We start from the raw sequence: 576,716 nt of genomic DNA on the forward strand, positions 1-576,716 counted from the left end.
GTGGAAACTCGGGAGATGACCTCATGTCAGCGACCCCGAGCATCTGATGGGAATGACACACATTGCAGATTATCTGTGGTTGTATTTTAGGTCCAGCAAGTTCCGAATATCCCAGGCTACTTTTCCACAAAATCTAGCCGGCCTGTGGTCAGGGAAGTCCGAATGATTTTACTGTTAGCACCGGCAAGACTGAATCAAAAAGGTAAATCTGCTAAAAACAAAAACAGACCAATAAAATCCAAGAACATTGTGCAGCCCACGTGAAATATAACTGAAATTTTTTCACAGTGACATCCTTTTCTATCATTGCAGCATTTTAAATAGATTCTGCATTCTTTCTGCGATCTTGCTTCACTCGCGTGGTAGCAACCCCCTGGCCTCCTGAGCCCCTCTGATTGTCCGCTGATCTTAGCTGGGTTCTTTTCTTCCTTCTGACCAGTGCTCTTTCTACCAATTGCTACTGTGATATTGTGATTGATAAGAAATATATATTTGAGCCCTACCCGGCTTGGCTCAGTGGGTAGAGCGTTGGGCTGCGGACTGAAGGGTTGCAGGTTTGATTCTGGTCAAGGGCATATACATGCCTGGGTTGCAGGCTCAACCCCAGTAGGGGGCGTGCAGGAGGCAGTTGATCAATGATTCTCTCTCATCATTGATGTTTCTATCTCTTTCTCCCTCTCCCTTCTTCTCTGAAATCAATAAAAATATATTTCAAATATATATATATATATATATATATATATATATATATATATATATATATTTGATAATTTAAATGATCAAATATATATTTCTCATACACACTTGGTCTTGGTCCATAGTTCCTGACTCATAACCCCCTAAACCCTTGGAATTTCCTAAGTGATGAGAGCATAAGGTGTCTTTTGTTATATTAATGAGGTGACTTTTGGACCCCACCTGAGGATGGGGGCTGGTTGCCATGGCAGCCAACCAGATGATTAGAGAGTTGGACAGTTCAGTGCCCCCCACCCCACCACCTCCAAGGAGCAGAGAAGACCTGGAGGTTGAATCAACTGCCAATGGCCAATGTTTAATCAACCACAACCAGGCAATGAAGCCTCTATAAAAACCCAACAGGATATGGTTCAGAGAGCTGGTGGGCACGTGAGATGTGGGGACAGTGACGCACCTGGAGAGGGCACAAAAGCCTGCACCCCCACCCCACAGCTTGCCCAGTGCCTCTCTTCCATCTGCTCTTCCTGCGTCATAGCTTCTGACAATAAATCGGTAATGTAGTCAATAAAATGTCTCCCTGCCTTGTGAGCTGCTCTAGCTAATTAAACCCTGAGGAGGGGGTCCAATCTGCAGCTGGTCTGGCAGAAGGGCAGGTGAGAGCCTGGCCTGGGCCTGGCATCTGAAGTGGGGGGTGTCTTGTAGGACTGAATCCTTAACCCTCGGAGTCTGATGCTGTCTCTGGGGAGACAGTGTCAGAATTGAGCTGAATTCTTAGGCACCCCTGCTGATGTCTTGCTGAGAGTTGTTTGCTGGTGTGGGGAACTCCTCCCCCAACATTGGAAATTGGGTCTCAGCATATCCAAAAGACCTACCTTCCCGCAATCGACACAGCTGCTTGGGGAGCCCGTGTGTGGTAGCCGGCCTCCATGATGGCCTCCAAGATCCTGCTTCCTGGCGTTCAGCTACATTTCAAGTTCAAATGCACTTTGCCTTTTAGGTAATATTTGTTTCCCACCATGCACTGAGTGTCTTCTGTGTTCCAGACATTGGGTTGTGTCCTCAACATGCATCATCTGTCTTAGTGTCACTGCAGTCCTGCGAGGCAGATGATTTTATCCCCAACTTACTTGGTGGGGAAACTGAGGCTCAGAGACTTGCCGAAGGTCACGCACCTAGAAAGTCGTGGAGCCAGGATTTGGGTAAATGACTCTCTGGCTCTTAACCTCACGCGCTGCTGCTGTGCCTGGTGCTTGCCCTGCCCTGGTACTTGACCCTGAGCTGTGGTCTGTTGCTTTTTATAAGATGGAAAAACTGACTGTGTTTATATGCTAACGGGGAAGAGCCAACAGGCGGAAGAAGTGTCCGTCTTCATGATAACAACAGCTGGCATTTATTAAGGATAGCCATGTGCCAGCAGCTGTGCTGAGCTTGGTACCAGGATGACATCCTGAGACTTTCATAACACACTTATAAAGTAGGTGCTAATCACTCACACACGAGGAAGGTGGCGTTTTGTCCGAGATCACCCAGAGAGGGTGATTTAGATACAGCGGGGCTGAGCTGCTGTGCTCGGAAATGCAGAGATCGCTGTCTTTCCAGGCACAAAAGCCCAGCTTCTCTTTAGCGAGCACCTGGTCAATGCCAAGTGCTTGGTTTACATTACTTATGATGCTGTGGTCTCCCTCAGGCCGGCCATTTGTCTGTCTCCATTTTAAAAGTCAGAAAAGCGTGTCTGTGTGGCTGGTGACTTGCTCCAAGACTTCGTCTGTTCTCCTAAATGCTCTGCCATGAATTAGGACGGATGTGAGGGTCTGCATCCTCAGGCTATTCCTGGCGTGTTTCCAACGTGTCCTAGGTAGTAAACTGGAGTGGGAATTCCTAGCTCAGGAAAGTGATGCTCTTGAGAGCAGGAAGGTAGGATTGGGTGGCTGTACCACCCTCCTAATGAGCCTGAACTCCACTGTTGTGATGGAGACAAGACTGGCAATTATACCTCCGTTTATTTTTTTAATGTTTTTATTGATGATTTATTTTATTTTTTAAAAATATATTTCTTTATTGGTTTCAGAGAGGAAGGGAGATGGAGAGAGAGATAGAAACATCTATGATGAGAGAGAATCATTGACCGGCTGCCTCCTGCATGTCCCCTACTGGGGATTGAGCCCGCAACCCAGGCATGTGCCCCTGACTGGAATTGAACCTGGGACCCTTCAGTCTGCAGGCTGACGCTTTATCCACTGAGCCAAGCTGGCTAGGACTTTATTGATGATTTAGAGAAGGAGAGAGAGAGGATCATTGATTGGCTGCCTCCTGAATGCCCTCTATGGGGGATCAAGCCCAGAACCCAGGCATGTACCCTGACTGGAATTGAACCAGAGACTTTTTGGTGCACAGAGCAATGCTCAACCGAAGGAGCCACATCGGCCAGGGCCCTTGCCTTTTTTTGGTATCTTTGTAAATACTTTATTCTGTTTCCAGATAGAATATTGAAATTTCCATGTTATTTTAAACACAACTAAGACAGGGCTAACTAAAGTAAAATATATAAGAAGTTTATGAGATAGAAGATATACATGAGAACACCTGAAGGATTAGCTGAATTTGCCTGCCAAGGAACATCAGGACTTGTAGAATTCCTACTGGCCCTGTATATCAATTACTTGTGTTTCCTATAAGTACGTGCTGACCCTCCCAGAGAGCATATTATTCTATAGCATCTAAGAAACTGGTGAATTACTAGGTTTTCCATCTTATCAAAGTACAAAGCATTATTTTAATCCTAGGCCTCGTGCCGGAATCCAGTATCTGTTTTCGTAAAAGAATACTTTTGTTAAGTGTGCAGTGAGGCTGGGAATGTGAGAAAAAAGAACGCACTGAAAGGAGTAAAATAAGCCTGGAAACCAGCTGGAAAAGGCCCTTTTTTGGTAAGAGATTATATAGGAATTTTATTGCCCCAAATGACAGAATCTGGGATTTTTAGAAAGTACCAGATGTTTATCTTCTGAAGTCTTCATTGATTTCCTCTGCGATATAGAGATGCCCTGTATTTGCTTTCTGATTCAATAATTGAATAAGATTTCATTAACCAACTTAGTGAAAAGAAAAAGTATTCTTTTTTACCGTTGCTTTTGACCAGGGAAAACTCTTAGTCCTCCTTTTTTTTTAAAAAAAAAAAATATATTTTATTGATTTTTTACAGAGAGGAAGGGAGAGAGATAGAGAGTTAGAAACATCGATGGGAGAGAAACATTGATCAGCTGCCTCCTGCACATCTCCCACTGGGGATGTGCCCACAACCCAGGTACATGCCCTTGACCGGAATCGAACCTGGGACCCCTCAGTCCGCAGGCCGACGCTCTATCCACTGAGCCAAACTGGTTTTGGCTAGTCCTCCTTTTGATCCTGTATACAGGCATGGCACTGTTTACAACACCCATTTTACTAAAACAGGCATTTCTTAAAAAAAAAAAAAAAAAAAGAGTGATGCACAGTATATTTTGGTCTAAGCATAAAAATTTCCTGAAAACAATCAGGAGTAAATCATTGAAAAAAATGTTGAGCCCTAGCTGGTTTGGCTCAGTGGATGGAACGTCAGCCTTCAGACTGAAGGGTCCCGGGTTTGATCCCAGTCAAGAGCATATACCCGGGTTGTGGGCTCGATCTCCGGGGGGGGCGGGGGGAGGGTGGTGGTGGTGGGGGGCGGCGGCGGCGTGCAGAAGGTGGCTGGTCAATGATTCCCTCTCATCATTGATGCTTTCTTTTTCATCATTGATGTTTCTATCTCTCTCTCCCTCTCCCTTCCTCTCTGAAATCAATAAAAATATATTTTTTAAAATGTTGAAAAGAGGATAAGAAATGTAATATAAACTCATGATGTATAAGAAGCTTGGAGAAGGAAAAAAGGGTCACCAGGGGAAAGACCGTGAGCATGTTATGACTCTTATATTTAGTGACTGGCAAAAAGCATCCGAAATGTGTACGTTGGTTTCCCATTTTCCAAAGTTCCATCCCTTACACCTCATTTGCTCTTCACAACAACTGGTATATCAGTCAGGGATGCTTTCATCTGCAAGCAGCAGGAAGTCTGGCTTAAATAGGTGGAGGTTGTTTTTCTCATTTAACAGGAGTCTGGGAATAGGCGTGGTGGCCCAACAGTGTCCCTCCACCTTCCACGCCAGTATTTGGATAAGAATGCTGGCTTCTCACCTCCCTCAAAGCCACCAAAGACAGCTGCACCCAGCATCGCATCTGTGTGGAAGGTGGGAAGGAGGAGGAAGGAAAGGAGCACCAGGGACATCTTTGCTCTTATTAGAAAAGCAAGAACTTTCCTAACAGACCTCTCATTGGCCAGGGAGAGTGGGAATGTAGTTATGTTGCTTTCTCAGGCTGTGCGTGGTGGAGGTCAGAAAGAGGGGAGAGTTGGGGCACGGAAATCCGGTGCACCAACCAGTTGTACGGACCGCGTCGTATGAGTTTCATCTTCAGCTTACGGAGGAGAAAGCGGGGGTGTATTGTGATCATCAGGTGCGGAGAGACAGGGCTGGGCCCAAACTTCGGTCCCCTGACATGAGCACCCATGTTATTTCCACTGTAGTTCTCAGCCTATCTAAACGCTGCTACAGAGAAGGGTGACAGCTCTCAAAGTGCTTGCAATGGGGGTATATTCTGATCCATCAGTTTTTAAACTGGTAGTTTTATATCAACATATTACATGGTATTTTTATCATCGTTGTGTAGTAAACACCATTATTCTTCTACTTTTAGGAGTGTGTTTACAACCACTACGCTTTAAAAACATGGATGTGAGCATTGTTTATAATGGCAGAACACTGCAGGGAACCCGTAATTTTCCACAATAGGGGATTGGTTGAAAAAGGCTTATATCACAAAACGTTTCAGAAATCGTTTCAGAAGAATATTGATATTTACAATATTTTATTAAATTAAATATGTAAATTATAAAACTGTATGTACATTGTGGCCCATAAGTTTGTAAAGATACATTCTGTATATAAAAGCTAAATATAAATGTAGCAAAGTATTCATGGTGATTATATTTAGGGGATGAGAATACACGAGGTTTTGCTTTTCATCTTTGTATGTTTTGCAATCTGATTTTTTTAAAAAGTCAGGTTTATTTAATGTTTTTATTGGTAATGTTAAAATACATGTATATTTTATTGTTGATAGCATTACAGGTGTCTCCCATTTCCACTCCCCCTTGCCCCCCTCCTAAAAGTCAGGTTTATTGAAGTATAATTTTCATACAGTAAAATTCACCCTTTTTATGTGTGTGAGTTTTGCCAAAAATATACAGTTATGTGACCACCATTACAATCAAAATACAGAATATTTCTCTTGTCCCCAAAACATTCCTCCTTCTCACTGGCCCTGGGTAAGCACTGATCCGATTTCTGTCTGTAGTCTTACCTTTTCAAGCATGTCCTCTAAGTGAAGTTATGTACTATGCAGGCTTCTGTCAATTAGCACTCATGCTTTTGAGATCGTCCGTGTTGGAGCTTGGATCCGTAGTTCATCCCTTCTCACTGCTGAGCAGCCCTCCACAGCTGGATGCACCCTCACACGTTCAACCTTCTAGCAGCTGGTAGAGACCGGTGGCTTTTAATTTTGGGCGGATATTGATGCATTACTTGCTGGGGCTGCCATAACAAAGTACCACAAACTGGGTGGCTGAAACAACAGAAATGCATTGTCGAACAGCGAAAAAGTGAGGAGAGGAAAAAAAAAAAATCACCAACTAGAGGCAATAAAGGGGAAGCTTGAAGTTGTCTCCTGAGAAACTGAAACTTTTTTGCCCTTGGCACCGATGTGCAGGTTGAATGGATACTCAGTGGCCCAGAAACCCCCGAGGTGAGAAATGATTTAAAAATGGATCCCTGATAATGCGCTTGCAATGCTTGGCAGGAATGACGTCAAACTGGGAAGCAACTTCTGTGGGGTTCCCACCGGAAGGAAGACCCCGTCCTCACCCGAGGAGCCATCTGCCATCGGCCACGGCCAGCGGGCACGGCACCCGGGAACCTCGGATTATTTTCACGATGATATGAAAGAGAACATAAAACAGTCATTGTAGAAATCACTGGAGACTTGGAATCCTAAAAAAATAACGTGGTGCTCGAAAAAAAACAGAACAGGCAGGTTGAAAAGTAAATATAGCTTTCGAACAATGACGAATCTAGTCAAATATTTGAAGGTCATTGTCTGAGGACTTCCAAAAGCAGCCCTGCCCCGGGTAACAAACACAGAGGTGGAAGAGCAAATCTATAGGCTCATCAGACACGGGTGGAAATGAAACCGCTGCGCTGCAGGAGAAATGGAAAGATAGTCCCAGATCACACCCAAGAGAAATGAAAAGATAGAAAATATGACTGAAATTAAAGAGCCTGGGAGGTTTCCCATGTTTTTTAAAGATGTGGCTCCTTAGCAAGTTTTTTTCTTGATAGAAAAGAGACTATTCCAAGGCAGTACGTTTAGTTTTTTTCCATTTTAGGAACTAAAAAAAAAAAAAAATGACAGAAAGTTTCAAGAAAGAATCTGGTCTTTAGGAATATCAAGATGCCACCCCATGAAAGGGTCTCTTATTAGGGAAGTAGAATTAATTGCCAAGTGATTCAAAAAGGGTATAGTTTCTGTGAAGGTAGAGGTGTTTGGGACAGACAGTAACTCTGTTCACACACTTGATATCCAAACTCTACATGCAAGAAGTTTTTTAAAAAAAAAATCTTTATGGGCAAATGGGAGAAATAACAGTTCAATGTTGATACTTAATGCTTGAGTTCGGTGTGAGAAGACAGCCAGACTTTGACCTTGGTGAATATGTTTCTTTAAGCCATGGAGTTGCCGGCGAAGTGGGAAAGTTATGTTCCATAGTTAAAAGTGCTTCTTGGTAAATCATCCTTATTTTCTCAGTCACATCTGGATCAAGTTTGTAACTGGGGGCGGGGGGGCAGCGGGGATTTGGGGGGTCATGGCCAAATCCAGGGCTCCAATATTTACTTGGAAATAGCAACTCCGGTCACGAGCAGAATGCCAAGGAGGAAATGACCCGTCTCTTTAGAGCTGACTTGTCTTTTCAGTTAATACAGTACAACAGGCATCTGACTACAATCGCCTTTCAGAAAAAACACACATACTAGCAAAGGGACAGAGGGCAAGCCGCAGGCTCGGGCAGCCTGTGTACAAACACTGGGCGGGGCTGCCGGTGGAAGTCCTCAGACAACAACGACCTTCAGCCAGTCTTTCTTGTAATAAAATAAGGGAGAGATCATTCCACATTTTAAAAGTAGATTGGTAAGGAATTTCAGCGGCATGCTTCCGGGAAGGCTATTTTTTTCCTCTTCCCCTAACCCCTTCTCCTGCCCCACTTATGTAGGGCGTGCTGTTCAGGCTTTGAAACTGCCGGCCACGTTTCTAAGATAAACATCACTTTGTGGCTCTAGAGCGGGCCTTGTCTTGAAAGCGGATTTCATTTGGAAATAGGGGTGAAGGGAGAGGAAGAGGAGTTCTTCACTAAAAGGAATAGGGACTTCAAAAATAGCTAAGGAGTTTGAGATGCTTGGCTTTTGTTCCTGGCGCCGTGTTTCTCCTGGCAATTCTAGGCACAGAGAACAAAGGCAAAGCCAACTTGGCCAAGCCCAGAGCTGGCTGTCGACCTAGAGGAAACTCAAGGGTGAGAGCCATCAGGAAGCTGGAATTGGGCTATGTGTCTAGAGACCCGTTTTAAAAGACAATAAACTTTTTGGGAAAGCAGGGTTATATATGAATGTTTGGGGGAAACATAAGCTTTATAGAAAAGCCAGGAAAAAATTGCCACGGCTTAAGATGCAGATTAGGAAAAATGTTCCATAGGATAAAATTTGGACGATATGAGGGTAAGTCCCAGAAATGAAAGAAAAGGTTTGGCTTTGTTGTTGGTTGATATTTGTTTGAAATAGAGGGTGTCGAGACGTTGCTTTTAAATCTGCCTCCACAATGCCGAAGAAGCCCCTTGATTCAAGAAAAGTACGATGAGAAATAAGTCTCCCCTTAACGGGTGGTAAATAGGTTCAGTTCCGTGCTTGCCAGCAACATGGAAGGGGAGAGGAAAAAGTTGCAAAACAATGGTATTTTTCCAGTTTTCTTATAAAAGAAGCCATTGTTCACTGACCTGGTAACGCTTTTTTTTTTCCACCAAGAAAATTCTATTTTTTTAGAATGCTAAAAAAAATCTACTTATTCACTCTTCATTTTATGATGATATAGAGTACTCAAGACTTGTTTTATTTATTTATTTATTTATTTATTTATTTTTAAAAAATATTGATTTTTTTACAGAGAGGAAGGGAGAGGGATAGAGAGTTAGAAACACCGATGAGCCCTAACTGGTTTGGCTCAATGGATAGAGCGTCAGCCTGCGGACTGAAAGGTCTCAGGTTCGATTCTGGTCAAGGGCATGTACCTTGGTTGCCGGCGCATCCCCAGTAGGAGGTGTGCAGGAGGCAGCTGATCGATGTTTGTCTCTCATCGATGTTTCTAACTCTCTATCCCTCTCCCTTCCTTTCTATAAAAAATCAATAAAATATATTTAAAAAAAAAAAAAGAAAGAAACACCGATGAGAGAGGAACATTGATCAGCTGCCTCCTGCACACTCCCCACTGGGGATGTGCCCGCAACCAAGGTACATGCCCTTGACCGGAATCGAACCCGGGACCCCTGAGTCCACAGGCCGACGCTCTATTCAGTGAGCCAAACTGGTCAGGGCTCAAGACTTGTTTTAAATGCTTTCAAGCATAGTTCTGATGATGGCAGCAAGGTGCAAAAATTAAAGTTTTAAAAATTGTATAATATGATGCAAAAGAGTCAAAGAGTTCTGAATGGTGCATCATTTCCAAACCCTATAAAAGATGAACTTATCAACCTCAGCTCTCGACATTTTGAGCCCTGAGGTGTGTGTGTGGGGGGGGGGGGGCTGTTTTGTGTTTTCTAGCACATGTAGCAACACGCCTGACCTCCCCCAATTAGATACCAATAGCACCCCCACCTCCTCAAGCTACGCAACCCAAAATGTCTCCACATATTGACAGATGACCTGGGGGGATGCAAAATCACTCCCATTTGTGAACCACTGTTTTCTTTTCATAGTGTTAAGCTTAACCACTTAAGATTCATCTTCTAATTACAGTAGAAATAGATACACTTACTCGTCTAATTGATATCCTCGAAGGTAGAGTGTTTGTGACCAAGAGACTGGTGTCAAGGGGATGCGTATAGAACATCCAGACTGTGCCTGACTTTAAGAGCTTAAAAATATTAGTGATGATGATGATGATGGCTCTGAAGATGATAGAAGGGAAGGGAAGGGATGAAGGTAAGAGAGAGTGAGGAGAGGATGAAGACGGAGCCTGTGCTCCTCTCTCCACGCAGGAGCAAGTGGACCATGGACTAGTCAGGTGGGGGTAAGAGAACTTGATGAGTTTTTCGTCAAGAGATTGGTTTTCCTTGTTGTGATGACCTGTACAGCTCAATTTACTCCCAGGGCATTTCCTGGGACAGAGTTAGAGAAAGTAGATGTTCTGTGAGTCTCTGAGTAAAGCTCTAACCTTCCTCAGATTACACTTAGATTTCTTGACATTCCATGCCCATTTTGATACAGATTCAAAAAACACGTGTTGGATGTAAGGCACTCAATGCATGCTAATTGCATGCATTTTGATGAACTTAACTCCAGGATTTTCTGAGGCAAATGTCCCCTGCATTTCAAGAGAGGATACGGGACCCAGAACACGTCAGCAGGTTCAGTGAGTTAAGCTGTTAGGTGAGCACAGATCTTCCTGCTGAGAGCTGTGGGCTCCTCCAGCCATCTCACAGCAGCTCTCCATGAACTTGAGAGCTTACACCTCCACGCAGGCGCAGGCGAGCACGCCAGTCCCGAGAGATGGCAGGGTCTCGAGCCTGTCCTTCCTCTTCAGTGCCTTCTACCTGCCAGTGACCTCCTCCTGCTCACCTGTCCTGACAAAGGGAGTCAGAGTTCAAGGGTGTGGTGTGGACTCCACCTGGGATCAAGCCTCTTTGCTGAGGTATAACCGTCCACAAAGCCATGATGGAGGTAATTTATCTTCGGTTTTGCACTAGTCACAGAGAGCAAGAGGGACCCTCAGAAGTGGCACCAGGGCCTGGGGTATTAGCGGGTAAACGTGAGGACAACTGTACTGCGTTGAAATGATTGCCATACTCTCCCTTCTCTTTGGAGAACTGCTGTGGCCTTCAGCCTGAGGGTCCCTGCCCCCATCCTCCTAAATATTTAAAAATATTTCAGCTGTAACAGGTTTGGCTCAGTGGATAGAGCGTCGGCCTGCGGACTAAAAGGTCCCAGGTTTAATTCCGGTCAAGGGCATGTACCTTGGTTGCGGGCACATCCCCAGTATGAGGTGTGCAGGAGGCAGCTGATCAATGTTTCTCTCTCATCGATGTTTTTAACTCTCTATCTCTCTCCCTTCCTCTCTGTAAAAAATCAATAAAATATATTAAAAAAATAAATAAAAATATTTCAAATATTACTTTGCTCAGGCTAGTGTTTTGAATGTTTAGCTAATGACTGGGTTCTAGAGAAAAATAATTGCATTGAATTTGCAGATCACACCTGCAAGGAATATTAAGAGGACAAATTTGCCACTTGTTTGGGGCAGGAGGCCAGTAAGAAATGGGGAGAGATTTTAAAGGAGTGGGGTAGAAATATTTTAGTGATTTCTTGCACCTTGACATTTATGATAATCGTGACCACTCCTCATTCTTGGTCCAAAGAGAAAGCTGAGTGGAGAAGTGAGAGGGAGGAGAGGACAGTGCCGGGCCTAGGGCAGGAGGTGCTCGGTAAATATTTGTGTTGCACATAATTGAATGCATGACTGAATGACAAGTAGAAGTACCACCTTGGGACATTTTATTTTTTATGATGGGGAATAAGATAATTGATTAATCAGTGCAAAAAATACGAGCACTTGTTTGATGTCAGGTTTGGTTCTAAAAATACAAAGTTGAATCCAGCCACAGACTATTCAGCAATTTAGAAGGAAACATAAGGTTGAGAAATGAAACTATGCAGCCAGGGATTGCTGGGCCCGAGGTTGGGTATTTGAAAAAGGATATGAACTCTAATAAGCAGAGAGTAAAATCAGCACCAGGGCACTGGCATTAAAAACAGTTAACATGACACTGGTGTTAGCAGAACAACGTGCCCTATCAGATAATGCTCCCACTATACTCGACCTTTCTAAACCTGAGCTACTGAGCTCAGCATGGGCCCCACCTTGGAAGAGGGGTGCCGAGGACGTGTGAGTTCTCTCCAAGAGAGAGTAGCCAATGGACATCTGACAAGCACAGTCACATGGGTGCTCTCAGGACACTGCACTTGGTTACCAGCTCTGTTGCTGTCTGGGAATTCTTAATAATTTTACCTCTGAACTGGTGTTTTGTAAGGTAAATGGGACAGTGGGCATGCATGGGAGCAGAGAAGATGTATGCATGCTAATTTTAAAACAAGATGAACATTCCTTTCTTTCATAGGGCTTGAACTGAACTTACTCATGTATTTAATTGTCTATGTAAAGGGAAAATCATGCATAATTCTATCAACTATACTTAATACTCTTCACCATTTACATGGATTTTGAGGTTACGTTCCTGTTTTTTGTTCTTTTTTTCTTCTTCTGAGGCAAGATGTCTATTCAGGTCCTCTGCTCATTTTATAAATGGATTGTTTGTATTTTAATATTGATTGTATACATTCTTTTAAAAAATTTCAATTACAGTTGACATACAATGTTATATTGCTTTCAGGTATTTAACATAATGATTAGACATTTATAGAATTTATGAGGTGATCACCCCAATAGGTCTAGTACCCACTGATACCATACATAGGTACTGCAATGGCACTGACTATATTCCCTGTGCTGTACTTTGCATCCCCATGACTGTTTTTGTAACTGGAAATGTGTACTTCTTAATCCCTTCACTGTTTTCACCCATCTCCCAATCCCCTCCCATCTGGTGACCACCAATTTGTTCTCTGATGAGTGTTTTTCTGTTTGCGATTGCACATATAAGCAAAATCACATGGTACTGCCTTTCTCTGTCTGAATTATTTTACTTAGCATGATACCCTGTAAGTCCATCCATGTTGTTGCAAATGGCAAGATTTCATTCCTTTTAATGACTGAGTAAAATTCCATAACATATGTACCACCTCTTCTTTATCCATTCACCTATCAGTGGACACTTGGGTTGTTTCTATATCTTGGCTATTGTAAATAATGCTGCATTGAACATAGAGGTGTATATATCTTTTTGAATTAGTGTTTTAGATTTCTTTGGATAAATACTAAGAAGTGGACTTTCTGGGTCGTACATTCTAGTTCTAATTTTATGAGCCTTCAGACTGTTTTCCATTGTGGCTGCACTAATTTACAATCCTACCGACAGTGCACCAGGGTTCCCTTTCTCCACATCTTCACCAACACTGTTTGCTGATTTATTGATAGGCATTTGATGGGTATGGCATGGTGGTTTTAATTTGCATTTCTCTGATTAGTGACACTGTCACTGGCCATCTCACATGTCTCACATGTCTACTGGCCATCTGTATGTCTTTTTTGGAGAAATGTCTGTTCAAGTCCTCTGACCATTTTTTAATTGGATTACTTTTTTTGGTGTTAAGTTGTATGACTGTCTTATATATTTTGGGTATTAACCCCTTATCAGGTGAAATCATTGGCAAATATCTTCTCCCATTCAGTAGGCTTTTTTGGTTGGTGGTTTCTTTCACTGTGCAAAATTTATTTAGTGTAGTCCCATTGATTTATTTTTTTTTCTTTTGTTCCCCTTGCCGGGAGAGACATATATAAAAAATATTGCTAACAGCAATGTCAGAGAGTTTACTGGCTGTGTTTTCTTTGAGGAGTTTTATAATTTCAGGCCTTACATTTAAGTCTTTAATCCATTTTATTCTTATATGTGGTGTAAGAAAGCAATCCAGTTTTACTATTTGGCATGTATCTAATCTAATTGTCTTTATAGCTCCTTTCATTGTATTTTTTTAAAAAAATATATTTTATTGATTTTTTACAGAGAGGAAGAGAGAGAGATAGTTAGAAACATCGATGAGAGAGAAACATCGATCAGCTGCCTCCTGCACATCTCCTACTGGGGATATGCCCGCAATCCAGGTACATGCCCTTGACCGGAATCGAACCTGGGACCTTTCAGTCCGCAGGCCGACGCTCTATCCACTGAGCCAAACCGGTTTCGGCTCATTGTATTTTTTATGTCATCTTTCTTTTTATGATTTTCTGAATTATATATATTTTATTGATTTTTTTACAGAGAGAAAGGGAGAGAGATAGAGAGTCAGAAACATCGATGAGAGAGAAACATCGATCAGCTGCCTCCTGCACATCTCTTACTGGGGATGTGCCCGCAACCCAGGTACATGCCCCTGACCGGAATCGAACCCGGGACCCTTCAGTCCGCGGGCCGACGCTCTATCCACTGAGCCAAACCGGTTTCGGCAAATTTTCTGAATTATAAAGACCATGTCTTGCATCTTATTTGGGATGCTGAAGTACTCTAAAAATTTACTGAATTCTTATAGTACGTTTTCAAAATATGGTCTTTCTTTGCATCTGCAGGATAATTGATTAATCTATTCAACAATTACTTGAGCACTCAACATAACACTCACAGTTGTGGTGATTGGTTTGGGATGTATCAGAACAAAAGAGACAAAAATCTCATTAAATTTACATTTGGATGAGAGAAAGACAATAAGCTAGGTACTGTGGACTGTTAGGAGTGTTAAATGTTCTGGAAAAACAGAGTAGTAAGGTAACTGGATGGTGTACTTGGGGGAGACTTCATTAAGAAGGTGAAATTTGATCAGACTGGAAGAATGCATGGGAATTGTACAGCTACCCTGAGAAAGAGCTTAGCAGATGGGGACCCAGCAGGTGCAAGGCCCTTAAGGCAGGAGCATGCCCGGTGTGCTTGCTGAACTGTGAGGAGCCTGGTGAGGCGGTAGCACAGTAAGGAACAGAACACAGGCAAAGCAGTCACAAGCGTCACTTGGGGTTACATCATGAGAGAACTTGCAGGCCAACAGAAGGGTTTTGCCTTTTACTCTGAAGATGGAAAGTCACTGGAGAGTTTTGAGCAAAAGCATGATCTGATTACTATGAAAAGAATCATTTCCTCAATTCTGCCGTGGAGGCTATGGGGAGAGAGAGGGATGAAGGTAGATGCACTGAGACCAGTTAGAAACTATTCCAGGTGAGAGATGATGGAAGCTAAGGACCAGGTAGTCCCAGACCAGGAGGTAGAGAACTGGTAGATTTTTGAAGGTAGAACCAGAAGGATTTCCTGATGAACTAGATACAGATTGTAAGAGAAGTTAAGGAGTCAGTTCCTGGCCTGAGCAATTGGAAGGATTCAGTTTCCAGCAACCGAGATGGCACAGGATGCTTGTGGACTAGGTCTGGGGAAGCAGACTAGAATTTTGTTTTGGACGTGCTAGATTTTTTAAAATATATATTTTATTGATTTTTTACAGAGAGGAAGGAAGAGGGATAGAGAGTTAGAAACATCAATAGAGAGAAATATCGATCAGCTGCCTCTGGCACACCCCGCACCGGGGATGTGCCCGAAACCAAGGTACATGCCCTTGACTGGAATCGAACCTGGGACCCTTCAGTCTGCAGGCTGGCGTCCTATCCACGGAGCCAAACTGATCAGGGCTGGACGTGCTAGATTTGAAACGAATCATGTCAAAGAGCATATTGGATGTAAGTCCAAGGTCACAAGTCAAGTGAGCGTCAAACCTGGGATTTGTCAGCACCTAAATGCCATTTCAAATGGGAAGAGGAGGTCAGATTACCAAGAGAGAAGTGTGTGGAGAGTGGACAGAGAGCTCATAAGAACATTCTTTCTCTTGTGAGTGTGCTACTGGGCCCCATATGCATCTTTTTAGACATCCTTGGATGAGACCAAGTGGTAAGGTAACTGGATGATGTATTCAGGGGAGACTTCATTGAGAAAGTGTGGCTCAATGGTTGAGCTCTGCCCAAGGAACCAGGAAGTCACAGTTCGATTCTTGGTCAGGGCACATACCCCAATTGTGGGCTTGACCCCCCGTAGGTGGTGTGCAGGAGGCAGCCAATCAAAGATGTATCCATCTCTCTTTCCCTCTCCCTTCCTCTCTGAAATCAGTAACACACATATTTAAGGAGGTTCATGTCTCCAAGGCTGCCACAATCAAGTCTTAAAATGCCAGCCATTTTAAGGGCCCGAGGATTAATCAAGACCCAGAAAGATGAAATGATAAACTAAGTCAGGCCAGCACTAGTGCAAACTCCCACAGGGACACGTCTGCCAACAGGGTTCCTGGCAGGAAAATATTTAAATACAAAGAGAACTACATATATTAACAGTACAATATCGTCATATAAACAGTTCCTTTATTTTTTTTTATGGTTAAAATAAAAAAATAATTTTATTTTTTATATTTCTTTAAAAGTAGCATACTTTATGAAAAGAAACACCGGAAATATGGATTCTTTTTGAGAAATAACCTTCATCTTCACTAATAGGTATGGAGGAACCAGAGTTCTACACCAAGTAATGGAAAATTAACCACTGGTAAGTCTAGTTCCAACCCCCAAAAAGGACATACACATATGCTAGAACTGATTCAGTCAAAACATTTCCACTGCTGAACTATATCTGCTACTGAAACTGTAAGAATGTTCATTTTCCTGGGTGTCCTATTTTGTCAAAAGATTTCGTATTTATTATATTAACTGACATTTACAAAGAGTGGAGAGACCAACAACAACACTCCATAGTATGTATGACCTTTCTTTATTTTTAAATGTTCTCAGTAAACTGTAAAATTTAGCAATTACATTTAGGTTTTCATAACTTGCAGGTGTCTGAGTATTTCTTAATCTGCTTCGTCCCTTCAAAATTCTTTCAATTTTAAACAGAACATTTTTGCTTCTTAGTGCTAATCCTGTAGAATTTTTTTTTTATGAACAAATTTTTTAAAATATATTTTTTATTGATTTCAGAGAGGAAGCGAGAGGGAGAGATAGAAACATCAGTGATGAGAGAGAATCATTGATCGGCTGCATCCTGCATGCCCCCTACTGGGGATCGTGTCCACAACTCCTGGCATGTGCTCTTGACTGAAATCGAACCCGGGACCCTTCAGTTGGCAGGCAGACGCTCTATTCACTGAGCAAAACCACCTAGGGCTGTAGAATTTTTTAAAGGGTTGTATGTTTCATACATTTTGAATTAAAATGCCCACCCCCCCCCGCCCGCCCCAAAATAAAACCTCTACAGGATCACTCTCCCCTATAAATACTGGCCTTTCCTATGAACCCTATTTCAAATTGAGAGTGGCATTTACATGTCAAGATGTGCAGGCACAAGTTTGTGTAGAACCTGCAACTTCATTATGAAGCTTCCTCAACACAATAGAGGATTTAGTATTTTTACTCTGACCAGTTTAAACAACACAAGGAGGTTGGCACGTTTTAATAAACTTAACGTGTTTTGTTGTTCTGAAAACAGACTGAGAGTGATGGCGACCTAGCATTTGATCACCCAGGCTCCTGACTTTATGCTCATTACTGTTGGCTAATCTGATAGTTGCTTGTTCAATATGCACCTCCCAGGGGATGATCAGGTGCTGCAAAAATAGAAGATTCTAGGGAGAAGACTTTGCTTCCATTAGCACTTCTGGTACAAGGGTTAGAGGGGCTTAAAGAGGAGAGTTAGTAGCAATAATTAAATGAGGGAGTGCGTTCCCTGTGGATTTCACCTACTTTGTTAGGACTGGTCCCTCCTTACTGGAGGCTAACGAGGGAGACTAGACCATGACCTGTTGTGGTAGCTGGTGGACACTTTCAAAAACTACAGTGATGTTCTCCAATACTTTTATTATCTCCAGTTTTATGGCACCATATTACTATTATTTTCACACCGGTTAAAATTCCCATTTCCATAATTCAAATACCAAGAAATTACTACACATTCCCGTATACAGTCAAAAATAGATTTACTGGAATGTTTTTAGTTACAGCTGAAGGCAGCAGCATTTACAACACTTAGCTTTTGTTACACCCATAAACATGGAAATTGCTTGCAAAGCAACTGTAATGTGAGAAGAACCTTTCAAATATTGATGGTACAGCTACATAGGCTTCCTGACCCCACATCTTAATGCAAGAGTCCAAGTCCTTAAGCCACTGAAGAAGCAGTTGGAAGTCTCGTATCAGTGTTGAACTACAGATACACATAGTGAATGAGCAAATATCTAGTTTCAAATCAGTTCTTGGAATGTGGCAAAACAGGCTGGCTGTCTTGGCCTTGAACATAATTACTAAAAGCACATTTTCATTTTGCTAGAAGGGGAAAAAGATAATGGACATTCTCAATGCTCCAGTTTGAAGTGATACTTGCCTCTCAGTTTCTTGGAAAAGAAGTTTTGAAAGTTATATACATGGGTTTCATTTAAATTATGCAGCAATATTTTATTATTATTATTGTCCCAGATTTTGTTTAATGAAGATCTCTCTCATCAAATCAAGTGTGGTATTTCACAACTGTAAGTACTGCAAGAGAAAAACACGAAAAAGGAACACGTCAAAATCATATCCACTTGCCATGTTAGACATAATACTCTTAAATGCAGCTGTGTCCACTTGGGAAGCAAGTAATGAGGACTGAATTTTGGGCTGAAAGGACAGATAACAAATGAGAACGGAGAAGCTAAAATAATCACAAAATCACCTGAATCTAACATTGGCATTTTGACTAAACAGATTATGGCTGAACCTTAGCATACAGCTGCTAAAATATTTTAAAAATAAATAACATAAGAAAATATAACATATTAATAAGAAAGTCTGTATGTAATCTTAGTTTTTTAAAAACATGTTTATATGTTAGTATGAAAAGGCTTGACATATATATGATAGTTATGTTAGCAGTAGCTATCACTATGTGGAAAATCACAGTTGAATTGTATCTTTTTCATGCTATTCCACATTTTCTAGTTTTCCAAGGATAAGCAGGAAGTTCCGAGATGCCCTAAATTATGTCCCAGCAGGACAGCAGGGACAGAGGAGATGGTTAGTCAGTGGGTAGCTGCGGGTGGTTCAGACTTCATACCCAGGACCTGGTCTTTTCCTGGTAGCACTTGCTTTAACAAACCCTTTCAGCCATGGAAGTTTTTTTTAACATATCTTGTCAAGAGTGGAATTCGATCTTCCCAAGGAGCAGAAAAGGATGTGACTCCCCCGAGATGAGTGTGGTGCTCACACCTTGAGGCTGATGTACATAGCTTTACTGGGCCTCAACAAAAATCCGTAAGAGGCCGTCTTAGAGATGTACCTTGTGGAGGGGGTTCCCTCATCTGACTGGTGAGTTATAAGGGACACCCTCAAGTCAGTTTTTTAATTATGATGTTATTCACCAATATGTCTTTGTTTTTTACTTTCATTTGGGGGTGGGGGGGAACTGAGCTTATAGTGACATCTTGTGGCTATTTGATGCAATTACAGCTTGGGTTCTCATGGTGGACCAACGCCATTAGATTATTTCTCTGAAATTATAAAATGGTGATTTTCACTCCAAAGAAGAGAGACCATCGCTACTTCTGGCCCCTCAGGGGTGTTTCCAGGTGACGAGAAACCTTTGCAGAAATGTCTACTTATTGTCTGAGATATGTAGCTGCCTCACAGGGTCCCCAACAGAAAAACATACTCCCTCTTTTGGGGTTAGAAGGAACATTTCTGACTTATCAGGTACACACAAGGGCTCGGTCACCCAAGTACTCCAGCCCCCTGAATACTGCGTAGTTCCCAGGCTCCTCTGAGTCATATAAGACAGGAGCCACCAACCTAGGAGCGGCACTCACATTTCAGACCCAAAACAATTCCTTGGCCTTGGTTGATCAAGAACAAAATTTTTAAATTATGGGAAGTCAAAACCCCCAAACCTCCCCCAAACCCTCTGTCGGAACCTGGACCAGTGCTATGAGTATAACAAATATGGGGCTGAATCGTGCACGTGTTTTATCTAAAAGGGACTCTGAAACATTTCAAAGAAAATTTCTCTTTACAAAAGGGGAAATTAAACTAATCAGGCCTATTTGCTTTATTAAAATTACATGGGAAGCAGCACTGTCAAAAAAATACCTGTGGTATTTGTATGCATATATTATTAAAATGAATGTTTTTTGAAATTATATATAAAATTTCCAAGAATCTACAATGTCCTGTTATTATCATGTGCAATTCTAGTTATCTTACATGTGAGTTGCAGAGAAAAGCACATTTCTTTGTCAGCTGTGCTGTGATCGGATCTCTGACCATGTCAGTTCAGTTTCTGTTATTAACACTGGTAACACTGCTAGTGATGCTGCTGCCTCTGTGCAGCACAACAAGGAGCCTGTCCCTCCAGGACAGGGGACCTGACCTCTGCTCCAGCCCTGCTGCCGGTTCAGACTTCATGCCCAGGGCCGTCCTTTCCTGGCTAGCACGTGGCTCAACAAACCCTTTCTTTGTTTGGCCGTGGCAGTTTCCTGTTTATCACCACCATAGAGTATGGTTGCATCTTGGTATCTGCAGTAGCTACGTTCTATCAAGTCTCCACCAACACTGAATTAGTGAACACTGACCCATCGCTCCTACAGGAAATACAGGGTTAAATTCCTGCAAGCCCCTGGGCACAACATTTTGTCAACTGATCAATACATAGACACCCTATGTAACATATGCTATTGAATTCATGGCTGATAGCATGGTAACCGAGACCTAAGTGAAGCCTATCAAACGGTCCATTTTCTCCTGACAGCACCTCCCAGCCTGCCTGCACTCAGCAATACGGACACTGCACTTGGGGCCATGCTAAACAGTGAGACCACCAACGAAGTGCACACCTGCGAGAAACATGGCGCTCACCAGAGGACCTTGTTTACACTGCGAGAGCAACACTAGAAGACACACGCATGTCAGACACCAGCTGGGAATGTGCACCTCAGGGACTCAAAGTTTTCACTGCTCTGAATACAATGACTGTAAACACCGCTCAAGTACTAAGGTGGGTAACAAATCACTGTTCGCTAGCAGGTGAAATCACAAACCCAGAATCCACCCATATAGGTGAGGATCGACTCAATTTCTTTGCAACAAAACTCTTTTCTCTTTAAAAAGAGAATATTACCATGGAATTTTTCAAATGATTATTTTGAGATACTTTCCAAATCTTCATAAAGTCCCTGCAAACACAGGGAAAGAGGCCTTGGAGAAAATGAGATATCAAAAATGATCTTACTTTGAAAGAATATTAAGGATATTAATGACTGAAATCAAGCTCAAATCCAAAACAGAAACAAAAACCATTCATCTGAAGAGCTTATCTAGATTTGTCCTTCAAACAATGCTAAGAAATGCAAGCTGCCATTCCTTCTGGTTGATAATAAGCAGAAGATGAGTGCTGTGGCCCTGGTGTAACAGTAGCCATATTTGGCCTCAAACAAAGCACTTAGCCCTGTGTTTGCATACCATGTAGGAGCATTTTCAGAGATCACAGGCTAAGAGCTCTTGACTGGGGTCAGAAATTATTACTCAATCCTGACAGTCAGACCACATCAACTGAAGACAAATTAAAAAGGGAATTAAAATGAACGCCAGAACAAATGATACTCCCCAAAATTAACAATCCAGGAAATACTTACTGATGATCACCAACAAAAGGATGACAACAACCAACGCCATGATGGCTTTTATCTACAACACACAAAAAACATAAGAAAGATATTAATATTAATCCTGACTTTTTTCGACTATCTGTTGTTATTTACCATATTATACTAACTCATCAGTGAACAGGCTAATCCCTTAAAAGGCTTTCAAAATAGAATATTTCATATGAACTTGCTATTTGCATCTTTTCATGAATAATCAGGGTTCCCCCAATTTAAGGGTTTTGCTTGCCCAGAATTTTCCGTTCAAGAATCACTGCCCAGTGGACAGTAATCAAAGTCTCCATGGACCTGGACTTCTTGTCTATGATTTCTTGCTCTCACTTCTAATATGAGACCAGGAAAAGTACGGCATTTTACCAACTCTGTTAAAAAGCTGAATCAGGATAGGATAGACAGCGCCGGCATCCAACACAATGATTTCATACACAGTACAAGGCAGCATGTCTGTAGCCTTGCTCAAAGGATATGAGAATTCTGTTTTGGCTCCCCTTACTTTCCTCTTGGCACTTTTACCTCTGTTTGAGGAAGGGAATTTAGATTCTCCATGAATAACCTTATGTGATAAATAGTGTGGCTGAGAGCATTCTCTGTGTCAGTTTGACAGTTGTGGAGAAATCTTAAGGTTAGTCCTTAGTGAACTGACTCCAATTTTAAGCTCACATCATTTCTCTCACAAAATACCACGCGTGGGCGCGCATGTACAGTGCGATTGAAACTCCTTGAAACTTCGTGGCCCATGTGCAGAAGTCGGTATTTTGTGGAAGAGCCACACTCAAGGGGCCAAAGAGCCGCATGTTGCTCGTGAGCCGCAGTTTGCCGACCACTGCTATAGGCTGCTCCAAAGCATGCTAGTAATAAATTCTAAGAGAAACCAGTATTTCTTATAAGTTGAGGTAGCACATTATTAATAAAATGTAACGATGAAGAATTCCATGGAAACAACTTTTTAAGCACTGATTCCTTTAGTTATTTCTGTTCCCAAACTATTCATCACTCAGCAAGTATTAACGGAGTTTGGCCCAGGCTCAGGAGACATAATGGAAAGTGAGGCAGCCATAGTCTCTGTCCTCACTGAGCTTATGATCCGGGGCCTTTCCTTCTGGACTCTGAACAGCACGCAGGTGCTGACCAATCTTTCCATGAGCTTCTGATATACTCACTTTGCATCCGCGCCACCACATCTGCCGTCGGAGTTGTTTGGATCTGTTGCTAAAAGCAGTTGCGTTATCCGATAAGCTTTCTATATCACATAGAGGATGGAGAGAAGGATTAAACGACATAACAGGATTCTTTTATCTAGTCACACAAAGACAAGAAAATATTAATTTCTACTTCTGCAAATTTATTCCCTTTTAAGCATGAAAACAACACCCTCCCTTTCCTCCAGCCAAAAACGTTGACATTCTGTATTGTAAAAAAAAAAAAATCAAAAAGCAAAAAACTGCTGCAGGTCAGTTTGTTCAATCCATATTTATAACATTAAGAAAAGTCTTTCCAGGGCCTTAAGCCTTTCAAACAAACATGAATTCTGGTAAGAAAATACTCTTTAGGTACTTGGGGGGCGGGGGTAGGCTAGAAAGGGTCAATGGAGGGAAAAGGGTACATCTGTATTACATTCAACAATAAAGATAAATTTTAAAAAGTAAATTTAAAAAATTCAAGTACTTGGCACATCTACAGAAAAAATTGACATGTGAAAGTTACATTCTTAGAAGACCAAAAAGTGACTGATTTAGAAGCAAAAAAATATGAATTTTAAAAGTGATTAAATAAGTTTTTTCTTTAAACAACTCTATGAAGGATTAGTCATATATTCAGCCACTCATTAGTTAAACAATATCTGAGTACCTATTATAGGCACAGAGACTAACATGTTACCAGAGGAAGAAAAGATAAAACTATCAGATACATCTGAAATAAGTGTTGACATTAGACCTCTCCTGGAGATGGGAAATACAAAGCACATCAATGTAACAGGAAAAAAGAAAAACACGCCACTCTAACTCTTCAACAATGAATTTTTAAATTCATTTTCCATTCTCAACTGATCACTTGAAGAAATAATACAAGATGATTTAAAGCAAAGGAAGCTAAAGTGAAAACGTTACAGTCACCAGTTAAGAACCAAATACTATTTTACTAAGTCACATGTTCCTAAACTTCAGCTAGAAAAATGGGAGAAGTACACTATTAAAACACAGGTTAATAATTTCAAGAAATATATAAAATATCTGTACCTGATTTGTCCTGTAGTTCATCTAGTCTCTCCCCTCTTTCAATTACCTTTGTAATATTTTCTTGCATGACATCAATAACTTCATCCACCTGATTCTGAACACTAGTTTAAAAAAAAGATTAACAATATTTATTTTTCTCTTGAGGATTTTATAATTTTTGAAACTTTCATTAGACATGAAAGAAAATAGCAAATTTTCAGAATTATTCAACTATGAAATGTTAAAGTACTGCAGAATTTAGTCAAATAGCTTGACTCTGACCTATCAGCTTCATCTTCTTTTCAGGAGGGAGCTGAGGCATCCCACGGACACAGCTGTAACCTAAGTCTGCTGTACAGTTCCCACACTAGGACTAACGAAGGAGTCTGCCCAGGTATGTTAGGAGCTCATGAAAACACCATTCCCCAAACGGAAATGTAAGGTCTGCTCTTGGACACTGGCACTCAATGGGCAGAACTCTTTCCTTCACTGCTCCTCGGCTTTCACTTAAACAGTGTGTAAGACACTGGCAATACCTGGCAGGGTCTGAAGCACCACAATGGAGCAACTCGGAACACCTTCATGTTTGTCGACCTTCAGAATAGAAACATGATTTCCTCCTTTATATCAGGTGATGAGGGCCTGTTCTATCCAAAGTTTAGGCTGTTCAATGAAGGTTTAATATATATTCAAAAATTTAATGACTGGTTTTCAGCTGCCTACTCTCACTCTGGAGTACATCAACACAGACGTGTTCACTATTTTAAGTGTCTACTTTTCCTCTGTTGCTCCAATCATTAGGCAAAAATGACCTTATATTAATTTATGAAATACGTCATGGTGACACCTCGATTTCAGGCCTTTCAGACCCTGTGCAGAAGGTCAGCTATGCAGTGACTGAGCTCCTGACCCATGGGAAACCTGAGATGACAGCTGTGTCCTGTTTTAGGCTGCTAATTGCAGGCCAATTTGTTACACAGCAACAGAAAATAAAAACATCCTGTCTAGTACTTGAATCAATTTCTTGGGACCTTGGTTCTGTATTTCAGAATCCATGAGCTAGGATTAGGATAAGTGTGGACATATTTTTTCACACCAGCAGCTACCTAAGTAAAGTCCAAGTATCTCATAAAAAATGTGATACGCGGGAGGAACCAAGATGGCGGCATAGGTAAACACCCGAACTTGCTGTCTCGTACAACCACATCAAAACTACAACTAAAAGAAAAAATGGATATCATCCAGAACCGCGGGAAGGCTGGCTGAGTGGAAGTTCTACAACAAGAAGGAAAGAGAAAAGCGCATCTAGACTGGGAGGAGGTGCAGAGGTGCGGAAGAGCGAAGGTACGGAGGGTGGCAGCTGGGTACACTGTGGTCTTTTTCAATCAGGAGAGAGATATAAACTCCCGACTGCTCCAGTACCAGGTGAGACTCTGGGGACCCAAACTCATACGGGGAGAAACTGGACTATCTGGCATTGGGCCGGAAGACAAGGGCGGCTTTCTCTCAGAGGTGGTCGCAGCGTTCATTGTTCCTGCACGGGGCTGCGGGACACAGAGACCCAGATACCTATACGGGGCAGGGCCAATGGGCAACCATTGCTATTTGTACTGCCCTGTGATTTCCTGAGACCACACCCCACCCAATTTACAACTCTACCCAAGCTGTGTGCAGAAGCGTTTGCATATGAATGGCCTGGCCTTCTGCAACCTAACAAACTACAGCTGGGTCAAAGAACCCCAGAACATCCAAAAGAAAGCCTAAGGCTCATCAGCAGCCTGCATTGCTTCACAGCTGCGCCTCATCTGGGCACCTCCAAACCCCAAACAAAGAGAAGGAATCTGCAGATCTCTCTATAGCTCCTGCTGGGTGGCCTCAGGCAGTGGCTGACTTTGCACCTCCTTGGAGATCCAAGAGCCAGTGTACCCAGTGGTCAAAGTGAGACCACACCAGATTACAACTCTTCAGATCCATAAGAGACACACTCAGGGGGCAGACTCAGTGAGCACCAAAGCCCCACTGAAGCAAGTCCTGCCCCATAAGGGTGTTTCCAGCACAGAAATTCTCCCATTGTAGATACAACTGGTCCTCCCAGCCAACTGACCTGGAGGTCAATTCCTCCCAATGATACCAACAGCAATCAAGGCTTAACTACAACAAGACTGTGCACACAGCCCACAAAGGGGGTGCACCAAGAGCATCCACCTCTGGTGACTGGGAAGGCTGAGCCACTGGACCCTATAGGACACCTAGCACACAAAGCCACTCTATCAACACAGGGAAGCAGCCAAAATGCGGAGACAAAGAAACATGTCACAAATGAAAGAAATGGAGGAAAGCAACAACTGGATATAGAGTTCAAAACCACGGTTATAAGGTTACTCAAGAATCTTCTAGAAACCTCCGAGAAATTTAGTGAGACCCTCAAGGATATGAAAAGGGACTAATTAGAACTTAAACATATACTGACTGAAATAAAGAATATTATACAGACACCCAACAGCAAACTAGAGAATCCCAAGAATCAAGTCAAAGATTTGAAATACGAAGAAGCAAAAAACACCCAACCGTAAGAGCAAAAAGAAAAAAGAATCCAAAAATATGAAGATAGTGTAAGGAGCCTCTGGGACAACTTCAAGCGTACCAACATCCGAATTATGGGGATGCCAGAAGAAGAGAAAGAGCAAGATATTGCAAACCTATTTGAAGAAATAATGACAGAAAACTTCCCCTACCTGGTGAAAGAAATAGACTTACAAGTCCAGGAAGCGCAGAGAACCCCAAACAAAAGGAATCCAAAGAGGACCACACCAAGACACATCATCATTAAAATGCCAAGGGCAAAAAACAGAGAGAGAATATTAAAAGAGAAAAACAGTTAGTTATCTACAAGGGCGTACCCATAGGATTGTCAGCTGATTTCTCAACAGAAACTATGCAGGCCAGAAGGGAGTGGCAAGAAATATTCAAAGTGATGAATACCAAGAACCTACAACCAAGATTACTCTACCCAGCAAAGCTATCATTTAGAATTGAAGGTCAGATAAAGAGCTTTACAGATAAGAACAAGCTAAAGTAGTTCATCACTGCCAAACCAGTATTATATGAAATGCTGAAGGGTATTCTTTAAGAAGAGGAGGAAGAAGAAAAAGGTAAAGATAAAAATTATGAACAATAAAGTGACGACACCTATCTATCAACAAGTAAATCTAAAAATTGAGTGAATAAAAGAATCAGATGAACAGAGTAAAGTGGTGAATATAATAGAATCAGGGGCATAGAAAGGGAGTGGACTGACAATTCTCAGGGAGAAGTGGGTGTGGGGGGATTGGGAAGAGATTGGACAAAAATCAAACACCTATGGATGAGGACAATGGGGGGGAGGTAAGGGCATGGAGTGGGGTGGGAACCGGGTGGAGGGGAGCTATGGGGAGGAAAAAGAGGAACAACTGTAATAATCTGAACAATAAAGACTTATTTTAAAAAAAATGTGATACCCCATCACAATATCTTATTCCCACGATGTGCTATCAATACTCAAAATCAGGGCAGTCTGCCCTAACCAGTTTGGCTCAGTGGACAGAGCGTTGGCCTGCGGACTGAAGGGTCCCAGGTTCGATTCCGGTCAAGGGCATGTACCTTGGTTGTGGGCTCATCCCCAGTGGGGAGTGTGCAGGAGGCAGCTGAATCGATGTTTCTCTTTCATCAATGTTTCTAACTATCCCTCTCCCTTCCTCTCTGTAAAAAATCAATAAAATATATTTAAAAAAAAATCAGGGCAGCCAGTCCCTCCTTAGTACTGGAGCCCGAGCCACTCAGTGTTTCTTCTGCAGTTAGTCTGTGCGGCTTGGTCAGTTTCTAGGGCGATTTCACTGCTCCATCCATTCCTTCTCCTTTCTTGTTGGGACTCATACCCTTCTAACATTAGATACATTCACTACAGCATGACCCATCGTATGCCACCAACAATATATAGAGCAAAAGCTTCAATATGAAAATTAGCCATAAATCTTAGATCAAAATATGGATTAGGATAAGTGATATGAGAAAAATTCTGGAAGTATACAAAAAGACAACTGCACTTCAAATGACAAAATCTATTATATTGCTTTTATTATCATTCTGAAAATGGGGCTCAAATTATAGACTTAAAACCAAAATAGAGCCCTAGCCGGTTTGGCTCAGTGGATAGAGCATCGGCTTGTGGACTGAAGGGTCCCGGGTTCGATTCTGGTCAAGGGTACATGCCAAGGTTGTGCGCTCGATCCCTAGTGTGGGACGTGCAGGAGGCAGCCGATCCATGATTCTCGCTCATCATGGATGTTTCTATCTCTCTCTCCCTCTTCCTTCCTCTCTCTGCATTCAATAAAACATATTTTAAAAAAGCAACAAAATAGACCTTGAGAATGTGCTAAATAGATTTGACATAAGGTAATCAAGTCAAGAAAAACCAAGAACCAGGAACTGCATTTTCTTAGCTATAAGTCAGAGATAGCTTTGTGAAAATAAAAATTACTGCGTTTTTAAAACCCAGCAGTTATATTTTGTCTATATCAGGGCTCAGCAAATTTTCTCTATAAAGGGCTGGGTAGATAATAGATTTTGTGTGCCATAAGGTCTCTGTCACAACTACTCAAATCTGCCCTTGTAGTTTGAAAGCAGCCATAGATAATAAGAAAGCAAATAGGCATGGCTGTGTTCCAATAAAACTTTATTTACAAATGTAGGTGGCAGCCAGACATGGCTCACAGGTTGTATAGTTTGCCCCCCGTCTGGTCCACACAGAAAAATGATAATCACTTACACAAATGAGTATCTTATAAACTTACTGCTTAATTTTATCATTTCTAGGTCCAAATCTTGGTCCAGATGGTCCCCTTCTGAAAACAAAATACCGAGTGCATATAAATAATGAGAGCATTAAAAACCAAGGACAAAACAGAAAACACACAAAATCAAACTAAATCCTAAACATGGTCATTCACCATAAGGAATCACAGTTTACTGGTACTGTTGGAACTGAATATGTAATCATGTCTGTCCTTCAATGGTACTTAATGCTGGCCACAATTAACCTAATTCTTCTGAATATTATAACTTTCAGGGAAATTTGGGTTTATATAACCCTTACACACAGGATGCTCTATGATTAAACTTTGAAATACCATAACAACTACAATGCCAGTGAGTCTGAATAGCTTTATGATCAATTATAGAAAACTAAAAGTACAATCACCTTGAATTTCAGCCATAATGAAATGCTGATTATCAGGGATGGATACAGAGAACAATCCATTCAAAACGATAAAAATTTTTAAGTATGTTTTTTGATTCCTCATCTTAACAACATGGCTAAAGGGAAATTTTGCAGAACTCTATGAAAATATCAACATTTCTCAAATCATTCTCTATTATAGTAAAATGCTGTATCATTTTAATTAACCCCTTTTAAAATTCCGGAAATAAATAAACCTTTTAGATATTTTAAGTAATGATTATTCTTCTGATGATTGAGAATAAGATGTAAACTACAAAACTAAAAAGAAAATAGATTCTGTGCTAATTAAACACTAATTCCCAAGTCCCCACTCCTCCCAGCCCCTGGTAGCCTCTGTTCTACTTTGTTCTCTATAAATTTGACCTCTCTAGGCACATAATATAAGTGGAATCATGTAAAATTTATCCTTTCATGACCAGCTTCTTTCCTTTAGTGTAATATCTTCAAGGTTCATCCATGTTGTAGCGTGTGCCAAAATGTCCTTCCTTCTTAAGACTAAAAGTCCACTACATGTGTATCACATTTTGTTTATCTCTCCATCCACTGATGGACACTTTGGTTGCTTCCAACTTTTGGCTTTTGTGAATATTGCTGCTATAAACATGGGTGTTGATTAATTCTTAAAAATTATTTCAAGAACTTTATTTGGTGTGTCTCCCTTCCAACGCACAGACAAAACCACAGGGTACGGAGTTGAATTGTGGACAAGTGTGCTAGTTTTGCTGTCCAGCCCTTTGGAAGACACACAGCATGACCTGGGAGTGGACCTTCAGTAGTAAATCGCTGCCTGAAGAGTTTGTGTTTCCCACAAGGGTGTCTAAACTTCATTCAGGTAATCAATCACTTATTTAACCAAAGCATCTGGCCTTCTTTCCAATACTGAGTTCTTTTTTGACAGGTAGCTATTGCTGTAGACTAAGGCTCCTTAACATAGTCAGCACGACCAGCAGTTAGCTTTGTGACTCTATGGAGATCTTGTCTCCTGTAGGAAATTATCTTCCCACTTCATCTGCCCTTCATGCAACAAATGATACTATTTCCTGTAACTGGATTTGTTTTATATCCTGTAGACTCTTTCTGTTCAATGCTTGATGGTTGTCAATTACTTTTTATAAAATGTTTTTATTTTGGGGGCGGGAAAAACCTCTACAAAAAACTTCACATTATAACAAAGAGGGAGACCGATGGTTCCTCTCAAGATTATCTCTGCATTAATCTCCAGAGGAAACTATAACAGTATGTCCTCCTTCCCGACGCTGCACATATAAACACAGGCCCATATGAGAGCCCTTTCTAAACATAACTCCAAAGGATCGGTCAGGTCAATTAGTTCTGACAAATTATTAAGGTAATTCCATGGGGAAAGAATAACCTTTTCATCAAATGGTGGTGGCACAATTAGACAGACATATGCCAAAAGAATAAAAAAATTATCCTTTACTTAATTAACTCAACCATATGTAACAATTAACTTAAAGTATATTATAGACCTGAATGTAAAAGCCAAAACTATAAAACTCCTAAGGAAAAAAATAGAAGAAAATCTTAGTGAGATTGGCAAAGATTTCTTAAATAAGCAAAAGTAATTTTTAAAAAATTAATAAACTTATTTCATCAGAATCAAAACTTTGATCTTCAAAAGATACTGTTGTAAAAATGAAAAGATTTCATTGCAAATTGGGAGAAAATATTTGTACAACATATCTGATAAGGAACTTTTTTTCTTGAAAAAAGCTCTTGTATAAAAAGCTCTTACTAGGAAGACAAATTTAAAATTGAGCAAAAGATTTTAACATGTGCTTTTTATAAAAAAGATATGAGGATGCCCAGCCGGTATGGCTCAACTGATTGTCATCCTGTGCACTAAGTGGTCACCGGTTCGATTCCCAGTCTGGACACATGCCCTGGTTTGGGCTGGATCCCCAGTAGGGGACATGCAGGAGGCAGTCAATCAATGTTTCTCTCTCTCTCTCTAAAAAATCAATAAAAACACATTTAAAAAATAAAGGTATGAGGGTGAAAAATATGCACATAAAAGATGTTCAACCTAATTTTTTATTAGGGAAATGCAAATTAAAATGTAATGAGATACCACTACACACCCACAAGAACGGCTAAAATGAAAGACTGACCATATGGAGTGCTGATGAGAATTTGGAGCAGTTAGAACTCTCACGCAATGCTGATGGGAATATACAATGGGACACCACTTTGGAAAACAGCTGTACATATACAACAGCCACTCTATTCCTAAGTATTTACCCAAGAGAATGAAAGCAGATGTTCACACAAAACAATCTGTATGAAAATGTTTATAGTCGCCTTATTTATAATAGCTGAAAAGTACAACTATTCCAAATAGCCATCTTAAGTGAATGAACTGCAGAATATTCATATAATGGAATACTACTCAGAAATAAAAAGAAACAAACCCGATATATGTGACAGTATGGATGTATCTCAAAATAATTATACAGAGTGAATGAAGTCAGTAAAAAAAGAGGAATAAGGTATGGATCCACTTATAATAAATATAATTCTAGAAAATACAAACTATAGAAATAGAAAGCAATCGGTGATTGCCTAGAGATTGGGAGAATGAGAGATTACTACCAAGAGGTCCAAGGAAACTTTGAACATAATGGCGCTGTTTCTTATTTGATTTTGGTCATGATTTCACATGTGTACAGTACATATGTCAAAACTCATAGTGTATACATTATATGTCAATTACATCCCAATAAAGCTGTTAAAAAACTTACAGAAAAAAGTCCTCTTCTTCATCTGAATCATCTTCCAAAAGATTTCTCTGTAAAAAAAGAGAGAGAGAGAGAGAGAGAGAGAGAGAGAGAGAGAGAGAGAGAGAGAATGACTTGAGTTTTCAGATTTCAGGGCTTACACAGTCAGGAGTAATAAAACGAGTTCTGTCCTGGTGGAGTTTCTGAACTCCAAGCTTCCAGGGGGAGAAGTAATTGCATGGGCTTCAATGGAAGCTAAAAGATACAGACCACACTGGCAGACTTTTGAAAGAAAGTGCCTCTAATGGCGGAATCCTATGATTGACCACGAGGCAGAAAGGGCACTGAGCCCGTGTGGAGTAAGGAACGGAGGGCAGTTGGGAAGAGCTAGTCCCTTCTCCTCCTCCTGCCTTCCTCTAGTCAGCTGTCATTCAACAGAGATGTTTGAGCATCTATGTGCTGGGCACTGTTCTAAGGACCAAGCACCAGCTTTGAGTAACACAGACAAGGTTTGAGCTCTCATAGAAAAATATCTGATGGTGATAAATGCTATGCAGAGAATTAAAACAGTGATGGGACAGACAGAGACAGGGGGATTAAATGAGATTAGGCTGTCCAGGAAAATCACTCTCCAGGGGTGAAATTTAAGCTGAGATCCAAACGGTAACAAAGAGCCAACCAAAGATTAGGGTGAAGAGCATTCATGGCCAGCAGAGGGACCGGCTAGTGCAGAAAATGCCCCAATGGATTAACGTGAATGGTTTGACTTCTTAAAAAAAAAAAATTATACATGATTAGAGTTCAACATTTTTCCAGCCAACATCTGTTGACAAGATCAGTAATGGAAGGAGAATTCAATTAAGTCACCAATTTAAGTAACGTATACTGCTTTTTAATGTTTACTATGACGAACAAAGGGATTAGAATATAGCCATAAACTTTAGTTTTCTAAAACAAAGTACTTAGAAAAGGAATGAAGACATTTTTAGTCTTTCTTTTTTAAAAGCTTAAGATTCTGAACTTACCCTTTCACTTTTCACAGAACCAGTGACATCATCATCGTTTAGGTGGCGCTTGAACTTGGGAGGCATATTTTTTTTTTACGCTAGAGGTACTCTTCTACTTCCCAGCAGAGTTAAGTACTCACCACCTTAAAGAAAAAATAGGTTTCACTGGATGTGAGACTTCTGGGTGTCAGGTAAAGAAAGTACTTACAGCAGAGGCCAAGGCCTTATTGTGAAGGGGCCTCCTTCACTTCTCTGACTTCAACTACTCCCCTCTCACTTGCTCCTTTCCAGGGACCCCCCTGCTGAGCCTCAACACATAAGAAATAGTAAAAATCATGAAAAAATGGATGTAATTTTCTTAGGAGAACATGTGGAGGAAATGAGTGACAAAATGTTTATAAAATGAAAAAGCAGACCGTACATGAAGGAAATGAATATAGGAGGTGCTTCCCTGGAAGTGAGACATCGAATGCTTTAGGATTTTTACCTGGAGTGAGCAGTCAGCAGAACACTTCCAGTGCTCACTTGAGGTTAGTTGTTTGAACAATGATTCAGCTCCCTCATGTGTGAAACAGTACTTTCTAGGCTTCTGCATGGAATTGGAAGGCGTCTGCTCAGATACTACATGCAAAAGCATTCTGTAAACTCTAACATCCTGTCCTGAAGCATAGCACTGGGTGTTCCAAGAAAAGGGATGTTTCGTGCCGAAACCGGTTTGGCTCAGTGGATAGAGCGTCGGCTTGCGGACTGAAAGGTCCCAGGTTCGATTCCGGTCAAGGGCATGTACCTGGGTTGCGGGCACATCCCCAGTAGGAGATGTGTAGGAGGCAACTGATCGATGTTTCTCTCTCATCGATGTTTCTGACTCTCTGTCTTTCTCCCTTCCTCTCTGTAAAAAATCAATAAAATATATTAAAAAAAAAAAAAAAGAAAAGGGATGTTTCGTAAGAAATTCTTCTTTCCCCACAGAAAGTCTCACTTCCTTTTATATGCTAATATGCATTGTGATTTTTCCAGACACGTGCTTGAGTCAGCAACATACTCAAAATTTTCTCCAGAAAAAGCTGACATATGCAGGTATGAGTTTTCAGATTCTTGGACTAGAAGATGGATGAAAGATGAGACTAGCTAAGGAGTGCCCAAAGTTTTACTGTGAGCTGGGCACTCTGCTCAGGGATTTATGTGCATTTCCTGTTACTCTTAGGCACTAGAAAACTACAGGAAAGCTAAGGCTTAGTAAAGATAAGTAATGAATAGTGTTAGCCACTCTGCTCATTGAAGTAGCAGAAGCAAAGGCCTCAATTAATCTGTGGCTGCGCATGATCAGTTGTGATATTTATTCAGTTAGTGGCCCAGCAGGTTACACAGTTGTGTCCTAGAAAGACCACTTCTTCCCTATAACCATCCAGCAGCCCTCTTTCCCCTTCCACAAGAAGAATCTGAAGATCTTCAAATTAACTATAGCTAGACATCAGTTTGTTGGTTAATGTTATAATGGAAAAAAATAAACAAGCCCACAGTCCAGTTTCATAAATGAAATAGAAGAAAGATCTGAAGCTGGCTTCCTGTCAAAACAAATTGGTAAGAAAGTTTTCTTTAATAAGAAATGCTCCAGAACATGAAACTTATCCACGTGTTAAGAAAAACACACACAAATTCTTGCCACCTGAGTAAACAACTCTAGAGTTCATTCAACAATATTTCTGTCCCTTACATCTGGCCTTGGTTTCAGAGTAATCCATTCATGCAGAAATGTTACAGAACGCGTGAAAAAAAAACAAACAAAACGCCCACAAATGACAAAGGAAGCAATTGAAGGACCGAGTTTCTCATTACACCTGTATTTTGTTTGCATGGTAAACCCCACAAAGAGGCTACCTCAACCTCTCACAGGACCTAACAGTCAGATTTACATAACATCTTTATGAAACATACGGTGAAGCTACAAGCTTAATGGTGAACAAGACCCATCTTCAGGTCCCATAACCCAAGGATCAGCCTCAGGAAGGCCAGAAACCAGCGTCTGACCAACAAAAAAAGCCACCAGCAAAGCAGCAGGCAGATGAACTAACTACGCATCATGAACCACTGGGCAACGGATGATACCTGTACCAAACAACTCACAGAAAAAAAAACCATGCTTAGAAATTAGACTTATACTCTACTAAGAAGATTTCTGAAAAACCAAACAAAAACTCACGTATGCATTCAGGTGCTTGTGATATATATGTAAACAAGAGTCTTCGTCATGTAATTCAGCATGGAGGGCAGAACAGTCACGCACAATTCACCTAAAAAATGCCATCACCGTCTGCTTCCTCTGCCATCCTCCCACGTTTACAATGTCACGTGTGTATTTTTGGAAGAGGCAGTGCGTTCTCTTTTCGGGGGCTTTACACATAACACGCTTCTAGCCTGTTGTTTGATAAACGTTGGCAGAAACCAACAGGCAACCTTGTGTGTTTCCTTTCGCACCAGGCTCGCTGGCGGGCCGCGGGCGCCCCCGTCCCCGCCTCCATTCCGGGTCTGACTCCCCTTCCCCGTCTCTCGCCCGCAGGCGAGGTCGCGGCTGCAGTTTCCGGGAAACCGGCGACGGGAACTGCACGCAGCCCGGAGACCGAGACGCCGCTATTCACGGAAGCTGTCAGCGCCGCGACCGCCCGCCCGCACCGGCCAGGCTCACTCCCCGAGCCCTTTAAATCCCCACCGAGCCCGGCCCTCCGGCCACAGGCTCCTCCCCCGCCCCATCTGTCGCACCAGGTCTGCTCCAAACTCCGGTCCCTCCTCCCCGCGGGGGCACACCGCCCCATCGCCCTTCCTCACCGCATCCCGGCCCACCCCCCGCCTGCTCCCGCTCGGGGCACCCTCCCAGGCCCCCAGGCCCGACGCGGACGTTGCGGGACTGGGGCGTCGTCTCGGTTTCCTTCCGCCTCCCTCCACCCACCTCGCCCCCCGCCCCCCCACCTCTCCCCGACCAGGCAGGCGCCCGTACCTGAGTCTCCCCGGGAGGTCTCGGGCGGCTGCGGGAAGGAGCGGGGAGCCGAGGAAGAAGGCGGGGAGCGGAGGCAGTGGACGCCCAGTCGGCGTCCGCCGCTCCGCCGCAGCTGCGCCCCCGCTTATCGAGCTCATCGGCGCTCCGCGGCCTGAAGCCGGGCGGGGGGCGGGGGGCGGGGGCGGGGGCGGGGCCAGGCCGCGGCGATCGCCGAAGAAGTCGATTCCGCCCTGCCTCTCTCTACCCGGAGAGGGAGGATCCGGCAGGTGCTGCGTCCGATCCGGATCTCTAGGGTTACGAGGCGCTTTAAGGGAGGAATAACTGGTTCCCGAGGTTCCATTCCGACCCGGCGTGGTGTTGGGGGGAGGCGGAGGCAGTCGGGGTGAGGCTGATGAGACCTTTGGAAGGAAGCCGAGGAGAAAAGGAGGGTGGACCTTCACCTGCATCCTTTAGAGTTCTGACCTGAAATAACCAGGTTCAGGCATACTAGGTAGACACAGGAGCCCTTGGGCTGCAGGAGGGAAATCACCCTTGCAAAGCCATTCCACTTATTCCCTCCTCCCAGACCTCCACCCTCCAAGTTAGTAGCATCTTAAACCTTCAGTAGCTGGGCATAGGAATCCAAAATTTGTTTCGTTTATTCATTCCTCCCACACACCCCAGCTGGGTTGTTTACACCTCTTCCCCCACCCCATCATTTGTTTGCTACACGTCTTTTTTACTTAGTACCTATGGGTCCTCTATTTGTTGATAAGTGTTTTAACTTGGTGCATATTTAAATCAAACACACTGTAACTAATTGAACGATAGCTTGGCGAGGGCACTCTCGAGTTAATTTTGTAGAGTTGAATCACCTGAGAAGCTTTAAAAATGACTGATACCCAAACACAATTCTGAAATTCTGATTTAACTGGCTTGGGATATGAATTGAAGCTTCTGAAAGCCTGGGTGTAGATTCACAATCGACTACTACTCAGGCTCAGACCGACTTGGATTGAAAGGGTCCACCTGGAAGGGAAACTTCGTATAGTTTTTCTGCCTGGGCTTGATGGTGAGACTACCCCAGACATCAGAAGTGTTTGCTTTTTCATCTACAGTTGATTTTATATCTGTATATCTGCTTGTTATGGGGTGCTTTCCTGTTCTGGTAGCCAATTAGAGTTTCGCCAATTATGGCCTCCATCCTTCTTACACGACAACTGAAGGCAATATGATTATTGAGCTGTATTGGCATGCCATTGAGGAGCTTCTATGAATAAACTTTTTTTTTTAAACACCGTAATTCTTTAGTTTTGCCAACCATTTTGGTGTAATTAGTTAGAGGAAGGGTAATGTAAGCCTCACCCTTTTAACAAAGCCCCTTTGACTATGCCCAACATTTCTGAAAGCTTAGAAAATGTCATTCTACAGTTAATTTAAATCAGATACAGAAGTAAGCCTGGAAGAAGATAAACAACACTGGACTTACAAGTCAGAATGGGCCGGCTGGTGTGGCTCAGTGGTTGTGCGCCAACCTATGAACTAGGAGGTCATGGTTCCATTCCTGGTCAGGGCACATTCCTGGGTCCTGGGCTGGATCCCCAGTAGGGAGCGGGCAGGAGGCAGCTGATCAATGATTCTCTCTCATCATTGATGTTTCTACCTCTCCCTCTTCTATCTTCTCTGAAAAACACACACACGTCAGAACGAGGTTCCGGTCTCACTGACTTGAATTATTTGTTCTTGGAGGACAGCAAGCACTATTTACCATATTTATATCCCCAGAGTCTAACAGAATACCTGTCACATATCTGACGGATCAATTTATTCACTTTGATATATTACCATTTTCAGCAAGAAATTGAAGTTGTACTGAGGGTAGAGCACCTACATAATTTTTGTTTATTAAATGCTGTTTTAAACGTTTTTGGTGGCAGAAAATATTGTATTATGGACTGAGTGTAGAGAACATCCCATCAAATGGGATGCTTAAGATGTTTGTGGTAGATGTGCCAAGTGCTAGAGTTTAGGAGGAAAACAACTTGTTTTCCAGGCTTTTCCCCCTTTTCCTACAATGGAATTGAAGTTTATCATGAAATGATGGCGAAAACACTGTAATCTCTCCCAGTATCCAGTCGGGATCCAAAAGGAGGCTTTGTGACGGGCCTCACGTATAGGGCCCATGCACTAGGCACAGGCCATGGCCGTTGGCAACATTCCCTCATCTTTCCTGGCTTTTTAATTTCAGTTATTGCCCAGTGGTCCGAAAGGCAAACAACTGCTATGCCCTTAGTTTTCCCTATAAAAGTGAACTAACTGCCTACTAGTCTATGTGTTGTCAGGAAACTGGTGCGCCTGCAGATGTCCACGTGACAGAGAAGGAACCTACTGAACGCAGAGACTCCTGGGAATCAAATCTCATACTTAGAGGAGGTCTGGCTGGATTTACTGTCACAGAACTTTTTATTTCTTTTTTTATGAATTGGAGCTTTACCTCAATTATGAGTGCTCAGTTCCTATGTGGCTCATGGTAAGAACTGGTGACGCAGCGAACACAGGGCCCCAGGAACCTGCCCTCTCTCGGGGTTCGGACCCCAGCCTGGGTTCCAGGGAACTGGCCACTTCCGCCCCCATCCCCGGGCCCGCCTACTTCCGCCTCACATAAACAAACGCTCGGCGCCTGCGTGAGGCGAGCCCATCGCAGCCAGTGAGGTGCCAGGAACAAAAATCAGTGACCAATGAGATCCTGGGAGGTCTGGGCGGTCGACCAATTGCGAGGCCTCGCACCCGGATATGATTGCCGGTTCTGAAATCAAGCTCTGAGAAGGAGCGGTGCTCCGCATGTGGCAGGGGCTGTGGGCGCGGAGTCCAGGGCGAGCGCGTTACGTTCAGCGTCTCGCGCGTGCGGTTCACATGTAAGGGTCCTTCCTTTGGGTTTTGAATGGGGAAGAGATCAACGTGGCTGCTTGTCTGTGGAAAGGAAGCCCATTGAAGTGTCCCGGAGCGGAGCCAGCGTGAGGGAAAGCCCCTCCGTTGGTACCTCCCTTACACCGGGTGGGACAGTCTGGAAGACGCAGCTGCGGAGTGGAAGTATGAATCTCTTACCTAAGAGCTCCAAGGAGTTTGGCTCCGTTGACTATTGGGAGAAGTTCTTCCAGCAGCGCGGAAAGAAAGCTTTCGAGTGGTATGGAACTTACCTGGAACTGTGCGGGGTGCTGCACAAATACATGAAGCCCCGGGAAAAGGTAAGCGCGGCCTGGCCGCTGAGAGAGAGAGCGAGCGGGGGGGTGGGGGTGGGGGGGGGCGGGAGAGGGAGAGGGACAGAGGATGAATGAGAATGAATGTGTATGTGTGTGTGTGTTCGTTCGGGAAGGTGGGAACTGCCTTCCAGGTTATCCTGCACACGGTAAACAGGGACAGGCGTGGGAGCCCTAATTGGGCCCATAATTTCAGGATTTCATGCATCATTCTGGCTGAAAGGCAGTTAAAAATATTCTTTTAAAGGTTTGAGATAAAAGACTTCCCGCCCCAGCTCATTCTTCGATGAATAACCCCACTGGAAGAGTCACTTTTTTTAGTAACTCCACCTAGATGTGGCCTCCTAGAGAATAAAGTGTGCGTTTCTCTCACAGCATCTTTGTGGAGAAGGCACTAGCCCTGTTTCACTGATACACAAGTCTGTTATCCAGTAATTGTAGCGGGGCCCACTGAATTTCAGGCAGCGTGCTCAGCCCTTCAGCTACCAGAGCACTAAGATAGAATGCCCTGGGCACAATCCCGAAGAGAAAAGTGGTAAGTACGGTAAGAGGAGTTTTGACAGAGGCGGGCTTGTACTGACTGGAGGTAGGGAAGGGAGGAGGGTAGAGAGCTTTAAGGAAGTTTTAAGCACCAAGCCTTGTGCTGTGTGTGTGTGCGTGTGTGTTTGGTAGTTGAATTCTCATAATAAACTCTGTGAGGTGCGTGGTGTACACACATTATACAGATGGGTAAATAAGGCTCTGAGGTCCTAAGATCTTACATGTAGTAAGTGGCCACATGGAGGTTTAAACTCTGGCCCATCAAGCTCCAAAGTTCAGGCACTTCTCATTGTGTATTCCATGCTTTCCCAGTGATGGTGACATCCGGGCAGTATTTTGAAGGATTGATGGGAGGTTGCTGCACAGAGCAGGAGGCAACAACTTGTGTATTTAAGTTCAGCTTCAGAAAATACCAGGATATCATGAGGAGGAGCCAAAGGCATGAGTGGAATAGGATGATGCCAGAACTGGGTTTTCAACAGTGAAACAGATAGGAGATTTCAACTGTAACTACTTACTGCATTTGGATTCTGTGACTTCCTACCAGTTCTTGAGTAAAAAATGCCTGATTCAGAGAAAAGCACAACCATGATTAGTTTGTTTCTGTAATACGGAAAGCCCATTGTCACATAACCTGCATGGCTGTCGCTGAATGTGATTTTCACTAGTGAGTCCTCTAATCAGAGGTGTTTTAAGATGGAGCCTAGAACCAGCTCTGTAACGGTGCTCTCTTCTGTGACAACAGCGTCTTCCCCTTCTGAAAACATGCAGCGGCCAAGGTGAGACTTGATTCCTCAACACATGCGAAGCTCATTCCTTTGCCTTAGTCACCTCCATCCTCTCGGTTCCCCCCCCAGGTGCTGGTGATTGGGTGTGGTAACTCAGAGCTCAGCGAGCAGCTGTACGATGTGGGCTATCAGGATATTGTGAACATTGACATCAGTGAGGTTGTCATCAAGCAAATGAAGGAACGCAATGCCAACCGACGGCCCCAGATGAGCTTCTTGAAGATGGACATGACACAGATGGAGTTTCCTGATGCCTCTTTCCAGGTGGTGCTGGACAAGGGCACCCTGGATGCTGTCCTGACAGATGAGGAGGAGAAGACCCTGCAACAGGTGGACAGGATGCTGGCTGAGGTTGGCCGTGTCCTGCAGGTGGGCGGTCGCTACCTCTGCATCTCCCTGGCTCAGGCTCACGTCCTGAAGAAAGCAGTGGGTCACTTCTCCAGGGAGGGGTGGATGGTCAGGGTGCATCAGGTGGCCAGCAGCCAGGACCAGGTGTTGGAAGCAGAGCCTCGGTTTCCCCTGCCTGTCTTTGCCTTCATCATGACCAAGTTCAGGCCAATCCCTGGCTCTGCCCTTCAGATCCTCGAGCTGTGTGCTCAGGAGCAGGGCAAGCCTGTGCGGCTGGAGAGTGCTGAGCGGCTGGCCGAGGCGGTGCGGGAGCGTCAGCAGTATGCCTGGCTGTGTAGCCAGCTGTACCGCAAGGCCGGGCTGGGGAATGTGTCCCTGGACTTGTGCAATGGGGACACGGGGGAGCCACGCTACACCCTCCACGTGGTGGACAGCCCCACCGTGAAACCATCGCGGGACAATCATTTTGCCATTTTCATCAGTGAGTTGGGATTGGTCCCTCTCTTCCCTGGAAGGGCTGGGCTGGGGCTTTGGTGGATGGGTATGCCTTGGCTGGTTTCATCTTGCAGGGATGGTACTTTCAGAGGTTAGACTAGCCAAGGCATGAGGGAAAAACAATAGCAGCTCTCCAGCTACCTTAGATTTGAAGCTTATTTCTTCTCATCTTCCATCGCAAAGCCTTGGTGAAGTGGGAGAATGGGGTTGATAAGAAGGAGAGAAGTAATACAGATGCATTTAGGCACGTCACACACTGTAGAGATGGTAGTTACTTTGTAACGTCCAGTGGTGGGAGCTGTCCAGTCTCAGGTCTGTAGCCTTTAAGCTGTGGGACCTGGGGAAATTGCTGTGTTTCTCTGCTGAATTAGAGAGACAGTACAGAGCAGTGGCTAAAAAAGGTCAGCTCTGGAACCAGATGATTTGGGTTCCAGTTCTGTCCCAGTCACATCTTGGTGATGTGACATTGGACATGTTATTTGTTTTCTGAGACTCAGTTTCCTCATTCATAAGTGACATCATAACTACCTTGTTTAGTTGTGAGAAGTGTCAAAGCTCTTAGGAAGGTGCCTGGCACATGATAGCTGCTCTATGGACACTAGTGTTATTATTGAAAGGGGTAAACGATACCAGATTTACTAGTGCATTAATAATGATAAAAAAAAGAGAATATGAGAGAATGCTTTCAAAAATAGAATATTTTAGATAAATGCAAGGTGTCGATATGGTCATGCTGGCCACTTGTTTCCAGATGACTGCACCATTTTTCCAAGTATTCCATCATCCTACCTGCACCTGTGGGAGCAAACATGTGCCCTGGACGTGAGCATGGAGTCTGGGGCTGGACTGCCTGGGTTTGAGTTCCACCTTTGCCATTTATTAGCTCTGTGACCTTGGGCAAATAATGTAACTTCGGTCTCAGTTTCCTCATTTATACAATGGGACTAATAATACTACCTGCATCCCGGGCTATTGTGAAGATTCTATGTGTTTCTATTTGTTAACTGCTTGGAATAATGCCTGGTATGTAGTAAGTGTTGGTAGTATTGCTATTTTTTCCCTTGCACGCGTGCTCACACTTCTTATTCACCCTTGGTCCTGCCTCATGTCTGATGGCAGCTTTTCTCTGGGCCTTGTGCTCCAGGGACTCGTAGCCCCCCAGTGGGTCACAGTTGGAAGGGATTCTGGGCCTGGGCAGGGCCTGGCTCTCTGCCATGTGGTCATATCGGTAGTGGGCTTGAACACTCTTCCCGGGACTCCCTGTCACCAGGCGCCTGTTTCCAGTCCCCCAGGGTCGGGAGACCGAGTGGCTCTTTGGCATGGAGGAGGGCCGGAAGCAGCTGGCGGCCAGTGCTGGCTTCAGGAGGCTGATCACAGTGGCCCTGCACCGAGGTCAGCAGTACGAAGGCATGGACAGCATCCAGGCCGAGCTATCGGCCAGAGTTATGGAGTTGGCCCCGGCCGGGATGCCCGCCCAGCAGCAGGTAAGGAAGCTCGGGCAGCAGCTTTCACAGGTCTCTGGAGAAGTCACACTAGCAGCCGGGAAGGCAGAGGGTGTCCTGAAAGAAGCTAGGGCAGGGTCTGTGACCGTAGTCGGCTCCTGGAGGACATGTCAGCAGCTAAGAGCTGAGTGGGCATCAGTCACATTCCTTTGCCCAGGCAGTGTGAGGAAGGCCAGCGGTTGCCGATATTGAGACCCACAGGCACATCTGGGTCTGGGGTTGGGGGGTCCTCTCGGACCCACAGAGATGGCACGAAGGAGATGCTCCAGCTCTTGCAGGCTCCAGCTCTTCATTCTGTGAATGACTTGGACTGTGTGTCTATTTCCTCACTTGTGCACAAGACTCTCTTGACCCTTTTGCTGCTTTTTTTTTTTAATCTTTATTGTTGAAAGTATTAAAAATGTTCCTTTTATTCCCCCAATGACTCCTTCTAGCCCACCCTGCCCCTTTTGCTTCTTAGAGCCATCATTATCTGAGGGTAAGTGGGTACTTTCAGGATATGAGCATTGCCGGCCTGGTGTTTTACTGGGAAGGAAACTGGAGGTTTTTTGCCAAAGTGGTGATATGGACTTAACAGTTGACATGGTCTGTCTGATGCCATCCTGGTCCCAAGGCAGGGTAATGGGCAGGTGACTTTATCCTTCTTGACAGAGGGAAAAGCCAAGGTACCTGGAGGCTGGGTGCTGTAGTAACAGACCTGAAAAAAGGAATAGGCTCCCGATTCCCAGCCTGGATTCTGCCCACGGGAGAATGTATTGAGTCTGCCTGGTAGACTTGGTCAGTGCCCATCAGAGAGACCCAGCTCCTGTGGGAGGTTCTTTGTGACCTTCTCTCATCAGTGCCTACGTCTCTGCCAAGTCAGGAATCCCTGGTGATTAGTAAATATTCATGTAGGTCTTTGAAAAACAACAGATGTAAAGACTGGAAGAGGAAAGAGAAAGGTTTAGGGGAGAAATGTATTTTTCTTTTAATTTTTTTCTCCTGTTTAGAATAATGGGAGAAAAGGATGAGAATGCCTAAGGGAAGGGAGATATCTCTTCATGTTTGGAGTGGGTGCTTTCCCCTGGATTTCGTTATCTCATCCCCTTCTTTTATAATTATGGTCTCTTCTCAAGGGTTCTCTCTGGCTTTGATTGTCCTGGATTGTTGAAAGTGCTTTTGAGGATTAATCTTGAGAAACTCCTATTTTTCTTTGGGGAGAACCAAATGCATTTTATAATGGTTTTGGGGGGATCGGTTAGTTTTCAGAAAGGTAAATTAAGCCTTAATGAAATCAAGTCAAAGGCCCCAGAGAGGAACTGGAACAGAAGGGCACACCTGTGGAGTTCTGCTGCCCAGAAGCAAGGCCTGGATTCCTCAGATATACACAGGGAAGGGGTTCTACTTTCTCACGTTTCTTAGCTGAGCTGGTGGTTTGACCACATCTTTGCTGTACCTTCAGGTGCCTTTCCTGTCCGTGGGTGGGGACATCGGGGTGCGGACCATTCAGCACCAAGACTGCAGCCCCTTGAGTGGCGACTACGTCATCGAGGACGTGCAGGGGGATGACAAGTGCTACTTCCGACGGCTCATCTTTCTCAGCAACAGGAACGTGGTGCAGTCAGAAGCCAGATTGCTGAAGGGTGTGTCTCACAAAGGTGAGGTGTCAGCGGCACATTAGTGGGACCCAAATGGACACAGCGTGGACTCTTGATTTCGGGTGGTCAGAAGGACCTGGGAGTGTGGCCGAGATGTAAGACCGACCTGGGTACCTGTGACCAGAGGCACATGGCCAAGTGGGTTGTCCTCTTAGACCACTTGGGGTCTTAGGGTGTGAGTGGCCATAAGCGGAATAGAGGTCTGTGTTCTGTTCTTGAGCCAAGCCTGGCTGTGAAATGATAAGGAGCAGGGCTAATGGATTACCAAGTAAACATGATCATCACTTTAATGCCTTTAGTTTAAAAGCCAATTGCTTTATAAGTTCCACATACGTCTGGGTACTAATTCAACAGGGCTCTGTGAGGTGAGCCATTTCTGCTGTCTGAATGGTACAGTAGAAAGATGATAGGCATTGGAGACAGTCCCGGGTTCAAATCCAGGTACAGTAGAAAGATGATAGGCATTGGAGATAAGCAGTCCCAAGTTCATATCCAGGCGGCACTACCTACTGTTGCTGGACCTAATTAACTCTTCAGATTCTCATGTGTTCTCTCTGCCAGTAATTGGAATTAAAGGGCTGTTATAGGAGCTCAAAGAGTAAAAACCCTAGGATAGCAATTGACATAGAGGAGGTAATTGTAAGTCCTTCCCTACAAGAATTTATGAAGATTCTGTTAGTGGCCTTATATTTCTCCTAGGAGAGGTACCAGGACTCCTAAGTTGAGTTTTCCCAGGCTTTGGGGTATATCTTTACCACTTTCCTTTTCAGACTCTGACATGTAACCAGTTCAAATTCCTGCACATTTAATGCTTGGGTTTGTGAGTGAGATCAAGTCAGCTGCAGCCCACTGCCCCTGGTGCTTTGCTCTCTGCGGACCAGTGGACTAAGCATAGGACTTCATTGTCTCTCTTCATTTAGCCCAGAAGAAGCGGAAAAAGGACAGGAAGAAGCAGTGGCCGGCTGGTACTCCAGAGGAGCCCCCTGCAGCTCCGGGGCAGTCCATCGATAAGAGCTACCTGTGCTGTGAACACCACAAAGCCATGATCGCCGGCCTGGCCTTGCTGAGAAACCCCGAGCTGCTCCTAGGTGAGGGTTGTCACTGCTTCCCACAGGGAGGAGCGTGGGAGATGACAGCTAATCAAAGGAGCTGCTTGTGAATAAGAGCAATGATCACAGACCGGCAAAAGCATAAACATTCATATCTTTCTCATTCCCAACCTGCTTCTAAGTTAACGAACATCCAGATAACTTTTTCCTCACATTGAAGTTGTCATGTTGAAATGGTCATACATGTCAAAGTCTGAAGTTTTTCCCCCACTCATTTATTTAAAAATTAAGGTGTGAAGTACATCCAGGGAGATAGGTAAAGTACACAGATCTTCAGCTGTTCAGTTTGATGAATTCTCACATATTTATATACCCACGTAACCAGATGGAGCCTTTAAAAACCATGTCTCTGGGCCCTGGCTGGTATGGCTCCGTTGGTTGAGCATTGTCCCGTGCACCGAAAGGGCACTGGTTCGATTCCTGGTTGGTCAGGGCACATACCTGGGTTGCAGGCCCAATCCCCAGTAGGAGGTGTGCAGGGGGGCAGCTGATCAATGTTTCTGTCTTACATTGATGTTTCTCTCTCCCCTCCCCCCCCCAATAAAAACACATTTAAAAAATAAAAATAAATAAAAACCATGTCTCCAGAGAAATGCCTTTGCACTTAAGGAGAATTTCTGGCTTTTCTGTAATGCATTATATGTTTCTAGCTTGAAGTCCTACTTAAAAACCCATACTACAGGCAGTGCAGTCAGCCTTCTCACTAATGACAGGTTCGGATCTGACCACAGTGGTGACCACCACATATTTCTGTCTGCGTTAGAGCCGTCCTCACTCACAGTCCCTGCGTGTGTCCGTTGGCCCATTGTGGCGTTGATCTATGTGGAATCCACTGCCTTTTGATCATGAACCAGGTGTTGGCCATTGTAGACCCCCATTTTGTAGAGGGATCCAATAAGGCTTATGGTGGGGACTCTTGGTGACGAGTGCTTTGGGATTTTTAAGGGGCTACAATAACACACTGGTCATCTTCTGGATTTGTAAAGAGAAGGATTGTGAGGCCAGGATTGAGTTTTCAGATGTCAAATTAACTCCTAAATTTTGGGATGAGACAGGGAGGCCAGACCCCTAAATCTGGTATCCCCTGGGCAGAGCCAACAATTTCACTCCCTCTTTTGCCCTCCTGAGGCTGGTACCAAACTTTCCAGTGAGCCGATAGTAAAATGATGCTTTCTTCCTATATTACAGAGACCCCGCTGGCTTTGTTGGTGGTAGGCCTGGGCGGGGGCAGCCTCCCCCTCTTTGTCCACGACCATTTCCCAAAGTCCCATATCGAGGCTGTGGAGATCGACCCGTCCATGTTGGAAGTGGCCACCCAGTGGTTTGGCTTCTCCCAGAGCGACCGGATGAAGGTCCACATTGCAGATGGCCTGGACTATATTACCAGCCTAGCGGGAAGAGAAGGTACTGCTACTGGGGAACTTGGGGGATGTCAAGGGAAGATTGATCCAAGGTTGTCAGGCCTATGAGGGCCTCTAGACTCCATCTCTGAGAGGGTGGCATCAGCACCATCCTAGTCTTTTTCCTGTTGATTTGTTGACATTTTTTTCAGTAACTACAGAGTGCCAACCATATGCTTAGTTCTGTGCTAGGGGCTGGGGTCTAGCACAGTGATGGCGAACCTTTTGAGCTCGGCGTGTCAGCATTTTGAAAAACCCTAACTTAACTCTGGTGCCGTGTCATATATAGAAATTTTTTGATATTTGCAACCATAGTAAAACAAAGACGTACATTTTTGATATTTATTTTATATACTTAAATGCCATTTAACAAAGAAAAATCAACCAAAAAAATGAGTTCGCGTGTCACCTCTGACACGCGTGTCATAGGTTCGCCATCACTGGGTACTACGAACTGTTTCCTGACCTGATGGCGCTAACAGACAGTGGACTTTTCTTTTGACCCTGCAACATTAACACCTCCTCACCACCTTAAGAAACCTCCAGGATGTAGCTGGGTGAAGAAAGATGAAGAACAGTTGAGGGGTGTGTTGGGAGGTGTTATTCCTAAAATCAGCTGGAAGTGAAGCCAGAAATAGAGCAAAACAGCATTCATGCCAACCACTGGTTCCAAATCTCGGACGTTTGGCAGTGTCTGCACGTGTTGGTTGTCATAACCATTGGGTAGGGGTGCTTCTGGCATCTGGTGGGAGAGACCAAGGATGCTGCTGAACTTCCTATGATGCAAAGCACAGCCACCGACGACAGTGAATTGTCTGACCCCTAATGTCAGTAGTGCCGAGGCTGAAAAGCCCTGAGGCAGAAGCTGCTCAGTGGGGATCCCGACAGCCCTCCAGCTGCTGGGTTTAAGGTTCTGTTTGTTCTAATATTTCATATCCCAGACTTAGGACAAAAGTCCTATTCATGTTCTGCAGGAGGTCCCTTGATTCTTCTGCAAGTTCATAGATAGGCTCCTGGTGACATGCTTTCCAGAGCCTGAGTCCCTTGGGGAAAAGTCAGGTTGGTTCAGTCCTAAGTGAACCTGGGGGACTCAGGCCCATATTTCCTGGTCTGCTCGTTCTGTAACTGATGCCTGGTTCTCATTGGACCAGAATCTCTTCCAGTAAGGGTGTGGCAAACCAGAATGACATTTTGGTGCTGGGATGAGTGTATTTGGTGCTGAGATGGACAGATGCTGCCTTAGTTTAACTGCAAGCTGACCATATTAAGAGTTTCACAGGTTCCCTCTCTGAGGCTAGAGTCATTCTGGGGGCTCAGGCCCAAGACAGCTAATAACATTTGAAGCATTTAAAACAGTACCAGGCATATGGTAGGTCAGCCCTTAAAGGCTTAGATCCCTGCTTGTCCAGATCAGTGATTCTCAGCTCTGAGTGCACTGATAATTACTTGGGGAGCTGAAGAGAAATGCCAGGCCTCCCAGGAGGTTTTCAACTCAGCTGGCCAAGAAAGGAGCCCAGGTTCTGTAGGTATTCAGAAGCTTCCCATGGTGACTCGAATGTTCTGTCAGGATTGACAGCCACTGGGACAGAGAGACTCTTAACCAAGTAAGTGCCCTGCAGAATGGGCTCCAGAAGGTGAGACCAGGCCCCGTCCTTAAGGTGGGCTACTCACAGCAGAGCCTTGGTGACGATTCCTCTGGATGGTGATGTCAGTGCACATCCTCCCTGCTGTCCTTCTGGCTCAGCCACCTGCGCCCACTACAGGTCACAGGAGAGATGCAGCGTAGGAAGGTAAATAGCCTTATTTTATCCAACAAAGACAAAAAGTTTGCTTCTCTTTCCCAGCACGGCCTCAGTACGACGTGATAATGTTTGACGTGGACAGTAAGGATCCAACACTGGGAATGAGCTGTCCGCCCCCAGCATTTGTGGACCAGCCCTTCCTGCAGAAGGTCAAGAGCATCTTGACTCCTGAAGGTATGAGAACGAAAGGTCAGGAAGGGGGGAGGGATGGGTCCTTCAAAAATACATTTTTTATAATGAAAAATGCGCATATCATAAATGTGTAACTTGATCGATTTCCTTCCTTTGAACAACCACTTACCAGCACTGAACACACAGCATTTCCAGCGCCCCCGATGTCCACCTCTCACCTCCTCTTTGGGATCACCACTCTCCTAATTTCTACCAGCACGCCCTAGTCTTCCCCATTTTTGTTCTATATAAATGCAATAATCATACAGATGGTAGTCTTTACGTTTCTGTTTTCTTTCACTCAACGCGATGCTTGTGAGATTCATCCATAGTATTGCGTTTCCATTGTTCCTTTCGTTGCTGTGTAGTGTCATTGTGTGGCTGTAGCGCTCAGGCTCCCCCTCTGCTCTTGGTAGTTGGGCTGCTTTGCTGTTGGGTGCTTCTGTAAGTAGTGCTGCCATTAACATTCGAACGATGCCTTTTGGTGAAACGTGGGCGGATCTGTTGGGCATATACTAGTACGTAGGGCTGTAATAGCTGGATGGTAGGTGAAGCGTATGCTCAGCTTTCGCAGATGCTGCCGCCGGTTTTACAAAGTGGTTGTAGTCATTCCCACTCCCACCACCACGGCAACGCTAGCTCCCAGTCACATTCCTCCCACGTGCCCCAGACTAGGCAGTATCTTATCTCATTGTCATTGCAGCCCATTTCAGATGAGGAAACCGAGGTAAAGAGACCTGCCAAGGTGGCCAGGGTAACAGCTGGGACTCCAGCCCAGGTCCTGGCGAAAGCTGGGGCTCTGAGTCATGTGTCTGCGGCCCCCATGTTTTGATTTGGTGTATGGTGCTGTGGTGAACAGAGTTGACTTAGAACCTTAGCTGTTGTCAGGTGACCTTGGCCATCCCTGGCTAGTTAGTACTGCATGGTGTTTGTCAAGAACATAACATCCCTGCGGAGTTGGTACATTCTTTCTTGGGGGTGTTAGTTACTTCTTTCTCAAAGTGATTCTTTGGGAAACTGAGACATGGAGAATGGTGAAACCATTGGTTAGCAGCATAGGAGAGCAAGAAAGTGGGCTGACGTTTCCTCTGGTTTGCATATTTCCCATGCTTTCCTCATTCTGCCTTCTGTGTGCGTATGTTCTCTGCAAGCTGGCTGTCGCTGTTGGTGCTGTCTTAGTCCCCCCCAGCCTCCCTGGGGCAGAAATGGTATTTTCCTCAGAGCTGTACCTTGTCTCCACGTGTCACCAGATGTGTGGTCATTCTGACTCTTTCCTTCCCACCCTACAGGTGTCTTTATCCTCAACCTTGTGTGCCGAGACTTGGGGCTAAAGGACTCAGTGCTGGGTGGGCTCAAGGCGGTGTTCCCCCTCCTGTATGTCCGGCGCATCGAGGGGGAAGTGAACGAGATTCTGTTCTGTCAGCTGCACCCCGAGCGGAAACTTGCCACACCAGAGCTCTTGGACATGGCCCAGGCCTTGGAGCAGACCCTGCGGAAGCCAGGGAGGGGTTGGGATGGCACGTATGTCCTGTCCGATATGCTCAAGACTGTGAAGATTGTGTGATCGCTGGCCTCTCAGCCTCCTGCCTGCCTGACCTTGGGCTCCTGGCCTGCCAGAGATCGACGAAATAGAACCCACAATACTTTTTAAGCCTCGTATTTTTCTTGGTTTCATACTCAGCTACATGGGACCTTCGGCCTGGTGACGTTGTCTGGAGAGCTGAGGAAATAAAAACATTCTTCCTGTGCTGTCCTCTTCAGTAACACTGGTTGGTTGCCTTTGCTTCCAATACCGTGCCCTTGGGTAGAATTCAGTGTTGGAGACCCCACCAGTCGCTGATGCCTTAACGAGTGAGCAAGCTCCTTAGGGAAAGGGTCTTCTTTCAAGAAGCTGTTACACCTGAACTGTATTTCCTGCTTTTTTCTCTTTGCCTATTTTTTTTCTCTTCACCCAATACTCTATCCAGTCCTCTCATTCCCTACCATCCTTTTGTCCTTTTGGGTATGGAGAGAACGATTTTCTCTAGGGAAGGAGGTCCCCGATGATGGAGCACAGTATGGACAGTCTGCTGTGATTGCTGGTTTGCCTTTGCTCGATCCTTCTGTCGGTTTGGTAGGAATGATCTCAACTCTGTGCCAGCACACTGTGAACAGAGTGGGTTCCCATAAGCACCCTTCTCAGGTTTGATAATTTGCTAGAGCAGCTCACAGAACTCAGGGAAAAAAACAGTTTACCCAGATCACCAGTTTATTATAAAAGGACACAACTCAGGAACAGCCAGATGACAGAGATGCCCAGGGCTAGGTGTGCATAAGGGCTGGGAACTTCCTGCCCTCTGTGGGCACGCCACCCTCCCAGCACCTTCTGTTCACCCACCCGAAAGCTCTCAGAACTCTGTACTCCTGAAATTCTTATGGAGGCTGCACAGTGTAGGCATGATGGATTAATAACTCAATTTCCAGCCCTTCCCTTTCCCAGAGGGTGGGGCCTGGGACTGAAGGCTCCCAGCGTGTAACCATGGCTTGGCCTTTCTGGGTACTCGCTCCCATCCGGGACCCCACCAAGGACCTCATTAGAGCAAAGGATGCTCTTCTCACCCAAGAATCAGAGAAGTTTAGGAGCTCTGGGTCAGGAACTGGGGTCAGAGACGAATGTGCACGTTTTATTCATGTACCTATCTACCCACACGCACCCCAGCTCCTTGCCCTCTGGGTGGAGGACGGTAGGTGAGGGGTCAGCTAGCTGCACTGGTGACTTCCTCTATGGAGCATGCAGCCCTGCTCCCACTGTAACGGCCTCGGTATACCTCTGAGGACTGTAGCCCAGTAAACCCTAGGTCATCCAGTTTCCGTCCTGGGCCTTGTCTTGCCATTTGGTTTCTATAAATTTGCTAACAGCTAACTGCTGATAAGAAGTAGAATTCTCACATTGGGTTTTTCTTTTTTATATTCAATAGGATTTTTTTTTTTTTAAAGACTGCTCTGTGCCAGACTCCATGCTCCGTGCTGAGAATAGAAAGAGGAAAGGGCCAGGCCTCCTGATGTTACTGCCGAGCTTGGGAGGCGAATTGCAGCACATGGATGAGTTACGGAACCACATGTGCTGAGAGTGTGAGGAACGGGTGCGGGGTCAGGCGTTTGCTAAGTCACCTCAGCTCCTCCTTAGAACAGACAGGAAGTTGGCCAGTCTCAGTAAAACCTGCCCCCTTACAGTGATTGAAGGCCTGGACGCAGGTTGTTTTTCTAGCTCAGGTCTGAGCTGGTTCCCATGCTTCCCAGTAGAGGGCACTAGAAACCACGTTTAAGTTCTGGGGCATCTGGAAAATTCCTGATGGGAAAGGGTCTTCTTTCAAAAGGCTGTTTCACCTGAACTGTATTTCCTGCTTTTTTCTCTTTGCCTATTTTTCTCTTTCTTCACTCAATAATCTACCCAGTCCTCTCATTCCCTGCCACCCTTTTGTCCTTCCCATGGGTGTGGGAAGAACGATTTTCTCTAGGGAAGGACGTCCCCGATGGTGGAGGCACAGACCCTTTTGCCCCACGTCCCTCATTTTAGAAACAATGGCAGGAAATAAAGCAATGAGATAATGCTCATGGGATTTGAAGGAGCTTTAATCTAGGAAGCATATAAGAAATAAAAATATAACACATGTGCCTCTGGGCCTGGGGTGGCAGGTCAAGCTTTCTGTAAAGATCTAAGTCATTTCTAGCATCGTAAACAGTCGTCACAAGAAAGGTTGGCAAAAATGATTTTTGATCGAAATAATGGATACACACACACATACACATATTAGTAATGCAAGCCTGCCTGTAGTTGGGTTGAAAAGTAGCACCTCCACCCCAAAGAAATATCTATGTCTTAACCCCTGGAATCTGTAAATGTGACTTTACTTGGGGGGAAAAAAAGGATCTTTGCAGGTGTAATTAAGTTAAGGAGCCCAAGATAAAATCATCCTGGATTAAGGCAGCCCTAAATCCAAAGACAGGACCTTGACCGAGGATTCCTGGCCTTCATCATTGCGAGAGAAGCAATTTCTGTTGCTATCAGCCACCTTATTTACAGTAATATTTGTTTCAGTAGCTCCAGGAAATGCACACACAGCCTTAAAGGTGCTCAGTCCACAGAGCCAGAGATGGGATGGCCTCTGGGCCCCATGCCCCCTCCAGATACCTTTAGTTCAGCCAGAAACACGGGGCAGTGCTCAGTGGAAGGTTAATTTTGCCCCGCTACCTAGGAAGAATTCTGAGTGCTCCACCCAGTGCCCCAGGAACCATGTGGTTGTCCTCTCAGGATGAAAGAACTGTCCTGACTGTGGGAGGCCTTGGGATAACTTCCTCTAAAACTTACAGCCCCCCGCTGAGTACGGGAGGGGACCTCGGCCTGCAAACCCAGGTGACTTGATCTGTCTGGACTCCTACCTGCGTGTCTTCCGCTCATTGTTGACCAGGAAGCTCCCTTCGGGCAGCGAGCTGGTCAGTCACAGGCTCTCCCCATTGGCCTCCTCTCTCAGGGCTCTTTGTCCTTTATTGCCCCACGTCCAATGTCTTGAAAACCATAGTTTCGTCTGCTTTGTCTTGGATTTCAGTTGTTCCAAGTGAGAAAAGAAAATCTGGTCCCTGTTACTCCGTTTTGTTGAAAATGGAAACCAGGGCACATATTCTAATCTTAATAACCTCATTTTCCCATGAGTATTTTTTAGTCCTATTTTTATTCACATGAGAAAACCTGGTTTTAGTTCTAAGCTAATTAAAGGTAAACCCAGGGTTTAATTCCGGGTGTGTTTCCTTCCCAAGCTTGAGTTCTTGAGTTTGCTGTGCTAGGCTCAGGGTGCCGGAAGGTGCCCAGGGCTGGGTTACAGGCAGCTTCAGTGATGTGTGAGCTTAGTTAAGTCATGTGATTGTTCTCTGCCAGAGAACTCAAGGGAACCTTTCGTTGCTACTCTTTGTAAAGGCTGTGACTGACTTCTCTTCCTGTGGGCACATATCTTCAGCCTGGCTTCCTGTCTCCTTTAAAGTGATAACTCTATCCAATTAACTTTTTTTCCTTTAAAACTTCCTTCTTTTCCAAGTGCTTTGTATTGTACCTGGCACAGAAAAGGCCCTTTAAAAAATTTAATTTATTAAATTGATTGGGGCGACATTGGTCAACATGAACATACAGGTTTCACGTGTGGGTTTCTATGTTACAAGATCTGTATATTGCACCGTGTGCCCACCACCCAAAGTCAAATCTCCTGTCATCTTATATTAGGACCCTCGTCTTCCCCTACGCCCTCAAAAGGCCCCTAGTACATGATTATTGAATGAATGAATGCATGCATGCATGGTTGGCTGAAGAGAAGGGCGCAGTCTCCAACCCTCACAGCATGAGGCTCCCAGGACTCCTCAGTTCATGGACACCCATGAAATCACATGAACCTCAGCAACCAGTGACTGGCCCCACTGGCTCATAGAACCCTTAGATCTCTTGAAACTCCTTTCCCCTCCCTGTAACAGTATTTCTGAATTGTTAAGATTTCATGAAGCAGTAACTAACAAATACTTGGAACTACTGGAAAAAAGGCACTAACGGTTGCTACACAAATAGAAGGTGCTAATTTTTGTTCCCTCAAGTCAGAAACTGAAGTCTGAAGTTCTGATTGTACTGGTTTGGGGCTATAAATGTCACCTGTTAAGAAGAAAGCCATGACATTCACAAAAGGACACTTTTCCCAAGATACTCCCGGCTTCAATAGCTCCTGCTGATCCGACAATGTGATGACTCAAGGCCCCTTCCATTACCATGCTCAGCCATTACCAGAGACGGAACACTTTCCTCCTACGGTCCTCTTGCTGCCCAGTGAGCTGTGGAACAAGGAGGGGCCAGAATTCCACCCCACCACCATGTGTCTGTGTCCTTCAGGCATGGTGACACCCCATCCATTGCTGATTCCACAGGTTGGCTAATATTAGAGGATTTTCAGGGCCTTTGAGAATTCAGTTAAATTTAGCTGCTGTTTATGGAGCATATGCCAGGCCCAGTTCTCACAGGTGGTCTTTGGCTTTCTGTTTGGGGGCCCCAATATTTCCCTCTACATCCTGATTGTTAACTGAACATGACAGCATGGTTGAATAGTATGGACCTGGAAGAGACAATATATATATTTTTAGTGGCTATAAGGATCATTTCATCTCAATATGAAAAGGTAATTTCTCAACTTCTTTCTCACATTACTTCTTTATGACAATCAACTATACCAGGTACAGAAACTATCTGAAGAAACAGCCCCTAATCCTAAGAAGCTGATGTAAATATCTACATGTGATCCATTGTGATTATGACCGGAAGTTCCAACAATGAAAGCCTTCCTCAATTAGACTAGATTACAAATTAAAGTCTGGGCTTTCCTGTCCCTGGATGTTTCAGGCAGGTGCTGGATATAATGCAGCAAGGCCGACTCAGATTTCTAGCTAACGTAGTTAGGTGAACGACAGGGCATTTCTCCAAAACAGGATGCTGCAGGTGGAGGCAATGCCCTGGTTCTGCCACTCACTAGCCGCCCGGACTTGACAAGTGACTTGTCTTGTTACTTCTCTTCATCTATAAAATGAAATTGTGACCGCTAGATGGAATGGTATGTTGAAAACACTCCATGCTTGAAGGCTAACGATAATAACAATCCAAGGAAATCATTCTTTTGGGTGTTAAAATCTATGTTTTACTTCTCCCAAGAAACTACGTGCATCTTCAGAAGGTCTGGAATCCTGTGTGTGTGTAGTGGTGCTGGCTTGTGCTTGCATGAGGAAGCAGAGGAAGAATAGACAACAGCCTGTTAGAAGCAGTTACCTTGGGATGGAGATGTGGGTAGGGAGGATGGGGAAGGGCACATGATTTTTAAATGGGTACCCTTTTATTTTTTAATTTTGAACCATGGCTGTATTACCTATTTTAAATCATTAAATTAAAAACATATAAAGTCCTGTGGTGACTTTAATGGTATGAATTTCAGACACATGCCCAATAGGTTCCATCAAAAGTCTAGAGGTTTTTTTACCTTCTTGTCGTTGCATAAACCACCTCTTCTGGAATTTTCCTCTTAACCTGTTCCCTTCCAGATCCCCACTCCAGCTCCATTCCCCACCCCAAACCCCTGGTTCACTCTCCCTTTCTCCCTCCTTCCTTCCTTCTCTTCCACTTTCTTTCTCTCTCTTTCCTTCTCTCTTTCTTTCTCTCCCCCCTCTCCTCTCTCTCTTCCTCCCTCCCTCCATCTACCTTTTCACTCTCTCTTTTAAAAAAAAATCGATGGAAAAAATAACCCTTGGATGAGGATTAACAACAACAAAAAAAATAGAATATGGAATTGAAGGATGGGTAGATTGGTGCTCAGATTCCCTTTTTGCCACTAACTGTGGGACCTTGGCTAAATCACTTACCTGAGCCTGTCTTTATTTATAATACGTAAATAAAGATACAAGTATTAGGTCCCCCACCCTCACCCCCACAGTCTCAGATGGTTAGTAAGACAATTGAGCGGTTTAACCAAAGTAAAGACCTTAGCACAATGCCTGACACCAGTCATTACTCAGTGTCATCTATGGAACATGTTATAGCTCAGCATGCTATCTAGCTGTTAAATATCAGCATTTTTGCCAGACCCAGTCAATGGTGCAGGTCTTAAACTTAAACTTACCTGAAAGAGCCTCAGCCAAGACAGGAACTGGGAAGAGGGGGCTGGATTAGAAGCCAGTCAGCAGAGGGTACTTGCCTCTCAAATTGAGTTCCTTGCTGAAGCTGAAATTGGAAGCTGAGAAACGAGGTTTTGGAGTCGAGGACACCGTGCACCACAAAGTGATTAAAGCAAAGTGCAGTGTTGGCTGGTGGCCATCTGCTTGTTATCTCAGCGTAGCCCTGTGCGCCTCTCTCTATCTGATTCATTTTCAGCAAGAGACTTTTTTGGTGGGTGGGGTGGGGAGAGGAGGAATGACAGGGACATTAGAGGCTGACAGGAGAGATTATTTGAGGACAGGACCAAAGAGACACGTATTCCCCGTGCTTTTTAACTCACTGAGTGCCAGGAACCGGGGTGAGGCAGAGCACTGGTTTATTCAGCTTTTATTCAGCTCGGTGTCCTGTTGAAAGCAAAATGCTTGAGTCACAGGGGGTCAAACGACTGCAGTTCCTCTGATGAGTCACTGTCTTGCTTCCATGTAACATCCCAGCATCTGTTGCCCCATTTGTTTACTGAGAGCAAGCTACAGCCGTCGGCAGGTAGGGCTCCTGTGCTCAGACTAGGAAGGTCCTGATATACACCAGGCTGCAGGTAGAGGCTGCCTGTAGGGGCTGCCCAGGGTGACATGAAGGTGCTCTTTCCTCCGACTTAGTATCGCAGTGAGAAAAAGTTTAAGGTGGAGCCCAAAGGATGGAGCAAGAGTTAGAAGGTGTGAATGGGACTGATGTCACTAATATCACTTAGGGTCTCAGCAATGTACCATAGTACGTTCACACTGGGCTACTGAAGTGTGCTTAGTACAAAGACTGTTTACCGAGATGTGAGCGGGGTTCAGAGAAACAAGAAGGGATGGTTCAGGGCCCCTGGGAAAGCAAGAATGGGGAGCCATTAAGAGGTTGAAGAAACAAAGGGGCAACAGAGGGTGGAGAGGGTCACCAGAGAAGACCTGTGGCATCATTTAAGGGTGAGAGTCCACTCAGTCAACCAAGAAGAATGGAGCTCGAGGGGTAAATACTCAAACCTCACTCTCCTTCCGCCCTCCCTTCCTAGATGCTTCCATTGGCCAAATCTAACTGGAGGCCAGAGAGCAAGAGTGCTGTTGAAGCTGACCATAGAGTCACCTCCTGGGGAAGAAGGCAGGCTGGAGAAGGAGGCCCAGGGATCTGGGGATGAACAGAAAACATCTAGCACAACTGGCTAGACAAGTTAGTTTCCTCTCTGGTTGTCAGTTTCGTTCATCAGTAAAATGGGCACATCACTTTGCCTACCTTGTTGTGAGAATGGAATGAGATGATGTAGGTGAAAGGTTTTGAAAAGCTCTGGAGGGCTTTGTGAATGTTGAGTATGAAGTTGAACTTTCCAGGAATGAGGAAACAACAATGTCACAGTGACCAAGGTAAATTCCTCACTTCCCAGTTGGATCACCAGCCCTTCTGGAGACCCTACTATGTATGTAGTCCATATCTGATGCTGGGGGTGAGCATGGGATCAATGGGACCAATGGTGGCTGGGCTATGAAAAAGGTGGTGATAGACACAAGGCAGCCACTACTCCTTCAAAGGCTGGTAGTATAGTTAGAAGGATATGAAAGTGTGTGTGTGTTCCTATATTTATGTATAAAGTGTATAGAAAAATATGAGGATATCTGTGTGAACACACACACAGAATCATGCAGTTACATATGCAAAGTGAAGCAATACAGATGGGAATTATTAGAATTGGAATGAGAGACGATCAAATAGGTGTTCAGAAGAATAGCGTTTGAGTTGGAAACTGCGTCTAGAGATGCCAGTCTCCTGACATATTGAGATGGTTTTGCCATTCTTTCAAGTTTAGAAATACACCTTTTCAACAAGAGGTTGAAATATTTGAGTTCTTTCTGCTTGTATCTTTGTTTCTTCTTATCTCCAATGCCAGGCATGGTATTCTGAAGGTCCTCAAGAAGTGTTTGTTAAATGAATCAGTAAAAAAAAAAAAAAAAAAAAAGCAATGGCATCCATGCTACCTTATTAAATGAGAGAACACCCATGATAACAGTGCCTGCCTTCTGTTGGCACTCTATGTGGTCTCTATGAGAATTTTTCCAAGGGTGTTGGAGAAACTACTGCATGCAAAAGAGGGGCCATAGTGAGCGAGCTCAGCATATGCTTTTGATAAGTGATTTGCGTAAGATTAGGGTGTGCATAGACTACAGTTAGAGAAATTTCCAGACAGTAAATAACTGCTCTCTAGAAGATGTTTAGTTTAAGAGCTTATGACATGCCAGACACGCATCTTCTATCCTTCCCTTCAGGGGCTCAGTAGAAAGAGATGAATAAGGACGGTGATAGTCTTCCCCAAATAGTTGTCAGCTGATTGCAAAGCTTAAAAAGTGTGTTTTCACTTGAGTACTTGTTGCATACTAGTAAACGTGAATAGTCAAGGACTCAGGATGTGGCCATGGAAGGAAACATTAAAGTAACACCATCCAAACTTCTTTGGGCTTATATCAGTGGCAATGACACTGGTGTGGGATTGCTCAGGAACACTGCTATGAATGCAGAAGTCACTGGCTCTGAGCCCAGGGGGCACAGCCCAGGAGGGAGAGCCTGGAGCAATGCCAGGGCTTCTTAAGCTTTGAGATGAGTCTGTAGCTGGTAGGAGCTCTTGAAACAGACCGAGGGTTGTGGAAGAAAAGCACAGCCTAAACCTACATCAGCTCCCTCCAGAAGAGAGAAACTGCCCACTCAGAAGCATTAGGCCCACAGAGAACATGTCTTTCAACCCTGCTCTCCCACAGGCTCAGGGCTTCCAATGACCAAAGGACAACTATGCCAACCTCAACCTCAAACACGAGACTGCCAAGCCCTGGTCAAGAGCTGCAGGGGATCGAGTGTCTATGCCCAGATGTGCCCTTCCTGTCTAATTTTCTTTTCATATTTTTAATTGACATAAAATTCATATCACATAGAATTAAACATTTTAAAGTTCATAATTCATTTGGCATTTACTACATTCATTCACAGTGTGTGTAGCCATCACCGTCTAATTCCTAGATATTTCCATCATCTCAAAAGGAAACCCAGACCCATGAAGCAGTCACTCCCTTATACTTCTCTGCCCAGGCCCTGGTAAATGCCAAGCTGGGTTTTGTCTCTATGGATTTATCGATTCTGGATATTTCATATAAATGGAATCATACAATATGTGGTCTTTTATGTCTGGCTTTTTAACGGTAGTACACTGTTTTCAAGGGTCATCCATGTTGTGGCATATATCAGTACTTCATTCCTTTTTATGGCTGAGTCATATTCCATTGTGTGGATATACTGCCTTTTGTTTTTCCATTCATCAGTTGATGGAAATTTGGGTTGTTTCCACCTTTTTGGCTGTTGTGAATATGTTGTGATGAAATTCATGTACAAGATTTTATTTGAATGCCTGTTTTCAATTTGGGAGTTATACACATAGGTGTGCAAGTGCCTGCTGGTTCTATGTTTAACTTATTGAGGAACCACCAAACTGTCTTCCACAACAGCAGCAGCATCTTATATCTCCACCAACAAAGTGTAAGTGTTCCAATTTCTACACTTCTTCACCAACATTTATTTCCCATTTAAAAAATTTTAGCCAGCCTGGTATATCTGCTGTGGTACCTCATTGTGGTTTTGACTTGGATTTCCCTGGTGATACTGAGATCTTTCCAATTTTTTTTTTTGCATTTTAACTCAGCAGAAACAGTCTAAAGCTGCACCTTTTCACCCTTGAAGGGATCTATGGATGATTTAGATGGTAAATTCTCACATGTAGATCTGCTTAGCTCTCTTTGAATCACATAGAGTAGGCTACTCTTTGCAAATAGAGCCTAGTAAATAGCCCTGGGTGATGGTGGGGATATGGAAATAAATGAAGAATTTTTTCAGAAGCCATAATTAGTAAAACGATGCTACTATATTAATGGAACATTAATTTTTTTTTGCATTGAAGTTTTATTTTAAAGTCTTCCCTAGAAAAACAACTGAGACAAATAGCAAATCCCCCACTTCATAGGCTTGGGTGTCTCCTAGAGTGGTACACCCAAGAAAAGCTCATAGTTTCAATCCCACCTTTGTTGCTGAGTGAGCTTGGACCTTGGACAAGACTTCAGACTAGTATTCTGTGTGAAAACATCCCTCGGTGCTTCATTTCCCGTTGGCTCTGAGGGGAGGGAAGGAGGGAGGATGTGAATGTTGTCAGGTCCCTTTAGAAACTCTAGGAAGAGCCCTGACCAGTTTAGCTCAGTCGATAGAGCGTCGGCCTATGGACTGAAGGGTCCCAGGTTCGATTCCGGTCAAGGGCATGTACCTTAGTTGCGGGCACATCCCCAGTAGGAGGTGTGCAGGAGGTGGCTGATCGATGTTTCTCTCTCATCGATGTTTCTAACTCTCTATCCCTCTCCCTTCCTCTCTGTAAAAAATCAATAAAATATATTTAAAAAAAAAGAAACTCTAGGAAGAAACCCACAAGAAGACCTATGATGAGGTTCTAAGGGTCTCCGACGTAAGCCATCCATTTGATATGCATGGTGTGCCATTACCTCTTTTTATGCCAACTTCTTGAGGCCAATGGACAGGGTAATGTGTGATCAATTAGAGAAAGAGAAAATTGAGCATCCCCAGAATAGTTTCATATCACAGTTGGCTTTGTTAGCTACAGAAATAGATGTACATTAAAACAGAAATGTGGGAAATGGTATGAAAATAGAAACCATATTGTGAGTTACCATTTCTGATAAGTAGGTTAGCTCTCTAGAATTCTTAAGTTTAGAGAGATAATAAACTAAATAATGTAGCATCAGGGTCTTCAACTGACTTGATATTGGCCCAACAGTGGAAGGGACCATGTCTGTGATCAAATCCTGATTAGGTTTTTCTTGATAGTAATTTTGTTCGGATGGAGACATCTGGATAGGAGAGAAAAATCTTTGAAGAGCCTATGTCAATTTCATGCAAGACTTTGCACTGGGAACCTTTCCCATCCTGTGCTGTGCCTAGCCCCCTTTGGATTGTGAGAAAAATTTTGTCAGTGGATGAAGGGTCAATACCAACACTCCGGCCAGATCCTTCTCTAACCAGCCACTGCTGAAAATTGGCTTTAAAAAGAAAAAGGGAAAAAAGAAAAGAAAATGAATCTTATTATAATAGATGACAAATGACTCGTCCAAAACCATGTGTACACTCATTCACAGAAAACATAATTGTTTCCTTGCTGTTGTCATGGCCTCCTTGGTAGAGCTGTCATTTTGCAGATGTCAGTGGCCTGAGGGAACGCCCTCAGCTAGTGCGTGCGCGTGCGCGTGTGTGTGCGTGCGTGTGCGTGCGTGTGTGTGTGTGTGTGTGTGTGTGACAGATTCCTGTTCCACAGTGGGATGTAAGTAGAGCGTGCCCTCATGGAATCAAACACTGTACGCTGGAGTTGGAGCTCAGTCGTCTTCTCAGCTCAGTGTTTATTTTTCAGACCACACAAATGGCCTAACAGGGAGATGGGGTCAAACCTGCCCGTTACCTTTTAAGCCAACTTTATTTTTCCATTCTCTCAGCACTTACCTGCCAACATTTATATTCCCAAAATAATTTATGTGGGGTTGGAAGGAAATAACTCCTTCAAGTCACTCTAAAAGGAGCATATTTTGAAGGTCATGGAGGGAAGCCTGGGGAGCATTTTTCAGAGGTGATTGAAATACTGAGGTGCTGACACAAGCAAGGGGCTACAGTTTTTACCTTTTTCCAGGTTCAGCTAATGAGGCCTCAGCGTATTGACTGCCACAATGAGTTGCTCTTTGGTGGAAGTGTTAAAGGACTGATTTTTAGGTCTGTGAAATGTTTTTCCAAGGCAAATGTGGATGCTAGCCAGGAAGAGGGTCAGCAGGCTAGGGGGAACAGGCTGAGTGGGATTTCTACTTGGGCAGTCACCAAGGAAAGTCTACAGATGCCTCTGTTGGGAGTGGCCACTTTTGGAGAACTTCGGCTCTGTGGACACTGGGTTTCTTTGCACAGTTTTGCTTGAGAATCTGGACATTTTCTTGTGTCATTGGCTACCTTGAGACAATTTTAAGCCTTTTACAGCTGTACATGGAGAGCAACAAAAGTTACAAAGGAATTCAGTTTAACTGTAACTTCTCCATCACAGTTAGTATTAGGCCATTTCTGCTTCCTCTTAACGCTGCTTCCTGGACCTCCTTCCATGTTTGTGAAAACTCATCTTGCTTTTCATTACTCTGTCATGCTTGGTTCCCAGTATTGTTACTTTAAAAAAATGTTTTTATTGATTTTAGAGAGAGAGGAAGGGAGAGAAAGAGAGAGGGAGAGAAACATCAATGTGAGAGAGAAACATTAATTGGCTGCCTCCCGCACGCCCCCTCCTGGGGGTTGAGCCCGCAACCCAGGCGTGTGCCCTGACTGGGAATCTAACCTTTTGGTGATGGGATGCCAAACCAAGCCACACCAACCAGGGTGTGAATTGTTACTTTCAAGTATGCTTTCTGTATAGTTATTTCTGGGCTCTTCCTAAGAGTGCTCTTCCACAATTCTAACTTAGCAGATGAAGGAATCCTACATCTGATGAGGTACATGAATGGTAAGATACCTGAAGATATTTTTATCACATAGATTTCTATCACCTAAACCAGTTAAAAATTACAGTTAATCAAGAAAAGAACCTTTTGCTAATTAATAAAATATATTTACAATTCCTGAATAGGTTTGGATAATTATAAGTAAAACATCTAATAATTATTTGGTACTGTGCAGTTTATAGACTATTTCAGTGTTCATTATTTATTTGCTTTCACAGTAGTTCTATAAATTAAGAAGAACAGACATTAATATACTTATTATGCAGATGAAATTACGGGCAAGGAGGGTGAGTCATACAGGCAGTAGGAACCAATTCCAGTCTGCTAACTCTAGGTCGTGGCAATGGGAAGCATTGACGCAAAGATAAAACCTGCTCTTGTTCACAAGCAACAGCTAACCATGCATTTTTCAACCACAGTATTAGGTTGATCAATGTAGGGACTACTATAGTATTACTAGGTTCAAGGTTCTTACCTGAGGATGACCCAAGTATCTCCTGAAGCACGGCAGAGAGCATCTCCTGTGGTTCTTAGCTGTGTGGCATTGACCAAGTCGCCTTATCTTTGATTTCTCTCTGTTTTCTTAACGGTGAAACAGGATTGCTGTTGCTCTCTCACTGTTCGGTGTTGCTTCAAAGGCAGCTGTGTATAGCTAATGAAAGAACAGACAGAGAATGGTTTGTGGATATAGAGTGTTCAAAAGCAGTGTATTCCGTCACCGCCGTCCTTGGCAAAGGTCCAGGAGGGAGGCAGTAGGGCTTCAGTTGGGCCTCAGATGTCTACTCAGAGATGAGCTCTGCTGAGCTTGACATTTCTCCCTTTAAATGAAAGAGGAGACCATGTGAAATTGTCAGGTTGTCTGAGGACAGTCACTCTGGTGGGTTTATGAGGCCCTCTCCGCTCTTGTCCCCTTGCCCCACACCCAGACCACTTCCCCGAGCTGGCACCGTGAAATGTCATCTTTCCTAAGAGATAATTGATAATGGCTTAAGGTATTTCTTTCCCTTCTCCCAAGTGATATTTTTCCATCAATATAGTACTGAAAAGACTCCCATAAGAATGTCTCTATAGTAATAGAATTTTGGAGTCATTGCAAATTTCTTGGGGGTTAGGTGTATTTTTATTTTGAACTTTCAAAACACAGCATGATTATGGCTGCCTAGTACTAAGGTTGTTCCAAGGCTCAGACTATCACGTTATTATAATATTACCATTGTATTATGATAATACCTGTATTACCATTACACCATATAGAAGTATATCATAGTGCGGGTTCGATCCTGGGTCAGGGTACATACAAGAATCAACCAATGAGTGCATAAATAATGGAACAACAAATCTATCTCTCTCTCTCTCTCCCTCTCCCTCTCCCTCTCCTTCCCCCTCCCTCCCCTTCTCTTTCTCTCTCTCCCTTTCCTCTCTCTCTCTCAAAAATCAGTTAAAAAACAGAAATGTATCATAAATACCATAGGTTATTTTTATTACTGTATAATTTACATGAAACAAAATGCACCATTTTAAGTGTATAGTTCGATGAGTTTTGACACACATACAACCATGTAAACCACCACTACCGTTCAGTTATAGTTTCCACATGTCCCCTTGCAGTCAGTCCCCTGTCCCCTCCCTCTGCCCCAGACTGCTTTCTGTTGTCATAGACTAGCTCTGCTTTTTCTAGGATGTCATATAAATGTGCTCATGCAAGATGTAACCTTTTATGTCAGCTTATTGATCACATAGATTGTAGTGTATGCTTGAAGCAAACAAAGTTCAGCTCATTTAACTACTTTCCTGCAGTTGTGGCTACTCTACAGTTTGGTGTACTGAATGAACTCTTGGCTAATGATAGTTGGTGTCACCATCATGGCCGGGGCTTGTGACATTTCTGCTCTTTGAGTCAGAAAGAAATGTTTCTCATTTTAAAATCTTAGTTATATTTGGCCAGTTACCAGCTGCCAGTGAGTGGCAAAGGCTTGCAGATAGGGGAGATTGTGGACTCTCCTGTTTCTATTTACAAAGTTATTTTAGCCTTATATTATGCAACATCTTTGCTGTTGATAAGCTGGTGTGTATGTAAACTGACTGGAGGCCTGATGCACGAAATTTGTGCAAGAGTAGGCCTTCCTTCCCCCGGCTGCTGGCTTTCCTCTGGCACCTGGGACCCGGGCTTCCCTTGCAGAGGGAGGCCCCGCCCATCCTCTGCAGCCCCCTGGTTGGTGGCCTGGGCCTCCCTCTGCGGGGTGATCATGGGGCCATGGCTGGGCCCCCGACCAATCGCATTGCACCCGCCTTGGCTAGTCTGACACCAGTGGGCGTCATAGCATGGTCCCGGATGGTCGTCCAGATTGTCATCCGGATGGTTGTTCTGCTGTTTGGCTGATTTGCATGTTATGCTTTTATTATACAATATGATGGTTCAATCAGATGGCATTTATTCAACTGTCAAACTGTAAAAGTGAAGCATGCTCATCATAGAAAGTTTGAGAAACGAAAGGAAAAGGACAGTAATTTTTCCCCCATACTTTCTTGTAGGGAATAATATTAAATTTTGGGGCACATTTCTTTCCATTTTTTTTCCTAGACATGGTCTTTTATGTAGATATGGTAATACTTTATATAAAATTTTTTACCCTGCTTTTTAAATTTAATATTTTATTCATAGCATTTCTCTATGTAATTGAAAAATCTTCATGAACATAATTTTAAATGATAATTTATAGCTTACCTATAACATCATTATTAATTATAATTATATGTATATAGAGAGAGATTAATAATTCAATAAATGAGAATTAAAAAGCACTGGGGGACCTTCCTTTTAAAAGGAATCCCGCTCTATTTTAGTATATATAGTTTATACTTACAGCAGAGCCCAGCTATGCCTACTCCATAGGTGGAAACACAAGCTGGCTGCCACATCGGACTTGAGCGAGGTAGAGAGTTCTTCCTAACCCTTCTCTCTTCACAAGGTAAACTTGCCCATTGACGTTTCCTGCTCTGCCTGTGTGTCGATTTAGCTATGCTTCCATGAGACTACTGGTGAGTTTCCATCTGTCGGAGCTCAAATCGACAGAAGTGATAGAGGTAGGAGACTGGAGTGTTCTTCCTGAGTTATTTTGCTTCCTGATGACAGTTGATGAAAAACATGGGCACTAAAACTGGGAGTCTTTGCTTTCTCATCATCCCTTAGGCTAAAGGAGAGCGGACCCTGAGGGATGTGTCAACTACAATGGCTATAGGGCTGAGTGTCTGTGTGTCTGTATGATGCCAACTGGGTTTAATGGAACTCAACGGATGCCTGAGGACAAGCTGATTTGTAGTAACCCATCCATGAGATAAATGCCTGGAAAAAGAACTGAAGGACCCGAATAGGTCCTAACCTGTACACAAAGCAGTAAATATTTTTACCCAGTGATTCTGAGCCTGGAGGACATGACAAATGTTTAATGTTTCTGTTCAGTTCTGCCTCATAAATATTGATCAGCACTGATCTAGGCTCTGTGTGAAGGGTACGAAATGTGATTCCGCAGTAATGTGACTGATTTTTAAAAACATGAATTCTTGAGTTCATATTGTCAATCATGTGCTCTTCTTTGAAAGGTTAAATATTTTTCCAGGGATATCTTCACTTCTCCAAAACTTTCTGACTCCTCTCTTTAGAGTTTGCCTTCACCTGTAGCGTATTTTAAAAATATATGTATATAATATGAATATATGTGTGTATATATAATATATAGTATAGATTTACATTTTATTTATCTTATTTTATTTTTAATCCTCACCTGAGGATATTTTTCCATTGATTTTTAGAGAGAGTGGAAGAGAGAGGGAAAGACATAGAGAAATATCGATGTGAGAGAAACACATTGATTGGTTGCCTCCTGCACATGCCCCTGCATGTGCCCCAACCTGAGCTTGGGCCAGGGAGGAGGCTGCAACCCAGGTAGGAGCCCTTGAGTGGAATGGAACCTGGGACCCTTTAGTCTGAAGGCCAACATTCTATCCACTGAGCCAAACCAGCTAGGGCTAGGTTTACTTTTTATAATTAGCAAGAAGTTATTTGACTAAGTCCTATGAATGAGGTTCGACATGAATACTATTCTGTTAATATAAAACAGGGGTCCTCACACTTTTTAAACAGGGGGCCAGTTCACTGTCCCTCAGACCGTTGGAGGGCCAGACTATAGTTTAAAAAAAAACTATGAACAAATTCCTATGTACACTGCACATATCTTATTTTGAAGTAAAAAAACAAAACGGGAACAAATACATTATTTGTATTTGCATGTGGCCCACGGGCCATAGTTTGAGGACCCCTGATCTAAAATGATGTGTGACTGTGGAATACTGACTTTCCATTTCAGTGGAAGAGTTCCACTGACATTGTGTGAAATGCAGTATTATTGCAATAAATCAGTCACTTCTCAAAATGACCCTGAAGGAAAATACTCATTTAGATATACGAGCTTTGATATGTTTATAAAAAGTTCTAACTTCTTAGATAGAGAGCCATGCCTGAAAAAGGCTGTTAAACTTTAGGATATTTCTTCCTGGCTAGGAAGGTGATGTGAAAAAAACGTGATAGAGAGCAGGAGAAGAGATAGATAGGTAGGTAGGTAGATAGATAGATAGATAGATATAGTGCTCTGGTGTCTGCTCTCATAGGGACACTAATCCTATTGGCTTAGGGCTCCACCCTTATGACCCCATTTAACCTTAGTTATTTCTTTACTCCAGCTATAGCCACACTGAGGGTTAGGACTTCAACATATGAAGTTTGAGGAGACAGTTCAGTCCATAGCGTCCTTGGCACTACATTGTGTTGTAATAATTTGTTTTCATCTGCCTCCAGTGTTCTGTGGTCTTCTTAAGTGCTAATCACTGTGCTGGGCATTGAGAATCACACAGATTGATCTTGTCTCCAAGGAGCTTGTCATTAGTTCTATCCCTTTTGGAGACTTTAGGGGAGAATCTGTTGCTTTGCCTTTTCCAATTTCTAGAGGTGCCTGCATTCCTTGGCTTGTGACCTCCATTTCTCCATCTTCAAAGCCAGCACGTTGTACCATGTGACCACTCTTCTTTAGTCACATCTCCCTCTGGCATGACTGGGAAAGGCAGGAAGCATGAGATGTGGCAAGGCCCATGAATGAAATCCTGACAATTACGGATGTTTGAAAAGAGGAAAGAGGACTTTTCTAAGGAGACTAAGAAAAACATGTCCATTTATCTTTGTGTCTCCATCATCAGACACAGGACCCAAAGGCAAGTCTTCTCGATTTGCTTAATTTAACTCAATGGGTGCAGAGTACATGGTAATGGTTATTGACGGACCCTATAGAAGGGGATGGATTGGGAGAAGAAATGGTGTGAGGAGTAGCCAAGGACGGCATGAGCTTGGTAGATTGGAGAGGGAGAGAGGTGAGGGGTAAGCACTACAGACTCCAGTTCAGCTTGGGTGGGCGGGGCGGATGGAGTCAGGAAAGTTGAATAATTAGGTGGAGTCAGACAACGCAGGGCCTGAAATGGACGTCAGATAGGAGGATTTAGATTCCAACAGGCCACCTCCCCGGGAAGATTCGGGTTGTGGAGCAGAGCGTGAGGACATGAGACATCCTTTGGGGGACTGTCTTCTGGAGGTGGGGCACTGATGACTGCTGCTGGTGGTGGTGGTGACAGTACCGGGTTGTTAGTGGTGGTAGGTGCGGAGAGGGAGCAGTGTCGCCAGCTGCTGCTGATTGGGTGCTGACCCAGGGCTGTAACTCTGCTTCTGAGCCCGGGCAGCGGAAGGCGGAGGTGGAGGCGGAGGCATCTGGCCGCAGCTGGGAGGCAGTGGTGCTTGCGGTCTGGGAACCCTGGGGCGGGGCTGCCACCGGGCGGGGCGGTCTGGGAGCCAGGCCACGCCCCCGCCCGGCTGCGCAGGCGTGCTGCGGGCTGTTAGCTGTCAGGAGCCCAGCGGCGGGCCAGCGGGCAGGGCGGCGGGATCCGACGTGGGCGCTGGACCCGGCTCACTGAACCCGGTTGATTGAACCCCGCGCGGCCCAGCTCCCGGCCAGGAAGCCGAGACCAGCAGAGACCCACGGGCGGGTGGCGGCTGCGCAGGCAGGATGGGGAACCGGGAGATGGAGGAGCTGATCCCGCTGGTGAACCGTCTGCAGGACGCCTTCTCGGCGCTGGGGCAGAGCTGCCTGCTGGAGCTGCCGCAGATTGCCGTGGTGGGCGGCCAGAGCGCCGGCAAGAGCTCGGTGCTGGAGAACTTCGTGGGCAGGTGAGTGCAGGGTGCAGAAGTGGCTACCTGCTTTGGCCCTTGGAGCCTGAGGGGGTGCGGCTGCGGCGGAATGGAGGGGGACAGTGGTGCCGGGGCACGGGCGGGGTCGTCCGGCTGCGGTGGCCCCCCTCCCCCGCCCCCCACGCCTGGTGGCCCTCCTGTCTGCCTTTCATCCTGCGATACAAAGCCATTTCCTCCTCGTCCTCCGCCTGGGGCGGGGTGGGGGGTGGGGGCCCGCCCCAGGATGGACTTCCCCCGGCAGCGCACGCCAGCCCTGGGCAGCCAGTCCCCTGGCCCCCGGTTCCCGGCTCCACATCTCCTCCTTTCCCACCAGCCTCCTGGAGGGGCTCGCAGGGCTGTGGGGTTCATCCCCCCACTCCCCGCCTCCGCGTGGAGATGCCCCGCTACCCGCCCTGCTTCTCTGCTTCTCTGAGCTGTGTCTACTGTTCGAGACAGTCGTCGCCTGCCCCTGGCAGGGGAGGCGGGGTGCGAGGAGAAAGACCTCGTTTGTTGTGGTGCAGCTTCATCCAGCGACACTTCCCCACCATTCTCCTCCCAGGGAGTCAAGAATAAAAGGTGGTGTGTTCCCCTGAGCACCTAATTCACAGCTCCAGGCCTATGCCAGAGAAACCGAGGCGCAGACTCTGAACCTGGGTGGTGGTGGTGGGGGGACGGGGGACAGGGGGACGTGGACCTGGGTTGCCCAGGTGCCTTGTCATTCCTGCATCATCTCGGAACGGACCAGCATCTTTCTCGCCCTCTCTCTGCACCCCCTCCCCCAGCATCACTTCCCTTCCCTAAGCTGAGATTGGGCCTGCGAATCTTCAAGATAACAGGCTGCATCTCAATTATAGCGAGGAGGTTTTTTTCGTGACTCTTCATACAGAAAAAGCTAAGGGATTTATTTTGAATTGGGAATCAGCATTTCTTCCACCGAGCAATTCAGGCGGGATTAGGTTACTTTAAGGGGCCTTGCCTGAGGAGTGCAGACATTTGCTAAGAAAAGCCAATTTCAAAAGCATAATGAAAGCTGAAATCTGTTTCCAGGTGGAAACAGCGGAGAGAGTGGGCCGGAGGGGGCAATTTCCAGAAATTGTACTTTACTGTTTTGATTTGTCAGGTTAGTGATTTGGGATTCAGAACTGTCCTGTTCCTGTTCCTTTTTGTTGTTGTGAGTGTTTGGTGATGTGTAAGATTTAGATATTCCCACACCTCCTTTGGGAATATCAGTATCCATAACGTGCATTTTCTATTCTCTCAGATGAGGCTCTATCAAATGGTACTTTATTTTGCACCTTCCTCACCCAAACTAGAAAGCCAAGAAGCCTAATAAAAACTAAAATTGCCAACAATTGGCTGGTATTTTTTAATAAGTCACTTAATCACTTTGCCTTGGTTTTATCATTTATTTTGAATGATGGTAAAACATTTTGCCTACGTCATCATAGTCAGGACAAAGTGTTGGAGGAATATGTATTTCACACATACATGTAACAGTCACATACTTAAGGGTCTTTACTTTCTTTGATTTATTGCTAATGAAATTCACTAAATAGAAAGTGGTAGGTACCCTTAGGGAAAGTGAGGTTTGATGACAATGTATTTTGGGGTTTACATACTCCAGAGCATTTGACATGATGTCTTAATAGTAATTTAACTACTTTTGGTTTTTAGACAGGCACTTAAAGGTTAAAATTGTAAGTAATTCAAATGCAGTCACCATATTTTTATGCATCTTTCATACATTTACTTGGATGAGCCACAATTATAACTAAACAATACATTGTTTGTGGCAAGAGCTTTTAAATCTAATGTCCATTTTATGCACATATTCATTCTATTCTTTAGGTTTTCAAATTCTAACACACTTCTTAATGCTGTAATAAAATTGTACAGATTTCCCCTCACTAGCTATATTCTTTTGAAATGAGAATTTTTAAAAAGAGATATGGAAGAGTAAAATATTTTAGTTTGAACACTTTCATGATAGAATGAAAATAGGGACATTATAAATATTATACAAATCAGAGCATTTATTGGAATACATTAGTAATTTCTTATACTTTTAAAGTTTTACCAGTAATTAATTACTGTTAGAATGTCAAATAAAAGAAAAGGATGGACGGACATAGAGGGGAAAGCTCATTTAATACATATAAAAGGGTTTATTATCTGTAGAGATGATACCTGCCTAGCAGAGCCTATATAATAGAACATTTAATGAAAAAGGTCATTTGGTTTTAGTAAAGGTTTCAGTCATTGAATTATTGAGGAGTCTAATTTCTAATTATAAACCAACTTTAGGGGAAAAGGAGTTCTCTCTTTTAAGAAAGTCATCATAGGCAGAAAAAACTATTTGTATTCTACTATAACCTTTTATCTTTTTATTATCCAGAAATTATGCACTAAAGATAAGGTCCTTTCCTTTGAGGATGAAACTTTTTTCTCTCATGTGTTTTTTAAGACTGACCTCTGTGCAGTTTTCATTTTCAGACTGACTATGTGCAGTTATTGAATGTAGTCATAAAACAAGGGGCCATTGTTTGTGTAAATCAATAGTGTTTGTACATCATTTATGCTTTTCAAATAATGAAGCATTTTCTCCTCAGTATTTGACAATCCATGCTTAGTGGACTAATCCTATCTTCTCCTCTCAGATTGTTTGTTTATGTTGATCTTTTTTGACACCATTGAATGAATTTTGAATGTGTTTACTTCATTTAACTGTAGCTGTAAAATTTAATTTTTGGGTGACAAGTTTGAGATTGTCATGACTAAAATGAGGCATGAATGAACTACTTGTTTGTGGTTTTTCTTGCTGAAGTGATGCATTTACATATTAATGTGATATAGTATGAGTAACCAGATTGTTCTTTTGGTTGTTCAGATAAGATATATGCTGGCAGTGAGAGGCAGCTTATGAATAGGAGTTGAGACTCGATCTGAATATGGGGGTTCACTTACTGGCTTGGGCTCTGCCCATTGGTCTGGTTTGTGTACAGAAGAATTGAATTTATTCAACTATCTTTACATCCAGTTTTTTCTTTTTACAGCACAGTGAGATGATGATGATGATGGTTGACATTTATTGTTTGCTATGTACGCATCTTGTGCTAGTCTAGGTGTTTTTACAAGGATAATCTTATTAGTCCTCATAAAACCCCAAAGAGGATGGTACTCTTATGAGTCCCATTTAACAGAAGAGGAAATTGGGATTTGGAGAGTTTGAGTAACTTGGTAAAGGCTAATTTAACATAAAAACAGCGGTGCTAGGATTCAACCTGAGGTGTCTGGAATCTGTACATATTTTCTGAAATCTGGGTGCTACCTTGCCCCGCCACATTGAGACTCTCCCATGCTTCTGATAAATGCTTTTAACTTATTTTTGATCACACTTAAAAGCACCACCTAAATAAATAAGAAGCTGCTACATTAATACATTATATTTATTTATTTATGTATGTCTACCGTGACTCATTTCACAGAGGATTGGAAGCAACTCCTTAGGTGAAAGCAACGTTCGTTAAAACATATATTTCTTTACTATATTAGACATCTTTGAAGGGAGCTCTAGAATGTAATTGGGTTGTTTATTTAACTGTGTGTTTAGAGTACATATAACTTGTTTATAGAGATGTTAAGTGAAAACTGTACTAGGTGCTAATGTGCAAATGTTTTTTAATGATATACTTGTTAGAACATTATTTCTTCAATGCTAATTATCTAGACAGAGGCGTCTACATTATTTTACTTAAGCCTGACTGGTAAATAGACTTTCAATTTTGCACAAAAAGAATAGGTTTTGTGATTACTAGGGACCAAATAAAAGATTTTTTAAAATTACTAGTTGCGGGGAGTTCATATCAATGTGGAAATGTCAAATAATGTATATTTATTTAATTTTGAGGTTTCTAAAGATGGATTTGTTGATTATCAAATTAAGTTGTTTTGTGGGAGAACTTTAAAAGTGAGCCATTTGATGCTGTTGTTGACTGGACATGACCAGATAGTTTTTTAAAAATCCAAATGTCAGTTATATAACTTATATAGATACTAATCTATTCTTAAATCCTTTGATTTCAAGAGCGTATTTAAAAATTGAAGAGATGAGAGTTCTCTAATTGCAAACAAGATTAGGTATGCAGCATTGATATCAGTAAAACGTCTTAATTCAGAAATAGGTTTGTATTGAGGGAAAAGATTTTTTAAAATATCAAACCATTTGAGTCAGTGAATATTTCTCAACAAATGGCTTCTAAGTATTAAAGTTATTAGATAAATGGGTGCTATCAATTAAAATGTGATAATTGTTGAAAATCATACTTCATGGTTCCCAAGAGTCTATTTAAATAAAGTATCAGAAATATGAACTTTAAAATCCAACAATAAATTGCTAAAGCCTGAAATTACAAAGATATTTTTGTTGAATTAACATCACATAATGTACTTCTAGGCATCACAAATTTATAGTTGGATTTAATTACCACAATCAACTTAATTTTTAAAATTAATATCCAAGAAGCAATACAATTAGATGAACTGCCCTGGATAGGATATTTCTGTTTTAGAATTTACTTATGATAAACAGATATTTAAAAAAAACGGACTTGATTAACTTCTTTAAGAATGAAGTTGGGCAGGCAGTCATTCAGAACTCTGAAGGAATGGAAACCTAATAGTTAGCTATGCTGAAGGTAGGCTATTGGGTTCTCCACCAATGGAACACACATTTAATATATTAGGTTTTTTTTGTAGGTAGTACCTTTTGCTAGGGTGAACAAGTGGAGTTAAATTATGATGGTTTACTTGTTATTATGTTTTATTTAATTTTAAGAGAGGACTACAAACAACTAAAAGAAATAGATGGTTTTTTCCCTCTCTCACCAGAGCCAAGTCAAGAGAGCTCCAAGTTAGTGTACTGTATAGAATGCCTAGCTCTAAGTCTGCGTTGCAATTTCTCACACTCTCAGCATTAATTGGAACATAAATCGAATGCATTATGTTATATTAAACACATTTCTATTAAGTGGAAGGAAGAAGGGGGTCAGTATTTGGACACCATTGGATGAATTTAGACGTGAATGTGTTTACTTCACTTACTGGGTGGCAGGCATGGACACTGTTCCACACTTTCCATGCCTTCCTTACCTTACCTGTTTTCACATACCTGTCACTAGGGCAGGAAACTTCTGGTTGGAGAGACAAGTAATTTGGGAAGGATCATGGCTAGTAAATGGACAAGCTGGGGATTTAGCCTTGGACATGACTCCTGTTGATACTGTTGAGAAACAATGGAAGGAAAGTAAATGACCATACATTTATTGAGTTCTAAGTATACTGGATAAGAATATAGGCCCTGGCTGGGTAGCTCAGTTGGTTACAGTGTTGTCCTGATACACCAAGGTTGCGGGTTTGATCCCTAATCAGGGCACATACAAGAAGCAAACAACGGATGCATAAATAAGTGGAACAACAAATTAATGTTGTTCTTTCTCTCCCTCTCTCTCCCAATGTGAGAGTATTTAAAAATTCAAGAGATAAGAGTTCTCTAATTGCACATGAGATTACACACAGACAAATATACTCACACACACACAAGGAAGTAAACTAATAAACTGACAGCCTAAGGTATAAGACCGCAATTGTCAAATGAGTTCATAAAATGAAGGCAGTTGGGTATAATGCAAACTAGTTGGGACAAAATAATTTAAACTCTGTCATATTATTTTTACAGAAAAAGAAAACAAATCAGAAAAATTACAGTTCGGAAATGGAGTTGGGATATGAGTGGAAAGTAGACAATATACGAGTTTCCAATGTCGTTTGGCAGCCAGTATCATTCTAGCTCAAGGCTGCATGTACTGAAGTATCAATGTCAAAGCAGGGAGGTGGTGATCTGTGTCTCAGTGTCTGACTTGACAACAAGGCATTGAATTTAGACCGTCGCTTTATCACAAAGAGATACTGTGTGTTGGAGAGGACCCAGGAGAAGAGGAGCAGGAAAGAAAAGAGGTTGGAGAGATTAAAACTCTAACTAGATGTAGTAGAGGCTAATTGAGAGTGAGATGCATCGGACCAACTGCTCTGTAAGGACCTCAAGGCATTAATAAGTGAGAGTAATGAAATTCTACTTTCTTTTTAAAGCATAAGGCATTTAGCCCGAGCCAGTTTGGCTCAGTGGCTAGAGCGTAAGCTTTCAGACTGAATGGTTCCGGGTTCAATTCTGGTCAAGGGCACGTACCTCGGTTGCAGACTCCTCCGCCCTGGTCAGGTGCTTGCAGGAGGCAACCAATCAATGTGTTTCTCTCTGGCTTTCCTTCTCTCTTCCACTCTCTCTAAAAATCAATGGAAAAATATCCTTGGGAGAGGATAAAAAAAAAAAAAAAGAATAAAGCATTTATTTAAAGTAATGTAGTAACTGAAGACAAAATGCCAGGGAAAATGTTCAAAAGTCAAATCTGAGATGGAATGTGTTGTTTAGAAAGAGGGAAAGGTAAAGGCGGAGGATTGACCTTAAACGATTTGCATTTCTTGAGTTAATCATGATCCCAACAAATTAGAGGGTTTATTAATACCACGTTGGTGATTTTTTAAATTTTATTGTTGTTACAGGTAGCTTGGCTTTTCTTTTGTCAGTACTAAGGACTGGCATTTCACTAGGTTCTGTAAGACGCGTTCTTCTGGCATAGTTTTTGCTCCACTTCCTGGAGCTACATTAGGATACAGAGAACCAAGAGATTTGCCCAAGGTCAAGAACAGAATCAGGAGCTGAGTTTGGAACTTGGTGTTCAGAACTGGGAGCCCTGGGTCAGTTCATCTTCTCCTCTTCATCCTCTTATTGTTTTAAGGTGCCTCCCTCTCACCCTCAACTTGGCCTCCTCCTTTTCCCCGTTCACTTCCATGGGACCAACCTTTCCTCCCCTTGATAATCCCCCTCTATTACTTTTCTGGATAGCAGACCAGCAGTGACATTTTATTTTTCCCCATGAGCCACAGTGGAAGGAGACAGGGAGCAGGGTTTTTCTCAGGCTTAGACCAGTTCATTAGGATGAGATAATATACTCTAGAGTAAATTGTGACTTTCAGGGAACAGATGGCCCCAGGAAAAGATTAAATGAAAGAGTGGATGTTAATATCTTCCTACCACGTGGGCATCTCTAGAAAGATGTGCATGGGATGGTAACTGATAGGCCTTGCTTAAACCAAGGAAAGTTTCTAAAAAGTTGTATAGAAATAAATTATATAAATGGAAAGGTTACTATTTAAAGAAATGGGTGAACTTTTGGTAAAATATATATTTGGGTAGCAAATTTTTACCCTTCAGTTTGCCCGTTTCATATTTTTACTTTTCTGTGCTTGTATTCTTAGAGTAAGGCCCATTAATGTAAAAATTTTATTTTATTTAGTTATTTTAAAAATTTATTTTTATTTTTATTGATTTCAGAGAGGAAGGGAGAGGGAGAGAGAGAGATAGAAACATCAATGATTAGAGAGAATCATTGATTGGCTGCCTCCTGCACGGCCCCTACTGGGATTGAGCCTGCATTCCATGCATGTGCCCTTGACCAGAATCGAACCCGGGACCCTTCAGTCCACAGGCTGATGCTCTATCCACTGAGCAAAACCAGTTCGGGCTAGAAATTTTAACAATTAAGCCGTGGCTGGTATATCTCAGTGGTTAGCACACCAGCCTTCATACCACAAGGTCTCTTGTTCGATTTCTGATCAAGGGCACATACCTGGGTAACAAGTTCAATCCCCAAACCTGGTCAGGGCGTGTATGGGAGGCAGCCAACCTGTGAGTCTTAAATATTGATGTTTCTCTCTCTCTCCCTCTCTCTCCCTCTCTCCCTCCTTCCCTCCCTCCTCCCCTCCCTCCTTCCTTCCCTTTCTCTCTTCCATTTTCTCCAAAAATCAATGGGAGAAATCCTTGGGTGAGGGTTAACCAAAAATAATATTTTTAAATAATTAATTTCAACAAGCATTATATTGTGTTCAATCCTTAATGTAAAAAAATTGATAAAAAAGGCAAGCCTAGTTATTGAGGCAAAGGATGATATATTTAATTCATGAATTATATGGATGATATAGGATTGCTTTTGGTCTTGTTTTTCCCTAACATTTGCTGCTGAAAGTACTGTATTTTTAGTTTACAGTGGGTGCCTCAGTGCTCCCTGTGACAGTGTCTCATTTTCATTTCCCATTACTTCAAGGTCATGATATACCGTGAATAACACATACATACTTTTAGGAGTGGGTAGGGATTTTGAAGGGCCTCATTGTCTATCATTTAAGTAACTTGGAATTGAAAAGACTAATCCATTTATATAAGTAATTGATGGGTGAGTAATCTTACTGAAGATATTTGTTTTATTAGATTCTGAAAAGGCCAATATTTGAAAAGGAGTGATCATACCCTGGTGTTAGAATGCAGGCTTTGCTGACTAGCGTTTCAGGCCCACCTCGACTCTTGCTGGTAGCAAGGCTCCTCAGTGAGGCATTGAATCTCACTGGGACTTAATTTTCTCCTCTGCAGTATGGAGATAATAATAGAGACCCAGTTTTTTATGTGCCTGTGAGTTCTCAGTAAAATGATGGAAAGCATATGGCCCATAATATACATTCAATAATTGATGGCTGCAATATTGTGATTTATAAGAAACATATATTTGGTCTCCATCCCAGGTTCCTGTTCACAGCTCCTCAAACCCTTGGACTCTCCTTAGTGTTGATAGCATAAAGGTGTCTTTTGTTATATTAAGGAGGTGAGTTTTGGATGTCCCTGGGTCTACTAAGGATGGGGCTGGATCACCAGAGTAACTAACCATGTGATTAGAGGGATGGAGCTTTCAGGCCCCTCCCCTCACCCCCTCCATCTTGGGGGAGGGAAAAGGGGCTGAGATCGATCCCAATTATCAAAGGCCAGTGATTTCATCAATAATGCCTCACAAGGAAGCCTCCTTAAAAGCCCAAAAGTACAGAACTCCAAGAGCTGGTGAACTTGGAGATATGGGGACAGTGACGCACGTGAAGAGGGCATGGAAGCTCTGTGTCCCTTCCCCAACCTTGCCTTGCACATCTCTTCCATCTGGCTGTTTCTGAGTTATCTCCTTTAGGATAAACCTGAAACCTAGTAAGTCGAATATTTCTCTGAATTCTGTGAACCACAACAAATTAGTGGGACACAAGGAGGGGGTCATTGGAACCTTCAATTATAGCCTGTCATTCAGGCGCACTGGTAACAACCTGGGCTTGGGAATGGAATCTGAAATGTGTGTGTGTCTGGGGGGCAGTCTCGTGGGATTGAGCCCTTAACCTGTGGAATCTCATACGAACCCCAGGTAGCATCAGAACTGAGTTGAATTGTAGGACACCCAGTGGGTATCTGAGAATTGCTTGGATGTTTGAGGAACCCCTTCCAGCACACAAGTTGGAGATTGTGTCTCTAGAACCTTATAGGTGCCTTTAGGAGTACAGAGAGTTTTGGATAATCAGGAGTAAAGAGGGAAGAATTAGAGAGGGAAGAATTCCTGAAGGAGGTAGGATTTGAAATGTACTTTCAAGAATAAGAATTCGATACTTTGAGACAGGGCCAGAGGCACAGGGGTCACAGATGGCAGCCTTCTCTGACCCCTGATGACTTAGGGTTGGTTCCACACAGTTTGGCACTGCAGAATTTCTGACTGATTTAAATTTGTTTTGGGCCCTTGAGGCAGACTGCAAATTCTTTATTGGTGTTCCCCACAGTCTCTTGCACAATCCTGTTTTAGGTATTTAATTGTTATTGAGTTTTTACTAATTAAATTGTTGACTTGACTTAAGATGGGTTTGTACTGGAAGTGAAGATCCTCGCTTTTAGTAAGAGATTTATTTTTCAAACTTCTGAGATAAAATGTATCTGTGTTTGGTAAGCTAATGCTCCTAGCCCATGTGCCCTCATTTTTTTAAAACATATTTTATTGATTTTTTACAGAAAGGGAGAGGGATAGAGAGTTAGAAACATTGATGAGAGAGAAACATTGATCAGCTACCTCCTGCACACCTCCTACTGGGGGTGTGCCCACAACCAAGGTACATGCCCTTGACTGGAATCCAACCTGGGACCCTTCAGTCTGCAGGCCGATGCTCTATCCACCGAGCCAAACCGGTTAGGGCATGCCTTCATTTTTGAGCTCTTCCTCCAAAGCAAATATGTGGATATTTGTGTAAGATCTACCTAAGGAACTTGTCAAAATAAGGGTTCCTGGGCTCTGCTTTAAGGAGACCGACTCAGTGGCCCTGGAGTTTAGCCATAGTTTTTCAAAAGCTCCCCTGGTGCTTCTGATAAGTAGCCAGATTTGGGAACTGCCAATCACCACTTCCACAATTCCTGTTATTTCTGCAGCTGTGGAAATGTTTTCCTTCCCCACCAACACACTGAAGCCACCCTCGCCAAGGTCACTGATGATCTCCGAACAGCTTAGTTTACTTCCTAAGTATTTCTGAAATTGATCATTCGTGCTGAATTCCTGTAACCACCGAGTGAGTTCAAGATGTCATCATTCATCTTCTGGACTACAGCTATCGGCTTAATGTTTCCCCCATCTGTAACCCTCCAGGCTACCTTCCACACAGCCACAGTATGATTGATATGGAATTAAAATGATGTCACTCTCTCGGTGAAAACTTTTCCTGATGCCCACAGAATAGAATCTAACCTTCCTGGCGTGGCAGAAAGGTCCTGTGTGGCCTAGGCTTCTTAGCTTATCTGCGATTCTCTTATTCACCTGGGTTTTATACCTTGCACACATTCACCACACTCTTTTATGTCTCTTTGCCTTTTCACGTAGATCCCTTTATAGGAATAATATTATGATCCTTCACCAGGTTAACTCCTATCATCTTTAAGTCAGGTCTCTTCGCCTCCTGCAAGTCTCAGCTCCCTTCCACTCTCTCTCCTTTCCTAGGTTCCTGTTCCTCTTCTGGGCACTCATAACTCTGAGCGGTTCTTGAATAGTATACTTACTGCAGTGTATGAAATGATCAACTTCTACCATTAAATTGTGAGCTTCTTGAGGTCAGAGTTTGTTTGTTTATTTTCACTCATAGCCCCTGGGACCTCCTGAATAAATCTCGAATGAATGACTCAACAATTATAATGGCAAGGTTTCAGCGTTTGTCATACTTGGTTTATCCGCAGCATATGATGCTGTTTATTGGAGACTCAGTGTGCCAGACACTGTCTTGAGCAGCAAAAGGACATTAATAAGTGAGCAGGCACACTCCCTGTCAGCGTGGAGCTTGCAGTCCAGTGAAAAGACCAATAATAAATAATAAATGCACAAGTCAGTATGGATGCTGTTACAGAAATGGTCAGGACATGGTGATGGAAGCCCGTCTCCGATCAGCCAAAGGACAAGGGGTGAGCCACAGGAAGAGTAAGGTAAAGCATTTCAGGAACAGTAGACACTGAGGCTCTGGGGTGTCAAACAGCTGGGTATTGGAGGAACTTAAGGTATGTCTGTGTCCCTGGAGCCCATGGGGAGAAGGAAAAAGTATGACAAAGGAGGCTAGCCAAAGGGAGTTTAGGTAGGTTTTGTCAAAAACAGTTGAGCCCTGGCCCGTGGTTGGAGTGTCCTCCCGTATACCAAAAGATTGGGTGTGTATGAGAGGCAACCAATTGATGTTTCTCTCTCCTTCTCCTTTTCTCTCTCTAAACATATATTTGGGTGGCTATTAAAAAATAGTTTAAATTTTGTTCAGAGCACAACAGTAAGGAGCTGAGGGAAGGATTTTAATCAGGGGAGTGGCATAATGTGATTTACATATAAAAAATATCATGGTAAGTCAGTGCTGTTTAAGACACTAGTCACAACCCCATGTGGCTACTGTGGCTAATGATCCTGGAAATGGAATTTTCACCAATTTTATGGCATTTTAAGTATTTTATTTTATTTTATTTAAAACACAAAGTTTTAGTAATCCATTAATTGATTAAAATATTTTTATTTAATTTTAGAGAGAGGTCCGGAGAGAGAGAGAGAGAGAGAGAGAGAGAGAGAGAGAGAGAGAGAAACAACAATTGGTTGCTTCCTATAATGCCCCAACCAGGACCTGAACACATCACCCTTTGGCACACAGGATGACGCTCCAACCAACTGAGCCACACCGGCCAGGGCTTACTTACTTTAAACTTAAAAACATAATTGATTTAGTAATTTGAAGCTTTTAAGAGGCTGGTTAGAACTGAGAGAAAAGAGCAGGTTTATTGGAGGGCTAGGAGCTTCAACTAGAAGCCTACCTGGCGGGAGTCGAGAAGGAATGGGAAGTGGGGACAGTGTGCAGACAGCTCTTCTGAGAAGAAGTTGGAAGAGGGTCTAGGGCTGAGGGTGGGTACTTTTTTTCATGGGATATTAGAGCACTTTTGTTTGCTAGTGGGAATGATCTGGGAGATGATACAGGAGAGAGGCAGGATAGATGCAAAAACATGCAGTGGGATCAGATCCAGAGGTCAGTGGGTGGAGGACCTCTTACAGGAGGAGATGAACACCTCCTTCATTGTCACAGAAGGGCCAAGCAGCTGGTACAGACATGAGAGGCACAGAGAGTTGGGGGGAGGAGTTAATAGGGGAGTTCCAATCTGAATAGGTGATGGAGAGGGAGGAACAAAAAGAAAGAGGAAGAGGTGAGTGGAGAATATCTGAGGAAATGGGAGCGTGAGCTCAGTAGAGAAATATATTCCAAATGGATATGAAATTGCCCTTTTGGTGAGTCAAAAACAGTTATGTGCACTTTGTAAAATAAGTCACTCTGCTGCTGATGTCCCTGTAAGCCAGCTTCTTCGCATGACGTGCTGTTTTCTTCACCATCCACCACCTGCCTGCCTTCTCCCCCACCCTCACCGTGCACTGTGGCGTTTAGTCCTGCTGAACTACTCAGTTCAGCATGTATTAAGCCCTTTCATGTCCCCAGGACTTAACACGTGTTCTCCTCTACCTGGAAGGCTCTTCGGTTCTCCTTTGTCTGCCTAACTGTACTTACATTTCAAGACACAGCTATCATCTCTTCTTGGAAGCTGAGCCCACAGGTAGAAGCGATTCACTGATGTATGTTGAAAGACTGGAGATGCTCAGAGCTGTGTTGCACTCTTAGGTCTTTGAACACAGAATTACCCAGAGGTAGTGTGTGCACAAAAAGCCAAGAGCCTTTGAACGTATGTGGCTTTCTGAGTTTGTTTCCTCATTTAAAGAATGGAGATAATATACAATTCCTTTTACAAAGCCTAAAAAGGGACTTTTAAATGTCTAGTACATTGACTCCTCAATAAGTGATCGTTTGCTAAATAGTGCTTAAGCCAAGATTTATATGTAGCAAAACATGCCTAAGAGATCATCTCCGTTGCAAGGGTCACCAGGACACCTGCTTGATGTAAAAGACTGCATTTCCTTGGCATAATATTAAAGACAAATTATGAAGACCTGTAACTGGATACTGTTTTTCTAAAAGGTAATATTTCTTCAGAACAACATCTAGGTTTCCTGGTTGGGACCCGTGGGTGGGTGAATAGAAGAAAACATTAGATGTGGAAGGAAAGTATGTCTATTTGGATCTACCCTGCCTATTCTCCAGTAAGGTCTCCTCATGTCCCAGCATGAAGGGGCTGTGGCAGTGAGGACAAGACCTGGTCACTGGTTAAAGGGAGCAAACAGCTCATGAGAAGGCTTGCCAGGGTAGAAGACAGATTCCCAGTTGTCTATAGGACAGACGGGACTTGTGGAAGCATAGTGTTGAGTGGAGGCCCTGAGCTTGGAAAAGGGGCTTTCCTATTATGCTGGAACCAAGAAAAGCACAAAGAGATCATAGTTTGTATACAGAATATATATATATACAGTAAGCACCTCTCTTTGGAATGGGATATAACATTTATTGTTGAATTGTCATTGCGTGGCCTGTTTTATTCAGTAGCTTCTCTAAAAAATGGAATATAAATGGTATATTTATAAATCATGTTTTCTTAAGGCTTTGTATTATTATTATTATCTTAGAGTTGCTTTAATTTTCAGATTTTGCTTGCCAAAAGTTTATAATTCTTGCTTGAAAAATTTTTTTCTTATCATGTAGTTTAGGTTTTAATTTAGAGAGAATCTTTTTGTGAGGCTAAGTTGTTTTATAATTAAGTTAAAAATTAAGTTAAACATTCTTTAATTTGTCTTTTAATACACAGACATTTAAAATCTAGGAGGTTTTGTTAGTTGGAGAGAAACATTCCTGCAATTCATAAGAAGTTAGCTATCGTCCCTGCAAATGAAGCCATTTTTTAAAATTTAAATTTATTTACAACCTGCTTTCCCACAAAGGATTTGAGGTGATTTTCTACAAACCGTATTTATTTATTTATTCATTCATTTATTTATTTATTTATTTTATTTTTTTTTAATATATTTTATTGATTTTTTACAGAGAGGAAGGGAGAGAGATAGAGAGTTAGAAATATTGATGAGAGAGAAACATTGATCAGCCGCCTCCTGCACATCTCCTACTGGGTATGTGCCCGCAACCCAGGTACATGCCCTTGACCGGAATCGAACCTGGGACCTTTCAGTCCCAAGGACGACGCTCTATCCACTGAGCCAAACTGGTTTTGGCCATTTATTTACAAATGATTTTGGAGGTATCGGACATGTAACATCAAACAATGAAGTAAAAGAGAAGTGCAGAGGCAGGGCCAAGAAAAAGAAGTCACTAATGGAGAATAAAAAATTTCCACACATGAGGATTAGCATGTGTGAAGCTGAACACATGTGAGCTCCCTGGTGGTCAGGGGGGAAGTGAAATCTGATTTGTTATCGGAAAGAAGAAACACTCATACTTATACCATTTCCTCTAGAGCTGAGTCAAAAACAATCCCTCATATTTGATAGCAACCAGTAATCGCTTCCTTCTTCTGTGATCTCACCCAGCATCAGGGTTCAGCTAGGCAGGTGACTGGGATCTGGAGCCTGGATCCCATTCCCACATTTTCCGATGCATGCTGAGATTTCAGCTTAAGTGCTCAGACTTTTCCTAATAGATTCATCATTTCCTGTGTTCTCATAATCAACAAACCTGGAAACTTTTGTATTTTCCTCAAGTCTCCTCTCCCCACACCTGCCAAATTTTGGGGAGTTCCACGTCAGTGGTGCCTTTTCTCTCCGAGGTGCTTTTCCATGTCTGTAGCTGTTGCCCACTTCAGAACTTACTTCCCCCTTTTCTGCCCACAGAAATTGTGTGTCTAAGAGCCTCTCTTCTCCAGTGTCAACTGCTGTCTAAACCATCTTAAATACTTTTGCAAGAGTTCAATTAAGGCACAACGTCATCGTCACTCCCTTTTCTTACATGATATAATCCTGACTTCTTGGCATCACATTAAAGTTTTCCACCATCTGGCCACCAACTACTTTCTGCATGTCTTCCATTCCCCTCTCTCACCCACGAAAGGTACCATTTTCTGGAACATTCCTTATACTTAAAAAAGAAAGTTTTTATTTATTTTAGAGAGGGGAGGGGCGAGGAAGAGAGATATAGAAACATTGATGCATCAGCATTGATTGGCTGCTTCCTGCATGCCCCCTGCTAGGGATCAAGCCCACAACCTGGGCATGTGCCCTGACTGGGAATCGAACCGGGAACCTCTAGGTACATGGGCCCTGCTACTTTCTATCCCTTGTATCATTGCCCATACTGCTTCCTCCATCTCGTTATATTTCAATTTTTTTAAAACTTTGCAAGCTAGCTATTGTGGATTCAAAGTTTAGGACAGTTACCCTCTCTTTCAAAGATCTCACAGAGTAGTCAGAAGAACTGGTAAGTTGAGGTTCACATATTGCTTCTCCTACTAAGCCTTTCTTTTTCTTTTCAAAAATACATTTTATTGATTTCAGAGTGGAAGGGAGAGGGAGATAGAAACATCAATGATGAGAGATGTTTCTGGCATGTGGCTTGACCGGTAATCGAACTGTGATCCCATGGTTCATAGGTTGATGCTCAACCGGTGAGCCACAGCGGCTGGGCTCCTATGAAGCCTTTCTAATTGCTCAACTTAAATGGATTTTACTTTCCTTTATGTTTTTTTTTTTTAAAGCCTTCACTTGTATTTTTTAAATAGGTCTTATTGACATCCTAAATATGACTTATTTTATATGCTCCTTCTATCTATATATGGAAAAGGCTAATATGCAAAGTGTCCCCTCGGGAGTTCGACTAGGAGACCAGGAATTCGATCGCTTGCTATGACATGCATTGACCACCAGGGGGCGGCGTGGACCGAAGGAAGGCCCCAGCCAGCAGCCAGCAGCCAGGGAAGGAAGGCCCTGGCAGGCAGCCGGAAAGCCCCGATGGGCCCTGATTACCAGCCAGGCCTAGGGACCCTATCCGTACATGAATTTCGTGCACCGGACCTCTAGTTATTTTATAAGCTTCTATGCATCACATCACCTGCATCCCAAGGTCCCAATGCACAGCACATTGTAAGTGTCACATAGTAGATGTTTGGCAAATTTCTTCAGGGTTGCCTACAAGGTCATTTGGCTGAGATGACACGTAGATAATGAAGAAATAGATACCACCATCAAAACATTCACAGTCAGCCTTATTTTTAGGGTCTTATTTTAAAAGCTGCTTTTAGGTCTTATTTTAAGAGCTTAGGTGCATATAAGATTCTAATAAAGGCCAAGCATTTTAAAACTTTTTGAATGAGTGTAACTGCGCATGGAGTGCAGCCTTTGAAGTCAGCAGGAACTCCACACAGCATGTGGAGGAGCTGGGAGTGGTCTGAGCAGGGGTAGGAGTCAGACCTGCAGGGCTGGCTTCCCTAGAGGAGAAGCAAGCCAGAGGTCAGGCTTGGAACAGACTGGCAGCAAACATGTATGCCCTGATCCTGTGTATCCTGTGAGAGACGAGGGCCTTTGAAATTTGATACAATTCTGGCCTGTGGAAATGGTTACTGGTTAAGTACTTGAGCACTTCCTCCTCTCTTTGCCCCTACTTTATTTCACTAAAGACCCTGTATATTAATTTGGCTATTCATGCTTTCAGCCTCAAATATTTGCAATATAGAAGTCACATCTGGGGGTGGGTGAGTGGATGGGAAGAGATCAACCAAAGAATTTATATGCATGCTAGAGGCCCAGTGCACGAATTTATGTACCAGTGGGGTTCCTCTGCCTGGCCTGTGGAATCGGGCTGAAACCAGCTCTCCGACATACCCCAAGGGGTCCCAGATTGCGAGAGGGCACAGGCCAGGCCGAGGGACCCCACCGGTGCACAACTGGGGCCGGAGAGGAATGTGGGAGGTTGGCCAGCTGGGGAGGGACCGCGGAAGGGCTCCAGGGCATGTCCGGCCTGTCTAGCTCAGTTCCGATCAGTCGGACCCCAGCAGCAAGCTCACCTACTGGTCGGAGTGTCTTCCCCCTCATGGTCAGTGCATGCCATAGTGAGTGGTTGAGCAGCCTTAGCATAGCATTAGCATTATTACACTTTGATTGGTTGATTGGACGACCAGACAACCAGACACTTAGCATATTAAGCTTTTATTATATAGGATATGCATAACCCATGGACACAGACAATAGGGTGGTGAAGGCCTGGTCAGGGGTAGAGGCGGGCTAGAAGGGATCAATGGGGGGAAAAAGGGGACATACGTAATACTTGCAACAATAAAGATTAAAAAAAAAGTCACATCTCTACTAGGCTATAATAGCATCACATTTGTGGTTCATCCTGTCTGTAATTTTTCTGCTACTAGATACCGAAGTAATGTGTTATGCACATGTGATTCTTCTTTTAGTGGTTAGCCCTAAACTAAGGTTAGATGCATCGGAAGTATTTTTCATATATTTATGGTATTGTTACTCAAAAATTTATCTGCATTTCCTTTGAATCCCCTTTTATTTAGACATAATCTCTTCTTGGAATGATGCATATGTCATATTTATGATCCACTTTGGAAATTATTAACAGGCCCTGAGTTTATATGCTCGGGTGTGGAAGGGAATCCCTGTTACCTAGTGTTTGTGGGGTTTACTTTATTGTGGTAGCTTTGGTCATATATCACAAATATGTGTTTCTATTCCTGTATTTACCATAACCTACCATATTCTATCTATCAAAGATGCTAAAATTTTAAGATGCACCGTTATTGTATGTATAGTTAACAAAGAAGGAAGAAAACCGCTGTCAATTACACAGTCCTTTCCTATCCCTTAGAGTTTTTGTTTTATACTTATTGGAAAAGCTCTCAGACTTCAGGAATAGATTTTTCTCATCTATCACTGTTATGTATATGTTAGTTAGAGGATGTAAATGAAGTAAATTGGTTAATTATTCCCCAGACTTCTTCATATTGGGTCCAACTCATGAATTCCTGTCCCATGTGTGTTTTTCCACCCAGTATCATCCCTCGTGTTGTTCAGAGTGTTGGTGGTGAAGCATTTCTTTAAACGGGGCATCTTGCTTGAGTGAGAGTAGTGTTCTCTCCTTATAGACAAGATCTAGAGCCGACCAGGTTTGGAATTCTTTGGTTGCTGCCCTGAGACCCGCCCTCCCTGGAGAGGGTGCCAGGTGGGGTCCTGAGGACAGCTCGTGGCATGCCAGGCATCTGTCTTCTCCGTGGTCTGCCCAGGCCAAGGGGCAGAAACTGACACGCCCTGAAGCACTTGGTGCCAAGCCAAGTGATTTTTCCTGTTTTCAACCTCAGCACTGCAATTTGAGCATTGTGTGAATGAGCGGAAATTTTTGAGCAAGAAATAGCTTCGTGCCAGATCTATTTGAAATGTCAGATCCACCTATTTAATGGCATCTTCGCAGATGCATAATTGAGTTTGAGACGTCACAGCTTAGACAAGTCTTCAGACAGAAAGAAAGGAGAATCAGCTGCTCTCTACGGTGATGCTTCTTGGCAACCTGGCTTTATTGGGCAGGGAGCAGCCTTACCTGTTGAACAACCTACATTTTAATTTGCTCTCTTTCACTGATAGAGCATCACAGTATGAGAAGGAACAAAAGCAGCTTCTAGGTGTCCTTTATAGAGTTTCTTAAACTACAGTTGCATGGCCAGTTGCTCCTGCATGTGCTTGTTATAAGTCTATCTGATCATCAACTATGTGGACTTTTGGAGACAACCATTCTGTGACTGCTTTGGGGCATGAACTGTTGTTTTGCCCTCTGAATTAAGGTATGTGAAAACACCTGGCTTGTAGCCAGGTGCTATTCCTCTGCCCTCCCATCTGGTGCTGCCCTCCACGTGCCTGAAGAGCTGTCATCTGTCCCTCACAGCTTTGGCCACACAGGGTCTCAGCTGAGTTCCAGGTTCCCAAGGTCTCCAGTGTGTGATTCCCACTCTTGCTGAGTTTGTGTCTTCAGAGGCATTTCCTCACAAGGGAAGTGGGTAGTTATAGCTGTCATTTCTAGTTAACTGGTGAACTGCGCTGGGTTACTGTGGAATTGCTCTTCTCTAGTTTATAATCATGTTTTTCCTGCGCTCCTATCCACATAGAAACTGAAACTCTTGACCTCAAATTTTCTGGCTGTTTATTTTCTCTTTTTCCATTTACTTAATTACAAGTGGATTCATGCCATGACTGATAACCAGTTGTTGTCAGAGAGATGTGATGCTGGGTTATTATTACTAAAGTATTCTACTACTGTGTCTTACTTTTATTGTTTGAGAAATTAAAAACTAAAGCTTATAGGCAATAAATGTTTCATGATACCACCAGACAGAAATCAGCTTATTACCAATTACTTTAATTTAATTTAAGTTACAACTAGTTCAAGGTGGGGACTGATAACATAAATGGACTCAAGTTAATTTTTAAATATAAAGTTCTGACATTTCCTGTAATTTTAATTACAGTAGCTCATATCTGACATTCAACTTTTTTCACTAGTCATTAGGATTGCAGAGCCATTATTAGGCACCATTGGTGGGAGATGCAGGACATGCAGGTGTAGTGCCTACAAAGACAGAAATGTGCATGGAAGAGCTAACCTTGCAATCAGGGTTCTGATGACTCGCTTCAGGACCTGTTAAATATGAGTACATCTGCTATGACGTTTTCCGTTACTATGAAAATATTTGGTAATAATATCTCTGTGATATGAATTGGCTCTTACAGTCCTTACTGATTTAAAGTGGGTAAAATACATAATTTTTATAGACTCTCACACTATCCTCATTAGGAAGATATCACTGAAGATAAATTTTAGGTGGGATCAATTGAAAGCTAAAATGTTTATATTTTCATTGTGAGATGGCCTATTATCAAGGAGTCTTTGACTTATTTGGGACTTGTAAACCTTTGAAGTCTCTCATGCGTTGTTCAGTGTTCTGCAAATAAAAAGTGAAGTGTTGACTGTCAGTTAAATAGGTTTCTCTTGACACTTACTATATGCTGATCACTTTGCAACATAGATTATGGATCAAAAAGGACATATTCTGGCCCCTGCACTCAAAATGATATTCTCTTGGGGAGAGAGAAAACATGAAACAATAGAAGACAGCATAAGACTTTGAAATGCTAAACGGAACACAGTCTGGTACCAGAGCAGCCTGGTCTTGTAATGGGGCAGTCCGCAGGGAAATGGTCCTCATTGAAAGATAGTATCTAGGAAGAGTTTATGAAGAAGTACCACTTGGGTGGGCCCTGAAGGATGGTGGAGTTTGGGGAGACAGAGAAAGGTGGCAGGTGTATCTGGAAAAGGAATGGCATGGATGAACCTTGAAGGAATGGAGAAGTCTGGGGAATATAAGGGAACAGTGTGGTCTCAGGATTGAGTTTATGCAAAACGAGCTCAAATGCTGAAAGGCACGAGTTTGCAGTGGACATTGTCTGAAGCGATGGGGCAGGGAGGGCCACTTGGAGTGAAGGGAAGCCAGGGAGGGCTCCATGTACCTTGTTGAGAGTGACACACAGTCATAAATGTCCTCTCCACTCTATGCTCAATGCCTGGACCCATAAAAACAGGTGGACACATTTGCTGTCCGAGACATGATTTTCCCAAATGCTGAGCAACTCTTCCTAAACTTCCAAACTAAATAAAGTACCATCTCCTCTCAGTTTACATGGTAACTTCTTTCCCAGAAAATTCAATAGGCTGCCCAAATCCTTGCTTGTATGAATCAGAAATAGGCTCCCGCTCAGATAGTACCACCTACATGAGTGTGCAGTAAAAGATTAGAAAACCGCGCAGGATGCAGGAGAGTTGTTCAAAGTATAGGACTTGCCCATGAATTCAGGGTATTTAACATTCCTGGTCCTACAATCACTGTGAAACACCCCCACGAATTCCGAAATTGCACTCTCTTGAGCCCACTGCCCTATGGCTGTATTGGTGTATGTCACTTACATACACTAATTTCCTGTTTTTGTTTAAACGTTTGATTGTTATTGTTCTGCTGTTTTTATCTGTTAAAGAGAACATTTAAAATGTAATCCCTGCATAACTCAGAGGTCAGGTATTAAGCGTTTTCTCCAGGAAGATAGATTCTGTGGGTTTACAGGCAATGAATTCTTTATTCTAGTCAATTTAGACAGCAACTGCTAAGTCCCTACTGCTTGCCAGGTACCATGCACTTAGGAGCTATGGGCTCTGCTCTCATGTAGCTGGCTACTCGCCCGTCAGGAAAGCCAGGGACGTGATACGGGTATGCAGAGCATTTGAGATATGACAAGGCCTTGTAGAGGGTTGAGGAAAGGTCAGGGAAGATGACAGAGATGGTCCCATTTGAGTCAGGTCTTAAAGAAGGAGTATAATTGTAATAGGATTTGAAGAGTGCATTACTCTCAAATCGCGATTTGAAATCGCGATTCATGACATATGAATTACACACACTTTGCAATGGATTACCAAATGCCTAGTATTTCTTGAGATGATGAAGGTTCTTTGCTCTCCTCCCATTTCTAGTTTTTCTTTGTGCAATTAATTTTTCTTTTATTTGTCTTTACATCCTTGTATCTGGTCTTCTCAGTAGTCCATGAGGAAAGGACTGTGCCTTTGTATTTCACTGCAGTTCCCATAGTGCCTTGCCCAGAGTAGCCACACAGTGAATATTGAACCTTAGATATTGTCAAAATAGGTCATGCAGCAATGAAAGGGAATTGTTCCTATTTATTTTCCTGTTAGCATTTCCTAGGAAATGTGAAGTCCAGATATTAGTTACTGGGACACTAAAGGAGTTTCTTCCAGTCTCAGAGTGTTGGTCCAGTTATGCCCTAAGTTCATAGACCTGTGTCCCTTCTCTCCTAGTCCCTTTATTTAGATAAGAGAAAATCTGGGAAGCTAACATTTGCTCTGGGATTTACAGATATCACCACTCAGAAGGTCTTTTTCTGAATATTTGTTTCTCATCCATGTCCAATTTGGACAAGATGGTCTTTCTCCATTTGGAGTCAGTTTAAGAGCACAGTTATGGATGTATTATTTTAATGGCTTAGATAAAATTTGGTCATATTTGTAAAAGCAAGAATTGTAAAGTATTACAGAAGTTATCATTCTTTTAAGCTCGAGGGAGGAGTATAAACATAGCAAAGAGGAGCAAAGTTGTTCCGTAACTACTCCTAGGGCCTGAGTCTTGTGTTTGACGTAATTTGTGAAGACACTTGATCGGCTGCATTAACTCACAGAGCACAGCCAGTCATCATTGGGTGGGTTTGACTATTTGGAGATATAACATTGTTAGTTCTTTAAGTCAAGCTGAATCAAGATGAAGAGGTCTTGAATGCGCTACACATTTCTCTTCAGTAAAATAATGTTTATTTCACAGGCTGTTGTGAGTTTCTATGATGGGGTTGAAGGCACAGCAAAGTGCTCCATCTCCATCAGTGTTTGCTATAAAGTATTACTATTATTTAAAAGGTGATTAAAAACCCCAAATTCAGCAGATATTTATTGACACCTATTATGTGTCAAGAACTATTTTAAGAGCTAGAGAATAAAGCCCATATAGCAGTTAAAGATGGCTGTCCTCTGGGAACTCACATTCTAACTGGTAGATGGGCAAACAATGAGCATAGTAAGTCAGCACATTTTATGGTAAGTTACAGGATGGTTAGGACTGCGGACCAAGGCAAGGTAAAGCAGGGCTGGGGACAGTAGGACTTTCAGGGGGAGAGGCTAAGGCCTGGAGGTGACAGCATTGATTATGTCTCTCCTCCTTAGCTGGCATTTCAAGTGGCAAAATAAAGTAAGCTGGGAGAAATCGGTTTCAAACGAAGGACCGCTAGCTTTTGGAAGGTGAGAAGCAACATCTATAAAGAAGTATTCAGCTTGTAAGCTCCAGAAGCTGTGATGATGCCTGATGTTCTTAACTGTGAGACTTACAATGTGAAAATTTCTGTGCACCCTCACTTTCTCCAGTGTAGGAAAATAATGTTCTTCTATTTTCCTCTCCAATGGCAGTTCAAGAAGCATTCCTAATGGTACTGCATTGTCAAATCTATGTCAGGAGCCGTTTCCTTGACTTGCTAACGCCCTGAGCTCTAATCCAAATCAGAGACACACCTACGTGGAGTCTCTCATTATTTGACATTATTATTGTGAGTGTTTTCAAAAGAATGTTTTTATTTTCTTCTGAGTGTCACTCGACTGCAGGAAAGAAATGTGAGGAGGCCTCTTGCCAGAGCTCAAGTATTAAAGTACATTATTCAGTCAGTGGTAGACAGTTCTTTTTCTGGAACTCATTTGAAAACTTACTGTTTTGTTTTTTTTTCCATTTTCTAACCAGAAATGGTAGTTTTTCTATATTTTAAAATTGGATGTCATATCCATACCCCAATATAGAAACATACATGTATTTTTTCAGATATCTAGGTTTTCAGATATCAAACTTGGTTGATATTAATATATGTACACGTATTGTGTGTAGGTATGTGTATGCACATATAAGCATATGTTAGTGATTAAGTTAATTTGATTAAACTTTTTATTATTTGAAATGGTTGGGGAAACCAGCAGTTTTTCTAGGTAAAGAGTTCTTAAGATTAAATTAATTGTGGCATTTGTGTGAGTCAAAGTAATTCTGTGTTTTAGTGGTGTCTGTGCTAGCTCTCAGCTGAGATGTTGCCTAAAGGTACACAGTGTACAGTTGATAGAATTGGATTTTCAAAAGTAATTTGGAGACACAGTGCTTTTATTATCAAAATATGAGATTCGAATAGTTCATCACTTGTCAAACACACACATGTGATTAGCACGCCAGGATGACTTGCTATATTTGCCCTTACTCAGTTCCTGATTGCTGCCTGAATTTTGTGTACCAAAACATATAAAAAAGTAAAAAACAAAAGGACAGTTTGTTCCTTCTTTTAAAAAAATGTTTTTATTGATTTTTTTTAGAGAGAGGGCAAAGGAGAGGGATAGAGAAATAGAAACATCGCTGAGAGAGAAACATAATTGATCAGCTGCCTCTTGTGTGCTCCACCCCCCCCCCCCCCCCCCCATCCTCTGCACTGGGGATGGAGCCTGCAACCGGGCATGTGCCCTGACCGGGAATCCTGGGTCAACACTCAACCACTGAGCTACATCAGCTGGGCAGTTTGTCCCTTCTTATTTTCTTTTTCAGGCATATCATTTCTGTCTCTTTTGGTAGTTGGAATGCCACCTTGTGTGAAGGAAGCCTTTCATGATTACCCCAGCCACCTTCCATTTCCTGTCTTCTGATTTGTGTTAGCCTGTAGGCCATTCTGGGGTTTGGCTGTACCCTGTGTGGCATTGTCGTTATTCCCACAAATTTCTATGAGGATCTTTTTCTGCACATCAAACTTGTTGGCATTTGTTGACTGTAATCCATAAAGAACAAAAAAACTTTCGTTGTGTCACAGTGTTGCTAAAGTACCATGTTCTGCACTAAATATTATTTTAATGGTAGTCCCAAATAAGAACACGAGGGCTTTTTATTGGAGTATTTTTGCTGCTGGGGGTGTTATCTTTGATCTTTTCAAAAACTTTATTTAGAAGGTTAATGTTGTTCCAGGTTATTAGCTAAGTTATAGAAATATCCATCTAATTATGGTATATTGAAAATTGGAACATGTGTAATACTTGTTGTTTACTGTATGGTTAAGGAAAGTAAGATTGTTTTTTCATTTGTGAATGCACATCATTTTTCCCATTTAATGACTTTAATGATGCAAGAAAGAGTCTAGTATGAAATTGAAAAAGTTAATGTTAAAGCCCAAATCATAGAAATTTGCTTTGCTTCTGGATAGATCTTGAAGCCATAGGAATAAAGGGAAATAACTATAATTTAGCCACCTAACCCTCCTTATAACATAGGAAACAGCATATGGAAAACACACTTTGATAAGTTAAAGCACATTTTAAACCCAAGAATTTTATGTTTATTAAACATAGTTTGAAGCAGAATTTTTTTTATAAAGCAGAGATTATTTTAAAGCAAAAAATTACAATTAACCTTTCATTTAAGTGTTTTGTAAATCTGCTTGTTTATAAGTTGAGTTTACCAAAGGTGAATACTTCACTCGTCTAAGTCTCTTTTCTTCAATAAATCTTTTTTGCAGAACGTATTGCCACGTAGTGAAATTGGGCTGCCCTGAATTTCCCTTCAATTTGTAGGGGAATTCAGTTCCATCTTCTGTTGAGGTGCTGATCAACAGTGAAATAGTTAAAAGATGATGCCGAAAGCCCTAAAAAGGAAGCCCTAAAGGAAATAGATAATCTGTAAACTAAATAATCAAGTTCCTAAAAAAACACACATGAATGGGGCTATTTTGCCAAAAGACATTGTCGCCTTGGGTGGAGAGGAGTCTGCCTTTGATTGTCTCCATCCCTAGCCCAGGGGCAGGTTCTCATTAACCCAATTCCTTGACCTTTAGCTACTGCACTGAAGAATTCAAATTCACTGGAAGTGAATTGCCTCATTCATGTCTGCAAGGTTCGAACATGGTTCAGTTTTAGGCGGGGTGTCTGATGCTGAAAGGGCTGCAAGCGAGAATGGGCGTTGTAGTGCGGCCCTGCGCTTGCCAAGCTGTACTCTTTCACTCATTTGGCTTTTTCATCACACTTAGGACAGTGATTCTCCGTGTCGAATGAGGCTCAGAGAGAATTTTAAAATAGAAAATAAAATTTCCATTTAAAAATATGCCACATGGAATTATTAAGAAGAAAGAAGGAATAAGGAGGTACTAAGGTTCCTATGGTTCCTAAAACTCTACCAAATAAGGATTACTGACAGTTGGTGGAAACTCTAATGAATATTTGTGTGTGTGTGTGTGTGTGTGTGTGTGTGTGTGTTTTAACCCCAATTGAAAAAAAAAAAAAGGTGTGAGAACTTTTCTTTCTCTTACTTCCTTGGGGACAGGGACCTTGTTTCCGATTCCATTACAGCTTTCCTTGGCAATTAGGAAATCACTTTGCACAAAATGAATGATCGGGAAATTTAAAATTAAAAATTTTCCTTTACTGTTTTTTTTGGAGGTTGGAAAAAACTAGAATCTGCTGTCAAATTGATATGACTGTGGGAATTCATTCATGAAGGATGGTCTCACCTGGAGCTGTCTTCTCTCCTATCGAGCATGCTTCTGGTAGAAAGACTTCTTTCAACTCCATGAATTGGAGAACAGTCTTAAGTGACAGAGAAAAAAGCAAGCCCTAATTCATTCCACTGCTTCTCTGCATACATGTGAACCCAGACTATAACATTCTCTTCTGGAGGAGAGCCAGGTGGCCACGACTATATTGCTTTTATATCATATTTTTACATGATAACGTATGTCATTATTATCCCTAGGAAATGAGAGCATTGTAGTGAACCCTAGAGGCACTGAGATACTGTTGGGACCAGGCATCAAGCAGATTTTATCTATACCATTGAATATGTTGGAAGGTTTGTTTGTTTATGTAAAACAAACAAACAAACAAACAAACAAAAACCCCAAACATAAATGCATGAAAAAACCCCAGAAGTATGCTGAGGAAATTATCTATCTGATTAGATCCTTTGTCATCTTGAGAAATTATTATGCTATTCCAGCCTTTATAGAAATTTACTAAAATGTTAATGTGGAGCTTATATTTTATGCCAGAGTGTGTGTAGTTGTACAATAAAGTAAAATGTGCCTTATGTGGTTGCACTTAATTTTATCTGTAACATTCTCATAATTTAATCTGCTATCCCCAAATTAAAAACTGATATACTTTGGCTTACCTACTAGTTTGAATCACTTGCATCATTCTGCCTATACTCTGTTGCTAATAGGTCTGCCATATGAAAGGTGCTGCTTTAGTTGTTGAAAGAAGCAGGAATTGGAAGGAGTTAGAATGCCTGTTCTTTGCTACAGTTTTCAAACATCAAATAACTAGAGGCCTGGTGCACGAATTCGTGCACAGGTGGGGTCCGGCTGGCCCGCCCCGATCGGGGCCAATCGGACAGGCCAAGAGGAGGGGCCATGGGTGTTTGGTGGGCTGGCCCTGCCCCCTGGTCGAACTCCAGGTCGAACTCCTGGTCGAGGGGACAATTTGCATATTAGCCTTTTGTTATATTGGATGAGATTGAATGAAAAAATGACTTCACGTGTGAGGAGCTGTGTTTTTAAGATCTAGGGTTCTTTTTGTTACTTTTCCGAGAAAAGAATGAAGGATTAAACAATGTACTTCAATCAGTGCTGTTTTCTGAGAGTCTAGACCACGTTAGATTACTTTGAGTATTTGAAAGCGTGAGAGTATTCAGATAGTTGAATCTTTCCATGTAGTTGTCTTAATACTGTATCACTCAGGGGTCAGTTGCAGATAATAGAATTCACTGTAGCAGAAAGTAAAAATATAGGACTTACCATAAGGCACTAGATGCTTACCAATCATTGGAAGGGCTGAAGGATTAGCCTGTAGGCAGAACCTCAAACAATGGCTTCCGAAATGACACACAGGACTGGCTGCCAGGGGAACTCCGACCTCTGTTACATTTAGGAAGCTGGGGACTCAGGAAATACGTATGCCACCACTTCAGCCACTACCAGGAGTCAGGAAGCAATTGTCTTCTGGGACATTCTGCCTGAGCTGTGATTCATGTTCCGACTGCGCTAGCACTGGTAGCTTCAAAGCTATCTGCGGCCTGCTAGGTGGGGACCAGCAAAAGCAACATGTGTGCTTTGTCTCTGGATTCAACTATCTTGGAAACATAATGGTGAAAGCTAATTGCTCGTTACAAGAGTCTGGGAAACAAAATCCTTAGCATTCTAGCCTCAGCAGTATAGGGAGGCAACTAAGAGATTGGGACAGAAGTTAAGCCAGTATTTGCTATATCCACCACAAATACTCTTGTGTTATTATCCCCTGTGATTGCTAGAAATTAATTTTAAATTTAGAATTTGACTGATTAAATGAAGGAAACCATGTTCAGGTACAAACCTTGTATGTTGCACTTAGGTCTCCATGGAGATTTTTAAAGTAGACGTTTTGTTTTTATTATCTAAGTCTCAAGAAGAGCGTTTAATAATCAGTAACTGCACAGTCAGGTGTGCCAGATGGAATAGTTCAGATGTCGATGTGTATTTATGCATTGAATCCCATATGTCTTCTTTTTAGAACTTGGCTATCTATTGAAATTAACCTTTTCCACTGGTGATTAAGCTAGTGCATTTAATTGAGATTATTTTGGGGGCATAGAGAGCATTAAGTAGAGCAAATAGAGCATAAGCAGTTAGTTGAGTGAATATTGAATTGAGGAGCCTGTAAACGTTAAATAGCATACTTTGGAGTGTTCTATGTAGTGAACTTTCCTTTTCACGGTGCATGCTATTAGGACAACTGGCCTAACCCGAGGTCAAAAAGTCAGAGTAAACTAGGGTAAAATGAATCCTCTGGATTGCACGTGCTTTATATAATTTTAGTCTGGTTTTATTATGTAATAGTTTATTATGTAAAACTATTAGAGAAAGAGCACACAACTGTGTTTGGCCTAGACCCCATATCCTCTACAGTCAAGGCCTCTGAAGAAATCTTGCAGTTAAAATAACCAGGAGCAGTACCAGCCTTAGATGTGTGGACTGGGGACCTCTGTCCGAGGCCTCAAATTTTAGAGGGCCTTACTCTGTCTTTCCTATGGCTTCATGGGCCAAGTCATTGGAAGGGACAAGGATGTGCCAGGGGGGCCAGAGATGTGCCCATCTAGAGGTCACAACCTCTCTCCTTCTAAATCATGTGCCTAAATGGCCTTAAGTTGCTTTTAGGACCTGTGTGGGCCTCTTTGTTTTTTTCTCCTACAGGCAGGTAGCAGCGATGTATACCTCGAAGCCCAAGAGATGGACAAGTGGGGGTTAGGGAGTGGGTGGATCTTGGTTGGGTTGCCTATAACCTTGCTTTCGAGGCTCCTGAGAGGTCAGCAGGCCTTAGACTAGACTGCAGAGGTAGTGGGTGGCCCATTCAGGGGTCGTGAAAGGCTGTTGACAGTGTGGAGTCTCCCGGAGCAAGAGCTAGACTGGTCTCAACTTGAATTCTGGAAGTTTTGCTAAAATCAACTGACGTCTGGAACATAATGTGCTTAAAACTGTTAAAAAGTTATTTAACTTAACTACATTTTAGGGCAGCAAATGAATTTAGTTCTTCTTTTGTGAAAATCTGAACAGAAACATTGGTTCCTGTTAATACATGGTGAAATTGTGAGATTGTAATCTCTCTTCCAGGAAACCTGTCTAGTCATTAAGCTGGTTTTCTTCGATAAATGGTAAAATCTTTTATTTGTGGTCAAAGTGATTGGTCTGTAGAGCTACACAGATAGTAAATACATCAAGTGCCAATGGGACTTCAATGTTGGTATACAAATCAGATGGCAATTTAATGGGTATATAATAGAGAGGATGATAATAGAGGTTCATTTTATTAGGCATTTAAAATAGTTTTAAGAAATGGAAAGCTTGAGGGCAAAGCAGATGTAAGAAACAATTGGGGGGCCCTGCCGGGTAGCTCACTTGATTAGAGTGTTGTCCCAATACGCCAAGAGTGCAGGTTCGATTCTCAGTCAGGGCACATACAAGAAGCAACCAATGAATGCATAAATAAGTGGAGTAACAAACAACAGATTGATATTTGTCTTCCTCTTAAAAAAATCAATAAAAAAAGGATCAATTGGGGGGACTGGTGTTCTGAGCCTAAACAATTTGTAATGATGCCTTTTTTTCTCTACCCCTCTCCTTTGCATTTACTGACCCCCCCAACTTTTTTTTTTTTTTAAAAGAATCCCTATGGTCAGTCACTTTCTGCCTGTAAAATTACGTTTGTCTTTGTTATTTTTAGGAATTTGAATGATGTGGTACTCCTTACTAGAAGAGTTAGAATCAAAGCTTATTGTTTTCTGGCTGTGGCTTGACAATAGAATAAGAAAGAACAAACATAAAAATTTTTCCTATTTATAATCTGAGAATTAGGTTAAGAAGTCATTAGCAGGGAAGGTATGTCCAGTAATTTCATTTGCAAGGCACTTGGTTAATGACTACACTACAACCATTTCTTCAGATCCATCCATCTCACTTAAAGGCACATTGTTTTTGCAAGTCGACACACAGAGCTGTCATCGTCTTCTCCGGTGTAATGTTTAAAAGAGTCACTACACAGCTCTTACAAAAAGTTATTTCCCATTGCTTGTAGTAGAATTCTATTTTATTGTGATGTGATTGGATAGTAACATATTCTCATCGAATACAAGGGCAGGAGAAGGTAGGTTAACCAGGAAAGGAGTTACTGGAGATGTTATTGCTGTGAGGAAAAACCCAATTAACGGTGGGAGTTGTGGACAAGGAGCTTCCAGTTCCTGCTGGAGATCTACAATTGATTAGGCTCAGGCCAGTAGACTTCTGCTGTTATTCATAGAATCACAGGATTATAGACATGGAAGGATTTTAGAAATTGTCTAATCTAACACCCTCATTTAAAAAAGAAGAATATTAAGGTCCGAGGTCACTCTGTCATTAAAACCTAAGCATCATAGATAGCCCTGAACTTCTAAATCCAGATGGTGTCTGTTTTTTTTGTTAATAATTCGGTATATGTTCCGGAGGTAGTCTTTTTAAAAAGTTGTTTATCTGTAATATTTAAAGGGTTTTCCATAGTTTTCATGGACGTGCAAGCCTGTGTTTACACTCTTTGTTTTGTCTTTATTATTGTCAGGGTATCAGAGTGATATAATAGGTAGTTAAACAGGCATGAACAGAGTCGGAACAAGAGACCAGGTACTGAAGGTCACCAGGGAAGAAAGCCCTCACAATATGCAAAACTGGGGTGGGACCTGGTCCCAAGCTTACCTTTCCTCCCCTGGTGTGTTTCTAGTCATGTTGTAGGCTCCCACAGAGAAGGAACAAGGGGCTGGAGGAAAGCCTCTTAGGACTCCTATGGATGACCACTCCCTTAAGCATGAAGCCCTCAAGACAATGAGGTTCTGATCTGCATCAAATAATTTTAGAAACAAAGCCTCAGGTCTGTTGACCACAGAGACAGAGTTTTGGTCAAACCAGTGATAACATCTAGGCTTCAGTTGTGTTTCAGCTCCAGGCCCTGAAAACCAGCAAGGCCAGGCTGGGTGACGCCATGGCTGACATCAGGACCAGCTGCAGTGACTGATGATTCCCTGCCACAACCCTGAAAAGGATACAGCTAGAAAGCTGATGAATATTCTGTTGGGATCTTCCCCCGAGCGCTCCTTTAAAACCCCAATTTTTAGAGAACAGATAAAACCCCTTAAGATGAAGAGCCCAATGTGTTCTCTCTCTCTCTCTCTCTCTCTCTCTCTCTCTCTCTCTCTCTCTCTCTCTCTCTCTCTCTCTTCTCTCTCTCCTGCACTCTTCCCCTTCTCCTTTCTCCAGGTGCGTTTTCTTTGCCTTTCTTTCTCCTAAGTTCCAAGGAGTCCACACAGCCTACCTGGCTCCCTTCTTCTATGGCTCACCTCTACCTCTGCGACTTTCTAAATAAAATTTTGCTTGTATTTGAGTCCTGGCTGTGAATTCTTCTTAGCCAGAACTGAAGGACAAAGGTCTAATATAACATCTGGTGCCATTCACTGTTAACAAAAGTAGGAAAAATCATTAAATCATTCCCTTTTTAAAAAAATGGATCTTTTCTCAATGATTTGTGGGGCCCATAAAAAAATGGTAAATCCTGTAATTATTTTTGTTGTGTTTTATTTACTTTGTTAAGTAGGCATTTCTTTCACAAAAACCTCTGCTATGTTTTAACATTTATTTGATAATTTGTAAACACATTTATGCAATGTACATATGTGTCAATGTGTATGCCACCTGTCATTAATAGGAATGATTTGGGATTTTATTTCATTCACTGTTAATTTATTATAACCAAGTTGTTATTTTAAAGCATCACCTGATATGTAGTTTTTTCCGTTGTGTTGGGTGGAAATCTAATTCTGCTAAAAGAAGAGGGAAAACAGTATAATGGAAAGGACCCTGAAATAGGTTCCAATTTCCATTTGGTTGGCCACATGACCTTGAGTAAATCATTTAACTGTTTTCAACCTTGGGATTATAGCACCTGTCTTTCCAAACTTCTGAGGCTCTTGTGAGAATCCAGTGTAATAGTGCCCGTGGAAGTATTGTGAAACCAGTGCTGTACAGATGTAAGTTAGCATTCGGTCAGAGCATCTGATACATTCTTCTTTTATCTTGTCATCTCTTTGAAGGTGGAAGAAGCAGTGGAAAGAATTGCAAAACTGTTTTTTGTAATGACAAAGAATGTATTGATGATATGAACTTCAAAAGAATTCTGGGCAAAGGTGGTCTCATTAGAGTTATAATGTCAAGGCAAGGCAGTTTTTGGTATCATTTTTTTTTAAAGGATGTTTTAATAGTTTTAGAGAAAAAAGATATTTTAAAAAGAACTATGACTCATGAAGATGGTTGATAATAAACAAACAAGAAATGCTGATGATTTCCTTGTGAATGATCTAAACAGGAGTGAAAGTTTTATGGGCAAAGCGGTTTACCTAACAGACAGTGATAGAGACAATGCAGAACAGGAAGCATACAGACAATAGACAAAATATCAAGGGATGGGCATGCAACTAAGGAGAATACAAGAGTAGTATTTAGAATGGAGTTGGTGACTTTCGGGTAGTACAACTGACTTTAAAATACACATTGAAAAAAACATATTTCATAGTTAGAACAATGGCTCCCGGCTACCCCGACTCTCTGATTGGAAGGTTTAGGCAGGATAGTGTCAGGAAGGCTAAGCTGAGAATTAGCTGAAGTTTTTGAAAAGGTGAGGGCAAACAAACAAAAACAGGTTAAAGACTGGAGAAAGGGCTTTTTGTATGTTTTCATTAAAGCTTCTTCTAGAACAGCGGTTCTCAACCTGTGGGTCACGACCCCTTTGGGGGTTGAACGACCTTTTTTTTCACAGGGGTCGCCTAAGACCATCAGAAAACACATATATACTTACATATTGTTTTTGTGATTAATCACTATGTTTTAATTATGTCCAATTTGTAACAATGAAAATACATCCTGCATATCAGATATTTACATGACGATTCATAACAATAGCAAAATTACAGTTATGAAGTAGCAATGAAAATAATTTTATGGTTGGGGTTCACCACAACATGAGGAACTGTATTAAAGGGTCGCGGCATTAGGAAGGTTGAGAACCACTGCTCTAGAAGATAGATGGGGATAAGGCCACTGTTTAGGATGCTAGAGAGCCTCCTTAAGGCTATGCTTTACAGGAAATAGATTAACAGAGACCAACTGAATAGTCGCCAAGGATTGTGGTAAAAGATGATGTGGGTTTAGGTGTCTATTTCTAGCATTACTACTTAGTATACTCAATGTAGTACCCTCAGTGCCTGCATGCACGTCTAGCTGTGTGGTAGCCATCCCGATCCGAGTTTAAGCCTCATTTTGTATTCCTCTGAATTAGGACTTACCAGCCATAGTTTGCATATTTGTAAACGATACTGACTGCTAAAAAGTAGGGTAAGGGAAAAAAAAAATCAACGAATAAAAGTACGAGTACCAGTCTCTACTCTCCAAAGCATCCCTAGTTATTTGCAACAAGATCAATGAATCAAACGATGATCTTGGGTCCAATTCTTCAGATATCTATTCTCAAACAGTGTGGGGTCTACCAATAAGAGGGCTAGAGGAAGAGAGAGGTGGCTGAACATTAAGGCACCTTACAGTGTGCCTGGGAACCCCGTATCAATCCTCTCCTGCAAAGCTGTCACAGAGTGCCCTAAAATGAGCTGTTTATTGGGCCGCATTCTCATTTACATGCCATGTGCAAGCTCCTTAGAGCTCACATGAAAAGAGAAGAGTGGACCCTGGCAGCAACCCCTTGTGTGAGGACATATTTAAAGCTTAGTTGGATATTGTACTGTAAGAAGGACGCTAAAAATAATGTTCATAGTGGATCTGCGTTCCAGTTTCATTTTTAAGATTTTGCTTTTTAAAGCTAAGTTCAGCCTGGTATTGGAAGTACTCATTCAGTGAATTTATATAGAAGTTGCATTTCTGGCCAAGTAGGAAAAAAAAAATGTCTAGTTGCTTCATTTTCCTAGAAAACTAACAGATGCTTTCCTAGAGATAAAGCCTAATCCAGTTTATTTCAAATTGAGACGGTGACTTTCCTGAAGTAAAACTGGCTTTAAAATAGGCATTGAACAGAATATATTTGAGGGTTAGGCCTTGGCTCAGTTGGTTGGGCGTCATCCCATGCACCGAGAGGTCTCTGGTTCAATCCCAGTCAGGGCACATGCCTGGGTTGTGGACTTGATCCCCAGTGGGGGATGTGCAGGAGGCAGCCAATTGATGTTTCTTTCTCATAGATGTTTCTCTCTCTCCCTCTCCCTTCCTCTCTCTCTCTAAAATCCATAAAACCATATTTAACAAAATAAATAAATGTTAGAACAACGGTTTCCTGCTATTCCCTGGTTGCCTGGATTAAAAAGAATTCATATAAAAATTTAAATGTCGCCAAACCGGTTTGGCTCAGTGGATGGAGCGTAGGCCTGCAGACTGAAAGGTCCCAGGTTCGATTCCGGTCAAGGGCATGTACCTTGGTTGCGGGCACATCCCCGGTGGGGAGTGTGCAGGAGGCAGCTGGTCAATGTTTCTCTCTCATTGATGTTTCTAACTCTCTATCCCTCTCCCTTCCTCTCTGTAAAAATCAATAAAATATATTTAAAAAAAAATTTAAATGTCATTTGACTTAACTTATAAACAGCTTCCAATGGGGAAGAAAATCAGTTAAGTTGGTCTTTTAAAAATTTTGACACTTCTTCAAAATAAGTTTGATAATTACATAAGTGACTTAAACTGCGTGTGTGTGTGTGTGTGTATGTGGAGGGTCAAGGTGTGTATAAATCTATTTAGGACAATATTATTTTGGTCTTGATAATTAGACACTAATCACAGCAGCAAAAGTAGTCAAGCATTCTGAATTGAAGGCAAAATAACAATGGATGTGGTTACTGAAAAATCTGGTCTTATAAATACATTGGTTTCTGAAAACCTTCCCATATAAGTGGGTTTATATGGCTTTGTAACCAAATTGTTCTGGGATAACCAATAGCTCACCCAAGAGAGGAAGAGCATCAAAGTGGAAAGGACACAATGATCAAAACATCAGATCTAAGAATTTCTCATCCGGGTAATTGGAGGTGGTTGATGCCTATAATATAGATTTAGAGCTGGGGCTAGAGGTATAACTTTGGTAATCATCATATAGAGTACATATGTAAGCTCTTCCCAAATTATTTTAAAATAACATTTTATTTTAGAACTGTCTTAGATTTACAGAAAAATTGCAAAAACAAGTATAGAGAATTTCCATGTACCCTACACTTTATCAAACTTTCCTTGTCTTTGGTGATATTGACAATTTTGGGGAGTACTGGTCAGGTATTCGGTAGAAAGTCTCTTAATTGGATTGGTCTGGCGTCTCTTTCATGCGGTATTTGTATTTTGGAGAAAGACCACAGAGAAAAATTACCATTTCATCACATCGTAGCAACATCAATATGTTGATGTTGACCATGATCCCCTGATTGAGATCCTATTTGCTGGGTTCCTCCCTTTCCATTCTGTGCTCTTTAAAAGGAAATCACTGTGTACAACTTACACTTGAGTGGGAATTATGCTTCATCTTCAGAGGGTGGGTTATATACGTAACTTACTTGCAATTCTCGGCAGATTTGATTATTCTCCATTAATTAATTAATTAATCCAACCATTTAGTTATATCAGCATGGACTCATGGATATTTATTTTATACTCTGGGTTATAATCCAATACTACTTTATTTATTTTGTTTCTCAGACTGTTCCCCTTGGAGATCTTGCAGTGGTCTTCTGTGCTCAACTTTGACATATTCCCATCATTGTGTTGTGTGTGTGTGAGAGTATGTGTGTGCGCATGCACACATGCACATGGGCATGTGTGTTTTGAGCACTTTCTTACTTCCTATTACTGTAAGATGCTTCAGGATCACCTTTTATATTTCCTGGCCTTTTATATTTCCGGAATTGGCTGTTCCTGCTTTTACTGGAGAATGGTGTTGGAAACCAAGATCTGGATGCTAGGTGTGCTCATTACTGCTGGTATGTAGTTGCTTCTAGGCCCTCTCACCTGACAGAGCAAGGATATGTGTGTGTGTGTGTGTGTGTGTGTGTGTGTATACATATGTAAATATACATATGTATACACACACACACATGTATATATATGCCCATGTATAAACATATCAATAAATATTTCTGTGTGTGACATCAGTATCTATGTTTAACCAAACTTGAGTCCATCCATACTGATGTCTCCAACTCTAATTCATTACCATATGGCTAAATTTCATAGGACAGTTAAAAAAAAAAAAAGGCAATGACTATTTCCTCCTTTTTACTTTGTCAAATCTGGACAGTAAAAATGAGCAACCAAACAAACAAGACATCCATCAGGTAGGATTTGTTTTGCTCCTTTCAAATGTCAAATTTAAATTTCAAATGATGTTCCTCTAATTAATATAAGCTACTTCCCCCTAGTCCACTTTTATTTGAAGGCTTTTCCCCCCTTAAACGACATTAGCTGTTATCTTGTTCCACAGATGCCACCGCAGACCTTTCATGGAGGAGCAGGGATGTCAGAGACTTGACTGTAATGAGTAGTCATGCCTTTCTCTTGGACTGAAAACCTAGATTAGCACATGCTGTTCCATGATGAATACTTCAATACCTGCAGAATGAGCAAAAATATGCATCTTTCCAAGTCATCTCATTCATTCATGTGAAGATAGTGAGTCTACCATCTGACAAGTACTCCCTTTACTGTTAACAACCTGGCATTTTCTATATGAACATAACAAAATTTAATCTGTGCCCTAATTGACCAGTGGTAGTAGAATTTAACCTTGGTTTTATGTCTTTGTCCCAACCTTTTAAAAATAAAAACTTATTTTTAAATTAGTACATATCTCATTTTTTTTATTTTGGACCGAGCTTCATAAGTAAGCATTTTATCGAGCACACGAAGATGGCATTTTGTGACCCTACATATCTTGCCCCAACCCCTGTAACTCTGAATAAGACTGAGATGAAAAAGCAATTATTTTAAGTGTTTAAGATATAAATAAAAGATTGAATATATTTATGAAGATTTAGAGATTTATAGAATTTGATCAGAAGATGGCCATCTCATTTTCTGAAATTTGTTTCCCCCCTTATTAAAGAAATACATGTTCATTGAAGAATATTTAGAAAATACTGATAAAATGATAAGAAAATTAAATCACCTATAATCTAGACACTTAGAAGTTAAGTACTTTAAACAGTTTGGCATAGATTTATCTTATGTTCCATTGTGTTATTTATTTATTTTTAAAATCCTCACCCAAGGATATTTTTCCATTGATTTTTAGAGAGAGTGGAAGAGAGAGAGAAAGACAGAGAAATATTGATGTGAGAGACAGACATCAATTGGTTGCCTCCTGCACACGCCCCGACCAGGGTCCAGGCCAGGAAGAAGCCTGCAATCGAGGTATGTGCCCTTGACAAATTGAACCCAGGACCCTTCAGTCCATAGGCTGACACTTTATCCACTGAGCCAAACTGGCTAGGGCTTATGTTCCATTATGTTATACTGGTATGCTATATGACTTAAAAATGTAACTACACACACACACACACACACACACACACACACACAGATCATACTCAATAATTAGGTTTGTTAACTTACTTTTTCATTTAAATAGTAGAGAGTGAAAGTTTTTTCATGTTACTAACTCTTCTGTTCTTAATGATTACTAGTATTCCATTGTGTGATAGGTTGACCCCTCTTTTGGATGTTTATATTTTTTCTAATCACAATTTCATTTTAAGTCATGTTAATTCAACAGGGGGTTATGCTATTGACATTTTAGGAGACAGGGATGATGGGCTTTATTTGAGACTAATGTGATGCAGGAGGGCAGGTGGGACTTTGGGAGCCAGTATGCTGGGAGCCAGTGCCCTGGGCACCGTCGCTTACTTGCCTAGCTGGGCTGTGGGCTGCCCTGGGCCCTGTTTGCTCTGAGCCCAGCTGAGGGAGCAGTGGCCTCAGTGGTATCAGCAGAAACAGAGCAGGTTTCATCTCTGCTCTTTGTGTTGGATTTGGTGCTGGTGTGCTGTCCCCGTTGCTGCCATGTGATGGCTCCTAAGCAGCCTTGCACACAGCATCTGTAACTGCCTTTGAAAGCTCTATTGTGAGATGCTGCTGAGTTTTAGCATAGAGGAGGTTTTTTGCTAGTGTGTTGCTTTCAGTCCCTTTCAAATGTGAACGTGCCTTCCTCTAAAGAATCCTAAGTAAGGAGAGCACTAGCTCTGAGAGAACTAAAAGACAAATTGGATTGTCCTTCCTCTCAAGCCTCCTGCAAGAGAACAGCCGTCTAATAGAAAAGCTGTCTGCATTGCACTGCAGTTAGTCACCATGAGAGGTGAGAAATGAGTGGGAGTGGAGTCCGGGAAGGTTTCAGAAGTGAAATGATATTTGAATGGGTTGATAAAGAATGGATAGGATTTTGAGAGGAGTAACAGGCAGGATGCACAGAAATGTGGACATTGGAAGTTACTCAGGGTTTGTTTTTTTGTTTATTCATAAAGCATTAATTGAGGGCCTATGGTTTCCCAGGAATTATACTAAACTCTGGATATACAAAGATGCATTAGACATGGTTCCTGCTTTCTAGCAATTGACAGGCTGGTTGGGGAGATGGAAAATGGACAAATATGTGTACTTGGCTCTATAATATAGGTTTCTACAAAAAATGAGTTCAGCATAGAGATATCAGGGCCCAGCCTAGGCAGGTAACAAAATCTTGTTGGGGCTGTTAGCTGAGCTGAGTTTTGAAGCTCATGTGGGCAAGGGGGAGAGTACTCCAGATAGATGGAACTGCGTGTGCAGTCAAGGATGTAAGGAAGAAGATGGAATCTGCAGGGCACTACTCAGAGTTCAGGGTGCAGCAAAGGAAGAGACTGGGGCGTGGAGAAGGACTGGCAATAAATGATTTATGAGGGCTTGTGTTAGGACAATAAGGATGGGTAGAGAATCAGGATGCCTTTCAGATTTGTACTTGGCCGATTGGCTGGTGGTGCCATTCATGATGATAGGGGGTAAACGAAGAGGAGCAGATTGGGACATGAGTGTGTTCAGTTTGGGACATGATGAGTTTGGGTGCTTATGCTATGTTGATATAACATGTAGAAGCCTGGAGCTCAGATTCGTGAAGGGGAATCATTAGCAGGGAGTGGATGAAATCAATGTGGTAGAGCACGCAGAAGGAGTAAAAGCAGGAGGGAGTGCAGAGAGGGAGGTCAGCTGAGAGAGATCAGGAGAGAGCTTTGCCTAAATATCATGTGTTGCTGAGAGAAGTAAGACAAGTTCTGGGAGTCCCACTATTTTTAGAAATAAGACAGTCATTGGTGATCTTGATGAGGGCAGATTTAAGGGTAAGGTGGAAGATTGACCTGAATGTGAGTGGTCAAGATGTGTTAGAAGTCAAGGAGACATGATATTAGAATCCTCTTTTAAGAAACTTGGTGTGGAGGGAACTCTCATGGGACAGGTTACCTTATATCTATACCCGGTACCCAGTGGGCGCCGTAGACTGGACTGCAGGAGGAAAGCAGGAAAACTGTTTCACCCTGGAGAAGACACTAACTTTATCAGCTTTAGAGTAGCAAATATTAATGTTCAGATTAGCGAAAGTAATATAGATTTAGTTGCATAATATGTAATTAAAGAATTTAAAGTGCTTCTATTTTGTTAATATTTTCTGCTAATGTTAGAATTCTTGTGTTAGAAATGCTCCTTTTCATCTAGTGAACCAAGAAATTTCTTTCTATCTTTTCTTCTCTCACTTCCAAATCTCATATTTTCATATTCAACTGACTGGTGTTTGTTTATTTATTTTACCCATATTGATATTAACTACTAACAATGCAGAAAACTATTCAGTGATGAAAAATAATTTGTGTTCAGTTATTTTAAAGTATCACGACAATAATTAATACCTAATCCTGCATAGCCTATCAGATATTTACATTTTTTAGCACCTTAATTTCTGAGGCCAGAAGGCATCCAATAGATATTATCTCTGCAATATTCTCTAATATAGTATATTCTCTAAATTTGAAATTTCCTAATATGATCTTTCTTAACAGCAAGAAACCCATAGTTCAAGCTGTCATTCATCACTATTCTTTTATATGCAATGCTTTAGCCATATTAAATTATTCAGCCCTTTTCTCCCTCCTCCCATCCTCTCTTCAGTCCTTTCTCTCTCCTCCTCTCCCCTCTCTTCAATCCCGTCTCCCCTTCTCCTCTCCCCTTCGCTGACGTCCCCTCTCTTTATCTTCCCTCCCTTCCCTTCCACTTTTTCCGTCTCTCTAGTATTTTTGAGCACCTGCTATCTGCCATGTATGATAGTGGGGAGAAAATAAAAGACATAGGACTTAAGCTGGATACTAATATCCCCAATTATGGAAGTGAAAACAGGAAGCCTTAAGATTGCTTAGAATACCAGGGGGTGGGATTAGCTTCTGCACATCTTGCTTACCTTCCAACATCAGAGATTGATAGGATATTGGAAATGGCAGAGGCATTGGAAGACATTGGTTCAGTCCTCATATTTTAAAGACATAGAAACTGAGTCTCATAGATTAGATGATGTGTCGAGGTCGCCGCTGGAACCTAAGCTGGTTTGGTGACCAGCTCTCTAAACCTCCTTCTCTCTCTTCATTGTGATGTTGCCTGCCCAGATCCCATGTTGTCATATACTTTTTATATCTGGTTTGTGCTGTTAAATACCTCTTTTTGCCACCCATGCACTGAACTGTAGACTTTCACCATTATCGGTTTTGCTACTTGCAATTAGAATTGGAACAATTAGAGATGCGTCAGTGGAAAGGCAATGAAAGAGGGCCATTAAGTGCTGATAAATGCTTCTCCTCATGGGGAGGGAGAGCTTTTCTTTTCTGAATATTTGAGCTCTTTTCACTGGTGCTTTCAAGTGGATAGAAATAACACTTGCCACACGCTCGTGGAATACTCTAGATGCCAGGGGGTTCATTTCACTCCCTGTTTGAATTGAGCACACTGTGGCTGGAATGTGTGTTGACTCTTTTGTTGGCTGGAAGCTCTCATTCCATGGTTTTCATTAACCTTTTCCATGTGCTGCAGTAGAATAGTAGTGAGAGCTCTTAAAGAATGAAGCCTTTAGGTAGCTGATGACTTTTGAGGGAGAGATGAAAAGGTCAACGTTATAGGTGTGTATTTGGACATACTTTCTTTTGCAGACCACCCGAAACTCTAGATATACGGTGTGACAATAGAGCCACATGCCTCTGGCTAGCAAAAAGTAACCACTGCTTGTTGCTATGGGGATGTAGCAGCTTCTGAAACAAACGTGTAATAATTCCATATTTTAGGGTAACTTATTACTATTTCTTATAAAAATAATGATAATGATGATGGCAGTTAACACTTACTGCATGCTAGCTATTATTATAAGTACTAATCATCCCTTAAAATTTATTTTTCCAATAGATTTGGCTCTAATTCATAGAATGTTGGCTATATTTGTACATCAAGTCACCATTGAGCATCTTCTTCCTTGTGCCAGGCACTGTGCTGAACACTGGTCTTACAGAAATAGGTCCCTGTCCTAAGGGAACTTGTCTAGGGGAGGGGATAAGACGGGTTCATGGTACTTTGGAATAAAGAGGAGGAACACCTAACTATGCTGGCATATGAGGAAATGCTTCCCACAGGAGCTGCCAGCCTTCTGTGTATCAGGGCAAGGTGGGTAAAGAAAGGTGCATTGGGCCCTGACTGGTTTGGCTCAGTGGATGGAGCGTCGGCCTGCGGACTCAAGGGTCCCAGGTTCGATTCCGGTCAAGGGCATGTATGTTGGTTGCGGGCACATCCCCAGTGGGGAGTGTGCGGGAGGCAGCTGATCGATGTTTCTCTCTCATCGATGTTTCTGACTCTCTATCCCTCTCCCTTCCTCTCTGTAAAAAATCAATAAAATATATTAAAAAAAAAAAAAGAAAGGTGCATTGGGGAAGGGCTTCTGTGGTAGAGGGGTCAATATAGAGGTCTGAGATTAGTGTGAAGACACTTGGGAATAAAAGCCTTGTGTAGGGGGATAATGGATGAGGCTTCCAGAATGCTAAGAAGGAGTGGGATCCAAGGGTCCACTTAATTTCCTCCTCAATACTTAAAAAAAACAAACACATGTATTTTTGTTGATTTCAGAGAAGAAGGGAGACGGGGGAGAGAGAGAGAAACATCAATGATGAGAGAGAATCATTGATCGGCTGCCTCCTGCACGCCCCTTACTGGGGATCAAGCCCACAAGTAGGACTGGGAATTGAACCATGACCTCTTGGTTCATAGGTTGATTCTCAATCACTGAGCCACACCAGTCAGGCCCTCCTCAATACTTAATCAGACTCTTGTTCTATTAAATATATAGTGTGACTGTGGCTCTCTGTTCTGTTTTAGTGGGTAAACTAACCTATTCTTTTTTGGCTTTCAATTAAATACCCAATTTTTCTTCCAATCTCTTAGAAAAAGTGAAAACAGAAGAGCACCCACAGTATTGACTAGGGTAGCTTACTTCTACTTTTACATATGTTCTTCCCTTCCAGCCCCCTGCCAAGGAACAATAATAGACATTCAGGACCAAGGACAGTAATTGGGCCATTCTCCAAGTCAGGCCTTAGTAGGGAAGGGTTGGCCAGGCCCTTGTCATTGGATACATGTTCTCTTGCCCTTCTTCTCACTGGATGGTGCCAGAGAACATTCTGAGATTCATGTATGGGCTTCATGAAAAGGGGCAAGGGAGGCCTTTTGGCCTCTCTGGTACTAGCCTTAAGCCTGCCTCTTAACTAAGCCAGAGGGTTCCCTGTGGTCCAGCCCATGTTTCCAGGGCTGGGAAGGGGGTGTATTGGGGTTTGAGGCAAAAGCCATTTGGCTTTGTCCTTTCTACATACATCTCTTTTAGAAACCCTACAGGAAGAGATAACATATAGGTCCAAATATTTAGCATCCCGGGTTCTCTTATTCTTTGATCCATAGTATATCTTCTCAAGGGGGGAGGGGGGATGATATTGCCTCCAAGGGGGCAAAAACTTTATTATTTTTATGTAAAAAGTACAGATATACATACAGTACATATATACAGTATATCCGTGTATATATATTTAATAGGGAGAAATCAAATGGGGAAAATGTTTAATAAGGTTCCCTAGGGGGCCCTAATAAAAAGACGGCTGGGAAACACTTTTCTAAAGCACATGTGCCTCTCTCTCTCTCTCTCTCTCTCTCTCTCTCTCTCTCTCATTCTCTTCCTTAGGCAGTACGGGGCTGGTCCAGTGACTCCGTGCCACCACTGTCCCAGACACCTTGTTTTCCTTTGTTCTGCAGCCCTTAGCCCATCTTCCAGGTTGCCTGTGGTTTAAGGAGGTTGCTGCCACTCTGCTGTCATATATCAGTGATGGGGAGAAGAGGGAAAGGCAAAAGGTGCACATCAGCTAAATCAGACCTTTTGAAGGGAAATATCCTTGACATCACTCAACAAGCTCTAGTGACATCTTACTGACTAAAACTTAGGCATGTGGGCACCCGGTTTGCAAGGGTGGCCAGGATATGTAAATTTACTTGGTCCATTTGTTACTCAAAGTTGGGTACATTCTCATGCCCAACAAAATTGGGGTTCTGTTGCTAAGAAATAAGGGGGAAATGGATATTGGGCAGGCAACTAGCAGTCCCTTTAGTGGTCCCTTGCCGTTAATTTGCATGGCAGATACCCAGTGTAAAGCATAGTCTGTGATTTGGAATGGAGCAACAGCTAAGTGCTTCTGCTTTGTACTGTAACTCATTAATCTGGTGTTCTAATTCTTGACAAACTGACTCTGTGAACCAGCAAATAAAGTAGATTAAGGATGCAGGCGTTAGGTTCCTGAGGGAGTCTCCTGGAGGGTCGGACACATGGTTTTTAAACTTCTTCAGCTAGTTAATAGATCTCTGACTCTGAAACTTTTGCATTTTGAATGTTGCAGTGGGAACATGAATTATTGATTAATTAAATTCAATGAAACCATATTGGTAGAAGTGTTAAGTTTTGTGACTAAAAGTCAAACATTGAAATTTCTTAGGTATTAGTGAAAATAAATAAATAAATAAATAAATAAATCCACCGTATTTCCTGCAATCGGATTTGTAACTGTATGTTTTTCAAATGAAATTTTAGCAGTGTTCATTGAATATTTCAAATTATAGAGTAACTGATAGAATAAATGCATTCTTTTACAAACCTATACGAGCTAACATTTTTACACTGGGCCAAGAGTTTAGGGGAAAGAAGTAAATTGCAGTGGAAAATTTACAATGAAATCTGTGGATTTTTGCATAATTACTTCTTTCAGCAATTAAAGTGGCATGGCAGTGGTTGGCAAAGCTCTGGGATTGGGGCACGCAAGCACAAGGCCATTTAACAGTGCCATTGTGTTCTGTGTGTGGAATACGTGACCTCAGTGCTTCCTGGGGCAGGGCGTGGGCAGTAATTGGCAGTGATTGTCTCTGTTTCTCTCTCTCTCTCTCTCTCTCTCTCTCTCTCTCTCTCTCAAGTTGGGTTATCATTTTGAAGGTCTGGGAGATAGTAATTGTACAGTGATTACTTTGGAGCTCATCAAATTATATTTTGAAGATAATATTTTAGAAGAGACTTCTCTGTTTTTAAGGAATGATTTTTCAAGTATCTTGGCTCTAGGATTTTAAAAGAATCGTTCCTTTCAAATTTTATTCCACGTCTTTAGACACTCAGTAATATTGTCTCACCCAATGTCCTGTATTTTGTACTTTGATGGATACTGCTGGATCTTAATTCATAATAAACATATTGACTGAGATGATGTCAGCACATGATTGGTAAATTGAAAGTTATCTTGCCTGTTCTTTCGGGTGATATACAATGCCATTTAGCTGTCTGCCTGTTGGGGAATCAGACATGGGAATGATGTTCTCCCGTGCTATGAATATATGGGGCAGTGAGAAATCTTCCTTAAAGGGTAGGTAGGAAGTGTTAAAAATATTCAATACTTGGGCACTGAAGGCGGCACTAGGGGGAACACAGGGTGAGGGAGCTGACGGGGAAACAGACCAGTGTGACATTGTGTGTGGAGAGCTCAGATAGAGGCATGTATAGGGGGATTTCAAAGAGGGCTTCTCATGCGTGCTAGAGGGAGAAGTGGGGGAGGGCCTCCCAGGAGGAAAGCTTGGAGTGTGCCAAAGCACCGAATTCCAGAGTGTAGAGACTGCCACCAGAGGGCGGGGCTTCTTTTCTGCTTTGTTTTCAGTTTGAATTTCATGCTAAAGATAATGAGGAGTCATTTAGTGATTCAGAGTCTTGAAATGATGTGATGGGACTTTTGTTACTATTGCAGTTGGATTGGAGGCTGTTCAAATTGGATGCAGGGAAATGAATTGGGAGATTGTTATTAATCTAGATGAGAGTTGGTGGCGCCTGGAGTGGTGACTGAAGTAAAGAGAGGATGCATTTAAGGGATGTGAAGAAGGTAGAATCAACAGGACCAGGTGACTGATTTGGAGCCTGAAGACAGAGGAAGAGGGTGGATGAATGAGTCCCAAGCAGTTGGCCTGGATGACAAGTGTGGATGCTGATGATGTGGATTATGATTGAGAATGGAGAGAAGCATGTTGGATAGATGATGAGTTGAATGTAGAGACTGGATTGGGACATCTAAGTGGAGATATCTAAGAGACCAGTGTGGCTTTGGGAATACCTCTGATTTCTGGTATCCAGGAGTACCTTCTCCATCTCTCAATTAGTTTACTTATTACAGGTGCCCATTAAGTGGTATCTTTCAGAGTCATATCCATCACCCCTCTCCTCTCCACACCTACTCATCTATTCTCTTGGCCCCACCGCATAACAAAGAAACAGAATTTCCAGAGGATGAGGCCCAGAAATCAGGATTTTAAAAAGATTCCCAGGTGATTCTAATGTGCAGCCAAGGTTGAGAACCACTGCTTTAGTGGGTAGTTCCTTAACTTTCTGTGTTACCATGGCTTTCCATGTCTTTGCGTATCCTGATTCCCTGTAGAATGCCTCCAGCTGTGTCTCTGTGAAATAGTTCCTGGCTAATCTCCCAAGCAGAATAGATTATTGTCTGTTCTGTGTCAATACTTCAGGAACGTACCCCTTGTACCTGTCATGCTTATTATAATCATTTGCATGGCATTCTTTTAGACAAAGCTTATTTATCTTTGAATGAGTCAACTATACAAATTAACTTATTGGGGAGATTTATGCCTCCCATCTTTAGTCAAGGGCCGATGTTAAACATTTATTTATTGAACAGATCACCTGGTTAATGATCATTTATATCTATATTGAAGAGAAACATCTCTGTAGTTACTTTATTTGTACTCACGGGGGAAATTCCTCTCTAGTTATGTTGATAGAGTAAGTATACTTTCTTATTTTAGGCTTCCGAAGGTCAGTCATTTCCTGAGGGAGCAATAATAATACTTCCTGGTAACTTAAGTTTCTGGAAGAGCCAATAAGAAATGTCACCAAGATGGTTCTTAGACCAAAGCATCGGAATCATTCTCTACGTTTCCTGTAGGAGTCAAGAAACCATGAAGGAACATTGAAATTTTTGCCTGAAGACCAGCTGTTAAGACTGTGCTGAATAATGCTATTTTTGAGATAGACAGAAGAAAAGCATTTGCATTGTAGCTGCTCTGTGGTGAGAGAGAAAAGCACTTGTCCTGCCTTAAAAATCTGTGGTCTACGTGTAAATAAGGCATTCAGGCAATAGAATGGAGTCAGTTTAATCATAGTCAGTCTGCAGACTGCTGTCCTTGCTCTTTCCCTTAAGGTCCTTGTTGGAGGAAAATGGCATGCAAATGTTCTTTTTGTATATATGTATAAGACCATAAACAAACAAAAATATGTAGTTTAAAACCAAAGTAATCTAAAGACACAGTCATGATTTTTTTTTTGCAATAATTTAGCAAAGTAATTTTCCCATAAGATATGCATATGGGAGAAAACCAACCACCTTTGCACAGAACATAATAAAATTCAAGTGGATGATGGCATTCAATGGCGACTGAATGATTCATGGTTGTTTGTGTCAGTGCCTTGAGTCCCTGTCAATGGGACTAGGAATCAGGGCTGAGTTTTCCAAACCAGTGCAGCTGGCCAACGCCAAGGGAACAGTGCAGGTGGGGTTTGAGGCCTCTCACCTCCAAACGCCATTCATGAAATGTTAAAATATTGTATGTAGAGATTTAGTGTTTTTAGATAAGAGACTGCTACATTATCAGGGAAAAGGTACTATGGCTATATCGTAGCTATAACAATAGTAACAGTACTATTTTCTCCCATGGTACGTGTGTTTTTAAAAAGTTGTCATATGTTGTATTTATTTCCTTTGATCCACAGGATTATGTCAGTTTAGTTGCAAAAGAAACTGAGTTTAGAGGGAATTTTGCCCATTCAGTGCTAGGGCTGGACTCAAAGCCAGGTTCTCGGTGTGTCATTGGAGGGTCACCCCTTAGCTCTTTCTGCAGGAACTTGCTGGGCATGTGGTTTCCATGCTGCTGATCAGCATACCTAGCGTTTCCCAGATGCCAGCCTCGCCTCTCACTCTCCAGCAGAGAGAAATCCTCTCTAGGGTTTCATTGCACTTCCGATCATCCTGTGAAGTCAGGGGAGATCTCCAAACAGCAAGATTTGGTTACCAGATCTTTGGACTTTGGGAGGACTAATGGAGCCATGAAGGGGGCCAGGCAGTGTGAGTTAATAAGTAGGGACCTGGATACCTGAGACTATTTATTCCTCTTACTGCAAAATTCTGTTTGCTGAATAAAAAAGTAAGAGGTATTTGTGGGCTTTCTCTTCAGCCTAACAGATGGTAATTATTTGCTATTTAAAGTGCTTGGTACATTCTGTTTTGCTTTAATTATATTCAAAAGGATTATCAATATATGGCCATAAGCATGAGCTAAAACAGAACATAGCACAAAGGAATTAAGTAATGAGACCTCCTTTCCCCCCTCTTCCTTCTTCCCTCCTTTCTTCTTCTCTAGCTTTCCTGTGTTTTTTTTTTTTTAAAGAAAATATTTTGATTCATTAAATGGCATTAAGACCTGTATATTTCTCATTGGCATCTACGTATCCTGAACCCTCATCTGTGGCCCCATAGCTCAAACAGATGCCCCCAACTCTTTGTTCTGAAATTTTCTTTTCTTTCTTTCTTTTTAAAAAAATCTATTTGGTTATCAAATTAACTTCTTCCTTTTTTGGTTCTAGGCACAGAGTATATGCTCCGTACATTTTGATTGAATTTAAAATGGTTATTGCAACCATCCAAACTGGCAAATGTTCTATTGTAGTCCTTGGAGAACATTAAAAGAACATTAAATTGTATGTATTCAGACTTTTTCAAAAGGAAAGTCTTGGTCTCTCTTTCCTGAACTGCGGTATAGTGTATCCGTCCTCTTCTTTAACGCTTTTCTGCATGCAGGCCTGTACCTTCCCATTGGATTTCAGACTCGGTGCCCCCCTGGTGCAGGGCCCACACTCTCTCCCTAGCACTTCTTCCTCAGTGATTTATTTTTTTGATGGATAAATAATCTTTATTGCAGGTGGCATTTTTTAGAGCAAAGACAAGTCAGTAGCTTCACCATTCTTCTTTTTTTAAAAAAATATATTTTATTGATTTTTTACAGAGAGGAAGGGAGAGGGATAGAGAGTTAGAAACATCGATGAGAGAGAAACATCAATCAGCTGCCTCCTGCACCCCCCCACTGGGGATGTGCCTGCAACCAAGGTACATGCCCTTGACCAGAATCAAACCTGGGACTCTTCAGTCCACAGGCCAATGCTCTAACCACTGAGCAAAACCAGTTAGGGCACCATTCTTTATTTTAGTCGCATATAGTGACATTCTAAATGAACTTGGCCTTGGAGTTAAGGAGTAAAGTCACTAACTTAGTGAAAATGCTGTTCTGTGTTATTTCCCCTGTCAGCAAAATGAATGGTAGTAGGGGAAATTATGCTTAAATTTATGTCTGTGACCCTTCATTCTCAAGTACCAGGGCAGCTAGAGGGCTTTTGCAGCTTTCTTGCTGGCCTTTAACCTGTTTCACTGAAACTATCTATGTTGAAGTTCTGGTCTGCCAATTTCCTACACAACTCTCAGTACACCCCCTGCCATTTTCACCCACTAAGTGGAGGCCAGTGCTCAAACCAAGGTGAACATCTGCACACCCCCACCCCCGCCGTGCCCTCCCTCCCCCAAACCTGTTAAAGGGCACAGAGGCTACATACCCCTGAATATTCTTGAAGTTGTAGGGTCAGGACCGGTGGTGGGATCAGTGGTTATAACACTTTCTGGTGGTCCTGTAACCAGTTTTTGAGAAACATTGGCATTCAGAGACTTACTTTGAATAGAATAGAATAGAATAGAACTCAGTGATTTTTTAAATGATGGTTTTTTCTCAAAGTTGAGAGGCATTCTAAATGTGTTTAAAAATTGTGTTTTAGGCACGTGCATGAATTCTTCTTTGACACCACAGAATCTGCATGATTTATGTGGCACTGCAGATGTGATTATATAATGCTTTCTTTGCTGCAGTTTTATTGATCTAGTTATATTAAATGCCATTCAAATGCATCTTTATTAAAAACTTCCATTTATCAGGAGTGAAATAAATCAAACTCACATTGCAATATATATCGCTGTTAATTCTACATACACAATATTTATCTGCACTTGATCCCACGTTTTATATGGAGAAAAGTTTCAGGATATTTAGAAGATACAATCTAATGTACCTTTAATAATGGTCAGTATTTGATGGTACTAATATTGATCTTGAAGTCAGATGGAGTACTGAATTTTTTAATTCTAAAAAAGTTTAAGGATTAATTTCTGCATCAAATGTTTCTGTTAATGCAAGTTAATTGACAGTACACAGTAAATTAATGCAAACTTTCATTAATTCCAGCCATCAGGATAAAGCACATGGATCAGTATGCAATATAAGAGGCTCACCCTTCTATTTATTTTTACTTCGGGCAAATGCTTCTTTTATAAGATGAGTCTGGCCTTCTTTAGACATGTGGTACATTGAAAAGCTTGGAATTAGGAGAATTATTCTGGAACATGACATAAATTTACAAGTCATCAGAATTCCTTAATGCCTTCATCTATTATTTCTCCTTTTTTTTTTTAGAGACTTTCTCCCTCGAGGGTCAGGCATCGTGACGAGACGGCCTCTTGTACTACAGCTTGTTACTTCCAAAACAGGTAAGGAAAGAGGATGTTTGCCACACGGACATCTCGTATACCTGGTGCCTCCATTCCTGGGTGTTGGGTAATAGCCACAAAACCGTTTTTGTGTTCACCTTGCTGTGGCGAGCTGCCTGCACTTCTCTCCAAATGCTCCCTCCTTCATTGTTCTTTTAATTCTTTTGATTACATTAAGGGGAAAGCTTCATTTGATTGTAGATTTTTAAACACCCAGAAAATAATATTTTATCATGATAATTATGTCTAGAAAATAACATTTTATCTTCGTAATTAATTCATCTGTACTGTGCAGCATAACCACTTCCAGGAGAAATAAAGTCATCAAGTGAGGAATCCCTCCATTCCACCACTAAGTGCAGACTTACCTGCAGTTCCCCCCACATTTTGCTCTTTCCGTGTGGTTGTAGTACAGGAGGTGTCCTTTCATCCCCCTGAGGGGATTCCGAAGGTGTGGCTTGGGGGACGAGCTGGACAAGGCATTGCTGAGGTGATGGGTAAGGACTGCAGTATCAAGAGCAAGGGAATAGGCAGAGGGTCTTCGTAAGACAAGGGGACAGTTTCCAGTGCCCATTGGCTTCCCCTGGTGCCATGTTGAAACTGGCTTGGGCCAGCATCCGAGACCCGATGGTGTACCTCCTGTTCCATCTCCGTATTCAGGGACATCACGGAGGTAGCTTGAAGGTCATGGTGGGAGTATTTACAGGATGGAAATTGGCAAATGGTGTAGATCAGGCCTCTTTGCCCCTTTGGGTGCCAGCTGTTAAACATTTGCCAGCAACTCACTGGGCCTTCTGCTCAGCACCTGATCTTACTGTTTACGGGTTAAGTGACATATCAGACTGAGAAAGCTAATATGTCTTAGTGTTCTGTTTTTTAAAAATATGTTCTTATTTACTTCAGAGAGGAAGGGAGAGGGAGATAGAAACATCAATGATGAGAATCATTGATTGACTGCCTCCTGCATGCCCCTTATTGGGGATTGAGCCGATAACCTGGACATGTACTCTGACCGGGAATCGAACCGTGACCTTCTGGTTCATAGGTCAACATTCAACCACTGAGCCACGCTGGCCAGGCTGAGTGTTCTGTTTTTGATGAACTACTGAGTATGTTGAAAGTGTCATTGCTTTAAGAAGTGATCTATTGGGAATTTGATGTGCCCTTCCCCCTGAAGGAAAGGTGATTTTTTAAAACATCAGAATTCAAGTCTTTGGTTTAAAAGTTACTGACTGTTAAGGACTTACAAAAGTAAAACCTGTAGAGCATGGGTAAGGACAAGTGGTTTTGTCTCCCGGAGTACTTTGCTATGTTAAAATATTCCTCTAAATGCTATTGTATCACCTCCCTCTGCTTTATTTCAATGACATTAGTGTAAGAAATGAAGATGTTAAAAATCAGAAATTACAAAATGGGTAAATTGAAGATAATTGTTCAAATTACAGTAATGATCTTTTGTAAAAGATTTCCTTGCTGCTTCCTCCTTTCACGCACATCAAATATATTATTAATTCATCAACATTTGATTTCCCAAATTTGATTTGCATTGACTGCACCATGTAATGTGTCCATGTTTTAAAAATTACACAGGACTTGTAATTTATTAGAGAACTGTTACTATTCAGTATTTTGGGTCCTTGGTTGGAGTTGCTGTAAATGACCATTTTAACAAAGATGGAGACATAGAGTTCAGATCCGAGGAGCGAGGCTTGTGAAGCTGGTGAATCACCAGGCACCATCCTCAGGTTGGCATGAAGGGCCTTGTGAGTCCAGGTGCACCTGGGCAGAGGGTCTTTGAGGAGATTGCATCCTCCTGTAACAGGCGGTGTCCAGAGAAAAACGTCACCTTTTCACAGGTGAGATATTTTAAAGAAGTTTCTAGATATAGAGAGACTTCAAACTCTCATTTATGTACAATGGCCAGGACTTGTTTTCTACTGTCATAATGTAGACTGAGACATAAAAGTGAAAACACACAAGTCTTATTTTGAATAACAGTATTAGAAATATTTTAAAACTACAGACCTCATTTTGTTTTACATTGAAATATCTGAATTTGATTACAATGGATATTTCAGTATGGTAGTCTGTTTTTGCAGAGGAGTAAATGTTTATTTTCTTTTCACTGTTACAAGTTAACCTCCTGGTGAAAACATGTGATTCTGAAAACATTCTTTCTTAACTACAGCTTTGACCTTGTTCTGGTCCAGTGCTGGCTCCCGACTGACGGGAGGTTAGCATACCAAGCGCAGATTCCTGGTTTAATGTCCCTTGAGTAGAGGTGTTTTGACATTTCCATGTGCATAAGGTTCCTGGGGGTTGCTGGGCATCCCCCTCGGCAGTTGTGATTCGGCAGGTCTGGGCTAGGGCCCAGGTGCTGCATTGTGAAGAGCTACAGCCAAGGAAGAAGTTTTTGAGAGCTGTTGATCCCCGAGTCACACGGTGAGCAGCACTCATAACCGGTGCATCTAATTCTTCCCTGTTGTTTTCTTTTTCTCGATTCTTTTCCTTCTTCTTTTTAATAGGCTCCTTTTATTGAGAAATGACCCATCATTTAAAAAAACTGTCCATATGTTTGCTCACAAAGCCTCCATACGGGTCTGCACACTGTGCTTGGACCATCGCAGGCAGTTGTTCACGGCCGAAGTGTGTTGTCCTACTGCTGCCCAGGGCCCCCAGCTCCGCCACCAGCACATCTGGCCCTGGCATTTCAGAGCCTGAGGACCAATAGACTATCAGAGGCTGAGGTTCTAATAACACCTAGTTAGGTTGTTGTTACATAATCGACTTACTCCCTGGCAGAGTACAACCATCCAAGTGAAATCTTTGCAACAGTAACTACATATCCGCTCATCTCTCGGAGCTGGGGTCCTCCTCCTTCCTTCCTTTTCACAACATTCTGAACCTGTTATTTTTTACTGATTTTTTTTTGTTGCTAATTTTTTTTTTACCTTAAAGATTGAGTACACATTTATTAATAGACTTAGAATTTCCAGTTGCTCAGTTATATAACTTCCAATACAAAGTCCAGAGCAATTTTCACTCAACTCTCAAAATTTTGAGAAAAGTCACAGAGCTACTCTAAGCAAACCTGACCCAAATTTTATTTCTTTCCGGTTAAATGACTGCCCTTTAACACCATATACATTTCCATGTAGGAAGGAAATTACTAAATTAAAGATATATTTCTTCCTTAAAGAAAATGAAAAAATTACATTTTCAATAGAATTACCACTCCTGATTGTGAGGTTAAGATGACTTGAGTTGGCAATAATTTGTTTGTCTCTATTCCATTTTGGGGGATGGGGTGGGAGAAGGAATTGTAATTGCCTTGAGTTTTCAATCCAAAAATTACAGTTCTCTGACCTGAGACTCTTTTGGTCCATCTAATGTCTGCTCCAGAACTATGTCTGCTGAAAGAGGCTGGATGGAAGGGAGATGTCACTTTCCTTAATTTGGGGACTTCTTTCTTTCTGTCCCCCTCTGCACTCTCATTTTTTTAAAAAAATGTGTTGTCTTGAAATAATTGATGGTGAAGAGGATTAAAAGATAAGCTGTAGATTTGTTAATATCTATTTAGATCTGAGCGGAGAAGATGGGATTTTTATTGAAAGAAGATGAATAGACTTGTTTCACATCATGCCCATGGCTGAGGTCAACTAACAATCACTACTTACCTACTACTCCTTCCACTCTTCATCCTTTCCCCTCGGACTTCCAGATCACAGGTGTTGGATGAGTCGGAATACTCTGGAATGTATTTTCTCTGCCTTCCCCTCCTCTGTGGGACATGTGTTATCTTTCCCACAGCCACAGCCTGCATCTTCATTCTCCACAAAACATTGACGTCAGTATTTGCTTGACCATCAGGGCAGGATGGATTATCTCATCTGTTGACTGCTATTGCTTACACCTTTTAGAAACTGTTTTTTTCTGTTGTCCAAACAGCATACCAATAGACCCTAGTCTAGTTACTCTGCCGACTTACAAGATGGTTTTATATTAACCAGAGGTGTTTATTTTACAAAGGGAACTAAATTCTCATTAAGTACTTTTCAAGTGATTGTGTTAGTTTAATAATAAATCTCCTGCACGCCTGTTGGAATTTCTTCTCATTGTTTTCCCAAAGTGTATTTGTTGCGTACATTTTTATCCTCATATTTTTGCGTGCATTCATTTATTCAGCAGGTTTTGAATGCCCACTGTGTGCCACACAGCAGAGAAGTTGCCAGCTTGTGTCCTGCATAGGATATTTCTTCAGTTGTCTTCCTGTTACTCTCATTTTATCTAATATTTAAAGAGGCCTAATTTTTTAAACCTCTGCTTGAGTAGCAAGCCTGGATGGAATTACCTGGCTCACTTACCAGGTAATTTTATTGCTTAATTAGATAGGAATTTGGGGTCATGCAATACTTCACAAGTAATGTGACTTATAAACCATGTGTCAAAAGCACTGTGAGAGTCTCTGTCCTTGGGGGGGTCTCAAATCTAAGGCATGTCATCCATGTGCCCTTGTCCTGTCATTATTCATCAAAACCCTTCTTTTTCTTGACATGTACATGACATATCTAACGCTTCATCACTGTATTATTTTAATGTTTCATTTTGCTGTGTCCAGGCCTAATGTCCATGTTAGACTCTGTGTAGGCTCTTTGTTGACCAAGTATAGGTGCAGGATTCAGAATAAACATCAATATACTTAATTATAATGAAGGTCTATTTTGGTAGGTATAATTTGGGATGTTGTCCAAATTGTTTATTGTCTAAGTTGTTGCTAGCCTTTTAAATAAAATTTAAAATTATTTTGTATCTGTGCTATTGAGATCGTTAAATTGGGGTATTCATAAAAGTAAATGCATAATGAATACATATCCCATAGTTTACTGGGCACCTTCTCTCTTCTCATAGTAAAGCTATTTCTTCTGGTTAGTGAGGGGTGGTCTATGATCATGAATGGCAGCTATCAGAAGTGAGATAGGAGGTGCTGGGAGCAGATACCTGTCACTGTGATGGCAGCATGGTGGTCGACAGGTGGGGTTTGTGGTTCCTGTGGATCAAGGAGCTGCATTTGGAGTGCGGCTTCATTTCTTCTCTTCAGCTTCAAAAGAATTGCAATCTGTGGTACGTGTGTGTGTGTGTGTGTGTGTGTGTGTGTGTGTGCGCGCGCGCACACACACATACTAGACTGTTTTTTGATTAATTTATTAGAGCGGGTTTTGTGTGTATATATATTGGGGAAAGGGATATGCATTATCTATCCATCAAGACTTCTAATTGGGCCGGGCTTAGCTGTTTTAAAAAAAGTGTTACTTATAGTTTAAATGTTTTGAATTTCATCATTCCAGGCTGAGAAAAATCAGTATTTCACAACAGATACTGGAGCTCTTTCATTTGACATTACTTTCAAGAGGTGGCCAATAATGATTGTAGGTATACTAATAACAGTAGCTCCTTAGTGTTTGTGTAGAATCTCAAGATTTATCGAAGATAAAATGGTAAAGTAGTTAAGGGAAGTAAGTTGGTTTTTTGGTCTCAACATGCTATATCTCTTCATTTTTCCTCCTTATGTTATCGCATCTCTCCCATGTGCCTGAATTTTGCATCCTCTTATCATCTTGAAAGTCTTTCTAGGAGCATCTGATAAGTTCATTTACACTAAGATACAAGTAATTGATACATTTTAAAGTGTTAATATCCCGCCGTTGCTGGCGTATCTCAGTGCTTAGAACATTGGCTCACGCACCAAAGGGTTGAGGGTTTGATTCCCGGTCAAAGGCACATACCTGGGTTGCAGGTTTGATCCTCAGCCCCGGTCAAGGCAAGTTCAGGAGGCAACCAATCCATGTGTGTCTCTCTCTTCCCCTCACTCGCTGCCCCGCCTCCCTCCTTTCCACTCTCTAAAAATCAGTGGAAGGCCTGGGGTAGCGGCAGGGGTGGAGGCAGGCTAGAAGAGGTCAATAGGGGGAAAATGGGACATATGTAATACTTTCAGCAATAAAGATAAAAAAATCAGTGGAAAAAATATCATTGGGTGAGCATTAAAGTGTTAATATCCCAAAGGTCTGTGCATTTTAACAGCAAAAAATGAGAAGCCTTACCTTATAGAAGTTAGTCTGTACTAACGGAGTTTTCTTGTGGGAAGGGGAGGTTTTTGTTTATTTGTTCATTTGTTTTTAATCTGTAAAAGCTTTTTCAAGCTCTTAAAACCACATCACCTAAGTGGCAACAGCTACCAGCACTCTACCCAAGCTTAGCAACTTAAGGTAATTCCATCTTCAGTAAGTTCAGAGTGATTTATAAATTATTTCTAATCTTTAAAATACCCGACTTGTAGCAAACAGACAGCATTTCAATCTGTTTGACAGCTGATGAAACAAAGACAACATTTTAGAGAAATAAAATAACATATTTGAAAACACTTGGAACAGTGTTAATGTATTATACAAGCAACATTTTATTGATAAATTGCTGCAGACCTGACAATTTAAGCAGTGTCACTAAATTTTTAATCATGGTCCTAATTTATAATGGATAAGGAAAGTAGGAGATGTTAATACTGAGAGGTTTTCAGAATGAGCTGGGTTAAGAATTCTGATATTTCTTTATTTGAGTGCCCAAGGTAACTTGTGATTTTGACTTTTTAGAGTTTTGGGTGTTTTGGAATGGAAAGGTGATATGATAGACCAGTGATTTTCAACCGGTGTGCCGCAAGAATATTTAAAACATGCAGTGTCTGACTAGTTAGTCAGGGGCACTGACCTCTTTTCCCTTAGCTTGTCAAATTAAAAAAAATGATAACAGCCAGCACAGTAATAGCTGCCTGGTATGAATGAATCAAAATTATACCTTTTTTTTTGGTCAGATCAACAAAAAGTATAATATATTTTTTGGAGTGTGGCAGAATTTTAGTAATTGGTTTATGTGTGCCATGAGATGAAAAGGGTTGAAAATCTCTGTGATAGACTGTCAAGTGCCCAGTGCCAAGGTGAAAATGTCCATGTCATATATGTAAGCTCACATCTGAATGGGCTTCTCACAGATGTGATCACTTCTGGAGAGAAAAAGGAAGGCAGCTCTTCCCTGATAACACAGGCAATTGAAAGAAGTGGTGCCAAGGGAAACAGCCCTACATGTTCCTGGTTCTGCAGGGAGCCCTGTCCACAGACTTCCTCAAACTAACCAGCTTCCTGAGGGAGCTGGATTCCTAAATGGTAATCTGACCAAAGCACGAAGCGACTCTTCTGGTTAAAGCAGAATCCGGATAGAGGAAGTACTAAGGTCAAGATTTGTCGACTACTACTCAATTATGAAAACTGTTCTACTTCCTAGTATTCAAGCATTTAAGAGGTCTGGGAAAAAATGCAGTATTATGTGACTTCCTCAATTATGTAATTTGTTTAGGTATATTGGTTAGGAAGTAAAACTATAGTACCTCACTTAAATTTTATCTGATTTTTATATTAAAGAGAGTATTCCTATCCATCTATTATTTTTTTTTTAAAGAGGAAAGCATTAAAGTTACCAAAAAACCCCACAACAAACACAAAACAAAACCTTAACCAACCCAAATTATTATTATTATTATTAATTATAGGGAAACCTCAAGAATTTACTGATATCATGAAATAAACAGCAGGCCCATTTGTAAAATGTTCATATGGGAAATTGTGGACTATATTTTAGGTATGTAAGATATTGCTAATTGTACCAGTGATAGAAGCACATCGTTCTACCAACACTTAGTCCAGTTTTACCTGAATGTGGGAGTCGAAACGTTAGGCATGGGTTCTCCATCCAGGGACGAGGATCTGTAGTTTACCAAGGGCGGGGTGCAGAGTGGAGCTGTCAGTGTAGGCAGAAAGAGGGGTGGCGGATAAGCATTTGGAAACCAATACCAGAGGAAGATAGCGTCATGCAGCCCCGAGAGTGTCTGAAAGGAGAAAGACTGCCGCTGCAGAGCGCTGACGGGACGTGGAGGAACTGGGCTCTCACCCACCAGTGGTGTCTGGTATAAAATGGTACAACCACTGAGAACTGCTTGCAGACGGGACTTCTGAGCCTACATGACCCTGTGAGCTGATCCCTCCTAATAAATCTCTTTCTTTAAATCTATCTGTATGTGACTGGGCCACAACTGCAGAACCATTGGGTAGATGGTGTCTGGTGTAAAATGGTACAACCACTGAGAACTGCTTGCAGACGGGACTTCTGAGCCTACATGACCCTGTGAGCTGATCCCTCCTAATAAATCTCTTTCTTTAAATCTATCTGTATGTGACTGGGCCACAACTGCAGAGCCATTGGGTAGATGGACACATAATATGTCCATCTACCCAATGGCTCTGCAGTTGTGGCCCAGTCACATACAGAGACTGTTGCTTATTTGTGGGGTTGGGGACAGGAGGGTGTGCCTTTGCACCCTGCTCACACCTTGGTTTCCATGCCTTCTATTTCCCAAAGCTGTTCCATAATAAACACGATGTGACTAGTCACATACACACTGTCCCAAGGTTAAATCCTCTTTAAGATACTGTACTCTGGAGTAGACTCCTATTTGCTGAGTCTTTAGTTCAAATAAGAAGAAGACTTGGTGGTTCTTTATTGGTTGTGATGATCCTGGTGATTGCTGTTCTAGCCTGTTCTGTTACTTAAAACATGACGGCCACTCTGAAAAACCTCCCATTTGATCTCAAGGCAGTAAAGTATTGCAAGTCTCTTATCTCTGCTTCTTTTGATGAATGTAGGACATGGTGCCTACTTGATTATCAACTGGTCCAGTATAATAGCAACCAAACCTTGAACTATTTTATGTGCAGTGCTTTGCATTCTAAAAGCCTCCTTTGTCGTCTGCTTGCCTTTCTGTTCCTGCCGTGTGCTAATAATGTGTGCCTGAGTTTGAATTTGTTTTTGAATACTCAGATTTCTGAAGAGGCAGACTTTCTGCTTAGGTAGCAAAACTCGGTGTAACTGAATGGTAATGCTGATTTATCGTGTGACCTTGGCCAGTGCAGAGCATACTTGGCCTTGGGTTCTCTTCTGTGAAATATAATGTCCTTAAGCATAGTACTACAGGCTGGCACGGATTCCCTAGGCAGTGGCTTCCCAGAGCCTCTGCGTTTCACCGCCAGATTGTGTGTTCTTTCCTCAGAAAGAACTCTTCTTCCCCATATGTCACGCTCTATCGTACAGCGATGCCTAACTCGACAGGTAACATTCAAATAAGTAAAAACTGGACATCCTCTAAAGTTAGTATTCAAGAATCAAGGTGTTCATACTTTAAAAACTTTTTATTTTTAAAATACCCTTGACGTACAGTATTATATTAGCTTTAGGTGTATAACTCTGGGATTAGACATATATATAACTTACAAAGTGATCACCGTGATAAATCTAGTCCCCATCTGACATCATGTATTGTTATTAAAAAAAGATTTTCATATTTCAAAGAGATTGAAAATGTGTTCTCTGCTCCCAATGTCAACTGGAACCATTTTTTTATTTGATGCATCACTACTTATTTCTTGTATGTTGCGCCCAGTATTTGCAAGGCATAGAGGGCCTATGGTTGGATAAGACCCGTGGCTTCTGTACTGGGGAGACACAGCAGAACTGTGGACTCTGGAGAAGGCTTGCAGAAGGGGTGGCCTCTGAGCTGAAGCCCTTTTCACAAGAGAAATCAAGTGTGTCGGAAATTGCTTGTGTCTTCCGTCCCATGTCGCCTGGCACAGACTTCTCTAATAACCCCCATCATATTGTCCCATGACCTGGTGTTTAGCTGACTGTCTCATCTAGTCATCAGTGAGCTTCCTGAGGGCAGAGGCCGCTATGCTTTATGCCCAGCACCTGCATGTTGCTCCTGTAAAATGGTAACCCCTTGTTTAAATGAATGAGTGGGTCGCTGTCCATCCCCCACCATATGCTGACGTTGGGGCCTTGTGAGATCCTATCCTATCCAGTATAAACTTTCGTGGGTGAAAATACAGTGGCAGTTTGTATCCCATAAAAACTAATGATATGACATTCTGTGCATGAGCTTAAATGGATAGACCAGAAAATTCACTGGCTATTTTGAAGAGAGTTATTTTGTAATGTGAATCATGAAGTAACTTACTCAGTTGCTTCTTTGCTGCCTTAGAGCACAAAAGAGTTTCTACACCTAGAGGAGGGCTACATCTCTACATTTGCAAATTATGATGCTTTTCTTTTAAGGGGCCATAATTTCCATTTGTTCTCATTAACAGCACTGATTTTACTGCCAACACATGAATAAAGCACTTTCCTTTTTATTTTGTTTTATTCTCTGCCTCAGAGAGGTAGTTTTTATGGCTTTTGGTAAGAAATGGCTGATTACGGTAGACATTTATATAATAGTTCTTTTTTGGAGAGAAGGAATTCAGAGCTTTAAGACATCCAAATTCCCACCAAATAAAAATTGCCATTTAAGAGATGGCCTCAGTCTCTTCTTTAGTTTGTATTAGGTGCAGATATCCAAGATGATGGCTTCATAGTTCTGGAAGACATATTTCTTTCAAACATCATATGCTAGCTGCATGCGATATTTGCAATTATCTACGGATCACAAACTTGGCTGTTATTTTTTCCTCTTTGTAATCAAATGCCATATTTATACTTTTGATCATGATGATTATTTCTGGTTTAGAAAGTTTAGGCAAATGATCTTGCGCTTTCAACGATACCAGTTACCTGAGCTTTAAAAAGATATGAACTTAGGGAAGCACTCAGTATACCCAATTTTCAATTCTTTATTTTTATTCACAGTACCTTTCTGCTTCCTCCTTTTCCTTAAGTTTAACTAGAGGAATGCTAATAGCCAGAATGATGCTTTCTGGCTTTAAATTAAATCCCTCCAGAATAAAAAGCACCAAATCTCTGTTAAGCCTCTGTTTTAATTTTCTTTAGGAAAGTGGGGGTGTGGGTTGAGTTTCCTCACTGCTGTGGACGTTATCCTTTTCCATATGCTTCAGTTTGTCAGGAAAGCTGTTCGCAGAACCTGTGGGCTCTACCAGCAGTAGCTCAGAGGGCCGGCTGCCTCTCCTGTTTTAGACATGGGCTTGCAATGAATGCAGTCTTAGGTCACATAACTTTGGGGGCAGGGGTATTTTATGATTGGTTAATATTGACCTTGCAGTCCACTATAATTGCCAACTCTTTTTTCTTCTTTTTCTGTACTTCGCCTGGATCTTCTACTGATTGATGTAAGAGCAGGACTTTATATTTATTATGGTAGTAAATTTCTTTTGTGAAATTTCACTGATGATTCCAGCCTGTTGAGATAATTTGGGGCCCTGATTCTCTTTTCTGACTTGTTTACTGTTTCTCCTCTGTGGTTGCCATGAACTTACATCTTATGTCCCAGTGAGGGGGTGGGGACAGGGCCTGTCAGAACAGGGTCTGGGACCTTCTGAAGTAGCAAAAGGATCTCATTCTCCCTCACACATTTTTTAACCTTCTTTGATTTCTAGGTGCCTAGTGTTATTCCTTGGTGACGTGGAAAATGAAATTGTCTTAAGATAGCAAAGTGACTGTCAGCCCTGATGTTCTTAAATTATTTTGCTGCTTAGTATTCTTGCAGTTGAACTGCAATTCCTTTTGGCGGCAGTGGAATTTTATATGTGATCACCTTCCATTTCAGCTACCATGCTTATTCATTCCTACAAGGGGAAGTTTAGCTCTCAGGGACGAATCCAGAAAGTTCTAAATCACAGCAATTGAAAACATCACTGGAAAATGGATGATTTTTTAAATATATATTTTTATTGATTTCAGAGGGAAAGAAAGGGAGAGAGAGATAGATAGAAACATCAATGATGAAAGAGAATCATTGATTGGCTGCCTCCTGCACGCCCCCTATTGGGCATCGAGCCCATAACCTGGGCATGTGCTCTGACCAAGAATGTAACCATGACCTCCTGGTTCATAGGTCAATGCTCAACCACTGAACCACACCAGCCATTGAAAATGGATGATTTTTAATGAAAACATTTTCCTATTGTGGCATTTCAAGTAGGATAAGTAGAATTGAGGCAACTGGGGCAACACTTTGTTATGCAATTTTTCCTGAGATAGCTAAAAATATGTTCTCAGCAGAGAATTAGTGAATTATAGTGATCCGATGCTGAGCAGTTCTGTTTTAATTAGGGACATCTAGCTCACTAATACAATGTCGCCACAATTTGAAGGTAGAGAAGTTCTGTTAAAACAGCTTAAACTGATAATCTCTTTTTAAAACACCTGGCTCAGCATGTTAACAAATTTTTGAAGTTCTTATATGGGCAGCATTACCATGTAATGGCAACCTTCATCCTTTAGTTCCAGATGGGTGGGCTCTTAGCTCTTGCTCTCTTATGAATCAGGGAGTTGCTGGGTAAGTGTTATCTCTTCGCCAGGGGAGCAGTTACCATAAAAATGCTGTCTGCATGAATGCGTTGGTTAATGAACTACTTAATGGCATAGAAGCTATGCACAGCTGTACTTTAGAAAATTTGACAAATTTCCATTTATAAGACATAATAAGTCTGATCATTTCACAAATAATGTAATTTTCTAAAGTAAGATACTAGCCCGGCCAGTGTGGCTCAGTGGTTGAGCGTCAACCTATGAAACAGGAGGTTGCAGTTCGATTCCTGGTCAGGGCACATGCCCAGGTTGTGGGTTTGTTCCCTGATAGGGGGTGTGCAAGAGACAGCCAATCAGTGATTCTCTCTAATCATTGATATTTCTCTCTCTCTCTCCCCCTCTCCCTTCCTCTCTGAAATCAGTTAAAAAATGCACAAGTACCCACACACGTATGTAAAACAAATAAACAAATAAATAAAGATGCTAACTTTCCTAGTTACACAAAACAATTATAAAAGAACTCATTCCCTCTCTCCCAATATATGCTGAACGCATCGTATGTTTCAGGCTCTGGGGCAGATATAGAGGAATCAGAGGTGAATATGAGATAGTCTTAGACCTGTAGGAACCCACATACCTGAAGGGGAGTCAGATACTTAAAAAGCACAATGTGGCCAATGAAATGATAAAGCTGCGATCACAACCACAACAATAACCACAACCATATATACATGTTGAGTGGGTTGCTGTGAAGACAAGGAGAGGTTAGATCAAACAGGGAGAGGCCAGGGCATAAGGTGTCCAGGTGAGAGGTGACAAGAGCTTCCCTCACCTGGCATTGATGGGAAGGATTCAGAATGGAGTCAAGACATTTTCAGAAAGGAAGTATCAAAAATTACTAGCTATACAAGTCCATATGGCTTTAGGGCTTGCAACTGGGCATAGTCACAGATTTATGCTGAAACAGATAAAAATGAGTACTTTTTCTCATTTAGTTTATATAATTCTTTCATTTGCAGCCTACTTCTGTGTTCACAGTATAGATGGACTACTCTGAAATACAAAAAATCCACTATGTCTTGAAATATTTTTTAAAAGGGATCCAGTGACATACTTGGAATTACTAAAGAATAATAAAGATGAACTCATATACAGTAAAAATTTAAGGTTAACTTTTGGTAAATGTTGATTTTGTTTGCTCTATGGGATATTATTATTATTGTAATTTTATTTAGGAGGAAACTGAGGCACAGAGAAGTTACAGTTTAGCTGGGATAATAACACCCACTTTCCAGGATATTGTGGGTAGTAACAGGAGTTAATGTGTGTTAATTTATATCCTGATTTATACATGTTCTAAGAATATGTGTAGAAAATAAAATTTTGGATTCAAACTCTATTTTAAATGTGATAAATGAAAACATTTTGGGGAAGTTGTGTAATTACCTTCCAGTTTATTTTTGGGGTGACTATAACTCGGCATGTACCCTTGACCAGAATCGAACCAGGGACCCTTCAGTCCCCAGGCCGACACTCTATCCACTGAGCCAAACTGGCTAGGGCAAGCATACATTATTCTGAGTATGGAAGGACCAGTGCCAAATGCTGTATGTGCAACATCTTCGTTAGCTTTTACCCACAAAGAGGGCACATTTAATCTCTGACACTCTTCCGTAAATGCTTTATTCTTTCATTCAGTCACTCTACAAATATATTTTTTAATTGGATGTTTGCTTTTTGCCCAGCTGGTTTATCCCCAGTTCCCTTTTGCTTTTCCACTTGGGTGGTTTTGTTATCATTTGTTTGTAGTTTTAAATATTCTCTTTTCTCTTCTTGGCTTTTCCCCAATTCCACTTACCTTCCTATGTCTAGCTCAGATTCAACTCCTTCCATAAATCCATTATAGATTTTCCCAGCCTAAAAGATCCCTCTCTTCGCTAAATCCAAAAGGACCGAAGCACTCCTTTCATTGGCCAGTTGTTCATGATGCTGATTTCTATCACGGCATCTTATTTAAATCTTTTGCTTCATTTTCACAAGTTTGTCTTCTCTTTCCAACTTGGATAAGTTCTTCGAGATTGTGAATCACAGTTAACACTTTGTGCCCCCTAGAGTAAGCAGTTCCTTAATAAGTAGTAGATTTCTGTATTGCCAGAAAATTCAACTCCCAGTTGAAAGGATATATCATATTGCAGGATGGAAAACAGTCTCAGTTCTGTAACCTAAGAAGCACGATGTGTAATTGAAGGCTGGCTCACCAAGGAAATCGAAAACCTTAGCACAGAAGTCAGAACAGCTTTTGGGAGACTGAAAATGTAATTTTTGTGGTATTAAATATCTTACTAAAATGAAGCCCAGAGAGCAATAACACACTCTCGAGCATCTTATAGCTAGTATCTATAGCAGGTTAGACCGGGAGAGGAGAGGCTCATGGGAAGACCCTGATCTTCTGTCTGTGCAGAGAAAGATTTTTCTCTGTAGTGTTGATTCATACCGAATAAGGAAAAAAATACTGGATGTTCTAAAATACCGAAAGACACATTTAAAGCCTCATGAGTCCTTGAAAAATAGTGAATAATGGTTCAGCTTTCATTTGGAATTATCCATTCATTCACCCATTTATTCGTTTAATTATTCCTGAATCCCTATGGGATGTTAAAGCGAAGATGTAGAAGAGACAGTTCCTGCATCTAAGCATTGGAGACAAGATGTATAGAGTGTCCCAAAATTCACGCAAGATTTGAATTTTGTGTGAGCATTAACAACAACAACAACAAAAAATAAAAGCCTAATTTTACTTGGTTTATTGAATCAGATTCTAATATCTGCTGCTCTTTGATTTCAATCCCTTCAATTTGATAAGCATTACCAAGTACCAATGATGGCCCAGGAGCAGGGACAATGAAGACCAATGAAGACCACGGCTTTGCATATGTGCCAGCAAAACGGTGGAGGCCATTTACCCGATGTGCTATTCCATACATAACCCTATACTGTATACTTTATGACTCAATAAAAAATTTACAATTTTTAATTATAAACCTGTGTTTTCTATCAAAATTACTTCTTGCGTGAATTTTGGGACACCCTATATAAACAGTTACTATGCTGTGGAAGTGTAATACATGTTATATGAATAGTCTTAAACATGTCATTTTGGATAGAGAGTCTTTAAGGTTCTTTCTACCTGTAAAATCAAATGGATAGTATATTCACAGGACCCTAAGAAATCCAGAGGAAAAAAAAGCATTCCTTACAGTGGGGGTGAGCAAAGAAAGTATTTAGTGGAAATGATACTGGAGTAGGGCCTTGTTAGGTAATATTTTGATAGGCACTGATTATACTCATGATAATGATACAGACTATTTATTGAGTGTTTGCAGGAGGCAGTATGCACATATTCTAGTCAGGAGGAGGGTAGAGCAGAGTTATCTATGAATAGCCTGAAATTCTACTGAAAATTCTGTGTATACATAAATTTGTACATTTTTATGGGGAAAGGTTCCAGAGCCCCATAGACCACGGACCATGGCAGAGAGAGTAGCACATGTGGTTCCTGGACGTGGAGAGATGCCCACATAGAGGGGGTGGCAGGTGGAAAGAAGGACCTGTGGACAAAAAAGAAGTTGTGAAAAGCTGAGAGTTGGAATCTCCGAGGAGGGGAGAGATTGTGAGAAGCAGTCCGTGTGGGATGGTCCACAGATTATCCTCCAGAGCCAGACTGTCTGGATTTAATAAATCCTGGACTGCCACCTTCTAGCTGTGTGACCCCAGGCAGCTTAACTTCTCAGAAATGAAGACCTCTGCTATCTGAATCAGCTGTTCCATATTTAGTTAAATTTTCTTTGGACTATTTTTAAAATTAAGGGTTTACTATGTGTTAAATGCTTCCATTCATTTACTCTTTGACATAATACAAATTTGCTGAGCCTGTGTAACTAGTCACTGGGAGAACTTTGGTGAAAGAAGCGGACAGCCATGCTCACAGCAACCTATGGACGAGATACCGTTTACTTTTAGGGGTGATTATAGAGACTTCCTGGTTCGAAGAGGAAGGATGCAGTATTTCAGACGAGCTGTTCTAACGTTGTGATACCAAAAGGGGTTATCAAGCAATAGAGCATATTTTCAGATCATCTTTTAGTAAGATGACGTTGGGACGATCAAGTAGTTAATCCATTGTTATGGAGATTGCAGTTTTCATTGTGGTCCATGTTGTAGATTCATGTTCAAGGTCGCTCTAAAATGAGTATGCTTGTTTTTCATGCAAGGCAGTTTATTTATATCATGTGTATTTTTCACTGATTGCCCTTTTTCCAACTCCTGTAATTTTTTCTATTTTGCAAAAGTAATTGATTACCTCAATGTTTGAGCCCCTTTTAAAGGAAGTCTCCTTGAGAGAGAGTTTTCTATTAATTAGGTTCCTATTGAGATAATTGGTGACTATTGTAGCTAAGCATTACTTTACATACAAATTGAGTTGAAAAACCACAGTACTGAGTTTCAGATCAGAACTTTAGTATTATTTTTTTATAGGTATATATTTGTTAGTATCATTTAAACACACCACATAGTACAGTGGTTTTGCACAGTGTTGAATGTTCTTATAAGAATCCCTTAGGGTTAAACACAAAAATCACTTAAGGAGGACCTTAAAATATTGCAAATTTGTACTAATTGACCTGCTCTATTAATTGAGTTTCATTAGGAACAATTTTTTAGTTTTTCTTTCACTCCCCCTCCTTTTTTGAAAAGTTTTAAAGAATTGGTTGAATTGACTATTGTCTGAGACATAGGGTAATTTTTGTAATTTATGAAGCAAAGGCATCTTATCAGAGGTAGTTACTTTGCATTTTAATTTTATGCAACCAATTGTGAATATCATGCTCAAGAATTTTCACATAGTCAAGATAAAAATCTTTATTTTCACTTGTTCAGACTTCTGTTACAAACATTTGTGTCCTCATTACAAAGCTATCCCATACTGACTATACCAACTAGTAAGATGGTGCTTGGCCCATAAACATTTTTGTATGCTACCAACAACACTGATGTGATTGCTCTAATGAAACAGAGTTTAGAGGAGATGTACCTCTAGTTATAAAAATCTATATTTCGTTAACGTTTAATGCATTTATCAGAGTAGGCATTCATGGGAAAATGCCTATGCTTTTAGCGAAATGTGCTGTACACACATGCATATGTGTATATGTGCAAAGTTGGGCCAGGGGAGGACACCTTTTCCAAGTAACATTGCAAAGAGTGCTGTAGATAAAGATTCAAACATGGAATTATTTTGAAGAACTTGACAAGCTGATTCTAACATTCTCAGGAAGCACAAAGCACCCAGAATAGCCAAAACAACTTAAAAGAAATAACACCAAAGTTGGTGAATGAATACTACCTGATTTTAACCCTTATTATAAAGTTAAAATAATCAAGATAGTGGGGCATTGGCACAAAATTAGACCAATAGGACAATGGGATAACATAGAGTTAAAAAATGGACCACAGATATAGACAGCTGATTTTTAATAATGTAGAAAAAGCAGTTTAGTGGAGAAAGGGTAGTATTTTCAACAAATGTTATTGGAAAAATTTAGTATGTATATGAAAAAAATGAACTATTCATATTTTTTATCACTTACACATGTTATGACTGGCTCTGTTTCCATTTGATAGTGACCTTCAGCACGCTGTCATGAAGATATGTGAGTTTACCAAATACACTAAGTTCTTGTTAAAATGTTTTCCTCTGACAACTTGTACATAAAGTGCATACTGATAGAAAAATTCTCTTTGGTCAAGCAGGTAGGATATTATAATGTATCCAGCCATGCATATGGTAGCTCTGATGCTTTTTTTGAGACTGTTTTTGTTTACATATTTATATACTTGTAGTTCTGATATGATTACTACTTAAATCTCATTTATAAGCTTCATTCCTTATGTATAAGATTCTATTGGGACATAGTATTTTCATTTTGCAAATCTTAGATTTCATATTGTTTTGGATTGAAATCTGATTACTTGAATTCTCATGACAGTCTAGTCATTTCACTTTCATTGACTCGGGATTTTTACTTGGCAAATCATCTTATGTTTTGTCTTATTAAAACAAGATGTGATATTGAATTTTGGCTGTTTCTGAATTTGTACGTTTAGTTACTCTTAAATAATATTGCAATAACTCAGTTATTCAAAATCCTCCTTTTTACTTTCGGTTTCTAAGCTTAGCTGGTTATCAGGAGGAAGCACAAGGAGGCTTGGGCAGCCAACATTAATATTACCAAGTCTGTGATCTAAAGCTCATGCGTTGCAGGGTCGTGGCCTTTCCAGTTCTGTTTTAGACTCAGACACACACCCTGGGTGATTGGACTTTTCAGTCTAGAGTAAAATGTAAAAGTACAACTTAGAATGGGAATACGGCTTACAAACAAATGCACTGCCAACAGCAAGAAGTGACTATCACCCTGATAGCAAGGGAAGAGACAAGAAAAAAAAGCATAAAAAAGATAAAACAATTTTTAAGAGAACAAAGTAATCTATAGCAAAAGTCATTGCGACCACAAGAAATATTGAAATTATGTACAGAACATTAAGAATACAGGAAATGAATGCGTACTCAATTTCTATAAATTCCAACAGCTATTTGTCAGTACTTACCTCACCCTTTCTGTAGCTTTTTTTTTTTTAACACTATTGATTTCTGTCTCCCTCTATTCTTTTACTTCCATGATGCCAAACACACCTGGTTTTCCCTCTCTCTCCTTGGCCTCTCTGTCACTTTTGCTAGTGCATTATCCTTTACCTGGCCTTTAATATTTGCATCAACCCAAGGCTCTTTTCTGGACCATTTCATATTCCCCCTTAGATACTCCCTTCTGCACCGTGGCTTCGGTTACAACCTAGGCTCCCACGACTCTCGCAGTGATAGCTCCTGCACTAACCTCTAGACCAGCGTTTCTCAACCTGAGGGTCGCGACCATCAGAAAACACATATAGCATATCAGATATTTACATTACGATTCATAACAGTAGCAAAATTACAGTTATGAAGTAGCAACGAAAATAATTTTACGGTTGGGGGTCACCTCAACATGAGGAACTGTATTAAAGGGTCGTGGCATTAGGAAGGTTGAGAACCACTGCTCTACACTCATATTCTGTCAAATGCTGGCCTTGGGCTCAGGGGCCAGCACCACCCCAGTCACATGTGGGCACAGCCTCACCCAGCCTTTAGAACCAGCCCAGATCTTAAGCAAGAAAATGGTGAAGGCCATGGCTGAGCAGTGACCATCCGGGCAGAATTGATCTAATCTCTCTTCACCCCAAGGCCCCTCTGAGTGGCTTTGGCTTGGCATGCTATGAAAACGGCTCTGCCTTCCTTCCATTCCATGACTGAGTTCGCATCTTGGTTTTCTGCCTGGTACCAGATGGCTCACTTGGGTCTGGAGTTCTGTTTTGATCTCCTACTGTGCCTGGGAAGTCCCAGAGGCCTGATCCTGAACCCTGGTCTCCAGTGTCTTCCTGGCACCTGCCTTTTGTCTGCTATGAGATCTTGGCTCTCCTTCCGCCCACCCCACCCCACCCCATTGTTCTTCACCCTCCCACCAAGACCTCTCCCTTTCGCCCACGGCTGGACTTCCTCCCTCAGGTTAACTCAGTGCTTCTTTAGATGTCCTCGCTTTTTCTGTTTCCCTGAGTGGCACAGTTGAGTTCTGCTCCGTATCTGGGTCTATTCACCCTCAGTTCTAGGACCTTGCCTTCAGTTTGGAATGACTCGAAGGCTCCCTGGAAGTATTTTTTTTCTTCACACTGGCATTGCTCAATGATGTTAATGTGGACTGCTTTAAAGAACAGAGAAATCCATAGATGTTCTCTTTTTTTTTAAATATACATTTGTGTGTGTTTTTTTTAAAAGAATATATCTTTATTGATTTCAGAGAGGAAGGAAGAGAGAGAGAGAGAGTTAGAAACATCCATGATGAGAGAGAATCATGGTGGATCGGCTGCCTCCTGCAAGTCCCCCACTGGGGATCGAGCCCACAACCCGGGCATGTGCCCTGACCGGAATCGAACCTGGGACCTTTCAGTTCACAGGCCGACACTCTAGCTGCTGAGCCAAACCGGCTAGGGCCATAGATGTTCTTTACTCTCAATAGGATAGGCACCAGGGAAACCCAGTTGGGTCAAAGGTAGGCTCTGCCTGTGAGGAAGTCCATTTTCAGTATAGTCATATCTAGATGCTCTTTACAGCCAATGAGCTTGCTGCATGGAAACTGCTCCCTGTTCGTGTGGCTCTGTGCTCCATTTTCATTGGAACCCTGTGCTCACAGAATTCTGCTATTAAAACAATTCAGAAATAAGACTCCAGCAAATGTATCGGGGACCCCAGTTCTTAGAATAAAAATTGACAAGAGGTTTATGCATGTGCTCCATGTTAATTCCTTTCTGCTTAACCTTGATTAATTGAAACATATGCATGTTTTGTTTTGTTTTTTCCATGGAAGAGGCATATTGGAAATATTTAAATTCTTAAATATTTAAATGGTCATGCTGTGCTTTTCACAGATGATTGGAACGCTGCCCAGGCATAAACTAACTGTATCATCCTTCCCCCAAACAATTTGTCAGTTGTTTAACCCCGTATAATTTGTTTTTCCTGACCCATGGAAATGACAGTGTTTTACGGGGAAATAAAAATAAAGTAGAGTGATAGCTCTGAATTTCTAATACCCCCCCCCCCCAAAATCATTCTTTGATATAAAAATGTATTTCAAAGATAGGTTATTTTTAACAGGGGGGAACCAGGAAAGATTTTTAAAACCAGGAGTCTTATTTCATGAAACTGAATACATACATGAATTTCAGCAAGACAGGTTATGGTGACTCACAGTATAATTTCATGGATGCGGTATCAGGCTTTCAGTGCTTATGCGCACATAGCCTTCATCCTTTGCATCAGTGGTTCTTAACCTGTGGGTCGCGACCCCTTTGGCGGTCGAACGACCCTTTCACAGGGGTCCCCTTAGACCATCCTGCTTATCAGATATTTACATTACGATTCATAACAGTAGCAACATTACAGTTATGAAGTAGCAACGAAAATAATTTTATGGTTGGGTCACAACATGAGGAACTGTATTTAAAGGGCCAGAAAGTTGAGAACCACTGCTTTACAGGAACTTGTGCCTAAGAAATTTAATCACCATCAGATTGATCCTGGGCGGAAGCCTGGTGTTGTTTTAGAAAGATAATTTCATGTGCCCGGTAACTGAACATTCAGGATGAGGGGAACAAGGAGGACACACCAGGAGAGCTGTGCCACCAGAAACTGTGCCTTCCTCTGAGGAAGAGCGTATCTGAGAACCACAGGTGAGGTTTGTTAGGCCTGCAGACATACCACTTTACCATCGTGTAAATGTCTCAGGGGACACACAGTTATCATCTCTTGAAAAGTCTAGCTGTTGACCAGCTTGTTCAGCCTGTTCTGAAGGATAAATCATTTCCCAGGAGGCTCTTTGGGATCCATTGAAAAAGGATTTTGTGGCTCCAGCCTCTTTAGGTTCTGGGGCCCAATTTCACTGTGGTAGGGGCTGGGGTCCCCACAATAAGCCATTCACCACCAGCTGAGTGTCCTGCAATTCAGCTCAATTCTGAGCCCTCAACCCCTTTGAGGGCTCAGTCCTATAAGACTACCCTGTCCCCCGTCACTCTGATTTCAGTCACCAGTCCCAAGGCCAGGCTTCTGACAGACTGGCTACAAATTGGAGATTCCAGTTGACCCCTTTCCCACTCAGGGTGCCCAGTGCCAGCCCAGTTGGTCATCTGTACTTCTGACTCACTGGCTGTCAATCAGAGGTTCCCATGTCCTTCTTCTTGGGTTTAATTAATTTGCTGGAGTGTCTCATGGAACTCAGAGAAATGTTGCTTGCCAGCTTACTGGTTTACTTGGAAAGGATACAACTCGGGAACAGCCAGATGGAAGAGATGCCCATGACAAGGTCTCTGGGAAAAGGCACAGCTGCCCTCCCACTGCTGTCCTCTCCTTTACAACAAAACTCCTTGAAAGAGTTTCAAGAATTGTCTATAATCAGTCTCCACTCCCTCTCCTCCCATTCTCTCTTAACAGGCTGTCATCCATAACTCCACTGTCACAGCTCTTGCCAATCTCCTGAAGGACCCCCAAGTCTCCCAATTCCATGGTCCAGTCTTAGTTCTCTCTGACCTGACATGTTGGCTGCATTTGATGGAGTGGAAGGTCTTCCTTCATGAAACGCCCTCTTGGCTTTGGACCACCTCTCTCTCTTGGTTTCCTTCTGTCTGGTTGACTTCTGCTCACTCTTCAGTTCCTCACCTCTGAACATTGGAAAGCCCAGGGCCCAGAACTCTGACCTCTTCCCCATCTCACTCTCTCAGTGATCTCATCCTCTCGCTGGACTCTAATGAATTCCAAATATATGTCTCTAGCTTAGGCTTCTCTGAAAGACACTCACATATCCAGCTCTGAAGGCATGTTTTTGGTGCTCATTAGAAAAAGCTGCCCCTTTCCTCAAGCACTCGACTGCCATCTCCTGGGAAATTTTCAGAATAAACACACCTAGCAGATGGCTGTGAATGAGCATGGTGTCTCGCACAGCTGTGTAATCCTAGCCATTAGCAGCAGCCCTTTTCTCCACTGGGTGGGTGTATAAGGGCATCTCAGGCCCTCAACTGGACTCTTGATCCCCAGCCCCCATCCCTTCAACCTCTTCCTTTTAGTCATTTCTGTTTCAAAAGTTCTTCCCCTTGCTGAGGTCACACTTCTTGAAGTTATCCTCTTCTCTTTCTCCCACACTACACCTTTAATCCGTCAGTGACTCCTGTGGGTTTTTCCTTCCAAATACATTAGAATTTAACCATGACTCACCACTCTCACTGCTGCTACACTGGTCCGAGCCCCATCATCTCTCTCACCTCCATTATTCCAAAAGTCAGCTTCCTCTTTTGCTCCACATCGTCTGTTCTCAATGCATCAGCCACAGTTACTGATTTAAAACCTGGGCCACAACTTTTCTCTTTACCCCAAACCCTTCAATTTGTCTGCTTGGGTCTCATCTCACACCTCCTCCTCTGTGTGCTCTGTGCTTTGGGCAGGGCCTCCTTGCTGTTCCTGCAAGAAGCCAAGTGCAGGTCTGCTTCAGGCATTTCCGGGATGCTCTTCTATAAGGCATGGCTTACTCCCTCCTTTCATGAGTGTTGGCTTGAATGTCCTCATATCAGAGAAGCCTTCCTCAACCAAAGCATATAACAAAGTAACCCTTTTCCCCAGCATTTAGTACCCCCCTTACTTTCAGTCTTCTCCATTGCACTGATGGCCTGGCGTGCACACACATTGTTTCTCACCATTGGGATTTAAACTTCATGAGGCTACATCCCTGGTTTCTAAAGCAGTGCCTGCCTAGCAAGTAGGAACTCAATAAATATTAGTTGAAACATACAAGCATCCCTAAATCTAGCTGTGGGAACTTTTCCTTAAAAAGACCCAGAGGTTTGAGATAGTCCTGCACAATTGTAAATCTCTCAATCCCCAAATAAAAACATTTTTGGGAGTCCAGGAATGAATTTAAATACAACCTAGAAATTGCATTGATTTTACAACATTCTAGAAGGGCATGCGTTTCCTACAGAGAAAGCAAGTAGGCGCCATCTAGTGGCAACCAGAGAAGACCGCATTTGTGTCACAGAATGATTCAGAAGCTTATTAATCCTGTGAAAGTGGTACTTATGATCGTCCTAAATCCTCAAGTGTGCATTTCCCACAGAATATATTAACCTAGAAAGTACATTTCCATTTCTTCTAAATTATTTATGACTTATCTTTACTTATTAATTTTTGTTTTCAGGGATTTGGCATCTTTTGTTCCTCTTTTCCTATTATGTTATCTTCTGCTTATCTTAACCACTTGCGTTCACATGGTACTGGCCTAGTCATTGAGTGGGTAAATACAGGCTCTCTCTAAGAATTTATATTGTAATAAAAACAGCACCTATGAGGGTAGACGTGTGAGAGAGCTTGCCAAATAATGCAGTAACTTCTTAAGACCAGCCTTCCGAAGCCCATTGAAGGCTTTGGTGTTGAGTATGTTCTCACCATTGGGCAGTGAGCTTTCGGAGTCTCAGTGTGCCATTTTCCAGAAAATGCACATATAATGATATGGAGAAAAGGAAGGTAGACACATTCATGCCCATGCCCACTGACAGGAGAGACAGAAATTTATTACAGTCTCAGGCTGCCAGTCAAATTTTGGAACAGTTGGGTCATTACAATGCTTGGTAAGTTAAAGCAGAAATTCGTCAGTCCACTTCTGGAGCCTGTGATCTTTCCAGTCGGCCGCGAGCAGCTGGGTGGGGCTGGGCAATGCATGTTGCCACCAGGAGGCCAGAGCAGCACTGATCAGACCAGCAGGTGAAGGTCATGACAAGAGAGGTCGGGGAAGATGGGCCCTGTGTGCCCATGCTCAGGTTAGTCTGGAGGAAGACTTTGAGTAGATCCAGGGGGCAAAAGTTGGACCAATGGAGTATGATATGAAAGCAGATTTCATGCCAACGTTAAAAGCATTTTCCAATGAAGGTGTTTTCCAAATAGATCATAGTCTCAGGTCCTCATCAGTGTGGGTTTCAGCAGAGGCTGGATGATACCGACCAGGGATTTGCTGAGGTTATTAAGATTCTCTGATTCCTGGCTTTCTGTCTGCACACACGGAAACCCTCCCTACTCCTCAACACCCAGTTCATACCCCGCTTGTTTGTTTGTTTGTTGTTGTTGTTGTTGTTTTGAGCACTGCAATAACCTTTAGCTCCTAAGCTGATGCTCAGCTACTTGAAGACAGGGGACCACATCTCATAGTTGTTTGCCTATTGGCCTTGCCAGAGCAGCTGCAAGGTTACATAGTCATGGGGAAAAAGACTGCGAATGCTCCTCTCAGCTGGCCTCCGGGCCCGCAGCAGACTTAGTGGAGCAATTCTTTAGCTAAGTATTAGAGAAATTAATGTATTTGTTAAAACTTGTTCCCTTGTAAGAAATTATAATAATATTTTTAGGGGCGCTCACTAGTATCAGCTTCTTTTTTGAGTTGTGTTGTTTATCACGTACCTGTTATCTAGGAAAGCAGGTATAGAAATTGATGGTACAGCAGTTGGCAGAATGCTACTGAAATTTAAAAACAAATTCTCTGCTTATTGGATAGTTATTTTAGAGTTTTTCCTCCAGATAAGGTATTTCTTTTAGGTTGGAGGTAACTATTTTATTTAATGTAATACTCTTTTTTTTTCCCCTTGAGAAAATATCTTTTAAAAATACAGAAGTTGGGCCCTGGCTGATGTACTCAGTGGTTAGAGCATGAACCTGTACACTGAATGGTCATGGATTTGATTTCTGGTCAATGGCACGTACCTGGGTTGCAGATTCAATCTCTGGCCCCAGTTGGGGCACATGTGGAGGCAACCAATGGATGTGTCTCTCTCACATTGATGTTTCTCTCTCTCCTCTGTTTCTCTTCTCTCCCTTCCCTCCTTTCCACTCTCTCTGAAAAGCAGGGGAAGAAATATCCTTGGGTGAGGATTAAAAAAAAAAAAAGTACAGAAGTTGGTGTGGTATTTTGAATAGTATGTTGTAAAGCTAAATTATTCCACATATTTTTCTTTTTAAAGAATTAAGCACATTTTGTTTTTAAATCTTTTTGCCTTCTGAAGCTGCGTTTATATAACTTACCATCCCATCATAATGAAGTGGTGACATTGGAAAAGGATGTGCGAATAGGGTTAGAAGATGGGCTTTGTGCGCGCCCTCTATCGAATTTCTTTGACAATCAGATGCTGCTGTTCGTTTTGTCATTTCAGGGACCCAAATTCTCTTTAAATTATTTAACAAGCTAGAAGGTTTAAAGCCTGCTTATAATATTTAATTGCTTGTCTGAACATTAGCAAGTTTAGCATCCTTGGCATTTGTGCTGTGTTTAATATTCCTACAGTATTATCTGTGTTTGTTTGTAACCCCATGTTCTCTCGTTTTGATGGTTGAAGAGACAATATTGAGTACTGTGACTTGTAATTTAAAAACATCGTTTCCTTACAATTATTGCAAGAGTAGATGATTTTAGGTTTTGTTAATTTGTCTTTTTGTAGAATATGCTGAATTTCTACATTGCAAAGGAAAAAAGTTTACAGATTTTGATGAAGTTCGCCATGAGATTGAAGCAGAGACAGACCGAGTGACGGGAATGAATAAGGGCATTTCCTCCATACCCATTAACTTACGAGTGTATTCCCCACACGGTAAGTAAAGTAACACAATTCCAAATTCTTGTCCTCAAAAAAATTTATGGCATTAATTAACATGCATTAACTTGCAAATATCTTAGCGGTGCCTGGTACTATGGTTGAGTCTTCCCTGTTAGATTTTCTTGCAGCCCTGTGTCTTCTCTTTATTCTCTTCCTTAGCAATCAACTGCGATTTGCTTTCCAGACTATCAGCAGTAACTTACAACTTAGACAACCAGTTCATGGTGTGGGATGTGGAATAGCCTCTATTTAGACTAGATTTTTAGTGGGGTAGATTTTAATCTGTAATTTTCTATCCAGTTCTGTTGCTTTTCAAATGGAGCCTGAATTGAAGGACATTTCAATTGCAATGTCCCAAGAAGACTTGGTGTCAACACTCTTCTGTGCAGAGAACAAGAGCCAGGTTGGGCTGGAGTCACCGAGTCAGGGGTCGTTGCCCGCTCTCTGGAATGCTGCTCCATGAGACCAGCTGGGTAGCCCCCACAGTAATCTCATGGCACCATGAATGGCTAACAGCTTTCTCATAGGCTAAGTGGCTTACCCTCTGTAAATAACAACCTGACGCTTTTGAAGGGAAGGACAAATCTTACCCTGAGAACTTGACACCATTGGAGGCAGTGTACTGCATGAGACTGGCAGACAGTGTCTGGATGTATTGCCAGCTTTTACTTATAACCCCTTAGTTATGAATATGACAGCTCTCCACGAAAACAGACAAGCAAGTCAGGGCCGTTCAAATTATGTGAAAATGACCATTTGGAACAGCACAATCATATCATAAAAACAGTGAAAACTTGCAAAGCCATTTCCTATTATTTGCTTTTTATTCACACACCTGAGTTGGGGTTATTTGGATGCACCATCTACAAAGCTGAGCTTTTTTATTTCCACGAAAATGACAGGTAATTCTGCATAGTTGATGTCTTTTAGCACGGAGGGTACATGTAAGACTCTCTTTCCTATCTGCACAGTGTTAAATCTCACCTTGATCGACCTGCCTGGGATTACTAAGGTGCCCGTGGGAGACCAGCCAGTGGATATTGAGCATCAGATCAGGGAAATGATCATGCAGTTCATCACGCGGGAAAACTGTCTGATTCTGGCCGTCACCCCGGCCAACACCGACCTTGCAAACTCAGATGCATTGAAGCTGGCGAAAGATGTCGACCCTCAAGGTGAGTGTGTGGCCCTAAGAATGAAAGGGAATTCATTGAAAATATAAGGTAATACCAATTCTCAAAACTTGAATTCATTATTCACTAAATCTGCCATTATTAATATTGTTAGAGCTTTTGTATTTAGGATGTTGAAAGACAAATAACTGGGGAATAAAGTCTAAACCTATGCAAATAAATGTAATATTAACTGAGATCTAAGAAAATAGACATTTCTAATCTTCAAGCACTACTTATTTTAAAAGTCAATAAAATAAACTTCTGGGACAGAATTTAGACAGTCCCCTTGGTTATTGTAAGCATTACCTGAATAATTACTCCCAATAAAAAAAATCTGTTTTTTTTTATTTCTTTAAAACAGGAAGCTCTCTTAATGCATGGAAGATGTTTAACTTATAATTACTTGACATAAATATATATTATAAAGCAGGGGTTTATCTGTTATTGGCATTTCAGAATCCAGAAAAGTCCCTTATTTATGCTGATGATCTGATTCCTTTCCTCCTCTGAGCTGAGTAATAACAGTTTATCTGCAGAGACCCTAGTGATGGGCCTTACTGTGTGTCTGTTTAAAGTAACTATGAAAGTGCATCAGTGATGTGTCTGCTTAATATGGAGATGCATTGTCTGCGATTCTAGGATTTCTTCTCTGATCTTTAATCACCCCCATTTTCTCTCTTCTCCTTATCATTAGCATGTTAGAACTCCTGGATCAATCCCCATTTTTTTTTTTAAATCATCTGCTTCCTCATCCTTTTGTTCAGCATTCTGCAGGATTCAGACAACTTTATCTTCAGCTTTTCTAGTAAATTTTTCATTTCTGATTTCACTTAATAAGTTGCAACAGCATTTTCCTATTGTGTAAATGTTATTTTTATTGTTTTCTATTCATTCAGATCTTGGTTTCTCGTGCAGCATCCTCTCTAAAGGTTTTAATAAAAACATTTTGAGATTTCCTTTTATAATCTACAACGTTTCTGAGTCCATTTCCTCCTGTTGGTTGTTTTGGTCGTTGTCTTTGATCTCAGAGACCTTTCTCAAGTGATTGGCGATCTTTTGCTGCTCATTCAGATATAAGAGCAGAGCACTAAAAAGCTGAGGGAAGCTCTGTGTGGGCATGAATGGGAGTCATTGACTTTACAAGAGGGTGAGTGGCCAGCCACTAGATTTCACTATGATGGTGGGGTTTTCAAGGCTACTGCAGAGCTGAGGAGACAGGAATGGGAAAAGGGAAAATTCAAACACCACAAATCTCACTATTCTCACTGAGATTCAGTCATTTTTGTTGGATAAATACCTTTCAGTTTGTTGTAAGCCTTTGATTAATTTCCAGAGTTCTGAAAAAGTTAATTTTCACAATTTTTGCCAATGTTCTTATTGCTTTTATGGAGGAATGGCTTTCTTAGAGGTTCCGATTCCACCATTTATTATCCCATTGCATTATTCCCCATTCTGACCTTAAGTAACTTTAATAGTCAGGAAATTGTCATATAACAGACATTTGAATTTGGGATAATGAGGGAAATCTACTCATGACATCTGTGCCACTGTTGGTATTCATGATTAATTTGGTGGCTATGCAAGGGGCCTGTCCTCAGCACTTTATGTCCGTCTTTCCTGAATTTTTGAGGAGGATGAGCTATTTAGATAACAGAGAACCATTGTTTATTCCAGGTGCCTGACTTATAATCTGATTCACCAAAGTACATAATTACATAATTTTCTGAGAGGTGGTCTGTTTTGGGCAGTAGCTACTTTGTACTAAATTAAGACCATTTTTACCTAAGTAGGACTTGGATTTATTTAAATATGGGGGGCAGGGTGAGCAAATGTAGGTTACATGAGTACATGAAACAGTTTATTTTTGTGTTATTATTTATTAACTACTAGCCCTGCACCAGGAGCTCTCTTCAGGGCCTGGCCGCTCCGTGCCCGCTGCCCAGAGGCTCTCCGTGGCCTGGGTGGAACGCTTGCCTCGTTGCCACGGCAACAAAGCGAGCATTCCACCAGGCCACTCACGCTGTCCGCTCTCAGCAGCCACCTCCCCGGGACTGGGGGACTCCGGCAGGTCTGAGAGGGCTGGGCGCCACCATCTTGTGGCTATAGGCGCCACCATATTTGTGATGGAGTGATGGTTAATTTGCATATTGCCCTTTTATTAGATAGAATTATTGTGTTAACACATTGTATGCGGGAAACGTATTTATACGTTTTACGTATTTATACGTTCTACCAGTGTAGTAGAGCACGGGACACGTATTAATACGTTTTTTTATAGACTAGCGGTAGAATGTGGGTAACGTATAAATACGTAAACTAAAGTTATCGTAATTTTACTGAACGTTGCCATTTGCGCAAAAAATTAGCAAAAATGGCCCACGCCACCTGTTAGCGCGTGATAAAAACTACCCGCAAACAATGTGTTAATTTCCAGATGAACAACTGTAAACTTACTTTTGCCCCATTGTGTATACACTTTGGAAGGAAGTTTCTGTTGATAAATTAGTATTCAGTTATTTGCATAATGATATTCAAAATGAAAGCTTTTACAAAATAAATAGTACTGTCATTCTGGAAAACATTTATCTGTGCTATATATCAAAATAAGTTTCATGATGAATTACTCTCTCAGTTTATGTTGAATGTCACAGATTTGTAGGTAGACAAAGTTCAACCTTACCTGTTGCATCACTTGTGAAAAATGTTTTTATGGACTAAACGAGGATTTTTAGCACAACTTCCAGGGGAATGGCTATCCGGTTTAAAAGGTCAAGCTCCTAATCATCAGAATTATGTAAAGTTTTACGTGCATCTTTCCCTGTAGAGAGGTCTTGACTTTTCAAAGTGCTCTGACACACTTTGGTTTGAGTTTCGGGAGAATAATGTGAGTTTGGTTGGAGTGAGATCCTATTTTGGGGAGAGGGAATTGATTGGCGGGGGCAACACACTGTGTTGGATAACATGCTTTTGCTCCTCCCTCCTCACCTAGTGCTTTCCTCACTGCATCAGATCACTCCTCAATTAATTGCTGTATTAAATGGTGTAGATGGAAGACCACAGGGTTTGGAAGTAGATCTTTCACATCCTGAGAGCATATCCTTGGGCAAGTTATTTGGTAACTTCTTTGAACCTTATTACCTCATTTCTAAAATGAAATGAAATTGTAATAAACCTTATCTCAAAAGGTTCCTATGACAATTAAATAAGATAAATGTATCTATAAAGATAATTCTAACTCCAAATGCTAACCAAATGCTAGCAGTTATTTTCCTCTTGGAAAGGTTCAAAGGACACTACTTTGTTATTTTATTTGTTGTCCATAGTTTAGAGTGATAATAAACCTGTGAAAACAGTCAGTAGCTTTCTGTAATCCAAACTGCTGCTTACACTAGTATGAATTAATGAGGCTTGATAACACTTAGAATTATAATAGAATTATTTTGAATATTTTAATACTGTATCATAAAAATAGAAATGATTCCAGATTTACCTGAGAGTTGCTCGATCAACTGTGGGTGAAAGACGACCTTATCGGGGCCGGGGCCAGGGCTAGGGCTGAGGTTGGGGTTGGATGGAAGGAGGGTTGTCTTTAGCTTGGCTTGATGTGTTTAAGGCATTATGCCAGCTGCTGCTCATGGATTTAGGGTCAAAGGGCCAGACTAGGGTTCTTAGCACAGTCTCACCATGGAGACTGCATTGATTCCTCTCAGGAACACTTCCTTTGCTAGTTAGAATGTCTACTCAGATACATCAACAATTCAATCACTGCCTTTGTTAGCTAGTTCATTAATTTGCTGTTCAACAAATATTTAGGAGGCATCTCTTGAGCGAGGCAAAGTGCGGTCAGGAGTGTAAATTCTGTATGCGGACCACTCAGTGGGACACTAAACAAGGTAGATGCTCAGTACACATTTCTGATTATTTTTGTGGCTCCCCACCACTGTTACAGATAAGCTCTTTGTTTGTATCGCGCCTTCTCACATGCCTGTGAGGTCATGGAAGTCCCCAAAGAAATATGACAGAGGATCTGTTTGATGAAGATTTTAATATTCAGGGGGTATAATTTGGCTCACAGCATGTATTAATTCAAGTGAAATGAGTTGTGTAATAACACTCTGTGTCAGATGTTATAACCACAAGTATTCTGTTAGGTAGGTGGCATTGCCCAGTTTTATGTAAGAGGAACTGAGAGAAGTTCTGGAACTTGCTTTCAGTCTAAAGGATGGTAATTAGCGGAGCATGATAGGAGCCCACATGCCTCTGCTCCCAGTAGGTCTAGTTTGCTATTGTATCATTCAGCTTTCTCATCCCAATTGTTTTTTAAACACTTTATTCAGGAATAATCATGAACACATGTTAGAATTTTATAAAATTGGAATGAAAGCTGCTTGATGAAGTTTTATGACACGAAACATGGCAACACATTGTTAAAATTGCATTGAATTAGGTTTTGCCTTGTAATTTTTTTGTGAGGTAGAGATTTATTAGGATATCTCTGCATCTTTTCTCTGTATAAGAAACAGACTCCCTTGACAAATGTAAAGACTGAATTTCTAGAGCAAATATTATAAATGCTGGAAAAAGAATCGATTGGGAAGAGTTCATGGTTCTATTCTCATGTGAATACTTCCTCATTATTTCCTAAAAGCAAAGCACTCAGTGAAAATTATCATCAACTGTTTTAATGTGATTTCACTTGTATATGTCAGTTTTTAACATGGCTATATTGCTTTAACTAATTTTAGAAGATCATTTTAGCTGCTTGTGCATTTACCCAACAAATAGTTAATGAGCAAGGACTATATGGCAAGAGCCATTCTGAGCATCACGAATGCAGTGGTGAACAAAACAAAATGCTTGGCCTCAGGGAGCACATATTCTAACGAGGGAAACAGACAGATGACAGATAACTGATTATTGTAATGCCAGGTTTGCGTAATGTCAGGTAGTGACGGAAAATTAAAACAGGATGCAGGAAGAGAGAGTGCTTGGGAATGCTATTCTAGACAGAAGGGCTGTGGAAGCAGCATTTGAGCAGAAAACTGGGGGGACAGGCCCGGTCAATTTCTGGAGGTGGAGCCTTTCAGGCTGATGAGACAGCAAGCACAAAAGGACCGGCAGTGGAGCTGGCTTGACATGTTAAGGGACAGCAAGGTGGCCACAGAGGATGGAGCTTGGTGGGAGGGATGGAGGTGTACCAGTAGGTTCTGCCATCAGAGAGGTAGGCAGGCCAGAGCCTGTGGGGTCTTCTAGGCCATCATAACAGACACTGTACCTTATTCAAAGCGTGATGAGCAGCCACTTGGGGGTTTTGAGGGTAGAGAGAGACAATCCGATTTATGTTTTCATGGGAGCGGCTACCTGCTGTGAGAAGAAATGACTTGAAGAGGGGTCTGAATAGAATGGGGAGAGCAGTTAGATTCTTCCTTCAAAGAGGTCCCGCAGGGAGAGAGTTGATGTGGCTTGGAATCAGAGAGAAATGGACCAGAGGGAAGACGCCGTCAGATTCAAGGTCCACTTGGAAAGTAGAGCTGACAGTATCACCGGTTTGTTCAGCGTAAAAGCAAGCAGGCAAGGAGGACTCCGAGAGTTTTAATCGAAGAAATCGCTTAAGTGGTAATGTCGTTTACTGTGATTAGGAATACTAGGAGAGGAAAATGTTTGGAGAGGAAGAAGAGTTTTATTCTGGAAATGTAAATCTGAGATGTTTATTACTAGTGATATTAGAGACTGGAATGTGAGGGAGAGTTCAAATTGGAGTTGTGAGCCTGGGAGATATCAGCCTGGAGGCAGGGCAGTGAGTTGAATGGTATCCCCTAAAAAGATGTGTCTAAGGCAGGGGTGGGCAAACTTTTTGACTCGAGGGCCACAATGGGTTCTTAAACTGGACCGGAGGGCCGGAACAAAAGCATGGATGGAGTGTTTGTGTGAACTAATATAAATTCAAAGTAAACATCATTACATAAAAGGGTACGGTCTTTTTTTTTTTTTTTTTAGTTTTATTCATTTCAAACGGATCCGGCCCATGGGCTGTAGTTTGCCCACGGCTGGTCTAAGGCCTGATTCTCCCACCCCCGCCCCATGCCAGCAAATGTGTTCTTATTTGGAATGAGGTTATTTGCAGAATCTTTTTTTGGGGGTAGAGATACTTTTATAAAACCATAACAATCATAATTCAGATACAATTTTACTTTTACCTGAATTTCACAAAACAAAAAGAGAAGTTGATGGAATTGCTGAATTCATATAAATATTTCCTCTAGACAAGAGATACTTCCCCTAAAATATCCCTTCAAGATTAAAAAAAGAGAAACAGTGAGAACATTAAAGTTGACGTCATTATGATTTTTCCCAAGGACATATTTTAATTTTTGTTTGTGTAGATTGACTTCTTGCTGTGAAAGATGAGTTCGTTGGCCCAGCCACACTGGCATGAACACATAGTTCTGAAAATATTGAAGCCCTTCTGTACCAGTTAGTAAATGTCAGCCACTGGACTCAACCCAGGGCGCTCTCTCTCTCTCTCTCTCTCTCTCTCTCTCTCTCTCTCTCTCTCTCTCTCTCTCTCTCTCTCCCTCCTGGCTGCCCCATTCCACCGCCAGGACCAACCCCAACCCCCAGCTCCCCCGGACCCAGAGCTACAGGGGGAAAGGGGACTCTGGTCCTGTCTCCCAGGTGCCTTCGACAGACACCACTTCGCCCCAAGCAGCTTAGCTTTCATCTGTTTTACATAATGGCCACCAGGTAAGGCTTTGTCTGCAGAAAGTACTCAGTATAAAAAACATTTGAAAACCTCTGCTAAAGGTCAGCCCTCAGGCCCTTGCAAGTTTGCACAGTCCAGGGATTTCTGAGAATGAAGGCCTTTCTCCCCAAAACACCAGCTCCTTATGGAGTCAAGTGCACGCCTGCATCCTGGTGTGATTACCTTGCATCCAAATGGGCAACAGACACAGGCCTGTGGGTGTAGAGAGGACCCCTGAGCCGGCTCCAAATGGGGGTGAGGCAGAAGGTGTTGGAGCTCAGGCTCAAGTGGAGGTGGCAGGAAGGGGGTGGGCTTTGCTCTGTGCCCAGCCCTGTGCCCGGTGCTCACGGTCCAGATCCTCTCCTATCCTATGAGAGGTGCCTTTTTTCTCCCTTCCCTCCCTCCTTCCTTCTCACTTTACTGAGCACCTGTCTGTGCCAGGCGCTGGGCTACAAAGGCAAAGCTAGCATCCCCAAGACCTCACCGCCCCGTGACTGTGACCGCGGTGGGTGCAGGATGCAGGGGGGGCCCTGGGGACTCAGGGGAGGGTCTCCAGTGGAGTTAAAGCTGCTGGGACCTGAAGGCTGAGGAAGGGCATTCCAGGTGGAGGGAACTGCATGCGGGAAGGCAGGGAGGCAGGAAGGAGCTCGCCTGGTCTGGGAACTGTGGGAGGGCGATGGAGTCCAGGTCCAGGAAATCTGCTGGGTGAGGTTGGGGTCCCAGAACCCACTCCCTGGGCCCTCTGCCTTCTTGACCTCCTTTGCTCCCGGCTTGGAAGAGGACCAAGGAAATAACCCTGGTGAAGAGGAGGAGAAAAAGCAGAGGCGACTGAGACGTGGCTGAGAACCAAGTGGCATTCCAGAAGCCACAGGGAAGAGGGCTTCAGGAAGGACCTTGTGATTAGCTGTGTCCAGTGCTGCAGAGAGATCAAGGTCAAGGCTTAGTCTACCACCCAGCCTTGAGGAAGGTGGATGACACAGTAAGAACTGGAGCGCAGGAGTTGCTAACTATGAGATAGTGAGATTTCCCTTCCATTGTCACGAAGCAGTTACCACCAACCTAGTGGCTTAAAAGGCAGCGTAACCGTGTTTTTTCCTTTCTGGCTTGGCAATCTCCCCAGTCCTCATAGGCTGTATTCATCTTCAGGCTTAAAGTGCTCCTCTGCAAGGAGCCCGGGAGGTGCTGGGAAGCAGCCCCCATTGAGCCACTTGTATTCTTAGCCCACAAATCCTTTCCGCTGCTTGCTGAAATATTCAGTAGTAAACAGAAGCAAAGCAGCCTTGAACCTGGTTAAGTCCTGTCTCCAGTCTTTGTGTCTAAACCAGACAATTATGTGCTCATCCAATGGAGATGAGGGTAGAGAATTGACCCTTGGATTTGGCACATGAAATTTGTTGGTGACCTTAATAGGAAGGGGTTGGTAGGAAATCCTTTTTTAGAGGAGGTCCAAAAGAGACGTGCACGTGAGGAAGTGGAAACAGAAGATAGACCGAAACTCTTTCAAGTTTCACTGTTGAGATAAACAGAAAAATGGGACACAGTAGTGTAAGATCAAGAGAATGGTTTTGAAAGGTGGGGGACATTATAGCATGTTTGTATGTTGATAAGAATGACCCAGGAGAGAGAAAATTGGTGATGAAGGACAGAGATGGGGTAAGTGTAGGAGAAGCAAGATAAAGAATGGATAAATGTGAGAAAAATCCTTGATTAGGGGAAGGAGATATAATGTAGAGACCTGTGGGAATCTTTGCCATACACAGGAGAGGACTGGATATTGTGTCTCATTTTAACAGTAGGAAAAGCAGAGGATATGGGTACAGATGAGGTTAGATGGTTAGATTGATTGGTGGGGAGATAGTTTTTATCATACTGAGTTTATTTATGATGGTGTAATGCCCGCTTTTCCTGGTAGGTTGTAGTGGTCAGATAACGAAGACTCCACGTTTATGGAGAAGTGACACAAGCATCCATGTGCTTTATAGATACCGCTGCACCTTAGCTGAGCAGTTCATCATAATGTGACACTCGCATTATCTGTATAGAAGGCCAAGGAGTCCGTCCCAACAGTGGTGTTGATTTATTACCTGAGCACAAGTTCATTGCCCATGAAGACTCTGACTGTGCCTTTTATCTTCTGGGCGCAGCCATATGTCAGCGTTACCCATCAAGCTTGTCGTCTACAATGCAGGACTGTTCAAAGGCCTCACCAGGGAGGCAAATGTGTCTGGAAACTCCTTTCATGGTGATTTATTTCACAGAAAATGAATTTCATTTCTAAAGCCAGCATAACCAGAGTTCATCCTGGAGTAGATAAATATATATATTAACAAAAACCCTACTTCTCCAAGAGGAGTGATTCCTCTGGTTGGGAAGAGGGTACCATCCTCTCTTGAGATGAAATTTGTGAATTTATCAGAAGCTGGAGGCAGACTTCTTTATTTGTTTTGTGGAGGTGTGTCCAACCCACCTCCTCAAGCTTTTGGCTTTCAACAAGTCTCCCTCTTCAATCTGGAAAACGTTAAAGTCCACGGGTGTTGCAAACTGATAGTGACTGACCTTTGGCAACGTTTAGCAGACGTCTACTTTACCGTCTGGTCTTGGAGGTGCTGTTAAATTGAACAGAAGCTTCATGCATCAGGCATTAAGTCGCACTCAGAATCTGATGAGTGTATTTAGCAAATGCAAATACAAGAGCACTCCACGGAGAAAACCTGTTTCCAGGCAGCCTCTCTGCCGTGACTTTTCCTTTCAGTTGGATTCCCAGCTTACCTTGAAATTCTGAGCCTTAAATATTTGACCAAATTAAAGAAGTCAATAGATGTTAATTGCACATGAGCCCAAATCCTCCCTGCTATTAATTGTATCAATTAGTATGTGTAAATGTATCTTACACTTTAAGAAGAAATTACTTAATTGCTCATAGGTGCCATGTTTTGACTTCTTAAGGGATATATTTTTTATCTTAGTATTTCTAACATGAATGAGACTCATAGAATCAATTAGATTTTTCTTTAATGGAGAAAGTGATAAGAACAGAGGCTAAAACCAAAAAGGCTCCTGGTCTTTGAAAAAATCATTTTATATCTGCTCTGGTCAATCAATCATTCTTTTAAATGAGCATCTACTGTGTATTAGGCTTGACCAGGGAATAACTTAAACGTCTGCTCTGAAGAAAGCAGGTAGCACAGAAACACATGACCCTACACTCCTGTGTGATCAGAACTTTGATAGGAAATGTGTGCAATATATCATCATACCATAATACTCTGAAGTCTGGGAATTACAGATACACATTTCAAATCATGCAGCTATTTTGCATTGTATGTACTTGAATGTTAAGAGTTTCATGCATGTACAATTCAAGTAGGCTTGTTCAAGCTTTTGTTAGAAATTAGCCCATTTGCAAAAGAGAACAATTAGTTTATCCGTAGGTTGATGAATAGGCTGGCCCTAGTGTAGAAAGCTCCCATTCGAGCTTTTAAAATGTATGTTGAATCATAGAATTATGTCTAAAATTATATCAAGATTTACATATACCATAAAAAGTATGTTGAACCATAGACTTGGAAACATGACAACAAAAAATATTTATCTTATAGGTTTTTAAAAAAGCTTTTTTAGTTGCTAAGAGAGTAGATCTTAAAAGTATATGCTCTTTAGACATGCTATTTTTATTGGGAAAGATAAAATCAACTTGATTGTGAAATTTACTGTGAAAGAGAAGAAAGAGAATAGATTTAGATCATGAGTATGAATAGATATGTATTTGAATTCTTTTATAAAAATAGGAATGAAACAGAGAAGTCTGAAGGCACATTGCCAGAAGTGAATGTGCTATGAAAGTGGAATGTGTTATTGTCACCAAGATTTTATCAATGTGAAAGGAAATGTGAGATGTGGATTGCTAACACTGACATGTTCCTTCCTTCAGCCACTGGGCGTCACTGTAGAGACGTGGCATGAACATGTTCGGATTTTCCCTGAGTTGCTCTTTGTGGAGTTTGAATGTTGAAATTTGTATGTGAAAAAGGAATACAGTTTATGAGAAAGTCTAAAAAATATGTAAGAAAGCAATAAAACATAATCTCTCCCTTAATTGAAAATTAGAGATATGAATCTTTTCTCCGGAAATCTCATTATATTAATATATGAATGTGTTGCATTGCTATTCAAAGTGGAAGTGTTTAATTACTAGTAAAATGACTTTAGTATTAAAGAACAATTGTGTTCTCATGTCTTTTTGTTTCAAAATTCAAAGACATTTAGCTGTGTCGATGTGGTTCAGTTGTTTGGAGTGTAGTCTCATCTCATACACCAAATAGGTCACCATTTCTATCCACTGTCTGGGTGTGTGTAGGAGGCAACCAATTAATGTTTCTCATGTTGATGTTTCTCTTTCTCCTTCCCTGTCCCTTTCTTTGTCTAAATAAAGTCAATTAAAAAAAACTCACAACATATTCTCAGGTGAGGATTAAAAAAATTCAAAGACATTTAAACACAATTAATAATCACTTACACATTTAAATCTTACTCCTGAATTCTGATGCGACCACAAGCTTCTAACATTACCATTGGCATAGTAGTAGTTCTTTTAAAAGTTGCTATAAAAACATATTCTACAAGCCATCCCCAGAATATCTGCTCAAACCAGATCCATAGATTTATTGTGTGGCAGTTTATTTATATAAAATATGACCATTAAAAAAACCAAATCAAAACTTCTAAATTTCTGTAAGACTTTCATTTTCCCTAGCTGATTTCAGGGTCCCTCCCTCCAACTCCCTTCCTTTCTTCTTTCTTCCTCTCTTCCTTCCTCTTCTTCCCTCCTTTCTTCTTCCCTCCCTCCCTCCTTCTGTACTTCCTCCTTCTCTCTCTTTCCTCCTGTACATCCTCCGTCCTCCCTCCCCTTTCCTTTCTTTCCTTTTCCCTCCCTCTATTCTTTCTCTGCAATGTTTCTTGAATAGAAGGAGAACCATTTCTTCCACTGACACAAGAATGAAGAAAGTACATGCAGATAGTGGTTAATTTGGAGATATCTGGAGAGGCATTTGAAGAATTTATTGCCTGTTGACGTAGATTTTTCTCTCTAAGTTGGAAGCAAGGCTGTGGGCTGAGAGAAAACTGGGAGTGGAGGGTGGAAAGGAGGATGGGAGAGCAGGGGGTTGTGTAAGATGTTTGAGGAGCAAGGTATTTTGAACAGCCGCTGTGGGGAAAGGAAGAAGGAGCAAGTGGGCAACACAGAAGGACTCCATTGGGGCAGAGCGCATGTGCACCAAGCAGCCAGGGGGCTGGACAGGCAAATAGTTGGATTGCTTTTGAGTCAGAATTTTGCAGGATCTGTTGGATGGAAGACAAAGTGGGCAAAAGAGTTGAGGATATTGGAAAAATACTCATTGGAAAGGTGGACTGTGAAATCCTTGGAAGAAGGGAAGAAAGTGAAGCCAGACAGGACCTGTAAGTTCTGGGGGGGAAAGGGATGGTTCAGGGATGGGGTTCTGGATGAGGTAGGAGAGCAAAGGCATGGGAGGAACAGGAGTCTGTGGTTAGAGAGTAGACTGTAAGCATTTATGATGTACAGATGGAACAAGTCCACATTACAAATGTCCAGGATGTGGTCATGGGAGGAAACTACTAAAATGGCATGCAGGTAAAAATCACTGAGTAGGAGAGGTCAAGAAACTAAACACATAAGAGAACTGGATACATCATCTCCACAAACAACTAAGCTGTGCAGATAATGGGGGAACTAAGAATAGTAAGGAATAGCATGATACTAAAACCTTCAATTAAGTGTGTGTGTGTGTGTTGAATAAGGTGGTGTCTGGGCATTTCCTAGATGGCAGCAAGTGGGAGGAACAGAGGTTTGGAGCAGCTCCGAGGAGCGAGAAAACTTCGTTAATGTCTACTCTCTTTTCTTCCAACCCTGTGCTCCAGGGAGCTCAGGAAAACATGCAATCTCCACCCAAAAGGCATGGGGGAGAGAACTGGGTGTAAGTGACAGCAAGGAAGTGAGAAGCATTGTTTAGACCAGAGCAGGAGTGTGTTGGAGCAATTTGGTGACAACAGAGATGGTTCCAGATGGCACAGTAAGAGGACTGGCAGAATGGCCGCAAAGGGAGGAAGTGGGCAGTTTGCTGGAATGAAGGACAAGCTGTTCTGCTAAAATAACCAAGAAACATTTTCCAGAAACTTTGCCTTAATAAGAAATTACATAAATAAAAGCATACAATATAAAATTATATTGTAAAACAGGGCAGCCTAGCATTTAATAGCATAAACTAGAGCCAAAATGCCTGGGTTTGAATCCTGGCTCCACTCTTTACTAGTTTCTGATCTTGGGCAACTGACTTAACTTTTCTGTGCCTCAGTTTCCTCATCTGTAAAATGGGGGTAATTGTAATTCCTTCATTACAGGGTTGTTATGAAATGAGTTAATATCTACAAAGTACTTAGAGAGTGTCTGGCAGTTTAAAAGTATGACATAAAATTAATTTGTTTTCTTGCTTAAAAAGTGGGTTTGTGGCTGTCAAGTTTCAGATATGCAGTTATTTTTCCTGCAGATATTCCTGTTAAAGAAGACTTTTAAAAAACCAATACTTTTAGCAGTTTCAGGAAGCATAGAGCTATTAAACTTAAATACCTCCCTGTAGAGTTAACCCTTGCTTTCCACTTCCTGCCTGCCTGGCTTTGCTCAGGATTGCCAACATTATCATTTGCCCAAGGCTCCTTCCACATTTGTGTTGTCATCTTTATAAGCCAGGATGACGCACAGAGCTGGAGCCAACCCTTTCAGAAAGTAGTTTTAGTTCCGATGCGTGTGTGTGTGTGTGTGTGTGTGTGTGTGTGTGTGTGTGTGTAAACCATAGTTTCTTTGTAATGGTGTTCATAGTGGCCCATATAATGCAAATCAGGTTCCCTATATAGTAGGTGCCAGCAGAGCCGATAGATTGAATGAGAAATTCTCGCTGTAGGAGGAGCTTTTCAGTTTCTCCTGTTCAGAAGAGGAGAGATGACCAGTGGATCTTGGATGTGGCTTGGGAGTGAAGGGAGACTTTAAAAAAAGAGAGAGAAAGAGCTGGTGTTATCTAGTACCAAGGTCACCAACTGGAACTCCGGGCAGTTTCCTTGCTGTTGCCAGCAGAGACCTGGATGACGTTCTGGGCCAGAACATTTTGTGGTCAGCAGTCAGCTGTCTGAAGTATCTGTTCAGGATTCCAAATAATTGCTGAGGGCTGTGTGCACAGCATTCTTAGTTATTGTCTGCAGTAAAAACTCCTGCATGAGAAGGTAAGAGTGGGAAGGCCGCAATAGTCCCAGGCCCACAGCCAGGGACTCCTCCTTTCTCTCCTTTATCTTTCTTCTCCTCTCTTCTCTTCCTTCCACAAATATTAAATCATTTGCCTGGCCAGCGTGGCTCAGTGGTTGGGTGTTGATCTATGAACCAGGAGGTCACGATTTGATGCCCTTTCAGGGCACATGCCTGGGTTGCAGACTCCATCCCCAGTGTGGGCATGCAGGAGGCAGCCGATCAATGATTCTCTCTCATTATTTCTGTTTCTATCTCTCCCTCCACCTTCTTCTCTGAAATCAATAAAAATATGTTTTAAAAACATCTTTCAAGCATTTTGCTAGACTCTGGGTATATATTGGTGAGCAAGATAGAGTCTCTGTTACCATAGCAACTGTAATTTTTATGTTTTCTATTAGTTAATATTTTACCTAGGATCACATGGAACAATATTACCTGACTTTGAAAATGAAAACTGTGCTATTCAGAATTTCTGGAAATAACAAGGAAATAATGTTCATGGAAAACTTATGGGGAAAAAAAACGCCATGAAACTATTCCCATTCATCGCTGATTGCTTGCAGAAATAAAATATTCCATAATCTTTGCCAAGCAGAAAAAAGAACATTTACTTCACCCCCCCAAACCCAAAACAAAAAAAAATGCATTAACTGAAGGACATCTAATTCCCTAAGTCTGTTTTTAATTTTTCTATATATACATGTTTACACTAACTCTTCATTGATTTTTTTCTTTGCTGTTGTGTTAGAGTACAGTGTTCCAGATTACTTTTCTGGAAACTGCTAATGTGGTTCCTGGCTTGGCTTTGTCCCATTTCTTAATTAGGAGAAACAACACACTACTTGTAATTTAGTTGCATTCATCAATCGAAGAAATGGTAGTGTTCTTATAGGAAAACCACTGTGCTGACCACAAACACAGGTAACATGGTAGAATGGTCTCTTTCCTTTCTAAAATTTGTATTTCAATTCTTATCTGAACCTAAGAAAAATAAATAGGCTTGTTTTTTCGTTCATTTATTTACTTAACGATAAACATTTGTTGAGTTCCCACTCTGTTTGGCATCTATATGAATTGCTTAGAATATGCAGGTTCAATATTATTTTATTCTTGAAGAGATCCTGAGATGCTTATTGAGTGAGATAGACAAATAAGCAGAATCCTAGTGTCATGTGAGAACTCTGATGTTTGTGCACACAGAGAGCTCTGGGGGCACGGAGGAAGGACTCCACACGTACACTTGTGGGGGTCTGATTACGGACCTGCAGGACAGGCCTGAAAAGGATTTTGAAGATGGTAGGCGTTGACCAAGAAAAGAAGAGAAGGGAAGGCTATGTGGAGGTGAGGGGGATGGTGTTAGGAAGTGAGGAGGCAAAAATGCATGGTTACCTGGAGAACTGCATCTGGTTGTGTAACATTGAGAGCTCAGGATCGGAGCAGAGTGAGAGCAGTGATGGGAAACAAAGTTGGTGAGATCACAACTTTCCCGTACTGAGTGGTTTTTATGCACAAAGCACTTTACATGTGTTGGTATTTAATTGTCTTTAATGAATAGACTATTTTTTAGAGCCATTTTAGGTTCACAGAATAACCCAGTGGAAGGTACAGAGAGTACCTATGTACACCCTGTCCCCACACATGCACAGCCTCCGGAACTATTAACATCCCCCACTGGAGGGGTGCAAATGGACCTACACTGACACATCGTTATCACTCAGAGTCCATAGTTTCCATTAGGGGTCACTTTTGGTGTTGTACGTTCAGTGGGTTTGAACAGATGTAGAATGACATGTATCTATTGTAATCTCGTTCGGAATAGTTTCACTGCCCTAAAAACCCTCTGTGCCTGCTTTCCACTCCTGCCTCCCCTCCCCCTGGCAACCACAAATCTTTTTATTGCCTCCATAGTTTTGCCCTTCTCAGAATGTCATGTAGTCTTTTCAGATGGCTTCTTTCACTCAGTAATAACAGGCATTTAAGGTTCCTCTATGTCTTGTCATAGCCTGACAGCTCCTTTCTTTTTAGCATTGACTAATATTCCATTGTCTGGATGTGCCACAGTTAATTTATCCATTCACCCACTGGAGAACGTCTTGGTTGCTTCCACGTTTTGGAAATTATAAGTAAGCTGCTGTAAACATCTGCATACAAGTTTTTTATGGGCATGTTTTCAGGTCCTTCAGGTAAATACTAAAGTGCGATTACTGGGCCCCATGGTAAGACTACGTTTAGTTTTGTAAGAAACTGCCAAACTGTATTCAAAGTGGCTGCTCCATTTTGCGTTCCCATCAGCACGAACGAGAGTTCCTGTTGTCCCACTTCCTCACCAGCATTTGGTGTTGTCAGTGTTCTGGATTTTGGCCACTCTAGTCGGTGCGTAGTAATATTTCACTGTGGCTTTCATTTGCATTTCCCTGATGACATGTGGTCTAGAGCACCTTTTCAGATCCATACCTGCCATCTGTCTATCTTCTTTGGATAGGTGTCTTTCCAGTCTTTCACCCATTTTTAAAATCAGGTTGTCTCCTCCCAGTGCTGGAAGCATGAGGGGATTGTTCTCAGATAATCACTGTGAGGATTTGGTTGAGCTCCTGGAGGCAAAACTAACAAAAGTATTGGCACCTATTACGACTGGGTCCCCCTTCAGTTTTCTACTCTGAGATTCTCCACACTGAACATTCAGCAGTTCAGCAATCACAGGTGTTCCTACCTGGGCCCGGGTCCCCTCAGAGTTTTCTGCTTCTGGGTTGTGAAATGTCTGTATATTAGTACATCTGTCTGTCTCTCCAAATTTGGGGAGGGGGGGGCGGTGCTTTATAAATGACTCCATTTGTTTGATGAATCTAAGAAGGATTTGTTGATTTTTCAGTCTGTTCTGCTTTTGACTTATTGTGTGGACACATTGGCAACTTCCAAGTTCCTCACTTGCTGGTTTCTCATTTTATTGATGAGTCAGAGTGAACATATGACTTATTCTTTTTTTAAAAAAAAAATATTTTTTTTTATTTATTTCAGAGAGGAAGGGAGAGGGAGAGAGAGATAGAAACGTCAATGATGAGAGAGAATTATTGATTGGCTGCCTCCTGCATGACTCCTACTGGGGATCAAGCTTGACTGGAAATTGAACCATGACCTCTTGGTTCATAGGTTGATGCTCAATCACTGAGCCACACTGGCTGTGCTATAATTTATTCTTCAAACAGGAGGTCCTTTAAGAGTTAAAGGGGATGCTGTTAAAAATTATTCCAGCCCTGGCTATGTGGCTCAGTTAGTTGGGCATTGTCCAGTGCACTGAAAGGTTGCCCGTTCAATTCCAGGTTGTGGGCTCCATTACCAGTAGTGGGTGACTCTCACATCAGTTTATTTTTTTTTTCTCTCTCTCTCTCTCCCCCTTCCTTTCTCTCTAAAATTTAATGAAAAAAGAAAGAATAATTATTCCGGCATCAAATGTAAGCTGTGACGAATGGCTCTGCTATTGATGTGGTTGCACCTGATGAGGAAACTAATGTCTTGGAGCTAATAAGAGGCAGTGCTTGGGTCAGTGCTCTTGGCCTCTAGGCCATAGAAGAATCAGACCTTTGATGTGCATTGGGTCTTTTCAAGGTCTTCATTAGAACTCATCAGCGCTCATCATTGTGGCTATTATTTCCTGAAGAGAAACATAATTGAAACACTATCACCCATTCCTTATTAGCTCTTATTTATATTTTCCTTTTAGTTGGAGGGCAAGAATTTTATTAAATTACTCTTTAGTTTACTTATTACTTTATCGAATTTCTTCTAATTCTGGGAGTTGTTCTCCATCCCATAATTCTGGGCTCAAAGAGATATCTAATGAACTTGCCAAAGAACACAGATAATCACTTTTAGAATCTAGCGAAGAATTGGAAGGCAGAAAAATATAGTGATTAAAAATGGAAGTAGGCTGCCTGGGTTTCACGCCCGACAGGCTGTGAGCTTTTACACAGCGTAGAGTTCCTCTCCAGTTCTCCCTTTCCTCATCTGTGTAATTGAGGAAATAAGAGTACCAACTGCATAGAGTCATTCCAAGCCCTACATGAGGCGGGCTCATAATCAGGGCTCAATAATTGGTCTCTGTTATTATTTTTATCTAAGTCATCAGATTTCCAGTGAAGTGTTTGCAAAACATGCTGCCTTGGAAACTCTCTGGCCATGGCTTTGAGGTCTGTCTGCAGTCTGGTAGCAGGACTTCATTGGTGATTTTAAGCTGCCTATTTTTGTACATCCAAACATGAAAAAACCAGGGATCTCCTTGGGCAAACCACCAAGCATAGACTCCTCTGCCTTCTTATAAATAAGGGAACAGTAAAGAAAATGCTTTTAAAATTCAACTTTTATTTTTATTAATGTTTTAAATGTATGTAGCTTTAAAATATCAGTCCCTTCCCCATCCCTCCCAACTCTTGATTACTTATTTCCAGAGGCTTCCACTTTCAACCATTTTAGCTTTTTCTTTTTGCATTCACCTCCATACTTTTATGTGATCTTTTTATACTACTATTTCTTGATTTTTAAAACATTTTAGATATTCTTTTTTGACTTTCTGCTGCAGAGAAGATTCAGCTGTCCTATATCCCTCTCCCATACCCACATATACTTACACACACGCATACACTTAACCTTCACATTTCACTAATGAATATGTATGATTATGAAATGTTATTCACAGCTAACCCTAGTGGTAAATGATTACATTTCCATGATGCTGTCTTTGAGATTTCATAGTTGATTCTCTGTTTGCATAATCTTCTATATGTCTATCACTAATGCACCCTCAGCCTCACCTTCAGAAGTTGAAGGTATTAAGAGATTTCATACATAAAAAATATTTAAGCATGCATGTTATGTGCAGAACCTGGGAGGAAAATTTAAATGTATAATTGCCATGTATGCGAGATACAAAAATAAACTCATGAATTTAAAAGTATTTGGTGATACACTGTTTATTTTTTTTCTCTGTTGAACAGAAAGTTATCTCATGGATGGGTGGTTTCACAACTCTCCTCCTTATCTCACTGGAGTCCCCCAGACTGGCCTGGGGTAGCAGTAGATTAGAGAGAGGAGCAGGAAAAGGACCAGGCATATGAGTACTTTATGCTTAGCATGGGGAGAAATATGTCTCTACAATTTGTTCATTTCCTGCAGACTGTGCAATGGGTTTGTTTGGTACTGCAGGTCTGAGAACCATTGGAGTCATCACCAAACTGGACCTTATGGATGAGGGAACGGATGCCAGGGACATTCTAGAGAATAAGCTGCTGCCTCTTCGCAGGGGTAACGTACCGTGTGCCCCCCAGGGATTCCTTTGATGACGTGGCTGAGAAACAATGGGCAGGCCAGTGGGAGGCCTGGTTTTAATGCTGCCTCAGGTGTGAGGAATGGGCTTATGATTAGCTACACTTTTTATGGAATAGACACATGAAAAATGATCCATGGGGGAAAGTATTCCTTAACAGGAACAAGAAAATAGGAAAAGGGGCGGGGGGTTGGAAGGAAGGGTATAAGTATTCAAAGTCTGCATAAATATATACTGTCCTCTTCTAAGTCTGACTTACCTGCTATATGGCAAAACTGCTAAGAAATATACTCTATTTTTTAAAAAAAAGTTTTTTAAAAAATTGATTTTAGAGAGGAAGGAAGAGTGAGAGATAGAAACATTGATAAGAGAGAATCATTGATAGGCTGCCTCCTGCACACCCCCTAATGGGGATCGAGCCCACAACCCAGGCATGTGCCCTGACTGGAAATCGAACCCAGGACCTCTTGGTTCATGGAACGCTCAACCACTGAGACACACCGGCTGAGCAGAAACATACTTTATTAAAATGCACAGAGCTTTTAAGGGTAAAGGACATTATTACGTTAATGCTAAAATATTGCCATTAGCCAAATCAACCAGCCTTCGTTAAATACTGATGTCTCAAGTTGAGTTTTGAAAAGGGACCCCAAATAAACAACAAAGAGTGCCCCAAACACCATAGGTGTGTGTTCTGTTTCAGGTTACGTGGGGGTGGTGAACAGAAGCCAGAAGGACATCGATGGGAAGAAGGACATCAAGGCCGCCATGCTGGCGGAGAGGAAATTTTTTCTCTCACACCCGGCTTACAGACATATTGCTGATCGGATGGGGACCCCGCACCTACAGAAGGTCCTTAATCAGGTAAAAATTAATGTGCTTTTAAGCAACAAGAACAATTAAGGAAATATGTAAGTGACTTTTGGAATTCATATTTCTTATTTTTATATTCATTTTTTTTTAACGTAAGACATGCAGCTTAAATGACAGGAATTTTAAAAATGAATATAAATATTTAGAGCCACATTGTTACTATTCTCTTGAATAGAATCATCCATCTTAATATTATTGAAAGAACAGTGCTCAAAGCAGAAAGACATACTTATTGAGGAACAGTGAACCAGAGGTATACATTTTAGCGCACATTTTTATAGGTAACCTGTTGAAGGCAGAAGCCAGTGACCCAGCATGGTTAGGCTGGGGCCTAGAGGTAGAGGCAAGAGGAAGCGCCTGTTTGGGCTGCAGAATGGAGGGGAGGTTCACAGCTGACAGGTTCTTCCGAGCTCCACCAGGGTGGTGAGCCATGTCTCCTGAGAACGTCAGGCACCCCGCGTAGCTCTCCATTCCTTCGTTTCCACCACATTGTAACTTAAGGTTTCCTTGGACAAGGTCAGTGATCTGATCATCGATCCCTGCCGGGTGTTGCTAGGCATCCTCATTGGTAACATCAGCTGCATTGGAACAGGCTACACCAGATGGCCCCGGCGAGTGCCTCTGAGACATTTCGAGCATCGCCTCCAGCAGTGGAGGAGAGGGTCTGAGCTTCTTCTGACTACCTGTCTCTACATTCAGTCTCAACTGTGTGTATTATTCCTCCAGTGTTGAGCAATTAGAAAAACAGTGGAGCAAAGCATGGAGGCATGGAACAGACTGACATGCGTCAATGTGGGGTTGGGGGAACGAGAAGAGATAAACCAAAAAACTTACATACTTATATGCATAGCCCATAGACACAGGGAATAGGGTAGTAAAGACCTGGGGGAATAGGTAGGGGCTGGGAGAAGGGGGAGTCAAGGGGGAGGGGAATGAGAGATATCTGTAATACTATCAACAATTAAAAATATATTAAAAAAAAGAAAAACATTGAAGGCCAAGTTTTTGTCTCCCGAGCTAATCTTCAACCTGTCGTATGCGTGTGTGAGATTCTTATTTTGTTTTATTTAGCAACTCACCAACCACATTCGAGACACCCTGCCAAACTTCAGGAACAAACTGCAGGCCCAGATGCTGTCCATAGAACACGAAGTCGATGCCTACAAGAACTTCAAGCCTGAGGACCCCACCAGGAAGACCAAAGCCCTGCTGCAGTGAGCCCCTCTCCCTCCCTTGCCCCGCCCTACCGTCACCCCCCCCCCCCCCCCCCCCGTGGCTTTTGCCTCAGCCTATTATCCGTCGTGCTGTTTTCTCGGTGTAATAGAAGCAACAAGTCAAGTACATGAGGCTTTGTATAGATTATACAGTGAGCCTGGAATCTTTACATTTTCTTGAAGAATAATTGTTCTTACAAATTTAACCAGTTGCTCATCTGCATGCCCAATTTTATGGTGCTTTTATAATTGCATTCAGTAAATAGGTAGTACCAATATGATAACTCAGCAGGGGTGTTTTTGCCCTTAGAATTACAAGAGGGCAGAGCTTCTGTTGAAAGTGTCACCTGGATTGTCCACCTTCCCTCAGGGTCACTTGTACTTTTTTTCCCCAATCATTTCATGTGATCTGTGTATATGTTTTCCAGTGGAATGAGAACCAAGGATTCAATAGAAAAGTACATACACATTGAAATTTCTTTATCCTTGTCCTTAATGATTTTAATTAACCCTTTGAACATGTAAACATGAAAACTGCCAAGTATCTTTTTATTCCTTCACGATCTTCCCATCTTATCTTTGGTTACTAGATTTATCCCTGTGGGGCCTGGGATAGGATGGCGGCGTTGTTAGAGAATGACCAGCTCCTTGTGTCTATTACCCTGACTCCCTCTCCGGGTCCCTTCCAGCCTCATCTGTCCTTTTATCCCTGTTCTGTAACTTGCCTCAGGGCCCTCTCAACCAGAAGACACCTCCCCACCCCTGCCCCATCCACCTTGTATTCCAGGACATATGAAGTCCATTTCCAAAGATAATGCTTGCCATCTCTCTCTCTCTCTTTTTTCCTTTTAAAGATTTTTAGAGAGAAGAAGGAAGAGGGAAGGGAAAGGGAAAGAGAAACATTGATGTGAGAGTGAAACATTGATTGGCTGCCTCCTACTCGGGCATGTGCCATGACCAGGAATCAAACCAGCAACATTTTGGTGCATGAGACGATGCCCAACCAACTGAGCCATATCGGCCAGGGTGATGCTCGCCACCTCTTATTGGCCCCTTTCTCCCTCTGCAGTCTTGCAATCAAAATGTCCTCAATTTGGTTTAAAATGCATAATATAATTCCTTTCTTTGTGGGGGAATTTCTAAATGCTCAAATTATTTAGGTAGCATTTTATGTGCTCATCTTATCCACTTAAAAATTATGAGATCATACAGAGGAAATTTTTTCTTGGATTTGGCTCTTTCCTAGTTCATTTTTTCCTTTTTATTCTTGGCTTTGGTTAAGCACCTATAAAAACTCCTCAAGTTACAGAGAAATGAAAGCTATTTTTGTGTAGGTCCTAGGTCATCATCTTTTATTTAAAAACTAGAGGCCTGGTGCACAAATTCATGTACATTGAAAGGAAATTAATTATAAGAAATATTTTAGAGGCCGGGAAGGTTTACTGGCTTGGGAGGGCTCCAGGGTGTGTCCAGCCCATCTTGCCCAGTCTCCATTGGCCAGACCCCAGCAGCAAGCTAACCTTCCAGTTGGAGCATCTGCCCTCTGGTGGTCAGTGTGCGTCATAGCGACTGGTCTAGCAGTTAGAAACTTAGCATATTAGGCTTTTATATATATACATGTTTTTATTAATTTCAGAGAGGAAGGGAGAGGGAGAGAGAGAAACATCAATTATGAGAGAGAATCATTGATTCGCTGTCTTCCTATATGCCCCCTATTAGGGGTTGAGCCTGTAATCCAAGCATGTGCCCTTTCTGGGAATTGAACCATGACCTCCTGGTTCATAGGTTGAAGCTCAACCACTGAGCCACGCTGGCCAGGCTAGGTCATCATCTTAATATCCAACCAAAACTATTGTCCTTGTGAAGACTGGGTCTTGCCTCTGTGACTTCATTGGATTCAGATTACAGACTTTTCCACAGTTAGATTTTTCCTTGGTAGATGAGTGATTCAGTTTCTTCCCTTCTCTCCCTACCCTCTCTCCCTTTTTCCTTTCATTCCTCCCTTTCTGCCTGTCTGCCTTCCTCTCATCTCTGTATATTCTGCTTGGCATCTGGATCTGGGGATTTAACAGTGGATAAGATTTTTGGCCTCAAGAAGAGGCCACAGTAGAGCAGATGAAACAGACATATCGGAAACTAATCTGATAAATGTGATATCTCTTGTAAGTATAAAATATTAATGGAGCCTAGATGAGGAAGCAGAAGTAGTTACATGGAGCAAAGGTGTGAGTTCACAGAGAAAGGGAATGTGAATAAGACTCTGAAGTAAGGGAGGAGTCTGTCAGGTGAGGAGAGTGTGGACTTAGGTGTTTCGTATGCTGGCTGCAGTGGCAGGACAGGGAAAGAAGGGCAGGACATACATTTTCTAAAATGTCCCACTGTTTCAGCACGTATCATACATTTATACCCTTCTAGGTGTTTAAAGAATTAGATTAGCATTAGCATATGTGTGGATATAGCTATAGCTGTATCTAATTATATTCTAGATTTCCTGGCTTAAGAATTTGCAGTTACTTTTCATTTATCCATGATTTTGATAAAAGATACTGCAAGTATTAGATGGTTTGGATTTTTTTCCTATTAGATTTTGAATTTGAAAGTAGTTCCAGCATGATAAAATTAGAGTTTCTAAATCCAGTCATCACCAATGCACATGATCATTTTCTCTGATGCTGGGAGCGGGGAAGAGAGTTGCTTGGGAAGGGGACTCAGCTAGAGCCATTGGAACACCCACCCGGAGTGATGTTGTAGGAGCTGTGGTTTGTTTGTTCTCTGTAAAGATTTATTGCTTATCTTGAATTCAAGTATTTTGAATTCTATGACTGCAATGAAATGGACAGAATGCATTGAATGGCATAGATATTTAGAATACATTTTAATTAAATGTCTAAAATAAATTGAAAAAACGTGTATTTCAGATCATTACATTTTAAGTGCAAAGTGCAATGCTAATTCTGCCAGTAGGTGCCACTAAGAACACCAGGAAAAGGTTTCTAGGCGGTAACCACAGTAAATTGAAATGAGAAATGCAGAGCCTGGTTACTTCAACTGGAATTAACTTCTCTCTCACAATTGCAGGATGGTTCAGCAATTTGCCGTGGACTTTGAGAAGAGAATTGAAGGCTCAGGGGATCAAGTAGATACCCTGGAGCTCTCAGGAGGTGCAAAAATCAATCGCATTTTCCATGAACGCTTTCCTTTTGAGATAGTAAAGGTTTGTACCAAACGTTGCTTTCCCCCATTGGTTTCACTTCATTTCCATATTCTGTTCTGCATAACTTCATAAAATGTTACGGGGGTGGTATGGGACTAAGGTAGTTCTTGGAACGAAAGCCTTCATGATTAGGTAATGAAATTTAGGAGAGAAATAATTTCTTACTGATGGCCCCAATTTTATTCAATGAGATTTCAAATTATTTCAACAAATACTGATTGAGTCCCTATGACGTCGATTTATTGTCTAATTAATTTAAACATATTTCTTGAGCACCTATTCTAGGTGCCAGTGATTGGGACAGAGATACTGTCTGCTGAGGGAAATAGACAAAGTTAAAGAAATCTTAAGTATGATCATATAACAGAGAGAGAGAGAGAGAGAGAGAGAGAGAGAGAGAGAGAGAGAGAGAGAGAGGAAGAAAGAGGGTGGGGGAGCCACTTTTGATGGCACATTCAGGCAAGGTGTCTCTGAGTAGGGGACATTGAAAACATGAACACAATGGTGTGAAGAGGTCAGCTGTGAAGATGGGGAGGTGGGGAGAGGGTCGTTCAAGATAAGCAGCCCAGGACAAGGCCCTGAAGCAGGCATCTGTAGCAGGTAAAGAGCAGATGGGGCTGACCAAGAAAAGGGCGTATAAAATGAATTCAGAGGAAGAAAGTGCCCAGTTAGGATGGATTTGTGACTTGGGACATAAGGTCCACAGAGCTCGGACTAAATCTGGGGGATGCAAGAAAGAGAACATTCAAGGTGACTCCCGAGGTTTCGGCTTGCACAGCTGCGCACGTTAGTGCCCATGAGATGAGGAAAACAGGCAAAGTCGAGCTCGTGTGTAAGCATGAGTCCTGTTACAGGCAAGGCACTCGGGAGGCAGCGAAGTGCTTCAGGGACTAGGCTACTTGCCCCTCGTACAGAGGCGGGTGCTTATGTCTTGGTGTGGGAGGCAGATGGGTAAACAGAGCGTTTCATTAAAATGTGCTAAGGACAGTGGTAAACTTCAGCACAGGGTGCTATGGAAACACAGCCCACAGACAGGAATCCCTGCCCAGAGCCTCAGGAGCCTGGCCTTCAGCGGAGTTTGGAAGGATGAGCAGCTAGTTAAGCAGGAGGAGGTGAGGAGGGGAAGAGTTTTCCAGACAGAAAGGGAGGCCTGGTGAAGGCTGAGCTGTGCAGCCACAGGGTGTGGGGAGGGAACAAAGCAATTCATTGTTGTGTGGCACCAAGTGCAGGGGAAATGGACAGTGAGGCTGGAGAGGCCAGATCTCAGGAGTCAGGCCGAACCACATGCTCTCTGGATGCCCTTCCAGGTCTAAGCTCCATGCTGCTCTGATCGTACTTCCCCATCCATTCCAGGTTGAGTCCCTATACCTTCTGGGAAATTCTCATACAGCAATCTGTCTGTGTTGGATTGGCAAAATATTATGTATTTACAAAGAGGCCTTGAGCTCCGGTGGTTAAAATGGCCATCTCAGCACAGCTGGACTGCTATTACATGTCCGGTGACACCCTTATTCGTGTATCCGTCTGTGAGGACATTTCCTACATTTAGCAAGAGAATGAAAAATTATAGATTTCAAATGAGTGGCCAGATTTATGTCCAGAAGGCACTTTGATACACGGCACTCCTATCTGAAACGGAGTTAAAATCGGCTGCACTAGAAATAAAACTCCCAGAAACCCCTCATGTTCTCTGTTGCCTTGAACTTTATATAAACAGATGTTTTGACCATCTGGGTTTAAGTTAGGGAAGACATGAGCATCCACTTATTAACAGTGAAGTCAAGCTATTCTCATTCTTTAATATTCAATAGTATTATTAGTCAACGGAATTATGTGTCTTAACTGTGGCTCATCCTGCATCTGCAGATGGAGTTCAACGAGAAGGAATTGCGCAGAGAAATAAGCTACGCAATCAAAAACATACATGGTATCAGGCAAGTGATTCCCATTTTCTGTCCTCCGCTCCAGCTACTAGAAGAAGAAGAAGGTTTATACGGCTAGCCTTTTCACCATCTGAGCCGAGCAGAGCACGGAGGTGGGAGGAAGAAGTAGGAAATCCTGGTTTGGGTTCAATGGTTAATTCCCGGGATCGTCATTCTTGGTCTTTTTCAATTAGAAAAACAGAAACACGTCTGCACTCCCAGCCCTGTGAGCTTGAGCCGGGACCCTTGTTCTCCAGAGCCTTCCTTGCAGGGAGGGAGGCCTGACGTGCTCATAAGTCATCGTTACTTACCCGGAGACAGGGCAGATTGCTTTTGGCTGGAGTTGTGGAGCAAGATTGGGAAAGATTAATGAAGGTGGTAATTTTTGAGTCGAACCTTGTCTGTTTAGAGGACAGGAATGATTTCAGTTGGCAAAGGGGTGCTGTGTGTGTGTGTGTGTCTGTATCTGTGTGATGTCTCTCTCTCTCTCTCTCTCTCTCTCTCTCTCTCTCTCTCTCTCTCTCTGTATGTGTGTGTGGATGGGGTAGGGAGCAATGCAATGAGAATGAGAGGCTGGAGCGTGTTGGGGCTGGAGGATGAAAGGGCTTGAAGTGCCAGGATCAGTGCCAGGCAGAGGTGGTGCCGTGCAGTCCACGGAGCCGGGGGTCGAACACGTTGACTGCAGTTAGGAACATAGACCGGAGAGCAGAGGACGGGAGGCTGGGAGTGGCCCTGGTGCCCAAACTTACCCTTGTATAACGTGCATTTACTTTCTTTAAAGAACTAAAATAGAGGGGAAAAATACAATTTAAAACACATTGCTTGAGTTCATGTCCAGAAGGCTAAACAAAATGTAAGGGAGCATATGTTAAATTGAGATGTCCTGAAGTCAGGCTGATAAAACTTAGGTTGCCCACTTCGTGGATTATCCTATATGCGGGAAGCGCCCCCTGTCTATAGGCAGTGGTATCTCAGCTTTAACAGAACGTGCTGCGTGCATCCACGTGCCGTGTGTCCACATGCCGAGCATCCACGGCCTCTGCGCCCACATGCCCTACGTGCACGTGCCCTGCGCCCACGTGCCTACGTGCACGTGCCCTGCACCCACGTCCCCTGTGCCCACGTGCTCTGCATACACGTGCTCTGCGCCTACTGCCCTGCGTCCGTGTGCCCTGTGCCCACGTGCTCTGCATACACGTGCTCTGCACCTACTGCCCTGCGTCCGTGTGCCCTGTGCCCACGTGCTCTGCATTCACGTGCTCTGCACCTACTGCCCTGCATCGATGTGCCCTGCGCCCACGAGCCCTGCCCACACAGGGCCAAGTGGAGACTCCTTGGGGAACAGAACCTGAGTGGGCAAAGCCTGACCGTGAGTGTGAATGTGATGAGTGATTTCCCAAAGGAGTTGTGACATTTGAATGAGCTATTGTTTTAAAATGGAGACAGTCTCTGCACGTCTCAAATCGTGCGAGTACATAGCGTTGACCGAGTGAGAAAGGGGAACATCTATAACCAAACCCGGTCCCTCTCGCCTCCGCAGGCCCCCCCGCGCGGTCCCTGTCCGTGCTGGCCCTCTCCCGCCCTCCTGAGAGCATCTGCGGTGGAGCTGGGTCCTGCTCCTTAGCTGGCGCAGCTCGTGTTTCAGCATGTCTGTCAGGTCACAGATTTGGGGTCACAAAATATTTTTACTTAGCACTTCACTTGGCTTTTAAAACTCCTTATGAGTAACATTTTTGTGGACTGTAACTGCCAAAGCTCAGCACTCCGTGATGTAGATTTCTGATATCAGTGAGCAGCCACAGAAGAGACTGGTGGTTGCGATTATTCTGGAGTTAGTTTGCCCCTAGAACCATGGTCGGCAAACTGCGGCTCGCCAGCCACATGCAGCTCTTTGGCCCCTTGAGTGTGGCTCTTCCTAAGCCTTAGGAGTACCCTAATTAAGTTAATAACAATGTACCTACCTATATAGTTTAAGTATAAAAAATTTTGCTCTCAAAAGAAATTTCAACCGTCGTACTGTTGATATTTGGCTCTGTTGACTAATGAGTTTGCCGACCACTGGCCTAGAAGATGGCGCTGCCCTGTATCTGAGACATCCTAACGGCATGCCTACCTAGGCCCTAAAGTACACGTGTGGAAAGCGTTGTGCCCAGTGGATTCTGTTGGATATTCCAATAGCAGAAACCTCCCTTGCCCACTGAGGACCGGATGGCTCCTTCTCCGCCTGCACATGCTGAGAACCAGCGATGAGCAAGCGTGGGAGACAGTCCTTGTGGGATGAACACAGTCAGTGTGATCGTGACACTTCCTACCGGTGTAGCCAGGGGACAGCATGTGCCCCGATCCCTGCTGAGAGGTGTTGGGGTTCAGAGGGGGAAGGCCTGGCCGGCAGTAGGACCAGAGTAGGTGCTGTAGGACGCGGTCTCATGCAGGCAGGATGTGGACATGGCTCAAATTGCGGGGATTCCGAAGCGACCATCACAAGACGAAGGCAGAGACCTAAACTGAGCGTGTGAGTGTGTTTGTGCAAAGGCCGAGGGTGGTGGGAACCCGTGTGGTGGGAACATAGGGTGCACGGGAGGCTGGAGGAAAATAAAAGGAAGGGTAGGGTCAGATGGGGAAATTTTTATGTCAGACTGAGCAGTGTGGACTTTATCCCATATCCGAGGTGGAGAATTACAGTTCCAATCTGGTGTGATCGCTACAGTTAGAAATAGAGGTGAACAGAAAGTAAATGATTAGGAGGGATGGAGAGTAAAGCTGGTTAAGGGAGCGTTAAAAGCAATTTCCCAAAGGAGACATCATAGAGTTGAGTGTTGCAGGGAGAGACGTTAAGGCGGGAGAGGTGCGAAGAGGAAGGGAAGAGGGTTTAGGAACAGGGAGTCAAGAGCTGCCGGTCTTTGAGGATGGCTCAAGCTCAGGGTCCGGGTTCTCTCATGGACTCTTTGTTTAAATATGAATAAGCACTTTCTATGAAACACACACACGTCTGCTTTCCCGGACTCCTGCACAGCACAGGGAAAGCATTGTTCCGATACCAATTTGAATGGACTCTAGCCAAATGAAAAAGGCACTTGCTATTTCGTTGTTGTTGTTGTTTTTTATTGTTTGTAAACTCACCATTTCAACATGCTGGGTCCCAGGTTAGTTCTACTTAACTGCTTTCTTTTTCCTCCAGTTCCCCTCCCACCTCAGCCTGGGCCCCACTGCACTCACTATAGCGAAATTTCTCAGTAGCGTCAACTGTCTCAGGGCTCAAAAATGAGGACCGTTTCCTGCTTCATGGAGGGCAAGAGAGGATTGCCTTTGGAGTACTTTAGAAAGAGAAATGTCAATTTAGAACACTTCCATTGTAGCATTCCTTTAAAAAGCTGTGAGACTGTGAAATGAGACAAATTAATGAGAAGGCCAGATGATATGCCATATAAACACTTTGGGATCTATTTTTAGGTAATGTTAATCATCTTTAGAACAGAATGTATTATGAAATATTAGTATTAAAGTTATTACAAATGAAACTGTGGCTAGAATAAATCACTCTGTAACTTTTAAACTAGGTATTCACGCTTTCTTTAAGTGGCCTGTCAATCAAAACATTTTCAAATGAGTACTGGATATTATTACTCATTTTAAAAAATCTAACATGCGGCTCTCTTTCTCACACTCAGGACAGGGCTGTTTACTCCAGACATGGCGTTTGAAGCAATAGTCAAAAAACAAATTGTGAAGCTGAAAGGGCCTTCCTTGAAGAGTGTAGATCTGGTAATGCAAGAATTAATCAACACCGTCAAGAAGTGTACCAAAAAAGTAAGCTTGAATTACTGACCTTTCCAACAAGTTTCTGTTTGGTTTACCCCTCTTTCCCACCCTACAGCATGCCTCCCTTTGCCTGACTCCCTCCCCTCTTTTGTTAGAGAAGGTGATGTGTTTGCTGAGGGGAAGGTTGTGAAAAGTACTGAGTGGGACTTGATCTCCTGTAGACGGCATATTGTCTTCTGTCATCCATTCCACATAGGTTGCTTAAGCAGGTCAACCTCACTTTGGAAGAACAAGGTGTATGCCCTAAACTAATTTTCCTTTGGTGTATACCATAGATGAGGGTAATTGTTAGGGGAAGGGAATTAAGGGAAGTTTTCTAAATTTACATGAATTCCACTTGAACCTGGACATTCTGGGAAGGGGCAGAGTGGTCTAAGAGCTTAGCCTTGGGAACCTTGATTCAAATCTTGGCTTTGCTACTCACCTCTGTGTGACCTTGAATCCCTAGAGGTTTATAATTTCTCTGAAATGGGGATGATGAGAGTAAATACAATACTACCTTAGTGCAGATTAAACAAGATGATGCCTGAGAACCATGGGCCCTTAATGCATTAACTACAGTAACTGCTCAGTCAATGGTGGCTAATCTATTAATGGCCATTACTACCTGTAACACCTATTGAACTGGGGGACTCCTCACTGAAGAACTTGGCAGAAGTGTGCTGGATTCCACCCATTCCATGGGGACGGAAAAGGAGGGCCCTGTACTGGAAAATGCAGGAAGGGGGTGAGTGATGTTTGGGGTGCGTAGATCTAGCCCCATTGCCATTAACATTGTACTTTGATCATTTCTTAAAAGAGTAGATACTTCTAGTTTGTCAGTTTTGTTGCTTTCCCCTTTCTCTATGCTACTATGAGTAACCTCTCTGGAAACCAATGGGGAGCAGGAGAAAGAATGAGAGAGACAGATAATGTGACTGAAGATGAATTTTGGTCCCCAGTGACTGGCAGAACAACTCAGATGAAGAAGAGATGTAAGTGGTGAAAGAGGAAAGCAGGCTGAAGTCCTAGATATCAGTGCAAAAAAAAGCAAAGGCATTCCATGACCAGTGTGGGATCCAGAAGAGGCTTCGAAACTGCAGACCAGCTCCAGGCCTCTTCCAGTTCTTCCACCAGGTTCCTTCCAGCCTAGTCTCTGACCTCCAGAGTAAGCCATGGAAGCAAAGGGATTGAGGAAAGGGAAAGCATGCACCTGGGGGAGAAAAAACAGTCTATAACAGCTCTCCATTTGGGAACATGAAGCCAGTTAATAAATAATACTCCCCGTCCCCTGTCCTTGCCTACCCCTCAAAATGCATGTAGTCTTGTCTCCTGACGAGTTAAAGCTCTCTTCATTGGCCTCCTCTTCCCTGACTTAGGGAGTTAACCAATGCTTTTAACTCCATCAGACACCCAGCCTGTCTCCCTCAGCACAGAGGTCTTCAGCCAAAGGCTCCTCCGGGTGCCCAGGCAATGCTGCCCCACCAGCTAAGCTGGCGTCTTTCTGAGGGCCCCTTGTGTTGCGGCCGTCCTCAAACCTGTTTTAGCTAGTTGTAGTTCTTATATAAACTGTGTAGTTTAAATGAAGAGTAAGTAAAGTGATCAGGTGCAGAAAAAAACCGAGTTTTGTTCCTCTGAAAACTCAGCTTTGGAGAAACTTGAAAATCAAGATTAGCTACGTAAGCTTTGCCATTGCCCGGGTCTAGGTGGGACAAAGTTAAAAGACATGGGGGAGTCGTACAGACCTAGATGGGCTCTGCGTTCAGCTTCTCCCTCCACTTTGAAGAAAGCAAACTTGTAGATTACGGATGTGGTTTATGGGAGACAGAAGACGCATAGCTCCTCTCAGCAGATCCATATGCTGGGAGCGGGCCTTGGCCTTACATCAGAAGGTTGGCACATGTGTGCACATTTATGTTTTGAGTTATAGAAAGTGTTTACGGTATGTAGGAATCATTTTTTTTTTTTATCATTTCCAATTGCATCCAATTTGCTGGAAAAGCAGCAGTCGGTCCTGATGCCATGGGATGAGACAGCTTGTTCTGGACACTTGGTTTCTGTCCTTTGCTGTCCAGCCTTTGAACCGCCCTTTCCATTATGTTCTCTGGATCAGTGGTGATTGTGTATTTGTACTGTCTTCTCAAAATATTTTACAGTTTGTCTTAAATGAAACCTCACTTTTTCCCTGAGATTACTGTTTACCTTACAGCTCTCTTCACTGAAGAGCATTTATTGGCCCAGACCCAAAGGATCCAGGGCCCAGATCATTTGTCACTTGCCCGCTTCTCCTTGTGTGGCTTCCAGAGATTGTGCGTTCATTTTCCTGTAAAGTCTCCCATAAGGTCCTTTGGTCTCTGTGTTCTTCCAACCTACCCGTCTCCTCCTGGTTTTGTTTTCTTTCTTGTCCATTGTTACCAGTCTGTGTCCAATCAGAGCAGAATTGAAACCACAGCGTGACTGTTTAAAAAAAATACATATTTTTATTGGTTTCAGAGAGGAAGAAGGGAGAGAGAGAGAGATAGGAACATTAATGATGAGAGAGAATCGTTGATTGGCTGCCTCCTGCACGCCCCCTACTGGAGATAGAGCCCACAACCCGGGCTGGAATCGAACCCGGGACCCTTCAGTTGGCAGGCCGATGCTCTATCCACTGAGCGAAACCAGCTTGGGCGACCACACTGTGATTTGATAACAAAAACAAAAAGCTATCTACTGCCCTATTCCTCTCCTTTTCTTCATGACCAGCCTTCTTGGGGGAAAAGTAGTTTATGCTTACTCTCTTTACTCTCTCATCTCCAGTTAGTTCCTTAACCCTCTGAAATTTGACTTCTACCCTCCTACCACTCTGCTGAAATAATTATGGCACGGTCATCCAGAGACTGATTGCCAAATCTAATGATATCCTTATCCCTGATACTGTGGTCCACTCTCTTTTTGAAGCTGACCCCTCTCTCTTCCATTGGGTTTTCTTCCATCTCCTTTAAGAGCTCATCCACTGTTGCCGGCCTCTGCACATTGACGTCCTGTGGAACTGACTCCTGATTTCCTTCTGTCACTGTCCTTCCTCCTGACAGGGCACATCTCCCACAGTCCAGCTGCCACATAAAATACTCTTGATTTCCAAATCTGTACTTCAGCTTGAGCCTCTCTCTTGAGACTGTCTACTCTACAGTCTACTGCAACTATTCTCTTAAGACGCTGAGCAGTTTTTTTTTTTTTAAAAAAACTAAATTATTCCACTGGCCTCCTAACTGATCTTTCTACCAGTCTGGCCATCCTCAAACTCATCCTCCCATAGCTGTCAAAGTAGCCCTCTACGATATGGACATCTGTTCTCCCCATTGTCTCAGTATTTACTCATTGGCTCCTCATACCTTGAGAGAGTTCATTCATTCATGGTTGTGCGTAGTTTTGCCTTCTGGACTCCACATACTTCTCCAGCCACACTTGTCGTCACTGTCTGCTCGCTTCAGTCATTCTAAGTGGTTTGCAGGCCCCGGAAATGTTTTTATGCCCTTAGCATTTGCACACGTGGTTCTCTGTTTAGAATGTCTCTTTTTCTTTCTTTTTTTTAAAAAATATATTTTATTGATTTTTTACAGAGAGAAAGGGAGAGAGATAGAGAGCTAGAAACATCAATGAGAGAGAAACATCGATCAGCTGCCTCCTGCACATCTCTCACTGGGGATATGCCCGCAACCCAGGTACATGCCCTTGACCGGAATCGAACCTGGGACCCTTCAGTCCGCAGGCCGACGCTCTATCCACTGAGCCAAACCGGTTTCGGCTAGAATCTCTCTTTTTCTTTGCCTGTCTTCACCTGCCATCTCCTCTCATTTTTTAAGATCCAGTTCAATCATTGTCTTTCCCCCCCCACATCTTCCTGTGAGTCATCTGTGAACCCTTTCCTGGTCCCCATCCTTACGTGCATGTCAGGGCTTCCAATGGTGCCTGGTGTTCACTTCGTCATAGCAATAATGACACTGCGTTGTCACTTGTGTGTCATTTCTTTGCTTAGGTGAATGCCTTTTCTTGCAGATTATAAGTGCCTTCTGTTTATTTATTTTAATTTTTAAAATTTTCATTGAATTTTTTTGGGTGACGCTGGTTAATGGAATTACATGTTTTAGGTGTGTAATTCTATAAAACATCTGTATATTGTATTGTGTATTTACCACCCCAAGTCAAGTCTCCTTCTATCACCATTTTTCCCCCTTTACCCTCTCCCACCTCCCCCACCCCGCTTTCCCTCTGGTATAATCGCCATACTATTGTCTGTATATATGAATTTTTCTTTTATAAGTACCTTTTAAAAAAAGAGCTGTGTCTTTTATTTTCTTATCCCTGGCACCTATCCCAATGACTAATCGTACATAAGAGGCCTTCTACAAATACTTATTAACAATTTAGATGTTCAGAGGAGAACCTGCTGCTAAAGAAACCTCTGCTTCGTTTTTAAAGAATATTTTTATCATTATTTTTAAAATGAAAATTTGGACAGGTTTTCTTTCAAATACCTATTCTTTGCCTTGTTCCTCATTTTGATGTTCTTGTTGTTTGGCCTTATTATATCTATCTTCATGTTCTTTTACTTCAGAACTGGTCTTATTAAAATCTTTTGCAAAGCAAAATAATTCCAATTAAATTTGAGAATTCCACTTGACCCCTTTGCACATGAGCCACAGAAAGGTGACCATACAATTTATCATCTAACACAGTTCAGTTCTGAAATTGAAAGGTGGGCTATTAACACTTTCCCTGGCGTGAACTATAATGAGACTCCCCTGGTAAGTCTAACGGATAGTTGCTCTAGCTGTATTGTGACTTTATATGTAAAACAACAGTATTTTCATTTTCAGGTCCTCATGGTGCATGAGTTGTGTGTAAAATATTTAATTTCTCTTTCCGAAGCCACGTAAGCAAACATCAGTGGAAAACATGGGAATTATGTGTGCCCAAATAAAAAAGCACGGAGCTAGATTCTAACTTGCACTTCCTCTGGGCTGTTCCTCACTGTTGTCTTTGGGAGGAAAGGGCAGAAACATTCGAGCTTTATGAGCTGTCTGGCTTCCCTCCAGGAACATCCCCACTTCGGACTTTTCTGGGCATCTGCTTCCAGCTGCTCTTCTTACCTCCTCTCCTCTAGAGCATCATCCCAGGGTGCTAAGGTTCTTTTCAGGAAATACTGAGAGGAACATCTTGTTTTCTCAACCAGAGTTTAGCAACTGTGCCATTTATTGGCCTCTTGGGAAACCACATTCTTGGATCTCCATCAGACCAATTAATTGATTTTTTTTTTTTCACTGCTGAGAAAAAAGAAAAAAAGCTTTGCAAGGAAATAAGAAAGATACCTTAGTTGTTTGTTAGAAATACAGATAAAATTTTCATTAAAAAGGTCTGTGAGAAGAGATGCTGGGTTTTGTGGCATGTTAGGTGAGTAAATATCTGGTCTGAAAACCCACAACTAACTAAACGTTGACTCCCAAGTCCTGGCTGTGGCTTTCAAAGGCCTCCAATGACCTTGCCCCTTTCTATCTCTGAACTCCTCCCACTCTCCCCTTCCCTCCGTCCACTCCAGCTATGCTGGGTTCCTTGTTTCTTCACCAGGTCAAGGGGACATGATAGCAGGGTCTTTGCACTTCTCATTCCCAGGGTGGGAAATCCTCTATCTCAAGATATCTGCACAGCTCATACCCTTGCTTCCTTCCAGTTTCTGCTCAAATGACAACCAATCACAGTCTTTCTCTGACTCTTCTATTTACAGTAGTGTGCGTGCATGTGCGCACACACACACATCACTGCTCATCTACTTACCACACACATGACCACATGAGTTTTACAATATATGTCTGTTGTTGTTTTGGTGGTGGTGGTGGAGGACAATTCAGAGACTTGAGAGTGTAAGCTCCATAACTTAGCAGCTTGGTTTGCTAAGCTAACCGCTCTATGTCCAGCCCCTTAAACAGCCAGGTTTTCAACAATAACCATTGAATGAATAATCCAAAGAATAAACGAATCACATCTCATTGACTCAGCAGGTGATGATTGGCTGAAGCCGCCACTTGGTTAACTTTCCATGAAAGGTTGTAGGATGAAGGAGAAGAATGACACAGCACGCTGTTCAAATAGGGTTTTCTCTTAGGTCCGGATAGATCTACTATGGTTTTGACTCTGTGGAAAAAGACTGGCATTTCACCTCCTCTGACAGCTGCCCAGTCACACAGACAGGGTTGTGCTCTGTGTATACTAGATGCCTCAAGTAATAGGTCATGGTACTCAGGTTTCAAATCAGGCTGATTATTAAAGAACAAACCTTTTATTGGGTATTATAGGGAATTCAAGCCAGGGATTTGGCTTTTAAGGGGTAGGAACAGCACCTTTTTGATGTTGGTGTTGCCTGTTTTTTAAACCCTTTTTAAAAATTGAGATGTAATTGGAATGTAGTGCTGTATTAGTTTTAGATGTATAATAATAATGATTTGATATTTAAATACATCATGAAATGATCCTCACAATAGATCTAGTTAAGATTCATCACCACACATAGTTACAAAACTTCTTTCTTCTTGAGATGAGAAATTTTAGGTCCTTCTCTCTTAGCAACTTTTATATGTATTATACAGTATTATTAACTACTAGAGGCTTGGTGCATGAATTCATGCACATTGAAAGGAAATTAATTAGAAGAAATATGTTAATATCATTATTTGCCCTTTCTCTATAATAGAAGTGTCAACCAAATTCATGATTGACAATGATAGATCAAAACACACACATGCGATTGGTGCCAGCTAGAACTTTATATGTATTGTACATGCATGAGTCAACTTAGCCTTTTATATATAGAGAATAAACTTGCTTAATTAGACCTACTTTCTGATTTAGCTAAACTTTTTCCAGCTCAGTGAAACACCCCAACTTCTCTTTCAGGTAATTGCCAGCCACACAGCAGTAAATATCAATACAAAGCAGATTATTATTGTAGATCACACAGGGAGAACAAAGGGTAAAATATTTAACTGCAGCAGTGTTTGACTATATTCTGCGCGGTGAGAAAACCCGAAGTCATTTTCAAGGTCCACCATTTCTTACTTCTTTTCAGTTGGGTCAAGTTTCTAAGCTTTCTAAATCTCCATTTTCTGGCTAATGAAAAGAAAATAGGATTCCACCGAGTCTCCTATCTACCTACTACAGGACTTCTGTTAGGCTCAAATGAGATGAGGCACGGGAAAAGGCTTCACAGACATTTGGTTAAAGTGTAAAATGTTTCCACCTGGCCATAAAGCAAGTTGTGTTACTGGGCTGAAGAAACTCCAAGGAGGCTAGTTGTTAGGGACAGAAGCTGGGCGTTGCTATGTGACATCATTACCTGGCACCCACAGCCACTGTTTCTGGGCTGGGCTGAGCTGTAGGCTGCATTTTGCACCATGGGGTCTTGGCAGCATTGGCTGTGATTTGGTGGGGTGTCACTCTGGGGTGGTGGTGGGGCCTGTATCCCACTTGGGGGAAGCCAAGTGTTGCTTTGGTGCCAGGTCCGCGGTGCCGTTTCTCTGCAAATGGCCAGTGTGCATCACGGCAGCTCCTGTGTTGAGCGTCTGCCCCTGGTGGTCAGTGCACATCATAGCGACTGGTTGGATGGTCAGACACTTAGCATATTAGCCTTTTATATATATAGTCATCATAGTGTATATTACATCCCCAGGATTTATTTATTTTGTAACTGGAATCTTGTACCTTTGACTCCCTTTACCCATTTGCCCACCCCAACCCTTCCTGGACTCTGATAACCACCAATATGTTCTCTGTATCTATGAGTTTGGTCTTTCTGTCTGTTTCTGATTTACAAGTAAGATCATACAATATTTGTCTTTCTCTTGTCTGACTTATTTCACTTAACATAATGTCCTCAAGGCCCATTCATAATGTGGGAAATGGCAAGATTTCCTTCTTTTTTATGGCTGACTAATATTCCAGTAATCTCATTTTTTAATCCCACAAATCATTAAAGGATTTATGATCTTTGTAAATAATTCTTAATTTATAATTTACCTTTACTCCTGCTTTTCCTCTTACTTTCTGTTTTGATTTTTCTTTTAATATGTCTACCAGAGATAAACTTGGAAAGAGATGAAAACCTGTTTATTATCTTTGGGTATTATTTTGATATAGTGTCACCCCCACTCTGACCTCCTGTTTGGGTACTTTCTGAATTACTTAGCAAGGTTATGTCTTTTCTGAATACCTTTTAGTTTTACTTCGCCCCAGCTTGACCTGTTGGTTTTATTCCTTAGCATTTGCTAAATAACATGAGTTTTTGTGTCTCTGCTTAAAGAAATGGTATGTGAGGTATATGATGGATGCACATATCGACATACCACATGTGATCTTCCTGTATATACCTCATCATTTCTCCCACCAATTGGCGAAAATATTTGACCTTTAGAGATTTAGGATTTGTCTCCATGGAAAAGGAGGGCTAACAGTATTGTTTCCTCTTTGATTGCTTTCCCCAAGGCCACGGAATGGGACCTGGCTTCTCCATTCTATCAGCTTAGCTTAGGTCTTCTGAGACTTCCCATATGCCACTTCTGAAATATAGAACACTCAATAACATATTTTCCTATTTACCCCTGCATAATTTCTCAACCTCTTTATAATAGAATTGTTTCTCATCTTTGATCACCTTTGTAAATGCTTCTGTTTTTTCCTTTTTTAAAATAACAAATTTGTTGTGCCCAGGTAAGCACTTTTGTCATCTCCTGAATAAATACAACATTATGTTATATATAGCTAAAGGATTACTAGGGATTTGGGGGCAGGTTTTAATAGACAGAAATGGAATAAAATTATTGTGTACTTTTAGGAGCAGTAAAATCATTATTGCTGTTCTGTTTGTAGTGAGTGGCTAACACTGGAAAGTTTATAGCTTTTTGATCAAAACAGAGCTCATATCTGTAGTTTAGCCAAGCCAATCAACTCAAGTCATGTGCATAAAAAACGTTTTGTTCTGGTTTTAGTTTATTTTCTCAGTGATGTGTGCTATGGAACTATGAACAGATGGCTACCTAATGACCTGAGTCTTTGCTTAAGGCATCGAACTGGTTACTCTTGAAGGTATGGAAATTTTGCCTGGTCTCATGCCTGTTCCAAGGGAAATCTGATAGCATGGCTCTCATGATCTAATTAATCAATGGTTAATAAGTTTAATAAGTGTGTAATTTTTGTTTTATTGGATAGAAATTTCTTTCAAGTGATTTTTTTCCCCTCTAGGGTAAAAGTAGTTCATGCTCAAAATTAAAATTTTATATTTATTTCCCACCAAAATAAGTAAACATTACCCTAAATAACACTCAAAACACTGGATTTTATTAAAACATATTTTTATGTGTATTTTTAAAAATTATGGCACTGCTTTCTCTCAGAATATGTATAATTAAACTTTTTTCTTAGAAGTCTATATTTAAAGTTTTGATCCCTAAAGTCATATATATTGTATTGTTTTTTAATCTCTTTTTAAGAATATTCAATGTAATTTGAATGATAAACTATTTAGAAGTAATTTACCATTTGATAGATGGCCAGCTTTGTTTGGAAGCTTCACTGTCATAATTTAGGCATGAAATCCTCTAAGGCAGCGGTTCTCAACCTGTGGGTAGCGATCCCTTTGACGGTCGAATGACCCTTTCACAGGGGTCGCCTAAGACCATCCTGCATGTCAGATATTTACATTATGATTCATAACAGTAGCAACATTACAGTTATGAAGTAGCAACGAAAATGATTTTATGGTTGGGTCACAACATGAGGAACTGTATTTAAAGGGCCAAAAGGTTGAGAACCACTGTTCTAAGGTCTCTTCAGAGAAGGTTTGGCCATTTCTTTCTTTCTCTTTTTCTTGCTTTTTAGAAACTATTTATTTTTTTGCATTAGACTTGATCTGTACAGTCAACCTTCCACATGGGACTATAAGGTTTTTAAGACCAGGTGCTTTGACGTCAACTGAGCCTACAGTTGGCCTATAGCATGGGCCCAGTGAATGTTCAATGAAGGACTGATGTGAAATAAATTTAGAAATATAAAATGATGATAGCCAATAGTAATTCCTTGATCCTATATAAATCAATTTACCAGAATATTTAAACAATGAATTGGGAACTACAGGTCTGAAGATGGTGTCTTCTGGATCAATATTTTGGCCTGTGTGATTAGAATTTTGATGAATTTGTAAAGTTTTTCATACAACTATAGGCTTTTAATGCAGCATCCATAGTGAAAGAGATTAAAAATTTGAGTGATTTAAATTGAGAAAATGTATTGCACCTTAAGTAAGAGACATAGAAGAGATGAGGGAATAAATGAGCAGTCAGACTCTAGTATCTTTTATTTTATTTATTTTTTAATATATTTTTATTGATTTCAGAGAGGAAGGGAGGGGAAAGATAGAAACATCAATGATGAGAGACCATCATTGATCGGCTGCCCCTTGCACGCCCCCTACTGGGGATTGAGCTCGCAACCTGGTCATGTGCCCTTGACCAGAATCAAACCCAGAACCCTTCAGTTCACAGACTGACACTCTATCCACTGAGCCAAACCAGCTAGGGCATATTTATTTATTTATTTATTTACTTACTTATTTACTAGTAGCCCATTGGAGGGAATCGCAGTTCGATGCTGAGAGTCGCGCTGTTTCCATGGGAGCTGTGCTGTTTCCATGGGAGCCGTGTGTCTTCCGCAGGAGACAGAAGTAAGCTGCTGGCTCCCACAGGAGCCAGTAGGGAGCCACACTGCTTCCGTGGGAGGCGGGAGGGACCTGCGTTGCTTCCGCAGGAGGCGGGCCCATCGTCTCCTCTCCAGGCCTGCACTTGGCCGTGGAGGCTGCAGGCCAGCCCCACTGTCTGTGTCCGTACCAGCTCCGGGGGGCCTTCCCAAGCCAGGTGCGGCGATGAAGCAAGCATTCCACCAGGCTGCTCATGCTGCCTGCTTTCAGTGGCCACCACCTTGGGACTGGGGGGACTACAGCGGGGCTGAGAGGACCGGACGCTGCCATCTTGTGGCTATGGGCGCCGCCATATTTGTGATGGAGTGATGGTTAATTTACATATTGCCCATTTTATTATATAGGATTTTTACTTTTTATTTTGGAGAGAGGGAGAAACATGGATTTGAGAGCATAACATCAACTGAGAGCTCGAACCCACAACCTGATCAAGTGGCCTGACCAGGAATTGATCAGGCGACCTTTTGGTGCATAGGATGGCACCCAACCAAAGAAGCCACCTAGCCAGGCAAATGCTAGTATCTTTTAAGACTAAGTAAAAGGCTGTGCACCCTGAGCTAATGAAACAAGTGGCAGAAAGTCTCATCAGAAGTCATTTGAATATCAGTAGGATGTTCCATTGTGTATTATGAAGAATTAGGACAGAAGCATTGCATTCGAGAGCCAGCAAAAACATTTTGGTTTTACATTCTGCCTGATCTGCCCCTGCTTACCATTCTAGCTTTGCCTGAAACCATCCTCTTCCCTGTCTGTGATGACCTTTTAATTATTTTTTAAAAAATTAATCTTTATTGTTGAGATTATTACAGATGGCTATCTTTTTTCCCCCCATAGCTTCTCTCCACCCAGTTCCTACCCCACCCCAGGCCCTTGCCACCCTATTGTCTGTGTCCATAGGTAATGCATACGTGCATATAAGATCTTTGTCTAATCTCTTCCTGCACACCTCCACACGCCCTTCCCTCTGAGAATCATCAGTCTGTTCCAGTTCCATGCCCCTGATTCCATTCCATTCACCAGTTTATTCTGTTCATCAGATTTCTTATTCATTTGATTTTTAGATTTAATTGTTGATAGGTATGTATTTGTTGTCACTTTGTTCATATTTTTGATCTTTACCTTTTTCTTCTTCTTCCTCTTCTTAAAGAATACCCTTCAGCATTTCATATAATACTGGTTTGGTGGTGATGAACACGGTTAGCTTTTTCTTGTCTGTGAAGCTCTTTATCTGACCTTCAATTCTAAATGATAGTTTTGCTGGGTAGAGTAATCTTGTAGGTTCTTGCTATTCATCACTTTGAATATTTCTTGCTGAAGATAGTGTAAGGAGCATCTGGGAAAACTTCAAGTGTACCAACATTCGAATTATAGGGGTGCCAGAAGAAGAGAGAGAGCAAGATACTGAAAACCTATTTGAAGAAATAATGACAGAAAACTTCCCCTACCTGGTGAAAGAAATAGACTTACAAGTCCAGGAAGCGCAGAGAACCCCAAACAAGAGGAACCCAAAGAGGACCACACCAAGACACATCATAATTAAGAGCAAAAGACAGAGAATCTTAAAAGCAGCAAGAGAAAAACAGTTAGCTACAAGGGAGTACCCATATGATTGTCAGCTGATTTCTCAACAGAAACTATGCAGGCCAGAAGGGAGTGGCAAGAAATATTCAAAGTGATGGATAGGAAGAACCTGATCTTTCACTTCTTTCACTATTCATTGCCACTGTCCCCCACACATGTTCCTGTGCTGGCAAGCTCCATTGTCCCACAACTGTTCCCATATAGCTTTTCCTGACTAAGTCTTCTTCTAGATTAGGGTTCTTTAAACATCCTCGTTCATCCTATTCTTTTTCTTCCGCACGTTGAAAACAACTGTCATTCATTCATTCACTTTTGCAAACTATATTTTGGACAATTATCGGAATAATTTAGATGGGATAAGTGATTGAAATGCATTATTTCTACAGTTTTGCCAAAAACATGTATATGCAAATATATCTGTTGGGGAAGAATTAAAAATAAATGAAATGATCTTTGTGGTTTCTGGAATGGATCATCATCAAAAGGGTGACAGACGAGACCCTGCGCTCTGGAGTCTGAGACTTGGGTTGGAATCATGGACCCACCAATTTTAAGCTGTTTAATCTTGGGCAAGTTACTTAACCTCTCTGTGCTTTGCTTTCCTCCTCTACAAAATGGTCTTAGTAGGATCTATTGTTTTGATTATTGTGATTTTTTTAATGAGTTAGTTCATGAGGCGTTTAGCACACAGCCTAAGACATGGTGAGCACTGCCAGTCATTGTCATCTTTTCATGCTCATTCCAGTCCTCTCTCAGGTTCTAACTCTGTAGAGCATAGTGCTACATGGTATCTGGCCTTCTGTTTCTTTGTAGAGAAGTTTCCTCTGGGTACCATAGTTACCTCTGGTTATAGCTCGAGGAACCCCTTCTCTCACTCCACCATTCTCTAGAGAATTCCACTCCTGCTACCAGAATTGTGATGCCTATCTTTTATAAAATAAATCACTTATCTCGTCTTCTTTTTTTTGTGGTCTAACTTTTGGAATATTAACACTCAGATCTGTTTTTCCTGACAGCTGGCAAACTTCCCCAGGCTGTGCGAGGAAACAGAGCGGATTGTGGCTAACCACATTCGGGAGCGGGAAGGGAAGACCAAGGACCAGGTGAGAAGAAGCCTTCCCTGGTGGCCAGGGGCCTCGTGGGGAGTGTAAGGTCTCCCCAAGGAGGTCTGCTGGTCTCTACCAGTCGGAATTATAATGGGAAAAAGAATAGTTAGAACACAACCACATATGTTTATTTTTACTTATTAATAAATTTTATACATGTGTTGCTATACTAACATCTTGTGTATGTTAAGGATATAAACAAATATAAAGACTTTAGAAGCATGCAATTTAAAACATAGTAATAGGAGTTCCATTATTTTTTCTCAGCACCCCATAGATCATAATGTGTACCCCTAGCATGTACATAGCCCACCTTGAAAACCACTAACACTAATCCAGAAACAGAGCACTTTTTCTTATTTAAGACAGGATTTTTAAAATTTTAATGGGCCCAGAGATGGGAGCCAAGATTGTCCTAAATTCCTAAAATGCTATGCAAAATGTTCAGTGTTCTGGTTTTCTTTGTCTGAGAATAATGGACAAAGCTATTCATTGGCATACCCAGGGAAACTTTCATTGAAAAATAAAAACTTTTAAGAACAGCTCCTTTAAACATTTTTATTTTGTAGAATATGGTTTGTAAGGATTGACCTTGAAATTGTCTTCCAATTCCAGCTTGGCTCTGTGAATCCAAAAGATTCTTTTCAAGTGAAGATAACTCATTAAAAAAAGGGAAGGCCTCCAGGAAGATAAAAGCTTCTTAAACTTAGGTGGATTTTTTTCTGTTATTTATAATTCATTATAATGGGGAACACGATGGTTTCAGATGCTGGTAGAGGCCAGGACACAACTGCAGGTGTGACAGCAGGGCCAGTACCCTGTTCTCTCAAAGTCACAGCTTGTCCTTGTCAAATCACTCTTGGACCTGTTTTCTCATGTATGACATGGGATGTAGGCCTGTGTGCTCTCAGAAGTCCTCTAGAAGTTATAATTGCAAGATTTTGTGGTTTTCAGGTGAGTGGGATGAGGAGGAAGGCAGAATACAGGGAACATGTGCAGCGGAGGCTGAGGCGAGAGGGTGGGGTGGAGTGGAGGGACAAAGTAGAGGGAAGGGCTGAAGGACCAGCAGTACTGTTTTCTCGATGAGCTGCGGATTCACTGCCACTCCTTTTTATCTTTGTGCTTTGAAAGTCGATTAACCATTATTCATAGTTTTCACTTGTTTTTCAATGTTCACACCTGTGGAGAGCCAAAAGTGGAGCAAATAGGCTTTGTGACTTAGGGATAAATAAAATCAATATTAACTCAGGAGCCAGTGAAATCAAGCCCACATATGTCATGCTGAGGTCCGAAGTTTCCCCATCTAATGTCATGGCTGCTGCCTGACCAAGAACACTTAGGTTCTAGTGTCAACTGTGTTAGAAACTGACTTTGAGTAAATAGATAACCATTTTAATTCAGTGGCTTTATTCTAGAAAATTTGAATGATAATATATCCTATTTAGCTCTTCCCTGAGATGACAATATTGAGGGCATAGTATCATTATTATCTTTGTGTCCATAGCTAACTGAGTTGTTAATGCCTTCCTGTTTCTTAGCGTTGTTAGGACTGTGGGCCCTGGGTTCCCACAGCCTGAGTTTGAACCCAGATCTCTTATTTACTTTCTGTGTAAAAAAACACATTATGTGAGCATCTTCCCACTTCGGTTTCCTCACTTCAAGTGGGATCATGATGGCCGTTAACTCACAGGCATCTTGTGAGGATGAGATGCAATAACCCAAATATGGCTGCAGCTCATCAGTCATTTTAGTTGTTTTTGCCAAAGAGCCATGACACAGTAGGTATGAGGAAGAAATACCTTTTCTCCTTGCAAGGGACCTTGTCTTTCCTCTGCAGCTCTTATGTGCTGATTAATCAACTCTCCAAGGGGGAGACGAGATGGGTGGGTGTCTTCTCCCAAGTGACCACCTCGGCTGGCCCGAGGAAGCTAACACTTGCCACCTCTGGCAGGAACCTGTGTGGGAGCACGCCTGGTTCGGCCGGGTGAACATGTCCATTTACACAGCTCTCACATCTGCGTCCTGCACTCCATTCTGCCTTGGTGCCCCCTCCACCCTCACCCTCGTGGTGGTCGAGAGGCCAGTGTTCTCAGGCCTCTGCACTAGAACTGTTGAGAGGTGTTCTTATATATATATTTTGAAATGGAACTATTACAGACTTCTGCTCTGGCAGCTTTGTGGGAGGAAAAATTCTTCAAAATTAAAAATACGGAAACCCATAAATCAGTCGGTGAATTTTTTTCTAAAACAAAGGGCTTTTGAGTACCTATATGTGCCTGTAATTCTTCCAGGTGCTCCCAAACATGAGAGTGCATGTTGAAGTGGTCGGCTTTGTGGGCGATGACTGCCCCCAAGGATAGCTTTACTTTTCTTCAACTCCATATTCAATAACTGTGGGTGAGAAAGGCACTGAGAAAGTGAAAAAAGTGAGAAAAAAATGTACTCTTTTCATCCCCCATATGTGACCTGGCTCTTTTCCTGGGATGAACACAGACTCCTAGTTTCCAGGAATATGAATGAGAACAGCCGTAGTTTTTATTTTTTCCACTTTTTTTTTTTTTTCCTACACTGCAGTCCAAGTTAATGTGCGAGAACGTCCAAGACATTCATGACAACCCTTGGCAATGTTGAGAATTATGTAGATATTTTGCTCTTTATGTTGGTAACAATTGACTTGTGCTTCAATTCGATGGTTTTTTCATACAAACTCCTGACCAAGTGGATTTGAGAGTATAACAGAAGATGGCTTCAGTATGGGAAGAATTGAGGCACTACCACAGATAATCCAATAAAGATCACTCTTCCTAATTCTTTAGTTGTCTTCATTAACAGAAGAAACCAAACTATCTGATGGTAGGAAATTTCTCATACAAGTATTATGTATCTGGCCCAGTGGCCTTCACTTTATGTTTGGAAGTGAGGGTGGGTTTGGGGTGACCCATTTACTCATCTTGGAAGGTCCTCTTGGGACTCAAAGCAAGATTTGATGAGGGGACCAGTTGAGATTCCCCACAAAAGCAGAGCCTCAGAGCCCACAGCATTGGGCAGTGCATGAGAAACCATGGCCGCATACTAATTATATGGGAATAAATTGTGCACTTGAAAACAAACTGTTGTTCAGAGCTGGGAGATAGTTCTAAAATTTATAGCCACAGGGATTTATTGGACACTTGCTATGTGTATTGTGCTAGGTTCTGGGGATCAAGTGGTGAACAAGACAAATGTAATCCCTGTTCCTCTGAAGCTGACAAGGGATGCAAACAGACGAGTGATTAATTGGTGCTAAACACCACAAATACAAAGTGTAGGCTGCACTATATGTAAAATATGACACATAGGCGACATGAGAGTAACATCATCATTCATCCTGGTGTTGGGTGAGAGTGGGGTGAGGATCATGGAAGAAGTCTTCCCTAAGAAAGTTCCCACAAGGGAGCAATACGTAGACTATGTCAGTGAGCCTTACCAAGAGTGCTCTGCTGCGCTCCAGGGTCACCTTCAGTGTAGGCAGGCAGCGTGGGGTCATCGAGGTCATTAAAAGTTCATTCAGCAGTCTCAGTGCAGAGCTCTGGAGGTACATAGGCAAGAATTCTTAAGTGTTGTTAATTCTTAACCTATCAACAAAGCTCAGCATTCTAGGAAGACATGGGGACTGTTGGGAGAACAAAAAGGAAACGTAGAAAGGGGAGCCCCGTTTTGAATAACTCTGGAATAAAGCTTTCTTTCTTAAAGTGTCTGCTTGTCCCACTCTCTTCTTGTTCTCTAAGTCTCCTTGTCTCTCACTGAAGAATATTTTCTACAGAGGGGCCTTCCAGGTCTTGGGCTTAGAGTTTATATAAGTACCTTGAGATCAGTACATTTTCATGTTTACTGAAACATGTATCCAGTTCATTCCTTGACAAATCTTGGTTGGATTCACATGGTATTTTAGGCTCTGTTCTAGTCCCTGGGATACAGTAGTGGCTACAGCAGGTGGGGTCCATAAAGTCAATTTGTAAAAACTTCCTATGTCAGCTAGTGGTAGAGCTACAAAAGGAAAATGAGCTCGATTCATAGGACAGAGAGTAAGAAGAGTGCTAATTCAGACAGAACGGGCCGAGAGGATCCCTCGATGAGGTGATCTCTTAGGAGAGAACTGACTGAAGTTTTGCTGTGATGGTGAAGCTTATTGATCTCAAGAAGACTTTCTATTTATTTGTATATTGCATTTTTGAGTGGGTCAATGACATTCTTCTGCTTGCTTATAGGGAGCTTACCGAGATAGAAGAGGAGAGGATATTGCTATTTTGAGGCTAACATATGGTGTCTATGGGAGCAGGAAGCTCTGAACAGCTCCTCACTGGCCTTCTTGCCATGTGCCCTTTTATACATGTGTGTCCTGTTTAACATGTGTGCCCTTCTTTTGAACATCATGCCTACATTTTAGAGGAAGAGAATAATTCTAGGATCTGTGTTAAGTTGGCCAGGAGTGCATGCTTAGCAATTATAATGCTACTAGAGGCCCGGTGCACAAAAATTTGTGCACTCGGGGGGGTGGGGAGGGGTCCCTCAGCCCGGCCTGTGCCCTCTCGCAGTCTGGGACCCCTCGGGAGATAACGACCTGCTGGCTTAGGCCTGCTCCTGGGTGGCAGAGGGCAGGCTCAATCCCTAGGTGCAGCCCCTGGTCGGGCTCAGAGCAGGGCCGATTGGGGAGTTGGGGCGCCTTCCCCTATCATGCACAGAGCGGGGCAGATTGGGAGGTTGCGATGCCACCCTCAGTCATGCTCAGGGTAGGGCCGATTGGGGGGTTGGGGCACCACTCCGTCACACTCAAGGCAGGGTCGATGGGGAGGTTGCGGCACCACCCCCTGTCACGCACAGAGCAGGACCCATCAGGGGGGTTGGGGCTCCGTACCCTGTCATGCACGGAGCAGGGCCAATCAGGGGGTTGGGGCGCTGCCCCCTGTCATGCACAGAGCAGGGCCCATCAGGGGGGTTGGGGCTCCGTACCCTGTCATGCACAGAGCAGGGTCAATCAAGGGGTTAGGGAGCTCCCCCCTGTCATGCACAGAGCAGGGCCAATCAGGGGGTTGAGGAGCTCCCCCCTGTCACTCACAGAGTAGGGCCGATAGGGGAGTTGGGGCACCGCTCCCTATCACACTCAGGGCAGGGTGGATCAGGGGGTTGGGGCGCCGCCCTCTGTCACCCACAGAGCAGGGTCAATCGGGGGTTGGGGCGCTGCCACTGTCACACACAGAGCAGGGCTGATCAGGGGGTTGAGGCACCGCACCCTGTCACACACAGAGGCACAGGGCAATCAGGGGGTTGGGGAGCTCCCCCCTATCAGGCACAGAGCAGGGCTGATCAGGGGGTTGGGGCGCCTTCCCCTGTCAGGAACAGAGCAGGGCGGATAGGGAAGTTGTGGCCCTGCCCCCTGTCACACACAGAGCCGCAGGGCGATCAGGGGGTTTGGGTGCTGCCCCTGTCATGCTGATCCCAGTGCCGGGAGGCCTCTTGGCTCCGCTGATCCCGGTGCAGGGAGGCATATTACTCTTTTACTATATAGGATAGAGGCCTGGTGCATGGGTGGGGCTGGCTGGTTTGCCCTGGTGTCCTGGATCAGGGTGGGGGTCCCCACTGGGGTGCCTGGCCAGCCTGGGTGAGGGGATGATGGCTGTTTGCAGCTGGTCACACACCCTTCAGGGTGGGGGTCCCCACTGGGGTGCCTGGCCAGTCTGGGTGAGGGGCTGAGGGCTGTTTTCAGGCTGGGACTGAAGCTCCCAACTGCTCCTTTTTTTCTTTTTTATTCTGGCCCAGCTTTAGCTCTGAGGCTCCAGCTCTTAGGCCTCTGCTCCTGAAAGAAGGTATCTGATTTGTTTCGGTTCTGTAATTGAAACTCTGTATCAACTCCAGGTCTGAGATCCCGGCTAGCTGAAAGCATGTTTCTGGGGTTTTGTTTAGCTTTTATATTCGTTACAGTGTTTCTTAAACTGCAAGCTCAGAGGCCGGCAAGGCAGGCGGGGAACGTTGGAGTCCTCCGTCACTGAAGCAAGCAAGCCTCATGTTAGTTTCAAGCTGCCTAGCTGCCGGCTGCCATCTTGGCTGGCAGTTAATTTGCATATCTCGCTGATTAGCCAATGGGAAGGGTAGCGGTCGTACACCAATTACCATGTTTCTCTTTTATTAGATAGGATTGTCTTCTTGTGGGAATCAGACTTTTCATGGAGATTTTCAATTTCTAAATTTAGAGTAAATACGAATTTAATGAACCAAAAAATGAATGCACCTTTTCATTCTCACTGAAGCATCCTTTAAAAATTCAATGCAGATAATTTGCAGGCAATTGCTGACTTGAGTGTTTGAGCCTATGTAAGATGGATTTCACTGAAGTGTTTCTCTTCGACTTACAGGTACTACTGTTGATTGACATACAAGTCTCCTACATCAACACCAACCACGAGGATTTCATTGGCTTCGCAAAGTAGGTGGAAGACTCAATTGCTGCGTGTGTTCCTCCTGCTGGTCTGTCTAGAATACACACTAGGAATTTCTCCCACAACCCCACCACCTCTTGAGAGTGCATTCTGGGTCAAGGTTAAATCTGAGCCATCCTGTGAGGCCATGCTCTCTCCATAAAGTAGTTGGCTCCTTGGTTGCGCAGCATATGGGTCACATGTGTCTTAGATACTCATTGCTTTTGGATGACCATCCGCAGTTTGTACTTGAACTCCCATAGATAAGCAGCAACAGATGCACATTTAAAATATGTTTGGGAACAATTTCTCACATTAATTTGAAATAGCAAGTGCAGTTCACAAGATACAGCTATTTCAACATTCCTAAGTTAGAACATAGAGCCTATTTTTTAAAAAACGGTCTTTTGTGAACTTAGATGTAATTATAGGGGGTGAACATTCTCTTTTCTATAATATATATCTTATATAAGCTTGTTTCTATGTTGCTATTTTATCATACATGTATTTTATATTCTTAAAAAATTGTTTTCTTTATTGATTTTGAGAGAGAAAGAGAGAGGAAAAAACAACAACAACATTGATTCGTTGTTCCACTCATTTTTGAATTCATTGGTTTATTCTTGTATGTGTCCTGACCTGGAATTGAACCCACAACCTTGGCTTATTAGGACAATAACCAACTTAGCTCCCCGGCCAGGGCTTGTTATATTCTAATATTCTAGCTCTACATTCACAGATATCACTGTGTAGACATTATGCTTAGTTATTCAGGGCTGGTTATTAGTGTGGCATTCACCATTTTTTTCCTGCCCTAGAGTGGAACTAGTTTTTGTTTGATTCTAACTCTAAAATATAGTTGTAGCATGTAAATGGTTCGAACTTCAAATATATAAAATATAGTCTCTTTTATATAAAAAAAATGATGGGGGGAAATGTATTTGAACCATGTATTCAAGAACAGGATCAAATGAAAAATAAAACACAACAAAATGTAAAGCCAATTACAATCTGATTGAAAAGAATCAGAATGTAAATCATGTGATTTTGACTAAACCCTGACTGAGGAACTGACAGACATGTTTTAGGGAGGAAAGGCTCAATTATCCAACAGCAGATTGTCTCCTTGTAAAGTTGGCTGTGGTTGTAATGCTGAACCAATGGTATACATATATTTGGAATCCAGCAGCTACTACTGATGTGCAGTAGATGTTTTTCCTCCACTGTTTGTCTGTGACCTGTGTGTGGAGGTGTTAAAACACAGTATTGAATTTGTTCCTATGGTCAGTTGTCTTGGTAGCGACACTGTCCACACAGACCCATCCCTCCCTTTAGCCCTGATGGCTCCCCCATCTGCACTGCTCACTTCCTCCTGTAGGTCCCCTGTGAGGGAAAGCCTGGATGCTGAGATGCCTCCTTGCCTATCACCCTGGAAGAGGGGACCTGAGAATTATGCCTGGTTTGCAGCACAGTCTGTGACCACCATGTGGCCTGTGCCAAGCTCTACTCTTGGGGGAAAAATACAAGAAAAAGAAAGAAAAAATCATTTTTGTCTGTTGAGAGTTTGCCTAATAATTGAAAAATATAGAGAAACACATGTAACATTTTAAGTTGGCACATTCTCCATTCCCTTCTGTTGCTTCCTTGAGGAATTGAAAAGAAAAACAAATCCTTGAGTAATTTTAAAGAACAGGAATGCTGCCTTTAAAAGTGATTTTTATTGAAGACAAATGCTATTTAGATGTAAACTCGAGCCCATAACTTAACAGTGAAAGGGACATTGCCACACCACCTCGTTGTGATCTCCCGAGCCAAGGAGAAAATGTAGAAAAAGTCAAAATCTGTTTGGGAAAATTCAAATTTTGAACAAGTTTTGTAACCAGTGCTACAATTTAAATTCCAGCCTAGACTTTTCTTGAAACACTTTTTCTTGATTACTTTTTAAACTTCTTTTCAAAGATAAATGATCCGGAGTTTACTTCACCTCAGAAGCTGTTAGACTATAGCATTATATTGACTAGGTTTTCAAAAGCATATAATGTTGCAAATGTAAACACTTTCAAATGCAGTCTTTCCATGCAGCCTCTGTAATCCAGGCGACTGCCCCCATTTTTCCAGCCTAGAGATAGACTGTAAGCCGTTATGATGTTGGGGGAGAAAAAAGAAGCCTTGTTCAGACCACATTAGAAGTGGGGCAGCTTTGCACATTTTGCATCTAGTAGAAACTCGCACCTGAACTTCCTTTTGAAGGCCAGGTCTGGGAGTCAGCAGTCGGATCAGTTTTCCAGGATATGCCGCTGATGAGCTTTGGGCTTTGCCAAGTCGCTTAGCCTTTCTGTACTCAGTTTACTGCTCTATCAAGTGGAATAATAAATAATCCCCCATCGTATACCTTTTAGGATTGTCAGGAGATCAAATTAATGAGGTGTTGTAAAACTGCTTTTGAGAACTGGGGTATAGTCTGTAAAAGTAAGAAAGTGGTATAGGTATATATATTCACATATAAGCATATACACAGACACACACAGATACAGACACACACTCACAGACACATTCACACACACACACACACACACACACACATATTTCCCACCTATTTGTTAAACACAGAGGAATTTGTGTTTAACACAATTTTACTTTGTTGTGAAATTGATGTTTGGAGTATGATTGCCACTAGAATATTTTTAGACACCAATATTATCTCCAAATGTGATATTCTGCACTGAGACTCAGAGGTAGACGTTCTTTCCATTGTATGCTGAGTTGCAGTTGATTTCAGAGTGACATGGGATTAAGATGAAGAAATATTCATAATTACTTTGAAGGGTTGTGGGATCTTTTGTGTTTTTAAAAATTAAAAAAATACGGTTGTAGCTATAAATTTTAAAGTTGGCAGGATTGCTGTTTCCATCAAGGAAGAAAAGTCAAGCCATACTTGAAGGAAGACAATTATGTAAGTATTTTTAAGTTCCAGGGATAGAAAATTAAGGTCTCAAATTGAGGAGAAGAAGAATTTGTTTCATGAGATTTTTAAAGAATTGCCGAAAGAGGGGGAACCACCTCTCAAGTTTATAGAATGGTGATGCGCATAGTATTTTATACATGTTTTCTTTTCTAAAAATTTTAAAAACAAACCAAAGTGCTAAAGGTAGAGTAACGGAGTAGGAATTCTCAGAGTAGTGTTCAGACATCTTGAAATTCTTCTGCCTGCTACAGCATTTACTCTGCCATGTTGAATACGTGGAACATTTTTTTCCCCATTTCCTAGCTATTTGTTAAACACAGACCGTAAAATATGTACCATGTGTCATGGATCCAAGTTAGCACTGCTGTAGGCTTGCTTTGGAATTTCCTGGTTTCTGAAAGCTTGATCTTTAAACTATAATATAGTTTCTGAACCTAAACGTCCGGTCTTCCAGAAGAAAATGTCAACTTTGCTCATGATTTAAGGATTTTAATTTGTCATTGCCCCTTGTTAAAAAACAAACAAACAGCCCCACAGGTCTTTTTTATTTTTTACTCAATGTCACTAGTTTTTATTATTTAAGAAAACAAAGCTACTCCATTTGTTCCTTCATTCACTTCCCCTCTCTCAAGATTCCTGCTCTTTGAATAGGAAGGCCAATAAGCATTTGTTAGCTTGGATGCCTGGGGAGGTTAATTTTCAAATTCTCATGCTCTTCTGCATTTGTTCCCTGGGCAGGAGTTTTAACTTCTGACTTACTGAGATGTCAACAGTTCAGTAGCTTACAAGCATTAGGGCTCCAGATAGGAACCAGTAGACTAATGTTTTGATGACACCAGCGTCAGACTAAGGTCTGTTTTTCCATCTGCAGAGTAGGTCCCAGCACCTGTTTTCTCACAGTTGAAATGACGGAGTAGACAGATTTCAGTGCTGGTTATATGAGTACCATGAAAATCCTGCCGGTTGTGACATTCATGATATCTCTTTCCTCATCCTCTGGAATGCCCGTTGCCATTTGCCTAAAGGCAGTATATGTGAATCTTGGCCCCAAATTCCAGAGCAATACTTCACAGTCTTCGTATATTTTTCCATCATGTGTAATCACATTTTATTATAACAGTGTTTCTAGTTTATATTCTTACATGAGAACATTCTCTCTCTTGTGGAATCAAAGCCTAGGCCTTAGATTAGAACACGATCCTTCTTTTGACTCATATGCAAATTTAGGAATTAAATGCAGATGGAAATACAGACCTAAACAATTTGCCAAGGACAATCCGGAGTGTCACATCTTCTAGTAAATTTTATGTTCCAGTGTTCCAAGCAACGTTTTAAAAATCAGTAGACTTCTACTGTTCTCTTTCATTCTCAGAGCTGTTATTTTGAACTTTATCTTCATCCTTAAAATGGATCTTAGGAGATGAGTCATCCTTCTTTCATAGGGCCCCACGTCCTGGAGGGTTTTCTTACGTAATATTTAGCCTGGGACTTCACTGAGGATCCTGCAGGGGGAATGCAGCTTCCTTCTCCCTTTGGCTTCCATCTGATTGGAGGAGGCAGGCCTGCACATGATGCATCGTACTCTGAGGACTCTCAGCATGTGTTTATAATATCCTTGGGGTAATAAAAGAACATTTTAGAAGGACTTCTTTATTCCAGAGCAGTACTGTCCAATGAGCTTTCTGAGATAATGGAAATATTTTCTATTCTGGGCTGTTCAGTACAGTAGCCACTAGCTGCATGTGACTATTGAGTGGCCGAACTGGGACTAGTAAAACAGAGGAAATGAGTTGCAAGTGAAATAAAAATCAAATTAAATAGTAATTAAAGTTTTAATTTCAATAGCCATATATGGCTATCAGCTACTGCATTGGATGGCACACTTGCAGAGTATGGAGAATCCAGCCCATTGCTCAGGGTCCTTACATCTGTGGACCCTACTTAACTGATGGCTTGGTGGTGATCTACTGTGGTGGCTTCTAGAAGAGAAAAAGGGGGTAACTCTGTTCGCTGTTGCTAAGCAAACCCTTTGACTCAGGAAAAAACAGTCAACTCTTTAATCTTCTGTCTATAACGTATAAAGGATGGGCTTTCCCCTCCCACTGCCTTGGTTTGTCTGTTGCTACTTTGCTAGTATTTTCTCCATCATGGTTACTGCTGAAGTGTCTCTCTTATAAACTAAGCATGATGGTGGAGGGAGAGGCCCAACTGACACTTGATATGCAATCTGCGTTTCCGAGCGACTCCATTTCCTTGGTTCAGTTGAGCTCTATTTAGGTTCATGCTGAGTCCACATTCTTCCTCCTCCTTTGTCACTTCTATCTCATTTTTCAGCCCCTGAAATCTTGTTTTGACCACACCGCTCTGTTGAGACTGCTTTTGGATTAAATAGTTAATCCAATGGACAATTGTGAGTTCTTCATATGACACCATTAACCAGAGGTTTCAGTTACTAACTTTATCTGAAGACTATAAACCTAGATCTCCATTCCAGAACTTCTTCCTAGACTGGGTGCCATAGTCAGTACATACTGGGCATTTCTACTTATCCATCCTAGGGAAGTCTCAACTTGATTTTCCTTAAACTCATCATCTAATCTTAAATCTACACCTCCTCCATTGTTCCCATTCTCTGTGGGTGGTAACTTCCAGTTTCTCAAACCAGAAACCTGTCATTCATTATTCCTTGTTCCCATCTTTGTTTCCTTCCATCTTTACCAAGTTCACTTGATTCTACCTCTATTCTAGTTTCTGAATTTGTCTAATCCTATCATCATTTATATCTTTCACAGAGTGCCCTGCAGGTCGTTGGTGCCCTAAAATTCTTCTTCTCTTGCTTGGGTTACTACAGGTCCTCCTGCCTCTTGTCATGTCCTTTATCATTACTTCTGAGATCCCCTGTTACTTTCAGAATAAAGTTTAAACTCCTCAGTATGGTTTCCAAGGCTCTGTAGAAACTGTCTCTTACCTCTTCTTCCAACTCTGTACTAGGCAATGTCAATGGTGAGAGAGGTAGAGATACCAAGATTCATGCAACATACCATCAGTCATTGAGGAACAGACATTGTCAGAGAGGAATTAGAGACCTGCCTGACATAATCCTGTTTATATGGTACAGGTGCAGACCAAGATCTTTGGGAGTTCCTGGGAAGGAGAAATAACTGGAGGTTTCTAAGAAGGCATGTCCCAGAAATGGTACTTGATTGGACTTTGAAGGCTGGGCAGGAATCGCAGTCAGAAGGAAGGGGTGTAAGCTATCTGCTTCCTATCTTAAGGGGTGTAAGCTATCTGCTTCCTATCTTTTCTGCTTCAGACTCCAAGAATTTTTACAAAACACTGCTTTGATCATGCCATTTGCTGGCTCAGAAACTTTGAATACTTTTGTCTGCCTCTACTATAACAGCCAACTTCTCCCTAATTGGCTCTCACATTCAGTTACTGTACTAGGTGACTTTTAAGGTCATTTACAACCCTGAGTTTATGATTATATAATTTTGCTGTAATAGTTTTACCTCCCACGACTTTTCTATGTTCCTCATTTTTTGACCTCCTGACTTTGATGATACTACACCATTCTCCTGGAATGCACTTGGCTGTCTTCCTCTATTAAAATTGTACCTTTCTTCAAGTTTTCTGTGAAAGTCTCAGATCACATCAGACCAGAATAATCCCTTTTGTTTGTCTCTGATGCAGAGCAATTACTATACATAGGATTTGTTTGATAAGTGGTTATAAACCCCTTGGCATACTCTCCTGTGATTTGAATCTTTTATTGTGTATGCACATGGACAAGGACAGAAACTAGAAATGAACATGCAAAAAACATTGAGCTACATGGTAACATGGGTTTCTTTTTCTCTGAATGTCTTTCAATGTGTTCTTATTTTTACAAAAATTTAAATCTCTTGTTATATACTTTTAAAATCATTATGTCTCAGAGCATTAAACCTAGTTTGGCTTCATGTATTTTAGGGTTCTGGAAATCCTTCCACAGTGACTTGGTTGTAGTAGGAATTTATACGCTTAACAACAAACACAATGAGAAGCTATGGGGTAATTATAGCTCACATATGAAACAGAAGCACTTGCGGGGGTGGGGGGTGCTTTGTATTACATTCTCACATGTTTACTTCTGTAGAGCTTGTTCTTCCTTTGTTCTTTGTATTTTGTGTATGTATCTCACCACCCACACTAGATAAATTGTAGGCTTCTGATTATAGGGGCCATACCTTAATCATGTTCATATCTTCCACAATAGCACCTTGCAAATAGCTGGTGCTCTCAAAGTTTTGACTTATGTCAAATGAAAACATTATACCTAGGTCTGTTTTCCAATATTGCACAGATAACCAGTAAAGGATCTATGAACAAGATTATGTCCAAAGGCTCAAGTTCACTTGCAAGTCTTTACACGATTTCCCATAAACACATTTTTAAATACAATGGGGGCTTGACTTATGAGTGTCCCGACTAACGAGTTTTTCGAGATACGAGCCGTCTCTCGGCCGAGTTTTTGCTTTGAGTTGCGAGCTAAAATTCAGGTTAGGAGCCAGCTTCAGATACCCCACCGCTAGTTGGCGCAGCGAACGTCACAGTGTGGGTGCATCAGACCCCTGCTCACAGTCAGACACAAACTCAACCTCATTCACAGCCTCACCACAAAATTCAGAATAATGTAGATTTGGATTATGTAGAGAAATGGTTGGAGAAAGATGATGTTCATGGTGATTAAAGGACTTAAGCATTTAACAAAAACTAGAAAAAACAAAAAATGAGGAAAGAAGAAATAAGCTAAAAGTCTAATGTGAGGACATTGAAAAGCAAAAATATACACAAAGTATCTTTAGTAATCAAATACAGTATGGCCTTTTACCACCCACCCTTTCCCCAGCCTCACTTGAATGTAGAATATGGGTTTTCAGGAGTTTGAGTGAAAACTCGTGGGAGATTATGAAAGACTAGAGACCCAGTGCACAAATTCGTGCACTGGTGGGGTCTGGCTGGCCCACCCCAATAGGGCCAATGGGGCCGGGCCGGGGGAGGATATGTGGCTGGTTGACCGGCTGGCCCTGCCCCCTGGTCAAACTCCCGGTTGAATTCCCAGTCGAACTCCTGGTCAAGGGGGCAATTTGCATATTACACTTTTATTATATAGGATTACTGTTTTGAACAGTGGTTCAAACGTGTGATGTTGATTTCTGATGTGGCTCTGAGCCATAATATCCCATTACTTTAAACAGTTAATGACTTGAGCTTTTTCTCTGTTTTGGACTATTTCATCGATCTTCAAAACAACCTTTAAGAACTATGAAACTGCTAGTTAGAGGGTTCAGTATTATTAATCTTCTCAGAATAACCAAAATAAATTTAGTTTTCTTATATCAATAGATGTTTACTCATTGATTTACCAAAAGAAAGCCTTCATACCTTTTTTTTAATGTTTTTTAATTGATTTTAGAGAGAGAGGAAGGGAGAGGGAGATAGAAATATTAATGAGAGGGAAAGATCGATTGGCTGCCCTCTTGCACCCTGCTGGGGATAGAGCCCACAACCTGAGCATGTACCATAACTGGGAATTGAACGAGTGATCTCTTGGTTCACAGGTTGACGCTCAACCACTGAACTACATGGGCCAGGCAGAAAGCCTTCATTCTTTTGACTGATAGAGGAACACAGTGCCTGGACATGTGGGCTCTGGGGTTAAATTGTTGGGGTCATCTCTGGCTCTTAACCCCTGGCGTTGTGTTATAATGGTGTCGACCTCACTGGGCTTCTTATTCAACAGATATTTGTTAGAGCTAACTACAGTGTGCCAGGTAGTTTCTAGGCCTGTGATGGCGAACCTTTTGAGCTCGGCTTGTCAGCATTTTGAAAAACCCTAACTTTGGTGCCGTGTCACATAGAAATTTTTTGATATTTGCAACCATAGTAAAACAAAGACTTATATTTTTGATATTTATTTTATATATTTAAATGCCATTTAACAAAGAAAAATCAACCAAAAAAATGAGTTCGCGTGTCACCTCTGACATGCGTGTCATAGGTTCGCCATCACTGTTCTAGGCACTGGGGATATAGCAACGAATGAAATAGACAAAAACCGCTGCTCACAAGGAGCTCACATTCTAATGGAAGAAGACAGTCAATAAACACACAAAAATTTATTAAATTATATAGTACGCTTGAAGGCGAAAAATGCCATAGAGAAAAATAGAATAGTGTAAAGGGGATGAGAGTCCTAGAAGAAGGGAAGGATGCAGTTTTGAACAGAGTAGTCATGGTATGCCTCACTGAAAAGATAAACTTGAACAAAGACTTGAAGGAGGTGATGTCAGGAAATATGCTTATATCTGGTGGAAGCTTATCTAGGCAGAAGGAGCAACTAGCATAAAGGCTTTGAGATGGGAATATGCTGGGTGGGTTTAAAAAAATAGTGGTCAGTGTGGCTGAACTTCTCCAATGAGGGAGATGGAGAATAGGAGGAGATGACTCAAAGAGCGGAGGGTGGGGGTAGCTGAGTAGGGCCTTGTGGACATCCAAGTGGCGATGTTGAGTTATCATAAATGTATATGAGTCTAGATTTGGGGAGATGGGTCAAGCTGGCTTTGTTCTATGGGAGTTGTCAGAATATAGTGGAATTCAAAGCAATGAGATTGTAAAATGTCACAGAGTTTGGGATCTGGAGGCCAACTACTTATTAGCTGAGTAACTTTGGGAAATCCATTTAGCTACTCTGTGACTCAGTCTCCCCATCTGTAAAACGAAAATAATAATAGTAACTACTTCACAGGGTAAAATTAGTTAAAATCACTAATATCTGTAAAGCGCTTGGAACATGGCATATAGTTAATAACTACTAACTGTTCATTTTCAGTACATCTACTCTGCACACCTGCGGGACGTCCCGAATACTTGCCTTAACTCCTATTGTTATTGATGCAACAGTGCAGCGATGCTTCCTGTGGTGTTACTATGTTTTTGGTTTGTGACCGTTAATTGGGACTAAGAGTTCCACTGAGTTGGTTTTGCTTCAGAATAGTGTCCTGAATTTTTGGTATATTAGCTCTGCCTAAGTTGTTGATACATTTTTTTTAAAGCCTGTATATATTTTAGTATCTGTTACTTGTTCAGAAAAAAAAGTCTTACACGTTTCTTCAGTGCTGCTCTCCTTTGCTTTTCTCAGTGCTCAGCAGAGGAGCAGTCAGGTTCACAAGAAAAACACAATTGGAAATCAGGTAGGAATTGCTTAAAAGAATTAGTGCATGCATGCCCCAGTAAGTTTGAACTAAATTGCTTGATTGACTATTAAAAAATGCAAATTAATCCTGCGCAAATTTTGTTGGAAATGCAGCTTTCAGTTTTGTTTTGTTTTGGCTTTTAAAGTTTTTAGAGCGAATTGTTTGGGTTTTTTTTCTTCTCATTATTTTGCTACACTATGCAGTTAACCCTATTGATTTAATTTAAATAACTTCTCTGCTATTTGCTCTGTTTTTCAAATTTGACTCCTTATATCCTACTTTGCTTGCTTACATTACCAGTAAGTTTGATTTAACAACAAATCTGTGAGTCAGTTTAAGGTTAAAATATGGTGAATAGTTGCATGAGCTTTCTGATGCTGCTGACTAGTTCACACGTTTGCACAGCTTGATAACAGTGAAGGGACAGCTCATAGAGAAGGCAGTTGTTGCATTTCACTGCTGCCACACCCAATTCCTGTTGGTTAATAAAGATGTTAATTCCTCAGAAGATCTGATCTTTTGAGTTTTGCGTTTTGGGCTGACCCACTGTCTCTAATAGCGGTCTACAGAGATTGCATTAACTCCGATAGTTTGCTGCTGCTTTTATGTTTTATGTGATAATGAATATTTGCATTGTTATTTCTTTTCAAGTCAAAACAATGATGACTTTATAGTGCTGGTTTTTTTTTTTTTAATGCAGAGGTACAATTATTGAACAAATTGAAACCTCTGCTCTAGATTTTTTTCCATTGTTTTGAAAGGAGAAGAGGTAATAACAGACTTTATTTTAAAAACTTTTTTCCTGAACTAAAGCATATAATTCTTTGCTATTTCAGGGAACCAATCTTCCGCCTTCAAGGCAAATTGTACGAGCTAAGTTCTGTAAGCTTTACTGTTGCTTTTTCATTTAGCTTCCCATGGGCACAGTTTTGTCTTTAACTGATTAACTCAACTAGCGCTTGCTACTAATTTTTTTTTAAACTTAGGTTGTCTTGTCCATAACACCCTATCATTAAAACAAACATCCTCTTAAGAGGGTTCATCCCTTCACTGCTAATAACTTGCTGTGATTGAAAGGTATGAACTAGTAAACTCTAAAATGCTGTAATAATAAACCCTTAACATTGTGGATGCTTTGGTATTTCTCTAATTTTAATGGGCCTTAAAATAATTAAAATCATTAATGATCTCCATCTCTGTCCTTTTATGCCATGTTGTTATATGGTGTAAGCCTTTGTATAATACTATTTCCAATAAATGTCGATGACGCTCCTACAAGGTGGGTGAATATTGAACATCTGATTTGTTATATTTGCTGATAAACCTCCCCAAATTCCAATTATTTGTAGTTATTTTTTTTTAAATAATAAAACAAAACCAAATTTACATTGATTGCAATTTTATATTGCTTTACAGTTGAATCTTTTAAAACTAGATACTCTATCTTCATTTTATGAAAGTGTAAAGATTCTGTCAAATTCTAGCAATCATTTTTGGGGGAATGATTCTACTCTCATTTCTACCATGGACGAAGCAGCCCTAAAGTCTTCCTTCCTTCCATCTACGCACAGTGGAGGATGAGATGGGAGCATGGGCCAGTTATTTGCTCCATGTTGCTTTGGAAGAAACGGACTTTGGTGCTAGACATCCCTTGCTTCAAATTATGACCCGTCACTTAGTAGCCAGATGGCCTTGGACAAAGTGAGCCTGAGTTTGCTCAGTTACGTGATGGGAAGAATAGAAAAGATTTCTGCAGGGTGAATGGGAGGATCTGATGTAATATACACAATGAGGTTTGCAGCTGGGTCCTGGGTTTGTGACCTGTAAAGACCAGATACCTTGCTCCCAGCAGGTAGGTGCTACTTCTTCAAACTTTTGGGAGAAAACACATAAAGTATAAGAAAATAATAAAAGTTATAAGATGAGAACAATGAAACACTGGAAAATTAGAAGCCATGACACATTATTCCAAAGATTGCAATGCGCAGAAAAAGGATTTGCCTATAAAACTTTCCTCATGGAAATACATACTTATTGGAAAAGCAGTGATACAGTGGCATAAATGCATACTCTAAATCAGATCTGAAAGGAAAATCTGAACCAGTTACCAATTATATTACTTCCAAATGCTCAAATCATGCTAACGTGTTTTTATGACTTTACTTTTGCTGAATATTTCCAAGCCCATACATTTTGAAAGTTTTATAAATCCAAAGATAATAGAATTGGGGGGACTGTTATCATAGGATACAGGTACTTTATCCCAACCTCTTGGGTCCAGTTGTGCCTTGAAAGTCAGATTTTTTTATTTTATTTTAGAAAAGCAATACATATTTCTGTGGGTCAGAGATAGCACCCTGTAATTAAACACATTATTTTTCTGTAGTGAGACAAATGAATAGTCACACCAGGTAGATTAAATGAGACATAGAAATAATTTCATGTTGTCAGGTTTTGCTGCTAAATTTGTTTAAAAAAAACTTTTTTTTTTTTGCATGTAATGGATTATGAACCTGAATGTCTTATTTTTCAGAGTAAAATCCAGTAATTAAAAGCAATACAATATAGTTTAGGAATCCTTTATTTTTTTTCCTTCTTAGTAGAAATGAATCATAATGACTTGAAAACATTTTCCTTTTGAATTTGAATATCTGATGCTGATTTGGGTTTGTATTAATACAGTTTATCAGTCAAGAAGCTCAAAGCCAGGGAGCCAGGGAGCCATGGAGCCCAGCCTGCTGACTGACGCAGACTTTTGTGGTTGGTGGGCTGAAAATTCTGCAGGATCCTAGCAAGTGGTTCATCCATTCCAATATGCATTTAAGGCTCTGGGTTGGAAGAATTGCTATGCAGGATCTATACTGAAATATGTTAGAGGGGTTTAAGGAAAGCAAAACTCCTCTTTAAAGTCTAAATTCCAACTGCTTTTCTCTAGCTAGGAATTTGCTTACAACTTTTATAAGTTGATGTCTGCAAATGTACAGAAATTTATGAGTACACAATTAGCTTCAGGTTGGACCGATCAAAAATGTAAATTTAAACTTAATTTCATTCATCCCTTCATTCATCAAACATGTATTCGAAACACTCTGAGTGATAAAAACTGTGGTAGTTGTTTAAGCCAATGATGACTAAGTCACAGCCCTGTCCTCAGGGAGCTCACAGCCCAGTGAGGATGATGGTAAGTAAGAAAACTGAAGACTGCTTCCTTCTTCAAGGCTAGTTCTTTCTGATCCTCCAGGTCTCACTGAAACAACATTTCTGCGAGAGGTTGGCCCTGACCATTGGAACTAAAATCACACACCCCTCCCCAGTGTCTTACTATCATCTTATGCACAAAATTTGTGCACTCAGGTGGGGAGGGTCCCTCAGCCTGGCCTGTGCCCTCTCACAGTTTGGGAACCATCAGTTAGCGCTGCCTTGGAGGCGGGAGCGGCTCCTGCCACGGCCACTGCACTCGCCAGCCATGAGCCCAGCTTCTGGCTAAGCGGTGCTCCTCCTGTGGGAGCATACTGACCACCAGGGGGCAGCTCCTGCATTGAGCATCTGCCCCCTGGTGTTCAGTGCACGTCATAGCGCCTGGTCGTTCCACCGTTGGGCCGAAATCAGATCTCCGAAATCCCCCGAGGGGTCCCAGGTTGTGAGAGGGCACAGCTAGGCCGAGGGACCCCACTGGTGCACGATTGGGGCTGGGGAGGGAGGTTGGCCAGCTGTGGAGGGACCATGGGAGGGCTCCAGGGTATGTCTGGCCTGACTCGCTCAGTCCTGATCAGCTGGACCCCAGCAGCAAGCTAATCTACCGGTTGGAACATCTGCCTCCTGGTGATCAGTGCATGTCATAACGAGCGGTTGAGCAGCCTTAGCATATTATTAGCATATTATGCTTTGATTGGTTGAATGGATGACTGGACACTTAGCCTATTAGGCTTTTATTATATAGGATTTTTTTATCTTTCTTCACTAGGACCTAAGCTCCATTAATGATATTTTTTTTATGATGCTTAAAGCAGTTGAATATCATTGTAAGGTTTTAGGCATGATCATATTAACGTTTTAGAAAACTCCTGCTTATAGTGTGGAGAAAGTTCTGAAGGCAGAACAAGGTTAGAAAAAGAAGACTAATCAGGAGGCTGTTGCTGACAAGAGATTATGGTGATCTGGGCCAGGCTATCTATACTGGATTCAAGGACAAGCTCATGAGTTTGGGAGAATTAAATAGGAAAAATCCAAAGGAGGTGTGATGAGATGAGTGTTGGGGAGACATCTGGGGATCATTAGCAGTGCTGTTCAGGTATATGATTTAAGTACAGGTGAGATGGTGGTGCTCTTAATGGAGAAAGGAACATAGTGAAAAATCCAGTTTTGGAATCAGAAGGGTATTTGTTGAGTATGAATCACTGTGGGAGATTGGAATAAAAGTCCACTGGGAAGTTGTATAAAAATGTATAGAGTTTAGAAGACACAGAACCTATTCCAAAGGTAGTAGGAAGCCACTGAAGGATTTCCAATAAAGAAGGGTTACCATCTGATTTGTATGTTAGAAAGGTCTGTGTGTCAGCCATAAGGAATGGTTTGGAGAAATAAAACTAGAGAGATGGAAATTTTTGAAGAGGTTTTTGAGGTAATTTCGTTAAGAAAATACAAATGTTAATAGTGAGAGGTATGTAGGAGAAGGAACATTTAGGAACGGTTAGCAGGTAGAAAGAGTTAGAAATCGTTTTGGGGATATTAAATCATCCTCCCAGGCTATGGCTAAGAGATCCACTGTTGGGAGTGCAGAAGTAGGAGGAGCAGATTTCAGTGGCAAAGGGAGAAGAAGGTGGTGATTGCAGTCTGGGATATATTTTTTTGTGCCTGTTAGTGACATCAGTAGAGTTTGAGGTTCAAGACTTGTCTACACTGGAGATAGAAGTTTTACAGTTTTCAATGTATACTTGGTAGCTGAAGCCATGAAATTACCTACAGAGGATGAGCATATAGAAGGAATGATGTAGAAAGAAGAGTCCAGAAGAATGAGGAACTTAAAATTAGTCTAGGAACTGATGAGATAAGTAGGAAAACTTGGAGAGTAGTAGAATGAAAGCCAAGGGAAGAGAACATTTCAAGGTCTTGAAGGTTATTTCAAGGGAAAGGTACAATAGTATTAAATGTTTCCAAAGAGTCCAGAAACTTTGGGGAAGTTGTTTAATAGTTGGGCTGATAGAAGGTTCTGTGCAGTATTGGGGACTAAAGTAGTATCAGTCCTCTTGCTCTTATGAATTGCTCTTCTACTCTACAGCTAGAAGGTAGCAAGAAGCTGAGAAAGCAGACCAAGAAATTGATGTCCTGAGCTGGGGTCTTTTTAGGGAGGCAGCATGTACGGTCAGGAGAGCAGATGAGTTAAAGTTTTAAAGAGAGATAGGTTGAAATAAAAGATTATGTCATCTAATATGAATGGTTTTGATTGATGTATTCGTCAGGACAGGCCAAGCAAGTAACAAACAACCCAAGAATTTCAGTAGTTTACTATAACATCAGTTTAATTCAACCTGCAGTAACAATCCCATGAAGGTCATTGAAATGGGAACAGCCCTGCTTCACATGGTCAGTCATGCATGGTCTTTGGAATTCTCTTCATTTTTCTAGCAAATAAGAAAGAGAAAGAAGCATTAGTGAGGGAGATTTTCAAGAACAAGCCTAGCAATGACATTTTCATTTCCATTCCATTGATCTTCACTTAGTCATTTGTCCCCACCTACCTGAAGGGAAACAGGAATATAATCTGAGCTTGTGCCCAGGGACAAGGAAATACAAAAGATAATGTTGACTGAAAATGGGAAGGAAGTGGGCAAGTCAGGGCGCTGGGAGTTTTACTGAAATTAGAGAAATATGTACCAGGATTAAGGCAAAGAGGTGGTAGGGTTGGAGGTTGAAGTCAGTGAGTAAGATGTTGTATCCCAAGGTTTAAGAGGCCAGGGGATGACACCTAAGCATCAGAGATGTTACTGGAACAAGCAGAAACAGATGCTGGCGGAGGGCAAACAAGTGAGAGCTATAGACTTTCGTGGAACATTGTTAGTCTTTAGAAGGTGTGGGCGCTGAAAATGAGCGGGGATAAAATTTCCTTGTTGTGAATATGTTTAGGGCCAGGATATATTGACTGATAATTTACTTCTTTAGCTATAAGAATCAAGGGAGGGAGACACAGATGACTTATTCCTTGGCCCAGCCTTATTGTCTGTTTTGTTTCCTAACAATGTGTCTTCTATTGCGTTTACTGTAGATTGGAGTGTGAGATTTCTAAAACCTATAATCTCCAGACAACCTTCTTGAATTATAGTCTGCAAGCAGAAAAGATCTTTATTTAAAAAAAATTCAAAACAGGGTTTCTTTCCTCCCTACTTTCTGTAAACTAGTGTTAGTAGTCACTAGTCTCTTTTTCTTAGGACTACCTACAAGTTTCAGAAATCATCAACACAGCACAACATCCTAAAATTTTCCTACCAAATTCGACTCACCTCTATAGGTGTAACTGCTGTTATCATTTCAGAATATGTATACATGCACACCCAAACATAGGTACACATATGTACACACAGACACATGGTTTGAGATTTTTAAAAATACAAGTGGGCATATATTGTACACATTTTACACAATAGTTATAAGCTCTACAAAGGCAAAGAATTTTGTCTCTCTTATTCACTGATGCATCTGTAACATCTAGAACCTGGTGAATAGTAGATGCTCAGTAAATGTATTGAAAGTTGAACTTATTTAATCCGTTTAATGATGTATCTTGGAGATGGTTCCATGTAAGTACACAGACCAAAGATGACAAAAAACTTATTTGGTGGTGTATGGTATTGTACATTCCATAGTTATTTAATGATCTTCCTAAGGAATTTATACTCTAGTTTTTCCAAAACAGCTGAACCAGTTATAGACCCAATGATATATGCAAGTATATGAATCCACAGTAGTGAATTTTATTGAGATGGTCGTTCTTTCATTATGAACAAATTATGTAATGTATTTTATATATATATATAGATAGATAGATAGATGTACTAACCATCCTTGGTTCTCTAGTATAAGCCATATTTGGCCATTAGGGGGTTGATTCTTTTGCCATTGAATAAGTTTTCCTCTTATTAGTATATTAATTAGTATATTTTGCTTATGAAGTAAAGTCATTCTTCATAAAAATACATAAACATATTTATAAATGAATAAATGAAAAATAAAATGACTGACTATGCAATACTATTAAAATTTCTACTGACAGAGAAATGTCACAGACAGCGAGGGAAAAAAATTATTGTATGCCTCATTCCTGATTATCTCAATTTGCTTGAGAAAGCAGGAGGCTGGGCTGTTTGGTGAGAGCCAGGGGAGTGAGAGTTACAGGGAGCCTTAAGAAGATGGTGGAACTCAGTGTAGTTACCATGTGGAATGTAAAGACGAACCAAATGGCTTTCAGCTGTTGGACTAAGTCTCCCCACCAGTTCATATGCTAAGACTCCAGAGTAGAGAAGCTAATTTATTTGTTAATACTGAGAGATCCCAGTCCTTTCAATTCATCAAATTAAGGGTTTAGCAAAGGACACTTAGTAAAACCTCAGAGCCTACAAAGGTGCCCTAGAATCTCTTGTTAGTGATGCTGTCCCTGTCCTATACCAGAAGGTCCTTTTGAAAGGCTGTCCCTGGTTCACTATCACAGTAAAAACAAAAGTAAACAGGAGCCAATAAATTCTTGTAGGTATTTCCAATAGAGCTCTTTTGTTGTTTTTGCCCATTGCTTTCTATATTGAAACCAAATCCACCCAACACATAAGTATGTCCCCAACTCACCATGACCAAGGCAAATTATAGTTTCTGTCCCTAAAGCATGAATCTCTACATTCAGTGCAGTAACATTACAGAACTTTTCCTGAGTGAGTTCGTGTTTAGCCCACGATCCTCAAAATATGGAGACATCTTGACATTCTTAAGCTATTTCATCGAAAGTGTTCTGAGATATATATTTATAGAAAAGAGAGCTAATGTTGATCGTGTCAGTTAGGGGAGAAACAGGGGTGGGGTGGGGGCCGGGAATCTGGTGATGAGCCTTGTGAGCTCCATTCTCGACATTACGCCAGACTCTTTGGTTTATCTTGAGTCTCATTGTCAGGGGACCTAAATGTCAGAACATTAATCCTGGCATTAGTGTAAATTTCTGGGCTATTTTATTATAATTTTTAAAAATTATGTTTTGTAATAAGATACTCCCATTTGAGAACAATATTTTTTCCCCCCTGAAAAATGTATTTATCTTCTAACCGTAGGTCACAGATTTTCCAGATAGGAGCCTTACATGTCCATGCAAAATTCTATTTGTTGTAAGTCTGTCACCATTTCATGTAGCCACCCCTTTTCTTCTCGTCCCAGACACTTCAATATGAGCAGGTCTCTCATAGCTTCTGTGGTTTGTATGGCACAAGAAGATTGTAATTTTTTAAATATTGAAATTTCATCTTTACATGAAGTAAGCGAACGTAGGCTTAATAGCACATGTTGGTTTCTCATCTGTAGGTTGTATTATTCAAAGGCCAGACCTGTTTTGAGCACCAACATGACATACGTCTTTTTTTCTCTTTATTTTTTAGAGTAAGGGGTATTCCAGTTTCCTGTCTTCTAACAATGCTAATAGTTCGTACTTATTGAGTGCTCTGTGTGTGTGGGGGTGGGGGGGGTGGGGGGGGGAAGGGGGCTCATATTAAAATCGAGATTTGTACATGGATTGTCTCATTGAATATTTCCAAGAGCTTTATGAAGTTATTCCCAATTTGATGGATGAGGAATGGAGAGTCACAGTCTTAACGTGACTTTCTCAAAGTTGTTCCATAGTAAGTGAGGGGGTTGGTATTTTACTTCAACTTTTTATTATAAAAACTAGAAGCCCAGTGCATGAAATTCATGCATGGGTAGGGTCCCTAGCAGCTGCTGGCTGCCTGCCAGGGCCTCTCTTCCCCCAGCTGCCTACTGCCGCTATGTGCCATGCTGCCCTCTGGTGGTCAGCACACATCTAACTCCTGGTGGGTCGAGCTCCCGCCTGTGGGGACAATTTACATATTAGCTTTTTATTATATAGGATTGTCAAATATAGCAAAGAGCTGGAAGCCTAGTTCTGTGAAAGGCCATGTACGCACCCCCTAGTTTGTTTGTGTGTACATATACTATTTGAAAGTAAGTTGCAGGCATCATGAACTGCTTATCTCTAAATACTTCAGTTTCATTTCCTAAGCAAAAGGTCATTCTACTTTTATGTCCACACCAACATTTTCTCACCCACGAGGATTAACAATGATTTTTAATACTATCTATTGTTCTTGTGATTCAATTGCAGCAATTCTAGTAGCTTGAAAGAGTTAATGCTGGTCTCAGATTTATATGAAAAGACCAATGTGGTTTATTTAGAAAGATTAATGTGAAAAGACCTGGAAAGACCAGTGTGGTTTATTTGCCTAGCAGTATATATTTGCTAATTATCTTGGTGAAGAAAATAAGTAAAACTTATCAGAGGTGATCTCTTGAACAAAGTGTAAACATGTAGAGCTTTAGGTAAATGAAGGACTAAAATGCCTTACCCCCAAAGTGACTATGAAATCTCTTTGACTCAGCAACTAATCCATCCCTCACCTCAGGGAATTCTCGTGGGCTGAATTCACCGGGATGAATGTTCCCTCTCCAGGAAATGAGTGTCCTGGTTTCCTAATTGAGCCTGCATTCCTTGAAGCTTTGCACTGTGCTCTTGCCTCACCAAACAGTTGGCTGGAGTGTTCGTCCTGACTCCTGGTGAGGTTATTTACACTCTGAGCCTGTGACAGATGGCCCCGTTGGGAGGATTATTCTATGTGCTGCCATTTATATTGTCTGGATGGAGCATTACTTGGAAACGGTGCACATAAATACAAATGAGCCTGACAAATACGCGCATGAAACTCAGTCATCATCATCATCATTTCATTTCCAGTGCCTTTGATTTATTCTTTGTTTGCAGTATCCTATGAATTCTTTATCTATGGGGTCCTATGACCTCTGCCCCTTTTCTGAGTTTCAAGTTGAGTTTCTATTGACTGTTTATAAGCGTTTTTTTTTTAATGAGAAAGCACTATCATAACTAAAACATTAGTTGAAATGCAAGTCATTTTATTGTTTCCTGCCCCAGTCTACTAAACATGATCTTCTTAATTAAGGTAAGACATTTTTAGCGCCGGTTTGTGTTTTCAGTGTTTTTTTGTCTCTTCAAAAATCTTTTCCTTCCCCAGCAACTCTGGTCTTCCTGTTGACCTGCTGCGAAGTGGAGGAGGGGGAAGGGACAAGGGGGGCTTGTTTTTGAGAACTCAACTATCTATAAATGATTTCCTCTCGTTTGGTACATCCCGTGGCCGGGTTTCATTTTCTGATGCCTGGTGGCAGGACCCATGTCCTGAAGGAAGGAACCATGTCATCCTTCACTCATCCTGTGCTCAGAGCTTGACCACGGCTGTGAATATTATCTCCTATCACTCCTGACATTTCTTGTGCTTCTCTTCCCGAGCTACATAATTCATGTCACTGTTTTCCGGTGCATACGGAGTCAGGTTTTAGAAATATGAGACAATTTTAAAATTACAGATGCAAGGCCTTGCTGCATGAGCCAACATCTGCAGCCAGTTTACGAGGTTAAGCAAAATAGCTGCTCTGGATGACTGATATTTACCAGGGCCTCTCCATTTCCCATCAGAAATAGGAATGCCTGTGACTTCTACATTCTTCTGTTTTCAATGGGAATCGGGGTTTCATCCATTACATACCTCACTCTATTGAGTTACCTCACAGAGCATCCTGAGTTACAATTAGCCATGATTAAGGAGGCCAGTGAGAACATGGGTAATTAATGTCCACCAATAATTAAAATACTTACCTTAACCAGAGCCCAACACTCTCTCCTAAAACCTTATACTGAAATTCCAAACCAGTAAAATTGCATAGAATTTTCTTTTGTTTTGTTTTGGTGCAGACAAAATAAAAATCTGGACACATCATTCCCTTGCTTACTGACAACCCTCAAAAGTACTTCTTTCCCTTTAGGACAGTGGTCGGCAAACTGCGGCTCGGCAAACCACGGCTCTCTAGCCACATGCGGCTCTTTGGCCCCTTGAGTGTGTCTCTTCCACAAAATACCGGCTTTTCCACAAAATACTGACTTATGCACATGGGCCACGAAGTTTCAATTGCACTGTACGTGTGCGCCCGCACGTGGTATTTTGTGGAAGAGCCACACTCAAGGGGCCAAAGAGCTGTATGTGGCTTGCGAGCCGCGGTTTGCCAACCATGGCTTTAGGACAAAGTCCAAATGTTGCCACCTTTTATCCATTCCCTGCCTGTCTCCTCCTTGTCGCTTACAATCCTGAATTCTGTGGGCTAGCCATGGTGACCTTCAGGCAGTGCCTCCATGGTCTTTCCCTGTTGGGACTTTTAATGTGCTTCTTCCCGTGCCTGAAACATCTTTAAAAAAATTAAATATATATGTATTGATTTCAGAGAGGAAGGAAGAGGGAGAGAGAGAGAAAAACATCAATAAGAGAGAATCATTAATCGGCTATCTCCTGCACACCCCACACCAGGGATTGAGCCCACAACCGGGGCGTGTGCCCCAACCAGGAATCAAACTGTGACCTCCTGGTTCATAGGTTGACACTCAACCACTGAGCAACACTGGCTGGGCTCTAGGAACTTCTTTAAAATGGGTTCTGTTTGAGATATGCTTTCTTCATTGGCCAAGTCTTAGTTTTGTTTTGTATTTGCATCAAGATGATGCTGTGAAGGTACTGAGTCATCATTTGAAATCAGAATTGCATGGGAGACCTTCAAGTCTGTCACCCACCCATTCCAATCTGGCTGCTTCCCCTCTCCATTGAGTCACAGAAATGATGCCTGGCAAGGTTGTGCAGCCAGCACATATTAGCAGAGCCACAGTGGTCATTTAGACATTGAATGTTCTCATGACAGTTACAACTGGCTGCTCCCGCAGTTGCTGGAGCTTCTCTCTCAGAACTCTCTCCCTCCACAAAAACCTCCCCTTTATCCAGAAGTTAAAGACAAGGTTTGGTCCAGAAGGGGGCCTCCTGTACCCGGCTCAAGCACTGAGTCCCACACCCCTTCCAACTGGTCAGGCTGCTGCCATACTAGTTGTTAAATGTTTTGAATATTATTTCTTCAACAACCTCCATGTTACCCAAACCAGGGAATAATTTTGACTTGGAGTTCTGCTTTCCCTCACAGTGGCATTAGACATTTTCAGCTCTCCCATGAAAGTCTCTTCTGTTGACTTCTGTGGATGCTGTATTCTATTTTTGTCCCATCCTTCTAGCTACTCCTCTCTCTCCTTTGCAGGTTCATCCTCTCCATCCAGCCATTACCTGCTGGTTTTCCATAAGATGCAGTCCTAGGTCCTCCTCTCTTCCCACTCAAACTCTCACTTTGTTATTTTTTCATACCTAGGGCTTCAGTTACTCCTGTAGTCAGCAATTCAAAAATCTGTGTATCTGATTGAGACTTCTCCGTAGACGGTGGTTTATTTTACATGTTCACCTCTTTTCATGTCCAGACAGAACTCATTACTTATCCCTTCCCTCACCTTCGTCCTCCTACTCTCTCTCAGAAAATTTGCCTCCACGGCTTGTCCAGCCTCAGAAATTAATCCTTGGGCGTCATCCTGGACACCTCATTCCCCTTCATCGTCCATCATCCAATTTATCATTGTCATAATAATTTCCTTCCTAAATATTCCTCAAATATGTCCACTCCGCCAAACGTCCATTTCCACCACTCCTGTCAAAGTTACCATTGTCTGTGACTTAGGATTCTGTCTGTTCTCCTGCCTCCTTTCCCTTCTCTGTAATCTCTTCACCAGACCAGAGCAAGAAGGAACTTGTCCTGATGCCAGTCTTAGGTCACTGCCCTACTTTAAGCACTTCAAAGGCTTTCCATCATCTCAGGATAAAGACCCAATTTCTCCACATAAATTACACGGCCGAGCATGGTTGTCCTCCCCTCCCAGGTTGTCTTGCATGAGGCGCACTCTTGCTTTCTGTCCTGTGCATTCCATCTCCCATTGCACACCCTTCCGATTTCAGTGCAGTGTTAGAGTCTGCCGGCACCTCTTCTTCCACCCGGGCAGGTCTCAATGTACTGAACTGCTCCTGGGTGGCAGCAATCCAGCTGTCACTTTACATTGATCTGTGTGAGTCTTTGTTTAGTGTCTCGTCCCCATTTGTCTGTAAGCTCCATGAAGTTCAGGAACTGTGCCTGTTTTTTTTTTAAATATTTTTATTTTTGACTGATCCTTGTAGTTTCAATGCGCTGCCTGACCCCGATAAATGACTCACCCATCCTATATAATAAAAGGCTAATATGCAAATTGACTGAACGGAGGAATGACCGGTTGCTATGATGCGCACTGACCACCAGGGGGCAGATGCTCAATGTGGGAGCTGCCCCCTGGTGGTCAGTGTGCTTCCACAGGGGGAGTGCTGCTTGGCCAGAAGCTGGGCTCATGGCTGGCAAATGCAGTGGCGGTGGTGGGAGCCTCTCCCACCTTCGCGGCAGTCGGACATCCCCCAAGCGCTCCCCGGACTGTGAGAGGGTGCAGGCCAGGTTGAGGGGAGCCCCCTCCCACACACACAAGTGCACATATGTCGTGCACCAGGCCTCTAGTTTTCTATTAAATGAACTCAGAAATATTTACGAAGGTGCTTGTTTTCTCTCTCAAAGAAAGCCCTCTGAATTATTTTTAGAACAATAGACAAATTCTGCTCAGGCCTTGATCATTATGTGGTATCTCTTCCCTTGTGTGTGTGTATTTTTGCCCTTAGACGTGAGAAATGGATGATGGGCTTAGCTCTCACTCTGTTTTGTATCATTGGGAATCTCTTCCACATGGAGGGCTCCCATGAACTTCAAAGGGAGCTCTGCACATGGAAAAGATACACAGGAAAAAAGTGGAAAAAGTAGAGTCCTGATTTTCATCATGGTTAATGGCCTGGACCCTGGAGAGGGTTAGGTGAGTAAACGCTGAGAATAAACAGCCCACTCTTAGTGAGCTCTTCAGAAATAGCTGAGCATGTGAAAGAAGGAATGTGTAAACAGGCAGTCAGGAAAATCCTGGGGAACAATGAAAAGGGAAGGAATTCCTTAAGAGTCGTTTTGAGAATCAAGATAATATAATAGCCTAGTGCACCACTGAGGCCAGGCAAACGCACTCATTGTGTGAGCACGGGCTGATGTTTTGGGAAGCCGCTTTGATAGGGCAGAATGAATGGAAGACGGTGGAGACACCGTACATGTAGTTTTTGCAGATTGGAGCAGTCCCCAGAAAAGTGAGCGGGGGGCCATCCCTAAGTGAGGTTTTCTTGTGAAACAGTAACTTGGAGTTCTGCTTAACTTGCATTTTATTCACGTGGTTAGGATTTAAACTTATGCTGGTGTTTTAAGGTAAAGGCTGGGTTTTACAGAGAAAACAGAAAGTTATCTTTTTGGCAGCCATATCTTCAAATAAAAAGGGGATTTGATATGAATAGTAAATGTAGGTTCCTTATTTTCAATCCACTTTTCTTGCACACTGTGAATATGATTCCAGTCAATCAAAGCAGTTCCTTATTTAAAGTAGTCCTCTTTCATCATGGCGATTTCTTATGTAATAATCCAGAATTATTTCTCTTTATGTTGCGCTATAGATTTATTTCACTACTGGGTTATTTGTAATCTTCCTCAGTCTTCTGACATGCTGTGTTCATTACACAGTAAAGAGAATCTCAAGAAATTGCCAAGGAAGGGAGGGAGGGAGGGAGGAAAAAAGAAAGAAATTGCTGTTTTAAGCAGCCAATAATGTGATGGCAACCTATACTTTTAATAGCATGAATACTATTGGAAAATAAGGGAAATACAGGAAAATTGAAGGAGGAAATAAATATAACTTCATATCTTGTCATTAATTTTCAATCATAGTTAACATTTTGGTGTATATGACAGTCTTTTTCTATCCTTACATTAACAAATATAACTGAAATAATACCCTATGTACTAATGGGTACTGATCTAAGTCCACTCACGATCCATACAGTAGTTCTGTGTTATTATTCCATGTGACATATGAGGAAATTGAGGCCAAGAGACTTACCCAGTGTCACCCAGCCAGCAACCCAACTAGGAAGCAATCAGCTCCTGCCCAGTGTTAGTGCTTCCATGTTATGTATTAGGTGCTTCTGCTCAGCTTAATTGAACAGATGAGAGGATTCTACCATAACATGTTAACCATTTTCCAGTTAGGCACCTACATTGTTTCCTATAGCTATTAGAAACAGTACTATTGCCAACATCCTTGTGTGCATTGTGGATTGAGGTGGTCAGACCATCAGAGAGATTTTATTTCATTCAGGTGCTGAGAGGCTGAATCCTCTGCAAAGTGGAACAAAATGGCAGACGTCGTCAGCTCCTATGAGGGAGGCCTGTGGGTTACATGGGTGGACTTGGCCGTGAAACAGGAGCCCGATGGCAGTTTCCTCATCTGTCACATAAGGAAAATGCTGTCTTTCTCAAAGGATTATTTTGTGGATTAAAATAAATAACACACGCAGAGCTCTTAGCACAATGCCTGGCTCAGAGTAGTGTTGAGTAAATGTGAGCTATTGTTTTCATCCTTGAATTCCTAGAAATGGAGTCAAATTGTGTCGTTAACTTTGTCTATTTTACTTACGAAACTGCTCTGACTTCCTAGAAAGTTAAAACCATGAAAAGAACATCCAAACGTACAAATGTCACGTAGCCAACTCACTCACAGTGGTATTTTGAAGAGTCTTAAAAACCAAAGACTATTTCATCAAATATTTGATTATTTTGTGTCTTAATTTGATTATCATTTAAATCCCGTTAGCTAAGCTTCATCTTACTTGCTTGTTTTCACAGCTTTTTTACCCCCGTCAGAAAGTCAGTTCATCAGATCGAGTATCCAGTTTTTATGCATGTCAGCCCACTGATGAGACACGCCAGGGCATACTTACGGTGGCCTTCATTGTTATCATAGGGATAGGGTACCTGGCACATTTCCTGGTCCCCCACAGACATTGGTAGATACTGGTTGACGACTTATCGAGTGTTTTAGGTGATAAATACCTTTGAACACTTTCCTGAATTAAATGTATCCCTCAAACTGTAGGTATGAAGCCCTTCCTTCCTGTGTTAAGCACGTGCTCATAGGCAGGCTGGCTCCCAAGATGAAGAGGGGAGAGAATCGGGGAGAGAAAGGACCTGGACTATACTTCCTTAACCTCTGAGATTTACCCATCTGAGAAGTTACTTTACTCCTCCCGGGGGGAATGAATGAGGAAACAATAGGAGTGCCCCTCTGTCCCCACCCCTTGGCAATATTCCTTACTTTCCTCCATCTTTTATTCCATTGGGTTTAATGGTTAAGCCAGTGGTTCACCAGGGGTGTGGCCAGCCCCCTGTGGAGGAAGAGATCAATAGTCTCTGGGTCCTGGTACTTCCTTCTTGAAGCTGCTCCTCCATAGCTAATCGTGGCTCCTTTGAGCATCTTCCTAGAACCACCAGGGGAGAGGAGACTCTGAAATGGGTCAAAACAGCACACCAGTAAAATTCACTGTACCAGTAAGGCAGGTCTATACCCAAGGTTAATTGTTGGCTTCTTATTTTATTTCTTGTTTCAAATAATGTCCAGTCATATTGTTCCCATAGCCTATCACAGATTCTGCAGCTATCAGGGGATATCATTAATCCATTCTAATTTGCATTCAGTATTAAAATGTCAATGAAATAGACATGTCCTCAATGTCTATGAAGTTCTCAGAAGTTAAAGTCCAAAGATGACATTCCCAAAGGAGTTGGCAAAGTCTAAGATACTTATGGAACATCAAAGAGGGTCTGTGGCCCAGGTGGATTTGGGGTTCCTTCAGCAGCCGTACCCTCATAGAATGGGTTGTTTCTTCTGGGCTGCTGGAGTCGAATACTCTCTTGTTTTCCTTCCTTTAATTTATAAATAAAGCAAAGAGGGGGCCACAAAAGATAATCCCAGAACCAGCTCCATACCAACGAATTTAATAAGACAAATGGACATTGAGTCTTTACAGCAATTATCCCAGGCAACATTTATGTTCCTGGGCCTCTTTCCCTGCTGCCATCACTGACTGTTGCCAACACTCAGGGGATCTGAAGGAGAGGGTGTAGACAGAGAAAACCATCCTGGGTTTAGCCCTCCCAGGCTGTATTTTTTTTTTAGTTCTGTGAACGTCTACATTTTTTGGGGAAAATGTCTTCTTAGGAGAATTTTGCCACTGACCATTAAGGGGGAATTCATCTAGATAATCTTAGAGAATACTTGAAACACCACTGTCTGTTTCCAAGTTCAGGATGTTGCACTGGGCAGTCCCGGTCAATAGGTCTTATTTATGTTACCTTTCTCTCCTATGTAGCATATTCAAACCCTCATTATTTTATTTTCCTTTGCCTCTGTGTGTTCCCTTCCTGCCCCTTGTTATATAACTTCTTGATCTTAGACGCCTAGGCCTCCTAAGGAAGCTTTCTCCCTCCTATCTAAGCCAGAGCCAGTTTGAAAACATGAGCCAGAGAGGATGGTGACCCTTGAGTTGTAAGTAAGTCACATGCGTTAAGGTTAGGTCTCCGCAATTCCCTTCTTGCCCTAGGCCCGGTGCAGAATGGCGCTGAGTGCCCCTAATCCCACCTTTGCTATCCCCTACCTGGGCCTGGGTCCTGGCCTGGACCTAATAAATTACAGTTGGACCCTCAAGAGTGCTCTGTGATACAGACCTTCAGTGCCTTACTTTGACTTCTGTAAAGTTCCTGGCACAGAGTATGCAATAAATTAAAACTATTATTTTTTTTTAAGTAGTAAATTTTGTTCCCCCTCCTGAGGTCTCCCCTACAGTTGAACTCTTGCTTAGAAAGATCTCTGCCAGCCAGTTCAAGGACAAGCCTCTATCCTGAGGTTGCCTGTGCTCACCAAGGTGATGACCAGCTGGGCCCACGCAGCTCTGAGCATTTTCCCACGCAGCCCTGAGGCATGCGAACTACCTTCAGAGAAGCAGCTACTCATCCATGGACACAGCCTTTCTATAAGCGTTTGTCATCTACCAAGATAAAAATATCACATGGTCTGTGGTTTACAAACTCCCCCCAGGCGGCAACAGTTAAAATTTGGCTCAAAGCTGAGAAAAACTTGCCCGGTCTCCCATAAGCAAGGCCAAGGTCAAAACGCCCTGCTCACAGATCAAGTTCAAGACCCAAAGCCTTGGCTGGACTAGAGCTTTTCCACATGCCCTTTTTTCCCTCCTCATAATGTTATTTCTTGTCTGTGTATTAATTTTATGACCCAGTGTGCTGGCCAGATGTTGAGGTCCAAACTTACCCCAACATACAGATTTTGCAAACCCTGAAAGGCCTGGCCTCTTACGGAACTACCAAGGACACACTCTCTAGAGTAGGCTCGTCACTAAAGGAAGGGGCTGGGCTATTCCACTTGCTGGTCTCACTTGCAACATTTCTGTATTTGGCATAAGAAGCTTGGATGTTATTCATGGCAGTAAATTTTAAAAATTGGTTTGTTTCAAGGCTTACAAAAGAACATGCCCCTTCAGCTCTCAAGGTCCCCTCTAGTCATGTAATTATGGGACTGCTTGCTCTTGTTTACTTGGGCATTCAAAACAGAATTTGATATTCAAATACTAAGAGGCTGTAAGTGGTTATTGTACTGAATGGTGATGGATTTATTGTGGTGATTTTACATTTGAAGGTGAAATCAGCATTTCACGTCTTTCTCTGTGAAGAGATTCTACAATCCATCCCATTTGTCTTTGACAGTCTTTGGAAATTTTATTCATCTTTGTCTTCTTTTCTCACTTAACTTTTCCTTTGTTTTATTCTATTAATTTCCCCTTCACATTCTTACCTCTTGTGTCCTGACCATTTTTTTCCTGAATGCCTGCCTTCTCCTGGCTCTTCCCACTGTTTAACTTGATTTCTCTCTCCTTCAGTTTTTATCTGACAAGGTACATTAGGAATTGTTTTTTCTTAATTCTTATGTTGAGGTGATCGTCATCAGAGAAAAAGCAAGTTCATTTGTGGCAAATATGCTTCTCTGTTGGAAAACAAAGGGCTGGGATTGGACCAGAGCATCTTAAACTTTCTATGACAGCAGCTTACTTGCTGACAGTGTTCAATACTGAACACTCTTCCATGGGTGTCGCTGAAGGATGCTGGCCACATGCACTCACATGTGCATAGCTGTAATCCTCTTTTATTTATTTTCTCTCCATGTGAGAAAGCCTGTTGCAATGCAAATGACGGTAACATCATAGAATGTACTAATCAGAATATTCTAATTAATTTTAATGTTGATTCTTTACAAATTTTATTTTAACTGTTATTTGTAACTCATAATTTCCATATAGCTCAACTGAATATATCCACTGGGTGAAATGATGTTTAATAAATATCATGTTTTGATTATAACATTCCATTTTTCTAGAGGTGCATCTTTGAGAGATGAATTCAGTGGTACCAGTAAAACCAGGTCATTTTAAGTTCTCCGAACCCCATTCTTACTTACATAGTATCTGTCTTTTTCACCTGATTGGCTTCTCTGTGTCCTTTTGTCTTTTTATATTCTGCCTCTCTATCAGCTCCCTCCTGCCTAGATTGAATGTATAATCATTAAAAATTAGATATCATTTGCTCTAAGGACAGTGAAGTTTTGATTGTATATACGCAGGCAGTGTTTTTCAAACTTCACTATGAATCAGAATTACCTTGGGAACATGTTAAAGTGTAGATTTCTGGGCTTCAATGTACGTGTTCTGGTTCATTTCGACTTGTTAGTGACCCAAGAATCTGTATTTCTAGAAAGCATCCCAATGGTTATAACTGATAGAAACCATACTTTGAGAAATATTGGTTTCTTCTTTCCCAAGCAGAGGGTAAGAAGAAGGAGTAATTTTGAACAGTGGAGAGAATTGTCACAGTCTGGGCCTCAATGGGGTTCTGTATGGGGGTCTGGAAAACTTAAATAGAGCATTAAAAAGGACAATGGGCTCCTGGGAGATGCAGAAACAGGGAATCAAGGGTGGCGAGGACTAGTGTATGGACAAAGGCTTGAAGGGTCAGTAATGATAACATTGATTCATTTCATAATTTTCCTTAGGATTGACTTTGCTTTTTCAGTTAGAAAATTTAATAGCAATATAAATATCAACTCTGATTATAAAGGTATTTTAATCTTTCTTTAGGAACTGACACAGTCATTCAATAATTCAGTAATTTTTAAAATATTTCAGGCTCTCTAGGGTATTGAACAATTTAGGTATAGGATGACTTTTGACATTTGAAGCGATAGAATACAATTCCATATAGTATTTCATTTCTGGTCCTATGATAACAAATTATGTAGCATAGAGAAGACAATAAACTATGCCATATGAAAAAAAACCCCAGAATTTAACTTTACAACTGAGAAAAAAATAGATTTTCACTTAAAGGATATTTATACATCATAAATCAAATCAGTAAGCCAAGTTGTTAATGTTTTAAAATTTAGAAGCTGTTTAAAGATTTTTATGAAGATGCTACATATCCTTTAATATGTCAAATAACAACCAGAGATAGATGGTTAAATCTAGACCATTTAAAAACTCCAAACTTTAAAAAAATATATATTTTTATTGATTTCAGAATCATAGAAACATCAATGATGAGAGATAATCATCTATTGGCTGCCTCCTGCACGCCCCCCACTGGGGATCTAGACTATAATCCGGGCATGTGCCCTGACCAGGAATTGAATTTGGCAACCCTTCGTCTCCTGGGATGACGACCAGCCAACTGAGCCACACCAGTCAGGGCCAAATTTTTAATCTTAGCTTATTATTTCAGCTCTTTTTTCTCATTCAGCCTTATTCAGAGCTGTTAACAAGGAACTACTTGGCTGGCTTGCATTTTTTCTTTAGTGTGTCAAATAATAACCAGAGGTAGATGGATAAATTTAGACCATTTGGTGGCCAGCCTCTAGTAGAAATCGCAATGAGACAAAACCAGGCAAACAAGTGGGCCACTGAGCTGGAATGGGAGCAGAGGCGGTGGGCATGGAGAGTCTGTTGCTGTTCATCCAATCAACCAGAATGCTTTCATTATAGCAGCCATGCCATAAAAGGGTCTGGCACAAGAATTTCGTTCCTCTCTCTTTCAACTGTTCTGCTTCCACCATCTATATAAGTCTGCCATTTTGATTTTGTTCATTTGATGGGAGAGACTTCCCTCTGGTTATTGGTGCTTTTGGGAGATAAATAGAGTAATGGAAGTTGAACTTTGGGGGAGCAATGTTCTTACTGTGATTTGTATCTTGTTTTGAACTTCACTTAGTGCAAGACCTGGTCTTTATTGGCTCACGTTGGACTAAGCTTCTCCGCTGACCTGTGCTCTCTTGTAGGTGATTCGCAAGGGGTGGCTCACCATCAGCAACATCGGCATCATGAAAGGAGGCTCCAAGGGATACTGGTTTGTCCTGACTGCTGAAAGCTTATCCTGGTATAAAGATGATGAGGTAAGCTGCAGAGGATGACAGAGTTTTCTCATTTTAAGTTAAGTGAGATTATTGTGATATTCAATTTTGAGACACCAGTGGTTCTCTTTCAGTGAGAGCTAGCTTGGGATGTGTGTTGGAACAAGCACTGTGCTTTAGTTTTCCTCATAAATTTTTAATTTTATAATATTCCCCTTAAATTTCTTTTACTTCATTGGTGTAGTCACATGTTTGTTTACCTGAAGAAATGGAATTAGGAGTCAATAGTTGCAAACTATTTCTTTGTAATAATGACAGGAGACTAATTCAGTGAGAGCAATTTTCATTAAATAACGTGTTGAAAAGACTCAAGGTAATAGAGCATTCTAACAGCGAAATTAATAGCACTGATGCCAAGTTAATAAAGTGTTTTAGAATTGTTGCTGTGACATCGGTCTCGAATGACAGGGTTTTGAAAATGTCCAAATCACTCGTCTTCAATTCCCTGAAAACTGTTTATGTGAATTTTGTTCTTTGAGAATTTGATATCTATGTAAAAGCATGAATTATGATAATGGTGGTGTTCTGGTTCATGTTAGATGTTAATAATTTTGGTCCTGTGACTTACTACTCATTTAAATCTGATAGCTATGAAATCACACAAAAATATACTATGTCGTTCTTGCAGAGCCATTAAAGAGCTGTAGAGTGATACAGTGTTACTGCTCAATTGGGAGGGCATGGATGGAAATTGAACTATGTCTTGGAAATTTTAATAGCTCTGGTTTTACCCGAGAAGTTTTTGATGCTTATAATGCAGCATGCAAACATTCAATAAGAAAACTAGTCCATGATAGCAAAACTATTTGGAGGTGAGACTATCTCAAATATATTTGAGCATGCATTCCAGATGTAATAGTCCTTCTAATCTTGGTTTCACATCTTTTAAAAACACTACAAGATACCCTTGTCAGTTGTTGAAGGAACATTTTTATGTCTTTATAGTTTTTCTGTTCCCTAAGTGCTTTGTGGACAATAGGATTTTGAATGAATATCAGGTGATCAGGTGATTTCCACTGAGTTTTCTGCAATAAGGGAAAGCAAATCCCATAGAAAGGTCCAAAGAAAACTTCTACTCAAAAGTCTTATTTTCAATTTTTATGTCATATATTTTACCGACTTCAGTCAAACATGGAATTGGTTTTTGGGAGAGTCTGAGGACTAGTAATGATCACTTTTCTGTGCTGGCTGCTGTCTCTATCATTCTGTGGGAGTCCGCAGTGTTCGAAGAACACAGAGAACGACTGACAGCTGTCAGACGGGAGGTGGGTTGGGGAGCTGGGTGAAAAAGGTGAAGGGAGTAAGCAAACAACAACAACTAACTCATAGACACAGACAACAGTATGATGATTACCAGAGGGAAAGGAGAGGGAAACTCAGGCTGCTGAGTTGGGCATGATGTGTGGGGTGAAATACTCAATGTGTAGAGAGTGGGGTGGCAAGAAGAGAAGAGGAAGACCAGCTAGGAGACTGTGGCAGTGGCCCAGGCTAGAAGATGGTGTCCTGTCCTGGGTGGCATGAAAGGAACACTCAAGTTCAGGGTAGCAAATTGAAGGGCCGCCTACAGCGACACTGCCACTCATTAAAAACTCTGCTCAAGAAATAAGATACGAGGTTTTCAAAATATTAATGCCCGATTCACGAATGACCCTTATCTCAATGTGTCTGTCTCAGTGGGACAAAGCCTTTCCCAGTGGGGCCATCATCAGTCATTCCCACCTTCCTGACCACCACCCCACCCCGGGTGTGCCCTCCTCTGCTATTTTTTTTTTTTTTGACAGATCTTCCTACCACTGCAGACCACCTCTGAGCCTGCTCTCAGGGCAAAAGAGATGGGACAGCACTGTCCCTTACTCACTGCTAGTGTTCAACAAATAGTCGTTAGTGCGTACCGGGAACCGGTGTTGGAAGGGTGTATGGGGGAAAAAGGTCAAGGAAAAGTGTCAGGAGGATGGGGCTCAGAGACACTGATTCATCCCTGGCTTCTTGAGTTTATACCCCAAACACCATCCTTCAACAGCCATGTTTTAAATAATGCATAGGTTCCATAAAGGTCTAATTGGCAGAGTTCAACTACATATGAATTGAACATGCTTCTGTGGGAAACCTCAGAAAACCCAAGTTTAGACTCCTTCTTTGTGAAAATAAGCTTCAGTTCAAACTCAACTTCTGGGGTCAATTTGTTGTAAGTTGAGTGCTTGTCCTTTGTTCCCATGGTATCTGTCTCTACCCACATCAGCACCTTCACGCTTTGGAAATCCTGTTACTTGACCATTTCTCTTAGTCAAGCAAATGCGACACAGTAAAAATAATTAAGTTATTTATAGATTTGCTCATTTATTCAATGATAACTATATTCACATTTTCATAGGGGATTTTGATGTTTTTTTCCCCTGTGTTCTGCCATTCTCCTGTTTTCTCGTGTAATTAGACTGGTATGTTTTCATTATAATCTAAGTGGCTGTTGAATAAATAGCATATTGCATCATATGACTAGATATGGTTTTATTTAACTTATGACAGGTTTGTAATAAATACAAACGACTTGTGAAATATATCTGCGATGAAAGAACAATGGCTCAAACTGTTCTTCAGGCTGACATTAATTGAACAAAAGACCTTATAGACCACATACTCCGTACACTCAAAAGGGGGAGGAGCTGGAGGATGTGGGCTTGCCAGGACTAACTGCCAGGGTTGGAACAAGTGACTCTTCTCTGCGCCTCAGTCTTTTCACTTCCCAAGTGGGAAACATTACCAACCAAATCACCCCAAAGGGATTTTATAGAACTCTAAGAAATCAGATATTACTAAGTCTAAGTGCTTAAATAAACTTTTAGGAATCATATTTATGTTTTTATTTTTGTCATTGCAAGTAATAGTATTCCTTTCTTCCATGATGCCGTTTTTTGACTCATGTCTTCGGATTTTTAATTTTTTGTCATCTCATATCTCATATTGTGACATAGGACCTCATTTTTCTTTGCTGTTATTGTTGTGTTTTTTTTTTAGCAGAGAATGTTAAGGTCCAAATAATAAGAGGAAACTCAGATCCCATTCCTTTAGTGAGACTTTCCATGCCGCCTCCCCTTCAGCCTATGGGTTCTCCTATACTTCAGCCAAGAAGTGGAGATGATGATATCAAACTATGCAATTTCCTAGCCAAGCTGGCAGAGGCAAGAGCATAATAATCCTGTATAATAATTTTAAGCTAGAGTTGGCATGACTGTAATAGTAAGTCCCAGCATTTTTCCTTCTTGTTCTGAACAGATCCATCCACCCTGCCCTTGAATTTTAGATGAGTTTATGAACAACCTTCAACATCTGTGGACTGTACTTTTTGAACCATTATTCTACATTAAAATAATGTTACTTGTAATGTTATTGATAGATGAGCTTAACAGAAAGGTTTCCACCAGTGTCCAAGGCAATGTTATTTCTACTGTTATCTTCAGAGTCTTTATAATACAATGACGTTGTGGTAGGCATAATTGATTTATCTGCTTGACATTATGCTATCCTCTAACTTTACTCTGAGATTGGGGCTTTCTGTGACACAAAAAGAAATAGAACATCTTTTACAAGGTTAGACAGTTTATAACTAATTACCAAGGGGATTTGCCCAAACCTAGATGTCAACCTAGATGTCCGTTTAGGTCATGCTCTAGTACCCCAGACTCTGAAATATCCTATACATGTGGCCCTGAGTGCATTTCTAGGGATTGCATAGACTTCTAGCTAGGTTCATCCTCCCCAGGGTATTTTGCTAGTGTGTACCCTAAATCAAAGAGGAGTTGTCCAAGGGAGTGAGGACAGAGCATGGATATGTAGGTTGTATATCCACATATATCCTCTTGGGCCTAGAGTGGATGATACTTAGCTCCTTTGATTTCTAACAAAATAACATAAGGATATTTGTAGTACTTATATTTACTAAGGGTTTTGGGAAGCAGTACAGCAGTTCAAACAACCTCGAATAGAATATTAGATAACCCTTTGCGCAAGAGTTTTTAAAAAAATGCATATATTTCTTTATTGATTTCAGTGAGGAAGGGAAGAGAGAGATAGAAACATCAATGATGAGAGTCATTGATCAGCTGCCTTCTGCATGCCCCCTACTGGGGATCTAGCATGTGTCCTGAGCGGGAATTGTACTGTGACCTTCCGGTTCATAGGTTGACACTTAACCACTGAGCCACACTGGCTGGGCCACAATAGTTTTTGAGGAATGGACCCTCCACTTGGGTGTGTCACTGACAGCTCTAGCCTTGTGCTGGCCCAGCCCAAGGACAGTGCTTTGGTTTATCTCTTTCTCTTCCCTTTCCATATCACCCCTCAATGCTACCAGTCTAGAAATGTCCCAACTCAAGGTGTGTCTCTCTCTATTGTACATTCACCCTTCCTACATGCTCACCTTTGCAGATCCAAACTAATCAAATGTTCAAACAAATCTAATGGACTTCCAGTTAACAAGATGCTCCCTAATTGAACAGTAATTGTGGTTGTCAATAGTATCTCTGCTATTCATTCTACCTGCTTAAACTCTTGCAGGTCAGCTTTCAATCTGAGTGATAATCAATGATGATCACCATCCTCAAAATGACAAATATTTATTGAGTATTCATAGTTTACCAGGCATTGAGCTAAGTTAGTACTTTATTTACATTCTCCATATTAGAAATGAAGATTGAGACTCAAAGAGAATGAAGAGCTTAGCCCACAGCTAAAAGTCAGTGTGTGTTCTTAGTTACCTGAACACTTCCCAACAAATATTTTCTGAACAGCCGTTATGGACTAGACTAGACACTCTCCTAATCACAATGTACAGGTGGTTAGCAAGGAATTCATGGTACCTGCCCTCATGAAGGATTTTCCCTATAAAGAAAATAGATAAATAGGAAAACAGAAGCAGATGACAACCTATGCCAGTGATAGCGAACCTTTTGAGCTCAGCGTGTCAGCATTTTGAAAAACCCTAACTTAACTCTAGTGCCCTGTCACATATAGAACTTTTTTGATATTTGCAACCATAGTAAAACAAAGATTTATATTTTTGACATTTATGTTATCTATTTAAATGCCATTTAACAAAGAAAAATCAACCCAAAAAATGAGTTCGCGTGCCACCTCTGACACACATGTCATAGGTTCGCCATCACTGACCTATGCAGAAAATACATCCGGTGATGGGGGGTTCCAGTGGGGGAGACATTCAATTGTGTGGTCAGAGAAGGTTTGTGTTGATACTTTGAGGCAAGATGGAGCTTGATGAATTGAAGAAACTGAGTTAAGTCCAGTGTGACTGGAACAAAGAGAGAAAAGGACTCTATAAAGAGTCCTTTAAAGATTAAGGATTTTGATCCTGAAAATGATGAGAAGTCTTTGAAGTTTGAAAGCTGGAGAGTCTCATAGCATTATTTGAATTTTTTATAGACCCTTTTGGTTGTTTTGTAAAGAATATGTTGGAGGAGGACAAAACTGGATTGGGGAATTACTAGAAAGCTATTGTTCTGGTCTCCATAAAAGATCATGGTGGCTTGGACTGGGGTAGGTTGATGGAAATTGATAGAAATGATGGATTTAAGAGATTTTTTTCAGAAGGTGACATTGATGTGACAACTTGTCACGTGTGCTAAGTATTGGATAAGTGTTTAAGTTCCTGCTAACCTGTAAACCTCCTAAGACCAGGAGCCATTGTCTGTTCACTGTTCTACCACCAGGGGGTATGACACTGATAGGTGGCCCTAAGTAAATATCAATTGTGAACATGTGATTGAGCAAATAAATAAAGAAGTGCAGCACAATAATTCACCACGTTCTGCTATCTCAAGTGCCTTAACTAAATAATTGAAATACAGAGTAAAATTACCGTGAGAGGTAATTTTCTTAATTTTCATTATTGAAGGTTAATGAATTTTTTTTTCTTCCTCTGACTGTATGGCTTCCTGGATGGAAGACCATTTAAGCAGAAAACAAATTTGACAGTGTTGCTTTCATACATCATAGATACCGGTATATCTGCACAATTCTAGGGAGGAATTTAGAAAAGGGCAAGGTATGGGGATAAAATAGAAACTGTCACATCAAAAGGATTTTGGGTTATGATAGTTTACATGAATACTTTAAAATTAGATTTGGGGGAAAAAACTGAATTTTTAAAAATGCATCTAAAATACGAATTTTGGAAGAATAAGAAATTCTGAATGAAGAAGAAAAGAACCTTATTTTTAAATATCAATGAGAAATGTGTAAATGATAGTTAAAACTATCTGAAGGGGACTACTTTATGAATAATAATAGCACATAGCCAATATTTATTCAATTTCTATAGTCCAACATGAAGTTTAAAATCATAATGGAATACTCATAGGGAAGTAGGGTAAATTGACAGAAGTGTTTCCAGTGGAAATATACTAACCATACACTGTTGAATAAAGGCCAAAATCTGCATTAAAATAAGAACATTCTTCGGACTCAAAAAATTACAGGCCTCATTTTTGTGGGTTGAAGTGTTTGGATAGCTTGATAAGGAGATTATATAATTCCCTTATAGGGATATTTACTTAGTATTGTTTTTATTATGTAGCTGTAACAGATGACAAATGTAACTTCGGTAATAGGAAATAAAATGACAGCTGTATCCCTGGATGGCCAAAGCTGTGAGGCCAAGAAGTTATAGAAATCTTCATGTCTTTCCATTTTCACGTATATGATCAAGACCCTGCCTTTTCTGCCAGGTCTGCATGCTGCCTGTGATGAGGAGGTCAAGAATAACCCTGTGAATACTATTCACAATCCTCGCTGCATTGTTTGAGTTAGTCAAAACTTAGATATCTTTTTACCAAAAAAACAGTCCCAACAAGTATTGAACTTTAAAACATTTACATTACTTGAAATTCTTCATGATCATAGTTATGTGTGTTTTTTCACATACATAAGCTATATTATGTTAGGCTTTTAAATGTAAGATTATTTCATATAAACATTTCCAAGTTCTGGCATTATCTAAAGATTTATAATTTTAAAAAAATATATAGTAGTATTCAACAAAGCATAATGGCAGATGCTATTTCAGATTTATTAAAATATGTATAGACTCAGACCGCTCCCCTAAATGTGTTATTTGTCCTAACTTGAAAGTGTATACTGGAAGAACAGTATTAATTTTCATATGATCCTTTTCCAGAAAAGTAACATTTTCAAATGTGCATCATATAATGAACTTAAATATAAATAGCATTCTTTCAAGCATATTTTTTTGAGAGCCATATAAAAAATGTCAAACCAAGATGTTAGTCATGAGGTTATTTTAATGTTATCCTTACTGGCTCACATAAGGATGACCCTGCTGGCCTCCTAGCTCTCTCCCTTTGGAGTCGGGTGGAATGGAACAGTCTCCTTTATGTTCTGACCCAGCTACGTGTCATTTGGAGAGCCTCACGCATGCCCGGGGCCTGCCTTGCGGGTCCCAGAGAATGATCCATGGGTGGACTCCTGTCAGCATTTTGCTGCAGGTTATAGAAGGAATTTCAAATTGGGTGGTACTATGCAAATATTCTCTGAGAAATTTTGGTATTGCCTTCCTGTTTATTTTTTACATTTTCTGAACTCTTATTTAATACTTTATATTCTTGTCCTGGGACTTTTCTATAAGGTAAAAACTCTCTTTGCACAACGTATTTTGCAGAGGACATCTTTGCTTAGGCCAGGTTGTTAAATGAAAGAATTTAGCCTTAATCGTATATGTACTTTATAATTTTACCCAAATTTTTTTAAAAAAATGAAGCTATAGGGTCAGGATTAGTAAAATATGAAATTGTAGAATTTTTGAACCTCGTGGGGTTTTTAGCCTTAAGACTAAATATTTCATTTTAAAAATGAAATACTGAATAAAAAGTTTGCTTTCATCCAAAGTATATGCTTAAAATGTTTAATTAGATTAAAACCAAAAAAATTGGGGGTAGCCTTGTGTTACACTTTTTCTAGAGCTTGACCAGAACCTTTCTAGGAAAAATGAAAATTAATTTTAAATACTGAAGTTAAAGCATTTTAGTGAAGCAAATCAAAACAGACAAATTTCTAATTTTACCCATCTCCCCACTTTTTATCATCATTTGACTCCAGTTCACAGGGTGTAAACTGACATTTTGACATTTCCTCAAAAGATGAGGCAAAATATACATTGTATATCCATTAATCCGCATCCTTGCTGCTTTTTTTTTTTTTTTTTTGACAATAATGGAATTGCCTGAGTATCGCGAGAGTTTGGAAGTTTACAGTGAATGGGAGCGTGTATTCCAAGGGCGTGCACCAGCCTCATGCACTCCACCCCTGGAACTATAGTGTAAGCTCCTTCTTAATTAAACACTGTCACAGTAATAAATCTATGCATATTGTGACACTTAGGCATGTCAGAGATTCAATGTTAACTTTATCTACTTTCCAAAAGGAGAAGCAACTATTTTAATACATTTGAAAATTACATTGCAAACAAATACTTTTTTCATTATGTTCCACCCAGGTGCAAACTGGTTAAATTTGACTCAAGATACATGATCCCCTGGGATAATTTTTCCCCCCTCTTTTTCTTTTGTTCTTCACTCTTAAAAAGTCATGATATAGAAAAAAAACCTTTGTTTTTGGAGTAGAATTATTAGAAACATTTATTCTTTGTCCAGCATCAGACTTGCAGTTCTGTGTTTTGTTATATTGATCACAGGGTGCTGCAAAGCTGTGTGCAATTAATGTCAAGGGCAGTAATTTACTGACAACAGTTAGGAAAAGAGAACTATAGAGAGCACAGGAGCATTTTCAGAAATGGGTTTTATTATATTTCATAGGCACTACTCACTTTACTTTTGGTGGGTTTCAATATTTGAATCAAAAGAATAATAATAATAATAATAATACATACGAGTTAAGTATTAAACCAACAGATGAAAAACCCAGGCCTTCCCCCCGAACCCCTCATTTTGGTTGTAGCTCTTGGTGTAGATGCTATGGTGTGAGGGCTGCTTTCTTTCAATGGCTGGTTGTCATTCAGGCTGGGTTGTCATGTGACTGCCTGTCTGTGCCTGCTGTACAGGTGAGCGGATGTTCTGCACAGCAAGTGTAGACAGGCAGACACATGACAACTCCGTCCAGCCAGGCCCTTGGTTCCTTCAGGTTTCCTTTGCTCATGGGCAGAAACAGTCAGTCTGTTTTCCAGATTTGGTGAATTTGGAGGGTCAGGGGGAAAGGGAGAAAAACACACAATAGAATTAAACATTAAAACATTATGGAACTAAAAACAAGTTAGACTTTCGACTTTATTCAGAAAGTACACTTATACATTCGTTCCCAATGTGCTAACATGGATCATTGACTTGACAGAAAACTCATATTGAAATTTTAAGGCAAAACCAAACAAACAAAAAAAGATTAAACACCAGGTTTATTCTTAACTCCAGTTCATGTTATTACTGGCCCATAATGCAGTCAGAGTTCAGAGTAATTGAACCAGATGTTTTTCCTCTTCCCCAAACTCTGCATATTTTAATACTGAAGTTAAAGATAAAGACATGTTTATACATGTTTGTTGTAGTAGATAAGTACCATAACCTTCCCCATGAAAAAGAAACTTATCATTTACATGGAAATGGCAGCCATTTTAAAAATAATTAATGAGCCTAATGTATCTGGCAGATCAACCAGCCGACCTTTGGGATTTTAACATGGGTTGTATTTTTACCAATATGTTATTAAAACAGGAACTTATTTAAATTTCTCATATTCTTTTTAATGCAGCTTTTAAGTATGGATGTGAAAACCAAATCAAAAGCAGTTGTGAACTTAAGTCCTCTGCTTCATTAACCATAGTGCCCTGCCATGAATCAAAAGGGTATAAACTACACAGCTGTTGGCCACAGAGTTGCTCACTCAGATTGTGTTTTGGACCTTGTTAGTTATAAAACAGCTCCTTAAACACAAAAAAATGAAACTTCATTTCATATCCAAAAAGTAAAACCAGGCCCTTTGGAAATTTCCTTATAACTCGTATGAGAGAAAGAGTGATGGTGTTAAATATACAGATAGAAAATTTAATTCTGGTGAGTCTAAAATAACTCTACTGGCTCTTTTAAAATAAATGATCAATTCATACCCTGCCCTTTAAACAACAAAATCACCAGATAGTCAAAATTACAATAAGTGGGATTTCCTAAAACAACAACAAAAAAACATTATTGTCCAAGGAATATGTAATTAGGATTTTTTTTCAAAGAATTTTAAAGAAAATAAATAGTATATTTCCTGTTCACTGTAAAATTCTGAGAAAAATAGCAGATAGAAACTTTATGGAGAACAAAATAATTTTTAGAGGCTATGAAAAAATGAGTTTTGTACACAGCTTAACCTTTATGCAATGATTAGATGTGCTACAGCTTTAACAAAGAGTTGAGAAGTACAAGTTTCCATTTATTTAATTCCAAGAAAATAAATGTCTGATTCTGTTTCTGGTCATCACTTCTGAGTAGAGGACTTTTGTGTGTTTTTTCTTGAGAAAATAAAAAACATCAGTGAACTTGGCTGCCATTAAATAATTACAAGGTCAGAGTATGGGAAAACAAATACCTCAAGCAACTATTTTGTTATCATTGCTGCATTCAGTGCAACAGAAAATATTTATAGAGTGATTCACTTACAAAGAGCATATTTGTAGAAATTAAAAATTACTGTAATTCGGTATAGCTTTCCCTCTCTCTCCCATAAATACTTTGATCCAGTTAACTCTGCTCAATTAAGGAATGATGTAACCTGGAAAAATAGAAAGAAAAATTTGTGAGTTCTTATGTTCTCTTTTAATGTGAAACAATTCTAGTAAACCAAGATATCCCAAAATATCAGACCCTGAAATCCATAACTGTTTTTCAGGGTGGGGAAATCTTGCTGAAAAATGATTGCTCTTAAGACTTTGGGATAATTTATTTTTCTAATAGACTTTTAAAGCACACTTATAGTAAGTATGTGGCATCTGCATACCTCATAGCCATGTTAAATAGATGAAAGGTTTAAAAGACAATTAAGAGTGTTTTTCTGTCTTCCAAACTATAGAGTAAACATTAAAATTTGTTATCGCTTAAAATAATAGCTAAAATATGAAAGAATTATATGTACATTATTATCATACAGTGTAATTTTTAATAAGGTCACTACTCTTTAGTTCTTTTTTTGTCTTTCATTTATTAAAAAAAAATGCATGAAAATAATTATGTTCCAAGTCTTTAATAGCAACATTAAACCAAAGCAACTCCAGGAAACTGGCTGTTATAAGTCAGGAAATTCAAAATGAAGATTTAATTATTTTCCTTAATTGACTTCATTATTTCTATTAATTAAAACTGATAAAAATTCTCCAAAAAATGGGTAATTATTTCTGTCTACACAATTAGCAGCAAACCCAGGTAAAAAGGTAGAAGAAAGCAAGTAAGGAAGTTTTCATCTTTACTCAGAAATTTCTGTTTCCTTTCAGGGTAAGCCTGACCTTTAGTTATTTTAAGCTGGGATTTCTGAGTGATGGTTTTTTATGTGTTTGGACATTATTGTCATGGGTGGGATATTCTCTTTAGAGAAGAGGAAAGTGGGTTGTTTTTAAACAGCAGATCTCTTGTCAAGGAGCTGAAAGCTTTGGCTTCTTTCTTTACTAAGGATGACGCTGGTATCTGGTGGATCAGTGGACTTTTTACATTACCAAGCTGTATTTTACTTTATTTCCTGTAACAGCTTTACGACTTCAATGAGAAAAAAGAAAAAATTCTATCAGTAGGAATTTTATGCCTACACTCTTTCCCACAACGAAAAACTTGGGTGGTCTGTAGGCGAGAGGTGGGGGAGATAGTATATTTTGGTCTTTCAAAAACATAAACACATTATCTGGGTGGAAAGCCTGAAAGCCAAGCAGGAAGGGCATTAAATCTATTCACTAATTGCAGGAAAGTGATCGGTGTGAAATTTTGTCCCATTGTAAACAAACCTTGGATTTGGAGATCTATGGTTTAAAGAAAGGGGGGGTGGGCTTGAAAATGTAAATAAACTGTTTTCTATTGATCCTCTCCCAATTAAGAAAATGTGTTGAAAGCTAAAGCTCAGAATTTCCTTTCTCTTAGATGGCAGAAAAAATTCTCTAACCCCAAACCTAGTCTAACTTATCAATCATCCACACACTGAAATGAAAAATAACTGCTAAATTTCTGTGAAGTGCCCTTTGGATAGGCTCTGCAAACAATTTTCTCTTTCTTATGATATACAGTGTTTAATTTTGATACTTACACTTCCCATTTTATCCGCGAGCAGTTTTAGTCGAAGATGATCACTGTTGGTTAATTTTCTCTGGAATAGATCCCATGATCCCTAAAATATTTGTTTGTCTCCTTACAAAGTAATATCAGGATAAAATTAAGCATTATTCTACCCTGGAAATAAAGTTAGCTTACACTGAGTGTGCATACATGCTGGTGTAGGTCCCAGCGCACCATCGACCACCTGCCTTCAGTGAGCAGAGGTTTACAGAGTGAGCTTTTGCTTTTTTGATCTTGCATTGAGCTCATGCCAGTTAAAAATAAGTATTATTCCTTTTCATTTGTTGAAAGTTGGCATAAAAAATGGGTAATCAGGACTCCAAGCACACGTAGGGGCTCCTCGGCTCCCCCCATACAAATTTATTCTTCTGTTTCTACTCCTGTACTTACGCAAGGACACCCTTGGGTCCCCTCCGTCTGCAAACTAAGTCATCTTAAGAGAAGAAGTAGGTGAGGGGCTGATGGTAGTTAGTTTCTTTGAAATAAAAAAGCCATTTAATAATAATTAAAAAAGACATTTAAATTAAATATACATGAAATGAAAGTAAGTTATAAAATTCAGCCATTTCTACAGAGTAAAAAAACAAAAACAAAAACACACACCAAAAAAAAACCCCTCAAAATTTGAGACATCTTAAACGTTACCAAAGTACCCTATGACTATCCTCTTTTCTAACTGTATAAATTAGTAGAAATACATTTCTTGAAAAAAAAAAATAAGCTCTGGTAAGTTATCTCATAGTTTCTCTTTTCAGTTTTCCTATGTAAAAGAAACTGTATAGATTGAAAAAATCTCATTTGTTCAATGAAAAATAATTAATATGGAAGCCTCCAAGTCCCAATAGAAAACAAATCGTATCCTCTAAGTGGAGAAGATAGCTAAATTTCTCCCTTTTTATAATATTTTAACTCAAAACCATGAATAGAAGAGAAAACGTTTTTTTTTTTTTTTTATACCAGTTTTAGGATGATCAAAAGGGTAAATTTTAAAATAAATCATTTTGACAAAAGATAACGTTGGGAACCTTTTATAATAAACTTATGCAAAGGAGAATGTGTGACAGTTTTTGAATTGTTGCAAAATATATAACTTAGAAAAGGATTTGTTCAGGAACCACTGTAAAACTTTAAATAATTTAAGGGAGGACAAAAGAGATTATATTAATGTTTCAGATTAAGTCTATAGAACAGATTTTTCATTACATAGAATTGTTTGGGGGTATCTATAAATAGGGGGTTGAGGGAATTAGGGGTGAGGCAGTACCATTTTTCCAGAACTTTCCTTAAGGGACCCACCTCTGAAATTCAGTGTGGATCATATTGCAGCCCAGACTTTCTGTATTATTCTCTCTGTTGGGATTTCATTCAGTTTTCCTTCCTCCCACCTTCTTCTCCCTCCCTCCCTCCTTCACCTCCAGGACAGCTGGAAACTGACCAACAAAAACTTTGCCTTCCTTTACAAATTCCTTTTTTATCAGTGGCTTTCTAGACAAAGTACCTTATCATTTTAAATGCTCAGAGACATAGACACATTATAAAACCTAGGCATGAGGGCTCAGCTGACCAGCAACTATCAACCATTCTTGGATTTTAAAAACAACAACAACAAAAAACCCCCAGGGCTATATATTGGGATAGCTGAAGACAGAGGTTTCTATTTCCCGGGTTATTCAGTTGCTGACTCAATAGTTCTGGGTTGGCGCTCTTTTCTGGGCAAGTCCCATCTGCGTGGTCTGGTGGGCAAAAAACTTGGCAGCCTACTCGTTTATTGTTAGATCCTGTTATTTTCGGTATTTGTCTTATATAAGTAAAATTTCAGAAAAGCACTATCCATAGAGCATTTTAAACATTGCAAGTATTCTTTACTTTGGGGCAAAATGGAACCAATTCTAGGATATTCAAGTGATAGCACAGCCCTCATTCAACAGGTTTTTAGGTCTCTGAATTATTCCTTTTAGCCATTGAAAACTAGTCTTATTCAATTATTTTTAGTGTTTGGAGTCTTCGTATTTCATATTGAAGTGGAAAAATCTTTAAGCTTAAGAAAATACTTATAAATCTTCAGAAAGCGAGTGACTTACAGTAAACCACTATGTACCGCACCCCGTTGCCCTTTTACAATAAATGCATCGCTCTTGGCCACACAAATGCCTGTTTCTCCTCGCATGTGACACAAATCATTGGCTCCCACCTCAGCTCTCCCGGTCACAGCCCAGGTGAGCGGCAAGAGGGCCTTACCCGCAGGTCTTCCCTGGAGCAGTCTTTTCCCAGCGGTGTCCCCGAGGGCTTCTTGGTCCCTACTGTGCAAAACCTGTGAAGAAAAACACTGGATATGAGATACGAAAGAGGAGCCAACAAACATCCTCTCCTCGGAAACAGCCACTCTTGTCCCAGCCGTCCAGGGCGTTGCTGTGCCTTGCCCAGTCTAACCAATGTGCAGACTACTGTACAACGGCATTGTCCTGAACAGGTAGTCTGAACACTGGGCCGACGGGGCAGGAGCTCCAGAAGCTTCCATCTGGGCCCTTAAAATCCTCTCTCAGTCCCTGGGAACAGTTGCATTCGGCTCTCCCCCCTGGAGCCTGCTGCACTGACTGAGCCCCACTCCAGTGCTGTGATTTTCAGTCTTGACGTGGCACATTTGCTGCAGACTGGGGAACTGGCAATGAATTTAGGACCAGGAAAAGGGGGAGGGCTGGGCTGGAGAGTCCATATATGGGATGATGTCACCCTGGGGAGGTTTGGGTATGCGCTGTGCCGCTGGAGAGACCGCTAGAATCGCCTGCTCTCAGACATGGGTCTGTGCGTAAAATGGTACCAGATGTTCTGGTGTAATGTTAAACAGTCATTTCATCTTCAGGCCAGATTTTTTCCCTCAACCGGGCAGGAAGTGGGCCCCAGTATGGAAAAGCTGTAAAAAAAGAGTTGAGATGTACAGTTCTGCTGTGGCCAACTGAAAGGGAGTCAGCGGAGAAGGACAAATTTGCTGTCTGATCTGGGCTAGAAAGTCACTTGAAGACACAGGGTAGATAAGAAAGTAAACAGAACGCGGAGCCGCTGGAAGCCAGGGCTCCTTAGGAAACCTTTTTTTTTTTTTGGTGTGTGTGTGTGTGTGTGTGTGTGTGCACGCGTGCTTTCCTGCGGTACTTTATTTTCTGGTGTTTCACTAGTCAAAAAGGGCAGATAAGTTCATTTTTTCCCCTTCTCTCTCTTTGTCCCTCCTCCTCCTCCTCCTCCTCCTCCTCCTCCTCCTCCTCCTCCTCCTCCTCCTCCTCCTCCTCTTCCTCCTCTTCCTCCTCCTCCTTGTCTGCTGGATCTGTCAGCGGCTTGCAGGCTGCTCTAGACTTGAACAGTAATTATAGTAACTTCCTGAAAGTGAAGCCCCCATGAAAAGTCTGGAGAAATGTTCTTTGTCATGGCCTCTCCATGAGTAATTAGTTCCACATGTGGCCTTCCTCCTTTCCCTCGGTGACATTGGCTGCTGCTCTGAACGCTGTGCTATAGCTTGACCTAAAGAAACTGGAAAGTTAGGATTGCCAGCCTCCACCATGAAATAATGATTCCAGGATCCCACCAAACTGCCTTTGGTAGATTCATGCTATTAGGTCCATCGTTGTTTTTCACTGGTCATCCCCAATTCTGTGTGATCACTTTTTGTTTTGTTCTCATGGTGTTCTGCTGCTAGTTTTATCTCTGCTTGACTAAATCTGTTGAAATTTGCCAAGTACCGCTTGACCAAAGGTTATAACGTATCAGCTCACAGGCATCTCCTTTTCTTCTCCTGTCCTTTCTGTTTTCAATTATATATACTGGTGACTATTCTGAGTGTACAGATCTGACTCTCCCATCATAGAATTCTGACTCAAATTAGAGGTCCTCAAATGTGACCTTGATTAATTGCCCTTCCCAAGATCAAAATGTGAGAAAATTCCTAGGTAGCTTCCACATTTAATTTGAGTAGCCCAACTAAGGGACTTAGTATTTTCTAAACAATTACAGCCAAAGCGATTCATTTCTACTGGCCTTCTGCAATCCTTTTTAGAAGCAGAAAAGTAACACCTCTCTTTAAGTACTCTGGGCTGAATATTTCAAAAAGCTTCAAGGGAGAACTGTCTTAAAGCACTTGCTTTTCCCAAAATGTCTTTTCTTGAATGAACATATCATGAAAGACTTCAAAAGTTATTACGAGCCCCGTTTACCTTGGGAGGAAGATGAAATAAGATACAAATGAATTATCCAGCAGTTTAAGATGGAATGGGGAGATTAGCCTCAGGTACATCATTCACAGAGAGATTGAAATCATCCATGGAAATCAGAATCATTACCTCGTGTCCCTGTTCTTCAGCTTCCATACTTGTGTCTTCAGGGCCTAGTGCTTGAGCAGGCCCAGTATGCCTCAACTCCTTATAGAATGCTGGAAACAGGCAAATGTGAGTACGTATATACAACAGAGTAGTCCTATTACATGTAGATACCAATTCCATCCCGTTTTAGTGTCTGTTTCTTCACAAGTCATCCTAGAGGAGCCACAAGCCAGAGGGACAGTAGTTGGCCAGAAGCCCCGGCTTCCCAGGTGTGGGCTTGATTCTGCCACCATAGCGGAAGCCCTTCGTCTGCCCTCTGCTATTTATATCGATGAAACATGCCTTGGAAATTTTGGGTAAGGCAGATGAAAGGTGGTTCTGATCAGACTGCTCCATGATTTCATCTTGGTTCACACATCTGTATTTTCTCAAATAGGGAAGAGATCCCTTTCTCAAATAGGGTTTTTTTTTTATAATGTTTTATTCGAGGAACTCAAACTTAAATCCTTCCTCCTTTTGAAGCATTGTAAGAGATTTTTCTATAGAAACAAAAGTATAAAGATTGTGTCCCCTTAGCATATGAGCCTGTCTCACTGGGTATGCAGTTGAGTAGAGTGTTTTAGATTTATCTTTCCTCCAAATAGTTCAACTAGTATTTATTCCTGTTGCCTACTCATGTGCTAGTCACACTGCCAGGAACTGGGCAGATCACATTTAAGAAGATATGCCTTGGCCGGCTGGTTTTACTTGGTGTTTAGAGCCACGGCCCATGGACGGATGGGTCTCAGGTTTGATTCCCAGTCAAGGCATGTACCTCGGTTATGGGTTCACTCCCCACTCCTGGTCAGGGTGTGTACAGGACAGCCGGTTATGTCTCTCTCACATCAATATCTCTCTCTCCCCTCTCCTCATCCCTCCATTCCACTCTGTCTGGAAAATCAGTGAAAAGAGTATCCTCGGGTGAGGATTCAAAAAATAAACAATGTTTAAGGAGGTATGATTCCTGCCCTCAAAGAGCTCACACTTACTTATGGTGTTAGGAATGCTAATCTGTGATCATGTTTAATCTAAGACGTTGCCTTGCCTCTACGGAAAGTTCTTGGCATTCCTTTGGAAATGGCCTAAGGACTTTTCCAGGTCTGTAAAGTTGTCAGTTAAATATGATGGGCTCTAGAAAGCAAAGTTAGTGATGACAAAGACTTGCCTTTGAAAACTGATGTTATTATTTAACTTATTTTAAAAGGTATTGACCAAACCGATTGTTTGCATCAATGGATGGTTTTGGTTGACTACAAACTTGCTGTGTTTTAAAATGTCTTGGAAAATAAACGGTTTCAGTTGGTTATTATTCCCAAGCTTGGCAAAATTTTGTGACTTTAGAAATTCTCAAATTGAAACCAGGTGGAGACTTGTTTCTATGTACTTATAAAGAAACAGGGTTATTAGTGTTTACAATTAGGGTGTTCTGTGACATCCACTTATGAACACTTCAGATAGTATTTATATTGCTTTAAATGTTTTGTTACAAGATTAGTGCCTGGGCCTTAAACTTTCAAACAATAGTAAGTAAGTTAAGAAAAAGTTCATTATTCCCCCCCCACCACCTTCTGTTCTCCCAAATTAATAGTAATTTGGTGTGATTCTGTTTACCATCTTTGCAAGGGTCATTTTATAGCTTCCCTACAGATTACAAAATCCTTTCATATAAAATGTATCAGTTTCTTATAATCATCTTATGGGCTAGATACCATTATCATTCCCATTTTATTGATGGTGAAAATCAAGGTTTAGAGAGGTGAAGTAATAACTTGGTGGAATTACAGTAAATAACAGAACGCAGCTTTTTTTGCTTTTTTTTAACTTAGATGCCTGTGATCAGAAGCATATTGTCAACCCACAGAGATGATTTTTCTCCCTACTGAATTCTTATGGCACTTAGAATTTCTGTTATTAATTTGTAGCCTTCTCTTAGTTTTGGACTGAAATGTTATGTGTACTATTTATTATTTTACATATTTGGATGCTTTCCCCCCAAATCTATATCTATAAAAGCCTAAGCTACTGAACGACCGGTCGCTATGATGCACACTGACCACCAGGGGGCAGACGCTCAGCGAAGGAGCTGCCCCCTGGTGATCAGTGCACTCCAACAGTGGGAGCGCCACTCAGCTGACCGACCCATCCTGAACCCATCTCGGTGGTCCACCAGCTGGGAGGCAGCCACTGACTCCCTTAGTAGTTCTATAGGTCCAATCTCTGGAAAACGGGCCACCCACCAATGGACCTGCGCCACCAGCATGATCCTGACAGCACTGCTGGCCTCTAGGAAGTCGGCCTCAGGCACTGCGGCCACTTCCCCTCCCTAGACTCAGCAAGGAAGAAACAATATATAGTAAAAGCAGCCACCAAGTGGCTCCTGACAACCAGCGCAAATGTCAGCAGGACGGAGATCCGGCAAAGGTGTCCTACCACCCACCCGGAGGGCCTAATGCATCCTGGCCCTCCCAACCCCCCTTGGGACCGGCGTCAGATGCAGGGCTCATGGCTGGTGAGCGCCGCTGCAGCAGTGCAAGCCTCTTCTGATCGAGACTGACTGGGAGGGAGCCCGCAGCAGGCGTAATGGGCCGGAATGAGTGGGACCAGCAGGCAGGAGCGGCAGGCAGCGTTGGACTGTGGGTTTCCACCCGATCCCCACAGGCCACCCCAAGGGACCCAACCCATGCATGAATTCGTGCACCAGGCCTCTAGTAAAATACAAGCTAATTGAAGACAAGAATAGTATCTTTATACTTTTTTAAAACTAGCCTATAGTAGGCCATCCATTAAACCAGCGATTTCAACCAGTGCATTGCAAGAATTTCTAAAACATGAATACCTGACTGTTTAGTCAAGGTGTACTGACCATTTTTCCTTAGATTGTCAAATAAAAAAATGACAACAGCCCACGCAACAATAGTCATCTAGTGTGAATTAGTCAAAATTATACCAGTACCTATATATTTGTAAGATTGGCAAAAAACACATTTTTTTTGGCATGCCACAGAACTTTAGTAATTAGTCTGTTTGTGCCACGAGTTGAAAAAGTTTGAAAATATCTGCATTAAACTGTGGGAAGATTGAGTAAAAGCTATGCATAGCATGCATGTCGTTTCTGACCTAACCTTTATCATGACAACTCAAGAGTTAAAGCTATCTAATTTTTATCTTAAATGAAAGCCATGGTGCAATTTTAACATTTATATACGTGTGTTCCTGTTATGTCTCCGATACATCAGTCTTTTAGAAATAAATGTGAACATCAGGCCAGCCATATTTCCTTGCTTATTTTTGGCCTTCTAATCTTCTGGAAGCATCCTGTGTAGCTATCGGTCATACAATCTTGTGTGAAAAGCAGGATCTAACTAAGCTGTGCCATTTCCTTTCTCGTTGTTTTCTCCTTCCCAGTTTGTGTGTGAGATAAAAATCTAGTTGACCCCAGTTCATTGCAAATTAGGGAAGATAGCCCCACTCAGTGTGGCCTTATGTGGTGTGGATTAGCACTTTTTTTTTATTTTTATTGGAGGCATCCAGTTTCTTAATCACCAGTGTTTCCTATTTTTGGGGGGCCTAGGAAGACTGGCAGATTTGTCATAGCAGAGCTTTCTTTCCCCTTTCCCCTCGCTCCTGACTCTCAACAAATGGCTGCCTCCAGCTCCCCATGGGGAAAAGGGCCCTCTTAGCCTGAGATGCCAAAGCAGAGGATGTGAAATAGGGAAGACTTGACAGATTTCCCTTTCCCGACTGAAAACCAAGTTACATGGAAACAGCCCTATATCGTCAACGTGATGCAGCTGACTTGACAATCTTCAGAATGCTTGCAAAAGTTTGCAGAGATTGTGAGAGAGCTGATTTTTAAAAAAATGTACATTTACAAACGCAAGTTTTGTTTCGCCTGTCTCTAGAATTTCCTTTGCGGAGTCTGTTTATTTAAAAATCAGCCCCTAACCAAAAGCAGTATATATTTTATGAACATTCTTTCCTCAAATCAGTTGAGAAAGATAATGTTACATCTTCGAGTTTTCCTAACCACTGGCGTGCACAACAGCCATTTCTGAATTTCAGTAACATAATACATCCGGCAGTCAGACCTGAAAACTCTGGGTCCATGGAAAACCAGTCACGTGAAGGTAAATATATGATTTATGACTCCAGGAAAATCTGAGGCACTTTCTTGAGATCTTTCGGGGAATGCAAGATAAAGGGATTAGAAAATTGGTGCTGGCCCTCTCAAGCAGACTCAGTGAGAGCACACCAGAATGCCGCCTGCCGTCTGATGCAACCCCAAAGGCTAGCGAGCATCATCTGAATGCTATGTGCTCTGACCTCCCATCGGATTCCATGTACGATCAGACTGTACAATGAGCACTGGCTCACTGGGACCGGAGGACTACGGTGTCCTCAGGTCACTGACAAATTTACAATATTGACTCCTGATGTCTTTTGACATCGCTAGTATTTTATTTCCTGAGTGCAACTCAGAAGTGAGCATGCATGATATCCAAAAGAAAGAAAAAAACAGTCCGTGCCTCAGGTAGACTCAGAAACCACTTTTCTCAGGGGTAGAGAAAATATCCTTTGTGTGGCTGGCTGCGGGTGCAAGTGAAGCACAGTGGCTACAAGGAAATATGTGTGGGAAGGGATGCTTTCTGCTTCGCCCAGAATTCCAGCTATTATACAGTAGGTCAGTTTAGAAGCTCCAAATCTTCCAGTGATGCTAGGCATACTTGCATAATCCATGGCATGGGATCTTTACTCAAGGATTTATAATTCTCTGGTATATGCAGAAGAGGAAACACAAATTATATGAATTGTTAAAAGGGTTTGATCCAGCCTTGGCCGGGTAGCTCAGTTGGTTAGAATGTTGTCCCGATATGCTAAGGTTGTGGGTTTGATCCCAGTCAGGGCACATATAAAAATCAACCAATGAATACATGAATAGGTGGAACAACAAGTCAGTGTTTCTCTCTTTCTCTCTCTCTGTCTCTTACATGTGCACTCCCTTTCTCTCCCTTCCCTCCCTCTCTAAAAATCAATCAATAAAAATGTTTTAAAAAGGGTTTGATCCAACATAAATCTGCTTACCTGAGTATGTTGTATGTAGATATTACAACTGGCTTCTCAATTATGTTTAGTCTCCAGAGAATTTACTCAAGGTATATAGGAGACCACAATAGAACACTCCTATTTGTGCCATGGTGAGAATTTGCTTTTCTCTTACAGATAACAAAAAGCACTTGGTGTATACATTAGTTCATGCAAAGTTTATTTACATATTGCAGATGAGTGTGAATCATATTTTTATAAGCACTTACATTATTCGTGTATTAATCCATCAACAATGGCTTCAATTTGCCATACGGAATCCAATTATTACTTCATCGACAGCACGGTAGAAGCTGTAAAGAAAGGAGAGTGTTCTGTGTTCCATGTCTAACGGTTTGTTTTGTTTCTTTAATTCTTCTCTTTCTGAGCACTTATTTGATACCAATCCCCATGCTAGTGGCTTCCACTTGTAGTCTAATCTAATCCAGGAACCTGAAAGGTAGGGTTTCTTCAGTGCTATAGGTGAAGTGGGACCTGCAGGAGGCAGTGTGGTGGGAGGGCTCCTGGATTTGAATCCTGGCTTTAGGACTGACATTGGCAGTTATGTGACAATTCTGAGCTCCTGTTTCCTCATCTGTAAAATAGGTTCCTCTGAGGACTAAATGGGCTAATGTGTGAGAGAAGCTTGGAGGGGGCCTGGCCATAGGGGGACCTCAAGTGGGTTAGGTGCTGCTCTGAGGCCCAGCCAGGCCCCCACCTTGGTTCAATTACTGACCACAATTCTAAGCCAGGTCCCGTGACTCCAGAGCCCAGGCCACAGCAAGTATTCAGGAAGAAAGTGTGTTATTTTCCTTAAGGTGCTGATAATCTCATTGGATAAATAAACGATGTGTACACAAAACAAGTAAAAATAGAAGAAAACTCTTGATTCTGGAAGAAGGACAACAGATTGTTTTTAAAACACTGTAGTGGGAGGTGGCTCTTGAAGATCACTTTTTGGAAAATCTTTTTGAAAAGCCCAGAATGACTTTTGAGTTTCCTGTCCTTTGAGTTTACCCACTTTTATTATAGTTTGTCTGTACAGGGTATTCCTTCAAAATGTATACACACTTTAAGAGCATATAGCTCAATATTCCATTACACTTTGAAAATGAAATGTATTTTAATAAACATTGTCTTTATAATGTGTATACATTTTGAGGGGACACCCTATATATGTAAAAATCTGTGTGTGTATAAATATGTGTGTAAGTACATATATGTGTATGTATGTATATTTTAAAACTAAACCAGATCACTATATGACAGTTACCAACATCAAAATCAATTCCTTCTTTAAAGTAACGCTCTTTAAGGCTAGAGCATGTGCAATACTTTCTTTGTAACCTTAGACGTTAGTTTTAGTGTGTGCACATTTTAGTCATATTTTTTAAAAGATTGTGTCTGTCACAGTTTTATAGCAACAGTTGAAGGCTTACAAGTGTAAATTGGATAGGAAATGCCTTTGTAATTTTGCAAATGCATCCTCTCGGCATTGATTTCTGCGCTGGTGGAGCCACCACTGACTGCGTTTAAGACCTGCACACACACTTTGTGAACTATTAGTTCAGTTTTGGTTGGGGATAATTAATTTCCTCCCAACCTCTGCCTTGTAACGAAACATCTTCCTCTGGTACAATTTACTTCCTTTTTATTTCACCGGGTTTTTTTTTTTTTTTTAAGAAAGAACTACTCTTGGGTTTCATTGGCCAGAATGGATTAGGATTGCTTTTGAAATACTACTAGTTTGTTTTGCTGGAGAACTAGTAGATTTTTAGATAGGTTTTTTATTTTTATTTTTTTCCTATAAGGTGTTTGGACCCCATTGAAAATGTTTGGGCCTGGCCTGGCTAGTGTGGCTAAGTTGGTCGAGTGTCAACCCGAGAACCAAGAGATTGCAGTTCAAATCTTGGTCAGGGCACGCGACCAAGTTGCAGGCTCAGTCCCCAGGAGTCGTGCAGGAGATCGATGTTCCTATCTCTCTTTCCCTCTCCCTTCCTCTCTCTCTAAAAATCAATTAAAAAAGAAAATACAAAAATGTTTGGGCCTGGTCCAGTGCACATGTATATGGAAGCCAATGTTTAGAGTTCAACTTGCATTTTTAGGGCCTTATGACATTGCTAAAGAGAAGCTCACAAAAGAACTTAGTTGTGTGTGCGTGTTTTTTTTTCCTTTCAAGTTCTCTAACCAAGAGAAAATTAGAGCTGGAATGAGTGGCATAAAAAGAATCTTTTGACTTTTCTAGAATTAATTGCCTTTGCCAGCAGAGAAGCCAGTTTTGAGGATATTGGACTTCCCTCTCTTTTTTATGATTCCAGACCATGAAATTTTCAGTCCTATAATTTCAATTGGTTAATTTTTGGAAAGTTGAGTCCCTCATTTTTTTTTAACCTTTAACAACATACAAGAGAGCTAGTGGGAGTTGATTTTCCAATAAATTTTGCCCTATCTGTGCTTTCTAAATCAACCTCAACTCTAATTCCATTTTTGTCTTCAGATCATAAAATAATTGGTGCTGGTCACCCAGCAATGCTAATACTGGTTAGGTTGGATTCAATTTGTTAATGTGAACTCTAACTTTATTATTATTTAATTTGATTTTGTTCAAATTATATGTTGTATATTCATCCTCATTTAGATGAATGCCATTTCTGTTGCATTCTTACACTGCAGCATCTTCAGTGCATTTATCTGGGGTATTACATATATCCAGGATTTTCTAAGTATATAAAATTCCTCCCTTCACACTGCCATTCCCACAGCACACGGTACACATCTCCTTCACATTCAATGTAAGAGAGTTGCTGTGAATTTTCGATGTGTGTGCTGATGGAGACTGTTTAGAAAGACCACGTTGAAAACTTCCGTTGCTTACCAGTGTATAGTACAACTGTGGCACAGAAGTTTTGAATTAACATTCTTGGTAAAAACACTAAGGCCAAGTCTCTCAGTGCCCCAGGCAGAATATATTTGGTAATTTAGTACTTATACAGATTTAAGGAATTGTCTATGATTTCAAAATTCCATCTTTCTTGAACAAATTGCACTTCTTTGAGGTTAAATCAAACCTTTGCTTTCTTGGGTACAACTGAGGTATAAGAGAAGGAACACCAGCATAGAGAGAATTGTCATGGTGCTGACTGGGGGCAGATGACTGTGGTGCTATAGCAGATACCCTTTTCCCCTTCGGTGAGTTTTGTGTGGCCCAGGATGCTGAAAGAGAAGAGGAGCAGAAAATATTAATTAAACTAGTAATAGTGGGTGGAGGCGGAGATATGTGTTAATGTCCTATACTGTATCTCCACCAAGTAATCCAAGGGCATTCAGTAAAATAGGCTTATTGCTTCTTTTTGCGCCTTTCTCCCCGCTGTGCTCAGTGTGACACTTTCTGTAGCTCTCCCCGTTTTTCTCCAGCCCCACTTCTTCCTGAGTCTTCTTCAGAACAGGGGTTGGAATTGAGCTACCAGTGAAGATAGGTATTATACTGCTTAATGAGATTTTAAAAAATATATTTTTATTGATGTCAGAGAGGGAGGGAGAGGGATTGACAGATAGAAACATCAGTGATGAGAGAGAATCATTGATCGGGTACCTCTGACCAGGAATTGAATTGTGACCTACCTGGTTCATAGGTTGACACTCAGCCACTGAGCCATGCTGGCCAGCCCATTTTTTCTTCTTAACATTTCAATTGGATTCACTTAACCCCATGTATTCATTGCTTAAGAACAAATAGATCCCAAATTAAATTAAATTACTTTGATACTTCCTCAAGACTTTGAAATAATTCTCTTATGAAGCAGCGACTTTTGACTTAAAAAAAATTAAATATCTTCAGAAGGGAGGAGAGAGAATTGTAGAGTTTTAGGTTGATCGCTCTGTTTTACTTTAAATCAGCTTTTTCATGTCTCCAGAGATACCTCGTACCAAATATTTCCCCATAACCACGTAGACCTCGTTGTCCATCCCAGTCATTCATTCATCTTTGCTCATGGTCTGCTGGTTCTTCCCAAACTGTTGCCTGACTCGGTCTGGTATTTATGTCTCCTCTTTTTCACTTGATTGCAAGCTCCTAGAGGGCAGGGACCCTTCCTGTAGTTTCCATGCACACTGTCCAATGGCTTCCCTTAAGGAATCAGGTCAATAAATGCATATTGATTATTGTGAGATTTTCCTGAATGTGAAGAGGCAAAGACAGGGGAATTCCTTCTTAAGCAAGGCCACCAGAGCACCTTCCTCAATGACATTTTAACATCTTTATTTACTTTGACAAAGGCTCTCAATACAAACTGCCCTATAGGTTGCCATAATGCACTACCCACCTTTTTCAGGGCATGTGGAGAGTGTGCTTAGAATGTGGCACAAGACTGCAGCTGCCATCTTACTTAACAGTCACTCAAGGAGGAATTTGTGAGATGAGCGTATGCTGGGAAACGGCTGCCAGGAGAAATGTGGAAACCACATGAAATTCACTGCGCACAGCAATCTGGTTTCCATTTCTGCACTGCGTTTTGTGCGAGCAGGAAGAAGATAAACAAGCTATGCAAGACTAAGGGGAATGGCAAAAGGACTGAATTTTAGAATCCCATAGCATTCATGTATTTTGGAATTTGTGACATTTAATCCCATCACATAGGACCCTTTAAGAAGGGAGAAAATATGTAGCATCCTCATGATCGTACATGTCTCAGTGGAACGGATGAGTAATTGTGCTTCCTGTTGATGCATAGTAATAACGACTGTAACATTCGCTTCAGTTAAGATTAAAACGAAAGTCTCATTCTGGTCTTTGGGAGGCAGACATAATTTTGAGGGTGAGATGAGCAGGGAACCCCTCTTTTTTGGTTAGTTTTAGAATGTCCCAGGGACAGGAGACTTTTACTCGAGTGTTTTAATTTAGCTATTTAAAACTCTACATGAAAGAGGTGTATGGGTGGAGTAAATTGGAGAAGGGTTGTTAAATTTCTCTTATTTGCAAAAAAAAAAGTATTCTGGAGATTCTATTTTAGTTTTCTATGTACTAGTTCTTATGCAATTTAAATATGAAGCAAGCATTTAAAGAGGAATACACCTGATAAAGGTAAAATGGATTGTGAATAGGTATGTTAACATTTAAAACACAAAGACCAGCCATGCAATTGTGATCCCCCTTTAAGGATCATGATCGGATCGTACAGACCCACATTTTGGAGGAACAGACACTCATGTATGATTCAGTAGGCCTTGGGCTTTGAAAAAGTCTGTGAGATCAAGATTATAAAGTTAAGTCCATCCTATACTTAAGTAGATTAAAACTTTTCACAGCTTAATTTCCCACTTTATGGTGGAAAAGGGAGGCTGAGTAATTTAAGGTTTATTTAATAGACTTTTATTTAACTTAAAGAAAACCTTTTCATTAGCTTACAATCTGAAAACTTTTAGCTGACTATACTTGATAACTAATACATAATTGTCTCAGCCTGCGTTCATTGCCAAGGGATCTTGTGTCCTTGAAAAGTGCCATTTTTCAGACAAGATGTAAAAATAAATGTCCAGTCTCTGCATTCATTTGTTCTCTCATTCACTCATTTACTCCATAAACATTTTTCAGACTCCTGCCATGTTGTACACACTGTGCTGAGCTAGAAAGATAAATAACATAAAATCTATGCCTTCAGGGAGTTAGTTTGGGATGAATTTAAAGGATAAGAACAATTGTTAAGAAGAAGAAATGATTTAAGTCTTTTGAATCAGTTGTATTTACACAAATGCTCAGGTTTATCTAACAATATTCTATTATTTGTTTAAATAATGCTATCATAGGTTAATTCATACAATCCTCAAAACCACCCCAAAATATAAGGATGACAAATAATGTTCCCAAGGTCACATAAGCAAACTAGGTGGTAGAATTGGATACACACCCAGACCACCTAGCTTCAGTTTGTACACTCAGCCACTGCTCTGATGCCTACCTAAAAATACAAAATAATAATAATAATAGTAATTTCAATGATAGTTTTAATGTGTCATAGAAATATTGATACTTTAGAAAAAGTGCTTACTATTAAATAAAATATTTCTTAACACTCTACTATGTGAGTTAGTTTTAAGCATGATGGCTTGATACTCTAGATCAGTGGTTCTCAACCTTCCTAATGTCGCGACCCTCTAATACAGTTCCTCATGTTGTGGTGACCCCCAACCATAAAATTATTTTTGTTGCTACTTCATAACTGTAATTTTGCTACTGTTATGAATCGTAATGTAAATATCTGATATGCAGGATGTATTTTCATTGTTACAAATTGAACATAATTAAAGCATAGTGATTAATCACAAAAACAATATATAATTATATATGTGTTTCCCGATGGTCTTAGGCGACCCCTGTGAAAGGGTCATTCGAGCCCCAAAGGGGTCGCGACCCACAGGTTGAGAACCACTGCTCTAGATGTTGCTTTAAATATTCACATCATAATTCTTTGTGTGAATAATCTTGGTGTTGCTAGAAACTGGAGATCTTGTTCTAATGGTTCTCTTCTTTATGCCATGGTCAAGCTTTAAACATAAGGTTTGTTTTGCTGACTGGTATGTATACATGATTACATGCAAAAATGGTACAAAATGAAAGGCAAATGAATCAAGTCATTTAAATGGCCACATACTTCCATTGGAAAATTATCTTGCAATTTGAGACCTATTGGCATTGTTTATTAAATTCTGTCTCTTTCAGCTATCTAGTCACTGCCAAGCTATGCAAAAAGGTGGTGGGCTGGGGAAGTGGGGCATCAATGGGAAAAACAAGCCCCCCATTACATCCCTCAGAGCTTCATATATCCTCATTGGCTCATGCTTTTTTCACCGTAATCTCTTCAGAAGGAGGGCTTTTCCTTGAAAGGAAGTTTCCCTCATTAAATGACTTTTGTGCTGTGTGCTCATCTCGCACTGAGTTTTATCCCATATAGCGTGCCTCACACAGAACTTAATTTTTCGAGTGAATTGGTCCTCCTTTGAAATTTAGTAATATGTATGAACATGGTTCTTCTACCTTCCCAAAGTGAACAAGATCCAGCTCAAAGTTGATTTTCATGGACTCTATTTTAGGAAATAGACAATGTACTCATCAGTTGAGTGATGCAGCATAAGAAGCTTGAGTCTCTCTTCCTGATTCACTACTATCCTGCAGGAGGAATTTTGTGACCCGTGTGCTCCGTTGATGAATTCCCTGAGCATCTCTGTGAAGTCCACACGCAGTATCAGCTAGAGACCATGATAGATTTTCATTACGGGACAATGCAAAGTTATTAGTCTGGGATGTGCTGTACACTGTGAATTACTAAAAAATCATAGCAATTCTTCTATTAATAGGTTGAAACACACTGTTTAAAACACTATAAATTTATTAATTCTGGTTTGGGGACTGGATTATTTTACTCTTTTTTTGAGTAATTTGTTTTTTACTTTTTTCTTGAATTTATTGGGGTGTGCAATTACGTATCACCTGTATATTCTGCTGTATGTTCACCACCACTGGTCAAGTCTCCTTCTGTCACCTTTATACCTCCTACCCTCTTCTACCCTCCCCCACCTCCCTTTCCCTCTGGTAATGTTGTCTGTGTCTATGAGGTTTCTTGTTGTTTTGTTTGGGTTGTTTTTGCTTAATCCCTTTATCTTTTTCATCCAGCATCACAGTTCTCCTCCCCTCTGACAGCTGCAAGTCTGTTCTCTATCTATGGGTCTGTTTCTATTTTGTTTGTTAGTTTATTGTGTTCATTACATTCCACATATGAGTGAAATCATATGTTACTTCTCTTTCTCTTACTGGCTTATTTCACTTTGCCTGATGCTCTCCAGGTCATCTATACTGTCACAAAAGGTAAAATTTTCTTCCTTTTTACAGCTGAGTAGTATTCCATTATGTAAATGTACTACCGCTGTTTTATATACTCATCTACTGATAGACACTTGGGCTGCTTCCAAATCTTGGCTATTGTAAACAGTGCTGCTATGAATATAGGGGTGCATGTATTCTGTTGAATCAGTGTTTTGGATTTCTTCAGATAAATTCCCAGAAGTGGAATTGTTGGGTCATAAGCCAGTTCCATTTTTAATTTTTTGTGATAACTCCACACTGTTTTCCACAGTGACTACACCATATTTTTACGGGAGATATGGTAAACTTCGGGAGGGGACAATGGAAGAGCAACTAAAACGATTTGAGTTCAGAATCTGGCAGTATGGGGGAGAGCGGGGGAATGAATTTAAGAAAGAAGGTGTGTTGTTTTGACTGGGGAAAAAGCTTAAATGTGACTCAACTGCCTTTAAGTAAATTAGATTTTAGTGGAAGGATGTTCAGCCACACTTCATCTTCCAAAGGAAAGTAAACAAAATAAATTAGTGCAAATTGCTCCCAGACTCAGATTGAGCAAAAGAAAGAACTCTGTGGAATTGATTGCTGTTGAACTCCGGGAGGTAGTACCGATGTAGGCAGTACCTCTCTGTGGTCATCTTTTTTTAATTGAGGTTCATCCATTTTGCTTGGATGATTGCTTACCTTATTTCCTAAAAGAATGATTCTCTGAGGCAATGTTTTGGCTAAAGCATATTTTTTAGCAAAGGAATTGAAAAATTAGTTCTGTCTGTCTCCATCATTTTGTTAAATTTCTTGTGCTATTCATGTGCTTCAAAGCAGTCAACAGATATATACCGGGCACGGACTTAAGCTAGTAAACGTTTTTATAATGGTAGAAAATAGCAATACATGTTATTATTGTCATTGAAAAATGCATAATTTCTTGCCTAAACTCTGCTTTTGATTATTTATATGGAATTGCATATAAAGAAGATACTTCAAACCTAGCATAATGAAATGGCATATCTGTTGTTGCTTATCAGCTTTGAGATTTCCCTTAGAGAATTTGTGATTTGTAAATTTAAAAAAATAATTTTGAGTCAAATACTATACATAAGGGCTGCTTTCCAAACATTTGGCAATAAATTCTGACCTCCTGATCAACATTAGGTAGCTTAATGCAAGATGTTGTCATAGGAATAATTACTCAGAAACACAACCATGCAGAGTAGACCAAAAAAGTGGCTTTCTAATGTATTTTTTCCTGCTTTAAAAATACTCCAGTCAGGAGTGAGACACTTTTCCCTTGAATATCTTTTTCTATTTTTTTAAATTTTGAACTACGTGAATATATTGCTCGTTTAAAAATGTTATAGGGTTAAGCAGTTTGAAAGAATATTTCAGTTTTTTCCTGTAATTAACATTTCTCACAAATTCTTCCTTAGAACTGAAAAATAAATCAAGTTTCTCAGGGTTATTTACTTCGATCTGGTTTAATCTAGACTCAGGTCCTTACAAGAGAGTTACTCTTTTAATTATTTTCAGGGCTTCAAATACGGTGATCTGAGTAATAGGTGTAGAGGATGTTCTGTAAAACGAATACCTGTGAAGTCTATTAAACATTCCTTTGATAGGGAACATTTATCCTTTTCAAGGCACTGACATAAGCAAGTACTTGGTAGAATTCTGCCTCTATGCAAACAGGTGTCCTTGAGAATATATTGAATTAACCGCTTTTTCAAATAAGTCAAAATACAGTTAGAAACAACTTCACAGTAGCTCCCTTCCTACTCTTATTGTGCTGAAGGGACAGGGAAGAGAAGTAGAATTATTGTTATTTTTTGTGAGAACTTACTATGTGCTGAGATAATAAAATGCAAGTTCAGGTGCTAAGCGGTGTTATAAGGATTGTGCTCAGCTTGGGTGCTCTTACCTGGTATTAGGGCCAGAGGAGCCGAAATACCCAAATCCTTCAGAGACCATAGCAACTGTTCCTCTCGTGGTTTCTGAAGAAGGAATAATGGCAAAGAAAAGCAAAGTAACACCTCATTATTTGCTGGGGATTTGGCCCCAAACCCCAAAGCAAAGAACTCTGGCTGGCTAGCCAGACCACCTATCTGGAACAGCCACTTCTCCTGAGGTGGGGAGGCCTAAGTAGCTGCCAATTGAAGGTGGCCCCTGCTCTCCTAAGGGCTATGTCTGCATTTCTGCATCTTATCACACTCTGGCCAGGCAGAAGAAAGAAGCAAGTGAGGATGAAGTGCTTGTGCCTGGGGCATGGAGTCTTGGTCATAAAGGTACCCAGGCAGGGGACAGAGGAGGAGGAAAACCAAAGGGAGAGCCTGGCCATGCCTGCAGCTGGCTTCCTGTTCACCTTTCAGCCAGGGTGGCCCGATGTATCAAACCACAGATCCCTGTCCTCCTGGAGAAGGGGTCAGTGGGGTGTGGAGGTGCAGGTGGATAGGTGGTGGTATAAAGGGCTCCTTGTCCTCAGGGTGATGAAAAGCAAGGACCCACACTGCTGTCCTACTGGGCCTTTGTTTCCAAGTCTAGGGCATGCATCGCTTCCTCGTGTTGATGCCGACAGCACATGCATCTCTTTGTCCTAGGTCTGAAGACTTGGCAGATGTGCAGCCTTATCATCTCAACCCAGTTTACAGTGTAGGCTCACGATTCCGTTTCAGCGATGGGCTGTTTACTGAGCAGTCTCAGTAGATCTGGTTAGACATCTGTATGTGTTGAAGATCTACCTGGTCTTTAGCCATATTCACCTTTCCAAACTACAGCTTTAATGGGTGAAGACTGGAAGGGAACTCTCTGTACTGTTTTTCCAGCTCTTCGGGAAGTCTTAAATGATCTCCAAAGGAAAAGCTTCTTAAAAAGTAGAAAACGAAGACCAAGACCATAATGTATTTCAGAAAAACACAGGTCAACGTGTATGTCTTTAAGGTAATAAAGATATTCCTACATGTTTAACATGCAAAAAATACATAGCTTTTATGTTACCATACTGCTCAAAAACTTTCCTTGACTTCTGTAATTTATAGTATACAGTTCGAATTCTTCAGCCTTGGAATTTGAAACATCTTAACTCAAGCCCCAGTCTTCCTTCTCCATGTTAAAACTTATTACCCACCCTGCTCCAAATCTCTAGCCAAACTGGCCTCTTCATTGACCTGCAACAGGAATTTTCCAATAGGGCACCCTTCATCCTCCTAACTCATGAAATCTACAGCAACCTCACAAGCTACCTACAATCTCACTTCTTTTTTTTTCCCAGATTTTTTTTTTTTTTTTTTTTTTTTTTTTTTTTTTTAGAGAGAGAGAGAAGAAGGGAGAGGGTGTGAGAGAGAAACATCAATGTGAAATGAAAACATTGATCACTGCCTCCCACATGACCCTTGTCAAGCCCACAATCCCGGCATGTGCGCTGACCGGGAATGGAACTGTCAACCATTCAGTGCAAGGGACAGTGATCATCCAACTGAGCCACACTGGCCGGGGCTGAAATCGCGCTTCTTCTAGGAAGCCTTCCTTAACCATCCCCAGCCCAATGTAATATCTTGCATTTATGTTCTCTTAAAGTAAATATTGCATATAAAACTTCAGTGCTTCTATTTCTTGAAACCTCTTATTTTTAGTATTAGTTGTGTATACTAGACTATTACAGCTGCTCAAAGTCAGGACTTTATATATTTTTGGAATTCTCCATCTTGCTTAGAGTATTCATTCCATAAACTCTTAGAATTATCTTTTATGTGCCAGGCACTGTGCTGGGTGGTTGGAATATGAAGCAAATAAAAAGATTTCTTCAGGAGGTCTTTCTTGTTGCCCTGGCCAACTTGAGGGTCTTGCTGGGCTCCCACTGTATCCTGCCTTACTACTATCTTACTTAGTTAACAGTGTAAATGGTGTAATTTGTTGGATTATGTGTCTATATCCTTCTCTAGACCACAGGCTCCTTAGGATAGGCCCGCAGTCCTTTTTCATTGTACCCCCCATACTCAAAACAGCACATGCATAGTGCTTAATGTATATTCACTGAATGAGGTAAGTGCTAAGAAATGGCAGCTGAAGGTCGTTCAGTGATAGGATCATAATGTCTGAGGCTCTCTCTTAAATAGGTCATTAGCTTTTTAGCAAACAGTCTGAGAATTATACTCTTATGATTTTTTGGTCCTTTCTTTCTCTTCCAGTCTGTGTATACTTTTAATCAGGTAGACATCCTCACTAACATGTCTCATGACATTGCATTTATATATTTAGTAATATGGACACATCAGCCATCATAGTCATCACTTTACATAGAGAATTTACAGACAGACCCATAAACAAGCTTTCTGAATTCCAGGAATAGGTGCTGCCAACTCTGTAATATCCATTACAGGTATCGAGTCCTGAGTACCTTAAAGGCAAGGAACCCAATATGGTTTTGTTTTTTTCCCCTCTTAATCCTCACCCAAGGATATGTTTATTTTTTTATTTTTTATTTTTTTTAAATATATTTTATTGATATTTTACAGAGAGGAAGGGAGAGGGATAGAGAGTTAGAAACATCGATGAGAGAGAAATATCGATCAGCTGCCTCCTGCACACCCCCTACTAGAGATGTGCCCGCAACCAAGGTACATGCCTTTGACCAGAATCGAACCAGGGACCTTTTAGTCCGCAGGCCGACGCTCTTTTCACTGAGCCAAACCAGTTAGGGCAAGGATATGTTTATTGATTTTAGAGAGAAGGAGGAAGGAGAGAGAGGGAGAAGGAGAGGGAGAGGGAGAGGGAGAGGGAGAGGGAGAGGGAGAGGGAGAGGGAGAGAGAGGAGAGAGAGAGAGAAAGAGAAAAAGAAAAAGAAAAAGAAAAAGAAAAAGAAACACACTTCGACTTGTGGCCTCCCGTATCCACTCTGACCAGGGATCCAACCTGCAACCTAGGGTTGTGCCTGATCGGGAATTGCAGCTAACCTGCCACCTTTTGGTGTACAGAAAGATGCTCCAACCATCTGAGCCACCCTGCTGGGGCCCAATATGGGTTTTGATCTGTCTGTGTATCCCAAACATCTAGCACAAACAAGGGGTGGAAAGCAGAGTCTATGCTTAATAATTGTGAGATTAATAATATGAACACAGTTTGTCTCCACAAACAACATTCATTTTAAATCTCATATGGTTTTATCAGACTTGGTTAAAAAAAAAAGAAAAAAGACTTATTGATATGAATTTCCTTCCAGTCTCCCCACCTTCTGCTCTAAGATCCTGAAAGGGCTGAAAGTAGGAACTTAGGCACTGAAAAGACTTATCCAAAATTGGTTTTCAGGTCTACATAAATGTCAAAGGGTTGAGCTCTTCCTGAATTTTAAACTGAAAATTGCTCATTGCTTACTAACAAAGAGAAAACATCATAATTAATTTCACAGAGTAGCTGTCCTCATTTATTCCTATGAACAAACAGACATACAGTTTGCCACCTAAGAATTTATCAGAATTTTTCAGTGTCCTGAAAATTTAATGCTGCTGCAGTTATGTAGATCACTTAAAACTATCTCACAAGAAGTTGAAGTAGGGAGACTCAGTTTTTAAACAGTAAGATACTTGTAAGTGCAGTTGCCTTCAAAAGTGAAGATTAATTCCCGATGCTTTGAGGATTTGGCTTCTCCAGATAAAGACTACAAAGGGAAACCATGAACATACATTCCATTTCCAGGAATAATGATCCTTTTTAGATTTCACGGGTGTTATGTTATTTTCCTGAACATTAGCGCAGCTTTGCTCTGTTGCAGAATAAGATAAACATTTCCCTACCGTTTCACCTCCTGAACTATCATTCACTCTGCAATAGCTTGCAGTGAGTGCTCGGTGAATACTTGCTGAAGCAATGAATGAGACTGCTGTCTCTTCTGATTGTTAGTTGTTCAGTATGGTCTTCCTTCCATTTTTGTTTGTTTTTTGTTGTTTTTGTTGTTGTTTGGTCTTTTTTTGGAAGGTCAAGGACAGTGCAAAGGAAAAATAAGAAAGCACACCTATTATGGTCCATCCTTTCTTCCTGTATATGTTAACACAGACTATAGAAGGAACCTCTCTTTTTTAACAAAAGGCTCAGAGGTCAGGACTTTAAGCAGGGCTGAGTATACAGTTATTCTGTTATCAAGGCAATTGTGTGATTGAGAACAGCACTCTGGAAAAACTCCAAGTATGTGTCTGGAGTACTACAGGGTGCTGGAGTGAGGAGAATTGCTCAGGAGTAATCAAACGCCCTGGCTTGTCTCCATGAAGCAATTGAAATCTATGGGATCCCTGAGAGCCATGACTTAATAGAAAGTATTCCCTTCCTGTTCTGGCCGTCTTTGCTACATTGGAAGCATGAAGTGCAAGGCAGGTCTCTGCACAGGAGGCCCCAGTGCAGACATTAGCTTTGCAAGGTGTTCCCAGGCCAACTCCGTGTGCGACAGGTCCCTCCCATAGTCCTATCACTAGTAGAAGCCTGTTTTGATGGACAGTTTAAAATCAGTTATCAGTTATCAAGTTCCACAGCCAAATTCTAGTAATCTTAGGTGGATGAATCTCCCAATTAAGGGGTTTACACTGTTGCTCAAAGAGATGAAAATCGGCATACATTTGGGGTGCACACGGTTCTTTTGCGTTTGCATTTTCAAAGGTCTGGTGGTGAAAACGTTTATAAGTGACAAAGTGTCGGGGTGGAGAGAATAGTACTGGTCTTTGGATATATGCATTAGCTTTTTCCTTTTAAACAATCGTTCACATAGTTCAGGTTTCAGCTAACTGACAAGGTCTCACCATTGTGTGTCTTGCTCATTTACCATCATCATGCAACTCCCGTTAGAAGACAATTTCTGCCGTTTGTTTGGGTGAATTCCAATCAGGCAGTGTTTCCCTCACCCCCTTTAAGAAAAAGAGTCTCTTCCAATTCTCAATCAACCCGAGTGGGCTCGAATGGGTCAAACATTCCTTCATTTGCCCCTTGGGCTCCTGGTTGCCCAAAGTCCTATCCTTCTGGCTACATTTCTGTGACTGCTGCTTCTCAGAAGAAAAATTTTCATTGTTCTTTTCATGAAATCATGAGGAATCATATAATCTATTCCTGTTCTCTTCTGGGCTTTAAGTCTCAGGGAAAGCAAGTTGTTGCCTAAAAGGTACTTAATTTTCAAATGGTTGAGCTATTCCCTGTTTTTTGTTTGTTTTGTTGCCTTGTAAGGTCTCTAAATGTGATGACTAATACCACAGAGCTTTGGCCAGGTTGCCCTTTAAACTGTTCTAGCTTATTTGAGGATAGGAAGGTAATTTGGAAACTTGGAGATAAGTTAACTTGAATTGGGATAAGAAGAAACCTTAGAAATATCTAATGGGACTTAAGAGAAAACATCATAAGTAAGTCTGACTCTACTAGAAAGTGTGCTTGCAACTATGGAGACCGTCCTGTCTGTTCCCTTTGCTGATGGGTGACATTGGCCAGTCAGTAACAACAGTGACTAGTTGCTATTTGATGTGAACTACAACTGTGAAATGGTTTATTAAGTAAAATGCCCATCGTTTTGTTTCTTTTACTTCTGAAGAAATTTGACTTTTGGTTTTAATAGCATCAAATAACTACCAGCAAAACTTATGGTAAAATAGCGGTTTTGCAGTATGTGAGGAAAATCCCCCTGCAGCTCTGTTTATAAAGCCAGTGGCATTTTTTTTCTAAGTATATTTAGGAGGCAGATTTGGAAGCAGCTAGAAATCTACGTATTCACTGCAAAGCAGACCAGCTTCTACATAAATGTTTGCAGGAGGGAAGGATTAGACAGACGAATATCACATGAAGGAAAATTAGTCTTTGGTTTTGTTCTGTTTGTGTTTCATGTACATACACTTGACACATTTGTTATATGTTAAATGCATTATTTTTAGTGTTTTCACAATAACCATTTCAAATGGCAGTACCATGAACATTCTCCTTTGATAAATGAGGAAATAGGCTTGGGAGGCCAGGTACCTTGCTTCATGTCTCACAGCTAATAAATGGCAAAACTGCTATTTGAACACAGGTGTGCTGGGCTCAGAATTTTAGCAGCTAACCAGCAGGGTAGAGGTGAGTGGGGCCAACTTTAGAGTGAGGCTGCCACTTACTAGCTGTGAGACCTGGGGCCTCGATCTCTATTTCATATCTATAACATGTGAATGAAAATGGGATTAAGTGAGACAATATATGTAAAGCTCATAACATAGCATAGGGAATATAGTAAAGGTTCCCGTGTTGCTGTGGTCATTGTCACTATTATAATTATACCAGAGGCCCGGTATGGTCCCTAGGTCCGGCCTGCAATCAGGGCCATCCTCCCCGGCTGCCCGCAGCCGCCCCTCCTCCCCCGCCACCCACCCCAGGTTCCCTGTTCGCTACTGGGTGATTGGAGCCTGACGGCCGAGGGAAGGGACCAAGAGGTCGGCCGTTCCCATCTGCTTGCCATCCCCACCCCTGCCACAGGTTGCCCTCTGGCAGGGCAGGGGCCTTGGCCTGGCGCCATCCACATCCCCCACCACCCACCCCCAGTTCCCTGTTCGCCATTGGGCAATCAGAGCCTGCTGTTCGGGAAAGGGACCGAGAGGTGGTCAGTGTGCCTCATAGTGACTGGTCGAGCGGTCGTTCTGGTCATTTTGCTGTTAGGATCAATTTGCATATTACCCTTTTATTATATAGGATAGAGGCCCTGTGCACAGGTCGGGGCCGGCCAGCCTGCCCTCAGGATCGGGATAAGGGGTTCCCGCTGGGGGATGGGGCCAGCTGGGGCGAGGGTGGTTTGCAGGTGAGCCATGCCCTCAATCAGGGTGAAAAAGCTTTTCAATGGGGCCAGGGCCAGCTGGGGTGAAGGGCCACAGTCGTTCTGGTCTCTGGTCATTCTGGTCATTCCATCATTTTGGTCGCTGGGCTTTTATTATATAAGGATTCTAAAGACAGTCACCTTGGAGTGATTTCTTTAGAATTCATTAATGCATGTGTAGTCATGGCCGAGTGGTTAAGGCGATGGACTAGAATTCATTAATGGCATACCACAATGTTGTTAGTTTTGTTTTTCTGGCTGAAAGAGCCAGCGAACATTTGAGCCAGCATTCTTTTTTTTTTTTTTTTAAATATTTTTATTGATTTCAGAGAGGAAGGGAGAGGGAGAAATAGAAACATCAGTGATGAGAAAGAATCATGGATCGGCTGCCTCCTGCACACCCGCTACTGGGGATCGAGCCTGCTACCTGGGCATGTGCTTTTAACTGAAATCTAACCCGGGACCCCTCAGTCCGCAGGCCAACTCTCTAGCCACCGAGCCAAACCAGCTAGGGCTGAGCCAGCATTCTTTATGTCCAACCTCCTCAGCATGGCCATCTAGCCTGACACAAATTCCTGGAGAGTCTACATTTGAGGAAGGCTGGTGCATTTGTATCTTTTTGTGACCAAATCACAAAGAAGGAAAACTCAATTCCTGAGTAACCAGTGGTCAGGTCAACGCTCTGTCTTCATTTTATGCTAATCTAAAATTAGCCAAAAAAAAGGCTAAGGGAGGTGGTGTTTCTACACTGTTCAGAGTAGTAATGTTATTTTTCATCAGCCTGGTGTTCTGTCTTCTGCCCATTGTTGAATTCACAATCTGTATATTCTGGTCTGGTATTTCTGTTTCTTTTCAATATAACTTCTGAGGAGTAGAGATGGATTAGTTTTGTGCCTCAAAGGACATACCTCTAATTGCTCTAATGAGTCCAGAGGAAGCTGTGAGGAACAGTCCGTAATTTCAAATAGAGGAGAATTTATAACTGGTATGAATTAACTTGTGATAATGATTCTTCCCCCTCGTACTTACTTTGTATTATCGTCTTTATTGAAGTTCAGCTCTTTTGACTTTTTCGGAGCATATAAATAACAATGATTTCCTTCTCATTATGATCATACTAGCAAATAATTACTTAAATATTATTCAAACAAAGAATTTAATGTTGCCCTAGCTGGGAGGCTCAGTTGTTTGGAGCATAGTTCCATACACCAAAAGGTTGCATGTTTGATTATCGGTCAGGGCACATATGGGAGACAATCGATCTATATTTCTCTCTCTCATGGATGTTTTTCTCTCTTTCCCTTCCCCTCTCTCTAAAAATCAACAAACATATCCTCAGGTGAGGATTTAAAAAAGAATGTAATGTCATATGATAAAAATATACAAGTAGAATATAAGAATGAGGTTACCCAAGTCAAAATTGACCTTTGGGGGAGGTAAAAATCTGTAGAAGGAAGAGAAATAAATGGCCTGTGCATTTTGTCTGAAATTCTTAATTACTTGTCATTCTCCATTTAAAGTGGAGCTGTGTATTGTCCATCTCAGTCAACACAGGCCCATTACCAGTTTTTTCTTGGTGGTGAGTGAGAAGATGAAAGCATACTTTGGAAAATGTGCCAATTTCAACCCTGGATAGAAGAGTTGCCAATGACAATATTGAACAGTTTGTCAAATTGACTTAACCAATATTTATTGTGTAGTCATCTTGAGTTATCCTGATTTCTGTGTCCATCTAGATGATAGATGTAAATAAATAGGGCTGTGCCAAAAAATCCTATAAATTTAATGTTTCTTGCGTCTTTGTTCTGTCCGTTGTAGAGGGAGGCTGAGAAGAGAGGATGTGGAATTGTATTCCAACACTAGAAATCTCAAGTCTAGAGGCTTAGGAGCAGGAAAGAGTGTGTTCAGGGAACTCTACATGTCATTGGAGGACAGACCTGGTTCATGGCAAATCACAGGTGCTTGCTGTTTATGAATGAGTAAATATTTGTTGAATGAACAGAGTGCCTTGAGAAGAGTGATGGGAAACTTGTGTGGAATATAAAGAGGAACCCGTAGGGAGCCTGTTGAAACTTGATCCTTCTGCTAAGTGCTTCATAACTTGGGTGCTGCTGCTGCCCAGTGGGAAGGACCACGCCCTTTAAAGATGGCTTCCAATAATTCACTTTTTAATTTTTGCTACATCTGTGAATACATGCTGTTCTGATTTCTGCTAGCCTTTTGTCCGATATATGTGATATAGTACATATATTTCAAGGTACAGCTATGCCTGTAAAAAGAGGGTGAGCCCTGGTTAGAGGTGGTGAGAGCTCTTGAGGTGGCTTGAGCCAGAAAACAGTGTAATTAGGCTTGTGCGTTAGAGACATTGTTCTAGTAGAGGTGTGGAGGATGGATTCAAATGACAAAAATGGGAGAACCTTTAAGAAGTGAATGATATTTGTGTGAGGGAGATGGATGCCAGAATTAAAGCACTGACAGTGAAGATGGACGAAGAGCAATGTTCAAGGAGAAGAATTGACAGGCATTTTATGAGCGGTCCGATGAGGGAGTTGAGAGACAGAAGAGTCAGGGATGATTGTAAAGTTTTTGTTTGAGCAAGTGGGCAGAGGGGCAGTATCGATGACCAAGGAGGAATCCAGAAAGTCATGGAGGAATGTTAGGAACAGTTGTTATTTCAGTTTGGGATACGTCAGGATTCACAAATATATGAGCCATCCAGGAGGAGATGCCCAATTGAAAATAGAGGACTTGGTCTCAAAAGAGAGCTTTGAATCCTGAAGCTAACCAGGGAAAAGTCAGACCAAGGAATGATTTCAGGGTAAATTCAAGGGGAGTGAAACTATGGTTAGATTTACTTGTGATTAAATGAGCAGCAGTCCCCCCTTACCAGCTGGTGATTACGTTCCAAGACCCCTACTGGATGCCTGAAACCATGGATAGTAAGTACCAAACCCTATATACCATGTTTTTCCCCCCTACATATACATACCCTTTCTGACTTCTCTTTGGCATATGTGAATTGCCAGGATCACTAAATCTGATCTTTAGGGCCATGATTAAGTAAAATAAGGGTTTCTGTAAGACTGTGACAGTAGATCTGATAAAGTGGCTACTAAGTGACTAATGGGTGGGGAGTGTCTACATTGTGGACACACTGGACAAACAGAGGATTCACGTCCTGGGTAGGATGGAGCAGGACAGTGTAAGATTTTATCATGCTATTCCCAATGGTGCACAATTGAAAATTCATAAATTGTTTATTTCTGGAATTTTCCATTTAATATTTTCCAACTGGGTAACTGAAACTCCAGAAAGTGAAACTGAGGATAAGCAGGGGGAGGGTGTTGTTGTATTAAAGTTAGAGTTAACAGTTAAGGTAATACCGTAGCCTTTATGTTTGCCTTTCAAAGGTGGGATATTCACTAACTTTGCTAAGTCTACAATTTCAGAATCCTCTGAGAACTGAAAAGCTTTTTCATCCTGAAATGATGATACCTACAGGTTAAGTTTTCTGGGTCATATGTTCAGGACCAAGCTAGCACCACAGTATTTAGAATCCATATACCTAAGAGGAAATTATTGTCGTTAATGCCAACCTTGAAATCATGATGAGGCAGTAATGGTGCCATAACCTTACATTCTAAGGAAAATTTTAGTTTTGTTGATTTTACTGACTAGAAGTATTTAAAATGATACAATTCTTCATAGCATACATTCTATGGATAATGAAGGGAGACTATTATGCTTTCAAATATTAAAGACTATTTCCTACAAGTATTGTAGCTGAACCTTAAACATATTTGATGATTTAGTATAGAATGAGGTGGTTGTTTTTTTTCCTTTTTTCCCCTGGGCTCAAGCCCATCAATTCAGGAAGGAAATATAAATTAATGGAGCTTAAGTTTAAATCTGAAATGCAAGGCTTTGAGATCTTTCCTACTCTACTGTGGGTCCATCGTCAAGTGAATATGCTCTGTTTTGAAATAAACACATCCGTAAGTGAATAGAGAATATTGGAGACCAAAAAGACTTTTTTCTCTTGGCAGCATCTGGGACTTGGACACCAACTTGATTTTTACTGTTTGGTTTAGAAGGGACTGACAAGTACACCTTGATGATTTATCTTCCTTGGCTGACATTTTTGAACAAATGCCTTAATGTTATACTTAGAGTTAATGTCGTGGATGCTACCCTTTCTTAACTGTTTACTATTACTTGTCCATTTACCTTAACAGTGGTTCTCAACCTTCCTAATGCCACGACCCTTTAATACAGTTCCTCATGTTGTGGTGACCCCCAACCATAAAATTATTTTTGTTGCTACTTCATAACTGTAATTTTGCTACTGTTATGAATCGTAATGTAAATATCTGATATGCAGGATGTATTTAGGCAACCCCTGTGAAAGGGTCATTCGACCCCCAAAGGGGGAGCGACCCACAGGTTGCGAACCGCTGTTATATTAGAAAAAAAGTGCGTGAGTGTCAAGTGCAGTCTAGTGAAAGGTCAGTAGACGGTCCTGTGGGTGATACAGAGGTTGCAAACAAATAATTTACTTCTTATTTTGTTTTGTGTTTTCATTAAGTGGTTGAAGGATAGTGTTGTGTTTCAGGTTTATTCTGCATTATTAAAGCTTCTTAAAATAAGCATTCATTATGGATGGTAAGGCACATTTTCTGAATGAGAACTCATACATAGATCAGGAAGGTGCCATTTATCGAAGGTGCTTTATATTTTCCCAGAAGAGACACTTAAATAGTGAGATCATCATTAAGCTGTGGAAGTACTGATTTTTAAAAATTATTACTGTATTCCATGTGGAGTGAATTCAGTTCATTAAAGCATGCTGCATTCTAATAAGATAATGGCCACATAAGGGAATTACATTCATAGTAACAATCTATGGTTTCATTGCCACACACACTTTCTCTCCTGACTGCTCAGGCGTCCTCCACATTACTGTCATTGGTCACACGGGAGACAAAGTGAAGAGTATGGCTGGATCAGTACAGATGTATTCCCACTTTTGGAATAATAACAATATACTGACTACGAATCAATACTATCTTTATTTCCAAACACCAATCCTCTTATCCATCGCTTGTGCACTCTTGTTTTCCTCTTTAATTTCTAAAAGTAGTTCCAGGTAAACTGGTATAGCAGGGAAATCATATCCTTTAGTGACATAAACCCTATTGTTAAGTACTTACTGTAGTTGCCAGTTGTGCCAAGGGGAAATTGAGTAAAGGTGTAAGGTGTAGTTCTTATTTCCTGAACAGCTAACAGTATCATATGGAAGTATCTGTTCATGTATTTAATGTCCGTGACTGATTTGAAAAAGCTGATTTGAAAACAAGTGAGTCAAATACTAGTACATAATAAGTACAAAAAACAGAATGGCGGAACGAAAATCCTCTGAGAACTGATAGTGAGAAAGAAGGTCATGAATGACCTGGGAGCTGAGGTGGACCTTTCTCCCATTTTATGATAAAAATTTTCCAACATTCAAAAGGTAAAAGGATTTTGCAGTGAGGACCAGTATACCCTTGACCACTACCATTGAGACTTTCCTATACTTGCTTAATTGCATATAAGGTGTACTTTAATGGTAAGTGAAACTTGCACAGGTCCAGCTGAAAACATCGAAGTGTGCTCACGGTCGGGAAAAGGTGGAAGACAGGTTTTGTGGTGTCCAGTCCCCAACAATCTCCCTGTACACTCTTGCACAACCCCCTCCCACATTGCAGGTAGTCATCGAGAATTCCCAAGGGGTGGGAACAAACAGAGATGAAGCAGATGGAGGAAAAGGATTCTAAATAGTGTAAGCCATGATTGGGGGAGGGAGGGAGGAAGGGAGAGAGGGGGAGGAGTGATGGGAAGGGGAGGGCAGGAGAGAGAACAGAGAACACCCTGGTTTACTACAGCATCAAATTGATGTTAAGGGGATACCAGTGAGAAAAAGGAAGGATAGGTCACTGGGAATGATCATTAGGTAGTCATTGGTGATATTTAGGATTTCATTGTCAAAAATGACAGTGAGGATAGAAGCCAGATTACAGGGGTATAAGGGGTGACCTGGAGATGAAATGGAACCAGCAGAATCTAACTAAGTCATTCTTCTAGCTGCCTGAGTCTGGCTATATCACTTTATGTCTCAGTGCATAGAACAGAGCCAAAATAGCAATCTCCTTCTTCCTAGAATATAAGGAGTGCTTTGAGCCGCCGGCTGAGAATGTATTGTCTATCAGGACATTAAAAGTAGTTATCAGTGTGTGCTTTGGACGAAACTAGACTTGGGGGTTTGTAGAGCCCACTTTCAGATTGTCACGTCTAATTTTGCATTAATATAAAGCACCCCGTTTGGACCGGAATTCAGAATTTTTGTTTATTACCACTGGTGCCTGATTCTCATTTGCGACCTTTGGTTTATGTGTGATGAGGTGGAATTTGGAACTGGTGGTCTTGCACAGCTTTCTGACTAGTCCTGCTGGGTTTCAATTTTGACAGGTTGTTACTCCCACTAGGTTTAATCAGATGTAGAATTCAAGATTATTTTAATACTCTCACAATGTCATTCGGGAAAACCAAAATAAAATAATAGCTGTGAACATGCTTTAAAAGTTAATGAATCATGTAAGTATTAATTATATTTGCCTTTATTATTCAAATGATTGAAAGCATTATCCTATTAAATTAATATTACAACTGCTGCATTCAAGATGTCATTGAAAAGAGGATGAAGCCGAGGATTAAGCCGGGTAATTCAGTTGGTTAGAGCATTGTCCGGATATGCCAAGGTTGCGGGTCAGGGCACATACAGGAATCAACCAATGAATGCATAAATAAGTGGAACAGCAAATTGATATTTCTCTCTCTCTTTCTAAAAATCAATCAATCAATAAAGATTAAAAAAAGAAAGAAGTCATTTGCTGTGGTTTATTTCAACTTCTGTATAACTGATTCTAAGAAAAATATATGTATGGGCATTATTTACAAATATACATATGTTTAATGATGCTAATACTTAATCATTTGCATTCTTTGTGGCCTTATTTAATTGAGGACTTATTTTCCCAGCAGAATTTTGGAAATATGGGTTTAATAATATTTTAGATACTAGGGACCCAGTGTAAGAATTCGTGCACCTTGAAAGGCTGTTGTGGGCACGGGGCAACAGTACAACGATTGAAATTTCTTTTGAGAGCCAAATTTTTTAAACTTAAACTATATAGGTAGGTACATTGTTATTAACTTAATTAGGGCACTCCTAAGCTGGCCTTTGCTAAAAACGTCCTCAATCTGATTGAGGTACGTTCGCTGAGTTGGACCCCTTCCAACTCTCCCATCCACACTGGTCTTGTATACTTTTTTCAGATAGACCAGTGTGGATGGGAGAGTTGGAAGGGGTCCAACTCAGCGAACATACCTCAAAACAATGTACCTCCCCGTGCTGCGTATCCTGCGGCCCGCCTGCGCTGTGTCTCTCGCTGCCCGATTGATCGACACCCCCCACTTCTTCTAACCACACTTCTTCAAAATAGACTTGCCCAGGCCGAAAACCGACTTCTGCACATGGGCCACGAAGTTTCAATCGCACTGTACGTGTGCACCCACACGTGGTATTTTGTGGAAGAGCCACACTCAAGGGGCCAAAGAGCCGCATGTGGCTCGTGAGCCACAGTTTGCCGACCACTGGTCTAGGGACAAGGGGATCCATGCATTAACTACATCCATTGGTTATTTGACTAGGAATTTATTGCTAGATTACAGTTTGATTTAGGGAAACCTCCCGTTGCACAGCATACCTAAAGAAACACAGGAGAGGAAATGGAAAGTTTCCTTCTGCCTTTTTCTGCAGAGATGTTATACCAGTTATTTGGGCCCTAATTATTACCTAGAGGAATGCCTCATATTTCTCCAATGTCTGTGTGTTTGTTTCCTATTCATGTGTGTAATCTAAGATTACATCAAACAAGAATAGGCTGTCTATTTGCCAACATTTAAAAATAGTTCTTTCATTGTCAGCCAGCATTTACTGAGCACCTACCTGGTGCAGCCGCAATGCCAAGCTCTGGGACTCGGGGCTCTTCCTTCATCTGACTCTTAATCTAGATCAGTGGTTCTCAACCTTCTGGCCCTATAAATACAGTTGCTCATGTTGTGACCCAACCATAAAATTATTTTCGTTGCTACTTCATAACTGTAATGTTGCTACTGTTATGAATCGTAATGTAAATATCTGATATGCAGGATGGTCTTAGGCGACCCCTGTGAAAGGGTCGTTCAACCGCCAAAGGGGTCGCGACCCACAGGTTGTGATGATCTAGATTGTGATGCCTGAACATCAAGGCCAGGAGTGTCAAGTTTTACTTTTCATATAGTACTGGTCTCAGTGTGTTTGGGCTGCTATACATACAACAAAAACTATAGGCTGGCTGGCTATAATCAACAGAAATTCATTTATCACAGTTCTGGAGGCCAGAAGTCCAAGAGCAAGGACAGCAGATACAGTGTCTGGGGAGGTCTGTTTCCCGGTTCACAGATGGCGTCTTCTCTCTGTGTCCTCACAGGGCACTAAGCCCATTCAGGAGGGCTCTACCCTCACAACAACACAATCACCTTCCAAAAGGCCACTCCTGCTGATCACCATCATATTGGCGATTAAGGGTCAATATATGGATTTGGAAGTGGGGAGACACAACATTTATTCTCTAAGAGTAGTTTTAGAAAGCATGTGAGACTTCTCAAAGTATAATTTAAAAAGATGCTTTTTCACCATCTCTAAGATAAACTTGTTCGTTGGGCAAAGGTGATCATAATTGTTGGACATTTCCAGGACAAGGATGCAATTTGTTGACACTCCTCTCCAAATGACCAGATGAAAACAAGGAACACAAATGCCCAGCCACTAACTTGCCATTGTATTCTTGACAAATTCTTTCTTATGCTTTACAATAGTGGAGTTAATATATGTATGTATCTTGCTAGCGAGGCAGTTCTCTGAAAGATTACACTGCTCTCTTTATGTACAGTGTCAGTGCCACAAAATTAAACAGAAATGAAATATGTGGCTGTGCTTTCCTTTTAAAAAATGTGAATGCATTTCTCCATAGAGTTGTTTTGTAGACGTATTGCTATTAAAGTAGTGCCCAGTTCCAGGCCTGCAGACTGCTGACACAATTAATCTCTCAAATTTATGAATGCCAAGGCATGCAGCAAAATGAAAACAACCAGGGGAATGTTTAAGGGGAATAATTGAACCGCATCCAGATGTGCATGTGTAAAACATCAGCCTTTAACTCCTCCCCCATATCCTGTCTGAACACAGGACTTTTTTTTTTCTCCACAAAAATAAACTGAAGTTATTTGAAAGAAGTTGTGGTCTCTGACTGAAACTGAATAGGCAGAGCCAGGCTGAACAGAATCATATATATCCCTGATGCCTTTGTTTTGTAATTAACTCATTGGCTGCTGATAGCCCAGTCTGCCTATGGCTGTTCTTGGTGGCTGTTGCTACTACTTTACCCAGTGCATTTGAAGATAATCCATGAGCGTGTTTAAGAGTGTGGATTTTCTTGAATCTTGAGTTGTTGTGGACTGTAACTTTTTCCCATTAGAAATGGGCAACATTAAATTGACTAGCATGGAAGAGGTCTTTAAGATGGGAGGTAAAGTCTGGTTAAGAGGGAAGAGAAGTACGTGAGCATTTATGCATTTTTTTTTTATTAGTTCAAGATCAGCCAGAGGATCCAAAGAGAAGGTATTTAGCTTACCAGAGCATAAAAATGGAGGCGATATGGACATTGCCTGCATGAAATTAATTTAGGACCTGGCAGTATTGGAATGAGAGAAACTAGGGATAAGGTTGCTTTGAATAAGATCCTGAGCATGTTGGTGTCCAACGACCATATATATTTTTTATTTTTAAATATATTTTTTGCTAGAGGCCCAGTGCACAAATTTGTGCACGGGTGGGGTCCCTCAGCCTGGCCGGCGATGAGGCTGATCAGGGCCACAGGAAGCCAGCCCAGGGGGAGGGGTCATGGGAGGTTGGATGTGGGAGCACACTGACTACCAAGGGGCAGCTCCTGTGTTGAGCATCTGCAGTGCACATCTTAATGACTGGTCAACCAGTCATTTGGTTGTTAGGTCACTTAGGCTTTTATATATATAGACTAGAGGCCCAGTGCACAAAAATTTGTGCACTTGGGTGGAGGGGGAGTCCCTCAGCCTGTCCCGTGCTCTCTCGCAGTCTGGGACCCCTCAGGGGATGACCACCTGCTGGCTTAGGCCTACTCCCCGGGGGATTGGGCCTAAGATGGAAATCAGACATCCCTCTGGCAGCCCGGCCCCCCTCAGGGGATGTCCACTTGCCAGCGGGTAGCAGGCCTAAGCTGCAGTCAGACATCCTTAGTGCTGCTGAGGAGGCAGGACAGGCTCCCACCACCACCGCTGTACTGGCAGCTGGCAGCCTGGCTTGTGGCTGAGCAGAGCTCCCCCATGTGGGAACGCACTGACCACCAGAGGGCAGCTCCTGCATTGAGCGTCTGCCCCTGGTGGTCAGTGTGTGTCATAGTGACCAGTCATTCCCAGTCCTTCTGCTGTTAGGGTCAGTTTGCATATTACCCTTTTACTATATAGGATAGAGGCCTGGTGCACAGGTGGGGTCCGGCTGGTTTGCCCTGTAGGGTGTCCCGGATCAGCATGGGGGTCCCTCTTGGGTGCCTGGCCAGCCTGGGAGAGGGGCTGATGGCTGTTTGCAGCTGGTCACACCTCCTTCAGGGTGGGGGCCCCCACTGGGGTGCCTGGCCAGCCTGGGTGAGGGGCTGAGGGCCGTTTTCAAGCTCTCCAGCAACTGAAGCTCCCAGCCTCTCCTTCTTTTCTTTTTTTTTTTTCCTTCTGGGATTTATTTATCTTTAATAATTGAAACATTGTTGCTGTCACTGGCACTCCCAGCTCTGAGGCCGCAGCAGGCTGAAAGCAGGTATCTGGGGTTTGTTTAGCTTCTGTAATTAAAACATTGTTGCTTTTGGAGCTCAGAGCCGGGCCGCAGCAGGTGGGGAACCTTGGCTTCCTCCATTACTGGAGCAAGCAAGCCTCCTGCTCGCTTCAGCTGCGTGGCTGCCGGCCGCCATCTTTGTTGGCAGTTAATTTGCATATCTTGCTGATTAGCCGATGGGAAGCGTAGCGGAGGTACGGTTAATTACCCTTTTGTCTTTTATTAGATAGGATTGTTGATAGTATTACAGCTATCTCCCCCCTACCCCTCCTTATGTATCTTAAATGGACCAGAGGTGAAGCAATCAGACACTTTTCACTTACATGTCAAGAACATTTCCTAGAAAACAAATCCAACTATAAGTCCAACTAATTTCAACAAAGGAGCTTTTTTCCATAACCTTGCTTTTCTCTTGCTCTGTATAAGAAACAAAAATAAAGGGGAAGTTAAATTGTAGTGAACCTGCTTAGAAGTACTCATTAAGGTAGAGTGACTCAAGACCTCCTATCCTTTTCTCTGCCTCAGAGTTCCAGAATTCTGAGCTACACCAGGCAGTCTCGAGATTTGATTTTTTCAGAAAGAGAAAACAAAAGTAGAGAAAATGTAAATACCAACCTTTTATCCCATTTTAGGAATGATTAGCATGATAAGCACCCAGCCTGTTTTCTCTTCTGGATGGAAAGTATAGTGTCAGTCACCGGTGACTGACAGGGTGCTTAACGTGTTAAGGACCCCAATTTTCAATGTTCTTACTCTTCATTTTGAGCATAAGCATCAATTATCTAGTATCATTCATTCATAAGGGTAATTATTCAATTTAAAGCCTAATTTTAATATTATAATTACTCGAAGTAATTTCCATTAAAAAGGAATTAGTCCACTTCCTCATTTTCTTTACCAAAGGAACCTGGGTAGAAAAAGGCATTGTTCTGTGCCACATGCCAGGTGTTAGTGGGAAGTGATGGGCCCTGAGAGGGAGAGTGGATGAGAAGATCAATCGCGTGTTTAATAACTGTATGTACACATACAGCACTACCTCTGTACCATGCATGTTACTCCCCTCCATATCGTCTGCATGTACTACCCAATAGAGATTGATTGCACTTAGCCAGTTTTGGCTCCAAAAGCAAGTAATTCCTTAGGAAACTTACATGTATTGATTTTACACACCTCGTGAATATATAATTCACGATACTGAAAATATCCAATATTACCCAAAAATCTTTTTAGAAACAGTCAACATAAATTTTGATGTCTTAAGTAAAATGTTGGTAAATAATTACTCCAGAATTATTTGTGTGGCAGTTTAAGAAAAATGCAATGATTTTGGTTTTCAAAACCCAAATACAGCAACAATTTATGGACAATTTTAGTTAGGAATGTGCTTGGTCTGGCAGATGATAAAATCTTCAATTAATTGAATGGTAAAACACATTAGTTGCTTAAAATCATTGCCAATTATTTGGTAATGCATCAACTATTTTCTTGCTAGAGAATGAGAACAGGGTAGTAAAAGTCACTAGACCAGTACTTAAGCCAACAACCACCACAACAATAACGGCAAAATCTGGATTCTTGACTCAGTTGTACCACTTGGTAGTAGTTTGACCTTGGTTTAGTTGCTTTACCTCTGAGAGCCTACTTTCACTCTGTATAATAGAATTAGGATCTCTGTCCTGCTCAGTTTGCATGTTGTGAAGGTTGCTATGTTTACTGTTGCATCCCTGCAAAATTCGCTACTCCTCCCTCCTACTCTCTCCCAGATCAGCTCAGCCCAGTCTTCTCCATCTGGAAACCACCACCGTTATCTGTGTTGTTATTCAAGCCAAAAAGCTGGGAATCATCTTCAGTCCTCCCCCATTCCACTCTTTTCCTATCTATCACCAATTTCTGCTGATTCTATCTCAAAATATATCCCAAGTCCACCTCCCTCTCTGTGGTCCCACTGCCACTAGCCTGGTCCAGGCCATGGGCATGGCTCATCTAGATGGCTGCATGCCCTGTCTCCCTCCACTCTGCCCCTCTGTACCTTTTCACATGCAGCTTCTAGTGCAATCTTTTAAAAGCATAAATCAGATCTTGTCACTTTCTTGCTTAAAATGTCCCAGTAGCCACAGATGCACTTAGGATACAGTCTACTTCCTGTTCCCTTCCTACCTCTTTGCCTTCATCAGCACTTCCTTGCCCACCCTCTCCCCACATTAAGAGGATCCATTCTTGACCCCAGTCCCCTTCCCATTGATCCTTTGAGGAAAGCTCCTTCCCACTTTAGGACCTGTATCCTTTCAGCCTTGAGATTCAATAGAAATGTGACCTTTCTCAGAGAGGCTTTCTCTGACTTTCCCTTCTAGCCTACATTAGACTTCTGTGGTCATACTCTCATGGCACCTCCTTCCTTATGGAGGTGGGGGGGACACTTATTTAAATATATAATTGTGATTTGTTTATTTGTTCCCTCATGTAAGACCCAGGAGGCCAGGAGCCTTATCTCTGTGGTTCACTGTGGAATCCGGAAGACACACATATTGCCTGCATGTAGAAGGCTCTTGGGTGGCACTGTGACAAGTGCTGGGAATGCAAAGTGAATTTTGCCACAGTCCCTGACCTCGGGGAATTCACAGTCACTTAATGAGAAAGAAAAATTAACAAAAGAAAGGAATCATCCTGCAGCTCAGAGAGGTTTTTAAAAATGATGTTTAAGGTCAGGGAAAAGAATTTATATTTCAAGCAATAATACACAAGTATTCTCGTGACTGAAGAATCTCTCTGTTGGGAGGGGCATTAATACTTCAAGCCATAATTGGTTACTACTGCTATAGACCGGAGCTTTGTTGTATATTTTAGGGTGGAACCCACCATTAAAACAAACATTTGCTAGTTTGTATTAAGGAATTTTTACAATTTATTCATTTTTTTTTGGTATGCATTTATATGTTTCTGGAAGGTTCTGTCTTATGAGAAAGAAAAACCTTTTTGGCGAATGTTGCTCTGGCTTCCCGAATCCCTGCAGAGGACAAAGGAAGAATGGGGGGTATAGGGCGCAATCTAATATGGATATAGAAATAGACAGAAATAATAGATTGAAAGAGTCTCTTCCGATATAAAGTATGTAGAGAGTGAGCTGGGCAGACACACCACTCTATGAAATCTTTTAAAGCCGAAACCGGTTTGGCTCAGTGGATAGAGCGTCAGCCTGCGGACTGAGAGGTCCCGGGTTCGATTCCGGTCAAGGGCATGTGCCTGGGTTGCGGGCACATCCCTGGTGGGGGATGTGCGGGGGGCGGCTGATCGATGTTTCTAACTCTATCTCTCTCCCTTCCTCTCTGTGAAAAATCAATAAAATATATTAAAAAAAAAAAAAGAAATCTTTTAAAATCCTCCCATTAACGGATGTTAAAATTGTCTAAGAACCACAATGGTGCCAAACTCACTGATGTGGAATTTAGATACGCAAATTTAGCTTCATGCAACCTAAATTATTAGACAAGTAAAGAGAACAGTCACCGAACAAATGCTGCAAGAAAGGCTTTCATTTGTAATGGTTTGCATTGCACCCAGCACTTCCTTCTAAAACATGCTCACTCACCACATATCATAAAACCCATCTGTGGAAGAACAGCGGTTTTTTACCCCCACAATTGGGAAGCTGGCTGTTGTAAAATAGGAATTTAGAATTAATTTTGTTTAGATGTTGAGAAATTTGGAAATGATCATTCTGTCTTCTAACCATCACCCTCAGCCCAGTGCTGAGCAGCTCGATGGATCAGGAGAGCAGTGGCCATACCCAAAACATCTCTTGGGCTGGGTGCTAAGGGCCTAAATCCCTCTTTTTAGAAATTCATTGTTTCCACTTAGACCTTACTCTCTTCATATGGCCTGTTTTAAAAGACAAGCCCTTGTGGGAGGTAACTCTGGACGTAGGAAAGGGGGGGAAAGATGGTAAAATCCAGCGCATTCTCCTGGCGGCCCCGTGTTTCCCCTTCATACAGATGCAGAATCCAGTTCTCAGAGAGGTTTAGTAACCTTCCCCAGTCACTCTTTTCCATGACCTGAGAGCTGACTCCTCCAGTTTGTCTGCACAAGGTGGGGGGAATGTGAAGGCTAACCCCTATTTTGTAAAACTACTGTTTGGAATTCTCTGCTATTCTTTAGAAGGCCTCTTATTCTAAAAAAATAACTTTGCTTTCTGGCCTGCTTGAATAAGGAGGGAGATAAACTTGGCTGTCTGACCTTGTAGGCCAGAGACTAGATACACCCAATGCCAAGTGCATTTTTTAATTAGATAGAACTGTGTAGTTTTCAAGGCCGCCAGCAAGCACACAAAGGGCCGGCTCTTCCATAAAAAGGGAAGTTCTGCTTGTAGCTTTGCTTAGAATTTGTATTCATTTCCCTAAGCCCACCGTGGTGAATAAAGTGTAACTCCAAACTCTCAGAGTGTTGCTTGGTTCTTCTCCGGTTTTTCTGTAACATATCCACCCATGTTCTTTCACACACTCTACACCTTGTAGTAAATTCATTTATGAGATGCTTTCCTCCTAACAGCTGAGGATCAGAACATCAAGAGCCTGCTGAGCATCTGAGATAGCAGTGGTGGTAAGAGGGGACAAGAGAGCAGAAAAGGGAGGCTGGACAGCCTTGTCACTCAATGCCAAAGCCGCAGCTCCCCAGGCCCTGCCCATCAGTAGGCTTTGCTATCTGCCTGGAGGCTCAGATGGACTCGGCACCAAAGCTAAAATGATACTGAAGGAAGCTCAGGATGAAGGGCCCCTTCAGTATGTGAATACCTGCAGTTAAAGACGACCAAGATGCATTTAGACTGTTGACTTTAGGTTTCCTGTTTACATTTGTTCTCCCACTGGGAAGTAGGATTGGAATGAGAGAGAGAAAGCGAGCAGAGGCTCAAGGGAAGTGAAAACACTTTGGAAAGCGGAATCGTTTTTACATTGCAGTTACACTGTGGGTACTCTATGGAGACCATCGTGGGTGGAGTACATTTTTAACAGAGCTGCACCTAATTCATTCTATCTGCTTGGCAGAGGGAAGGCTGAAGTCACAGCCAAATTCCATAGGGTCTCTCCGGGAAGCAGGGTCACATTGGACTCAGAACCAACCATAGGGCAGCCTGCCCCCAACAGGATTTGTAATGTGCTTGTGCATTCAGGAGTCATACTTTGAGAATATTGTAATTTTTTAAACCATTTTGTGAGGTTCTGTTATAAATGTATTGCAAACACTGCTTCCTAGATAAAAAGGGACTACTAAATAATTTAATCATATTAACTCAGTTGATTTTTATAGCTGGTTTTTAAAAATAATGTGGAAGGATGTATCAATTAGTTGTGCTATCACAAAAGAACTTGTAGAAATGTCTAAGAAGCCGTATTTTGATTTTTCCTTTGGTCTGAGGAATTTGGCCCATCCTCAATTAAAATTGTCTTAATCCCAGGTTCTTGAATTTTACATTGTTTTATAATAGGTTCTGCTTAATAAAACTCATTTGCGAACTAAAGGAGCAGAAAATGTGAGAAGCAAGGAAACCAGAAGTCGTTAATCTGTAATTACAATAAAAAAATTGGAATAAGCAGAAGTGCCATTTTAACTCACTTTGGGGGGATGACAGAACACCTTTTGGGTGCCTAGGGTCCAAAAGGCAGTAAGGACTTCAGACTTTTTAAGTTGTTTTTGCTTACGACCAGATTTGCCTCAAAGTGCAGAGTGCAGGAGTTAATTGAAATGTTGGTTATAGATTCCAAGAAACATGGAGATAGAAACCAGAGAGACCACAGGACTCAGAGTGCTGAACGGGAGTTTGGGAATGTGGACTCTGATGTTGACCTTGTGTCGGTTTGTTTTGTTTTTTTTTTTTTTTTTTTTTAAAAAAAAACCTCTGTAGTGATCAAATACAGTTTCTCCTCTGTTGACCCCTTAGGGGTAGTACGAACTGCAGATAAAATGGAGCATGCTTCTATTTTCCTGAGGAATAATATAGAAGGACAATGCCTTCCCTCCCCCCCTCCCCTTTGAAGATGATATAGGGTTAGAGCCAAGTTCCAGCTATTTCTGAGGGGTCCAGAATCCAGGCATCTGCTTGTTTGAATGCAAATGTTGCTACCACCTGCCTGTCCCAGGGACTTCCTGCCCTTTAGTGATGGTCAACCCAGCCGAAAGAATCACGATCAGTGGTTGCTAAAAGGTTTGGGGGCAGCCTTTGCCAACCTCGAGTGTACTCTTGTACTCTTTCTATTCTCAGTGGTTCTTAAACTTTGGGCTCGCACACTCCTTCAAGGACATTGTCAACATTATGGACCTTTTTTTTGGACTGCTGCACACATTCACAAAATGGTTTTCCAAAGTTCTCCAGCCTGGAGGCTCCTTCGTGGGCCATGAGTCACAAACCCTAGCTCCACAGGGGTCATTTCCCTAAGCTCTGAAATCATTACCATCAAGGTTGTCCTCTCTAAACAAGGAACTACTCCTCCTGGCCATTAGGTCACCTTCATGGAGAGAGCAAACATCTTTGCGATGGGATCTGTTCCCTTCATATCCTGTCCGTCTCTGCCTCTCCTCTGAGGTGGCAGATGTCCTCCCCAGAGGGACCTAACAATTTTCTGTCACTATGATTTCTAAGGCCAGTCATGGGTTTGACCAGATCTCCTCCTCCTCCTTTGTTTACATCAGAATCCTCCCCATCTTCCTGACCTGCTGTCTTCTCCTCTCCCATCTGCCTACCAGCAGCTCAGAGTGACCCCTCCTCTCCCAGAGATTTCTCATCCCACTTACACTTGGGACCAGCCATAGTATGTTCATTATTCTCTCCTGGTTCTTATTTTTAAATTATTTTATACTATTAAATATTTTAACTGTATACACAGGAATGGAGACTAGAAATACTACCTGTTTGAATAAAATCTTAGCTTTATGACATACTTGCATCAGATTTTTATAAATAATAATTGCAGTTATAATGAAGATGTTTGAAACTGCCCTTTGAATCCTTTTCTCTTTTTCCCTCTCCATCAGTAACCACTAACATTAATAAATTAAACTTGATTATAGGTATGTATGTACAGGAAAAAATATAGTATATGTAAGGTTCGGTACTATCTGTGGTTTCAGACATCCTCTGGGAATCTTGAAATGTATTCCTTGTGGATAAGAGAAGACTGTTTTACTGTGTTGGGTATTCTGTGACTTTTGATTTTCCATATACATTTTAGAATCAGTTTTGTTAATATCCACAAAATAACTTGATGGGATTTTGATTGGGATTGAATGTATAGGTCAAATTGGGAAGAATTGGCATCTTAATTATATTGAGTTTTCATATTTATGATCATGGACTATTTATTCTGTTTATGTAGATCTTTTATTTATTTTATCAGAATTTCATAGTTTTTCTCATATAGATCTTTTACATATTTTGGTAGATTTGTAGCTAAGTATTTCTATCTCTTTTTGGTGTTAATGTAAATGGTGTTGTTTTTTAAATTTCAAACTCTAGTTATTCATTGCTGGTGTATAGTAAGGCAGTTGATTTTGTATATTAACCTTGTATCATGTAACTTTGTTCTAATAACTTACTAATTCCACAACTAATTGACTTATTAAGTCGATTATTTGGTATTTTCTACATAGACAATCATGTTATCTGCAAACAAAGACAGTTTTATTTCTTCCTTTCTAATCTGTGTACCTTTTATCGCTTTTTCTTATTTTACTGCATTACCTAGAACTTACAGCACGATATTGAATAGAGAGTTATGAGGGGGCATTTTGGACTGGTCCTGATCTTAGGAGAAGGCCTATAGTTTCTCATCACTAATTATAATGTTAGCTCTAGATTTTTTGATATATGTTTATTATCAAGTTGAAGAAGTTCTCTTTATTTCTAGTTTGCTGAGACTTTTTATCATGGCTGTTGGATTTTGTCAAATGCACTTTCTGCATCCATTGATATAACCATATGATTTTTTTAACCTCTTGGTATGAGGGATTCCATTAATTGATTTTTGAGTGTTGAACCAACCTTGTATACCTGGGATAAATCCCATTTGTCCATGGTGTATAATTCTTTTTATACCTTTGTTAGATTTAATTTGCAAATATTTTGTTGTGGATTTTAGTATTTATGTGGTTTTTAGTTTTCTTTTCTTGTAATAGCTTTAACTGGTTTTGTTTTTAGAATAATGCTGTACTCATAGAATGAGTTAGGAAGTGTTTCCTCTGCCTCTATTTCTGCAAGAGATTATGCAGAATTGGTATCATTTCTTCCTTCACTGTTTGGTAGAATTCACCAGTGAAACCATCTAGACCTAGTGTTTTAATTTTTTGGAAGATTATTAATATGTGACTGAATTTATTTAACAGAAAATGGCCTATTCAGGTTATCTATTTCTCTTTGTGTGAGTTTTTGGTAGATTATGTCTTTTGAGGAATTCGTTAATCAGTCTTTCAGATATTCTATTTCTGAACCATGTATCTACTTTTTATATGGCCTATTTCATATTTTATTAGTTTACAAATGTGCTTTCTTCTAAAATGTGACATTCTTGAGTGTAAAAGCCATGTTTTTAAATTTTGTATTCCTTAAGACTTAGCACAGTGGCTGAGACATTTTATTAAAGGTTGAATTGAAAAAACTTGAAACTCTTCAAATTAGCAAGTGGCTGTAAGATATATATGAACACACCACGACTATAAGAAGAACATGATTATTATTAACTTTTCACTTTATAAAGGACCCATCTATCAAGTTCTTTTACCTAGTTTGGTTCTGTGGTGAATTTCAAGTTGAAAGACAGCCAATTTACTCTGTGATGGAAGGGTGACCTTCTCTAGTGATAGAGAAATCTAAAGTTAGAGGAATTTAATCCAGCATGATGACATTTGTCATTGGAGGATGTATTAATAGAATTATAAGAATGCAATTCACCCTTTTCTCTAGTTTTAGAAATTATCTGTTGCATAAAACAGAACACCTAAGTAGACATACCAACCATATAACCTGAACCCCACTGGCAAGAACTGGTCGTTAAAAATTGCGAAACAGGAAGTCAGACTTGTAATTTAAAATGCTGCTTAGTTTTGGGCTGAGTTAAATATTGTGTTGGGGTAAGGAATGGGCTTTAAGGTGTCTTGAATCTCTTCTCTGATCTGCTAACTGCTGTTGTGTAACTGAGGTACCCTGTGTTCCCTGAAGGGTGAGCCATAGGCGGCTTCCTCCAGACCCCATGTTTGGATGACTTGCAAGCCCTCAAGTGCTACATCCGCCCAGACTCGGCCTTGCATTTCATTGATGTATCCAGGCTCTTTTGGTCAGCGAAACTGAAGCATAAACACTGTGTTGACAGGTCTGGGTTGTGGAATAATTTTTGGTCGTTGAACAGCTCAGGCAGGTTATTAAGGAACAACATTTTACCAGCAGCAGCATGTTGTTTATACAATATGTGATCCAAGACATTTTGCATGTGTTTAACACCATATGAATCTGTTTTTGAGACATGTGATGATTATGGTGAACAACCAGATTTCCTGGTAGAGTTGACTCTTGCGTTACTTCTCATAGAATTTATCACATTATTATTATTATTATTATTATTATTATTTTAAAGTACCTACTCTTTTTGCTCCAAAGTGACTTTATTTTATTTTTTTTTAAATATATTTTATTGATTTTTTATAGAGAGGAAGGGAAAGAGATAGAGAGGGTTAGAAACATCGATGAGAGAGAAACATCGATCAGCTGCCTCCTGCACATCCCCCACTTGGGATGTGCCTCCAACCCAGGTACATGCCCTTGACCGGAATCGAACCTGGGACCTTTCAGTCCGCAGACCGACGCTCTATCCACTGAGCCAAACCGGTTTTGGCTATCTGTTTTACTTCTCCATAGTCTATGAACTTTGCTTCTGTAACATGGTGTTTTGTGTGTGTGTGTTTTTAAATTCATGTTGGTTAAAAAAAAAAGTTTAGTCCCAGTACTTAATGAAATAATAGAATAAAATGTATGTAATTCCTCAGATCCAAAGCTATGTGGTATAATGGATACATTCTGATGGAAGTTTGATTGCTAAATTGGTCCCTTCGGTGGTATGTGGTATTGACAAGGATGCTTCTCCAGTTTGATTCTTGAGTTCCGTCACTATAGGCTGGATGCATAGAAATGAGTGCCACATTTTTAACGATCATAAAGACTTTTGGTATTTTTTAAATAAAGTGCTTTGTAGCAAAGATTTTTTAAATTAAATAAATACATATTTAGTAAAAAATAAGTACGTTTTTCAGGAGGCACGTAAAAGGAAACACATTGAATTGGGGTTTGTGCCCTGAATTTTGAATGCTTATGAATTTAACATTTATCCACTCATACTACAATGTGGGCATTTGTGTCTTTCTTTCTTAGATCTCTACCAAAAAATGAGTGTAGCACTCTCTTACAGTTGGCTCATAAAGTATTTATAGCCTCCTGCATGCTGAGGTTTTATTGTCATGAAAAGGTTTTCTGAGCAGTATGTAACATGTCCCAGTGCTGCAGCACGTTTGACAAGGACCGAATGTGCTGCCTCTCTGGTATCATTGAGCCACAGTGAGGAAACGTCACAATATACTGGCCTTTGTGAATTTATTTTGAAACTCAAGACTGGTACATGCTTTTTGTTTTATTGCTTTTAGTGATACTGTGTCTCCTAGGATCATAGCTATTTTGTATAAACTGGTACAAGAAGTATATTATTTGTCTTCAGAAGGGCACAGGTTATAGTGTTGATACAAGACTGAGGACTAACACAGAGCTCTCCAGCATGCAGTCCTAGGGTCACTTATTTCTGTATTTCTAGACTTGACTTCTTTCCACTTCAACAGAATCAAATTTCTGTCCCCTTCTTGGGCATCGCTACTTGAGTGACTTGCAGCCATTTGAAATCCAGCCCACACAAAACCCAGTTTGTTTATTTCTGCCTTCACCTCCATACCCAGCCAGCCTGTCACTCTCCTGCATGCTCTGTGTTAGTTCATAGCCTCCGCAGCTGCAGTTTTCCCAAATCCCAAGCTTCCTCGGAGTCATCATGGATGTCTCTCCTCTACAAGCCCTACATCAATCCCGACAGCCCCTCCTGTCAGTGCTCTGGCTAGGCCAGATTCTTACCATAACTGCTCTGGACAATTACTGCCGTCTCCTGGACGTGCCACCCTCCACACGATATGACTCTCAAACACAAGTGCAATCATGCCATTTCTCTGGGGAAAACATCTATTGCCCCTTTATTCTCCATTGCACAGAACAGCGTTTTACAAATTACACGTTACAAGCTATTAATGAGTAGTGACTTCAAATTAGTGACTTGAATTGAACTTTTAAGAATATAACAGAAAATAGCAGAGTACACCACATTTGGTAAAGGCTTTGTTCTGTGAGCCTCTACTCGCTGCATTTACCTGTATGAACATGCATGTGTTTGGGTACTGTCTTATAATGTAAAATATATGTCTGATCATGGGTTATAGTCACAAAAGTTTGAAAGCCATCACTATAGAGAGTGAAATTCAAACTTTTGATTAGGACATATAGTTTCTTTTTTATAATCTGCCCAGTTTGCCTTCCTACCATCCTCTCCAGCCACCTCTTCAGAGAAGCATCAGCCTATTTCCAACCTCAGGAACTCACTGCATTTCCCTTGCATGAACTTGGCCTTTATACTAACTAGTTGCTTTAAATGAAATAGCAGCTCTCAAGCTTCTTGGTCTGTGTCCCTTTAAACTCTGAAGTGGTATTGAATACTTCCAAAGAGCCTTAGTTGATGTGGACTGTAGATTTTATCTACTGATGAGTAACATACTCAAAATTAAAATGGAGAATTAAAAATATGTATTGATTTATTTAAAATAATAATAAGCCCACTCTGTATTGTCCTAAGTAATATATTTCTGTGTGAAAAAATAACTCTTGTTTCCCAAAACAAATAAAATTAGAAGAATGACATTGTTTTGCAATTTTGCAAATCTCTTTCATGGTTGGCCTGGTAGAAAACAGATGGATTCTCATATCTGTTTCTGCATTCATTCTATTGCAATATGTTGTTCGGTTGAAGGATGTGAAGAATATTCAGGTTCTGTAAGATATGTAGTTGGAAAAGGATTGAGTATTTTAATAACCTTTTCAGATCGTTGTGGAGATATTCTTTCTTAATACTACACCAAAACTCAATAAGTGGTCATTTCTTAAAGGTTCTTCACAATGTGGATCAGAAATCATTATCAATTGACTTTCATAGCCTGTGACATAAAAAGCCATTCATCTGTCTCTCTTGCATTTTGAATGGATCTGTTACCCATTGCAAAATCACTCACCGGCCATTTGGGAAATACTGGTTCTCTGAATCTGTAGATCTTCCAAATATTCATGGGGTCCAAATTTGTGGTCTTATTTTAGTTCAAGGAACAGTCTAGTCCTTGATACTGCCAAGCTGAGGCTCATAGAAGTCAAATAGCTTAGCATTTTCAGATCACTATCTAGATTTCAAAGCACTTGCACACTTGTACATAAACAACTATTTCTAAGGAAGTCTTCAGAAGCAATGAGCACTAGCAGTCCAACAGGGAACGAAAATACATGGAACTACTTGAACCCTGATAGGAAGGAAGAAACTGGTGGGATAAATAACAGGAGAAAAGACCCTATTATGAGATAAATTGTCTCTCCCCAAACTCATATATTGAAGCCTGAACCCTCAGCACCTCAGAATATGATTTCTTTGGAGATAGGGTCTTTACAGAAGTGACTTAAATTAAAATGAGGTCATTAGGGTGGACCCTAAACCAGTATGAGCATTGTTGATCTAAGAAGAGAAAATTTAGACACACAGGGATACACCAGGGTGCGCACAGAGGAAAGATCAGTAGGAGGGCAGTCGGCTGCAAGTCAAGGAGGGAGCCTCAGGAGAAATCAAACCTGCTGACACTTTGATCTTGGATGTCTAGCCTCCAAAACTGTGAGAAAATAAATTTCTATTGTTTAAGCCATCCAGTCGGTGGTATTTTGTTATTGTAGCCACCGCAAACTAATTCAGGCCCCAAGTGTGAACACTGATGACCTTTCAACTTTGTGTGGGGCTGTCAGTGATTCTGGTGGGTTGGGCCTTTCTGTTCAGTGGATCTCAAGAACTGCCTTGGAAGAGCTGGACTGGGCCTCTGATTGCATACGAGACACCAGGCTGATTGTTGCTATTTGCTCTGAAGCAGGAGGGGACTCCGATACCTCCCCCAAAAGCCAGGCAGCAGCCCACTCTCATGTCCGCAGTGCTCCTGCCTGGGTCTGTACCCATCCCCAGCTGCCATTCTAGGGAAGTCTTGTTAGCTCAGACAACGGGCATCTCAAACAGCCCAGCGACTTTTCAGCCTAATATATCTGAGGCTATTTTTCCCTTCACCTAGATAACGCATTTACTGAAGTCTGGGTTTAAATGGCTAAATAGATTTATAGAATAAAAATTATTTGTTTTAAATGTTACTAATCATGAGGTGGTATAAAATACGTACAACCACCAAAAATGCACAAGTTAATGATTACTTATTTATTTGGTGCTTTGCAATTGTATTATTATTATTGTTGTTGTTGTTATTGTAGCTAACACCTGTATAGTGTTTACCTGGAATCAAACACCATGCTGATCTCTTTAGATATGTTAACTTAGAAGTATTTTGACCTAGACTATCTCATTTGACCCTTGTAATAAAGGTGTGAGGTAGATAAATTAGGTACAGTTCCCATGTTGCTGACCAGATAGTTGACACTCAGAAAAGTTCAAAGATTTCCTCTAGGTCACCCTGCTTGGTAAATGGCAAAACTGGAAGCATAATATAGTTCTTCAGATTCCTAAATAAGTGCTTTTCTAAACACTTCTCTTGGAAACAGCATCCAGTGAAACCCAGAGCGAGCAAGCATGCCTTTCTTCCCCTCTTTAGGTCCTAGAAAAGAAATCTGAGAAGGAGTAAGATAAGAAATGCCATGTGCCTCCCTTAAAGGACCGCTAGCTTTCAGCCCCACAGGAAGGCCTGGGAGTGAGGAATAGGGTCCGGGAAGTATGCTGTTTCTCACACCAGAAGCTGGGTGGATTGGGGAACGGAATGAAACTGAGCTGGAACTTAAGCAAAAGGGAATATTAAGCCTATACAAGAATAATAAAGAAATTACAGAGCTACGTCTGAACAAGTCAGAACAACTCGAAAGGGAACCAAGATACAACATGGGAGAAAAAGACCAGGATAACTTTTTCTTCTTTCATTTATTTATTTCACTTGGTAAAATGGATTAGATTTCAGGAGGCAAAAATTATTTCCAAAGGAAAAGTTATGCCTTTGAGAGAGAGAGAGAAGAAAGGGGGGGAACATGTGTCTGGAAAATCCAAGGCTCTACCAGACACCCGTATGTCCTTTAAGATGTAAACCCTGTCAGTTTCTATACTCGGATTTCATTTCTAGCCACAGCAAAAGCCCTACATAGGGAAGAGTTTAAAGCTAAACATGATAGAGAAAGCATGGTTTAAGAAAAGCACTTATAAAACCCAGTGATTCCAGCCACCCTCCCTTAAGTCATAACTCCTGAGCAAATTTGAAATCGCTATTTCAGGAAAGGGGCAGCTGAATAAACAGAGATGGATCTTATTGTCTGTTTCTAAAAATTAAAAAATATTATCATGATACCTTTGGCTGATTTCAGTATGTGGGCTAGATAGACTTGCTTATGAAGACACTGATAGGGCAAAGTAGCGTAATTGCTTAACCAATACCACAATTAACGAATTAAAGCCTCAGACAAAAAAATGACGGGGAAAAACTTTTCTGATTATTGTCACTCCATGATTACCAGTATTTTCCATAACCTAGGCAACTCGGCTGTCTAAGAAACAAAATCCAGCTGAAACTGAACCTTCTTAAGTTTTCCTTCTACAATTTTTTTTAAGACCCAGAGCAGAATCTCTGTCATACTTAAGTCCCCCCTGGACGTCTGGAAAAAGTCTTAGAGTCTGGGAGACATTCCGAAATCTGCGCAGTGACCAGGGCCACAGGCGTGAACTCCTTAATGCATTTTGCAGAAATCTCCACCACAATGAAATTCATTACTGTCTGAAATGATTCCCCCCCACCCCTTTTCAAAATAGCAAGCAACTAGAATATGCTTTTTTACATTTTATGACATCCTTAAGCGTCTCATGTGGACTGAATATGACCAGAGAAAGTTGCTGCTCTGAATTTGATATATGATGTCTAGTTTAAACAGGTTTTTGTTTTGTTTGTATTTTTTTTAAATTAATGGGTTAGTTGAATGGAAAAAGAAAAAATTGGACCTTTGAAGACTGCAGGTAGAAAATGGTATATTGGTTGCTAACCTGTGAGTTTCTATACAGTTCTCCTGCTGCAGATACTGAAATAAAGTCAGAGCATAAGTGTGAAGGAGCGGCTTTTCAAGAAACAGGTGGGAATTGAAAAGAAAATGGAACCTGGAGTTTGTGAGTGTGAGCCTTGTGAGGATGGTATTTCTGAGGCTGGAGAAGGAGTAGGGGGATGGTTGTGGTTTTTTACATAACTGAGATCCAGTTGTTCCAGTTCTTGAATGCTTTCTGTTTGCTGCAGTGCAGCAGAGGAGGGAACTTGTAGCTAACAGACAATCATTTGTTCTTTTATTCACCTAGTGCAAATAATTGCAACAGAGCTGTTGTTCCATTCATTCTGATGTCACACAGAAAAAGTCTGTTTAATCAGAAAAACAAAAAAGTCTGGGATCATAGTAAAGAAAGAACAGAAGGACATCAGTTATGAGATTTCTAAGGCTTGTGTCCGTGGCAGTTTCCATATTCTTGCTAGAAGGGGGAAGGTTGCTCCGACAGCAAACTGAGGTTAGTTACTGCTGTTGGGAGATTTATTCCCGACTGTGCTTTATGTGAGCCAATTGTCTTGAGTTTGGATGTTCTTAAATAGAAGCTGATGCATGTCTGTTACTGTTGTGCAGTCCCTGAAGATGTTATCATGTGATCTAAAATTGCTCAGCAGAAAAATGAACCTACTCCTTATCTCTGAACAAGGTCTAACTCAAAAATCATCTACTAATTGATAGGCATCAACTGATCCGAGTATTTCACATCTGAGTATGTTTGTGGTGAAATTCTGGCTCTTATGGACACTCATTACCACAGGAGGGGTTGTGTGGTGCCATTTAAAGATGCCCAAACCTTTTACTTTATGTTGTCAGGAGAAACCAAGATATTATCCATTTAACAGAAGGTCTTAAAGATTATGAACATCACAAATGCATTTTCATACATAAGAAAGGATGGTCAAATAATCATATTCCAAGCTGAACACAAGATTCCAAAGCAGGGAAGAGAAAAGGCGGGAGGCACCCCACCCAGATCAGAAGGATGAGAGGGTGCTGTCTTCGCTCCCTTCTGATGTTTCTCCCCTCTCCTGTATCCCTAAGCATCGTCCTTCCCGGTGAAATCATAACCTTTTAGCTTTGGAACAAGCCTTGGAGGTCATCAAGTCAAACATCCTTTTTCATAGGTAAAGGAAACTAAGGCCGAGAGAGGTTAATTACGTTGTCCCAGGTGACTGACTACATGGAGGAAGAAGGTCTGGGTATCTCAAGAAGTGGGTTTGCAGCCCATGCGGTCAGTGTTCTTTCTTCTCTCTCACACATGTCCCCTTCACCTCCCTTCCTCCCGCAAGTTATAGGACAGCAGCAGTAGCTCCACCAGCATCCAGCCAGGGCCATATCCACTTTTCCAGGGAGCCACCTGCACTCAGAACAGCTGTGCTTCAGGACAATGGAACTAGAAATGATGGGCCAGTCTTATTTCGCTCTATACCTGCTTCAGAAATTATCTTTTGTAGAAAACGCTTTGACAGAGTGAATTATAAAGCATTGTTACAAGGGCAGGGGGGGGTCCAAGGAAAGTGGCATTTGGGGTGCTGATAATGTTGTTTTTTGATCTGGTGCTGGTTGTGTGTGAACAGTCGGTTTGTGAAAATTCTGTGAGCTGTGCATTTTAGACACTTAACAGTTAAAAATAATTTTACAGAACAGTTGAAAATTCATTGGTAAAGAAAGGATGTTGTCTTCAAAGAAGTTGAGTACCTCTAGAAATTATATTACAAGCATATTTTTAAGATTTAAAACAAATTTAATATACTCCTTGAGGTAGAAAGTTGTCTGATGCTGGTTTTTTTTGTTTGTTTGTTTGTTTTTTTACTGTGTAACTGCTAAGAGAATCATTTAAAACAAACTCTATTATATCTTATTGTATCTTCTCACTATGGGAATTACTCTAATTTATAGCTAATTTGTCATGGCCTGTTATAATTTCTATGGAGAAAAAGCAAAGTTAGAAGTTGGCCTGGCTGGGTAAAATTTTGTTGTAGTTATTCAACTATTGTCATTAACAAAAAAATGTTTCTATACATATAATATATATGCATATACTCAATATACAATATGGTAAATATACTTTATCACTAAAGCTATTCTGGACAAAAATATGTGATGAGTCAGAAGCATTTCAGGATCTTAGAGTACCTTGATTATTATGTGCTATTGGTTAATAACCTGCAGGTATGAAAAATGGCCAGGAACAAGCTGGGATATACATTGAAAAGTAAGTGCATAACAGTGTAGGTTTAGAGGTCGCCGAATAAATCAGTATCTAGCAATTATTAAAAGCCAGCCCTTCTTCTCAGTACTAAGAGAGATAAAATGAGAGAATGTCTGAAACCAATACACTTGAAGTTAGTTTTTTCTTCCTTTTCATTTCCAGCTCCCAGTGGAGGCCATATTGATCAAAGGATCAAATACACAAGTAGGCAGAAAGGAGTTCTGTGGCCTAGATAAGGTGCCTGAGTAATTGATCCCTAGTTAATAAAAAGATTCACCTATGTTGAGAGGAATTAAATACTGTTGAGAAATCGATAGCAATTTCATAAGCAATATGCAAATATTTTTAAATTTCCAATATAGCTACTCAACAGGCATCACATGAACACATAGAAAACTGATCCTCTTTTCCAGCTAACTGGCTAACCTGGGAAGACTATTGTAGTTGTAATTATTTCCAAGCTGATTGGGCAGTGTGGAATAGTAACTTGAATCCTATTGGCTTTTAGAGCATGTGAAATAGCAGTGCTCTCTGGGAATGTTGGCATCGGTAACCGCTCTTTGAGGAGCAAACTTAAATTCTTGGCTGTAAATAGTGTATACATATGGCCCTGTGTCTGTATACACACATCGCTCTGTGCAGAAAATAAAGCACTCTTACTGGGAAACATAATGATTTTTGAATGTACATGAACCAAAGGGGACCACATAGACTCTGGGAGGTTTTCAAGCTCCAGTCTTTATGAAGTGTGTGTGTTTCAGATTAAGAAGCAACCCAGAAGTTGAAAATCAGGGACGCTGAAGTTTACCAGAGCATTTGGAAGATTAAAGAATGAATTAAATAAAAGCAAATGGGATAGAATAGTAGCTAAAGCAATACAGCATTTTGAGAAGGGTAACACAGTAAATTTCCCCATTCAAATAGTTTGTTATCCACCAGTTGGGCTTAGGATTTGGTCCTGTTCCCTTAGTGTCAGTCCCCATGACCTCTGTGACATAGAGCTAGGGTGATGGCCCCATCAGAAACCTAGCCATAGGAGAACTATGGGACTTGTGGTGCCTGTGACTTGAGTCTAATTCTGAACAGCATTGGCAATTACAAATCCTGAGGAGTTATAAAACCTTGAGCCATTTGCTCTAAAATACCTAATAAATTCAATGGCTAATTTACACTTAATACTGTAGGAAAAAGGAAGGGACGGGTCATCAACTCTACAGAACTACAGATGTAAATGTACTTTTCAAATGCTGTGACAAGGAAATCAGTGAGTCATAGGAAAACTTGAATAAAATCAGAAATATAGCCATTTAGTGATAATATAAGATACAGAATTCTAGACTCTTCCAAATATAATCTCTTAGTGTATCATGAAATCATATTTCAGAATGCCATTCAGAGGCATACTTCGCTTGGAAGATCCATGTATATCTTATACACTTGTTTCCTAAAAATGTTCAGAGACAACTCTAATAAAATTTGAAGTATTTTGATGCCTTTATCAGTGGCTTTCTCTCAGACATGTTCTATGACAGCTGTGTTTACATGGCATATTAACCAGGGGGCATTGATCACCTATTCCTGAAAAATTCTCTCTTTGCACTAATGTGGAGTTATTTATAATCCTTCTATTTATAATCCCACTTCATTTAAATGGTCACATATTTTACAATGGAAATACTTGTGTATGAGGTTTACAACTTATAATATATATGCAATATTACCTTTATAAATCCTTGGGGGGAAAAATCTGAATTCTGACACATGTGGTTCCAGGCACTTCAGATAAGAAATTGTGGACTTGCATAACTATTAACCATTGGGAGGAGAATTTTAAGGGAATGGTGATTGAGTTAAAAATTCCTCTTTAACTGGGGAGTAAGTAGTTATTGTCAGAAGTGGTTAAATCAAGAAGTTAAATGCATGCATATTGTATATAGTCATCTACCAGAAGATCTAGGTAGAAATTCAAAGAAATTTCCTCTTGGGGTAGAGAGGGATGGGGTGGGAGGTTTGCTTCTCATCACACCTCTTCAGCGTTCTTTGAACTGTTACTATGTGCATATATTACTTTGGATTTAAAAAATTAAATTATCTATTTCAACAAACTTGCCTTGAGTTTATATAGTGTGCTAATGCACTATATCTGGAAGTGCAAAAATTAAAGTCTTCACGAATTATAATATGGAAAATCGACTACAAATAGCGAAGCATAAATGATAATGTAGCTATACAAATAGGGGAGAGAGTTGACTATTATATTCTAGAAGGAAGAGAGAGTGAAATGGATGTTAGTGACGGTGCATCTGTGTGTGTGTGTGTGGGGGGGGGGGGTGATGGGCCTGGTGACCTGTGTGGGAGGAAGAGGGAGGTCAGCCAGGGAAGTCTGCCCAGTACTGCTGGCTCTGTTGGCCCAAAGACCTCAATCCAAGAGAGGTTAGAGGAGGATGGAAATGGGGAGAGGAGGGTAAAGACTCAGAAAAGCTGATAATGGAGAGCACTCTTTCATGCCCTCCCTGTAGTCAGCCCCTTAACTTCAACCTGTCTTCCCTGGCAAAAAGGAAGCTGTTCAGATTGGTTGGTTGTTTTTTTGGGGGGTGAGAGTAGAGGAGAGGAAGGTGAATTTTATATAGGGAAACTGTGTTTTAATTTTACTCTCAAAATAGAAGACCCTGAGAAAATATATATGAGCAGGACAATTTTGTAAGAAATTAATTATTTAGTTAACTTTTTCTAGATTGAAAATTAAATGCATGGAGTAAGTGAAACATGGCTCATCTGACCAGGATCCTAAAGTAGGCGAGCTAACTGAATCTCACAGGTGGTCGTTAAGGCTAACCCTCAACCGAGAATTCATTGCACTAATCCAGCCTAAGTATTTTAAGGGTGTGAACAAATATGATGAGGTCACTGGTGAGAAAGGGTTGTTTCTTCTATACCCATCTTGGCAGCTGTAGCAGCTGTGGTATCTTTTCAAACCCCCAGATTATAGGTTAAACCCTAAAGTTGAGCCTTTCAGTTTTAGGACAAAATAGAAGTTTCTTAAAATATCAAGAAGTATCTTCTTGATACAACACAAATGATGGCATAGGAGCTGTATGCACAATGTGTACAATGGGGAGTGATCAGATGCATTGTGATTAAATACAAAGACAAGAAAGGGGAGAATGAGAGAACGCTGCAGAGCTCAGCAAAAAATGTTTGAACTCCATGTAGGTTAAGAGTGCTCCTGGGAGTGGCAGTGAGGTCTCTGACAGGTGGCAGGAAAGTAAGTTGACAGATGAGTTTTGTATTTCTTGCAAACTTTGTCTTTATCTCAGAGTTCGCACAGGCAGACGGGAAGGGAACAGATGTCAGAAACAGCAGTGCTTCTCAGGGAAGATTAAGTGATAGAGGAAATGGAGATCGCATTACCAAATAAGAGGAGAAGTGGGGGAAAAGCAGTGTGTCTGAGTGGAGACTGGATGGAATGACCAGGTGGAATTTGGGTCTGAAGTTTGAAGGACTATCATATTAAAGCAGTAAACATCAGGCTATCAGTGTGGCTGGTTGGGATTCCATTCATTAATGACAATGATAGGTGCTTCCTTTATTTATTATTAAAAGAATGCCATAGTGGATATGAAAAGTAAAATTTGCCCGGCCAGATGGCTCAGTTTGTTGAATGTTGTCCCATAAACCAAAAGGTCACCAGGTCAGTTCCCGGTAAGGGCACATACCCAGGTTGGGGGCTTGATTTCCCAGGAGACAACAGCCGATCAATGTTTCTCTCTCATATTGATGTTTCTCTCCTTCTCCCTTCCTCTCTCTCTCAAATCAATAAAAACATATTTTAAAAAGAAGTAAAATTTAATTTTTAGGTGCATCTGTTGCTCCATTTCAGAATTGTGGGAAATTGAAAGTATTACAATGTATCAGAAAGAACCAGGGTGTCAGAAGATTAGGGGTCATGCGTGTTGATTGGATCCCATCATGTTGCGTTTTATTCATTATTTCTCTCCATTTCTTCATCCTTCCCCCTTATTGGGTTGGGTGGCGGTGTGGGAACTCAAAAGCAGTTCTCAAAGAATGATAGTTTATTATTAAGGACATTGCCCACGTTAATATTATATGAGTATGTAGTCACTCAGAAAACATTTTTATTAGAAATGTAATTTTAAATAAAGATTTGTAACAATTCTATTTCTGGTTTATGTATTAAAATCTTTTCAACTGAAAGAACTTAAGGTTAGACTTTAGAAGCCCCAAGCCCTAGTTCTAGCCCACCCCTGGTTAGCCCTGTGACTTCAGGCAAGTCACATGCCCGCTGTGACTGTTTATCCAGCTGTAGGGAGGATAATGGGTATTCCTGAGGGTGTGAATGCCATGGTCTACGTGGGGATTCTAGTTAAAGAGAAGGGCATTCACTACAACCACAGGGAGGGAAGGGATGCTCCAAGAGCCAATAGTTTCCTCATAAAGGAGTTTCTGCATTTTTACCCATTCATTCTACTCGTGCTAATTAAACGTGACCGTGATTTCCTCTGTCTGGGAACACTTTTCTTCCAGATATGTACATAAGTCATTCCGTCTTCTTTAGGTCTTCACTTACTGGTCATCTTCTCACAAGGCTTTCCTTTTTCCCTATTGAAAATTGTATACACACACACACATACACACACACACACACACACACACACACACACACACACCCTGTCCCATTCTCCATTTCATGCTTGGTTTTTCTCCATGACACTCATCATTTTCTAATTTCTAAAAATTTCACTTATCTATTTATTATTTATATCCGCCACTAGAAAGTAGAACGTAGGCAAGGATTTTGTTTTTCTTCAATGCTGTATACTTAACACACAAAATAGAGCTTGTCACACATGCAGCCCTCAGTAATGTTCAATTCTGGATCATCAAGTAGCCAAGGGATTCTAGACTAGTTGTGACTACATTGGTGAAGTGGGAATTAGGAAAGTCAGAAGTCCATGACCACGTTTTTCAAGTTATATAGGGCCTTTGCTTCAGATGAAAGCTTCTGTAGAGGCCTCATAGAAAAAAGTAAAGCACAGACCTAGTCTGGCCGAAGCAGATGGAAGGCAGGCACATGGCCCAGCCTGCTTTCCTCCTGCCTCCCCAAGGTGGTTCCTAAAGAGGCTCTCTACAGATGTTCTCAAATGGACCTAATTTCAAAAATCACTCAGGACACTTGTTAAAAATACAGATTCCAGGGCTCCTCCTAGGGAAGGAGTGAGAGTATAGAAGGACATTGGTGAAAGAGCAGAGGTTTGCATCAAGGAAGAAAACGGAAGTTAACTGAGAAGAGCAAGGATTTGGGAGCAGACATAGGTTAGCAAAAGGGCAGCGGGCCTAGTGGGTAAAGTAACTTTAATGGTGGTCAGTCATTTACACTTGTCTCCCACATGAGAAGAAAACACTTGGATCTTGGTTTGGGCTTCAAATCAGATATGTTTAAAAAGAGAAAAACAAAGCCATATTTAGGGGTTTGTGTTGTTGAATTTTATTATTGACATTGGCGCCAAGGAACCAACATATAACCACTTGAACTAAATAGAACATTAACAGAGCTCTAAACATTCAAACATATGATGGAGAGAACATTCCACTGGTCAAAGATCTTAGAAGATAGATAACTCAGTCATCCACTAACCGCTGACAAAATCTACAAAGAAAGATGTCTTCATAGTCCTTATTTTCTTATATTAAATACTCATTTTTTTTTTCTGTCAGTACAACATGATCAAATTAATTTAAAATGTGTAACCTCTCAAGACACATTTGTAGGTCACATTCTTTTGTGAAAAATTTCCATATGTCCTATAACTTTTCACCCATTTATCCTTATAGTTCTTTGTATTCATTGCAATCTACCTTTCTTGTAAGAACCTCACATCCTCAAAACTATCTCAAATAGAGGGTGCTCTTATTCCCATCACCCTGGCTGCTATGGACGCCTCTCAGTATCAAAATAGCCAAAATGGAACTCACGGTCTCAATGAACCTGTGACCCATCTCCATTGATTTTCCAGATCTCAGTGAACATCACCTCCATATCCACTCCCCCAAATCCCTGTTGGTTTTACTCCTGAACAGTTTTCAAATATATCTGCTCTTTTTCTTCTCTCCAGCCACCTTAGCCCAAGCTACCATTGTCTTCTTCCTTGACTCGTGTCAAGTCAAGCTTCCTACCTGCTCTGCTGTTCTTGTGGCCATCCTCTCATTTCTTGGAAATCTGTTCTATGTACTGCTCCATCAGTCACTTTTTGATGTTTCCTCTGACATCATCCCATTTCATTACCTTTCTCTTCTGGGCCATCTAAGTAGCCAGCACTTGCCATCCAAATTCTTAGTTTCTGCCTTCTATTCACTCTGTATTCTAAAACCAGCTTAATCGTTGTAAAGCGAACATGTTCCCCAACTGCCCTGTTGCTTGATGAATTAAACCCAGACTTCTTAGTTTAGCATTCTTAGTGTAACATACTAAAGCTGACCAAAATCCTGCCCACCCTTCAAGACACTTGAAGCTCTTTCTAACCTCCCTTCAGCCTGATGAGACCTCTCAGTCCTGTGAACTCACACAGACTTGACTTTTCCTCTTACCAGAGAGAATAGACCTTATTGAAGGCCAAGTCTTACCGCATTTCTCTCACCAGACACACCTTGCCCTGTCCCTTGCATATGGTAATCACTCAGTACATTTAATGAATTTCAGTACATTTTATTTGAAGAGTTTGTTAGACTCTGAGGCTTAGAGAAGAGCTAAATTACTATATTCGTTTTAGTATCCTTGAACTTCATAGTAATCAGATGGAAACCACTCTGCACATGGAAGTGTAGCTGCACTCTATTTGTTTTATTTCAAAGTAAGCCAGGTCCTTTTACCACCAGAGAGGAAGAAAGGGGATTAAGCTAAAATTAATGTTTTGATGAAGATGAGGCAGATGGTAAATTGACCTGAGGGAAGAAAAAAAAAAGAGAGAAAGAGAAAGAAAAATCAACTTGCCACATGTGAGCAACAGAGAATCTTCATGATTGATGTTCAGAGCTTTGGAAACTCTCTCCAGGGCAAACTGCATTTTCACTGCTTTCTTGCATACATTTGAGACATAGATTAATTTCAAAACCAGAACTTAAAGCTATAAGGAACCGCAGACATCAGCTTTGTTTGTGGTTTTCAAACTTTTCTCTCTCTCCTTTTTGTTTTTAAGCATTAGGACCCTTTTTCCAATCAAAATCTCACATGAAATCCCATTATATGAAATAAAAATGGCGTTGTTTTGGTTATGTGGGGTGGGAGCCCAGGATCCAGCCCTCTGGCCTCGGGGCTCTCCAGCATCCCTGGTTGCTCCTGAAGAACATCCGAAGAAACCCCAGAATGCTGGTCAGCTAAGCTGGAAAACTAATCATCTGATCCTACTTCTCGTTTCTCGACCTGTGGTAGAGCCAGGACGACGACTCAGGTTTCTTATCATCCAATCCAACACGGTTCTTCCATTATTCCATGACACTTTCTTTGGTGGCACATCCCTCCTGGTCACCTCATTATAGTCTTTATTTTTTCCTGTGGCAGCATATATGAGCACAAAGGCCTTCTGAACTTCTTGGAGTGTTTTGATAGTTTCTGTTCTAAAATCTTTAATGAGCACTATTATGAAATGGCCTTATTACCATATTTCCATATAAAAACGCATTCACAAGTTGGTAGCATGTTCACAGGCAATTGAAAGAACTCTGTCTCATCCCCGCATTCAGGGGACTGGGGATAATAAAGGTAGATAAGGGTAAAGGGCTACAAATTCTATTTTGAGGCCAAAATAGAAATACTGGATTAAAAAGAAGGGAGATATATAGGACTTTTTAAATAGGAGAACCAGAAGGCACCTAGAAAAAGCTGTATTAATTCCACATTCCCCTTCCCCCCCAATGAAAAATGCTTCATTTAAAAAAAATTTATTGCTTTACTGTGGTAAAAACACAACATGAAATCTACCCTCTTAACAAAATTTTAAGTTCATACTATAGTGTTGTTATCTATATTAACTGTGTTGTACAGCAGAGCCCTAGAACTGCCTCATCTTGCATAATTGAAACTTTCTACTCATTTTGAGGGTTTCCCATTTCCCCCACCTCCTAGCCCCAGCAACCACCATTCTACTCTTTGATTCTATGAGTTTGAGTATCTTATATACTGGACTAGTATGTCATATAAGTGGAGCCAACAATCCCACTTCTGGGTATTTATTGAAAAGAATTGAAGTCAGGAACTCAAGGAGGTGTTAGCACCTCAATGTTCATAAAAGCACTTTCACTAAATAGTCAAGACATGGAGACAACCTAAATGTCCATCAGTTGATGAATGGATAAGGAAACCACGATATACTAGGCATATATACAATGGAATATTAGTCAGCCTTAAAACAGAAGGAAATCCTAAAGTATGCAAACACCTGGATGAAATTTGAAGACACATGTGGTTACTTGTTAACATGGGCAGTTAAAATAAGGGATCTGAGATTTGTCATGTCATATCATCATCAATGTTTTTATAATTAAAATATAATTATTCTGTATAATGAAACAAGGATTAAGTTTAATTGTAATTAGCCCAATATTTAAACCCTATTCCCTTCTTTTCTTAAATATTGGGTTAATTACAATTAAACTTAATCAATCCCTGTTTCATTATACAGAAGGGGGCAGGGAGGAGGGGAGTAGCATACACACTGTACCTACAGTGGGATACAATTGAATCTTTATATGTATGCTGTTTACCTGTCTTTGGGTTGCTCTGGGTCTTCATTGGTCTGGTCCTGTCTGTGTTAAACTTGTTCTGTGTTGTTAGTGAGGTCTAGGGGTAAAAAAAATCTCCATTACCCCCACTTCCTTGCAATTACTTTCTACTAGCTCCTTGTCTTTTATTAGCCTTGGCACCGAGTTCTCCCTTCCTCTTCCTTTGTTCCACTCATTCTTCTTTTGCTAAGGGCCCAGCCTCATTGTGTCTCCCAAGGTACCCCTAATCCTCCCACAGCTCTATTTTTGAACCACACAAGCCAGCATTTTACCAGCCCAGCTTCTTAAAGGAAGCAGATAATTTGCAGCAAAAATTAAACATAGGTTCAATTACTGGTACACATGTCAGTATGAATTAGACACATGTTGTTGAGATATTTTCAAGAGTTCCTCTTTTAAATAGTACCTTCTTGTTTTTCAAAAGATGAAAATGGTGTTGCATCTATTGCCTCTTTGTTCCCATACAGTTAAGTTTGTTTTCATATTTTGGTTTAAGGATTGGGTTTGGGTATTATTATCCCTTCTTTCCATATGGTGAACTGCAGCACAAGGCAGGAAAAGAGTTCCCCGAAGGGCCCCGGTGTATGCTGTAGCCATGGTTGGGCCTCCCAGGTTCTGTGGGCCTGATCCTGTTTTTTCCCCCTGGTGTTGCTGAGGGCCCAGAAATTGAAGCAATTTCTAAGCTCTGCTCCTAATTATAAGTCAAGGTCATTTGTACCTATTTTGACTACAACAACCCTTTTAAGAGAATTCCAAATACACTTTCCCTAAACCAGTGTTTCTCAAACTTGGGTATATGTAGAAACCCTTTAAAAGAAAAGAATCCTCATCATTTATGAGCAAAGGCAAACTACTTTTATTCATTATATTACATAAATATGTACAAGCAGTTAATGTTTTATTTTAAATATCTATAAGTAAACACCGTATGCTTGTCAATCTGTATTTAAAAAAACAGCAAAGCAAGTCAAATTCAAACAAAAGTATTTTATCAAGAAATTTCAGCTGATCAACATATTAATTATGTTTAGAAGACATAATTAGCTAGTCAACAGGAATGTGTCTGGCCTCAAGGCATGGGTTCTTTTGTGATTGGCATGCCTGGGTTACCCTGTGCTGTGTGAACCACCTCCCTCTTGCCACTGTTATCCCATCCACCAGGCACTGTTATGTCACTGGAGGAGAGTACATTACAGACATGTTGATGTCTGTCTCTGCTTTTTCTCATCAGTGAGCTACAAGCCAAGTACTACAACCCTGGAAATGCAAACATGGCCATTGAAGCTGAATGCGTGTTCCCTTATAAAATGATGACTATTCAGAACATCCCATACACTAGTTGTATTAAATACCAACACAGATTTTCTTTTTCATTCTCACAAGACCTTACAGACTCGGGGGGGTCAGGGGACTCTCGTCAGCGAAACACAACCCTAAACGACCTGCTTAATGACTCAGAGAAGCAGCCAGACTTTTCCAGCCCAGCCCTGGAGTAGGTGGCTATTCATTGGGATGATTTAAGGGCAACCCAAGGGTGTCATCCCTACCAGACACTAAAAGACCCGAATGACCCAGTCTTTTCAGGTAGAAGATTGAAAGCCCATTTTAAATGCAAATATATTGCCTGGGATAAATAATTAATGAAGTCTATTCTCTGGTTGACATTAATTTGTTATAAATGCAGTTATGAATGAAACAAAGCCCAGCATAATGAGACATAGCATAGGTGAGTTTGATTGCATCATAAATCAGCATATATTATGTGTCTGCTAATCTCTGGGATCTACAGGGTTAAACAGAATCCCTATTTTTTATATATAAAACCCAGTGGGTACTACAGGGCAAGTGGAGTGGGAAGGAAGGGGAGCTTTCTTGGGATGTAGCAGGGGAGAGAGAAACTCTACGCAACAGCAAAAGCAGTCCACCCAAGCCAGCTGGTTTGGATCCAGCAAGACGCAAAGCTGCCTGAATGGCAGAGGTTTGGAGAAAGAAAACAAATCTTGCCTACTTTTTAGTTTCCCAGCCAGTGTTGCGACTCTTACGTTTTCTTTTTAAGTGTAAGGACGTATCTGTAATTATTGGAGACGATTCTTTAATTAGGGAAATTTTTCTTTTTTTAAAAAAAAAATTCATTTTAGAACTTGCATCTCCCCCAAGTACTTTTCTTGATTTGTTCTGAGCAATGCATTGTGGGATACAGGGAGAGGGATTCAGGTCTCTCTTGACCACATCTCTTCCCCACGGATCTGGACTTCTTACAATCTGCCTTGAATAAGAACACAGAGTCTAAAGTTGCAGAGATTGTTTCACTGCTTGTCACCCTCCTGGCTTGTTAGTGTTCATGTTTGTGTTTATCTGCTGGGCAAGTTATGAACTTCCTGTTCCTCCTCATAGTTCTATAGTTCACAGGTGTAAAGCTTACTGTTGAAAATATGTTGAAGAGAGAACCCTTACTGTGTTTATAGGTGGGAAGGGGATGGGTAAAAAGGTTTCTCCCAAGGAAAAGTAAACAAACATTTGTCAGGAGTCCATGAATGCACAGCCCTCTGCAGGATCCCATTTAAGCCTCCTACCTCTTAAGAGGCGTGAATTATTACCTCCTTACAGAGAGAAGATAAGGCTTAGAGAAATCAAGTGCCTGCCTGGGTTCGCATAGCTGGTGTCAGAGCTCATAGGTGAACCCCAGTGTTTTTAATCCAGTCACTTGTCCTTCGCCTCCCAGTGGGCTTCTTCTCTCAGAGACTGGGGCCAGGGCAACGTGAAAGCAGAGAGCACTTCCAGCTTAGGGAGCTCTAGTCCTTCCCAGTTATGAGTAAACAGGCCATTTCACACTCCCTTTCTGTCTTCCCTCCACCCTCTCTTCTCTCCTTCCCTGTGCTGTATTCTTCCTCACCTTTTCCCCAGAAAGCAGTGGGCAGCCTAGGCCTAGGTGCCACGATTAGGATGGATGGAGGGTCTTTCCCCCTTGTCCAAAGCCCCGTGTCTGTGTGGACATGTGTTTGAGCCCATGGTGGTGCTCAGACCACCAGCTGTGCTCGGAGCAATCCAGCTCAGTGTCATCTGAAGTCCAGGGCTGCTTCCCCGAAGGCACAGCTGGAAGGGGCCCCTTTTCCCTGTTCCATCTCCAGGCTACACTCCCTAAGATCACAGGGAGGAGGTCTCTCACTGGAGCACAAAGGGCACTGCTTCAGCTCACAGACCATTTCCCTCCCAGGAGGAACACATTGAATTATGGGAATATCAGCGGAGGGAGGGAATGGGGGTGGGGGAAGGAATTAGCTTACCCTTCAATGCAAAGGACTTTAGAAAACTCACTCATTTGGTTAAATGCTTATCCCTGTTGCTTTTCTCCCCAATGCTGCCTCTTTTTCAGTGTTGCTTTGCTAAAATGATAGAGTGAAAGGAGAAATTTCCAGCTTTGATTTCTGTTTGTAGCTTGGTGACAAATGATGGGGGTAAAACTCAAACCATCTATCTACTGAGTTCTGGGAATTGTCAGAGGGTTTTATTTGTACATGCCTTCCTGACCCTCATTTTCTCAGATAAGTAAAAATTAAGCTGCATTTGTAAACAAAGTACTTTTTGAGTTGATTTTTTTTTTAACAAGTGTATGGTATGTTTAGCCAAAATAACACTTTTATTTAATATAAGTATACCCAAAGGGCCATGCATACAGATTTTCGTATGATGAATATGCACTTTAAAGCCCTTGCAAAGTAGTCATAAATTCAGAGTCCCTTTATAATTTCGCTTGCAGCCAGGGAAGTCAGAGTGGAGAGATGTTGCTACCAGGAATCCATGTCATGGCACACACTTCTCAAGGACAGCAGTCACTGCTCCAAACTTGAAAGTTCCTCGTTTTTAAAAAAGCAGGTTGTGTTGGCTGGGCACACAGAAAGCAATGAGAAAATGAGCCTGGAGCACTGGAAAGATGCGAATTTAAAGTGCTTGCAGTATGTTTTGCCACACTGAGCACATTTTTTCCTTGCTAGTAAATGAAAAACTATGAAACTCAAAGTAAGTCCCCGCACTTAGCTTACCAGCAGAGGAAACTTAACCTACAAAGCACACTGCTGTGAGAGAGGTGATTAGTGATAGTTCATGAACAGATGTGTCACAGGGAATTCTTCTTTCTGCTTTATTCCATCTGAGCTTGTCTTATGTTCTTTCTTTCAGCGCTGCTCGAAGGCCATCCTACCCTATCCTTTGGATGTTAATTTCTCATGTACATAATTTTTATCTGAAGACTCTTTCCTTGAATGAAAAGTTCTCGAAATTCATAACTGCATAACCATATCTCACATTTACCCATAATCAGTTCATGGAGGATTTTAAATTTCAAAATTTTTTTTAAATTTAAATATCTTTTTAAATTTAAAAAAAAACAACATTTTTAATTGACTTTTAGAAAAAGAGGAAGGGAGAGGGAGAGAGAGAGACAGAAACATCAATGTGAGAGAGAAGCATGGATTGGCTGCCTCCTACACGCCTCCTACTGGGGATGGAGCCCAAAACATGGGCATGTACCCTGACCAGGAATTGAACTGGCAACCTTTTGGTGCATGGGACAATGCTCAACCAACTGAGCACACAGGCCAGGACTTAAAATTTTTAATTTAAAAAATTTTAATTAAAATATTTTTTAGTATTTTAAAATGAAGTGTTGCTCAGAAGTTAAGGGGAGATAAATTGCTTAAAGAACCGTTGGAGGGCACAGCACAGAACTATATGAGTTTCCAGAAATGGGCTTCAAATTGAATTTCAGGTCTAGAGGCTGCACAGTGAGGAAACTGCCCCATAGTGTAGCTTCTGGATCCAGAGCCACGCCTTCTATGCCTTGATCCAGGCCAACCAAACAGGTGCCACCTACCTTGCTGCTTTGAGTGTGACCCACTTCTCGATCAGAGTCTGGCTGAATACATCAGATTGGCTAAAGCCATAGTTCATCTAGAGACCTAACTCTGCTAGCAAGATAGGGAAGGGAAAGAAGGCTTTGAATGGAAACTGAACATTACAAGGAGGTTGCAGTGGGTGCTGAGATAGCCCAATCTCAGAATCCACTTCAGTTAGTAGCTGTGAGACAGCCTGTGCCATTCACTACTTGGAAGCTCCGTGTGACGGGTGAGGCTTCCAGGATATAGGACCTCCCTGCAAGGGGGTCAGTTGAAATGTTAGAATACGTGGCGTCTCCTCTCCAGAGAAAAACAGTTCCATATCCTGCCTGGTGTGGGCAGAGAAAGCCATCTGGCTGCTGGTATTCTGGGACAGGGTAGGAAAGGGGCTTGAAGGACATTTTAGTATGAAGACTTTAACTGAGTTCTCTTGTTCTTAATCCCACTTTTGCTGCCCACCCTGCCTGGTATCTCTGGGTCCAAAACTTCTTTTGTCTATTTTTTCTCTAGGGAAATATTCTGCAGTCTCCTGCTGGGGTAGGAATGGGCTGCCATGTTTAGAGGCAGTGACCCTAGGTCATCCATTGTTCTGGGTACTTCTCTATACAGACCCTGCCTGATCCTGCTGTCTCAGCCCCACAGCTATATCGCCTCTTGTGGGGGACACCAGGTGCCTCCAAGGACAGGACAGGATAGGACCCAGCTGGGGTGGCTGCTCCTCCATCTTCTCCCCCTATAGACATCTGTGGGAGTAGCTCCTCTCTGTATGCTAAATCAGTGGGTGATCCTCTTCTGCTTTCTCTTTTTCAAAGCTTTTGGAGATCTCTTGTCCACTGTTTTCTCCCCTCGCCTTTTCTTTGTCTCCTACTATTATCAGAGTGGGTTTCGGGGAGGGAAAGAGAGATACGCATGTGATTGGCCTGCCAAACTTAGCCATATCCTTTAAACTGATGATCTATTACATATATCATTTTCAGTCTTGTGTGTACAAATACTCATGAATATGTCTTTAAATATAAGAATTAATATAGAGATTAAAGATAAAAACTTGAGAATACAATCCTAATGTTCTCACTTTTAAATTATAAAAGTACTTTTTTTGTTGTTTTTAGTCTGAGGAGAGGAAGAGTCCACATTTCCTGGATATTAGATATACCTAAAATATAGGTCAGTATATACTAAGTACAAAAACAAAAAGTAGTGCTGCCCAAGAATGCCATCAGAATGGAGAAGGGAGCCCTCCAATGGGCTCTCATGGCCAAGAAGGCTTCCTGGAGGAGGTGGAAATTGAACTGAACTCTGAAGAGAGAGAGGGAATTAGGAAAAGATGGGGTTTCTAACTGGGTATTGGCAGGTGCGACCATCTTTCTCTTACCCCCTTGGAGATATGGCAGTGTGTTCTCCATTGAAGGATCTGTATGAGTGGAGGGGGGGAGCAGCCCTGAAGCCACTGTCTTGGATTACTAGAGCAGCCCATCAAAGTTTCTTCAGTGCCCAACAGAAAAATCTAAAGAAGTGCCATTTGCTAGCAGCCTGCTGGCTCCCAGATGCTGCTCACTACTCAAAGTGTAATTCTGATTAAAGCAGGGAATTAGAGCCCAAATAAGATGGGTAGTTTATATTATGAGTTTCATACTTGAACATCTCTATAGTTATAACTTCTTAAAAGTAATAAACACCAGATTTTAGTTTTCAACAGTATGTAGAGCTAGTATTCTGGTGTTCTCAATATTTTTATAGCTTCTCTTTTTACTTTGATATTTTGATTATTTTGTAAGTCAGTCATCATCTTTAAGTTCTTAAACCAGGCAAAGCAGAATGTCAGCCCATGAGGGGACTCAGTCTTTTGTTCATTCCACACGTGTTTGTTGAATGTCAGCTATGCCACCACACTAGGATGGAAACAGTTGCTTTCCTCCACGGTTGGTGATTTGATGGAAGTAAGGACCTAGAGAGTAGCAGAGGAGCAAGATTGATAAATGATGAACAACAACAAAGGTAATCCTATCTAATAAAGAGGGAATATGCAAATTGATTGTCACACCATCACAAAGATGGCGGCGCCCACAGTGGAGACAGGGTGTCTGTAACACAAGATGGCTGCACCCACAGTGGAGGCTGAGTTCCCTTAACGAGCCGTAAGGAGCAACCAGCAGGAACCTGAGGCTGTGCCCTCTGCCCGGTGGGCTTGACAGGAGACCTCAGGCAGTGCCCCCTGCCCCGGCGCCAGGCTGGGGATCTCAGGCTGCGTCTCCCACCCAGTGGGGCTTGAAAGGGGACTTCAGGCTGCGCCGCCCACTCTGGCGCCAGGCTGAGGGACCTCAGGCCATGCCCCCTTCCCCAGTGCCAGGCCAGGGGACCTAAGGGTGCGCTGGGAGCCCTGAGGCTGTGCCCCCCATCACCCTGTGGGGCTTGACGGGGAACCTGAGGCTGTGTCCCCCACCTGGAAAGGCTTGACAAGGGTGGGGCCGGCCGGGTCTGGGTCTTGCCCAATGGGAGTGGGGCCAGCTGGGTCTAGGTCTTGCGCAATTTTGAGGTGCCACAGGTGGGCAGGGACTTGACTCTAGGTCACGCATGCACCCCAGACTCTGATAGGAGGAAGATTTTCATATACATTTTACTAATTTTCTTTCATCTCTGACACTTCTATTATAGAGAAAGGGTAAATAGCAATATTAAAATATTTCCTCTAATTAATCCCCTTTTAATGTGCATGAATTTTGTGCACCAGGTCACTAGTAATGTAATAATTTATCTCTCCATTGGGAGTTTACCTTGTAGTTGGAAAGGCAGAGCATCCACACACTTAGGTGAATCATCTGCATACTTAGAAAATAAAAGGCAAGTACAAAATAACAAACCAAGTATACGGTGCAGTGCTGTCAGGATCAGACTGGAGTGGCATCATAGATATACTAGTAGTAGCAGAGGCCTGAGTGGGTGCCTGGCCATGGCAGGGCCTTGAGGCTCCAAAGGCCTGCATACTAGGGCAAGTTTTTGATGGACCCATCAAAGTGCCCAATCAGGTAGGCAGGGCATGGCAGGGGTACTTTGAATTGGAAGGATTTGCTAAATTGCATTCACGGTTCTAAGAAACCTGTTTGCTCAGAAGTCACTGGGAGCCAGATGGTATATAAGCATCTTATACAGGGTAGTGGTTGGTTTTGTGTGTGTGTGTGTGTGTGTGTGTGTGTGTGTGTGTGTGTTGGCATAGAATTTTTATTTGATTCTATGGCCATTCCATAATTCCTATCTCCTTTCACCTTGATTCCTCTGCCTTTTGTCACTCACTTCCACATCAGACCACATTCTCACACATTAGATGCATCCTATTTTGGCCTCTCCAATTTCTCCTCTTTCTTCTAACTCTTGCCAAATCACTGCAAGGAAAGAACCCTCTCTCTTTGAACAAATAACCCCCATCTTCCTGGATGCCTCCTATAGAAGTGCTGCTGGCATCCATCTTCTTTTGAGGAAAGGAGAAGTACTACGTTTAAAAGTGAAGAGAAGAATGTTGACTCAGTGATATCAGCTTCTGAAGCTTTTGAAAATACGCAGAATTTCATATCGGAATCCTCAGTAAGAAATCATTTCTCACAATATGGAGGACCCTCAAAAATGTAGAAATAGAACTACCATAGGATCCAGCGATTCCACTTCTAGGGGTACAGTCCCTTCCCTTATATGTGGCTTTACTTTTTGCGGCTTCAGTTACCTGAGGTCAGCTGTGATCCAAAAATACTAAACGGAAAATTACAGAAATAACCAAATCCTAGGTTTTAAATTGCATGCTGTTCTGAGCAGTGTGATGAAATCTTGCGCCATCTACCTCCATCCCTCCTGGATGTGAATCATCCCTTGTCCAGCGTCTCCACGCTGTGCATGCTCCTGCCCGTTAGTCCCGAGTAGCCACCTTAAGCGATGAGATTGACTGTCGCAGTTATCCTGAGTTTGTGTTCAAGTCACCCATATGGTAATGCCTGATGTGGCGTCACAAGGCCCACATTATTCACCTCACCATGTCATGTTGGCATTTTACTATCTTGCATCATCACAAGAAGAAGGGTGAGTACCGTACAACAAGGTATTTTGAGAAAGAGAGAGAGAGACTGCATTCACATAACTTCTGTTACTGTGTATGGTTAAAATTGTTTTATTCTTTTTAAACTTTTTCTCTGCTGAAATTTATAAACTAAACTTTATCATAGCTGTGTTATAGAAAAAAAAACATAGTATATATAGGGTTCAGCGTCATCTGTGGTTTTAGGCGTCCACTGGGGGTCTTATGCCCAATGGATAAGGGGGAGCTACTATATATCCAAAGGTGGCGAAAACACTACTTTGAAAAGGTACCTGCATCCCCATGTGTGCAGCAGCATTATTTACAATAGCCAATACATGGAAGCAGCCTAAGTATTCACTGATGGATGAATAAAGGAGTTGTGATATTGATATATATGCAATTGGGCCATTATTATTCAGCCATAAAAACTATTTGCAATAACATGGATGGACCTTGAGTGTATTATGCTAAGTGAAATAAGTCAGACAGAGAAAGATAAACACTGTGTGAGCTCACTACATGTGGAATCTTAAAACTAAAACAAAACTAAGCTCAATAGAGAAAGAGATCAGACTTGTGGTTACCAGAGGCAGGGGATAGGAGGAGGGGAATTGAGGAAGCTGGTCAAAAGGTACAAACTTCCAGTTATAAGATAAATAAATCCTGGTGATGTTATGTACAGCATGGTGACTGTAGCTAACTGGTGTATGACATATGGGAAAGTTGTTAAGAGAGTAACTCCTGAGTTCTCATCACAAGGAGATGTTTTTCTTTTCTTTCTTTTCTTTTTATTGTATCTATATGAGAAGATGAATGTTAGCTAAACCTACTGTGGTAACCATTTCACAATATATATAAATCAAACCATTATGCTATATGCCTTGAACTTGTACAAGGATGTATAGCAATTATTTCTTAATAAAACAGAAAAAATAATTTAAAAAAATCTTTCTCTGGAATTTTACAAGAGCTTCCTCCAAAATGTGTGTTCAAGATAAAATGTTTAAAATATTTTCTTACTAGAGGCCTGGTGCTCGAATTCGGGGGTTGGGCTGGCCAGGGGGAGGGGCCCTGACTGTTGCCGGGCCAGCCTCACCCCCTGGTCAAATTCTCAGTCAAACTCCCGGTCCAGGGGACAATTTGCATATTACCCTTTTATTATATAGGATTTATTTACAAAGATTGTGAAAACTCTTCTTTTAAATTTTTTCTTTGCTGATGCATCCTACTTGAACAATAGAATTGACTGAACATTCTGTGTGCCAAACGAACAACCTTTATACAAAGTGTTTAATGTGATATATTTATAAGATGAAGGTGTCTCGTAAAGTGTAATTCAAAATGAATAGAATAAAAAATACCTGTTGTATGAATTGAAAGGGTAGAGATGGAGGAGTGACAAACTTGGGAAAACTTTTGCACTGAAGGTGCAAAAGGTAGATGCTAAATAATACATGGATGTGGTAGAAGTTAAAAGGGTATTTCAAGTTGGGAACAGACTCTTGGCAAAGGTGCATTTGGCTGAAATGGACGCTTCTTATGGAAGACTAAAGGAGATATTGACAAACCAGAGTGGGACTAAATTATAGGTGTTTTCCAATGTCATATTAAGGAGTTTTGTGGATTTTCTTCCATAAATAATGGAGAGTTATGAAAGTTTTGAAAGACTATAATGAGTTTGATAGAGTAGTTCTAGAAATTGCTCTCTGTGGTGACATGAGAAGAATTTGAAGGCAAGTAGACCATTTATAATCAAGTGTATGAGATGCCAGGGACCTAGGTTAATGTCATGGGAATGTCAAACAAGGGAGGTGAGACAAATGCTTCAGATGCAGTGCTGTAGTCTTGATGCAGTAAAGGAGGTGAAGGAAGACAGTATGTCAGGAAGGATAGTGAGGTTTTAGATTGGGTGACTGGGAGGATGAGAAATACGCCAGATGGCAGAAACAGGGAGGTCAGAAGAGGAAAATTGTTTGGATGGATGAGGGGAAGGAAAGCAATGGTAAGTACAATGGGGTTCAAGTTAATGTGAGGCACACATGTCATTTAAAATTATCTAGCAGCCTCATTCAAGATAGTAAAAGTGAACAGATGAGTTATGTTGAGTAATACTTTACCCCAACATATTAAAAATACCATTTCAACATATCTATAATAATAAAAGTGTAATATGCTAATTAGACTGGACAGCCGAACGACCTTCCAGACGTTCTTCTGAACAAAGCCGGGGCTGCGAGGGCCGAGCCCCTTGCATGAATTTCACGCATTAGGCCTCTAGTAATCAGTATAAAAGCATTAATGAGATGGTTGACATTGTTTTTCTCATACTGAGTCTTTGAAGCCTGGTGTGTATTTAACATCGAGAGCATATCCCAATGTAGCCACAGTTCAAGTGCTCGGTAATCACCTGTGGCTGGTGGCTACCACATTGGACAGTGTGCTATTAGACAGTTTAATAAATGGTGCTAAGGCTCACTGTATTGGAAATTATAATTTCTGCTTATCCTTTATCACTTCTATTCCTTTTGTTTATTTTAGCTTTTTCGTATTAAAAATGTTCTTTTAGCCAAATATCATTTTTCCTCAAAGCACTAAGAATTTTAGAAATATTCTTGACATACCATTTTATTTCTCTCTCATTTAATTCTCCCTTTGACTAACAACTTTAATTAAATAAATCAGTCTGAGTCTCTTTGCTCTTCGTTTGTCAATCTTAAAACTCTTGATTATGAAAGAATTGGGCAATACATCTTCAAAACCCTTGGATAAATGACATTTCATTTGGAAATGAAACTACAATACATTTTTCATGTTCCCATTTGCCTGTGTGTGTATTTCTCCAGTGTTGAATGTCTGACATTAACTTGCTGGATTTTTGGTCGTTGCTATATGCTAAAGAATGAAGTTCAAAGGGAACTTCCTTCTATAGAAAACACGCCAAGGACATTGTGTTCCATCTTCACAATGAAATGCAGATTTCCATTAAAAGGCAAATCCATCATTTCAAAAGGTTGACTAGGATGGTGTATTAAAAAAAATCCAGCTGCTTAAATTTAGGGCATTGAAAAACGGCTAAATATATTTCCCTGGGTCTCGAGCATTTTCATTTATTTATGGATTTAATAGATTTTCACTTAGTCTGTGATCTTGCCTCGATCTTGTTTGTGTTTCAAACACATCACTCGACTATGATACTTCACTTATTTAAATGATGTATGTTGCTGTTTAGAATATCTTTGAATTTGCTAATATAGTATTAATTTTTGCACAAGAAATATTGGCACCTTCTCACAGTACTTTGCTTTTTTCATGCTTGTTCCTAGGCTTCCTTTGCTCCCATTTAGTTTCTTGGATATTTTTGTGGGTTTTAAAAATCTTCTTTGCGGACGTTGTCTGCCAGCACAGCATTGTGTTCTGCCATCGACTTCCTTCAGCTGCTTCAGTCACCTCGTTCTCTCTCCCCCACCACTTGAATGTGCTCTGCCAACTGTTTGCTGAGCAACTTAGGAGTAAGAAGTGACAGAGAGAGTGTTGCTCCCAATGACTCTCTGTGGGTGTGCAGACAACATGATCCCCACCCACTGGCCTGGGAGCACAGATGAGCTCTGCTCTCCAATGCTGAGCCAGCCAAAAGTCCTCAAGGACGTGCTGTAGGGGCCGAAGGAACAGCCAAAAAAAAAAAAAGGTTTATGTCAGACATGTCTCTACAGTGCATGTATTCTCCACAGGAAATACATTAATAGTTGTTTATTAAAAGTCATGGCTAAGTCTCCATGCTCCCCTCTTCCAGAGGCTAGTCCTATTTTTTGTCAGGACCAGCACCCAGAGCTAGGGCCTGGGACCATAGAGGGACTACTGTTGAACAAGGACACGGCTCAAATGCCCCAGGAATACATCCTGACTAGGTTTCCTAGATTGAGTGTTTGGCTCTTCTATTATCCTTGGCTGTTAAGCATTTGTACATATAACATTGCCCCTGGGCCAGACCCTGAAAGTAAATGTTTCTAATAATTCTTTACCACCCAGTATGTTTTTACTAAGATCCATTTGGTGTCATTTGCAGACCTCCCCTCACCAGTGTCCATTTTCTTCCTAAAGAATTGTTCATTTTGAAAAAGAACCTGTTCTAGTTAATATCAGCCCACTTTTAATGTTTTGTTGTTGTGTTTTTCTCTCTCTCAAAGAGCTCAACAATTAAATGGCATCATTTTCTTTTTCTGGGCCCCCATTTGTTCTAGACTTAAATGAAGGAAGTATGGCTGTGCTTCAGCATAGTTTATGGGGGCATTTCATTCTGGGGTCCTTGTGCTTCCAAGCCCCTGCCAGCACTGGCTATCAAAACTGCTTAGACTGCAAATAAAATATGAAATGAAATCCATCTGGCATTTCTCATTGAATTAGGACCAGAACATTTTTGTTAAATATTAACAGATGGCTAAATTCTTAATATCAAGCTAACATTTGAAAACATCTAAGGGGACCCACATGAGGAAGAAAGGATAGAGGACCATGTGTTTTCTCCATCGCTGAGCCCTTCCTTCCTCTAGCCTTTCCTCCAACCATGTGTTGAGAATCATTGGAGACGCCTATCTCAGATAACTTCTCTTCTTTGGTACCTGGTATCAAAATAGTGTGTGATGGTATCAAAATATTGTAATCAAATGTTGGCCAGCTCAGGTGAAATGTCACCATTGACATGCTTCAAGATCTTTTATTAAAGTGCTCTCTCTCTCAATAGGAAAAAGAAAAGAAGTATATGCTTCCCTTGGACAACCTGAAAGTTAGAGACGTGGAAAAAAGCTTTATGTCCAGCAAGCACATCTTTGCAATCTTTAACACAGAACAAAGGTAAGAAAATGGAGCAGCTCTGTCTTCAGATTTCCCTCCCCCCGAATTTCTACATGACCCAGAGATCATATTTGCAATAGTTCCTTTGGCTCCACCTTGAAACTTGTTAACTCATCCATTTTGCCTTCATTTATTTTGTAGTTTATAGCTTCTGCCATAGGTTATGGATTCTAAAGATGAAAAATTAGAGTAAGAAGGATCTTCACATATTAGTTTATTCCCTGCTTTGCCAGGAGCCACCCCCATCACACTGCTTCCATTCTTAAACTGCATTTTATTACTTTAAAGTCTTCCTTGCCCTGAATTTATTGTTTACTTACAAATTACTCAGCCATAATTTTAATGATATCTGTCTGGCATGAATGGATACCACTTAAGACCTTTTCCTATATATTATGACTAGATTCTTGCATTGGTGAATAGAATTATCCAGATAACATGAAGATAAATATCATACTTTACAGTTTTTCCAAACACATCTAGTAGGTTCATTGTCTGTTTTTTTGTAACAATTGCCCATGAGGTTAAAAGATAGAGTAGTGTGGTTACCATTTTATAAATTAGAAAATGTAGCTCAGAGAGGTTAACTGACTTGCTTCAGATCACAAATTAGAGCATTGAAAAGCTTAAATCTGAATCTTACTTGTCTAAGTGCCTTTCTTTCTTTCTTTCTTTCTTTCTTTCTTTCTTTCTTTCTTTCTTTCTTTCTTTCTTTCTTTCTTTCTTTCCTTCCTTCCTTCCTTCCTTCCTTCCTTCCTTCCTTCCTTCCTTCCTCCCTCCCTCCCTCCCTCCCTCCCTCCCTCCCTCCCTTCCTTCCTTCCTTCCTTCCTTCCTTCCTGCCAGTCACCTACAATAGCAAAACTTAATTTAGGGCTGATTATCCTGGAGTACATGGTTGTTCACTGTAAGAAATTAAGTGGTAAAGTTAAATAAACAAATGGAGAGGTAACGGTTACAACTAGGCAAGGAGAACATGGGAGATCTTTTCCAAATGGAAATGCTATAGGAAAAAGCTAATTAATTTCTATGTCTTAGTTATTAAGAGACAGAGTCATCAGCTGTGGGGTCTAATTTTAACTCATCTTTCCAGGCCTTTTATCTTTAGTTAGCAATGAATGAAGTTCCTTGATTAGGTTCAGTGACTGGCCCAGGGTCAATCACACAGTGAATCAAAATAGCAAAAGAAGCCTTTTTCCTACATTCCCAGTCAGTTGCTCAGAGTGACTCATACAAAAATACTTATAAAAACCACAAGAGCAAGGCACTTAAAGAATCAAGGGGACAGCAAATTAGATATAATTCCCCTATCAAATACTGAGATGGAATTGTTTTTTAAAAAGACTTAGAATTCCTTGAAAAAAAACAAAACACAAAACATTAGTAATAGAAAGAATAAAAAGGTTTCCTGGAGAGAGCAGTAGCATGTCTTCATACCCGGACCGTGCTCAGTGACTTGAACACCTTCCTCACAGCAGTGGGGAAGTTCGTGGTCCTAAAAGAATCATCAGAGGGGTGCTCAGCTTTCTGGCCTGGATGCAGAATGAATGGGAAGTGTGACTACCACATAGGAGTAAACTACAGTCGGGTCCTTGGTCAACCTGGGAAGTTTAGGTTCTAAAAGGGCTTGGTTCTTGGCCGGTGTTGCTCAGTGGGATCACAGGTTTGATCTCCAATCAAGGGCATGTACCTGGGTTGCAGGTTTGATCCTCAGCCTGTCAGCAATTGCGGAAGACAACCAATTGATGTGTCTCTCTCACATTGATGTCCCCCCCCACCCCCTTTCCACCCTTCCCTTTCTCCCCATCCATTCTCTCTAAAAATCAATGGAAAAAATATCCTCAGGTGAGGATTAACAAATACAACAAATACTGATATTATAGCTGTCTAAAAATAAAAGGGCTGGATACAAAGTAAAAAAAAAAAAAAAAAAAATCAGCATTTTTTTAGATGAACTACAACTGTGGATTTTAAAGAGAACAAAAGACACCAAAATAAGAAAACTGTATAAACTTCTAAAAATATAGGTATTCTAGAATACTGATTCTCAGCAAATATTGAACTCTTCAGCTACTTCTCAGAAACCTCAGAGTACAAAGATGTCCCATCTACAGGCACTTTAACCAATGTCTCTTTCTCTGAAATTGTGATTAGTTTTCATTTAATTTTGTACTGGTGAGGACCTCTAGTAAGTACAACGTCGAATACAATGGGTGATCCTTGTCTTATTTATATTTTAAGGAGAATTATTTCATAACTAGAGGCCTGGTGCACGAAATTTCTGCACGGGTGGAGTCCCTAGGCCTGGCCGATTGGGCTTTCCCTCCCCCAGCTGCCAGCTGCCTGCCAACCCTTCCTTCGTTCTGTGTCACCCCCTAGTGATCAGCGCACGTCATAGCGAGCAGTCAAACTCCTGGTTGGTCAAACTCTTGAGGGGACAATTTGCATATTAGCCTTTTATTATATAGGATTCTATAGTTAGGTACTTTCTGATAAGGAACCTGATATCAGGTAAAGGAAATCCCTGTGTTTCTGGTTGCTACATTGTTTCTGTTTTAATCATGGCTGGGTGGTGAATTTTATCAAGTATTTTTTCTGCCTCTACAGACAGGATTGAATGATTTTCTTCTTTAATCTATTCATGTGGTGAAATATATCTATAGACTAATGTTAAACCATCCTTGATCCTCTCCAGCCGTGGGCAAACTACTGCCCATGGGCCGGATCTGGCCCGTTTGAAATGAATAAAACTAAAAAAAAAAAAGACCGTACCCTTTTATGTAATGATGTTTACTTTGAATTTATATTAGTTCACACAAACACTCCATCCATGCTTTTGTTCAGGCCCTCTGGTCCAGTTTAAGAATGCATTGTGGCCCTCGAGTCAAAAAGTTTGCCCACCCCTGTCCTAGAGTAAAACCTAGTTAAGTCATGCTATATTATTATTTATTACGCATTCCTGGCTTAAGTTTGCCAACATTTTTATTTAGATTTTTACATCTATGTTCATAAGTAAGATTGGCCCATCAATGTACTTTTCCCTTCCTGGTCTTCATATCAAGGTTCTGTTAGCTTCATTATTGCAGTGAGAATAAGAACTATTGTTCTTTGAAGCATTTTATATAAAATAAAGATTAACCATTAATTGTTGTTTGGTAGAACTCATCAAGTACTGGTGGACACTTTTGTTAAGTAGGCTTTTAACTAGTGATTTAGTGTATTTAGTAATTATAGATTTGTTCAGATTTCCACTTTTTCCATGTGTAAGTTTGGACAAACTATGTTTTTTTCCTTAGGAAATTGTTCATTCTGTTCATTTACAGAATTCTGTTCATACACATATTAGTATCAAGTATTTCTTAATGTTCTATTTTTTCAAATCTCTGCTTTATCTTAAGTTTGTTCGCTTTTTATTTCTAATTGTAAGCCTTATCTTTTTTAACATGAACACTGTTGTCAAAATTTTATCTATTTTTTAAAGAACCTGATTTTGACTTTTTGATCCTCTATTGTATATTTGTTTTTCATATTTCAATAACTTCTGCTTTCATCTTCAATATTTTCTTTCCTGTATTTTTTGTGTTTACTTTGTAGCCCTTTCTTCTAACTTAATTTAGATGTGTAACTCATTTCTTTTTATCCTTCCTTTTTCTTATATATGCATATAAATTTATAGAATTCACTCTAGGTAATTTTTAGATACTTATCATAAATTTTTACATATAACGTTTTTATTATTAACCTCTGTTTCCTTCATTCTTCTGTTTCCACAGTCTTCATTATGATTTCTTCTTTCAGTTGTTTAGACAACGTGTTTGACATTGTATAGTGCATAGGATTTTATTGTTTTGTTGATTTCTAACTTAATTATACTGTGGTCAGAGAATGTAGTCTAATACATGGTCTTTTTCATAAATATTCTGTGTATGCTTGAGAAGAATGTGTTGATTTGGGAGGGAAGGGTTTCATAAGAGTCCATTAGATTATACTTGCTAATTGTGTTATTATCTACAATTATTATCTTTTTTCATCTTGATTCATTGAAACACTCACCAAGTATATATTAGGCAGCTGTTATGTGCTAGGTACTGCTCTGTGTTCTTAAAAATACATCTGTGAATAAAACAGACAAAAAAGATGATACATTTTAGATTACATTCTAGACAGGGAAGTTGACAGGGAGACAGACCAACACCATAAAGAATCTCACTTGCCTGACCAGTGAGGCTTAGTGGTTGAGTGTCAGCCTATGAACCAAGCGGTCACAGTTTGATTCCTGGTCAAGGCACGTGTCCTGGTTGCTGGCTCTATCCCCAGTAGGGGACGTGCAGAAGGCAGCCAGTCAATGATTCTCTGTCATCGATGTTTCTATCTCTCTCTCCCACTTTCTTCCTCACTGAAGTCAATAAAAAATTTATAATAATAAAAGTGTAATATGCTAATTAGACTGGATGTCTTTCCGGACGACCTTCTGGATGAAGCCAGGGCTTCAAGGGAAGCCCAGGTCCCAGGTGCCTGCTGGCAGCCAGATGGAAGCTGGTGCCGGCAGCTGGGGGAAAGAGGCCTACTCTTGCAAGAGTTTCATGCATTGGGCCTCTAGTATATATATATTTAAAATCTCACTTTATTGGAGGGGTGTGAAAAATCTCACTTTATGATTGTGAGCTTGATTATTCTAAATAAGTCTGTCAATTTCTTCTTTATGTATTTTGAGATCAGTTACTTGAGTCTTATAAATTTAGAATTGTTGTATCTTCCTGGTGACTTTCTTTTACTAATTTTGTGGCAACTGCTTTTATTTCTAACAGTGATCTTTACCTTAAAATTAATTTTGTCTGATCATAATGTAGTTGCACTACCTTTATTTTGGTTAATATTTGCTTGGTTTATTATTTTTACTTTCTTTCGACATCAGTCTTTCTGTATTTTTATTGTGTTTTTCCTATAGCACGTAGCTGGGTTTGTTTGTTTCTTTTATTTAATGTGAGAGCATTTTCTTTTAACTGGTGAGTTTAGCCCATTTATATTTATTATTATCATTACTGATTATTTGAATTTATTTGAACATCTTATTTTAGTCTTTTTCATTAACCTGCCTTTCCTATACTTATTTTTCCCCATCTTTCCTGACTTCTTTTCCTTTTACTTAGGTTGATTAATTTTTTCCATTGGCTTGGAAATTATATACTTTATTTTTAATCTTTTAGTATTCCTTTATTATTTTTTACTTGAAGTTTGAAGTTAGTCATTTTAGTTTTTTTTTTTAAAATGACCTTAAAACACTTTAGCTCTACTAATCTCCCCTGATTTCCATATTATTGTTATCAATATTTGAGTCCCACCTCACATTTTTAATACTTTAATTCCATATTATAATGGTTTACATGGATAGTGGTTGTTTTGATTTATCAACTTGTTTGTCAGTTTCTTTGTTCCCAGTGTTTAATTTTGGTGCATTCCCCTTCACACTAAAGTACACCCTTTAGGAATCCCTTCAGTGGCTACTATTTAATTGTAACTTTAAGGCTGGTGTTTGTTTTCCTGAAAATGTTTTATTTTGTCCTCATTATTGAATAACACTTCAGTTGGATATTAAGTTACAGGACGATGGTTCTTCTATCTAATACTTTGAAGTCATTATTTCCCAACATTCTGGCTTCTGTTCTGTTTTTGAGAAGTTAGCTGACAGTTTAATTATTACTGCTTTTAATAGATCATCTGTTTTTCCTCACTGGTTGAATTTAAGGGCTTTTTTGGCCTTTAGTGTACTGAAGTTTCAATACAGCGTGTGTTTTGTTTTATATTTCCTACTTGGGATTCATTGTGTTTCCTAAATCTGAGGAGTCATAATTTTAATTGAGTCTGAAAAAAATCTATATCATTATCTCTTTAACTTTTATCTCGTCTCTGTTCTTTCTTGTTTCTCTGTCTAGAATTCCTATTAGACTTGTCCTCATCCATTTTATCCTGTTCTTCATATGTTTGACTCTCTATTTTGTACATATCTCCTTGTGCCTCATTTCAGGTCACATTTTTAGCTCTATCTTCCCGTTCACTAATACTTTCTTCACCTGTGGCTAGGCCAAAACAAATTTGCCTGTCATCTTTTCTTTGCCAGTGGACAAATTATTTTTTCTTTAAATATATTTTTTTTCTGAGGATATGGTCTTTGGAGAGTCCTGATTCTCACATAATCCTAAGATCTTGCTTTCTATTCTTTTGTAGCCACTAAGATCCAAGCCTTTTAGTTGCTAAAACTGACACCATACAGTGGCAAAGTGACAAAAGATGTATTTCTTATCTCTCTCTCTCTCTCTCTCTCTCTCTCTCTCTCTTTCTTTCTCTTAAGGATTTTTTTTTCCATTTCAGAGAGAACCTATTAAAATAATGTTTTTCAGCATTTTAGATGTCCTGTAGGAAAGTTTCTAAATTTTCCATTCTGTTATTTTCTTTGAAATGAAATGACTTCTCATTATGATTAGGTCGTTGAAACACAAGACAATGTTCCTGACTTCCCCTTAGAAATAAGGGTTGCGATCAGAGTGAACCTGAATGTCAGCCTGGTTTGTGTTTACAAACATAAGCATTTTATAAAGCAGTTAGAGGAAAACAGCTATTATTATCCTGTTTTCTATTTCTTCAATTCACAACTTTTTATTCTGTTAATAATTCCAATGTATTTATTAGATATTTTTGCATTAGCAGCCATGCATGTCAGTGTTAGTGCTCTAAATGAAATACAAGATGTGATCTTGCTTTGCATAACATTTGTAATCTCTAGTGAGTCTTACTCATTTTTTTTTTTTTTTTTTTTTACTGATCTTAAGACAGAAAATGTAGGAAACCAATGAAGAGATTAAAAATGTGGACAAGATAGTCTAGTTGGAAGAATCTTATACCCGAAACAAGTGGGAAATAGAATCTGAGGTAACATTTAGCCAGATTATATGATAGTGTATTCCACTCCAGTATTTTTAAGCTGTAGTAACAGACAGAGTAGGGTTTAACCACAAGCAATAGTTAGCATTATAGAAGGTGACTCTCATTAGGCCTTCATGCGCATTGATGGAGAGAAAATAGAAATACCCCCAGGAGAGAATAATGTTAGTCAAAGCAAGAAGGTGGGAAGTGTTGCTTAATCTGTCTGATCTAATTTTAGATGAGAAGAAGCTAATTTTAAAAGCAAGATGAGCATTCTTTTTTTTTTACATAAGGTTGAAACTGAACTTACCCCTGCAAGTTTAATAGTCTGTATAAAGGGAAAACCATGCATCTATCAAAGACCCATATACTTAGCGTAATTCTATCAACTATACTTAATGATACCTTTTCACTGTTTACATTGATTTTGAGGTTATTTTCCAATTTTTTTTCTTTCTGCTGAGACAAGATCTTATAAGAACAGATGTGTTCCCTTCCCTTGCCTTTGGATCAGTGAGTGGTTCCCAACCTTTTTTAGTCCAGGCCCCACTTAACACCCCCTCCCCCCCCCCCCGCCGTGACATATAATTCTTATTACTTATTCATGTGGAGGAAGCCTAAAAGGCCATTAACTTGGTCTAAACAAGCTTCCAAAGAACATGGCATCCATGAAAGAGAAAAGTAAAAGAACAAAAAGACAGTTGAAGTACTGAGGAAGAAATAACTAAGAAATTGTTAAATAATAATAATATGAAGTGATATGAAAAAATAGCAAATAAGGTTTCAAAACATACAATAGAGAACTGAAATGCATAAACATGTCAATATATATTTATATACTGTATATGAGGCCCCTAGAACCATAAAAAATGCAAAAAAAATCACTGTTAATAAGTCATTCTTGAATTGCCCCCCTTAAAAATCAAATTGCCCCCCTGTGGGGCATGTGTCCAACGTTGGGAACCACTGCTTTAGATGAATTTTTCCTTTGTTAATGTAGAAGAGTTTTTGTAAATGTTTCTATTGCTTTGTATTCTTCATCCCTGTCTTCTATTGTGGTGTTTTAGAACGACTTATTTATAGTTATTTAGCAGACCCATGTGGAATGCATGGCTTGGGGTAAGATTGCCCGTGTGACTGTCAGGGCCGGCACCAATACTAATATAAAGTGTCGTGGCTTTGTAGGGCTTTCTGGGACCTTAGCGATCATGTCATCTGTCCTCCTCACCTCACAGGTTAAGGAGTTGGCACCTTTCCCAGTTAAATGCCTTCCCCGTGTCACAAAAGAAGTTAGTGGCAGAGCCAGAACTGGAACCCAGGGCTGGCGTCTCCTGACCCAGAGCTCTAACCATTGATATTGACTATGGAGCAGGAACCCCACCTAATATTGTACTTGGGATTATTCCTAAAAGAGTAGCATTGAAGAGATTTTTTAAGGCCTCTTATGTAGTATTCCAGTTTGCTGTTAGGTCTTACAGTTTTCTTTGGAAGGCTTTTCGTCTCATTTGCAAAGCCTGACGTGGAAAGGGAACTGATCAATAACCCTGCTACAGTTCCTGAAAAACCATATTGCCATTTGCTACCGTGGCACAGCATTATTCCCAAGCGCTTGTTCAGTTGCTATTTCAACTTTCCACTATAAAGTTTGGAACAGTACTCTGCGGTCCCCAATCATCAGGTGTGTGGGAATTGATACTTTTAACATCCCTCTTTAAAAAGCCTTCAGTGACCTGGTGAATTAATAGGATCTTTATGTGTCTGGTGACCAGATTTTTGAGCCCTTCTAAACAGCATTTGAGCACTGAGATTTTTTTTATAAATGGAAGGAATTGTTACTAGTTGCAGTGACTCCAGTGCTTGAGGGAAGTGAGTTTCACACCTGGTGTGATTTAGCCCACAAAGCTCCAGGTAAGAGTAGATACCTGGGGAGACCGAGAACCTTGTTCTCACATCCATTGCATCGCCAAATTGTTTGGAAAATCTAAATGAAAAGTTCCTCAAGTCCTTCGTGGCAGGCTCTAAACCAAAGACTGAAATGTTCCCCCAGGTTTTTGTTCCATTTGATTTTGTTGGAAACCCCACGTTTTCTCTGGTCAAAGCATGTCTGGATAATAGCTCCACTGTGCTGGTCTTTGCTCTCCCCAGGCAGGCCTTCGCTTTTAAGGTCACGCTAAGGCCCATTTGGTCCAAGGTATTTCAGCTCTGGTAGCCAGCAGAGATCCGAGTCTGCCTAGGGGTGTTGTAGGCCACCACGTGGTATTTTCTGAGCACCCCTTGGGGTCGTCTAGCTCTGTTTTCTTTTAAAATGAGGCATTCTTTCTTTGATGCTGCTCTGTAGCTTCAATTCAGGATATGGTTTGTCAACATTACCAAATGTTTCAATTTACCTCCCCCCCCCTTTTTTTTTTTTACAGAGAGGGGTTTTAGGATGTCCCACTACTCCACTTGTCCCCAGCACATTGCTGACACTCAATAAATGTCAAATGCCGCCCTGTAGCTAGTGTGCAATCGTAGACATTCTGAAAAGAATGGCTCTTTATGCTCATTGTTGTGTGGCATATTTTTCCACTTGTTAGCTGGGAAGGAATTGGAGTCAGGTTTTCCACTTATATACCTTTATGGCTCTGTTTCTATATTAAGACATGCTTGGAGTTGAAGTTGTTTGGGAAGGTGCTTGATTAAACAAATATGCTGGGCAGTAGGTGCCATGCAGAGACCTGCCTGAAAGGTCCTATGTCATTAGGATGTGCGGGGGTGTCAAATCGATACTAAAAGGGAAGCAGTTTCTCTTCCGTGAGTAGGGATGGCAGAGGCTCACCTTGATGGGAAATTCAGTAGAGTAAAAACATGTAGAGTTTTGTACCAGGAAATGGTACAAAAAGTTTTCTGTAAGGAATACAATGCAATTAATCTCGTGTTTAGAACAGAAACAAGACACCTGGAACGTGTTACCCCGCTGTTGTCAGAAGAATGTTGAAGACATGCCTTCTTGCCTCATAGATTACTGCGTGAGAACTGTTTCTCTTCTGAGTCCTCGGACTCAGTAAGAATTTTCTTGGTCAGATGAAGATTAAGTTAGTAACCAGTCTTCCATGCCAAGCTGAGTAATGAAATGTGTGTCATCCTTCATCTTCTCATGGGCCATCTTTCCATGTAGCGGCGTTTACAGTGCCCTCTAGCTCAGAATACCTGTGGAGGGGAAAAGGTCGGTTTGAGAGTAAAAACTCTTTATTGCTCTCAATGGACTTATCTAGTTCATTGTATTCTTTCTGTAACTTCAGGGGTGATATAAGGGTTTGGTTTCCCCATTCTTTATTCCCAGTATGTATATATAAATCTTCTAGCTGGGAGACCAACTGCAATCTGATGCATTGTCCTGAGGAGTCCATACGTCAACCGATATTAGTCAGGTGTCAGCCGTATTGCTCTGAGAAACACACGATGCATCCAAGCAACAATACCTGGACTTCTTTCTAGTTTTAACACAATGATAAATAAATTAATTTAAAATGTAACCATGTGATCAATACTTGTCTCTTCTGCTAAACTGCTTTCCATGAGGAGGAGGCTATGTCTGTCTGCTTTATAAAATTTAAAAAAAAAATATATATATATATATATATATATATATATATATATATCTTTTTATTGATTTCAGAGAGGAAGGGAGAGAGATAGAAACATCAATGATGAGAAAGAATCATTGATCAGTTGCCTCCTGCACGCCCCCCTACTGGGAATTGAGCCTGCAACCTGGGCATGTGCCCTGCTTGGGAAATGAACTGTGACCTCCTGGTTCATAGGTCAACACTCTACCACTGAGCCATAACTGGCCAGGCTCTGCTGGAACTCAAGTTCACGTGGGTCAGAAATTTGAGGACTTGCACAGTTATTGGTGGTGAGCTCCAAATAGGACAGTGGTGTTGATTTCCCTCTATAAACCTAAAGGGGTATATCCTGTGCTTTCCCTGTCCAGGAGTTGGATCAGAATACATGCTTATCAAGTCAGTAAAAGGGAGCCTTATGTTTGGAAAGCTGTTATATCCCAATCTTTGAATTAGAGAACTCTGTCTTTTGTGTCCACTCTTTTCCTTTGTTGTGGTCTCTCACTGCAAAGACATTTGTCATCATATGGGCCCCATCCTGTGTCTTACAGTAGTTTACCAATTCTCCCTGCTGCATATTTTCTCTTTATGAGTGTCTGTCTGGTTGTGAAATAGCATCCTTAGGAAATCCTAGGTACACCAGAGAGGAGGGACCTGGAGACAGGTGGATTGGAGGACCAAAATCATCTGCCCAGTTGATTTTTTTGACTCACCAACCTCACCAAGACAGGAATCAAATATGATCTGGTAATATTTTTATGAACTAAGTCTGTGACAATTGATTTCACGGCTAAGATAAATTCTCATGGAAGCCAGCGCAGTTTGCTGGGGTATGAAATGCCTGTGGCTTGAAGCAATCAATTTAAATTCTTCTCTTACTGGTTTTCATGTTAAACTCTGAAATGAAATAGGCGTATGATGTCCTACTTGGATGACACTTTCTGCCTTTTCTGAGGGAATAAAATAGCAAGTTGGTGCTTTTCAGCTTTTTCAAATGTCATTAAGAGGCTTTGGAGAAATTCTTCATGCTTGAAACACCTGTGTAAAATCCGTATGCATTTTCTGGGGGAATTAGGCATTGTGCTCCCTTGCGCATTTCAAACGGTTTGATAGAATAGACTCAGCAGCTTAGATCTGTTCCTCTCTTCCCAAGGATTTAAACTAGACTCGTATCTTAAACCATGAGTAGTGCCAGCAGGGATTTGGGTCAGTGTTTAAGGCACCACCCGTGTTCAGGAGGTTTCTGTCCAAGGGCTGTCTTGATGAATGAGCCTGACTCGACAGTGTGAAGTTCAGGGACAAAATGAAACTATGTCCTTCACAGCAAGTTTACTTTTCTTCTAGGATTTCAGAACAAAAACATTGCCCTCCCCCCACCTACTTCCCAGAACAACTATTTGCTGATGGGTACTCCCCTCCCCCAAGGCCTCCTTCAGACAAACACTGTGGCTTGGGACAGAAGTGTGCCTCCATTTGGGGACCACAGAATGGCCCCAACTGTGTTCAGTGACGGTTGGAGAGCAATCTCTAGTTGCAGACATATTCCAGAAAAAATAGATGCTCAATTCTAAGATGCAGTCTTTAAAAGAGATGTGACAAAAGTTAAGTTGCAGGAGATCTGACAGATCATGGAAAGAGACTCGGCCAACTGGGCCAATATCTTTGAGCATGTAATTGTTTGTAAATAAGACTCTGTAGCTAGTTTTTGTTTAAAAAATGAACTTTTACTTTTGAAAATGAATGAAGAATGAGATTCAGGCCTTTATTTAAAAGACTGAGTTTGCCATTTGTTTATGGCAAGACTAGAATTAAAGGGCGCTGTGTGCCATGCTTCAGACAGTGTGCTGGGGGTTTGGGGATGTCACAGCACACCTAAGCCGAAGCCAGCAGGCTGATAGGCCACCTGTGGGGAGAGCTCTTCAAAAACGAACAAGCAGGGATATGAATGTTTCTCTAGCTGGGTTTACCTGAAGGAAATTTTGAAACACTTTACATTTCTCTGACAGTCTTAGAAGCCTCCCAAGAACAAAAGTAAAGAAAAGGAAGGGCATGTTTTACTGACTATTGGAAACATTAGGTTTGTAGAGATGTCCTATTCAGTCTTGTAAAACAATCTGAAAGTTGAAGAAAAAAATTTACACCAAATAGGAAAATAAACAGAAAAAGTCCAAAGAGGGTTATTATTCAAATCTGTTGCTGTTTCAGTGCAGGTACAATGAGCAATGGATCCGTGGCTGCCTCTGCAGACACAGTGTTCCCATTGTTACCGGCGCCACGGTATCCTGTTCTGATTTATCAGACACCTTGCCTAGACATTCTTGAGTTAGAAAAAGAACGCTTTGAATCAAAGCAACATGTGGATATGCAAAGCTACACAAAGATCACTGAGCTCCCCTGAATACCCTGAATAGTGCCCTCCAGCACATAAGCCTGCCTTTTTGCAATATCAACTTATAGTTCAGGAGTTTCTGTGACCTACTGTTGCATGTACAATATATTTTTATTTTCCCTCACTTGATTTACTGTGAAGCCAACTTACCTGTAAAGAATGTCCTTAGTGACTACCTACTGCAAGAATGTATTGTGAAGGAATTAATTATACATCTTGAATATAAATTATATGATTCTACTTCAATCTGTCTCACTGAGAGGGACACTAAAATTAAATCTATTTTCAGGCAAGTGTCATTAATTTTAGTGAACACACACAGCCTTGGTACAGGGAACAACATGGCACACGCCTTAGTAGAAACTGTTAGTCACACCGCCTCGAACTCTGAGCAGATGCATGCTTTCCTAAAGAAAACATTTGCAGAGCCTGACTAAGCGACCTTTTCTCTCCTTTTTCTAATGTTGGGCCTGCCTATGTTTCTTTCTTACAATCTGAGGGAAATACTGTTCTATAAAGGGATAGTTTCAATAAAAGCAATTGCAGAGAATGATTTGGACTGTCCCCAGCTCAGGGTGTGCCTTAGCCTCACCTCCCTCCATACCCGGAAATCTCTTCCAGGCCAGAGCACAGGTGCTGGGCCATGCCATGCTTCTAGATATCAGCCCGAACGTGTTTCAATGCTCTAGAGCAGTGGTTGGCATACTGCGGCTCATGAGCCACATGCGGCTCTTTGGCCCCTTGAGTGTGGCTCTTCCACAAAATACTGACTTCTGCGCATGGGCCACAAAGTTTCAATCGCACTGTATGTGTGTGCCCGCACCTGGTATTTTGTGGAAGAGCCACACTCAAGGGGCCAAAGAGCCGCATGTGGCTCGCAAGCCGCAGTTTGCCAACCACTGCATGAGTTCACTTTAGAAAACAGATCAATGCTCACCACTTGGTTACTCTGTCAGTGCACTAAGGTAAAATATTTGTTTTGATGACTACATTGTGAATTTTAAAATAAATGGGCCATCTGAGATCTGTACTAATGGCTCTCAAGTCTTTGGTCTGAGACCCCTTTCCACTCTTAAAAATTCTTGAAGATTTCAAAGGACTTTTGTTTATATGGAGTGTGTGGATTAAACTGGGAATTCTGTGAGCCAGTTGACTTCATGTTGTTGCTTAAAATGGGCTATAATGCGAATATTTATACCATGGAAATTGGCAAATGCTACAAACCACAGCTTTTTTTTTTCTTTTCTTTTCTGGAAAGCTAGTCGTTAAATAGTTATCAGCATACCACCAATTATATATATATTGTTAGAAATTAAAAAACAAAGAATTTTTAAAAATTTAGTTGTTAAATCATTTAAAAATGATAAATCTATTTTGTATTCACATAAATATATGCTTTGGGAAAACTTTTTTTAAAATATCAGAGAGAAGAGTGGCATTATTTTTTTACATTTGAGCAAATCTCTTTTAATGTGCAGCATAATGGAAGACAGCTGGATTCTCATATCTGCTCCTGCTTTCGGTCTGTTGCAATATGTTGTTTTGGTTGAAGTGAATGAAGAAAATCTGGCCTCACTGAGCTATGTAGTTAGGAAGGGAAGAGTGTTTTAATAGCCTTTTCAGATAATTGTGGATTTTCTGCTTTGACATCTTACCAAAACTTGACAAGAGCTAGTTTCCAAAAAGTTGGTTGCAGTGTGGAATCTGAAATCGTAACAATGACCTTTGCATATTCTGCCCCCTAATCCACTGGCCTGTCATACACCTTAAATGGATCTTTTCTTATGAGTGATTTGGTAACGTCATACATTTGCCATTTGGAAAATATGATTCACTGATTTATACAGATCTTCTCAATGTTTACAGATTTCACGCCACAGCATTAAAAAATCACATTCATTGATAGCACCACCAGTCTCCTCAGAAGGGGGAAGCTGCCACGCCCATGGAGGGAGGTTCAAGGTTTCCAAAATGCTAAGGTTGAGTTTCATCTCTGGTCACAGATACCATCAGTGGTCTTCCTCTAAATGACAGGCTCGTTTTGTTTATTTTTGAGAACATTTCTGCCCTAAAGTCAGGTTTTCATCACCATGGATTGACTGTGAGTCAGGCTTTCCAGTAAAAAGACATCCCAGGAACAGCAGCTTGCTGTTCTGTGGCACCGGTGCCTTTGCTCAAGGAAGGGACCTCGGCGTGCAGCAGAAGAGCTCCCGTTCTGTGACAGAACAGTAGAAAGACGTGTACTCAGGGTCTAGATGTAATAATGTTAATATTTTTACTGCTTCATCAAGGATAGCCTTACATGTGAAAATGGCTTTGTTTTGAACTGTGAGTTGGTATCAACAAGGAATATAATGACTATTAACAATTATGCTGAAACAATACCTGGCAATAAACTGGGATGGTCCAGGCTAAAAGGAATAAATGGGCCATCCTACCTGTGATGATGTCAGAGAGGAGAGGCCTGCCCATGGAAGAATTTGGCTCAGGTGACCTCTATGGTACCTCCCAAGTTAACTATATAAAACCTGTTTTATATATAACTTTTTCTACAGTTTTTATGATTGCTTATTTTGCTAATATTCTCTAAATAAGATGAAATCTGAAGTGTATTATTAAACATTAGAGTTTGTTTGGCAAGATTGATATGTGAATTGTATTGTAATTTTAAATCTTGTAATACAGAAATGACATGCACATTATAAATTATGTATTCTAATTTAATCAAAATGTTTAGTATAATGGCCCATTCAACTATCCTTGATGAATGAGAGTTCATGTTAATTACAATTTTTCAGTCTCAAATGTGATATAACTGTTTATTATTGATATTGTCAACTTGTCTTTGGGATTCTTTTTATAAATTGGAGAATCAGAGTATTTCCAGAATCAGAAATGCAAATTCTCACTTTCATTCTAGGTAAACGGATGTGAATTTTAATAAAGGGTGTGAGGACTAAAAGTTAGACAACAAGAGTTAAAGTAGTTTCTTTAAGAGGAACGCATGCCTTTACATTCTCTGAGTTCTTTGGGTGGTTAAGTAGAATAATCAAGGGATAAGATAACTACATATTTAAGTTTCCAAATAGTCATTAGCAAAGTTTTACTGTAAAGTTTATTAGCAAAACTGAATGATTGTGGAACTGAGTTTGTTTTTTAATGTGGCTAGGAAACTTTCTTCAAGGAAGTAAATTGAGGGTAGAAGTTACCTAACATGTAAGTACTTTATCGAGCACCTATTATGTGCTGGCTCTTTGGTAGGGGCTAAGGAAACAAAAGTGGTCCTTGTTCTCTGCACTTACGACTCTCAGAGTGTATTGAGAAGAAATGGATATTTCTGTCAATGGTATAGTAAAATAATTGAGATTTCCAGCATCCTAATTTCCTCGCTTCCCGATTTGCAAACCAGTCACGACATCTGTATAAATAGCCAGAAATGCATTGCAAAAACTCAGATCTTGCAGATCCGTCTCCCCTGGGCCGTCAAAAGATCTCCAGAAGGTTTCACAATCTTCAGCTCTCACAGGGCTTTTGTAGCCAGCAGGAAATGGCAGACTAATTGCCATGTGGGAAAACATGAGGTGTCATGTCTTTGGAGGAAAATGATCCAAACTCTATCTAAGACTCTTGGTATCTGGTTAAGTTTAGCAAGTGAAAATGGACTTAGGAGTCTGTGCAGACTCCTCCTTGAAAGTACTCAGGGAGTGTGTTGGTGTCCTCAAGCAGACACCATCAATAATAGAAAGTGTCTTGCTTTTATACAGAATGATGACATTTTATAACCTAGAACAGTGGTCAGCAAACTGTGGCTCACGAGCCACATGCGGTTCTTTGGCCCCTTGAGTGTGGCTCTTCCACAAAATACCAACTTCTGCGCATGGGCCACGAAGTTTCAATCACACTGTACGTGCACGCCCGCCCGTGATATTTTGTGGAAGAGCCACACTCAAGGGGCCAAAGAGCCGCATGTGGCTCGCGAGCCGCAGCTTGCCGACCACTGACTTAGAACATTACATTCAAACTTCTTAAGTCTCCTACCTGCCAAGCCCAATTTAGAACTGATCTCCTTCAACCTCCCAGCTGCTCACTCATGCCAGAAATTCCGGCATCACCCTTGATCCCTCTCGTATCCTCACTTTCTACAACCATTTCTTCTGGAAAATAGGAATCCTTTCCTAGTTAGAGTTCAACTTTTTACTGCATCTGCCGCCCCCACCCCAGCCCAGTCCCCTCAGACCTGGGTTCTGCAGCAGCCTCCTCCTTGGTGGGTCTCTTTCTGTTCCTAACACGTTCTAGTCAGCGTGTTCTCACACAAGAGAGAGATTTCAAGAGCAGTAAATCAGATGCTATCACACACTTCTACTTAAATTCCTGCAGTTATTTCATCATACTCGGGGGGAATCCAAGCTTCTTATCATGGTCTCGGAGGCCCTACCTGATTGGCTTCTGGCTGGTGCTCTGAACTCACTTCCGGCCGCTATCCCCCAGCTCACCCGGCTCCAGTCATACTGGCCTCCTTACTGTTTCTGGATGCTGTTGAGCTGGTTCCTGTCTGAGGGAGGGCCTTGGCATCGTCCAGGAATGTCCTTTCCCTGGAGATTCTCACGAGTCACACGCCCTCTTTGATTCGTCTCTTTTCAAATGTTACCACTGCATTTTCAGACTATCTTCTCTAAAGGCACTTCCATCATTCTGTTTCCTTCTCTTGCTCTGTTTCTTCCATAAAAATTACTGCTTTTTGATATGTTTATTAATGTTTTCCTTGTCTTCTGTCTTCCTCATTTGAGTTTAAGTTCTGTGAAGAAAAGAATTTGATCTCATCTGTTCACGGCTCCGTCCTCAGTGCCCAGTATAGAGTCTGACAGGTAGCAGTTGTTCAGGAATGTGTGCGTGAGTGAATGAGTTTTGCTGTTACTTATTAACATCCTTGAGCTTGCTGCTCAGTGAATATTCTTCCTCAGTCTTAAGCTCCAGTCATCATTTATTTAATGGTAACTGTATGTTCTGTGAAGATATAAAAAAAGGTCTGGAATAATTATATAGAACTTTCTATTTTACAATTCATTGTTACATATATTAATTTATTGTGTTAGACATTTAGGAAGCCATTCAAAAGAGATGCCAGGAGGGAACAAAAAAAATGTTCAGGACAAGCTTATAAGGAGGGGACTAAATTCAAAATTATAAAAATTAGTAGTGTCCAAGTTGGACACACAGAGAATGAGAGATGAGAGGAGTAACTCAAGCCAAGCATCATGAACTTATCTAGAAATGTTGTTGTTAATGAACTGGAGTTCCACATATGAAGAGTGGAGTATGGGAAGTTGTGGCCAAAGACAGGAAATTGTGTCCAAGGAACAGCGTTTTGCTTTGCTGGAAAGAGACTTTGTGTAACTGGAAATTATAAAAACTGAGTAAGATAAGATATTCTGCATGTGTGTTGACGAGGAAAGAGGTGTTAGCAAAACTGAATTACGGGACATTTTGAAGCTGGTCTGAACATGGTTGGGAACTAGAGGACAAGGAACTTCTTCGGATTGTTAGAAAGAAGTGACAGTGGTGTGGAGAGGAATATATTTCTGATGGGCCACCTAGAAACTGAAAGGGGGTGAGGTGAGATGGAGGGGAGAAGCCTGGATTGTCCCAATATGATGAAGTGACAGAGTTCCAGATGAGCCATCCACTTGAAATTGGTTTCTTTTCTCCATGGTCCACAAATTAATCATCATAATGAAAATGTCAAGAAGAGAAGTGCCAGGAAAATGATACCTGTAACAGAGGTTAGGTAGCCTGTGAGCCAGCATCCCTGCTTTCCTCAATTCAAGCATGTCTCACACACTTCTAGCTGAGCTAAGGTGGCATCACCCGGGTCAGCTCTTGGCCCCTACGAAGTGACTTAGAGTCCAAAGTGTTGAAGTGCAGTACTTTTTAAAGCGCTATTATACTTAATATATATTAGCAAGCTTGACCTTAGTATTTTTTTATAAATGAGTCAAGCTGCTCTGCAGACCCAACTCCATAACTTATAGTTATGTTCTCAAGTATTTCTTCCTGTGAAGGTACGGCACTTGTTTCTTTCTCAGTGACACTTTGAAAAATCTTACTTTTTGATCATCCCATTTATTTGCTCTGAAATACTGGGATGATAAAACATTGGAATTAAAAGGGACCAAACATGTTTTACATCTAGGTAAGACCACAACCTCAAATATATGAGCAAGACAGAAGTCTGTTATAGTTGCCTCAATGATGGTTGATCCCAGAGTTTTTACCAAGCTCAGGGCAGGGCTCTGCAGTTCGCCAACAATCTTGTCCACCGCTCATCCTCACCTCCTTCTGTCCTCCTCCTTCTTTAGTCTTCTTTTCTCAGTTGGTTACATCATTTGGAAGTTGCTTTGTGAGCTAATAGCTTTTCCAGGAACATTTGAACTTTAATAATAACTACTACCAAGCACCATGCTAAATACTTTGCATACATTAGTTCAAACCCTTAAAACCCCTCTTAGAAGGTGCTGTCCTCAGGTATCAACAGAAAACCGAGTCTACGAAAACTTGAGTAATTTAGCCCAGTGTCACAAAACTAACATGTCATTAACAAGTTCCAGAGTTTGAACTTCTGTATCTGATTCCAGTGTCTCTGCTCTTCTTGTCACATCTCGCTGACTCCTGTAGAAACCTACAGCTCTCGAGATTCTCAAGAATGAAACTCCGAGAAGCATGACTGGTTGGTGAAAGTTTTGCTACGGGATAAGGATAAGGATATCTGGGACAGATGTAACTGTTCACCTACAAAACATAGTTAAAAGTCACTCTGGCTTTATCAGGAAACATCCATTGTTAGACCCCTGCGATGATAGGCTTAACTCTCCTTGGAGGTAGTCTCAGATGCTTTACTGCAGATAAGTTCATTATTATTCTTTGGTCCCTGTATCCCCAGTGGAAGCCAACACGTGTCCCTCATATGGAGGGAGAAGAAAAGAACAGCCAGTCCTCCAGCTTCTCATGCTCCAGGCTTCACCTTTGGGTCAGACCTGTTATGCCCACACAGCTCCAGCAGCATGGCGTCAACCACACCTGTTCGCTCAGAGCTTCTTCCTCCCTAGGTACCATCCACCTTAGATCCTTGCAATCACTGAGGGAGGCTTGATTCTCAGAGGCTCATTTGCATTACCAGAGATTCTTTCTGATATCTCCGTGCTACACTGACAGTTTCATCTCAGTGTTTTCCTTTGTGGCATGGCCTAACGTTCAGGGAGTTTCAGATTGCTGCTAGCAGTGCTCTGCCTGCTAGTTTCATCTTGAGAACATTGTCCCCTGGCCTTTAACCCTATCCATCTCCTCCTCAATCACTTTGGAGGCTCTCTCCACTCCCCAAGGATGACCCATCGCTTTAGTTGGATCCCAGAACTGGGCACAGTGATTGGCAGGACTTGACCAATGAAGAGTACAGGCAACAGTGACTCATATTCTTTGTGACTGATTCTCCATTATCACTTTCTGAAGCAGTCTGGTTGTTTCTTTCTAGTCCTATAGAAAACCAAGTTTACCTTGATAGTATTGTGATTTAGGGATCATTTCTAAGTTTCTCAAGGAAAGAGGTAAATTTCCCCAAAAAGGGCTGTGTTGTCTCCTTCCTCAGTTAAAAAGAGACTTGGGGTCAGCTTTGTGTTTTCGTTGTGGTTAAAAATGTGGAATTGCTTGTTTTGCAATAGGTTTTGTTCTGTGTTGCATGCAATTTTCTTCTTTATATCTTTTTTTCCCCTTAAAATTAAATCCAGTAGAATGTGAAAGAAAGAGAAGTGAAATAATCTCCACAGCTGCTGAGTTTTCCTGGAAGGCAAAGACATCTCAATTTTAAAGTTAGTCTTAGGACATGAAATCGTTGTTCTTTGAAACAGCTGTCTGGTCCAAAATGCCTTTGTAGTATCCATTTTAAACAGCAAATTTTAAAAACCGCTAGGAGCTTTGTAAAGATTTCCTTTATCTGGGTTATGCATTATTTTGAGTCTTTTGAGTAATTGTTAAAATGACAAAACTGACTGGAATAAAACAGATGTCTGCTTTTTGTTTTGTTGTTAAGGGGGAAAAGGGAAATGTCTTTGGGGTATTGGGATTTACTTGGTATCTAAATGAATCTAAATAAATGATTGTTGGTATCTCAGCATTCTGTTCATCATAGATTTTTGTGCATTGGGCCAGGATATCATGTGTCCCTCAGGGCTTAGCACCATACCTGTCACATAGTTCCTCAACAAATGTTTATTAAGCAAATGTCATGATAACCATTATACAGAATGACATGTCATGTAACTAGACACATCATTCATCCATCCTTCCGTTTTTTTCTATGAAGACACCTGGCATGGAAGTTTTCCTTGATAGAAACTCTGAGTTTAAATATGTTTATCAAAATCTCTACTATTTTCATTAGTCCATTATGGGGTCTCTTGCCCATGATTTTATGTAAATCAGCTCTGGCATTGTGTATACTTTTACTGCCTCTTGGAGTTATAAATTCCATAAGTAAAAGGTAGTTGTAGTTCAACTCACAGGGTAGATAACTAAGGCATTAAGGGAGCACAGAGGAGAGAAAAACTTGTGCAATTAATGCTGCCTGGGGAATGTCTGAGTCATGGTTGTAAGAATGAGTAAACATGTACCAGGGGTTGAAGAAGGTGATGGACAAAGGCAACAGTGCCAGACAAAGTCTGAAGGATGAGAGGGTGTGCCATGGGATCGCTGGCCATAGCACTGTTGCCACTACCACCATCACCATTATCAGTATCATCATCACCAACTTCTGCATAAATATCCCTCACACAAGACACAGGTTGTCAATTGAAGTGTTTGTTTTTTTAAAAATATGGTTTATTTTCTTTGACTATTCAATTATATCCATTTATGCTGAAAACTGTGGGTGTACCTAAAATGGTCCCCTCAGACAAGTCGCTGAATAGCCAAGCTTCCAGATTTTTTCTTTTTGACACAAAGAGACTGATGTGTGTGAACAGATCTGGAACCTTAAACAATTTTATGCTTCTGGTTATATGCTTCCCTCCCCAGTCCTGGTCTCACTGAGCGGAGCCTAAATGGAGGTGGTGCTGGTGACCGGGAGGGGCAGGGGTCAGCACCCGTCATATGCAGCCCTATTCACAGAGCAGCCCAGATGTCCTGATGCACCCAGGACATCTTGTTGTCGGGAGCAGTGGCATGAAGGCTGTTTCTCCATGTGATCACAACTCATACAGAACCTTCCAAACTGAGTTCTAGGAATGACTTTGATATAACTTGACAGAGTTAAAAGAATGATAATAATGGTGACAGGTAATGATTTAAAATAATTTGATAGGCTCATTTTGTGGGGAGCCATTATGGAAAACCATTGCTATCATGACATGCCAGTCCCTCTTACCCTTCTAGAATTTTCCTCTGCCCTGTTCTCCTCAATACTGAAAAACTTATACAGATAACTTCACCTTCACCCAGGCTCTAAGATTTCCCATCAACCTTTCTCCAGGTATATGGGGGGCAAAAGAAACCCAATTTCTCCATATTTTGTCACAAACTTGTTTCGGCTTAATCCATACTGTGCCATCTGGAATTAGGTCTTGCTTCTCCTGTGTTGATAATTCCTCAGAAATCTAGTTCTTTAAAACGTTAAAAAAAAAATGAATGTTTAAAGAATTTATATAACTAGAGGCCCGGTGAATGAAATTCGTGCACGGGTAGGGTCCCTAGGCCTGGCTGGCAATCAGGGGCCTTCTGGCTGCCAGCTGGGGCCTTCCTTCATTCCGCACTGCTCCCTGGTGGTCAGCGCACATCATAGTGAGCAATTGAACTCCCAGTCTCCCATTCGAACTCCTGAGGGGACACTTTGCATATTAGCCTTTTACATATAGAGATTATTATTGGTCAGTCATTAACACAAAAGAAAGATCCCACCCAAGGTGATTCTTGAGAACTAACTGCTAAAGGGAAAGAGGCTGGGCTGGTACAGACAGCCGGCACCTTTCCTAGCACCCGATAGGGCACGGCATGGAGGCCCTGCCACTCTGGGTCTACTCCCTGGATTTCAGAAATGCTGAGCTGGAGCAGATCTTTACCACAACCTCTTCTGACCTAATAATGGAGACAGACTGAGAATAGCTGTGGTTCTCTCCCTGCTTTCCTCCCAAGTTGCCTTTTTTATGTTTTTTTATTCCTGTCTAAAGGCTTTCATTGCTTTGGGCTAAATGAAGTTCAGATTGCAACAATAGCTTTTTCAAGGGATATTGTAATGTTGACTAATTTGCCTGCTATTGGTTATGCCCAAGTACTAGTAGACACATGACCTGTGGCTGTTTGGCTTGTCCTCCTATGGGAGAACACTTAATGAAGCTAATAAGCTGTATTAAAAGAAAATAAACAAGTTTCCATGGCCCCCAGCCTCACAGCCGCATATATGTGGTTATTATTTATGATGCTGAGACACCAGTCCCACAGCTCCAGCTGCCCACTGGGCATTTCCACTCAGAAGGCCTCCGGCACTTCCTGTCTAACCCATCTGCAGCCCAAACCATTAACCTCTCTTCAAAGCCAGCCCTCACTGTTGGAGTTTTAGGGGGTCAATAAATCACACCCTTTCCTTCCCCCCCTCCAGTTAAAATTTGTTGTTGCTGTTTTTAGAAGCACAGGAGACAAACAGATAAAGTGTAAAACAAATGGGCCTAGATCTGCAGCCAAATATCTCCCTAATATTTCAGCCCCCTGCAGTCACAGCCACAGCCGAGCATCCACAGGCCTCCTCCACAGGGGAGCTCACCAGGGCATCTTGGAATGGAAGAGAAACACATGTGTCCTCCAGGCACGAGCTTGCTCAATTTCTCCTTTATAACACACCAATCAAATCAGTCAGTTCTCCTAGTCGTGCTCTCTCTCTCTTTTTCTTTTTTTTGGCAAATGAGGGCAATGAGAATGCACATTCCACCATTTAATCACTAGTCTTTGTACTTTAACATTTAACTGATTACTTTACTATTTCTTAATATATATTTTTTATCATTGGTAGTGTTACAGATCTCTCCCATTACCCCTCCCTTATCCCTTTCCTTCCAGCTCCTACCTCCCGACCCCCGAGTCTTCACCACCCTATTGCCTGTGTCCATGGGCTATGCATAGTTATAATAATAAAAGCATAATATGCTAATTAGACTGGACAGCCAAATGACCTTCTGGACATCATTTCGGACGTCCTTACAGACGAAGCCATGGTGGTGAGGGCCAAGGCAGAGGCAGTTAGGGGCGATCAGGCACACAGGCAAGCAATTAGAAGTGATCAGGCAGGCAGGCAGAAGGGTTAGGGGCGATTAGGCAGGCAGGCAGAGGGGTTAGGGGCAATGAGGCAGGCAGGTAAAGACAGGGGCAATGAGGCAGGCAGGCAGCAGGGTTAGGGGCAATGAGGCAGGCAGAGTGGTTAGCAGTGATGAGGCAGGCAGGCGAGTGGTTAGGGCAATCAGGCAGGCAGACAGGTGAGTGGTTAGGAGCCAGCAGTCCCGGATTGCGAGGGGGATGTCCGACTGCCGGTTTAGGCCTGATGATCGGGCCTAAACTTGCAGTCGGACATCCCCTGAGGGGTCTCGGATTGCGAGAGGGTGCAGGCTGGGCTGAGGAAACCCCCCCCCCCCTTCCAGTGCACGAATTTCGTGCACCGGGCCTCTAGTAAGTATACAAGTTCTTTGATGTATCTCTTCTCATACCCCCACCCCCACATGGAGGTATGTCAGTTTGTTCCATGCCTCAGGTTGGGACAGCATAGATGGACCTGGAGAATATTATGCTAAGTGAAATGAGCCAATCTGAGGAAGACAAATATCACATGATCTCACTTATTTGTGGAATTTCCTTGTGTTTTGGGAAGGAAACAGTGAAGTCTGGGGGCAGGGGCTAGGAACCCTAGACCCTTCAGGAAGCCAGGAGATCAAGTTCCCACTAGCGATTCACTCCAGACTTGCCTTTTTTTAAAATATATTTTATTGATTTTTTACAGAGAGGAAGGGAGAGAGATAGTTAGAAACATCGATGAAAGAGAAACATCGATCAGCTGCCTCCTGCACATCTCCTACTGGGGATGTGCCTGCAACCCAGGTACATGCCCTTGACCGGAATCGAACCTGGGACCTTTCTGTCCACAGGCCAACGCTCTATCCACTGAGCCAAACCGGTTTCGGCAAGACTTGCCTTTTTTTATTGAGATTGCCTTCTTAATTTATGTGACATCAGACTGAGCATTTGAGTGTGAGCAAGAATATTTCTACATGAAATATTCTATATTGAAAGAATCTCCACCACTTCCGCTGTAACCTGGATCTTTTTCATCATAAATAAGACCCTACAGTTATAACCAAACTCATGTTTTCAGCTCTTCCAGGTGACTGGGATGAATGCTGACACAGGCCTGGCTCTGTGGCCATTGGCAGCCAGAGAGAGTCAGGCCTGGTGGTGACTCAGCTGATGCCACAGCTGCACTTACAGTAAATGTGTTTTGCAATACTCTTGAATTTTAAAATAGTTTTTGCTAAAAATTAAGATGTTTTATTTAAAATTGTTATCCTCTTTGGGTGGGCTCTTCACTATGTCAAGAAAAGGAAATATCAAAGATTAAATATCAAATCAACAGGTAAAAGAATCTCGTCCCTTTGGCAATGACCTATCAGTACAGGAGAGGTCTGGTTTTATAGGAGGGAGGTGCAAAGGACCTAAAGGCAGTGAGAATAATGCATAATAATAACTGTTGTAGTTTGTACATTTTACTTGTATATTTACCTGAGGCTGGGCATGGTATTAAGCAATGCTCTTTACACATCTAACCTTACAGTAAGCCTGAGGTGGATACTGTTACTCTCCCCATTTTATAGATGAGGAAACAAATTCAGAGAGGTTGCCTTACCCAATGTCATCTAAGATAATAAATGGCACAACCTGGATTTCAACAGGTGTTCATGGTCTTTACCATAGTCTACTACATTTTACTTAACTTACATTAGTAAAAGTTTACTAGAATGCAGGTAAGAATTCCACCAAACTTCTGTCTCGCATCTGGATAATACTGTAGCTAGAGGTTTGTGATCAGTTGCTGGCATCTTATTTTTAGAAAATCCTTTAAAAATAGAACAAATTCCTGGGATGGCAAGAAGGATGCTGTGTTATCTAGATAACTCTTCATATTAGAAACATCTGAAAAAATTGGCAGAAGGGTTGGCTTAGAGACTTGAGGACTTGGGGAGCATATAGTATCTGGTCTCCAATGCTTGAAGAGCTTTCATAGGTAAGGAAATTAAACTTCACATTTTTAACATCCAAAGTCATTCTTATGACACATGACTGAAAGTTATATGTATAATCAAACCATGGGCTCATTGTGTGGTCATATTCTCTTCCAGGTAGCACTTAGAAGCCCTTTATGCATGGGATGAAATCGCCTGCTCCTTTTTAATGTTGAGGTGACTTTTATTTTTTCAAACTGTAAAACACATAGTTCAATTTGATTTCATAGTGAAATCATTCAGAAGCTCCTATCTGCATGATTGCAGCTGAAATAGACTAAACAACAAAAAAAATGCAGTCAGTACAAATTGCTGTGGGTTATCTATACGGCTACAGCATGTGGTGAGAACCTGGAAGCTGCATCCACAGAATTTATGAGGCTTCCCGTAAATCAGCTCGGTTCAGTGTTTCAAACCCTGTATCCAGCTCTGCTTGGCTGTCTAGACACAGCCTGAGATGAAGCTTCAAAAAATGGGTATAAATGAAGCAGCCAAAGCCACCAGAAGTCTTTGACCCTCTTCTAATGTTTCAACCAGATAATTATTTTCCCTCTCAAGAATTTGGCTATCCTTTGAGGGGGGAAAAAAATCAAGATTTTCCATGTGAAGAGCCCCTGAAAGAAAATACTCTGGAGAAAGGTCAGTGAGAAAGGGCCAAAGCTGGATTCTTCAGATCTGCTTAGAGAATGTGGAAAGTCTGTACCCTTTCTGCTGTGCGTGCTGTCCAGCTGGCCAAGGGCTCTGTGGCCTTTGGCCAGCTTTGCCCTCCCTGTACCTTAACATCTTAAAGGAACTTGTGCTGTGCAGTGGAAATGCCTTGAATGGAAACCTAAATGGTAGCTAAACACTCTGGTACAGAGGTAATTAGATAGTTAAAAACTGATGGATTTTCATTTTGTCATGATAATATATTGTAAGATAATCCATTACCCTTTCTGCTCTGTAGCAGAGATAGAATCTTTCAGACTTTCCAAAAATAAAACTTTCGTACTTGGAGAGTACACTTTCATTAAATATGCCCCACTTTTCATTAAAATGACAAATTCTGTTTGTTGTGGTTCATCTCCTTAAACTTTTTTTATCTTACGTTTTCTGTAGAAAGTTAAGGATTCAATCAGAAATGAAAAAAGGTGGTTTTAAAAATAAACATAGTCCAAGTTAATTCCATAGTTCTTTTCTTCATTCATTCATTCAACAAGTTTTTGTTTTAAGGAGGCCACAGCCTGTGGTAGGCCCAGGTTGTGCCATTTGTTAGCTATGTGATCCTGGGAAAGTCACCTATCTAATCCCCCTGAATCTCAGTTTCTTCAGCTGACAAACAGCTCTCTTACCAACTTTGCAGGATTGCTATGAAGATTAAATGAGATGATTTTTTTTTAAGATGGTGAAAAATTAGAAGGTCTTCTTTTGCTCCTCACCCTCCATTGTCATATCCAAGAAATCTTGGCAATAGAGAGGGAGAGTCTCAAAAGCCCTAGAAATGTCAGTCCGCTTTTTACAAGACTCATGGAGTGAACCAGGTTGAAATTCTATAAGTGACTAGTGCATACTTTACCTTGAGTAAGGAAAATGGGCTAAGCAGGAAGACAACAAAAAGAAACTTCTATATTTCCTCACTGAATCAGTGTGAGAAATGTGGATATGGGTCCCACGAGAAACCCAGATAGCAATTTTATTTGGGACCAACTCAAAGTATAAACCCAAGTAATAATTACAAATGGGAAAGTCCAGGTGCAAAATGCCTGATAATAAATATTTATTCAAGTTAAATATAGAGTTCCAGCTAAGTAATTGCTTAAGTGAAACAACAGTGAGTGCAAAAGTACTAAAAGAAAAAGATAAAAAGAGCCCCTTAAAGAGATGTGAAAACAAGAATTCAGAAATAATCTTCTAGGTCAGTATTTCTAGATAGATTAGCAATTATGAGATAAAGTAGAGGCAAATAAAAAGCTTCTCAATTCTTTAATAAGTCAAGAATTATTGTTTTGTTTCTGAATTTCATATATACAAAAATGAACTAAAGAATGATTTAGAAAACTTAAAAATAATCATTTACTGTAGAACTGAGACTGCTAAAAAAATATATAGAAGCCAAAAAGGTAATATACTTCTCACCCTACACAAAGGAAACAGTAAAGAGTATTATAAAATGTTTTCAAAATGACAAAACTAAATCCAAGTATATAGCTATGGCAAAAAATAAACATGATTAAAACATCCCAAGTCTCCTGGGGAATAGAATGATGGGCATAAAAATGATACAGTCTTTGCCCTCATGTTTTTTTATGGGCTAGTTGGGAAGACATTATCAAAATCAATACATAAGTAAATGAGAAAGAAAAAGAAACATAATGTCAAAATCACCAACTGTGATCAGTGCTACGAAGGAAAGGGAAATATGAAATAGAAGCATTTATGAAAGAGGAGCTGACCTGCAGGGGTGTCAGGGAAGTAGTGTCTGAGGATGTGATGATGGAGCTGAGATTCCCAGGCAAGAGTAGGAGTTAACTGTGTAACAAGGGGAGGCAAGAGAGCTGCAGGCAGAGAGAGCAGTATAGTCGGAGACCTTGGGAGCAAGCATGGCCCATTGGAGAAGGTAAAAGTAGGCCAGTGTGGCTGCAGCAGAGAGGAGAGCTGAGTGTGAGAAGAAGCTGAAGAGGAAGGAGGTGTTGGGCCAGACCACACAGGGCTCTGTAAGCAGGCAGCATAGGGAGTGTGGTCTTTTCCTAAACCCAGGTAGCTATTAGCGTGTTTTACAGAGGTATGAAAATATCTACTCACATTTTCAGGAAATGATGAGGATTCAGTGAGAACAGATTTGATGCTTGGAGACCACTGAGGAGGTGATAATACGGTGGTCGTCAATATACCAGCAATAAAAATTTAGGTGGTAAAAGGGAGAGGAGTATGAAAGAGTGGAAGGTGGCTAAGATACCCCCCAAAATCTCTGATTACACTGCTGCTCTGTGAAATGGGAACACCAGTGGGCAATTCAATCATACATGTCAAGGGGCCTTTGAGATACTCAAGTGGAGAAGTCTGTAGGCAGCATGAATCTGGTGCAGATCTGGACAGGAGATACAAGTGTATGAACCATCTGGGTTCAGGTGTAAATTGAGACTTGCAGGCATGAATGAAAAAGAAGAAGAGAAAAAGATTGTTAATCTTATACACTGCTAGTATCTGTCTAAATTGGGGTATTTTTTTTCTGGAAAGGTGATTGAAATGCATATCAGTATCTTAAAAAATGACCATAACTTTGATCCTGTGACTCCATTTCTAGGAATCTATTCTCAGAAAATAATAATCAATGTGACAAAGGCTTATGGATAAAAATATTCATTTAAGCATTATTTATTATTGCAAAAAAATAGAAAATTACCTGTCTAATATTAGGAGGAGATTAAGTAAATTACCATATATTTATAATAATTAATATTGTCATTATAATTGGATGTTTATAAAGATGTAATTGCATAAGTAGATGACTGTGATATAATAGTAACTGACAAAGATCACCAAGTTGATAGAAATGGAGATAAAAACTTAACTGTGTGAAAAATGCAGAGAACAAGAGTATAAGAAATAAGTTTATCTGTAAACAGTGAAAACAGGATGATTGTCCCAATTTTTACTTTTATCTAGTTCCCAGATTTTTTTAATGGGCATTTATTATATCTTTTGTATTTTTTTATTATTAGGAAAAGGAAGATAAAATTATAGTATTGCCACAGTTACAAATATGCACTTGATAGACACTGGTTAACATTCTCTCCTTTTTACAATATTGATCATTTCTGTGTTGTTAAATCTAGCATAGTATTTTTGGTATGTAAGATTACTGCTGTGCAATGTAAACTTCTATGAGTCACTCAGACTTGTAAAATAGTCTCAGAAAATTAATCTGATTACCAGGCAACAGCAAATGCTTCCCCCTCAGAGCACCTCTCCTCCATGGGCACCCATTTCATCCCATTGGGAGCGTTCGGATATTTTTTAACTTCTTGCTCAGCAGTACAAATAACTGAATCCTTTAATGGCTAGCTTTTTAAAAAATTATAGAATACATACATATAGGAATTCGCTAATTATTTTAAATAAAACGAATTGGTCTGTGTTTTTTCCTTCCAGGGACTGAGCCAACCGTTTGGTCTGCCATTTGTATCACTGTCTGCAGTAGTAGAAAAAAATCATTCTGAATTTGGTTCAGAACTAAAAGCATGGTCTTTTTTTAACTCCAGGAATGTATACAAAGACTATCGCTTCCTTGAGCTGGCCTGTGATTCGCAGGAGGACGTGGACAGCTGGAAGGCCTCTCTGCTAAGGGCTGGCGTCTATCCCGACAAATCTTTAGTAAGTGGGAGAAGTCTCTTATTTTTAACTTATTAACCATTTTTAAGAAAACAGAATTCTACATGTTATATTTTAAAGAAACTAGTTCTTCTTTGACCTAATTTGGCACAGTTTTAAGCAATACTTTGCTTATATTTTTCTCCACTAGATTTCTATTTTAAGAAGTTTATCGGTATATTTAGACTGAAAGAAAATGCCCCATTCTACCATAAAACATGATATATATATAACCTCAGACCAGGAGATAGTTTCTTTGTTGTAACTTAAAATTTTATTTTCCTTTATATGATACTCCACAGTTGTTATGGTATTAATACAAGCAGTTTATAGCATTCTTCATATAATCATAGCATATATATATACACACACATATATATGTATATATAATTAATCGTGACACTATTTTATATTCTTAAAAATGTACTTATTTTTATAAAAAGCTACCTTCTTTTATTATGTCTGTAGTACCTGTTCCAAATTATATCTGTTCAAACTCTGGTTAATGTTACTGTGAGTGTGAAGAAACAAAAAAATATATAGCTATTCCCACTTATCTTTATTAATATACTTCAAGTGTCTTGAAGACACTTTTCTCATTCAAGCTAATAAACAGACCTTCTATTTGTGTTCTTTGGAAAATGTAATATTATACAGACAGGTCTGGATTTCCGCTTTGCAGAAGTCCAACCCAACACACATCCACACACTGTTAAACAGACTCTGCACATGAGCAGCCCTCACTGCTTCCTCGCTGTTCCCCACACGGCATTGTACTATCCAGTGCCCCCCAGGACTAAAGTGCTGAGACTTAGCCTTGGGGACTGAGTCCAGCTTGACTATCTAGGTGCTTCCTGGGCTCTATATCAGTTTTTAGGACTGGTCACACAAAGGTAGGGATATTTCCAGGCCCCAAACAGGACAGAGTGAGTCTGAGATATGGGCGCAGCGTGGGACCATTGAAGGCATTCTGGGGACATTACGACCTGACCACGTCCCTGTGGTTACACTGGAATGTAACGAAATTCTGAGACCAAGGATCAAGGATTTGTGCCAAAATGTTCTCACTGCTGTTACCTTAGTTCACACGTATACCTCTTATCCCCATTCCAACCTCCTTTGTCTGGTTAGCACCTAAAATGATGAACCCACACAATATCTCCTGTGCACTCCAAATGGGGTGACACCAGACCCTTTCCCGATGATGCCAGGCAGAGAGATGTAGATATATGATTTTCATAGTCATCCAGCTTTGACCAGTTGTGTACACACATACTTGCCTAGATAACTACGATTCTAAAGACCAACGTGAGAAAGCATTGAAAAAAAATTATTATTCATTCTGATCATTATTTATTACTCTTCCCTACCTATTGATGGTAGCGTGTTTAATTTCACAAGCATTCTATATTAAAAATGTATGAACATTCTAGGTTGATTTCATAGTCATTCATTTCATAAAAGCCTATTGAGCACATGCTTTTTTCCAGGCATCCAGTCTAGGCACCAGGACACAGAGGTGAGGAGTGAGGTCCCGCCCCCAAGGAATAGATAGTAATCAAGGCAGTGAATAACCGCATAACTGTAGTGTGATGTAAGAGAGCGATAAGCTCAATAAAAATACAGTAGGTTAAAGGGATAGCCAATGCTATGAGGGCAGGTGAGCCTTATTTTAGGAAAGGTGATCAGGGGAGCCCCTTGGAAGAGCGGACGTTTGAGTAGGCTCATGGTGGAAGGGAGGGAGTAAACGATGAGAAAGTCGGGAAGAGTAGTTGTGCAGAGGACTGGCACGGGCAAAGCCAGTGCAGTGTCTCAGAAGAGCAACAAAAATGTCAGTGTGTCTGGAACACACAGAGAAAGGCCAGGAATGGTTGTGTTTCCAAGACGAGGGTGGTTGGGGGCAGGTTGTGTAGGCCTCGGAGGAGTGGTGAGCATTTTTGAGGCTTATTCTGAGTGAGGTGAGACATCGGTAGAAGGTTCCGAGCCAGTTTAGTGACGTGATACGATTTTCATTTTTCAAGATCATTATGGCTGGTTATGAGGAGAAGCAGTAGAGCCCATGGTGGGTTCGAGCACAGGCTTTAGTGTCTGGCTACCTGTTGACATTCCAGATGCTCTCATACAAGCTGTGAGATGCTGGGAAGGTTACCTGACCTTTTTATGTTTCAAGACTCCCATTCCTAAAATGGAGATAACACAAGTCCCCATGGCTTGGTTGACAGGATTGAATGAGATAATGCAAGAAAATCACTGAATAGAATGGACATAAATAAGCATCCTATTTTTATTTATGATGATGATGATCAATTTATCACATATTACTCTCTTTAACAAGTAGAAGAAAGAGCTAAAATGCTGTGGATAATATAGTCCAGTGAGACTTTATGCTATTTCTACCTCCCAAATATGTTTGGTTATATAAAACCTCTGTGTGTGTGTGTGTGTGTGTGTGTGTGTGTGTATTTCTTACATGTAACTGTAATGTTTGTGAAAATGTTTTCTTAAGTAATAATTTTGTTAATTCAGCTTATTTTATTTTTTCAGCATATTTAAATGCACTATGCATGTTTACCATTACATAAATCACGTACTGCATCTCTTGTGAGGAATACACTGTCTTGGAAAAGCACAGTTACCTTCCCTTCAGTGAATTGTTTTTATAAATCTGAATTTTCACGTGTCCACAGCTCTACACAAAGAAGCAGCTCAATGAAATACTAGCTTTCTTTTTTTGCAGAATGCTCAATTTTAAGTAAATCTAGAGATTAAGCCAGTCCTACAACAATCAATTTTGGTCCTTTTCACATGATTTTTATTTATTTAGAAGCACACATTCTGCATAGTGGTTTGGGAGATCGGGACAAAGGGGTGTTTTACTACAAGCCAAAGACATGGCAGGAAATTAAATTTGGCAGCACGCCATGGACGTTACTTTTCTCAGTTTTCATCATAAACACTATTTGCATTTTTTTATGCACCAGGTTACATTACACGATTGCTTGACTTTCAGATGGTTAAATGGCTGCTTACTACTGAGAACAATCTGAGTAGAACCCTTGTCTAAACATCCCGTTTTGTGACAGATAAGACTTGGGGGAAGGGATACTTTCAGATACAGTTATTTCTAATTTAGAAAGATTTGATGAAGACATCAGATAAAGCTAATAAGAGATGCCTCTGTCTAAGTGGGTTGTTTTGTTTTTGTATCAATAAAGCCATCAAGTCAACAGCCAGTCAGTCAATCTCTACCCTAATAATTAAACTTTTATGTGTCATACATGGACATGTGTCTAGACTCAAAAAGCTCTGCTTTCTACAATTCTATTTTAATTGGAAAAATTCTACATTGATTATTATTTTTTATTTGTATAAGGTTTGGCTTCATTTAGATAAATAGCTGTCACCTAACCTGGAATAAAATGATGTTTCAGACCAGTTTGATTTTTCAACTAAGTTTGCACACTTTTTTTCAACATGCTTTTCCCCATCATATTTTTCTATCACATTCACATGATGGAATGTTTTCATGTCATTAATATCATAATATTCTGCTACTCTGTTTCTTCTGTCTCTTAGGTCATTTTTCTTGGAGTTTTCTACTAATTATTTTTCTTTGTTTCCTGCCCTTCCACCCTCTTCCCCCACTTCCTTCCTCCCCTTCCTTCCTCCCCTTCATCCATCACTGTTGTGTTGGACTCTAGAGATTAACAGATTTTTAAAATGTTGTCATTCTTACTGTATGGGAGTTCCAAGTCTAGTAGAAGAGACAGAGGCAAATAAATAATTACTCTACAATTTGATGAACTACAGTGGATATCTGTATATACTGCCACAGCCCAACTGTACAGTTCTCCCCCATGTGTACTTTTTAATTAGCTTCAGTCCTTGATCTCTCTGGATCCAAAGCAAAACATAGGCTTCTTGTTTGAGCAGTGTCATTGTGACCCTAAGGTGGAAATGAGGAGTCCTGGCTTCAGTTTCCCACGGTGCACTGATCTACCCCCAAAACCCACACACAACCTCTCTGAGCCACAATGTAGCATTCTTTCTGAGCAGCCACAGTATTTTAAAAATATATTTAAACCTGACCTTAGCTAGTCTGACTCAGTGGATAGAGTGTCAGTCTGCAGACTGCAGGGTCCCTGGTCTGATTCCGGTCAAGGGCACATGCCCACTTTTGGGGCTCGATTCCCAGTAGAGGGTGTGCAGGAGATAGCCAATCAATAATTCTCTCTCATCACTGATGTTTCTATCTCTCTCTCCTTCCTTCCTCTCTGAAATAAATAAAAATATATTTAAATTATCATATATATAAACAGCCTAAGCGACCGTTACAACCGATGATGGGACGACTGGCCGGTAGCTATGATGTACACTGACCACCAGGGGGCAGATGCTCAATGTAGGAGCTGCCCTCTGGTGGTCAGTGTACTCCCACAGTCAACCTCCTGCAGTCCCTCCCCCTGGCTGGGTAGTCAGTGCGTTCCCACAATCAATCTCCTGTGGCCGGCAAATGTCCCATGGTCCCTCGCCCCAGCAAGCTGGTCCTGATGGCCCCGATCTGGACCGGGTGAGACGGCCCCGATGGCCCTGATCACCAAGGGACCCTACCTGTGTATGAATTCATGCACTGGGCCTCTAGTCTATACTAATAAAAGGATAATATGCTAATTGGACCAGACGTCTTCCAGACATCCTTCCAGACATAGCCATGATGGTGGGGGCCAAGGCAGAGGCGGTTAGAGGCAATCAGGCCAGCAGGGGAGAGCAGTTAGGTGTAGTCAGGCAGGCAGGCAGAGTGGTTGGGGCAATCAGGCAGGCAGGCAGGTGAGTGGTTAGGAGCCAGCGGTCCCAGTCCCAGATTGCGAGAGGGATGTCCCCCAAGGGGTCCTGGATTAGAGAGGGTGCAGGCCAGGCTGACGGAACCCCCTCCCCCCACACACACACACACTCCATGCACAAATTTCGTGCACTGGGGCTCTAGTACATACATATAAAAAGCCAGCGACCGAAACGCCATTAACAACCAGAACAACCTGCAGACTGAAGGGTCCCTGGTTCGATTCTGGTCAAGGACACATGCCCACTTTTGGGGCTCGATTCCCAGTAGGGGGTGTGCAGGAGGCCAGATCTGGGGGTGGGGCCAGCTAGCCAAATCCCCAGCGGCCTCTCCCCCTGGCGATCCCTGCCCCTGATCACCCCCCACCCAAATAGGGGCGGGGCCAGCTGGCCAACCTCCTACAGCCCCTTCCCCCACCCAGCCCCACCCCCGACCGACCCCTCCACCCCAATCATGGGCAGGGCTGGCCAGCCAACCACCTGCGGCCCCTCCTCCCAGCCAGCCATGCCCCTGATAGGACCCCACCACCCTGATCAGCCCGCAGCCCCTCCCCCCAGCCAGCTCTGCCCTCAATCAGCCCCCTCACTCTGATCAGAGGCAGGGCTGGCCAGCCAACTACCCATGGCCCCTTCCCCAGGCCACTGGCCCTGGATCAGCCCCCACCCACCCCATTCTGGATTGGGGCCCGCTGGCCAACCTCCCGCCATCTTCTCCTCCCAACAGGCCTGGCCCCGATCTGCCCCAATTGGGGCTGGACCGGCCAGACCTCACCCATGCACATATTCATGCACTGGGCCTCTAGTATATATATATTTAAAGCTGAATTTGGATTTAGCAGAATTTTATTTCTATTTCCTTTGGCCATTACACTGAAATAAAGACCACTATAAAATTTTATATCAAAGAAATGTGTAGGATTTCATACATTTTCAAATTGAAATTTTTTTAAATAGATAAAATGTATGTGCATGTATCAGTAGTTACAGGCTACAATTAAAGCACTTTTACAAGACTATTTACAGACCCATGTACATAAACTTTTCCTATAAGTTTGAATACAAACAAATGTGAATTTGATTAAATATCTAAAGAGCATGATATAACAAATGCCTGATGTTTCTGGCACAGTTTTGTCGGCCCAGAGCATGACTTAAATTATACATGAACAGTAGGAATTCCGAATTCTTTGGAGCATTTTGTGTGAGCGAAGGGAGGAAGACGTTAAGTCAAATCCACTCACATTTGAATCCCGACCCTTCCAATTATTAGCTGTGTGGCTCAGGCAACTTAACTTTGCAGTTGTTTATTCTTGTTAAAACTCAGAGTAATAATGCCTTCCTCAAGTGATTTGATCAGATTAAGTAAGTGAAGGCAGTTACACATCACATTGAGCACAGTGCCTAGAACTGGGTGGATGTGTTCAATGCCATGTACATTATTGTTGAAAATCATTAATGTGCTCATGAAGCTGTATCTTCCCGTTTAGTAGTCCCCTTTTATTTGGAAACTATCATTGGGAATGGGCATTGGAGGGAGAATTTCCCCAACTGTTGGCTAAGGAAGCCGACTTGCTTAGGTGGGTCTTGGGGTTTCGCTGCCCTGTGGACAGCCCAGCTCGAAGCTCCATCAGTCAGGATTGAGCTGGAGAGGCTGTTGGGACGCGAGGATTCACAAGCCTGCCCTCAGAGGCTGACCTGCTGGTTCTCTGGAGGAAGCAGATCCCATATCCATGCAGGCCTTGAAAAGAAATTTGGTGCAAATTCATTTCCACATGTTAGGCCATATACCCCAAGACTTTTTATGAGGTTTCTATTAGCTATATGGATAGGTGGTTCTCTCATATAGTGTATGATTTCTTAAGAGATGAAAATTGGCAGTAGAAAATGGAATGCCCTGGAATGTCATTATACCTCTGTATTCAAAACTCTCCAAGTCATAATGCTTTTGGGGCTGCTTTGGAGGTTGAAATCATACTATAATGAAGCCTTCTTGGGACTTCAGAAATTCCTTTTGGGTAACCTCCAAAACTGAACCATACTTCGTGACAAATGACAATTAGGGGAGTGGTCTCTGTATCTTTCTAGGGAAAGAAGAATGGCCACAGACCTCCGTGAATATTTATTAATGTGGCGAGGGCCACTCACATGGGTTTATTCAGCTGACTAGTGATACAAGACTAACAATGCCCACCATAGCGCCGCCACACCTCCCTTTGTCCTTAGCTGGCTCAGTGCTTGGAGCAGCTACCTGACCAGTTCCGAAGAGTCTTAGTTATTCCCTAATAGAGGCACCTTCAGGGATCCAAACACAGAGCATTTATAGTTTCCCACTCCAGTCCTGTCGCACCTCTCCCAGCATAGATAGTTGGGAAATGATTGAGGAGACAGGAAAGGACAGAGCCCCTCCACATCCTCTACTTGTACATTTCTCCCCTTTAGGGATGAAGGCCCCTACTCTGTGACATCACTGTTGCCACTACAAACAGAACCATCTGTATGGAGCGAGGAAGCCAGTCATTCCCTAACGTGCAGAAATACTTGGTGGGACTCCTGAAACTGATTTGCTAGATCAAAGCTGCACGGCTGTGGAATGCAATAAATTCCATCTGCTTGAGGAATTTGCAGCAATATTGCACTGCTTCGGAGAACCGGAGTCCCATTATTCTCCAAAATAGACTTTTTCTACTGTTAAAATTCCCTGTGGGGAGCTTTACTGCCTTCTTGAGCAGTTGGCGTATTTTTTACAAAAGACTCCTTTCCCCCCTCCATTCATTCTTCTACCCTTACTTATGTCTCACGTAAGCCAGTGCTGTGAACGGTTCTATCACGGCAATGCACAAGGCCAAGAAGCCCCTTTTCAGTTTTATCAGTGTCTTTACATTTCTGTTTTTATTAAAGATGATGGCTGTGAAAGTCCTTGAATTAGACATTTCCTCCAAGTCACCAATTGGCATTGTTTTCCAGAAAACAGCGCTCCCCTGAAATCCTTGCCGAACCCGCCCACCAGAAAACTGCCGAAGGTGTGATTTCCCCTCCACATCCTCTCTGAGAACCAAAAGCCAGATCTCCAGCCCAACCTGTCACTCCACCCCATGCTCTGTCCCCTGCACAGATGCATGACTTTTCCCAACCGCTGTCTTCAACTCAGCCTCTCAGCTCAAAATTCCTCCCTGGCCCTTTGTGTAAAGAGCTCAGATCTGTTCCCTGCCCTTCCCATCATGTCTGTCTCACGGGATCTGACCCTGTGAGGACTCAAGCCGCCCTGGGACTAATGAATCACCGCTCTATTTTTTTAAGCCATATGTGAGTTAAATTGTTTGGTATAAATCATACTCTTGCAGCTCTAGTTGAAACAGGAGACCCATTTTCCTACTGCCTGTCCCTGGCTGCTGCTCTGTATCTCTATCCAGTGTCCCCTATAGAAATAACTGCATTTTTGGGACAAACCCTTGAATGTGGACCAGTGTTTATCTTGGCCACATCCCCACTCTACAGTGAGTGCTTCCTGGGCCGATCCAAGACAAAGCTCATAATTTACAAAATAAAAGAAAGGTACAGAAGGAGGTCAGACGCAGCCTGCTTACCCTGTTTCCCCAGAACCACCCACTCATTCCTTCTGCTCTCTTCGCCTTTTTTTTTTCTTTTCTTTTCCACCTTCTCTGAAACCAAGGATGCGGTGTTTGTTTAAAAACGCATTGACTGCTGAAAATTTCCGTTGGCTTGGCATGTTGGAGGAGGGGCTGTCAGGAAAGGGCAATTCGACATACTAAATACTTTGCCTTTCATGCTAACAGTTCACTCCGTACCAATTGAAACCCATGCTTTTTGGCCAGGTTCCCACACTCCAAGTATCTCGAGTAGGAAGAAAGGGAGAAATCTCTGTCTTAACTTTCTGCCGTTATAAATGTGTGATTCATTTAATCTAAGTAGGTCCTTTGACTTGTCCTTGAGCTCTGGGTGCTGTGTGCATACATATGGGATGTGAGTTACCAGTTAAATTACATATTTTGATTTTGCTCTAGCTCAGAAATTACCTCATAGTTTTAACATAAATTCATGTTTAACCTATTTCTTTTTCTTTTTTTCCCTTGCTGCTGCACGTACAGGGGAACAACAAAGTAAGTTCTTTGTCCTGCGGCAGCTCCTCTTTCTCTATTCCCTCTGCATGCATCTTGGCAAGTGCATTTCTATGCACGTTGAAATGACTGTCGTTTGTAACCGTACACAAATGATATCGGGTGTGCAAAAGCCAGGGGCAGCATGCATTTGGGTTCCCACAGTGGCTGTGCTGTTTTGACCTTTTGGAAGGGAAATTGGTCCTTCAGAGTTGATTATTGGGCATTGATATCATAAGGAAAGAGATGGACACTGAGAGGAAAGGTTATGAAGATTTAATAATGAGGACCCTTTGGCAGGAAGGATACAACAATCTGCTGCAACTCAGTGCAGCTGAAGTTTTGGACCCCAAATCAAAGCTCTCCTGTTCCGGTGCAGTTATAAAAACCCCAAACTGAAATCGTCAATAGCAGGATGCTGGCTTAGCTGATGCAACTGAGTTAGATCAGCGCTCTACCTTTGAAGGTGCCCTAAAATGGATGGAGGAGGGTGGGGTCAACATTTGACTTGGCTTCTGTGCCCTTGATGTGTTCCAGCTGGAGGAAGGTGGGAGGGTGTGGGGAACGGAGAGGGGCTGAAATGTGCATGATAGATTGGTGAAACCGGCAACATGCACAAATGGTGGACGTTCTCATAATGTTGTTGTTATAATAGATAAAGGAGCCATTTAGTCGTGCATAGGGTTGCTAGCTTGTTTAAACTTTAATTCAGTTTTTCCAAAAGGTAAGAACTCCTTCACACAAATATTGACTATATAATAGTCATGTAGTTGGGAAGATGGCCTTGACTTTAGCGGGTGATTGTTTTTTATTTTGTTCTAATGAGGCTTCTTAGTGCTTGCTCCCACCAGGTGGCCCACTTAAAAAGGGTCTCGTTGAATACAATAAGAACTGAAAAGAATCTGCTCTCGAAGGGTCTGCCCGCATATTTAAACCAGCTGGAATTCATCAAAATTGCTATTCATAAGCCCTACATAGAGAATGTAAAACAAATGTGGGAAACCTTGCAGTTTAATTGGATGGAATGTGCTATTATGGAATAAGTTGACGTAGATGGTATTGAAAAATGTGTCACTTTATAAATTTATACCAAGTAATAATATTTAATGAAGTTAAAAATAATACAAGTAACGTACAAGACAGGCATTTGTGAAGGAGCAAAGGGGTAAACTCAGCCCACTGAGAGTTCACCTTTTTAAAAACAGGTAAGTTATGAAATTGATGAAAGATTTATTACACTAAGTAAAGGATACTATTTCTCATATTATGACTATTAGGGGGAAAAAAGTTGGATAAAATGTAAAAGCCAAGATTTCAGTTCTTATACCAGATAACGTATTTCAGTGTTTGAATAGTAAGGATGTCTGATCCTGGTCACTTACACTGCACTACATTGCCATGTGCTGTGTCTACACTGTGCTGAGTCTGTGTCTTCACTGCACTGAGTCTGCATCTACATTGCTATGTATTGTAACTACACTGCCATGTGCTGTGTCTATACTGCCACATACTGTGTCTATACTGTGCTGAGTCTGTGTCCACACTGCACTGAGTCTGCATCTATACCGCTATGTGTTGTATCTACAATGCCATGTGCTGTGTCTACACTGTGCTGAGTCTGTGTCTTCACTGCACTGAGTCTGCATCTACATTGCTATGTATTGTAACTACACAGCCATGTGCTGTATCTATACTGCCACATACAGTGTCTATACTGTGCTGAGTCTGTGTCCACACTGCACTGAGTCTGCATCCACACTGTCATGTGCTGGGTCTACACTGCCATGTGCTACATCCCTTGTTTGTTTGTTAAGTACCTGAGCTAATTTGAGTGTACTCATAGCAAGACTGTGCATGTCTGCCGCAGGCCAGGGGACCAGCTGCTGACATTTTGAGGAGGTGCTAACCCACAGGCCACTCGAGGAGCATTTATGATTTGCCTCGTTCACTAGTGATTTCACTGACCACTTGAAAGCATTTGTAATATTCCCAGGAGAAAACACTCCTCCGTAGCAGGAGTCATCCATTTGTTGTGTCTTGCTTGGTCAAGTTCTTCTGGGTGATAAAATGTTCAGTTTAATAGAGTTGACTGATTTTCAATTGATTATAATACAATGAGCAATAAAACCCAACATTTCTAAACTGCTGCTCATTGTGGGCACATCTAGGATGAAGCATAAGGCTCTCCTGGGCCTCCTGTCCCCCTGGAGCTGCCCTCTGCATCGCAAACACTTGGTACAGTGCTGTCGGGGGGAGAGAGATGGGGTGATTTCAGGGGGCGGCGAGGGTGTTGATTGGATTGTCAAAGACAGGAGTGCTTACTGGTTTGATTTTTAATTGTAGAGCAGATACTTTGGAGGTGCTTGTATTTATTGGCCTTAATTTTTAGTTGCTTATGTTATGTATAAGTGATTGCTTATGAAAAATATAATGCTGATACTTTTAAAATTTGATCATTATACCGACCATGGACTTTGGCATGAAAGAGCCTCCTCAAATCCCCAGCAGCACATCTGTGTGCTATTTTCCCTTAGCTTAGAATTTCAGCATCATGGAAAACACTGGAATGCAAGCTGTGCTGTCTCCATAGTTATAGATCCGATCCGGAGTCTTCAAAAGGAGAAAATGAGATCCTTTTTCCCCTTCTCATGCTGGAATGCTTCTGAGTTGTCCCCAAGGCAACATACCTGACTCCTTGCTTGCCATTTCCGTGAGCCAGATGTAATTGGTGACTCACTTTAGACTCATAGTGGCTGTTTACTTAGTGAATGGCATTTTATTAATTATGATACTAACCAGACACTAAAGAAAAAGAAGCCTACTCAATTAGTGTTGCTTTAGCTGAGCAGCATGAATGGGTTCATCTTCCCACATTCATTAAGTGTACAGTCCATGTGCACGAGCACGCACACACACACACACACACACACACACGTGCATGGAATGAGCCTAATATTCATTTTCTCAGTGACAGAAAAATTAATGTTTCATCCATCTTTAAATTACACTTAATGTTTGGGAGCTAATCCTCTAAACTCCAGGAAAACAAACCTGCACAATAAATGCATTTAGATTTACATTATGAATGCATGCTGGAACAGAACACCAAGGTTCTCATTCCTCTTTGAACAATTTATGTGTATTTTTTTATTTTTTCTTAAAAAGCACATTTTCCTTTTGTGAGGAGTACACAGTTGCTTGGGAAAACATCTCCTCCCAGGCCCATTAGTTATTTTTCCCATTGAAAATGTTTTTCTGTTGGCATAGTGATACCTAAGTGATACCATAGTGATGGTGGAATCTGTCTTCTCCTTAGAGGGGTTTCCCTGGACCCTGGATTCTAAATCGGTGTCTTCATGAGCAAGACTAGAATCCAGGATTTCCCGAGCCAGTTTTGGAATGTGAACAAATATATACAGTAACAGGGACTTTTTTTAATTTTCTTTTTTTTTGTGGGTTTTTTTTTGGGGGGGGGGGCACAAATCTAAATGAGAATGTCATTTTTAAAACTGAGGCCTTCAGGTAAAAAGTCATTTCTATGTTTTCTCCAAGATATTTAATTTCCCTCTTTACTTGGTGTCCTTTCTTGGTAGGCATTTATAAAAATTCATTAGACTTCTAATTTTTATCCTTTACTAAAGACTTTGAGTTTTTGGTTACATGTCTTTGATATTAGACTAGGCAAATTAAAGGTAGAAAACTCAAAATACAAGGAATAAAATTCTATCAAAAGCTCTCAAATTTTTCGATGTTGTTGGTGCAGAAAGCTAAAAAGAATCCAAGTTCAGGAATGACTGCTTCAGAACTTTTGACTTTTGGGGGAAAACTGCATTTAATCTCTTATTATTTTTTTATTACCTTTGAAAGAGAAATTTACTGTTACTTTACTTAACTTTGGTCTTTTCAAACTGTAGGATTCTTAAATCTCCCCCAGGAAAAAGTATGAAGCTGAGTGCCTTGGTTGGAGAGCAGGCACATTTGAAAAGAAGAAACAGAGCCCCAACTAAATGCTAAAACAGAATTTAAAAATAGCTAAGCCTTCATCGTTAAGGCAAATGCAAGAAATGTATGCTTATTCGAGGGCTTTGATATTTAAGAAGAGAAGAGGGAAGGAAAATCAGATGTAAACACTTGTTTTTACAACACTTACAAAGTGCCTTTTGTCTCGTGATTCCCCAGTACATTCGACAAGACTTGTGGCCATGTCGCCTCCATTAGTGGGAAAAGTAGTTATTACCTAGAGTACATATTTTAGTGATCCCTTGGATTCCAGCAGTCATTTGCAAAGATAGAGAGTGCCAAATCAAAGGTCACCAAAATATATCACACTGCAGAGCACAGATGTTAAATCTGTGTTAATTTGTCTTGCCTCTTATGCCAGACCCTCAACTCCTAAATTCCTGTCCTTGGTCATATGTGAGAGAGTATAGACAGACACTGAAAACCCATCATCAAACCTGGAAATGTCTTGATGATGTTATAGTCTTGGTAGGTGTAAGGGGCAGACAGTACAGTGTCATGTACATTTCCTAATATGTTAAATGTATATGAGAAAGTCAGAGCATTCTAAGCAGTGTAAGTAGTCAGCTCAATTAGGGTTATTTATTTTCTTTGAATAATGTATATGCTTTTCCTGATTTTCTTAGAGAAGCTAAGCAAATGTATTTCCCTGGGATTTCAGGAGAGCCCATCTGGTTCACTTAATTTATACATAACCCAATAAGAATATCATTAAAGTTAAGAAGAAAGGATGAAAACTCACTGGCCTCAATGTTTTATTTTAGTCCCATGTGCATATAAAAATGAACTGTCTGATTCAATCATCATAACACCAGTAAGCCTTTGGTTCTTTTTTGGCAAATCAGTCTTAAGAGAGCATTGCTATTGCCTAGATTTTTAACCCCCTGTCATTAATTTTAATCCATTGGAGGAAAGGACAGTTCATTTGGAGGCAGAAAAGGTTGAGAATTAAGTTGCAATCTCTATTATGTTCCCAAATTTATTAATCTTGGCAAATAGACTCTATCAGAAAGCAAGAAAAGACCTGTTGCTCAGAAAGCTCACAGTGGGTGGTAGAAGAGGGACCTCTGAAAGGTGCTTGGGCCTTATTTATGTTTTATTTCCTCTACTGTGCCCCCCAAAACTCTAGTTAGTGAGAAATAATGAGAGTAATTGCGGCTTCCATCATAGCTTTTTTGGACATATTTTCTCTGACAGTAATTTAGATACCCTTTTGAACACAAAGGAGTCTGGTAAAGAACAGTACCTGCTCCCCATGAAAGATGGAAAGTGTGTGTGTGTGTGTGTGTCTCCCATGTGCATGCACATACACTTGTTTGAGCACAAAGAAAGGTGTAGAAAATGGGTTGGAAGAAAACTTAGGGGTTATTTTTAATTTCCCTAGACATTGATATATATTTCTGTATTCATGCATCATTATTGTAAACTTAGATATCCAATAAGGTAAGGAAATTTGTATATGAAAAGTGTGTATGGGGCAGTAGGGGAGGTAGCAGAAACTTTAAGGTTGGCTGAACAAGTGAATAGGAGCCACCTTTTAGGAAGCTAGAAGAAGGCCAGGTGAGCAGACCTAGTAGTCATGGTAATTATGGCATAAAAGCCATACACTTGTCTATTAAATGTTAAGCAGTCTGAGTGGCTAGAGTGGGTAGACAAGTATCCCAGAACATAACCTAAAATAAGTTACTTACTTAGGACTCTTTACGTTTTTAAGAAACTACAAGGAGGACTAACATATTGTAACTTAAAACTGTGTTCTTTTTCTAGAGCAATTTCATTTTGTTTGCCTCAACTTGATTCATAATATTTTGGTCCAGAGTTAGGGGTGCATTTCTTTTAATTATTGGGATAAGTAGTATCTAGTAAACAAAGTTCTAAAACTAAAACAAAATAACAAATAAGGTTTTAGAACATATATTTAGTTGCATGTCAACCTATTAAATCAGCCCTAAAATAGAAAAGGCTAACATTATTTTAGGGTAGCTAACAGTATGACAAATGAGATGTTAAGACCCATTATATAATGGCAACACACATCCTTGCACATAAATTATTAATGCTGACCAAGTTTTAATAGAAGAAAAGTTCTGATTGGGACATTTTAATTTCCCTCCTACATTTTCTCATTTTATGTCACATGGCTTCAAAGAGAATAATTGGTAACACTTCAAGAAATAGGTTAAAAAAAAAAGAACAATTTGATGCAGAGTAAAACAGAGCTTTAATAAAAGATTGATCTTGTCAAAATTATTTTATCACTGCAATTATTCTCTCTAAAAAGAGGCTGCAAAAAAAGAAAAGTATTTCCACTTAGAACAATAGTTCTCAAGTAGGGCTAATTTTCCTCCAGGCAGACATTTGGTAGTATCTGGAGATATTTCTGATTGTCAGTGGTACTATTGGAATCTAGTGGGTAGAAGCCAGGATCCTTTTATTTATAACATAGCCTCCACAATAAAGAATTATCCAGTTATATGTGTCCAGGTCGATAACCCTGAGCTAGCTTGAAGTAAGTATGCAGGCATATAAAGTTTGAACCTGTGACCTTCATTGACTGAGCCCAATTCACGTAGGCTGAAGAGCTGGAATCTGCTCAGATTTCAGGCTCTGGCTATATACAGTCCCCACTTTCCACGATGCTTCACAGTACCTGCTCCACATGACAGATATTCCCTGCCCTTTGATTTGTTTGCCTTTGAAAGTATGACAGTAACTGAAAAGATTTTCAAACTTGGGCTTGCATACCTGGTTAAGGGTACAGGGTCAAGGACTGTGAGTGTTACAAAGAATTGCCTTTACACTTTTTTTATGAGCATATGTCTTTCATTAAATAAGAAAAACCCAATTTTTTTAAATGTGTGCAATTTTAGCGCTTCCACCTAAAGCCCATTTCAAAATTGGAATGCTATGAAAACTAAAAAGTTAATATGTTTCTGTATTTGAGCATTAGAACAAGACATAAAAATAGACTCAGTAAGGTGAGGTTAAAATCTGAGTCTTTATCAAGAAAAACAGTTCCAGTGTCCCAAACTAAATACCATTCTTCTCTTTCCATGTGGCCTGACAGTTCAATTCATGGATTGTCAAACAGAAAACATTTTTGACTAAGGTATGGAATGTGTTGTCTTCCAGTCACATTTTTTTTAAAAGTCACTGTAAGGAAAGAGCCATGCAGGAGAAACCAAGATGGCGGCATAGGTAAACACCGGAAATTGCTGCCTCCCACAACAACTTCAAAAATACAACGAAAAGACAAAACGGACATCATCCAGAACTACAGGAAGGCTGGCTAAGTGGAAATTCTACAACTAGAAGGAAAAAGAAAAGCACACTGAGACCCAGAGGAGCTGCGGAAGTAAAGTGCAGAGGTACGGAGGCTCGAGTGCATGTGGAAAGGGGCTGGCACCTGAGGATGCGGCTGTGTTTTTGAATCGGGAGGGAGTCACAAGCTCCTGACTGCTCTGAACTCCAGTTCCTGGAAGTCTCTGGGGACCCAGACTCATACGGGGAGAAACTGGACTGTCTGGCAGTGGGCAGAACTCAGAACTTGTGGGCGGCTTTCTTTGAGAGGTGCTTGCAGCAATTACCGGGACACTGAGACACGGGGCCCCTTAGGGCAGGGCTGAGGATCAGCCATAGCTGCTTGCTCCGCCCTGTTGATTCCCTGAGACCCTGCCCCACCCAGGCTGCGGCAGAAGCTTTTGCATATGAATGCCCTTGCCCTTTGCAATCTGAAAATTACCTAACAAACTGTAGCTGGGCCAGACAGACCCAGAACTTCCAAGAGAAGGCCCAAGGCCCCACAGCAGCTTGCATTGCTTCACAGCTGGGCCTCATCTGGGCACCTCCAAACCCCCCAAAAGGAAGAGGAATCTGCAGATATCTTCGTAGCTCCTGCTGGGTAGCCTCAGTCAGAGGCTAAATTAGCACCTCCTTAGATCCAAGAGCCAGTGTACCCAGTGGTCAGAGTGGGACCATCCAGATTACAACTCCACAGATCCATAAGGGACACACTCAGGGGACAGACTCAGTGAGCACCAAAACCCCACTGAAGCAAGTCTTGCCCCAGAAGGGTGTCTCCAGCACAGAAGTTCTCCCACTGCAGACACAGCTGATTCTCACAGCCAATTGGCCTGGAGGTAAATTCCTCCCAGTGATAACTACAACAATCAAGGCTTAACTACAACAAGACTGTGCACACAACCCACAAAGGGGTGCACCAAGAGTGTCCACCTCAGGTAATTGGGGAGGCTGAGCCACTGTGCCCTATAGGACACCTAGCACACAAAGCCACTCTATCAACACAGGAAAGCATAAAAAATGCGGAGACAAAGAAACATGTCACAAATGAAAGAAATGGAGGAAAGCAAATGACTGGATATAGAGTTCAAAACCACAGTTATAAGGTTTTTCAAGAATTTTCTGGAAACCGCCGATAAATTTAGTGAGACGCTGGAGGATATGAAAAAAGACCAACTAGAAATTAAGCATACACTGACTGAAATAAAGACTAATATACAGAGATCCAACAGCAGACAAGAGGATCCCAAGAATCAAGTCAAAGATTTGAAATACGAAGAAACAAAAAATACCCAACCGGAAAAGCAAAAAGAAAAAAGAATCCAAAAATACGAAGATAGTGTAAGAAGGGACAACTTCAAGCGTACCAACATCAGAATTATAGGGGTGCCAGAAGAAGAGAGAGGGCAAGATATTGAAAACCTATTTGAAGAAATAATGACAGAAAACTTCCCCTACCTGGTGAAAGAAATAGACTTACAACTCCAGGAAGTGCAGAGAACCCCAAATAAAAGGAATCCAAAGAGGACCACACCAAGACACATCATAATTAAAATGCCAAGAGCAAAAGGCAAAGAGAGAATCTTAAAAGCAGCAAGAGAAAGAAACTCAGTTACCTACAAGGGAGTACCCATATGACTGTCAGCTGATTTCTCAACAGAAACTATGCAGGCCAGAAGAGAGTGGCAAGAAATATTCAAAGTGATGAATACCAAGAACCTACAACCAAGATTACTTTATCCAGCAAAGCTATCATTCAGAATTGAATGTCAGATGAAGAGCTTCACAGATAAGAAAAAGCTAAAGGAGTTCATCACCACCAAACCAGCATTATATGAAATGCTGAAAGGTATTCTTTAAGAAGAGGAAGAAGAAAAAGGTAAAGATAAAAATTATGAACAGCAAATACATATCTATCAACAAGTGAATCTAAAAATCAAGTGAAAAGTGAATAGAAAATCTGATGAACAGAGTAAACTGGTGTATATAATAGAACCAGGGGCATGGAAAGGGAGCGGACTGACAATTCTTGGGGGGCAAGGGGTGTGGGGGTGCAGGAAGAGACTGGACAAAAATCGTACACCTATGGATGAGGACAGTGGGAGGGGTAAGGGCAGAGGGTGGGGTGGGAACTGGGTGGAGGAGAGCAATGGGGGGGAAAAAGAGGAACAAATGTAATAATCTGAACAATAAAGATTTAATTTTTTTAAAAAAAGTCACTGTAAGATGGCCAAGACATTCAGACCCTAAGATAAAGCCACCCACATCTGAGTTTGCTCCGCCTACTCAGAGCTAGGGTTTTTCAAGCATGGAGGCATCAACTTTGATACTCTGCTTTTCCTCAAATGTGAAAAAATTGCTGAAGTCAGTGTGGTAGCCACGTGTTACGAAGGCTACTAACAATTTTACATTTCCAGTTCACGCAAAATGATGAGAGGGTGATACTGATAATGAATTACAGAAGCATAAAATTATAAGATGTATACTATTGTAGATTTTTAGGGTACAAATACCACATCAGACAGAGGTGGGCATCTAAGTTTCATCTTGGAGTCTATAAAATAGTGTGATGGTTGTGGTCCAGGAATAGGGCTTTAACAAACACGGTGTATTACAGCTGCTTCCCAAATAGGAGGGCTCCCCATTCTGGAAAAAGCAGTTTCGTACCAGGCAGGGAGCTTTAGGCACAGATCTCTCACGACAGCATTTTGTGCGATTTTCTGCAATGAGTTGCATTGATTGAGTCATTCTTAATTTTTATTGTCTGTTCTCATAGCTGAATTTCCAACTCCATGAAGACCAGTTCCTCCTATGGTTTTGTTGGCTTGTTATACTTTGGACATAATAGGTAGTGTGTAAATATTTGTGGAATGATTCAATAAATGAATATAAATGATGGACGAAATAAGCCAAACTGTGAACTTCGGCATCGAGTTTCAAGGGCAGGAGTAGATGTCAGTGCGAAGGAGGGAAATCGGGGAAAGTAGGAATACAGAAGGGAAAGTAGGAATACCGAAGGGAAAGGTTGTGACATTGAAACAGAAAGTAATTTCCAAGCCGTTAACTTGGTCACCTTGACGGAGTCACCTAAAATTACTGTAATCAGTTCTTTAATGTACACTTAAGTGTTTACGTTGCCAGACTATTCACACACCTCATTCTTTAGGGCTAGGCAGAATGATGTGCTAATGGAATAAATTGTTAGGGTTCTTTCCAGTATGTGTAACTTAAACCTGATTGAGCTTCATTTACTCCCAGCTTGTTCTGCATATATTGTGCCATGGGAAAAAGAGCTCTTTATATCTTAATGCTTTTAAAAATAGGGATGGTAACATTACTAGGAACAGGAAATCCCTCAGGATTGTTTTGTTCCTTTACTCTCTCTGCACTTCCAGGTCAGGGATGGCTCTCCTTCCCTTCAGCATAGAGTTAGGACTTTGCTTTATCAGTTATTTCTGTGCTCTTGAATTTTCACTCTTCTGGCTTTTTCTCCTCTGCATATATTTGTATACTTATATGACATATGCATATACATGTATACATATGTGATTTGTATACTTACGTGTATTTACTTCAATTTCTCCTTTTCTCTACCTGGCTTTTCCATTCAAAACTGATTTATTTCAGATTGTCACAAGGGGGTTGAGGGGCGCTACTCGCATCTAATGGGTAGAGGCCAAGGATACTCCCAGACACCCCATAAGGCACAGGACAGCCCCCACAAGAATTATCCTGCCTGAGATGTCGGTGGTACTGCTCTTGAGTATCCCTTCAGTAAACATTATTTTCTCCATTCTAGAGATGAAGAATGTGGGGCTTAGTTAACAAACTCCCCAAAGATCACATATCAGACACATGGGCATGTCAAGATTTGATGCAAACCCAGCTTTTAATCTAGAGTTAATGTACTTTTTAATATGTGTATTCAATTTCAGTCTAATTTTTATTGTCACATGTAAATTTAGAGTGAACGTCTTTGTGCGTAATTCCTTATGTATATTTGTGATCATTTCTTCAAGGTAGATTTATAGAAGTGGAATTAGTATCAAAGTGATGAATAATTATAGAGTTTTTTTATTCAGTCCACCAAATTACTTTCCTCAAAGCAATTCACATTCCTAGCATCTCACCTAACTATAACCTACAATGAGTATTATGCTTCTACTTTTTTATCTAACCCTCATGGCAAGGGTTAATCAATGCCTTTCCTTTAAGAAAACGAAACAAAAAAACCCTGTTTCTCAGATAATCTTCTTTACCTGCAAACCTACTGATTCTTCCGATGAAAGGGACAGAGGAGTGCAGTTTTAAAGCTCCGGTCTGAGCTCAGCTCCCAGCCCTGTCATATAGCTGCTGGGGGACTGCATGTGACTCTGAGCCTCTCTCTTAATTCCTTCAGTGGAGCTTGGTGTGAACTTCCATCTTGCAAAAACTAAATAAGCTAAGATTTGTGATGTATGTAGAACAGTGCCAGGAACAAAGTAAATTCTCAGAATGTGTTGGCTATCTTCAGTGTCATTACTTTTAGTACTTGCATGGCTTTTTAAGCTTTGGTAAAGTGCCATGTTCTGGTCCCAGTGGTCGCTCTGACTCCCAGTATTGTCTTTATTCTGCAAGTAGCACTCTTTTCCAAGAGTGCTGTGTTCTAAGGTCTTTCTCTTTCCTGAAAGTCATCAGCCTATTGCTGAGCGACTCTTGACTTTTATATCCAGAATTTGTTCCCTGCCTGGCATCTGTGCTCCAGGGTGTTCTCATATACCCTGCCACTCTACCATTCCCATTGAGGCATCCCAGATCCTCCTTCTCATCGTTCTCAGCTCTTATATTTTCTTATATCAAAGTTTTATATGGCAGCACTTCCCAAAGTATGCTCAGCCTATTTTTTTTCTAAAGGAGATTTGATTTGTTAGGGTTACATTGTATTCCTCATCTCCCTTCTGGTGAGACATAGAGTAAACTAGCACATTTTAAAAATCGAGAGTACTTTCCTGGCCGGCATGGCTCAGTGGTTGAGTGTCAACCCATGAACCAGGAATTCATGGCTCAATTCTAGTTAGAGTACATGCCTGGGTCGCAGGCTCGATCCCCAGTAGGAGGAGGCAGCCGGTTGATGATTCTCTCTCATCATTGCTGTTTCTCCCCCCCCCCCCCCTTCCTCTCTCTGAAATCAATAAAAGCATTTTTTTTAAAAAAATTCTTGGACTGGAATAAACAAACATGTAAATGTGTTTGACTCCACAGTTCTTGAACTTATTTTATCAAATCACCACCACCCCCCTGCCATGTTTTCAAACAGTGCCTGTCACCATCATGTAGTGTGAGTGCTGGGAGGCGGGGATTCCTTGCAGAGCAGGTAGAGGTAGAAGACTGGGAGCAGCCTCCCGCTCAGGGTGTCCCCACCTGGCCCATCCAACCTGCATTGGCCACACCCAAGTGACTCCTTAAAAATGGGAGCAACTAGCCTTCTTTCATTCCTAAGACCTCCCCCAAGTCTTAGGAATTTGAATTTTGGAGGATGGCTCCTGGGAATATGCACTTTAAATACACTGCCACAGTAATTTGGGTAATGTCTAAATTTTGCAGTTGCTACTCTATATGTTAACAGCAGCCATTAGTATAAGATACAAAACCGATGGATATGATGAATATTTCCCTTATGTGGCCATCAAAGAAGATTTCACACCCACAACCTTTGGTTTTACTGTGAGGTAGATTGATGTAATGTCAAAAATCACGCCTTAGATCAAGGTTTATCAGAAAGCTGGCTGTCTCATCAGCCCTTCCCAAGTCCCTGTTAGCTGTGAGCAGTCGCAATCATTTTGCCAGTAGCTGGGGAGCCTGTGAATGGATTCTGTTCACAACTCCGACACCGATGGTGGGGACTCACTCTGTGTCCGCATTGAAAACAACTGTTGGCAGCCCCCAGGCTGGAAGGAAGATCGGGAGAGGCCTAATACATGTCTTCATGGCACAGGATCAGAGCAGCCAAGGCCACCAGGGGTGCCCCCAGAGCTCAAACTAGCTCACTCTTCTGTGTACATTTGTTTGTTCAGGGAAGTCATTACCATAACTCTTTGTACTTTTGTGCTAAGGGGCTCTGAGAACTTCCAGGGACTTTTCCACATGAGCCTAAGTGTATAACCAGTACTTCACTTTGGCCATAACTCCAGAGGGAAAGTGGGTCCGAACCTGACACATATAAATAGTAGAAAGTTTATTTGTGTAGGTTTACAGTTTCAGTGTTCTTTCTTTCTCTTCCTTTCTTTCGTTTTACCTTTTTGCTTTTTTGAACTATTCTGCTGAATATATTAACTTGTGAAAGGCATGTTCACATTCTCTCCCTTCAGTGATTTAGTTCCATACTTGGTACCCTGCCAAGTTTGACCACACTGTTCATTGACACTTTTTTTTTTACATAGAAAATATAGTTTGATTGCTTTTAAAGGAGAGTTGAGGATAACCTCTGGTTGGGATGTATTTTGGATGTTAAGTTGTTCCTTTTCAATGTGTAAAAGACAGTTTCAGTCTTGGGATTACTTTATTTATTTATTTATTTATTTATTTTTCATTAAATCTTTATTGTTCAGATTATTACATTTGTTCCTCTTTTTTTCCCCCCATACCTCCCCTCCTTCCAGTTCCCACCCCACCCTCCGCCCTCACTCCCCACCCACTGTCCTCATCCATAGGTGCACGATTTTTGTCCAGTCTCTTCCAGCATCTCCCACACTCCCTTCCCCCCAAGAATAGTCAGTCCATTCCCTTTCTATGTCCCTGATTCTATTATCAACAGTTCATTCTGTTCATCAGATTATTTATTCATTTGATTCTTAGATTCACTTGTCGATAGATGCATATTTGTTGTTCATAATTTGCATCTTTACCTTTTTCTTCTTCTTCCTCTTCTTAAAGGATACCTTTCAGCATTTCATATAATACTGGTTTGGTGGTGATGAACTCCTTTAGCTTTTCCTTATCTGTGAAGCTCTTTATTTGGCCTTCATTTCTGAATGATAGCTTTGCTGGATAAAGTAACCTTGGTTGTAGGTTCTTGGTATTGATCACTTTGAATATTTCTTGCCACTCTCTTCTGGCCTGCAAAGTTTCTGTTGAGAAATCAGCTGACAGTCATATGGGTACTCCCTTGTAGGTAACTGAGTTTCTTTCTCTTGCTGCTTTTAAGATTCTCTCTTTGCCTTTTGCTCTTGGCATTTTAATTATGATGTGTCTTGGTGTGGTCCTCTTTGGATTCCTTTTATTTGGGGTTCTCTGCGCTTCCTGGAGTTGTAAGTCTATTTCTTTCACCAGGTAGGGGAAGTTTTCTGTCATTATTTCTTCAAATAGGTTTTCAATATCTTCCCTCTCTCTTCTTCTGGCACCCCTATAATTCTGATGTTGGTACGCTTGAAGCTGTCCCAGAGGCTCCTTACACTATCTTCGTATTTTCGGATTCTTTTTTCATTTTGCTTTTCCGGTTGGGTGTTTTTTGCTTCTTCGCGTTTCAAATCTTTGACTTGATTCTTGTGCTCCTCTGGTCTGCTGTTGGGAGTCTGTATAGTATTCTTTATTTCAGTCAGTATATGCTTAATTTCTAGTTGGTTCTTTATCATAACATCGAGGGTCTCATTAGATTTCTTGTAGATCTCATTAAGTTTATCAGCGGCTTCTAGACAGTTCTTGAGAGACCTTAAAAGTGTGGTTCTGAACTCTATATCTTCCATTGACAATTTTGTCCTGTTTCTTTGTCTCCACATTTTTTTATGCTTTCTTGGTGCACCCCCTAGTGGTCTTTGTGCGCAGTCTTGTTGTAGTTAAGCCTTGATTGTTGTAGTTAATACTGGGGGGGATTTGACCTCCAGGCCAGCTGGCTGTGAGAGTCAGCTGTGTCTGCAGTGGGAAAACTTCTGTCCTCTGGGGAGGTGCTAATCTAGCCTTTGCCTGAGGCTATCCAGCAAATGGCTCTGTGCAGGGCTTGGGCGTGGCAGGTCGTACGGGATCAACAGGGCGGGCAGAGGGAGCAGTTATGGCTGCTCTCAGTCCCGTCCCCAGGGGCTCTGCCTCTCAGAGTCCCAGCAACCGCTGCAAACCTCAGAGAGAAAGCTGCCCTCGTGTTCCGACCAATGCCAGACAGTCCCGCTTCTCCTGTTTGAGTCTGGGTCCCTAGAGACTCGCCCAGAACTGGAGCTCAGGGCCTGAGCCTCCCTCCCGATTGAAAACAACAACTGCGCCCTCCGCCACCAGCCCGCTCCACGCGCACCTCTGCACCTTTGTATTTTCCGCACTGCGCCTCCTCTGAGTCTCGGTATGCTATTCTCTTTCCTTCTAGTTGAAGAATTTCCCCTCAGCCAGCCTTCCTGTGGTTCTCGGTGATGTCCATTCCGTCTTTTATTTGTATTTTTGAAGTGGTTGTGCAAGGCTGCATCCTCCGGTGTTTACCTATGCCACCATCTTGGTTCTCCTGGGATTACTTTAGAATCGACCTTTTAATTACAATTCCTTCTTGACTTTCAATGGTTTTAAAATTTTGCATTTACTTTCCTTGGGGGACAGGGTAATGCTGTTCTTGAAAATTTCTACCCAAACTTTATTGTCCATTTCATCTATTTTTCCACTGGTCTGTTTCTAGAACATTTGCATTGACTTATATTTCCTTGGAAACCTTACCTCTGTTCATCACTCTTGCCCTTACCCTGTTATCAGCATGAGACAGTCATCTGCTAAGAAATCAGTGATGCTCCATCAAAATACTGCAGTTGATACAGTTTTTCATGCTATTTTTGGAGGTCAGAGCACCCAGAGGTACAACAAACACTTGATGTCCAGCCATATTTTAGGGCTACAGCTCCCTGAAACTCTAGATCAGTGATGGCGAACCTATGACACTAGTGTCAGAGGTGACACGCCAACTCATTTTTTTGGTTGATTTTTCTTTGTTAAATGGCATTTAAATATATAAAATAAATATCAAAAATATAAGTCTTTGTTTTACTATGGTTGCAAATATCAAAAAATTTGTATATGTGACACGACACCAGAGTTAAGTTAGGGTTTTTCAAAATGCTGACACACCGAGCTCAAAAGGTTCGCCGTCACTGCTCTAGATCAATGTACTTGCCTAGACTTTCCTAGGTAACCTCCCAGTCTCTGGATAGGTAAAGATAACCTGAGAACTAGCCTTCTTTCATAAATCATCCTCCTTGTCCTGTCTGTTGGAGTTTGATGTCATTTATTGCTTCTGTCATTTCATATTAGTTCAGTTCAACAAGCCTCTGTTGAGCACTTGCTAGGTGCCAAAGAATACTGAAATTACTAAGTCATCCATTTCTGTCTATAAGGAGCTCCCTGTGTTACAGAAGCTTATAGCACAGGGTGATAGAAGGTGTGGTTAGTGTTCAGTGGCTGATAAGGAGCACCTGGTGGTCTAGGGGGACAGGCAGGAATAGCATCCTAATGGATAACAGGTGGAACCTATGCCCAAGTGGCAGGCGGGGATCAGGTCACCGAGGACAGTGTACTTCATCCTGTGCCATTGAGATGCCATGAGAGCTCAGAGTGGTGATTCAGACTGTTTAGTCTAGTGACTGTGAGAGGGATAAATTCCATGAGAGCCAGGAGACTGCCAAGAGATTCTCATAGTAGTCAAGGAGGTGAGCGCCCGAACCAGGAGAGTTTAAGGGCTAGATGATGGTGTTAAGTGAAAACTGTGCCTCTTTCCAATCTTTTGGGTTAGATTCATTCTGGGAACTTAGTTGGCCATCAGAAGCAGAGGTAGGTTGACACATTTTCTTGTATTATACTTTGTGGGTTGACTGCTTTCCTACCCAGGGCAAACCTCAGTCTGTCCCCATGTCCAGTCCCAACTTATTTCTATTTCCGTCTCCCAGACTTGTCCGCTGCCCGGCTCCACATGGCTGCTATCTGCTGTAACCATCAAAGTTAATTCTGGCCACTCTCACGAGCTTTTCCTAATTACAGTCGCTGACAAACATTGGGCATCACAGTGAGCTTTCCCATTGGCATGACCCAGAGTGAAGAATAAGAATAAATAGTATGGCCCTAACTGGTTTGGCTCAATAGATGGAGCGTCGGCCTGCGGACTCAAAGGTCCCAGGTTCGATCCTTGTCAAGGGCATGTACCTTAGTTGCGAGCACATACCCAGTAGGGAGTGTGCAGGAGGCAGCTGATCGATGTTTCTCTCTCATTGATGTTTCTGACTCTCTATTCCTCTCCCTTCCTCTCTGTAAAAAATCAATAAAATATATATATATTTTTTAAAAAAATAAATAGTATGAACCACTTTTCATTGATTTTTGGTGGAGTTTGTTTTTTTAAAAAAAATATTTTATTGATTTTTTACAGAGAGGAAGGGAAAGGAATAGAGAGTTAGAAACATCAATGAGAGAGAAACATCGATCAGCTGCCTCCTGCACACCCCCTACTGGGGATGTGCCCACAACCAAGGTACATGCCCTTGACCGGAATCGAACCTGGGACCCTTCAGTCTGCAGGCCGATGCTCTGTCCTCTGAGCCAAACCGGTTAAGGCAATAGGGTTTGCTTTTACTAAATCAATTGAAACATGTCAGTATTAAAAAAAAAATAGAAAAAAGCAGCAGTGGCAAACATGTTGTAGAAGTTAGAATCGATCACAGCCTTGTCCTGGGACTTGTTCATATCCCCTCAGAAATCTCTAAAGCTGTTTCTTGTTGTTTTTTTCCTGATATGAGCCAGTTCCTTTGTTCTTTTCCTTTTACATTTCTCCTTTTTTTCTTACCTTTTTGGGGATCCTAAGAGTGTTTTAAAATGGTAAATTCTTTAAGAAACCTGCAAAAAAAAAATCAAAACCTTCTACAGCAATAAACTTGGTTTAATGTGGTCATTTTTATCACAGATCAGGCTGCCCAAGGCGAGCAAGCTCAGCCAGTAATTTGGGAAGCCTTTGAAGCCACATGCACATGTATACATTAACCTCCCAAACCAACCATGATTTTAATTAACATAAAAATAATCTAAAGGCCTGCTGATTAGACACCGGGTGGCTTTGACGAAGCATTCTGGGCAGGGGGTGGGGAACAGGGAACAGAGAACTCTGACCACTCCTGTCCCCCAACAAGCAGGGCTTTCTTTAATCATTTAGAAGCACTTTTCTATGTGTGTGAGTGTGTGTGTGTTTGTGTGAGTGAGTGTGTGTGTGTGTGAGTGTGTGTGTGTGTGTGTGTGTTGTGTGTGCTCAAACTTTTTTTTTTTTTTGCATGATGTTCTTAGAGACCCAAAACGACAAAATTCCAAAAGCTTTTGTAAATTAAAAGGAGAGGAACCGAAACTGTTATAGATTATGTCAGTGAAACCCCACATTAGTAGAGGAAAAGAAGTAGAACTCTAAATCTCTTCTGAAGCATCTGATTTACACCATATTCTAGTAAACTGATGCAGGCCGAGAGGTTTCATTCATTTCTCCCGTTTGCCGCGTGGGGCACAGTTAGGGCGGCTGATTCTCCGAGGGACAAAGCAGAAAGGATTAACTTGAGCCAGCCTTGCTTTTTATGTTACGTGGTTTTGAGTTTCAGAGGAGCTGAGTGCCCTGTGAATCATGGAAGCAACTGACTAAAAAAGCCTCAACCCTCTAACAAAAAGCAGATTTTTTTCCACGTTTCTTCCAAGTTTTTATTTCACATGGAAGTCTGAGATACAAACTATTTCTGTAAAACTAAGGAAGTGTAGTCATTCTCGCTGTTTGGGCATTTCCCAGAGAGAATCGTGTTCAGAATGTGCCCCCCCCCCCCCCACCACACACACACACTTTTTTTTTTGCCAAAAGGGTTATTATGTGGACTGAATGGCTCAACAAAACAGACAACACCACCTCCATTTTCTTATCCATGTTATTTACTGGGGTTTCCCTGAAGAAAGCTTAAGAATTCTTTCCCCGTGAGTCACTGACCAAGTAATTGTTTTTTTAAATATAAACTTTCCCTCAGCTGGTCAGTTTGGAACAGTCTTCTCATCTTGTGTTCACTTCGGGCTGCTCGCCTTCATCTGTAAATGATCACGTCTGTAGCCAACTCGAGTGGCTTCCACTGGGCCAATTTCTTTCCATTTAACTCTCAAGTTTAAGTAATCAACAGCCCAGTCAGGCAAGCGTCAGAGGACTCCGAATGTGACCTACATCAATTATATTTTCATTGCTTTGGCACAGCGCCCCTGCTCGGTTTAATTTCTGCTGGAATGAGTGAGATGGGAAATGGTGCTCTTTTTTTCACCCAAAATGGTTGGTGGCCTCCATGCCCAGGTCACGTTACCCTCTTACCGTTGTGACTAGGTAAGAAGATAGTTGTCTCTACTCTTATCTTCTTATTGAGTAAGAAGCTAGAATGACAACCCTTGCTAGAGCTTTCTAATTAAATATTGACACCTTAGCAAAGGTGTCAATATGCATGTTAATCAAAGTTAACTTTTTGCCCATGGAAACAGCCCTGTAATTGCAGTCTTCCATTCTACAGAAGCAATGTTGTTTTAGAGAACATTTCTGAACCCCTTCCCACCCACTCTCCCGGTGGCTATAAGCAGCCCTGCTGTTGCCAGCAGAGTGGTCTAGAGTCCCTGCTAATTACCTCCTTCCACAGCTTTTGATTTTGAGCCCAACTGATGGCGCCAGGGGCTGAACCACAGTCAGATCTACAGGCCCCGGATTTGCCAAGTGGAATCTATGCAGTTTGTTTCCTTTCTCACAGTGTTTTCATGATGGACTCGGCTCAAACTGGAAATAGACTAGGAATTAGTTCAAAATATTAATGGCTGATGGCATAAGTTTTGAGAAAAATAGCCACATGTGTGTGGAAGGGAATTGGAGGGGCGGGGGAGGGGGACGGGGTTGTATAAGAGAATGAGGTGGGCGGGGTTGCGTACAGACATATCACAACATTTGTTTTTCTATAGATGTTGGCATTTTTAAAGTTATATTCCGCTTATGACACGAATACTGAAAGCTTTCAGAATATGTCCCATTTTATAGCCTCATAAAGATTTTATTCCATTGTCTGTTGATGACTAATGTGTAGGGTCTCCTGTCCAAATCAGATGTGCCTAGAATTTTAGCTAAACTGTCATCCTTTAAAAATATATCTTGGAAAAGAAAAGATAATTGTGCTCATAGAGGGAATAACAATTCTCCTTCCAGAAGATTCAGAGGAATTAGCCTGGGACTCCCACAGTTAGTTATCTCTCTGTTTCATAGAAAATAATCAAACGCAAAGCTTTAGTTTCATCACATTTTAAAATGTTTATTTCTTAAAAACTATTTTTCTTAGATGTATCTTGCTTTCTTATTTGAGGTTCCTTCTGAAAGGAAAATTGATTATGCTAGAGAAAAAAATGTTAGGAGACAAAACACTTCTCAGACAACTGTGACTTAAAGACTACATAAGAGAACTAAACATTTTGCCCCCTATCAGTTTGGCTCCACGGGCATTTAGGGTGGAATGGTCATAAATCAAGCATTTCAAAAATCTCCAAGGCAGAATGAATTGAAATTTAGCTCTCAGTTTCTATACTGATAGGGAGTCAGAAAATTAGGCATAATTTTGAAGAGCAGAGAATCTAAACCATACAACACAGACACACACACGCTGTTAACCATTAGAACAAGTGCTCCTCATCAAATTTACCAAACATTTAATTGTCGTTGTGCCCACTTGATTCACTCATTCATTCCACAGCCATTTAGTTAGCGCCTTCTGTGTGTCTGGCACTGTGTTTAGAGTTGGGTGCATAGCGTGAAACAATCCTGTTCTTAAAGAGTTCCCAATCCACCAGAAGAGACTGATAAGAAAATCATTTACCGTTACCTGGTAATGCTGTAATTGTTACATTAGGAAATAGAGATAAGGGGTACCTAATTACATTTCCTACAAGCAGATATGTGGGTCAGAATATGCTTTGAAAAGGGAGTGATGTTTGAGATGACTTTTAAAGGGTAAACTAAAAAATCTGGGAGAAGGCTGAGGTGAGGGGAGTGGATCCAGGCAGAAGAATAGTGTACATGAAAATTCAGAGAAATGAGAGTGTGCTGGGGGAACTGAAGATAGATGGCTATGACTGCATGAGTCTGTATGAAGGTATACAAAGGAGGCTGAGGGGTGGGGACGGAGACAGAGGACCAGTCTTGCTGAGCTTTGTATGCCATGGACAGGAGCATAGACTTTCTCATAAGAGTACTATGGGGTCATTGAAGAAATTTAAACCTGGGTTCATTTTTATATTTTAGTAAGAGTGTACTAGGGGTGAGCAAATTGATTACGACCTAGGACTGAAGATTAAGAAACTTTGCAATGGAAAATAAATGTTGAAATGGGGACAGATAGACTACTTTCAATAAAATGACAGACCAGATATCCTGGTGTACACACCCACACCATTACAGTTAAAATTGTGAATGTAAAATTTGTTTTCAAATGCCTTGCCAAAATGGATTGAGAGGAAAGGATCCCCAGAAGCCAGGAAATGATGTGAAAGTAAGAAACCTGAGATTGTGAGCAAGTGCAAAAGCTGGTTTCATCCCAAAGATTTCCCCCAAACTCTGGGGATGGTGAGCCTTCATCATGGTGACCAAAGAAAGCCTGGGAGCAGGTGTATAACTCAGGACAGTCTCAGTTCTAAGGACTCTACTAGACTGTTACACAGCCTGGCACTATAAAAACTGCAACCTTAGCATAAGGGGATACTATAAATAAACCCATTGTCCAGAGGATGGTGCAATGAAATGATCCTTTATTGACCTTGGCACTAAATGGGAGGAGGGCAGTGGCGGAGACCTGCCTTCAGACAATATAACCACAAATCTGCCCTTACTTGAGTATAACGTCTGAATTCATTATCGTGTGTTATGAGAAACCTCAAGTACAAAATTTCATTTTCCTGGGTTAGTAATACACCAGAGAAACTAGCAGAAGCAAACATAAACTCTCTACGGGAAAATGCAAGTTTAACCCAGGTCTTGAAGAACTCCCTCTAATAGAGTTCCAATAATGAAGAGCTCACAAGGAAGAAAGGAAGGGGATCAGAAGGAAACAGCTGCTGCTGAGAACCAAGAAAAACAACACACAGTGAAATCAGACCACTAAAGAAAAGAATACTGGCATTATTAAGCACAGAAATAAAATTTCAGTGTTTAATAAACAAAATAGAAACTTGTAAGCATGAGCAAAAAGATCAAGCAGACTGGCGGGGAGAAACTTCTAGAAATGAAATATAAGCATTGAAATGAAAAAAATCAATTAAAAATTTCCGTGAAGCAGATTAGACATAAGCCAGTTGAGAATTAGTGAACTGGACAATCTGTGGTAATATCAATACACTGACCAAAATAAAGCTCAGACCAGAATAAAACCCACAAAGAAAAAAAATTGAGATCATAGTTAGAGTAGGTCTAACGTCTATCTAATCAAAGTTCTAGAAGGAGGCAGAGCATGGGGAAAAGGCATTAGTCAAGGAAGAAATAGCAGGATGTTCATAGCAGCACTGTTCATAATAGTGAAAATCTGGAAACAACCTAGATGGCCATCACTAGGAAGGCAAATGAATAAATTGTAGAATATTTTCATACGGGAATATTAGCATTCCAAACAAGTGAACTACAGTACATCCAACCAAATGCCTGGGTTAACAATATAAGTGAAATAAGATTTTATAGAAAATATTCCCTTTTTGAAATTAAACATAACTGAAAAAAAATAACTCTTTAAACTCCATATAGATGCAATAAAACAGTAATAACAGGAAAGTGAGAGAATGATGATTGTTCTCACTGATGGTTACAGTGGGTGGCAAAGGCAGGTGGATTAGTTGGTAAAAGGCACCATATGCAAATTATTTTAAAAGAGGTAGCTAATTCTTTTTGGTAATGAATACACGGGTGCATATTGCATTATAAAAATAACTAATTAAAAATCTAAACAAAATTGATCCATGCATTGACCAATGATAAGAGTGTGCCATGAGGTACCCTGTATAGTGTGGTCATGCTGGACAAAGGGATGATTCACATTTTTGGTGGGACAGAAAGGGACAGTGTGAGATTGCATCATGCTACTCAGAATGATGCACAATTTAAAACTTATGAATTGTTTATGTCTGGAGTTGTTTATTTAATATTTTCAAACTTTAAGAGGTTGACCCTGGTTAACTGAAGGGAAACCAAGGAAAGTGAAGCTGCAGATGATGGAGGACTTTTGCACTGCTTTTCTAAACTGTGCAAACATGATAAACATAGTAGGCAGAAATTTGTATATTTTTACCGTTCAACTAATCACTCTGCCTTTTAAATAGAGAAGATAAAAATAAAAGCTATTATAGAATGTCTTCCTTCTTCTGATTGGTTGTTGGCAGTTGACTTGGTGTTTCCACTCTTCTTTAGGACTTTTTGGTATGATAATAATATGGTGAAGTTGCTCGAATTTTTCATACCCTTCCATTTTATCTCATTGGTGAGTGTATTTCATATAGGTAGACTATTCTTCCTGCTAGTGATGTAATATGCTGATGATTCCAGGGAACTGGATTTCTTTTCTTTGCTAATTTATATCGCATTCAGACTTTTAGAAGATTGCTTAACTATCACTGTAAAACTAGAGAGAAAGAGAGTACTTAGCTTTGTGGAAAATAAATGTAAAAACAGTTTTTCAAGGAGCACAGCATTGCCTCAAAGTGGATTATTTTTCAGAATCTCGGGGACTGTGCCACGCTATAGGACTGTTCGGAGAAGAAAACAGCTTTGGTTCTTACATTACACTTCCTTTGTAAAGGTGTTTGCTCTCCTTTATACAAGACACAATTCGTAAGATCTTTTCATGTCAGCAGGGAACTCATCTATCTGCACATCCATGGGCCCTGACGGCTGTTAACAGCATGGCGTGACACTGCTGAGCAGTTCAGGATGCAGGAGGGGGGAAGGAGTATCCTCCCATCATTCCCAACTGAAACAACACCCGGGAATGTAGGCAGGCGGAGTAGAATTACCCAAAATGGCCCCGGCTGAAATTCCAAGTCTCCCAGAGACAAAAGTACTATTCACCTCTTCTTCCTCCGGACGCCGCCTGAAATTCATTTGCATCCACTGACATCCTTTAAATTATTACCCTCCTGGGAAAATCTGAACCCCCTCAGAGAACACTTATAAACATTTAGTTGTTTCTGATCAGACCATCCTGTGGTATCCCAGCAAGGAGAAATCACAGCCAGAAATATAGCAAATGTTTCCCATCTACATTCTCTTCATTTCGGGGACTTCCTGCAGCAGCTTTAAAGTGGTCGGGATCTACTTTATGCTTTCATGGTCAAAATCCCCAAATTCGGGCTCCTCTCTGACCCTTTCGAATGATAAGTCTAAAAGAACTTCTTGTGTCCAAAGAAGATGTAAAATGGGAATTAGCAGGTTCCCAAAATTCAGCTGCAGCGTAATTGGCTTTCTGCAGATATCTGTTAAAAATGTAATGTAATAAATTTTAGGTGGTGGTGTGTTTTTTTGTGTTTTTTTAAGTAAAATTGTTCAGCAACAAGAATTTAGCATTTTCAAAGCAGCCACGTGGTCTGTTGCCCAGGACTCCCTTAAAGATTATTTTGTGAGGCTGTTCGACATCTGTCAGCATTTTCAGCATAAACCATCAGCTCAGAAAAATTCTTCAGGCTGAAACCTGATACATCAGGTCTCAGCTCAGGACCTTTTATGTGTGTTCAGGAAAATAATTTCAGCTGTTTTTGAGTTAGAGCGATAAAAAAAAATGTCATACGCCATTTCAAGACACACTCTTAGTTTATAGCTAGGTGAAAGGAAAACAGACTTCTCCCCAACTAACACAAATGGGAAACAGCTAAACCTTCTGAGAGTCGTGAAGTCTTCTTCACACCGTATTGCTGAAACAGCATGTCTTTATTGAAACTCTAGTGACCGCATTCTTGGTGGGACAGTATTTGGAACACTGCCCAGCTTTAATTCCGGAGGTCAGAATGTGCCTACCTCTTGGCAGCTGAAGATGAATGTCTTAAGTGACAAATTCCAACCCTTCAGCCCCACAGATCATTGTACAGCCAGAGAGGCTAATACAATAACCAGCAGCTTGCCAAAGGCACTGCGATCCACGGGTGGATTGTGGTTTTGCATGGCTTCGACATACATTACCTTGACGTCTAAAATTACTTCTCAGAGTCCAGCTGTGTGTGTGAGATACTGGACTTCATTCCACCGGGTGATCCCATGTAGCCCACTTACAGCAGGAATGCACTTTTGAACCGAAAACTGTCACCACAAATCTATCTGTGAGTGCAGGAATTCGTGAAGAGTTCCAGTATCTGGTTTGCAAGGATTTGCCGATGAAGGTAGAGAGAATGAGTCTTAAAATTGTTACTGCATTCAAGATGGAAAAAGCATTGCAATGAATGAGCTCTTTGTATTGATATTTTTGAGTTGACTATTTGGAATGTGAACTTTTTTCCCTTTTTATGTGAATGTTAATTGGAAATAGAAAGCTACAGTCTGAGCAGCTCTGCAGCCTCCCAGCCTTCTGTGCCAGGTGTCTGTATTTTGGAACTTCTCTGAACTAAGGAATCCTAAATCATTACAGCATAACCCTCATGGAAAAAAACTTCAAAATTATATAAACAATTAAAACTGTACTAAAATCAAGCATATAGAAATAGAGATATAGATATAGATATAGATATAGATATAGATATAGATATAGATATAGATATCTCCTTGACTTAATAGGACTTTCTTCCCCATAGAGAGAGGAAAATGTCTGCGTTTTCCTGGTTGATTTATGCTTACTGCATATTGAATTTAGAGTTTCAAAAGCTGAATTTCAGTTCCAGCCCCTCAACTAACGTTGTAGGACCTTGGAAAAATTAGACATCTTTTTCGACTCTTAGTTTCTGGAAAAGAAATTTCTAATGTCACAAAGCTGGTCAAAAGCTCAAAACAAGTTATATCAGTAGAACAATTTTCAATTTATACACCTCTACATGTATACAAACTATATGTTCATATTTATACAAATACTACACAGTACTGTTACTAGCATCCAAGGAAAGTAAAAGTCTACAGGTCATGGAATCCAAGTCAAACTTGGCACACACACAAAAAGTGGTTGTTAAGATATAAATTGCTGCCCTAACCGGTTTGGCTCAGTGGATAGAGCGTCGGCCTGTGGACTCAAGGGTCCCGGGTTCGATTCTGGTCAAGGGCATGTACCTTGGTTGCGGGCACATCCCCAGTAGGGGGTGTGCAAGAGGCAGCTGATCGATGTTTCTCTCTCATCGATGTTTCTAACTCTCTATCTCTCTCCCTTCCTCTCTGTAAAAAATCAATAAAATATATATATTTTTTAAAAAGATATAAATTGCTTTTAGTATTAACCTCTCATTCCACTTATTCATGGTTTACAAAGTGTCTTGTAAGATCAATAACTATTCTGAACAGCTAATAATAGTGTCAATACATAATAGTGCTTAACACATAATGTGTTGATGTGTGTATGTTATATGAAACATTTTATTCTGAAGAAAAAGAAGAGACCTAGCACCAATCAGAGCTGGCCATCTTTATTATTCTAAACTGTACTAATCTTAGTAAAGGATCTTTACAATAGACATGTGGAGTTTGATTTTCAGCAGGTCTTTAGCCATCTTGACTTGAAAATATCCAGAACTAACTGGGACAGTGTGAGAAGTACTATTTAAATTCCTGATTGAGCTTTCAAGAAAGATGAGAAAACCCTGTGGTGTGGAAATAAAAAGGATCTGGAAAGTAGAGGGGTAAACCTGTGGTGAAGCCACAGCTATCCATGGGGCACTGGCCATCACTACCTAAGAGCTTTGTGTTTATGCAGTTATACAGCCAATTTTGAACTCCCAGTGTGAGGACAGTGAACATAGACTTGGAAAGAGACGTGCACTACTATTTCTTGCATGCTGGTACAAGCCAGTTCCTACACATGGCTGGATGTATAACTGAATAAATTCCCAGAATGCATCACAGAGAGAGAGAGACAGGAAATGTATATGAGCCATGAAGTACAGCCTGACATATGTTTAATCATCACTTCCAGAAAAGGGTGAACATTTACCTAGAATTGATGTAGGTCATGAATTCTAAGATCTAGCAACACCACAGGTCACATGCAGGTTCACATTGTAATGGAATTGTAGAACACCAAAGACGAAGAGACAATCTTAAAAGCATCCAGAGAAAAAGTAGAAATCAACTTCCAAGGAACAAGAATGAAGACTTCTTAAGAGCAACAATGGAAACCAGAAATAATGGAATAATCTTCCAACTCTAAAGAGAAACATGGTTGACCTAAAACTATGAAACCTAATGAAAGTATTATTGTAAAGTCAGCGCATAATAAAGACATGTCAAATAAAAAAGAGTTTACCACAAATTGATGCATGAAAAAGGAACTTCTTAAAGAGCTAATTTTGGGAAAAGGAAAATCATCCAGAAGGAATATAGACAAAGAAATAGGCAAACATTTAGTTAAATCTAAGCCAACATACTAGTAAAAACAACAGCAATAATAATGTCCGATAATTAAAAGTTATGTGAACAGTGAGTTTTATTTGCCACAAATACTAAACAGCTTATTATGCATTTTATCATATTACCACTTATGTAAACAAACAATTGAATAAATAATTGAATAAAGAAGGGAAAGCTCTTCTCTACAGCATAATTCCAGTTCGTACATTTAGAAGTGAAGATATAAGTAGAAAATCACCATGTGTCAAACATTGCAGTAATAATGGTTTCTCTCAAGAACCATGTATGGATGCAAAAATCAGTAGGTGAAAGTATGATGAGAAACAGGATGTTTACATAGCCTCCAAGTTTCATCCAAAGATGCATATTAATTTCAAAGTAATGCACAACCTGAATTTAGTAATGCGAAAACATCAGCTAAACACAAATTGAGAAATACGATAAAATAACTGGTCAGTATGCTTCAAAATTTCCTGACTGTCGATCGTGTTGTGTGTTTTTATAGGATGTTAACATTTTGAAGAATCTGGGCAAAAAGTATACTGAAATTCTTTGTATTCACTTTGTGGCCTTTTTCTATGACTGAAATATTTCAAGATGAAATTTTAAAAGTAAACAAAAAACAAAGACAGGGTTATGATCGTTCCCCTCAACCTTCCCATCCTTTGGAGAAAGACCATTGACTAGTGCGCTCCTCTCTCACGTCTATCCCGAGACATGGATGCGGGTGTCAGTAGAAGGGGCCACGTGCAAGGCTCAGAAGGAAGGAAACGTTTGAGCCTGAAGCACAAGGTCCCCACTGTGTCAGATCAGCATGGTGGAGGCTATTAAAATGCCATCTTGTTCTCCCTCTCACCCCTCTCTCTTCCTCTACCTCCTCACTCCACATCCCAGACTACCTTAACCCTATTGGGAGGATATACAAGGAAAAGAAGAAGAAAAAAATAATGGATGGTTGTATTCCTTGGCACACGAATAATAGTTTCCCTTTTGGGGCTTCAAGAATAAAAAATGAGAGGCTTTAAATCTTGCTAACTTGCGCAAGAATGTATGTGTGTGAGAGAGAGAGAGAGGGGGGGGGGGCGGGGGGGGGGAGGGAGGGAGAGGAGAGAGAGATACTGAGACTCATGCATAGATAAAAATGTAAACTACCACCATGGAAAGAATGATTTTCAAAACCTAAAGCAGAAGAAAACATTATTCCAGAATAAGGTGGGTTAGAGGCCAGTGGGAAAAGACCAGCAGAGAATTTTGGCTTGAGCTGGGTGAATTAGGAAATCCCCTTTTCATAGCTAACTCTAAAGAGATGAGCCTTCGTTGCCAAGATGTGTTTATCAAATGTCTGAGCTATCTCTCGGGCGTGAGGTTTGGTTTAGCTGTGTATGAGACCTCTGTATTTTCGTTTTAGCGGAATCCCTGCAAGACTCTGAGCTCCCTTCCCTGACTCAGAGCAGAGTGAGTGCTGGCAGGAAGCCTGTTGCCATACAGCTTTGCCGCTGAGCAGGAGCCTCTCAGGCTGATACATTGCTTCTCACAGGCGAGTCCCAGACTGCATTTGTGAGATAAAATAAGTTGAAGTGAGAAAAAAATATTGCCATTGGTAAGTCCTTCCACTTACAAAAAAAAAAGTGGCAAAATTTCCAAGCTCGTCTGGACTCCCTTCTGAATCCAACAGGCTATGGAATTGGCATAAGGAAAAACCACAGAGAGAGGAGCCGGGTGCGAATCCAGGCCACATGCCTGGTGCGCCTGCTGCGTTCTGGAGCATTCTGTGTTCCATGAGCCGTCCTCTCTCGGGTCAATCGCTGGTGACTCAGACAGAGCCTGGGGCATCACAGAATTTACACTAAATATCGGATGGGCGTCTGGACACCTCCACCCCCACCCCAACATACACACTTAATCAGTCTCAAGTTGTTCAGCTTCCTCCGTAGGTGATGGGCCTGCTGGCTGCCGGTGTTGACTTTGGCTGTCGGCCCTCTAGACCAGCCAGCCCCTGTGTAAGCACTGTCTGCCTCAAGTGCTTTGGGGCGAGCTGCCTTCTAGAAGTCCTCTTGGTCTTCATTGTTTGGCCAGCCCTACATGACTATATTTAAAATCCCTCAATCTGTGTTCTGTGCTATGAGATAGTGAGGTGTAGAAAATAGCGGCTCTGTGAATCGTGGAGAATGTTCAGTCTTCATTTCTATAATTTGGGATTAGGATTTTCAACCAATGTGGAACTTATAAAGTTGCTAAGTTTAAACCAGAACTTGGGGGTGGGGATTCATAACAAACTATTCTGCTCGTGCTGTTTTAAAGACTCCTGGTGTGGGTGCCTTTTTATTTTTCGCTCACCATATGGTCTATTCAGAAAAGTTGTGTGTGTTTTTTTTTAAAGTAAAACATTAAGTAGCTCTTGGCAGAAGGTCAAAACCAGCAATGCAGGGAAGGTATTTAAAAGTTTTTTAAGTGTGGCTATTTGTATAAGCAATAACTGAACATTTCTTACGACTCAGGAGGACTGTTTTCACAGTCTTTCATGGAAATATTTCTAGGCGATTTCTGTGGCTCTTTTCCTTGAGCTCATTTATTTGCTTTTGCCTCAGAACAGAGCGTTTTAATGAGCAGTTTTATGAGCCTAACCTGCGTTCTGCAAGCTCCACATGACTGGAGTCCTGTTACACATAACCTTTGCCCTATTTTCCATTAAAACACAAGACTTTCCTATAATCGACTCCGTGCTAAGACCTCAAAGGGGGAAAAATGCAACCGATACTTTGGTCTGCTATGCAGACCCTGCAATGAGCATGTTTTTGAAATAGTTGTTGTTTCCTCATAGTTTCCAAAATGATACGTATTAATATTTTAACCTCAGAGTCCCTTTCCTAAAATGCTTATACTCTCATCTGTTGCATGCCTTTACCACATCCCTCTGAGTAAATAGCTCATTCAGCTGTCTTGGTAACATCAAGGCAGGTACAAAGCAAGATGAACTCCAAATCATTTTGGGAATATGAACTTTCAAAAAAAAATGAACTGCATAGTCTCTCCATCTTGTATATAATTGCAGGGTCAGGCAGTTCCTTCTTCACAGCCCTGACTCCTTCGGTTTGTGTTTTCATCCCAACGCAGAACAACGATTCCCCTCTTGTACACAGTATCTCAGATATTCTTATATGGAATGGCTTCTTTTTCTTTAACCTGAAAAAAAAAAATCCACATTTGTTTTCTTTTTCTTCCCGACCCCCTTCCCATGCTTTAATCCGTTTTGCTGATATCTGCTCAACATTCAGGTTCTCCCTTTCATTTAAGCAGGGAGCCCCACACAGGATGCGGGGCCCCTGGTGGGATCTGGGCAGCACCCAGAACAATGGAGCCATTGTGAGCAGCCCCTGAGCCCCCTCGGTCATGGTCACGCATTCCAGCCATGTTTGCCTCTTAAAACTACACTGCGGATTTAAGGTAGTCTGCGGTTCTTGTAACACCTAGCTCCTTTCTCTGCCCTGCCAATCTGTCCTCATGTTTAAATCTTACTTTTTTTCTTTTTTAGGACAAGGAGGTTACTTTTTAAAACAGAATGAAGTAAGTTTAGGGCAAATGGAAGGAAATCGACTTCACATAGCAGGTTATAAACTTAAGGAACTCATTATAGTCCCAAAAGGTGGTACTGCAGGAAATGCAATGAATTCAAAAACCTCTTAAGCCCAGTTTATGAATGAGATTCATAAATGGCTACTAAAAAAGCCAGGGCTATGCCTGATTTTTACAGTCGAAATCAGAGTGGCTGCAAACCCTCCCTCAGGAGATCTCTTGAGATCTGTCCAGAGGACTGACCTTGAGTCTGGCCATGACGGGATTTCCTGACTGTCCTGTGATGGCCTTTCATCGGTCCCCCTAAGACCTAGACAGACTCCTCAGGCCTCTCCTGGGATAGGCAGTGTTTTGAAATGAAGACTAGAGGGAAGCTTGGTAACTTTTGCTTTACTGTTCAACTATCTGCCTACCACAGTGCCAATTATGACTGTCAGGGAATGGTGACGTCTGCCCAGTGGAAACTCGCTGAGATCACATTTGGATCTTAAAACGTAGATACTTTCTTTTATGTGAAGTCAGGGCCTCCTTTCTCCTGGGAATTGGCAGGCCTGAGACCCTAAATAGCATTTCCACCCCACCCTGCACTCCAGCCTCAGCAGAACCTTCGGGCCCCTGACCCCTTCTGCCTCTGCCCAGGCCCAGATGTCTCAACCCAGGACATTAAAAAAGACAGCTGCTCGGGCCTCAGCCAAGACCAAGTCAATCACCCATGGGTGGGGCCAGGCGTCCGTGCTCTTCGCAATCATCACATCCTGTTCTCAGCAGCCACGCTGAGAGCCAGGTGGTGTTAGGAGCTGTCCTCAGCCTGACTGCCCCGCTCATCATCTCTGTGTCCTCTGGGGCGTCAGTCTGCATGGCCCCCACCTTCCTACCTAAAACATCTAGTGATTATGGTGGACCTCCCAGAAATACGCAACAATGCTGGGGCTACGTGCTGTCTGCTGTCTCTGTCCTTCCAAAACTTGGTGCAAAAATCTGGACTCTTGTAAATTCATGATACCCAACACTTAATGGACCTTTGCCTCCTCTTCCTCAGCTCTTTGTTCACTCACCTGGCATGTCCTCCAAATATCATCTTCCTACATGTCACACTTTCTGCCAGGCCAGCATACCAACTCTTTTTGGGGGTGGGGAGAACATTAGGGCCAAGCCGATGAAGCAGCCCAATACCCTTATCTCCAATTTTGTTAAAGTCAGATGTCACTTACCAGTAACTCATGTCATTTATGTCAGGTAATAAAAATGGTCCACCTCAATGGACCCCTTGCTCTGTGGAAGGCATGATGCTAAGTACCTTTCTGATTATCTCATTTATGGTCAATACCATAAAATATATAAGGTGCTAATATTGCCCCGCCCCCTTACAGCACAAAAATTAAGACCCAGAGAGGCTAAGGAACTTCTTAATTTCCCCCAAAGTCATTAAACTAATTATTGACAGAGCCAAGGTATAAATATAGATCATCTGATTCCATAGTTTATACTCTTGCTATTCAAAAAGGTCCCCCAGACTGAAGTGGGTTGGGCATTTGGGGTAATCTGTCTACTTGTATTTGAGGAATGCTTCTAATGTGTGTTTTATCCAGGTGTTTTCCTTATAGTATGATGGATGTAATAATTTGAAATTCCCCTGCAGTTTTACATTTGTTAATAATAAAAGCAGGAATTGCTCAAGCACAGGTTATTCTTTATGAACTTGGCTGTTTATATCGTGTCTATCCACAGGAAGGGGTTAGGCCAGACCTGGTGACAGAACAGAGAGGATGGAGATGGGTTCTTTCTGACTGAGACGGGTTCTCTTTCCCTTAGAGAATGCTGTGAAGTAACGCTAATTCATTAGCCTGGGGCCAGCATAACTACCCACCAGACCCTTCCTGATTTTTTGCTTCTCTGAATTCTTACAGCATTTATAAACTCTACTAAGCAATGTGGCAAAGACCCACTTACTGTCTTATAATATGTAGTGAGATTGTGTAGTAAGTGTGGCTCTCCAGAGAAAGAACCAATAAGGTGAGGGGGACGGTGTGTGTGTGTGTGTTGAGAGAGAGAGAGAGAGAGAGAGAGAGAGAGACAGATTTTTTATAAAGAATTGGCTCACATAATTATTGAGGCTGGAATTCCTATAATCTATAGATGGGCTGGCAGGCTGAAGACCGTAAGGAGAGTTGATGATCTGGCTCAAGTCCCAAGGCAGTTTGTGTAGAATCATGAAGAGCTGATGTTTCAGAAGTCTGACAGGCTGTCTGCTTGAAGAATTCTCTCTTGCTGGGGAAAACTGGTGTTTTTGTTCTATTCAGGCCTTCAACTGATTGATACGGCCCACCCACATTGTGGAGGACAGTCTGTTATTCAATGGCCACAAATATAAAGGTTAATCTCATCCAGAAATACTGTCACAGAAACACACAAAATAATGTGTACAACAAATACCTGGGTACTGCCAAGTTGACACATAAAATCAACCATCACAGGTTGTTATGTTTATCCTTATTTTAGCTGTTCCCATTTTCTGGAGACTTTTCTCTTTGGAAATATCCCAGTTCCTATTTTGCTATTCCAAAGAAATGCTGTGATTTTTTCTTTTTCACTGAAGAAATTGGTTTCAGTTTATTCTAATCTCAGTTGTTTTTAGAGAAAGGGTTTTCTTTATAACAATGTTAAGTTTTAAACAAACACGTGTATTTTCCCCAATAGTTGATACTTGAAAAATCATCTTGGCCTTTCAAAATTACTACTATCTGAAACCAAAAATGATGATGGAGAGGTGATTATTTTTAAAGAAACCATTTAAATTATTCTGTTTAGACCGTGATTTGTTTGGATGAAAGATTACTTTATGGTAAGCAACCCCCATATATAAAGATTGAAACCTTCCAAAAATAAATATTCATAATTTTAGAAAAATTCACAGTAAGATTGCTTAAATAGCAACATTCAAAATGTGTTTAAAATATTTAATATATGAATCTTTTATATTAATGAACTTACCTGTTATATAAAGCAGTACAGGCCTTTAGACAGATTAAAAGGTAGATTGGAATTAATTGTCCTCAGGACACAGTCCATAAGTCTTCAGATTTTCCTAAGAATACTAATGCTCTCATTGTTTTTATTGTTTTTACAGTTGCAGATAAAAGCAATTGTTTCAATGCAGCTTAAACGCAAATACAATGACTGTCAGTTATACGAGGAAAGTCCTCCCACCCCTTATTCCTCAAATCCTCCTTATTCCTTGCTGTCATCACCCAATTCTTTATTACAGACTTAGCCATACACTGGCACCACCCAGAAATATATTCTCTCAGGCAGCCATTGGGCTGAATGACAGTTTAAAAAAAATTGAGTTACATCAAATTAAGATATGTTTGTTGTTCTTTTTTTTATTATTATTATTAGTTAAGGTATTACAAATGTGTCCTCATCCCCCCCATTAACCCCAACCTCTCCGCCCCTCCCCCGCCCTGCACACTCATGCTCCCATCCCCCTGTTGTCCATGTCCATTGGTTTGGGTTTGTCGTTCTTTTTAATCAAGTTAGTATCTTTAAAATCCTGAGGGCTTTTTTTTTAAATGGCTGTCTAATTTACCATTAACCTTAAATAGTTTTGTAATGTTTATTATGATGCCGATGAGCCATGAAAAGAGACTAAAAAGTATAGGAAGAATAAGAAGATAATAACAGGTAGAGGAACAGAATCAAGGAAGAATAAAGATGAAAATAACATAAGCAGCGCTAGTCAGTTAGACTCAGTGGATAGAGCGTCAGCCTGCAGACCAAAGGGTCCCAGGTTCGATTCCAGTCAAGGGCATGTAGGCTCCTCCCTGGCCCTGGCCCTGATCAGGGCTCGTGCAGGAAAAAACCAATTGATGTTTCTCTCACATCAATGTTTCTCTGTCTTTCCCTTTCTCTTCCATTCTCTCTAAAAATCAATGGGAAGAATATCCTCAGGTGAGGATTAAAAAAATAATCCTATATAATAAAAGGCTAATATGCAAATTGTGCACTCAGCTGGGAGTTCTACCAGGAGTTCGACCAGGGAGCGGGGTGGCCAGCCAACCACCACGGCCCCATTAGGGGCAGGCTGGCCGGACCCCACCCATGCATGAATTCATGCACTGGGCCTCTAGTAATAATAATAACAACAACACAATAATGAACAATTCAAAATAAACATTTCTCTTTGAAATTAAAAAAAGAAAAGAACATAAGCAGGCAACATTGGTCCTGCCTGCTATCTTATTGGTTGTCTACTGAATGACCTGGACCAGATTAGCTCAGTGTTTTCTCCTGTATTTCTCTTGCATTTGGAGATGCGCAGAGATGCCCCCTTAGCTTCCCAGCATCTTGACTACAATCTAAGCTCGTATCTGTAGACTTCAGACAGAGTCAACAAGATCTTTATATCCATTGAAATACTGGTATAATCTGGATGCAAATAGTTCTTTATCCTGCTCAGGCCAACTCACAGCTACAGGGAGAACCCACTTTTAGGAATCCAAGAGATCTTGTGGATAGCAACACCCCAGTTATCTGGGGCGCAATCTGTTGAGTTCCTTCTGAAACAGAAATCTAAGCCCTCCGGAAATGTGGGTTTTCCTTCATTTATTTCCCAATATTCAAGAAGCTCCCCCTACGTGGAGGGAACTGTGCTAAGCACTACGGGTAAAGTAATGAGCATGTTCCCTTGTCCCAGTCTGCAATCTCACCGGCTCCTAAGGTCCACTCCAGTGTTGCCATCTGTAGAGACACCCTGAAGCCCACCCACCTGAGCTCATGGCAGTGCCCTCCCTGCCTGAGGATGGCTCCTGAGCCAGGCCTGCCTTCTTAGACGGCCTTTGTATCTCTCCCAGCCCCCTGGGACTCTGAATAAATACTGCCTGTTTTACTGAATGAAATACCTGTCACAGTCTTTCTTGGAAATATTTCTGGGTGATTTCTGTGGCTCTTTTCCAAGTTTGCTCACCTGCCTTTCTGGCCTCTGACATCAGGGGTGGGAGTGAAGAAAGGTTTTCGGTGAAAATGTCTGTCATGTGAGGCTGGAAAATGCAAAGCTGCGTTGCATTTATGTACATTTTCCACATTCATTTTAGGCATATTAGAAGGGGCAATTACTCCTTTCTTTCTAAAAATCAAAAAGAGTTTAAATTTGCATTATGAATTCTGTGACTCCCCATCATATCCATGCTGCTCTCAGAAAACTTAAGATTTACATATAACCGCATATCTACTAGTATTTTCAAAAGCTAAAGAGAATTTCAAATGGTTTCATTGGTTATTCTGGAATGCTGCATCTTTTTCAAGTGTTGAGACTTACAGTTACCATGGTAACAGTATTTTCATAACAGTGGCCTGATTCACCACAAAAGAAGTTAAATGATGTGTTTACTCTTTGTTTAAGGTAGTGAAAAATGGCATAACAATAAGATGCTTAAAAGGGGGCAAGCTTTGGCTATCTGTGAAAATCAGTTTGTAGATGATCGGCCACTGCTGCCCACTGGTGAGAAGATATGCCACAAATCCCCATTAGCTCTGTAGTAGGTTTATGTACATATTGGTGCCAGGGTACTTCAGATTTCCATTATTCCATTTTTAAAGAGTTTCAGTCATCAGCCTTATTGGATGGTTTCAGTGATCCTCAAAGATGCCTGTGACATAATGAAATAAGAGATTTAAGGAAAGTAACCAAAGCAAATCACATGAAAAATACACATCCTGGTCAAGCCTAGAGCTGCTGCAATGGATGCTTTAAGGTTTGCTGGAAATTATTTCTAATTTGACTATTTCATTCTCTCCCCTCTTAACATATTAAGACTTTAGGAGAAAGCGTATAAATTTAAATTTTGTAAAACAGCTTGCTTTTGAATGCTGTGCAAATAGTTTTGTAGGAAAGTTGGGATATCCATTTTTATAAGCAGTTTCACATTTATAAGGCTGTTATTATTGTCTTATTGTTTAAGTTGCATTAGGGTTCTCAAAAGCTATTAGGAAAAAAATGCAATAGGAAGGCCTACCCATTGTATTTTTCAGAAGAAAGCTGGTTTTCACAATATTATTCACATTTTGTAAACAGCTTCAATGAACCTGCTCATAAAAGGTTAAATGTTTGCAGACCATTCTTTTTTGCCTCAAAGATCAGAGACAAATTACTATTTTTATTTTACATTCCCTTGATGAGGATAATGCTAAACATCTGTTATTCCAGTGCTTAGACTGCAAAGAATCCTATTGCAATCCTGTAATTTAAACAAAGAAAAAAAATACAGTTATACACAGTGTACATGCAGAAAAGAACAGGAGAGAGGATTTGGTTAGAACTGACTGGGGTTAGAGAAAAGCAAGAGTTTGCTGTCTGCAATTACTCAGTTAAAAGAAAAATTGCATCTATGTACATTTTTTGAATTCATCTTAGGCATATTAGAAGGGGCAATTACTCCTCCCTTCTTTCTAAAAATCAGAAAATAGATTAAATTTGCATTCTGAATTGCGAATCCCATCATATCCACGCTGTTATCAGAAGACTTAAGATTTGCGTGTCTACTAGTATTTCCAAAAGCTCAAGAGAATTTCAAATGGTTTCATTGTTTTTTCTGGAATGCTTTTTCTTTTTTAAGTGTTGACACTTTCACTGTTCAGGGTTCTCCATTCACTCTGACACTTTGCTTAATTGCATCCGGTTTCAAAAAGTGAAAGTGAGGGTCTTTTGCATATTTTGGTATGCAAAAAATAAAGCAAGACTGAATGCTAATAGTGTGAAATGGAGAAATTCAGTGTACCGCTATGAAAATGTGGTGGTGATATAATTTTCCTGGTGTTCATATTCCTAGAGGTTCTTTTTCATAAATACTATTTATTCTGCTTTTCATTCAGTCATTTATTTTTTGCAAATGTCAGTACTTCAGGGACATCTTTTCCTAGAAACTCATTTTGCATTATTTTATCTGCGAAACCAACTTGTTATATTATGGATGTTGCACCGTTTCATAATACTTCTTGATTTTTTTATACATAAGGAAAAGTAGAAATTGGTTTAACATTGCATTCATCTTAATTTTATTGAATAAATCAGCTCTCAGAGCCTCAACATGTTCTTCTATATGTTGACAAAGTGATAGCCGCCTCCTGAGGTTGTAGATCTTCTATGTAAAGTGTTTAGCACAGTCCCTAGAACAAAATAACGTTTCTGAGAGGTGTGGTGTGTTAATACCGAAATGCCGTCACCCCCCACTGCTAAATACAATAGCAGAATTCCATTATGCTTCAGAGGAGAGATGAATGGTATTGTATCCATTATGAACATTTCTTTTCCTTATGTAAAAGATGTTTTCCTCACAAAGCTGCAGGTCATCTGTTCTCATTTATATTCATAACTTCATAATCATTTTATCATTCTTACTATTATCAAGTAGTAGGGGATCCAAACTCATCAACTTGGAGTTTCTCTGGTCTCCAGTCTAACAAGCAGTCACCCTTGGATACCCTGAAATGCACTGGACAACTTCCTTCATTTAGGCCAGTGGTTCTCAACCTTCCTAATGCAGCGACCCTTTAATACAGTTCTTCATGTTGTGGTGACCCCCAACCATAAAATTATTTTCGTTGCTACTTCGTAACTGTAATTTTGCAACTGTTATGAATTGTAATGTAAATATCTGATATGCTATATGTGTTTTCTGATGGTCTTAGGTGACTCCTGTGAAAGGGTCGTTCGATCCCCAAAGGGGTCTCGACCCACAGGTTGAGAACCGCTGATTTAGGCAAATCCCTCGGTGGTTGTTTTTTTTAACAACTGCAATTTAGTCTCCACATATTAGCCAGTTGAATAAAAGTATTTCAAATTATGCCATTTCTTTAGGCTTAAGCCCTTCAGCTGATTCCCACTGTCCTCAGAATAAATTTAAAACTCCACTATGGACAGTCTATTACATGAAATGTCTGCCCACTCTTCAATGCCATTTCTCCATAGCCTCCAACATTTCAGCCACATGGGCTTCTTGTCATATTTTAATGTATTCCAAACTTTCCATAGTACAGATATTGTCACATATTTTACTTCTTTCTCTGTCCTTCCCCTATTCAACACACACCTATACCTCTCCCCACCCTTTTCATGGCTAATTCCTTTACATACTGCTGGGTCCTTTTCTATATATCATATTCTCTTTTTTTTTTAATTGTTTTATTGCTTAAAGCAGGGGTCCTCAAACTACAGCCCTCAGGCCACATGCAAATACAAGTATTGCATTTGTTCCCATTTTGTTTTTTTACTTCAAAATAAGATATGTGCAGTGTGCACAGGAATTTGTTCATAGTTTTTTTTTAAACTATAGTCCGGCCCTCCAACGGTCTGAGGGACAGTGAAATGGCCCCCTGTTTAAAAAGTTTGAGGACCCCTGGATTAAAGTATTACAAAGAGCATTATATATGTCTCCTTTTTTTTTCTCCCCTTGACCTTCGCCTAGCCTCCCATACCCCCCAGTGTCTTGTGTCCATTGGTTATGCTTATATGCATGCATACAAGTCCTTCGGTTGATCTCTTACCCACCCCACCCTCCACCCTCCCCGGCCTTCCCGCTGTAGTTTAAACTCCTGCTTCTCCTCCTTCTCCCATGCATCAGGTTCTGTGCTGAGAAGGGGAGATAAACAAGACCCCAGAGACTAATGGAGGGAAGCATGAAACTAGGCTGGATATTAAGTAATAAAAGTGAGCACAAGACACAGATGAAGTCCATTGTGGGGAGGGGTGGGGGTCTGAGGGCCATCGGGAGCTTATCTAGAAGGAGTGGTGGTAGACCAGGACTTTGAAAGATGAAAAGTCTTCTCGGGTGAGAGGAGGGGATCCCAAGGGGCCTAGTTTACAGAAAACTTATATAAAAAGTATACCCTTTGCCATCTGTATGTTGAATTAAAAATGTTTTATGCTCACATTTTTCACCTTAAATTTTCATACTGTGTGCTCGAGAGTCAAGCAGCTCTCTCTTATCCCATGAATGTTCAGAAAGGAAAGAGGGAAACTAACATTTATTTATTGAGCACCCACAGTGCCCTTGGCTAGGTCATAGCATATGCATTGTCTCATTTAGCTTCCGAAAATTTGCCAGGGAAGCATATCCCCATTTTAAAGACAGGGCAGCTGAGTTTCAGTGACATTAAGTACTAGTAGCTGAAATGTGGCCACACAGCCAGGAGGTGATAGAGCCTGAATTTGAACCTCAAGCTTTCACTTTCAAATGCAAAACCCTCAGAACCACACTGCAGTGGCCACTGATTCTTAGAATTCACGCTCAGCCTGGAGCACATATGTTGTGGTTTTTTGCCCAGGAAAGAAATTTGGGGATATGAGTGGCTTTTCTCACTGCCATGGCTGACCTTTCCTTTGTCACTTTACCTATTTGTCCCAGATTCAGTTATGCTTATATCACAAATTAATAAGTGAAAAACTACATAATACTTGATTTAATTAGTTCAGCAGCCAAAGACCATTAAAAAAAAAAAACAGTATTGGGGATCAAATGTCATTGTTGAAACTTCCAATCCCCTATCTTGCGGTAGTAGCTGTAAGATGCCTCAGAAATGTCCTTGAAGTATCCTTGAAGCATGGGGTCATACTCTCAAGACTGAAAAATGACTTGTGTTTTAGAGTACATATTATTTTAATATTTTTTAAAGTATTGGATATTTCTGAGCGAGGGAAGCCTATGTAAATGATTAGAACCAATTTCTATCTTTGTTGTTGTTGATTTTGTGGCCTTCACATAAGCATATTGATTCAAAGGAAAAGCTTGTCATTTATAAATCCATTTAAACCATTTAGCACAGTTCTTTTCCTAGAACGGATTGGATGATTGAAAGCCTGGCAGATCAAAGTATGTACATATCCAAGGAGAAGTATTTCATGTTCACATTGGAAGCAATAAATTATCCCCCCCCCTTTTTTTTTGCATTCGTAATTAAATCTTTCCAAATGCTAGAAAGCAGCCAGACCACTAACAATATTTGTATCATGTTCTGGGGCTTAGCTGGTTCAACCTGACTTGAAATGGAGACCATTTGTTCTAAAATGATTTCAGTGCCAAGCCAATAGGTCAGCGTTTAATGACGAAGATGCCATTCCAGCCCAGCCTCTGGTGGGGAAGCCAAAATTAATTAACTCAAGTCCCGCTGTATAGAAAACAGATGCTTCTCTCCTGTTGCACAAATAAAACCTTTGAGTATAGATGTGTCCTATTTTACTCAAAGAGTAACAAGTTGGAAGTTAACATTGTACGTTTTTCACAGTGGAGCCAGCCTTGGGTAGTGATGACAGAAGCCTGAATTTACATAGCGAATTCCAGCAAGTGCATGGAAAAGTGAATTATCCTCTATATCTCTTATTTTGGGTCCGGGCCAGGCCTAGGAATTTAGTTTTAAATCTGGGCTGATCCAAATGCTGATCCATTTCAGAGAGACCTGGGAGTCAGTTCCAGAAAACACCAAGGTTATTTCTAATCTACAGAATCCCTGGGGACCCCTCCCAGAAGTTTACATCTGCACATGTTTGGATTCCGTTCTTGGGCCAGCTTGCAAATGGCTTATGGTTAGATTGCTCTCTAGAGGGATGTTGTTAGGTGCGCTGTTTATCCGGTTATTCATCTCAGCATTCATTCAGAATTAGAATACTTGCTTCTCCTAGACTGTGACAGACTACAAGAGGACTAATAACTGCCTGGTTATGATCTCTTTTTAGAATTAATGGCTGTGCGATAAAGATGTTACCAGCTCGTCATGTAACTACAAGTACAGTAAACAGAAGTTGTTCATCTGATTATGTCTGGTGTTTTTCTTTCTTCCGAACGAACGTGAAATAATCCATGTTTCCTTTCCTTTCCGATAGACTGAAAATGATGAGAATGGCCAAGCAGAGAACTTTTCCGTGGACCCGCAACTGGAGAGGCAGGTGGAGACCATTCGCAACCTGGTGGACTCCTACATGTCCATCATCAACAAATGTATCCGAGACCTAATTCCAAAGACGATAATGCACCTGATGATCAATAACGTAAGTGATTAGAAACCCTCTCACTTTCACCTCAAACCCTTCCTACTATGGACATTGCTCACATTCTCTTGAGTCTCCTAGTGATATATTCTGGATGATTTAAACACCTACTGCGGGTTCATTATTTTCCATGACAAGTTGTAAGTGGCCGACCAGTGAAAGAGAACTGAGGAAAGAAAATGTGAAACTCCTAGCTACAATGCTAGGGTGTTCCCTATTGGATCCTAAACCTGGTTCTGCTGTAGACTCTGTTGGCCTACGACTCCTCACTGAACTTCTTTGGGTATTTCCTCCATATGTAAAACACTACTCATAAAATGTACCTGGTTTAGGGACTTATTCCATTAGATAGCATATATGGAAGTACTATGAAAAATTTAATTATAAGAAGCTATCATGGGTGCCTATTGAAGAACATTGAAGAACTTTAATAGCCTTTATCCATATTTCAAGACTCCTTTCAAAATCATTTTCCTAAACATGACACTCGATTTGTTGTTCATGCATGCATTCCTCAACTGTCAGAAGCTCTAAGCACTCATGTGAACACTCTTGTTTTTAACTCTTATCTTCACACATACTTCTCGTGTTCAAACAAGGTTAGTGGGATGCTTTGAAGTATCAGGAGTGGGTGAGCAGTATATGGAAAACTTGGAAACTCTGAATTGTGTTCTTAAGCTTGTTCAACGGCCTGCTGTGTGACTGGATGGAAATCGTTTTGCCCATCTGAGCTCAAGTCACTTCTAAACCCACAGTAAGAACACCAAGCTGCCTCACGGAATTGTCAGAGAACATAATGAATGGGACCATATGCCATTTTGAAAAATATAAAGTACTAAACAAATAGTCTGTGTATTTTTAAAATTGCCCTCTTAACTTTGCTTGAGCGAGTTCAGGTTGTTCTGCCATGGTATATCCAGGCCCTTGCTTATTTAAACATTTCCCTGATTGAGTATCATTTATCTTTTCACTGTTTTGCAGAGAGTCATTAGGGCCGCCATCGGTTCAAACGTTGCTTTGCTCTGCACTGTATTCAATCATCAGCACAGGAAATAGCGCTTCCTGTCTAGAGCTACAAGAAGTAGCTGGACACAAATTAGTTAAAAGGAGAAAAAAGACCCTATTGCAAATCTATGCCACTTTCACCTTCTCAAGAAAAACACACACGCACATACACAAAGAAATGTGGGTAATTGCCCTGGCTGGCTCCTCCCTGATGAGCTTGCTTCCCTAGTGAAATGGCTATACCCCACCTAGCGGGCAGTAGCCATGCGGGAGAGCTCTGCTCAGTGTCCAAAAGGGACCTCACATAAAAGTCATGGGGATGTCCACTTCAATCAAGGCACCAGGTCAAACATTGAAGCAGAGGCTCACAGGAATATGAAAAAGTCACAGAATGCTGGATTCTTATGAAATTATGGTTCTCTTTGTTTGAAATCCAACATTTCATACCAATCTGAAGACAGTTTTCCATATCTAGGACATCTGCTTTTCTTTAAGTATCATTTTACCCACTTTCTTACTATATATGTAAAAATAAGTATGGTTTTATATATTGTTTAAATTATGTATATAATTTTGTATATGTAAAAAGTGTAAACACCCTCTTCTCCATGGACTCATACCCTCATGGCATTGTAGTGTGCCATCGTCTCAGCCCTTTGTGCCTATTCCAGAGTGCCCTGCCGAGTACAAGGAACAGAGACGTGGTGAGTACCCAGCACGTGCCACCCACGGTTGGTTTTTTATTTGATTTGAAGTGAAGAGAGCTTCAAGCGAGAGAATTAACCAAAGAATCACAACCAGAAAAGGAACACGTTGACTCCTCATTCTCAATTCCATCCACTCACCCCTGTGGCTTCTCTGAATGGCTTTGGGTGGCAAAGCTAAATGTCCTGCAAAACCAACGGTGGCCTCACACGGGTCCTCCCTTTGTGGACTGTCCCCGTGGAACGCGGTGCTGTGGCTTGTCGCCTCTGACATGAGCACGGCCACTCCGCCTCCCGAAAAAGAATGTGTTTCAGCCAAGTTTCCTAAGGCTCAGAGTTTGGTGGGCAGTTTCCTTTGAAAGTTTACATTAAGTGCTCTGCCACTCAAGTCTCCATATGGAATTGTTTAAGAAGTTTAAAGCCAGCAATAAATGCCTCGCCTCAGACATACTGTAAGCCTTTGTCCATTGAAATGTAGCAGCTGTTTCATTGCTTAAACATACCAGGTAACAGCGACACAAAGAAATAGCACATTTATGACAGGCGGTCACTCTGGATGGGCTGCAGTCAAAAGCAGAGTTTGGTTCAGGAATTGAAAGTGAACGCACACGTGGCACCCCATGGCTCGCGCATTTGGGCGGCCTTTTCTCGGTAGCTCCCCCACCAGAAGTTTTCCACCAGAGAATTACGAACGTGGGCCCAGCTTTGTTCTAGGAAAGTGTGTGGCAAAGTGGCACATGATGCTGGGACTGAACCCACAAAACAGCCGCATGTTGGATACTCACATTTTATAACAAATGGTGAAACTGAGGCTTTGAGAGGTTAGCTTATTCCAGACCGCACAGCTGGAGTTGGCCGAATCATGATGAAAACCCAGGTCTTCTCATTCAGTCGGATCTTCTCTCCAGTTCAGCAGCAGAAAATGCATATGGCACGGTTAGGAAAACCATAAGTCAACCTCTTCAAAGTAATGGGCTCCGAACCCCATGGCTTACGCCTGGGGTCTCTTCCCAGAGGTCCATATGCCATGAAGATTTAATTAGGGTTTGTTGAAATACGAGAAACAATATTTTAAACCTAAATAATTTAAAACATTGTTCCTCATATTTCAACCAGACCAGATAATGCAAAATAGAAGGTGAAGGTTTTATGAAACTTTTGACGAACCAAATATGGAATCTAGAGGCCTTTCACCCGTGGCCGTGGACTGCGGCCTGGACTCCTGGACCCTGGAGACTACAGCCCCTCTCCTGGGCGGCTGGCACTCCAGTGGAAAATGAGTAACACGTGCCCTCGTTTTGAAGCTGACCATCACTTTAATGTCCATGGAGCAGAGTGTTATTTTAAATGTTCATCATGCGAGAGGAAAGTGCATCTTAAAATACCAGAGCACGGATTTGTTTCCACGGGTCAAGAACTCAGCATCCTTCTGCAGAAAGAGATCCCGACCAGGCCCCGAAGGCCCCCCACCCCTGCTCCCCGACCCCCATCACTCCTCACCAGGGGTGACGCTCTTGGCTTCTTACAGTTCTGCCTGTTCTCAAACTTTGGGATCTCACAGGACAGAATCTCACAGCCATTTAGTGTCTAGTTGTTTAACACAACATGGTGTTTGTGAGTCAAAGGATGTAACTTTTTAAACAAGGAAAACATTGTTGGCCTTTAGCCAAACTAAATCCCTGGAAGACGAAGAAACGAGAGAATTGTGAGATCTCAAGGATTCACAAAATACTAACCAAGTTCCTCTCCAGACGACGCATCCTCAGGCTGCCAGTTACATTTTCATGTGTCTTTGTGTGAAGGAGAGCCCCCGCCGTGTTCCACACTGTGGCCCTCCCGTCTAGAAACAAAGGCATTTTAAGGAAATGGTCTCCTTGGTAACGATATTGGATGAAAACTCTAGAAATGTCTCTTCTATTTGTGGAGGCTTTAAAACGGTCTCAGCTAAAGACAAAGAAGGGTTAAGATCCAAAAATATTGCAGGTTGCTAGAGAAGGGTTAAAGCAAGAGAGAGGAACCATATGGAACGTTGCTAATGACCTCACATTCCTTTGCACCGAGGCGGACGTGTTGCAGTAGTGCCTGTTTTTCTAGCCCATGGAGTTTGAACTGGAATGAGGTTTTGTGTGTGAGAATTCTTTTGTGAGCCATACAAAGATGTATAGGTTCTAAGGTGTTATAATTAAAAGCATAAATCTTATTTTGCATCTCACATCCAAGTAGAATTCGTGTATGTCACGTTCTGTGAGGGTATTTTCTACATGCTGTTCCTCTGAAACGGACCTTGGTCTCTAATTGCCGTGCAGAGCCCTTGGTTTCGGTGTTTGTCCCGTTGACATTCAGACCACTCAGAAAGTCCCTGAAGTGTCTGGAAACTCCCCTAAGTACCCCCCCTGCTCCCCCACCCCCACCCCGCCAACTAGCAGGAGAGAAAGGGAAGAATCTTTCTAAAATTTTGCTTAAGTGCAAAGCAAAATGTCAACCTGTGTTCTTTATTGAACTCCATCTCTTGGTGCCTGTACGCTTGTCCTCCTGCCTCTACATGCCAGCGCCAGCTTAGCCTGTTTTCTGTAGAAGGAGTAGCTTCTGTATGCGGAGCACTGGCTATATGCTGGACATCGTGCCAGGCATTTGGTATTGATTCTTTCCCTGAGGCAGCTACCACCATTGTCCTCAGGAAGGGAACCTGAGTCTCATAGAGGTTATTTGCCCCAAAACAGTGGGTGTTAGAGCTCAGACTCCAATTCAGAGCCATCTGACTCCAAAGCACACGGTCTCTAACCACTGCACATCTTACCCTTTTCTCTCAGGCTCGTAATACTCAAATTATTCCAGAACATTGCCCAATCCTTCAGGGAGTCAGCAAGTCTTCACGTGTAACATTTTGATGTGGAAGAATTGATGCAAGGCAGATCTTTGATCAGAATGCTGAGACAGGCCCTGACTATTTTATTTCGTGGTTTGTTTGACAGTTGCTTCTTCATTCAGATCTGCTTTAAATCTGTTCTTGGAAGGACTGTCTTTTAAATTGTGTTTAATAGATTCTAAGTGATACTCCAGGAAGATGTAAAGCTTCCAGAGAGCTTAACCAACCGATGGCCAATGCCAGGAAAATCGTCTGGCTTTGAATTTGGAGTTGCACCCTCCCTTCAAGTGCACACACACCCAATAGTGGAAGATTTGTGCAAATGTCCTGATTCCTCGGGTACAAGTGAAAAAATCCTTCGGCCCAGTTGACTGTATTTCCTCTAAATCTGCCTTTTCCTTCTTGACTTCTGATTTTTCTCTCCTCCCTCTCACCCAAACCTCAACGCTGGAGTTGTCTTTGTTCCTTTCTTCCTTGTCCTTCACATCCCAAACTAGTCCAGTAGGTTTTGCCTTTACACTGTCATTTGTACATGCCTATCTTTTCTATTCCACTGCAACCCTGCTAAATTCAACCCTTGTCATCTCACAAATGATCTACATTTATCTCCATTTGCAAATTTTTCTCCCATCACAGCCAGATTAATTTTCCTAAAGCTCTCTTTTATTGTTTCACTGACTTACAGAAGAGCCTTCCACAGCTCCCCATTGCCAAGTGGATAAAGTTCAAACGCTTTTCCTTGGCATTAGAGGCCTTTGCATCTGGCCCCAGGTTACCTGGCCAAATTTACCTTCCCCGGCTATCACACAGAAACCTGCTCCCCCAGACTCTTGTCTGAATGCATCTCGTCCATATTCAAACCTGGTTGACAAAACATGTGCAGAGGACATTTCTTTATTTCCCAGGGAACTCTGTGTTTTCATGGAATTTTCCAGTTAGTAGAATTATTTGTGTGATTAGATGCTGTAACTACAACCCAGGAATTCTGAGTATCTGACCAGTGTTCTGATGTCTGCCTGAATCTGTAACAACAGTCCAATATACCGGCCTTCGGCCTTTCCTGGAGAAATTCAGTGACTCCAGAGAAGTGTCAGTGTTCTCATTAAAGGAGAAACCCAACAATCCAAGTGGGTTTATTTTTCTAGGCTTATGTTAATAGGCGTATTGCTACACCACTCTAAAATAATGGTTCTTACACATCAACGGTCCTTTCTAAGCACCCAAAGTAGGGGTAGGGGGTCCTGGAAAGAACACTAGACTTCAAGTCACAGATTTGGGGTTCAACTTAATGTGTGGCTTTGGGAAAGTCTCTTAAAGTTCTCTGAACATCAGTTTCTTCATCTCCAAAATTGGGATAATAATACATTTCCTAAGTTTGAGGTGAGAACCAAGTCAGGTAACTTGTAAAGGCACCTGGGACACAACATATGTCATCAATTCTCACCTTCACTTTTTCCACAATTAATATTTCTGACATGAAGACACCTGTGACATTCAGTGGCATTCAGTGGCATCTGGAATTCTGTCATAGTCCCCTCCCCCCCCCCCCATATATTTTTATTGATTTCAGAGAGGAAAGGAGAAGGAGAGAGATAGAAACATCAATAATGAGAGAAATCATTGATCAGCTGCCTCCTGCATGTCCCACATTGGGAACTGAGCCCGCAACCCAGGCATGTACCCTTGACCAGAATCGAACCCGGGACCATTCAGTCTGCAGGCCGACACTCTATCCATGGAACCAAACCAGCAAGGGCCATTCTGTCATAGTTTTAATTGGTGATGATTTTCTCTTTCTTCGTGGCACAAATATATTAGTGGTGTGTCTTAAATCCAGTTGTATCTTGTATTTGATGAGATGTGGTTGGTTCTCTCTCCTTCAGAGCTGTGCCTCATGTGGAGTATCCATACTTCAGTCTGTTCACATCTATCTGTTGTATAAGTCCTCATCACTGTTAAGTAGCTTCTATGATTAACTTCTAGAAAGCAGAGAGCATATCATTTTTTGCATAATTCTATAAGGTGCTGTATTTAACAAATATTGACTTGTTGATGGTAATTCCACTTTCGAGAGCACATTGAAACCTAGGGTCTTCTGAGTATGTCAGTGATTTTGGTAAAAGCTGGGTCAAGGACGGAATACTGAGGAATGGATAACCTGTGTTAGGACATCAGTTTCTTTACATCATTGTTTCCTGTGGAAAATGCTGCTGGTTACCCCCCTCGTCCCTAAGCCAAGCAGCCTCAGACCATTGTGGGGAAGCTGGCTCAGACACAGGCCCTCTCGTCTGAGAGACCAGGTCCTCTCTGCAGATGCCAGGGTTTGGCCCTCTTTTCAACGAATCTGTGTCATGTTTTCCTTTCATGTTAATAGCCTCTATGTCAGCAGTTCCCAACCTGTGGGTTGCAACCCCTTTGGCGGTCGAACGACCCTTTCACAGGGATCGCCTAAGACCATCCTGCATATCAGATATTTACATGACGATTCATAACAGTAGCAACATTACAGTTATGAAGTAGCAACGAAAATAATTTTATGCTTGGGTCGCAACATGAGGAACGGTATTTAAAGGGCCAGAAGGTTGAGAACCACTGCCTACGTGAAGGATTGGGAGGAGGATGAAGAAAATAGGAATGAACAGATGCACACTGCAGCCCTTTTCCCAGAGTAGACGTTTGCAGACTCTGTCCACAGTCTCTGGCCCAGTATCTACCATCCAACCACTCACTCATTCCCTTCTTACTTTTTTGTGGTGACCCGACAGGTGAAGGATTTTATAAACTCAGAGCTCCTAGCACAGTTATATTCCTCAGAGGACCAGAACACTCTGATGGAGGAGTCGGCGGAGCAGGCCCAACGCCGGGATGAAATGCTTCACATGTACCAGGCCCTTAAAGAAGCCCTCGTGATCATTGGCGACATCAACACGGCCACCACATTCATCCCTGCCCCGCCGCCCGTGGACGACTCCTGGATACAGCACACTCGCAGGTAGGAAGCTGGCTCACGCACCCTGAGGCCTGCCAGGCTGGGGCAGTGCCATTTACTGGGAGTACTCCCCTGAAACTCTTTAGAAAAAAAGAGGAACAGATATTTAAGTTCAGCAGTGAGAGAGAGGGTCAGGTCATCCCAACTCCTGTCAGAAACAAGCACCATGCATCAGAACAGTGGAATGTTACACAGCCAGTAAAAAGTAAGACCGGTCTGTAAATACTGAAATGAAAAGGGAGTCAAGTTCCAGTGAAGCTTAAATAAAAGTAATTTAGAGAGAGAGAGAGAAACTACGGTAGAATATAGTTACAAAGAAACTACTATTGGCTGACTCTGGCGTGAAGGGGTGGGGGAGGGAAACTTCCCCTACCCTTTACCTTCTTATTATACCTTTAAACATTTCTAACATTTATCGGAGTTTCTCAGCCAAAAAAATAATTTTTAAAAAGCCATGAGGAAGTTACAAAATGTGTTTTTAAGATGCAGAGAGAAAGTAGGAGTGGTAAACGGTTGGTCTCTTTCCCAGGTCGCCCCCTCCGAGCCCCACCACCCAAAGGAGGCCGACACTGAGCACCCCCCTGGCTCGGCCTGGGTCTGGCCGAGGGCCCCCTCCTGCCATCCCGTCCCCGGGACCCCACTCAGGGGCTCCCCCAGTTCCATTCCGGCCGGGCCCATTGCCGCCCTTCCCCAACAGCAACGACACATACGGAGCCCCCCCGCAGGTCCCCTCTCGGCCCACCAGGGCCCCTCCCAGTGTCCCCAGGTAAGTGTACTGCGCGGAAGACAGTGTGGGGTGCTCTTTGGTTCTCTTTTCGTAGCACAACAGACAAAAGTTACTTGAAAAAGAAAATTGCAAAGACAGTATCATACACGTTTGCAGTTTTCACCTGGGAGGGGAATCCTGGGGAATTGCTGAGTTTTATACCATTTTAAAACCAAAATGTGGTCTAAACCTCTCCTTTATCAACTGGCACCAACTGAAGGGGCTCCAAGAAAACTGGGTCAAAAAGATTGACATTTTGGCAGCTGTTTGTAGAATTTAATGGAAAGCTTTGACATGAAAGAGCCATGGCTGGGCTGAGGCAAGCTGTGTGCTCCAAGGTCGTGAACCTATCACCAGCTAAGTCCTCACCTTCTCTGTTACCAAAGGAATTCCCCAAAACCACTGACTTCAAGGGTTATTATCCATCTGCCCTCTGAACTATGACCCTTAAGCCCAATATCATTAACATTAATGTAGGCAGCATAAAAATCCGCTGGTTAGTCTGTAATTATTTTAAACTAGCATAGAAATTTTACATAGACATGATGCTTGCTGTATGCAGTCGTTCCCCCCACACACCATATAAGAGACAGAACACTGTACATTTAAATTAGACATTTTGGTATTTATAAGCAGATTTTTGCCTCAATTGTAAAACAAAATAGCTGGCAAATAAATGGAGCTTGAAAGATGTATATAGTTAAAGCTAGATTCTCACCTTCTTACATTTACAATCAAAATATGTGCAATATGTATAATTAGAGATTTATAAAATAGAAGGAATTAGATTTTTAAGAATAATAACACATTTTAAAAGGAAAGAAAATTAGCTCATATAGAAAGTTCATTTTTAAAAATTCAATTCAGAGGATTAAAATATTTGTGTGTTCCATGAAGGAAAACTTGACTAGACATTTAGCAGAAGTGACTTCCACCCACCCAGGAAACCTGAGTCCCCTCCCGCTCTGATTACCATGACTACATTTATTGGGATCTTCAGGGTGCCAGGTGCAATGAAGACACAGGCCTCTGAAACTAGTAAACCCAGGCTCCTGGAGCAGGAATGGTCGGGATGTGGAGTCACCCTTGCTCTGCCACAGACCGTGGGCAACTCACCTAACTCTGAGCAGCACACCCTCATCTAGGAAACAAGGGACACATTCAGCAGGCTGTTTCCCACGTCATGTGAGATGAGGTGTTTGAAAGAGCCCGGGAAACCGCTCTTACGGGAATGTTGTTACCATTATCATCATTCTGGTCCCAATCAAAGAGGATATAACACTCTTAAACCTATAATTTTTTTTTTCTAAACTCAATAAAGTTGGCTTATTATTTTTTTGGAACTGAACTAAATTCTAGTCATCACATGAATAACAATAGCTAATGTTTCATGTGCTCTCAATAGATCTAGGCTCTGCCCTCATTGCTTTGCAACTACATTTGGGTTTAACACAACAAACCCAATGAGATGGGTTATTATCCATTTTGCAGACGTGGCACAGAGGTTAAGCAACTCGCCCCAGACTGCTCCCCCCGGGCCCTGGAGGAGCTAGGCTCCGGTCCCCAGCAGTCTGCCTGCAGAGCCCCGACCCCCAACCGCAGCACCAAGGGATTCTCAGCCCCGACACTGCTGACATGTTTAGCAGCATCCTGGCCTCTTCTCATGAGATGGCAGTTGCCCTCCCCCAGTGTGACTACTAAAATGTCTCTGGACATCCCCAATGCCAGGGGTGAGGAGCAGAGAGCCCCCCTCACCACCTGAAAAGCTCTGCCATACAGGATCCACTAGCCTCTCCCGTGCATGTGATAAACATCCACGTCAGTGCCGAGCCTCCTACAGGCCAGATTAAACTAATGTTTTAGGGAACCTCAGGTTGACTAGAACAGTGCCTGTCGTTGTGCGAGGAAGGTATGGAGACCACTGGGGGCTAAGGGCTGGGGTGGGAAGGCAGGGGCCCCATCCAAGCACCTGGAGCTGGCCATCTTATCTGTTGAGCTACAGGAGGGAACCAGAGCGACCTGGTGCTGCCTGTCCCCCAACGAAAATGCATGACTTTGCCTGCACGCTTGGTTGCCTTGGCCCCTGCTGCAGAGAAGCTAGCATGCCAGTGCCCTTCAGACATACTGTGCCATGCTTGATGGGGTGGGGTCGCCCTGGGTGTTTCCGAGCTTGCTCACAGGAGGTGGCGGCAGGTATCCGCATGTGCCTGTGCGGTTTTCTCCCAGCTGGAGGGAGGGGACACCAGGTTTCATGCGTCTGCGTTTGGGCATTTATAGGACAGCAGTTGTGTTATTCAAAATTTCTAGAGGATTCTTAAGTTGGAGACAGACTTAACTCGATCTGGCCTTGCAGAATCTCCAATGTGAAAGAGGAGAAAGAATTCACAGTGTAAGAGGAAAGGGGGGTGTTTTGGGCTGAGCCCTCAAGTTCGGGCCAGTTAGGGGCGTTGGGACAGAAATCCTTGGGGAGGGGCCAGGTACCTGAGAGAGAGCAAGAATGACTCTGTCAGGATCCGTCTGCCTATTCAAGTTTAGCTTAAGATGGAGAATTCTGACCACATAAAGTCTGTTTTTAATAAAAGCCAGAGCAGGAATCCTACCAAATGCAAGCCAGAAATGGGGTTTAAGACTTCAAAAAAAGAAAGACAGACAAAGATGAAAGAGAGAAAGAAAGAAAGAAAGAAAGAAAGAAAGAAAGAAAGAAAGAAAGAAAGAAGAAAGAAAGAAAAAGAAAGAAGTTGAGGGAAGCTCTTGTTGAATTTTCACCTTGTTCTGTTTATTTATATTCTCTTTGCCCTCCCTGATTTGCCTACATTTTTTCTATGAAAAACTTTAAAAAGCTGAAATGCCATTATCCATCATCTCCAGGAAGACAGCCCTTCACTTTATGAGAAGGAAGTTTGATTCCCCCCACCCCCACCCCAGTTCTTTGCTTTCTTAAGGGCCCTTTCTCCTCTTTTATCTGAAACCAGAAACTCATAAAATGACAGGACAGCATGGGCAGTGTCCCGCCGGCTTGGGGGGGGGGGGGAGCAGCGGGGGGGTGGGGGGACTTAAAATCACAAAGGCCATACCTGAATCATTGGGCATGTGCCTGTGCAGTTTTCTTCTGGATAATTCCCGACTTCATTAGCAAGTTATGATCTTGACTTTTAAGAGCCTATACACTTTTATTTTAACCCAATTCAAAGGTAATGAAAGCACATGAATTGTACAGAAACCAGGAGCCTTCTGCTTAAAAAAAAAAAAAAAAAAGAAGGAAAAAATATGATTCTATCTTTCTATTGCCATGTAAAGACAGAGGGAGGACAGAGGCTGGTGGAGTCACTTTTGGCCCAGCTCTTCTCAGCTGCTCAGGCTGTTCTGGTTCATATGCATGGAGCCTTTCAGGGAGGGAGCTGGAAATATTACAAACTACACGCCTGTTTTAATTAATTCCACCTGAACTTGGGGAGTGTCTCGGTCCCAGAGAGACTCACCAGCACGGATACTTCTGTCATTAGTAACTTGAGTTTCACAAATCCGATGTGTGGGACATTTTCTATTGCCAGGGTATGTGGATCGCCCCTCTCGCCCCACACAACCTCTGTGGAGCGGCTGAACCTGTTTGACAATCCCAGCCAGTCATGTCCTTGCTCAGCAAGATGATCTTAAACATATATCACCACCTGGTGAGGGGTCCTGTTCTCTTACTTGAAGCTCCTAACTCTTCATCATGCACTAACTTTAGGGCCGATGTAGCTATTTTCAGTTACAACTTGGTAAAATTAGGTAATTGGGAATCACAGCCTTGGCCATGAACAGAACAAATGAACTGAATCGGAGTGTTTTCCCTGGCAACAGCCGATTCTGGCGTTATTTCACGCATTTGTCTTCTCCCCTTTCCTTGGGCTGAGCTATTTTGCAACCGTCAGAGGGGGAATCAGAGTGGGAGGAAGGGTCTCTATCCGAGGAAAAGCAGACTTCATTGACCTCACCACTCAGTCTTCTGTTTTTAAAAAGGTTGAAAAATAGAAGCACTGTCTTGTAACCACCCTCCTCACCAAGGCTGGTGGTGTCTTCTGAAAATGGCAAAACTGAATCATAGGCAAGAATGTGGCTTTTCCTCCAGCTCGTCCACATGACAGTAACACAACATAGGAACCAAGAAATGCTCCACTGAAAGCCTCTGGTGAGGCCCCACAAGGACACTGGCATCCTGTGCTGCATGATGGCCCCGGGGTGACCTCCAGATTACCCCAGGGTTTCCCACGTATGTCCTCTCATTTAGGCGGTTTCCTTGACTCTGCAGGGCACACATTGAGCCCCACCACAGTCCCACATTCTCAGTAACTCACCACTAAACCAATCATGGCAAACGATACAGAAATCTCTCTACACAGAGGCAGTCTGTGCACTCACATTCTGTTCTTTACGGAGATCAAAGCCATTTGATTCTCTTTACCGTGTAGTTCATTCCTACTATAAACGTTTGACCTGCTTGCCCTGATGGGCTATAATTCCTTCACATATTTCATATTTTGATTCGATTGACAGTTAACACAGAGTCCCTTTCACTTATGGGTAAGGTCTCTTTGTTTTGTTATTTCAGCCAGTCCCCCAAAGTGTGAGTAAAGACAAACCCGCAATTCTTATGAGTGTCTTTGCATCCCTAACATCAAGGTTTGGTGCCATGAAGGATGAAGCAGCTGAACCTTGAAGTCGGGGGCACAGGGCCCACGGACAGTTAAGCGACTCGTGTGACTAGCCTGTGTCTGACTCCCCCGAGCCATGCCCTGGGAACGTCCCGCCTTGCTCTCTCCTCAGCAGCCCTGTAAGAGTGTGACTCCTCTTAGCAGCTGGGTGCTATTTGGACAGATGATGAACTCGTCTTGTGATTTCCCATCTCAGCCACGCATGAGCTTTCTGTTTTCCCCACCGTCCTTCCCCTTTAAAGAACAAACAAATAAATTCATGATTAGGAATTTGGATTTTTTTTCAGGGAACAGTTTTTATTTTTAGCAACTGGCTTCAAAAGTCAAAAAAAAAGTCCTTTTTTTAAAAAAAGGTATGATTGCCCAGAATAAAATCAACTCTGAGGTATTCTTCCTGATTCTTAATATTTCAGGCATCTCCTGAGGCTACTGTGTTCCAAAATTTGTTACTGAAATCCCCAGCGTAATTAATAACTAACTCATTGCAGGTTTAACATGAGTTGTCATGGTGCTTAATATATTTTGATGAAAACAGAAATTTGGCCACAAGCTGTTCACTAAAGAAAATGTCCAATTTTGTTTCAGCCCCTCAATTAACTATCCCATCAAACTCCTTCTAGTTCCACAGTGACTGTGGTTGTAACATGATAGTTCACTGAGGAGGATCAATGGGTAATGTCGGAATGCTTCATTCTTCGGGTGTTGGTTTCAATCTGGTCTCAGTGAAGTAGGTGGTCTCTTCTAGCAACTTGCATCTACGCAGATGTCTCCAATCTGCCACAGTTCAGAAGGATGGGTTCTGTGTAGACGAGGCCCAGGAGCAGAACTGCAAGTGTTCCGAGGACCAGAATTTGGGAGCTTTGCGTGTATGTCAAGGGAGGCTCCTGATTAGGCCTTTCTGTTTGCAGTGTGTCCTTTATCTCACTTTCCCAATCACCCAAGGTTGCAGGAGAGTAAGAAAGGAAGGAAAATAAGAAAGGATCTGCAGGAAGCAAAGTACAGGCAACACCAGTACCGGCAGACAGCAGTAACATCGCACAGTATGTCGCTGGTGGCCCAGTGGTGGCTGGCATTGAGTTAACCAGATACAACTGCTTCCTCGTCCCAGGACAGATCACAGCAAATCGCCCTGGCATTGTCCCAATTGGGGCCCTAAATTGCTAAGCTTCAACCACTGCAGACAAAGCCTTTCTGAGTCTCAGGGTACCCGCTCTGGCCTAGGTTTCACCAGATTGATAAGAGGAAGACAGCCAGGGTGGGAGCCGGGCCGTCGGCCACTGACCAGTGAAAAATGCCCAAAATGATTATTCTTCCTCTAGCCAGTCAGCAGCAGACTGCCCCCATCAGCATCTGCCGACTGTTCCTATATACAAGTTGATGTCAGCTCAAAGGAAAAAAAAAAAGAGAAAACTCTACCCAATGTCGGCAGACACACAAGCTTGAGCTGGCTTTATCACTGCCCCCTTTTGTCTCCCTCACTGCAGAAAAATAATGCTTTTCCAGGAAACCTTCACGTGTGGGCAGTCACGGTTAGACGGCATGTTTTTCCATGTCTTCCCGGTTTCATGGCACAACACAGTTCCTGGCTTTTTTCACCTTTAAATTTTATCCAACCAGCAAAATACCAGAAGGAGCTGCTGGGTCCTTTTTCCTTCCCTCTGATTTATCTTGGACGTGGACTTGAGGTTCCCGGAGTTGCTTTCGCCGATAAACAGCCAGGAAAGTGAGCGTGAAGATAGAAGTGCTAGTTCTTCACTCAGAATGTGCTTTGAGTGCCTGCCTCCAGGACTGTGAGGAAGGAGCTGAGGATTTAGCTGAGGCCTCCAAGGCTGCTGTCTGCTTGTCATTTCTTTGTTGCTGCCTAAACATAGGATTCTAAAATGCCTGACACTGAAATCCTTTAGTTTACCCAGGCCCCAGAGTATTGTAGCCTTTGTCTGGGGGAACCTCCAAATCTAAACACATATTTATACCCTTTAGTTGCCAAATGAAATCCATCTGCCTTACCAAATGCTGTTGCCAAAAGAATATTACACTTTGGGTCTGGCCAGTATTTTCAACTGTGGGGAAAAGGGACGGTGTTGGAAGGGCCTCGGGTTTGAGAGAATCCGCTTGTGTGTTTTGTGATGCCGCATTACTGGTATTCAGAGGAAGTTTAGGTCATATGACAACTCTGACCAAAAATAGGAGAAATTCTACATGGGGCAGAGTCTGAAGCCTCAAGGTATTTGGGCAGTCCTCCCTGTGGCGTGGTATTTGCTTCCCCCTGCTGCTTTTTCAGCCATCAGAGCCACATGATAGACACAACCGCAAATAACAAGTGCTCTGATTTCTGGAAGTACTTTCTAACTGTTCCCATAAACACGAGGACATGTCCACCCTGCTTTCCAGTCAGAATTATCAGCTCCCAGGAATGGTGCCGAGAGCACACCTCCCGTCCAAGGAGCTTAGTCAACATGGTAAGTGCAGGATGAGCCTCAGTCCCTCCTCATCAGTGGCAAGGCCAGGCCTTCTTGACTGGAGAAGTTCACAGTCCCCACTCTTCCTACAGTTGACATCTCCCTTTAAACACAGAAAAATAGGATAAGGAGTAAATACTTTTCTCACTGCTCTTCTAGGAACCCAGTAAGTATGCAGGTTAATATAAAATCTAGAAATAAGCTTCATTCCTTCCCCATTTTTGTGTGTGGGAGGGTGAATGAACCAATTGAGAGGGGGAATGAGGTGAAGATGTGGATAGTTACCAACTAGATAAACCATCACCAGTGAATCCCCAAGTTTCTATGACAGTTTTGAAAAACCAAGAGGGAGTGAGATGGTGTGAGAAGACATCAGGTGGCTTTTAATATGACATAGAAAATGAACTTATTTTACAATCAAATACCCCCGTTGCCTCCACCATGTGAAGACTGCCTCCATTTAGTTTCAGACTTCCATGAGGCAGCTTTGATTAAATGTATTTTGGTCCATATATATGGCATTCTTCTAGAACGGGTGGGCAAACTTTTTGACTCGAGGGCCACAATAGGTTCTTAAACTGGACTGGAGGGCTGGAACAAAAGCATGGATGGAGTGTTTGTGTGAACTAATATAAATTCAAAGTAAACATCATTACATAAAAGGGTACGGCCTTTTTTTTTTAGTTTTATTCATTTCAAACGGGCCGTATCCGGCCCGCGGGCCATCGTTTGCCCACGGCTGTTCTAGAATGAGACCTCTTATGAGAGTAGGAGATGAGAAAGACTTTTACGGGTACTTTGCCACCCAGAGAGACTAAAATGAAAGTAGTCTCCTTGGCAATGGATATTTATGTAAGATATATTCTGGACCATGTGTATTTTTAAAGCTTAAATATCAGGATCATTCTCAAAGTCAATTTTAAGAGTGAATGAAAGTTTCCCCTTGAATAAATCTCCACTTAGTGTCACGTTCAAGGGCCTTAGCCAGAAGTCAGCCCACTTGCTCTCCCTTCAGATCACGGATGAGAAGCTATAAAAACTCTAGAAAAGGTCTACTGATTTCTGAAACAACTAGAATTTGATTTTGCTGTTTAGTAGGGTTGGAAAATATTTTAATAACTAAAATAATAAAACTTCATGGGAAGCCAATTCTACCTTAATTATCACCTCGAGGTGGAAAATTAAGAAAATATTAGTCAATGTGTTAACTAGAGAAACCACTGCCATAATTTGCCTCCACATATCTGGGTCTAAAGTCAAAATAAAGCCACATACCATTTGGGGGGGGGGTGGAGTTTTAGCTTTAACAACAGTAGTATTAGAGCATTCAGGACATAAATTCATGGGCCAGAAACACCCCAGTGGCTCATCAGTGCCCTTCCATAATTTAAATGCCTACGGCTTAGGAAACTGTAATGAGGGATGTTGATTTGTTTTAATATTTCAATACCCTCATTACTATCATAACATTTAGTACTTGAAAACTAATAAAAATACTGAAAACTCAATTTACAACACCAGCATCTTTGAATAAACAGGTTGAAATAGCGTTCCCCACTTTTGCTTGAAACATTGTGGGATTGATTACATCTTACAGGTTTCCTTCTTTTTAAATGTTCTCGCCTCCTCACACTCAGAACCTTCTCTCCCTATGTGGCTATTTGATATCTGTTGTTCACTCATAGTCATCCAGGTGACGGAGCAGGAATGCACACTCATGGCAATAACCATTGTTACTATCGTTCCAAAATCCCCTTCCTTGTAGAGCAAGGCATCTCAGAACCATATTCCTAAAGGCCACAAGGAAGCTTTACAATTTATGAATACTTCCAACATCTTCCCCAGTCTGTTCAGTTTTTAGTTAAAATGTTGTTTTTATCATTAAAGTTTGATTTCCTGGGGGTTTCCCCCCTATGGATCTGAGACCACTCGTTCAGGTGCATTCTGAGATGTAAAAATACGTAGCTAGAATAATGAAGGTAGCACTGACCATCGTCTTCAGTTCAGAAAGCAGCGTTAAATCGGAAAAGCAAGGCTTTAGACCATCCCTCCATTCTGTATTCTCTCTGCTCAGGACCCCAGCCCTTCCCACTTCCCATGACTCGCAGTCAGGCCCACACCCCATCATTTAGGACAGTCTGCCTTTGGTTACTTAGGAGGGACACCTGCCTGCTCGCTGTGTTTGGCAGGCCGGCAGGATGAGGTAATCATCAGAAGAAAATGTTCTGGTTCTTTGGCCTCAGCCACGTACAACATTATTCCAAAGAGTTTTCTGGGAGTGGGGTCGCAGTGGCTCTGAGATCCCCTGGTGGCACATTCTGTAGGAGGATGGAGGAACAACACTGTCGACGTTTTTGATCCCTTGGAGAATAATGGAGATGGAAATTCCATCTGCCTTTGCCTTTCCTTTCAGCGATGTTTACAGACAGATGAGAGCCTTTCATTTGTAAACATCGTGGCTTTCCTCTCTCCGTCCAAGTCCCGCCATCGTCTTTAAGCTCGGCTCCCCGTGCTCCTGAGAGCAGTGCGTTCCTAAAAGCAAACTTTGCAAACTATTTCTCCAGGACGATGGCAGTTTTTGTAAGACAGATGCCTCAAAGACATATGGTTTTCATAGATTTTTCCGTCTAGACTAGCTTTATTTAGTGACTTTTGGTCTGAACTGGCCTAGTTAAAGTTTCTGTAGGAGCTTGTATAAAAATTTTAAGTGTGGGCATACCACTAAGGTGTAAAACAAAAAGTTTGACTTCTTCTTGGCCAGAGATGAAAAGGGGTCGGCTGAGAATTTCCTTCAGGTTAAGTAATTCTGATCCTTCTGGAAGCCCCGTGTGTCAGCTCCCACATCACTGTCCAAAATGGAAAGACTCACCCTAAAAATCTGATAACTGCTAAGTGCATATCCTCCTCAGTTTCCTGAGTGAACGCTTTGTGTTCCAGTTGGGTGTGTGTGTGTGTGTGTGTGTGTGTGTGTGTGTGTTAGAAAGCTCTAATTCTTTCTGCAGACTCTTCACATGGCCCAGGGGACATATGATTCGGTGCCCTTTTAGCACCAATTTTTACAAACACAGCATTTCCCGCGTTAAAAAAAAAGAAAGAAAGAAAGAAAGAAAGCACCCAGCGAGCCACTGAGTAAAGTACATTAGGAGTTTTTGTAGCGCCTTCAACCACCAAAGAAAATGTAGGTTTTGAGCCAGTCAGGGACACTTTTAGAAACAATAGGACACGTGAAGAGGGCAAGAATGACTTCCACACGCGCCCAGAAATCAGCCTTCTGCCCCCACTTTTACAAGAGCTAAGGAAGGGACCCGCTCCAGCCCTGGCCTAGCAGCATCGGGAGGTGGACAGAGCAGATGTGGGCCGTCCTGTCCCCGCCAGTCTCATCCTTGGCTTCGCACTGAGCATTTAATTGGACTTAGTCACATGTTTGTTCACTGAGACCGCAGCTTGAGGGGCACACTGTCTCTCTGTTTTTCTGTTTGCTTTTAACTTTCTGGTTTTGAAAATCTGAACTCTAGGGCATGTTAGAGCTCCTCCTGCTGGAATGTTTTTGGATCGCCGGGATTGTAATGAGTCAAGGGCTGCTCTTTGTCTCCATCTCTGCCCCTGGGACTGCTGCAAGCGACTAGAAAAATATCACCCCGTGCATTTAAAACTGGCCTTTTAACCCACCAGGTATCGCGGTCGGGCAGAAGCGAAATGTCGGTACAACATAAGTCTTCAAATTACTCAAGCTCTGGGTTTTTTTGTTTGTTTATTTGTTTAAAAAAATACAGGGAATTGAAGGGCTCTCTTTTCCATCCATATCTCTAATTCCATACTTCCACTCTCTGAGGTGAGGCCCAAGTCGGATTCTCATGCCCAGAAGGGTCTCGCTCCCTCTTGGAAAGGGGCCAGAGTCTTTCCAGGCTCCGAGGTAGGAAGGAAGGTTACACTTTGATACGGAGGTTCAGAGCTGTGTCTTCCTTCGCCGTCGCTGCTTTCTCTTTTCGCCCTGATTTCAGATGACAAAGGATGGTGAGTCTCAGCAGTGGGAGCTTGCCTCTCCCAGAAGCTCCTTCCCAGCACCTCCTTCCCAGCCTCCCTCCTTCACCCAGATGGCTGAGTAGCCAACCTTTCCTTCCCTGGAGCTGGGTGGGAGTGAGGGGAGGGCAGGGGCACAGGACAGAGAAGATGGAGAGGGTTAGAGAGAGTTCTACCCCAGCTGCCACCAATGGGACTAGGTTTCTACAGCATGTAAGTTCTTGGAGAGCTCTTTGGGGATTTCTCAAGAAAGAGAGAGAGGAGGGGGAAAGAAGGGAGGGAGGTACAGTGAGAGACAAAAGGAAAAAAGTCATTGTTAGGGACACTGCCTAACTGCATTCCATAGCCTTGTATATGTGAATCTCTTTAAAAACCACATGCTTTCTCTCCAATGTAGCTTTCTCATTGCAATTCTCCTGCCTTCTGCTTTTTTTTTTTTTTTTTTTTTTGCAATCATTCTGTCTTTTTCTTCTACCCAGCTTATCTGTTGTCAGTGAGACAGTGCAGAGTTTAAAATATAAAAAAAGTTCATCTCAAGAAGAATGCTTTTCAGAAATCATAGTTTGGTAAAACTAAAAATCCTCTACATCATCTGCTTTACGCATTAGGACTTAGAGCAAAACAAGTAATTTACACACTTGCTTTCTCAAACTGACTTCTCATTTTCTCTTCTCCCCATGTACTGTTTCCTGTTCTGGAATGCCAGGCCCCCCACTTTCCTGGTGCTCTGGAAGTCCTTCCAGATCCCCAGTCCCTTTCCAACTCCAGGCTAAGACTCCAGGGGCCCCTCCAACTCCCGGGGCACTGTCCTGACATTGCACTGGTCCTACTGTTTCCTCATCTCTCCTTCTATCTCAACTAGAAACAGCTGGGCAGTAACTATCTTTATTTCTGTACCTCTACGTCTTCACACAAACAGGGCTCATTGAGGGAATGCAAAACTACAGAGTGAGTTCATGTGCGATAGTTAATCAAATTTTATTTTTTAATTATCCCAGTGTTTTGTGTATTTTAAGAAATAATTTAAACACAAACACTTTCTCGACCTGTTCTGTTGTCAACCTTGCCTGGATGAATGCTATTGTAAAATTCTTCCTATGAATCATAAACGGAGCAGAGCTAACGTGGGCAAGTTGTCCTCTCAGCTGCATTTTTGCTGCCTCCACAGAAGTGGGTATATCAGTAGCACCCCTACAGGTGAAGTCCAAATCAGATATTTAAGACAATGCAAAGAAAGACTGCCAATGTAGATTATATGACCATTTATCTCAGAGACTAATTCATACAGGATATTATAGGTTTGTATCATCAAATAAAAATTATAGGCTCTTTTCCTCCTTAGGTTCCTATTTCAAATTTCATCAATCAATTCATACTTTCCCAGTGACATACATTATAAAGTCACGGGTTGATTTCACAGGGGAAAAAAGCTGGCTCTGATATGTAGCAAGGATCACATTAGAGAATTCCTTAGACCCTCAGAATGGACTCCAAGTACTATGTCCTTTCCAACTCTACTGTAAACTATTCATGGACAGTATTGGCGAACTCTGTTGCTGACATGGAAAAGGCCAAAAATATGCTGGATAGCATCCTCTAGTATTTTTCATAATAAGTTACAAAATACAATCTTCCATGTGGACATAATCCTTACTTTTACAGCATTCTTCTGGACTTACCCTTATACCTTCTACATATATAAAACCCGTCTTGTGAATAAATGCTCAAAATAAGAAGCAAAGTGCAAACACAATGTTGACATGTTAAATGCTGCACCCCATAATCTGTCTCTCAGAGCAGACATTCGCAAGAGGAGGTCCTGGGTCATAGCTGCCTTTCCACTTCTCCTGGAGGTGCACTCCTGTCTGATTTGACCTTGGGTAAATTCACTCATTCGTGTTCTCTGAACTGCTCTTGGGGACGCTGCCCTCTGCAGGTGCTATGGAAGGCTGTACGCATGACAAGGTGTAATCTCGGTTCATAGGAATTTTACAACACCATTCAGATGATAAGCTATGCATACAGGCCTTTAGCTTTGAAAAGGATGAAGTCATTCAAGAGGGTTGTGGACAAACAAGGATTCCAGTCCCTGGGAGGGAGATATGTGGGCACCCCCTAAGCCAGCTCACTGATGCCACCAGAGTCAGTATTGCCTGGTGCAGCTCCGGGGCCTGTTCAACAGAACCCCCTGGGAGAGGCGCTCTTCACGATGTTAGAAAACTCAGAAGTAGTTTTTGTTTTCGTTCTCTTCTGTTTTCTAAGAAATTGGCCAAATGTAGCCAAAAGAAAGGAGGTATCTTATTTCTTGTGGTTTAGTAGGCAAATCCTTCCCTTTTTTCCTTTTTTTGGACCTGTTTCATCAACAAGATTAAAAAAAAAAAAAAAAAAGTTGGGCAAGTTGATGTCAAGTTCTCATGACTCCTAGAAACCTGAGATGCATAACCCTCCCGTGATCCTAAATGTAATTATATGTAAATTGAATTTTTGAGACAGTGATATTTTAAAGCTTCAATTATATTTAATAAGTAGAACTTATAAAAGAAGTCTATCGCATATTCTTTTTTATGCAAGTAACTACCCACTTAGATATCATTCCTCTAGAAGTGTCGATCTTTGCATATCTTTTTTTAGGGTTTTCTTTCTTTTTTTTTTTTTTAAATCTGCGTCTGCCTAGCTAATTAGGTTGGACTTCAACCACACCCTCTCAAGGATAAGAATTTGGAATGCGTGTTTAGAGACGTTTGCTTTCTACGCAAGCATCCCTAAGCAAGTAGTTATTTCTCTGGTGATGAAGAAAACTACCATAGTATAGCATCTTGGGCTTTACAATATAAACCTAAGACCGGTTTGACCCATGCTTATGTCCCACTCCCCAAAATATCAAAGTCTCTTTACCACATTTCTTTCATCCCTCTTGAGATTTCCCCCCCAGCACTTTCTCTTATTGCTGGGACATTATCTGGCAAGTGGATTGAACTGCTAAAGTAAAAGGAGGTCAGAATTACGTATCATGCCTTAGAATCGTGGTTTTCAAAGCCTAGTCCCAGGACCGGCGGCATCTGGGAGCACGCTAGAAAGGTCTCGGCCCATTAGAACTCTGCATAGGCCCAGAATCCTATGCTTTAACAAGCCCTCCGGGGCACTGGGGAGCGCCGTCTGGTTGGGGAAGCGCGGCCTTGGAACAGGTAGTGTAAGGAATCTGACCGGCAGGTGGTAGATCCTGGCTTCAGCCTAGGGAAGGAAGGACACTGAGCTACACAGAGTGGCTCTCACATTCCCCACTCTGGTAATTCCCACGTCCGTCCTGAGGAGGAATGAAGGCAGGGCAGAAAGGTCCAGCCGTTCCAGTAAAGGTCCTTTCCACCTCACCCCTCACACTGACGCACCAAAGCCGTCATTGGTGCCCTATGAATTCTCCCCACCAATGTGAAGATTGGCTTTGCATCCCGATAGTCAGAACCAGCTAAACCAATGAAGAGCAGGCGAGTTTCTGGTTCTTGCAGTTCTTAAGAGAGAATCGAAAGAGACAAGAAGACCCATCACACATTCTTCTGCCTCATCACTGAGGCCAGTTTCTCTCCCTCAATGCCACCCACCCTGTGTGAGTGTTTGACTTTCTTACAAAATTTGTCAGTGTCCCAAATACTGTAACCGGTCCATCCCTGCAGCTACACATGCGACCTCAAGCATTACATCTTTCCCTTTGGTTTGGAAGCAGAAACATGGCTCTTGTATCGTAACCATTAACCGCCCACACACAACACAGTGTTTCAATAAACACTAAGTGAGTCAAGCTGCTCCATTTCAATAGGAGGGGTTCCTTAATGAAGCCCGTCACTAAAAGAGCAGCCGAGGGAAGCTCAGCACAAAACAAATAACTTCGCTCTGCTCAAAACAAACTGTCTTATGAGGTGAATGTCCTTGGAAATTTGAATGGTTGGGAACCAGACCAATGAAGTGAACCTTCACAGTAAACCCTGAACGTTTCTCTGGTGTTGAAGTTGGCAGACATCTTAGCATTACTTAAGAAAATTCATGCTGAATAACTTCACGCTCCCCCTGAATTGCTTTCTAGTTTTATATACAGATTATTGGGGGTTTATTGTTTTAGAAAGAAAATTACGTTCATTTCTTCCAGAAGACTTAGGGACTCTGTAGGATTTTTTAACTACTAAGTGCATATAAGGGTTACTTTCAGCTGAAGCTGGGCATATTTTAAAGAAGTCATAATTATTTTGAGAGGACATGATGGAAATTTTCTTTCTCATTCTTTCAATCATAAAATTGCCACTCAGGTATGCTGTTCCCATTCAATGGAAGGTCCTAGAGAGTTCCTTGAAAAGCGCATAATGGATAGGTTCTCTGATTTATTTGGAAAAAAGGTAGGATGAGCCAAAGACCATGGTAAGCTCTGGGATATGGTGGTGAACAAGACAGACAAAAGTCCTGGCACGCAGCGGAAAGCTGCATTCTCCTGGTGTCCAGCCTTCTGGGGGTGCCTATTACTATCGTCTTTCTCTGGTCCCATCAGCATGGTGCAAGGACTGGAGAGGAGGTTAATGAGAGGTTACTGGGCCATCAGAGTTTTGAAATCTTTCTATTCTTTCTCCCCAGTGTTGACTTCCTCCCTTCAAAGTTATAAAAATTACAAAAATTTGTCCTATTTTTCCCACTTAAATTGGTGTGCTATAGTAGAACTCCTTGCAGATTTGTTTTATCCCACTTGTCTTCCACTAGGAGTAGATTCTGAGTTCGTAAAAATCCTGCAGCATAATGCAGTACACATAGTAGGTGCTCCATAAATAATGCAGGTAATGCATAACTGGAAGGCATGTCATAGGTCCTCTAGTGGGTCTCCCCTGTCATATATGAGAAAACTGAGGCTTTTATATAGTGAGTTAATAATTGTACAAGTTGGCCATTGGAGCTGGAATTATATCTTTTGACTTCTGATTCTATTTGTATAAACTCGATGCTTCAAATATAAGCCTCCAAGTGTTACATTTCCCGCCTCATTGAACCTACTCATTGACCTGGCTTATACTCTGACCTGCTTAAAACATCTTTGTTTGGGCACTTTTCATATATTTGTTTGTCCATTATTTAATAAACATTTATTCACTGCCTTCTAATCACATTATACTAAATGCTGAAGACATGTAATAAATACAAACTATGTGGTCTCTGCTCTCAAGGAATCTACTAGGAGGACACAGGCAATAATCTAGAAAATGAATACATAATTAAAACCAGGGGTAAGCGCTATGAAATACACAAACATCATGAAGTGATTGGGGTGATGGTGGTCAGGAAGGGCTGAGGAAGGACATTTGAGCCAAGAACAAAAGGATCAGAAAAGAACCAGTTTGCATTCCTTTCCCTGTTTGGCTGTAGTCCTTGGTTCAAGCTATCACGTGTGCATGAAACAATTTCCAATCCACCATGCCACGGTATATCCTATTTGTCACTAAATTTATAGTTTAAGATTCACTTTTTTTCAAATGAAATTCCCTAACTGAATCTAACCCATTATTGAGTCTTCTAGTAGAATTTCTCTTCTTTAAGTTCAAATTCTGGCCAACTCCTTTGCCCTTCCCCCAATAACTGCTTAGTTGCTAAGAATACTTTTCTATAGATAGCGTGATTATTTATTTAATTCCATGAGGACAGGGGGCCTATTATTTAGTATTTATTTATTTCAAACACCTACTGAAGAATTGAGCAGTCAAATACTTTATAGGTGGAGTTTCCAAGGGTCTGAATCCTACATGTCACTATAGTTTTGTGTGTGTTAGTTTTGCCATAGCACTCATTTACTAACAAATACCTTTTGTGTCATGGAAAGATCAGTGGGTAACACGAGATCTTATAAGTTGTTTCTTACCTTAGGAGTAACTTTCACTTATCCAGTTGTCCAACATTCTGTGGCTGAATGACAAGCCCTAAGATAAAGATTGAAGAATATGAAGATGAGTAATCCCATTTCTAATGGGGGGAAGAGAAGCATAAACCTAATTAGGATTCCATGTGATACCGACATATGTTGATACGCTATAGAAGCAATGTATCAAGATAGGGGAAGGGAGATCAGAGAAGACTTCACTGATGGGTCTTGAAGGATGAATATCAGTTCCAGTTGATGGACAGAAAGATACTGAGATGTAACACAAGCTAATCACTGTACGAAACAAGTTAACTGGACATGACCTCTGGCCTCTAGAACCTTCCCATCAAAGGGGAAAATGATGCAAGTTCAAAATTCAGGACATAGGTTAAATAAATATGGCCATTTAAATGAACATGATCACTATGCTAGTGAAAGAACAGGCATTTTGCTCGGTCATAAGTAAAAAAGGGATTATGGGAGGATTTTTTCCAGCAGGGAATGGCCAAAACATTTCAGGTGTTCACTGTAGCCAGTAGCCTCTCTGCAGAAAGAGGGCTTACTTGTTTACTCCATTAAACAGCTAGTATTGGTTGGTTTCGTTTTGTTACTGTGCCTATAAAGTATCTCCAAATTTCAAAAATTGAGTTCCTGCTTAATAAGAAGACTAGTATAAGACGTTAAGCTGGAATGCACTTTCCCAACGAAACCTTTCTTCTAAAGCCACTTAGACTTTTTTAGGTGCAGGAAGCAAAAGGAACTCTACTGATACTTATGAATTTGTGCCTAAGTGATTGATTTTTTACCACTAATCAACAATATCTCTTTTGCATTGTTTTTTCCTTAAGTATCTAGTTTTATTTTATAACTTTGTGATTTTTTTAAACATATCATGATTGTTTTCTCTAACTTTTCTAACTTTCCTTCTTTATACCTGAGAAAGGATATTTGATTTGGTCAATTTATAGTGTTTCCAATACAGAAAGAAATTCCGTGACATTCAAGAAGAGGTCTTTCTGAGGGGGGAAAATCAATAGGATCAATGGGAGAGTTTTATCAAGAAGAAAGGTATTAATTTATAGAACTTACTTAATTTGGTTGGTTATAAAAATCACTCCCCAAGATACTACATACGAAGCCAAGTACACACACAAAGACTTATTAATACATTTAGGAAATAAATGTGGAAGGTCAGGAAATGAGGAGTATTACTTGGTAAAGTTGACAGGTACAATAATACAACATTATCATGAGTTTGTTTATTCAGCAACTTCAGCTATCAGAAACACCATTACCAACTAGAAAGTGAGCAAAATTACTACTAATAATAAAACTTCTAGGACCCAAAATAGGAACAAGAGGTCATGCAATTTACCAGGACTCGGATGCTTGGATACTTGGGTACTCATCCTGAGCCTATTTACACTTACTGTAGAGAACTCCAAAAACCCTGATTCTCTGGTTTTCTGCCAATTAGATGTAGATATGAAACAAATTGGAGAAAGCAATTGCTGAAATCCATTAGAAATGATCGCAAATATCCTGATGGAGAAAAAGAGTAAGATATTATTACATAATTGAAAATAAAAATTCAAAACTCCTCATTCTCCAAGGCCTAGCATTGGTTCCTAGACTATACCTTATAGTTACACAATACAGTTAACTCTCTGTGATCATACGCGATTGGCTAAGAATATGCAGTATATTTCAGATGGTTTTTCAATGAGTTAATATTTGCACTACTATTGGGAGGGATAACATGTTTTCAGAAAGATTTGCCTATGAAAAACACCTCATTTTTGTTTTAAAAAATGATGGGTGACTGAAAGCTAACAGTATTAAAATTATCACAGGTGGCAAACACTCCTGCTGGCCTGTCTGTGCATGAGCATGTGGGCAATGGCTCTTCTTTGGTGTCTTTGGGGCAGCCTTCTGCTAGATAGTCTACCTGTTTCTTTACCTTTCTCTTTCTCTCTTTCTAGCCGGAGACCACCCCCATCACCAACTCGTCCCACTATAATCCGTCCACTAGAATCCTTATTAGACTAAATGGAGTGTCTGGCATGGCAGTTAATTACTAATGAATTATACGAAAGCAACATATTTGATAACCATTGCAGTAAATCATGAGTAGTCGCATGTGTGGACATCAGTAGACAAGTAACCAGTTTTACTAATGCATCTGTCACTCATCTGCATTGCTCATGGTATGTCAAACCATTGGGGTTTGGCTCTTGAAAACTGCTGACCCTTCGAGCCTTCCTATGTTGTATCGACCAAGGTAGGTTTGTATGGCAGCCCTATACCTTGGGGACTATATGCCTACGCTGGCATATATTTGAAATTTCTTTGAAGAAGAAATTTCCCAGGTTACCTTCCAGATAGCCCATTAAATATAATCCTTAAGAGATATCAGATGGTGGGCTTAGACCTAAGCCATACACATTTATTGTGCCACATTCTGTTTTGGCTAACAGGTGTGGTATTAATGTTTATTAATGTTTCTTTCTATTCCATAATTACCTGTTTAGATCCATTCCTTCCTCTTTATTTCATAAGACTTCTGGGAAGTGATTTTTTTTTTTAATTGGAGTTTCTTAAGAATAAAGCTTTTCGAAAAGTGCGAGGTCGTTCTCAAAGGAAAAGTTATTGCCATGGTTGCTCCAGAGGGCTTCCCCTCATGCCAGTGTGTTTGGTTTCATGCTAGAAGCACATTCAATAGCCAGCGATTCAGAGCTTGTTTTTCTGTAGGCAGTCAGTAGATTTGACTAGTTAATTTCAGAATTCAGGAAGAAGCAAAATATCACATCTCTACAAGCATCTGGAAAATATATTTTCTTTATTCGTTTATATAATCACCTCCTCCTAGGTCACAATGAAGCTGACATGGAAAATATCTCTTTTTTTTTTTCAGATTCATCTAATTTTAGGCATGGCTGATTACGCTTTGACACTAATTCCAGTTGATTTATTTATTTTGTTGGTTGGAGCAAAAATATTCCTCTTTGCTGATATGTAATTCTCTTACCTAAAAATGTATCCCACCTTTAAAGCAAGCTTAAAGTAACTGTCTATCCATTCTAGGCTTTCTTCACGAATCGTGAGCCTCACCATGGGATAACCATATTTAAGGAATGGAACCTGGAATGAAATGAAAAGTCACTTAGACAACTTCAGAGTCCTTATCCAGGTTATTCTAGAAAATGGCATTAAGGCACTGAGATCCAAAGCAAATGGGCACATTGTAACGTTTCTGAAATTTACAAGAGCCCTTTTGCGTGGGGGTTAATAGTTCAGTCTTAAGGCCGAGTTCGATGACCTAGGACCAGATGATTAGCACATAGGAAACAGCCAGAAGCCAACTGGAATTTTGTCTGCTAACTGTTCCCAGACAGCAGACCAAGTATTCACTGGATGGCAGCGTCCCGCGACACCATTTCATATTCTGCAGAAGTAAATCAGTTTTCACCAACTGAAATGTCTCCCTTTGAAAGCAGCAAACATGATTTGTATGTTAACTTAACTTTAATTTCCTGTGTAGTTTATACCCAAAGCAGACACCCATAAAGTATGAAGTAAAAACCTTAAACCATTATTAAAAAGAGAACTCGCCAAGCTAAGTGGCATTGTTTTGAACTTATTCTAAAAGGTTACAGCCAGCCCAGTTAGGCAAAGCTCAGCGAGTTCAAGATTCATAAAAAGGGCATTTCACCTCTTAAGTTATGTGATTGTATAAAGATCACCACCCTAAATCTTCTTATATCTTTTTTTTCCCATTGGAAAAAACATTAATTCTCTGTGAAGGACACATGTTCTTTTTAAAATAGTGTCATAGCTAAATGGAAATGTGTTAAGTAAACATTCATAGTGAAATAATCTACAGTGAGATCTTTTTATAAAATCCTCTCTTTTAAGGATTCCCTTTGCTTCTTCCTTTGAATTCTCTAAAATAGGCAACTCCTGGAACATATACTCCAGGGTTTGGCTTTGTGCTATATGTGGTTTTGCGTTTTGCTGTATTTCAAAAATGTCCTTCTGTTAAAGGAAAATACTGTGGATAACCACAGGCGTGTTCTTAGATCAGCACAAGCCATGTCAGAGAAAACTGGAGATTCTTTTTCCAAGTTCCTTTCCCCTGATCCTATGCAGTCATAAACAATGGCATTGTCCTCTTTGGCTCTTGTTCTCAGTGTAATCACACAGTTTCACTGTCCCAACTGTCTCTCTTTGTGGTTCCATTTTTCTTCTAATTATTATAGTTCTTCTAGTTTAAGTTATTTTTGATGAGACCTAGTCTTCCCTGGAATTTCAGTCCTTGTGTTGGAGAATATTTTTGTTTTGCTACAGTGTCACATGATTAGCATTAATCCCATTTCCCAGAGTTGTGCATCCCACTAAAGGGAGATGTCAATGTGAATGAAGTGGGGAGCGCTAAGGGTGTGTACAGTTTGAAGTACAGTGTTCATATCAGGCCTTAAGGTAGGAATGTAGCTCAATGAGCTTCCTGAGTGTTTTCCATTCCACTTCAGGTCTATTGTAACTTCCTCTGAACTCTGATATGGTCTATGTAATAGATGGAGCTCCGTGATGTCTAGCAGAACAAAATAAAGTACACAGCTTTCTAGTAATTGGAAAAATAAACTGTCTGTTTGATAGGTCAATCTATTTTATTGTCACATGCTAAATCTCGCATGCTTATTGACTAATTTGGACTAACCATTTACTCAACTATGGAAAGATTATTGAAATAGTATTAAATCAGAACAGCTATATTGCATTTCCAGAAATCATCTACCAAAATTACTCTTCTGATTATTGCTTTTAGCTGTGTTTTATAACATAGAAGAGCAGTGGGGTCTATTTATTAGCAAATTGCCTACGTGTTCAGATGCAAACTCATCTATTCCAAAACATTATCATGAAACAGTTTCTGATTTAGGATTAAAATTTTAGGATTAAAAAGTAGTCCTGTAGATTAATTTTATGACTTTTCAGTATAGCATCAGTCATAATTCTCAAATATGAAATGGGACCTAATACCAGTATGTGATCAATGTTGATGTTTCCTGTGTACAAACACCTTTTCTATGCATGTGTCTTTATGTGCAATGGTATATACACAGTCAGTTTGTTTCTGTAAGTATCTGTATTTTGTGCCCCTTTGGGTAAGTAGGTTTAAAAGCCCTTGTTAGAATGCCACAAGCATGAGTGTGATTGTATGTGCACTGTATGTATGTGTATGGGTATAAATATGTATGTATACATGTGCTTTGTATGTGTGGGTATGAATCTATTTTTTAAACTGTGCTAATGCAAGAGGTAGCTTTGGAGAGTCTGCCATAATATGTGACAACAGTGGTCCATTTCTCAGACAGTATGTGAGGCATACAAAATTTTCTCCAGATTGTATTCATGCTGAGAGGCACAAAGGTAAGAGTTACCATGACAGTATGGTGGGATAACATCCACAGGCATTTGTATCTAAATCACAGCATTGCTGTCTAAGAAGAAATAACCTTTGCTGATTTAGTTCGATCAAAAGTATAAGACCTGGAAACCTACCTTTACGATCTCTAATTATCCTTGGATTGCTGGGCTGATTCTTAAACAGCTAAGTTGGTCTATATAGTCATTTTTTTTCCAGTAAAGTTTAAAAAAAAATAGAGGGATACAGTAATATAATAAAAGCAGTGGATCTCTCTGAATAAATTGGCTAAAAATGCAGAAGAGAAGTTTCTTAATACCTTGGAGATAGGTCATCCATCCCCTTTTTTCAGGTGAACACTTTTGTATTTGGAAAACAATGTAATTTGAAATTGACAGGAATCTCCTTAACATTGAGACTAAAGCCTACATAGAGGTCTCTATTTATGGAACTCAACGAAAGGAGATAATATGTGAAACTCAAGACATGATATTTGTACCAGAGGACTGCTAGCTCTGAACTGAGAGTTGAATGTGAAGGAAACTAGACGATTTTCAGAGCATGAGTTCACTTGATCACTCAGTCCTTTCTTAAAAGCTCAAATGTGTCTTCTAGGTAATCTTAAGTCATCCTGACTAGCTGGTGTGTTTAAAATTATGTGGTGCTCTGTATTCTGAGCTTTAAGACTATTTTGAAGCATATGTAGTGTAAACTCTGCTCTTGGTATGTATGTGTAGGCATGTGTGAATATGTGAGAATGAGAGAGGGGAAGCTCAAGGACAGTCTTGTTTGTCGGGAACCTGTTCATTCTGCTATGTTCGTGAGACCTTTCACTCCTCTGGTCTGGGTTTCTCGCCTGGCTCACCTCAAGGCATCCATTTCTCTCATTTTTATCCTTGAATCCCTCCAACTTTGCTCATTATGTAATGTTTTGAAAGCTATGATAAAAATTACTCTGTCTAACCTCTTGCATTGTCTGCTGCCAACGTGATAAAAATTATTTCTGCCAACCAGAAACTCCACCATGATTGCATTGGAGTTGGATTTCATGTGTACAGCCTGTGTTTTGCTTGCTTGTCTATGTTATTTTCACTCCCCTTTTTAAATCAAATTCCTCTTTTGCCTTTTTATGAAGAAGCAGTGTACAGAAGCAAAACCTCGTCTCTGCTGTTGTCTTTGATTAATTTGAGCCAGAATACTTTCCACTGTCTTCTTGGCACTTTGGGGTTTCTTAATGCTGGTATGTGGATGGACTCTGCAAATGGAAATTTTGAAGCCTGTATCAGTCGTGAAGGTCACATGTACCTGTTGTGAAAATGTGAAGCTGTATTTCTGAACCTGAAATAAATGGTAACATTTGAAGGACTCCCCCCTCCTCATTTTTGTATGTATTCGAGTCATTTCTGTGCTAACAGTAAAGATCTGAGACTTGTAAATATTTCTAACTCTTTTGATCGAATTGGCCCAGAATTACCAACATGGAGAATAACATTTGGCATTACTCTCATTAATTCGGGGAAGAACGAGATTTTTAAAGGGAGCAGCAAATGGGAAAAATCAAAGGCAGGAGAATGGGGGACCTTTATTCCTGATTTGAAGTCATTGTTGGACTAGATTCGAGAAGGGCCCAAACCTTCGACAGCTGGAGGGTGTGACGTGACACCTGCCAAGAGGCACCGTGGCATTTTGCTATTGCAAAGGAGTGTTCATGGAAAACCCTGGGAAGCAGAGGGAAGAAGAATACTTTGCCCATACGTTAGATCCACAGAAGGCATTTCTTACAGAAAATATTGAGTTCCTGACTCAATAGTTGGCCCCCATCGTTTACTCATTGGGGATTAAGGGGACAAGTTAACCCCTTTCCATTTCCCCAATGTTAAGAGAATGGAAGGAAGAGTATTCAGTAGTTACACACATCCTTGTTCTCCTGTGTTTCCAGAGAATAAAGAAAGACTCATCATTAAGAGTTTTGAGAATTGGTCCCTTACCAGCATGCATAGTCCCAGATTGTGCCATCCTAAAGCAGAGACAAGAAGGAATGGGACAGGGGGCGGGATGCTAGTTTACTCTCCTTGTGTTCAGGATCCACTCACAGTGAAAAGATGATTTGGAAAGATTGCTGTGCTGATTCCTGCTGCCCTGTGGTTATTTCTCTCACACCTCTCCCACGCGTGGATCCGTCACTGCCTTCAAAGGCAGCTGCTTACTGGAGAGAGAGTCGGGATGAGAGCCATGTTGTGCATATGTGTGGGGTGCTGTGCAAGTGAGGGGGGGGCGTGTTTTACTGCATGATTCTTCATTCAGAATAGTTTCTAATAGAAATTACCAAAACCAAGGGACCTTAGTGTAACTATGTGACAAATTTCCATTTTTATTTTTAAAATAGTACTGGCACCTGTGTAAATATCTTCTCAATTAGTTCTCCAGAATCTTGTTTTTCTGTGGGAATCTTTGAATTGCATACTGAGAAACTCGCCAGGTGTTTGGGTGAGATGGCTGTGGTGCCCTCCTTCCTGGTACAACCCACACCTACCCGGTCCCTCTGAAGCTCATGTGTGGTGATCTTTCACACTGCGATGCCTAATCACGAGGGTACATGCAAGAGATGTTGGCGGAAGTTTCCCAGAGTGCATTCCATGAGGTTTTAATGTTTGACACACACATGGGTGTCCTGGTTAAATGTACCTGGGAAAGGATGACTTAAAATTCTATTATTTTTTTATTATGATGATTTACTGGAAGACTGTACAGAAGCGTTAATATCAGGTTGCATCGTGAGCTTCCAGGAGAGGGTTTGTGCTCCGTGTTTCTCAGACTCACCTGGCTGCTGATGCTTTGTTCACGGAGCATTTCACAGGCTGGCGGGAAAAGGTACTGGGTGTGACCATCCCAGCAGAGACGGTCACCTGTGAGAGCGGCCAGCGCTCCCAGCTGAGGACAGTCCTCCTGGAGCTCTGGTGCTTTGTCACGGGAGTGTTTGGACCTGAGCAGGAAGGTCACGTGGGAACAGGCGGCATGAAGCAGTTTAGAGAGGTGTACGCAGTGAGTCTTAGCGAGCCTTGTGGAGGATACAGATACTTTTCAAGGCCTTTTCTCTCTCGCTTTCCAAATAAGAGCTCCTTCAAAAATTCCATCACCCCCATTTTATTCTCAGAAAGGAAAGGATCGGGCATGATTTCAAGTAAAAGAGCATCAGAGAAGAATTGAGAAGGATGCCTATTTGCATGGCCTTTCTTGTCCCACTTGCCCAAGACTTCAGGCTCCCTGCTGCTCTAGGATGTTAAGTCCCTGAATGATGGGCCAAGAAAGCAAGCAGAGAAGGTTTTGGGAGATTGTGACAGAAAAGAAAAATGTCCTGAGGAAGACCTTGCCGGGGATCTTGCCACAGGAATGTCACCGTGAGGCCGGATGGCAGCACTGAGGCAGATCCCAGAGAAATGGGGTGGCTCATCACTCTCATTGATACTTGAGTCTTTTCTGTATGAATTATGCCGTGTTCCATGCTCAGTTTTTCCTGTCTCCTCACCTTCCTGTTCTGCGGAACAATTCTGGGAAGTTATTTTTCAGAAAGCTTAAGAAGATGGAACCTGGCATTATAATCTTGGTTAGGTCAATTAAGTGAATGGTGAATACTGCCGTGGGGGGCTTTGAAATGTGTTAGCTATTCAGTGTTCGAATCTAGTCCTCCGACTTTTATTTTAGAGGCGGCAACAGTATCAGGTACCTTTGGAACTCTTTACATAAAAGGCCCAAATAGCCTCAAGACTTGCCTTCAAGCACTTCAGCATGGCGCAAGCAACATGTAGAAAATAATGGAAAGGAAATTGCAAAACCCAAACTGCCGTGATCCATGACCTAACGGGCCCCGAGAGGAAAGTTAGACCCAGGAAAAGTGAGGAGGAAAGGACAGAGTTGTCGAAGGGGATGAACGTCATTCTGAAGTTAGAAGCAAATATTCTCCCTGTTGGTGAAATATACAGGGTGTCCCCCAGAAATGTATACACACTTTAACAGCTGATAGCTCGATTGATGTTTCTATCTTTTCAGATTTAACCCATATTTGGGGAAATTACCCTGTATTCCGAGACATGGAGTTTCTGGCCCTGAGTCTGGGTTAGAGCACCACAGTAACTCCAACAGAAAAGCGCTGTGGCAAATGCAAACAGAATGTCCCTTCAGCACTGGGGACTCGCTGCTCAGTTTAATGGCTTACCTTCCCACCCCGCTGAGGTCATTAAAGTGTCCCAAAGCCCCTCCAGAACTCAAAACTAGTTTGTTTGCTGGGCAGGTAATAAATCTCATTGAGCCTGTCTGGAATTTAATTCCACTTTCTTCATGAAAACACCAGGGGACACCCATTACCTGGATTTCCACAGCTCAAGGCTTGCAGACCCCCCTACCTCCTCGCTTGAAAGGTGAGGTACCAATGACAAGCTCTTTGTTGGTTATATGGATGGGAGGCCTCTTTAGTGTGGCCAGCTTAAATTGGACCGGAGCAAAAAATGGTCTTGGACCTGGGGGGAGGTGAGATCTTTTTTTTTTTTGACCACTGCTCAGAAATAGCCCCTTCATTTTGGCTCCTTAACATCTCAGAGACGATGAAAAAGAAGTTTGTTTTTGTGTTTGTTTTTTCTTTGTAGACTTCATTGCTCCACTCACTGAAGTGTTACAAGAGTAAGACGGAAGTGAGTATATTGTTGAACACGTAGCCCCAGAGAAGTCCCCCAGAGGGTAGGGCGCCGACCGAGCTAACTCCGGCTCATGGCTTGCGGTAATGTTGAGCCTGTTCCCGATTTGCTTAGAAAGAGGAAATTGAAGTGTAGATACTGCCGGAAACCAGAGCTGTGCCTGGTGCTGGAGACTTTACTGGACCTTCTCCAGCCATGAAACACCCAGAGAGGCTGATGTCTAAATGAAGCACAGTTCTGGAAACTTATCTCCAAACCCGTGGGCCTGACAAGATGCAAGCCAGGTTAGGGGCATGGAGAGAGAACAGCAAACCAAATCTCATTTACCCTGGACCCAGCTCAGAACCATTCAGAACTTCAGAGGCACCCAGCTCTGAGATAGAGGGAAATTCTACAAAATCCTGGGGTCACCATGGACCAGGCCTCACCTTGTCGTTTCCCTGGGCCTGGAAAGGCTCTCACATCAGGATATTCACCCGCAGCAAATTCTTACTTGCAAATCCTTTTCTCCAATCCTGACATTTTCTGCATTGTGATCACATAGCTCATTTGATCTTTTGACACCTTCTCATTTGATGTCATCTTGAAAAAAGAATGTCACCTGTCATATTTCTATATCAACTCCCTCTCCCCCTATGGAGATTGCACAACATTTATGGAAATCTTTGGAAATAAGTGAATGTCCCAAAGTCAGGGTGGGAAACAAATACTCGAGTCATGAAGGTATTTGGCTCTGGTACTGTGCCCAGTTCTCTGAATGCGATTGCATGGATTCCTCCATAAGATTTTGGAGTGGACTCAAACGGCTCCTATCTAGCCACACTGCTGATCGCCAGAAAAAGTCCTGGGAACAGCTAACTGCCACATGGCATTCTCCCGTGTCCCCCACGTGTCTGCATGCTTTTTTGGTCTAATTTGAATTGGACTTTCGTGGGATAATTTTGCATGTTCTTATTTGGATTTGTTTTGTAACTCAAACACAGTTTGCTTCCTCTGCATCTGTGTGTGTGTGTTTTTTGTTATTTGTTTTGTTTTGTTTTCACTAGGCGACCCCCTCCTGCCGTTCCAGGACGACCATCTTAACCCCCATCATCCATCTCCTTTCGTTTCCAACAGCATGTCCATCGTGGTGTTTAAAAGCCTTTCGTTTGCACTATATGTCATATGTACATAAAAACTTTTATTTTTGATTCATGTCTATAATAAAAACAAAGTTTATTCTATATATTTTAAAAAATGAAATGTGTCCTGTTTCTTTTTTCTAAAGAAGACCCAAATGAAAAAAAAAGAGTTTGTTTCAACTAAAACCAGGTAAGGTAAAAAATACATAATTTGCTCTTTTAAGGAGATTAAATTGAAAAACGATTGATTTTAAGTTCTTAAAGCATGGAGTTTTAAGGTGCTATTTGGTGTGAATAATAATCTATTTTCAATTGAAATGTCTGTCCAATAAAAGTATGAAAAGATGCCGTAAAAATTCGGGTGTCTAGAAAAGAAAGCTGATTCATTGCAACCTGCCTGCAAGGATCCCATTAATAATTACTGCATAAAAGCAGCTTGCTGTTGCCCGGCTGGCATGGCTCAGTGGTTCAGCATCAAAACTATGAACCAGGAGGTCATAGTTCAATTCTTAGGGCGTATACCTGGGTTGCAGGCTCGATCCCCAGTGTGAGCCGTGCAGGAGGCAGCTGATCAATGATTTTCATCATTGATATTTCTTTCTCCCCCTCTCCCCTTCCTCTTTGAAATCAATAAAAATATATTTTTTAAAAACGGCTTGCTATTTCTGTTATTTTTCTAAATATTCTTGTAGGAGATAAAATATGTAAGATCATGGAAGAAACTGTAGGTCCTAAACACATAAGCCTCTATTTTGGCAAATTTAGAGGGAAAATATTGTTCAGAATAAAAGTACAAGGCAGGGAAATGATGACACCTTGAGAAGAAAGATTTTTGATGACAGTCAAGTATTGGAATAATGGAATCTACATGAATTCTGGAGGGAAATAACTTTTTCTAATACCTTAATCCTCAAATGGCAATTGCACCATTAAAATTTTAAGCTATTGTTTTTAAAAGCACCCAAAGATTTTATCCAAATAAAGTGTTTATTAAGGTAATATACCACATCCCACCAAACCTGTGATCTGAATCCTTCCTGACGTTTAATTCAGAATTTTCTTTTTGAAGATGGACATGGTCTAAACATGAACGTAAAAGTCTCCCACATTGGTTGAGATCACTTCAGCCTATTAAGACAGGAACCTACTGGACTGGAAAGTAAGAAATGGTGTTTTTCATCAGGAATTGGCGTTCCATTTCCTTTGTGTCTACCCTAGGTGAGCTCTGGCAAAGAGTCCATGTGGAACTCCTGGGGAGGAACCCCCAATTCGAGACCCCTCACTAAGAATGCTCTTTCTTTGGACCATAAAAATCTTAAGGACTTCACTTTCTACTCAAAATGAAAAAACAAACAAACAATTTCTCAGGTTAAAGTTTTCATATGACACAACACATCCGTTTTTTCCTATATCCCAGGTTCAGGGACTATGAGTTAGAAGCCCTGATAACTAAGAAGAATCAAGGACACCAAAGCAGGGGATCATCAACTGAAGCTCGAGTCCACGTGGAGGTGATGAGCTGACACAGAATAACACAGCCCCCAGCCTCTGGCCCCCTTCACCTGCAGCCCAGGTGGTTGATCCTATCATTTCTATTCTTATCGGATGGGATTTCCATCTGAGAGCCTTCCTGTCACAACAGACAGTGTTCCAGGATGAGCTCACACCACCTCCCCAAACCGAAACAGTTCTCAACAGAAGGATTTTCACCGATTCACCTTTTTTAGGTGTTTGATACATTTCCACTTTGTCTTCATCATGAACTTATTTTCATAGGCAGCGTGACACAGGTTAGAGGACTTTAAAACTTAGTTGACCTGGTGAGCAATGAGGAAGGAAAACTCAAGTCATAGCAGAATTGAACCAATTCCTGGGCAACCATACCCATCTCAGCAAAGAAGTGTGGTCCCTTCCTCACCTTAGGAAAAAAGTGGGAGGGAGCAGCCTGGAATAAAATTAAAACATGGGAAGGTTTTTCCATGTGTATTTACTGTTTGTAGTGTTTCTAAGTTTCATAATATGCCTCTACCCAAGTCCCCTGCCCTGACCCCCTCACTCAACATTTGAGAGTTTAAAAAACACAGCATTCTTTTGTGTTGACCATAACTTGGATGATCAGAAGGAATGAACCACTGTACCTATAATAAAAATAACACTTCTTAAATACCCTCACCCCTTTATTTATGCATCAAACCTGCCTTGAATTCATAATACTATCCTAGTTATTGGGAGCCCCAGAGCAGTGACAGGAGTAAAGTAACTTACAACATAAAGCAAGCTATTTGAGTTCTAGAACCAGGTTATCCACTTAACCCATTGCAAGCGAACATTCTAGAATATGCTGGCTTTGACCTCTGACAAAGAAAGGAACAATAGAACTCATTTCAGCCAATCAGAAACCAAACTTTGCATTTCTAATGGAATGGCATAACACAAGACTCCAAATCACTTAAGTGTTGGTTGAGAAAACGACACAGTGGTGTTGAAACTGAAGTAGTCCCTTAAATTTTGTTTTGGCTTCTAATAAAAAGGCTTTAGGTTCAGAAGGTACCTGTAGCGGTCTTCCACTGGACCAGTGATGGTTGTTAGAGCTCCCCAGGCTCCAGCCAGAAAAACCCAAGACCTCTAAGAGATGGAGAGAAGAGAACTAAAGGTAAGGAAAAATCAAACTTCCAGTCCTTTCCTTACAGAGTTTCACTGGTAAGTAAATGTTTATGAATTTTGGGCACCCCAGTTACAACTGACGGAGATGTTTCAACAAGCATCCTACAAAGCTGAAAGCCACAAAGAAGATAAGGAAATAACGTCTGTTGTTTGTTTGCAGATACGGACACTTCCAGTGGCTTTGGGGTATGGTATACTTGTAGCCTTTTCATCCTAGACTTTGAAAAAATGTTGTACTGGCCAACATCTGTTTTAGAACTGTTTTTATTATTTAAAAAAACCACCACTCAGAAAATGGATACTGGAATCTTCAGTGCAGTTCCATGAGATTCTGAAGAAAATCTTTACAATTGTGAATCTGTTTTAAAAACATGGACCTCACCCACAGGAAGAGAAGGTTGCTGAAAAAGAAAAATGCTTCCGTAGCTCTTTAGAATATGACAGCCTCTATCTGACACACCAGCCACCTCCTCTACCCACATGTACACCCATTTTTTGTTTTTTAACATTACAAGTTACTGTTGAATTGCAGTACTATCGACATATTAATATCAGATAAGATGGTGGTGGTTAAATGAGTCAAGCATATAAACTGCTACTTCTATTGTTTTTAATAAAATTTTACAGTACGTTGTATTGAGTCCTGAGTTTCAGACCCAGGTCCCATCTTCAGAGCCCCTGGTGAGCAGGAGCCATGAGCAAGCACAGAGTAAAGAACCCTTAGCGAATCCAGGGGCCAGAGAGACGCGGGAATCCTCAAGACAGTAACAAGTCACGGAAGTGGGTGACAGCTAAGACAGTATATTTTTGAAGCTACAACTAACACAATGGAAAAGCTAACCTTTCAGGCCTTTGTATCAGCTCTTTCCTCTTCCTGGAACACTCTTCCCCTGGGATCTGGATTATTCCCTCACACATTTCAAGTCGTTGCTTAAATGTTACTTTTTCCATGACACCTACACTGACCCCCTTAGTTAATGCCATTATTTTCCCCCATGGCTTTTACTACCTTATGTCTATTCTGTGTCTTCTGCTAGAATGTAAGCTCTATTAGGTCAAGGACCTTTGAGTTATAGATATATCACAAGCACATAAAACAGTATGTCATATATTTAGTGCCCAATATTTGCTGAATAAATTCCTGAGGCCAAACATCATAAAATGTGAATGGTAGAAAGTGAGTAGAGAGAGGCCTTGGCGGACAGTAAAGATTTTGTTAGATGTTGGGGGGATTCTCAGTCTACTCAACTTTAAAGTAAAAATAATACCTGCATGGCAGGAGTAAGAGACATAGGTAAGACAATGTATATAAAATGCCCAACTCAGTGCCTGGTACACTCTGGGTGCTCAAAATGTAGCTATTATAATTTATCAAATACCAGTGTGCTATTTATTTCATGAATTTGTGGGGACCTCAGCTAGTTCCCAAAGCACAATTCAGCAAGAATCCCAAGACTCTTATTAAATTTCTTTATAAAAGGGACTATCAATAACTTCCACAAGATGGCACTGCGTCCCAGCCCCTTTTCCTGCATTCAGTCTTTGAAATATTGTAAAACTGTGTGACTGATGCCCTCTGCTGGCTTGTTTTTGTTTTTCTTGACCTTGAGCCTTTGGCTTTGAAGGTGCAAATGATGGCTCCATGTGCTTCCTCAAATATGCTCAGCATGAATTCTTAAATCCACAACTTAAGCCAGTTGCCCAAAGGCTCACTCAAAAGTTTGCAGGACTGACATAGCATACGGGCATAGCACAGACACCAGTTTGGTCCCCATGCAGAACCAGTGCATGTTGCTACACTCAGGTCCCTGCACACAGCAATCACCCATCAGCCCCATCATGCCCCCAAAGCACACCTACCGCCTTGTCGTCCTACCTGTCCTTGATCCTTCCATCCCAGCTACAGTCCCTGAACCTCTTCATCCTTCATGTAGCAGCTCTCAAAGGCTTCGGATTTCTCAACATTTTCTTACAGAACACTTACGGCTTTTTTATTTGCATTTTTCCCCAAACCTCTTTGGAATCCATTTATATTTCTGGCCTGTGAAACTTCTAGGCCAGTGGTTCTCAACCTTCTGACCCTTTAAATACAGTTCCTCATGTTGTGACCCAACCATAAAATTATTTTTGTTGCTACTTCCTAACTGTAATGTTACTACTGTTATGAATCATAATGTAAATATCTGATATGCAGGATGGTCTTAGGCGACCCCTGTGAAAGGGCCATTCAACCGCCAAAGGGGTTGCGACCCACAGGTTGAGAACCGCTGTTCTAGGCGTTACATGGAAAAAGTGTGTAGAATTAAGTTTTTATGTCTTAAACTTGACCTGCTCAAACTCCAAAGGGGGTCTGCTCCTCTATGTCAAGATTTGTGAAGCTAACCCACATTCGCTTGTACCGCTAGCACTGTTCTAGGCAGTGACTTTGTATCTCCCGGAGCCTTCCTTCAGGCCCAGCGTGCTAGTCCTGGCTGTTTTCGTAGGCCAGCCACCTTTCCCTTTGATTCTTCTCATTTTGATTTTCTAGTTATTAGTCCAAATTAAAGTCAATGCTCAAGACATCTTTGAGCGGTCTGTGTTCAGAGAAATAAAAATATTACTTCTTAGCAACATGGGTGCCCTGATGAGATTTGATTTGTAATTAACTTCTAGAGAGAAGGAATAGTATTCAGGAACTTGCCCCCAGAGGAATCATTACATGAGGGACCAGCTATTCTGGGGCACCTGATGTATTCTGTGTCTTGTCTCTGCCCACAAGTCTCCTACATGTCAACTTAGTAACAACAGTAATAATCTAACACTTACACAGTGCTGTGTCCAGCATTCTTCAAAGTACTTTGCAACTATCTCATTTAATCATCACAGTTCTAGAGGTAATTTCATTCCCACTTTCCAGACGAAAAAAATTGAAACACAGTGCAGTGAAGTAACTAGCCTATGATCTGACCACTTACTCCCCCTCAGGTCAGCTGGACTGCTCATTACCTTCACGGTAAAGCCCAAACTCCGAAATATTCACAGGCCCCTAATGGTTACTCAAGCCTCCCATTGAATGTTTCCTCCCCATAACGTGGAACTCCCATCTGACACTGCCACCTTCGTGCTTGCTAAGAACAGATGTGCTTCAGTGGTGGGCACATTTTGCATGCAGTTTTTATGGGAGTCTGATTTTTTACAGAATCCACAAGTCATATTTCAGGTTAAACATCACATTGACAGCTACTGGGATTTCAGTTAGAATTTTGTTTGGCATTCCAAAGATCTGAAACCAGGCCCAAATTCTGACTAGGTGGTCCGCTAGGGCACGGAGGGGTCACCCTAGGCCTAGACCATCTTTCGCCCACTTCAATCACACCTCACCTCCAAGACTAACTTCAAATGCCATCTCTTCTAGTAAATATTTCCTACTATTCCGGCTCAATCTGACTTCCAGCCTCTTTGGATTCCCTCAGCATTTTGCTGCATATTATGGCACATACATGTTTCACTAAGAACCAAGTAGAAACTCTAAAGTTAAGGTTAAGAGGCCAACTCTATAGTGTTAGGCAACAAAACTAGACATGGCATCCAGAGTTGTAGGATCTGAGCTCTAGATAAATAACGGAGCCTGAATTAGTACATTGAAAAGGGTAGAGAAGTGACTTTATTAACACACAATCGCACGTTTTTATTATCTCTTCACTTTTCATGCCCCTTCTATCCACCTTCTGCTTACAGAAAAACCAAGACACAATTTGCTGGATATGTTGGTAGTTTTTAATAAATAGAAACCACATCACTTCATTTGTTACAGTGAGTAAGACATGGGAGGTAACCATGCCTGAGGGCCCCAGAAAGCTTTTTCATCCACCAAGCGACAGAAAGGACAAGCACCTTCACCACCAAAACCTTTGGTTCACTTCTTCTTTGGATCTCTGTTCTCCCACCACATCAGCCTGCTGCTTCCAGAATGGAACTCTGCCTTCCATTGGGTCCTAGTTGGGAGGCTAGTCTATCAGCTTGTCTGAATAACAGAACGGAGTTCCCTAACTTAGCTGAGGAACCTGGACAAGTCTTCTTTGATCTCAGCCTCATCCCAAGGCCCATGAATGTTTTCTTTAAAAAGCTGTAGGCGAATGAGGTAAAAAGGGCAGAGGCAGGAGATAGACACCAGCAGAAGGGCAAAGAGGGTGGCTCCCACCGCACTAATGGACAACAGGCCCCCCAAGGCTGAGAATGCAAAGAGCAACGTGACTCCCACATAGCAGCGGGGAGTACATGCCTTCAGTTTCTTCTGTAACATGGGCCACAGGGCAAAAATCTGGATGGCAAATGTCACCATGATGAAGGCATGCAGGGTCCGGGGCAGGCGTGAGGCCAGGCAGACAGAAGCAAAGATGGCCATATTCAAGGACAGGGTGCTGGACACAATGGCGGCATTGGCCCCATAGTCGAAGAAGATGAGGTGGCCTAAGAGCATAAAGACTGACATGGCGTAGATGGTGTCCGTGCTGACAGACTCTGTCAGGGTCTTCAGCACGGGCGAGAAACCGTACGTGAAAGTAATAAAGACCAGGGCGCTCTTGAGGTCAGCCCACCGGGTCCGCCCACTCTTCCTCCGTCCTTCACCTCCATCAAGGAGATCGAACAAAACATAGCCAGTCAGTGACAAAGCCAGGCCAGTCCCTAAAAGCCAGTGAGGGGCCAGAAGACCCTCGTCCATATACCACCAGATGACCCCAAAAACGCAGACACTGCACAGCTGCTGTATCACCACGCTGGATTCAAATACCACAGCCCAGTACTGGTATTTCCGGGCATGGATGTTCTTCCGGAGCTCTTCCAGGAACCGCTGGTCCACGTAGTTATCGGGAAAGGGCTGTCGCTCATATAAGACTTTCTGCCACCTGATCTCCGTGGTGTTAGGTACGGGTTGGGCACACATCATCCTTCCCCTCGGCCTCAGGCCAGTTCAGTTTCCCATGCAGAAGTCCATGTGGTTCTTGTTCTTTATGAAGTCTTGAAATAAGACCTCTCCGGAAATCCCATGCTGTGTTGCGGTTGATATTGTGCCGACCTTCCCTTGTTCTCAAAGGCTGCTACCCAGGCAAGGCCAGCAAGAGGAGTTTCTTCTCTGAGGCAGAACAACACAGCCAAGTTCCTACAAAAAGATAGACCATGAGCCTATAAAACCGCTGCAGGTTAAGGGCAGGGCTGCGTTAAAATCAAACCCACTCACTGTATTAGACGCCTGGGCAAAATCTATGTGGTGGCCCTCTTATAATAATGACATTAAAATTTCCTTTCAGGTTTTAAATGACCTTCCCTGGGATAATAATAGACATCTGTCAGCTGTCACTCAAGCTGGGTGCCTGCAATGTGCAAAGTGCCTTAACTAGCTGCTGCTTTCATTCCATCTCCACAATCCTGCAGGTTGGTTAGTCCCACTTTAACTAGTAAAAAAAAACTTAGTAAAATCGCTCAGGTAACTCACCCAAGTACACAATGGTAACTGGTGGAGCCATATGCAAAATCGGACCCCAAAGCCTGTGCCTCCCCCTCCAAACCAGCTCTGAACTCGGGGTTCACACCCCGGAGGTTTGTGGCTGGGCTGAGAGCCTCCCCAAGCCCTGTCACTGCATGCCTGTCGCTGCCACTTATGCAAACGTACAGGGACGGGACCCAGAGCTTGGACTGCGGTCTCAAAAGCACCTGTTATTTAAAGGGTCTGAACAGTCAACTGCATCCTACAGACAAAGTGAGCTCCACGGTTCATGTAGCCAAAGCCAATGTCTCCAAGAAACTACAGATCCTTTCACTGAGGTCACCCCCCTCTAAAGAGCTCCCATCCAACTCGGAGAGAGAAAAATCTGTGGGGACCGGAGACAGCGACCCGTCGGCCACAAGGGGAAAGCCCGACGTCAGACATGCCAGCAAACGTGCTCTCGGAAAGGGCTCTGAAGGCCCGGCCGCCCGCCGCCCGCGGAGGCCACCGCAGGTTTGGCTGCACGAGCCGACCCCGGGGCCCCGCACGCCCGCCGCCGCCCCACCGCCCCGCCGGGAGCGAGGCCCCGAAACAGGACGCCCTCGGAACCCACCTGCCCGCCCGCTCGTAGGGAAGCGCGGCCGGGGGACCGACGCCCGCCTGCTTCCCCATCCGGGGCGCCGGGGTCGCGACGGCGGCGGAGCACTTCCGGGGCCGCCTCAACCTCCCTGCGCCGGCGCGCTCGCTGCTGCCCCCTCGTGGCTGTTCACGGGACTCCCGCTCGGGGACCGCCTGCTCCGAGCCCAGAAAAGCAGCTCCGCCGCCGAAAGACCGGGGACCCGGCCTCCGCAGGGCGGGGCTGGGCGAAGCGAGCCGAGCGCGGCTGCGGGTGCGGAGCTCCCAGTGTGAAGTCAGGCCCGCGGCGGGGCCTTCCCGGGGTCCGTGCTTGCTCCCGACACAGTCACCGAATCCCTGCAGCTGTCGGTCGCGCGCACGGACCTGAGATGTGACGGCCGCCCCGCCCTCGCAGGGGACAGAGCTGAGGCTCAGGGGGTGGTGGCTGGTCCGAAGCCGCCCGGCTGGGCAGTGGATTCACAAAGTTAACGTCCTTCTCCTCTTTGCCTGGGGAAGGGATGAGGGTGGCGGACTCCGCCGCAGACGTGGACGAGCAGGTCCCCGAGACCCAGCGGAGTGCACGGAGGCACCCGCGTCTGCAGAACAGAGGGGGCGTGACCCAGAAGCAAGGGGACAGCGAACACATGTCACGGGGGACACGACAGTCGGGACCCCCGAATCCACGCCCCACCAGCGTGACTCGGCCGACAGGCTGAGCTTCCTTTTCTCCACCAGCAAAATGGGGCCACACTGTTCGCTCTTGGCCATTGTGTGGGCAACCCACAAGAGTTAACTAAATGCAACTGCTCACAAAAAAATAAATGTATCGAGTGCTGTCCAGCTGCCATCAGCTTGCTCTGGTCAAGCGCGACAGATTCTGGAAAATGATTTCTTTCCCTGTCTCTCCAGGCTTCTGTTCCCAAGTTCGACAGGATCCCCTGGCTTTGTGAGGCCAGCCTCAGAAACAAGCCCCTGGTGCTCAGCCTCCCCAAAAGGTAAGAGAGCTCAGCTGCTGGTGGCAAAGGTTGCAGGGAAGGCCACACAGAAGCAAGGCCACGCGTCTGGTCAGTTGAGAAACCCACGTCAACTGTTCCCTGATTACACAGTCTTTGGTGGGAGTGGGAGGGGGTGCAGGGCAGGGGCTGAACAAGGCGGGCCCAGCACCCAACGAGGTGCCCTCAGAACCTGCTCACTTTCACAGCCAGGTCCTGGAGGGTCAGAGGGGAAGGGAAGGGGGCTTTTCCTGCAGCCAGCCACCCTGGAGCTAGCTGCTAGGAGAAGGACCTGCGGTGGTCAGAGGAGCTCCTCACGTGTCTGTATGGGAGGGTCCGGGCAGCACGGAGCCCTTGTTGAGAGAAATGACACCCACCTGCCTCACAGGAGGTCTAACAGGATGGACCACACCTGTGAGGTGCCCTGCGCTTTGGGGAGGACAGGTAGGCATGCCAAGTCTGCTGAAAGGCTGGCTGTTTAAGTATCAGCAATTCCCGAGGATTAGGAAATCCTCATCTGGCCCAAGCTCTGGGTTCCACGCTGTTTATTTTTTTGTTTATTTTTTATTTTTTTAAAATATATTTTATTGATTTTTTACAGAGAGGAAGGGACTGGGATAGAGAGTTAGAAACATCGATGAGAGAGAAACATCGATCAGCTGCCTCCTGCACACTCCCGACTGGGGATGTGCCTGCAACCAAGGTACATGCCCTTGACCGGAATCGAACCTGGGACCCTTCAGTCCGCAGGCCCACACTCTATCCACTGAGCCAAACCGGTTAGGGCGCACGCTGTTTATTTTTGACAAAACCCTTTCTATTCTGTGTCACAGCTGCTTTGCCAAGGCTAGCTAAAGCGTAAAGCACATGTAGAACTTTCATACCGTAATAAAATGGACCACACCGGCCAGCAGGTGTGCCACCCTGTGAAGAGCATCACTACTTCCCTTGCAAACTGCAAAGAAAATTCCAGGGAAAACGTGGTTGGAGGGAGGACATGGTCCACGGGAGGAGGTGGTGGGTGGGTTGCCTTCTCTCTGAAATAGCAAGGGCCTCGCCCTTCACACCAGAGACTGTGGTTCTAACAGGCTTTTGTTTTGATCACTCAGATACCCTCATGGCTCTGCCACTTCTCTGAATTCATGGAGGAAGGATGTGAATTCGCCAAATATGTTTCAAGTTCCAAATGGCTTATCTAAGGTACTCAACTTTTTTTTTTCTTTAATTGCAAAGAAACCCATAGCAGTTCTAGGACGACCTGCATGTGACCCCAAAGACACATCCTGTCTCCTTAGCACAGCCCGAACCAGCCTGGGGCATGTAGGTGTTCAGTAGACATTTGCCAAGTGAAATGAACGAGCCCCAGCCAGTCACCTCATCCAGGGCCCCCAGGTCCACTAGAGCTAAGAATAGAGGCCTGAGGGGAGAACCATCAAAAAGGGAAATTAAAAATTTCATGTTGAGGCATCTGCCCTGGGACCTTCAGGGACTGCTTCTCAGCCTGTGTCCAGAACCACACCTAGTTTCGGAGTCTCTAACCCCCTCCCACCACCGTAAACCCCTAGGACCTCTATTCACATCGGTTTTCACATTAAACAGTCCTCATCTCCCCTCCACCCCTGGAAGTCAACCGTGCCTGGCTGCTGGGTGACATGCAGTGACACTAGCCTCACAGAGGGTCCCCGAATTTATGGTGCTTGTGAAGTCAGCACTTCCCCGAGGTGGAGGAAGAGAGAGAACTCGGGACACAAGCAGTTTCTTCACCCGAAAGATTACCCAGCACAGGACTATATTGTGGGCAGTGCAGGAGGCTGCGTCCCTAACGCATTTGGCCAGAGCTCTGTAGCTGCGGCCACCTCATGACCAGCCCTCACGTCGGGATAAGCGCTTTCGCAGCCCTTTTTACCTGGTTTCATACAGATACAGGGATGAGCAGGTCAGTTCCTGCCTACACAAATGACAGGGTGCAGGGACAGGCACAGGGCTGCCCAATGTATATCAGGACGGGGTGGGAGGAAGGGTCCCCTGTGGGTGGGGAGGGGCGAACAGAGACGGAACGGAGCTAGGGCGGGATCCAGAGGTAGTGGCATCTCACTGGCTCGGAAGATTTCCACGAGTGAGGAAGGGCCCGGGAAGCAAGACCTGCGACTGAGCAGGCAGGACTTGCCTGCAGAGCTTGGAGCGCTCAGGCTTACTTGTAAGGGACTATGGAGCTGGGGCCTGGCCACAGCACTGAGGGTCAAGGGCAGAGCTGTGCTCCAGGGTTACTTCATTAATCCCCCTAACACCCAGGCAAGCAGGTGAGAGTGCCTGCCGCCACGACAGAGGGGCTGAGCAGGGACACGCTGGGCTTGGCAGTCCAGGCAGAACCAGCGAGAAGCCTTCTGGTCATTTAGCCTCCTTGAACTTCCTCTGCAGACAGCCTCCCCTGCCACCTAGCGCCACCTCCTGCAGGTTTGCTCTGGGGCTCAGCACACGTGCAGAGGCACTGACTCCAGGCACCCAGGACACAGCGGGGAAGGCATTGCTAAGGCCCAGGCCAGTGAGAGGCTCCCCTTCAACTGGGCTCCGAATTTCATGGCTGCAGTGTTCATGCGTGGCCACTAGAGGGCAGCCCAGAGCAACAGCTTCCCAGGCTGGGACAATGGGCACAGCAGGTCACAAGTCCATTACTGCTGTTGGGTACCTCTCGGGTCTCTCTCTCTCTCTCTCTCTCTCTCTCTCTCTCTCTCTCTCTCTCTCTCTCTCTCTCTCTCTCTCCAACCTTTTCCATCGGAGAAGAGATTTAAACAAGGTCTGTATGCAGAGAATTCCCTCCGCTTCATCTTCTGGTCCTTTATGATAAGGATGTTGCTTTCCTTCTGGCGTAAGGAGGGCCTCTTCCTTTTGGGGTTTTTATCTCCTACTTTCAGGAAGAAAAAGGGGGGGTCAGCGCACCCTTCTTGCACCTGCTGTCTTACAAAGTGCCTTCGGCTCCAAATAACCCTGATGGCCCAGTGGCATGTTTGGGAGAGGCGTATTCTGCCACCTTCATAGCAAACCTGGGTCCCTGTTCTGTTGGGACACCTGGCAGGTATCTCAGGTCAGCTCCCAGCCCGTCACACAGACTCAGATCTGTCGTGAAGGCCTGAGCATGTCTGCTGTGCGGTGAACAGACGCAGCTGCTCCTTTCTGGAAAGCAAAGAGCAGTGAGGCATCTCATGGGAGTGGAATGCCCTGTGGACACGCTGTCTCTCCCTTTATCCTCTAAATCGGGGACCTACGGAGAGCTGCAGGCAGCCCTGCCGCCAACCAGACCTCCTGGCCCTGGGCGTGGTCAGAGGTCCTGCCCTGGCTCCCTCTTCACCGTCACAGGTCAAAGGGCAGGACTTTGGTCATCCTCAGCCAGGTGGCGTTCCTGCCCAGTGCAGGTGTCTGTGTGCCCGGAGCGCAGTCCTCCCTAATGAGAGAGGGAAAGAGAGGAAACAGGCTCAGAGACAGAAAGATGGGAAGCCGAGCCAAGAGACACATGGAGACATAAGGAGACAAAAATACAAAAAAGGAGATGGAAGGGGAGAGGCATAAGCTCGCAAAGAAGAAAGATAGGACATGAAGACAAAGAACGGAGCCCAAACATCCCCCATGCAAACCTCTACTGTGCAGCGCCTTCTCTGTTAGTCACGACTGCCACCTGCCACTCCAGGCGGCCACTCATGATGCCCAGGACAGGAACGTGTAATTGGAGAGGTGGATGCGTGAGGCCAGGAGGCAGCTCACTCAGAGCTCCACAGCAGGCGGAGCAGATGTATGGGGGCCACTGCCAAGACCCTGCACCCCCTTTTCTGCTTGCCAGGCTTGGGTGTAACGGACAAGAGCCCCACAGTCACTCGTGGAGGGTGAAAGGCCACCCGACTCTCTGCACTCCTGCCCCGTGGACTCTGTCTCCTCTCTGATCTGTTGTTTTCCCGTCTAATGAGTCAGAATAAAGGTGAGAACGTTATTGCCTTTGCTTTTAGCAGCTCTGTGACAAAAAGCCCTGACTAGTGACATGGTGCAGGGACATAGCTGAGAAAATACACACGAAGGGCGACTTGCACTGTTCTCACCCCCGAGAACTCTAAGATTTCTCCCATTGACACTCAATTGTTGAAAGCTCGTGACCTCTTAGAAACTACCTTGTATACGCCTAAGTTGTTCTCCTGTTGCTATAGATCCAACATATATAACTATAAGACCATCTTAAAGGGAGGTAATCATGAGCACCGGTGCCCTGAAATAAAATGGTAATAATAACCAAGTTTACTAAGTCAGGACGGCAGGTACATGGCCGTTGCTTATTTTGTGTGTGTGCGCGAAGTTTTTCCGAGTGAACAGGAAGATAATTTTAAAAACTACATTCAGCTGCATAAAACTACGGAGGTGGCTGGTATTTTCAGAGATCAGGACAATGTTTAATTATCATAGGGTTATTCTGGCCTATTGAAAATAGTTCTCTGAGCACCACTTTTTGTATTCGAAGGGATATAGGCATCTTTACCCCCTTACATGGATCCTAAGAGTCCACTGTCCCCTTTAACCTTTAGCCAGAGAATTTTCTGGTGGACAAACTAAATAGATGAGCTATTCGACAAGCACCCTAACCTTTCTGGGCCACATTTTCCTCATAGTGTTCATTGAAAGAGTTGAGCCAGGTGACCTCTCTCAGCTAAGGCAGGAGTGAAACAGAGAAAGAGGAATGGAGGTGCCGAAGGGAAGGGAGTACAGAGGCAAATTTGTCAGTGCTCCTTGAGTCGTGCTATTTTTAAAGTCACCATCTGCTGCTCACATTTTCAGTTTTTGTTGTGAGACAGGTGTGTGTATGAGAGAGAGAGAGAGAGAGAGAGAGAGAGAGAGAGAGAGAGAGAGAGAGATTTCTCTGTTTGTTTACCAAAGATTGAAGGGGGCCAAGGACTTGGGCCATGAGCCGGATCTTGGGAACCTTGGCAGATGTTGACCTTGATATCCAGATGTTTCCAGCTGTGACATGTGAAGAGCAAGCTTTGGCTTCCTGGCCTGGCTGAAACCTGCATTAGACGTTGGCCAGGGGACAAAGGCTGCTGTCACTCTCCAGTCACAGCTGCCATCTGCTCTCCTGGGGACAGCTGCTTGGGAAAGGAGAACGCTCTAACATTTCCGAGCCTCTTTCCTCGGTGGCTGGGACTCTCTATAATGCAACCCAGGGCCCGGGCTCTGAACCCTCCATTCCTGCCACTGCTGGGCAAGCCTTGAGGGAACCGAGAGTGAAGGGGACTCAGCGGCAGAGCCCGGCAGCAGGGAGGAAGCTGACAGAACCTGGGATCCCAAACTGTTTGCAGCAACTTCTTTGCATCTAGGCTCTTCCTGATCCCTCTGTTGGGACGTTGCCTCTCTCCTTTCTGGAGGCCCAGAGTTCCGTTGCCTCTTCTATGACACCTGGTGCCCCCAACCTGGAATCGCAGATTCTGGGGGGTATCTCAGTCTCAGAACTCAGAGATGTGAGGGGTGGATGGAGGGGCTCAGCCCCAGGAGATTCCACCCCTAGAACCTCAGGGAAGACAGGGGAGAAGGTTGAATTGGCCCAGAAGCAGAGGAGTCAGCACAGGACACTTCCTCTCTTGTGTCTCTTCTCACTGCATCCCCCCTCCCACGGGACAATGCAGACACCCCGAGCTCTCCGGGGTGCCGGCTGGTCATTCCGCTGTGTAGCTGCACAGCGTTTTCTGGGCTGGAATGCCCTCCTCCTGCCCCCTCCTGTTCACCTACCCAGGCACTGCCTCCTCTCTAACCTTCTCAGGCCCCCCGCCCCCCGGGGGCCTCAATATACTACAGGATTGTGCACAGCCTGCTGGGTGGTGACAGGTTAGAGGCTGTGTCTCATTTATCTCTGCATCCCCAGTCCCTAATGAATGGGCAAATGAATGAGTTTGTATTCTCCCCTGGTCTTCCCTGGGGCCAGGAATTTTGTCACCGCCCCCTCCACATGGTAGCCGCACAGTAAGTGTGTTGTTGTTGGATGAATGAATCTAGTCATTCACACTCACACTGTAGCATTCCCACCCACAGCGCGGCAAGACTGAGTCTATTGTTTTAAAGCAGCCGGTAAAAATGAAGTGTATTTTAAACATTTGGTGGAAGAGTCCAACGTTGCCCATAGTTTTCAGTCCTCACACCCCCAGTGTGAAGCTCCATGGGGACCCACCAGGGGGAGGTCACGGTAGGAGCACCCCAGGCACTCCCCACTTAGCTTAAACATGTCCCTCCTCCTCCTGTGTGCACACCTCCCAGGGCAGCAGGGGCAGCTCAGGGCCCAGGTGTCACAACAAGCCGATCCAGTGGCAGGAGAAGGCTCCTGTGCAGAGTGATGGTTTGTGGGTCCCAGGACCCTCCTCCCCATCATCTGCGCCTCCTGGGAGCATGTCTCAGGATGCTGCCGTCAGTGGGCATGAAGGAGGTGAGAGAGAACCCCAGGCAGAACAGGAGCCTCAAGTTCCCACTTGCTGCCTCGGGAGCCTCAGGCCGCAGGTGGCGATGCCTGGAAGCCTCCCTTCAGCCCAGGCAGGAGTGAAGTCAGGAAGAAAGCAGCGCTGAGCAGACCCGGAGCTTTTTCGTGCCTGGCCCCGGGGCAGCCTCCCTCGCACCAGCTCTAGTTCTGCTCATGGCTTAAATTGTGACTCTGGGGAAGTGGAGCAGGGCCACCTGGTGCTGGACAGTGTATGCTGGAGAGTTAAGGCGTGAGAAAAGAGGGCGCCGCATTGGAGGGGCCAGTGAAAGGTTTGCGGAGGCAAGTCTTCTGTTCGCTTTCCTCAAGCCATCGGAGGTCCTCATGTCCCCGTGGTGGACCCTTGTATAAAATGGGGAGAGTGCAGCCCCTCAAACTACATGCTCAAGTCGAAAAGATAGACCTTGGTTCAGTCCCCAACCCCAGCCCCAACACCCTCTGCCAGCTGTCCTATCCCTGAACTGCTGTCTCAGGGGCTCAAGGCCACTACCAGGTCTCTGGCTCAGCCCTCCTGCCTAAACCCTTTCTGCACCTACTGGCTTCAGTCAAGCCTCAAGTCTACATCCACCCAGGATGGGGCTGAGACCAGAGTGTCCATCTCTGTTCTATGGAAGGAATAACTGTTAACCTCCCTCACCCCTCCACCCTCTTCCCACTTCTTTGCTGCCCCAGATACCACAGCATTTCCTCACCGCTCTGTCTCCCCTCTCTCTCTGCAGGCCAGGAGGAACCAGAGAGGCCCCATGCTGGGCAGGAACCCGCAGCTGTGCTCCACATGCCAGGAAGTGAAAATGGTAAGCCTGGTGATGACAGAGATGGGCAAGGGATAAAAGGAATCCAGATTACAAATGAAGGTGTGAAACTATATTTGCAGATGGTGTGATCTTATATATAGACAGTTCTAAGGGATCCACACATACAAAAACTATTAGAGCTGATAAATGTGTGCAGCAGTGTTACAGACTATACTAGTAAGATCAATGTACAAAATTAATTTTATTTCTATACCTTACCAATGAACAATCCAAAAAAATGAGAAAACAATTCCATTCGCAATAGCCTCAAACATTAAAATACTTAGGAATAAATTGAACAAAAAAAGTAAGACTTGTACAACAAAAACTATAAAATATTGTAGAAAGAAATTAAAGAAGACCTAAATAAATAGAAGTAATCCCACATTCATGGACTAGAAGACTTAATATTGCTAAGATGGCTATACAACTCACCGAATTGATCCACAGATTCAAGGCAAGATGGCAATACAACCCCCCAAATTGATCCACAGATTCAAGGCAATCGCCCTTGAAATCCCAGATGCCTTTCTTACAGAAATTGACAAGCAGATCTTAAAATTCATATGGAAATGCAAGAGTTACAGAATAGCCAAAGAAATCTAGAAAAGGAAGAACAAAGTTAGAAGAATCACACATCTTTTATTTCAAAACTCACTGCAAAGCTACAGGATTTTTAAAGAAAATAGACAGCAAAGACCACATATTGTATGATTCCCTATATATGAAATGTCCAGAGTAGGTGAATCCATAGAGGAAAAAAAATAGTGGTTGCTGAGGACTTGGGAGAAGAGGACTGACTCCTGAATAAAGAAGTCATGAAAATGTTCTGGAAGTCGATCGTGGTGATTGCTGTACACTTTTATTAATATACCAAAAACCTCTGAATTGGACGCTAACGTGGTAGATTTTATAGTATGTGAATTATGTCCCAATTTAAGAAAATGATTAGCAACAGAAAAATATTTTTTAAAAGTAAAAGCATAAAATGGATGAATATCAATGAAATAAAAATCTAAGTAGGATGTGGCTTGGATAATTATTATTGATGCTGAAGTGACCCTTGGCCAGGTGCTCCATTATTTAGTGTGGGGTCACCAGGGACAGCTGTGTGAAGGGCACACTTCACACCCTCATGTATGCTTTGCAGTGAGTTCATTCATCCACTAATTTAGTCAACAAATATTTCTTAAGGACCTGGAAATACTAAAGTACAGGTGTGGTCTATGGCCTCAGGAAGCTGAAAGTCTGTAAGGGAAGCCAGGCATTAAGCAAATGACTACAATGAAAAGGTTGAGTATTCTAGTCGAGGCAGCCTAGGAACAAGGAGGTCATTGGGCAGCCATCCGGGACCCAGTAGTGCCTGTGAAAAAGTGATAGTTAACCTGAAACCTGAAGAATGCTGTGGTGAGCTCACCAAAGAAAACTGGAAGATTTACTAATCTTGAGGTATCTAACTTCAAAATCTGGTAACCAGGGAAGAACAAAGACTCTATGACGTGTGAGCAGGGTAATTCCTTCTGGTTCATTCATATCACAAAAGGATACAGTTCTGACTCTGATATTTAAACAACTTGAGTTTGTTAAGATGGCACATAGAGTTTATGAAAATTGGAATGTGGTCTTGGACAGTGTTCTAAATGAGACTGTCTTCCTCAGGTACAACCAAGAACAATGATGATCCCAAATGATCTGAAACATTCCTTTGAGAATTGTATGAGTCATAGGTAAGTCAAAGGTTTAAATTGGGACGTGGCATGGCTAATTCTGATTATATTGGTTTGGGGGCACAAAGATAATGAATCGAGAAACAGTAAGTAGAATGTGTAGGGGATGCTAAGGAATTTGGCTTCTTTTATTTTTTATTGATTTTGAAGAGAGAGAGAGATTTATTCCACTTATTTATGCATTCATTGGCTGATCCTTATATATGCCCTGAATGGGGATCAAACCCGGATGCTCTCTAACCAACTAGGCTCCCCAGCCAGGGCCAGAGAATGGGCTGCTTGATGGTTTTGTTTTTTGGTTAAACCAGATAGTTAGACCCAAAAAGTCTTTTTCACCCTGAAACTACTGTAGGAGGTTTCATCATCCTTTCCATTTTTGCAAGAACAGTGCGGGGAATAAGATAGGAAATTTCTTTGACAACTTAGGCAGGAGTAAATACAAATTCTCTATGTAGATGGCATATCTAATTCAGGTCACAGAATCTGTCGTGACTCTGGGACATCCGCTGCACTCTTTAATAACTAATATTCCTTTTCGTTATCAGTTTGGTTGGTTGTCATTTGCTGCTTTCTTATCAAAAGCAACTATATCAGAAATAAAATCCAGGCAGAATTGGATTTCAGGTTTTTTCCTGTATTTAACTATCAGACAGAGAAGAAATACTCAATTTTTACGTTATTAAAAAACTCAAGCCCGGCCGGCATGGCTCAGTGGTTGAGGGTTGACCTATAAACCAGGAGGTCCCGGTTCAATTCCCATTCAAGGCATATCAATCCCCAGTGGTAGCGTGCAGAAGGCAGCCGACCAGTGATTCTCTCTCTTCATTGATGTTTCTGTCTGTCTCTCTCTCTCTCTCTCTCTCTCTCTCTCTCTCTCTCTCTCCATTCACCTCTGAAATCACTAAAAATGTAATTTTACAAAAAGAGAATAAATTCTAAAAACAACAACAACAAAACCTTAAAACATGGACTCACCCTGCATCAGGCACCAAAGTAGGTAGAACTGCTTTGCAGTAGATGGTTGGACATACAGTTACCCTTATATGTGACCAATCAAAAAGGTTTACTTTTTCTCCTCACACAGAGAGCAATAATGTGGGAGGATAATAGGTCTTTATTACATTGGACAGCAGTAGCTGACCTCAGGGCCATTCGGTCCACATTGAGATGTAGACTCGGGTGCATTAAAACCACAGTGCCTGGCCCAGGTAGATAGGATCATGGAGGAAATGGGTATTTGAGCATTACAGGCTCCAGCACCCATAACGTTCACCATACTTTTAAATAGTTCTTATGTCAAAGCACAATAAAAGTTATTCTAATAAATAGTCTTTATGGACTGCAAATGGAAAACTCAACTCTCGATAGCCAGGGATTTCTGAGCAAAGGCTCACTCTTCTATGAAGGAGACTTTTGCAATTTGTTGCCCCAAATTATTTATCTTACAAGTTTGGCACTTTGCTCAAAAGTACTTTGTTTTTGCAAGTTTGGCCCAGTTGTCTCTGCTGCGAGGCGTTCTCAGTATCAGGCCAACAAGTGCTGGATTCAAGAGGCCGTCGCTGTTTTAAAACACGCAAGGACACATTCCTTTCCAGCAAGCCCTGGTCAAGTAACTAACGTGGTTTCTTGTTCTCCCCAATCAGAATGAAGTGTCTTCCGCCACCAAAAGCTCCGACTGAACCCAGGTGTTCCCCTGATGACATCTCAACAGGTTTGCTTTCTTTGGAAGTATGTGTGGTACGAGGCACACTGCCCCCGGAGTAGTGGAATGAAAAGTTTAATCCCCTAAGATAATTTCTAAATTTTCTGAACAAATTCCCATTCTCTTTTTTAAAAAAATTGAATTGATTGGGGTAACATTGGTTAATAACAATATGTAAGTTTCAGGGATACAGTTCTATAATGCATCATCTGTATATTGCACTGTGTGCTCACTCCCCAAAGTCTCGTCTCCTTCCATCACTATATATTTGACCCCCTTTATTCTCTTCATCCTCCCCTACCCTTCCTCCCTTCTGGTAACCACCATAATATTGTCTGTGTCTATGAGTTTGTCTGTTCATGTATCGCTTTGTATTTTTAAGCTCCACAAATGAGTGAAATAATATGGTTCTTATCCTTTTCCATCTGACTTATTTCACTTCGCATGATACTCTCAAGATCTACCCTTTGTCACAATTGCCAATATATTCTTTATATATTTTCATCATTTTTTATGACTGAGTAGCTCTCCATTGTGTGTATGTGCCACATCTTCTTTATCCAGTTATTCATCAAAGGACCCTTCTGTTGTTTCCATGTCTTGGCTATTATTGTGAATAATGCTGCAGTGAACATACATATATCTTTACAAATAAACATTTCCAAATTTTCCAGGTAGATACCAGAAGAGGGATTGCTGCATCATATGGTAGCTCTATTATTTACTTTTGAGGAACCTCCAAACTGTTTTCCTTAGTGGCTGCATCAATTTACATTCCCACCAGCAGTGTATGAGGGTTTCCCTTTCTCTACATCCTCTCCAATGCTTGTTATTTCTTGTCATATTGATAACAGTCATTCTAACAGATGTGAGGTGGTATCTCATTGTGGTTTTGAGTTGCATTTCCCTAATAGCTAGTGAAGTTGAGCCTCTCTTCATATATCTCTTGGCCATTCGTATGTTTTCTTGGGAAAGGTGTTTGTTCAGGTTTTCTGCCCATTTTTAAATTGGATTGCTGATTCTTCTGTTGTTGAGTTATATGAGTTCTTTATATATTTTGAATATTAGCCCCTTATCAGAGGTATCATTTGCAAATATCTTCTCCCATTTGGTTGGTTGCCTTTTTGTTTTGTTGATGGTTTCTTTTGCTGTGCAGAAACTTGTTAGTTTATTTTTGCTTTTATTTTTATTCTATTTTTTGCTTTTACTCTCCTTGCCTTTGTATTAAGTTCACAATAACCTTTCTGAGACCAAGTTTAGTACCTATGTTTTCTTCTATGTATTTTGTTTCAGGTCTTATATGTAAGTCTTTAATTCGTTTTGAGTTAATTTTTGTGTATAGTATCTGATAGTGGTCTAATTTCATTCTTTTGCATATGACATTCCAGTTGCCCCAGCACCATTTATGAAAGAGGTGTTTCTTTCTCCATTGTATGTTTTTGGCTCCTTTGTTGAAAAGCAGTTGCCTATACACTAATTGTGTGCTAGGAAGGCAGTCCTGGTAGTACCAGTTAAGGTGGGAGGGGGACTGCATTCCCACCTGGAATGGCCTTACCAAGGCCCTGAACCTTCCACACCACCGGTTTCCTAACACGCCCGCCTTCTCCCAGAAGCTGCCCAGTGCTATTCTTACGTTCACTTGCTGTTGATGGAAAATGGAATAGTGGTTCTGTCTCCAGCTTCAGCATTGACCTAAGTCTCATCTTTTAGAGAAGCAGCACTGGGCTGTGAAGGTGGGAGTGGATCATTCTTCTGGGTGAAAGGATCCAAGGGTTCAGTGCCGTGCAGGCTGTCATTTGAGAGACTTTGTCCATCTTCTCGTTTGCTTTCATATTGACTGAAGTCGCCTCCAGTTTTTCTTTCATTTGAAACACACAGTAAGGAAAATCAAGGCCACTTTCTTCACTTCATACAGATGGGGACGTGCAAGCTCTATCCTGGCGGTTGCAGAGGAGCTAGAGCCAGAGCTGAACTGAGCAGGCATCAAGGAGGAAATTTGAGCATAGAAGGGGTATCTTGAAAAGGTCCCAAAAAGGAGGACCAGAGACTCTGGTAACAGCTGAGGTTTGGAGATGACCACTCTCGTGGGGTGAAAGGCTGCTAGTCCCAGTGAGTCCTTTTTTATGAATCCAGAGAGTTTGGCCTAGCCCGTGGACAAAGTGGACAAAGAGCCAGGAGCTAAGAGCCTCCTCTGAGTGAAAGCCCCGCTGTCCTCCTGTCTGCAACCACCTCATTCTGTTGAAGCCAAGACAACACTGGGTGACAGACATGTGCAGCTGGTTCCAGGGGTCTCTGTAGCAGCCACCCAGTCCTGAGTTTCCTTTAACCTGGATTTTTTCAGGTCTGCCTCACAAAGGAATGACACACACACACACACACACACACACACACACACACACACACACCACACACCCTTCCCTCAGCAAGAATGTTTATCTTCCGATTCTTTAGGGCTCTGTGATAAGATGCCTTTTATTAACTTAATAGCCCTAGGAGTGTATTCCAGTGGCCAACAGGAGAGCTAGACTTGGTGTACGCGATTGTGATCAGCACATTATGTTCTTTCCTGGACAGACCTGGTTCTTGCCCGTAGAGTCCATCCAAGGACAGAACAGACAGAGCCTATGGAGCTGGCTAGGAGCCGAAGCTGGGTAGATCTACAGTTGATTCTGGTCATGATGTTTGTGAGCTGAGCTTTGCTACTGTGTGTGCTCTCCGAGGTTATGGAGAAGCACTAGCCTGGGAGCAGAGGCCTGGCTCCGGATCCCAGTCTGCCCATACAAGCTTTGCCCAATTGTTTAAACTGTTCGGGCCTCCTGTTCCCACCTGTAAAACTAGAGGAATGTTGTGCCTCCCACCCTGCCCGGCCACCCCCACTCCCGAGAGAGCCAGAGCCTCAGTACCAGCAGCCTTCACCTTTGATCTGCCCAGAAAAACTGCTGACACGTCCCCAGCCCTGCTGATTTATGGGCCTTAGACATGTTCCTGCCACAGCGTGTGCTGCTCGTTGCTGCAGCGGCCACCCACCTGTGCCGCATCGCCGTGGACATGCTACAAAGACCAAGTAGCTGACTCATCCCACAAACATTACTGCCAATTTTGCTGATGGCAACAATGATTTCTAGTGTATTCAGCTAAACTTCATGTATTATTGATCATTATTGGTGAGAACTAAGTAAGTGGGAAGAGCCTATCTTTGTAAGTGATGGGGAGGGATTTGTTCTGAATCCATTTGCCTTGACTCTGGCCTAGAGTCCCGAGTCCCATGACACCCACAGGCTCGTGTCAGTAAACATGGGTAGACGTGGATGCCTGCGGCCTGGCACAGCGTGAGATATGGTACAGGGAACTCTGGATTTTGGTCCTTGGTCCGTCAGTGCCCGTGACCCTGGACCTGTCTCCTCGTCAGCGCGATGAGCCTAGACGGGACCCTGGGCCCGTTATTTTGTGACTCTCTCGGCTCTCATTCCGCTGGAATGAGAAACATGTTCCAGAGAATTCAGGTCTCCAGTTCCCTCCGTCACTCAGTGACTTCCAATGGGAAGCTGTTATTTCATGTACTGTTTTTTCTCCTTTAAGCCACATGTCTTTTGGGGAAGTTGAATATTAACAGCTTTTTGTAAATAAAATAATATTCGACTGAGAGGTCAGGATGATAAGGATTCTAAAGAATCCCAAAACAAATTATGTTCTAAAACGAAGGTTCCTTTGAAAATGCAAGCACTTTTCCCTACTGTGGCCCTTTTGTCAGATCATATTTGTGTGTTTGGCAAGCAGAACCACATGCGGGTCCCTGAAAAGTCTTCTGAGAATCGATTCCTCTTTCCCTCTGACTCATATTACAAATCTGGATGCATTTTATCTTCATTTTTATTTAATCGGCCGTGACTGCTCATACTTGAGTTTGGTTTCGAGGCACTCCTTTTTGGCCTCTTTGACAAGAGCTGCAAAAGCTTAGTTTGGGAGGTGGGGGTGGGGGGAGGGATTCTATTAAAGGGAATCCTGCGAATTTTGAGTCTGTTGCAGAGGGTTGAAGAAGTCTTTGGTGGCCTTTGGTTATTTTGAGTTTCTTTAAAAATAGAATCTAAGCAGCACTTGTCCTTCCTTCTTGCACTGCCCTCCAGAGAGCATTCACTACAGACTGCCCCTTCTGGGCCCCCGGGCAGGGGCCTTCCACGAGCTGTTGTCAGACTCCTACAAGGCTCTGCGGGGGATCCAGCTCTCTGCCGCGCCCAGAAAGGAGCCCACGGGCAAGACAATGAGGCAGTGAGTGATCGGTGCCCTCACTGCCCGCTCCTGAGAGAAAACAACCTCACCAGGCCATTCTCTCATCATTGCCTCCTGCCACCAAAACAGTGAGTCACGTTTGCCTCCCTCAGAGTGGCTGGAATCCCCTCTTGCCACCGTCTCACACACCTCTCCTAAAGATGATGGCTTTATTTATGCAATTATAAAGATTTATTGATTAAAATGGAACACTTTGAGTGTCATCAATTTTATTTTGGTAAAGATTCTTAGTTGTGTTCTAATAGGCATCATTTCCTTGTTTCTAAGACATGAGTTTTCTGTGGAAATTATTTCAGCTCTTCCTTCAGGCCAGGGGGGCTGGAGATGGCTCCTGGAGGTCCCTCAGGATTCAGCCCGTGAAGAAAAAAGGAGATAAATGGAGGTCGCCCTTCTGTCCTTATCACTATCGGTTAACTCTGTCTGGTAGATGACAGAGGATACTGTGATTCTATAACTGGATTAAGGCACATGGTCAGTTGTAATCCTTGAGGACAGGAACTGTGACTTGTCTTGCTCTCCTCATGACACTTTGCGTATATCAGATGTTCATCTAATCTTTGTTCAATCCAGTTCAAACCCAGTGCTGTGCTTTGTAGTTGCTTATTTTGGTTCAAGGACCTGTCTCACCAGGTGTGTCCTGGCCCATGTATCAGCAGTGTCAGACCAAAGAAAACTCTAGGCTTCCAAGTATTATATTTATGACCCCAAATTCCATGCCCAGCTTCAGGAGGGCTCATAGAGATAAGGCCCCTTACACTCCTTAGGAGGAAATGGCCTTGTGAAATGCCCAGGCTAAGTGGACCTTGGGCCACCCTGTGAGAACCAACCTCAGTGCTGACTCTATTCGAAGAATGGGCTTCAGAAATCTCTAACAAATGGCCTAATGCTTAAAATGACCTCATTTCTCTCTCTCTCTCTCTCTCTCTCTCTCTCTCTCTCTCTCTCTCTCTCCACACACACACACAGACACCATAAAACCAGAAAAACTAGCTTGATTGCCCTATATTCCTGGGAGGCTAGGATTCTTGGTTTCAGTTCAGTTACAGTTCAAGAACTCCAGAAATGGTACACACTTCCTCTCAGGGTATGCATGAATTATGATCCATTTTAGATAAGATAATTGTCAAAGAACAAACAAATCACAGATAAAAATGTTTACTCATCTGCCTCCACCTCCTCTTTGTCCTCCTCCTTCAACTTGATAGATCCAATAATAGATCCCATGCAATAATTGGACCTTTTGAGGTAATCTGAATATTATGTGCCTAGTGAGATAAAATACTCTCTAAACCACATTAAGAAGTCTTCATCTAGAGTTCTAGTGTTTTTTTGAAAATCTCATAAAAAAGAATAACATTCTGGTGTTTGCTCCTGTTCTAGTATGGTGGTTTTTGGTCTTAGGAACTTTTTCACTCTTAAATATTGAGAGCCTTAAAGAGCTTTTTTTTTTTTAAATGTGGATCATATCTACTTATATTTATCACATTAGAAATTTTAAAAACAACAGTATACAAGCATACCTTTCATTAGTTGTGAGAATGATGATATTATATGTCATGTAGCCTCTGGAAAACTCCACTGGGCCCTTAGGGGACAAGAAAAGTAAGAAAGGCAGATAACATCTTAGTATTATTATGAAAATAACTTTGACCCCACAGACACCCCAGAAAGGATTTCAGAGACCCCTGGGGGTCCTCGGACCATCCTTTGGGAATTTCTGCTGTAGAGAACATATCCTCGCGTCTCCAGCCTTCCAGGGAAGGGTTGCCAGGGTGCTGTAACTCAACCACTCGAGTGAGTAAGCTGGTCCCTTGGCAGAGGTATTGGAAAGAAGGCAGCAGCAGGTTTTCAAAGTTCAATGATATTGACCTTTAGCATCATTTACCTCCCTTTGCTCACATGGTCTGCTTAACAACCTTATTTTGGTTAAGTGATACAGTGGATTGTCCAGTTGGCACAAAAACTAGTTCCCCTTGAACTCTCATTTCTCTATACAAATGCTTGTTAGTTTGTTTGCTTTTGGTTACGTATGAACTTATTTCCCAGAATCTGAGGTTCAAACCTGGACCCAATGAGGCCTTAGCACACGAGTGCTGTCTCGTCAGCAACTTTGCTGGACAGCCAGCCAGATGGTGAATTTCCTTTTCTCTCTAGTCCTGCAACCATTTCCTGGAAAGTGATGACACTAAAGACAAAGGTCCTAAATTAGGAAGCCCAGCTCTTGACAAACTTCTCCACATGACCAACCCAATCTCTCCATTTCCATTTAAACTTGCAAAGAGAGCCTCACGGACGCTGCCAGACTTTTTTCTACCAATAACAGTGTTTATATGAAGTCATCCTACGCGTCCCACACTTGGCTTCTCTCTGTGCTGTGGGGTCAAGTGAGTGACTCTGCTACCGCTTGGTGCAGTCTTTTCTGTACTGAGCTGGATCCGTGGAGGTAATAATTTGGACTTGTCCATTACTATTTTACCGACTGTATGCTCTCATAAATGGGCCAGGACAATTTCTTCACTATAAGCATCTACTCATAATGTTACTCCTTTTTCAAAGTCATGCACAGTATGCACAGTTCAGATTAATTTTTTAACATACATCATCTTGGGTAGTGTTTGTTTGTTTCCAGGCTGGAGTCTGATTTTGCTATTTTAAAAATATATGATTCTCATTATAATAAAAATCCACGGACATGAGTCAGACTTACTCCTTCCTACACTTTCGTTTTCCTTCACCCCAACAGGGAACTTGAAAACCAATCAATCAGCACAATTCCTTCATTGCCAGGAAGGAAGAGAAATGCTGTATTTAGGAAAATCCATGTTGTGGCTTTTTTTAAAAATCAAGTATATACGGCAAAATCATTGTCACCTCCAGTTCCCAGTTTAAGCTGCTCTGCTCAGGGCCACCCATCTTTTGCCAGGTCCCCGACTGCCACAGCTCATGGGAGGCCTGCCAGGGGCTTACTGGCTCCTGGCACACAACTGAGCTGCCCATCTTCCTGAATATGTAAGAACCATACAATTCCAAGTAGCAGGAGTATAATAAATTAGGCAGAACTGCCTTGTCTCCTCCTAGGAAAGCCCTGGTTGGGTGTAGCTACTCAGGTCGGGGGAGGTCTACCTCCTCCAGGTAGGTAGGAGGGCATTACCCAGCAGAATGTAAAAGATTTCTGAGAAGAAGAGGAAGCACAGAGCTTGTTTCTATTAATAAAGCTGTACACTAAAGTCTTAAGAATCGAGGTTAAATTAGGAAATTTAGAAATGGGTAAAATGTCATCTCTAGAGAGAACAGGGATGATCAGTCCTGTTTCAACTATGTCCCCTCAAACCCATCTTAATTTAGCACTTTAGTAAGTACTGTCCCTGTTTCGTACATGGAATTCTTATCTCCCTAGAACAATGTATAACTTAATGAAGACAGAATGTCCCCACGGAGCTACTCAGACATGTGCAAGGTATGCTTAGATGGAAGAAAGTGATGTTAGGTGTTAGGACCCTGCCTTTGAAGCACTTGCCGTTTCCACTGGAGAAAGAACACACATAGAAAGAGCACATGGACAGGCCTGCATGTGAATAAGCATGAGTTACTCCCCGCTGTAAACTAAAGCCACAGTGATTACAGCAACAGTGCTGTCCATGGCATCAACCGTCAGCTCCCTGGACAGGAACAAAGATGCAATTGTGTGATCTTGTCAGAAAAGTTGGTTAGAGGAGATAGAGCCGCACTCACCCACACAGGATGTTATCTCTTGTTCTTTGCAGATGTTTAACTGCCTGATCCGCAGGGTGCAGAGCAGTAAAATCAGGCGCTGGCCGGTGCCTGCTGTTTCAAGGAAAACGTGTTCCTAAATCTCTTGGGATTGGCCTGCACTCAGTCCTGTGGAGCAGAGGTCATCCTTAGGGGTGTCAGTCACATCGCCAGAGAGTCAGGACACCCTTGCGCCCTAGACTGTCCCATGGAGAAAATTTCATAAAGACTAAGATGTACATGAAACATAAGACAGACAGTGATTGACGTTAGTTGGCCCTGAGGAGTGGCTGGAGGACAGAAATTGGCAGAGGGAGAAAATTGTTTTATAGGACAACTTGACTTACTCTTTGAATTTTAAGCCACATGAATATTTCACGGACCCAAGAACAAAACAAGATGAAGCAAACAAACAAACAACCAAAAACCCTTTCCAAGTTGTGAGGGCCTGTCTAGCTTTGGAACGGGACACCCGATAAGCTATCAAAATAATTATTTTCTTTGTGACTCACAGACAACACAGTTCTTGGACACTACTAAGTCCAGGCAGCATCCCGTTGGAAGATAAAATCTATCTCTGGCTCTTGGAAGTTTTGCTACTAAAATGCAACATGATTATAGTAATCAGTCATTAGCAAATGTTGTAGTTCGTTATTAATAATTATCTATAACAGGATATTGAATTAAGTTACGAAATTTTTATTAAAACATTTCTTACATACCGTTATATTGGCTGGGCCGCAAAAATATTCGTGGGCCGCATGCGGCCCCCGGGCTGCGAGTTTGACATGCTTACTTTACACTAACGAGTCAAACCCATACAGTGTGCAGGTACAGAGGATGGTCAGGTGAGCATTTAGTGTGTGGTAACATGCTCAACACTGTCAGTGAGTTCATATTCCATCTTTACCATAACCCTACTCGGCGGGTAGGGTTATTATTGTCATCATATGGATGAGGAAATTGGGTCTCACAAAGACCTGTGCCCAGATTCACACCAAGGTGGGAACTGGACTCAGGTCTTCCTGAGCAGGTAGCGGAAGCTCCTCCCACTACCTAACTCTGACTCTCTGTGAACATGAACCTTGTTAGAGTCAACTTCAAAACAGCAATTTCCTCTGTGGAATCCCCTACCCTCTGAGAGGTAAAACTGGCTACAAAACAAACAAACAAATAAAAAACAGACCTCCTCTTGTTGGGTTTTCCCAGGGAGGAAAGTGCCGTTTGCCTACTCCAGACAGAGGCCTCTGTTCTCTCAGCCTGTTAGATGTTCAGTGTGATTGGCAGGTGTGGAATGGAGCGGTAGGGAGGGACCAGTGGGAGCCAGGTCCTGGCATGAAACTTGCCCACCAAGATAGACAAGGTTTGGGATGTGTGTGATGGAGGGGAGGAAGGCAGAGTACACCCAAGAGCGTGGCAAAGACAATGAATAAGCCTTATACCCATCAGCCCTGGTGGGTATTTTTGTTTGTTTTTTTAATATTTTTTTTATTGACTTCAGAGAAGAAAGGAGAGGGAGAGAAGATAGAAACATCAATGAAGAGAGAGAATCATTGATTGGCTGGCTCCTGCACGCCCCATTGGGGATAGAGCCCAAAACCCGGGCAAGTGCCCTTGACTAGAATTGAACCTGAGACCCTTCAGTGAACAGGCTGACCATCTATCCACTGAGCACACTGGCTAGGCCCTGGTGTTTTGATTGGCAACCACAGTCCATCCTAACAAGCGGGGGGGGTGGGGGGGGGGTGGAGTGCAGTAGTGGGGAGGGATGTGGAGGTATTTGTGGAGGGGGAAGGAGGTCCTTGGAAATGTCAAGGGCAGGAGTTCAGCATCTTGGAAGCCTGGTGTCTGTGGTGAAAGCCCAGCCCTTCCCAAACACCAGCTGCCCTCCCTCCTGACCCACTTGGCTTTACAGCTTGCCTCCCACTTCCACAATCTCTGAACCTTCCACTCTCTGCTTTGGGCCTGGTCACTGAACATCTCTCGTGCTGCAAACTCAGGCCTGAGCCCCTAGAACACCAGAGACAAGGCCAACAGTGGCCCGTCTCCTACTCGTTCTCTGCACACATATTTGTTAAGCCCTCGTAAGAGTCAGGTACTATGGGCGGCGCTGGGAAGACGCTAGTAATGAAGAAAGCCAAGGTCCCTGCCCTTCATGGAACCTGCATCTAGTAGGGGGGGGATAAAGGAGAAGCAAGTGGTGGGCAAGGGCCCCAGACACTGGCTTCCAGGGAGGGAACTTGGGCCACACACATTGAACTGTAGTTGCACTTAGTGCACCCTTGGAGCCACTGTCCTGGCTGTGGTTCAGCCTTTGATGTACAAGGTCTTGCTGATGTCATATCTCTTCCCCAGATAATCAGACTCCAGATGGCTCTGCAGCCAAGTCATGATAATGTCCTATCAGTCACATCAGAGTCTTACCGTTTTCTGACTGACTGCAGGTTGTGAACTAGTCTTTTCATTTGTTGCCACATTCTTTTCAGCAGCTTTCTCCGCTAGTGTGGCACCCTCGTTCCACAGCCCCTTTCCCACAGTGCTCGGCTTTCTGACTAATGACTGGATTACTACACCCACGCGAATGTGTCTTCAACGAAAAGACGTACTATTACTCTATGTGCTAATAAAGAAAAAATAATGCCCGAGATGAGGGATCTAATGAGAAACCCTTCCACAAAGCTGAGACATCAAAGGGCTACAGAGGTAAACAAGAAATACTAGTAAGCCCATCCCACACAGAGAAAGAGCCAAAACATTTTGCTCCTCCTGGTCTTGGCCCCGGTGGAGAGAGGGTGAAAAAAACTCATATGAGAATTGGAACGACAAGCTGGCACTCATACCCGTGGTCTAAGTTCACGCTGGTAGTGTGGCCCTTTCAGGCTCAATGTGAAGTGGTGTCAGGGTGACTGCCAGAAGCACAGAAAATCCTCGAACCGAGGTCTGCAAGGCCCCTGGGGTGGCCCACCTATTCTAGCAACAATTAAAATCAGTACTTTCTGAGGCAACCAGAGAGCATCAGTTAGACTTCACTGCGGAGGGATTTAGACTCTCTCTTTCCCGTGAGTTTAAATCCTGAGCAGAATATTTTGTCTGTTGCAACCACCCCAAGGTTACAGGTGGAGAAATTATGGTTTACATAGCACGTTGAGCACGGCCTCAGGATGCTCATTCAGTGCGAAGAGCCATTTCTTTTTCCCTGGAAGGTTGGAACTTGTCTGAGCCAGGCATCTTTGACCCTTCCTGACATGAAAGGGCTGGATGGTCGCTTTGATTAATTATGACGGGGGCACCTACAGATATGAAGAGAAGTTGCTGGAGCCACGAGTCCTACTTACTGACAGAAGCTTCCTAGACACTAATTCTGGGCAACATAATTGGAAGTTATGGATGCTGGCAAAGGTTTCGAGAGGAACCATACAGACTGTTGTAAAACAGGAACTAGGTGGGGTGGTAGAATTCTAGGTTTTTCTACTAGAAGGAACCCCAGAGACCATCTAGTCCAATCCCTCAGGCCATCTGGCAGGAAGGCTGCTATTATACCAGAAATTTGCACGACTGAACCTTTTGCATAAATCAGGTCTCTTTTTAAATGCCACCTCCTCATCTATAATAACCTACCCGCAACCCAGGATGCTTAACCCTTTATTCTGCTTCTTTTATCATAGCGACTATCACTATCTGATACTGCCTGGAATGATAGTTAATTGCCAGCTTGCTTTTTTTTCTGTCTTCTCCCACTAGAATATAGGGACCTTATTCAACTCTGTAAGTCCATGGCCAGAGCAGTATCCAGCCCCAAACAGAAACTGAAAAAATATTTGTTCAGTGAGTGAATAGTGAATGAATCAATGAAAAAAATAAGGACAATGGCTTTAATGATTTCAATTTCAGACAAATGGAATTCCATATCAGGTCTCGACTAGGATTGAAGTGTCTCATTTTCTCTGAGCAGCTAGCTGCAATGTTTCTATACACAGCTCTTAGCATAATACCTACCATATGCACGGCTCTCAAATGTTTGCTGGATGAGAGAATGTACAGCATACCCTACCCCTCGTGGCTGAGCTGCCTAATTCTCTGGAAAAGTAATAATGCTTATCATCAGGGACAATGATGTGTGTGATGCTATTAACCAAAACAAACAAATAAAAAAGGTTGGGAAATAAAAGTAAATTTTAGTGACATGAAAAATGGAAAAAGGTGAAAGATTAAAGATTGAAAATGAGGTGATCTTCAAGGCTGAGAGTGGGATGCAGGAAGACTTCAAAGACGAGATTGAAAATGTCATGTTTGCCCACTCTCCTCTCCTCTCCTCTCCTCTCCTCTCCTCTCCTCTCCTCTCCTCTCCTCCCCTTTGTTAAGTAACCAAGAGACATTTTATAAAACCTTCTCCCAGGAGGGCTTTAAAAATATGAGCCCCCTGCCCTTGGCTAAAGTGCCTGGGGGTCTGCCCTGAGAATGAGGGATAAACCAAGTGGCCTTGCCCCGTCTTCCAGCCTTTTGCTATTCTGAATTTGGACACTGAAACACTCGCATTCATCATTCAGCAAACATTTGCAAAGTGCTGCTCAGTGCCAGAGAAGAGTCAGGATCCTTTTGGTGGCAAGTGATGGAAACTGAATTTATATCTTTAAAAAATGCAAGTGCACTCAAAGGATGCTGGGTTTTCTCCCAGAGCAACCAGGCCGCAGGATGGGCAGGGATGCTGCAGACCCAGGAAGCATTGGAGCAAGGACCTGGCTTGGTGAAGATTCATTCTCATCTGTTTCCTTCTCCCTGGGTGTTGTCTTTCCCCTTTTCCTGTGGCCGACTGTCTGTTTCCACACGGTGGAAAACCCGGCACTGGTGTCTGCTAAGCTTTATGGCTTTTAGCTTTTGGCCACTGTGTTTCCAAGCCCCAAACTCCAGGCCAAGTCACCTCGCCCAACTTGGAACCCTACCTTGTCATGATGCCATCAGTTATGACCACCGGGGTGGGGCTGCATAACTCCCCAAGGATGAGATGGTGGGAGGAGAGAGAGACAGCTTTCAAAGGAAGTAGTGAAGCTAAGCTGGCAGTACCACATATACTCACGATGGCCTGGTACTGTGTCGGACCAAGATGACTAAACCTTGATACCTGTAAATCAAGGCGTCAGCCACTGTTGGACGACACAAAAATGCTGTTGTCAGTCACAGCCTCAGGAAGTCTGAGTGAGGTGCTGTCCCAGGAGCAGCTGAAATTGGCATCTCTCTTTGAGAAGGCTGCTCCCATGTGCTTGGTCCAAGGCACATCCTGTCTCTCCAGTTCAGGTTGGCCCGTCCCCTGGAGTCAGTGATGACTGGACTGTGGAGGTGAAGGTGATCGCTGAGAAACTGGTTTGTCCACTCTTGAGAGTCTGGAAAAGAGGTCAGTGTGATACTATTGTGCTTGAGCAGGACGAAGTGGGGAGTAAGCAGAGTAGATGGGGAGAAAGAAAAGAAAAGAAAAGAAAAAAAAACACAAAACAGGAGAAGCGTGTTGGTCATGGAGTTAATACAAAATTAACTCCAAACCTCACTTCCTCGCAGCTCTCCATGCCTTCGTCCATCCAGGAACAAGCAAGACAATATCTCCTAGAAATACCAAGAGGGTAAAGCTTTTTGATCTGGGACTCACTGACCCCAGACTGTCCCTTTTGCTCTGTGGCTGTGTCTGTCCAGTGTTTCCCCAGAGCAGCGCCTCCTTGGAGAGGCCGTAGGAGACGGAATGAGCTATTCTGTGCCCTAGCTTTGTTTCCATGACAACTGATCTTTAGAACTCACACCTTCCCAAGCAGGAATTCGTATGGTTGGGGTAGGGATGGAGTTGGCTTATGGTCACATAGCTGGGCTTTTCAGAAATCCTCCAAAGGGTTGGCATTCCTTTTAGAGATATATCTGTTTTCAATGCTTAAAGTAATAGTGATTTTTTCCCCCCAGATGACTTGCAATCAAAATTCTTTAATTTTCCTTTTAAAAAATGGCCATAGCCCAGTAACTCCCTTGGGAAGGAAGAAATGTTTTCTCTACTCTTCTAGGTTTTTTCTGCTGTTCTAGTAATTAAATAGTCATGAGACAGATTAATAAGACAAAAATAACCAAATTTAATTACATATGTTATGTGTGGGGACCTCATATACACAAGAGAGAGACCCACATATATGAGAGGTTCAGAGACAGAAGGGGAAAATGAGGTCCACATGACATTCTGAGCCAAGGATGGGCTCAGGCTTCAGAGGGGCCACAGTCTCCTGCAGGATGGTAAGAAGAGCAGAGGTGAGTAACTCTATGCTTGTCCTGCCATATAGATCAGTGGTTGAAAGATATCTCTGGTAATAACCCTTCTTGTGGGGAAGTCCCTCCGTTTAAATACTGCGAGGCAGTGAAGGGAGGGGCAGACACTTCTTCTGAGCCCACAGGTCTCCATTGCCTTCGGCTCAAAATAATTTGCCTGCCAACAGAGCCCCTCCTGGGGAGACCTGTTCTGAATCCCTTCACCCCCAACAGGCCTGAGTGTGCCTCGTCACCTGTGAGTCACGCGGGAAAGGAGGAGGGAGGAATGCGTGGTGACACCTGGCTCAGCCGGAGCCCTCTCCCCGCTCCGGGCTAGAGTGTCCAGTGTGGGAACATTTCGGGGAAGGAGTGCCTCAGGGTTTCCCGAAAGTCAAGAGACACATTGGCGAGAATCACCGAGGAGATGGAGCCGTTCAGGGAGGTGAGGACCACAAACAGCGACATTGTAAGAGTACCGTGACAGACGCTGAGTCCCTCCATTAGGCGTGAAGGAAGACTCTGCCACTTAGACATCTCCCTGCATCTAGCCAGCACCGTTCCTGGCACACAGCAGCTCGGTAAATGTGGGTCGATTGACTGAATAAACATTTGACATTGACAGGCATGTCTCGGGTTATGTTCAGTCTGGGACTTTCTTAAGGCACAAGATTTGCCCTCAAGGAATGAAAGAAATCCCTTTTATTTTTAAATTCTCCCTCTTTTAACCCTGGTTTGATTTTTCTTAAATGTGCTCCTAGGAATTTGATTCCAAGCAACTGGCTCCAAGTGAGAGAGAAAGAGAAAAGGGATTTCGAGTGAAATTGAGAAAAGGAGAGGCATTCTGGGATCCAGAAGCCAAGGCCAGGAGAGGGGTTTCTGTGGGTTCCCAGGACTGGGAGGAAGGGAACTGCGCAGCAATCTTCCCCGAAGACCCAGGCAGCCGCTTGGAGTTCTCTGTGCCTCTTTCTGATTTGTAAATGGTTGAGACCTGGGGCTGTTCACAAAGCCACACCTCTTGTTTGTGCCTGAGAATTGCTGGAGCAGACCAGCTTCAAACTGAGAAGCAACAAGGAACAGATAAGCAAGGAGAAGTAGCATTTGTTCCTGCGACAGGACAGCAGCAGGGGTGTTCATAGCGTAGTGGCCAAGGGCAGAGTGGCTGGGGTCAGCCTGATGGGTCACACCTGACCTACACCTCACGCCCAAACTAAATGCATCCTATCAAGAAAAGTGCTCAGATATGCCTGGTGCATAATAAGTGCTCAATAAATATCAACTAATCCTGCTATTATTGTTTTTCAATGCTTTCTAAATCACAATTCCAATAAGACCATTCTCCTGCATAGAATACTTCAGTGGCGGCTCCTTTTCCCTGTTAAGCCTAGCTTCTAAACTAAGCATTCCAGGGTTGGCGTCCACTCTCATCTCCTGCCACTCCTCCAGGACCACCCCTGAGCTCCAGCATTACTTAGAGCCCTTTGAAGGACCTTGTTCTCTTACCTCTCTGTGCATGTTTTCTTTCTTTGGCTGGAAACACCCGTTTCCCACTCGCTCACCTGCAGAATACCCATTTGTCCCTACCACCGCCTCTTTTAGGAAGCTCCCTCTAACATGCCCCGCTGGGCGCTGGGCTCTGGGGCCCCTCCCACAAGCTCTCAACTAGTCACAATCCCCAACACACGCATCTGACATTCCTTCCTTCCCGTTCTTCCCAGGGACTCTGTGATCCTTGTGGGGGAGAGGTGGCATGTTGTTCTCCAGCGTACACAGAGCAGGTGTCCCCCAGAATGCTTGGAATCTCAGAGGAGGCTCAACAATGAAGTTTCCTATAAGAAGGGAAGAACTGAAGACTGCCAGAGAGAGAAATACATAGAAGAAATCTGCAAGTCCCTCACCTCTCCACCCACTCCTCCTGCACCCTCATGATGGGGGCCTGGATTCTCGCCCTTATTGTTTTCCACGTTCAAGTTCCCTAAGGTAATGGTGGAGCCACATTCTCCGGGGACCCGTGACCCAGGTCTTTGTTGCTGTTACCTGCACCGACTCTGATCCTCAGCAGGAAATTCTGAGCTGCACGGAGTCAGGTTTTTCCAGGCTGAAGATGAATAAGTAATAACCAATTGCCTTTACTTTTCCAAGAAGGCTGTCAGTGCTCCAGTGGGTGGAAAGGCCCTCCCACTACACACTGATTGGGGAAGTGATAGCCCTGGGTCACTGGGCATCAGAGATGGAACCAGGAGGGCACACACGAGCTCCAGCCAACAGCGAGCTCCAGCCAGCAGCAGGACTAGGGGAGATGATGGACAGCCTCCTTTCCCCTTCGGAATTCCTCGTCCTGGACACAGAGCTCTGGAACTAAAACTGGATCAGGGGCAAGCTAATGAGAAAATCATATATTTGAACAAGATTTAAAAATAAAAAGTGATGATTAGCATTTATGAAACCCGATGAACGTGTGGCCAGCCAACTGGCAGGCACTAGCAAAAGCAAACTCCCCAAGTTACCCAGGGGAATGACCCCCAAGGGCCCAGAGTAAGGGTTAGGACATCAGGAAGAGGAAGAAAAATATTCCGAACGAATCAGGGGCTTGGTTTTTCTGCCATTTAATGTGGCTTTGCTTTGAGACAAATGAGTTACAAGCTGCTGAAATACTTTTCGTAAGAGGTTTGATTATGGCAAGTGGAAGAGACTGCAGCATATTTCAGTCTCAAGTGAGAATAGACACAAAGCTTTTCCCTGACTTAGCAACAGGCAGGAGCATGGTCAGGAAGCTTCTCAAAGTTAATGAGGTCCCTCTGGTTCAGAGGTCACGCACCACTGATCATTACAGCTCTTGTCCCTGCTACGGGGCCTGTCGTTTAGTAGATGCCTAATAAGTTTCTCTGAAAAAATGTGTGAATGAAATGCAATACATAATACATGTTTGGTGAAGGAATCATGACCTTTTTTTTTTTTAGTTTTCAAAGCTCTGATTTCTAGCATTTGACAATTTCTGTGGTGCAAATATTCCCAGCAAGGCCACCTTCAAGCCACCAGTGGCTTAACAACAAGCTCACAAAATTTCTAAAAAATTAACTATCAGCTCTCGTGACCAGCAGGAGTCAACTCGGGGATACTGGTACTTGTGGCAGGACATTCCTGGCTCTCCGTGCTCACAGGCAGGGCAGGACCAAGTGTGTTCAATATATTCAGCCCTTAGAAGTTTTGCACAGACTTTCCCCTAGAAGTTTATAAAGCCAAATAAAACCAGGGGACTAAATTTCGGGGCACTGCTCTTGGATTGGGGAGACGATGGACAGGCCAGGGGCTTTGTGCCCATTGCCTTTCTTGGTTTTTTAATTCATCTTGTCAACAAGTATTATCTCTCCTCCTTGCTCCACACCAAGTCCCCAGAACTGTGCTAAAATTCAGAGGAAACACCAAAATCTGCACCCTGCCATTGGGGGGCATATATTCATCCTTAGAAGGCTGGACACACACAAAAGCAATGAAGTAAGAATACAAAGCCCTTCAGGCTGTGGCCAGAGAGGAGGCGTCCCCAGAATCAGCATATGGAGACCTTCTGTAGCAAGTACACATAAACCAGCAAACCGCCTCTCTCCCCTCCCCCCCACCTCCACCTGCCACCAGACTGTCTGCCTCCCCAGGCCCTGAACATCCTCTCCATTTCCTCTCTCATACAGGAAAGGACCCTACTGACTATTAGATGACCTCATAGGTATCTGTCGAGAAGTGTACGTTCTCTCTCCCGAATACCTTCTTATCCTGGTTTCCTTGATGACCAAGGGTACATATGTGGAAACAACTGCCTGGAGTAGAAGAGAAATTCTGTCCTTACCAGGATTGAGAAGTGGGCACTCCCAGCCCCTCAGCAGCTTGGGAAAAGCTCACCGGAGCTGGTCTTCTGGACCACCTGTGTGCCACACGCCAGCCGGACTTCCTCAGGGAAGGCCTGCATGGCGGCCTTGCAAACCCAGAGACCTAAAGTAACCACAAAGGATGGTGTGAAATGAAATCTTTTTAATTACAAAGCAGTGTCTGGTGGGTAGTCATGTCTTAGGCCAGTATCTTCCCTGACAAAGATCAATTTTGATTTTAACTGAGCCTATTGTCTTTTTGCATCTAGATAACATACCTTTGGAAAGTCAGGGTAACTTGTAGCTTACCTTTCTCCAGACCCCTCAGGGCACAACCAATGTGCCAGGGGGGAGACCTCAAATCCCCTCATTGTTATTGTTATCTTGTTCATTGTTGCCTGGTAACTGTCCTGTACCCACCTATGTAAAAGAAGCATGTGTCTACCATTTCACTTTTTATCCAGTCCCAGAGGTTTCCCCACTTTGCTTTCTCCCTCCTCCCTAATCTATCACCGATGGATTTCATGTGACCCACTTACAGTCTCCACCTTCCATGGTCATTTATAAAAATAGGTGAAAAATCACCATTCTCTGGAGCATTGTCTCAATGCATTGAGATTCTGCTTCCTGGCAATTATTGACAGTTTGGCTCAAATAAACTCACAAAAATTCTTTATAGGTTTGAACGTTTCTTACGTTAACACCTGCTTACCTTATCAGAATTGTAATCACAGGAGGAACTAGCAAGCATGGAACTGGACAGTGAGGCCTCTTGTGTAAGCCTGTGTTCTTTTGTCTCAGCTCAGGCACACCTCTCATTCTTCTCTCCTCTCTGGAACCAGTTCATACACTGGGCAGGCACCTCTTGTTTGCTCCAACCCAATCAATTCATCACCAGTTGAAGCTGGCTCTCGGCAAATGTTCTCACCCCAGTGTTTACCACTCACCAAGCTAACACTTCCTGCAATTGTTCTTCTTCAGTCGAGGAATCAGGCCTTCACTTGGGGAGTTTCCCCTCCATGTAGCCTGGCAAGGAGCGGGTGGGCATGCACAAAACACCCACCCGTAAATATTTCATAATCAACTACTGTCAGCCTGGTGCTGTGCTCAGCACTGGGAAATCAAAGGTGAATATGATGCTTATGCCCTGGTGTTGCAGGAAGAAGGCAGGCAAGTGAGCAAGCCATCGGGCCACAGTGTGATAAGACTGGGGTTATGAGAAAGTCTGTAGTTACCAAGGGTGGGCTCCTAATCCAGCCTTGGTGGGGAGCAGGGTTGGGAAAGGAAGTCAAGGATCAGTCCAGGGGAGCTGTATCCTAAGGATTGATAGGTAGCCGATCCAAAGACAGGGCAGCCTGTGGGGACAGAGAGGGGAGGTTCAAGAGCCAGTGTAACTGCTGGGATGTGACCAAGCGCACAGTTCGAGCTGACTAATGGGTCCTTGCATCTCAGAATATTTGACTTATAGCTGCAAAGCACTGAAGGTTTGATCACCAGCTTTTCACTCCCTTCGATGATGGTGATGATACCAGTTAGTATTCACATTGAGCCTAGGTTTAACAAAAGCCCCTTGCCGTGAGCTGTGGAAAGAAAGCTTAACATGTATGGAGGTCAGGGAAAGCAAAACCAGGTCTCCACCCCCTGCCCTCCAGCTCTGGTAGAAAACCCAAGGCCAGGAGCCACTAGTGTCAGTCACAAGGGATGTGCTGGCGCAGCTCAGGGGCTCAGCATTCTCTCTCCTCTCTGTTTCTCTCCTCTCAGGTCTGGTGAGCTTGCAAACTGTCTGTGTTCTGCAGAGCTTTCATGTCAGGTCTCATCGGGACTCCTGCTTACCCAGGCGCGCACACCATAGCTTTCCCGCAGATTCCTCCTCCCGCCCCTCCCCTTCCCCAGCTCCCTCTGCTCCACCCCATGTGTCCCCAGGCCCTGAGAACTGTGACAGCTCTCTGGGGACAGAAACTCAGAAAGGGGAGCCCATCTCTCATGGGAGGACTTAAATGTGGGACAAAACGTGGAATGTGATTTGCATCTTTTCTGTAGAGTCCAGAGGAAGCTGCATGGTTAATTCTCTTAGGCAAATCCTTAGAATTCTCAAGACCCCTCTTGTTTCCATAGTAAAAGTAACAGTGGTCAGATGATTGACATGGGTTATCTCATTGAATCCATCAATGACCTTATGAGGTGTTTACAATTATTATCCTTTTCTGCACCTCAATTTCCTCATCTGTAAATTGGGGAGAATAATGGCACTTACCTCATAGTCTTGTCAGGATTTAACAGACAGTTAAGTACACGAGAGCTGCACCCAGCATATAATATAGTAAGTGCTCAGAAAATGTTAGCCGTTATTAATGTGAGGACTCTGGGCCATAGAGATTAAGTAAGATGGCCAGGATCACACAGCTGATCAAATGAGGCCAAGATTCAGACCCAGGTGGTCTGACCCCAGAGCCTGACCTCCTGAAGGCAGTGGCTCTGCTCCATGGAAGAATTAAGGAGCAAGAAGGAACCAGGAGGGACCTTGGGTTGCTAGAGAGAAGCGGGAGAATTCCTTTGGTTTGGGTAAACCAATGGTTCTCAAAACATGCCAATTCTCAGGCCGCATCCTGCTCTCCTGAATCTGAGACTCTGGGGAGAGACTTGATGTCCTGTGTTCGGGAGCCCCCCAGGTGGTCTGAGGCACACTGTGGACTCTCGACTCAGCTCTCTCATCCCTGCCATCTTCCTTACTCCTCGTTGTCCCCACCACATTATGTAAGAACAGAGATTCCTCGTCCAACTTGGGGACAGAGGTTTAGAAAGGGCTCAGCAGAGGGCTGGCCCAGAGCGGCTCCTGGGAGCCCCGCCTCCCTCCCTCTTTAGTCCGGGAGCAGGGGCCAGTGGGCCTCTCTGGGGTCTCACCTTCTCCAGCACTCCCTCCAGTAGTTTAGGAAACAATCCTCTGAAGAAGCAGATGAACAAAAATGTGAATTCATTTGGCCTCATGGCCACATCGCGTGGTGGCTTCAGTTTTCTGAACTAGTAGGTCTCAGACGGAGAAAATGGATTTGGGACCTGGGTTTTGGTGGTGATTATTGATTTCCCTCCAAATTTGCTAAAAGTGGAGTTCAGGGCCAGAAAAGCTAGAAAGAGACTAAATGAATTCTGTCCTTGGAGAGTGTACCTGTGGGGTATGGGGGAGGCCGGGAAGGGGGGTGTATAACTGAGGCCACTGTAGCTTTAAAAGCTAGGCCAGGTAGGAAAGCTGCAATGTCAGTGTGGGTCCTGGGGTTTCCTAAAGGCAGTTACAAAAGGATCAGGAAGAGGTGGCCCACGGCTGGGAATGGGGAACTGGCTGCATTCTTTGGCAACTTCATATTTTTTAACGCTCTCTCCCTGACTCGGTGTGGAGCAGCTGACAGGGGGCTGAAGGGATCCTTCTTAATACTTAATACTAAGCACCTACCCTGAGTCAGGCCTGGGTTTTTGGGTTTTTTTTGTTTGTTTTTGTTTTGCACGTGTTCACTCTTTTAATTGTCCTAGGTCTTGGAGTAGGTATCATTTTTTCATCTTTGTATTATGGATGGATTTAAGGATCTTGAAGCACGGGGAAATTAAATAATTTGCCTAAGGACAAACAGCTCCCCAGGCGGAGGAGCTGGGGTTAGGATCCGGGCCTTGTGGGACCAGAGCAGGCCCCACCTGCCATTCTGTCTCTCTGCTGAGTTTGTGTCAGCAGCACAGGAGAGAAGGAGAGGGACAGTGGGGAGGGGAGCGTGGGGAGAGACACTGCCCACTGCCCATGCTGCCTCGGCCACATCACCCTCTGGCCTGGAGTTTGATACCCACGGCCTGTTCGTCAGAGTCAGGTGGCAATGACACATGCGGTCCTTTGCCAGGAGCATCCTGAGACAGGTATCAGAGTCCAACCCGCCAGCTGTGTTGCACTGACTGACGGAAGCAATAGCTCAGGAGGCACCAGCAGGGCTGCCCTGGCCCCAGGAGTTTGGCTCAGGCCTTGCTGCTTCTGGGCTCAGTAGGGAACTGGCTGGGATCAGGACCTCGTGGCCTGCGGGCGGGGCCTGTCCCTCCTTGAGAGATTTTAGCTAAGCAGGCTGGGTGGACGGGGGTAACCGGCCTCTCCCCCACCTGCCCACCCTTCCCTAGCAGGCTTTCCTCCTGGACATTTTCAGAGGGAAGGGAGGACTGCCTTCTGTATTTCTCTGGGGGAAGGAAGTTAAAAGCACACAGGCCTCCCTGGGGAGGTTGCGGGCACTGCCAAGCTGCATAGGAAATTGCCAGCTCACCCCACCTGCCACATGACCTCTCCTGACAAGTGGCCGAGCAGCAGTGTCACCGGGGAAAAGGAAATTGCCTCTTTTTAAGGACTGCAGAGTGTTTAATAGGTGGGGTCAGATCTCCTCCTTCTAAAGATGCGGTGATATAGAGAGCAAGCCAGGACTCTCATACCCATTCTACAGAAGAGGAAAGTTGGGTCAGCCCTTCACAGAGGGGCTGACTTGTTATGCGACTCTGTCCACGCTTGAGGTGGGCGCGGGGCCCATGATGACCGCCGATGCTTTCTAAAATGGGAATACCTACCACGGGTCAACTCCAGCGCTGGGCAGTGAATGCGCAGGCTTGTAGCTCTTGGCCTCTGAACAGTGCGTGTCTTGTTTCCTTGTTAGAAGCCAATCTAAACTTAAATATATGCTAAAAAAAAAAAATCATGTTTTCCCCTATTGGACAGTCTAAAAAACCCTGGCAAGGATATAAGGAGCCATTGTTACCTGGACCCGGACCTGAGGAAGGCTTCTTTGAGCTGAGACCTTTATTTGCTCCTGCCCTCAGACATCTGTGCTTCTGGTTCTCAGCCCTTTGAACTTGGACTTGAACTTACATCATTGACTCCCTGGTTTACAGGCATTTGGGTTTGGACTAGAACTCCCTGGCTTCCTCAGCCTCCAACTTGCAGACAACAGGCCGTTCAACTTCTCATGCCCCAGCATCGCATGAGCTGGTCCCTCATCACCTCTCTTTCCATACAGGTTGTGTTTCTCTGGAGAAGCCTGGCTAAGACAGTGCTGAATAAGAAAGGAAGGGCACCTCAGAGAGGAGAGGAAACGTGAGTTAGACCTTGAGAAAAGGACTGGATTTAGGAAAATGGAGAAGAGGAAGAGCATGGAAGGGGCAGAGGTGAGCAGGGAATCAAAGCTCAGGAAGCTCGTGGTCTGTGAGGAAGATAGAGCAGACAGATTACCCTGGCTTCATGCCCATCAGTGTGGAAATAAGGGTGGGAGAAGTTGGCCAAAAATTGATGTCAAAATGGCCAACCTCTCCAAACATGATTTTCTGCAATGATAAGGTGAGAAGATAAGAATGATGACAAAATCATACCCAGCACTTACACCAGGCATCTTTCAAATTCTCAAAGCATGTTGATATGCTGCATTATTCATCGTCCTGTTGCTTCTGTGAGGCAGGTTCACGGAAGCTGTGAATCATCTCCCTTACACAAGTAGGGAAATCAAGACAGAGGCAGCGAGAGTGTCTTCATCCCACATCCCGATAGTGAGCCAGCTGGAGCTCTTGGTTTGAAGTGCCGTCGCTGCACTGCAGCTTCCTCTTCGAAGGCCCATCCCAATTCCCGTTCCGTCTAAGTCTGTAGATGCCTATCTCTTCCAGGCAACTCACTGGACTTAAAGCCACTTTTCCACTTTGTCCCTCGGAAGTGGACTCGTTATATCTTCTCTTTCAGTGACACACAGATATTTTTTTATTTTTATTGTTTTATTGCTTAAAGTATTACAAAGGGTATTATATATGTGTCCTCCCCCCCTCCCCCCGCCCTTGACAATCCCCTGGCCTCCCCTACCCCCCAGTGTCTTATGTCCATTGGTTATGCTTATATGCATGCATACAAGTCCTTCGGTTGATCTCTTACCCCCCTCCCTCCTGCCCCCCAACCCTCCCTGGCCTTCCCGCTGCAGTTTGACAATCAGTTTGAGGCGGCTCTGCCTCTGTATCTATTATTGTTCAAAAGTTTATAATGGTCTCTATTATCCATGAATGAGTGAGATCATGTGGTATTTTTCCTTCATTGACGGGCTTATTTCACTTAGCATAATGCTCTCCAGTTCCATCCATGCCGTTGCAAATGGTAAGAGTTCCTTCTTTTTTACCGCAGCATAGTATTCCATCGTGTAGATGTACCACAGTTTTCTAATCCATTCATCTGCTGATGGGCACTTAGGCTGTTTCCAGATCCTAGCTATGGTGAATTGTGCTGCTATGAACATATGGGTGCACATATCCTTTCTGATTGGTGTTTCTGTTTTCTTGGGATATATTCCTAGAAGTGGGATCACAGGGTCAAATGGGAGTTCCATTTTTAGGTTTTTTTTTTCTTTTTTTGAGAGAGAGATTGAAACATCAATGATGAGAATCATGGATTGACGGCCTCCAGACCATCCCCTACCGGGGACTGAGCAGCCACCCAGGCATGTGCCCGGACTGGGAATTGAACCCTGACCTCCTGGTTCATAGGTTGCTGCTCAACCAATGAGCCACTCCAGCTGGACAATAGTAAACATTTTGCTTGTAAATATGAATCTCCCATCTTCATACCATTTTTCATTGTCTGTCCTACAAAAGCTTTCTACAAATATATTTTTCTTTTTTTTTTATTGCTTAAAGTATTACGAAGGGTATTACATATGTGTCCATTTCCCCCCCCCCCCCCGCCCTAGACAGTCCCCTAGCCTCCCCTATCCCCTAGTGTCTTATGTCCATTGGTTATGCTTATATGCATGCATACAAGTCCTTCGGTTGATCTCTTACCCCCCTCCCTCCTGCCCCCCAACCCTCCCTGGCCTTCCCGCTGCAGTTTGACAATCAGTTTGAGGCAGCTCTGCCTCTGTATCTATTATTGTTCAAAAGTTTATAATGGTCTCTATTATCCATGAATGAGTGAGATCATGTGGTATTTTTCCTTCATTGACGGGCTTATTTCACTTAGCATAATGCTCTCCAGTTCCATCCATGCTGTTGCAAATGGTAAGAGTTCCTTCCTTTTTAGAGCAGCATAGTATTCCATCGTGTAGATGTACCACAGTTTTCTAATCCATTCCATTTTTAGTTTTTTGAGGAAACTCCATACTGTCTTCCACAGTGGCTGCACCAGTCTGCATTCCCACCAGCAGTGCACTAGTGTTCCTTTTTCTCCACATCCTCTCCGGCACTTGTCGTTTGTTGATTTGTTGATGATAGCCAGTCTGACAGGTGTGAGATGGTACCTCATTGTTGTTTTGATTTGCATCTCTGGGATGATTAGTGACTTTGAACATGTTTTCATATGTCTCTTGGTTTTCTGAATGTCCTCTTTTGGAAGGTGTCTATTTAGATCCTTTGCCAATTTTTTGATTGGATTGTTTATCTTCCTTTTGTTAAGCTTTTTATTTTTATGTAGTCCCATTTGTTTATTTTCTCTTTAGTTTCCAATGCCCTAGGAGCTGTATCGGTGAAGAAATTGCTTCGGCATATGTCTGAGATTTTGTTGCCTTTGGATTCTTCTAGAATTTTTATGGTTTCCTGTCGTACATTTAAGTCCTTTATCCATTTTGAGTTTATTTTTGTGTATGGTGTAAGTTGGTGGTCTAGTTTCATTTTTTTGCATGTATCTGTCCAATTTTCCCAACACCATTTATTGAAGAGACTATCTTGACTCCATTGTATGTTCTTGCCTCCTTTGTCAAATATTAATTGTGCATATTGGTTCGGGTCGATTTCTGGGCTCTCTATTCCATTCCATTGATCTATATGTCTGTTCTTGTGCCAGTACCAGGCAGTTTTGAGAACAGTGGCTTTGTAATACAGCTTGATATCTGGTATTGAGATCCCACCTACTTTGTTCTTTCTCAAGATCGCTGCAGCTATTTGGGGTCTTTTTTTATTCCAGGTGAATTTTTGGAGAGTTCGTTCTAGATCCACACAGATACTTCTTACTCTGCCTGAAATGAAATCTGTGTTTTTAAAGGTAACGGAGCCAGATAACATGTGGGTCTTAAAGTGAATTTCCAGGCTAACATAGGTTCATTCATTCATTCTGTTAGTCTTGTGGAGTCTTCTGCCTTTGCATTCCGTCAATTTCTCTCTCTTTGTGCTGTTCCTCCCTCCCTCCCCACCCCCAATAAGACATGATACATGATCCCAGACACTGATTTCCAAATCTAGTGAAGGCAACCGAGTGGTCCACAGACCTTCTCAACCTCCACTTCCTGCCTTTTGTCCTTCATGGCCCAGGAGCAGAGAGCATCTCCTGAAAAGAGCTCCTTAGAGGCCCCTTTGCCTACCTGAAGGCAGGTGTGAGAGTCAGTCAGGGATTCTCTTGACTTGCCCAGAGCTCAGTTGACTAGCAGCCCACGCCTTGACCTCTTTAAAGCCACCTGAGCTTGCCAAGATTTTCCTGGTCATATTGTACCTCTTCCTGCTTAGCAAGGCCATTCACTATTCCTCCCATTGATTGAATACAATCCTCTATTGTGTCAGGATTGTTGTGATTAAGTCAACAAGGCAAGCAATGTTGCAATCTGCCATGACTTGTAGTTTATTTCCAGCTGACCCTAAACTAAATTGGCCATGCTTAATGCCCAAAAGCAGTGTCAGGGATCAGAAAGAGCATGGACTCTGGAGCTTTGGCTTGTAACCACGGATCTGGCCCGTAGATCACTGCTTTGGGTCTCAGCACACTGCCTGAATCTTTCTCTACAGTGCCTCGCACAGTCCTAGACACCAAGTCTGTACTCAGTTAGTACCTGTTGACTGGCCTTGACTGAACCTTCCTATAGGACACGGTAGCAAATCTGAAGCTCCTCCTTCTCCTAAGCTGTAGCTAGGTCAGAGCCATCAGTGAGAACAAGAGACACTGGCCACAGGCATGGCTTCTCCAGCAGTTGATCACTACTTGGTACTTCCTTTCCTCTCCGGACATAAGGACTTCCTCCCACCTGATGGGGTGGTCTCCTCTGGATTTGAAGGAACTGGCAGGCTGGTCCAGTATTGGAGTGGGTCCCCCCTCTCAGGGAAACTCCTGAAAACGACATCAGAACCCTGCTCCTCCTTTGTGACACCTGCCATGCCTGGCATAGGACAAAATGGAAAATTGAAAGAAACATCCAAATCTCTAAAGCCCAAGGCCAAGGGAGAAGGTTCCTCAGGGACAAGGAACCATCTGGTATTGATACAAGGACAGTGGTGTAGGTGTGGCAGTGCGTGACCCTATGGCAACTGCAGGTTGATGGCTTGGCCCCTCCCTTCCTCACTAGCTCTCTGACCACCTCCCCACATGTATTCCAAGATGCAGACAGACTGAACTACTTGCAATTTCCTGAAAGTGCCTCTTTTTATTGCCCCTGGGCTTTTACATATGTTATTATTCCATCTTCATAGAATGAACTTCCCATGCCTGACTTCCTACTCTCTCTCTCTCTCTGGGCTCAGCTTGGTATCAATTCCCCTCCTCTTGTAAGTCTTCTTCCTCATCACCATCTCAGGTGATGCTCTGATAGTACTAGCACGTTCCCCGAGCCTCAGGCATCACATGCAATATTGTAGTTGCTCATTTACCTGGCTGTTCCCAGGACGATGATGACCATGATATGGTAGATGCCATCTATTGAGTGCTTTCTATGTGCTAGGTACTGTAGTTCATCTTATTAATGATCACATTGACCTTGTGAAGTAGGGCTATTATTCCCATTTTGTAGATGTGGGAAATGAAGCTTAGAAAGGCTTTGTCCACATTTATACGGTTAGTAAGATGCAGTGTCAGGATTAGAACACGGGTCTGATTTTCACCAGCACGTCATGCAGCCTCCCGCGGGGCTGTGCGCAACTTGAGGGCAGGGGCCACAGCTTTCATCTCTGTGTCCTCAGTGTCTAGCACAGTGCCTGGAATGAAGCAGCAGGAGCTCAAGTAATATGTTTGATGACTTAATGAGTGAATGGCAACGATTTGCCTTTGCGGTCAGCCTTAACTCAGTCCTGTTAATCCCCGTGCGCATTCCCTGGCCCAGGCTACCCATTTGAGAGGATCAGTTAAGTCCAAAGTAAAAAGATACTTCAAGGACAGCAGCAAGAGAATATCTTGTATCTTGGCTATGAATATATTAGACATGATTGGACTGGGTTGAGTAACTGGGATAGAGAGCTCTATAAAACAGGCCCGGCATCCAACGATGAAATGGATATAAATTGTATTTACTCCCAGGATGTTCCACAAAGGCCTTAACAGAGTTTAACATTCCTCTGAGCCAGGGCCTGGGGGGAAATAGCTGTCCTTGTTTGCACAAGAAAGTGGTCCCTGGCAGGAGCTAAATTTCTGAGCCAGGCAGACTGTTTGGAAAACAGACCTGGGCCCAGAACAAGTTTGAAGCAATTTCTCTATTGGAGTAGGAGAAAGAGCAGGTCACTTTGGTGGAAATAATAAGCCTGGGGAGAAGTGGCTTAGGAAGGCTTCGTCCACATTTATATAGTTAATAAAGAGGCAGGATTAGAACACTCAAAGTCAGCCCCGCCTCCTCCTGTCATCCTGGTCATCCCATCCCTGGCCACCCAGTGATTGGTGGCAGGGTCTGGACTGCTAGCTCCTCAGAGTTCTCCTTGCTTCTCAAGTCCTGTTTCTTCCCTACAGAAGGCAGGCCTCGAGAAAGTGGCATCTCCTGTAAGCTTCCCTGTCGAGCAGTCAAATAAGAGGTTGTTTCTTCTTGCTCATTGGGGGAAATCCTCCTGTAAAATAAGAAATATATCTCTGTTGGTTTTTCATAGAATTTGAAATTTCCATCCTGGATGGATCTGAAACCTCCTTTTTAGCATGAACCTCCATCAAAATTAAGCACAAGTAGGTCCGAACACAATTCACAAAATGCAGTTTTCCCTGCTTGAGCAAAAGAGGTGATATGCCTACTGAAACTGCCCAATTCTTCTCAAGCAGAAAATACAAAGCAATCTCAGAGCATGCCCGTGCCATAGTGCTTCTCTTCTCTCCCTCATCCGCTCTACAGGTAGGCCACTCCCCTGGGTGCTCTGTGGCTTTAGATAAATTACAGTTTTCTAGTCAGAGTTGGGCCTAAGTGTATTTGTGACCATGGTCTTTGTTAGAGATTAAACCTTTCTTGGCGTTCTAATCTATTGCCCCTGGGTTTACTATTGTGTGTCTCAGATTTTTCTAATTGAATTACAATGATTTTACATTTGGGCTCCAGGATTACAGGCATTCATAAAACCCCAAGCTTGGAAATTGCTTAGGTAGTTAACCAGTGAGTCTGAGAGTGGACCTCTATAGAGGATGACTAAAATCATTCATTCATTCATTCAATATTTATTGAATACGTAGTACTAGTATATGTCAAACAGAGTCCTAGGGGGCTCTAAGGATATAGGTAAATAGGACACTTCTGTACCCTGGAGGGTGTTATAGTCTACTGGAGACTTTAGTGGAATTCCTACTTTAAAAGTCATTTGTGGTTACCAGGGGCTGTAGGATCGGGGAACTGAGGATGTGTCATTTAAGGGTATAGACTTAAACCCAGTAGATAAATAAATCCTGGAGATGTAACACACAGCACAGTGATTATAGACAACAATACTGTATGATGAACTTCAAAGTTGCTAAGAGACTACATCTTAACTGTTCCCGCCACTAAGAAGAAATATGGCATGACAGAGGTGATATCTAGCTAAGACCATAGTCATGTTGTAATATAAAGTGTATCAAGTCAACACATTGTGCATCATAAATTTACACAATGTAATATGTCGATTATATTTCAATTTCAAAAAGTTATTTGGTTTTATTTCAAATCAGAATACATGCAACCACTGAGGTTATCTATTTGGAGGATCAAATTGCTGCTGTGGGTTTAGATACGAAGGCACTTATTTTAACAAAACAAGTTCACTTAAAACTCCTGTTAACAGGGAAGATATAAAGATGTATGTGAGCAGATGGGAAAGAAGCAGTGGAGATGAAGGTTGAAGACACAAAAAGATGAATTCTAACGAATGGAAGCTTGCAAGTGATGGGATAACATTTCCTGAGGAACAGAAAGGCTCCGAATGCAAACACATCTGGACAAGCGAACTTGAGACATAAGAGAAGGAAGAAAAGGGCTGCTGGGTTTGATGAGTGGGAAATCATTTTGTGTGAAATAGCTTTAAAACATAGATTTCACAGAGGAAGTCAGGCGTTAACAATCCCTGTCAAGTAGAGTCAACAGCAGCATTACTTGTCATTTCTAATTATTGTCTAGAAACTGGTTCTAAAGACCGAAAGCTATTTACCTATCAGTTCTTTATCATGCAAAATAATTACGTTGCTCTTTTCACCTGTGAGGAAACACATTCTTCAGGTAGGCAGGGCATGCCAATTGGAATTCCTTTGATTTCAGGAATCAGAAGTCCAACTCGAACTAGCTTAAATAACAGAGGATCGCCTTGTCTCCTTTAACCAGACTCGAGAAAGGACATCCTGTCCTGGGAAAACTGGAGCCAGGGCTTGAATATCAGTAGGACCTTTATCCTTTATCTCTGCTTCTCTCTGCTGCTGACTTCATTTGCTCCTAATCAAGGGTACCAGCAATCCCTGGGTCCCAGCTCCATCCCTTAGACATCACACAGATTAAAAACAAACAAACAAACAAAGACACATCCCCTAAACTCCAGTTTGAAAAATCCCAAGGAAAGATTCAGAATGTGCTAACCTGGGTCACGTGCTCCCACAAGAGGCCAATCACTGGCTAGGAGGGTGAGGACAGCACCCATCCAGACCCCTTGGGGCCAGGTGCAAGGTGGGGGGAGTTCAGTTACCCTAGAACAAGGAAATGCTATTTCCAGAAGAGAGAGGGGGTGATGGTCATAAACAAATAATAAAAATCTCGAGTTTTATTCATTGTAAGCAAAAAGCAGTATGTGAGCACATGTTTCTGGGTCTTTCCCCGGGAGCCAGCTCTCTCCTTCTCCCCATATAAAGTAGTAGGAAAATACTCATAACCGATTTACCTGGGGCCAGCAAGACTCTGCTTGCTTCAGGCCTGTCTTCACCTGGGTTATTCATGGTGATCTCAGCGAGAGCCCCACCTACAGAGTCATAATGAGTGGGTTAAGACATGGGGAACTTCAGCCCCACCTGGTCTGCTGGCACAGACTCTGAGCTATCATTTCATCTTTCGTGGTTCGCTAACATGAGGACTTGCTTCCTCCCGGCCCTAGACATTCAGACACTCTAGAGCAGGGGTCCTCAAACTACGGCCCCGCAGGCCACATGCAAATACAAATATTGTATTTGTTCCCATTTTGTTTTTTTACTTCAAAATAAGATATGTGCAGTGTGCATAGGAATTTGTTCATAGGTGTTTTTTTTAACTATAGTCCGGCCCTCCAACGGTCTGAGGGACAGTGAACTGGCCCCCTGTTTAAAAAGTTTGAGGACCCCTGTTCTAGAATATAGACATCCTATGTCCAATTTGTGTGTCTCAACTTTTTCTCCTCCCTAATTTGCAGAAGTATATTGAATGCTTCGAAATAAAACAGAACATAAGGAATATCATTATAGGCAGAGCTCTTAGAATTCTATATACATGACAGGAAGGCAACATGGATGGAAGAATACTACTTCGGTCTAGTTTATTCTGTGCAGATGGTAGCTGGGGGTGCTGAAAAGAGTCATTAAGATAAACTCAGCAATTGATTGTTTCATTGTTGAGAAAATACAAGGCACTTTAAGTGCTAAGTGCCAGATCAGTGAATACAATACACAAAATATGTTCCTCAACTGGCAGAACTGCTTTGAAGACTAAAAATAGTCCTAATGGATGTTTTTCAAGTATTTTGTGTTCTCTTCCACCCACTGATTCAGATTAAGATTAGACTAATGTTCAGTAGTGACGACTCTGTGCTGGACACTTTGCTAAAAGCTCCCATTACCTTATTTGATTATCTTTTCAATCCCAGAGGAGCCTCCTCGTTCTCATTTTACAGACTTAGGGAAATTAAGAGCCTTACCTAAGGCCTCATAAGTGTTGAGTGAGGGGCTGGGTTTTTTTTCTGTACTCTTTCTGTTGACTCTTGTCTCCATTTTACCCAAGTCAATGAGTTGTATCAACCTTTAGATATAAAATAGCAAGAAGGGTGGGAGTGAGGAGAAAAAGATTCTTTTTGTTGTTGTTGTTGCTAATTTTAATTTTATGAACAAAAAGTCAAGCAGTTTGCATAGAAACAATGGAGAATAGAGCAACCCATAATTTGTGTCACCATAAAGCACAACAGAAAAAATCTGGTTTCCCGTGTGTGTGTGTGTGTGTGTGTGTGTGTGTGTGTGTGTGATTTTTGTAAACACATGCACCGTGTGGCCAAAGCCTGTGGAAGGTGAAACACAGCAGGATCGAATTGCAGGGTGTCTAGGTGTGGGCTCTCTCCTGCTCATGGAGTTTTATTTATTCATTGACAGCCCTATGTTGCATGTGTTCAAAGACAGCTGTGTCTGGGAAGCTGCAACATCACACTGGTGATATCAGAGGGTCACGTAGCCATGTGGGACCCAAAGATAAGTTCTCCTTTGGCATATTTACTGTCCCAAGCAACACACTGTTGGCCCAGTTTGTTTCCCCATGACCTTTCGGCCAATAGGAAGGTTCTCTTAGGGAAACACAGGATGGATACACACTGGTGTTTAATCTTGCGTTTTATTTGGCCAGACTGTAACCCTCAGAAGCACGGTGGCCCTGTGTGTGTTTGTCCTTTTCATGTGCTCCCTGGGGGTGTTAGATGTTCAAACAAACCCACTGAGAACAAAGTATGTTTGGGAAGAGCCCTTTCTCCCTGGCTCTGGCTTACCCCAGACATTTCAGGAACAAAAGGGAGAACTCAGGCGCCACTTCCTGGTTGTGCATTTTCAGTTTCTTACACAACCACAGCAGGACAGCATGGGACGAGCCTTGTTTCCTCAGTCATCATGGTTATCAGCCTGCTGCTCCTATCACTATTCAGCTTCTAGCGTTTACACTTTTTCATAAATTCCTCTTTTCTTAAAAAAAAAAAAAAAAAAGTCAAACCCCAAACTTCACATTGATTGCTGCCAGTAAGAGCAATGAAAAAGGATAAAGATATAGGATCTCTTCCACTGTTCATTTGGCTTCCTTGGACTGCAGGTCAATCCTTCAAAGATTTTCTTGAAACTTGGAAGAAGACAGAGAAATGACTTCATGAGGTCACCATGGTGACCACAAAGCTGCAGGACTTGCCAAGTTCATTTCTTATTCACTCCTCCTCCAGCTCCCCATCTCTCCTCTTTTCTCTCCATGTATCCCTTGTTCATAGTGTGCCTCCCCCCTCTCTCAGTATATTCTTTTATCTCAACAGGTTTCTAATGTTGTGAGAATGTTCAAATTGAAGATAGATTATGTGAGTGTTCTGATGACGTCAGAGGAAAGTTCTTTGGATTTCCTAGTTCTCTGATGACTAATTTTTTTCTCTGGGAGAAAACTCTGCATCCAGCAAACAGCTGAGCTCTTCCCCGGGTCAGTAACTACCGCTGGGCCTTCCTTCAACAGGTAAGAGAGGAATTGGCTGCCTTTTTCAAGATTAAGGCCGAGAATCTGTACTGGTTTCTCACTGGAAAGAAAGACAAATAACTCTTCTCAGAGATGCTGTCCCTGGACCCAGGTGGAAGCAGTACGTACTCCCGGGGGACTTTAGCAGGGCATTCAAGACATTCTGTCATCTGCCCAAACTACCTTTCACCTGTGTCTGCTACAACCCCCTGACATGCCTCCTCTCAAGGTAAACTTTCTTTCCCCTTGAGTATAGGAGGCGAACAAAGAAACATCTTTACAAGTATACAAAGAAACATCTTTCTTTCCCCTTGAGTATAGGAGGCAAACCTCCATTCCTGAGCTTTCTGCACTTCTCAATGCCTGGGAAGTGCCATCCGCACCTGAAACAGGACATGGGCATGCTCAGTGGCTCCATCTCCCTTGGCCAGGGAATATTCATCCAGCGGCTTTAAGGCCCAGTCCTAATCCTTCTCTCCCACTACTTCCCTGGAGTAGCCAGCTTGATCCATCCCCGCCTTTTTCCTCTGAACACCTACAGCACTTACCCTGCATCAGGCAAGAGTTCATCTCCACTATGAAAGCATATTGGTGTTGAAACTGGACATGTTGCTCTTGAGAAAACTTAGCAGGCTTGGAAAACGTGGTGTGTGTGTGTGTGTGTGGTGTGTGTTGGTGAAGGAACTGAGGGCAGACAGCATGGCGGAGTGGGTGGGGAGCTGATGAATACACAGAGAGGGAGTAATTAGAAGTGATGAAAAGGAAGTATCACCTTCTGCTCCTGATCACTTATTGTGCAAAACCCATGTTCACTAGTCCTCCCTCATAGCTGTAACGATAAAAGTCTTTTCAATTCAGAGAGACCACTACACATACACACATTCTACACCCAGGATGCCAAAATGTTTACTAAATTGCATTTAACTTCCCACATGCTGTTGCTTTGAGGTCCTTCTGTATCCTCGTGACCAAAACTCAAGACTGAAGAGTTTACATTCTTCTCCCTTCCCTTCTTCACCCTTTTACTGCAAGGGCTAACTTGCTGTTAGGCCTCTGACAACAAACCCCCAGGGACCTTTGTTTCTAAACATGCATATGTGTACTCTCACACTGTCCTAGGATGTTACTCTGTAATGGAATGTATACATTAGAAAGCAATTTTGAATAGCCAATTTTGCTTCTATAATACAGACATTTTGAAAAATAATGAAAAAATTTTGGACCCTGTAATACCTTTTCCAAATAAAATCTCAAAGGTATTAATATATAGTTTCATCTATAATAATAAAAGCATAATATGCAAAGTGACCAAACTGCTGAACAGCAGAACGACTGGACGATCTTCTGGTCGGATGATGCCGAGGCTGTGAGGGCAGCCAAGGCAGCAGGGGCTGTGAAGGCCTACTCTTGCACGAATTTCGTGCATTGGGCCTCTAGTATATATATATATATATGTTCAGAGCCATACACATGTCAAACTTATGATAATAACTCATGTGGTTTTGACCTGAAAGTTTTATGAAATAAACATTTAAAGTATTGGGAACAAAACTTTCCTTCCCTTCTTTTCCTTTCTTTCAATAAGTATTTAGTATCTATTGTATTGGTGCTGTAGAAAATGGATTAAAATACTGGCCTCTCTCACATCATGTGTCTCTCCCCCTCCCTTCCATTCTCTCTAAAAAATAATCAATGGAAAAATATCCTTGGGTAAGGATTAACAAAACAAAAAAAAAAACAACAACAAAAAAGAAGCGCTTGGGAAGAAAAGCGGTAAAGCATTTCGGAGTATAGGCAGTGCCTCTAAACTAGCTTCTGGGAGATTTTTTGGGTTCCCTGGCATAAAAATCTGGGGTGACCACATGGCTGTTACTAAAGACTGAGAAGCGGTCATATGGGGTAGCCTTCCCCGCTCGGAAGAACCCTAGGACTTGGAACTCCCCAGCAGGAGCCGAAGTTTCCCTTCCGGACTTTCCCGGCCCACCCACAGCAGGAATCCAGTGGGACGGGGACCAACAGAGCGCACCCGATCAGAGGAACCTGGAGGGCGGCGAAATTCTCCCGCAGGCGGAGAGGCGAAGGACTTTCCACCCCAACCAATCAGGTGAGAAGAATGTTGGCACACCCCTTCCCGCGTACCAATCAGCACCTGACTCGATGGCCCAGGCCCATTGACGCAGGGAAAAACACCTTTTAAATCTTATTAGTATAGGTTTTTTTCTCTCCACCATCATTCTAGGCCACCCAAAAAACTGTGCCCAAAGAGGACAACTGAGTGCAATAATTCCAAAGCTGGTCAGTCTTGTAGTGAAAAGCCAAACTATAAACCTCTCCATCCACTCTAATTCCAGGAGGGACGGGGAAAGGAAAAGGGAAAGGAAGGTTCCGGAGGGTAAACTACAACTCCCAAGAGGCCTTGCGCGGACTCAGCGCGTCCTGGGCAAAGGGGCGGGCCTTCGTAAGGAAGCAGGCTGAGCGTCACGGGGCTTCTCTCTGACTTCCTGAACCTGAGCCCCCTGACTGGGCGGGACTTGAGGTGGGCGGGCGGCAGCTTCGCTGCTCTCGCGCTTTGTGTCCTCCCCCCTCCGGCTTCTCCGCCAGAGACGTCGGAGGGGGCGTGGCCCGCGCGAGGGCCGGTGGAGTGGCGAGCGCCGCGGGACGTGGGTGACGCGGCTGCTTCCAGCTCAGCGGTGTGTGAGGTGTCGCGGCCCCGCCGGTGATTGGCTGTTGGCGGGCGAGTCCGCTGCGGCCGTTGGTCGCGGGCAGCCCGAGGGAGAGCCGGGGCGGGCGGGGGATACGGGGTGGCTGTGGCGGCGGCGGCGGCTGGAGGAGGCGGGCGCGACGAGCTGGCAGCAGCGGCAGCAGCGGCAGACCCCGGAGTCCTGTGAAGCGCCCCCGCGGGCCCCTGGGTGAGGGCGGCCGGCACGCGGGCCGCCGAGGAGCCGCTCCCCCGTCGCCGCAGCCCTTCGGACTCGCGCTCCCATCCTCGCGCTCCGGCTCCTCCATCTTGGCCTCGGCAGTGGCGGCTGCAGGGAGGATGTGCCGCCTTCTGGCCGGGGGAAGAAGGAGGAGAAGATGAAGAAGTACCGGCGGGCCTTGGCCCTGGTCTCTTGCCTCTCTCTGTGTTCCCTGGTCTGGTGAGTCGCCTCGACCGCGCGGGATTTTCCCGGGGGGCGGGGGAGGAGGGGCGCAGCCCAGGTCACACACCCCCCATCATCTCGAGTTTCAGGGTGCGGGTCTCCGAGGTCCCTGGGAAGCGACCAGCCGATTGCTTAGCAACCCTCCCGCCGACGGAGATTTGCTGGGTGTGTTTTGGAATTTACAGACAGTGGGCGAGGAGGGTGCCGGGGCGAGGGGGCCCCCTGCGTGCCTTTGGGCTCGGTGCCCCTGCCCCTGGGGGGCGTCGTGGGGGTGGGTGCTCGTTAGTCGCTGAGTTCACCGCCAGCCGCTGGCTGTCCCAGAGCCGTCGGGGCATCGAGCGTGTCGGCGGGGACACGCTACCGACGTGCGATTTTCAAAAAACACGCGTGGGGCTCCGAGGGGGATTGGAATGGACACGCTGCGGTTCCGGCCCCTTCTCGCAGCCTTTGGGCTCCAGTGCGCCTGGGGCTGCTGCTCTTGGAAACTTTGGGGGGCGCCATGGAAGCACTTTCTCATTAAGGGGGAGGTGGTGGGGAGCCACGGGCGTAGAGGAGAGCGCGCCTTAGGGGCGGGGGCACGTCCCTTAGTCGTGGGGGGACGGGCCCTGTATTTTTGAGGGCGGGAAGACTGCCTTGTCTCTAAAGTTTGTGGAGTGTGTCAATTCCTGGCGCGTTTGGGTTTTTCTTTTTCCCCTTTGAAGAGCAGAGAGCTGGCCGGTCGGTCAAAGGATGGCTATCATGGTACTTGGGAGTTTCTTGAGAGGTGTGTGACGCTTGCTGACTTTAAAGGTGCTTCTTCATTCAAAGTGGTTTGCTGTTAGTGAAAGTTCAGACACACTAAGGTTCTGGTGTAGCTTATGTCTGCAAAAAGACCAAGAGCACTTTTATTTTTAGGGCTGGCTTCATAAATTCCAGACACTGAAGTTGTTGAGTTCTTCCTCACCTAAGATGGTACATAAATAAGAGGGAAAGAAAACACTTGCCTGGCAGAGGAATTTTGATAGGAAGGTTGGTAGATGGTTTAGAGCAAAAGACGTTTTGCCTCTTGTCTTTCTTTCCATATCCTCTTAATAATAAGACCAATGTCTTCTCCCCCTACCCCACCTTTTAGTATTATGTTGGGTACCAAGAAGTGCGTGTGAGTCCACTTACTCCGTTTTAAATTTAAATTTGTAAATGAGATACCAAAACCTTGCATTCATATCCACCTCCTTCTGGGGACTGCTTAGTTGTTTGTAGATGACATCTTTTTCTGTCCTCTTTCTCCTTGATCTTACCCATCTTTAGACCATGCTATTTTTCATTAGCACTTTCAGAAATGGCTCATAGGGACAAACAGGTTACACTTTCCATTCAAATCTAAATGCACCTTTATCTGTGAATTTCTTCAAAAATTTGAAGTATATTGGACACATAACATTGTTTAAACTTAAGTTGTACAGCATGTAGATTTGATATTTATATATTGCAATATGATTGCCATTGTAGTGATAGCATCTCTGTCATGTCACATGATCATCTTTTTTGTGTGTGTTGTTGGAATAAAATAAGTTTGATGATTGTCATACAGAATTGCTGTCTATATTCACTGTACTGTGTTTTAGATCTCCAGGAATTACTTATGTACTAGTTGCAAGTTTGTGCCCTTAAACATGATTTAAAAAATTTTTAGTTGGATGGTAGAGATGAAAACAGTTTATAATTTATTATAATGTGGTTCTTAAAATCATTGGTGGATTTAAAGTAACCACGCTTCTATTAGTTTGTATAATTTCTGGCTATCTTTTACTTAAGCTAACCTCAATATGATTTCTCAACTTTATTTATTAGCAATTATGAGGATATTATGACCTGCTTGGGGGGGGGGGGGCAGGGGGGCGAATCAGTTAGCCTAGTACTGAAAATAGAAGTCGTAAAGTTCTGTAAAGTTTGTTGATTCCCACTGTGAAAAATGGATGTTGAGGGTTTAAGAGTGAAAAGTTTATGGAACTTGAGCTTAAGAAACATTTGGGTTAGTATGACTTGAGATTTGTTTGGACTGCCAAATTTAGAGACATTTTAATGATTCTTTCCTGAAGCCATTAAAAGACATTAAAATAGGATATTTAGACTTCGAATTTTTTTGAAAAGATAGTGATGAGATTGGGGAAGAGGATCGGTTCATGGCGGTGATTGGCAAAGGGTGTGCTGTATCTTTTGAAACCCTTCTTCCTTGGGAAATTAAACTATTGAAATTACAGCACTGACCCAGCTAGAGGTCTAACTTTTGCTTTAGTTATTTCCCAACATCTCCATTTCCCCTTCATCCACATAGGTACCTAAAGCCATTGCAGAATTAGACAAAAGGTTTGTAGAGGAGTTGATAAGCTCCTCTTAGTAGCCAATTTTGTCATCTTTGTCATTCATAAATTATTCCATTATAATTTTTTATTATTACCCATTTCCCACAAGTCTCTCAGTACTTAATAGAATTTCTGTTCATTTTTTTAAATTTCCAGGCAGTAATGTTAAAAAACCAAACTATAATTTTCACTGTACTTTCCCACCTTTGTGTTTCATGTAGGTGTCTTTCCCGAAATGCCTTTTTTTTTTTTTTTTTTTGGAGGGGGGCTGTGGAGAGGGCCTTACTTTACCACACTGCCCTAATTGAAGGCTGACACTATGTTTTTGTACTAGGGGTTAGATTTGTACTTATTAGTATGTTTAAGAAGCAATTCCTCATTCCCAGTTCAGTTCTTTCTTTTACCGTGAAGTCACTGATTACGAGACTCTCCCTTTTTTAAGCTCTTATCAAAGGCTGTTTCAGCACATAGCCAGAGGAAGAGCTCAGTAGATCACTGCGCTGAGGTCAGGGCAGTAGGTTCTCTGCCCTAGATGTGCCCAGTGTTATATGAGAAACAGAAACATAAACAGTTCATTTCAGTTTCCAGTTGTAGTAAGTGCTCAGCTAGAGAGATGCCAAAGGGCTGTGGGAATTTAGAGGAGGGCCACAAACCCAGCTCTTGGAAATCGGGAGAGTCTCCTAGTTTCTAACTAACTAGTTCCTGCCCCAGAAAAAGAATAAGAATTTCGTTAGGTTTTGGATGGTGGGGAGTGAGAGCAGAGGCAGGACATTGTTGGGAGAGGGAACAGCATGAGCCAGAGCTTGGAAACATGGTAAGTGTTCTAGGAACACACAAGCAATTCTGTATCCCTGAAGCATAAAGTGGGAGGCAGGGAGTGGCAGGAATTATGGAAGATGAAGACTTGGGTAGTAGAAGAATTTTAGAGATTTTTAAAAGCATGCAGGGAAGCTTGAATTTTGTCATGTAGAGTCTATAAAAGGTCTTCAGCAGGGGAATGGTATCCTGAGGCATTTTAGTATTAGGTTTTTGGAGTGGTATGAAGGGTTGAATTGCAGAGGTAACAAGGTAGGAATTGGGGAGCTCTGTTAGGGGTTGCTCTGGGTAAGAGATGAGGGCGTGAACTAAAGCAGTCATAACAGGGAGGAAGAAATGGATGACATACATTTGAGGTAAAATAATCGAGATGGTAAAAAAGGAGTAGCATGGATTTTTTCAGGTTTCTAACTTGAGGACTGGGTGGATAGCAGTACCACCTGGTGAGAGAGAGCTAGGATGTAGGAAGAGGATGTTTGGAAAAGGAATAGACTATTCAAGTTTGGATTTAATTTTGTTTTACTTTACATGTCTTGGTCAATGAAGGAAGGAGAGATTCAACTTTTAAATATGCTTAATTTATTCTCAGCATTAATATAGGGTATCATTGGAGGGTTTTAAGGAACAGACTTGTTAGGAGAAGATGTAAGAGCTAAAGATACACATCTTGGCAGCCATCAGCCCAAAACCATAAAAATAGCTGAAATTTCCCAAGGTATACTTATCCTATCTAATAAAAGAGAAACATGGTAATTAGCGTATGACCGCGACCCTTCCCATTGGCTAATCAGGGAGATATGCAAATTAACTGCCAGCCAAGATGGCGGCCGGCAGCCAGGCAGCTTGAAACTAACATGAGGCTTGCTTGCTTCAGTGACGGAGGACTCCAACATTCCCGGCCTGCCTTGCCGGCCTCTGAGCTTGCAGTTTAAGAAACACTGTAACAAATATAGAACCTAAACAAAACCCCAGAAACCTGCTTTCAGTGAGCCCGGGATCTCAGAGCTGGAGTTATACATTGTTTCGATTATAGAATCAAACAAACCAGATACCTTCTTTCAGCAGCAGAGGCTTCAGAGCTGAAGCCAGAGCTAAAGCTGGCCTAGAATAAAAAAAGAAAAGAAAAAAAGGAGCAGTTGGGAGCTTCAGTCGGCCTGAAAACAGCCCTCAGCCCCTCACCCAGACTGGCCAGGCACCCCAGTGGGGACCCCCACCCTGAAGGGTATGTGACCAGCTGCAAACAGCCATCATCCCCTCACCCAGGCTGGCCAGGCACCCCAGTGGGGACCCCCACCCTGATCCAGGACACCCTTCAGGGCAAACCAGCCAGCCCCACCCATGCACCAGGCCTCTATCCTATATAGTAAAAGGTAATATGCCTCCCAGCACCGGGATCAGCAGAGCCACGAGTCCTCCCGGCACTGGGATCAGTGTGACAGGGGGCAGCGCCCAAACCGCCTGATCGCCCTGCGGCTCTGTGTGTGACAGGGGGCGGGGCCACAACCTCCCTATCTGCCCTGCTCTGTTCATGACAGGGGAAGGCGCCCCAACCCCCTGATCAGCCCTGCTCTGTGCCTGATAGGGAGGAGCTCCCCAACCCCCTGATCACCCTGCGGCTCTGTGTGTGACAGGGTGCGGCGCCCCAACCCCCCCCCCCCCGCCCCCCACAGGCCCTGCTCTGTGTGTGACGGGGTAGAGCCATAACCTCCCCATCGGCCCTGCCCCGAGTGTGACAGTGGCGGCGCCCCAACCCCCTGATCCGCCCTGCTCTGTGCGTGACAGGGGGGAGCTCCCCAACCCCCTGATGGGCCCTGCTCTGTGCATGACAGGGGGGAGCTCCCCAACCCCCTGATGGGCCCTGCTCTGTGCATGACAGGGTACGGAGCCCCAACCCCCCTGATGGGCCCTGCTCTGTGCGTGACGGGATGGCGCTGCAACCTCCCCATCGACCCTGCCTTGAGTGTGACGGGGCGGTGCCCCAACCCCCCAATCGGCCCTACCCTGAGCGTGACTGAGGGTGGCATCACAACCTCCTGATCCGCCCTGCTTTGTGCATGATAGGGGAAGGCACCCCAACTCCCCAATCGGCCCTGCTCTGAGCCCGACCAGGGGCTGCACCTAGGGATTGGGCCTGCCCTCTGCCACCCGGGAGCAGGCCTAAACCAGCAGGTCGTTATCTCCTGAGGGGTCCCAGACTGCGAGAGGGCACAGGCCGGGCTGAGGCCCCCCCCTTCCCCCCAGTGCACAAATTTTTGTGCACCGGGCCTCTAGTAGAGAGATAAAAGGGAAACTGAGAAAAGAATGCTGGCGGCACCAGAATTTAATGGTGAGCAGAAGCAGCGTATCAAAGGAGACCGAGAATCAGAGAGATGGGCAGAAGTGTGTCATTTGACAAACCGAGGAGAGGGTTTCAAGTGACAGTGGTCTAAGGTGCCACATGCAGCAGAGAAATAAAAAATGGTAAATTGTGCCACAGCCATACCAATTTGATAAGTGAGAGAAGATAGAAAGGCCAACAGTTGATAACAGCAAAGATTTGAGGGCATATTCTATGCCAGGCTAAGAATAGCACGTGCATTATTTCATTTTTCTCCTAATAACACCATTTTACAGTATTGGTATTGAGGCACACCTGTTTTATCATTTTTCTAAGAACATACAACTTATAAACAAGGGACCTGGGATTACACTTGAGTAGCTTGACTTTGAAGTCCATACTCCAGGCAGTATACTGCAAAGTGTCATGCTTATTAACACTTGTTGCTATCTACATCACGCGGTAAATGCTGCTCCTCCTTTGTGATAGTTTATGTTACACTAATTAGCTTGACTAATGTCATCACTTCCTGAGTGAATGGATCCATGTTATTTCCTCACCTTTCTTTTTGTTCCCCCCGCTGACTCAAGAATATTAAGTATGAAATGCAGTAATACTGAAAGATCATTGGCTGTGGAAAGTGATCTAGGTTTGCAGTCACAAGTTGAGTGACTTTGGGCAAGTTAACTTCTGAGCTTTAGTTTCTTTATTTGTAAAAATTTAGCTAATACTTGTATATAAAAGTCTTGACAGATTAAAAAACTTTTTTCTTCTGGAGACATCAGATGCTTATGATTGGGCTGGCCATCCTCAGTTTATGCCACTTTTCGCACAGGTCCTCATCTCTGGTACACTTTATATCATTACTCTTTTATCTTACTAATCCTGGTGATAGGAGTGATAGTTTCACTACTGTTTACCCCCATTTTAGGCACTTACCCTGGAATATATTCAATGCATTTTCCAATCAACCTTCATGTATTTATTTAGATGTGTGCTTCCTTCCAAAGTAATATTTTGTTTATGGGTTTTAGAATTTACATAGATGCTAATACTATTGATCTCATTCTTTTATCCTACTTTTCCCATTAAACACTTTTTTTTTTAAATCTTGATTTAGTTAGTAGAATCATTAAAATGAATTCTAGCAGATGCTTTCAGGAAGGCCTCATGTCGTTGATACACTCCATGAGTATTTATTGAGCACTGTGTGTAGGTTGTTTCTAAAGAGAGACTTCATGCCAAGGAATGCTGTTGGGAGTATTCTGTTCCAGTTGCCTGTCTTTTGCTATCCCAGTTCTGTAGTCTAATTAGAGTGGTTTTGTAACAAATTTAATCATCTGGCAAGGTGAACTAGTTACCTTTAGGCTTTCTGGTTAATATGGTTATTCTTGGGTCACTTTTTTTCCATATTGTATTTAAAACAATAGGACCCTTCAGGTATTTTGATAGGACTTATATTTGAGTGATGAATTACTTTGGAGAGAATTACTGTCTTTACATTGCTGTCACCAGCATTTCATCTGTTTTAATACTAAGTCTTCATTTATTTATCTCTTCATTTTATGATCGTTACCAAAGTTATAAATGGTGGTATTACTTAGGTTAATTTCTAAATTATTTTATACTTTTATTATTACTAATAGTATAGCTCCCAAGTTGTTATTACTGGGGAGAAAACTGTTGACTTTTTTGTTATATTTTTAAATTGAAATAATTTACACATAATGAAATCTACATATATTAACTATACATAGTTGGGTCAGTTTTGACAAATGCATGCATCTGTGTAGCCCACACCCCATCAAGGTATAGAACATTTCCATTCTCCCACAATGTTCTTTCATGTCCCTTTCTAGCAAATCCCCCAAAACATAAAGAGTGATTTGATTTCTGTTACCATGGATTAGTTTCGCTAATTCTGGAATTTTATCTAAATGGAATTACACAGTATTTGTTTTTATATCTGGGTTCTTTCATGCAGAGTAAAGTTTCTAAGTCTTATCCTTGTTGTTTCATTCATCAATAATTTGCAAGCAGTAGTACATTGCAAGTAGTAGTACATTGTATGAATATACTGCAGTGTGTTTATTCTCCTGTTATTGGACATCTCAGCTGCTTTGAGTTTTTATCTATTAGGAGTAAAAGCTACTGTGGATCTTTTTGTACAAGGCTTTTTATGGACTGTTTTTATTTCTCATTCCACTTAACAGTGGAATTGCACGTGCTGAAACAGATGGATATTGTATGCTTCTTCTGGATGTATTACCTGGAGAAAGACACAGATCACTTATGAAGGATTCTGGCTAGAAATATATAACCTGAATCTGGTCATGAGGAAACATCAGATAAACCTCAAATACGGATTATATTAGCCTATATAATAAAAGACTAATATGCAAATTAACCAAATGGCAGAACATCCAGTCGCTATGATGCCCACTGACCCCAGGGAGCAGGCCTAAGCAATCAGTCGGACATCCCCCAAGGGCTCCTGGACTTCAAGAGGGTCCAGGCCAGGCTGAGGGACACACCCCCCCCCCTCCCCCCAGTGCACAAATTTCATGCACTGGGCCTCTAATTTAAAAATAAAAGGACTGTGTTCTTAAAAAATGTCAGTGCTACATTAAGATAAAGGCCACGAACTATTCCAGATTAAAGAAGGCTGATGACAAATGCTGGACAAGACTCAATTTGTACTTGAGGTGGTGGGTGGGGATGCTATAAGGACATTATTGTGCTAAGAGACAAAACTGCATACAGATGATAAAACATTGTGTCAGTGTAACATTTACTGAAGTTGATAACTGTACTGTGGTTATGTAAGAGAATATCCTCATTCTGTGGAAATACATGCTCATATACTTAGAAATTAATTACATGGAGAAAGGAAGAGAGGGAGGGAGAGCAAGGGTGCATGCCATAAGCAAATGGCAAATGGTGGAACAAATGGGTAAAATGTTAACAGTAGGTTGATAATGGATAAAGAGTTTATGGATGTTCTTTGTACTATACTGGCAATTCTTTTGAAAGTTTGAAATTATTTCCAAACAGCCCTAGCCAGTTTGGCTCAGTGGATAGAGCATTGGCCTGCAGACTGAAGGGTCCTGAGTTCGATTCCAGTCAAGGGCACATGCCCAGGTTGCAGGCTCGATCCCCAGTAGGGGGCATGCAGGAGGCAGCCAATCAGTGATTCTCTGTCATCATTGATGTTTCTATCTCTCTCTGTCTCCCTTCCTCTCTGAAATCAATAAAAATATATATTTTTTAAAAAAGCCCCTGTTGGGATTTCCTCCTTCTCTTTATAAGATGTTGGTTGGTTAAGCCACTCACATTTCTTTAATTATTAGTTTATTCCAATTTTTGTATACTTTGCGCCAATTTTGCTACTTTTCTAGAAACATTTATTTTTTTCTAAGTTGTAAAATATATTGGTATATATAGTTTGTAATATTTTATAATTTAAAACAATTTGTTTTGTCTGTAGTTCTTTCATATTTTTATACCATAGTTTAATTTACATCCTCAACTCTCCTTAATTGGTTTTGCCAGAGTTTGTCTTTTTAATATTTTCCTCAAAGGACCAACTTTTGGTTTTATTAATTTTCTTTGCCTTTTTTCTCTATTTCGGCGATTTTAGTCGTTTTTAGCCTTCCTTGTTCCTTTGGATTTACAGTGTCTTTTGTCATTTTCAGTGTTTGTCTTCAATGGCCTTCAAAAGCATAGTTTTCCTATTCTTTTATCTGTATCCCACCAATTTTGACTTGTAAGTCTTCCGCTGTAATATTTCATAATGTTCCTTATTGTTTCCTCTAAATGAAGGATTATTCTGCTGCATAATTCTTTCGCCAGGGTTAGAATGTTGTTAGCTATCTTTCTGTTTCAAATTTTGTTGCAATGTGCTCGGAGAGTATAGTTTATTAGATTTTGATCTTTGGAATTTGAGTCTTCTTTTGAAGCTTTAGTAGATTGTCATTATTTGGGAAATATTTCATATAGTGTTTGAAAAGAATGTTAATTTGAATTTGTTGTAAAGTTCTGTATATTTGGTCAAGCTTGTTGCCTATATATAATACAAATCTCATGTTTCCTTAGGTTTTATCCATCTATTATTTTGTAAGGTGTAATTTAAAATAGGCAACCATAATTTTTTACTATTTTCTTTCCACCTTTATCAGTAATTTTGCATATTTTGTGATTTTGTTAGGCGCATATGTATTTATAATCATTATATCTTTTTACCAATAGATAATACATTTCTCTCTTAGTGACAGTGTTTTTTCAATTAACTTAAATTTGTCTACTTAATTAAAATTGATACTTTTAAGAAATACGTTTTTATTGATTTCAGAGAGGAAAGGAGAGGGAGAAAGAGATAGAAACATCAATGATGAGAAAGAATCATTGATGGACCTGCCCCCTGCATGCCCCCTATTGGGGATTGAGCCCACAACCCAGGCATGTGCCCTTGACCGGAATCTAACCCGGGATCCTTCAGCCTTCAGGTGATGCTCTATCCACTGAGGCAAACCAGTTAGGGCAAAATTGCTACTTTTTAATGTTTTGTCAGTATAACTTTACTTAGATTTTTAATGAGTTGAAAATTATGCCCGACAAGGCTCTGTATGTAACATAATATCTGGTTCCTACTAAGGTAGCCTTAAGTGCTTATATAGTTTCTTCTATATAACTCAGAGGGAAACAATCTTAACTCGTTTGAAAGTTTGATAGACTCCAGTTTAGTTTTGCCTCCTACCTGACAATTATTGGCTTATTTGCATATCAACATATTTTTTATTGCACATTAACATGTCCTGAAATTTATTATTGCAATATTTATTTGATAAGATTATAGAAAGTAATTGTTGAAGACAGCTAGTTCAGTATTTCTGTTAGGCAAATGTAAAATGCTATCATTCTGAGGCATTGATGTCATTAAAAAAATGGTGTTCCAGCAATCACTTTCACATTAAAGCTTGTTTTTTCTCAATGAAGTCTTCCTTGGCACTTCAAGGCTTAATTTAGTTGCTATATTCTCAAGAAAAAATTTCCTGAGTCTTTCTCCTGTTCCCTTTGGTAAGAACTAATTGATACCCCCTCCTATCCTAACTTTTAAACCTTAATGACTATTTTTAGAAACATAGTTGTAACATATCCTTTAAAACATCAGAATGTCTGGCAATATTAGATTCTAGGTTGTCACTACAAGAAAACTTCAGTCACTACACATTCAAGTTGAAAACCTTCCTTCAAGAAAAAAACTATATAGAAATGTACTTTTTAAAATGAAAGCAATTAGATTTAAGATTGAAGTTCTTCAAATATGCCTCTTGAATCTAGGCATTTACTTTATTCAGTGTTTTCATTCCTTTTGTACTTGCAGTATTTTTAAAAATTCTAGTATTAAGACTATACCTAAAAGAGTTTGTGTGGAAATTATAGGTAAATAACAAGTTTTTCTCATTAAAATAGATGAATACATGTGTGGTCTCTTAATATATCTTTTATCCTCATATATCTAATAATAGTGATAATGTACATTCTTGTCTTGTTTCAGATCTAAATAAGGGTATTTTTAGGTTTCTTCACAAAATGTGATACTGGCTTTTAAGCCTGTGTATTATGCATACATATTTCCCATGTTAACTATCTACTTATTTTATTGACTTGTGGGTTCTGTAAGTTTATCAGATGTTTTTAAGTGCCTGTGGAGATATTCATATTTTTCCTTGCTGTTTTTGCATGGCAAAGCTAAATAAATAGATTTTATTATATTGAAATGACTTCTGAATATATGCTTGATCATAATATTGATATATTATTTTTTGCTGTGTTCCTAGAGACTTTCTTCTTTAATGTTTTCTTTATGATTTCATAAGCTATATTAACCTGTGGCATTCATTTGTTTGTGCTACTTCTGTTAATTTTTGATGTCCCTACTATGTTCCCCATATAAACCCAATATGCTTTGAAATAGCATAGGTAGCTTTAGAGTTATTTGTTCTTAATTTTTTGGTAGAATTTAGAATAACATACGCATCTGGTGCTTTCTGAGGTTAGTTAGCTCTTTGACAGCTTGCCCTGTTCCTTCTGGGATAATCATCAGATACTCCTTTTGTGAAGTCTTTCCTGTTTTACCTTCATGAAATTAATAATCCCTTAATAGGAATGCTGATAACAGTATGGTTTTTACTAGTGCTTTAAATTAAAAAAAATCCTTGTTTTAGGTGCATTTGTCTTCATCATTAAATTAAGTTCTTAAGGGCATTAGATAGGAACCATCCTTGTGTTTATTGACCCAAATTCTAGTGCATATTCTAGAGAATATGTTGGCTTAACACCTTTTACATCTTTTCCTTTTTTTTGTGTGTGTGTGTGGTGGTGATAATGGATGTTTCACAGGCTTCCCAGTTGGCATGTGTGTTGTAAAGAGAGTTCTTCAGCTTCAGCTTCATCATATTACTCTCAAGATGACAGTTGCGCGCTAGAAAATGAAGATGTACAATTCCAGAAAAAGGTACTTTAAAGTTGATGATGTAATCTGTGTGTCAGCTTTCTAAGACTTCCTCAGCATACTCAGAATAAAAGTAATTTCAATTCTGTGACATAATTTTTGGTGGTGGAGATTTGTGATTTTTCCTTGCTATAATCTGAGGAATTACTTGGGTAATTCTGAAATTAAGCTATCTCCAAGATATTTATATATTTGTTAGAGGCCCAATGCATGAAATTCGTGCAAGAGGCTTGGCCCTCGTACCCACAGCTTCGTCCTGAAGGTCATTCGACTGTCCGCTCTCACTAGCATATTACGCTTTTATTATTATTATAGATTCTTATTGCTTATATCTCAAATGTTGGGACATCCATAGTCCTACAGGAGGGAGAAAGATAGTACCTACTCAGGGACCTAAAAACTAGTGGCTCACTTTTAATGCACTAAATAGTTACAGGATTTCTAAAGAAATCCCAGTCTCATCAATTAAAAACTATTAGAAGTGAGGTTAATAGGGGGAGTCTGTGATCAGTGTCCCTGTAGTTTGTTTTATATAATTGGGTGGGATGAATAGAAGGAGTTCAGGAAACCTGATGGTCTCTAAATAATTTATTATTTTATTACTTTAAATGATAAAAAGTGAGTATTGACTAGATTTGTCTCCCCCCCACTCCCACCTGCAGAATTAAAGTACTTATTTTAAAATACAGAAGGAATTTATATTGACTATAAAATATTTATATTTATATACTATTCCCCTCCTTATTCCCTTCCCAACTGTTTCTTGGGGAAATGTTCAGAACATTCCTTATAGGTATAGATAACACTTATGTAGTGAACAAATTAATATTTTTATTTTCATTAAAATCCTATAAATATTCTACAGATAGACTTCCCCTTTGCCCCTCATAATATCTCTTGGATACCTTTTCATATTTCTATATTCTGAAGAGCTACATTTTTATTTCATTATATAGATATATTATAATTTATTAAATGTTCCTTTATTGACTTACTTGCATTGTGTCTCAGCTATGTGTGTATATGTGTTTGTGTGTACATTTGTGTGTGTTGTGTGTGAACACATATAATTATGTTATTTGGGGTTTTGGCACATTAGAAGGGATTATTTAAATTTTTGAGTTATGTAGAATATATTTCTGAGATGGAGCACTTAAAATTTTGAAGACTGTTGCTGAATATTTCTCCAAAAAGAGTATAATTTTATGCTTTCTCCCACAATCTGTAAGACTTAGATCGAATCTCTTCTTTGATGAGAAATTTGAAAACTAAATGTTATAAAAAGGAACTTAAAGCATTAAGGGGGAAAACATTCTTTTTGCAAATATTTAGGTACCTGTTATATGCTATCCAGGCTTAAATAGAAATGAGTGTGAACTTTACTTTTGTGAAATTTGTATTCTAAGAGATAGATTTAAAGACAAAGGTATCTGAAATCCTAACTTGAAAATGAGTGTCAAAAGAGATGACACAAAGAACTGTACATTTATTCATTTTTAAATATTTACTATGTGCCTAACACATAGGGGGGTGGTATGATTGAAGTGCTCATTAAGAAATCAAATGAGGTTTGTGACCTCATTTAGTGTATATATTAGGTGGAGTGCAAGGAGGGGCGTGCAGGAAGATAGATGATAAACGTGTAAACAGATAAAAGCTATTAGAGTTAAATGCCTTCAAGACAGTGTTTGGGTTGTAAAATATAGAAAGAGATGGTCTTTAATATTGCTTCCGGACTGTTGTGTGAAACAGTTTTTATCAGTTAACCTTTTTGTTTGTTGCAATATAGGATGAACAAGAGGGACCTATCAGTGCCGAATTACCAGGAAAAGTGGGTTCAAACTTACCTGTCCCTCCAGAAGAACATAAGTTAAAAGATAACTATGTTGTGGATGTACAAGTAAGTTATATTGCTTTGACTTTTAATGATATGCCTTTTCTAACTACTTCATAAGATAGGAAATCTCTGTTTGATTACAGTATTGGATATTGATACTTTTTCTTTTTGAAGTACTGTTCAACTCGCCTTAATACTATTCACCTGCTAAGACTACTACTGCTTTTGAGAAAATGCACAATTACTGATTGAATAGTAAGTGAGACCATTTTCTCTGTGGTGAAAGTTTGGGTGTAAGTGCTCATTTCTTCTTAGGTTTTATTTTGGCGCACTATAATAATCTTCTCCAGATTTTCAGGTGTTAGGAAATTTTTTTCTGACAACAAAAAATAAGTATTTGTGTGTAGAACACAGTATTTTGATAACAAAGTTTAATCGCTTTTGTGGAATATGAATTAATAATAGGTTAAAATGTTTTCCTTTTTTCTCTCATGTTATTTTTCATTTTGTACCCCAGATTTTATGAAAGATACTAAAAACTAGACCAGAAAGTAAGTTGACCAGAATGCTGAAGCATCTGGAAACCATTTAATACCAGACATGGCTGAAGGAACTGGGGATATTTGAGCTGGAAGAAGGACTTAGGAAAAATTATCTCACATATTAACAGAAATAAATTTCAGCTCAAAATGAGGGAAAATTCTCTTTTTTAAATTCAGGTAGAGCTATTTTATGGCTTAATTGGGTTATTTAAGGAGATATAGTAAGTTTCATTTTGTTGGGTTCTGGAAGACATTTGTCAAAGATTTGTGCCTGAGGGTAAGAGAAAAATGATCTCTCTAGCTCTTCTAATTATGTGACTTTCCTGAACAGTCCTACCATTGTTCATTTTCTAGAAATTTTTCATCAGGCATACTCTTGCTCAAACACTTTGAAGTACTTATTGCATATCTTATAGACCCGTGCTGTTCAGTATTGTGGCCACTGGCTACATGTGACTGTTGAGCCCTGGAAATTCAGCTAGTCCAAATTGAGATTTGCAATAATTACAAAATGTACATCAGATTTAGTTTGTAAAAGAAAAGGGTGTAAAATACCTCAAATTTTTACATTAAATACATGTTGAAATGATAATACAATATTTGTTAACAATGTAATAATAGTCCTTGTTCTTAAGGACAAGGAATTATAATTTCTATAATTATAATTTGCATAAAGTGCAAACGATTTGCATTCCATTGTGAATTTTTCATTTCAGTGTAAATAATTTGCCAAATGGTCACATTTTGTATTCTGACTATGCCTTGTATTTTCTTTCTGCTCACATACTGGCCTTCCTTTTCTTCAGGGTCCTAGTTTTTCTAGTCCATAGTCTCTTTTCTCTGAACTGGGCATGCGTACCTCTCACTTGATGTTCATGTAGTAAGAATTAAATGTCTACTGCATGCTACGTACTGGGAATATGAAGATCAAGAGAATATAAATATAGTCTTTACTCAAGGTGTTTATAGAAGAGTTGAGGAAGAAGAGAGGTATAGAGGTCTTACAGATGTTGTGATAAAATTGTACAGGGAACATTGGAGCCTAGAGGAAGAGGAATGGCTAATTCTATTTAGGGTTGGCTGTGGGGGAGGAGGTACTGATAGGGGTTTTCAAACATGAGTAGATATTAGGTAGATTTCAGACTGTGTTTGGGAGGGTCAAATGGCTCAGAACACCCAGGACTGAAGGGGCAGCGAGATTCCTAATGGCCTTCTAATGTTACTTGTACATGCCTTGTGGTGTTTTTGATACTCATTATCTTTTTAACTGCTCAAGGGCAAGAACTGTGTGTTGTTTTATTTTGTATATGTAATAGGATTTCTATGTTGCTATTAGGATTATTTAATTACAGTAAGAGGGAACTATTTGTAGGTCCAAAATAGGAAATAGGAGAGACAAAAGATAAGCTTCTTTGTCCTCGTTTATGTATTTTAATATGAATAATATTCCTTAGGGTGGTAATATTGGAAGAAAGGATTTTCACTCTTTTGGTGAACATTCTTTATATTGACACTTTTGAGGTATACTTTTTAAATAGTCCTGTTCAGCTAAAGAGAATTTATTAATCTCAACATTTAATATAAATTTCTTTCAAACAGAATACAGAGTCAAAAACGTTAAGTCCACCTGTTATTGAGACACACTCTACAATTGATCTACATGAAGATTCTTCCGGTATAGTGGGCAGTGAAAACATTGAAAATATTTCCAGTTCATCTACCTCAGAGATCATTCCAATCTCAAAACTTGAGTAAGTGATTAGAAAGAGTGAAAAGAAAAAGAATATCATTAGATAGAAAAATTTCTTTATACAATCAGTCAGCTTGCTACTCACATTTGAAGTTTACGCTATATAGCAGACCTAAGTTATAATGCCTATGTTTTTATTATTTTTTAGTATAATAATCTTACAATGATTATTTTGCTGTCTAACGCAGTGAAACTGATTAGATTCCAGCCATGAAATCTCTATATCATTTAGGTAAAGTGAGGTTCTAGTTATTTAAGAAACATAATACTTGAGTAATCTTTTCTATAATTATCAAAAATTCAAATGTCAGATTAGTCATTGCATTAAGTATCACTATGTCATTCCAATATATAGTTATGTGTTTGTGTGAATACCTACCTTTTTCAAATTGGATAATAAATATTCAGAACACTTAGGCTTAAAGTTATCTTAATTTAGAAAACCTATTATGAAATTCTCCTAGTTCCTTGGAGCAATAGTACAAAGAACAAAATAAAATTTCCTTAATACTACTTTAAGGATTTCCTTTATCAAGTCAGTATATATATATATATATATATATATATATATATATATATATATATACACACACACACACACACACACACACACACACATACATACAGTGCATAGGACAAAATCTGGCACATAGTAAGAATATATGTGTCAGTTAATATTATTATCATTACTTTTTCTTTCTTTGTTTTGTTTTTTTTTCCACAAGCACTTAAAAAAAAACATCACACCTATTCTTCTTAAGAATGTAAGGGCCGGGATGAAGGAACTGTACACAGAGATGTTCCAGTTACCATTTAGGAGATATGCTTAGTATTTAAAAATTTTAAATACTAAATGCTTGTTCCAGAAAGAATTCAAGGCTAGATAGTATATATCTGAACAGTATCTTATTTTCTCATTATATTGAACATGACTCTCTAGTGAAATGTAAGTGATGTAGGGAAAAGTATTCTTTTCTGGCTTAGATTATGTTTTGGAAATCACTGATACCATTTTTAACTTATTCTACGTAATGTGAATAAAATTACCAGCTTGTTGTTTTTTTTGTTTCTATTTTTAGTGAAATAGAAAAATCTGGTACTATTCCTATAGCCAAGCCACACGAAACTGAGCAACCTGAAACTGACTGTGAAGTTGGTGAGGCCCTGGATGCCAGTGTTCCCACTGATCAGCCTTCCTTTGTCAGTCCCCATGAAAGGTGGGTGTGAGCAGCGGTTGCCTTTGTATGACTTTGTAGTAATAGCAGTGTCATATTCGACTGGGCTTTGGGGGACGCTTGATTCCACTTTCTGATTGAGAGAAATCTGATCCCCATGTGCTTCTTTTTGCGGTTTACTTTGTATGTGATAATTGTAACAGTTTAGATTGTATAAATTTGTTATTTAATTAAAATTTGTTTAAATGTCTCTCTTGGTTTTAAATAGCCTTGTTGGCCAGCATATAGAAAATGTGTCGTCTGCACATGGCAAAGGAAAGATAACAAAATCAGAATTTACATCAAAAGTTTCAGCAAGTGATCAGGGTGGTGGTGATCCAAAATCTGCATTGAATGCTTCAGATAATTTAAATTTAAAAAATGAGGTAGGTATTACGCATTGCACTATTTTCTAATTTGTTATTACAACACATTTTTGTTGTTAGCTAATCTTGTAATTTGCTAATCATATTTGCCATAAAATCAGGGGTTAAGTAGTTAATGAAGAATGTGAAACAGAAGGGAGCTGTGCCTCCCTGAGAGCAAGTTTATACTTCATGGTACTGTTGCCAGTACACTGTTTATGTGTAAGTTGTTCCTCATATGAACTCTTTGATCACATGCAATTAAGTGGCTTTCTGCCACTATCACCCTTTGATATCAGATACATAAAGTCTTTATTTAATTAAGCAGGTTCTAGAGAGCTATATAAAAGCAGCTATGACTATTAAATTTAAGTATCTTCAGAATATTAATTTAACTGAATAATACAAGGTTAAATTTAGGCTCTTCAACCAGAATTATTTCAAAGGGATGTTTACCTTTCATTATTTGTGTGTGAAATACTAGACCGGCTTACCATATGGAAGAGTGATTCTTACCATAAAAACGGCTCATCCCAGTGTGGCAGTTAACTTTCCTTTCTCCTTCTGAGTTTTACTTTGATTTCAGATAAAGGCCAAAAATGTCCTCTTTGGAACTATTTAAATTGTAAAGGATGTCTTTTTATTCTGTGAAAGTTAAAAATCTTTGTTTCTTTCAGAGTTCTGATTATATAAAACCAGAAGAAATTGACCCTGCATCTGTAACAAGTCCCAAAGACCCAGAAGATATACCAACATTTGATGAGTGGAAGAAAAAAGTTATGGAAGTAGAAAAAGAAAAAAGTAAGATAGCACTGTGATTCCTTTTTATTTTCTTTTTATAAAGGAACTGTTAAATATACTTTTCTCTTTTTAATTAGTAAAATAAAACTTTGAAAACTTTTTAAAAATAATACTTACCAAAATGCTACTAATTACCCATATGTAATTTTTCTGTGTATAATTACATACAGATTAATTCTAATTAAAATTCATTCTTGTAAATTACTCAGTGAGGATAAAATAAGGTAAAGATAGCAGAGCAGTGATTTCATCTCAATTTATGAGAGAAAAATTAAGGTATGGAAAGTTCTGAGTCATAAAGCTTTAAACTGTAAATACAGTTGGACTAAAGTTATTAACTTTCTTTTTGCTCTTGTAGACCAATTCTCAGAGTTAAGAATTCTTAATATTGGGGACAAAGATAGAGGATAGTAGCATTCATCCTTAATAGAAATAAATATGTATTTTATATTTTTAAGAGCTTTGATTCTTGTGGATGAACTTCACTTTGTGTTATTTAAGCATAAGTTAAGCAATGTGGATTTTTGTAGCTAATTTGTGTGATTGGGGTATTTTAAAGCCATTGAGGTGAAGCATTTTGAATCTCTCAGTGGGTTTTAAAAATAATCTCTTAAACATTAAAACCTGTTCGTTTCTAGACAGCATCCTGTTGCTTTTGAGATCATTATGTTGCTGGGTTATTTTCAATCATAATCATCATATATATGTTTGTAATAAGGTTTGTCTGCAGGCCAGTCGATGCATGCATCTTCTAATGGAGGTCTACATGCCACAAAAAAGGTCCAGAAAAATCGAAATAATTATGCCTCAGTAGAATGTGGTGCCAAAATTTTGGCAGCTAATCCAGAAGCCAAGGTACTTAAGTATAAAATTTTTCTACACATATAGGAAGCTAGTGACTTTAATAAATATAGGCAGTGATTTTCTGGGGACTATATTTTAACATGAGCTGTTTCCTAATGCACTAATAAATGTAGGATTATGCTTTTAAAGATCTCTTGTGTGAATTAAGTTATATTTGTTGATATACTGCACTCTTTATTTTTTTTCTTTTGAAGACTATTTTTTTAGAGCAGTTTTAAGTTCATAGCAAATTAAGAGGGAGGCACAGAGATTTCCCATTCCCCTTCCCCTTACACGTTACATTGCCTCCTCCATTATCAGTATATCCCCCACTAGAGTGATACATTTATTACAGTTGATGAACTTACACTGACACATTATTATCATGCAAAGCCCATAGTTTTCAATCATACATTTGGTGGATTTAGACAAATATGACATGTATCCATCATTTTGGTAGTATGCAGGGTATTTTCACTGCCCTAAATATCCTCTGTGCTCTGCCTATTCATCCCTTCTTCACCCAATCCCTGGCCACCACTGATCTTTTTAGTACCTAATAGTTTTTTCTTCAGAATGTCAAGTAGTTGGAATCATACAGTATGTAGCCTTTAAGATTGGCTTCTTTTGCTTAGTAACATGCATTTAAGTTTTGTCCCAGTCTTCTCATGCCTTGTTGGCTCATTTCTTTTTAGTGCTGAATAATATTCCATTGTCTGGATGTATATCACAGTTTATTCATTTACCTACTTAAGGACATGTTCCTTGTTTTTAATTAAACCTGTGTAAAATTTTAAAAAGGAAATAGCCAATAGAGAATCATTTTCTTTATAGTAATAGACATTTAATTTCAAATGTGTTGTAAGGCTAACAGTGCTATAGCCATAACTGGTAATTTTTAGCCAAATTAGTGTTTTTTCCCAAATGAGTATTTCAGAGTCAGGTGTGTTTTAAGATCTAAAAAATATAAAAATTCTAGAAAGCTTTAGAATTGAAATAAATATTTTAAGTAATTTATTCCTTCCTCTCTTTTTAAACTAGAGTACATCTGCTATTCTTATAGAAAATATGGATCTTTATATGTTGAACCCTTGCAGCACTAAGATTTGGTAAGTAATATAAAATTTAATACAACACACTCTATATATCCTATATAATAAAAGGCTAATATGCAAGTTGTCCTCTTGGGAGGTCGACTGACCAGGAGTTTGACTGCTTGCTATAATGTGTGCTGACCACTAGGGGGCGGGGCGGACCGAAGGCAGGCCCCGGCTGGCAGCCAGAAGGCCCTGATCGGCCCTGATCGGCCCTGATCGCAGGCCAGGCCTAGGGACCCTATCCGTGCATGAAATTTTCGTGCATTGGGCTTCTAGTATGTACATATTATATTAAACTTTTGTATTGGGGTTAGATTGCTTTGTTCATGTAGTCACTTAACAAGCACTTGTGATTGATTGGTGCTGGTAATGTACTTAACCTTAGGTCCTGGGATACAAAATTAGGACAAAATGCTTTTCCTATGAAGGAGGTAAAAAACAAAACAAAAACCCCAAACTGAACCGGTGACATCTAGCAGGGTTCTGTTACTAAAAGACAGAGAAGAAAATGTGAAATAACCAATTAGTGTTTATTAAATAATTCTATAAAATGGAGATAATAGCCTTTGCAGTTTAAGGATGGATTAAATAATGTAAATGGTATCTGACCCAGGGTGAGCATTCAGCGTTCAGCGCAAGTCAACTTGCTTGCTTCATGAGTATCTCTTTGACACCTGATTGTTTTTACCATTTCCTAGAACTTGATTCTGTTGTTGTTCAAGATTAAACACAATATGTTAATTTTACTGCTTTTGATTTATTTAACATTTAATTGTCGGTATATGATCTCATTTTATGTAATAGTTTATTGAAGTATTGAGTGCTAGATGTCATGAGTATTTCTTTTCTCCAAATGCCATATACAGTTTTAGTTTACACACATGGCATCATATTTTTCATTTTTTTCTAAACAGCAAGATTTGTGGCATTTTTCCATGTCCATAGCATAGGTCTCTGGCATAATTTTTTAATAACAGCTTTATTGCCTGGCCAGCGTGGCTCAGTGGCTGAGTGTTGACCGATGAACCAGGAGGTCATGGTTCAATTCCCAGTCAGGGCACATTCCCAGCTTGTGGCCTTGATCCCCAGTGGGGGGCGTGCAAGAGTCATCTCATCATTGATATTTTTATTGCTCTCTTCCTCTCCTTCCTCTCTGAAATAAAAAAACACACATTAAAAAATAAAAATAAAAACAGCTTTATTGAGGCATCATTGGAATACAATGAACTACATGTACACTAAACTGCAACATGTCAAAGTGTACAGTTCTCTTTGACATTTTATGTATGATACCATAACCCAATAAAGATAGGGAATATATCCATCTCCCCCCAAAATTTTCATGTGCTCCTTTATAATTTTTCCTCCTACCCTCCTCACCACAGCAATTACAGATCTGTTTTTTAACACTATGAATTACATTTTCCACATTTCTATAAAATGGGAATATATAGTTTCTTGTGCCATTTTTAACAGCTGTCTGGTATTTTATTGTCTGAGTGGGCAATGAAATCAGTCCTCCTTTGTGAATCCTCTATGCCAGTGCTTGGCAAACTCATTAGTCAACAGAGCCAAATATCAACAGTACAACGATTGAAATTTCTTTTGAGAGCCAAATTTTTTAAACTTAAACTATATAGGTAGGTACATTGTTATTAACTTAATTAGGGTACTCCTAAGGCTTAGGAAGAGCCACACTCAAGGGGCCAAAGAGCCACATGTGGCTCGAGAGCCGCAGTTTGCTGACCACGGCCTATCCTAACCATTTAGGTTGACTACCATCCTCAAACCCCAAACTGTGCTTTGATGTATTAAAATATATCAACAAGAATGAATGTTTGGAGTCATGTATCCTTAGGATAAATTTTTAAAAGTGTATTGCTAAATCAAAGGCTGGGTATCTTTTGGGACAATATATATGCCAAACTGCCCTAGACTAGTCAGTTTATACTAATCACTAGCTGTTCATAGTAAAGTCATTTCTTCTCCAAGAATGACCTTTCTCATTAAAAAAAAATAATCTTTTAAAAAATATTATGGCATAAAATCAAGATCTGTTTATTTATAGTCTCCCCTCCCCCACTAAAGATATGCTTGGGAAATATTGTTGTTCCCTTATAGATAACTAAGGCTGCAAATCCTCCTCCTTCCTTTTTAAACGAGTCACTTTATGAACATCTGGTTTATGCAAACTATTAATGTAATGTTTAATATGAACTGTTTTAATTGGTTTATCTAAATTGTCTTGTTTTTTTTTTTGAAGGTTTGTTATTGAACTTTGTGAACCAATTCAAGTAAAGCAGTTTGATATTGCAAATTATGAATTATTTTCTTCTACCCCTAAAGACTTTCTGGTTTCTATCAGTGACAGGTAAATTCTAAATTGGTTTCTATAACATTTATGCTGGATCTCTAGAATAAAATTTTTTTAACTGGATCACTTTTTAAAATATTAATTATTTTATGTTTTATATTAATGTATTAATTTATAGGACCAGTAATAATACTACTGTAGTGTAGGCACTTGTTAAGTAGTTTACTTTCATTAACTCATCTAGTGCTTCTAACAACAATATATTAATTGCCTTCTAAGATGAGGTCTTTTGAATGTTCTTAAAAAAATGAGTAATTTATATCATGAATTTATATAAATGAGGTATATTTTTGTTAAAGTATATTTTGAAACTTTTTTGTTGGTGTGTGTGATGATAAAAGAAATACTAAACATACTTTGTAAGGAATTCAGTAAAGAGCCACAATTCTGTCAACCAAAGATAACTATTATTAACATGTTACATATTCCTTCATCTTCTCTATGTATTTATTTACTAATCCTACAAGTAAATTCAGTTTTTACTGCTTACATCCTGAGAATATTCTTTTGTCTTTTAAACAGATTATTTTAAATGAGTACTTAATATTTTCTCCCCAATGGAGGAGTTTATTCATTCTATAAATACTTTTTGAGTGCCAACAGTGTGCCATGTAGGATGCTGTTACTTATTTAACCATCCTATTATTGATCATGAAGGGTTTTCCATGGCATTTCTTCCCCACCCCACACTGAGCATTACATATTTTGAAAATAAATCTTCTAAACCTCTGAGAATTCCATCCATTTTTTCCTCCACTAATCTTGCTCAGATCACTTTTCTCTAAGCTCTAAATATTTATAATGTCAAATGGCCATATCAGCTCTGACAGTGTGTGTGTTGTGTTTTTGTGATAATAGAGCACATGCTATAATAAATAATAATTTTAGGTTTTTTATATTAGATTTCCTTTTCAAGATTATATAGCTATGTTAGATTTGTGAAATGCAAATGTGATTTTAAAGGGTCTCTTCTGTTTCCCTGTCCATCAGTATTTTTATTTATACTTTATTTCATCATGCACTGGTCAGCACAGGAAGAGTAGCACCTCCTTCTTCCACAACAATCTGGCAACTTCCTGCTTTACAACCTCCAGTTTACTTGAAAGCCCTCTCAAGAAGCGCAATCCTGATCCCATTTTCATCTTCTTGTCTTCCCTTCTATTTGATAATGGTGTGATTTTTTCAAAACGTTCTTTCTCCATAAAAAGGAACCTGTCAGAGTTTTAGTTGGAAAAGAAAATGTATGTATTCCACTCAATATTTAACTCACATTTAAACTATGTTAAGTCACTGTGTTCACCTGGAGCGGAAAAAAGTATTAATGATATATTTTGAAGATGTGATGGGACCTCTCAATATGTGTTTCATGATTTTTTTACAAGAATATTTCTATTTTTTAGGTATCCCACAAATAAGTGGATTAAACTAGGGACTTTCCATGGTAGAGATGAGAGGAATGTCCAGAGTTTCCCTTTAGATGAACAGATGTATGCAAAATATGTGAAGGTAATGTTTATACATATGAGACAGTGTTCCAGAATGAAAACACACCTGTTACTCATACTTTATAACCTCACTACACCTGCTTAGAAATTAGAAAAATTAAGTGGAAATTTACTGAAGTATAACATTTAATTAAAAAAATTTTACTTGGATATATTATTTTCTGAGACAAAAGTAATATATTCCCTTTGGTGTTACTGGAAACCTAGGCCAGTTTTTTTATATTTGTGGGAGTCTTTATATAAAAGCTCATCTTCATAATATCATATTTCTCATTTCAAAACCTATATCTGTTAGTCACTGAAGTCTTTAAAGCAGGTCTGACTTATTAGAATCTGATTTTTGAGTCATTTCAACTTTACTATCCAGTTATTTGTTGTTATAGATTTTGCCTTTTATGTTCAAGTAAAATATTCTGTGTCCAAATACCAAATAAAGTCAACTTTTAAATGTTTTTATTCAGTATCCCTGCTGCTTTCTCTACCAATAAGTCAAGTAGAATTATCACTCTTGAATTGATTTAGACCAGTGATGGCGAACCTATGACACGCGAACTCATTTTTTTGGTTGATTTTTCTTTGTTAAATGGCATTTAAATATATAAAGTAAATATCAAAAATATAAATCTTTGTTTTACTATTGTTGCAAATATCAAAAAATTTCTATATGTGACATGGCACCAGAGTTAAGGTAGGGTTTTTCAAAATGCTGACATGCCGAGCTCAAAAGGTTCGCCATCACTGATTTATACGAAATATGGGAATTTTCTACTCTTCTCCTCCTTCCTTTTTTTTCTTTAAAATAATAGCCATACTTTAAAGTACCATTGTGTCCATAATATGACCTTCTGGAATGACAACAGCTTTAATTTCTCCCTTTTATTCCTTAAACGTGGAAACTTATAGCTACTAATTATCTTGTGGGATTTTACTGTCTGCGTCTTGTTAAACATATATTAAATTGGCTTTTATAAGTGGGTAAACTTGTAGTATTCTTACTCTCAGTACAAACATGCTAAATTCTATTTTTAAAATAGCTGTTATTCTCAGAAAAATGAAGGTACATTTTCAGTTCCTTTTAAAATGAATACTGAAATAATGGTTTAATGGCCTTTTTATATTAGCACAGTTTCTACACTGTGATGAGGGAAAGCATTGACAATTATTTGGCAGGTGATACAGTTGTATTTAATTTTATAATTCATACAGTTCACATGTTATGAAATAATTCTGAGGATCCTCTTTTATACCGTCTACTTTGTTAATAATGAAACAGCATTTTCTTGTAACATAAAAATATGACAGAAAAATCTCCCTACCTCGTCTCTTTGATGGTGGGAGATGATAGAGCATTTTGACAATTAGTTTTCTAAAAAGTCCTTTTTAGTAGAATTATGTCTAAAACCAAAAAACATTAAATGTCATTAAATTTACCTTGATTTTTCATATCCCAAAAGAACTAAACCCAAATCTACAAAGTGCTCTTTAGTGTCTTATATTTTTAAAGTGGGTTGATCTGTGTATCTTCTAGTGCTTAAAGTTAATGCCTGCATTATCAGAGTATACCAAAAATTCATGCTTCCTCTAAAACAATTTATGTACAATATTGTAAAATAATAAATGTTTCATTTTATGCTAGTTAATCATTTTTTCAGTATGTACATATGTATATCAACATATGTATTAGTATATAAATTCATATGTAGATATATATATATGATACATAACAATATTTAAAGTAATATAAGCCACAGGTTGTTTCTAGAGACGTTTTACTTTTAGAAAACTTTCTTAACTGAGAAATAAAACAGCAGCAATGAATTTTAGGTTAACTTAATAGCCTTAAAGTTAATTTATTTAATCACAGTGAGATTGTACTTTCTAGTTGTGATGATAAAAATTTAAATCATTGCTTTGATTTCTGTAAAGAATTAAGGGTACTACAATTTTATCCATCAAAGTACATTGCTTTCTGTACTTTGTGCAATAAAATTTACAGATATTAAATGTTGCTTATGGCATGTAATCCAGACTTTGGAACTGATTTCTTTTTCTTTTCCTTTCTCTTGCTTCAGATGTTCATCAAGTACATAAAGGTTAGCAACCTTCTCTTTTGCAATATTGGATAATAGGGCATGGCATACTACTGCATGGCAAAAAACACACAAACCTTTACAAGTACTGATTTTGGGGAAATGAGAACTTTATTTTTAGAAATGTTATAAATGAAAATCTGAATACATTGTTGGATAATCTCAGAACACGGTGTTAATTTCCCATTTCATATGCTTTTATTCTTAGGTGGAGTTGGTGTCCCATTTTGGATCAGAGCACTTTTGTCCATTAAGCCTTATAAGGTAACACAGAACAAAATACATATCTGAGTGGTTTATAAATAAAGTGATACACAAAAATCCCAGTATGTTTAAAGTAAAGAAGTAATTTTCTATTATGTGAAGTTAATACCATGGAAATATAAGCTCCTAAACCTTTTTTGCTCTTGAATACGTTTTAAGAAAATGTCAAAATTTCCTCTGTTAAGTAAAAATAACTATCATTTTATGTGTTGGGTTTAGTTTACTTGCTATTTTGCTATCACAGTAATGCAGGAGACCTTTTAGGCTAGTATCAGAACTTGGTCATTATATTTGTAAATGCCTTAAATAGATTAATTTTACATTAACAGTGGCTGACTGCAGTGTAAGGAGCAGTCTTTTTTTTTTTTAATATATTTTTTTATTGATTTCAGAGAGGAAGGAAGAGGGAGAGAGAGATAGAAACATCAATGATGAGAATCATTGATCAGCTGCCTCCTGCATGCCCCCACTGGGGATTGAGCCTGCAACCTGGGCATGTGCCCTTGACCAGAATCGAACTTGGGACCCCTCAGTCTGCAGGCCGGCGCTCTATCCACTGAGCCAAACCAGCCAGGGCAGGAGCTGTCATTTTCAAGTCCAAAAGCTAATGGTCCTCAAAACATGACCAAAGTTAATATATTTAATCATTTTTTGTGAAGAGATGACTCTTAACTCTGTTTTGTTTTGAGAATCTTTAATGAAGTTGTTATTAATAGGGTATTTGGCACTAGCATGGTGGAAGAATATGAAGAAATTGCTGATTCCCAGTATCAGTCAGAACGGCAAGAATTATTTGATGAGGAGTATGGTAAGTGAGTATTATGTATATACTAGAGGCCCGGTGCACGAAATTCATGCGGGGGGGGGGGGCGGGAAGTGGGGGGGTTGGGGGTGGGCGTCCTCCCTCAGCCCGACCTGCACCCTCTCGCAATCCGGGACCACTGGCTCCTAACCGCTGGCCTGTCTGATTGCCCATAACCACTCTGCCTGCCTACCTCATCGCCCTTAACTGCTTACTTGCCTGCCTCATCACCCCTAACCACTCTGCCTGCCTACCTCATTGCCTGTAATCACTTGCCTGCCTGTCTGATCACCCCTAATCACTTGCCTGCCTGCCTGATCATCCCTAACCACTCGCTTGCCTGCATTATCCCTCTAACCACTCTGCCTACCTGCCTGATTGCCCCTAACTGCTTGCCTGCCTTCCTGATCACCTCTAACCACCTCTGCCTCGGCCCCTGCTGTGGCTTCGTCCAGAAGGTCATTTGGCTGTCCGGTCTAATTAGCATATTATGCTTTTATTATTATAGATTTTTTCTTTTTTAAATTGTATAGTAATGGGTAACTATAGATCAGTTTAAAAAATTAATATGATGGTTATCTTTAGACTTTAGGTTTGTTGTTGTTTTCAACCTTAACTAGTTTTTTCTTAAACCTATTTTCTAAAATGATTTTTTACTTTGTAACTTGAGTTGTCTTCCAAGCTTATCAATCAGTATTTGTAATTGGAGCTCCCTTCCATAATATCTGTGCTGTAAATTACAATTCTTTATCTATGCCAGGCCCAAAACCTATTAAACTCATAAGATAACTGAAATAGTAGAATTGAGTATTAATTCCTTTTATTTGCTTTGGAGCCAAAAGCAAGCACATTGAAGCCTGAGACTTTGAAAAACACCTGTGAGCCTGAAGGGTTAGGAGGGTTTATGACACTCTCCATTTCTACTTTATCAATTCCTACCTAGTTTTAAGATCTCTTAAACCATAATCTGAACAATTTAAATTTTCCCTTCAGTTTTTCTATAAATGAAATGAAGACATTGCGAGGGGTTTGTAAAGTACATTAAAAACCTGAATAAAAGTCTTATAATTGCTGATTAAAATTTTGTTAATCAGTAGAATTACTTTCCTTGGTTTATATCTATTGGATAAGTGACTTCTGAATCTCATTTTCTTTTTGTCAACATATTTTAGATGTATAATGAATATTTATTATAAATTTTGTTTTAAATGTCAGCTGACTTTGACATAATCTGAGCTTTCAAACATGTTATGGAGATAGTTCTCAGTGTAAGTACCTTCATTGTCTCTTTAAACAGATTATCCATTGGATTATAATACTGGGGAGGATAAAGCCTCAAAAAACCTTCTTGGTTCCGCTACAAGTAAGTATGTTGGGGGTTTTCCCAGTCACTGTTAAAGTGTTTCTCAACTTTTTCTCCCTGACATATGTGGTCATTTTGTTGTGGTGTAGTTTAGGAAGCTCATCCTCCAAATGTTCAACTTTGAGTTGAATTTAGATACTGATTTTTGAAAGATATTTCTATGGAAATAAAATTGAAAGGATGGATGAAAAGAAAGAGGAGAGGTAAAAACACAAGCATAAGTTAGTTCTACTCTTAATTAAGTGTTCATAATATTAGGCAAATTCCTTACAGAGAGGAAAGGAGTATGAATTCACTTAGGGACAGACTTTTAAAGAGGTCCCAGACCGTATGAGTAGGAGCAGCTGGGTAACCATAATGGATGGGAAAGGAATTTGAACTGTAATTTTAGAGGTCGTTACCCATCAGTGAAATCCTACCAAGTGAGGATTCTTTCATCTCTGGATATGATTAGTTTCCTATTTAAATATAAAGGCTGTTCCCTAATAATGATTCCCAAGGAGTAACAGTAATAGTAATATTATACTCTTTGTAAACTAAAGAGACAGTGCCTATGATTAGTGGTTTTGTTCTTGTCATTCCAACCTACTATGTGAACCTAATGGAAGGCTAGCTAAGGAGACTTCTGGAAAAAAACTGTTACTGACTAACACTTTTTTTTACTGTTAGAATGTGGGTAGGTATAGTTTAATGTTTGTTATTTTTCCTGAAGAATGTAAAAGTACAGAAGAAGCTTCCTTTTTATTTGGAGATTAATTTAGTAGAAGATCTTAGTAAAATAGGTTAACTGCTTGTGCTTTTTCCTTGTTGTTTCTAGTGAGTTAAATTGCTTGAGTCCCAGTCTTACAGCCCATTGACTATAGCTCTTTTAGATACTTACCCATAGTACATATACTAAGCTTATGTACCTAAGACACAGTATGTGGAGTTGAGTCATTTCTCTTTCTCTTTTATTTTCTTTTTCCTGTCTTCCTCTAGACTTGGGTGGATTTTTATTTTAGTCCTCACCCAAGGATATGCTATTGATATTTAGAGAGAAAGAAAGGGGGAGAGAGAGAGGTAAACATTGATGTGAGAGAGAACTATTGATCGGTTGCCTCCCATATGTGCCCTGACGGAGGATCAAACCCGTAACCTTTTTGGTGTACGTGATGCTGTTTTGCCTACCTGGTTATTAATAATAATTTTGATGTCCTTACATAAGTATTTAAAAATTCTATGTTATGTAATACTCTTCATAGTTCAGTGTTACTGAATTAGCTGTGAGGAAGCATCATTATTTTATAAGAGTCAGAAAATAGTCCCAGATAAAAGATCTCTAATTTTTTTGAAGATTACTGGGAAGGAGGAAACCTCTTAGGGAAATAATGCCTTAACTGTAATTTTAGATAAAGAAAAACTCATTGATATTCTTGGTTTCTTTTTCTATCTTCATACAGGATTAATGCATAGATACCACTAAAACCTAGTTATAGTTTAGTAGGGGTATTTCCCTATTTGTAGTTACTACCCTCACCAGTGTATTGGGTTAATTAATTAGGTATAGAATCTGTTTTAGATCCTACTTTTTGGATTTTTCTCTTTGAAGGTGTATTTCCTGTTAACACATCATTTATTTTTCTTTATATGGCTCTTGAAGGGCAGTCCATTTATCTTCCAGTGTTCTAGGTGTTGGCAGAATTTGTAGAGTGAGACTAGATGGGTGAGAGGATGTCAGCTGAGCCTAGAAAAGGGGGTTTTAAAAGATCTCCATCTCTTGAAGTTTCAGAACGAGAGAGGCAGTGGGAGCTGAATTACCATAAGGCTGGTAGGTGTGACCTAACACTGCTGCCTTCTATGCCTGTGTCCTAGTTTTCTCTGAAGAGTCTGGGACTGTTTTTGCGTCTGAGCTAAGTACCGCCTCCAAGATGGTGTAACTTTAAGGAATAAATAACAGAGAGGAATCAGGTCAAAGAGCTAGTCGCTGACACTGGAATGTTCAAGTTTGACTACAATCATCATCACCACATTCTAAATTAGCTCAATTGGCCGATTTTGAACCTAATTTATTGCTGGTATTTACATAGCATCTCCTAAACAATTCTGTGTCTTCAATCTTCATAGAAACTCCTTTTTCCTTTTGCTATTGAGCTGTTAGTAGCCATAGGGAATATATGTCACCAGAGTGTATTGCTCCTGATGGGACTTGGTTATCAAAAAGCATGCATCCTGCATATTTAGAAATTCTTGACATTATATAATTTACTTATGCCGAAAAGAAAGAAATTACTTAGAACAGGGTTCTTGGCTCTGTGTGAATGTGTGTGCCAGTTCTGGAAATTCTTCACCTGATTCTTTTGATTACATTCTTGAACCAGAACATTTACATATTTTACATCAATAAGAATTTTTCATATCACTCTGCTCTCTTTGTGCGTTGCCCCGTGGATTTTTCAGACCACACTCTATGTTGACGTTCTTGCAAGTCTGCCTTTACTCCTCAGTATGGTCTGCCTTTTGTTAGAATGGCAGATTTGCTGAAGGCCAGGTTTCTGTGTATTTGTTTAAGACAAAGTATTGTGTTTTTTTGTTTGTTTTTAAAATTTTTATTTTAAAAATATATTTTATTGACTTTTTTACAGAGAGGAAGGGAGAGGGATAGAGAGTTAGAAACATCGATCAGCTGCCTCCTGCACCCCTCCCACTGGGGATGTGCCCACAACCAAGGTACATGTCCTTGACCAGAATCGAACCCGGGACCCTTCAGTCTGCAGGCCGATGCTCTATCCACTGAGCCAAACCGGTTAGGGCCAAAGTATAGTTTTTGTTAAAAGTCAAAGTATTTTTTTATGATTGTATATATTTAAAGTTCTAGAAGGAAGAGAGAGTGAAGCACACTGCAAAGGTAGATTAATGCACACAGGAAGAAGTAGACTTTTTGTTGGTTTGTCTTGTTCTGTTGTAGCATAGGTTGTCTGTCTTCGGTGTCAGAAAGAGCAGTTGCTGTGCTGGACACTGAGTACAACATACTGACATTTGGTTCCTAGGAGGATTTAATTCTTAAAGGGAAGATATGGGATGAATAGTTGCCTGACTCAAAGATAAGGGGTTAGCTAATCCAGGAGAAATTAGGGAGAGGTATCTAACTTGGCACTATCTTTCAGATTGTTACCTTTGCCTATACCGAAGGCTTTTTAGTCACCTCATGACCATCATGGCAGGCTGTCATGTGTTTAGGTCCAGATTGAGAAGGGTCAGAGTAGAATATTCACAAAGCTGCTTTCTCTTGAAAGCAAAAAATAAAAAGACTACATTTAGCAGTGTTCTCTGAACATAGCAAAACCAGTTCTTGTAGGTTAGCTGGGTTGAGAAAGTATAAATTTGCTAAATTTTGCTTCTGTTAACTTACGTGGCCCCTGAAATGATGATAAATAATATTTTAAAGTGATGGATAGTATAAATCTTCTTTACTGTGTGTGCTAGCATTAAAATTTAGCTTAAAATATGCTCTAAAGCTACTTTCTTTGTATAGATTAATAGACATGTTCTTTTCTTAAATTGTATATAATAAAAGGGTAATATGCAAACTGACCAAATGGCAGAACGACCAGTTGCTATGACGCACACTGACCACCAGGTGGCAGATGCTCAATGCAGAGCTGTCTCCTGGTGGTCAGTGCATTCCCACATGGGGAGCGTTGTGGGAGCCATAGCCGTCAGTCGGACATCCCCTGAAGGCTCCCGAGTGCCGGGCTGAGGGACACCCCCCTCCCCCCAGTGCACGAATGTCGTGTACCTGGCTTCTAGTTCTTTGATGATAAATGCCAAAAAATTTGAAATCAGAGGTAAGAATCGCTCTTTGAAGCACAAGGGACTAGAGCAGGGGTCCTCAAACTACAGCCCGCGGGCCACATGCAAATACAAATATTGTATTTGTTCCCATTTTGTTTTTTTACTTCAAAATAAGATATGTGCAGTGTGCATAGGAATTTGTTCATAGTTTTTTTTTAAACTGTAGTCCGGCCCTCCAACGGTCTGCGGGACAGTGAACTGGCCCCGTTTAAAAAGTTTGAGGACCCCTGGACTAGAGCATAGACTTGATTCCAACATTGACTGAGCTGCAGCCAGCAGGCTAAGTAGAAGAACCCATACTGCTATTGTACTATTGGTTGACATTAAAAGTGGGTTTATGAGGAAATAACAGTTTCCATTGCTACTTCATCTTGGTTTGTGAGGATATATGGAGTTTCCATTCCTGTTTTTATCTCATGCTGAGGCATCTCCTTAGTCCTCAGAACTTAGGCTGCTTCTCTGTTTATCAGTTTGCCAGGCCAATGGACAAGGTTGACCTATATAATCTTAGATATTCAAAAAGAAAATACAAAGCTTTCATGTGTCATACTAATAATGACTGGAAACAGTAGCCCTGCTTTGTTGTCTTTCACACTGTAGAATCATATTTATGTAAAGATCAAAGTTCTACTAGTTATAACTTTGAAGCAGTCTAAAGTAGTAGTCCCACTACTTCTCCTACCATAAAGCACACATTTAACAGGATCAACTCCAGGTGGCAGTTCCCAGCCTTCTTGCTTGGCTAGCTTTTCCTCCTACATCCTTTCCAACTCTTCACATCTGTGGTTTTCATGGAAAGAGTGATGAAAACCCTGTGGATCTCTCTAGGAATCCTAAGGAGACTAAGATGGAAATACTGCTGAGGCTTAATCTGTAGCCCATGCCAGATCTTAGTATTTTAATAGGAGAAATACCTGATACTGATGAATTAATTTCTAGTGGCATGTCAGAGGTTAGATTGGGGATGGAAGTTAATGTCCCTGGAAGTCCCATCATATGATGGAAGGAAGCCAGCTCTCTGTTGAGTTCTGCTGTCTTGTGCTCCTCCCATACCTTCAGTTATTTAAATAGATATGAAGGTTGGCCCCACTGTACTCGTTATTCAGACATCCTCTTTGGAAAGAGGCGGGCAGAATTAGCAAATATGTAGATTGCTCTGTGTCCAGCACTTGCAGTTTTATGACTTTTATTGAATCTGCCTGTGCTCATTCTCTCCAGTTCACAAAAGAATTTGTGTGATTACTGTCCATAAAACATTGTCAAAAGTTATCAAAGAAAATTGATTATATGCAGTACTAGTTTGGGGTTTAATCACATTATCAGTAGATAGTTTATGTTTATAGTTGAAAATAAAATCTTTCATTTGCCCTTTGGATAATAATCTTCATTTTGTTTATTTTTACCTATGATAATCAGCTGTTTAGGAAAATCTTGTTTCCTTGGGCTTTTTGGTTTTTGTTTTAAACTGTAGAACGTTCTTAAAGAAAAACAGGCTTTTCTGTAAAATACGAATTTGGTTGTCACATTTCTTCCCTGTCTGTATGTTGAATTAAATTTGAATTTCGTAAGGCTGAAGACAGTGTTTTGGTAAAAAGTTTGGGGAAGTTTCTTTTTCTTTTTTTTAAGGTATAGTTAACTTTTAAATTCCTTCTGAACATAACAATTCAGATTTATGCTTTATAATTTTTGGCTGAAATTTGTGTCCTATATTGGACTTACATAGTAAGATGAATAAAAAAGTAATTAGTCCAAAAAATGCAAAAAGACCATTATAAATGGTTCTTTGATGATCTGATATTAAGTCATATGAGAATATTTAGGTGTATTGGTATTTCTTTCTGATTGAATTTTGTTTTAGATGCCATTCTAAATATGGTGAATATTGCCGCTAATATTCTTGGAGCAAAAACTGAAGACCTGACAGAAGGTACCTAATACTTTTATGGGTCTTTTAAAATATCTGATACTTGAGAGTTGAGGGAAAATTCCTAGTTAAGAAAATTAGTTAATAAGCCAAGCAGTTTGATTTTTTCATTTAGAGATACAGAAATGATCCAAAGGAACCTACCAGTCTTCTGTTATTCATTGTTTATTTCAGTTGCACAAATTCTCTTTTATAATAGGATCCTGTCTTTATAAAATTCATAAATTTGTTTTTTGACTCTTCCCTACTATAGAAGTAAAATGATCTTATCTCTTTCCTGAGGTTTTGGTGCCCTAATGGTACTTCACGTATGCTTTATTTAGCAAATAGCTACTCAATTTAGAAAGCAATCTCCCCTCTCCCTTACAGAATGCCAAATAAGAGTGTTATTAACAAGGAGAAGTAATCTTGCCGTTTAAAAACAACAACTTAGTTCTAAGTACAAACTTAAAACGACCCATTTATTTCTTTTCATTCTCTTTAGAAACTCTTTCAGGTGTCTAGAAGGCATACGGAAGTTGCTCATCCTACTTGCTTTAGTTACCTGAGAAGCTGAGAAAGAATACATATTATTTGTGGTTGTGACCTTGTACAATCATTTCTTTCTAAAAGAACATGGATGAAAATAGTTTGCAGTAGCAATCCTATTTGACTTTTTTCTTCTATCCCGAGAAATTAAAGATCTTTATTTGTTATCGTGAAATATTTTCTTGGTATAGCTTTTAAAAATTAAACTCAACATGGGCATCTTTCTTACAATAGGAAATAAAAGTATATCTGAGAATGCCACTGCTGAAGCTGCACCCAAAATGCCTGAATCAGCTCCTGTTTCAGCTCCTGTTCCTTCACCTGAGTAAGTTACATCGTGATATTTGAGTTCTCTTAAAATGGAGAACCAAGTCTATTAGTATATAAAAAGTACTTGTGATTTGTGAGTGAAATGATCATTATCTATAGAAACCTTCAAATCCTGGGGCAGACATGCTACAGCTACTTAAAACATCTTTGAGTTGCTTTTGGGTACTAGGAATACACTTCACTCCAGACCAACTATTTGTTTGTTTTGTTATTATGTATTACTTTTAGTATTCACAATACCGAATTTTTTCCTTATTGCAAATAATTGACATAACTCTCCAACATCAGTTTGAAGATAAATTTCAAAGGCCTGTTTTTATTAAGTTCAAATTTAAAATTATTGATTAAATATCTGTGCTATGTCTAGAAAACTATGAAGGGTACCTGAAATACACAGAGCAGTGACTCCTAATATGTGTTTGTCACTCAGCAAACTTACAGTGTTCACTTTCTCAAATTGAATGATATAGGTCTTTTCCAGGTTGCAGTGGGATACTTTGGGCAGTGATGTATGTAATTAACATGTATGTATGTAACATATAAAATATTCTCTTTATTTATTTTTTGGTCTTTTTTACCAGAGATGATTGAAGTGTTTGGCACCTCTACTTCTTATCTATTATGAGATAAGCTCATAATGACTTGGTTAATTGGGTGTAGTTGTCATAAATTTGATTTATATATATTTCATTGGATATATTCCCTGTAAAACTTTGAAAGGCCCCTTTTCCCCCCCCAGAGATACTCTATTTAAAAGTATAAGATATTTGAACATGAAACAGTTCAAGGTATATATGTAATGACGCAGGCAGTGGGTATGCTTGGAGCTGTAATTCCTAAGTACTGTATAGTTCAAAAATGAAATTTTCGTGCTCTGAAGGGCATGTGACAAATTTGTATCTTCCTGTGTTAATTTAAAAAAAAAAAAAATCTTTACACAGGATATTTTCCCATTGATTTTTAGAGAGAGGAAAAGACAAAGAGAGAAACACATCAATTGGTTGCCTCCTGCATGGGTCCCAACCAGGGCCCGGGCCTGGGAGGAGCCTGCAACCAAAGTACTTGCCCTTTACTGGAATCAAACTCGGGACCCTTTGGTCCACAGTCTGACACTCTATACACTGAGCCAAACCAGCTAGGACCCTGTGTTAACTCTGAAAGGGACTAAAGATATTTAAAGAAAATACCATATTATGTGTCATTCCTAGAAGTTCCTAAGAAATCTATTTGGGACAGAGACATTCTTGGTGTTTCTAATTATGTAGAGTTGTGATTGCTAGTCTTGATTTTGTAACTAGTCTTTTTCATTTAAAAAAACATAGTATGTCTTATTTTTCAAAACTAAATGAAACTAATTTCATTTTACATATGTACATACCCACACGTATTCATACATGCTCACCCCCATATATACAGGAGTATTTGTTGGAAGATCAGACTACTGTGACATATATTAGAGTTTGGTTTTTAAATACATATTTTTGCATAATTGTTTTATTTCTTAAGTTTTCTTCATGTATGTTGTCTTAATTTTTTTTATGATTATGTGACAATAATCTGGAGAAAATAATGAAAATAAAAAGAATCCATGATAGGGTGTCATGATTAAAGTTATTATGAAAAGATGACTTTTCTTTTCCCAAGTTTTAAGTAAAGCTCTGAATAGGGTGTACATAGATGGTATATATAACTTAATTTTTACCAAATTAATTCCATTTAATTTTTCTCCCCCTCCTTCTTCAGACGTTGTCCTATTTTATTGTCATAATTTCTTTGGTAGATAATAAATGATATACCACCTGCATGTGTAAGAAATGTTATTAGTGTATCTAGTATCTATATCATCTATTTAGAGAAGCAGAGCCTATGTATGGCTTAGTTCTGGTCTATTTACTATTTTACTGTCAATAAAATAAAAGTATAGCTTTTAGATATTATTTTATTCCTATCTTTGCTATTGTGATATGAGTCTTTATTCAAAGACATTTCCTGGCATTTTTAGTAATTTTTTAGAGGAGGAAAATTTGTATATGCAGGTTTTTTTTCTTTTTTATTCAAATTAGTTTATTTTTTCAGATTGCATCTTTTGTGCAATATGGGCCTCGCCCAGAAATGTATTCTCTTTATCTTGGAAAGAACCACAGACATTATAATTTACAACACTGTGTCCACTAGCTTTATCCCTCATTCTCCCCTGCCCTACACACATACTCCAGAGCTCAAGGATAGGATTGAGTTAGTGGCACTACTAGTTTATTATCAGCTAGGATTTTTACTAAAGTGGTTAAGTATTTGGTTTTACATAACAAAACATTAGCCAGGTGGTGTTAAGATTATTTTGGGGAAGTGGGGGATATGTTTCTTTTCCCTAAAGCAGATAACTGTGCATGTGTATAGTGCCACATTGGAATTCCTCAAACCATCCACAGAAAATACGGTGATTTGAGTCATCTGTCTGGTCACTTGATAAATGGTCTTTCTTTTACCATTTCTGAATAATAATTTGTTTTTATAATGAAAATTATTTGACAGGGAAAAAGTCATCCAAAAGAAAAATTGAATTTCATCTGTATTTCTAGCCTTCCTTTTATCTTACGTATGATACATTTTCCTTAAACAGAATTTTAACTTTAGATTTCTAATTAAAGTGATTTAAAATTATATCTATTTCTAGGTTTATAAACACTGAAGAACAGAGACATGACACAGAGCCATCATCACCAGATACTCCAAAAGAGAGCCCCATTGTACAGCTAGTTCAAGAGGATGAAGAGGAGGCAAGTCCATCTACAGTGACCCTTCTGGGTAGCGGAGAACAGGAGGATGAATCATCACCCTGGTTTGAAGCAGAGACACAAATATTTTGCAGTGAACTGACTACAATTTGTTGCATTTCTAGTTTTTCAGAATACATATATAAATGGTGCTCACTTAGAGTTGCTCTTTATCGGCAGCGCAGCAGAACTGCTGTGAGTGAAGGAAAAGATGATCTTGTGTCAGCTCAACCATCATTACCACTCCCTGCAGAATCAGTAGATGTTTCAGTATTGCAGCCTCCAGGTGGAGAACTGGACAGTAAGAATAAGGAAAAGGAAGCTGAAACTGTTGTTCTAGGTGACTTAAGTAGTACGCACCAAGGTGATTTGATTAATCACACTGTAGATGTAATTGAACTTGAACCGAGCCATCCTCAAACTCTTTCTCAGTCTCTTCACTTAGATGTTACTCCAGAAATCAATTCATTATCTAAAATAGAAGTCTCTGAGCCTATTAAATATGAAGCAGGACACACACCATCACAAGTGATTCCCCAGGAGAATTCTGCTGATGTTGATAATGCAATAGAAAAGAAGTCAGAGAGTTTTAGTTCTATAGAGAAGCCAACTGTGATGATCTATGAAACTAAACATAGTGAAGTAATAGATAGGACTGTAAAAGAAGACATAAACTCCATGCAAATTATTACAAAGCTATCTGAAACAGTAGTGCCACCGATAAACACAGCTGCCGTGCCAGACAGTGAAGATGGGGAAGCCAAAATGAACATAGCTGATACACCAAAGCAAATGTTGACTCCTATTGTGGAATCTTCTTCCTTACCTGAAGTGAAAGAGGAAGAACAGTCTCCAGAAGATGCCCTTTTAAGAGGGTTACAGAGGACAGCTACAGATTTTTATGCTGAATTGCAAAATTCTACAGATCTAGGATATGCTAATGGAAATCTTGTGCATGGGTCAAACCAAAAGGAGTCGGTATTCATGAGACTTAATAATCGTATTAAAGCCTTAGAAGTTAACATGTCTCTCAGTGGTCGCTATCTGGAGGAGCTTAGCCAAAGGTAAGGTTTATTATGAATTAGCATAATCCACTTTGCACAGTGAGTTAAGTATCGAAATGTGATCTTGACTAGAGGAGAGGATTTAATTATCTCCTGATATAATACTAGTAAGCACCATTTTACCTGGAGAGAGAAAGTTACTTAGATATTGATCAGTGACTTAAAGGATTTACTTTCTGAGGAGTACTAAGTGACGTAACACCTTGATTATTAGGTTAAATTTGAATTATCTATAATCAGTTTCTTATTTCTTCTATTGCTAAACTTTAGCCATGTTTACTGTTTGATTCCCAGATCAATCATGGGAAAAATTAGTCTGTGGACCTTAAAGCTCTTAGTGGGACTTGACTAGATATCATTAAAAAACTTAAGTGAAGTCTAGAGTGAACTGAACTGGATGATGAGGCAACCTTTGCACTCTTTCAACAACTAGGATCCTAATTCTAGTTGTAATCATTTATGTTCTTAAGTGCCAGGGGTGTGCCAGTGTGCTGTGCCATAATCCAGACCCTAGGCCCATTTCTCCATATGTTTTTAAACTTGTTTATTACTCTTTTAGCCCTTAAGTGTTCCTGTCCTTAGGGTTTCTCCTCCATCATTTTGTAACTACCTAGGAACTAAGTGTCCAGAGTTTCTGATACACTACCTTTTCTACTCTTCTTAAAGCAAAATGCTACCAATGAGATGTCACTAAGGTAGTCGTTGTATCCTAAAGAGGTTTTATTCCTAATCCCTACATATAATGTATTGGCACATTGCGTGTGTGTGTGCATGTATGCCCACTTAATTGTCATGTACCTGCTTTTGCCTCTCCCTGTCCCCTCTTGCCCCCTGCCCCCAAAGGAAACCACAGAAATCACTAATCTTGTTTTAAATTGAGGTAATTGACATACAACATTTTATTAGTTTCAGGTGTACAACATAATGATTCAATATTTGTATTGCAAAATGATCACCACAATAAGCCTAGTTAATATCCATCACCACATTTACAAGTTATTTTTTCTTGTGATAAGAACTTTTAAGATCAATACTCTTAGCAAATATACAGCACAGTGTTAACTATAGTCACCATGCTGTACATTACATCCCCATGATTTACTCATTTTACAACTGGAAATGTGTACCTTTTGTCCCACTTTACCCATTTTGCCCACCCCTTACCCCCTGTTTCGGACAACCATTAATCTGTTCTCTGTCTCTATGAGTTGGGTGTGTTTTTTTCTTCAGTTTTTTTTAACCAGTATTGTTATCCCACATGTAAGTGAGATCATACACTATTTGGCTTTCTCTGACTTATTTCATATAGCATAATGCCTTCAAGATCCTTCCATGTTATCTCAAATGGCTAGATTTTCTCTTTTTTATAACAATTAATATTCATATTCATGTGTGTGTGTATCATTTTTTTATTCATTTATCCATCAGTGGACATACACAAAGGTTGCTTCCATATCTTGGCTATTGTAAATAATGCTGTGTGGGGTGGGAGGATGCATATATTTTTTTGAGTTAGTGTTTTCATTTTCTTTGGATAAAATAACCCAGAGGTGGAATTGCTGGGCCATATTGTAGTTTTATTTTTAATTTGTTGAGGAACCTCCATAATGTTTTTCATGGTAACTGCATCAATTTACATTCCCAACAATAGTGTGCTGACTTTTCACATCCTCACCAATATGTATTATTTCTTGTCTTTTTTATGATAACCATTCTAACAGGTTTCAGTGAAGCGATAATCTTACTGTGATTTTGATTTGTATTTCCCTGATGATTAGGGGTATTGAGCACCTTTTCATGTATGTGCGGCCATCTGTATGACTTCTTTGGAAGAATGTCTACTCAAATTCTCTGCCCATTTTTAAGTCAGATTATCAGGGTTCTTTTTGGTTTGTTTGTTTTATGTGTTTGTTTTTCTGTTGAGTTGTGTGAGTTCTTTATATATTTTGGATATTAACCCCTTACCAGATACATGATTTGCAAATATTTCCTCCCATTCCATAGGTTGCCTTTTCATTTTGTTGAGGGTTTCCTTTATGTAGCTATTAATAGCTTTACAGAAGCTTTTTAGTTTGATATAGTCCTACTTGTTCATTTTTGCTTATGTTGCCTGTGTTTTGGTGTCAAACAAAAACATTGCGGAGACCGATGTCAGGGAGCTTACTGCCTATCTTTTCTTCTAGGAGTTTTATGGTTTCAGGTCTTACATTCTAGTTTTTAATTTATTTTGAGTTAATTTTTGTGTATGGTGTAAGATAGTGGTCCAACTTTAGTCTTTTGCATGTGGCTGTATGATTTTCCAAACTCAATTTATAGAAATACTGTCCTTTCCCCATTGTATATTCTTGGTTCCTTTCTCATAAATTAATTGACCATATATGCAGCTATATAGCATGAGGTACATAGACTTGATGCTGAAGTTAGCAGACACTCTAGTGACCTCTTATTTTATCTGTATTGCACACACCTCAGTAAGTCATTTTTAGAAAAATGGATTTGTCTCAGAAATTAGAAGTGTGCTTCTAGTAATGAATTAATAAATAAAAAATTAAAGCTAATTTAAATCAATTCTTAATCCACAGGTACCGAAAACAAATGGAAGAAATGCAAAAGGCTTTTAATAAAACAATAATAAAACTCCAGAATACTTCAAGAATAGCAGAGGAGCAGGTTAGTCATCTTCATGCTTTATTTACTTTTTTATAATAATTCCCATTCTGTAGACTCTGGCTGGTAAGAAGGATAAGTAATTTTGCTTTTCTTTTCCCCCCGATAGCTTATGATTAAGCCTGTTAATGTCATTTTAGAAAGTTTATGTAGCTATTAGCATTAACGTTTCCTGTAGGGAATATTTTCTTGAGCATTGTTGATATTACATTTTAAGATTTGTTTGCGTGTATATGCAGAAGTGCAGTGTGATTGCCGGGGTGGGGGTGGTGGGGTGCGGAGGGTTGGGTGGAAGTGGAAGAGGGTATGGGGGGATAAAAGCTGATGGAAAAAAATTAAATTAAATTTTTTAAAAAAGCATTTATAATATTTATTCATCATGAGCTTTCCTTATTAATACTTTCCTCCCACTGAGGAACTTAATAGTTTTTCCAGATTATTTTACATGAACTTATAGTTAACGTACAGGAGAAATGCAAAGGCAATTAATACTTATTTCTTCTTTTGTCACAGGATCAGCGGCAAACGGAATCCATCCAGTTGCTGCAGGCCCAGCTGACCAACATGACACAGCTTGTATCAAACTTATCAGCAACAGTAGCAGAATTGAAACGGGAGGTAATTATTGTATTTTAAGACAGTGCATATGTAGAGGTTGTCATAAAAGCAGGTGTGTTAAAAACATGGTATCTAGCATTAGCTGGTTTGGCTCAGTGGATAGAGCATTGGCCTGCGGACTGAGGGGTCCTGGGTTCGATTCTGGTCAGGGCACATGCCCGGATTGCTGGCTCGATCCCCAGTAGCGGAAATACGGGAGGCAGTCAATCGATGGTTCTCATCATTAATGTTTCTCTCTCTCTCCCTCTCCCTTCCTCTCTGAAATTAATAAAAATATATTTTTTTAAAAAAAGAACATGGTATCTAAGAACTTTCACCAAACAAAATTGTCATTTATAGAGAACTTTTCAGAAAATAAGAATGTGGCATTTTAAAGTTTTGGAAATATATTATCATAATCTTTTGAAAAACATGGCTTTCATAGTTTAGGTCTTACCTATAATACAGTTAGTTATAAAAGCATTCTTTTAGGCCTTTTGCAAACCATTGATAGTTGCAACACACACTTCATTTTCAGTTCAAAAAGGCTCGATTTACTTAACAAAGGAAACATTTCATTGATTTAGTAAGTATTTATTGAGCAACCAGTACATGTGAAGTATGAGTTTTACCGTCCCAGGTTGGGACACACAGCAGTGAATAGTCCCTGGCCTTATAGTAAACATGGGGAGGACAGTGGCATAGAAAATGGTGAGATGTGGGTGTGGGGAGTGGTGTTGATAAGGGTTGCGGCTGTAGCCAGAGCGATGTTGGGAGGCTTATCTGAGGAGGTAGCATTAGAACTGAGCACTCAAGAGGAGTTAGCAGTCAAACAGAGGTTGGGGTCAGAACAAACCTGTTACTAGACAAACTAGAGTAAAGAACTTAGGTTAGAAACTGATTTGTTTAAGTGCAGAAAGAAAGTTGGTGTGACTGAGTGAATGAGAGAAGTGAGTTCAGGATATTGCAGGAGCCCAGTCATGTAGGCCTTTGTAGGCAATTTAAATTTGAATTTTATTCTAGTAATTGCAAGTCATTGGCAAGTATTACGTAAAGAACTAACTGACCATGGGTCATCTCATTGACAAGACTTTGAGAAAGTCCCCATTTATTGCTCTGTGGAGAGTTATCTCTTGGGGAACAGCAAGAGCAGAAAAGGGAGGAAACTTAGGAGGCTGTGGCAGTGGCCAGGTGAGGGGATGTTGGCTTGGACTAAGATTTTAGATGTGGAGAAGAGTGTGAAGTTGTTGAATTCAAGATGTATTTTAGAGGAGAAAGACAAGCCTTGCTGAAAGATTGGGTGTGTGGGGTAAGGAATTGATGATCCCCAGATTTTTGGTTTAGATAACTAGGCGATTGGTGGTTCAGTTTTATAAGATGGGAAAGACCAGGTAAGAGCACGATTTTTTTTCTCAAGGAGGAGATAGTGCAAATGGAAAGACAAAACAAATGTGACAGAATGTTAACAATTGGTGAAAGGCACAAGTATGTTCATTGAACTACTTTCAAAACTTTTCCATAAGGTTAGAAAATTTCAGTGAATTGGGGAAAAAAAGAGAAACATTAAAACATTGTCATGGCAGTACGTTTCAAAGAGCAGACCCTGCATTATGATTATGAAGCAAATTAAGAAAATGTTTAGATTTGTCATTTGAAGTTTAAATCCCACTATGATTTTCCTAGTATGATTTTTAAAGTACTACTATTCTCCCTTCTCATCTCAGGTTTCAGATCGGCAGAGCTATCTCATCACTTGTTTGGTTCTTTGTGTGGTCTTGGGATTGATGCTTTGTATGCAGCGCTGTCGAAACACCTCTCAATTTGATGGAGATTACAGTTCAAGACTTCCTAAAAGTAATCAGTATCCAAGCCCTAAAAGGTAATGTCAGTATTATATTTCATTTTTTTTTTTTTACTATTCTTTTTATATTTTTGAGAATTTTGGGTAAATGGATATTGAGTTCATTTCTTAGAGAATGATCCTTACATTTTTTTTACATGTATTAGCAATAACGAGTGTTACCTTAGAGATTATTCTTATGTGGTATGTACAGCTCTCAGTAGCTTCCATCTAGCCCCAACTACAGAGTAAATTACATGTAGTGTACTCATTGTGTTCTCTGTTGGTTTTTCTTAATGTGTTAGATGTTTCTCTTCCTATGATGATATGAATTTGAAAAGGAGAACTTCATTTCCACTCATCAGATCCAAGTCCCTACAGTTAACTGGCAAAGAAGGTAGGTGTTTATGGATATGTAATTTGTACATATATATATGTAAACATGAATCTAGCTTACTTATGGGATAAGTATAACATCAGTGTTGTGTTGGAGACCATCTGCAACAAATAATGGGTATAGTCAAAAGCCACCTATCATTTTCACACTTTATATCTATCTCTGTTCCTGAAAGCCCAGAGGGTGGGAGGGGCTGAGTTTAATGAGCCATTGGTAGCTTTGTTTGCACTTGCTCCTGTTTAGAAGTATTTCTTTTTAGAAAGGGATGTTTGAGACAGTTCATCAGATATGGAAAACCTGAATGTGCTCCCATAGCATCCTGTGCTTATCTGCTTCCTCTTCCTGTACAGGTAGGACTCCTTTTGCCTCTAGTTTAGGACTATGAGGCAATTCTGAAAAAAATCTGGTCTTTTTCTTTTTTAAAGCTCAGAGTCTATAATAGCATTTCATTTTCATTGGCTAATACTCAATGAATGCTTAAATTTCAATGAATAGGTGTGTACTGAGTGGCTGTTTTTCTATATTAGTACTTTTTAAAGGTAATGCTTTAATTAGTGCTTACTAAGAGAGTTATCCTTATAGCAATATTAAAATAACCAAACTAATGATGTATTTCAATTAGCAGTGCTTTCTTAATCATTGGCTTCTCTCTTTCTTTAGGATTTAGTAACCAAGCAGCCTATTTCAATTGATTATATTATTCAAGTAATAATTCCTGAGCTTTATTGGTTTGCTATTACCACAAAGGTTTACAGACTTAACCCATTACATGTGTGTTTACTTAGGACTAGTAACTTTCTTTCTCCTTCCTCCTTCCTCTTCCCTCCTTTTTTTATATCTTTTTTTCTTCTTTTGGCCGATACGTCTGTTTGCATCTGAAAATTTTAATTGAAATATCTCCAGAACTTTTTCATTTTGTAAATCTAAAATTCTACATACATTATACAGCTCCCTTTCCCCCGCTTCATCCAGCCCCTGGTAATCACCACTGTGTTTTCTGTTTTTCTGAACTTAACTACTTTAGATACCTCATGTATGTGAGATCATATAGTAGTTGTCTTTCTGTGACTGGCTTATTTCACTTAGCTCAATGTCTTCAAGGTTCATTCATGTCATAGCATGTGACAGGATTTCCTTAATTTTTAAGACTGAATAATATTTCCATTATACATATATGCCACATAGTGTTTATTCATCTGTTATTAGGCATTTGGGTTGTTTCCACTCTTGGCTATTGTGAATGTTGTCAGTATGAATTTGAGTGTGCAAAGATCTCTTCACGACCTTGCTTTCAGTTCTTCTGGACATATACCCAGAAGTAGGATTGCTGGATCATATGGTAGTTCTACTTTTTGAGGAATCTTTGTATTGTTTTCCATTTTACAATCCTACCACCATTGTGTAGTGGTTTCAGTTTTCTTCATATCCTCATCAACACTTGTCTTCTGTTTTGTTTTGTTTTGTTTTTATAGTAACTGTCCTAATGGGTATGAGGTAGTATAACTCACTGTGGTTAGATTTCCATTTCTCTGATGATGAGTAATGGTGAGCATCTTTTCATGTGCCTGTTGACTATTTATAAATCATATTCAAACCCTTTTCCCATTTTTAAATTGGGCTATTTTTTTTGTTGTTTAATTGTAGGAGTTCTTTATATATTCTGGATATTAACCCCTTATTGGATATATGATTTGCAAATACATTTCTTAGGTTGCCTTTTTAATTTCTCACCTGAGGATATGTTTTTATTGATTTTTTTAGAAAGAGAAGAAGGGGAGGGGGAGAGAAACATTAATGTAAGAGAGAAACATTGATCAATGGCCTCTGCTTTACCTGCCCCCACTGGGGATTGAACCCACAACCTAAGTATGTGCCTGTCTAGGAATCAAACCTGTCATGTACAGGACAATGTCCAACCAACTGAGCCACCTGGCCAGGGCCATAAGTAGACATTTTTCTTTTTAAAAAAATATTTTTATTGATTGCAGAGAGGAAGGGAGAGGGAGAGAGAGATAGAAACATCTATGATGAGAGAGAATCATTTATTGCCTCCTGCACGTCCCACACTGGGATCAAGCCTGCAACCCAGGCATGTGCCCTGACTGGGAATCGAACCATGACCTCCTGGTTCATAGGTCGATGCTCAACCACTGAGCCATGCTGGCTGGCCATGTGTAAGTTGACTTTTGAATCTGTTTTGATTGTGTTCCTGATAGACAAAAGTGTTTACGTTTGACATAGTCCCTTTGTCTATTTTTGGTTTTGCTGCCTGTACTTTAGATGTCATATATTCAAGAAATCATTGCCTCCCTTGCCAGTGTGGCTCAGTTGGTTGAGTGTCATCCTATGTACTGAGAGGTCACTGCAGGAGGCAGCCGATTAATGTTTCTCTCTCTCCCTCTCACTTCCTCTCTCTAAAAAAAGCAATAAAAACATTAAATTATTGCCAAGTCCAGTGTCATTTTCTTTTAGAAATGTCATAGTTTTAGGTCATATGTTTAGGTCTTCATCCATTTTGAGTTAATAAGGTGTGAGGTTGTGAGGTAAGGGTCCAAGTTCAGTTTTTTGCATATAGATATCCAGTTTTTTCAGCACCATTTATTAAAGAGACTTTCCTTTCCATGGTGAGTAGCCTTGTCACCTTTGTTGAAGATTATTTGACCATATATGTGAGGGTTTATTTCTGGGCTTTTAAAAAATTCCATTGGTCTATTTGTCTGTCTTTATGCCAGGTTATTTTGGATTTTCTGGGAAAACAGGCATATCTTTTTTAAATTCCTCTTTAAATTTGTTGGGCTTTTTGAATCTCTGAATTGATATCTTTTTATCATACTGGGAAATTCTTAGCTACTCCTCCTCCCTCTCCCCCCAATACTACCTCTGCCTTATTTTAGAATCTCCATTTCATTAAATGTGTTAGTCCTTCCCTCTGTATCCCCTTTGTCTCCTAAACTCCTATTATCTCCCATCTTTTTTCTTTTTTGTGTGCTATATTTTGGATGATTTCTTCTGATCTGTTTTCCAGGCCATACCTGTTTATAGTCCACTATTAAATTCATCCATTGACTTTTAAATATCAGTTATTTTCCATTTCTAGGAGTTCTTTTAGTATTTTTTAAACATCTAGGTCCTTTTGTTTTATGTTTCTTGAAGATGTTTTTAAACTTGGTTTTTTATTTAAATATATAATAAGTGTAACTATTTATAGTCTATGTTTGATCATTCTAATATCTTCAAATTTTAAAAATCTATTCGTTAGTTGTCTTTGCAGACTCTTGCTCAGGTGCTTTTTAAGTTTGTGTGAGTGGTTATCCGTGTGCTAATCCTTCTCTTTGAAAAGTTATTTATAGGGACAGTTTGAGTGCTAATATGTAGGAGAATTTGTATTTGCTTTACATTCAGGAAAACTTTACATTCATGGCTCGAGCCTTGTTGGACCGCCAGGTGATAGGGATTTGGACAGTCACTCTATGGGTTCATTCTTTCCCTGAGGGTCTAGTCGTTTGGAGTCCCAGCTTACCGTTGGGGAGTCAGAGGGGATGTTACAAACTGCTGCTTTGAGTGGGCCCTGGGGTTTGATTTTTGACGTATTCCCTTATGCTGCCACCAAAACTCAAGTCTGCATATTCTTGCATTGGCATATGCTCTCTGGACAAAAATGACTTTTGTGGTCCGCTTGACTTTTTGGATTCCTACTTTTCCTTTGATTTTGGTCTGGGGATTGCTCCCTTATCTTGGCAGCTTTTGAATGCTTTTAGTGATTAAAAAATCCATCATATTTAGTTGCTTTCATTGGAGAGGTTGTTCTGAATAACACTAACACCCACTCCAAAAGTAGACGTAATGTTTTTTGAAAAAACAATTTGAGTGAGAATAGTCAACTGATAGAAATGACTGTTTGAGGAATGGTTAGATTTTTTTATATATTTGATGACTTTCTCAATAAACTTCTAGGACATAATGTAAAAATATAATTGGTTGAATCATGTTATTAATAAATTTCTGGCATCTGAAGTTTCTTAGTGAATTTTCTCCTTACAAATTTCTGCCTCTGTCATACCACAGATCCTTTACTCTTAATTGTCTCAAAGGGACTAAAATCTCATAGCCCCTCTTGTGTATATGTGTTTATCGTGTCCACATGGGTAGCATAGGGCTGTCTTGAATGTGCTTGAAATAATGAAACTTTAGAAACCTAAAACTAATATTTCCAATTTACTCACCATGCCAGAGTGATCACTCATTACCCTTTGGTCATTTATAATGCATGTTCAGGCTGTTTTTAGGTTTTGGAGTTCATAGTTTTGATTATAGTAAATCATAGTAATAAACAGTTAGAAAAAAGTCTTAGATCTGGTTTTGTGTATGTGTTCCTCTGACTTTATACGTGGTCATAGCTGCTTGTTGCACAGTGTTGACCCACATTTGTGGCACAGTGTAGAGGTTAGTCTTTTAGGAAAAAAGATGATCTGTAGGTTTGGTATTAGCGTACTGGTGATGTTATTTTCTCAACAGGTAAGAGGGGAGGACTGGGCCTAACTGTTGGCCGATAGTCAGCTGGTAAAGACTGAGGGAAGGGGACCAAGCACAAAATAAGAATGGAACCATCTCCCACCTTGCTCCTGCCTTGTTTCTCTTGATTTACTAATTTAAAATGTATAAATACATGGTTGAGTTTCTTTTAGGAAAAATCCCTAAGGGATAATATAGTATTTTATTGTGTTTAATTTTAACCTAACATGCTTTACATGTACTTTTTATTCTTATTTATAGTAGACCCAAATGCTTTGTACATTGTAGAACCCCTCAAGTTCTCTCCAGAAAAAAAGGTAATATTTTGTTTCTTTTTAAGTGTCATGGTTGGCTATGTGGTAGTAGATGAAGAAGTTGGTTTGAACGGTTTATTATAACCTTTAAGTGGTACTTAAATTACTCTTCCTTTCCAGTCATGGTAATGATATAAATCAATGTTTACAAGGGTCAGCAGACTACTACCTGTAAGCCATAGCTGGCCTGTGGCATATTTCGTATGAATCTGGAGCAGTTTTTAAAAGGTTTTAAAGTAAAAAAGAACATACCGAGACAAATGTGTGACCTGAAAGCCTAAGATCATTATGTGTGAAAGCTGATTCCTGGCTGGTAATCATGGATGGAGGGCCAGTGCATGTCAGGCACAGAGCCTCATTTTTAATGTTATTTATTTATTATTTTTTAAATCCTCACCTGAGGATACTTTTTTTAATTGACTCTAGAGCAGCAGTTCTCAACCTGTGGGTCGTGACCCCTTTGGGGGTCGAACGACCCTTTCACAGGGGTCGCCTAAGACCATCAGAAAACACATATATAATTACATATTGTTTTTGTGATTAATCACTACGCTTTAATTATGTTCAATTTGTAACAGTGAAAATACATCCTGCATATCAGATATTTACATTATGATTCATAACAGTAGCAAAATTACAGTTATGAAGTAGCAATGAAAATAATTTTTTTTAATATGTTTTATTGATTTTTCACAGAGAGGAAGGGAGAGAGATAGAGAGTTAGAAACATCGATGAGAGAGAAACATCGGTCAGCTGCCTCCTGCACATCTCCCACTGAGGATGTGCCTGCAACCCAGGTACATGCCCCTGACCGGAATCGAACCTGGGACCTTTCAGTCCGCAGGCCGACGCTCCATCCACTGAGCCAAACCGGTTTCGGCCAACGAAAATAATTTTATGGTTGGGGTCACCACAACATGAAGAACTGTATTAAAGGGTCGCGGCTTTAGGAAGGTTGAGAACCTCTGCTTTAGAGAGAGTGGAAGGGGCAGAGAGAGAGGAACATTGATGTGAGAGAGAAACATCGACCAGTTGCCTCACATATGAGCCCTGACTGAGCATGGAACCCACAACCTAGGTATGTGCCTGACTGGGAATCAAACCTGCAACATTTTGGTGTACATGATAACGCTCCAACCAACTGAGCCACCTGGCCAGGGCACAACCTCATTTTATAAGCGATTTTGCCTTTTGTGACCAGTAGGTGGCAAAACTCAGAATAGACTTAGGCTTTTTTGTTTCTAAAGCCTGGGTTTTTTCCATTTTGCCTCTCCAAGTAAGTTGTGCTCATCTTGATTAGAGGAGATTGTAGGTGAAAGAATGTGGGCTTTAGAGTCAGATAGCCTAGGATTCAGTCACAGCTTGGCTACTTACTATGTTATGAGTTGGCAGGGACCCAAAACCAGGGATAAAATCCTCACCTGTCAGGGTTGGTGAGTAAGATATACCTGAAAGCAGCTAGTATAATATCTGGTGCATCATAGGTATTCAGATGTGAGTTAGCATCCCCATATCTATATTCAGAGATGGCTGTGAGAGCTTTTACTGAGTGGCATTTACAAAGTAGGAAGGTAATGAAGGTATTTACAAAATAGACTATTGTTACTTTTCACCAGGAGGTGGCACTTCTCCTCCATTAGCTCAGTTCTCTAGATGTTTGATGAGGTAGCTAACTATTGGAGGTCTAATTCCTACCCCTTCTTTTACTTGTGTTATAGAAGAAACGCTGCAAGTACAAAACAGAAAAAATTGAGACCATAAAGCCAGCAGACCCATCACACCCTGTAGCCAATGGAGACATAAAAGGAAGGAAGCCCTTCACGAACCAGAGAGACTTTTCTCATGTGGGAGAAGTGTATCACTCTTCTTACAAGGGTCCTCCCTCGGAAGGGAGCTCAGAAACTTCGTCACAGTCAGAAGAGTCTTATTTTTGTGGCATTTCAGCTTGCACAAGTCTGTGCAATGGACAGTCCCAGAAGACAAAAACTGAGAAGAGGGCTTTAAAACGAAGGCGCTCCAAAGTCCAAGACCAAGGGAAGTTGATAAAGACTCTGATACAGACTAAGTCAGGGTCATTGCCGAGCCTGCATGACATCATCAAAGGAAACAAAGAGCTCACCGTGGGGACGTTTGGTGTGACAGCAGTCTCGGGACACATCTAGAATAATCGAACTTTTCATACTGGAGACTTTCTGTTGTTGTTCTTTAAAGAACAGTCTGTGGTATTTGAAGGGTTGAGGGGAGGGAGGAAATCATAATGGGAAAAGTATTCAGAAATTATGGTTTCTGCCTTTTAAAAGTAGGTGGGATTGTGTCTCTCAGTCTTGGTCAATGCACTGCAGTTCTGCAAGGCTGATGACTTCCCACAAGGACAGTGGTGGAAATTTTCTAAAGACGTTTTTCCACAGATTAATTACTGGTAGTTTGGAAGCCCAGTTCCCTGGGTGGGGTAGGAATGGAAGCCTGAACCTCTTCCTGTAGCTTTGTTCCTATTTCTTGCACCTTCCATATTTATGTGCCTTTTGTCTATTTATAATGCACTGGAAGAGGAGGGGGACTTTTCCTGTCATTTGATTTCTTTGATAACTTTGTTAGTTTTTTTTGAAGCTGCAAACACTACAAGGCTTTAAAGTGATCTGCTCCCAGAGCTCAGTAACGTGGGTCAGAAGGCGTGAAGAGCCTGCAGACTTGCCAAGTAGACTTCTGTTTAGCAAACTCACCTGAAACAAGCACTCGCTGGAATTTTTAAGTCTGTTTTTAGGTAAATGGTGATACTGTTAAATGTTGTTTTCATTTAATTTATTCACACTCGTTTTCAGTAGTTATTAACTCAATGAAGAAAACAAAACTACAAGATCTTTTCTTACAAATGACTGGTATTTGCAAATAAATTTTTTATAAATTCACCTTTTAAACATATGTAACCACTGGTAAAGGTTTTCTGTAGCTACATTACATTTTAAACATTCACAGTAAGCACCAGTCCTGCAGACATTCCTTACTACAAATAGAAAATGTGAGCGTTTCTCCATGAGTCCAGGTCCCAGGTGACACAGTCCCTGCCCAGGGATGTGCACAGAACCAGCCAGGGAGTTTGCTGAGCCTGTCAGAATTGGTCAAGTCACAGGGATTGCTAGTCCTCGGTGTTGGCTTTGTATTGGCTACAAATGTGCAGAGGTGTACATGTGTGCTGTCCATGTGTCTGTCTTCATTTTGTCCTTGTATTTCTTTAATTGGCAGAGACTGTATTTGTATGTATTTGTACATTAATGGGTGAAAGTGGAAAGTTTCTTTTTGAAAGGGAGAGAGTTGACCATTTTGTGTTGTCAGACTTAAGTTATAACTTATTGAGCACTTTTTGTAGTAACTGTTTAAACTTGTCTAATACCTTTCTGGGTATTGTTTGTAATGTGACTTATTTAAAGCCTTTTTTGTTTAAGTTGCTGCTTTAGATTAACAGTGTGTTTTTGGTGTTTGACATTTTTTCTCAGTCTGTACTAATTGTACATTAGCCATTCAGAGCAAGAGGGTCTGATTGCACAGAAACCCACTGAAGAGCGGTTCAGGAGAAGCAGAGGCAGAGCGAAGCCAAACACTGCAGCGCCTGTCCCTGTATAGGGCGACGCTCAGTGTGTAACCACGGAGCTGTAGTGCCGTTAGAAACTGTGAATTTCCAAATAAATCTGAACACTTGTCTTTATTAATTGTTGCCTTCTCTGTTCTTTGAAGGAGAATGTACAAATCTGTTACTCTGAACATAGATTTGTTGTTGCCACTTCAGAAACCAAGTTCAGCAGCATTCTGTTCCATAATTGGTCACATTTCTGCTAACTGCAAGCTGAACTGTCCCATGAACATTTTATTGCCATACGGTCACAATTTCATCCTTTCAAACACTAAAAGGAGGCGCTGAATTTTTATTTAGTAGATAGAATACATGTATATGCTTTTCTCCTATTAGGGGCTATCTTTACGACTACTCATTTAATTTTTCCACATCTAATTAGAGCATAGCATGTTATGATTTGGTTTTATTTTTCCACTCTGAGATTATACCTAAATAAGGAAAAAAATGTGAAAATTGCTGTTAATAGATTTGTGCCTGGTAAGAAGCAAAGCTATGTATATATGAACAGGGATGGGCAAAAAGTAGGTTTACAGTTGTGAGTACACGGAACATAATTTATTCTCATATTATTAAGTATTGTATTATTTTCCACACATTTTTTGACATTAACAACTGTAAACCTACTTTGCCCACCCCTGTATACGGCTGCTCCTTGCTAGTCCACCTCAGTCTACTTCTCATGTTAAATAAAGCATTAAGACAGTATAAAATAAGAAGAAACTGAGGGTTTGAAGAGCAAAAACACAAAGCAAAAAACCTTTCAGTTGAATTTTTTAAAAAGTTGTACATGTAATTTGAGGAATTTTATTTTTTAAAAAATATTTTTTATTGATTTTTTTTTTTTTTACAGAGAGGAAGGGAGAAGGATAGAGAGTTAGAAACATCGATAAGAGAGAAACATCAATCGGCTGCCTCCTGCACACCCCCTACTGGGGATGTGCCTGCAACCAAGGTACATGCCCTTGACCGGAATCGAACCTGGGACCCTTCAGTTTGCAGGCCGACGCTCTATCCACTGAGCCAAACCAGTTAGGGCAGGAATTCATTTTATTAGGCTTATACAGAAAAACAGTTCTCTGCTACCACTATACCCCTGCTAAGTGTCCAGGAAAAGAAGGGAGAATGGGAATTGAACCTGCAAGCTTTTGGTGTATGGGATGACCCTCCAACCAACTGAGCTACCTGACCCGTTGGTTTAGCTCTTAGGCTCAGCTTTTCCCAATAATCTTATACCCAGTGTTTTCCTCTAAACTAGTATCTTTCTATATCATGTTGCCTAATTTAGCTGATTACTGAACTAATGGAGTCCATGACTTTTGGACTCCATTATGCGCTTCTAGTGGAGTTTTCCTGTCTTTGCTCTTCCCTGCCTTTGCTCTTCCCTGCATGAATCATAGGGGATTTACCTCCCCAGGTGCAATATATTATCAGCTTTATGTCCAGCAATTTTTTGGGAGATGCTCTGTTTAATGGGTATAGAAAGAATGCCTGTAGCATGTTTATTAGATGACAGTATATGAGTGTGCCGCGCCAGCACAGCCAAGGGTTTGGTGAGGCTGAGGAGGAGGGAGAGGAGGTGGGGGGCGGCAAAGGATTAAAGAAAAGACAGACAAAGAGAATATAGCTGGGGCTTGGTGGATCTCCTGTGCCTGGATGAGGCCACAGAGAAGGATCCAGCCAGCAAGCTGAGGCTTTATTTCATAGAGAAAAACAAGGTAGTGGTCAACATAGTTACAATGTTCTTGTGAGTGTCACTTGTTTTGGCAGCACTTGCTGCACCTCCCACAGCCCATTAGCTACCCAGGAAGGAACTAGGGAGAGCGATAAGGTTAACTCTACAACCGCTCCCTACATATGAGTACTTCCAAAAGATACTTTGTTCAATGAGGTAAAGTAAAAATACTTCATGAACACAATTGTCAGGCAGGGACTGCCATACCCTTGACCATAGGTGTCAGGAAGTTCACACGGCAATTCTAAGAACCAGGCAGCAATGAAGAGAAATGAACAGCTTTTGCATCAGTGGTGAAGAGAAGTCTGCTCTGCCCAGGAGGAGACAATCAGAATTCTTATTTATTGGGGTTTATGGAACTTTAAAAGAGGAAGTACAAAAATGACTCAAAATCCCCACATGAAAAAGAATATTGATTTGAGGGAGCAGGAGATGCTAAAGCACATCACATCAAAGAGGCTCTAAGTAAAAATAACAAGCAGCACAGCAGAGAACGGAAACTGTGGCTCTCCCCCCACCCCTAAGAGTCTCTGATCTCCCCCCACAACCCCAAAAAACCGTGCACACGTATCACAGGAGCCCCATTTGAACTTGAGCCCTGGTCAGTGTGTGTGTCTGTCCCAGAGCAATCGAGCTCATCAAGTCACTCAGAAATGCCTGCACTATTTACTGCAGGGCCCTGAGGCCTGTCCCAGGCTAGCTCTTAGCCCATTGCTGCTTGCCTATTATAGTTCCATCAACTAAGTAAAACTGGGCATTTCAGAGTGTTTATTTTTTCACTATAGCATAGGTCAGTTTAGAGCCATCTCTGCTGGCTATTGGATTGCAAACAGGAATGAGAGTCTGAGCCTGGTGCCGACCAGATCACCTTCAGTCAATCCTGTGCTGACTATAAATTGATCATACTATTTATGACAAATGTCAGTCTATTGCTGAACAGACGCTGTGCATTGAATTTTCGTTCTACCACAGTTACCATACTTAAAGATAATCTATACGTGAAATCTGAGAAATTATTTTTTAAGTTGATTTGACAGAGAGATACTGATTTGTTCACTTATTCATGCATTATTTGTTGCTTCTTGTATGTACCTTGACTGGGGATAAAACCCGCAACCTTGGCATATTGGGTCGATGCTCTATCCAACTGAGCTACCTGGCCAGGGCCAAAGGAAATGATTTCTTGTCCTCAAGATTATCACTGAGGAACATTGCTAATAATTCTATACCTCCTGTAAGAGGAATTATAGATGCAAACTTCACTGGTAAGGAGCTGAACTAATTTTCCCCAAATCTGTAATCTAACCCCTGTTGAGACCATAGCTTGTGTTTGAGATGGTGGCTAGCTGTGATTGGCTGTGATTGTAGGTCTTTATGGATTATCTTGGGCTAATCAACTGAATTAACTTCGGTTTCTAAAACCTATGAGCACCATAGGAATTTTTTAATCTCTTTCAGAGGGCAATGTGAGTCACTTTCTTCTTCACTGCCTTTCTCCATAGAGGACATAGAAGAAATTTTCAAAATGAAAGTATAAGAAAAACCTACTAGTTTTTTATAGTAAATGGGATGCAAGAAACTAGAGACACAAATGACCAGGGAGACTGGGTCAGAAGGCTGGATCAAGGACAAGATCAAGCCTCATAGGCATTATGGCAGGTAAATAATGACTTTCCCTCACACACAAACAAGTATTCACATCCAAGAGGTAAGCTACCTGGGGAGCTACTTGAGTAACTCGAGACTGAGGACACGTGGAATTTGTTTCTTGTCTTTCTAGAGGCTCCTCAGATGGTGTTCCAGGTAATGTGTCTGGGGGGCGGCGGGGGGGGGGGGGGGGGGGAGGGGGTGGCGGCGAGGGGGAGGGGGTGGCGGCGAGGGGGAGGGGATGTGGGGTAGAATGGGAACCTCTGCCCAAGGACCCTGGGTTTTATAACTTGTGATAGGTTGTCTCTCAGACCTTCAGGAGGGGGAGGGCATCTGTCACAGATTTATTTCCTGCTTTAAGGGGCACAGAGCAGTCAGCGAGTTCTTCCCACTGCTGCTGCTTTTTAGGTGACTTTAGTGCAAAATAACCCATATGCCATTGTGGGATATCTTGGGGCAGCCCAGGGTCCCAACACTATCATGGTAGAATTTTTTATTTTATTGAATTTATTGGGGTGACCTTGGTGAATACAATTATGCAGGTTTCAGATTCTACAATACATCATCTGTATATTATGTTTACCACCCAAGTCAAGTCTCCTTTCATCACCATTTATTCCCCTTTGTCCTCTTCTACCTCCCCCCACCCCCACCCCCCGCCCACACACACAGCCCTTCCCTCTGGCAGTCACCATACTGTTGTCTGTGTCCATAGTTCGTTCTTTCTTTTTTTTCTTTGTTTAAATGCTTCACCCTTCTCACCTACCCCCCCACAACCCCTCCCCTCTGACAGCTGTCAGACTGTCTCTATATCCATGAGTCTGTCTCTACTTTGTTATTTTGTTCATCAGATTCCACATGTGAGTGAGAGCATATGGTATTTGTCTTTCTCTGATTGGCTTATTTCACTTAGCATAATGCTCTCCAGGTCCATCCATGCTGTTGCAAAAGGTAAGAATTTCTTCTTTTTTTATGGCTGAGTAGTATTCCATTGTGTAAATGTAACCATGGCGGGATTTTTAAGCCAGGCATTCTGGAGCCAAGCTAGAGGTTGCAAACTCACTCGTGCAGATGGAGCAGGCAGGTGACGTGAGGAAGGACAGCCTGATGCGAGACCAGAAAAGACCCTGTGGATGGAGGGCACAGCCACAGGACAGGAGACTTGCTCCCTGGCACAGCCCCTCTCCCAGCAGCTCCTCTGGCTCTGTGCTGTGGTTCCCTCTGCCTCCTGCCGCCCAAGTTTCCAGTGGTTAAAGCCTCCTTTGTCTAACGCTCTGAGAACCCCAGCGAGGGTGCCTGCAGGTTTTCTCGAAGACCCATGGCTGGGCAGCCTCTCCCCGTGTGTCACAGCTCATGGAACAAGAGGCGGGCTGAATCACAGTTGCTCGGCGGTGTGGCACGCACATGTTCCATTGTGCTCTGGAACGCCAGGCTCCAGCCCAGACCACAGAGGGCTGTGGGCAGAGCAGCCTCTGATCTGTCTCATCTCTGGAAACCCTGACTTTCAGGCTGGGTCAGAGCCAACCCAAAAGAAAGTGCCCACTCTAAACCCTGCAAGAGGAGCAGCGGCCCCGGGCAGGGCGACAGGCGCTGCCTGGGGTGCTCGTGCCCCGGAGGGTGGCTGAGGGGGACAGCCCGCCACAGGCACCACGTGTGTGCCTTCCCTCGGAAGAGCAGGGCTGCTGCGGGAGGGGTGCAGGTGCAACTAACCTCGCTGCCAGTGGACAGGATGCGCCGGACTGGCAGGAAGGCTCTGATCACATGAGCAACGAGGAATCCGGTCACTTCTCAGACCGACAGTTCCTCTTGACCTGGTTACTTGCTTGATCTTTTTTTTTTTTTCCTTAGACACAAAGTTAAAAGAAATGAGTGGGCCTCATTCTTCAAGCCCCATCTCAGATTCAACCTCCTCCATGAACTGTTTCCTTCTCTCCCAGCTCCACCCTCAGTCCAAACAGGACTCCTCTCCTTTCCAACCCGCTACTAACGTGCATGTATCGGTTATCGTGCTAGTAACGCAGTTACTGTTCCTGGGGCCTTCTCTGCTTCAGCGCGGTCTGTGTGCTCTGGGCCACCCGAGTGTGAGGACTGGCCAGCGCCCCTTTGTCCCCTAAGGTGGGCAGTGCTGAGCTCAGCACGCAGGAGCTGAGGGGTCCAGGGTAGACCTTGCCGTGGCTCACTCCTGGTCCCTGATGCGCTGCACTGGGCCCACACTGGGCAGGGGGTTGTGAGGCCTTCCGAACACATTTCAAATAGATCAGGTCGGGCTGGTGGAGCCCCCAACATGGCATGTGCTTCAGAAAGGTGTGATGTCTTCTGACTGCTCATAACCTTAACAGTCATCATGTAATCTGAGGGCTGCAAACAAGACCCCGCTGATAGGTGCCTGTGGAAGTGCCTGAAAGACAGGGGTGTCTCTGTGTTCCCTTGGATCCCCGCAGGGGTATAAGGTGCCTGGTGCTCAGGGGGTCGGTGGCAGGAGGACCGAGTAGCTCCTGGCTTTGTGGGGCTTGTTAGCCCGCAGTGTGCCCCTTCCTCCAGCTCCACGTGGGGAGGAGGGATTGACGGTCCACAGGGAGTCAGCCAGGAAAGGCCGCAAGAAATCAAGGCGGCTACTGAAACACTAGGAGCGGCCGTCAATCGTGAATGCTGCCCCTTTGTTAAAGGACCAGTGTACACACTCAGGGACAGAGATGGAAGGAAGGACTTGGGGATCGGCTGTTTATGATAAATGGAGGAAACACGGCTGATGATGAACCCCAATTCAGGCCTCTTTGGGTGCATCCACATTAAAAATCACCCTCTGGGGACCTGGAAAGCCTTGTGGGAGTCAGAGGAGGCGAAACCTCATCGAAAGCAGTTTCATGCTCGAATTGAGTCTCACGGGAGGTTGGGTGGGTGGAGGGACGAGATGAAGCCCAGGATGGGCTCTTTGGGCGAGCTGGGCTCTGCCACTGCCCGCCCCCCCCCCCCATTTGGTGGGGTTGACCTTTTCTCAGGGGCTGGCAGGTGTCTGGCCAGGAACAAAACATTGGCCACTACCCTTTCCCTGAAACTCTTGCTCCCTTTAGGCTTCCAGTGTTTGTGTGCATTTTAGGTCTCTTGGTTTCAAGTGTCAGAAACCCAACTCAAACAGGCTTACATTTTTATAAAAGAAGGAAGTGATATGCGGCGGCCACAGTGCTCAGTGGAGTTGGGGAAGGTCTTTTATCTCAGATTTCCTGGACAATGAGGGGGTTACACTGGATGACCACACTGTGCTGAGAGCCAAGGCAGGGTCCATGCCTGACCCGAGCCACATGGTACGTGCAGACCGAATGAATGAATGAATGAACGAACGAACAGATGACCGTGTGTTAAGACTGACTTCAGTTCTCACTCCCATGTCTGTGAACACAGGCATCTCTCCAGCCAGGAGGTGCAGGAAGATGTGAAAAAGTGGAGAATGTAGAAAACGTGCATCTGTAAATGAGAGAAGAGATTTCTGAGCAGAGAAGCCTGGACACTTAGCGTCAACCCCAAGACCTTCTGCGAAAGGAAGTGGTTCCTGCCGCCTTCTGACCACTTCCGCGTATCCCACCCATCTTGTGCCTCACTCTGGGGAGAGGGAGCTGAAACAGAACCAACAGAAGGTGTGTGTGTGTGTGTGTGTGTGGGGGGGGTGATCATACTCTTTAGAGATCATAGTTACTGGGTCCTTATTCTTTGCTCCAACCCTCTCCAGGCCCTTCCTCCGCCCTTGTTAGCCAGAGCCCAGGGAGCGTGAGTGGAGCCTTTGCAGAAGGACTCTCTCTCACGCACGCACGCACGCACACACGCATGTGCGCGGCAGGGTGCAGGTGGAGTGTAGAGAAGTATTTGCTGTGCGGGGATAAAGAACGTGCAGAGCCATGGGGTGAGTTAATTCAGAGCTGCCAGGGGAAGGAAACCGCAGGCCCTTTGCTCTCTCCCTGGAATCCCTGCCTTGAGGGATGGAGCCCAAGCAGGCCCCGGGGGAGCTCCTCCTTTCTTTACAGAGCGGTCGCCTTCATATGTGAGGTGAGACGTGCAAGGATGAATGCACTGTGGGGTCGGGTGCTCTTGGGCCAGGTGTCTGCAGAGCAGAGGCTGACTCAGACAGGTGTCTGCCCCTGTCCTGGGAGGCATCAGGTGTGCCAGTGCATGTCCAGGTGTTTCAGGGGTGTGTGGGGAGGGGCAGTACGAGCAGACAGGACTGAGTCTTCCTGACTCTTCCACACACCGGCTGTGGTCTTTGGGGACTCCACTTACCTTTGTGGAGCTCAGGTCCCCATCGGTAAGAAAGGGGCATGATAGGGTGACCACAGCATTCTAGCGTTGAGATTCTGGAGCCATGGAAGGTTCTGGGCTGGTGAGAGAGCTGCAGATGGTTTGCAAACCAGGCTCAGGGGCAAGTATCTCATTTGTGAGATAACAAACAGGTGCGGCCTAGCGCTCGTCACTCACTGGGCCGAGGCTGGCTGCCCACTTTCTGCTGGCGCAAGGCTGTGGGTTCAAAACTGGCTCCTTGTGGGACCCGAGGTTGGGAGGCTCTCGAGGCATACAGCTGCACAGCCCTGACCAACATCTGCCAGACTCTCAAAGGAAACAGTGGGTGATGAGAACAACGACTTTGACATTTCAGCCTGTCTTTGGTGCATCTGACTTTCCCACAAACCCACCATGACACACATTTATGCAATGAAGTGTTTGAAACATCAAGAAGGGGTTCATGAAAGAGCCCACAAGATCAGGCATTTCCAGTCTTAAAAGATGGTGTTTGGGGTGTGTCTCACACCCCACCCCACTTCCTCGCCGCCCTGCAGGTGGGCTCCCAGCCCTGTGCTCTTAGGGGTGCTGCTCACAGGGAGACGTGAGCATTCTTGCTTCGTAATCACTCTCATTCTGTGGCCTTTCGGGATTAGAGTTTTGGCTCAAATGCACACAGGGTGTGGGACCTTTTGGAAGGATGTGTGTAGTCTGGAAGGATGAGTTGGGGGATAAGCTATGAAGCATCACTCTTGTTTCTCCAAGTTACACCAGGAGAAAGCAAGAGAGTGAGGATGACAGCGGCAGTGGGGCCAAAATGATCACTTAACTTATTTGAGCGTCAGTCTCCTCATCTATATTTATTGAATCAACAGATATTTATGGAGTGTCTCCAACACCAGTCTAGATTGGGAAGAGCAGCATCTTAGGCAGAGGCCCTCAGGTGGGCAAGTACTTGCCATGTTTGGTGAACAGGAAGGCCAGTGTGGCCACAGTGTGGTGAGAGAGGTAGAGTAGAATGAGATAGGTTGCAGAGTTCGGAAGAGCCCAGATAATGCAGAGGCTTAGAAGTCATGATGAAGAGTTCAGATTCCTTTCTCAAGGCGATGGTGAGCCACAAGAGTGTTGTTTGAAACCCCCTGGCAATGGGCAAGGAGACACCTGAATGGTGGTGTTGCTCTTAGATCAATCAGGGGCAAAGCAGATGTACAGTCCTTAGTTCATCCTAGCTTGATGCCTGTGTCAGTGGACAGAGCTGTTTCATGCCTGAGGCACATAAAAATAAATAAATAAATAAATAAATAGAGAGTGTTGTTTGACACAGCAGACCAACATGGTCAGATTTCTACTTGAATGTGAATGTTGTCAAGCTTCTACAATAAAATAAAGTCAGCAGCAGGCCGGCAGCACCTGCAGAGTGTTGGGGGATGGGGCACATCTCATCACTGACTGAGGTTGCAGAAGAATTTTCCATTCCCCCCAAAGAGTCCAGTTCCTGACCTGGGACCCTCCTGCCTTCATTAATTCAGTCCATGTGTAATGGTTGAGACTGCACCCTTGAACAAGACAGACAGTGTAACACATATAATTTGTCAATGCCCAGTGCTCTCCCTGTCCCTAGGAGCCTGTATATTTCCATTTCTACATTCCCTGGCAAGTGGAATCCTGACTGGGTCCTGACAATGGAGAAGCAATTGCAGGAGATTGGAAGGTGGGAGAGGAGGAGCCATTGTTCAGGGAAGCTGCTGAAAGGCATGTGGGAGATGGCACAGGGGTGGGGCATGTTTCTTGAGCTTTGTCATGTCCTCCTAAGAATCGCCCACTTGAGTGCTGCTGGCAGCTAAAACTATTGGCTGTAGCACGAATTTTTCATTTCAAGGTTTTGCATTTCAGTGACCTCCCTGACCTTTGCTCGTGCAGCCTTCAAGTCCCTGCATTCACCCTTTCCTTCCTCTGCATATTTGGAGTGGCTTCTGCTTTCCTGACCAGCCTCCGAGTGATCCACAGGGGCAGGGCAAGAAGGGGAGTATCTTGGATCTGATCATCCTGTTTTTGGGGGTGGGGCTGAAGGATCATTTTGGCCCCATTGCCACTGTCATCCTCTCTCTCTTGATTTCTCCCCTCAACCTGGTGTAACTTGGAGAAACAAGAGTGATGCTTCATAGCTTATCCCCCAACTCATCCTTCCAGACTGCAAAAGGACATCAAAGTCGCCATTCTCTTGGACACAAGAGATCAAATTGAAACATAAAGTAAGCGGTGGCTACCTACCTACTCAAGTGAGAAAACAAACCTTCTACCCCTTGCAAATTTTCCCGAGCCAATTAGATCTTGTGAGGTGGGAGTAGAGAGGGGCCTCTGCAAAAACAACAGAGAAGCAGCACAGCCTGTGGAGAGCAGTCAGAATTGGCTGTGAAAGAGTCTTGGCTCTGCCTCTCACCTTGTGGAGGGAAAAAGCAAAACGCCTGAAAAGGAATGGGAGTTGGATGGGCCACCGACTTCTCTACAACGGCTCTGGATGCGAGAAGACAAAGAGTCATCTCTGAAAAATCTTGGGGGGGAAATGTCTGATTTAGGAATGTATGTCCCCCTTAACTACCACTCGAATATGAGTGTTATTATAGAAAGGCATGAATCCCGGGAGGTGGGGGATCTCTGGGGTCATCTTGCCCTCCACAGAGAGGAAAAATAGCACAGAAAACAGGGCACCATGTATAATCACAACAAAATTACAAAGTGTCAAGCAATTAATCTAAGAAAGAATGTAGGAAACCATCCTAGAGAAAAATTTTAAAGGTCGTGGAAAATCTAATCAGGGAAAAAACATTGTAAAAATAACCCTCCCCCCAAACTACTGCAATTACAGTTAATCGTGCTCTAGAACATTTTAGGGACATGATACTATTTTGTCCTAATCTTTTCAGGAGAGGTTAAATATACTTAAGTAGCCAAATCAATTTGAAAAAGAAGAGCGAAGGGGGGGAACTTTGCCATAACTAGCTCTTGAGACATTCGCCAAAGCCATGATTATGAAAACTGTGTGACCCTGGTCCTGGGATACAGAAACAAACCAATGAAATGGAAATAAGAGCCCAGAACAAGACTCTATGTAAAAAGTTATGTGATGAATAAACCACTGGAATTGAACCTCCCAACAGAAGTTTTAGGCAAGGAAGTGAGAGAACTAAATTTGTTTTTCAAAACACCTTTCTTGCAGCATTTTGCAGGGAGTCGGGTTTGGGAACAGCTGGTGGCAGAGTGACCAGTTAGGGTGCCATTGCAGTATTTCAGGTGAGAGATTACAAAAATAGCAGCAGGAAGAATGGGAGTGGAGAAGGTGTGATGTGAGAAACAATGGTCCTGGGTGACTAGTTAAATGTATGGAGAGAAGAAGAGAGAGGAGTTGAAGTTGTCACCAGAAAGAGTGACCTCAGGTGATTACAGGTTGTATAGGGAGGGGTGGGGCGGGCAGAGTGTGGCAGGGACACAGGTTTGTCGTCGATTTGGTACAGGGGGAGAGCCACAATGATAGTCACGGAAATGCCAAAGCATGATAGAGCAGCTAATGACATTGAAAAGCAGGGCCCTCCAGTAGAATGGAGAGTAAGAGTTTGTGAGAGGTTTATATGGTTTATAGGAAGAAGGACTATGACCAAAGCTGAGCTGGGAAGTTGTTGGCACATAAATGGTACCTGAGGCCAGAGGAAAGGGTGGGGCCAGTCCAGGTAGAATTGCCATCTTTACCAAAAAAACAAACAAGTAGGACAATCAGTTCAATTTGAATTTCACATATACAATGAATACTTTTTAAAACTTACATTCCTTGTGATATTTAGGACCTACTTAAGCCTACACATCATTTACTGTTGATCTGAAGTTCAAATTAAACGGGGCAGCCTGCATTTCACCTGCCAGCCATAACAGCCCCTGCAAACAGGAATGGCTCCGGGGACCAGGACGGCATTGGCTGTGGGGAGGAGGGGTGCAGGCTGGGCAGCCTGGAGTACGTGTCTCATGGGGAAGGGGGGCAGCTGGTGCCCAGATCTTGCTGATTGCATTTGCAGAGATGGCCTTTAGGGTGTCCAACATCCTAATGTTCAAAAACAGAAGAGAAAATAGATGTTTATTATGAAATATCCCAGTTTTATAAGGGGACAACCACTGAAAAGAAAACACATTGCGAGGCACAAGCAGAGCAGGTCTGTGGTTCCATAAGGCACATGGGCCACTGGTTTGCAGCCTCTGGTGGACTCTCTGGCGAGTGGATGGGGCCAGAGCTGCACTGTCGATTACGGTGCTTTGGAAGGTCAGGTACAAAGGCTTTGTGCAGGGAGAGGATGACAGCAGGGGATGAGTCTTCCATGTAAACAGTAAGATGTGAAAGCCACGCTTCCCACCACAACTCCTCGGCGTGCCCCTCGGTGCCTGGGTGTACCCATGGCCACTGCGCCCGTAGCTGGGCGGCAGCTGAAGCCAGGGGCCTGCACCTGGTGCTACCTGCTCGCAGCGCCCGCCCAGCCTCCCGCCAGCCTCTCTGGCGCTCGCGCAGCCATTGGGCAGTGCAGGCTTTCATCAGAACGTTGTGGGTGGAAACTTCCCGGGGTTTGCGTTGAGCTTCCTGAGGGTTCTCAGCTTCAGATGCAAAGTGAGTGGGTGTCTCTCTGAGAAGCTGAAAGAGAGAACCAAAGTGAGGTGTTTCCCTTGACCATGGAAACTCTATAAAGAAGGCGCCGGCTCCCTCCTCTCGAGCAGTCAGCAGCAGATGTCCCCTCGTGACACCTGGACTCCAGGGACTGAGAAGGAGGTACGCCCTTTGCAGGTTCTGTGGCTGCCATGCAGCAGCCTCTAAACTACCCGTACCCCCAAATCTACTGGGTGGACAGCAGGGCCCCCTCCCCTTGGACTCCTCCAGGGACAGTCCTCCCCTGTCCCTCCTCGGTGCCTCGAAGACCTGGCCAGAGGAGGCCACCGCCACCACCACCACCACCACCAACACCACCACCACCGCCACTGCCACCCCTGCCTCCACTGCCACTGCCACCTCTGAAGAAGAGCAGGGACCACAACACAGGCCTGTGTCTCCTTGTGATGTTTTTCATGATCCTGGTAGCCCTGGTGGTGCTGGGGCTGGGGATGTTTCAGCTGTTCCACCTGCAGAAGGAGCTGGCCGAGCTCAGAGAGGTAAGCCCTGTGCTTGCTGGGGCCCGAGTGCTGGGCTGGGACAGCTCCACGCGGTGGACGGTGTCAGGCTGCCCTGGTCCAGGCGGACCACGGCCTTCCTTGCAGAGTGCTCTTCAGTCCCTTATTCCTGCCTCAGAGGTGGACCGTCTGAGCCATTCTGTGCTACGGACAGAGAACTGGAGGCTCGCATAAGTCAAAGGAATATTTTTTATCATGTAGAGGATCAGGGTCATGAGAGGCTGCAGCGACAGTCTTCCTTTCTGAGATGGCAAGTCAGCCTGGTGAGCCACGTCCTGAGTGACACAAGGAAAAGGAACATTGAGCATCACTTGGAAGTGAATTTGTGCAAATGGCCAAATTTAAAAAAAAAGTTAAAAATGTCAGAAGTATGCCAAATCTTTACAAAGCTCAGGCACAGGGAGACACAGCTGCTCGGCCAAAGTCCGAGGTAGGAGAGGCTGTGAGGTATGTAGATGCCTTCCCAGAACCTGGTATATTGAGCAATTCTGTCTCCTTTGCTTAGGAAACTTTATATTTATTATACAACTTTTCTTTCTCTCTTTGTCAGTCCTCCAGCCAAAGGCATATTGAATCATCTTTGGAGAAGCAAATAGGTAAGTCCTTTTATGCATGCAGATTGAGTTTCCAAAGATGGTCCTCAGAGCTGGGCCCTGTGGGTGGAATGCTGTGAATTGCATCTGTTCTGGGGCACATTCTACTACAATAGGAATCCTGGCTGATTCTGAATCTCTGGTCCTTTTGGTTCTCTGAGCTGCCCTCAACTATGAAGTCAAGTTAATTGTTCAAAATAAGTATATCTGAGTACTGCCCACAATCAAAAATAATTTCCACTTAACTTTGGGAAGAGACACATACCTCTTCAACCCTGGATCTTTGTCGCCTGAGCAGCTGGCTCCAGGTCAGTCTCCTTCCTCAGGCCTCCTGGGTCCCAGGCACAGGGCAGTGGCTGAAACTCCCCAGAGAGGTGGGGGTAGAGAGAAAGAGAGAGAGAGAGAGAGATGTTTCTAAGAAAGGTCTTCTCTTTAAATTCTCTAAGAGATTAATCAAGAGTCAAGCTTTAGTTAAAGCATTTAATAGGATGTGCCGAAGCTTTTAAAAAGTGGGGAATTGATCATCCTCATTAGGATGGTTCTTTTGCAGTCCCTAGAAAGACTGGGGGAAGACGTCAGCCATTATTCAAAGGGTAGTCCAGCTTCAACCACAGAGGTTATTGTGAACTATATTCAATAATAAAGGAAAGGCCTAGCTGGCATGGCTCAATGGTTGAGCATCAACCTATCAACCAGGAGTTCATGGTTCGATTCCTGGTCAGGGCACATGCCAGAGTTGCAGGCTCGATCTCCAGTGTGGGGTGTGCAGGAGGCAGCCAATCAATGATTCTCTCTCATCATTGATGTTTCTGTCTCTCTCTCCCTCTCCCTCCCTTTCTCTGAAATCAATAAAAACATATTTTAAAAAACAATAATAAAGAAAAATTCTTTGTATGAGATCCAGGACAGGAGGAAGGCGAAATGTTGAGCATTGATCTCATCACATTTCCGGACATAGTTTTGGAAACTGTGGGCAGACAGATTTAGGACAGAGAGATTAACCTAGGACTTATGGACCTTTAGACTTGGTAAGAATAGGAAGGGAGCTTAGATTGCATCTGGTCCAGTCATCTCATTTTTCAGAAGAGGGACAAAACACCAGGCAGATGAGGCCACGTGCCCCAAACCACTGGTATGGACCTACAGGGCTTCCCAGTATATGGACTGATACCTCGTGAAATAAGGCAACTCCCATCTCTCTATGATGATTATGAAATGAAAAATATAGATGGGAAGAAAGATGCCTCTGCGAAGACAGTAAGTAAATCTTATTAGAAATTGGGAAGAAAACAGAAGGCAGCACTGGCCAGTCAGTAAGGGGAGCCCATTCCTCAGGCAGTGCCTGCTCAGGTGATCCAAATCGCCCTACTGCCTAATGTAGGAGCCAACCTCAGGAGGCTCTGGTCCCCAGCTCTGGGTCCAAGTCCCTAAGGGTAAGAAAGTCCAGATGGGCACAAGCAGTGTAGAAATATTTGCTAGAAAAAACAAAGCCTCTAGAAGATTTCTAGGCTAAAATAGATTTGAAAAATCAGTGGAATGTGGCTGGTGAAACTGGTACATAATTACTCATCTTTCACCCACTCTCTGAAGTCATCTTAGTGATTAAAAGTCAAGCGAGCAGATGAGTCAGGTCTACCAACCCCAGAACAATCATCTTCTCCAGATCAACCCAGATGGACTCAACATTGGTTAATTATCACATGGAAATCAAATTAGCAACTTTACTAATAAGATAAGAGATGCAAATTAAAACAAGAGATACCCATTTTCATCCATCAAATTAGGAAAGGTTAAAAAACAAACCCAGCTGGGATGAGAGAAAGGGGCTGCTTAAACATGATGGACAGCCAGGGGCCTGTAAATTCTGAAGAGCAGTTTGGAAACATATATCAAAGGATCAAAACTGTTAATTTACCTTGTAATCTTATCACAAAGAATTTATCTTTAGAAAATAATTAGAGCTGTGCCTGAAAAATTATGTACAAGGATGTTTATCACTTCCTTATAAGGCTATTTATAATAAACAATTCGGAAGAAATGTAAATGCCTCTTAATAGGAGATTGGTTGAATGTACCATGGTGTATTGAGATGACAGCATAGTAAACAGCAGCTAAAAACCATATATTAGAAGAACACTTAATGTCATGGAGAGTACGCACTCTATAGTGTGAGGTAAGAACATACGTTAGTTTAATATTGACTATATACATATATGCATATTTTTACATCTTTATGTTCTTAGCAAAGAACTGGAAGAATTTCTATTTTATTTTTTTTATTTTTAAATATATTTTATTGATTTTTCACAGAGAGGAAGGGAGAGAGATAGAGTTAGAAACATCGATGAGAGAGAAACATTGATCAGCTGCCTCTTGCACATCCGCCACCGGGGATGTGCCCGCAACCCAGGTACATGCCCTTGACCGGAATCGAACCCGGGACCTCTCAGTCCGCAGGCTGACGCTCTATCCACTGAGCCAAACCGGTTTTGGCTGAATTTCTATTTTAGCATAGTGACTGATTCCCTCTGGGAGGCACTAAGCTTCTTTATGTATATCTTTTTCATGTTCCATTTTGCCACAGTTAATTCATTATCTCTTTTATTCATTCACAAATGTTCTTGGGGTGCTTCCTATGTGCCAGGCTGGGTGTTGGGTTGGGGGTGACCACTGAGAACAAGAGAGACGAGGGACCTACCCTCATTGAACTTGAAGCAAGCTGGAGGAGCTAAACCAAAGCGGGCAAACAAACCATATCTTTCCAAAGTGTGCTGAGTGTGCCTAAGGCAGATGGTCTGGAAAGTCCCAAGGAGGTCTTGTGATTGTGTGTGTGTGTGTGTGTGTGTGTGTGTGTGTGTGTGTAGTGCAGTGGGAGGGTAGGAGAAAGCATTTCAGCAATGAAAATGGCATGTGCAAAGATCTTGGGGCAGAAAATAGTCATCACCAAAGTATGGGATATATTTCTAGTTTCCTTATTCCAGTATTTATCCAGCAGGTAAATCTTACTGAGTGCTTTCTATGAGAACTATACCATACAAGGCACTCTGAGGGCTATAAAGATATGCACCATTTCCTGTCAGAACATGGCCTAATGCCAGATCAGCTGCACAGACGGCTTGTGGTGCAGGAATGCAGGCAAGAGTCAGCTTTGCCTTTCCTGTTCACTAGCACCTCATTCATGGTGGGTGATCTTGGGTGGCTGCAGAGGTAGCAAGAGCTCAGGGAATGTTCTCAGTTGTTGAGGCCTTCCCATGCACCTTTCTAAGACTCCTTCTCCAATGTCTTAGCTCAATTCATTAGCTAAGTGGTAGCTCTATAGCTCCATCCAGTTCAATATTTGAAGTCAGAGAAGTAGTGTCTATTTTGAGAACTATTCTCTATTTTAACTCCTCAGTGTAATTTAGCAAACATTTCCTGGTCACATGCCCTGTGTTAGAAACTGACCTGAATACTCTGGTGGATTGAACCTGTAATAAGGAGTTTACCATTTATTTGAGAGAGTTAGGCAAGTTACACAGTTTTCACAGAAAAGGGGTAGGTATCCAAGTGGACAAGAGAGGTGAAGACAGGATGATTCTGGGAGGGGAAAATCCTATTTGACTAAAATGGCTTGGGAGGGTGCCCCAAAGAAAGAGGTATTTTCGATGGTATTTATAGGGTTGATAGCAATCTAACATAGAGATCTGTTTGGAAGGGCATTCTGGGTAGAAGGAACAATATCAGCAAAGGCACAGAGGCAGAGAGCTGGGCATGTTCAGGCCACACCAGGAGTCCTAGGGGAACCATACACAATTATACATTCAATGGATCCATTCAAGGTGTTTGAGCCTTATGATAATTAATTTGGGGCAGGTTGTAGAATGCCTTTGGGGAAGACCTAGCAGCCAGGAGGTGAGTTAGCAGTCCTCTTCACCCTCTGGCCTGCTGAGTCTTCGGGACAGTAAAGCCAGAGCAGAAAGAGTCCCGGATTGGAGTCAGGATCCCCCAGTGTTGGTTCCCTCTGACCCTGAGTAGTCGAGTTTTGTTGAACAAGCCACCCAACTTATAAGCTCATTTTGCCATCTACGAGGTGGGACCAGTATCTCTACCTGAAAGGGTTGTGGCACGTTCTAAATGCAGTAACTGGTATGACAGCTCCTAATGAATGAATAAAATTGTTAATGAATGTCATTTTATTGTAACAGTATAACATGCCTACGTCTGTCTTAATTTGGTTTATTTTTTACCTCTCCCTGTCTGTAATACGGGGGCTATGAGTTCCACAGTTTGGATTTGCATTAGTATGTGTTCGACTGTTGCCATTTATGCATTTAAAAAAAAAAATCCCTTTTATTTAAATGCCCTGTTTAGAGTTCCACCAAAAGAATAGTCAATATCTCATTTTTACTTCTATATCTTATCTTTCTACGATACAGGTCACCCCAATCCAAGCTCTGAAAAAGGGGAGCAGAGGAAAGTGGCCCATTTGACAGGTGTGTATCGGGAAGGTGCAAGAGGCAGGAAGTAGAACAGCTGGTTGGTCTCCATCGCTGTGTTCTGGGGGAGCTGATAATTGGAGGAGAGGCCCAGTTCCGGCACGGGTGGACTTTCAGCTGGTGGTTGTGTTGTGGAGTGAAATGATTGACAGCGATGAGGTAGGGGCAGTCCCTGTGGGAAGTTCATACACACCCGAGAAGTATCACAGACTGCGTGCCACTGTCCCTGGGATTGCTTAGGCAGAATGATCCAGTCCGGAGACAGGCTTCTATAGAGCACATACATGTGTATGTGCCAAGCCTTGGGGACATGGAGAGAAACAATCCATGGTTCCGCCTTCAAGAAGTCTAAAATCCAATGGGGAAAGAGGTACACAGGTCAGCACTTCAATACTGGAGAGGTTCTCTGCTTAAGGTGTGTGCATGATGTTGTGGGGACACAGAGGAAAGGGGGTTTCAGCCCAAAGAGGGGGACTGCAGGTGAGGAGTTGGGTCCCTGAGGTCCTTTCCAACTTTAGATCTGTAGAGTTCCTTGGAATTGGCTTTTTCCCTCCTGGAAGGACCCTAGAGCCTAACCTCCTATTTCTGAAGATCATAAAATCTTTGTTCCAGAGAGCCAAGTTCCGCTCACTAACTTCTTACTGCAATTGGTTAAGGGTATATATTATTGTCCATTGTGTGTCTCAGAAGGAATTTAGTGATGGATGAGTCTGACCCCTTGGCCAGCTCTATGGGGGTTATGTCATTTTGGGTAAAAAAAAAACACACACACAACCTTTTGCTCAAGGGAGGGCAGGTCCGCAGTTTTGCCTTGGAAGCTTAGTTTGTTGGGTGCGTGAGCATTCCTGGCTAAAAGCTCCTCTCCGACTTGGTTTTAGGCAAGCCCAACTCAAGATCCATCCCTCTGGAATGGGAAGACACCTATGGAATTGCCCTGGTCTCTGGGGTGAAGTATAAGAAGAGCAGCCTCGTGATCAATGACACTGGGCTGTACTTCGTGTATTCCAAAGTGTACTTCCGGGGTCAGTCCTGCAAGAAACAGCCCCTGAACCACAAGGTCTATATGAGGAACTTGAAGTATCCCCAGGACCTGGTGCTGATGGAGGAGAAGATGATGGACTACTGCACTGCCGGCCAGATGTGGGCCCGCAGCAGCTACCTGGGTGCGGTGTTCAATCTCACCAGCGCTGACCATTTATATGTTAATGTGTCTGAGTACTCGCTGGTGAATTTTGAAGAGTCTAAGACATTTTTTGGCTTATATAAGCTCTAAGAGCACTTTGGGGTTCTCTCCATTATGGCTCCTTGATACAGGCACTGAGAATGTTGTCTTGAAGGAGGGTCTTCTGAAGCCCACTTGAGGTCAAGTGAGAAGACGTAAACCAAGAGGATTCTGAGACCACAGAGTCCAGCAGGTCTACGGTTCCTCATCTCGCCCAAGGGCCATGAGCCAGACAGGATGAGGAAGATAGCTGGTGAACATAACACTCTGGGCTGCATGTCAAAATGCAAGATGGGCCAAAGCAGCTACCGGGGTGTTCTATACTCGGCTTCAGAGGCCACGAGTGTTTGGGCACATTGCAAAGGACACCTTCTAACTCACCTCTTGCGGTGGGTCTACTGTCTACCTCAGGGAGGCTGTCTTTCAGGCGTAAGGGATGGAAAAAGGTGACTAGGGTTGCATGATAAGCTCAAGAGACTGAAAGGCCCGTGTCCCAGTGGCAGCATTTTTACTTCTCAAGCCATAGCCTGAGCTGCCAGGTGATGCAAATAGAAAAGCTAGGGACATCTTTGGGGGATGCAGTCCATTCCCTATACAGCATGCATGTTTCCAGAGCACTTGTAGGTGTGTGTGCGTGTGTGTGTGTGTGTGTGTGTGTGTGTGTGTGTGTGAGATTAGGAAAGCTACCTAAATAGGAAGAACATGTTAGGGAAATATGGGATGCATTTGGTGTCGGTTTCAAATGCTTCTTGGCAACCAACTCTAACAGTCCTCTAATCTTGGATTGTCACCTAGTGATGCTGTTTTCCTATAATATAACCAGTATTTATATATATTTTGTGCATTTTAAATGGAAAGAATACATGTAATAAAACTATATTTTAGAATACAGATAAGAAATATGGATGTACTTTTTAGAAGTCAGAAAGATTTTGCTTTTTTCCTTAGTCTTTCTTCCTTCCATGGCTTCTTAATTCATTATGACTTAAGGCCACTTCAAGGAGAATTTACTGGGGTGAGAAGGACTTTGCCAGGCTCTCGTCCCCTCTCTGTATTTTCTTCCCTCTCTGTCTTCCATGATTCAAAGTTTCCATTACTGGTATTATTGCCGGTGTTAAGCTCACCCAACTTTCCATAGATTTGACGACAACTTGTCTTTTCCTGGGGGCATAGTGGAAAGGGCACAGACTTTGGACTAAAATGACCTGAGTTTGAATCTTCGTTCCTCCACTTATTAGCTATGTATTCACTGTGCAGGCCCCTTGACCTCTCTTAGACAGAAAAGGGCCGATATATACATAAAGTATCTGACACATAGTAGAATGTCAAAAAAAGATATGTACCATTATTTATAAGCTACTCTGTGAGAGACACTTTGTTCTCCAGAAGTCACTGCTCTTGAGAGATCCATCGAAACACCTGGCTTCTTGCATTTTCACTTTGATCACTCACAATTTCCTTTTCCTATTGTCTTCAGCCACTACCATGGCCTTCTCTAGACTGTCATTCCTAAACATTAGCATACCTCTTTTGAAATTTTATTTCAGGCATTTTATTTTCACAAATCATCTCCTATTATTCCAGCTTAATTGCTTCAATGTTTTATCTATCTATATTTATAATAATAAAAGCATAATATGCTAATTAGGCCAGACATCCTTCCAGACAACCTTCTGGACGAAGCCAGGGCTGCAAGGGGAACCCGGGTCCCAGGTGCCAGAGGGAAGCCGGTGCTGGCAGCCAGGGGAAGGAAGGCCTACTCTTGCATGCATTTCGTGCATCAGGCATTTAATATATATATATATATATATATATATATATATATATATCCCCTAATATATAGATATATATACTAGTATATTTACCATATTGAGACCTCTAATTAATGAGCTCTATTATTTCCTTGCATATCCATCAGCTTCTTTATTTTCACTCCTCTCTGTCTGGCTTAGATTCTATCATCTGTCATTACAATCACTATCTTGGAAAGACCCTCAACCCCCAATATTCTGTTTCTTTCACTGTAATTCCTCTTGGAAAAATCCCATTTTCTCTACATTGGCATCCTAGCAACTGGATGTTGCAGGAGAAAAATTACACAAACAGACTGTCTGGTTTCATTTTATTTTTAATCACTCATCTACTGAAGTCAGCTAATCAATTATGTATCATCACTAATTTGTTTTTTTCCTTTGGATGGATTTGAATAGTCAATGGATGCTCATTGTACAAAATTTTAAAGGCTATGCAAAAATAGGAGGAAAGAAGTCCCCTTCTCACCCTGTCCTGTGGCCCCATTTCTGCCCACAAAGAGAGTCATTGCCTCTTGGTGTAGCTTTCCAGGGAGGGTCTGTACATAATGCTCCCATCACTTTACACTCCGAGCTAGATAATTCTTTGTTGTGAGGCTGTCCTGATTGTACATTGTAGGATGCTGAGCAGCATTCCTGCCCTCCTCCCCTACTCCCCTGTGCAGATAACCAAAACTATCTCCAGATATTGCCAAATGTCACTAGGGCTGAGGCGAGGAGACAAAATCACTCCCGGCAAAGAACTGTTACTTTACATCAGTGGTCACAGGTCTCAAATGGGTATTCAACATGGCCCAGCACTTTTTCCTCAGTTCCATGGTAAGCATGCTTTTCCGTTGTTTGAGACAATTAAATCCCATCTTTCCCTCCTGCAAACCAACCCTATCCCTCCCCCCGCCACCCACTGTGGAACCCCACTCCCACCTCCAGAACCCCAAACCCACTGCCTCCGAATGGCCTCCTTTTCCTCCTGATACCGTAGGAGAAGAGGACCATCTCTCCATTTGTGCACGACTCATTCCCTCTCCTCTACGTGGCCCATTTAACTCTCCTGGGTCCTCAAACTAGCCCTGTCTATGAAGTCATGTCCGGCAGGTACATCTGTTCAAGTAGCCCTTTTCACCGAAAGACAAACCAAACCTTTCTTTACCATCTTTCTTCCTCTGGTAATGGGTGCATTTCTTGGTCTCCTGGTAGAGACAAACATCTCGGAAGATTGTCCCCACACACAGGAGCCCCATTTCCTTAGCCAAGTTTATGGCTATATTTATTTGACCACTTAAAAAATCTGTGCTAGGCTAAATGTCCCAAATGCAAGACCTTTTGTTGGCCTAGTTTACCCCCGTATCCACATCACCCGACCCCCTGCCTGGCACATACTAGGTGTTCAATAAATGTTTGATGATGTTTAATTGTAAGACAAGTATCTTTCAGTTTCGGCTACATGGGTATGCTTTGAGAGTAATTAAAGTAGTGTTGCCTCATGAATGTGTGTGAATGTTTCTCCAGCTTTGAATAGGTTTTCTGATGGGAGCCTGAGGCTGCAGATGGAAAAAAAAAACACCATGCATCCCAACCCATAGCATTGGAAACCAAGTTACATCTCGTTGGTGCTTGGCAATACCAGGAGTTAATCAGGAGAATGGTGATGAGAACTGCCAGGTAACCAGAGCTGAAAGTGTCAATTAGAAGATGCTCAGTAAATATTTGTTGAATAAACTAATGAACAAACCCAAAGGTTCAGGTTGGGGTATGTCACCTGCTTTCTTTAAAACTCTTCTGTTGATTCAGCTGCTTTATGAGGTCAGGTTCCTGGCCAGGTACCTCATGGGGAAAGCCAGAGAGGCATTCGCCTTGCTGGGCTGCTGGGCTGTGTTCTCACAATGAAGTCCTCTTCATCCTTTTCCTTTTCTTTTGGTGCCAATGATAAAAAGTTTGCTGGACTTTTTTTTTTTTTAAATCTATGGGCCCTTCTAGATAATGGTATCAGAGCAAAGAGGAAGTGGTCCCACACTCTGAGATGAGCTGGTGTGATGTGCCATCAGCTCGTCATACTGGTATTGCCACTTTCAGACCTCTAAGTCTGAGCCCTGCTCACATGCCTTTGACGTGCTCTGGAGACAGGTGTGTAGCTCACCATGCTTTAAGTTCTGGTTCTACGGAAGAGAGGTTAACAGTTTCTTTAGGATCTTGACTTACTTTTCTTTACCTTGGTAGAAATATACAGGATGTCGAAATCCCAAAACTTTTGAATATGCTCATTAAAAATGGAATCGGCCATTGGTTCTTTATGAAATGCTAACCCCAAAGAACAGCTAAAAAAAAAAAAAAGGTTACTTCTAGTTCAGTAGTTTGAGGTTTTCTTTCTTTTCAGACAACCAAAGACATATAAAACCATGTTTTTTTTTAAGCCCCCCCAGAGTGGTGACTTTCTGTTCTCTGAAGTAGGTTTTGACTTACCACAGCTTACCAGGAAAAGAGCTCTTCTGGGGACGTCGCTGCAAGAGTGACTGATCTGAAGCAGCAGCTCATTGAGAGAGGGGATTGGAGAGAGAAGCCTGGCTCCTCCACGCCGGACTCTTGTCCAATCACTAGGCTGTACGCCTGGAACTAATAGAAAATAATGTTGAACATCAACTATAATTGAAAAACAAAACAAAACATTTTACTTCTAAAAAGAAAAGATTTCCTTAGGGAGTTAAGTCTGGTCCTTAGCTAAGAAAGCATGTCACCGTATGTCAAACTGCATTCTTCCAAAGGAGTTTGGTTCAGTTCTGAAGTGATGGAGATCAGTTTTCCCTTTCTGTGTTTCGTTGTTTCTTCTTTCCCAGGGTTTTGGATCACGCACAGGCAGAACGAGGCATTCCTAGGAAAGCAGAATCAAAACCCCATCCTTAGGCCTTCAGGCTCATTTCTGAGTCGGAAATGAACCTGATTCAGAAATAATGTAACTATTGATGGTAGCCAGGGACCTTTGGGACTCATTAAGAAACCAGCTGGCTGTGGGAATATAGACAGCGAGGTGGGCATTCTGCTCCTTAAAGTTCCCCCAGAAGGTCGGGAAGCATCACCTCAGTGAGGTCAAAGCTTCCCCTTTACGGGGAGACACTTCTCCATCATTCTAGCCGGTACATTTTTCAGAGAGAAGTAGAATTCAGATGTCCCTCCTCTCCCGCCCGGAGGCTCCGTCTGCTCAACAGGGCCACCTTTTCTTCTATTTCTTAACAGAATGACATGGGCCTCCACCTCACATTCTGTGGGAAGTCCAGAGTTCTCTGCACTCTTCTGGGAAAGTCAGGGAAGAGCCTCACCCTTTGGGAAGCCCACAGTCTAGTGTCTGCTGTCACGGGGACCTGGCAGTGACTGCATCCAGGCTCCTGTCGCTCCCATTGTAGAGCAGCTCATTTCCCTCAGGGCGCCTCCCACAGGATGCTGGGTGCAGGCACTTCTACTGAAGGCTTGAAGGTAATGGAGAACGGTTACCTTAGACACATGCCGTGTAATTACACCTAAGGCTGAGTATTAGACATCACTATCATCCTCCAAATTTGCCACAATTATCTACTTGAATGTGTCACAATTATCTACTTAAATCCTACTACTACTTAAAAGGGTGCAAAAGCCCATTCATTCATTCAACAAGTGTTTGACACGTTCCAGAAACTGCCCTATGTATTGTGGATGCATTGAAATGTAAAGCCCCCTGTAGAGTTATATTTTAATGGAGAGATGGTGAACATACAATAAAGAAAGAGCAAAAAATATCTAGTGCCCTGACTGGTTTGGCTCAGTGGATAGAGCGTCGGCCTGGGGACTGAAGGGTCCCGGGTTTGATTCCAGTCAAGGGCATGTGCCTTGGTTGCGGACACATCCCCGGGAGGGGTGTGTGTGTGTGTGTGTGTGTGTGTGCAAGAGGCTGCTGATCAATGCTTCTCTCTCATCGATGTTTCTGACTCTCTGTCCCTCTCCCTTCCTCTCTGTGGAAAATCAATAAAATATATTTTTAAAAAATCTAGTAAGATATATGGTAGGAAGTGCTATGAAAAACAGTTACTAGTAAACCAGGTAAGGCTATAGCGAGTTATGGAGGAGGGGTGTTTTTTTTTAAAAAGCAGAACTGGGAGACTTAAAAAAATATATGCATTTACTGAATTCTTTAGAGAAAGAGAGAGAGAGAGAGAGAAAGAGAGAGAGGAGAAATATTGATCAATTGAACCTGAAACCTGGGCATGTGCCATCATCAGGAATTGAACTGGTGATGTTTTGGTGCATGATGTGATGGCCAGGGTGATGGGGTGATTGTTTGACAAGTGGTGAGGAAACACCACTTCGAGCACAGCAAGTAGAAAAATTAGAAGCGTATAGTCAGGTAAATCTCATTCTGAGATATTAAAAATAATAAAAAGATCATATTACATTTTTGTAGTCTTTAATACATTTTCTCACATGCATCTTTTATTATTTATTTTTTTAAATATATGAAGTAATATGTATAAAAGATGTTGGCATGGGCCAGATTCTCTAGAAATGTTCGCTGGATAATTGAATATACTCTGTGCTCGTTATGTTCACAGCCTGGCATGATGCCATTTTGAGGCCTGTTGCTTTTTTTTAATTCTTAAGTATAATTAAATAGGGTGATGTTTAAACATTACATAGACTAAAACCCTCCACTTAACCCAGGGTTGTCTCAGGACAACCTCGTTTTACGTGAATGTGAGCTGCTGAGGGAATTCCCCCTCTCCAGCTGCTCATCACAGAAGGGATGGAGCTTGGTTCTTATGTTGTAGCCCTGACTTTCTGCGGGTGAACCACTTCAAAGACAATGTGAGTTAGTAAGAGATACGCTTGATAATATTGAACTCTGAACGTGTCCACACATTTAAGACACCATATACAAGACAAGAATCTTTGCAAAGGAGACTGGAGAGGACTGGGTGGGCATCCATGGGTGTCTCAAATATATCTCTGGGCAAAGATCTCTTAGTTTCACTCCACCCTAACATCATTTGCAGTCTGTGAAATGGAACTTGGTACACATTTTCTGGAAGAGAAGGTTCTAGAAGTTGTTCCTGATGGAAAGAGAAGGTAGGTGAAAGATTCAGAAAGCTACCAAGGTCTCTGGCCTTAAGTAAGTGTCCTGAGATTCTAGACCAGGGGTGGGCAAACTTTTTGACTCGAGGGCCACAATGGGTTCTTAAACTGGACCGGAGGGCCGGAACAAAAGCATGGATGGAGTGTTTGTGTGAACTAATATAAATTCAAAGTAAACATCATTACATAAAAGGGTACGGTCTTTTTTTTCAATAGTTTTATTCATTTCAAACGGGCCGGATCCGGCCCGCGGGCCGTAGTTTGCCCACAGCTGTTCTAGACCTTCATAACAGAGATAAAAAACTGTAGATTAACGAAACTGGGGATTCTGGTAACGAGATGCATTTTTATCTCCCCACCCCACTGAGAAGAGAAAAACGGCCTTGACTCAGATGGTGAGAAACAGGCTCAAAGGTGTTAAACAGAACTCTAAAGTTTGAGCTGCAAGAGAAGACATCTCAAACCTCAGCATCCTCTTTGCATCATTTGGTGGGTTGTGTTCTGGCTTCTAAGAAATTCCGAAGGCTTCTGCAGGGGTCTGGAGGGTGGCGAAGAGAAGAACACCTCGTGGGGGAATTAGATGGTTTATACTTCCTGTAGCACTTCTGGGTTTGCTGATGGCGTTGACTAGAATGGCTAACTGGCTTTTCCTAACTTTCCAGGGGAACATGAAACAACTACTTTGTTCTGGGAAGGCAGTGGGAGGGCAATCAGTGCGGGGAGATGGCCGGATGGCTGGGTTCACTTTTGAAAGGAAGGTGAATATGGGGTATGTTGTTTCTGCCCTACAGCTAAGCCTATATTGTTATATCTTATGGCTCACAAGAGAGATAAGGATATAAACTTTTCATTTAAAAATAGCAGGACACTTATCACAGGACTTATTCTTGCTCTAAGTCAAGCCATGAAGCAGATAAACAATAACAATAGCTGTAACTTATTGACTCCCCTTTTTGTAACAATTATGCAAAACACCCTTCATTTATGTTTACTAATTCTCACAATTCCATAAATCAGGTGTTACTAACTCCATTTGGTAAGTAAAAACAAAAACAAAAACAAAAACACTGATTTAGGTTCTGAGAGGTTAAGCAACTTTCCTAAGGTCACAGGGTAACAGAGTTACGACAACAAACATTGAGTATCTACACAGTGGTTCCCAACCTTCTGGCCCTTTAAATACAGTTCCTCAGGTTGTGACCCAACCATAACATTATTTTCGTTGCTACTTCCTAACTGTCATGTTGCTACTGTTATGAATCGTCATGTAAATATCTGATATGCAGGATGGTCTTAGGCGACCCCTGTGAAAGGGTCGTTCCACCGCCAAAGAGGTCGTGACCCAAGAGTTGAGAACCGCTGGTTTAGGGGCTAGTTTGGTGAATAAAACAGATACATTCCTTGCTCCCTTTAAATTTATATCCTAGTTGGGGACGAGGGTGATAGAGGTGGTGGAGAAAATAAACAAACAAGCGAATAAATAAGTACATAAATGATCAGATAATGATAAACACTCAGTATAGATCATGAAAGTGGGGCGCTAAGATAAAGACTAGAGAACTCATTCGAGGGAAGGCCTTGTCATTTAAAATGACAAAAGCCAGGGATGCAAATATTAAAG

At 41.6% G+C, this 576,716-nt stretch overlaps 7 protein-coding genes across 16 annotated transcripts; 5 read left to right on the plus strand and 2 right to left on the minus strand.

Moving 5' to 3' along the window:
- Positions 1-17,671: 17,671 nt before the first annotated feature.
- On the minus strand, positions 17,672-35,900 carry VAMP4 (vesicle associated membrane protein 4). 2 transcript variants are annotated; one of them, XM_081112354.1, is made up of 8 exons: positions 35,753-35,900; positions 32,779-32,903; positions 31,778-31,824; positions 28,567-28,617; positions 23,759-23,859; positions 22,682-22,761; positions 21,492-21,543; positions 17,672-18,363 (listed from the first exon to the last, which is right to left on the minus strand). In XM_081112354.1, exons 2-8 carry the CDS (start codon positions 32,842-32,844, stop codon positions 18,335-18,337), a joined length of 426 nt encoding a protein of 141 aa, XP_080968480.1. In that variant the 5' UTR covers positions 32,845-32,903; positions 35,753-35,900; the 3' UTR covers positions 17,672-18,334. The 2 variants fall into 2 exon arrangements, with proteins under 2 accessions (XP_080968480.1, XP_080968481.1); XM_081112355.1 differs by lacking the exon at positions 35,753-35,900 and adding an exon at positions 34,961-35,474.
- A 2,633-nt stretch (positions 35,901-38,533) lies between these two features.
- On the plus strand, positions 38,534-50,548 carry METTL13 (methyltransferase 13, eEF1A N-terminus and K55). Of its 3 annotated transcripts, none has more exons than XM_081113200.1 (8): positions 38,534-38,976; positions 40,386-41,145; positions 42,444-42,643; positions 44,103-44,298; positions 45,219-45,386; positions 46,596-46,811; positions 48,652-48,783; positions 50,070-50,548. In XM_081113200.1, the coding sequence occupies exons 1-8, from the start codon at positions 38,824-38,826 to the stop codon at positions 50,342-50,344; spliced, it is 2,100 nt and encodes a 699-aa protein (XP_080969326.1). In that variant the 5' UTR covers positions 38,534-38,823; the 3' UTR covers positions 50,345-50,548. The 3 variants fall into 3 exon arrangements, with proteins under 3 accessions (XP_080969326.1, XP_080969327.1, XP_080969328.1); XM_081113202.1 differs by having other exon boundaries at positions 38,553-38,976; positions 40,386-40,685; XM_081113201.1 differs by lacking the exon at positions 45,219-45,386 and having other exon boundaries at positions 38,540-38,976.
- An 18,456-nt stretch (positions 50,549-69,004) lies between these two features.
- On the plus strand, positions 69,005-438,578 carry DNM3 (dynamin 3). Of its 4 annotated transcripts, none has more exons than XM_081113203.1 (21): positions 69,005-69,346; positions 120,130-120,203; positions 146,730-146,879; positions 147,857-148,060; positions 167,308-167,406; positions 168,132-168,292; positions 169,373-169,515; positions 172,594-172,729; positions 174,596-174,663; positions 178,320-178,458; positions 191,827-191,913; positions 198,306-198,376; positions 208,517-208,568; positions 209,408-209,437; positions 230,089-230,202; positions 319,757-319,866; positions 350,321-350,432; positions 401,683-401,847; positions 409,188-409,414; positions 409,941-410,177; positions 429,217-429,857. In XM_081113203.1, the coding sequence occupies exons 1-21, from the start codon at positions 69,186-69,188 to the stop codon at positions 429,281-429,283; spliced, it is 2,607 nt and encodes an 868-aa protein (XP_080969329.1). In that variant the 5' UTR covers positions 69,005-69,185; the 3' UTR covers positions 429,284-429,857. The 4 variants fall into 4 exon arrangements, with proteins under 4 accessions (XP_080969329.1, XP_080969332.1, XP_080969331.1 ...); XM_081113205.1 differs by lacking the exon at positions 429,217-429,857 and adding an exon at positions 438,394-438,578 and having other exon boundaries at positions 69,047-69,346; XM_081113204.1 differs by lacking the exon at positions 429,217-429,857 and adding an exon at positions 414,840-417,050 and having other exon boundaries at positions 69,047-69,346.
- Positions 438,579-444,754: 6,176 nt separating this feature from the next.
- Positions 444,755-447,569, minus strand: PIGC (phosphatidylinositol glycan anchor biosynthesis class C). Of its 2 annotated transcripts, none has more exons than XM_081113211.1 (2): positions 447,210-447,569; positions 444,755-446,272 (listed from the first exon to the last, which is right to left on the minus strand). In XM_081113211.1, exon 2 carries the CDS (start codon positions 446,057-446,059, stop codon positions 445,163-445,165), a length of 897 nt encoding a protein of 298 aa, XP_080969337.1. In that variant the 5' UTR covers positions 446,060-446,272; positions 447,210-447,569; the 3' UTR covers positions 444,755-445,162. The 2 variants fall into 2 exon arrangements, with proteins under 2 accessions (XP_080969337.1, XP_080969338.1); XM_081113212.1 differs by lacking the exon at positions 447,210-447,569 and adding an exon at positions 446,824-447,159 and having other exon boundaries at positions 444,764-446,272.
- LOC308534637 (uncharacterized protein C1orf105) lies at positions 447,347-463,396 on the plus strand. 2 transcript variants are annotated; one of them, XM_081113214.1, is made up of 7 exons: positions 447,347-447,695; positions 448,121-448,206; positions 449,313-449,403; positions 455,419-455,493; positions 457,153-457,220; positions 458,864-458,931; positions 463,047-463,396. In XM_081113214.1, exons 3-7 carry the CDS (start codon positions 449,374-449,376, stop codon positions 463,190-463,192), a joined length of 387 nt encoding a protein of 128 aa, XP_080969340.1. In that variant the 5' UTR covers positions 447,347-447,695; positions 448,121-448,206; positions 449,313-449,373; the 3' UTR covers positions 463,193-463,396. The 2 variants fall into 2 exon arrangements, with proteins under 2 accessions (XP_080969340.1, XP_080969339.1); XM_081113213.1 differs by having other exon boundaries at positions 447,369-448,206.
- A 32,052-nt stretch (positions 463,397-495,448) lies between these two features.
- On the plus strand, positions 495,449-549,132 carry SUCO (SUN domain containing ossification factor). Of its 2 annotated transcripts, XM_081113209.1 has the most exons (23): positions 495,449-495,810; positions 507,691-507,805; positions 509,592-509,702; positions 511,781-511,932; positions 513,011-513,148; positions 513,375-513,531; positions 514,188-514,311; positions 515,030-515,166; positions 516,196-516,263; positions 518,515-518,622; positions 520,026-520,131; positions 522,429-522,484; positions 523,201-523,292; positions 524,584-524,649; positions 530,339-530,407; positions 531,167-531,257; positions 533,937-535,100; positions 537,683-537,770; positions 538,281-538,385; positions 540,089-540,243; positions 540,510-540,601; positions 545,375-545,430; positions 547,147-549,132. In XM_081113209.1, the coding sequence occupies exons 1-23, from the start codon at positions 495,749-495,751 to the stop codon at positions 547,588-547,590; spliced, it is 3,756 nt and encodes a 1,251-aa protein (XP_080969335.1). In that variant the 5' UTR covers positions 495,449-495,748; the 3' UTR covers positions 547,591-549,132. The 2 variants fall into 2 exon arrangements, with proteins under 2 accessions (XP_080969335.1, XP_080969336.1); XM_081113210.1 differs by lacking the exons at positions 495,449-495,810; positions 507,691-507,805; positions 509,592-509,702; ... (6 more) ...; positions 518,515-518,622; positions 520,026-520,131 and adding an exon at positions 522,003-522,223.
- Positions 549,133-561,534: 12,402 nt separating this feature from the next.
- Positions 561,535-569,080, plus strand: FASLG (Fas ligand; the record flags this gene model as incomplete). Its single annotated transcript, XM_081112512.1, has 4 exons — positions 561,535-561,882; positions 562,451-562,496; positions 566,909-566,965; positions 567,847-569,080. The coding sequence occupies 4 exons, from the start codon at positions 561,535-561,537 to the stop codon at positions 568,239-568,241; spliced, it is 846 nt and encodes a 281-aa protein (XP_080968638.1). The 3' UTR covers positions 568,242-569,080.
- Between the last annotated feature and the right edge of the window lie 7,636 nt (positions 569,081-576,716).

This window comes from Myotis nattereri (genome assembly GCF_964212035.1).
Source record: "Myotis nattereri genome assembly, chromosome: 18".
NCBI classification, from domain to species: Eukaryota; Metazoa; Chordata; class Mammalia; order Chiroptera; family Vespertilionidae; genus Myotis; species Myotis nattereri.

Bases quoted from the DNA above. Each gene is read 5' to 3' on its own strand.
- VAMP4 (XM_081112354.1), bottom strand. From the start codon at position 32,844: ATGCCTCCCAAGTTCAAGCGCCACCTAAACGATGATGATGTCACTGGT. The intron at 28,618-31,777 runs GTAAGTTTTTTA...TTTTGTTTTCAG, and splicing joins GAAGAAGAGGACTTTTTTCT to AAGGGGACCATCTGGACCAA. The intron at 18,364-21,491 runs GTAAGTATTTCC...TTTCTCTTGCAG, and splicing joins CCTTTTGTTGGTGATCATCA to TACTTACAGTTGTGAAATAC.
- PIGC (XM_081113211.1), bottom strand. From the start codon at position 446,059: ATGATGTGTGCCCAACCCGTACCTAACACCACGGAGATCAGGTGGCAG.
- DNM3 (XM_081113203.1), top strand. From the start codon at position 69,186: ATGGGGAACCGGGAGATGGAGGAGCTGATCCCGCTGGTGAACCGTCTG. The intron at 148,061-167,307 runs GTGAGTGTGTGG...TTGGTACTGCAG, and splicing joins GAAAGATGTCGACCCTCAAG to GTCTGAGAACCATTGGAGTC. The intron at 409,415-409,940 runs GTAGGAAGCTGG...TCTCTTTCCCAG, and splicing joins TGGATACAGCACACTCGCAG to GTCGCCCCCTCCGAGCCCCA.
- METTL13 (XM_081113200.1), top strand. From the start codon at position 38,824: ATGAATCTCTTACCTAAGAGCTCCAAGGAGTTTGGCTCCGTTGACTAT. The intron at 41,146-42,443 runs GTGAGTTGGGAT...GCCTGTTTCCAG, and splicing joins TCATTTTGCCATTTTCATCA to TCCCCCAGGGTCGGGAGACC. The intron at 48,784-50,069 runs GTATGAGAACGA...CCCACCCTACAG, and splicing joins GAGCATCTTGACTCCTGAAG to GTGTCTTTATCCTCAACCTT.
- LOC308534637 (XM_081113214.1), top strand. From the start codon at position 449,374: ATGTTTCAAGTTCCAAATGGCTTATCTAAG. The intron at 449,404-455,418 runs GTACTCAACTTT...CTCTCTCTGCAG, and splicing joins TTCCAAATGGCTTATCTAAG to GCCAGGAGGAACCAGAGAGG. The intron at 458,932-463,046 runs GTTTGCTTTCTT...ACTGCCCTCCAG, and splicing joins CCCTGATGACATCTCAACAG to AGAGCATTCACTACAGACTG.
- SUCO (XM_081113209.1), top strand. From the start codon at position 495,749: ATGAAGAAGTACCGGCGGGCCTTGGCCCTGGTCTCTTGCCTCTCTCTG. The intron at 509,703-511,780 runs GTAAGTTATATT...TCTTTCAAACAG, and splicing joins ACTATGTTGTGGATGTACAA to AATACAGAGTCAAAAACGTT. The intron at 545,431-547,146 runs GTAATATTTTGT...CTTGTGTTATAG, and splicing joins AGTTCTCTCCAGAAAAAAAG to AAGAAACGCTGCAAGTACAA.